A 462,699-nucleotide genomic window follows, 5' to 3' on the forward strand; every position below is an offset into this window, starting at 1 on the left:
CTGTAATCCCAGCTACTTAAGAGGCTGAGACAGGAGAATCGCTTGAACCCAGGATGCGGAGGTTGCAGTGAGCTGAGATCATGCCATTCCTGGGCAACAAAAGCAAAACTCGGTCTTAAAAAAATTTTTTTTTTCTTTTTGGTAGAGACAAGGTCTCACTCTGTCAACCAGGCTGGTCTCGAACTCCAATGGTGAACTGATCTTTCCCCCTTGTCCTCTCAAATTTCTGAGATTACAAGTATGAGCCACCACATTTGACCCCTAGTTATATTTATATTTATATATATATTTTTTGAGACAGCATCTCCCACTGCCACTCAGGACATTTTCCTTCCCCCAAATAGAAACTCCACAAATATTAAGCAGTCAATTCTTATTATCTACTCTCACAGTCCTTAGCAACCACAAATCCACTTTCCATCTCTATAAATTTGCCTATTCATGGTATCATAGAATACATGGCCTTTTGTATCTGGCTTTTTTTTTTTTTTTTTTTGGAGATGGAGTTTCGCCCTTGTTACCCAGGCTGGAGTGCAATGGCGCGATCTCGGCTCACCGCAACCTCCGCCTCCTGGGCTCAGGCAATTCTCCTGCCTCAGCCTCCTGAGTAGCTGGGATTACAGGCACGTGCCACCATGCCCAGCTAATTTTTTGCACTTTTAGTAGAGACGGGGTTTCACCATGTTGACCAGGATGGTCTCGATCTCTCGACCTCGTGATCCACCCGCCTCGGCCTCCCAAAGTGCTGGGATTACAGGCTTGAGCCACCGCGCCCGGCCTTGTATCTGGCTTCTTTTACTCAGCATAATGCTGTTAAGATTCATCCATGGTGTAGCTTTTTTCACCACCTCATTCCTTTTTATGACTCAGTGGATACGGGACATTTTATTTATGCATTCATCAGCCAATAAACATTTGGATCGTTTCAACTTTTTGGCTATTATGAAATAACGGTACTATGGACATCTCTGTACAAGTTTTTGTTTGATCATATTTTCAGTTCTCTTGTTTATATCACTAGGAGTAGGATTGCTGGATCATATGGTAATTCTGTTTAACATTTTGGAGACATGCCAGTTTCCCACAGCATTTCCATTCCCACAACAAAATATGAGGATTTCAGGCTGGGCATGGTGGCTCCTGCCTGTAATCCCAGAACTTTGGGAGGCCAAGGCAGGCAGATTACCTGAAGTCAGGAGTTCACGACCAGCCTGACCAAGTTGGTGAAACCCTGTCTCTACTAAAAATACAAAACTTAGTTGGTTGTGGTGGCAGATGCCTGTAATCCCAACTCCTCGGGAGGCTGAAGCAGGAGAAGGCTTAAACCTGGGAGGCTGAGGTTCCAGTGAGCTGAGATCGTGCCACTGCACTCCAGCCTGCATGACAGAGTGAGACGGAAAAAGTCCAGGCACAGTGGCTCAAGCCTGTAATGCCAGCACTTTGGAAGGCTGAGGTAGGTGGGTCACCTGAGGTCAGGAATTTGAGACCAGCCTGATCAACACAATGAAACCCCATCTCTACTAAAAATACAAAATTAGCCGGGCATAGTGGTGCATGCCTGTAATCCCAGCTACTCAGGAGGCTGAGGCAGGAGAATTCCTTGAACCCGGGAGGCAGAGTTTGCAGTGAGCCAAGATTGCACCATTGCACTCCAGCCTGGGCAATGAGAGCAAAACACCCCCTAAAAAAAAAAAAAAAAAATTATACACACACACACACACACACACACACACACACACACACGGATTTTATTTATTTTATTTATTTATTTATTTATTTTTGAGACGGAGTTTCGTTCTGGTTACCCAGGCTGGAGTGCAATGGCGTGATCTTGGCTCACCGCAACCTCCGCCTCCTGGGTTCAGGCAATTCTGCTGCCTCAACCTCCTGAGTAGCTGGGATTACAGGCATACGCCACCATGCCCAGCTAATGTTTTGTATTTTTAGTAGAGACGGGGTTTCACGAACACATGAGAATTTTAATGTGCTCCTATTGTTGCTAAGAGTCGTTATTCTGTTTCCCTCCTGGCTAATTATACCCATCTAGTGGATGTGAAGTAATATCTCATTGTGGCTTTGATTTGCATTTCCCTAAAGGCTAGTGATGTTGAACATTTTTTTTTTTTTTTTTTTGAGACAGAATTTCGCCCTTGTTACCCAGGCTGGATTGCAATGGCGCGATCTCGGCTCACCGCAACCTCCGCCTCCTGGGCTCAGGCAATTCTCCTGCCTCAGCCTCCTGAGTAGCTGGGATTACAGGCACGTGCCACCATGCCCAGCTAATTTTTTGCACTTTTAGTAGAGACGGGGTTTCACCATGTTGACCAGGATGGTCTCGATCTCTCGACCTCGTGATCCACCCGCCTCGCCTCCCAAAGTGCTGGGATTACAGGCTTGAGCCGCCGCGCCCGGCCTCTTTTCACTTTTCTATGGTATCCTTTAAAAAAGTTTAAAAATTTTTGTTGTTTTTGTTCTTTTTGTTATTGTTGTTGTAGGGACATGGTCTCACTATGTTGCCCAGGTTGGCCATCTCAAACTCATGGGTTCAAGCAGTCCTCCCTCCTCAGCCCCCTGAAATGCTGGGAATTACAGGCTTGAGCCACTGTGTCTGGCCTACGAAGTTTTCTTTTTTAAATTTTTTAATTCATTTACTTACTATATTTTTTCTTGTTTAGAAATAAGGGATCTCAGCCGGGTGCGGTGGCTCAAGCCTGTAATCCCAGCACTTTGGGAGGCCGAGGCAGGTGGATCACGAGGTCAAGAGATCGAGACCATCCTGGTCAACATGGTGAAACCCTGTCTCTACTAAAATACAAAAAATCAGCTGGGCATGGTGGCACGTGCCTGTAATCCCAGCTACTCAGGAGGCTGAGGCAGGAGAATTGCCCCTGAACCCAGGAGGCAGAGGTTGTGGTGAGCCGAGATCGTGCCATTGCACTCCAGCCTGGGTAACAAGAACAAAACTCCATCTCAAAAAAAAAAAAAAAAAAGAAAAGAAATAAAGGATCTCAGTTGGGAGTGCTGGCTCACGCCTGTAATCCCAGCACTTTGGGAGGCTGACGTGGGCAGATCACTTTAGGTCAGGAGTTCGAGACCAGCCTGGCTAACATGGTGAAACCTCATCGCTACTGAAAATACAAAAATTAGCCGGGCTTGGTGGGCATACCTCTAGTCTCAGCTACTCTGGAGGCCGAGGCAGGAGAAGCACTTGAATCCAGCCACTGCACTTCAGTCTAAGTAACAGAGTGAAACCCTGTCTCAAGAAGAGAAAATAGAAGAAGTAAGGAATCTTGTTGAGAACAGCCTGTGCAACATGGAAAACCTGACTCTACTAAAAAAAAGAAAAAAGAAATTAGCTGGGCGTTCTGGCATATGCCTGCAGTCCCAGCTACACGAGAGGCTGAGGTGAAAGGATCCCTTGAGCCTGAGAGGTGAAGGCTGCAGTAAGTTGTGATTACACCACTGTGCTCCAGCCTGGGCAACAGAGTGAGACAATGTCTTTAAAAATAAAATAAAGATAAGAAAAGAAACTGTGGTCTCATCCAAAGTCACAAGAATTTACCTGTTTTCTAAGTGTTTTATACTTTTAGCTCTTACATTCGGTGTTGGATGCATTTGAATTAATTTTTGTGTCTATTATAAACAGGGGTCCGGATGCATTTGAATTAATTTTTGTGTCTATTATAAACAGGGGTCCAAATTCATTCTTTGCACGTAAATCGTTTGTTGAAGACTATTCTTTCCTCATTGAAAGAGTGTGGCACCATTATAAAAAAATGAATTGGCTGGATGCTTATGCCTGTAATCCCAGCACTTTGGGAGGCAAAGGTAGGCAGATTACCTGAGGTCAGGAGTTTGAGACCAGCCTGGCCAACATTGTGTAAATCCTGTCTCTACTAAAAATACAAAAATTAGCTGGGCCTGGTGGTGCGCAGCTGTGGTCCCAGCTGCTTGGGAGGCTGAGGCAGAAAAATAGCTTGAACTGGGGAGGTGGAAGTTGCAGTGAGCCGAGATCCTGCCAGTGCACTCCAGCCTGGGTAAGTCTTTTAGTCAATGAATACAAAGTGTCTTCCTATTTATTTAGATCTTATTTATTTTTTTTTAACAATGTTTTGTAGGTTTCAGTGCATAAATCTTACATTTCCTGGCTGGGCGCGGTGGCTCAAGCCTGTAATCCCAGCACTTTGGGAGGCCGAGGCGGGTGGATCACGAGGTCGAGAGATCGAGACCATCCTGGTCAACATGGTGAAACCCCGTCTCTACTAAAAATACAAAAAAACTTAGCTGGGCATGGTGGCACGTGCCTGTAATCCCAGCTACTCAGGAGGCTGAGGCAGGAGAATTGCCTGAACCCAGGAGGCGGAGGTTGTGGTGAGCCAAGATCGCGCCATTACACTCCAACCTGGGTAACAAGAGCGAAACTCCGTCTCAAAAAAAAAAAAAAAAAAAAAAAAAAATCTTACATTTCCTTATTTAAACTTATTCCTAAGTGTGTATACATATGGATGCTACTGTAAATGGAATTATTTTCTTTTTCTTTTTTTTTTTTTGAGACGAAGTTTCGCTCTTGTTACCCAGGCTGGAGTGCAAATGGCGCGATCTCGGCTCACCGCAACCTCCGCCTCCTGGGATCAGGCAATTCTCCTGCCTCAGCCTCCTGAGTAGCTGGGATTACAGGCACGTGCCACCATGCCCAGCTAAGTTTTTTTGTATTTTTAGTAGAGACGGGGTTTCACCATGTTGACCAGGATGGTCTCGATCTCTTGACCTCGTGATCCACCCGCCTCGGCCTCCCAAAGTGCTGGGATTACAGGCTTGAGCCACCGCGCCCGGCCGGTTATTTTCTTTTTTTTTTCCTATCTATTTTTTTATTTGTTTAGAGACAGAGTGTCCCTCTCTCACTCAGGCTGGAGTGCAGTAGTTCAGTCTTGGCTAACTGTAACCTCCACTTCCCAGGTTCAAGTGATTCTCCAGCCTCAGCCTCCTGAGTAGCTGGGACTATAGGCACACACCAGGATGACCAGCTGATTTTTTGAGACAGAGTCTCTGTCTGCCACCCAGGGTAGAGTGCAGTGGCATGATCTCGGGTCACTGCAACCTCCACCTCCCAGGTTCAAGTGATTCTCCTGCCTCAGCCTCCTGAGTAGCTGGGACTACAGACAGGTGCTATCACACCCAGCTAATTTTTGTATTTTTAGTAGAGATGGGGTTTCACCATGTTGTCCATGATGGTCTCAATCTCTTGACCTTATGATCCACCCACCTCAGCCTCCCAAAGTACTGGGATTATAGGCATGAGCCACCTTCCCAGTTTTTTGTTTTGTTTTTGTTTTTTGAGACAGAGTTTCACTTTGTTGCTCAGGCTACAGTTCACTGATGGGATCTCGGCTCACTGTGACCTCCACCTTCTGGGTTCAAGTGATTCTCCTGCCTCAGCTTCTGGAGTAGCTGGGACTTCAGGCACATGCCACCACACCTGCCTAATTTTTTGTATTTTTAGTAGAGACGGGTTTTACCTTGTTGGTCAGGCTGAACTCGAACTCCTGACCTCAAGTGATCCAGTGCCTTGGCCTCCCAAAGTGCTGGGATTACAGGTGTGAGCCACCGCACCTAGCCTCCTTTCTGTTTCGAGACAGGGTCTCTCTATGTTACCAAGACTGGTCTTGAACTCCTAGGCTCAAGTGATCCCACCAGACACATCAAAACAAGCAACTAAAATTCTTTGAGTGTAATGTCTGTTCTGCTCCCTCTGGTACTGGACACTCTTACTATGAACAGAGTCCATCTTCAAGGTCTCTGTTGTGCTTGGGGGGAAGGTCCAGCATAAATTAAAATGTCACAAAGCTCTTCTATGAAGATGCAGCTGTTTTTCTCGTGACTAAGCATTTCCTTGGTTGTGGCAAGCTTTCGATGAATAGCCAGAGTTATAAGAATGATCATCAGTTCCTGCCAATTTATTTATTTGTTTATTTTAATTTTTTTTAGAGATGGGGTTTCACCGTGTTAGCCAGGTTGGTCTTGATCTCCTGACCTCATGATCCTCCCGCCTCAGCCTCCCAAAGTGCTGGGATTACAGGAGTGAGCTACCGCGCCTGGCCTATTTATTTATTTATTTATTTGAGACAGAGTCTTGCTCTGTCGCCCAGGCTAAAGTGCAATGGCGTGATCTCAGCTCACTGCAACCTCCACCTCCCAGGTTCAAGCAATTCTCATGCCTCAGCCTCCCGAGTAGCTAGGATTACAGGTATGTGCCACCACTTCCAGCTAATTTTTGAATTTTTAGTAGAGATGGGGGTTTCTCCATGTTGGCCAGACTGGTCTCAAACTCCTGACCTCAGGTGATCCACCTGCCTTGGTCTCCCAAAGTCCTGGGATTACAGGCGTGAACCACTGCGCTTGGCCTCTGCCAATTTATTTATGGTCCTTGTGGAGGGACAGACTTGGTGTTCTTTATGACACCATTTTCACTAACTTCCCTGTTTCTTCAGTTTTCTATCCCAGTAAGGTCTTTATTTCTTATTTTCTCTCTCCTCTCCAAACCCTTACACACTTGCCTATTGCGCTCAGAATAAAATGCAAACTTGACAATCGAATTTATAAAGTCCATCACAGGTCAGGTGCGGGGGTTCAAACCTGTAATCTCAATACTTTGGGATGCAAAGGTGGGAGGATCACTTGAGCCCAGGAGTTCAAGACCAGCCTGAGCAACATATGGAAACTTTTTCTCTACTGGGCAATCTAAAAAGTACCTGGCTGTAGTGGTGCACACCTGTGGTCCCAACTACTTGGGAGGCTGACGTAACAGGGTTCCTTCAGCCCGGGACATCGAGGCTGTGATCATGCCACTCCAGCCTGGGTGACAGAGCAAGAGCAAGACTCTGTCTCAAAAAATAAAAAATAGGCCGGGCGCGGTGGCTTAGCCTGTAATCCTAGCACTTTGGGAGGCCAAGGTTGGTGGATCACGAGGTCAGGAGATTGAGACCATCCTGGCTAACACAGTGAAACTCCATCTCTACTAAAAATACAAAAAACTGGCCAGGCACAGTGGCTTCTGCTTGTAATCCCAGCACTTTTGAGAGGTGGGCAAATCACGGGAGGTTAAGAGATCGAGACCATCCTGGCCAACATGGTGAAACCCTGTCTCTACTAAAAATACAAAAATTAGCTGTGCGTGCTGGTGTGTGCCTGTAATCCTAGCTACTCAGGAGGCTGAGGCAGGAGAATCACTTGAACCCAGGACGTGGAGGTTGCGGTGAGCTGAGCCACTGCACCCCAGCTTTCACTGCAACCCAGCCTGGCGGCAGAGCGAGCCTCCGTCTCATTAAAAAACAAAAAATGCTGGGCTCAGTGGCTCAAGCCTGTAATCCCAGCACTTTGGGAGGCCGAGACGGGCGGATCACGAGGTCGAGAGATCGAGACCATCTTGGTCAACATAGGGAAACCCCATCTCTACTAAAAATACAAAAAACTAGCTGGGCGTGGTGGCGCGTGCCTGTAATCCCAGCTACTCAGGAGGCTGAGGCAGGAGAATTGCCTGAACCCAGGAGGCAGAGGTTGCGGTGAGCCGAGATCGCGCCATTGCACTCCAGCCTGGGTAACGAGAGCGAAACTCCGTCTCAAAACAAAAAAACAAAAAAACAAAAAAACAAAAAATGCGCCGGGCGGGGTGGCTCAAGCCTGTAATCCCAGCACTTTGGGAGGCCGAGGCGGGTGGATCACGAGGTCAACAGATCGAGATCATCCTGGTCAACATGGTGAAACTCCGTCTCTACTAAAAATACTAAAAATTAGCTGGGCATGGTGGTGCGTGCCTGTAATCCCAGCTACTCAGGAGGCTGAGGCAGCAGAATTGCCTGAACCCAGGAGGTGGAGGTTGCGGTGAGCTGAGATCGCGCCATTGCACTCCAGCCTGGGTAACAAGAGTGAAACTCCGTCTCAAAAAAAAAAAAAAAAAAAAAAAAAGCAAAAAATTAGCTGGGTGTGGTGGCTCACCTCTGCCTCCCAAAGTGCTGGAATTATAGGCATGAGCCACTACGCCTGGCCTAAAATCATTCTTACCTTATGGGTCATACAGAAGCAGGTGGCATGTAGTTTGTCCGCCTTTCATGTAGATAAAATAATCTCTGCAGTTCCAAAATACCATAATTACTACATGTAAATCAACCTCTCCCCCAAGTCCATCCAAATGTGTTTATCCTACAGCCTTTCCCTAGGGGTTATTTCTGGTTTTTTTTTTTTGTTTGTTTTGTTTTTCAGGTAAGAGGTAAATACAGTAATAGGATAAATGAATCATTTTTGGATGCATTTTAGCAGGAATCCTAGAGACGTTGTCCCTGATATTCCTTTAAGGGATTCATTCTGAGGTCAGTTTTTCATGCCAAGGAAAGCTCTTTGAGGTCCTTCAGCTCATCTCTCATTTCTCTGGTTCTAGGCTTTTCCACTGTTGGCTGCATATTAGAATCATCTGGGAACCTTTGGGGGAAAAAAAACAGAAGCAAAACAGAAAACTGATGCCAGGCCTAATAAATCAGATTCTCTAGGAGCAGAGACTGAACACCAATATTTTTTTAAAAACCCAAGCACCCTGAGATAATTTAAAGTGTAATCAGGGTTGAATACCAATGTGTTTTTCAATTACTTAGAGGCTCTTGTTCTATTTACAAATTTTGATTTGCATAATAGTCACTATGGTACTTGTTCCTTGGGGAGTTTTTCCTTACTCCACTCCTAGAGATTATAATTCAGGAGATCTGAGTGGGGTTCAGCAATCTACATTTTTTTTTTTTTTTTTTTTTGAGACGGAGTTTCGCTCTTGTTACCCAGGCTGGAGTGCAATGGCGCGATCTCGGCTCATCGCAACCTCCGCCTCCTGGGCTCAGGCAATTCTCCTGCCTCAGGCTCCTGAGTAGCTGGGATTACAGGCACGCGCCACCATGCCCAGCTAATTTTTAGTATTTTTTTGGTAGAGATGGGGTTTCACCATGTTGACCGGGATGGTCTCGATCTCTCGACCTTGTGATCCACCCGCCTCGGCCTCACAAAGTGCTGGGATTACAGGCTTGAGCCACCGCGCCCGGCCTTTTTTTTTTTTTTTTTGAGACGGACTTTCGCTCTTGTTACCCAGGCTGGAGTGCAATGGCGCGATCTCGGCTCACTGCAACCTCCGCCTCCTGGGTTCATGCAATTCTCCTGCCTCAGCCTCCTGAGTAGCTGGGATTATAGGCACGCGCCACCATGCCCAGCTAATTTTTTTTTAATTTTTATTTTTAGTAGAGACAGGGTTTCACCATGTTGATCAGGTTGGTCTCGATCTCTTGACCTTGTGATCCGCCCGCCTCAGCCTCCGAAAGTGCTGGGATTACAGGCTTGAGCCACCGCGCCCGGCCATTTTTTTTTCTTTTTTTGAGATGGAGTCGCGATCTGATGCCCAGGCTGGAGTGCAGTTGCATGATCTTGGCTCACTGCAACCTCCACGTCAGCCTCCGGAATTCAAGCGATTGCCTCAGCTTCCGGAATAGCTGGGACTACAGGTGTGTGTCGCCATGCCCGGCTAATTCTTGTATTTTTTTTTTTTTTTTTTTTTAATAAGATGGGGTTTCACCATGATGGCCAGGCTGGTCTTGAACTCCTGACCTCAGGTGATCCACCCACCTCAGCCTCCCAAAGTGCTAGGATTACAGGCGTGAGCCACTATGCCCAGCCAATTTTTGTTTTTGTTTTTGTTTTTGTTTTTGTTTTTGTTTTTGTTTTAGATGGAGTTTTGCTCTTGTTACCCAGGCTGGAGTGCAATGGCATGATCTCAGCTCACCGCAGCCTCCACCTCCTGGGTTCAGGCAATTCTCCTGCCTCAGCCTCCTGAGTAGCTGGGATTACAGGCACGTGCCACCATGCCCATCTAATTTTTTTGTATTTTTTAGTAGAGACGGGTTTTCACCATGTTGACCAGGATGGACTCGATCTCTTGACCTCGTGATCCACCTGCCTTGGCCTCCCAAAGTGCTGGGATTACAGGCTTGAGCCACTGCGCCTGGCCCAATTTTTGTATTTTTAATAGAGGCGGGGTTTCACCATGTTAGCCAGGATGGTCTGGATCTATTGACCTGCCTGCCACCTTGGCCTCCTGAAATGTTGGGATTACAGGGGTAAATCACCACGCCCCGCCTAGGAATCTACATTTTTAAGTGGCCCCAGATAATTCCTTTTTTTTTTTTTTTTGAGACGGAGTTTCGCTCTTGTTACCCAGACTGCTGGAGTGCAATGGCGCCATCTCGGCTCACCGCAACCTCCGCTTCCTGGGTTCAGGCAATTCTCCTGCCTCAGCCTCCTGAGTAGCTGGGATTACAGGCACGCACCACCATGCCCAGCTAATTTTTTGTATTTTTTTTGTATTTTTTTTTTTTTTTTTTTGAGACGGAGTTTCGCTCTTGTTACCCAGGCTGGAGTGCAATGGCGCGATCTCGGCTCACCGCAACCTCCGCCTCCTGGGTTCAGGCAATTCTCCTGCCTCAGCCTCCCGAGTAGCTGGGATTACAGGCACGCGACACCATGCCCAGCTAGTTTTTTGTGTTTTTATTTTTTTTATTTTTTTTATTTTTTTATTTTTATTTTTTTTTTGAGATGGAGTTTCGCTCTTGTTACCCAGGCTGGAGTGCAATGGCACGATCTCGGCTCACCGCAACCTCCGCCTCCTGGGTTCAGGCAATTCTCCTGCCTCAGCCTCCTGAGTAGCTGGGATTACAGGCACGTGCCACCATGCCCAGCTAATTTTTTGTATTTTTAGTAGAGAAGGGGTTTCACCGTGTTGACCAGGATGGTCTCGATCTCTTGGCCTCATGATCCACCCGCCTCGGCCTCCCAAAGTGCTGGGATTACAGGCTTGAGCCACCGCGCCCGGCCAATTTTTTGTATTTTTAGTAGAGACAGGGTTTCACCATGTTGACCAGGATGGTCTCGATCCCTTGATCTCATGATCCGCCCACCTCAGCCTCCCAAAGTGCTGGAATTACAGGCATGAGCCACTACACCTGGCCTCATTGTTTGATTTTTATGGTGATCTGTTAAACATGATTAATGTTCTACACAATTTAATCCATGGCAATAGAAGTGAAAATAGTGGCTCTGTGGGTATTAACTGGGAATGAACAAGAGGGAAACCTCTGTGGTGCTGGAAATGTTCCATATATTGTTTTGCATGGTGATTACTTAGGGATTATCTATTAATTAATGGATCAGTCAACCATCAAACTGTACTCATAGGATTAGATGCACTTAACTGTGTTTCTTTTATACCTCAACAAAATAAAAAGTAATTCTAAAATGATTTCAGTTCTTATTCCCTTTTTTTTTTAGACAGAGTCTTGCTCTGTTGCCCAGGCTTGTCACTGCACCCTTTGCCTCCCGGGTTCAAGCGATTCCCCTGCCTCAGCCGATTCCCCTGCCTCAGCCTCCTGAGTAGCTGGGACTACAGGCACGTGCCACCATGTCCGGCTAAGTTTTTGTATTTTATTAGAGATGGGGTTTCACCATATTGGCCAGGATGGTCTCAATCTCCTGACGTCATGATCCACCCACCTCGGCCTCCCAAAGTGCTGGGATTACAGGCGTGAGCCACCACGTCTGGCCTCTTAATCCCTTTTTTTTTTTTTTTTTTATAGATTGTGCTGTTAGAAATTTTAAATATTTTAGGGCCGGGCGCCGTGGCTCAAGCCTGTAATCCCAGCACTTTGGGAGGCCGAGGCAGGAGGATCATGAGGTCAAGAGATCGAGACCATTCTGGTCAACATGGTGAAACCCCGTCTCTACTAAAAATACAAAAAATTAGCAGGGCATGGTGGTGCGTGCCTGTAATCCCAGCTACTCAGGAGGCTGAGGCAGAAGAATTGCCTGAACCCAGGAGGCGGAGGTTGCGGTGAGCCGAGATCGCGCCATTGCACTCCAGCCTGGGTAACAAGAGCGAAACTTCGTCTCAAAAAAAAAAAAAAAAAAAAAAGAAAGAAATTTTAAATATTTTATCAAATGTGTGATCTAAATATTTGATGAGCCCTTTATAATTATGTTAAGAGGTTTAGAAACTAACGGTTGCTTATACCCTTTACTGGAGATAGTAAAAAGAAAAAAAAAAAAGAAACTATATAACAACCTACAATTCTGCATTCTTGGCTATAACAATAATCCTTCCTTCCTTCTCTCCCACCCTTTTTTTTTTTTTTTTTTTTTTTTTGAGACGAAGTTTCGCTCTTGTTACCCAGGCTGGAGTGCAATGGCGTGATCTCGGCTCACCGCAACCTCCGCCTCCTGGGTTCAGGCAATTCTCCTGCCTCAGCCTCCTGAGTAGCTGGGATTACAGGCATGTGCCACCATGCCCAGCTAATTTTTTGTATTTTTAGTAGAGACGGGGTTTCACCGTGTTGACCAGGATGGTCTCGATCTCCTGACTTTGTGATCCACCCGCCTGAGCCTCCCAAAGTGCTGGGATTACAGGTTTGAGCTACCGCGCCTGGCTTCTTTTTTCTTTCTTTTTTTTTTTTTTGAGACGGAGTTTCGCTCTTGTTACCCAGGCTGGAGTGCAATGGCGCGATCTCGGCTCACCGCAACCTCTGCCTCCTGGGTTCAAGCAATTCTCCTGCCTCAGCCTCCCTAGTAGCTGGGACTGCAGGCGTGCGCCACCATGCCCAGCTAATTTTTGTATTTTTAGTAGAGACGGGGTTTCACCATGTTGACCAGGATGGTCTCGATCTCTTGATCTCATGATCCACCGGCCTCGGCCTCCCAAAGTGCTGGGATTACAGGCGTGAGCCACCGTGCCCGGCCTTTTTTCTTTTTTTTTTAAGACAGGGTTGGTGGGTGGCGGGAGCGGCTGCGCCTTCGGCTTCCCGCTTGCGGGGCCTCCGTGCCACCCCCGCCGCCTCCCGCCGCTGAAAGAAAAAAAATTAAAAAAAGAAAGAAAGAAAGGGTTTCACCATGTTGGCCATGCTGGTCTTGAACTCCTGACCTCAGGTGATCCACCTGCCTCGGCCTCCCAAAGTGCTGAGATTACAGGCATGAGCCACTACGCCCGGCCTTCTCTTTTATTTTTGAGATGGCGTCTCGCTCTGTCGCCAAGCTGGAGTGCAAGGGTGCGATCTTGGCACACTGCAACCTCTGCCTCCCCGGTTCAAGTGATTCTCCTGCCTCAACTTCCCAAATAGCTGGGACTACAGGCACATGCCACCACGCCCGGCTAATTTTTGTATTTTTAGAGTAGAGAAGGGGTTTCACCACGCTGACCTCAACCTCCTGACCTTGTGATCCGCCTGCTTTGGCCTCCTAAAGTGCTGGGATTATAGGCGTGAGCCAACATGCTTGGACAAAACCAGCATTTTTTAAAATTTTGGGACTTTGAGAACTCAACTGAACTGGCTGGTTTGGTGGCTAACGTCTGTAATCCCAGCACTTTGGGAGGCCTAGGACGGCAGATCACTTAAGTTCAGGAGTTTCAGACTAGCCTGGCCAACATAGTGAAACCCTGGCTTGGCCGGGCGTGGTGGCTAATGCCTGTAATCCAAGCACTTTGGAGGCCAAGGCGGACGGATCGCCTGAGGTCGGGAGTTCAAGACCAGCATGACCAATATGGTGAAACCCCGACTATTAAAAAAAAAAAAAAAAAACCCTGGCTCTACTGAAAATACAAAAATTAGCTGGGCGTGGTGGCACATGTCTGTAATCTTAGCTAGTTGGGAGGCTGAGGAAGGACAATTGCTTGCACCTGGCAAGTGGAGGTTGCAGTGAGCCAAGATTGTTATCACTGAACTCCACCTTGTGCTAGGAGTGAGAGCTTGTCTCAAAACAAACAAACAAACAAAAAAACCTCACCTGAACCAACCAATCAGAGTTCAATCTGGGCTCAGCTGAAGCAACCAAACAGAACTCTGCTATATTGGCCAATGGGAACTAAGCAAATTTGAAGCCCTCATTTGCATAAATGTCCCTGATTTGCATAAATGGGAACTTGGGCAGGAACCTTTGCTATAAAAACAGAACTGTCCAGCTGAAGGAGGTGGCTCATGTCCATAATCCCAATACTTTGGGAGACTAAGGCTGGCAGATCACCTAAGGTTGGGAGTTCCAGATCAGCCTGACCAATATGGTGAAACCCTGTCTTTACTAAAATCACAAAAATTAGTTTTGACTGGTTTCTATAGTCCTAGCTACTCTGGGGTCTGCAGCAGCAGAATTGCTTGAACTCGAGGCTAGAAGTTGTGGTGAGCCATTGACTGGCGATAGAGCCACACTCTGTCTCAAAAAATAAAATGAAATAGAAAACCGAATTGTCGGGCCGGGCGCGGTTATCCCAGCACTTTGGGAGGCCGAGGCGGGTGGATCACGAGGTCAAGAGATTGAGACCATCCTGGTCAACATGGTGAAACCCCGTCTCTACTGAAAATACAAAAAGTTAGCTGAGCATAGTGGTGCGTGCCTGTAATCCCAGCTACTCAGGAGGCTGAGACAGGAGAACTGCCTGAACCCAGGAGGCGGAGGTTGCGGTGAGCCGAGATCGCGCCATTGCACTCCAGCCTGGGTAACAAGAGCGAAACTCCGTCTCAAAACTAAAAAAAAAAAAAAAAAAAAAAAGACAATTCGGTTTTCTTTTCTTTTTGTGACGGAGTTTCACTCTTGTTACCCAGGCTGGAGTGCAATGGCGCGATCTCGGCTCACCGCAACCTCCGCCTCCTGGGTTCAGGCAGTTCTCCTGTCTCAGCCTCCTGAGTAGCTGGGATTACAGGCACGCACCACTATGCTCAGCTAACTTTTTGTATTTTCAGTAGAGACGGGGTTTCACCATGTTGACCAGGATGGTCTCAATCTCTTGACCTCGTGATCCACCCGCCTCGGCCTCCCAAAGTTGCTGGGATTACAGACTTGAGCCACCGTGCCCGGCCCTCCAAATTTCTTTTCAGTGCTTTTTTGTTTGTTTGTTTGTTTTTTGTCATTAGAAAAGTCTTGCTCTGTCCCCCAGGCTGGAGTGTGTGATCTGGGCTTACTGCAACCTCTGCCTCCCAGGTTCAAGTGGTTCTTGTGTCTCAGCCTCTGGAGTAGCTGGAATTATAGGTGTGTGCCACAAAGCCTGGCTAATTTTTGTATTTTTAGTAGAAACAGGGTTTCATTATGTTGGCTCAGCTGGTCTCGAACTCCTGGCCTCAAATCCACCCTCCCTGGCCTTCCAAAGTGGTGGTATTACAGGAGTGAGCCACTGCTTTTAAAAATCAGAGTTTGATTTTTCTAGACCTCCTGAGGCAAGTGGGACAGAAGATGAAGCCCAGGACCTGGAGGAAGTGGGACATCTAAATCTGGGAACTCAGTCTACAGTTTCAGTGCGGTTAAATGGGAAGTAATTATATCTTTACCCAACAGACTGGAAAGAAAGATGTCTTGGAAGAGAGAGTTTGTGGAGGTGTGTGTGGGTGGCACTAGACCCATAAGCCAGCCCTCCCAGGGATATGTATCCCAAATATACATTTCCTGGTGGTCAAAAATACAGACCTCAAATGGCGAATTGTTTCAAGTGGTCTTTCTTTGCAGAAGCAAACACAAATAATTTCTGGAGGAATAAACCTTTATCCTAGACCTCGAAGAATTACTACAAATATTTTCCAAGGAAAATGTGGCTCATGGTAAAAAATAACTTAGCACACAAAGAGTGAGAATGAGTAAAGAAAACTGACAAGAGGAACAGATCTAATTCCAATTACCTAGTAAAGGAATAAAAGTAGGCAAATTGAGGTGGCTCACCCCTGTAATCCCAGCTACTTGGGAGGCCAAAGGCAGGTGGATCACCTGAGATCAAGAGTTCGAGACCAACCTGACCAACATGGTGAAACCCCCATTTCAAAAAATAAAAAAAAAAAGAAGCTGGATGTGGTAGTGAACACCTGTAATCCCAGCAACTCAGGAGGTTGAGGCAGAAAAATTGCTTGAACCCAGGAGGTGGAGGTTGCAGTGATCAGAGATTGCACCACTGCACTCCAGCCTGGGCAACAGAGTGAAATTCCATCTCAAAAATAAATAAATAGCGCCGGGCGCGGTGGCTCAAGCCTGTAATCCCAGCACTTTGGGAGGCCGAGGCGGGTGGATCAAGAGATCGAGACCATCCTGGTCAACATAGTGAAACCCCGTCTCTACTAAAAATACAAAAAAAAAAATTAGCTGGGCATGGTGGCACGTGCCTGTAATCCCAGCTATTCAGGAGGCTGAGGGAGGAGAATTGCCTGAGCCCAGGAGGCGGAGGTTGCGGTGAGCCGAGATCGTGCCATTGCACTCCAGCCTGGGTAACAAGAGCGAAACTCCGTCTCAAAAAAAAAATAAATAGCCGGGCGCGGTGGCTCAAGCCTGTAATCCCAGCACTTTGGGAGGCCGAGGCGGGTGGATCACGAGGTCGAGAGTTCGAGACCATCCTGGTCGACCTGGTGAAACCCCGTCTCTACTAAAAATACAAAAAATCAGCTGGGCATGGTGGCGTGTGCCTGTAATCCCAGCTACTCAGGAGGCTGAGGCAGGAGAATTGCCTGAACCCAGGAGGCGGAGGTTGCGGTGAGCCGAGATCGTGCCATTGCACTCCAGCCTGGTAACAAGAGCGAAACTCCGTCTCAAAAAAAAAAATAAATAAAAAATAAATAAATAAATAAATAAATAAATAAATAAAGAGAGTTTATTAGGCTATGCATGGTGGCTCATGCCTGTAATCCCAGCACTTTGGAGGCTGAGGTGGGTGGATCATTTGAGGTCAGGAGTTTGAGACCAGCCTGACCAACATGGTGAATCCCCATTTCTACCAGAAATACAAAATCAGTTGGGCTTGGTGGCGTGCACCTGTAATCCCAGCTACTCGGGAGGCTGAGTCAGGAGAATTGCCTCAACCCAGGAGGCAGAGGTTGCGGTGAGCCGAGACTGTACCATTGCACTCCAGCCTGGGTAACAAGAGGGAAACTCCATCTCAAAAAAAAAAAAAAAAAAAAAAAAATCTATCTATCTATCTATATATATAATATATATATTTTTAGATGGAGTTTTGCTCGTTGTTCACACTGGAGTGCAATGACACAATCTTGGCTTACCACAACCTCTGCCTACTGGGTTCAAGCGATTCTCCTGCTTCAGCCTCCCAAGTAGCTGGGATCACAGGCATTCGCACTACGCCCTACTAATTTTGTTTTTTTTTAGTAGAGATGGGGTTTCTCCCAGTTGGTCAGGCTGGTCTTGAACTCCCGACCTCAGGTGACCCCCCCCCACCCCCTGCCTCCGCCTCCCAAAGTGCTGAAATTACAGGTGTGAGCCACTGCATCTGGCCCTAGAAGTTTTTTTTTTTTGTTCGTTTTATTTTATTAGAGATGGGGTTTCTCCATGTTGGCCAGGCTGGTCTCGAATTCCTGACCTCAGGTGATCCGCTCACCTCCGCCTCCCAAAGTGCTGGGATTACAGGCATGAGCCACCACGCCCGGCCCCTAGAAGTTTTTTTTAGAAAACAATTTCTCAGACATGTTTCATAGTCCAATCATTGGCTCTCTGCCCAGTGTTGAAAATTTGGGGCCACAGTCGTGAGGTGTCCCCTACTGCTGTTGAAGCGCTGGATCCAAGAAGTAGACAGGACAGAGAAGGACTGGAAAAGACAGCTGGGCTCGGGGGGCCACACCACTTTCAAGGGGAGACAGGCGAAGCGCCAAACGTCCAGAAGCATCTGTATTTATTAGGTACAAGGAAGGGGGAAGGAACGTGAGTGAGATCATCTACAGGCTTAATAATAGGGCATACATAATCCTGTGAGTAGTAAGTGAGAGGGCCACCCCATTAGGTCACCTAGTCAGAGAGGCGGGCTCTGTGCAGTAGGGGGCTGTGCGGGGTGCAGTAGTAGCGGGTTGTGTACAAAAAGGGGGTCCACCCCCATTAGGTCACCAAGGCAAGGAGGTGAGCTGTGTGCAACAAGTGCCGTGTGCAACACTTCTTATCTGAGGGCTGGAGACTTTAAAGGATTCCTATAGAAGGATGCTGTAAACCAATGCAGTGGGAGCTGACAGTGTGCTCTTCTCTAAGATCTTTTATAGGAGGACGATTAGCCAGCACAGTAGTGAGAAAAACCGACAGGGTGTATAGCTGCCATGGCGCGATTACGCCAGAGGGGTTCTTCTCCCTTGGTTGTTCGTGGAATTTCAGGCCTGAGGCCGACTTTCCACAAGAACTGGATGCAAGGTACTGCAACTCCTTTTCAGGAGGAATAACTCTTGCTCCAAGCAGGCCATATCGGGTACTGAGTGCTGCTGTCTAGGCCTTGACCTGCCATGTAGCGTATGCCCTTTCAGCCAGGTGCGCTACCGCCTGGGTCATTGGTCCTTGTCCTGGCCTTGCTGTTTTTCCCATGTACTTGCTTCTGTTCTGTGACTGCTCTAGGCATTCCTCCTATTACAAACTACTATATGATTATATAGAAAGATTATATAAATCAGCACTAAATGTATCGGTACAGCTCCGACTACAATCCATTATATGATTATATAGACAGATTATATAAAACCAATTATGGTTATATATATAAGCTAAATATAATATTTTATGGATGGGCCGGGTGTGGTGGCTCACGCCTGTAATTCAAGCACTTTGGAGGCCAAGGCAGGCGGATCACCTGAGGTCGGGAGTTCAAGACCAGCCTGACCAACCTGGTGAAACCCCGTCTTTAAAAAAAAAAAAAAAGATTATATGGAACTAAGCATAATTATATATATAAGCTAGATATAAGTAAGCAGTAAGCTATACTTCAAGCACTAATTGTGCCTGGGGTCTGCATAGCTCTCCTTCCTTGGTGCCCATGTCGGGGTTACCCACAGTGAGCCACTGTGACTGGCCCTCTTTTTTTTTTTTGATGGAGTTTTGCTCCATTGCCCAGGCTGGAGTGCAGTGTTGCCATTTTGGCTCACTGCGACCTCCACCTCCCAGGTTCGAGCGATTCTCCTGCTTCAGCCCCCTGAGTAGCTGGGATTAGAGGCGTGCCCCACCATGACCGGCTAATTTTTGTATTTTTAGTAGAGACAAGTTTTCACCATGTTGGCCAGGATGGTCTCAATCTCTTGACTTTATCCACCCACCTTGGTCTCCCAAAGTGCTGGGATTACAGTTGCTAGCCACTGCGCCCTGGCCTTTAATTTTTTATATTTTTAATGGAGTCATGGTTTCATTATGTTGGCCAGGCTGGTCTCCAACTCCTCACCTCAAGTGATCTGCTCACCTTAGCCTCCCAAAATGCTGGGATTACAGACATGAGCCACCGTATCAGGCCTTCAGCAGCTTTTCTAGAACAAGCAGTCAATCTTTGGCAACACAGACCTGGGCTTTCTTTCAGTGTTGTTTCAACAAGTGAACAAAAAGTGAAACCACTAAACAAATAATATAAGGCCATAAAAGAAAAGCCAGATAAATGTTAACCATTAGCCTGTACTGTAGCCTGAAAGCTTGTCTGAAAATTTACCTTGTCTAACTCAAAGATAATTTCAAATTGAGAAGTTCTGAAACCACAGAAGGAAAGGTCAGAAAAATAATAGGTAGGAAAAAAATTCATGATGGGCTTGGAGAATACCCTTGAAGGGTGTTAAGTAGAAATGATAGGAGGTCAAGCCGGGCGCGGTGGCTCAAGCCTGTAATCCCAGCACTTTGGGAGGCTGAGGCGGGTGGATCACGAGGTCAAGAGATCAAGACCATCCTGGTCAACATGGTGAAACCTCGTCTCTACTAAAGGTGCAAAAAATTAGCTGGGCATGGTGGCGCGTGCCTGTAATGGCTGAGGCAGGAGAATTGCCTGAACCCAGGGGGCGGAGGTTGCGGTGAGCTGAGATCCCGCCATTGCACTCCAGCCTGGGTAACAAGAGCGAAACTCCGTCTCAAAAAAAAAAAAAAAAAAAAAAAAGAAATGATAGGAGGTCTTTGTTTTGGACTAAGCTCCTGCACCAGGCCCCAGCAGACCTGGCTAAAATGGAGTCACCCATGCTAAAGTTCCACCTCATCAAATCCAAACTAAGTTGTTATCAAACCTAAACTAGGCCGGGCGCGGTGGCTCAAGCCTGTAATCCCAGCACTTTGGGAGGCCGAGGCGGGTGGATCACGAGGTCAAGAGATCGAGACCATCCTGATCAACATGGTGAAACCCCGTCTCTACTAAAAATACAAAAAATTAGCTGGGCATGGTGGCGCGTGCCTGTAATCCCAGCTACTCAGGAGGCTGAGGCCGGAGAATTGCCTGAACCCAGGGGGCGGAGGTTGCAGTGAGCCGAGATCGTGCCATTGCACTCCAGCCTGGGTAACAAGAGCGAAACTTCGTCTCAAAAAAAAAAAAAAAACAAAAAAAAAAACAACCTAAACTAAAGTTCTTAACTGATCTTTGGAAAAATCAGGAAAGAGGGATAAGGATGGCCAATTTCCCAAACAGGTTAGTTTTAATGTTGCATAATAATGAAGCTCCCTCGATGGTAATCCTTACACAAAAGAAGTAGCCTGAAGTAAACTGATGTCAATTAATCAGTTATTATTCTTTTTTTTTTTTTTTTTTTTGAGACGGAGTTTCGCTCTTATTACCCAGGTTGGAGTGCAATGGCGCGATCTCGGCTCACCGCAACCTCCGCCTCCTGGGCTCAGGCAATTCTCCTGCCTCAGCCTCCTAAGTAGCTGGGATTACAGGCATGCGCCACCACGCCCAGCTAGTTTTTTTGTATTTTTAGTAGAGACGGGGTTTCACCATGTTGACCAGGATGGTCTCGATCTTTCGACCTCGTGATCCACCCGCCTCGGCCTCCCAAAGTGCTGGGATTACAGGCTTGAGCCACCGCGCCCGGCCAGTTATTATTCTTAATAATGAAGCTCCCTCAATGGTAATCCTTACATAAAAGAAGTAGCCTGAAGTAAACTGATGTCAATTAATCAGTTATTATTCTACTGTTCTGTCTCTCATCTCCACCTTCCAAGGGAAGTAGCTTAGAAATGACCAATGTGGGCCGGGCGGGTGGCTCAAGCCTGTAATCCCAGCACTTTGGGAGGCCGAGGCGGGTGGATCACGAGGTCAAGAGATCGAGACCATCCTGGTCAATATGGTGAAACCCTGTCTCTACTAAAAAAAAAATACAAAAAATTAGCTGGGCATGGTGGCGCGTGCCTATAATCCCAGCTACTCAGGAGGCTGAGGCAGGAGAATTGCCTGAACCCAGGAGGCGGAGGTTGCGGTGAGCCGAGATCGTGCCATTGCACTCCAGCCTGGGTAACAAGAGCGAAACTCCCTCTCAAAAAAAACAAACAAACAAACAAAAAAAAACCAAAAACCAATGTGTCAAGGTTCTATAAGACTGAAAAAAGAAAGCGAAGAAAGAGGAAAGAAAAAAATGGTAAGAAAGAAAGAAATTCTTTTTGTTCTTTGCTTTTGCTTCTTTCAACTTTTCTGTCTACAAAGCCAACTTCTCCTGCTCAGCTCATCAGAACATTCACTCCATTTCTGGAATGAAGTGTTGCCTGATACTAGAGTCACAATAAAGCCAATCGAGATCTTAAAACTAAATTCGTACAGGGCGCGGTGGCTCAAGCCTGTAATCCCAGCACTTTGGGAGGCTGAGGCGGGTGGATCACTAGGTCAAGAGATCGAGACCATCCTGGTCAACATGGTGAAACCCCGTCTCTACTAAAAATACAAAAAATTAGCTGGGCATGGTGGCGCGTACCTTTTATCCCAGCTACTCGAGAGGCTGAGGCAGGAGAATTGCCTGAACCCAGGAGGCGGAGGTTGCAGTGAGCGGAGATCGCGCCATTGCACTCCAGCCTGGGTAACAAGAGCAAAACTCCGTCTCAAAAAAAAAAAAAAAAAAAAAAAAACCTAAATTCGTTGTAATTTTGTCCTTTGCCAATTGGGAAAAACAACAAAAACTTCTCAAGAGTACCTATATCCTCTTATCACTTCTTTCTGGTCTTTTCCTAGTTTACCTAGTGAAATTGGGTAAGTGGAGACTACCTGTGCTCATACATTTCTGAGGAAACGGTGTGCAATAGGGTTACTTGAATCTAAATTAATTGACTCGCCATTTCCTACTTATACTAGACATTATTACATCAGCTCTCTAATGTAGCGCCATGCCTTCCCTAGTCACAACCCAAAAGAACGTGCTGAAACCTGGGGAACACCACGCTCAAGGCAAAAACTACAAGTCCCGAAATCCTCCGTGGCCTGTCCCCACCGCCTCCTCCCAAGAGCAGCCTCTTCTGTACTGGGAGTTGTAGTTATTCAGAGTCTTTCCTTCCGGGATACGGGGCGAGAACGTGCCGCGAGGAACTACAACCCCCAGGAAGCAGTGCGCACCCCCGCCCTCGCTGGCGCCGGGCTCCACCTTCTCCCGCTCCTCCCTTTCTGGGCTGCACTGCTCACGCCTTCCTGTTAGTCGGAGCTGGGAGAAGTTCACTCCGATCAGCTGATCCCAACTGACAACAGGAGAGGAGGAAGCCCGGGAGGCAACGAAGGAGGAGGGTGGCGGAGATGGAGATGAGGATGGATCTGCCGGTGTCCTGAGGAACAGCCCCGGCCCCCACCGGCGCCCTGCGGCCCCTAGACACCGCCTCGCTGCGGCTGAGCTGCCCCGTGGTGGGATCCCCGGGCCGCCGCGGGCTAGGGCAGGGCGGGGAGGACACGGCCCAGCGCCGGGCGAGTGATCGTCCTGGGGCTCCGGCTGCCCTCGGGAGGAAGGGGGGGCGAGTGCGGCGGGGGTGGGGGTGGGGTGGTATAAACAATGGATTCGGCTCCGGGCTTTGCCGCCGTGAGGGGGAATTTGGGGGACTTTCTTTGTTCTTAGCCTCCGCTCCTGCCCCTTGGGTTGTGGCGGTGGTGTCCGGGTGGAAGGAAGGGTGAGGAACCCCCGGCTGGGGAGAGGCGTCGAGGTGGGGGCCCGAGTGGGCAGAATGTTTGCTTGGCATGGCCGGGGGTAAGGTGTACTTTTTGAAGGCTGATTTTATATTTTTCTGAATAGTGACAAGTTTGATTTTTGTTTCTGTTTTGGGAGCTGGCTGAGCACGTCTGAGGTTAGAGTGTAAATAAGATCCCCTAGTCACTGCCTTCCCCTTCCTTGTTTATCTGAAAATAAGATTGATTGATTGATTAGGGGAGGAGTGACTATCAGAAAGGCAGGGCTTCACACCTTGTTGGGGCCTTGGAATGGGGGTCAAGGCTAGGTAGGGAATTAGGAATATAATTGTCAAAGTGACAAAAGCCCCTTTCTTGCCCCAGTTACCTTTTTCCCTATTTTGAAGTTATTTTTAAGTTAGTTTTTAAGTGACAAAGAGAAAAATTATTTGTTTTGACTCACTGCAGGCCTGGCTTTGCCATGGGTCATAGTAGAGGAATTGTCTCCTGTTGCTCTCCACTTTTTTTTTTTTTTTTTTTTTTTTTTTTGCAGTTAGTGGAAGAAGGGACAAGAGAATTACAATCTAAAAAAATAGTTTTTAGGCCGGGCGCGGTGGCTCAAGCCTGTAATCCCAGCACTTTGGGAGGCTGAGGCGGGTGGATCACGAGGTCAAGAGATCAAGACCATCCTGGTCAACATGGTGAAACCCCATCTCTACTAAAATACAAAAAAAAAAAATTAGCTGGGCATGGTGGCGCGTGCCTGTAATCCCAGCTACTCAGGAGGCTGAGGCAGGAGAACTGCCTGAACCCGGGAGGCAGAGGTTTCGGTGAGCCGAAATCGCGCCATTCTCCAGCCTGGGTAACAAGAGCGAAACTCCGTCTCAGAAAAAAAAAAAAAAGTTGTTTTTAAACATGAAATTGAAAAGTTGTTTTTAAACATGAAATTGTTACTATTGTTTCTGTGTTTAGAGTCCTCAATATGTCTCTATCTACAGTCAAAACAATCCAGTTACAAGGCTAACCGGGTCTGCCCAGGTAGTTGATGGATCTAAAATTTATTAACATATTTTCGTGAGCTTTGTACAGGCCACACCACTCCTTCCAGTTGTGGGATGCATGTGGTGGTCTAGACAGCTGTCCTTCCAAAGACTAATTGCTTAGTGATTTCCATTCTGAATTTAATGACTGAATGAACAGAAAATTCCAGTCTGGGAAACAGAGCAGGGAAGTCTCTTGGGCCTAGATGTAGTGTTTGTTGTCAAGAGCTTTAGCCATAATTTTGTGAATAAATTTTTGTTTTTTTGTTTTTTTGAGGGAGTCTCCCTCTGTCACCCAGGCTGGAGTGTAGTGGTGAGATCTTGGATCACTGCAACCTCTACTTCTTGGGTTCAAGCCAATGAGTCATTGCGCCTGGCCATTGAGAATAAATTTCTATCGCAACAAGTCAGTGTACATTTTTTTGTTTTGTTTTTGTTTTTGTTTTTTGAGATGAAGTCTCACTCTGTCGCCCAGGCTCTGGAGTACAGTGGCGCAGTCTCCACTCGCCACGACCTCTGCCTCCCAGGTCAGAGCGATTCTTCTACCTCAACCTCCCGAGTGGCAGGAACCACAGGCGTGTGCCACCACACCCGGCTAATTTTTTGTATTTTTTAATAGAGGCGGGGTTTCATGGTGTTAGCCAGGATGGTCTTGATCTCCTGACCTCGTGATTCGCCCGCTTCGGCCTCCCAAAGTGCTGGGATTACAATCGTGAGCCACTGCGCCCAGCATTTTTTTTTTTTTTTTTTTGAGACAGAGTCTCGCTCTGGTGCAATTTCCGCTCATTGCAACCTCTTCCTCCCACGTTCAAGCAATTCTCCTGCTTCAGCCTCCCGAGTAGCTGGGACTATAGGGACGTGACACCATGCCTAGCTTCCTTTTGTTTTGTTTTTTTAGTAGAGACGGCGTTTCACCATGTTGGCCAGGATGGTCTCCATCTCTTGACCTCGTAATCCGCCCACCTCGGCCTCCCAAAATGCTGGGATTACAGGCGGCCAGGCCATTGTAAGTTTTAAGATCAAGAAAGAGATTTCTGCCGGGCGCGGTGGCTCAAGCCTGTAATCCCAGCACTTTGGGAGGCCGAGGCGGGTGGATCACGAGGTCGAGAGATTGAGACCATCCCGGTCAACATAGTGAAACCCCGTCTCTACTAAAAATACAAAAAATTAGCTGGGCATGTTGGTGCGTGCCTGTAATCCCAGCTACTCAGGAGGCTGAGGCAGGAGAATTGCCTGAACCCAGGAGGCGGAGGTTGCGGTGAGCCGAGATTGCGCCATTGCACTCCAGCCTGGGTAACAAGAGCAAAAACTCTTGTCTCAAAAAAAAAAAAAAAAAAAAAAAAGAAAGAGATTTCTGGCCAGACACGGTGGCTCACACCTGTAATCCCTGCACTTTGCCAGGCCTAGGAGAGCAGATCATGTTGAGACCATCCTGGCCAACATGGTGAAACCCCGCCTCTACTAAAAATACAAAAATTAATTGGGCCTGGTGGTGCATGCCCAACTACTTGGGAGGCTGAGGCAGGAGAATTGATTGAATCCAGGAGGTGGAGGTTGCAGCGAGCTGAGACTGTGTCATTACACTCCAGCCTTGGCAACAAGTGCAAAACTCTGTCTCAAAAAAAAAAGAGGAGATTTCTCTGGACAGTTTTGGGCTAGTATTTAATCACAGTCTTTTTTTATTTTTTAAGGTGTACTTCCGTTTTTTAGATGAGTGAAATCCTTTTCCTTCCTCTATTCTAGGTATCCCCTGAAATACTGACTTCAAGTTGAATTATATCGAAAAGCTCCTTACTACTTTATCTCATTGATTACCAAAACTTTGTAGCTGATGTCCAACTGATGAACCCACCACCGTGAACCCATCAGACCTCTCTCAGACAGCCATAAAAGACCCTTCCAAGTTGATTTTGACCCCATCTTTGCTTGCACTTTATGGAGGGTGAAATCATCAAGCCAAATCAACATTGCTGCTAATACAAGAGTCTTGGAGGCAGCAAATTAAAAAATTGAACATCTGTTTGTGAAGAACTATAACAGGACATTAAAGGTATTCTTTTTTAAAGTGTTCAGAATCCTGTGGAAGTTTCCTGCAGTCTTCAGACTCAAATCTTTGTCTTCACTCCTGGGGCAAGCTCAGTGACTGTTATATGGTGGACGTGTTTCTGTACCAGTGTAAGTATGAGTGCCCAGACTTCCCCAGCAGAGAAGGGCCTGAATCCGGGGCTGACGTGCCAGGAAAGTTACGCTTGCAGTGGGACTGATGAAGCTATCTTTGAGTGTGATGAGTGCTGCAGTCTGCAGTGTCTGCGCTGTGAGGAGGAGCTCCATCGGCAGGAGCGCCTGAGAAACCATGAGCGGATAAGACTCAAACCTGGCCATGTCCCTTACTGTGACCTCTGCAAGGGTCTCAATGGGCATTCACCAGGTGTACGGCAGAGGGCAATAGTGAGGTGCCAGACCTGCAAAATCAACTTGTGCCTGGAGTGCCAGAAGAGGACTCATTCTGGGGGTAACAAAAGGAGACACCCTGTTACTGTGTACAATATCAGTAATCTCCAGGAGTCACTGGAGGCAGAAGCGATGGATGAGGAGTCCAAGAGGCAGAAGATGACTGAGAAGGTTGTGAGTTTCCTCCTAGTAGATGAAAATGAAGAAATTCAGGTAAGCACATGGGTATACTGGGATTCGTGTGTGGTGGAGCAGATCTGTTGTTGGAAAGCAGTGCTCAAAAACAATGTCTGGCGGGGCAGGGAGGCTTATGCCTGTAATCCCAGCACTTTGGGAGGCCAAGACGGGTAGTTCACGAGATCAGTAGTTTGAGACCAGCCTGGCTAATATGGTGAAACACCATGTCTACTAAAAATAGAAAAATTAGTTGGGTGTGGTGGGGCTTACCTGTAGTTCCAGCTACTGGGGAGGCCGAGGCAGAAGAAATGCTTGAATCTAGGGGGGCAGAGGTTGCAATGAGCTGAGATCTTTTTTGAGAGTGTCTCAAAAAAAAAAAAAAAAAAAAAAAGAATGTCCAAGAGGAGATCACATTTTAATCATTAAAAGGCAAGACCTGGGCCGGGCATGGTGGCTCACGCCTGTAATCCCAGCACTTTGGGAGGCCGAGGAGGGTGGATCACGAGGTCAAGAGATCAAGACCATCCTGGTCAACATGGTGAAACCCCGTCTCTACTAAAAATACAAAAAATTAGCTGGGCATGGTGGCGCGTGCCTGTAATCCCAGCTACTCAGGAGGCTGAGGCAGGAGAATTGCCTGAACCCAGGAGGCGGAGGTTGCGGTGAGCCGAGATCGTGCCATTGCACTCCAGCCTGGGTAACAAGAGCGAAACTCCGTCTCAAAAAAAAAAAAAAAAAAAGTCAAGACCTCTGGGGGCTTCAGCTGCATGACCTCTGGCCAAATTACTTTACTTCTCTGAGCCTTAGTTTTTTCATCTGTAAAATGGGGGACAAAAAACTAAAACAAAACAAAATAAAATAAAATGGGGGACAGTGCCTACTTCATCGAGTTGTGAAGATGAAAAATGAGACAGTGTTTGTTAAGCCTGTTGGAGAATAAGTGGTGAGTGTATGGTAGCTGTTGTTAGTACTAATTGTAGCATTATTATTAGAACAAACAGATTGAAAACATTTCAGAATGAGAGCATCCTGGCAAGCTGTGAGTAAATGTTGGTGAGCAGAACTACACCTATCCAGGGAAACACACTAACAGTGGGTCCTGTTGGAGTGCTAGGTAATAAGGCATAAACCTGTGATTTCGATTTAGAGAGGCAGGTATTTAAAAAGTGGCCTTTATTTATTTATTTACTGAGACAGAGTCTCACTCTATTGCCCAGGCTGGACTTGCAATGGCTTGATCTTGGCTCACTACAACCTCTGTCTCCCTGGTTCAAGCGATTCTCCCTCCTCAGCCTCCCAAGTAGCTGGAATTACAGGCACCTGCCATCATGCCTGGCTAATTTTTGTATTTTTATAGAACTGGGGTTTCACCATGTTGGCCAGGCAGATCTTGAATTCCTGATCTTAGATGATCTGCACACCTCAGCATCCCAAAGTGCTGGGATTACGAGTGTGAACCACTGTAAATTTGCTGTTGCTGTTTTTGCCTTCCAACAACAGCAAAAAGTGGCTTTTTAAAAATTAATTAATTTTTTTTTTTTTTTTTTTTGAGACGGAGTTTCGCTCTTGTTACCCAGGCTGGAGTGCAATGGCGCGATCTCGGCTCACCGCAACCTCCGCCTCCTGGGTTCAGGCAATTCTTCTGCCTCAGCCTCCTGAGTAGCTGGGATTACAGGCACGCACCACCATGCCCAGCTAATTTTTTGTATTTTTAGTAGAGACGGGGTTTCACCATGTTGACCAGGATGGTCTCAATCTCTTGACCTCGTGATCCACCCGCCTCGGCCTCCCAAAGTGCTGGGATTACAGGCTTGAGCCACCGCGCCCAGCCGCTTGAGCCACCGCGCCCAGCCAAAAATTAATTAATTTTTTAAAGAGGCAGGGTTTCACCATGTTAGCCAGGATGGTCTGGATCTCCAGACCTCGTGATCCGCCATCCTCAGCCTCCCAAAGTGCTGGGATTACAGGTGTGAGCCACCGCACCTGGCCCCAAAAAGTGGCTTTTTAATAAGGACAATATTCTTTCCCAATGGTCTCTTCATAAATATATATTTATAATTTTTTTTTTTTTTTTTTTTTTTTTGAGACGGAGTTTCGCTCTTGTTACCCAGGCTGGAGTGCAATGGCGCGATCTCGGCTCACCGCAACCTCCGCCTCCTGGGTTCAAGCAATTCTCCTGCCTCAGCTTTTGTATTTTTAGTAGAGACGGGGTTTCACCATGATGACCAGGATGGTCTAGATCTCTCGATCTCGTGATCCACCTGCCTCGGCCTCCCAAAGTGCTGGGATTACAGGCTTGAGCCACCGCGCCCGGCAATTTTTTTTTTTTTTTTTTTTTAAGCAGCCTTGTTCTGTCACCCAGGTTGGAGTGCAGTGGTGCCATCTCAGCTTACTGCAGCCTCTACCTCCTGGGTTCAAGTGATTCTCCTGCCTGAGTAGCTGGGATTACGAGGTGCATGCCATCATGCCTGGTTAAATTTTGAATTTTTAGTAGAGATGGGGTTTTACCATGTTAGCCAGGTTGGTCTTGAACCCCTGACCTCAGGTGATCCTCAGGTGATCTGCCTGCCTCGGCCTCCCAAAGTGCTGGGATTACAAGAGTGAGCCACTGTGCCCGGCCAGTGTCTTCAAATTTTCTTGTATAGTCTTCTGATCAGTAGAAGCCAGTGAGGGCATGTGGAGTACAGAATGACTAGGGGTTATTTGGTTTGAGTCTGAGTTGGGGAGATGGTAGTATGTGATAGCTAGGTGAGATTGGGGAAGGGGTGGTATAATGTTTATACTTTGGAATGAAGGTAATGTAATGTCTGTACTTTTCTTTTGAGTGGCCTTTCAAGTGAGGTCTGTTTGAATTCACATCTTTGTTTACCAATCATTGTATAGCCAAGGCTAAGTGATAAAAATCCTTTCCATTCCTAATCTTTTGTGTCCTATCAGCAATCCTGTAAAGTAGAAGTGAAACTGAGGCACAGAGCTTACATGATTTTTATCACAGTCTGGCACATAGTATCCAGTACGAATTTATTGTCTTCAGTATCACTGGAGTATCTGTGGTGATTGACTCAGTACTTTTGATAGTGATGACTCCTTCAGTTTCCAGTTTGGAGGGGAGTACCTGTGTAACTTACCATTTGAGAGGCTCCCTAATTACCCACCTAATATTTTTCTTCTGTACTTTTTTTCCGCCTTGGATAAGCTGATGGACTTGAATTACATCATGATTCTTATGTACTTCCATAGTCAGCTAAATACTTTGCTAACACGGACTTTTCTTTACTTGTGTGAGAGGAACGAATAGAGTTATGGAAGAGTGACCCAAATCCCGTTCCCTGTCCCTTGTCAGCAATAATGTCTTCGTTATGGATTATGCTCTGATTGGGACTAAATCTTTTATAAATGGAACACTTAGATTTTGGATGATTCTTGGTGGTTTTGCTATTAGTTGTCTGTAATGTAAGCTTTTGGAAGGTCATAGTTTGGTTGCTGTCACTTTTGTCAAATGAGGGGAGGCTTTGGGGTGAACTAGTAACTCCCATGAATTGCACTGACACCTTTAAAAAGAATAGTTTTTTTGGGAGGACGATGTGTATTTTTTTTTTTTTCTTTTTTAGCATTGATATGTGTTCCTTAGTTGAAAATTAAGGGCTTAGGCCAGGTGCGGTGGCTCACGCCTGTAATCTCAGCACTTTGGGAGGCCAAGGCAGGTGGATCATGAGGTCAGGAGTTCAAGACCAGCCTGGCCAAGATGGTGAAACCCCATGTCTACTAAAAATACAAAAAATTAACCAGGCGTGGTGGCAGGCACCTGTAATCCCAGCTGCTTAAGAGGCTGAGGCAGGAGAATTGCATGAACCCGGCGGCAGAGATTGCATTAAGCTGAGATGACACCACTGCACTCCAGCATGATAGAGTGAGACCCTGTCTCAAAAAAAAAAAAAAAAAAAAGAGCTTGTACAGAAATGTAATGAAGAAGACATATCTGACTACCCAGAGATGATTTTCATCTTTTTTTTTTTGTATGTGTTATGTGTATAATTGGATTGTTTGTAAAGATTCTCCCTGCATTTCCTCCCTTCATGTAAACATTAACCATTAACCACTTCCTAGGAAGGAAACAACAGTTTTTTTTTGAAACGGAGTTTTGCTCCCATTGCCCAGGCTGGAGTACAATGGCAGTGATCTTGGCTCACTGCAACCTCCACCTCCTGGGTTCAAGCAGTTCTCCTGCCTCAGCCTCCCGAGTAGCTGGGATAACAGGCATGTGTCACCACGCCTGGCTAATTTTGTTTTTTTTAGTAGAGACAAGGTTTCTCCATGTTGGTCAGGCTGGTCTTGAACTCCTGACCTCAGGTCATCTGCTCTCCTCAGCCTCCCAAAGTGCTGGGATTACAGGCGTGAGCCAGTGTCCCCAGCCTGAAATAACAGTTTATTAATTGCAAACAGCATTGGTTGGGACTGATGGATTAGACATAGAATTCATTCATTTTAGGTGATTTGTTCTCATAGAGTCATAAATGAAGAAATACTTAAAATGTCTAGTTCAGTTATCTGATACTGAATATTCAAAACAATTAGATGATTTATATAAATCTAGTTTATAAATTAAGCTAGATTGTGAACTTCTGGAGAGCAGGATCGTGTTAAATGGCCTATGCCATGTATAATGGTAAACACATTGTCAGTGCATAAATACTGATTGATGTTGTCACATCTCAACTTCAGTTTTTTTTTTTTTTTTTTTTTTTTTTTTTTTGAGACGGAGTTTCGCTCTTGTTACCCAGGCTGGAGTGCAATGGCACGATCTCGGCTCACCGCAACCTCCACCTCCTGGGTTCAGGCAATTCTTCTGCCTCAGCCTCCTGAGTAGCTGGGATTACAGGCACGTGCCACCATGCCCAGCTAATTTTTTGTATTTTAGTAGAGACGGAGTTTCACCATGTTGACCAGGATGGTTTCGATCTCTTGACCTCGTGATCCACCCGCCTCGGCCTCCCAAAGTGCTGGGATTACAGGCTTGAGCCACCGGCGGGCCCTAACTTCAGTTTTTTTTCAGATGGGAGTCTCACTTTGTCCTCCAGGCTGGAATGCAGTGGTGTGATCTTGCCTCACTGCAACCTCCATATCCCAGGTTCAAGCAATTCTCCTGCCTCAGCCTCCCAAGTAGCTGGAACTACAGGTGCGCACCACCATGCCCAGCTAATTTTTGTGTTTGATTTAGTAGAGATGGGGTTTCTCTATGTTGGCCAGGCTGGTCTCAAACTCTGACCTCATGTGATCCTCCCGCCTCAGCCTCCCAAAGTGCCAGGATTACAGGCATAAGCCACCATGCCCAGTGAACTTAAGCTTTTAAAAAATGAGTATCAGGGCCGGGCGCGGTGGCTCAAGCCTGTAATGCCAGCACTTTGGGAGGCCGAGGCAGGTGGATCACAAGGTCAAGAGATCGAGACCATCCTGGTCGACATGGTGAAACCCCGTCTCTACTAAAAATACAAAAAAATTAGCTGGGCATGGTGGTGCGTGCCTGTAATCCCAGCTACTCAGGAGGCTGAGGCAGGAGAATTGCCTGAACCCAGGAGGCGGAGGTTGCGGTGAGCCGAGATCGCGCCATTGCACTCCAGCCTGGGTAACAAGAGCGAAACTCCGTCTCAAAAAAAAAAAAAAATGAGTATCAAGGTCAGGCGCAGTGGCTCATACCTGTAATCCTAGCACTTCGGGAGGCTGAGGCGGTCAGATCCCAATGTCAGGAGTTTAAGACTAGCCTGACCAACATGGTGAAACCCCGTCTCTACTAAAAATGCAAAAGTTAGCCAGGTGTGGTGGTGAGTGCCTGTAATCCCAGCTACTTGGGAGGCTGAGGCAGGAGAATTGCTTGAAACTGGGAGGCAGAGGATGCGGTGAGCCAAGATCGTGCCACTGCACTCCACCTTTGGCAACAGAGTGAGATCCTCTCTCAAAAAAAAAAAAAAAAAGTTAGCCAGGCTTGGTGATGTGCACCTGTAATCCCAGCTACTCAGGAGGCTGAGGCAGGAGAATCACTTGAACCTGGGAGCCAGAGGTTGTAGTGAGTCAAGATTGTCACCATTGTACCAGTGTGGAGAACAAGAGTGAAACTCTGCCTCAAACAAAACAAAACAAAACAATAACAATAAGAAAAAAAGGTTATTACATACATGGCTAGTAAAAAATTAAACTAGTATGAAAGGGCATAAAATGAAAAGAATTTCCCTCCTGCTTCATGCGCCAACTCTCTTTTCTTTCTTTTTTTTTTTTTTGAAGACACCACAGAGTCTTGTTCTGTCATGCAGGCTAGAGTGCAGTGGTGCCGCCTGGCGCACTGCAACCTCTGCCTTCCAGGTCTCAAGCTCCTTACCTCAGGTGATCTGCCCACCTTGGCCTACCAAAGTGTTGGGATTACAGGTGTGAGCCACTGTGCCCGGCCTTCATTTAAACTTTCTTTCTTTTTTTTGAGACGGAGTTTCACTCTTGTTACCCAGGCTGGAGTGCAATGGCGCGATCTTGGCTCACCGCAACCTCCGCCTCCTGGGTTCAGGCAATTCTCCTGCCTCAGCCTCCTGAGTAGCTGGGATTACAGGCACATGCCACCATGCCCAGCTAATTTTTTTCTATTTTTAGTAGAGACGAGGTTCCACCATGTTGACCATGATGGTCTCAATCTCTTGACCTCGTGATCCACCCGCCTCGGCCTCTCAAAGTGCTGGGATTACAGGCTTGAGCCACTGAGCCCGGCCTAAACTTTCTAATTCAACCTCATGGTGACCTGAAGCACCAGCTCACCAATATTTTATGGCTGCTGTGACGATTTGATGAACCATAGCTCTGTATAAATATATATTATTTGTCATTATCAAAATGTTGTTGATGAACTTCCTCATAGCAGTAAAGAGTCTATCAGGTTCTGATTTTGTTTTTCTTTTCATGTTTCTAGGCATTTGTGGGTTTTAAGCATTTTCAGTTTAGCATGTAGGGATTTTTTTTTTTTTTTTAGATGGGGTCTTGCTGTGTTGCCCAGGCTGGACTTGAATTCCTGGGCTTAAGCAGTTATTCTGTTTTAGCTGTCCAAGTAGCTGGGACTACAGATGTGCACCACTGTGCCCAGCCCATATACAGGGGTTGTTTTAGCACTTTGTAGGCTGTAACCACTGGGTAGGATCTCCTCAAATGCTTTTTTTTAAGAGACAGGGTTTCGGCTAGGCACAGTGGCTCACATCGGTAATCCCAGCACTTTGGGAGGCCAAGGCGGGTGGATCATGAGGTCAAGAGATCGAGACCATCCTGGTCAACATGCTGAAACCCCGTCTCTACTAAAAATACAAAAATTAGCTGGGCATGGTGGCGCACGCCTGTAGTCCCAGCTACTTGGGAGGCTGAGGCAGGAGAATTGCTTGAACCCAGGAGGTGGAGGTTGCGGTGAGCCGAGATTGCGCCATTGCACTCCAGCCTGGGTAACAAAAAAAGAGACAGGGTTTCACCGTGTTGGTCAGGTTGATCTTGAACTCCTGACCTTGTGATCCACCCATCTCTGCCTCCCAAAGTTTGGTGATTACAGGCGTGAGCCCTGAGCCTTTTTTTGTTTTGTTTTGGTCTCAAATTCTGTGGCCTAGAGTCCCCTAAGATTCTTGTGTATAATGTGCATATTATTCAGTTTATTTTAGAAAATGCAAAAGGACAAAAAGCTTCCTTTAAGGGTAAACATTTTATCATTACCTTGTCCTTTAAGTGTGTACTATAGTGGTAAATTTGAGGAGAGACTGACTTAGTGTCATAAATAGAAAGTAACCTGTGGCTGCTAAACGGACACACTCGGCCTGCTAGTCAAAGACACAAAGACATCCATTAATTCATCACAATTTTTGTGCATATATCACGTGCCAGGCACTTTTTTTTTTTTTAATCACTAACTTCAAGACAATTTTTTTTTTTTTTTTTGAGACGGAGTCTTGCTGTGTCACCGAGGCTGGAGTACAGTGGTGCGATCTTGGCTCACTGTAGCCTCTGCCTCCCAGGCTCAAATGATTCTCCTGCCTCAGCTCCCTGAGTAGTTGAGATTATAGGCACCCACCACTGCGCCTGGCTAATTTTTTTTGTATTTTTAGTAGTGATGGGGTTTCACCATGTTGGTCAGGCTGATTTCGAACTTCTGACCTCATAATCTGCCCACCTCGGCCTCCCAAAGTGCTGGGATTACAGGTGTGAGCCACTGAGCCCAGCCAGAGGTGACTTTTAAGCAGAGACCTACCTGATGGGTAATAATAGTGTGGTACGTAGACCTCCAGCTAGAGGGAATGGGAAGAAAATGAAGGTAGAATGGCATGTTTGAGGCTAGAAAGAATGCCAGTGTGGCTGGAGTGAGCTGGCAGAGAATGGTAAGGAAAGAGGTGCAGAGGGAAGGCAGGGGTCAGAGCATGGGAGGCCTTTCAGGGCATAGAGGTAAGCGGATTTTATTTTAAGGGTCATGGGAGACACCAGACTGTGCTACGCTAAGAAGTCACAGGACTCGATAGAAGCTATAGTGACCTGATAGAGACTGATGTATAGACTAGATTGTGGTGACTGTAGAGGGACAGGAAGGAAGGCAGGGAAACCACTTAGGAGGCTGCTGCAAAGCGTGAGGAAAGGTGTAGATTTGGTGTTACTGAGATGGGGAAATGGAGAGACATTGATGAATTTGGGACAATGTAGGTAAAATAATCAGGAGTGCTGATATACTGGATGGAGGAGTGAGGGAGTAAGAGAACTCAGTGGTGGCTTATAGGCATTTTGTTTGTACAAATAACACTTGCTTACTTAAGACACCAGAGTTTATTGCCTGAAATTGATAAAACTAAGTCTTTTTTTGGTTTTTGAGCTGGAGTTTCACTCTTGTTGTCCAGGTTGGAGTGCAGTGGCGTGATCTTGGCTCACTGAAACCTCTGCCTCCTTGGTTGAATCCATTCTCCTGCCTCAGCATCCTGAGTGGCTGGGATTACAGGCATGCGCCACCACGCTCAGCTAATTTTGTATTTTCAGTAGAGACAGGGTTTCTCCATGTTGGTCAGGCTGTCTGAAACTCCCAGCCTCAGGTGACCCTCCCACCTTGGCCTCCCAAAGTGCTGGGATTACAGGCGTGAGCCATCTCACCTCGCCTGATAAAACTAAGTTTTTCAAAACCTGATTGATACAAAACAGAGAGCTAATTTAGTCTCATTTGTATTATCTAACACAGTGGTTGGCAACCAGGAGTGCTTTTGCTCCACCAAGGGATATTTGGTAATGATTGGAGACACCTTTGGTTGTCACAACTGAGCTTTGGGGGGATATGCTACTGGATAGTGCATAGGCCAGGTTGCTACTAAAAACCACAGGCAGGGTATGGGGCAGCCCCCACAGAAGGAATTATCTGATGGTATAAAATGTCGGTAGTGCTGAGATTGAGAAAGGGATCTGACAGATGAAGGTTTAGTCTAAGAGAACATCTGGACACTAGTGAAGTGGAAAATATATCAGGGATAAAAAATTGAACCAGGCCGGGCGCGGTGGCTCAAGCCTGTAATCCCGGCACTTTGGGAGGCCGAGGCGGGTGGATCACGAGGTCAAGAGATCGAGACCATCCTGGTCAACATGGTGAAACCCCGTCTCTACTAAAAATACAAAAATTAGCTGGGCATGGTGGCACGTGCCTGTAATCCCAGCTACTCAGGAGGCTGAGGCAGGAGAATTGCCTGAACCCAGGAGGCGGAGGTTGTGGTGAGCCAGGATCGCGCCATTGCACTCCAGCCTGGGTAACAAGAGCGAAACTCCTGTCTCAAAAGAAAAAAAAAAAAAAAATTAAACCAAACACCGGTTTTTCCTCATCTTTTTTTTTTCTTTTGAGACAGGGTCTTACTATCTTGCCCAGGCTGGTTCCACCTCCTGGGCTCAGAGGATCCTCCTGTGGCCTCCCAAACTGCTGGGATTACTGTGCCTGGCCTTTTTCCTCCCTTTTTTAGTTCTGTTTGCTTCTCAAGTGATCTAGGTGGTGAATTTCAGCATTCTCTTTTGGCATATTTCGTAACCTTTCTAGTGAAATGGTAAGACTTTCTGGGTTGTATTCATTGATTTTTTCCTTTTTTGTTTCTTTTTGGGGGATGGAGTTTTGCTCCTGGTGCTCTGGCTGGAGTGCAGTGGTGCGCTCTTAGCTCACTGCAACCTCTGCCTCCCAGGTTCAAATGATTCTCCTTACTCAGACTCCTGAGTAGCTGGGATTACAGGTGCCCACCACCACTCATGGCTAATTTTTAGTAGAGACGGGCTTTCACCATTTTGGCCAGGCTGATCTCGAGCTCCTGACCTGAGGTGATATACCAGCCTTGGCCTCCCAAAATGCTGGGATTACAGGCGTGAGCCACTGCGTCCGGCTGTATTCATTGATTTTTCTAGGCCTCAGTGGAACTGTACTAGGAAAACCTTACAGGCCTTACAGATCCATTATTTAGAGTTTGTAATAAATAAGTGATCCATACTGACGAGTCATCTATAATCTCTTGAAGCCAGAGGCAACACCTTAGCAAATAAAAGGTCAGAAGAAATAAGGTTTCTAGTGGTTGGAGCTGTTAGTGGAGGAAGAGGATAGAATTTTCCCATCTCTTGGGTTTTGTGAGGGAGTTAGACATCCTGTTTTGTCAGAATGTTTACCTGTCAGGAGAAGAAAGGCGAAACAGTAAAAGGCATTTGTTTTTCTTTGTTCTTGTGTTTTAAAGAAGATGCCATACAACCATCCCTTTCTTCTCTGTCTCTTCTTCTTTTTTTTTTTTTTTTTTTTGAGATGGAGTTTTGCTTTTGTTGCGCAGGCTGGAGTGCAGTGGCACAATCTTGGCTTACTGCAACCTCTGCCTCCCGGGTTCAAGCAATTTTCCTATCTCAGCCTCCGGAGTAGCTGGGCTTACAGGCATGTGCTACCACGCCTGGCTGATTTTTGTATTTTTAATAGAGATGGGGTTTCTCCATGTTGGTCAGGCTGGTCTCGAACTCCTGACCTCAGGTGATCTGCACACTTTGGCCTCCCAGAGTGCTGGATTACAGGCGTGAGCCACTGTACCTGGCCTCCTCTGTCTCTTTCCTACAAACTTCCCTGAGTGTCCTCCTTCCAAGAGAGCAGCAGAGAAGCAAACTGACAAGAACTTCCACCCATTCCACCTTCATGCCGATTGTTTCTGAGTGGAACATTCAGAGAGCCAAGGGCCTTTTTATGCCCAGAGACTCCTGAAACTGAGGCCTGTCATGGTGAACGTGTAGGCTGGTAAAAAAGCTCAGGGACCCACGAGTGGTCGGTAAGAGGCTAAGGGAGTGTTCATATGGGGCCAACCCTCCCTGACTTGGGCCCTTCCTGAAATGGGAGCCCAAGATGAGACTCTTTCATGTCCTTCCCTCCAATGAAGTCATTGGTGGACATCCTCTCACTGAGACCGCCTCTTTATTTTTCGTTTTGAGATGGAGTTTCACTCTTGTCGCCCAGGCTGGAGTGCAATGGCGTGATCTTGGCTCACTGCAACCTCCGCCTTCTGGGTTCAAGTGACTTCTCCTGCCTCAGCCTCTGGAGTAGCTGGGATTACAGGTGTATGCCCCATCACACCTGGCTAATTTTTTTATCTTTTTTTTTTTTTTTTTTGAGACGGAGTTTCGCTCTTGTTACCCAGGCTGGAGTGCAATGGCGCGATCTCGGCTCACCGCAACCTCCGCCTCCTGGGTTCAGGCAATTCTCCTGCCTCAGCCTCCTGAGTAGCTGGGATTACAGGCACGTGCCGCCATGCCCAGCTAATTTTTTGTATTTTTTTTAGTAGAGACGGGGTTTCACCATGTTGACCAGGATGGTCTCGATCTCTCGACCTCGTGATCCACCCGCCTTGGCCTCCCGAAGTGCTGGGATTACAGGCTTGAGCCACCGCGCCCGGCCAATTTTTGTATCTTTAGTAGAGACAGGTTTCACCCCTTTGTTCCAAAGTGGTGGGATTGCAGGCATGAGCCACATACCCAGCGAGACTGCTACTGCTGCTGCTTTTTTTTTTTTTTTTTTTTTTAGATGGAATTTCGCTCTTGTTACCCAGGCTGGAGTGCATTCATTGGTGCGATCTCGGCTCACTGCAACTTCTGCCTCCTGGGTTCAAGTGATTCTTCTGTCTCAGCTTCCCAAGTAGCTGGGATTACAGGTGTTTCCCTCCCAACCCCCACCACACCTGGCTAATTTTTATATTTCTAGTAGAGACGGGGTTTTGCCATGTTGGGCAGTCTGATCTCAAACTCCTGACCTCAGGTGATCCATACCCCTCGGCCTCACTACAGCCTTGATCTCGGCTCACTGCAACCTCTGCCCCCCAGTAATTCTCCTGTCTCAGCCTCCTGAGTAGCTGGGATGACAGGTGACCACCACTATGCTTGGCTAATTTTTGGCATTTTTAGTAGAGACCTGGTTTTACCATGTTGGCCAGACTGGTTTCAAACTCCTGACCTCAGGTGATCCCGCCTCAGTTTCCCAAAGTTCTGGGATTACAGGCATGAGCCACTGTGCCTGGCCGAGACTGCTTCTTTAAGAAGACCCATCTTGTAGCTTGGCGGCTTCACTTGTTTACAGTCCCAGAATAGTGCAGCTCAGAATACTGGGACTTGGCTAAAAGAGACTTTATTCTAGTGGGATTCAGGAATGGAAAATAGCAGGCTGGGCATGGTGGCTCACGCCTGTAATTCCAGCACTCTGGGAGGCCAAAGCGGGCGGATCACTTGAGGTCAGGAGTTTGAGATCAGCCTGGCCAACATGGTGAAACCCCGTTTATACTGAAAATACAAAAAGTAGCTGGGCGTGGTGGTGGGCGCTGGTAGCTCCAGCTACTCAGGTGGGTGAGGCAGGAGAATTGCATGAACCTGGGAGGCGGAGGTTGGAGTGAGTCGAGATCACTCCACTGCACTGCAGCCTGATCGACAGAGCTAGACTCTGTCTCAAAAAAAAAAAAAAAAAAGAAGATAGCAGAGGATTCTTTCTTGCTATACAAGATTGTTTTTTGTTTTTATTTTTTTGAGATGGAGTCTTGCTCTGTTGCTGAGGCTGGAGTGCAGTGGTGCCATCTCTGCTTGCTGCAACCTCCATAGCCTGGGTTCATGTGATTCTCTTGCCTCAGCCTCCTGAGTAGCTGGGACTATAGGTGCCCCCCCAACCATGCCCAGCTAATTTTTGTATTTTTAGTAGAGGTGGGGTTTTGCCATGTTGGCCAGTCTGTTCTCAAACTACTGACCTCAGGTGATCTGCCTGCCTCGGTCTACCAAAGTGCTGGGATTAACTGCGTGAGCTACCTCATCCAGCCATGTATGGGAATTCTTCACCACAAATTGGCTGTGCTGGTCTGCCACATTTCTATGCCACTTCAATCTTATGCTTGTCTGCCGTCCACTTCCTTGGCCCTGTTCTTGGCTTCCTGGTCTGGGGTGTAGCTTCCTGGGGCTTGTTCTTTCCTGCTTCTCTGTTTGAGATTGGCTGGTGGGTAACAGAAGGAAATCCTTCGGGACTTCATTCTGGTCACTAGGTCATTAGCCAGAGGGATCATCATCTTCCACATTATTGAACTTTCCCATTTTTCTGTTCTAATGTCCAGACTCTTCTAATTTAAGGACTAATTTTGGTGCAGTGGCTGGCTGGTTAGCCCTTTGGCAAGTTCTGGTCAGAACATGAATATATCTATTATTGGTTTCTCTGGTGTCATATAATTGCAACAAAAGAACATAGTTCTTCTTAGGAGCTGTCAAATTAACAAGCAATTGTTGGGTTAGTAGTAGGCTCTCCTCCTCCACCGATGCTGTTCTCTTGAAGAAACCCAAGTAAAAGCCCCTTTTGTTGATAGTGGTAAAGGTAAAGGCATTATATGGCATTTACTGGGAAACACAGGATTGAGGATGACTCAGACTGAAAGAAAGATTAAAGAAACCCTATTATGTGCCTTCAGTTTCTGCTTAGCATCTTGTGAGCTTCCTCAGCCTTGGGATCATTCAGTTTCAACAGACTCCTGGTATTTAACTTGGGAGGCTGTTTTGTTTTAGTACAAGGATATTTAAAATCTGACCCACGTAAGCCATTGAAACCACTGTGAGTCAGCTTTTTAGAGAACCTATCTTTAACTACTTTAAGTTACCTCCAGTTTCATGATTCCATTTTTTTCTGGCCTGTCAATTTCTTGAAGTGATTGATTTTTCTGTAATTGAGCAGGCATTTGGCTTTTTGAGCCAGGATTCATGTGATAGACATATTTCTTTTTCTTTTTCTTTTTTAAAGAGACGGTGTCTCGCTATGTTGCCCAGGCTGGAGTGCAGTGGCTATTCACAGGCGCGATCCCACTACTGATCAGCACGAGAGTTTTGACCTGCTCCATTTCCGACCTGGGCCAGTTCACCCCTCCTTAGGCAACCTGGTGGTCCCCTGCTCCCGGGAGGTCACCATATTGATGCTGAACTTAGTGCGGACACCTCATCGGCATAGCGCACTACAGCCCAGAACTCCTGGGCTCAAGCGATCCTCCCACCTCAGCCTCCCGAGTAGCTGGGACTACAGGCACATGCCACCGGGCCCGGCAGACATATTTCTTATTAATTTGGCCTTCAGTGTTTTTTTTTTTTTTTTTTTTTTTTTTTTTGAGACGGAGTTTCGCTCTTGTTACCCAGGCTGGAGTGCAATGGCGCGATCTCGGCTCACCGCAACCTCTGCCTCCTGGGTTCAGGCAATTCTCCTGCCTCAGCCTCCTTAGTAGCTGGGATTACAGGCATGCATCACCATGCCCAGCTAATTTTTTGTATTTTTAGTAGAGATGGGGTTTCACCTTGCTGACCAGGATGGTCTTGATCTCTTGACCTTGTGATCCACTCGCCTCGGCCTCCCAAAGTGCTGGGATTACAGGCTTGAGCCACTGTGCCCGACCGGCCTTCAGTGTTTTTCTTTGGGTACATCAGTAGGCTGAACCACCCTTGAGTTTATCTGGGAGATTATGTACTGCAGATGCACTTCTGATGGCTGGCCAGACTTTTCTGGGGAGCCTTGCCTGCTTTGGAAGGAGCTCCCATGAGATCATTTCTATCTGAGGTTAGAACTGCTAAATGTATTACCTGATGAGAAATCAGAAGAAAGATGTGGGAGACCAGGAAGAAGGGAAGAAAGGATATAGAAGTTGCAGGCAAGAAGAATTAGAAAGACCTATGGAAAGAGACACAGAAGCTTTGGGAGCTGGGGAAGGGTGGATACTTCTTGGAGCATGTTTTGTTTTGTCACTCTTTTCTTTTTTCATTTTCTTCTGAGATGGAGTTTCGCTCTTGTCTCCCAAGCTGGAGTGCAATGGCGCGATCTGAGCTCACTGCAACCTCTGCCTCTCGGGTTCAAGTGATTCGCCTGCCTCAGTCTCCTGAGTAGTTGGGATTACAGGCAACTGCCACCACACTTGGCTGATTTTTGCATTTTTAGTAGAAACGAGGTTTCGCCATGTTGGCCAGGCTGGTCTTAAACTCCTGACCTCAGGTGATTTGCCCACCTTGGCCTTCCAAAGTGCTAGGATTACAGGTGTGAGCCACCGCACCTGGCCCATTTTGCCCCTCTTTTCAATGGTTTTTGGCCAGCATTGAAGAGGCTCTGTTTACTGGTTTATATGATCAGCTTGGTCGTAGCTCGAGTTCTTGGGGCGATGTTTTTCAGCCATACCTAAGTAGCTGACCTCTGGCTTGACTTCACTGGAGGCTAATTGGCCTTCCAGGTTGCTTCTAAAATTTTTTGTCCCTTCCTGATTTCCTTCTACTTGAGATTAGATTATTGCTGTCTTTCCCATGAAGTTTGACTCTAGATGTTCGAATACTTAAAAAGAACTGCCAGAGCCTGGTTATGGCATGAAGTCACAGACCTTCAGGTTCAGGTTCAAGTTAAGGGGCAGCATGATCCTGAGCAATCCAGCTTTCAAAGAGTATTCTAGAAATTCCTCTACTTTCCAGCCCAATCCCTTATGTGTCACGAGTATGTTATCTACGTAGCTAAACTGTCATTTCTCATAACCTTTTCTTTCAATGCGCTTAATACAGTTTATGTGTATCATTCTACAGCAGTCATATATATTTATTGAATTGTCAGTTGCGTGCCTTGTAAGTTTTGGTAATATCTCTGAAAAAATGATTTAAAGTAAAATAACTCAGGTTAAATGAGACTGGGGAGGGATGACAGAGGCCTTCATTTCCTGGAAAACTCAAGCTGTCTTTTCTGTTTGTCTCTGAGTAGAGTCTTTTTGAGGATTCCACAGTTCTTTTTTGTTGTTGTTGATACAGAGTCTTCCTCTTTTGCCCAGGCTGGAGTGCATTGTGTGATCTCGGCTCACTGCAGCCTCCGCCTCTTTGGGTTCAAGCAATTCTCCTGTCTCAGCCTCCCGAGTAGGTACATGACTACAGGTGCATGCCACCACACTCGGCTGATTTTTTAATTTTTAGTAAAGATGGGGTTTTGCCATATTGGTCAGTCTGGCCAAATATGGATATGCTATCCCACTTAAAGAGGGGGCTGCATCTCCTATCCAGAAGCTCCCCAGAAAGTTCCCTTGAGGATGAGGTAGGGCTTGGGGATGACTCGGTATTGCCAGTGTGTCCTCAGAATTCAGCTTTGCCTTGGGAAGCTTTTTATTCAGATATAAATGGATTGCTGAACTGGGTGTGTTGGGTGTGGTCAAAGAAACTGATCAGGGAGCTAAAAATGACTCCGTTTTTTTTTTTTGAGACAGAGTCTCTCTCTTGCCCAGGCTAGAGTGCAATGGTGTGATCTCAGCTCACTGCTCCCTCTGCCTCTCGGGTTCAAGCAATTTTCCTGCCTCAGCCTCCTGAGTAGCTGGGATTACAGGCACGGGCCATGATGCTCGGTTAATGTTTGTGTTTATTTATTTTTTAGATGGAGTTTTGCTCTTGTTGCCCAGGCTGGAGTGCAGTGGTGCAATCTTGGCTCATGGCAACCTCTGCGTCCTGGGTTCAAGCAATTCTCCTGCCTCAGCCTCTCGAGTAGCTGGGATTACAGGCATGTGCCACCATACCTGGCTAATTTTGTGTTAGTAGAGATGGGGTTTATGTTGGTCAGGTTGGTCTCAAACTCTCCACCTCAGGTGATCTGCCCATCTTGGTTTTCCAAAGTGCTGGGATTACAGGCACGTGCCACTGTACCTGGCCCTGTATTTTTAGTAGAGACGGGGTTTCACCATGTTGGTCAGGCTGGTCTTGGACTCCTCACCTTGTGATCTACCTGCCTCAGCCTGCCAAAGTGCTGGGATTATAGACGTGAGCCACTTCAGCCCACAAAAATGACTTTTTTTTTTTTTTTTAATGATTTCTTTGTGGATCATTTCTGCATAGAAACACTTTTATTCCTGCTGGGACAGGAGAAGAGCTTCAGGCAGTTTCTGTGAAGCAAAGTGTCAGAAGCACCGTGGGCAGTTATAAGACATGGAGGGGAATTCCTGATCTCTCAAGTAATGAAACCCTTTGGGACACTGGAGTGGAAGAAAGTGATCTTTGCTCTTGCCACGTGTGCTCAGTGTGTTTGTGAGACCAACCTCGTGACTTCAGTGTCTTCAGAAAACATTTGATTGAGAAATGATTGTGTGTGTTTTTTTAAATTTAAAAATTATAGTTTATCCAACTCATTTAGAGAGAAATGATTGTGTTTTATGTGAAACTCTAGCAACATGTAAATGGATAAACACTAAATATGCATGCTCTTTAGAATGAGAAGAAATTTTCTAAACTTGCTGTGTTGAGGAAACAGGTTTAATAGAACATTCCGGCCATCGGGGCTTGCTGTTGGAATGAAATTTCCTTATCATTTGGACTTTAAAATAGACTGGTTACTGATCTGTTTGACATAGTTTAGGTAAAATCCTGTTCGAAAATTAGGCCACGGGGCTGAGTGCGGTTGCATACACCTATAATCAGGTGCTTTGGGAGGCCAAGGAAGGAGGATTGCTTGAGGCCAGGAGTTCGAGGCCAGGAATTCAAGGGTAGCCTGGGCAATATAGGGAGACCCTATCTCTACAAAAAATAAAAAAGTTTAGCTGGCTATGGTGGTACACACATGTAATCCTAGCTACTTAGGAGGCTGAGGCAGGAGGATTGATTGAACCTGGGAGGTTAAGGCTGGAGTAAGCCACTGTATTCCAACCTGGGCAACAGAGCGGGACCTAGCTCAAGAAAAAAAAATTAGAGGAAAGTATTAATTGTAGTTGGTACAGATTAAATCCTGTTTTTCCAGAGGCCAGTACTGAAAAGACCTTGATGCTGAACTACTTTCCTTAAGAGTGTTTTCCAGGTTCTTTGGGGATTAACTTCTACAGTCTCTGTGCTGTGTTGAACTTCCTTCCTTCCAAGGCTCTTTAGTTCCTTCCCAACCTCTTGGTTTCTCTTTTCAGGCCTCCTTGGAACAAAGCTGGTGCATGATCTTTCATTCTAGAATTATTCTGTGAGGGCTTGGAAGGAATCTTTCGAGGGAGACCATCATCTTTCCCTTGGCCTGCTTGGGTCAGAGGTTGACTGCTGGAGACTTTTCACTACCATGAACTATGCTGAATTCTAAATTGGGGCTGGGCGCAGTTGGCTCATGCCTGTATTCCCAGCACTTTGGGAGGCCAAGGCAAGTGGATCACCTGTCAGGGAGTTCGAGACCAACCTGGACAGTATGGTGAAACCCTGTCTCTACTAAAAATACAAAAATTAGCTGGACGTGGTGGCACACGCCTGTAATCCCAACTACTTGGGAGGCTGAGGCAGGAGAATCACTTGAACCTGGGAAGTGGAGGTTACAGTGAGCCGAGATTGTGTCATTGCACTCCAGCCTGGGCAACAGAGTGAGGCTCCATCTAAAAAAAAAAAAAAAAAAAAAAAAATAGGAATCTTGGTGGGGGAGATCATTGAGTACTGTTATATTTCATTTTACAGACTCTTTTTGGAACTCTGTGCAAGGTAAAGCTTGGTGGGTGAATTGGAGGAAGAGAGAGAGGTGCTTCCAGGTTTTGTAAAGATTTTGTTGTTTTTTTTTTTTTTTTTGAGATGGAGTCTTGCTGTATCACCCAGGCTGGAGTACAGTGGCGCAGTCTCGGCTCACTGCAACCTCCGTCTCTCGGGTTCAAGTGATTCTCCTGCCTCAGCCTCCTAAGTATCTGGGATTACAGGCATGTGCCACCATACCCACCTAATTTTTGTATTTTTAGTAGAGATGGGGTTTCACTATGTTGGCCAGGATGGTCTCCATCTCTTGACCTTGTGATCCACCCACCTCGGCCTCCCAAAGTGCTGGAATTACAGGTGTGAGCCACTGCGCCTTTTTTTCTTTTTCTAGACAGGGTCTCACTGTCACCCAGGCTGGAGTGCAGTGGCGTGATCTTGGCTCACTTCCACCTCTGCCCAGGCTGAAGCAATTCTACCACCTCAGCCTCCTGAGTAGTTGAGACTACAGGCACGTGCCACCACGCCTGGCCAATTTTTTGTATTTTTAGTAGAGATGGGGTTTTGCTGTGTTGCCAAGGCTGGTCTCAAACCCCTGGACTCAAGCGATCCATCTGCCTTGGCCTCCCACAGTGTTGGGTTTACAGGTGTGAGCCACCACACTCGGCCTAGCCTCCTTTCACATGAAGAAAATGCAGTCAGTGCATGTTAAGGGATTGTTCACTACTTGTCAGTAGAAAAAACAGCCTGGGGCTTTGAGTTCCTCCACCCAGGAGGACCATTAGCATTGGACTCATGTATAGGCCCAACACATGGACATATGCACTTACCATACCCCTGGACACTAAGTGGCTAAATGGTATTGCCAAATGCAGGCAAGGAGCGTTTTCTTTCCATCCCATATGAGTTATTTATATATATTATGTACCTCATTTAGTGGATACTTAATATGAAATCCCAAGACATTTAATTCTGTACCTAAATGCTCCTCCTTCCCCTCTTTCAGGCTTCTGCTCTTAAATTCTCTGGATAAGCAGTTGCTGTTTTGTGAAGATTCATGACAGAGTAGATTTCCATGGGGAGAAAGTCCCTAGGCCTGGTCTTCCTCGCCTGGCCTGGTTGAGCAGGTAGATGGCTCTTCCAGCAGCCGCCCTGACCTCACCTGACTCCTTGCTGGTAGAGCTTGACAGAGCATTAGTTTTGTTTCTCTTGCTGGCCAGCTTAGCAGCTTGGAACCAGGCTGGCCGAGTGACAGAGGTCCAAAATGGGCTGTTCTGTGTAACTTCTTGTTTCTCTTTGTCATCTGCTAGATCAGTTAGCCCATCTCCAAGTTTATGAAATGCTGCTGTGTGTTTAGTCCTGTGGAGGATGTATGGTGGGAAGTATTTAAGGTACCTGGGTATTTAGCAAGGTGCCTGGCATTTATTCACTCACTCATTCACTCAGCTGCTGCATACTGAGCTCCTCCTTTGTGCCAGGGTGAGTCCTGAGTGCTTTGCATGTAAAGATAAGATAGACATGGCCCTGCCATCATGACTCTAGTGAAGGGCACTGTCACTGCAGCTGGCATTCAATGAACTGTTAGTATTATCAGCAATATTCAGGCTCTTAATAATGAAACAACAGTGATGTCATTAAAAGAATAATGAGTGGTTTAGTTTTTTCTTTTCTTTTTTTTTTGAACTAGGGTCTTTCTCTGTCACCCAGGCTAGAGTGCAGTGACATGATCTCGGCTAACTACAACCTCCACCTCCTGAGCTCAAGTGCCCCAGCCTCTTCAGGAACTAGGACTGTAGGCGTGAACCACCACGCCTGGCTAATTTTTTGATTTTGTAGAGATGGGGGTCTTGCTATGCTGCTTAAGTGGTCTTGAATTCCAGGGCTCAAGTGATCCTCGTCTTGGCCCCCAAAACACTAGGATTTGGTTTATTATCTTGATGAAATTATAGGAAACCAAGGCTTATCATTTTCACACTCAGTGGTCTGTGTATTTCTCTGTTTATTATCAAACCAGCAGACTCTGGCAAGGTGGCTTATGCCTGTAATGCCAGCACTTTGGGAGGCTGAGGTGGGTGGACCATCTGAGGTCAGGAGATCAGCCTGACCAATATGGTGAAACTCCATCTCTACTGAAATTACAAAAATTAGCCAGGCGTGGTGGCATGTGCCTTTAGTCCCAGCTGCTCAGGATGCTGAGACAGGAGAATTTCTTGAACCTGGGAGGCAAAAGGAGCAGTGAGCTGAGATCTTGCCATTACACTCCAGCTTGGGTGACAGAGTGAGACTCCGTCTCAAAAAAACAAAAGAAACCAGCAGACTTCTTGAGAATCACCAAGTCAGCAAGGTGTTCATGCTTGTAATCCCCGCACTTTGAGAGGCTGAGGGGAGGATCACCTGAGGTCAGGAGTTTGAGACCAGTCTGGCCAACATGGTGAAATTCCATCTCTACTAAAAGTACAAAAAAATGAGGTGGATGTCGTGACACGTGCCTGTAATACCAGCTACTCTGGAGGCTGAACACAGAAGGCAGGCATTGCAGTGAGCCCAGATTGCACCGCTCCCTGCAGTTCCCCTGGGTGACAGAGGGAGATCCTGTCTCAAAAAAAAAAAAAAAAAAAGTGGCCGGGCATGGTGGCTCAAGCCTGTAATCCCAGCACTTTGGGAGGCCACCTGTTTTATTCTGTGTTGGCTGGAAGATACTTGATGTGAAGCTTCATCATTGCTTTCCCTGGAGTAGAGATAAGCTGCTTGAATTAGGAGCTTTATCCCTGGGGTTCTGTATTCTGAGAACAGGATTTCTTTCTTTCTTTTTTTTTTTTTTTTTTGAGGAGGAGTTTCGCTCATTACCCAGGCTGGAGTGCAATGGCGCGATCTCGGCTCACTGCAACCTCCGCCTCCTGGATTCAGGCAATTCTCCTGCCTCAGCCTCCTGAATAGCTGGGATTACAGGCACGTGCCACCATGCCCAGCTAATTTTTTTGTATTTTAAGTAGAGACGGGGTTTCACCATGTTGACCAGGATGGTCTCGATCTCTTGACCTCGTGATCCACCCGCCTCGGCCTCCCAAAGTGCTGGGATTACAGGCTTGAGCCACCGCGCCCGGCGAGAACAGGATTTCTTAGCATTTTTTCGGAGCTCCAGTCCGGGACCTTACTGGCCCCAGATCTCTTTCTTTATGGCCTGGCTTTTTTTTTTTCCTTTCTTCCCTCCCTCCTTCCAGCCTGGCTTTTTATAAGGACTGCAGTGTTCTTTAAATTGTTAGGAGGAGAATTATGGTAGATGAAGTTTGACCAATGTATTAAATAAAAAAAACTTGGCTGGGTGCTGTGGCTCACACCTGTAATCCTAGCACTTTGGTAGGCCGAGACAGGTGGATCACCTGAGATCAGGAGTTTGAGACCAGCCTGGCCAACAGAGTGAAACCTATTCTCTACTAAAATATACAAAAATTGGCCAGGCGCGGTGGCTCACGCCTGTAATCCAAGCACTTTGGAGGCCAAGGCGGGAGGATCACCTGAGGTCGGGAGTTCAAGACCAGCCTGACCAACATGGTGAAACCTCATCTTTAAAAAAAAAAGAAAAAAAATATACAAAAATTAGCCATGTGTGATGGTGCACCCCTGTAATCCCAGCTACTCAGGATTTTGAGGCAGGAAAATCATTTAAACCCAGTAGACGGAGGTTGCAGCGATCCAAGGTCACACCACTGCACTTTACCCTGGGCAACAGCAAAACTCTCTTAAAAAACAAAAATGAAAACACAAATTTTATTGAGATGTGATTCACATACCATACAATTCACCAGTTTAGGCCGGGCGCGGTGGCTCAAGCCTGTAATCCCAGCACTTTGGGAGGCCGAGGTGGGTGGATCACGAGGTCAAGAGATCGAGACCATCCTGGTCAACATGGTGAAACCCCGTCTCTACTAAAAATACAAAAAAAAAAGTAGCTGGGCATGGTGGCACATGCCTGTAATCCCAGCTACTCAGGAGGCTGAGGCAGGAGAATTGCCTGAACCCAGGAGGCGGAGGTTGCGGTGAGCCGAGATCGCACCATTGCACTCCAGCCTGGGTAACAAGAGCGAAACTCTGTCTCAAAAAAAAAAAAAACAAAAAAACAATTCACCAGTTTAAAGTATATAATTCAGTATTTTTAGTATATTCATAACGTTGTACAATCCTTACTACTATCTAATTCTGGAATATTTTCGTCTTTCCAAATAGAAACCCAGCATTAGCAGCCTTTCCCTTCTTCCTCCCTCCTCCCTCCAGCCTCTGGCAACCACTAATCTACTTGCTGTCTATGAATTTGCCTGCTTGGATGTTTCATATAAATGGAATACGTGGTGTTTTATGTGTGGCTCCTTTCATTTATCATGTTTTCAAGGTTCATCTTTGTTGTAGCATGTATCAGACTTCATTCTTTCCCAGCCGTGTCAAGCAAATAATATTTGATATCTAGCTACATTCATTTCACCAAAATGTTTTCCCAACATTTCTATGCAAATGTTATTAGGTAATAGTGAAATTTGTGTTATTTTTAATTTTTAATTTTTTTAGATGGAGTCTTGCTGTATCTCCCAGGCTGGAGTGCAATGGCGCGATCTCGGCTCACCGCAACCTCCGCCTCCTGGGTTCAGGCAATTCTCCTGCCTCAGCCTCCTGAGTAGCTGGGATTACAGGCACGCGCCACCATGCCCAGCTAATTTTTTTTGTATTTTTAGTAGAGACGGGGTTTCACCATGTTGACCAGGATGGTCTCGATCTCTCGACCTCGTGATCCACCCGCCTCGGCCTCCCAAAGTGCTGGGATTACTGGCTTGAGCCACCGCGCCCGGCCTGTATTTTTTTTTAGTAGAGATGGGGTTTTACTATGTTGGCCAGGCTGGTCTCAAACTCCTGACCTCAGGTGATCTGCCTGCCTTGGCCTCCCAAAGTGCTGGGATTACAGACGTGAGCCACTGTGCCCAGCCTGTATTTTTTTTTAGTAGAGATGGGGTTTTACTATGTTGGCCAGGCTGGTCTCAAACTCCTGACCTCAGGTGATCTGCCTGCCTTGGCCTCCCAAAGTGCTGGGATTACAGACGTGAGCCACTGTGCCCAGCCGAAATTTGTATTATTTTTATAGGGAAAATATTTGCACTTTAGCCTCTCCATATTATAATTGGGGGTGGGAGGTAGGTACAGAACTCTCACTTGTCCAATAAGCACATTTGGAGGGTTGGATTATTATTATTATTTTCTTTTTTTTGAGACGGAGTCATGCCCTGTCATCCAGCCTGGAGTGCAGTGGCACGATCTCAGTTCACTACAGCCTCTGCCTCCCAGGTTCAAGCAGTTCTCCTGCCTCAACCTCCCAAGTAGCTGAGATTACAGGCGCATGCCACCATGCCCAGATAGTTTTTGTATTTTTAGTGGAGACAGGATTTCACCAAGTTGACCAGGCTGGTCTCAAACTCCTGACCTTGTGATCCGCCTCGGCCTCCCAAAGTGCAGGGGTTACAGGTATGAGCCACCTTACCTGGCTAATTTTTGTGTTTTTAGTAGAGATGAGATTTCACTAGGTTGGCAGGGCTGATCTCAAACTCCCAACCTCCGACAATCCATCCAACTTGGCCTCCCAAAGTGCAGGGATTACAGGCGTGAGCCAATGTGAGCCACTGTGCCTGGACTGGATATACCGCTGTTTATCAGCTGATGGGTATTTGGGCTGTTGCCACTTTTTTGGCTGTTATGGATAATGCTGCTGTGAACATTGATGTACTTAGATTTGTGTGGACATGTGTTTTCAGTTCTCTTGGATATATAGCAAGGAGTGGACAAGCTGTTTTCTGGACCGGCTGTGTGATTTTGCATTCCCACCAGAAGTGCATGAATGTTGTGATTTCTGTACATCCTTGCCAATGCTTTTTTATTTATTTTTTTTAAGAGACAGAGCTTTTTTCTGTTACTCAGCCTGGAGTGCAGTGGTGCAATCATGGTTCACTGAAACCTCGAACTCCTGAGCTCAAGCGATCCTCTTGCCTCAGCCTTCTGAGTAGCTAGGACTACAGACGCAAATCACCATGCTCAGCTAATTTTTATTTATTTATTTTTGTAGAGATGGGTCTCGCCCTGTTCCTCAGGCTGGTCTCAAACCTTTGGCCTCAAGTGATCCTCTCTTTTTGGCCTTCCAAAGTACTGGGATTATAGGCGTGAACCACCTCACCCAGCCCTTGTTGTCTTTGATCTTAGTCATTCTGGTGGATATGAAGTGATAGCTCACTGCAGTTTGGATTTGCATTTCTCTGATGACTCAGGACTTGGAGTATCTTTTCAGATGCTTATTGATTGCTTCCATATCTTTTATGGGGAAACGTCTATTCAAATTCTTTGCTCTTTTTAAGTTGGGTTGCTTATCATCATTGTTGAGTTGTAAGATTACTTTGTATGTTTGGAATACTAGTCTTATCAGATTTATTTATTTGTTTGTGTATGTTTTTTTTTTTTGAGATAGTCTTACTCTGTCACCCAGGCTGGATTACAGTGGCACCATCTCACTGTAGTCTCCGCCTCCTGGGTTCCAGCAATTCCCCTTCCTCAGCCTCCTGAGTAGCTGGGATTACAGGCATATGCCATCACACCCGTCTAATTTTTGTATTTTTAGTAGAGATAGGATTTCACCATGTTGGCCAAGCTGGTCTCAAACTCCTGGCCTCAAGTGATCTGCCTGTCTTGGCCTCCCAAAGTGCTGAGATTACAGACATGAGCTATCATGCTCGGCCTCTTTGTTTATTTTATTTATTTATTTATTTATTTGAGACGGAGTTTCACTCTTGTTACCCAGGCTGGAGTGCAATGGCGCGATCTCGGCTCACCGCAACCTCTGCCTCCTGGGTTCAGGCAATTCTCCTGCCTCAGCCTCCTGAGTAGCTGGGATTACAGGCACGTGCCACCATGCCCAGCTAATTTTTTGTATTTTTAGTAGAGACGGGGTTTCACCATGTTGACCAGGATGGTCTCCATCTCTTGACCTCGTGATCCACCCGCCTCCCAAAGTGCTGAGATTATAGGCTTGAGCCACCGGCGCCCGGCCGTATTTTATTTATTTATTATTTTTTCCCTGAGCTCTTACACAGAAGAATCTTTTTTTATTTTAATGAGACAGATGACACTTTGTTACCCAGGCTGGTTGCAAACTCCTGGGCTCAAACGATCCTCCTGCTTCAGCCTTCTTGATTGTCTGAGATTACAAATCCTTGCCACCATGCCTGGCTTCTTATCAGATATTTGACCTACAAATATTACCTTCTATTCTGTGAGTTATGTTTTCACTGTCTTTTTTTGAGTCAGGATCTCACTTTGTCACCCAGTCTGGCTCATAGCTCACTGTAACCTCCAATTCCTGGGCTTGAGCCATCTTCCTACCTCTGGAGTAGCTGGGACCACAGGCATGCACCACCACACCCAGCTAATTTTTTACTGTTTTGTAGAGACACAGGGTCTTGCTATGTTGCCAGACTGGACTTGAGCTAGGCTCAAGCAGTTCTCCTGCCTTGGTCTCTCAAGGCGCTGGGATTAGAGCCACTGCTCCTGGCTAGATCAAGTCTAATTTATCTATTTTTTTTTTTCTATTTAGTTATTTATTTCTAAATTTTTAATATTTTTAAAATTTTTGGTAGAGACAGGGTTTTAGCACGTTGCCCAGACTCCTGGACTCAAGTGATAGTCTTGCCTCGGCCTCCCAAAGTGCTGGGATTACAGGCCTCAGCCACCACATTTGGCCCCATGCCCCTCTTCTTTTTTTTTTTTTTTTTTTTTGAGATAGAGACTTGCTCTGTTGCCCAGGCTGGAGTGCAGTATCAGGATCTCACTTACTGCAACCTCCGCCTCCCGGGATCAAGGGATTCTCCTGCTTCAGCCTCCCAAGTAGCTGGGATTACAGCACCTGCCACCATGCCCAGCTAATTTTTGTATTTTTAGTGGAGATGGGGTTTCACCATGTTGGCCAGGCTAGTCTCGAACTCCTGACCTTGTGATCCGCCCACCTTGGCCTCCCAAAGTGCTGGGATTTCAGGTGTGAGCCACCGGGCCTGGCTGTTTTTTTTTTTTTTTTTTTTTTTTTTGAGTCAAGGTCTCATTCTCTTGCTCAAGCTGAAGTACAGTGGCGCTATCACAGTTCACTACAGCCTCAAACTTCTGGGCTCAAGGGATCCTCCCTCCTCAGCCTCCAGTGTTAAATGTGTGAACCATCACACCTGGCCTTATCTGATTTTTCTTTGGTTACTTGTGCTTGTGTTGTCATAGCTAAGAAACTATAGCCTGCCGGGCGCGGTGGCTCAAGCCTGTAATCCCAGCACTTTGGGAGGCCGAGGCGGGTGGATCACGAGGTCGAGAGTTCGAGACCATCCTGGTCGACATGGTGAAACCCCGTCGCTACTAAAAATACAAAAAATCAGCTGGGCATGGTGGCGTGTGCCTGTAATCCCAGCTCCTCAGGAGGCTGAGGCAGGAGAATTGCCTGAACCCAGGAGGCGGAGGTTGCGGTGAGCCGAGATCGCGCCATTGCACTCCAGCCTGGGTAACAAGAGCGAAACTCCGTCTCAAAAAAAAAAAAAAAAAAAAAAAAGAAACTATAGCCTAATCTAAAGTCACAAAGATTAACTCCTTTATTTTCTTCTAAGAGTTTTATAGTTTCAGCTCTTTTTTCTTTTGATAGTTTTAGCTCTTTTCTTTTTTCTTTTTTAATAGAGATGGGGGTGTCACCATGTTGGCCAGGCTTGTCTGGAACCCCTGACCTCAGGTGATCCACCCATCTCGGCCTCCCAAAGTGCTGGGATTACAGAGTTTTAGCTCTTTTCATGGCCACTAAGTTCTTACCCTGACTGAAGCTTCAGAGGATCCTTTGAGCTGTTTGCTAAGGTTTGTAGGTGGGGACTTCCTTTCCTTGACAGTTAAATCAAGGTCCTTGTCCCTGGGAAGCACTTGTTTTTGTAGGTGTCTCTAGTGCTTTTACAGTTCCTATATCCCATAGTCTTTTTTTTTTTTTAAGGTAACAAATGAAGAGGACTTCATTAGAAAATTGGACTGCAAACCCGATCAGCATCTGAAGGTGGTTTCCATTTTTGGAAATACTGGCGATGGGAAGTCTCACACTCTCAACCATACTTTCTTTTATGGTCGTGAAGTCTTCAAAACCTCCCCCACCCAGGAGTCCTGCACTGTGGGAGTGTGGGCAGCCTATGACCCAGTTCACAAAGTGGCAGTGATTGATACGGAAGGGCTCCTGGGGGCCACCGTGAATCTAAGCCAGAGAACACGGCTGCTGCTTAAGGTCCTGGCCATCTCGGACCTCGTCATCTATCGAACTCATGCAGACCGGCTGCATAATGACCTCTTCAAATTCCTTGGGGATGCCTCAGAAGCTTATCTGAAGCACTTCACCAAGGAGCTCAAGGCCACCACTGCACGCTGTGGCCTGGATGTCCCTTTATCCACCCTGGGCCCTGCAGTTATCATCTTCCATGAGACTGTGCACACCCAACTACTGGGCTCTGGTGAGTAGATGGGGTACGGTGTCACAGCTTGACCTTTATGGGTACAAGGAGGCAGCTATTTGGGCTGCAATGGCAACTTACTGGTAGTGGATTGCCCAAAAAGATTTCTGTCCGGAGAAGACAAAGTGTTTCAAGGAGGATGGAGTGATGAAACGCCAAAATTTTCTTATAGGTCAACTAGCATAAGGATTGAGAATTGCCAATTGGCTTTGACAATATATAAGTCCTTAGGCATCTGGATAAGACCTGAGATGGTGTGGGGTGAAAAGAAAAGCTTGATCAGAGTGTGATCAAGAGAAAATAAAAGGAAGCCAGGTATAGTGGCAAGTGCCTGAGAGGTCATGTGGGAGAATCCCTTGAGACCAAAAGTTAGAGGGCAATATAGTGAGGCCCTGTCTCTAAAAAATATATAAGATTAGGAGAAGAATTACTATGGTGAGTTTATTCAACTCTTTGAAAGACTTCTATAAAGCAAAGAAGAACAATGAAATTATAGCTGGAGGCTGATGTCTTCAAGGGATTTTTCTTTTAAAAATTTAAAATGTGTGGTATTGCCGGGCGTGGTGGCTCAAGCCTGTAATCCCAGCACTTTGGGAGGCCGAGGCGGGTGGATCACGAGGTCGAGAGTTCGAGACCATCCTGGTCGACATGGTGAAACCCCGTCTCTACTAAAAATACAAAAAATCAGCTGGGCATGGTGGCATGTGCCTGTAATCCCAGCTACTCAGGAGGCTGAGGCAGGAGAATTGCCTGAACCCAGGAGGCGGAGGTTGCGGTGAGCCGAGATCGCGCCATTGCACTCCAGCCTGGGTAACAAGAGCGAAACTCTGTCTCAAAAAAAAAAAAAAAATGTGTGGTATTGCAGATATTTATGTACAGATGGGAATGATTCATTAGAGAGGGAAGAAGGCAGATGTAAGAGAGCAGGAGCTGTTGGAGTGATGCATAAGTGGAAGGGTTGGCCTTAGGACCATGGACAGTTCATCCATCACAATGGAAAAGGAAGTAAGAGAATACGCATTATAAGATTATAAAATCAGGCCTATAAGATTATAAAATCAGGCCAGGCGCGGTGGCTCACGCCTGTAATCCCATCCCAGCACTTTGGGAGGCCCAGGCGGGTGGATCACGAGGTCAAGAGATCTAGACTATCCTGGTCAACATGGTGAAACCCCGTCTCTACTAAAAATATAAAAAATTAGCTGGGCCTGGTGGTGCGTGCCTGTAATCCCAGCTACTCAGGAGGCTGAGGCAGGAGAATTGCCTGAACCCAGGAGGCGGAGGTTGCGGTGAGCCGAGATCGCGCCATTGCACTCCAGCCTGGGTAACAAGAGCGAAACTCCGTCTCAAAAAAAAAATAAAAAAAAAGATTGTAAGATCAGGATCACAGGCATGCTCCACCACACCCACCTAAATGTTTTGTGTTATTAGTAGAAACAAGGCTTCACCATTTTGGCCAGGCTGGTCGTGAATTCCTGACCTCAGATGATCCATCTGCCTTGGCCTCCCATAGTGCTGGGATTATAGGTGCGAGCCATGCTCTGCCTGCTTTTATTTTTTTTTCAATGTCACTCCTTGCCCATGTGCCTGTTTCTGCTTGTATAGATCACCACTCAGAGGTGCCAGAGAAGCTCATCCAGGACCGGTTCCGGAAGCTGGGCCGCTTCCCTGAAGCCTTTAGTTCCATTCACTACAAGGGAACGAGGACTTACAACCCTCCCACAGACTTTTCTGGGCTTCGGCGTGCTTTGGAGCAGCTACTAGAGAATAACACCACCCGTTCCCCCCGGCATCCGGGAGTCATCTTCAAGGCCCTGAAGGTCAGTTGGCTTGTGCCCCAAGGGCTTCTCATTGGGGTGCCAGTGGGTGGGGAGAGCACTCCGTTCTCCAGCTTTTGTGGTGCTGGTGATTGGAAATGTGGGCTGGAAAGAGGTTATAAGAAGTGGAAGCAGGTGAATGGAATCTGCATCTTGCTAGCAGTGCAAATATGGGAAATTCATGAGTGGTAGTTAAAAAATGCCAGGTCCTCAGCCAGGAGGAAAATCAGGCTCTTAGAGAATAGGAGGAAGCACTCATTTCTGGGGGGTGTGGCCTGGCCCCGGTGAGTTGAGTTGTTGTCATGTTGAGTCTCTTAATTGGGATAGCCTTTATGCTTTTCTTTTTTTTTTGAGACGGAGTTTCGCTCTTGTTACCCAGGCTGGAGTGCAATGGCGCGATCTCGGCTCACCGCAACCTCCGCCTCCTGGGTTCAGGCAATTCTCCTGCCTCAGCCTCCTGAGTAGCTGGGATTACAGGCACGCACCACCATGCCCAGCTAATTTTTTGTATTTTTAGTAGAGACGGGGTTTCACCATGTTGACCAGGATGGTCTCGATCTCTTGACCTTGTGATCCACCCGCCTCAGCCTCCCAAAGTGCTGGGATTACAGGCTTGAGCCACCGCGCCCGGCCACCTTTATGCTTTTCTTAACATTGATTCACTATTTTTTGTTATCTAAATTGATTTATTCATAGAGCAAACTTTCTGTTAGCAGTATATGTGGAAAACTAGTATCACAGGTAGAAATTTTTTTTTGGGGGGGTGTTTAGGAGCAGAGGATTAATAGGCAAAAGAAACAGAAAGAAACAGCTCCCTCTCTGTTTCAGGACTGGGGGGGGGCGGCACCTGAATGGGACTTCCCCACGGGTAGAAAATTAACCAGGACAAAACACAAAAATAGAAACACAATCACAGTACTATTTATTATATACCAGAGTTCAGAGGACTCTGTATGGATTAGTTCACTTAATCCTTAAACCAACTCCGTGAGTTAAGTACTGTTTTTTTGTTTTTTCGAGACGGAGTTTTGCTCTTGTTGCCCAGGCTGGAGTGCAATGGCATGATCTTGGCTCATTGCAACCTCCACCTCCCGGGTTCAAGCGATTCTCCTGCCTTAGCCTCCTGAGTAACTGGGATTACAGACATGTGCCACCAGGCCCAGCTAATTTTGTATTTTTAGTAGAGACGGGGTTTCTCCATGTTGGTTAGGCTGGTCTTGAACTCCTGACCTCAGGTGATCCACCTGCCTCAGCCTCCCAAAGTGCTGAGATTACAGGTAGGAGTCCTGGGCCTGGCCTTAGTTGTTCCTGTTATCATCCTCATTTGCAGATGAGGAAACTGAGACACCAAGAGATGAATTGGTTATACACAGTTACTCAGTGATAGCAGCCTTAAAAAAAACCCTGGCCACTTTACTGTAGAGCTCCTGCTCATAACCATGAAGGCTGTACTGCCTCTCACCAAATAAAATCACCTGTTATTCCTTAGCTAGAGACTGTTATGCATGGAGGTTTCTGAGACTGGGGCCTGTTTTTTTTTCTTTAAGAGGGAGATTTACAGCCAGGTACCATGGCTCATGCCTGTAATTCCAGCAATTTGGGAGGCCGAGGTGGGTGAATCATGAGGTCAGGAATTAGAGACCAGCCTGGTCAACATGGTGAAACTCCCCTTTCTACTAAAAATACAAAAAAAAAAAAAATAGCTGAAAAAATAGCTGGGCATGGTGGCACATGCCTGTAATCCCAGCTACTCTGGAGGCTGAGGCAGAAGAATTGCTTGAACCTGGGAGGCGAAGGGTGCAGTGAGCCTAGGTCACTGCCATTGCAGTCCAGCCTGGGAGGCAGAGGGAGGTGATGTCTCCAAAAAAAGGAGACTGGGCCTCTTAAAAGGAGGTGGAGACTGGCTGGGTGCGGTGGCTCACACCTGTAATCCCAGCACTTTGGGAGGCTGAGGTGGCCGGATCATGAGGTGAGGAGATCAAGATAATCCTGGCCAACATGGTGAAACCTCGTCTCTACTAAAAATACAAAAATTATCTGGGTGTGGTGGCATAAAATTATCTGGGAGGTTGAGGCAGCAGAATCACTTGAACTAGGGAGTAGAGATTGCGTCACTGCACTCCAGCCTGGCAACAGAGGAAGACTCTGTCTAAAAAAAAAAAAGAAAGGGAGATTAAATGAAAGCATAACAAAGTACTTGGTATATAGTAAAAATGTTCAGTGAATGTTAATTTTGAGTAATATTAAGGTAAAACTATGAAAAATGATTATATTTGAATAATTTATGAAATACATTTCTAGTTAGAATTTGAAGTTCAAGTGCACTTTATTGAATTGGCTAATAATGTCCTTGTAGTGGCTCAAACAAAGGCAGTCAAAGTGGAAGATTACACTTACGTAATGCAAACATTCTGAAAAGATGCTGAATCAGGCAAAGGGCTGTAAATCGGATCACTGCATTATAAGGCAAAACAGGCCAATGACTGGATTATAGCAGCTCCTTTGCTCTTCTGGAAGCTAACCCAGATTAAACTTTAAATAAAACCATCAGGGAGATTGAGCGCTATAAACTGTACTTAGTGCTCAGGGATTTTTCCTCTCAGGATTCTAACGTGTCTTTCCTCAGGCAAATTTATTACAGGCTTTGAGAAAAATAGTTAACACTGTATTCTTCTGAGGTGGGAAGATTCACCAAGTTCGGGAGTTCAATTCACAGCTTTCTGTGATTAAAATGAACCTGGTCTGTTGGGTGAGGTGGCTCATGCCTGTAATCCCAGCACTTTGGGAGGTGGAGGTGGGCAGATCATGTGAGGCTTGGAGTTCAAGGCCAGCCTAGCCAGCGTGGTGAAATCTCTCTCTAAAAATACAAAAATTAGCCAGGCATGGTGGTGGGCGCTTGTAGTACCAGCTACTAGGGAGGCTGAGACAGAAGAATCGCTCGAACCTAGGTGGTAGAGATTGGTTGCAGTGAGCCAAGATTGCGTAACTGCACTCCAGCTTGGGTGACAGACCGAGACTCCGTCTCAAAAAAAAGAACCTGGTCAGCTGGAATTCTGATGATTCCTGGTAACTGGTATCCCCAAAATTTCACCGAGATCTGATGTTTTCTATCCTCTGAGTTGCAGTGGCTGTGCTGTAGTGAGATGTGGGATTGACTTCTTTTGTCTATGGGAAGGAGTAGTCTGCTTAAGCTTGTGATTTGGGTTCTCCACAGCAAATTGTGCAGTTGCCGTTTACCTAAATCTTTGAAAAAATTGGTTTTTTATTATTATTTTTTATTTTTAACATGCTTTAAATTAGACATGGTATGGCCAGGCGTCGTGGCTCACGCCTGTAATCCAAGCACTTTGGAGACCAAGGCGGGTGGATCACCTGAGGTTGGAAGTTCAAGACCAGCCTGACCAATATGGTGAAACCCCATCTTAAAAAAAAAAAAAAATTAGACATGGCTGATTCTGATTTTTACTCTAATAGCCATTTTTAAGGTCTGCCTTAGGCAAACTGACCAAGTAGAGTTTTGTTGTTAAAATAGACTCTAAAGTTTTTGTAGTTCACAGCAGTGCGTAATATAAATGGCTGTCTTCTCCACTTATTTTTATTTTGTTTTATGCTACTGTATTAATTTTTTTATTAATAGTCTTGAGTCCTTTTTGAGATAAAACAGTTGGTGTGGTGTATAAACAGATACATATTCCACGCCAGGAAAATTTGTTTGGCTTCTTGAATCTCCCATTTGTTCCTTCTTTGTTTCTTTTTTTTTTTTTGAGACGGAGTTTCGCTCTTGTTACCCAGGCTGGAGTGCAATGGCGCGATCTTGGCTCACCGCAACCTCCGCCTCCTGGGCTCAGGCAATTCTTCTGCCTCAGCCTCCTAAGTAGCTGGGATTACAGGCACGCACCACCATGCCCAGCTAGTTTTTTGTATTTTTAGTAGAGACGGGGTTTCACCATGTTGACCAGGATGGTCTTGATCTCTCGACCTCGTGATCCACCCGCCTCGGCCTCCCAAAGTGCTGGGATTACAGGCTTGAGCCACCGCGCCCGGCTGTTTCTTTTTTTTTTTTTGAGACAGGGTCTCGCTCTGTTGCCCAGGCTGGAGTGCAGTGGTGCGGTCACAGCTCACTGCACTCCAGCCTCTCATGGCCACCGTGCCAGGCCCTATTTCACTTTTAAAGAGGTCAGAGGGGCCGGGCGCGGTGGCTCAAGCCTGTAATCCCAGCACTTTGGGAGGCCGAGGCGGGTGGATCACAAGGTCAAGAGATCGAGACCATCCTGGTCAACAAGGTGAAACCCCGTCTCTACTAAAAATACAAAAAATTAGCTGGGCATGGTGGCGCGTGCCTGTAATCCCAGCTACTCAGGAGGCTGAGGCAGGAGAATTGCCTGAACCCAGGAGGCGGAGGTTGCGGTGAGCCGAGATCGCGCCATTGCACTCCAGCCTGGGTAACGAGAGCCAAACTCCGTCTCAAAAAACAAACAAACAAACAAACAAAAAGAGGTCAGAGGCTGTGACCATTTTAAAAGGCTCGTGCTACATGCTGTCAGTTACATTTGAGTATTTGGTTATTTTAATTAAAAAAGAGATGCCATTTAAAAAATTATAAAAGCAATTCATATTCATGATAAACAAACAATTCAAGTGCTACAGAATGTTTGAGGGTTAAGTCCTCTTTCCTTCCCCTACTTTGGGCTTTCTCAATCTGTAGAGATAACTCTTAATACTTTCTCACATAAGTGTCTAGAAGTTTTCGTTGCTATGTAAGCACATGCATAAATATATGTTTATAATGTATACGTTTTTCTTCCTGAGTAAGTAGGATCATAGTAAAGGTAAATCCTTTTCTCCTGCCCAGTATCCTTTTCTAACTCTGCAGGAAACAGATCCCCAGGTCTCTATCGAATAGAGGAATTAATATTCAGTAGTGGAATTGAGTATTGAGTTAACTATGTTTATCTGCACTTAGGGTTCTGAATAATTGGGAGAACCATTTCATGGCTGAATTTGTATAAGTTTTATATACTATTATCTTAATTTTTTTTTTAAGACCAGGTCTGGCTCTGTCGTCCAGGCTGGAGTGCAGTGGCACCATTTAGGCTCATTGCAACCTCTGCCTCCTGGGCTCAAGCCATCCTCCCACCTCAGCCTCTCAAGCAGCTAGGACTGTAGGTCCGTGCCACCACGCCTGGCTAATTTTTGTATTTTTTGTAGAGACAAGGTTTTGTCATGGGTGATCCGCCTATCTCAGCCTCTCAAAGGGCTGGGGTTACAGGCGTGAACCAACATGCCCGGGTTGGGAAGCATGTATTAGGTATTTATAAAGTTATGTTTTGTTCGGGTGTGATGTCATTATGTCATTGATTATAGAAGTGTGTCCATTTTGATTCAGGAAATTCACTGCTAGCCCTTGATGACTGGGGCCACCCTATAGATTACAATAGAAAGAGCCAGCCACATTGTTGTCAAGGCAACTGAAGTTCAGGATCCTTTGGTCTCCAGGCAACCCTTTCCAGACTTGCCTCAAATGCTTTCCTAAGCTTTCTCAGGGTAGGGGGGGCCATTCCCTGCCTTTCTCTTCTAGCTCTGGGATCTCAGGAGGAGAGCCCAAGAAACTGTGGAATGATGTGAGGTTTGGAATTTTTGACCCTACTGATTCGTATATGGATCAAGTGGTATGTAAAGAAAAATCAGGACCTGGCATGGTGGCTCACGCCTGTAATCTCAGCACTTTTATAGGCCAAGGCAGGTGGATCACTTGAGGTCAAGGGTTTGAGACCGGCCTGGCCAACATGGTGAAACCCTGTCTCTACTAAAAATACAAAAAAATCAGCCGGGCATGGTGGTGTGCGCCTATAGTTCCCAGCTACTCAAGAGGCAGAGATTGCAGTGAGCTGGGATCATGCCACTGCACTCCAGCCTGGGGGACAGAGCGAGACTGTCTCCAAAGGAAAAAAAAAATTAGATTCTAAAGGAAGACAATTTCTCCCTACCCTTGCATGAAAAACATGCTGACCTTGGATTTTTTTTTTTTTTTAAACAGTTACTTTACTTTCCCACTCTTGATTTTTATAAAGTCTCCTAAAACTTGTCAGGGTCTGACATCAGTCAGGTTGTGACTTGTGAAAGAGTGAAATGCTTGTTCTCTTACCTAGTATGCAAGAGGATGGGTGACCAGCATCTGAAGGCTGGCTTGCCTGGGAGTTCTCTTTCTTATGTCATAAGAGGTTACCTGTTACCTTGAACAACATAAGCCAATAGTTAATTTGTCTAGGGCAGAGAATGATGGCATACGTACTGTGGCAAATCAGGCTGCAGATTGTTTCACACCAAGCCTTGAGATGCTTACAAATGCCCTCGTTTCTCTGAAGAACTTTCAGAGAAGTGAACCAGGTCACTTGGGTTGGAACAGTAAGAACCTTTTGCTGTACTGGATCCCAATTTCCCATTTACTGGGGGTTGGCATCCTCTGTGAATTCAACCCGGCACTTGCACTCATGCAAAATTTGATATTATTTGCTCTTAGGAAAAGCAGTATTTAGGCTAGTCTTTCATTTACCTGTTCAAAAGAAAAAACTTTGAGGATAAAAATTGCTATTCTTGGCTGGGTGTAGTGGCTTGCTTTTATAATCCCAACACTTTTGGGGGGCTGAGTCCGGAGGATTACTTGAGGTCAGGAGTTTGAGACTAGCCTGGCCAACATGGTGAAACCTTGTCTTTACTGAAAAAAAAAAAAAAAAAAAAAAAAAAGCCAGACGTGGTGGTGGAGGCCTGTAATCCCAGCTTCTCTGGAGGCTGAGGCAGGAGAATCATTTGAACCCAGAGGTTGCAGTGAGCCAAGATCGCACCACTGCACTCCAGCCTGGGTAACAAACAGAGCGACACTCTGTCTCAATAACAAAACAAGCAAAATATAAAACAAATAAAAAATTATTGGGGCATGGTGGTATGCGACTGTGGTCCCAGCTACGTGGGAGGCTGAGGCAGGCGGATTGCTGGGGCCTGGGATGGTGATGCTGCAGTGCGCTGTGAACATGCCACTGCACTCCAGCCTGGGTTGCAGAGTGAGACTCTGTCTCCAGAAAAAGCTCTCTTTTCCCATCAGGAGTCCCCAGAGTGTTCTGTACATATCTGTTTGAGAAACAGCCTGGAGAGTTATCGATCATGTGGCCGGTTAGGGAGTAGTTAGCTTTAAATTTGAGAGGACCTTTGGGCATGGGATGAAGGAAGCCTAGGGCAAGGGCAGGGCCAGGAGAGGAGGGCAGGGGTTGGTTTGTGAAGGGGAGCTGGTGCTGGGGCACTTATCCCAGCAGTTGTAGTTGAGTACCTGTAAGGACCTTTGCGAGGATTTGGAGGAGGATGCAAAGGTAGGAAGCTGCTTTGACAGTATTTATGATCTGGTCCTGGAGATGAAATACAGGAGGCCCATAGCTTTGCATCATTGCCTGATTGCTTAATAACAAGTTTTGTATTGAGCACAGCAGGCCTTCAGAGAAGAGAGTGATGTGGTTGGAGTGGCTTCACTGGAAGAGGTGAGACCAAAAACATCCCTGAAGAATGGGTCACATGTAGAAGTAGGAGAGGGGAGAACGCTGTATAGGAGTGTTAATTTGTTAGTTAATTTGTCTGAGATGTATAATTAATTTGGCTGAGATGTACAGGCCAACTTTCGATTTCACTTGCCTTGCTTCTCATTTATTCTCAGCATTTATGTATATTCATTCATATAGTCTTTCAAGGTCTTCATGTTTTCACTCTTTATCAAAGTACCCCCAAGAAGTATAGGACTTACACATTATTTGTCAGACCATTTTTTTGTTGTCTGAAGTCCAGTGTGGCCGCTTGGTCAGCCATCACTGACAGACGGTGTTCTGGGCCTCTGCAGTAGCCTTGCAGGACCTGAGTGAGAATGGCCTCAGGGGAGTTGTGTATCTTGAGTTTGACTCACTCCTTGACACTATTCTGGTCCTTTGGCTGACCTGACTCAATGGTGATACTACGTGCCTTTGTAGGCACTTGGGTTTGCAACTCCTGGTGGTAAGATTACATTGGAAATAGGAAAAGGAACCTTGCGCAAGAAGTTCTAATTGTTTTGGTTTTTTTTTTGAGATGGAGTCTTGCTCTGTTGTCCAGGTTCAAGTGCAGTGGCACGATCTTGGCTCATGGCAAACTCCGCCTCCTGAGTAGCTGGGACTTCAGGTGGGTGCCACCACGCCCGTCTAATTTTTGTATTTTTAGTTGAGACGGGTTTCACCGTGTTGGACAGGATGATCTGGATCTCTTGACCTTGTGATCTGGCCTACTTCTGCCTCCCAAAGTGCTGGGATTATAGGTGTGAGCCACTGCACCCAGCCCCTCATTGTTCTTAGTTTAAAACCTGACCTTCCTTTTTTCCAGATCTCATCTTAAAATTATCTTCTGCCATTTTACTAAAGGAAGTAACATCTTGTCCTTGTGTTTAGGCCACTTTCCCTTATTGTCCCTTGAATAATGCCTGTCTCTTCACATTGGGACTAGACTGAAAGTTAGAAGCTTGGAGCAACATATACTTGATTTTTAAAGTGTGGAAAGCCCCTTTCTGTAATTAGGTTGAGGAATACTTTCAATATCTAATAATAAGTCAAGATAGGATTAGGAGCGGAAGCTACATTTCAACCTAAAATTTTCAGTTCGCTTTGTGGATATGTTTTCTTCTTGGTATTGATTTTGGCCATTTGCTGTCCTTTGGATCATGGGTATTTGGGTGTTGATAGGTTGATAAATGACTGCTAAACACTATAATAATTCTTGTTTTTTTTTTTTTTTTTTTTTTTTTTTTTCTGGTGACATTTTCCCACTTTGAGCTTGTCTGTGGCCTAGTAAACACCAATTGAGTGCCTGTGGTTATAGCTGGGATAGAAGCTCAGAAAACTCACAGATCACATCTGAGCTCTGCCCATGGCTGAAAGAGGAGCCATCCTCGTGAGGCTTGGTTTCTTGGTCCCAGCCTCACATAAATGAAATGGGCATTCGTCATTATTTGTGGTGGTCTTGAATAAAAGACTGAGTGGTGTGAGGTGTTTATAACCTGCAAGGCAATTAGGGGGAGCAGTAACTTTGCTTATCTTGACCTCTTGGGGAAGGGGCTGGTTCCTTCCAAGGTTTCCCGTGGTAAGGAATGATGTGAGTTGGGTCAAAAAGGTCAAGGGTACTGGATTTCCTCTGTGCCTGTGGTGCTTGTATGGTAGCTGCAGTGGGGGGCCCAAGTGCGGAGCTGTCTCCTGAGTGCCATTATATGTCACCTTCCCTCCTTGGCAGGCCCTGAGCGACCGCTTTAGCGGTGAGATCCCTGATGACCAGATGGCACATAGCTCCTTTTTTCCAGATGAGTACTTCACCTGCTCCTCCTTATGCCTCAGCTGTGGGTAAGTCAGGCCCTCCCCACCCCATACCTTGGGAATAGAACCTTTTGAGTGGTGTTTCCCAGATTTTGGTGTGTTTGCAAATCCCCTGGGCACTTGCCAAGTTACAGGTTGTGATTTAAATTGTCCAAAGTGGTGCACTTGCAAGTTCCCACAAGATCCCGGTGGTCTGGGAACCACACTTTTGAGGTAGCAAGAGCTTCACGGACACATGGTTGTGAAGAATCTCCTGGAAATTCCAAATGATAGAGATGTGAAATTGACTGGCTCTGATTTGGGAGGTTTTTGGGACCGAAAACTTTGGGTTGCTTGTTTTTCTGTGTTTCTTCTACCAGAGCATTCAGTCACTTATTCATAGTATTCCAATTATTCAACTGATATTTGAGTCCGTTCCCCGCCCCACCCCGTGCAAAGCACTATGTGTAGGTGTTGGTCCCAGGTGATTTCTTTCACTATTAGGGCAGGTGTTTAGAGCACATTAGAATTTTCTGGGGAGCTTTCAAAATTCTTGAGGCCAGGCACCACCTCCTGGGATTCGAATTTAACGGGTTGCGTATAGGGCCTCTGCATGGGTATGTTTAAGAGGCTCCTCAGCCGGGCGCGGTGGCTCAAGCCTGTAATCCCAGCACTTTGGGAGGCCGAGGCGGGTGGATCACAAGGTCAAGAGATCGAGACCATCCTGGTCAACATGGTGAAACCCCGTCTCTACTAAAGATACAAAAAATTAGCTGGGCATGGTGGCACGTGCCTGTAATCCCAGCTACTCAGGAGGCTGAGGCAGGAGAATTGCCTGAACCCAGGAGGCGGAGGTTGCGGTAAGCCGAGATGGCGCCATTGCACTCCAGCCTGGGTAACAAGAGCGAAACTCCGTCTCAAAAAAAAAAAAAAAAAAAAAGAGGCTCCTCAGAGGATTCTAAAGTGCAGCCTCAGTTGAGGACAATGAGTTGGGGCAGTGCTTCTGAAACTTCCATACGCATAAGCATCACCTTGAGATTCTGTTAAAATGCAGATTCTGAATCAGGTCTGGCTGAGGCCTGAGATTATGCATCTCTGTCAAGCTCCCTAGTGATACCTGTGCTGCTGGTCTGTGGACTGCACTTTGTTAGAGTTAGAGCAGTGATTTGCAAATTTCAGGAAGCATCAGAAAAAGCTGAAGAGCATGATCGCTGGGCCCTGCCTCCACAGTTTGTAATTCAGTAGGTCTGAGGTAGGGCCCGGGAGTTTGCATTTTAATAAATTATTCAATTCTCAGGTGATGCTGATGTTGTTTACGGGGACCACCCTTTGAGGATCACTGGATTAGTTTGAACTGTTGATGGCTATTAAATCAGTCTGGTGACTTGTCTGATGGGCCCCAGGGGATTTAAATGCAGTATGTGGAAGTCAGATGGCAGTCTCCATGTCCTTAGACAGTTCCTCCCACCTCCCTTCAATACCAAATTGTCTTTGCTCCTACCAGAACCAGTGCCCCCGTCCTGCACATTTGCCTTCTACAGGAGTAGACCTGACCTACATCTGTTATGAATGGCCATTTTGCTTTGAGCCCCGTAGGCCACGTGCTGCATGCGGAATCACCTCTGGCCTTGGTGAAAAAAGGATGTTGTATTATACAGCCTGGGCAAGGGAGAACTCAGGATTATCTTGGAGAGTTCAGCTTGGAAAGAGGAGAGGGATGTTAGTTGCCAGTGTGACTTACCTTTTTTGCACGCCCATGAGCCCAGCACGAGAGGCTTAAGCACTGTTGGATCATTGCTTTCCCATTGTGAGCCTCCCAGGATTTCTGGAACTTTCCCTTTTATCACAGTGAAATTCTAAAGTCCTGATCTCTGTTTCTGCATTGTCAGGATGGCAGAGCTCACTGTTCATTTGGAAGGCTTTCTCGTTCAGACTAAGCCTCCCCTTAATGCATTGCCAACTTTTGGGATTGGTTTTCGTTTGCATCTTGGCAGCCTGTTCTTGGTAAACTTTCCATTTCATCTTGTTTGGATTTTTTGAGTTTTCTGAGAGCTGTTCAGGTTTCCTCTCTCTGGTCAAGTTTGTATCTTCTGGCTCCTCCATTTCTGCTGAGGGGACAGGTAGTTTCTCCAAGATTTTTTATTTTTATTTTTTGAGACAGAGTCTGGCTCTGTTGTTGAGGCCAGAATATAGTGGCATGATCTCGGCTTATTGCAACCTCCACCTCCTGGGTTCCAGGGATTCTCCTCCTGCCTCAGCCTCTTGAGTAGCTGGGACGACAGGTGCCCATCACCATGTCCAGCTAATTTTTGTATTTTTAGTAGAGTCAAGGTTTCACCGTGTTGGCCAGGCTGGTCTTGAACTTCTGACCTCCAGTGATCCACCCCCCTCAGCCTCCCAAAGTGCTGGTATTACAGGCGTGAGCCACCGCGCCCAGCTGAGATGTCTTTTTCCCCCTCTGTTCTCATATAAGGATAGTAGTTGCTGTACCTCTGTAGTGCTGTTGATTGCAAGTGTAACACAGAGGCATGTGGGTTTCCAGCTACCCTTTCTGTGTTCAGCATCTGAGGCCCAGTTAGTAATCAAAGTCTGGTCTTGGCCTTGTGCCTGGCTCAGGGTCAGACTGTTCTGTGTAAGTGGCACTGGCTTCTTTAGCCATCTCATTGTCAGTCTTTGGGCTTCATTCAGGGTTGGATGTAAGAACAGCATGAATCATGGGAAGGAAGGAGTGCCTCATGAAGCCCAGAGCCGCTGCAGATACTCCCACCAGTATGACAACCGAGTCTATACCTGCAAGGTGAGTCCTCTGAGCTCCTGCCTGCTTCAGCAGCGGGCTTGCTGACCACTCTCTCTCTCTCTCTTTGGCAAGACCATCTTGGGGCCATCCATGGCTGCATGCCAAAGTATTTGATATTCAAGTGGAATATTTCTGGAACCTCTCTCCAGCTCTGACAAAAAGCATTCACATGTCTTCATTCGTGAGGGTCCCTTTGTTCACTGTTTTAAGCTAATTTTCTCCTCGTTCTGTTGAGCTTGTATGTAAGGGTCATTTACATCGAACATTCATTCTTAAGAGCAGAAGTGCTCTTTAGGAAACTAGTTTTGGATTGCCTTCCTGTCTGTAACAGATACATAATTTAAAGCTCAGTTTTGGGGCCTGGGATGGACGCACACTCAGTTCATTACCACTCGAGGCACTGGCTTCTCTAGAGGAATGACCTTTCTTCTGAGGTGCTAAACTCACCGTCTGAAACTCTCAGCTGGTATGGTTTGTGGAGAGTCGGGATGGATGTAGGGGTGTGGTGTACATAGGAAAAGCTAGCAGAAGGCTAGGCATGACAGCTCACATCTGTAATCCTAGCACTTTGGGAGGCTGAGGCGGGCAGATGGCTTGAGCCCAGGGGTTCGAGACCAGCCTGGGCAACACAGTAAAACCCCCCATATCTACTAAAAAAGAAAAAACCAAGGCCGGGTGCGGTGGCTCACGCCTGTAATCCCAGCACTTTGGGAGGCCGAGGCGGGTGGATCACGAGGTCAAGAGATCGAGACCATCCTGATCAACATGGTGAAACCCCGTCTCTACTAAAAATACAAAAAATTAGCTGGGCATGGTGGCGCGTGCCTGTAATCCCAGCTACTCAGGAGGCTGAGGCAGGAGAATTGCCTGAACCCAGGAGGCTGTTGCGGTGAGCCGAGATTGCGCCATTGCACTCCAGCCTGGGTAACAAGAGCGAAACTCCATCTCAAAAAAAAAAAAAAAGAAAAAACCGTAAGACAAAAAATAAGCTAGCAGAGTGTTCCCTGTTTCAGGCCTGCTATGAGAGAGGCGAGGAAGTCAGCGTAGTGCCCAAAACATCTGCTTCCACGGACTCTCCCTGGATGGGTCTCGCAAAATATGCCTGGTCTGGGTGAGTTTAAACAATGTGGCTAAAGGTTTCCTGGTGTGTTTGTCTCCCCAGGCACCTGGCAGGGTAACAGTATTGATTTGCCTTCCTCGTAGGTATGTGATCGAATGTCCTAACTGTGGCGTGGTCTATCGTAGTCGGCAGTACTGGTTTGGAAACCAAGATCCTGTGGATACGGTGGTGCGGACAGAGATTGTGCACGTGTGGCCTGGAGTAAGAACTGTTTTCCTTTATCTTGTGTTGTTCAGTTTTTTGTGTGTAGAAAACTGGAACTTGTTTAAAATTAAGGTTAACTGTGAATTTCAGAATGTTGGTGGTTTGGAAAGGCATGATCTAGAGAGCTTTTTTGCTCTCTAGACCTTTAGTTGTTTTTATTTCTTCTTGCATGTATATTAGAAGTACAACTTGAGCCGGGTGCAGTGGCACGTACCTATAGTCCCAGCTACTTGGGAGGCTGAGGTGGGCAGATTTCTTGAGCCCAGGATTTCTGGGCTGTAGTGAGCTATGCTGATCGGGCATCCCACTAAGTTCAGCATCAGTATGGTGACCTCCTGGGAGCAGGGGACCACCAGGTTGCCTAAGGAGGGGTGAACCGGCCCAGGTCAGAAACGGAGCAGGTCAAAACTCCTGTGCTGATCACTATGGGGGGCATCGTGCCTGTGAATAGCCACTGAGCTCCAGCCTGGGCAACATAGTGTGACCCCATCTCTATAATAAATAAATAAAAAAAAGTACAACTTTAAATAAATACAATAAAAATCTATAGTTTACTCTTTTGGCAAATAAAACATTTTCCCATATTCTACTGATTCATTTTCCGTATGTATATGTTTTTATAGATGCAGATAATTTACATGCCTTTTTCTTTTTTTTCCCTTATAATACTATTTTATTTAGTTTTATTTCTACCTTTTTAAAAAAAACATTAAAATGCTAGTGACTATCTTTGTGTAAGAAAGCCATTTTTTGTTTTAGGAAATTTTCTTGAAGTATATTCTAGGAAGTGGGATTCCTATAGACCCTTAATGATTTCTTACTTTGACTTTTGAGTTCCAGATGTCAAAAATACAAATCTGCTTATGAGGCAGTGATATCATGCTTTCATTCTGCATTAAATCAGCGTTCACACTTAGCGTTGTCCATAAATCACAACAAATCTAAAACTTTTTCCTTTCATGGAAGAAAGACAAGTGAGTTTTCACTGAGGGAATAATTTTACTCTGTGTCATTGTCCTTGTTTGGTGATTCCTCAAGCCACCATTCAGCCTAGGAATCCTACCTGCAAGTCCCTTCTGAGCTTTCCTGGATCCTGTAGGTACCATAAAACTGGAGATTTCCTTATTTTTCTCTTCTTTTTTCCCAGTGTTCAGGCCCACTGAAATTTGTTGTTGTATGGTAGTCTCATTGCTGGAGCCCACCTCCTTGGCGTAATGTTTTATGGCATCTTGTCCCAAGGACTTAATGTGGTCTTATAGTGAGAAAGTAAAGGTGGTTAGATAGTTTATATTCCAGGAAAACAGTACCGCAGTAGAGTACTCTCAGGTTGCATTCCTCACAGTACTTGAAATTAGGAGAATACAGATGCCTACCCTGCTGTGTTTACTCCTTCCTCCCTCCCTCCCTCCCTCCCTCTCCCCCCCACCTCCCTCCCTCCCTTTTTCATTTCACCGCACATCGTTATGTACCTTGTGCCCAGAATTGAGCTAGTTACTTTACAAAATACAAAAATGAAAAAGAGTTATTGTCGGGGAGTTCAGAGTTTGATAAGGAGTCAGATACATAAATGGATATTGTACTTAAGACACACAGAAATAGGATTCCTAGACATGTCAAAGTATTGGAAGAACTAAGAGGAAAGGTTCGTAACTCAGCCTGTGGTGGGGGGCCTCCTGGAAGAGGTGTCATCTGTATTATATGGGCTTAGTAAGTCCTGAATTGAACAGCTGCATGTCAAGTCTTATGGTCGCTTGGAAGAGAACAAAGCCAGAGGGATCTTGGTCTGCATTTTTCCCTGCCAGGAAGTTAATGGTTCTGAGTTGGCCACAGTGAGTTGGCAACTCACCAGACATCCCTCTTCCTCCTCCCTTTCACTCCCTTCTCAGCATGATGGAAGCCTGCATTTTCATTTCAGACTGACGGGTTTCTGAAGGACAACAACAACGCTGCCCAGCGCCTGTTGGACGGGATGAACTTCATGGCTCAGTCAGTGTCCGAGCTCAGCCTTGGACCCACCAAGGCTGTGACTTCCTGGCTGACAGACCAGATTGCCCCTGCCTACTGGAGGCCCAACTCCCAGATTCTGGTATGGAGTGGCACAATGCCCTTACACCCCTGGCACGGCCCATCCTGCTTAATGCTGCTTTGCCCTATGCTGAGCTTGCTCTGTGAGGGAGACGCAAACATTTCTGCCAGTACATTGAGCCCTGCGAGTACGGGGAAGGGGAGGAGTCATTGAGAAGGCCAGTGCCCTCTTTGCCCACTGATTTCTCGTCGTGTTTTCCTGCAAGTATTTTCTCTCTTGGATTATAGTTTCCTTGACTGGTGGCCAATTAATATTACTTACATGTGTGAGGATGCAGATAGAGAATCTGGGGAAAAGGAGCCTTTAAAGGTTATTTAGGGTCATCCTCAGCTTGATCCATTAATGCTACAGCACCCAGAGCAAGAGAGCACCCAGCTTTAACCCAGACACTTAGTGAAAGGACACTCGCTGCCCACCAGGCTTCCTTTCCACTCTCAGATAACTCTTTTTTTTTTTTTTTTTTTTTTTTTTGTGACGGAGTTTCACTGTTGTTACCCAGGCTGGAGTGCAATGGCGCGATCTCGGCTCACCGCAACCTCCGCCTCCTGGGTTCAGGCAATTCTCCTGCCTCAGCCTTCTGAGCAGCTTGGATTACAGGCACGCGCCACCACACCCGGCTAATTTTTGTATTTTTAGTAGAGACGGGGTTTCACCTTGTTGACCAAGATGGTCTCGATCTCTTGACCTCGTGATCCACCTGCCTCGGCCTCCCAAAGTGCTGGGATTATCTCCCACAGTGCTGGGATTATCTCCCAAAGTGCTGGGATTATAGGCGTGAGCCACCACGCCCGGCCTGGATAACTCTTACTAGAAAGTTTTGTCCTAGGCCGGGTGCGGTAGCTCAAGCCTGTAATCCCAGCACTTTGGGAGGCCGAGGTGGGTGGATCACGAGATCAAGAGATCGAGACCATACTGGTCAACATGGTGAAACCCCCTCTCTACTAAAAATACAAAAAATTAGTTGGGCATGGTGGCACGTGCCTGTAATCCCAGCTACTCAGGAGGCTGAGGCAGGAGAATTGCCTGAACCCGGGAGGCGGAGGTTGCGTTGAGCCGAGATCATGCCATTGCACTCCAGCCTGGGTAATAAGAGCGATACTCTGTCTCAAAAAAAAAAAAAGAAAGTTTTGTCCTGCTTGAGCTTGAGCTAACACCACCTGCCTTAGTTTCTGGTTGTTCCAGCTCTGGTCAACTTCTCAGCTGAACAGACGTGTCATAACCTACCTGCCTCTCTGTTTTGTTTTGGGCTTGGAACAGAGCTGCAACAAATGTGCGACATCTTTTAAAGATAACGACACGAAGCATCACTGCCGAGCCTGTGGGGAGGGCTTCTGTGACAGCTGTTCATCAAAGACTCGGCCAGTGCCTGAGCGGGGCTGGGGCCCTGCACCGGTCCGGGTGTGTGACAACTGCTATGAAGCCAGGAATGTCCAGTTAGGTAATGTGGGGCCTGGGAGCTGCAGGGGTGGCGGGGAGACCCTCCCTCCTTGGCACTGGGAACTGGATGTCCAGATGCCCCAGTTCCGCTCCTAACTACATCGTCCTTGTGAGAGCGCTTACCTCGGGTCTTGGCCAGTCAGGCTCTAAGCTCCTTGCTTAAGAGCGTCCTGTGGTTGCTGTTCCTCAGGGCTCGAGCCTGTCCCGCGTTCCCAGCTGCAGAGCTGCTTCTGGGGGAAGGGAATACACACATAGCAGCTGAGTTCTGAAAAGGCTGCTCCTTTGAGAAGGTTCTAGTTCAGTCTTCTCCTTTGAGAAGGTACTAGATTTTGCTCCGAGAACCTTTCTGCCTTAAAGAAGGTTATAAAGGATCCCCAGAAGGTTGCAGATAAAGGACTGACAGATGTCATCGGATTTCAGGGTCTGGGCTGACCTGACCCGCAGCGCAGGCCTTTGCAGGGGTTGCCGGACGGCACGGTGGTATTTGGGTTCAGAATCCAGAAGCGTTCTGCTATTGCTCCCTGAGTTTTCCATTTGGGAGTGGACTTAGAGGTGACAGCTTTTCCCTTATTATCGTCTACAGATGTTACCGAGGCACAGGGGGACGATGAAGGCGGAACGCTCATCGCTCGGAAGGTGGGCGAGGCCGTGCAGAACACTCTGGGAGCTGTTGTAACAGCCATTGACATACCACTAGGTGGGCCTGGCGGTGCTTCTCTTGGGTGTAGCAGATCTGGGTTGAGGGGTTTCGGGTGCCCTGGGCTGCCACTTTGTAAAGGCTTGCCAACCTAGATAGAGATGGGTGGTAAGGAATCAATTACAAATCGCCATTTGCTTGCTTCTGCTGAATGCCTTAGTAGTTTCATGTTTATTCCTGAGGCTATTCTCTCATAGCATCTAGTGCTGTGTAACAAGCTACCTTAAAATGCATAGGCTTAAAACAACCATCTTGAGTCGGGCTTGGTGGCTCGGGCCTTGTAATCCCAGCTACTAAGGAGGCTGAGGCAGGAGAATCACTTGAACTTGGGAGGTGGAGGTTGCAGAGAGCCAAGATCACGCAACTGCACTCCAGCTTGAGTTACATACAGAAGGAAACTCCATCTCAAAAGAAAAATACATTAAAAAAGAAAACAAGCATCTTAGATGTCTATCTAGGTCTAGAAGTCAGGAGGGGTGATTATTCAGCTTCAAGTGGCATTTCCCCTAGTTACTAACTGATATTCCAGGGTGGCAGCTGGAGTGGTCTCAAGACTCCAGGCTGACCTCAAGCTGACCTCACTTACAAGCTGGGTGCCTTGGCAGGGACAGTGAGAAGGCTGTGTGTAGCAGAGCCTCATCCCCTCTCTGTACTCTCCAGGCCTCTTCAGTGGTTTTTCTGGCACTTAAGAAGCTGGACTTCTTAAGTGATGTCAGGATTCCAGGAGCTAATGTTCCAAGAGACAAGAAATAGAAGTTGTCCATCTCTCTCTCTCTTTTTTTTTCTTTTTTTTTGAGATGGAATCTTACTGTGTCGCCCAGGCTGGAGTGCAGTGGTGTAATCTCGGCTCACTGCAACTTCTGCTTCCCGGGTTCAAGCAATTCTCCTACCTTAGCCTCCTGAGCAGCTGGGATTACAGGCATGTGCCACCAGGCCCAGCTAATTTTTGTATTTTTGGTAGAGATGGGGTTTCACTATGTTGACCAGGCTTGCCTTGAGTTTCTGACCTCAGGTGATCCACCTACCTTGGCCTCCAAAGTGCTGGGATTACAGGCATGAGCCACTGCGCCCAGCTGAAGCTGCCCATCTCTTAAGGCCTAGGATTGCAGACTGGCACCCCTGCTGTCATCTCCTGGAGTCTGCTGCCTAGATTCACGGGAGGGGGCAGGATTGTCAAAGATGGAAAGTGGGTCAAAGAGTCTACACTGCCTTTAATCTGTCACACCAGCCAAACTGTTAGTAGTTTAAGATTTAAAATAGCACCCTAGCTTTGGATGTATTCAGGATGGTGAGGGGGAGAGGGAAGGAAATCACCCAGTGCATGGTGGGCTTAGGCCAGGCTGGCCAGGCCTGGGGTAGTGTGGCATATTGTAGGGGAGTGAGCAAAAGTAGGTAGTGATGAAAATGTTCTGGAGCAGCTTTCCTCACTGTGGCTCACAGAGTAGATGATGTAGGAGTGCTGGATTTGCCCAGGCTTCAATCTGAGGTTGCATCTGTCTTCAGGGATACCTGGGAGAGGCAAGGACTGTCCTTGGCTCAGAAGCAGAGTATAGCCTGCAAGCTGTGCTCACCAAGTGCTCTCATCCTGAGCGCCCACAGATGTAGAATCCTAGGCCAGTGTATCAGGCACGTTCTTTCTTTCTTTTTTTTTTTGAGATGGAGTTTTGCTCTTGTTACCCAGGCTGGAGTGCAATGGCGCTCCATTGCACTTTCTTTCCATTATTTTCTTTCTTTCTTTTTTTTTTTTTTAGATTGAATCTCACTCTATTGCCCAGGCTGGAGTGCAGTGGTACAATAATCTTGGCTCATGGCAACCTCCACCTCCCAGGTTTAAGTGATTCTCATGCCTCAGCCTCCCAAGTAGCTCAGGTTACAGCCATGTGCCACCATGTTCAGCTAATTTTTGTATTTTTAGTAGAGACAGGGTTTCACCATGTTGGCCAGGCTGGTCTCGAACTCCTTACCTCAAGTGATCTGCCTGCCTCATCAAAGTGCTGGGATTACAGGCCTGAGCCACAGTGCCCAGCCTTAGCTAAACTTTCTTAATCCAGCAGTTTATGATTAACCCATTCTCAATAAAATTGGGATTAGAGTGTCTGACTCCAGAGCCCAGACTTCTTTATAGTTCCTCCAGGGATCCTTAACACGGCTGCCCCTTCAGTTTACAAGGAGAGCTTCACAGATGGGAATATCAAGGAGCTGGGTATGGGGGTGCGTGCCTGTAATCCCAGCTGCTTGGGAGGCTCAGGCAGGAGTTGTCCCAGGAATTTGAGACCAGCCTGGGCAACAGAGTGAGACCCTGTTTCAAAAGAAAAAGAAAAGCTGGGCATGGTGGCTCATGCCTAGAATCCCAGCACTTTGGGAAGCCAAGGCAGGTGGATCACTTGAAGCCGGGAATTTGAGACCATCAGCCTGGCCAACATGATGAAACCCTGTCTCTACAAAAATTAGCCAGGTGTGGTGGTGCGTGCCTGTAGTCCCAGCTACTTGGGAGGCTGAAGTGGGAGGACTGCTTGAACCCAGGAGGCAGAGGTCATGGTGAGCTGAAATCATGCTACTATACTCCAACCTGGGGGACAGAGCAAGACTCTCTCCCAAAAAAAAAAAAAAAAAAAGAAAAAGGAAAATCAGTGCTTATGTTCCAGTCTGAAAGACTCTGATCTGGCTGTGAGTGGGTGGTGGAGCCTGGGCATTTGCATTTTTAAAAAGCTCTGTAAGCAGTTCTGTATGCAGTTGGGATTACAAGCCAGTAAGCATCTCAGGATGCCCTCTTGCCAGTTGGACCTCGGGGTATTGGGTTTTGGGTATCCTGACCATTGTCCCTTGCCATAGGTCTGGTAAAGGATGCGGCCAGGCCTGCGTACTGGGTGCCTGACCACGAAATCCTGCACTGCCACAATTGCCGGAAGGAGTTCAGCATCAAGCTGTCCAAGCACCACTGCCGGGCCTGCGGACAGGGCTTCTGTGACGAGTGCTCCCATGACCGCCGGGCCGTCCCTTCTCGTGGCTGGGACCATCCCGTCCGAGTCTGCTTCAATTGCAATAAAAAGCCTGGTGACCTTTAACCCCAGCCCCCTGTCCGAGTCCTTCACAATTCCTTAGGTTCTCAGGGTTAGAAACAGTCTCTCGAGGTAGGCCTTCCTCCCGGTCACCTGCTGTGGTGTGTGTCTTCTCCTCTCCTCATCCCAGGGCCACTTTCCCTCAGCGGGGGTGAGCCTGGCGGCCGGTCCGAAGGCGTGAACCCCTCAGGGCAGGGGACCGAGCAACTCCCAGCAAAGGGGAATGAACCTGATCCGTTGCATTTATTTCAGTTAAAAATAATGAATATATATGTGTATATATCTCTCTCCATATATACATATGAAAGGAAGTCGGGGTGTATCGAGGCTGCTGCTGGCTGCGGAGACGTCCCATGGTCTCCCCAGCACAGGGTGAGGTGGCAGCGGCAGCAGGTCCTCCTCACAGAGCCGAGCCAGGCTCACGGCCACCACGTGGCTGGCGCCTTCCGCTGCTGATCTCGGAGCCTTGGAAGCCTCTCCCGTCCCTGGCTCTTCCCTCCACACCTCTCAGCTGCCTGGGGAGTGAGCCTCCCAGCTCCCTGCTGCCTGAAACGGCCTGAAGGGAATTCTGCCTGGGTCTTCTGGGAGTCAAACCCCCATTCTTGGCTTAAGCCTGTTTGTCAGAGACCACCCAACTTAGCGTGCAGGTCACCGGAGTGGGTGGAGGGTCAGAGGTCGGGTCTTCGGCCCTGAGAAGTGGAAAGGCAGGGGCCGTGCTGTCCCTCGTCCCCCAGGGAAGAGCAAGGAAGGAACTGGGCCTTCCCTGGCAGAGCTTCCTGCCCCGATGCTTCTGTCTCCACTTGGCTTTCACAAAAGGCGGCACCCAGCTCCTCAGTCGAAGCACCCGCCTCCCACCCCCCCCCGTCCCCCTCCAGCCCACCATCCGCTTCTGAGTGTCTCACTAGGATTTTCATTGCTTATTTTAAAGTGTCTTAATTCTTTGTTCCCAGACACACAACCCCTCTAGCTCTCGGAGGGGCGATCATGAGAAACCTTCCAGGGAAACAGAGCACAGAATGGACTGACTGTTAGTTGTTTTTTTAAAGTCTATATAAATATTTCAACAGATCATAAAGAAAAAATTTATCTCTTTGGTCCTCGCAAGAGAATGGAACTGTGGTTTCACCTCAGGAGCCTGGACATCTCTGACTGTCGTGACTGGAAAAAGCCTGTTGTGCTGAAATGCTATCATCGTGGTGGATTTGATCTTCAGTGGCCAAACATGAAGAATGAAGCAGAATTCGTGACTGAACTGCTGGGCGGGTTGGGCTGTAGGGAGGTACATGGGCGGTCATTCCTGGTGCGTGTATCAGTGTGACATGAGCCCTGGAGTGTGTCGTCCCTCTCAGACCTGCTCCTGCTGCCTCCTGGGGCCCAGTGACTGGGCCCTACTCCAGAACTGTGTACCATCAAATTCGCCATCATAAAGGAACCTTCCTGCATCTCGAATGTGCTGGCTTTTTCCTCTCCATCAGTGCCTCTGGCCACCGTCTCTCTCCAGCTGATGGTGGCCTTCAGAGCAGAAGCCAAGTATGGGGCACGTTTCTAGGGTGGTAATATTTTACCTGGAAATACTGCGGTCTATTACTTTGACAAATAAGAACTTCTTAAAAACCATAGCCAGGTACTCCCAAGCCATTGTCCCGTGGAGTGAATGTGAGTGTCCTGACCGCGGCCTACTTCCCTAGCCCTTTGATATATGGCATGGCCCACCCAGATGAGTGTGCTGACTCGGGCCAGGGCTTTGTGGCCATTATGAATATTCTTTTGTTTAGGGAAGGCAGTAGCTGACGGTCACAGAATTCTCTCTAGTGACTAGAGGGCTCCCATGTTCTCACTCATCACTTATCCTGTACTTAGAGCTGTTCCTCAGGCCTTTCTGCAGCTGGGGTCGGAAGAGCCGTGGCCTGGGCTCAGCAGGGCTCAGCAGTAGTGGTTTCACAGTCTGTTCTCCAGGTTTCACTCTGACAGCTATTGGGTCAAGGTCTGTTGAGGAATCCTCTCGTACGGTAGATAAAAAATGGGGTATTACCGCCTGATTTTCAGTCTCTAGGTTTAAAATACATATTCTTGGCTAGGCGTGGTTACTCATACCTGTAATCCCAGCACTTTGGGAGGCCAAGGTGGGCGAATCACTTAAGCCCAGGAATTCGAGACTAGCCTGGGCAATGTGGCGAGCCAACCCCGTCTCTACCGAGAAAACAAAAACACCCCAAAAAGTTGGGTGTGGCAGTGCACATCTGTAGTTCCATTTACTTGGGAGGCCGAGGTAGGAGGATTGCTTGAGCTTGGGAGACACTACTGTACTCCAGCATGGGTGACAGAATGAGACCCTGTCTCAGCAACAAAAACAAACCTATAGGCTGGGCGCAGTGGCTCACGCCTCTAATCCCAGCACTTTGGGAGGCCAAAGCAGGTGGATCATGAGGTCAGGAGTTCAAGACCAGCCTGGCCAAGATAGTGAAACCCAATCTCTACTAAAAATACAAAAATTCGCCAGGCATGGTGGCAGGTGTCTGTAATCCCAGCTACTCAGAGACTGAGGCAGGAGAATTGCTTGAACCCAGGAGGCAGAGGTTGGAGTGAGCCGAGATGACACCACTGCACTCCAGCCTGGGCAACAGTGAGACTTTGTCTCAAAAAACAAAATAAAACAAAACAAAAAACCCAAACCTATTGAACTAATATATATTATACATCTATATTTCAGCTTGATTTTCTTAAACTGAATACTGCATAACCAATCAGCCTCCAAATTAAGAGACAGAACATGGCTGTCCTGCAAGAACTCCTGGTCCCTCCCTGTACCAGGAGTAACCACTATCCTGACATGTAGTAACAGAGTTTAGTCCCCTCTCCTTTTCGGCGATGCCATGTAAAGGCTTTTAATCACTTTCTGGTTTAAAAGACTTGCTCGTAGGTAGAGACAGTGGTTGAACATATCCTTGAGGGCTGTGACTGCAGGTTGCAACTAGGGGCTGAGAATGATGTGGTCTCCTGAGACCCAGTGGGAGCCTTACACATCCCTAGGGTTTAACTGCTGATTTATTTGGGAACTGGAAAAGTAAAGAGAACCAATATTTAGGTGCCTGGTGCTATGCTAGAAGCTTGACATGGTTAATTCTCACAACCACACTGGAAGGTCTGCAGTAGTGTTCTCATCGTACAGCCTATGATGCTGACTTCTAGAGGATCAGAAGCCCAGCATGGCTGGGCACACTCCCAGCTGGCCTGAGTCCCGGCAGGTTCAGACCCTTTCTACCACCATCACACTGTAGGGCTTCTCCCCCTGTTTTCCTTCCCCTTCACAGTTTGTGGATTCTTTTGCATTTCCAGGTAAAGTCAGTATCTTTTTCCTTAAGAGGAAAGTTAAGAACTGGCCAGACGTGGCAGCTCATGCCTGTTTACCCAGCACTTTGGGAGGCCAAGGTGGGGTGGATCATAAGAGCAAGACCATTCTGGCCAACATGGTGAAACCCCATCTCTACTAAAAAAACAAAAAAATTAGCTGGGCGTGCGGTATGCGTGGAAGTTGAGGCAAGATAATTGCTTGAACCCAAGAGGTGGAGGTTGCAGTGAGCCGAGATTGCGCCACTGCACGCCAGCCTGGCGACAGAGCGAGACTGTCTCAGAGTAAAAGAGGAAAGTCAAGAATCAAGGTACCTGCTAGTGGTGTCCGGAAGATTAGCTTTGATCATTTCCATTGGCTCAGAGGTCCTCATGGCCAAGGGCAGTAACACTGTCACTAACAGCAACTTTATCTTTCACTGAAAAGACTCACGGGCTCAAAGATTAAGCAAGTTGATCTAGCCTACAACAGGAGCTAAGCTTCCAGTTTTTAAAAATTTTATGGAGATGGGGTTTTGCCATGTTGCCCACACTGGTCTTGAACCCCTGGGCTCAAGCAATCTGCTGCCTTGGACTCCCAAAGTGCTGGGATTACAGTTACAGGCGTGAGCCACTGCTCCTGGCCAGCTTCCAGTTGTTAAAAAAATTTTGTTGAATGTTAATTTCGCAGCTATATTTGCATTTTCTACTTCAGACATACCATCATTAGGGAGAGACAATGGAACCTACAGTCGTAATCTATAATTCTTATCATCAATAGGATGTTTTAGTTACTGTACAAAATCTGAGCACTTCTAACTCCTCTCTCTCTTTTTTTTTTTTTGTATTTTAATTTTTGTATTTTCAGTAGAGACAGGGTTTCACCATGTTGGCCAGGTTGGTCTTGAATGCCTGACCTCTGGTGATCTGCCCACCTTGGCCTTCCAAAGTGCTGGGATTACAGGCGTGAGCCACCACACCAGCCAGTATTTGTGGGCATTTTTGATAACCAGTGTGTGCCATTGATTATTATCTCTAGAAGGCTGTAAGCAAGCAGACACAGGGCTAGTTAGCAAGGGGTCTATCACAGCTCAGTGCTGCTGTCACAATCACCTGCTCATTCGCTACCTTTCATTGTCACCTGGGGAGTAGGGCAAAATGGAAAACGCTTCAAGGCTAGGCACAGTGGCTCACACCTGTAATCCCAGTGCTTTGGGAGGCCAAAGTGAGTTCTAGACCAACCTGAGCAACATGGCAAAATCCCTTCTCTACATAAAAAGAAACCCCCAATGTCAAAAGCCAGGTGAGGTGGTGCACACCTGTAATCCCAGCTACTCAGGAGGCTGAGGTGGGAGGACTGTTTGAGCCTGGGAGGTCAAGGCTGCAGCTGCAGTGAGCCAAGATCACACCCGCTGTATTCTAGCCTGGGTGACAGAGTGAAACCTTGTCTAAAAAAAGAGAAAAATGCTTAGAGACTGTGACTTATTAATCTTTTTTTTTTTTTTTAAAGACAGGGTTTCACCATGTTGGTCAGGCTGGTCTTGAACTCGCAACCTCAGGTGATCCGCCCGCCTTGGCCTCCAAAGTGCTTGGATTACAGGCATGAGCCACCACGTCCGGCTGACATATTAATCTTTTTTTTTTTTTTGAGATGGAGTTTCGCTCTTGTTACCCAGGCTGGAGTGCAATGGCGCGATCTCGGCTCACCGCAACCTCCGCCTCCTGGGCTCAGGCAATTCTCCTGCCTCAGCCTCCTAAGTAGCTGGGATTACAGGCACGCGCCACAACGCCCAGCTAGTTTTTTTGTATTTTTAGTAGAGACGGGGTTTCACCATGTTGACCAGGATGGTCTCGATCTTTCGACCTCGTGATCCACCCGCCTCGGCCTCCCAAAGTGCTGGGATTACAGGCTTGAGCCACCGCGCCCGGCCGACATATTAATCTTTATGACACCATTGATAACAAGCAAACTGGGCGAAATGCTTTATCAACTTCTTGGCCAAGTTTAACCCCTTTTCAAGCAACCTAGACCACATTTTAGGTGCAGTGACTGTTAACCAAGAACAAGCTGTTGCTCTTTCCCTGCCGCCACCGAGTCGGGGAGGCAGAGGCTCAGGTGTGTTCAAGAATCAGCTTCACCCGTAACCTGCTGCCATGGCCCAGGAAGGCATCACTGCTGGAGGTGTCAAGGACCTTAATGCTGTTTTACAAGGGGTCCTGAAGGCCCGCCCTCATCCACGATAGCTTGGCACATGGAATTCAAGAAGCTGCCAAACCTTAGACAAGCACTGGGCCCATCCTCCTGTGCTGCCCCCAGCTGTGATGAGACTATGTGGCTGGTGAAGGCCTTTGGTGCTGAACACCAGATCACCTTAATTAAGGTTGATGACAAGAAACTAGGGGAAGGGGTGGGCCACTGTAAAACTGACAGAGGGAAAACCCTGTGAAGTGGTTGCAACTGTGTAGCAGTTAAGGACCACGGCAAAGGATGTCATCAGAGTTTCTTTTCTGAGACAGAGTCTCGTTCTGGCGCCAGGCACCAGGCTAGAGTATAGTGGCACGATCTCGGCTCACTGCAAGCTCCACCTCCCAGGTTCAAGCAATTCTTCTGCCTTAGCCTCCTGAGTAGTTGGAACTACAGGTGCGCGCCACCATGCTCAGCTAATTTTTGTATTTTAATAGAGATGGGATTTGACTATCTTGGCCAGATGGTCTCGATCTCTTCACCTTGTGGTCTGCCTGCCTTGGTCTCCCAAAGTGCTGGGATTACAGGCATGAGCCATTGTACCTGGCTGGTTTTTTTTTTTTTTTTTTTTTTTTTTTTTTTTTTTTTTTAAGATGGAATCTCTGTCACCCAGGCTGCAGTACAGTGGCATGATCCCATCTCACTGCAGCCTCTGCTTCCTGGGTTCAAGCAATTCTTCTGCCACAGCCTCCCAAGTAGCTGGGATTACAGGTGCGTACCAACTACACCCGGCGAATTTTTGTATTTTTAGTAGAGACAGGGTTTTGCCATGTGGCTCAGGCTGATCTTGAATTCCTGACCTCAAATGATCCGCCTGCCTCGGCCTCTCAAAATGCTGTGATTACAGGTGTGAACCATCGCACCCGGTCCTTTCATGTTTTAATTTGAGGGAGTTTTGCATGTACTAATTTTTCAAAACCACGTTGAAGGAACATTTTTATCTATACTCCAACACATACCCGATTGCCAAATTGTGTTCACAGCTCTCAGACATAGATTTAGAAGAGACTCTTTTTTTTTTTTTTTTTTTGTATTTTTAGTAGAGATGGGGTTTCACCATGTTGGCCAGGCTGGTCTTGATCTGCTGACCTCATGATCCCCTGCTTTGGCCTCCCAAAGTGCTTGGATTACAGGCATAAGCCACCATGCCTGGCTAGGACTTGGTCTTAAATGAAGACAAAGGAGGTCCTAAAGGGGCTTTTTGTCCTAGTGGTCAGCTGGAATATGGAAGGAACATTAAAAGTTCCTTCATCGCCTGGCGTGGTGGCTCACGCTTGTAATCCAAGCACTTTGGAGGCCAAGGCGGGCGGATCACCTGAGGTTGGGAGTTCAAGACCAGCCTGACCAACATGCTGAAACCCGTCTTAAAAAAAAAAGAAAAGAAAAAAGTTCCTTCATCTTTTCTGGTGACACTGTGACTCACAGCATTTACTTTTAAATAGAAGTGAGAAAACATCTAGGAAGGGGGCACCCGGATTTGAACCGGGGACCTCTTGATCTGCAGTCAAATGCTCTACCCCTGAGCTATACCCCCTTTACCTGTCAGGAGCTCCTTTCTTGTCCACTTATGGTGACTCAGTACAATCAAGTTCCACCCACACTAGAGTTCTGGCACACTGTGTTCTAAAGCCCCACCTTCTTAATTATCTATCATCTGCTTTGGCTTTTCCCCTTAGGCACTAATAAACTGAGAGGAAATACTTGAAAAATGACATCCTGGGCTGGACATGGTGGCTCATGCCTGTAATCCCAGCACTTTGGGAGGTCGAGGTGAGGTCAGGAGTTCGAGACCAGCCTGTCCAATGTGGTGAAACCCCCATCTCCACTAAAAATACAAAAAAATTAGCTGGGCGTGGTGGCAGGCACCTGTAATCCCAGCTACTAGGGAGTGAGGCAGGAAAATTGCTTGAACCCCAGGAAGCGGAGGTTTCAGTAAGCCGAGATCACACCACTGCACTTCATCCTGGGCTGAGACACACACACTGTGGGGGGTGTGTGTGTGTGTCTTTGTGTGTTTTGTAAAGACACGGTTTCCTTATGTTGCCCAGGCTGGTCTCAAGTGATCCACCAGGCTAAGCTCAAGCAATCCTCCCAACTCGGCCTCCCCAAATGCTAGGATTATAGGTGTAAGTACGGAGCTTGGCCTTTGCTCTGTACTTGATGGAAATAACCAGCGCTGACCTGCGGCCCTGCTGATAACTGGGGAAGTGCTTTATTGAGGTTGACTAATGTGGCTCCTTGTTAACCCATTGGCAGAGGGGAACTGAAGCCTCTCCTTTCAAACCCGGCACTCGTTGGTATGGAGTGCAAGGGCGGAGGCCTGAGAAGCCCTTTCTCCTCTCACCTCCTCTCCAGGGGAACAGAAGCTGAGGGTAGAGCTGGCTCCCTCCTCCAATCTCAGGGAGGAAACAGCACCCTTGGAGATACAAATACATTTTTAAAATGTAAGATACCATTGAGAGTTCATCTAAACATCTGTCTTAGAAATTCAGGTTGAGGGCCATGAAGGGAAGAGACGCTGTTAGAAGAGAGAGAAGTGGGTGACCTCGCCAAAGACGGACGTGCTCCAACAGAGGGCTGGGGTGTTCCAGCGGCAGCTGAACCTCCCATTGAACCCACTGACCAGTTTCAGACCAGCACTGTAGTGGTCATGCCCAGTCACCTGCTGGAGAGAATGCCCTTGGGGGCAAGGAGAGAGAGGCCTGGGCCTGTATTCAGCCCACTTCTTGGCCTCCCCACTACCCCGGGTGTGGTATGGGATGCCAACCCGGTGTAGTCACTGCATTCCCCATGCCCACATCAGAACATGCAATCCTCAAATGGCCTGAGCTTCTGGGCTGAAAAGCCAAGGGCTGATGAGGCTGAGGGACAGAAGGCTTCCTAGAAATAAAACTCAGCACCAGGAATAATTGCAGGAAGACTGTGAATGGTTTGTGCTGGGACAGGAGAGACCAGAAATTCTGGGCTTGGCAGAGCTTGCTTTTCTCCCACGAGAAATGAGAAAAATCTCACCCTTGCCTCTGAGCCATGTGGAAAAAATGGATGAGATCAAGATCAACTGGGCCAAATGGTACAAAGGACCATGTGACTAGAAGAGCAGCCCAGGATGGTGGAGTTGGGCTGGGAGGAGGGTTTATCCTAATAGAAAAATCTCTCACCTCTTCCCCATTGTTGTTAACCTGGGCCTGGAAAAAGTGCAGGATGCAGCCGTGAGGAGAGCAGGGGCTTCAGAGTTGGGAAGAACAGAATCTTTTTTTTTTTTTTTTTTTTTTTGAGATGGAGCTTTGCTTTGTCGCCCAGGTTGGAATGTGCAGTGGTACGATCTCAGCTCACTGCAATCTCCACCTCCCAGGTTCAAGTGATCCTCCTGCCTCGGCTTCTTGTGTAGTTGAGATTACAGGCGCCTGCCACCACACCTGGCTAATTTTTGTATTTTTAGTAAAGTCGGGGTTTCGCCATGTTGGCCAGGTTGGTCTCCAACTCCTGACCTCTGGTGATCTGCCCACCTCAGCCTTCCCAAGTGTTGGCTGATTACAGGCGTGAGCCACCACACCCAACTGGGAAGAGCAGAATCTTCATTCCGGCTCAGCCCTTCTTGCCAAATCACCTTTTTTTTTTTTTTGAGACGGAGTTTCATTCTTGTTACCCAGGCTGGAGTGCAATGGCGCGATCTCGGCTCACCGCAACCTCCGCCTCCCGGGTTCTAGCAATTCTCCTGCCTCAGCCTCCTGAGTAGCTGGGATTACAGGCACGTGCCACCATGCCCAGCTAATTTTTTGTATTTTTTAGTAGAGACGGGGTTTCATCATGTTGACCAGGATGGTCTTGATCTCTCGACCTCATGATCCACCTGCCTCGGCCTCCCTAAGTGCTGGGATTACAGGCTTGAGCCACCGCGCCCGGCCCCTTGCCAAATCACTCTTTTTTTTTTTTTTTTTGAGACGGAGTTTCGCTCGTTACCCAGGCTGGAGTGCAATGGCGTGATCTCGGCTCACTGCAACCTCCGCCTCCTGGGTTCAGGCAATTCTCCTGCCTCAGCCTCCTGAGTAGCTGGGATTATAGGCACACGCCACCATGCCTAGCTAACTTTTTGTATTTTTAGTAGAGACGGGGTTTCACCATGTTGACCACGTTGGTCTCGATCTCTCGACCTTGTGATCCACCCACCTCGGCCTCCCAAAGTGCTGGGATTACAGGCTTGAGCCACCGCGCCCGGCCCCGCCAAATCACTTTAACTCCAGAAACTTGTTTCCCCAGCTGTGCCATGGGGTTAGTGTGAGGGTAAAAAGTGCCTAACAAATGGCTCATATCTGTAATGCCAGCACTTCGACGAGAGGCCGAGGCCAGATCACTTGAGCCTAGAAGTTCAAGACCACCTTGGGCAACATAGGGAAACCCTATCTCTACAAAAAACAAACAATTAACTGAGTGTGGTGGTGTACACCTGTTGGCCCAACTGCTCGGGAGGCTGCGGTGGGAGGATTGCTCAAGCCCAGGAGGTCAAGACTGCAGTGAGTAGTAACTGCTACTTCAATTCATGCAATCCAGGCTGGGGAACAGAGTGAGATAGTGTCTCAAAAAAGAGCGGTTGGGGGGGGTGGGGGCTGACATACAGTAGGTGCTTATTAACTAGTATTAGGGAGCACCGTGGCACCATCTGCTTGTCTGTGTGAAGGAAAGCTGGAAGGATGTGGTCCCTTGGCATCTTCCCCTCAGCCAAGCTTCATTATGGCCCAAGAACCATGATGAGGCTGGAAATGGAGGCAGCACTTGCCTGTCTCTGCCCAATTTCTCCTGTCAAGGTATCTGTCATCTTTGGATGTAATCTACTATCTAGCCATCCCTTCCTGTACCGCCATGATCCTGAAAGTGGGGAAGGGAATACAGAAGACTTGTTAGCCACAATGCTGAGGGGGGCACAGTGCAATCTGCCCTGGGGTTTGCTGGGGGGAGAGGGAAGAGGTCAGACCCTTAGGTAACTGGGGCAGATAGGTTAAATATGTTTAAGAACTGGGCCAGGCATTGTGGCTCAGCCCTGTAATCACAGCACTTTTGGAGACTGAGGCAGGCAGATCACCTGAGGTCGGGAGCTCGAGACCAGTCTGACCAACATGGAGAAACCCCATCTCTACTAAAAATACAAAAAAGGCCAGGCGCAGTGGCTCAAATCTGTAATCCCAGCACTTTGGGAGGCTGAGGTGGGCGGATCACTAGGTCAAGAGATGGAGACCATCCTGGCCAATATAGTGAAACCCTGTCTCTACTAAAAATGCAAAAATTAGCTGGGCGTGGCAGTGCACACTTGTAGTCCCAGCTACTCAGGAGCCTGAGGCAGAAGAATCACTTGAACCAGGAGGTGGAGGTTGCAGTGAGCCGAGATTATGCCATTACACTCCAGCCTGGGTAACAAGAGAGAAATTCCGTCTCAAAACAAAACAAAATAAGCGAAACAAATTTAAAAAGCCTACTGGCCCTCAGGGAGGGGCAGTCGAGCTTAGCAGCTGAAGGCTCTGTCTCTGCCTCCAGACAGGCTGGGTTCTAACTCCAGCTCAACCATTAATGGGCTTTGAGACCTTGGGCCAATTACACAGCTTTTCTGGGCCTCAGTTTCCGCATTAGTCAAAGGAGTGTTGCTGTGAGTTTTGTTTTTTGAGACAGGGTCTCACTCTACTCCCAGGCTGGAGTGCAATGTTGCCATCTTGGCTCACTGAAACCTCCACCTCCTGGGTTCAAGCGATTCTCCTGCCTCAGCCTCAAGAATAGCTGGGATTACAGGCATGTGCCACCATGCCCCACTTTTTATATTTTTAGTAGAGACAGGGTTTCACATTTTGGCCAAGCTGCATTTTGAGCTGTGATCGTGCCACTGCACTTGCAGCCAGGGTGACAGAGTGGGACTCTGTCTCAAAAAAGAAAATTAAAACGCTTTTCAAAATGTGTACACTATATTATTTTCAGGCTTTTCAACACTCAGGTTCTTCCTTTTCCCCTCCCCAGACTCTGGTTCCTTCTGTCGTAAAATTACATGCGTCGATGCTGGGTGTGGTGGCTCATGCCTGTAGTCCCAGCTACTCAAGAGGCTGAAGTGGGAGGATTGCTTGAACACGGAAGGTGGAGGTTGCAGTAAGCCAAAATCATGCCACTGCACTTCAGCCAGGGTGATAGAACAAGACTCTGTCTCAAAAAAAAAAAAAAAAAAAAAAAAAAATTACTGGATGTGGTGGCTCAAGCTTATAGTCTCAGCACTTTGGGAGGCTGAGGAGGGTAGATCACCTGAAGTGGGGAGTTGGAGACTAGTCTGACCAACATGGAGAAACCCTGTTTCTACTAAAAATACAAAAAAAAATAGCCAGGTCCAGCTACCAGGGAGACTGAGGCAGAAGACTCGGTTGAACCTGGGAGGTGGAGGTTGTAGTGAGTGGAGATTACATCACTGCACACCAACCTGCGCAACAAGAGCAAAACTGTCTCAAAAAAAAAAAAAAAAAAATTGGTTCTCTATAGAATACATTGTATTAGTCAGGGTACTGGCAGGAAACGGATGGAACATTCAAGTGGGTAACTGAGTCTGCCTAGTGAGGCATCCTGGGGCTGGCAACAGTGAGGTGTGAGGACCAGCTGTACGTCTGAAGGGACACATGGAGAGCAGTTGCTGGAACCCAGCTCTGAGTGCTTTCCAGTAGAAGTGGTGGTCTTTGGTTACAGCTCCCCACAGACCAGCCAGAAGGGAGCTGGGAACTAATGATCCCCTCCCTCTCCTCCTGCCCTGTGTGTTCCTGCTGCTTCCCACTGGCTGAACCTACCTGGCTGCTGGGAGCCAGGGAACCCTGACTGAGTCCAGAGCAGGGTAGAGATGGAGAGATGATGAGGTCAGAGTGGGTCTGGAGGGGCCCAGGGAAGCTCTCCAGCGAGACTATGAAAGCTGGTTCCAGCAGCCCAGGCTTCATGATCTGCTAAGTCATTAACAGAAGCACATGCCACAGCATGATTCTTTTCTTGGTTTATTGCTTAGTAGAGAAACAGGCGTTTTAACACTGAAGAAACATCTCACAAACTGTTGCTCCTAGATTACAAAGTCAAAGCCAATTTTCTTTGACGCTGGGCTTTTGAACCTGACGTTCAAGTCACCGTAATAGAAACCAGAGCTGCTACACCTTACATTCTGGAAGGTACCTCAACAAAGGCATGCTAAAGACTGTTTAAAACTTCCAGCATGTAAGAAGATCCGACTTTCCTTCCCACACCTTTGGATAATCCCAAGAGAATCCCAGTCATCTGCTGTTGAGTTTGAGAAGGCCAAGTTCAAGGATTCCAAACTCCAGCCTTCAATATTTCTGCAAAGACTCAGAGAAGTAACCTCCCCCTTCTCTCCTGCTGGCTTCCCCAAGTACAGATGCAGGTCTTCCTGGGACCAGGCACCGGCAAGTCAAAGCATCTCACCGGTCTCATCCCTGGGCTTCTCCAAAGGGCTTTTGGTGGAAGAAGCTTTAATTTCAGTTTTGGTCAATCTTCTGTCCTTAGAAAAGTCTTTTTTGTTAAGAAAAGGCAGGGAGGGTTAACTAAGTTCTAAGAATTCAACAAGAAAAGGAAATAGGTTCCTTTTATGAAAAGGACTTCCAGGCTCTCTGAGCCAGTAATTGAACTGAAATCACTTTCCTGAGTGTCTCCACATGGAATATTCAGCACTTTTCTCCTAGCAGCCAGAGGATGGGCTCTGTGTACACTGAGTGCCACTTAAAATGCTCTCATTAGATGCAGTAAAAAGCTACTCTTGACTCCCGTAGGTCAAACTCACATGCCTCTGGGCCGCGCGCTGCAGCATTAGCTGTAGGAATAACAGTAAAGGTCCTGCCCGACGGCCATGAGCAGCCCTGGCGTGCCCCGGGAGCCCCCCAGCCGCGATGAGAAGGCTACACTGGGAATGTCAGCCTTGGAGGCAGGGTATGGGGAGGGTATGGTTCTGAGTAGGTGGGCATCATGGAGGCTCCAGATTCTCGTGTAGCAGTCCTGGCCCACTAGGAAAGAGGGAAGACACATGGCAGGCTAGTGAGAGAATGCAAAGGAAACTTACCTACATGTGGACATTAGCTTCTCAAGATTCCTCAGGGCTGTGATTTCAGGTGAGCCATAACACAAGCTCATTAATGGACAGTATTTCTACAGATAATGTAAGTCGCCCTGCTGGGCTAGAACAATGACAAGATGTCCTGGTTGGCTGTGTGATGCCATGAGTGGCTCAGAGGTATCCTGGCTAATGGCTGGGGATTCTGCTGCTCTTTTTTTTTCTGAGACACAGTCTCGCTCTGTGGTCCATGCTGGAGTGCAGTGACGCGATCTCAGCTCACTACAACCTCTGCCTCCCAGGTTCAAGTGATTCTCCTGCCTCAGCCTCCCAAGTAGCTGGGATTATAGGCGTGAGCCACCACGCCCAGCTAACTTTTTTATTTTTAGTAGAGACGGGGTCTCACCATGTTGGTCAGGCTGGTCTCGAACTCCCGACCTCGTGAACCACCTGCCTCAGCCTCCCAAAGTGCTGTGATTACAGACGTGAGCCACCATGCCTGGCCAATTCTGCTGCTCTTGATGTCAAGGAATGTTCAAGTGTGGGTGCAGCCCACCTGTTCCAGGTGACATGCAACTGATTTCCCCCATTTTTTAGACACAAGGTCTTGCTCTGTCGCCCAGGCTGGAATGTAGTGGTGCGATCAGGGCTTACGGCAGCCGTGAACTCCTGGGCCCAAGCCATCCTTCTGCCTCAGCCTCCTGAGTTCACTGTGACTACAAGTGTGTGCCACCATGCCTGGCAAATGTTTTTTTTTTTTTGAGATGGGGTCTTGCTATGTTGCCCCAGCTGGTCTTAAACACCTGGCCTCAAGCCCCCTAAGTGCTGGAATTACAGTTAACATGCCTGGCCTGATTTCCTTTCCATGATACAGTAACAAGCCCTGTCAAATTCACTATGTCCTGGAGATGACTAGGTTAACAATTCTTCCGAGAGCTCTTTCTGCTTTAATGGTTCAGTTCCTAAGACCGGTTTAAGTCTTCAGGGCTCCAGTTCCGAGAACTGTGACACACAACACCATGGGTTACGGTAGCCCAGAAACATGATACACACTACTGGAGACCTTCAGCAGGAGAAGAGGACAGGCCTTGGGCAGTCATGGATTTCACATTTGTGATTTTGACCACTTGTGTGACTCTAAGACCGGAAATGCTACCTTGGGTGAAGCTGAATCCCGGCTGTAGTTTATTATTGCAGCCGGCAACTACCTGAATCTGCTTCTCAGCAAGGCTGAGCTCTCTTTATCATCCAGCTCACAGAAGCTCTTTTGTGGTCAAAATGGGTGAAAAATCGACTTAAAAAGGAAGCAAAGTGCTGGTGTGATGAGAATAATAACTAAGTCTAAGAAAGTTCTCATAAAGTGATGCCTCCTAGCCACAAAAATGTTCCATGGGGATAAGCCCTTTCTAAATGAACACCAGTAAAGGTGACGATTCACAAAGACTGAGAACATAGTCTGCAGTCAGGGGCCCTGTTTCAATGTGAAACCCTGAGCTTGCACACTGTCTGATTATGCTACAGCCAGTATCATATGTAATCAACTGGTAACTCTTTTCCAGGAGCTTAGCGGCTGGATAGCTGCTCCTAATCTACAGATCATGGAGCCACAGAGATGCTGGTAAAGGGACCAAGAATTCTTTCTCGCTCTGTCACCAGGCTGGACTGCAGTGGCACGTTCTCGGCTCACTGCAACCTCTGATTCCCTGGTTCAAGCGATTCTCCTGCCTCAGCCTCCCGAGTAGCTGGGATTACAGGCACGTGCCATCATGCCCAGCTAACTTCTGTATTTTTAGTAGAAATAAGGTTTCACCGGGCCGGGCGCGGTGGCTCAAGCCTGTAATCCCAGCACTTTGGGAGGCCGAGGCGGGTGGATCATGAGGCCAAGAGATCGAGACCATCTGGGTCAACATGGTGAAACCCCGTCTCTACTAAAAAATACAAGAAATTAGCTGGGCATGGTGGCACGTGCCTGTAATCCCAGCTACTCAGGAGGCTGAGGCAGGAGAATTGCCTGAGCCCAGGAGGCGGAGGTTGCGGTGAGCCGAGATCGCGCCATTGCACTCCAGCCTGGGTAACAAGAGCGAAACTCTGTCTCAAAAAAAAAAAAGGAAAAAAAAAAAAAAAAAAAAAAAGAAATAAGGTTTCACCATGTTGGCCAGGATGGTCTCGATCTCCTGACCTTGTGATCCGCCCACCTCGGCCTCCCAATGTGCTGGGATTACAGGTGTAAGCCACCATGCCTGGCCAGGGCCAAGAATCTTTATAATGACCATAACTTCTCAGTATCCTCTGGTGGATATGTGAGTAGAGAGCAGGGAGCCAAGTTTCTGGATAAGATAATAGATGGTGGGATACTGCTGGTCTGATGAAATCGACTTGAACTCCAAACCCAGGCTCCCCAGCACCTCTCCTGCCTGTTTCTGAAGTGATGTTTACCCACTGACATGGGATGAGGCTGTCCACCTGGTGGACATTTATTTATATTGCTGATTACTAATATATCCAATTCTACTTCCCTCCTAGTCTCCACACCAAACTGTCCACACTCCCCTTGATTCAGTTCTGTTTTGGGGTAACTTTTCCCTCTGGTGCCTAAGTTGCTGGGATCATCCCTAAGAGACACTATTTGATGGGATCGAACTTCCCCTTCCTTCCTCAAGTACCTGCCATCAGGATTCCTTCTTCCTCATGCACATGCAGGGGCAGGTGGGCGTACTCGTTCACGTGGCCTTCATACTGCCTTATGCACCTAGTGGTCCTCAGGTCCCACAGCTTGATCTGTGGAAAGATGCACGAGGGGCCGTCACAGAGGGGCCAGGAGGACCCATCAGTGGACCCCAAGTGTGAAGCCAGGAGGGCAAGGTGGTCTCCAGTGGCTTGTGCAGGTCATGAAGATCTCCATCTCGAATTCCTGAGCCTTGAAGTCCATCAAAAGCATGTAACCAGGCTGGGCACAGTGGCTCACACCTGTAATCCCAACACTGGGAGGCTGAGGTGGGTAGATCACCTGAGGTAGGGAGTTTGAGACCAATCTGGAGAAACCCCACCTCTACTAAAAATATAAAATTGCTGGGTGCAGTGGCTCACACCTGTAATCCCAGTACTTTGGGAGGTCAAGGCGGGCAGATCACAAGGTCAAGAGATGGTGACCAGCCTGCCAACATGGTGAAACCCCCATCTCCACTAAAAATACAAAAATTAGCTGGGTGTGGTGGTGTGCACCTGTAGTCCCAGCTACTTGGGAGGCTGAGGCAGGAGAATTGCTTGAACCTGGGAGGGAGAGGTTGCAGTGAGCTGAGATCGCACCACTGCACTCCAGCCTGGTGCCTGGTGACAGAGTGAGACTCTGTCTCAAAAAAATAAAAATAAATAAATAAATAAATAAATAAAAATATAAAATTAGCCAGGCGTGGTGGCATACACCTGTAATCCCAGCTATTAGGGAGGCGAATCGCTTGAACTCAGGAGGCGGAGGTTGCAGTGAGCTGAGATTACGTCACTGCACTGCAGCCTGAGCAAGAAGAGTGAAACTGTCTCCAAAAAAAAAAAAAAAAAGGCATGTAACCAGAGACTCCTTTTCACTTTTGTCTAGTCCAGATTAGGCTCACATGGGCAACAAAGCAGTCCCCATGCAGGGCTTACAAATCCCTGGGTCTTCAGCTACCTTCCCCTGCCTGGGGTCTTAATATGAGGACCTCTTCAGCAGAGCCCCTTCACCTGGCAGGGCTCCATGTTCCCCTACCTTTCCAGCCATGTCTGACGCCATCAGGCACTGCTCGTCTTGCAGAATCCGCACAGAGGTCACTGCTGAGTCATGAAACAGGCGGGTGGCCTTCCACCCCTTGCCTTGATTTCCACAACGCAGATCAATGGCAAAGATCTCCCCAGAGCGGCAGCCATTAAACAGCAGAGGAGCCTGTAGAAAGAGGGAGTGCTTGGTATGAGGCCACCACGACCTCCCTTGGAGGCTGCGCAGGGCAGGTCCTCCCGATACAACCCCTCTTCCAGCCCCTGGGTCAGATAGCGTGATTAGACACAGGCTGGTCAGGGTTTGGGTCTCAATGGAATTGGAAGGGAAGATGATTCCTTGTTAGTGGGTAGAAGAATCAGATCCCACGTGTCCTCCTCATGGGTAGCATAGAGATCCTAGGAGCTGCCCCCTGCACTGTCCCCTTTGGCCTTTCTCTCTCAAGTCCCAGTCAGAGATGGCATCCCTGTCTCCCCCAAAAGTAGGTTAGCAGATTCCTTCACTTTTAAGGAAAGATGGCATTTTCTAGAGGAAAGTCTTTAAATTATAGTAATAACCAGAATTCTGATTTTTTTTTTTTTTTTCTGATACCGAGTCTTGCTCTGTCACCCAGGCTGGAGTGCAGTGGCGTGATCTCAGCTCACTGCAACCTCCACCTCCTGGGTTCAAGCAATTCTCCTGTCTCAGCCTCCTGAGTAGCTGGGATTACAAGTGCCTGCCACTGTGCCCAGCTAATTTTTATATTTTTAGTAGAGAGAGGGGGTTTCACCATGTTTGCCAGGCTGGTCTCAAACTCCTGACCTCGTAATCCACCCACCTTGGCCTCCCAATGTGCTGGGATTATAGGCGTGAGCCACTGTGCCTGGCCTGATTTTTAAAATTGATAAAATATATAACTTGAGAGCCGTGTATTAATTAGTATTTAGGGTATACATTTTAGAAACGGTTTGTCCTGGTGGGTAAATCCAAGTACCCAAAAACTGCTCACAATTCTTTTCCACGAGAGGTTGTTTAGAGTGCCTCAGGCCAGACTTTCTGGATCAGACAACTTTTACTCGGCTCAGACACACTTACAGAGGAACCCACTGATCCTTTCTGATGCTCTTTTTCCCTGTCAAGGAGGACCAGATGGCACAGAGAGGAGTCCAATTTCCACCTGGGGCAAATCCGCCACATTTCCACCTGGGGCAAACTTTATATTCTGCCTGTCCCAATCCAACCAACCATGAGAGCAAACTGCTGGGCCAAGACATCACTGCTGGTTCCAAAGGACTGCCGGTGTCCCGTCACCACGTTGGTCAACAGGACCCGCCGAGACAAGCCTGGTGGAGACAGAGATAGGCTGGTGAGATTGTGTCACACACAGTCTAGGGAGAGCAACAGCTACATGGGGTTTTGAAGTCTGTTAAATTCTCTTCTCTGGGCACCTGGGGAGCCAGGCTCACCTGTACTGAAGCAGTTATTTGCTTGGATATTCAGGGACCAGGCACAGGACCAGGCACCAGGGATCCGGAAACTGCAGAGCATGCCAGGCCGGTCTATTCCTGCTGAGAGATTGGAGAATGTAAGGTGGGCCTACCCTTTAGGCGGGCCAGGGACCACCGGGTTCGCAAAACATCCAAATATGCCATCGCTGCTCAGAGGGTCTATCCCTTTGGCCCCATTCTGGGTTTTGTGGTTGCAAGAGAAGGAGACTCAGCTGGGATGCCCGGCTTGTAAGCGGTCATTCTGAAAATGAATGTATGTGACATTCTCAGTAGTTGTGTTCGCAGTACTAACACTACTGATAATCCAGGAGGTAGTAGGCTGCCGCAGGTTAGGTGGTTCCAATCCTCCATTACCTATCAGCTATGTGATCTCAAGCAAAGTGTGTGTGTGTGCGTCTGTGTGCATGTGTATATGTATGTATACATACACATTTTTTTTTTTTTCAGGGTTTTGTTCTTTTGCCCAGACTGGAGTGCAGTGGCGTGATCATGGCTCAATGCATCCTCATCCTCCCAGGATCAAGCAATCCTCCCATCTTAGCCTCCCAAAGTAGCTGGGACCACAGGTGTGAGCCACCACACGACTACTTATGTTTTTTGTAGAGACTGGAGTCTTGCTATGTTGCTCAGACTGGTCTTGAACTTCTGGGTTCAAGCAATTTTCTTGGTCTCCCAAAGTGTTGGGATTATAGGCATGAGCCGCCGTGCTTCGTCAAAATATTTAAAATAAACTTTTACATTGATAGAATGTACAGATTGTAAGGACAGAGTTCACGTCATTACAAACTATAGCCATGTAACCACCACCCAGGTTAAGAAATAAAACAATCCAGTATTCTAGAGGCCTCCCTCGTGTCCTTTCCCAATTACTACCTCCCCAAAGGGTACTGCAAACCTGACTTCTGACACTAAAAGTTAGTTTTGTAAGGCAAATTCTGAAGCTCTCTGTCTCAGTTTCCTTGTCTGTAAAATGGTGGTAAGACACACTCCTGCCTCATAAGCTTGCTGTGCAGTGAAACACCAGGCACTGGGCTGAGTGTGTGTGACCTCGTTTCTCTCTCCAAGGATGCAGGCTGGGAAGGCCTTGTCCACTTCAGACAGGTTCAACATTCCATTCAAGTTGGCAAGGGGTGGAGCTGGGATCCGTGCCAGGTCTGCCTGAAGCCCACAATCTTAAGAGGCCCCTCACCCTTGTGTTATTGATCCTAATTTTCTGATAGACTGAAAATGTAATCTATCCAGAATGCTGTCAGGAAGGAGGCATCCAATTGCCTTAATACAGGCCGAATGTGAAGCATCCCTGATAGTACCTGTCATGCAGGAGCTCCAGAGGTGTTTTCTGAAAGATGTGCACAGGCATCCAAATCGGTGTTCTGAGCTCACCTTGGTTTACATACGCGTTAAGTCTACCCTGGCTGCTGAAATGACTGAAATGGCCCAAAATGGGTAAAACGGGGTAGATGGTGTAAAAAAGCACTTGCTTCTGGTACTCACCCTGGGACAGGCTCAGGGAATCCTCCCACAGTGTCTCTGCAGTGGCCCCACCCTCCTCTCTAAACATCCCCACACAGCTCTCGGGAGGCAGAGGACAGGTTTTTTCAAAGGAAGAGAACCCTGTACCTGGGTGACTATTGACAAACAGTGATGCTGGGAGCAGGGTGGCACAGCCTGGAGTCTCTGCGAGTCCCATGAGGCACAGCCTGGAAAAAGCTGTTAAGGACGGTCAAGCACAAGCCTCCCTCTGGGAGGAAGCATGGACATTTACCCTTCGGAAGGTTATACAGCACAAAGCAGGACAGAGAGTAACCCCCAACGTCCAGATGGAATATGCGTTCACACTGTCCACATTTAGCTTCAGAATTTTTTTTTTTTCTTTGAGACGGAGTTTCGCTCTTGTTACCCAGGCTGGAGTGCAATGGCACGATCTCGGCTCACCGCAACCTCCGCCTCCTGGGTTCAGGCAATTCTCCTGCCTCAGCCTCCTGAGTAGCTGGGATTATAGGCACGTGCCACCATGCCCAGCTAATTTTTTGTATTTTTAGTAGAGACGGGGTTTCACCATGTCGACCAGGATGGTCTCGATCTCTTGACCTCGTGATCCCCCTGCCTCGGCCTCCCAAAGTGCTGGGATTACCGGCTTGAGCCACCGCGCCCGGCCTAGCTTCAGAATTTTTTTAAAGGGCAAAAAAAATCAGATACAGTTAAAAGCTGGGTGTGGCGGCTCCTGCCTATGTAATCCCAGCACTTTGGGAAGCTGAGGCGGGAGGATCACTTGAGCCCAGGAGTTCGACACCAGCCTGGGAAACATGGCAAAACCCTGTCTTTACAAAAAATACAAAAACTAGCTGGGCGTTGCGGTGTGCGCCCGAAGTGCCAGCTACTTGGGAGGCTGAGGTGGGAGGATTGCTTGAGCCTTAGAAGTTGAGGCTTTGGGGAGCTGTGATCATGTGACTGCATTCCAGCCTGAGTGACACAGTAAGACCATGTCTCAAAAATAAAATACAACAAAAAAATCAAAAAGCCCTCTCTGATCTCTCCCTAGGCCAATTCTCCTTTCTCCTCTGCCCAGACAGAACTTTTCTTCTCAAATTGGTATAAGTTCTTCTAAGCCATTCTGTATTTTCACGACATAATTTGTCAATAAACAATATAAAGCAGCATTCATTAAAAAAACCCAAAAACCAGAAATGCATTATACAGAATAACTCACTACCAGCCCTTAAAATTTTTGCTTATCTGAACGGATACAAGGTGACACCTCACGGCTTTAATTTGCATTTCCCTGACTACATGTGGGTGTCTCTGTTCACATGATCGTAGTCATTGGCTTTCCCTCTCTGAACTGCCCCCTTATACCCTTGCCTACGTGTGTGTCTTCTGACTGATGTGGTTCCTCACCTTTCCCTCTGATAGCCAAACTTCTCTCCAGAGGAGCCGATATTCATTCTTACTCCCTCGTCTTTCCTCCACTGAAATCCAGGCCTGACCCTCACCTTCCCAGAGGAATGTTCTTCAATGAGCTCCTAGTTTCTAAATCTGATGGAAATGTTCCAGTTCTGCCCTATGGCCATGTAGCCCGATTTCTACTACACACTGCTTAGCCTCAACCCACCCCTCTCTGGGTTGTCCTGGACCTTCTCCTATCACAGGATGCCCATGCTAGAACCTGCGCCTGCCCCTCGGTGCCCGCCCCTCCGCTCCTGCTGTCTCAGTTCACACTCTCACCGCTGCCCTTAGCCTTGCAGCAGCTTCTGTCTGAGGACTTGCTTTCGCCTGTCTAGCCCCCAAAAATGTCACCAAAGGAATCATTTTCAAAAATGGCTCCACAATCCCAACCCCCTGGGATATCCCAGAGCCCTGAGTAAAATTCAGTCTTGAAAGGACCTCCTCCCTAGCCAGAGACATCGTGAGTATCAAACTGCTGCCAAACATAGTAAGCTTTCTCCCAACTCTTCCTTCGATTAGGGGTCCCTGGCCTCTTCCTGTCCTCGTGGGTCTCACTCCAGGAAGGCTGCTACAGTCCCTCCTGCACACGGCTCTCCTCCCGAACTGATGACCTGTGGAGCTGCCCGTTTCTAGCTCCTTGTGACTGCATATGCTCGACAGGTGTTGGCTGAATGATCACACACATTCCCCACTGGAAAATGTAAACATCTAAAAATCAATCAGGTAACTTAAAAAATCTTTTTAAGAATTTTATTTGTATCTATATTTTTGAAATGGGGTCTTGCTCTGTCACTGACGTTGGAGTGCAGTGGTGCAATCTTGGCTCACTGCAACTTCCGCCTCAGCCTCCCCAGTAGCTGTGATCACAGGAATGCACTACCACATCCAGCTACTTTTTGTATTTTTAGTAGTGCTGGGGTTTCACCATGTTGGCCAGGCTGGTCTTGAACTCCTGACTTCAAGTGATCCGCCTCGGCCTCCCAAAGTGCTGGGATTATGGGAATGAGCCACCATGCTCAGTCATTTTTCTCTTTTTTCTTTTTGAGATGGGGTTTCACCATGTTGGTCAGACTGGTCTCGAACTCCTGACCTCAGGTAATCCACCCGCCTTGGCTTCCCAAAGTGCTGGGATTACAGGTGTGAGCCACCACGCCCTCTCTCTCTCTTTTTTAAGAGACATAGTCTCTCTCTTTTGCCCAGGCTAGAGTGCAGTAGTGTGATCACAGCTCACTGCAGTTTTGAACTCTGGGGCTCAAGTGATCTCCTCCTTCAGCCTCCTGAGTACCTGGAACTATAGGCATGTACCACAATGCCCAGCTAATTGAAAAAAAAATTTTTTTGGTAGAGAGGAGGTCTTGCTGTATTGCCCAGGCTGGGTCAATTCTTGGCCTCAAGCAATCCCCCAACTTTGGCCTCCCAAAGTGCTGAGATTACAGGTGTGAGCCACTGTGCCTGGCCAGCTAACATTCTTGACCATCTGAATATGTGATATGTATGTGACATACCGTTTTGGGTGTTAAGCTCCAAGTTAAGTTATCTCCAGGACAGAGAGGCTGCTGAAACTGTAAATAAGAACACTGTCACCAAATCAACTTATTTTCCTTCTGGGACTGGAGGGCAAGCAGTGAAGAAAGTGGGATGTGCACTTTAGTTACTGTTGCTGAATTCCAGCTTGCTTATACACAAACTTATGGGGCCAGGCTAAGATTCAATCCTTTGACAGGCTGCAGGGTAACTAAGGGCCCAGTAAGTGTAGAAAGAATTCCATCTAACTTCCCACCACTCTTGCAGGGAAAATGCAGAGTGCGGGTCTGAACAGGATATCATTTCTCTAAAGGGAAAAAGTTCTCTGAACTTCTGAAGCAGCACAAAAAGCCTTTAGCACAGGCCAAACATGGTGGCTCATGTCTGTAATCCAGCACTTTGAGAGGCTGAGGCGGGCGAATCATCTGAAATGAGGAGTTTAAGACTAGCGTGGTTAACATGGTGAAACCCTGTCTACTAAAAATACAAAATTAGCTGACCGTGGTGGTGGGTGCCTGTAGTCCCAGCCACTTGGGAGGCTGAGGCAGGAGAAACACTTGAACCTGGGAGGAGGAGGTTGCAGTGAGCTGAGATTGCGGCACTGTACTCCAGCCTGGCCGACTAAAGTGAAACTCTGTCTCAAAAAATAACAATAATAAATAAATCTTTAGCACAAAAGCCCGAAGATTACTAGAAACACAAGCCACAGATGAAGCTACAACAGACCATCCGTCCCTTTAAGCCCAATTACACAGATTTTTTCTTCCCCCTCCTTAGCCCACAGAAACATGAGAACACCACGCTGTTTTAAAAGACTGGAAGTGAGAGCGAGGTTCTTGTTTTTTGTCTGCAGAGCTTGGCCTCTTTGGCCCTCTAGATCATCACAGTAACAGGTGGTCGGTCTCATCAGCCTACAGAACCCCGTCAAATGAAAGCCACATACAAATTTCAATTTAGAGGACACACATAGCTTCTACAGTGCCTTACATAAATTTATAATCAGGTTGCTAATGTACTTTAGGCTTTAAAACCCTTTGAAATGTAAGCTGGGTGTGGTGGTGCATACCAATAGTCTCAGTGACTTGGGAGGCTGAGGCAGGAGGATCACTTGAGCCCAGAGTTCTAGGCTGCAGTGAGCTATGACTGCACCACTGCACTCCAGCCTGCGTGACAGGGCAAGACCCCTTCTCTGAAAAAAAATTAAATAAAACCCAAAAAACTCCTTTGAAATAGAGTGCTGTGAAACAAATAAAATTTTAAAAAGACTCTGATTCAGTTATTTGTTGAGGACCAACGATGTGCCAGAAACTGCTCGGTGCATTCACAGGAGCTAACTAATGTTAATCTCATGACAACTCAAGAAGTAGGCGTTAAATACAATGAGTGGTCACGTAGTTTCCAGAACACACTGTTTTTTCTTTTTTTCAGACAGTTTCACACTTGTTGCCCAGGCTGGAGAGCAATGGCACGATCTCGGCTTACCGCAACCTCCACGTCCCAGGTTCAAGTGATTCTCTTGCCTCAGCCTCCCTGAATAGCTGGAATTACAGGTACCTGCCACCACACCGGGTCTAATTTTTTGTAGTAGAGACGGGGCTTCTCTAAGTTGGTCAGGCTAATCTCGAACTCCTGATCCACTCGCCTCAGCCTCCCAAAGTGCTGGGATTATTGGTGTGAGCCGATGTGAGCCACTGCACCCAGCCTAGAACACATTTAACATGAGAATGAACAGAGGACAAGAATCATTAACGTGGCTTTGGGTGATCAAGTCTTGTGCCCCCAGAGGTCCCAGAGGCCAGGGACCACGACACTGTACTACTGTGCTCCCGTCAAAGTGACTCTGCTTGCTCTTCAGGAAGGCAGAGACTAGTGTGATTAGTGCTCTATGAAGCTGCTGCTGGCAGGGACCTGACGCCCAGAACTCACAGACCCATGTCCACTGCCAAAAGAACCCCCTCTCTGACCCGGCCCTCCTGAACACTGCTTTCCTGCCTGGCCCCAGGAGGAGCCGGGCTTCCTGCCCAGGCTGTGCTGCTCCTTTCCACTTGCCCCTCTGCTACCGCACCAGCTCTCCGGCAGGAATACGGTCTGTGTAGCGAACCCACAGCCTCTGTCACACGCCGCAGTGGTAGAATGGGCCAGCTCTGGAGCCAGACTGCCTGAGTTCCCATCTTGTCTCCACACATGGATGTGAAGGTTCAGACAGTGTCTGGCACACAATGACATCAATGTCATCTTGAGAAACTACCATGATGGGACCTCAGCTGCTTCTCTGTGCTTCACGGGTGTCCTTGTGTTTTAGCCAGGTATGCTGCCTGTTTCTAAAACGTGAGATGTAAGTGGACAAAGGCCTGGCCGTCTGGTCACTAAGATGCCATGTCAAGAAGCTTACAGATGCCCGGGCCCACATCAGGGTGTGGCCTGCCCACCAAACCTCTTCCTCTGCCAAAGGATACAGAATATGGGAATCCAAGTGATTCAGCGAGGCCCAGCACACCGAGTTCACCTGGTGAGGAAACACACAGGGAGATGGAAAGTTATGCTACAGTAAAATGCTTTACTGTGGCATAACCTGTGGGGACACAACATCTTTCTTCAGGTCTTGCTCCTCTTCAAATGGGCTGGAACAACCGTTGTGAGGGCAGGGCACTGCGCAGGATGGGAAGTGACCCCTGTGCCCTTCAACAGTCCCATGGGGAGACATTTGGTGTATCTGGCATACCCTCTGGATAGGGCTGAATTCTCTACAATGGCAGGAGATAAGCCTAACTCTGAAGGTGTGTCTTTCTTCACCCAGAAACCATTTTCAACTGCTATCCATCTTGTGGCTTACGTCCCAGTTGAATAGGAGGTCACAGTTTCTCACAGATGCTGCCATCACCCCACTGCAACTTAAAGGCTGCTCCCTAGACAGCAAGCTCCTCTTACGGACTGAAGCCTCAGTGCGGCCGCAGACTGGCTGGATGACACATCACTCTGACACACAGGGCAGGACCCCTCCCATCCAGGCCCCGGTCACTGTGGCCCATGTCCAAGGAACTCTGCCCTGGTGTGGGCCTTTTCAGATCAACTCCTGGACCCCTGGAGGGACAGTCTTGAGATCAGTTAAAGAAGCGCTGCTTCAAACTACTCCGACCATCTAATTTCATTTTCTTTTCCAAGACAAGAAACTTCTGGGGCCATTTTCTTTCCCTGTGGGTTCTCAGCAACTAAAAATCCTTTTTTTTTCTTTTTTTTTTTTTTTGAGACGGAGTTTTGCTCTTGTTACCCAGGCTGGCGTGCAATGGCGTGATCTCAGCTCACCGCAACCTCCGCCTCCAGGGTTCAGGCAATTCTCCTGCCTCAGCCTCCTGAGTAGCTGGGATTACAGGCACGCGCCACCATGCCCAGCTAATGTTTTGTATTTTTAGTAGAGACGGGGTTTCACCATGTTGACCAGGATGGTCTCGATCTCTTGACCTCGTGATCCACCCGCCTCGGCCTCCCAAAGTGCTGGGATTACAGGCTTGAGCCACCGTGCCTGGCCTAAAAATCCTTTTTTTGAGACAGGCTCTTGCTCTGTTACCCAGGCTGGGGTACAGTGGCACGATCACGGCTCACTGCAGCCTTGATCTCCTGGGCTCAGGTGACCCTCCCACCTCGCTTCCCCACTGGACCCCGAAGTAGCTGGGACTATAGGTATGCGCCACCACACTCGGCTAATTTTTTTTTTTTGGGTAGAGACAAGGTTTCACCACGTTATGCTCTCAGGTTGGTTTGAAACTCCTAGGCTCAGGTAAAAATCAAGTCTTGTGGGAAAATGAGGTAACCATCTTCTGCCCTCTTCCCAATCGCTCTCTACTCTAAATTTGGCCAACTACCCCAGGGCCGAGTGTGCAGCAAGGCCACAGGGACGGGCACTGTACCTTCCGGTTGGTGAAGTAGAGGTTTTCGTGCATGAACACCTTGAGCGTGGGGGTCTTCAGACTCTGCAGATTGATGATGCCATACTTGGAGCCTCCGACTTTGACATCATTGACTGTGAAGAGCCGGTCACTGTTGGTATCTGCCTGGAGAAGGGAAGGGGGCACTGGGTGACCTCCCAGGCTCTGGTGGGTTGCCTAAGAGGGACCTGCCCGTCTCTCCTGGCCCCCCATCCTCTGAGCATTTTCACTAGGTGAGAGCTCCTTGCCATGTGTGAGTGTGGAGATGACCTCAGCTTCTCCAACTCCGTGTAGCCAACTCTGGGCAAAGCCAGCAGGTGTCTGATCTAACAACTCAAGAGGAAGGATGAGAATGGCAATGATGGGACATGGCCAGAAAGTCTGAGCTCTACACAGGGACCTCACTCAGAAGCGGGTTTGAAGGAGTCCCAGCATCCATCCAGAGGAATATGCCATGTGCCACCATGAAGGCTGTGCAGCAACAAGAAAAATGCTAGTTCCTATTACACAGGCACGATTTTTTTTAGCACCATGGAAAAAAAACCATTGCATTGAATAAAATGTGCAATAGAAAAAGACTGCATTCAGATGTAGGCTGTAGTTTTTTTGTTTTTGAGATGGAGTCTTGCTCTGTTGCCCAGGCTGGAGTATAATGGCACGGTCTCAGCTCACTGCAACCTCCACCTCCCAGGTTCAAGCAATTCTCCTGCCTCAGCCTCCTGAGTAGCTTATATTATAGGTGCTTACCACCACGCTGGCTAATTTTTGTATATTTAGTATTTCAGGGTTTTACACCATGTTGGCCAGGCTGGTCTTGAACTCTTGACATGGTGATCTGCCCGCCTCAAGCTCCCAAAGTGCTGGGATTACAGGCATGAGCCATTGCGCCCGGCTAATATAGGCTATTTTTTTTTTTTTTTTTTTAATTTGAGGTCCCTGTGTAGAGCTCAGACTTTCTGACCATGTGTCACTCTGTTGTCACCCAGGCTGGAGTGCAGTGGCATGACCACAGCTTATGATAACCCTGAACTCCTGGGCTCAAGTGATCATCTCTCCTCAGCTTCCTGAGCAGCTAGAACTACAGGCATGAACCACTGTGCCTGACTACTTTTATATTTTTTGTAGAGATAGGGTCTTACTATGTTGTCCGGGCTGGTCTTGAACTTCTGGCCTCAAGTGATCCTCCTGCCTCAGTCACCCAAAGTGTGCTGGGATTATAGGTGTGAGCCACCATGCCTGTCTCAGGATGCAGCTTAATTTTTTTTTTTTTTTTTTTTTTTTTTTTTTTGAGAGGGAGTCTCACTCTGTTGCCTAGGCTGGAGTGCAGTGGTGTGATCTCAGCTCGCTGAAACCTCCGCCTTCCAGGTTCAAGCTATTCTCCCACCTCAGCCTCCTGAGTAGCTGGGACTACAGGTGTGCACCACCATGTCCAGCTAATTTTTTTATTTTTAGTAGAGATGGGGTTTTACAAAGTTGGTCAGGCTGGTCCTGACCTCAAGTGATCTTCCCATCTCGGCCTCCCAAAGTGCTGGGATTACAGGTGTGAGCCACTGTGCCTGGCCCAATATATTTTTCTTTTGAGACATTCTTCATCCATTGCCTAGGCTGGAGTATGGTGGCACAATCATGGCTCACTGGAGCCTTGATTTCCTGGGATCAAGTGATCCTCCCACCTCAGCCTCCTGAGTAGCTGGGAGTACACACACATACCACCATGCCCAGCTGATTTATATTTTTCATATAAAGACAGAGTTTACCTGTGTTGCCTAGGCTGGTCTCGAACTTCTCGGCTCAAGGGAACCACCTGCTGAGGCTTCCGAAAATGCTGGGATTGTGAACCACTGTGCTGGATGTGGGCTATTTTAAGCTTTTCTTTTCTCATTTTAAAACATGATGTGGGCCGGGCGCGGTGGCTCAAGCCTGTAATCCCAGCAATTTGGGAGGCCGAGGCAGGTGGATCACGAGGTCGAGAGATGGAGACCATCCTGGTCAACATGGTGAAACCCCGTCTCTATTAAAAATACAAAAATTAGCTGGGTGTGGTGGCGCCTGCCTGTAATCCCAGCTCAGGAGGCTGAGGCAGGAGAATTGCTTGAACCCAGGAGGCGGAGGTCGCGGTGAGCCGAGATCGCGCCATTGCACTCCAGCCTGGGTAACAAGAGCGAAACTCCGTCTCAAAAAAAAAAACCATGATGTGGTTAATAGCTATGTCAAAGCAAAAACTCCACATATTTATGCGTTTTGCATATATTAATACAGGTGTGGAGGTTGGTTTTGGTGAAATGGCACCAACTTTTAAAGTTTCCTCAGGAAGAAGTTATGTTCCCAGAATTATTAAGACTAGACTCAGATCTGAAAAACTGCTCTGCAGGTGGCAAGCCACTTTCCGACTCTGTGGTCACACCGGCCAGCCAGAGTCACTGTAACTTTGGGTGGTGGGGAAGACATACCCCACGGAAAGCCTGGGTCAGGAGAGATGAAGCATGAGGGTCAGGGTGTCCAGGCTTGTGAGCAGCGGCCTGTGCATCACCAGACCCCACACACCAATGACCCCCGCTATCCCCACCCGGTTTACCCCAGGGAAGGGGCTCCTGAGGGGAACTCACTACAAGAGAAGATTCTACTTATCTGGTCAAACCATATCCCCAAGCATACATGGAGAGAAAAGCCACACGGGAGAATGTGGGCCCAGCCCCAACTCCCCTCCCATGGCAGGGCCTCGCTGTGGAGGTCCCTGGGGCAGGAGGATGCAATGTCAACCTCCAGGGTCAGTCTGGGGCATCGGTCTCCAGTCCCACCAGCAGATGACTGAGTCCAGGCGCTCCTGCTTCTGTGTCCTCCTTTTACCCTCCCCGGCTTTCACCTTGTCTCCAGAAAGGACAGGGCTTGCCGGGCAGGCCCTGCTCTTACGTGACCCATTGAGGAGTCAGGGTCCCTTTGTTTGCCATGGACCCTTTAGCCCTCTGCCAACATTTCTTGGGCCCCTGGGTTTAAGCGGCTGACCCCGGCTTCCAGCTTGGGTCCAACCCAAACGAGAAAAGACCTTTTACCTGCTGCAAATGATGTGATGGAGGTGTGTTGATGCCCACTGAGGCCAGGGGCAGCTAGCAAGGGAGTCCTACCCTGTAGTGACTAAAGGTACACTGGGCTGCAGGTTTAGCCACCAAGTCCTGCCCCAGATTAGGAAGAATGAGATGCCTCCTGGTCCACTGTGAACCTTTTCAATTGCATATACAACACAGCCAAGGAGAAGTTACTGTGTAAAGTTTCTTAGTCAAGATGTGGCTGGGTCCAGGCTCTAATGTCAAACGACGGGAACTGAAGTGGGGGTGGTGACAGTCACCGTACAGCCTGCCCTGCCAGCTCAGTATCTCCCAGCGGTAGCCAGCAGGCAGGTGCAAATTGTAGAACCAAGATGATGCCACCTGCTTTCACAGCAGTTGACTTCTACAGAGCCAGGCAACACTAAGGCACAAAGCGTCCAGAGGGTGGCGGCCACATCCTAGACATTTACAGGCATCCCCCTCCCACTCACCAGTATGAGGTTAAATCGGTCGCTTGCCAAGGCGGAGGGATCCAAGCTCCGAATCTGAACCTTTTTCCTCTCCATGCAGCTGAGACGCAGCTCGTGGGCTAAACTGCAGAAACAGAGGGTGAGGGCATGGATGCTGTGCTGACATCCGTGAAGATTCGGGGGTCTTCGCCCTTCCCTGCCTGCTGAAGCCCATCTCTCCTTGTCAGCCTGTTCCACAGTACTTCTCAGCAATGGAGCTGAGCAAGATCCCAAATTATCTGAATTTGAGTTTCCCCACAGAATGCTCGGGAAGACGAAAATGAAGAACTGGGTGGCCCATTTGCAGAGTCAAAGAGTGGGAGTTAGAGGGAGTTGTGTCTGCATCACCCAGTACAGCGCCTTCTCCTGGGATGACGAAAGTGCTGGAGACGAAACAATGGGCTGGGGGGCACTCCGCTGCTGGGCAGAGCCTCTCCATGAAGGATGAAGAGGAACAGATCTCACTAGATTTTTAACTCTTTCTGTCTCAGAAGGAGGGAAACAGAGGAGGGGCCTGCCCTGCCTGATACCCACGGTGTTTCTGGCCTTCCCTGAAGGGGCACTGCTCCAAGGTGCAAGCACTGCCCCCAGGAAGCCGCCTCAAGTGCAGGGTTCTTCACTTGCCCACGTACAGTGGGGGCAGGAGACGCAGGCTTGGGATCTCAGGGATTGTCTAGCTTTACCTTGAGCAAACCACTCCACCCTCTCTCCCTAGCCTCCTGCAAGAGCCCTTCTCCTCCACTCTACAGAGAGAACAGCTTTCTCAGGGTGGGTTTAAGCAGCAGAAGGCAGGGTGTGAACCGCAGCCCTCGACTGTGCAGATGCCTCACGGGGTAGCCACATTGTCTATCGATTGGCTTCTTGGACCATGAAAATAAGAAACAAGAAAAGAACATTCATGAAGAAAACGTAACAATGAGGTATTGTCTTACCGGCAATAACTGCTGACGTTGAGAAAACCCAGCTGGCTTTTTCGTAGCATGGAAGATGCATTAAATCCCCTCCTGACAATCTAGATTTATTACAGAAAAGAGAACAATTTGGTGAAGATTTATTTGCTATGGGATAATGGAGAATATGTTTTTAGTTCCACAGGATGCAATGAAGGAAACAGGAACTAAACTGACAGAAATTATATGCCTAAAAATCCGATGGTGTCCTCTCCAATCTCCTTTCCTTGGCAAGAGGAAAGGCCCAGCACAAGAAAGGAAGAGCGGGAAAGTCTGCCCTTCAACTCTGCCCGAGCTCCCCATCCATATACACCCAGGTGCCGGAGCCACCAGGCGTGTGAGTGCAGCAATGGGACTGGAACCAGGTCTGCGCCTGCTCTCCATTCCCCTCGTGGTGACCCGAGACTGGAACTTTCCGTTCCATTGCCTACCTTGACAACAAAATATCCCGGCATCTAGATCTGTTGTCAAGATGGCCTGTACTCCAAACCATGCCTCCTGGTCTTCTCTTTAAAAAAGACAGTTGGGCTGGGCATGGTGGCTCATGTCTGTAATCCCACACTGTGGGAGGCTGAGATGGGCGGATTACTTGAGGCCAGGAGTTCGAGACCAGCCTGGCCAACATGGCAAAACTCCATCTCTATAAAAAAAAAAAAAAAAAAAAAAAAAAAATTAGCTGGGCATGGTGGTGGGCGCCTGTAATCCCAGCTACTCTGGAGGCTGAAGCAGGAGAGTCACTTGAACCCGGGAGGTTGGAGGTTGCAGTGAGCTGAGATGGCGCCACTGTACTCCAGCCTGGGCATTGAGGGAGACTGTCTCAAAAAACAAAAAAATAGTTACTGAAATTATATCACACTGCCTTCCAAGATTCCTTCAGGAAAGACAAAATGTTAGAACTGCTGAGGAAGGCCAGATGTGGTGGCTCACATCTGCAACTCAGTACTTTGGGAGGCTGAGGCGGACAGATCACCCGAGGTCAGGAGTTCGAGACCAGCCTGGCCAACATGGTGAAACTCCATCTCTACTAAAATTACAAAAATTAGCCGGGCGCAGTGGCACACACCGGTAGTCCCAGCTACTCCGGATGCTGAGGCAGGAGAATCGCTTGAGCCTGGGAGGAGGAGGTTGCGGTGAGCTGAGATTGTGCCATTGCACCCCAGCCTGGGCAACAGAGATGCTGTCTCAAAAAAAAAAAAAAAAAAAAAGAAGAAAAAAAAAAACTGCTGAAGAAACGTAGCAAACAAGAAAAGGCGGATGGGAGGAGGGGCTCCTGGCTGTTCTTATTCTTGCCTTCATCTTCCTGTCAGGGAAAAGCAGGGGCCACACCCCCTGAAGTGCGTCTGCCAAGGGTGGCGGGGCCTCTCACCGGCGGCCTTTTCAACAGTGGACGGGTGCTGGCAGGAGCAGAGAGGACCGGGGACAAAGGGGTGAGGAGCCCACCTTTTTCTGCTTGTCCTCTTCCTCGAGCAGCCGCAGTCTCTTGCTCTCCGTTTCCTTCTGCCGGATGCTCTCTTTGGTGAGGGGGTTGCAGTTGTTATGTCCAGGGAGCAAGCGGAAGTAGCGTTTCTTCTCAGGGTCGTAGTAATACCCAGGTAGCTCTTCAGACAAAAAAATTAAATGCACGAATTTCAACCACTGTGAACTGACCGCCTGAGTTGGGCGCCCAGCGGCCTGTCCCCGCCCCGCACGGCTGCCTGTCTTTGCTGAGAGCGGGGATGAGCTGCCTTGTCAGGGGACAGCCTGGACTGTGCTCAGCGCCGGGGGAGACGCTGTGCCTCAGGACCACCATTCCCGACACACCCAGCTCCTTCCTCGAGCATTTCAATTTGTTCTTCCTTCAAAGCCAAGAACAGGTCTCAGCCTTCCCTGCGCACAGGGGCCAGGGGTCCCACCCAGCAGGTGGCCTTACCTGGCACAGAGGAGGCCCCAGCTGTGCCAGACGAGGTCGACGGAGACTCCTCATCATGGCTGCCAGAATCTTGAGCGGGCCGCGCTGCCCGGGAGTTGGACCTGTTGACACACAGCTGTGTTCACTTGCAGCCTGAGGCTTGAGCTCCAGTCATCCTGACCTGGGGTCCCTTCGGGCAGTTCTGCAGCCTTCACCTCTGATCTCTGACTGTTCTGATTGCTTGCGAAGCACTGATCCCCTCTTGCAAATACAACAAAATAAGGGCAAGGTTTTGGTTTTTCGTTCTTTTTTTCTTTCTTTAAAAGAGGATAGATGTCACAGTGATTCCCTCTTCTTGCCTCCTCACTTGAGCATTTTGTGAGGTCTTTTGGAATTTTCCAGATAAAAACGAAAAATAGAAATCTCTGCCAATAAGAATTTTACCAGCTGGGCTCATTTGTCAGCACAACAGCAGTGACAAGGCCAGATGAATTTCATTCTTTATTGAATTCAGTAGCACAAAGAGTTTACATTTTACTTGACTATCGAATCTTAAGCATAGAGAAACTGGGCTTTGGGAGACCGAAGTGTTTAGCTCAGCTAAACACTGGGATAGAGCCATGGCTAAAACACCTGATGTGTAAATGCACAAGTAGCTTCTGTGGTAATTATAGGCTGAAGGATGTAGTAGAGGAGTGTGCCTCCACACTGGCTAATTTTTGTATTTTTAGTAGAGACGGGGTTTTGCCATGTTGGCCACGCTGGTCTCGAACTCCTGACCTCAAGTGATCCGCCTGCCTCAGCCTCCTAAAGTGCTGGGATTACAGGCATGAGCCACCATGCCCAGCCTAGCCAACTTTATTTTTAAAATACATTTAATGTAGCCTTGGCCTGGCATGGTGGTTCAAGTCGTAATTCTAGCACTTTGGGAGGCGGAGGCAGGTGGGTCACTTGAGCTCAGGAGTTTGACATCAGCCTGAGCAACACAGTGAGACCTTGTCTTTTTTTTTTTTTTTTTTTGAGACGGAGTCTTGTTCTGTTGCCCAGGCTGGAGTGCAGTGGGATAGTCTCAGCTCACTGCAACCTCCACCTCCCAGGTTCAAGCGATTCTCCTGCCTTAGCCTCCTGCATAGCTGGGACTACAGGCACATGCCACCAAGTCTGGCTTTTTGTATTTTTAGTAGAGGTGGGGTTTCACAGTGTTAGGATGGTCTTGATCTCCTGACCTCGTGATCCACCTGCCTCGGCCTCCCAAAGTTCTGGGATTACAGGCGTCAGCCACCGCGACCGGCAAGACCACATCTCAAGTAAATACATAAATTTAACAAAGCCTAGTGTACAGCGTTTTTAAAGTCTACACTGGTATACAGAAATGTCCTCAGCCTTCATGCTCACTCATCACTCACTCACTGACTTCCAGTCCTGCAAGCTCCATTCACAGGAAGGGTCATATATAGGTATATCATTTAAAAAAATCTTATATACCCTATTTTTACTGTATGTTTTCTGTGTTGAGATACACAAATACCACTGTGTCCTGACTGCCTCTAGTATTCAGTACAGTCACATGCTGTAGAGGTTTGCAGCCCAGAAGCAATCGGCTACACCATATGGCCTAGGTGTGTAGCAGCTGTACCATGTAGGTTTGTGTTAAGTACGTGCTATGATGTTTGTATGACAAAACTGCCTAACAACGTATTTCTCAGAATGCACCCCCCATTGTTAAGCGAAGCATGAGTGTATATCCTTGTCCAAGACTTAGGCTGAATTAATAAAATTTGGTTTCCATAAAGGTATTTTCATAAAAAGTCTATAGAATGGAGAAACGGTTTTCCAGTTGTATAACATAACATTGACCTCTAGTCTTATGGCTGATGCTCTGGCCAGAAGTTGTGGTCACTTAGGAAAGAACAGAGGGTGGTCCTCTCTCCTCACCACTCAGTGCGGTGGGCTGACCCACCACCGCGACCCGCCCTGGGAGCATGTCAGGAATGCAGTCTCTCCTCAGGACCCCTTAGACCCACGGAATCAGCACCTGCCTTCGGACGAGCCCCCAGCGAGCTCCAGGCCTGGGAGCGTGTGACATGCCACAGGTACAATGCCAGAAGCTCGCTGGGCAGTGGCTCCCCAGAGCGGCACACTTGCCTGTCGTCAGAATCACGGAGTCTGAACCAAGGGTTCTGCTGGTGGCTGCTTCTCCCACGTCTTCTCCTACTCTGCCAGCTACTTTTATTCATTTCAGTTCCTAAAACAGAAACACGAAGACGACATGTATCTCTGTGTGTGGGTGTGGGCTTTTCTTGTTTGCTTCTTTTTTTTTTTTTTTTTTTTTTTTTTTTTTTTGAGAAGGAGTTTCGCTCTTGTTACCCAGGCTGGAGTGCAATGGCGCAATCTCGGCTCACCGCAACCTCCGCCTCCTGGGTTCAGGCAATTCTCCTGCCTCAGCCTCCTGAGGAGCTGGGATTACAGGCACGTGCCACCATGCCCAGCTAATTTTTTGTATTTTTTTTTAGTAGAGACGGGGTTTCACCATGTTGACCAGGTTGGTCTCGATCTCTCGACCTTGTGATCCACCCGTCTCGGCCTCCCAAAGTGCTGGGATTACAGGCTTGAGCCACCGCGCCCGGCTCTTGTTTGCTTCTTAACAGCTGCTTCATGCTCAGCACCAGCAAGAGGCTGGCCCACCCTGGGTTACCGTTAGATTTGCCGCACCAAGCCTTCCCTGGAAAGGGATGCCTCCAGCACTTGACCGACACCCTTCCCACTTCCCTCCTCTCACCTCTAGTAGACCGCACAGTTCCCCGTCCCACAGAGACGCTACCAGGCACGAATTCCCTAACTTCACTCCCTTCCACAGATACCTGCCTTGATTAGCTGTCTCCTTCCTTGTCTTGGACAACAGGGGTCACTGCTGCTTTTCAAGGCAGACCCATCCCACCTGGCTGTTGCTCTCATTCCTTCCCAGGAACTGCAGACATCTGTTCCCACATATGTTAATGTCTCCTTCTCATCTCAGCTTAAAAACATGCTCAGATTTTTTCATTTGTATATGTTCCATTTCTAAACCAAAAAGCATGGGAATCTTCTCAAAGAATGGTCTACATTCACGAATTCAATGTCTTCATCTCCCAATATTCCTTAACCCACTGCAGTCAAGCTTCCTCTCTCCTCAGCTTTCTGCTAAAATGCTCTTGCTCATGATCACCTGCTTGCCAAAGATGAGCGGTCTCTTTTTAGCCCTTATTCCTGCAACACGTGGCACCAGGAAGCCACATTCTTCCTTTGGCTTCTGTAATATCTCTTGGTTTTCTTCTTGCTAAATCAATCCTTCGCTCTTTTCTCCTGGGTCACACAGCCCGTGTGTGCTTTCCATTGTTCTGCCCTAGATCCTCCTCTTTTCATACTTAACACCATCTCATCCACCAGTGCAGCTCCAGCTCCAATCCTAGCACCCGGGCTGAGCTTCAACTTCCTATGCTGCTTCCTGTCTATTTCCACAGACTCAACAGGTTCAAAAGTGAGTTCATAATTTCTTCCTAACCCCCGATCTGCTCTTTTGCCTGTCTACATTTGTCTTCTCTGAAAATATCCCTGCCAAGTGCAGTGGCTCAAGCCTGTAATCCCAGCACTTTGGGAGACCGAGGCAGGTGGATCACCTGAGGTCAGGAGTTTGAGACCAGCCTGACCCACATGGAAAAACTATGTCTCTACTAAAAATACAAAATTAGCTGGGTGTGGTGGCGCATGCCTGTAATCCCAGCTACTTGGGAGGTTGAGGCAGAATTGCTTGGACCCGGGAGGCGGAGGTTGCAGTGAGCTGAGACCTCCATCACTGCACTCCAGCCTGGGCAACGAGAGTGATACTCTATCTCAAAAAAAATAAAAAAATAAATAAAAATAATATCCCTGTCCCTGCAGCCCAAAAGTTTGTTTTGTTTTGTTTTTGAGACTTAGTCTCACTCTGTCGCCCAGGCTGGAGTACAATGGTACCATCTTGGCTCACTGCAACCTCCACCTCCTAGGTTCAAGCGATTCTCCTGATTCATCCTCCTGATTCTCCTGACTCATTCTCCTGAGTAGCTGGGATTACAGGTATGTGCCACCACGCCTGGCTAATTTTTGTATTTTTTAGTAGAGATGGGGTTTCACCATGTTGGCCAGGCTGCTCAAGAACTCCTGGCCTCAAGTGATCCACCTGCTTTGGCCTCTCAAAGTGCTGGGATTACAGGCATGAGCCACCGTGCCCGGCACCAAAAGTTTTATCTTATTCATTGTCCTGAACAATGGCTCCTGAACACCACGTGTGGGTTTCTCTATGGATCAGTTATCTTATATTCCAGCTGAAGACTACAGTTGTATTTATTAATAGTTAAGTTATACACTGAAAGGCACAGGATGGGAAGCACGTGTGGCCAGGGTTAAGACTGGTAGGAGGGCCAGGCGCGGTGGCTCATGCCTGTAATCCCAGCACTTTGGGAGGCCGAGGCGGGTGGATCACGAGGTCAAGAGATCGAGACCATCCTGGTCAACAAGGTGAAACCCCGTCTCTACTAAAAATACAAAAATTAGCTGGGCATGGTGGTGCGTGCCTGTAGTCCCAGCTACTCGGAAGGCTAAGGCAGGAGAATTGCCTGAACCCAGGAGGCAGAGGTTGTGGTGAGCCGAGATCGTGCCATTGCACTCCAGCCTGGGTAACAAGAGCGAAACTCCATCTCAAAAAAAAAAAAAAAAAAAAAAAGACTGGTAGGAAAATGGCTGTGTGTGGTAGTTCATACGTGTAATCCTAGCACTTTGGGAGGCTGAAATGGGAGGATCGCTTGAGCCCAGAGTTTGAGACCAGCCTGGGCAATATAGTGAGACCCCATCTCAAAAAAAAAAAAAAAAAAGAAAACAACTAATAGGAAAAATAAGCCCTACTGACATAAAGCTTATTATTATTATTATCAACTCCATAAAAAGGTCAAAATTTCTTGGTGCACATTGTGTATATGAAATGATTCTAATTTGTTTTAATTATGCAACAATGCATGAATACAGCAAGGAACACATGAACTGGTGAGTCAGACTTCAGATCACTCACAGGAGATAGGACTGTGTCCCACTCACACCATTATTCTCAACAGTGGGCTGTACAATCAGCAGGATGCAGCTGATGATAAAATCACTGAGAAGTGCTGATCTGGCCCAAGGAGAACACGTGTTCACTCCTAACTCATATAGCACAGGTACAGCCACTGCAATCCAGTAAGGGAGTCTGCCAACATCAAGTGGTATTGCTAGCAAGGTCAAGCAAAAAGCATTTTAAAGGCCGGGCATGGTGGTTCACACCTGTAATCCCAGCACTTTGGGAGGCCAAGGCGGGCGGATCATGAGGTTAAGAGATCAAGACCATCCTGGCCAACACGGTGAAACCCTGTCTCTACTAAAAACACAAAAATTAGCTGGGCGTGGTGGCGTATGTCTGTAATCACTGCTACTTGGGAGGCTGAGGCAGGAGAATCACTTGAACTCAGGAGGGAGAGGTTGCAGTGAGCCCAGATCATGACACTGCATGCTAGTCTGGGCGACAGAGTGAGACTCCATCTCAAAAAAAAAAAAAAAAAAAAAAAAGTCACACTAATAGAAGCCTTCCAAATACAGAAAAAGTAAGTTTAAAGACTAAGACAAAGTATCTTTCTAGTACTTTTTTTTGTTTTGTTTTTTTTTGAGACGGAGTTTCGCTCTTGTAACCCAGGCTGGAGTGCAATGGCGCGATCTCAGCTCACCGCAACCTCCGCCTCCTGGGTTCAGGCAATTCTCCTGCCTCAGCCTCCTGAGTAGCTGGGATTACAGGCAGGCACCACCACGCCCAGCTAATTTTTTTGTATTTTTAGTAGAGACGGGGTTTCACCATGTTGACCAGGATGGTCTCGATCTCTTGACCTCGTGATCCACCCGCCTCGGCCTCCCAAAGTGCTGGGATTACAGGCGTGAGCCATCGCGCCCGGCTCTAGTACTTTTAAGAAGGCTGTTCAGGGGTTGGGAATGTGTCTTCTCCAAATACAAGTGCGGCTGATTCTCTATGGCTGCTTTACGGTCCATGCTTGCACTCATCACTCATGACTCTGTGTTTCTGCTCCCATCTCATACTGGATGTGAGGTGAATTCTATAAGGCAAACGTCCTACCTTGTTATTTTTTCTGTTCCTAGCGTCTATGACCTAGTTGATGCTTAGTAAATTTTTGCTGAACCGAAGCAAAGCAAAACAAAACCTGTGGCTACTTTAAATCCCAGGCAGCTTCTTTCTTTCTGGCTTATTTCCATTTACTATTCCGCACACAATTACAGAGCGCCCACTCCCTGTCAGGCACTGGGGAGTGGAAAAAGGTAATAAGCTGTGCTCCCTGGCCTTGAGGCACTGATTGTTTAATATGGGAGTCAGATGCACAGACCAACCCCTGCAGTGCAGGATAGGCGTTAAGACCCAGGTCTCTCCAGGTGTGGTGGGAGAGAAGGGAGTGACTCCTCCACACGCACGGGCCGGAGGTGGGGGAGAGAGCTAAGTGCAGTCTGAAGAATGAAAATGCCGGGCCGGGCGCGGTGGCTCAAGCCTGTAATCCCAGCACTTTGGGAGGCCGAGGCAGGTGCATCACAAGGTCAAGAGATCGAGACCATCCTGGTCAACATGGTGAAACCCCGTCTCTTACTAAAAATACAAAAAATTAGCTGGGCATGGTGGCGCGTGCCTGTAATCCCTGCTACTCAGGAGGCTGAGGCAGGAGAATTGCCTGAACTGGGGAGGCGGAGGTTGCGGTGAGCCGAGATCGCGCCATTGCACTCCAGCCTGGGTAACAGGAGAGAAACTCCGTCTCAAAAAAAAAAAAAAAAAAAGAAAATGCCAGGCAAGGAAGGGGAGTGGGGGCCTGCAGGCCGTTTGGTATGGCCAGAGTCTGAAGCTCAACAAATGGGGGGATGAGCCTGCAGAGGCTGGCAGGGCACAGTCATGAGGACTCTGGGTGTGCGGGGAGTGACATGATTAGATCTGCTAAGAACGGTGCCTGAAAGGGCCTCATTATGGAAGGTGACAGTGAAAACTACAATGGCAAGATGTAGGTGAGATGAACTCATTTACGTATTATGGACGTGGTACTTGGGAGAGCAGAACCTGGATATAGATGTAGGCGGCAAATTTCATGGGAGAGGTGGAGAGAGGGTAAGTGAATAACTGGTAGAGCCATGAGCAGGGAGACTAATAATAAAGGAAGAACACTTTGGGGAGAGGAGACAGTAAGTCTGATTTTGAACACATCAATTTCAAGATGCAGGCAATTGGAAAATAAACGTCTGAGAATACAGAGAGAAACCGAGCCCTAAAGAGACAGAGTTGAAAGCAATCAGGATATGGTGACATGGACTGGGACAAATGGTACCCAGTGGTAATGGTATACAGTGAGAATTCAATTCGAAATTAGAGCCAATTTTATCCAATGATAACGTAAAACCCAGTACACATTATAGTTTGTAGATCAGTGCTTCTTAACGAGGACTATTTTGCCCACCAGGGGACATTTGGCAACGTCTGGAGACATTTTTGTCTGTCACAACTTGGGAGGCAGAGGGGTAAGGCTGCTACTAGCCAGGGATGCTGCTAACCATCCTACAATGCACATGACAGCTCCCATACATTCTTCAATAAGAATTATCCAGAGCTGGATGCAGTGGCTTACGCCTGTAATCCCAGCTGCTCAGGAAGCTGAGGCAGGGGGACTGCCTGAGCCTAGAAGTTTGAGACCAGCCTGGGCAACATAGCAAGATCATGTCTCAAACAAACAACATAAAAAAAAGAAAGAAAGAAAAAGGAAAGAATTATTCAGCTGCGTGCAGTGGCTCACATCTGCAGTCTCAGGCGGGAGGATGGCTTGGGTCCAGAGTTTGAGACCAGCATGGGCAACACAGCAAGACTCCATCTCAAGAACAATAACAAAAGAGTTACCTGGTCCAAAATAGTGCTAAAGTTGAGAAACAGTGTTCTACGTAGGAAGCGCTCAAAACCAACTTGCTGCATTTAGCACCTTTGGAGCTGCTCTACGAGGCACAGATAGTAAAATCAGGTGTGTTGCAGAGGGTTAGGTTTGGCGTTGTCTTTCAGAGACTCTTTTAAGCACCTCAAGGCATAAAGAATTATAATTTTTCTTTTTTTTTTTTTTTTTTTTTTTGAGACGGAGTTTCGCTCTTGTTACCCAGGCTGGAGTGCAATGGCACGATCTTGGCTCACCGCAACCTCCGCCTCCTGGGTTCAGGCAATTCTCCTGCCTCAGCCTCCTGAGTAGCTGGGATTACAGGCACGCACCACCATGCCCAGCTAATTTTTTGTATTTTTAGTAGAGACGGGGTTTCACCATGTTGACCAGGATGGTCTCGATCTCTTGACCTCGTGATCCACCCGCCTCGGCCTCCCAAAGTGCTGGGATTACAGGCTTGAGCCACCGCGCCCGGCTCTTTTTTTTTTTTTAAGGTAGATACGGGGTTTCTTTATGTTGGCCAGGCTGGTCTCAAATTCCTGACTTCAGGTGATCCACTTACCTCAGCCGCCCAAAGTGCTATGATTACAGGTATGAGCCACCCTGTCTGGCCAAGAATTATAATTTCTAAGAGACTACTATTCTGCAAAGACAATGTTAATTTCAAACAACAAATAAACGCAATTTGGTTTTTTGGAAAATGATTGGACAATATTTATCAAGTTACTTATAAATGTACATGCTTCCTTCTGGGAACAGATCCTACGAAAAGAATTCCAATATATTTACTACATTTTCCCAAATCATTTTATAAGGCCAGTATTACCCTGTTACCAAAATCAGACAAAGTTACAGGAAGAAAATTACAGGTGAAGGCTGGGTGCAGTGGCTGACGCCTGTAAGGCTAGCACTTTGGGAGGCCAAGGTGGGCAGATCGCTTGAGGTTAGGAGTTCAAGACTACCCTGGCCAACACAGAGTGAAATCTTGTCTCTACTAAAATACAAAAAATGAGCTGGGTGTGGTGGTACACACCTGTAGTCCCAGCTACTTGGGAAGCTGAGGCAGGAGAATAACTTGAACCTGGGAGGCAGAGGTTGCAGTGAGCTGAGATTGTGCCACCGCACTCCAGCCTGGGTGACAGAGCCAGATTCCTTCTCTGAAAAAAAAAAAGAAAAAAAGAAAAATATAGGGCAATACATGTTATGAGTATAGAGATGCAAAAACCCTCAACAAAATGCAGGCAAGCCAAATTCAGAAGCATACAAAAAGGATTACATACCATAACCAAGTGGGATTTATCTCTGAAATATAAAGTTGGTTCAACACATGAAAAATCAACCAATATAATATACCGTATTAACAGATGGGAAAAACCTCACGATTTTCTCAAAAATACACAGAAAAAGCACTGGACAAAATGCAACATCCTTTCATGATTAAAAAAATACTCAACAATCTAGAAACAGAAGGGGTAGTTTCCTCAACCTGATAAAAGACCATCCACACCTAACATCATATTTATTGGCTAAAGACAAAGTTTTCCCTCTATGGCAAGAACAAGACAAAGATGTTGGTTCTCACTACTTCTATTCCAACACTGTAGTGGAAGTTTTAGACAGGCAACTACGCAAGACAAAGAAATAAAAGGGAAACAAACATGATCTTATACACAGAAAATCCTAAAGAATCCACCAAAAAGCTATTAGACCCGGCCGGGCGCGGTGGCTCAAGCCAGTAATCCCAGCACTTTGGGAGGCCGAGGCGGGTGGATCACGAGGTCAAGAGATCGAGACCATCCTGGTCAACATGGTGAAACCCCGTCTCTACTAAAAATACAAAAAATTAGCTGGGCATGGTGGTGCGTGCCTGTAATCCCAGCTACTCAGGAGGCTGAGGCAGGAGAATTGTCTGAACCCAGGAGGCGGAGGTTGCGGTGAGCTGAGATCGTGCCATTGCACTCCAGCCTGGGTAACAAGAGCGAAACTCCGTCTCAAAAAAAAAAAAAAAAAAAAAAAAAAGCTATTAGACCTAATACATGAGTTCAGCAAGGTTGCAGGACACAGGATCAACATAGAAAAACCAGTTGTGGGACAGAGATCCAAGATGGCTGATCACTAGCAGCTCGGCATTGTAGCTCCCAGTGAAAGTGCAAAGAACGAGAGGACGCCACACCTTCACATGAATTCTTGTTGCTCACGCACCAGGAGATTCCCATCAGAGGAGCCCCACGGGTCGCCAGCGCGACTCTTGTGATCGGCGAGGCGGTTTTGCCGGCGCCTGGGAGCGTCGGTTCTTGGTGCAGAGTCAGAAAAGCACCATCAATCTTTACGCCGCTGATTTAGTAGGCGTAGTGGGTTGCTCAGATTTCGGCGCTGAGAATCAATAAGTCGGACATCCACTCAGAAAACCAATCACAAAGACGGTAATTATAAAGACCACAGATGGATAAATCTACAACGAAGGGAAGAAAACAGCCAAAAAAGGCAGAGAATACCCAAGATCAGAATGCCTCTCCCTCAGCAGGGGATCACAGTTCCTCATCAGCAACGGAACAAGGCTTGATGGAGAACGAGTGTGTTCCAATTACAGAAGCAGGCTTCAAAATGTGGATAATAAGAAACTTCTGTGAATTAAAAGAACTTGTTCTAACCCAATCCAAAGAAACTAAGAACTTTGAAAAAAGATTTGACGAGCTGGGCGCGGTGGCTCAAGCCTGTAATCCCAGCACTTTGGGAGGCCGAGGCGGGTGGATCACAAGGTTGAGAGATCGAGACCATCCTGGTCAACATGGTGAAACCCCGTCTCTACTAAAAATACAAAAAATTAGCTGGGCACGGTGGTGCGTGCCTGTAATCCCAGCTACTCAGGAGGCTGAGGCAGGAGAATTGCTTGAACCCAGGAGGCGGAGGTTGCGGTGAGCCGAGATGCGCCATTGCACTCCAGCCTGGGTAACAAGAGCGAAACTCCGTCTCAAAAAAAAAAAAAAAAAAAAAAAAAAAAAAAAAAAAAGAAAAAAGATTTGACGAAATGTTAACAAGAATACACAATTTAGAGAGGAATATAAATGAATTGATGGAGCTGAAAAACACAATACGAGAACTTCGTGAAGTATGCACAAGTTTTAACAGCCGAATTGATCAAGCAGAAGAAAGGATATCAGAGGCCGAAGACCAACTCAATGAAATAAAACAAGAAGACAAGATTAGAGGAAAAAGGATAAAAAGGAACGAGCAAAGTCTCCAAGAAATATGGGACTATGTGAAAAGACCTAATCTACGCTTGATAGGTGTACCTGAATGTGATGAAGAGAATGAATCCAACCTGGAAAATACGCTTCGGGATATTATTCAGGAAAATTTTCCCAACCTAGTAAGGCAGAATAATATTCAACTCCAGGTAATACAGAGAACATCACAAAGATATTCCTCAAGAAGAGCAACTCCAAGGCACATAATCGTCAGATTCACCAGGGTTGAAATGAAGGAGAAAATACCAAGGGCAGCCAGAGAGAAAGGTCAGGTTACCCACAAAGGGAAGCCTATCAGACTTACAGCAGATCTCTCAGCAGAAACCCTACAAGCCAGAAGAGAGTGGGGGCCAATATTCAACATCCTTAAAGAAAAGAACTTTCAACCAAGAATTTCACATTCAGCTGAACTAAGCTTCATAAGTGAAGGAAAAATAAAGTTTTTTGTGAACAAGCAAGATTTCATCACCACCAGGCCTGCTTTACAAGAGCTTCTGAAAGAACCACTACACATAGAAAGGAACAAACAGTATCAGCCTTTCTAAAAAATACCAAAAAGTAAAGAGCATCAATATAATGAAGAATTTACATCAACTAATGGGCAAAACAGCCAGCTAATATTAAATGGCAGTATTAAACTCACATATATCATTATTAATTCTAAATTTAAATTGACTAAATCCCCCAATCCAAAGACAGACAGGCAATTTGGATAAAAAACTAAAACCCATCGGTATGCTGCATCCAGACCCATCTCACATTTAAGGATACACAAAGACTCAAAACAAGGGATGGAGAAAGATTTACCAACCAAACAGAGAGCAAAAATAAATAAATAAAAAGCAGAAGTTACAATTTTTGCCTCTGATAAAATAGTCGTTAAAGCAACAAAGATCAAAAGAAGCAAAGAAGGACATTATATAATGATAAAAGGATCAATGCAACAACAAGAGCTAAAGATCCTAAATATATACGCACCCAATACAGGAATACCCAGACATACAAGACTAATAAAGAGACTTAGACTCCCAAACAATAATAGTGTGAGACTTCAACAGTAATATTAGACAGATCGATGAGACAGAAAATTAACAACCATATCCAGGACTTGAACTCAGATCTGGAACAAGTAAACGTAATTAACATTTATAGAACTCTCCACTTTAAATACACAAAATATACACTCTTCTCAGTACCACATCGTATCAACTTAGAAGTTTAAACAAAATGTTGGTTGGCTCCTTGTTTGTTATTCTCTTCCCTCATTTTCTTTTATGTCTCCATTATTAAGGACAATTATAGGCATACCCATATTTAGATTGCATTCTAGCCCGGGCAATAAAGCAATACCCCCATCCTCTCTCCCTCTCCCTCTTTCTCTTTCTTCCTCTTCTTTATTCTTTTTCTTATTATTCTTTTTTTTCTTTAAAAAAAAGAAAAGAGAAACCAGTTGTATTTCTAAACACTAACAATGAACAGCCTGAATATTAAAGAAAAATTACATTTACAATGGCTTCAAAAAGAATAAAGTACTCCTCTGGTCCTGCTCAGGCTCTGTTACAAAAAAAGAAAAAGTACTTAGGAATACACACACACACACACACACACACACACACATATATATATATACAATTTTTTTTTTTCCTTTTTCTTTTTTTGAGACAGAGTCTTGCTCTGTCACCCAGGCTGGAGTGCAGTGGCATGATCTTGGCTCACTGCAACCTCCACTTGCCCAGTTCAAGCAATTCTCCTGTCTCAGCCTCCCAGGTAGTTAGGACTACAGGCACCCCCACCAGGCCCGGCTAATTTTTGTATTTTTAGCAGAGATGGGGTTTCACCATATTGGTCAGTCTGGTCTCAAACTCCTGACCTCAGGTTATCCACCTGCCTTGGCCTCCCAAAGTGCTGGGATTACAGGCGTGAGCTAGTGCACCTGTCAACTTAGGAATATATTTAACAAAATAAATGTATGGTGTGTACACAGAAAACTATAAAACACTGTTGAAAGAAATTACAGATTTAATGCAATCCCTGTCAAAATTTCAACTACCATTTTTTGGAGCAATGGATAAACAGATCCTAAATTCATATTACGCAAGGGAGCCAGAATATTCAAAACAATCTTGAAAAAGAACAAAGTTGGGAGGACTGACACCTCTCAATTTCAAAATTCCTGACAAAGCTACAGTAATCAAGACACTGTGTTACTAGCATTTGGATAGAAATATAGATCAATGGAGTAGAACTGAGACCAGAAATAAATCCATGTACCTATTTATGGTCGATTGGTTTTCATCAAGGTGCCAAGACCATCCAATGGAAGAAAAAAGAGTCTTTTCAACTGCTGGGATATCTGAATATCAAACTGCTAAAGAATGAATTTGGATGCCTACTTCATACCATATGGAACAAAAACCAAAGAAAAATAGATCTAGATCTAAAACTATACAACTCTGAAGGAAACAAAGTATAAATCATCATGATATTGATTAGGCAATGATTTCTCAAATATGACAGCAAAAGCGCACACACACATACATACATACATACAAATTAGGCTTCATCAAAATCAAAAACTTCCATGCATCAAAAAACACTATTTAGGGCCGGACACGGTGTTGCGCCTGTAATCTCAGCACTTTGGGAAGCTGAGGCGGGCGGATCACTTGAGGACAGGAGTTCGAGACCAGCCTGGCCAACATGGTGACATCGTCTCTACTAAAAAGACAAAAACATTTTTAAAATTAGCTGGGTGTGGTGGTGGGCGCCTGTGGTCCCAGCTGTTCGGGAGGCTGAGGCAGGAGAATCACTTGAAGCTGGGAGGTGGAGCCTGCAGTGAGCCAAGATCGTGCTACTGCATTCCAGCCTGGGGGTGACAAGAGCAAAACTTCATAAAAAAAAAAAAAAAAAAAGTTACACAAATAGCGAATTGACACAGGAAAAGATAATCAACATCATGAATCCTCAGGTAGATGCAAATCAAAGCCACAGCGGGGTATCACTTTACTTTTATTTACTTATTTCCTCCTACCCCCTATTTGGCTGGAGTGCAGTGGGGTGATCTCCGCTCATAGCAACCTCCATCTCTCGAGCTCAAGCTGTCCTCCTGCCTCAACCTCGGAGTAGCCGGGACTACAGGCACGCACCACCACACCCGGCTAATTCAAAAAATGTTTTTGTAGAGACGGGGTCTCGCTTTATTGCCCAGGTTGGTCTCGAATTTCTGGTCTCTGGCGATCCTCCCGCCTTGGCGCAGTGTTGGGATGACAGGCGTCAGCCATTACGTGGGCGGCAGCCATTCTGGGGTTTAACAGAGAGAGCCACTATGCACCCAGCGTCTGTGTTACGTATTGTACAGAATAGGTGGACCACCCTCTATAAAGGTCCGTGCACGAGGCTGGCTTTCTCTCGCAGTCTAGCAATTTTCCACACAAAAGCGGCACTCATTTTTGCACAGTCTCCAAAATGTGGTCGGGATTGGGAGCCCGCACCTTCCGAAATTCCAGGCTCTTTCCCAGCCCCCAGTGCTCCATTCCAGGCCTGGCCGCAACAGGCCCAAGGCGCATGCCCAGAGAAGGCTGTGGGAGGGGCGCACTACACCTGTAGGGGGCAGCCCCGGGCTTTCACACGGTCAGTGCTTCCGGGTCGCCTGGGCGTCGCCAGTGTTGGGACCCCGACCGGCCAGCCCGGGAGCCGAGCGTGGAGGCTGGTCTCGCCTTCCCCCGGGAGGTAGGCCCGACAGCACAGGGGGACAGTCCAGCCTCAGCATGCCAAAGCTGAATGGGGAAGAGGATGCACCTCCCAACTGGGCTCTCCGGTTTGGGAGTCTCGGAGCTGTTCTGGTTTCCAGGCTGAGCCTTACCATCTTGTTTAGCACATGGTTAGGGGCCCTGGACTGGAGCCCAATAACCGGGGCTCAGAGACTCTGGGGAGTCCTGGGGCCGCGGGGTTGCTTCTTGGGCGTATGATAATGTTCCGGAATTAGCCAGTGGTGATGGTTGCACAATATTGCCAATAATAATAAACCCCACAGGATTGAATACATTTTAAAAAGTGAATTTTAGGGTATGTGAACTATACATATATAAAAAGGATGTTTACTACACCATGCTGTAATAGTTAGAATGAGAACTATCCTAGATAGCCGACAACAAGGGAACTGTCTAAGAGTCTGGTTCATACCTGTAATCCCAGCACTTTGGGAGGCCGAGGCGGGCGGATCACGAGGTCAAGAAATCGAAACCATCCTGGCCAACATAGTGAAACCCCGACTCTACTAAAAATACAAAAATTAGCTGGGCCTGGTGATGCGCGCGCCTGCAGCCCCAGTTACTTGGGAGGCTGACGCAGGAAAATCGCTTGAGCCCAGGAGGTGGAGGTCACAGTGAGCTGAGATCACACCACTGCACTCAAGCCTGGAGACAGAGCGAGACTCTGTCTCAAAAAAAAGAAAAAAGAGTCTGTAGACTAGCGAGCTGTAGAGCGCAAAATGTTAATGCCCCTGGTTGTAAAGCTGAATACAAAGTGGCTTCTATAGCCCGGATGGTGGCTCACACCTCTAATCCCAGCACTTTGGGAGACCGAGGTGGGAGGATAGCTTGACCCCATGAGTTTGAGACCAGCCTGGGCAACACAGTGAGACCCTTGTCTCTACAAATTTTTAAAATTAGCTGGGTGTGGTGGTGCACGCCTGTATTCCCAGCAGTCCCGGCTACTCGGAAGGCAGAGGTGGGAGGATCACTTAAAGCCAGAAGATCCAGGCTGCAGTGAGCCATGGTAGGGGGCCACTGCACTCTGGCCTGGGCAAAAGGGCGGCCCTGTCTCTAAAAACCATTCAGTTAGGAGTTGTTTACTGTAAAACAACATTTTAAACCGCTGACTTAAAAAACAACAATGTCGGCCAGGCGCGGTGTCTCACGCCTGTAATCCCAGCATTTTGGGAGGCCGAGGCGGGTGGATCACAATGTCAAGAGATCGAGACCATCCTGGTCAACATGGTGAAACCCCATCTCTACTAAAAATACAAAAAATCAGCTGGGCATGGTGGCGCGTGCCCGTAATCCCAGCTACTCAGGAGGCTGAGGCAGGAGAATTGCCTGAACCCAGGAGGCGGGGGTTGTGGTGAGCCGAGACGGCGCCATTGCACTCCAGCCTGGGTAACAAGAGCAAAACTCCGTTTCAAAAAAAAAAAAAAACAAAAAACAAAAAACCTAAAACAATGTCTTCTGGTAACCTTTATTTAAGAAATACTTCAGGCAGCCGGCTTTGTACTAACGCCCAAATTGAGTTGCTGTTTTTTTTGAGAAGTCTCCCTCTGTCTCCCAGGATGCAGTGCAATGGGGCTATCTCGGCTCACTGCAACCTCTGCCTCCTGGGTTCAAGGGATTCTCCTCCTCAGCCTCTCGAGTATTTGGGATTACAAGTGCCCCCCACCACACCTGGCTAATTTTTTTTTGTATTTTTAGTAGAGATGGGGTTTCACTATGTTAGCCAGGATGGTCTCGATCTCCTGACCTCGTGATCCGCCTGCCTTAGCCTCCCAAAGTGTTACGATTACACGCCCGAGCGTGTATTTTCAATCCTATTTTACAAATGAGGAAACTGAGGTTTAGAGGGCTAGGTACCCTATCCAGCATAAGTTAAATGGTGGAACGGGGATTCCACCTCTGTTGGTAGGACCCCCAGGCCTGGTTACCCACAGGACACCACCTCAACTCTAATTTCCATGGTTATTTAAAACCAGAGTTTGGGACTTTGGAATTCTTTCCTCTAGAAAACTGTAGCCTAGGTTTTCTTTACTTCTGGTTGTGCTGCTGGGGTCACAAGATAATGTCTGTAGACCACCATGGTGAACGGTGTCATGGTTCCTGAAGTCCCTGGGAAGCCCGTGAGGCGTGGAAGAGCTGGTTTTCTCGCTCACACACAACTCAGAGCGGAGGCCAGGGCCAAATGTGGGCCCCACCACTTGCTAGTTCGTGCGCTACCCGCAACGGACAACCAAACTGCACCCACTTCCAGCGCCTGACGAGCACACATAGGGCTGGTGCTGGGAAAAGTTAGTGACTGTGAAGCCGCCAGCACAGGGCTGGCCACTTCGTAAGCGTCGGTCACGCCTTAGCTGTTAAGCAGACCTGAACGTTCACCGCCGTAGGGCTCGCAGCCCAGCCACCGCCAGGTGTCGGGTGAGGCCTTCGGCATCAGGGCTTAGAGAAACGCTTAAAGAAACGCCGTCAGTGGCGACACTCGGGGTGCCCTCCCTGCGTGTTTATGGCTGCAGTGTTGATCCGGCCGGAGGGCCCTACGCGCCCCAGAACGGGCGGAGCGCGCCGGCCCAGTTTCCACCCAGGTCCAGTAGTGCTGGCGTTGCACGTGCTCGACCCTCCCCGCCCCTCCCCGCCCCTTTCACCGGCCTTCGTTATCTGCGCGGGTCTCCCACCCCTAGCTCTGCAGCGGGAAAGCGGCAGCCCTCGAACTGACGCCAGTAGTCACCCCAGGCAGCAGACTTACCTGTTCAGAGGGTTCCTTCCGGATCCCCCTCGGCCTTAGCTCTGCAGGAGTTGCGCCAAAGTGTGCAAGGACCCGGAAAGACCAAGGTGTAGCGTCAGCCAGTTAGGTGGATCCATCTTTGGTGTTGTAGTAGCCGATAGGGCTATAGAGGCCTTCCTTTTCTTCTCACTGGACGCGGCTTCTGTCTATCAACGTCAATAGGCGGGATCATACGGAGAAGGCGGGGATTAGTGCTTCGGCTCCTCCCAGGCCTGGCCTGTCAGGGCCGGAGGCACGTGGGGGCGGGGCCGGGAGCGCTTAGGGGCGGGGCAAGGCGCACGTGGGGGCGGGGCCGGGGGCTGCTCTCTGAGCGCGGAACTGTCGGGAGTCCCTTTCCTAAGCGGCCGTGTCCTCCTCTCTCTGCAGGGTGATCCGGCCCTCTCGCTGTGGTGGAAAGAGCGAAGGAGTCTGAGGCGAGGGACAGAAGTAACGTGATGTTACGACAGTCGGTGATGTCTTCAGCAATGGCCTCAGGCGGCGGAGACCGCTGCCCTGGGTCTGCGGGGTTCAAGGTGCAGCGGAGCGATCCCTGACCATGGAACTAAGAGGCCTCGGTGCTGGCTCCAGTACTGCTCCTGTTTGCTGTGGCACCTAGGGCGAATCGCTTCCCTTCTCTGTGCCTTGATTTCTTATGTTGAGAGAGGGAATCTGATCTATCATTCTCAGGTCCTCTCCAGCTCGGAGTTTGTTCACACCACCAGTATTTCTGGAATGACCTGTGTGTGCTGTGTCTGTCCCGGATATCAGCTGACGGTTATGAGATCTTCTGAAAGGAAAACGGAAGCCTCTGATGGGCTGGTGGCCCGAAGAAATAGTTTGTGAGGACCCCTGAGTTCACAGAGCCAGGCTGGGTGGGGTCCAGCAGCAGGCCTGGGGCGTCATGCGGCTCCATAACCTAGGCCCCTGCCCGTGGCTGGATCCGTTTTAAAGCAGGCGGTGGGGTTCACCCATTGCACGCTGTGTGAAGGCATTTCAGCCCATAACGAGGAAGCTAGGATTTCAGGCTCAACTCCTGGCTCTGAGGAGTTTGTAGATAATAAGTACAGCGTGTGGAGTGGGGTGGGGTGATGAGGAAAGTGAGAGAAGTGGGTATAGTCAGAATAAAGGACCGCTTCATGAAGCTTGAGCGGCCTTAAAGAGAGGGGCAGAGAGAAATCCTAGCTGAAGGAACAACATGGCTGGAGGCTGGTTCAAGCTGGCTGGGGAGGGGAATCTTGGAAGCAAAACTCCCCCGCAGGGTAGGTTGGGGCTTGTTGCGGCGGTAATTGGCAGGGAAAGAACAGTCAGTCCTGGCGCAGTGGCTCATGCCTGTAATCCCAGCACTTTGGGAGGCCAAGATGGGTGGATCACTTGAGGCCAGGAGTTCGAGACCAGCCTGGGCAACCTGGTGAAACCCCGTTTCTACTAAAAATACAAAAAACTAGCTAGGTGTTGTGGCCGGTGCCTGTAATCCCACTTACTTGGGAGGCTGAGGTAGGAGAATGGCTTGAACCCGGGAGGCGGAGGTTGCAGTGAGCAGAGATTCCACCATTGCACTCCAGCCTGGATGACAGAGCAAGACACTGTCTTGGAAAAAAAAAAAAAAAGTAGACAATGGGAGGCTCTGAGAGTTTGAGAGTTGGGAAGTGACAGGACTAGAGCTGTGCTTCTGGGAAATCACCATGTAGGGGGTTGGGAAGAAAAGATTGTGGAAGTCAACTGGGAGACCCCAAAGGAATTTATTGCAGCAACAGTCTTTGTGAAAAGTGGTTAGGGCCAGACCAGGCTGGGGGTAGCCAGGATGGAAGGGAGGTGCAGATGGTGGGCAGGATTCAGAGGGAGAGTCGGCCAAACTTGAACTCTGGGGGAGGAGTCAAGCTGGCTTAAGAGAGGGGAACACTGGAGGAAGGCAGCAGGAAGCCTTGGCTTGGGCTTGCTGAGGGAATGAGCAGCTGGCAGCCGGCCAGCAGGCTCCGTTGAATGTCCATGGAGGGGACAGTGAGGTAGGCAGGTCTCCAAGGTATATGAGATGTACCTTGGGGACCTGCAGCACACACAGAGAAAAGATTAAAGAATGTTTGCAAATCAGGGCACAAAGGTAGCTTGCTGGGCATTGGACAAGTCATTAGGTATTCCAACCTCAGTTTCTTCACAGGTTAGAATGAGGATAAGACACCTACTAAGGAAGGTGGTATGGAGTAAGCTCTGATGTTAGAGTACCTCACCCAGGACTTGGTGCACAGTGCCCATTTTTAAAAAATAATCAGGCACAATCCAGTGTTCGTGACTATCTAGTAAGTTTTCTGTTTTGTTTTTGAGACAGCATCTCTCTCTGTCACCCAGGCTAGAGTGCAGTGGTGATCTCAGATCACTGCAACCTCTGCCTCCCAGCCTCAAGCAATCCTCTCACTTCAGCCCCCTAAGTAGCTGGGACCATGGGTGCATATCACCACACCCACTAAGTTGTATTTTTTGTAGAGATGGGGATCTCTCTGTGTTGCTCAGGCTGGTCTCGAATTTGTGAGCTCAAGTGATCTGCCCACCTTGGCTTCCCAAAGTGTTGGGATTACAGACGTGAGCCACTGCCTTCTGCAAAACTCCCTATACCTCTTTGTATGATTACGTGTTCACTAAACTGCTGATGACTGACTCCATTATGATTTTGGAAAAGAGGGAGCCCTGGGTAATGGGCAATTCTTTCAGCCTCCCAAGTAGCTGAGATGACAGGCGCCTGCCACCACATCCAGCTAATATTTTGTATTTATAGTAGAAACAGGGTTTCACCATGTTGGCCAGGCTGGTCTCGAACTCCTGACCTCAGGTGATCCGCCCACCTTGGCCTCCCAAAGTTCTGGGATTACAGGCCTGAACCACCGTGCCCAGCCTTCAAATACTAGATCTTTTTCATTCTTTCAAACTGTGTTTTTGTACCCATTAGCCATCCTCACGTCTCCCCATCCTCCAAAATAGAAAATATAAATGTTAATTTAAACAAATCAACATTTGTTTAAATCAACTGCAAGAGTTGACCTTTTTTTAAAAAATAAAACAAAACAAAACTTTTTCTTATAGAGACAGGGCCTTGCTATATTGCCCAGACTGATCTCGAACTCCTGGGCTCAAGCGATCTTCCTGCCCAGCCTCCCAAAGTGTTGAGATTACAGGTGTGAGCCACTGCACTCAGCAGGAGTTGGCCATTTTAAGAGGTGACTTGTACATAAGTTGCCACAGGAACTAGGATGCCTGCCACATTTCATCATGGAGACTAATCCAAAATAAAATCAATACAAGAGAAATGTAATTAACATGCCCATGGTGGGCCACATAGCAGTGCATCCAGAGCCTAGAAAAAGGAGCACTCACTTTCATCAGTATTCAGGTGAGTGCCTTGGCCACCAAAAATCTTTATCTAGAATAATTCTCTAGTTCCTTTCCTAACCTAATGCAATACCCAATGAAATTCTGTACACCTCTTTGTATGATTACATGTTCACCAAAATCCTGATGACTGACTCCATTATCATGATTTTGGAAAAGAGGGAACCCTGGGTAATGGGCAAGAATATTCTAGACATCAGGAAGTTACATGTCTCAATAGTTAACTGATCATATTGGTGTTTTGTGTACTTGGGTAGACAGTTTCCAAGGATCTGGTCTCAATAACTTAATACGTAAAATGTTGGAACGCATAAACTTGAGGACAAGATTTTGCCTCTAAAATATTAGTTTTAGCTGTTTAACAACCTGATCAATATAACAGTTAATAATGCATAATAGGCTGGGCATGGTGGCTCATGCCTGTAATCCCAGCACTTTGGAAGGCTGGGACGGGAAGATCACTTGAGGTCAGGAGTTCGAGACCAGCCTGGCCAATATGATGAAACCCTGTCACTACTAAAAATACAAAAATTAGCTGGGCGTGGTGGTGGGTGTCTGTAATCCCAGCTACTCAGGAGGCTGAGGCAGGAGAATCACTTGAACCCAAGAGGTGGAAGTTGCAGTGAGCTGAGATCTCACTACTGCACTCCAGCCTGAGCAACAGAGTGAGACTCTGTCTCAAAAAAGAAAAAAAAAAAAGCATAATAATCTAAGAAAACTTAAGAAACAGAAAAGCACAAAGTGAAAAAATACCCAAATTATCTGTGATAAATCCATCCCTCCAGAAAAACCACTGTTAATATTTGGATGTGTGCTTTTCTAAGCATGTATTTGTTGTAACTTGTTTATGTCCTTCAGTAATTAAGTCAACAAATATTTATTGAGCACTTGGAATGCCAGACCTGTTCTAGGTGCTAGGGATGTAAGTGCATTTTTTTTTTTTAATTAAGAAGATTATTTTTGAAAACAATCACAAACTAATAGAAAACTTCCAACTACAGAATTTTTGTTTTTCTTTTCCTGAGGGTAAGTACTGACTTGATACGTCATCAGTCCAGAATACTTTTAGTTTGTAGTTCCTACAGACATGGGCATTCTCCTATGTATCCAAAGTATAACCATCAAAATTGAAAAATTACCATTGATACACACTGTCACCTAATCTTCAGCCCCATTCAACTTAATTCAATTGAACTTAATCTCCACTTCATGGAAATTGGTATTTAGAAGCCAAGACCTGAGTGCTAAGTGTGCTTATTGCTATTCGGGTATCTTGTTCCAAGGCCTTCTCCAAGGTTACAGTTGGGAACACCCCCCCACACACACACACACATGCAGTTACATCTATATTTATTTGTACATCTATCTACTCACATATCTTGAAAACCATGAATTTACACCAGTATCTCCAATTCCAATTCATCACTATAGGGCTGATTCTAGTTTTCTCCCTTCCTGGAGAAGCTTCCTTCTCCAGGAGTGAGGTTCTCATTATTTTTATTTACTTGTTTGATCACTCCCCTTCTACATAGACATCTCTCTCTGCCTCCACCCCCTGCCCAATACAGATGTCCTCCTTCCCCACTCAGGCTCTGGAAACCTGGACTGGGAAACCCTGTACCCTTCACCCATGAGGATGCCTTTCGCAGTCTTCCTAGCCTCCAACATTCCATGTGTGGATACAGTTTTGAACAAGGCAGACAAATTCCTTGCTTTCAAAGAGCTTACATTCCAGTGGGGAGAGGGACAGAAAAACAAAAATGAAAATAAAAATGATAAGTGCAATGACAAGATAAGATGATGTGATAAGAAGTGACTGGGTGCTACTATGGGTCAGGTGACTCTTCTCTTTTTGCTCCCCTGTTCCCCGTCTACTCTTCATCCTTCTTTGGCCTGCTGTGTGTATATCTACAAAATGCATTACCTGGACTCCTCTGCTGCCAGCCTTCTAGTTGAGTTCAACCAGTGAGAGACACCTGTAGTGGATAGGTGGGTGGGTGGAGAAAGAAATGAGGATTTTGCTTGCTCCTTCCTTGCTTGGGAATATGTTTTCTGGCCCCTCGTCCGGGAGCCAGAAATTTCATTACCTCCCCTTGCTCCTTTGAGCCTCTTGGTGGTCACAGCTTCCCACTCTTGCTAGCCCTTGGGTGCCACAGTGGTCTTATTTCTCTTCATGTTACCTAAACTGTTAATAGTTCTTCTGAATCAGCTCAGTCGGATGCTGTTTCAGAAAAGGGCTCTTTAAGGTAATTACTTTTTTTGTGTTGTTTAAACAGTATGTTGTGAATAATGCTTTTTTGAGGTCAATAAGTATTCTTATACAATGTGATTTTCAAAAGTGCAGTCTGTTAGTCAAGAAAGGTCACTATTAGCCAGGCTGGCCTTTCTAGATCTGAGTGCAGAATGGAGTATCTTCTTGTCCTGTCCTGGCCTGATGGCTAAGCATCTTAAATTGTGAATTAAAGAGAGAGCACGTTGTAGTGACTCTACTTCCCCAGGCATTTAGATTACCCAAGTAATGTAATTTGTGGCTTATTTACGGTACAGAACTGTATTTCCTTCAGCAGGCTTTATCCTTGGGTGTTCATTTCTCCATTCCTTGCCGTAGAGAGGGGGTCTCAGTCTTAGAAATCAATGAAACCTTTTCTTGGACACAGAGACAAGCTATTGGAAGGGGTGGTGCCAAGAATTGTGCTTTAATTCAGATGATTCATAAAATAATTTTTACAGCTTTTTCCCCCCTCTCTGTTAAACATTTGCAAATTTGGGGTCGTCTTCCAAGGAGAGTCTAGACTAGAGAAAGAGGAGGCTTTCACAGGAAGAGTACCTTGCTAGAGCTTCCATGAACATAATTCACGTCCTTAGCAAGATAAAAGAACGTTAAAAGGATGTGCATTTCTTTCTGTGACTAACTTTGTTGGTGTCAACAGCTTTATAAACACAGAAAGCTATAGATTAAGAGAAGGAAAATCAAGCAGAATGAGAGCAGGAAAAAAAAAAAAAGAAAAGAAAAAAACTTGAGGCATGTAATTGTGGGAAATCTTACTGCCTCCCTGGTTTCTTCTGCATTTGAATTTCTGTAGAACACTGATAGGAGGATTGCCTTTAGGGGACATGAGGAAGGGAATTGGGAAGAATTCAGCTTCCCTTTAGCCCTAGGAAATTACAGAAGGATTTGAAGCCAAGCCGAATTAATCAGAAACGGTCTGGGTGTAACGGTAGAATCAGATGAGAATGTTCTTGTCCCCAGGAGAGGGCATAGGGACTTTGAGGGCATGAATCTTTCTGTTGTGTTTTCTGGGATCACATCCATATAAAATCGGGTAAACCAAGAATGCTAATGTAAGCAACTTCCCCAAATTGTGTCCTCCGTCCGGCCTGTCTTCCCCCACCCCACCTTAGGTGAGTCAACACCCTTGGGGCCGCATGCTTTCACAAATTAATTTATTCCTGTTCTGTCCCAAATTTGAAGATGTAGTCCCCTGTTATGCATTAAAGGAGGTACTTTGAAGCCCTGTGACTTCATCCTTCCAGATGAGAAAGGTGTTACACCATAGGTAAATGAGAAAACCTGTTTGGAAGTGTTCTGCATGTTGGAAGGAAGACACTTTATATACATGTAATTATTGTTAACCATTACCCAAAATATAGCCTGGGGAGCCAGACTGCATGCTGTGGGGGCACTTGGCCTGTGTTTGAATTCCTGTTCTTTTGTAGTTTAACTGTGTGACCTTGGGCATGTTACTTGACCTCTCTGGATCTGAATGCAGAATGGATTACCTTCTTATTTTGTCCTGGGTTTCCCCAGGACAGCCTCAGTTTTCCCATCTGAAAAGTGAGGAATTCACCTCAGTGTGAGGATTAAATGTACTGAGATTATATAACAGCATAGAACAGTGCGTGACCCACAGTGAGCACTTGAGGAAACAGTGAATTTGAACCCAGAAGGATGCATGATAACCTTCTTCCACAGACATAGTGAGAATCACAGCAGCTTAGCTGTAAAAGGTAGCAAAGTACCAGAGAATTGCAGGGAAGTGGGGGTGGTTTCCAGGCATCTGTTTTCTCACTCTGAGGCATGGATATAATTTCTCTACTCCCCTAAGGAAGCAGCTCTTTGAGACAAGGCTAAGATTCAGCCATGGTGTGTTGCTGTTGCAGAAGGTTTAACCACCTTAACTTACAGTGGAGGTTTCAGCAAAATAAGCTTCTCTTTCTGTAAATGGCTTCTCACCATTGGCTCATTTTTGTAAATGAGCCAATCCCACCATTAGACCTCTGTGGACAGTGTCTAATGGTGGGAATGGCTAATTTTCTGGAATCAAATAAACATTTGTTTCCACTAGCCCCATAGTGCTGGTGCCACTATTAATGAGTGGCAGTGTTGTCCATTGCTGCAAAAGTCATCAGGGAAACTCTGGTAGAGCTCTGTTTATTACCAGGGGAGGTGTCAGAGGCAGAGAAAGCACAGCTGGGGCTTCCAGGCCCCAGCAGATCGCACAGTGCAGGCAGCCAGAGCAATCATTCTTAGATTTGTGAAGTCGGGATATAAATTCCAAGAGGAATAAGAATGGGTGAGATAAAGGAGTTGGGGGTCTATGATCCAGAGTCATTTTTCAGATCTCTGAAGTTTCGAATAAGTTAAGGTTAGATGGCGGTGCAATTTAAAGCACACTTCCTAAGGGGGTCACAATTTGAGCAATGCCTTTTTAAGGAACAAGCTAAGCTTTGAGCTGGTTTCCTTGTCAGTGATTGTACTCTCTGGTGCTCAGTAAATACACACCATAGGTGTCGTGGATTGGCCAAGCCATCAGTAAGATCTTCAGAATGAATAAGGTCCGTCAGAGTGCCACATGCACAGAATATATATTGTGACAAAATCCACTGGCTCCTTAACTCAGACCAAACCAGTCCCTGCAAGCACACTGATTGTGCACAGGTAGTTGGTTGGCAGAGAATACTGAATTTACTTATTTATTTATTTTCTTTTTTTCTTTTTTTGGGACAGAGTCTTGCTCTGTCACCCAGGCTGGAGTGCAGTGAAGTGCCATCATGGTTCACTGCAGCCTCAACCTCCCAGGCTCAAACCATCCTCCCATCTCAGCCTTTTGAATAGCCGGGACTCTAGGTACATGCCACCATGCCCAGCTATTTTTTTTTTTTTTTTTTTTGTAGAGACAAGGGTCTCACTGTAAGTTACCTAGGCTGGACTTGAACTCCTGGGCTCAAGCGATCCTTCTGCCTCAGCCTCCCAAAGCACTGGGATTACAGGGGTGAGCCACCATCTCGGGCTGAATTTATATAGATAATGAGATTGCTACAGAAATACGTGCTTCTTAGAACTTGCTTAAGGCAGGCTGGCAATCACAAAATATTTGTTGGTGCTGGTTTTAGATGAGGTTGCTTTTGGCCGGATGGATTGATATTGGTTTGATAGGACTGCAATAATAAAACACCACAGACTGAGTGGCGTTACACAACAGAAATTTGCTTTCTCAAAGTCTGGGAAGCTAGAAGTCCAAGATCAAGGTGTTGGCAGGTTTCGTTTCTCCTGAGGCCTCTCTCCTTGGGTTGTAGATGGTCTTTCCTCTGTGTATGAGCATCCCTGCTTGTTCCTCTGTGTCCACATTTCCTCTTCTATATAAGGACACCAGTCAAATTGGATTAGGGCCCAGGCTTATGACCTCCTTTTAACTGAATCACATCTTTATTTACTTTTTGAGACAGAGTCTTGCTCTGTTGCCCAGGCTGGAGTGCACTGTCATGATCTCGGCTTACTACAACCTCTGCTGCCCAGGTTCAAGCAATTCTCCTGCCTCAGCCTCCTGAGTAGCTGGAACTACAGAGGTGTGCCACCACGCCCAGCTAATTTTTGTATTTTTCATTGAGACAGGGTTTTGCATGTTGGCCAGGCTGGTCTCAAACTCCTAGCCTCAAGTGATCTGCCTGCCTCTGGCTTTCAAAGTGCTGGGGTTACAGGTGTGAGCAACTGCCCCTGGCCTGAATCACCTTTTTAAAGGCCCTATCGCCAAGTACATTCATATTCTCAGGTAGTGGGGATTAGGGCTTCCCTGAATTTTGGAGCGGGGCATGATTCAGCCCATAACATGATTCAGTGAGTAAACATATTGAGAACAATGGGAGATGGGATTCTCACTATTGGAGAAGAGAGCTACAAATGTAGAAAGATTGAAAACGAGATTGGAAGGCCAGGCACAGTGGCTCATGTCTGTAATGCCAGCACTTTGAGAGTCCGAGGCCAGAGGATCACCAGGTCGAGAGATGGAGACCAGCATGGCCAACACGGTGAAGCCTGGTATCTATTAAAAATACAAAAATTAACTGGGTGTGGTGGCACCCACCTGTAGTCCCAGCTACTTGGGTGGCTGAGTCAAAAGACTTGCTTGAGCCCAGGAGGTGGAGGTTGCAATGAGCTGAGATCATGCCACTGCACTCCAGCCTGGGTGGGTGACAGAGCGAGACTCCATTTCAAAAAAAAAAAGAATAAATAAATGAAGAGAGGAGAAAACATTTTCTTGAAGCGGAGTGTCAATGAATAAATGGAGAAGGAACGAGGGAATCAGAAAAATCGCTCTTTAGGCTGGGCGTGGTAACTCATGCCTGTAATCCCACCACTTTGGAGGCCAAGGCAGGAGGATTGCTTGAGCCCAGGAGATCAAGACCAACTTGGTCAACATAGTGAGACCCTGTTTCTACAAAAAAAAAAAAAAAAAAAAAAAAAAAGAATAAATTAACCAGGTATGGGTGGCACATGCCTGTAGTCCCAGGTACTTGGGAGGCTTAGATGGGAGGATCGCTTGAGCCTGGGAGGTCAAGGCTGCAGTGAGCTGTGACTGTACCAGTGCATTCCAGCCTGGCTAACAGAGTAAGACCCTGTCTCAAAAATAAATAAACGAATACAATCATGATTTGGCAATCATTATAATCATAATTAATTCAGCAAAGAAACATTAATGGATGCTGAGGCTAGAGGGCAAAAGTGAGGATATGTACATAATTTCAGAATATCTCCTAAAAATACTTGTTAACTGCAAAGGGGAAAAGAATAACACAGTGGAGAAAGCTGGCAGGTATCACCCTAATCAGGTGATCAAAGTTAATATTACCAGTAATGACACAAATCTACATTGCATACCATCTGATGGGAGGCAATGAGAAGAACACAGTGTCATTTTTGTGGTATTGCTGCCAGAAACACATATCCTAACTCTAACCACGAGGAAACATCAGACACACAAAAAACCTGTCCTGTTAATGTTGAAAAATGTGAAGGTCGCCGGGCGCGGTGGCTCAAGCCTGTAATCCCAGCACTTTGGGAGGCCGAGGCGGGTGGATCACGAGGTCGAGAGATCGAGACCATCCTGGTCAACATGGTGAAACCCTGTCTCTACTAAAAATACAAAAAATTAGCTGGGCATGGTCGCACGTGCCTGTAATCCCAGCTACTCAGGAGGCTGAGGCAGGAGAATTGCCTGAACCCAGGAGGCGGAGGTTGCGGTGAGCCGAGATCACGCCATTGCACTCCAGCCTGGGTAACGAGCGAAACTCCGTCTCAAAAAAAAAAAAAAAAAAAAAAAAAAAAAAATGTGAAGGTCATGGAGACAAGGAAAGTGAAGAACTATTCCACATCAAAGGAAATGAAAGAGACAGGATAGGCTGGGCACGGTGGCTCAAACCTGTAATCCCAGCACTTCGGGAGGCCGTGGCGGGTGGATTACCTGAAGTTGGGAGTTTGAGACCAGCCTGACCAACATGGAGAAACCCCATCTCTTCTAAAAATACAAAATTAGCCAGGTGTGGTGGCATATGTCTGTAATCCCAGCTACTCAGGAGGCTGAGGAAGGAGAATCTCTTGAACCCAGGAAATGGAGGTTGCAGTGAGCCGAGATGGTGCCATTGCACTCCAGCCTGGGCAACAAGAGTGAAACTCTGTACCCGCCCCCGCCCAAAAAAAGACACAGGATAATGCAATAGGTCATTTGAATTGGTTTGTTTTTTTTTTTCTAGAGGATATTATGGAACAATTTGCAAAACTTGAATGAGTCTCTAGATTACATGGTCATGATGGATAGTGTTAATTTCCTGATTTTTGTGTTTTTATTTTGGTTATGTAGGAGGATGTCCTTGTTTAAAAGAATTACAGACTAAAGTATTTAAGTGTGATGGGGCGTTATGTTGGCAATTTATTTCCAAATAGTTCAGGAAAGCAAGGGGTTCTTTGTTCTAGTCTTGAAAATTAATGTTTAAAATCATTTCAAATTTATGAAATTATCTAGACAGAAAGAAGATAGAATAAAGGTATTTTACAAAACAAAATGGACACACAAAAACTGAGTGTTCATTACCAGCAAACCCACTAAAGGAAATTCTGAGGCATTTTTTTTTTTTTTTTTCAGGCAGAATGAAAATAATCTCAGATGGAAGGTTGGAGAGAAACGAGGGAACAAATAAACAAACAAATGGAGAACAAAGAAAAGGATAAATGAATGGGTAATATGTAAGAACATCAACTGTAGCGTTTTAAAATACATGACAGAAAATAAGTTGGGTAGAAGATACGTAAAGTTAAATATTCTTTTTTTTTCTTTTCTTCTTTTTTTGAGGTAGAGTTTCATTCTGTCTCCCAGGCTGGAGTGCAGCGATGTTATCTCTACTGCAACCTCCACCTCCTGGGTTCGAGCGATTCTACTGCCTCAGCCTCTGGAGTAGCTGGGATTATAGTTGGCTGCCACCACGTCTGGCTAATTTTTGTATTTTTAGTAGAGATGGAATTTCGCCATGTTGGCCAGACTGAGTCTCGAACTCCTGACCTCATGTGATCCGCCACCTTGGCCTCCCAAAGTGCTGGGATTATAGCTGTGAGCCACCGTGCCTGGACTAAAGTTAAGTATTCTAAAAATTATTTGCATTTTTCTGGGAGGAAGGTAGATGTACTGATTACATTATATTTTAATAAGCCAAAGATGCATTTTATGTATTTATTTATTTATTTATTTTACTTTCAGTTCTGGGGTACATGTGCAGAACATGCAGGTTTGTTACATAGGTATACATGTGCCGTGGTGGTTTGCTGTACCCATCAGCCTGCATAGCATTAGGTATTTCTCCTAATGCTATCCCTCTCCTATCCCCCAACTTCCAACAGGTCCCAGTGTGTGATGTTCCCCTCCCCGTGTCCATGTGTTCTCAATGTTCAACTCCCACTTATGAGTGAGAACATGCAGTGTTTGGTTTTCTGTTCCTGTGTTAGTGTGCTGAGAATGATGGTTTCTAGTTTCATCCAAGTCCCTGGGAGGGATATGGATGAATATACTTTAGCGAAGGATATGAACTCATCTTTTTTTATGGCTACCTAGTATTCCATGGTGTATATGTGCCACATTTTTTTTATCCAGTCTATCATTGATGGGCATTTGGGTTGGTTCCAAGTCTTTACTACTGTGAACAATGCTGCAATAAACATACGTTTGCATGTGTCTTTATAGTAGAATGATTTATAATCCTTTGGTTATCATAATAATGTATTATAAAACCTTTGGGTTTTATAATATAAATATAATTGGGTATACCCAATATATTATATTATAATAACATAAATAATATAATTTAAATAATAAAATAATATTAATTTAATAATTAAAATAGTAAAATAATATAAATCATTATAATCTTTTGATTATTATAATTTCTGGGTTAAATGGTATTTCTGGTTCTAGATCCTTGAGGAATCACCACACTGTCTTCCACAATGGTTGAACTAAGTTGCATTCCCACCAACAGTGTAAAAACATTCCTATTTCGCCACATCCTCTCCAGCAAAGAAGAATATTATAATGGAGTTTCACTCTTGTCGCCCAGGCTGGAGTGCAATGACAGGATCTCATCTCAGTTCATCTCAAAAAAATCAATAAACAAAGAAAGAAAGAAAGAAAGACAGTACAGGTAGTCTCCTAAATTATCTTATTAAAGAAAAATATATGAACTTAAAAAAAATTTGAGACAGAGTCTTGCTCTGTCCCCCAGGCTGGAATGAAGTGGCATGATCTTGGCTCACTGCAACCTCCAACTCCTGTGTTCAAGCGATTTTCCTGCCTCAGTCTCTCGAGTAGCTGGGACTGTAGGTGCCTGCCACCATGCCCAGCTAATTTTTGTATTTTTAGTAGAGATGGGGCTTCACCATGTTGGCTAGGCTGGTCTTGAACTCCTGATCTCAGGTGATCTACCTGCCTCAGCCTCCCAAAGTGCTGGGATTACAAGAGTGAGCCATTGTGCCTAGCCTGTATTTTCTAAAGATTAAGGAGATAGTTTTAACTAAGACTGGATGCCGAAAGTTACAAAAAATAAATGTATCTGACTAAAAACATTAAAAATATTTTATAGCCGGGCACGGTGGCTCAAGCCTGTAATCCCAGCACTTTGGGAGGCCGAGGCAGGTGGATCACGAGGTCAAGAGATCGAGACCATCCTGGTCAACATGGTGAAACCCCGTCTCTACTAATGGTGCAAAAAATTAGCTGAGCATGGTGGCGCGTGCCTGTAATCCCAGCTACTCCGGAGGCTGAGGCAGGAGAATTGCCTGAACCAGGAGGCGGAGGTTGCGGTGAGCCGAGATCGTGCCATTGCACTCCAGCCTGGGTAACAAGAGCAAAACTCCGTCTAAAAAAAAAAAAAAAAAAAAAAAATTTATAAATGATAGCAAAAGTTACAGGGCCAATGATAGTAACTGTAATGCAGATGGTAGTCAGTGTTAATTTCCATATAGTTAATCTTGCAAATTTCAGCTCCTATAAATTGACAAGATTAATATTAAATAATACAAGTAGATATTTTCTTTCTTTTTTTTTTTTTTTGAGACGGAGTTTCACTCTTGTTACCCAGGCTGGAGTGCAATGGCGCGATCTTGGCTCACCGCAACCTCCGCCTCCTGGGTTCAGGCAATTCTCCTGCCTCAGCCTCCTGATTAGCTGGGATTACAGGCACGTGGCACCATGCCCAGCTAATTTTTTGTATTTGTAGTAGAGACGAGGTTTCACCATGTTGACCAGGATGGTCTCGATCTCTTGACCTCATCACCCATCCGCCTCGGCCTCCCAAAGTGCTGGGATTATAGGCTTGAGCCACCGTGCCCGGCCACAAGTAGATATTTTCTATTGCTTCCCAGCAGAAAAATGGGCAACAGATATGGAGAGAAAATTCACAGAAGTCCAACTATATCCAACAGCCATATAAAAAGGTGTTCAGATTTCTTGGTAGTCAGGATGGGGCCACTGGCATTACCTTCATATAAACAAGAAAAGATTGGGGCCCCTTCCTCTGCATTCAACACAGTCAGGATGCCTATCTTTGCAAACCATTTGTGGGCCAGATTTCTGCCCCCTCATCCTATGCACAAACTGCACAGTGTATGCAGTGGCCCAGATTCAGAGAAATGCAAATAAATGCATAATGAAATATCCTTTTTATCCATTAAACTGGCAAAAAATTAAGAAGAGTCCTGATACCTGTTGCCAGCAGGACTGTGGGGTGACAGGTGCTCCATCCATTGCTAGTGTTGCTGTAGAGCATTCTGGTCTTTTTTTTTTGGGGAAGGCAGTCTGGAAATATCTATGAAAATTAAAAATACGTATTTCCCTTGACCCCAGAATCCTACTCCTAGGAATCTATTCCATAAAATAACAGTGCTTATTTGTATGGACATGTGTGAAAGAATGTTTATTGCAGCCTTGTTTGTAGCTGCCAAGAACCGGTAACACGGTGAATGGCCATTAATCAGGGAATGGCTGAAAAATTAAAATATATTACTCCATAGAATATTATATGGCCATTCAATGGGATGAATAATAGCCTTAACAGATGTCTGAGAGAGATTTCCAAGAGATACCGGCAAGTGAGAAAAGTAAGATACAGAATGAGTGTGATGTGATTCCATCATTGTAAAAAAAGAACAGAAAACCTCTCTACATGTGTCAGTGTATATGAAAATGTATATAGGTGTGCGTGTATGGTTACAAAGGAAAATATATACACATACACTCTGGGTTGCTGTTAAAGTTGGAGGAGAGAAAAAGAGAAGAGTTGCTTGTAGCAAAAACAGCAGATATGCTATGATCCCGTCCATGTAAAACTGTGGCGTGTGTGCATGTGTGTATACATACATGTGTACATAAATACACTGCAAGATGTCTACCTCATTATTACTGGTTAGGATGGTGAGATTTTAGGAGACTTTCATTTTCATGATTCTATCTTTATGTATTGTTTTAATTCTTTTTTTTTTTTTAATTGAGACAGAGTCTCACTCCGTCGCCCCAGCTGGAGTGCAGTGGTGCTATTTTGGCTCACTGCAACCTCCGCCTCCTGGGTTTAAGTGATTCTTGTGCCTCAGCCTCCCAAGTAGCTGGGACTACAGGCACATGCCACCACATCCAGCTCAGGGGTTTTGCCATGTTGGCCAGGCTGGTCTTGAACTCCTGACCTCAAGTGATCCACTCATCTCAGCCTCCCAAAGTGCTGGGATTACAGGCATGAGCCACCACACCCAGCCATATTGTTCTAATTCTTCATAATAGATGTGCATTGTTGTTATATCCAGGAAAGAGATGAAATTATTTTCACATTGAAAATAACATAAAAACAAAAACCAAATAAACATCAAACTTTGATACCAATAAGCCTCAGTAATGTATACATTCTTATTTATTGTTGGCCTGAGGGGGCTCAACTGGAGAAAGGGGTGAAAAAGAATGAACAATGGAAACACCTATTGCTCTGAAGTATTACTTCCATTGCAGATTATGGGGCAGTTGGGAAAAGGTTTAAAGTCACACATATTTTATTACTGCCCATCTCTTTGATGGCTTTACTGTGTCAGCAGAATCATTTGCTGCTTTAGGTAAACTTGGAGTCTCGCTCTGTCACTCAGGCTGGAGTGCAGTGGTGTGATCTCGGCTCACTGCAACCTCTGCCTCCCGGGTTCAAGTGATTCTCCTGCCTCAGCTTCCCTAGTAGCTGGGATTATAAGTGCCTGCCACCATGCCCAGTTAATTTTTGTATTTTTAATAGAGATGGGGTTTCACTATGTTGGCCAGGCTGCCTCAAATTTCTGACCTCAAGTGATTCACCCATGTTGGCCTCCCAAAGTGCTGGGATTACAGGCATGAGCCACTGCACCCAGCCTTAGGTAAACTTTAAAAAACTTTTAGTAGAAATTTGATGTTTTGGTATTTGTTTTTTTTCCTTGTGGGTATGCACCGTGGTAAACTGGTTTGAAATTCTCCACCCTCCCCAGAGGGGAATGTCGAGGTGGCAGAAAGACCAAGAGAGGAAAAAGAAACTGTATAAAGAAAAAGGAGGAGCTGGGAGTGGTGGCTCACATCTGTAATCCTAGCACATTGGGATGCTGAGGTGGGAGGATCCCTTGAGTCCAGAAGTTTGAGACTAGCCTGGGCAATGTAGTGAGACTTCGTCTCTACAAAAAATGAACAAAATTAGCCAGGTGTGGTGGAGCATGCCTGTAGTCCCAGCTACATGGGAGGCTGAGGTGGGCAGATCACTAGAGCCTGGGAGGATGAGGCTATGAGGCTGCAGCCTGGGTAACAGAGTGAGACTCTCTGTCTCAAAAAAAAAAAAAAAAAAAGGAGACTTCTCCAATAGCAGGGGCACTAATGGTTGCCTGCTGCTTCAAATGTATGTGTGGTTTTATTTGTCTGAGAAAAAGATTTCTTCCCTGCTTTTCAGATAGCTAATGAAAATAGCACTGTGTGATATGACAAACCTGGTGTTGTGAATTTTAGATTTGAGAGTAAAATTCATTTTTATGTTTTGAACTTGAAAGAAGAGACATTTGAATCCTTTTATAGTTCATCAGCGTGATGATTGGGTTTTCACGCACATGTGTGAGCTGTGCTCCCTCAAACCTTGTTATGATGCTGGCATATTACCCGCCTGACGTGAAAAAAAAGTTCTTTGGACTGGAGTTTAGAGATTGGCAAACTCATTGACCTAGTTTTAAGTGGAGGCTGCTAGTTACTATAAGTTTGCTTCTACAGTCATCCTTTTATCTCCTGCCAGTAAAATGAGGATCTTGAGAGTATGTCTAAAGAGTTGTTGAGAGGCTTACACAGGCTCATTCTGATAAAGCGATTTAGAATAGTGCCTTCACTTGGGAAGCACTATTCAGTGTGGTTTTTATGATGATGGTGAATCCTTTCTCATTGGTTGGGCTCAGCTGTCTGCTTGAACAGGAAGCACCTTATACAATTTTTTTTGGAAATAGTTTATAATGTAATATAGGGTATTGGTAAAGTTTAAGATTCTGAGATATTGTCTGAATTACTTTGTGTATAATACTTCACCCAACACTGTGAACTTGAGGGCACTAAATTCTATTTGATGGCAAAATTCAACCAATGGTAACTTGTAGTCAACTCATAATGAGATTTAGGGATTTAATAGGGTGCAGAAAATACTTTTAATTTCTTTAAATAAATGTGTGTGTGTGTATGTGTGTGTGTTTGAGACAGGATCTTGCTCTGTCACTCAGGCTAGAGTGCAGTGGTGTGACCTTGGCTCACTGCAACTTCTGCCTCCAGGGTTCAAGTGATTCTCCTGCTCCAGCTTCCTGAGTAGCTGGGATTACAGGCATACACCATCACACCCAGCTAATTTTTGTATTTTTAGTAGAGACGAGATTTTGCCATGTTGGCCAGGCTGGTCTTGATCTCCTGACCTCAGGTGATCTGTCCGCCTCGACCTTCCAAAGTGATGGAATTATAGGCGTGAGCCACCATGCCCGGCCAAATGTGTTTTACAATAAAATCAGGCACTGTGGATTTTTACAAGTAGGAAGTTGAGCTCCATGGATGTCTAGCAGGTTCCATCAACAATGTCTCTTTTTTTTTCTTTTCTTTCTTTTTTTTTGAGATGAGGTCTTACTCTGTTGCCCAGGCTGGCATGCACATTGCGATCACGGCTCGCTGCAGCCTTGATCTCCTGGGCTCAAGTGATCCTCCCACCTCATCCTTCTGAGTAGCTGGGATTACAGCTGCGGACCACAACACCTGGCTGATTTTTGTGCTTTTTGTACAGACACGGTTTCGCAGTGTTATCTAAGATGGTCTCAAACTTCTGAGTTCAAGTGATTACCCTGCCTCAGCCTCCCAAAGTGCTGGGATTACAGGTGTGTGCCACCACACCCAGCCAAAAATGTCTTTTTCTAATAATTAAAAAAAGGGCCTTTTATGATATCATGTTATGAGGATCAATTAAGAGATTTTGCTATTGGATTTGATGTATCGTTTCGTGTTCCAATGTCCCACCACCTATTTGACCTCTTCAGTTCTGCAATCGGAACGCTGGAGGGCCATTACCAACTCTCTGCATCTCCTCCTCTCTTCCTCCTGGTGTTCTGGGTAAGCTATTTTGACCACCTACTGGGAGAGCACTCTGGGTGTTGGAAGGTTAGGAGCCCTGAAAAGAAGGCTGGAGAAGAGAAGCCCTCATTCTTCTACATTAGCTGCAAGCCTGCAAAGGAAACCCCCTGCAGGGCCCGCAGATTTTAGAAGCGCCCTGGTGAGTAATGACCTGGTGAGTAACGCTCCTGCAGAGCACATGTGGGACTCTGCCCTGTCTCCTACCTCTTTCCTTGTAGTCCTTACTTAAAATAGAAATCAGTTAAATATGGTAGCCAGCTGGGAGCCTGACTTTCTACTCCCAATGCCTCACTTTTATAATTTTTTTTTTTTTTTTTTTTTGCAAAGTGAAAGCAAGTTTGTTAATAAAGTAAAGGAATAAAAGAATGGCTACTCCATAGACAGAGCAGCCCCGAGGGCTGCTGGTTGCCCATTTCTATGACTATTTCTTGATAATATGCTAAACTATTATGGGTGGATTATTCATGCCTCCCTTTTTTAGACCATATAGGGTAACTTCGTGACCTTGCCATGGCATTTGTACACTGTCATGGTGCTGGTGGGAGTGTAGCAATGAGGACAACCAGAGGTCACTCTTGTCACCATTTTCATTTTGGTCGACTCCTTTACTGCAACCTGTTTTATTAGCAAGGTCTTTATGACCTGTATTTTGTGCTGACCTCCTATCTCATCCTGTGACTTCGAATACCTTAGCTTGCTGGGAATGTAGCCCAGGAGGTATCAGCCTCATTTTACCCAGCTTCTATTTAAGATGGAGTTGCTCTGGTTCACACGCCTCTGACACCACGAGTTCAAGACCAGCTTGGGCAACAGAGCAAGACCCCGTCTTTCTTGGGAGACCAGGTCCTGCTCTAGTGGCTGTTCTGCATGCAAAAGCACACCCAGGCTCAGCCTGACCCCTTGGGATTCACCCCCCTTTATAAATGTTAAGTAAGTTTCAGGGTACATGGACACCCTCTCCTAAAGGGCTTTGTGTGGGGGATAGAACTGCAACCCTTTCCCTGCAGCACTATGTGCCCTTGATACATTTAAGGCACCTGTTCTCCCTTTATTCTCCTGATTCCAGAAAGAAGATTGGAATAATGATTTACATTTTCAGTCTGTGCTCTGCGTACCCCTTTGCAGAGTGTCTGAGGCATAAGTCTGTCTACGACTTCTGGGACGAATGAATAGTCATTTGAAATATCAGCCATGGGTAAGTGTGGCCTCTGGGGCTTTTCCACATGGCAGGGCAGGTCTAGTTTTTTGGGGCCATTCTGCTGGATGTTCAACTTCAGGTATTTAATCATTCAAAAAACATAGATATAGGCTACAGGTACAACATGGCATTCACAGAGGAAGAAGTAGAAGGTGTTGTAGGTTTCATGAGCAAAGAAAGTAGCGTGGTTTGCAGTTTTATTACAGGTGTAAGCAACAAAAAGAAAAAAAAATAAAATGAAAGTGGCATGGTGCTTGTCTTACATTTGCACAGGGGTTGCACAGGGCGTGTCTTTCCAAGTTCTTGAAGCAGGGAGAAGGCACGTTCCAAAGCATTGTTAGCTATCCCAGCAATCCGTGCACTCTGATCAAAGTAGATCACTGCATGCTACGGCTGTTTTTTAATTTTTTAATTTTTTTATTCTCAAGCCTTGCAATCCTTCTGGGCAAAACTGGAACAGCTTGGGAATGCTTAGATTAGTCTACTGAATCTAAGTTTCTTGCAACAAAAGAACTGGATGGCAAACAATTTGAGGTAAGTGTGTGAGGTTATTTTTTTCTTCTGCTCTCAATGAATAACTGATCTGATGCAAAAACAGCTCTGGCTATGGAAGTGGGCATGTTCCCCCACCACCTGACTCAGCATAGGAGAGAAATAAATCAAACGTGTTTTACTGCTCTAATGGTATGCAGGATCATAGGTAACCTTTTCTTAGAGGAAAGTCTCTGCTCCCCTCAACTTTGCAAATGGACTCACCAAAGCTCAGCGAGGAAAAGAGGACTGACAAAGAGGACTTACTCTTTTGTTTTTTGTCTGTTTTTTGAGACGGAGTCTCACTGTGTCATCCAGTCTGGAGTGAAGTGGCACAATCTCTGCTCACTGCAACCTCCACCTGCTGGGTTCAAGCCATTCTCCCACCTCAGTCTCCTGAGTATCTGGGACTATAGGCATGTGCTACCCAGGCCTGGCTAATCTTTGAATTTTTGTATTTTTAGTAGAGATCAGGTTTTGCTATGTTGGCCAAGCGGGTCTTGAACTCCTGACCTCAGGTCATGCGCCCGCCTTGGCCTCCCAAAGTGCTGGGATTACAGATGTGAGCCACTATGCCCAGCCAAGAGGATTTACTTTTGTTACAGCCTGTATATTTTGGTTGATCCAGTGGAGTAATTTCTTTAATTTCAGCTACGTATCTAGCCGTGGTTCTTAATCAACTATATCACTCAGAAAGTATCCTAAGATCTGGTTGGGCACAGTGGTTTATGCCTGTAATCCCAGCACTTTGGAAGGCTGAGGTGGGTGGATCACATGAGACCAGGAGTTGGAGAGCAGCCTGGGCAAATGGTGAAACCCGTCTCTACTAAAAATACAAAAATTAGCTGGGTGTGGTGGCAGGTGCTTGTAATCCCAGCTACTCAGGAGGGATTCACTTGAACCCAGGAGGCGGAGGTTGCAGTGAGCCGAGATCGTACCATTGTACTCCAGCCTGGGTGAGTGAGTGAGACTCTGTCTCAAACAAACAAACAAACAAGCAAACAAACAAGTATCCTAAGATCTGAGCAGTCAAAGTTTTCATTGCTGCATCAGTTTGACATTTGGTGTATTTGTTACATGTCAATATCCGGATGGGGCATTAATGCAAGATTGTCTGTCATGGACTTAATTGCCATTCACTTTCAGCAAATACAGTATCTCACGAACACCTACTAAGTTCCATGAATACGTACTATGTTCCTACTATGCGTGACAGAAGGACTCGTTGGTGTCATATTGGTGCTCTTCCAACCTTTTCCTGTCTTCCAGGTATCCATGTAAATACTGCTGTTTGGCAATTTCTTCTAGAGCTGGAACCCAAGAGTTTCCCAACTTTACGACTTTCACAGGGTGACATTCCCGCTAACTGACACTAGAGGGCGCCCAATTGCCAGTAACAAATTTGGGCGCTGGGACTTATCGGCACTGTTTCAAAACTGGTTTTACTCTTTTCAGTAAAAAACAGTTGCAGAACTCCATCCTCCTCCCAATGGGGCATCAAAGGAGCAGACACTCTAATGTGGACTAGACGTTGGTTTCCATTAAGGCGTGCTTTCTTCAAACCCAGGCTTTTGGAATATCCCTGAGAACAGTGAGTAACTTTCTAGTAACTGCATATCCTGGTTGCTACATTTAATCCCATCCTGCTGTCATCCACCACATCCCTATCAAATTCCATGACATCTCAACATGAAACTCTCGAAAGGACTGGCTCCTTTCTAAGCCCCAAAGGGCTTCAGACAGACCAATCCGGCTCTCATTTTGCTTTCTGTTTTGTCTAATGCCCTTTTTTTCTTGAATACAAGTAAGCCTTATCTCCCATTTTGGCCCAGGACTATCTGGCTACAATGGATTTGTCTGGTCACGTTTTGTTAACTCGGACTCCCTCTAACTCCACCATTCCTTGTTGTCTGTTCTTTCCCTTCTTTGTTCCTCTTCAGCATTAACCAGTTCTTTATTTTGATTTTTAATTTTTTTTCTCAAAGCCACTGTAAATCAACATCAACCAGTTCTTAATCTTGCATTTTTCTATCCAGGAAGAAGGGAGAAGTATTTATCCAGTGCTGACTACACGTCAGTTACTCTTCTTTTTTTTTTTTTTTTTTTTTTTTTTTGAGACGGAGTTTCGCTCTTGTTACCCAGGCTGGAGTGCAATGGCGCGATCTCGGCTCACCGCAACCTCCGCCTCCTGGGTTCAGGCAATTCTCCTGCCTCAGCCTCCTAAGTAGCTGGGATTACAGGCATGCGCCACCATGCCCAGTTAATGTTTTGTATTTTTAGTAGAGACGGGGTTTCACCATGTTGACCAGGATGGTCTCGATCTCTTGACCTCGTGATTCACCCGCCTCGGCCTCCCAAAGTGCTGGGATTACAGACGTGAGCCATCGCGCCCGGCCCCAGTTACTCTTCTTTATGTTGCTTACACTATCACATGGAGAAGCTGGTATGAATAGCCCCATTTTCCAGATGAGTACACTGAGGCAGAGGGTCAAGTCACCTGCCAGAGGTTGTGTACCTTGGAAGTAGTCAAAGTGGAATTCAGTTCTAGGGTTTTCGGATTTTGCTTTCTCTGATATCACCATCCTTCCTTAGACTTTCATATTATTTAGTATTGTCGTCGGTGCTTCCAATCATATTCCTTTTTTGTTGTTGTTCCTTGTTTTCATCACATGAAAGTTTATCCAAAATTCATAATTCATGATCAAAACTAGCTAAAGACATTATAAAACTGAAAAAGGACCTCAATTCTGATGGAATTGTCCCTCCTACCCTCATTATATCTCAGAACTTAAAAGAAACCCAAATTCGAGATAGGAGTAGCTTTGGTCATGAAGTAAAACAGGTTCTCTGTTCAGCCCGCATTGTGAGACTTCACTTGAGGAGTCACTCCAGAGCAGCTAATATGCAATATATATATATATATATTTCTGTCTGGCTTTATGGCTCAGGCTGGAGTGCAGTGGCGTGGTCATGGCTCACTGCATCCTCAACCCCCGGCTTTAAGTGATCCTCCCACCTCAGCCTTCACACTTCATATAAATATAGAAGCACTAAACTGAAAATTGAATCTCTTCTGTCTAACGAAGTTCTAAAGGAGAAAATAGCCATAGAAATTTTGGCATTTATTATTAGTAGAGAATTTTAAAAAATGACTTAATTGAGATATAATTCATATACTATAAAATTTACCCATTTATATTGTACAAAGCTGGGCATAGTAGTGTGTGCCTATAGTCCCAGCTACTGGAGAGGCTGAGGTGGGAGAATCCCTTGAGCCCAGGAGTCCAGCTTGGGCAACATAGTGAGACACTGTCTCTAAAAACAAGCAAGCAAGCAAACAAACAAACAAAGTACCCAGTTCAATAGTGTTTAGTATATCCAGAGATATGTGCAGTCATCACCACAGTCAATTTGAGAACATTTTCATCTCCTCGGGAAGAAGCCCTGTATCGTTCGGCTGTCCCCCTCCTATTCGCACACACTTGCCCGCTCCAGCCCTGAGTACCCACTAATCTCCTTCCTCGTCCTGTGGATTTCCATATTTTGGAATTCATGAGAATGGAATCATAGAGTGTGCGGTCTTTTGTGACTGGCTCCTTTCACTTAGCGTAATGTTTTCATGACTCATCCATGTTGTAGCACGTATCAGTGCTTTATTCTTTTTATGGCAGGATAATGTTCTCCTGTACTGCTGCCCCATCTTTGGTTTATCTGTTTGTCTGCTGGGTGGCATTTGGGTTGTTTCCACCTTTTGGATATTGTGAATAATGCTCCCATTAACATTCAGGTCCTGTTTCTTTGTGGACATGTTTTTATTTCTCTTGGAAATATACCTAGGAGTGGAATAGCTGGGTCACATGGTAACTCTAGCTTTAATCATTTGTGGAACTGCTGGACTGCTTCCCTAAATAGCTGGACCATTTTACAATCACACCATCAGCATATAAGGGTTCTGATTTCTCCATTTCTCTATTCTTGATAACAATTGTTATTTTTGACTTTTTGATTTTAGCCACCTACTAGGTTTGGAGTAGATTTTTTTTTTTTGTAAATGGAGAGAGAGCCTCACTAAGTTGCCCAGGCTGGTTTTGAACTCCTGGCCTCAAGCCTCCCTCCCTGTTTTGACCTCCCAAACTGTTGGGATTACAGGTATGAGCCACCAGGCTGGGCCTAGATTTTTGTTTTTTTAGTTGGGAGGGATTTATATCACTAGATTGAGTAATTTGTTCTTTTACTTATTCTTTCAATGACCGATTATTAACCATCTGCTAGGCCTTGGGTCAGACTATGGAGATTTCAAGGTGTCCTATCTGGCTCTACCCCTTGTGGGGTAGGAAAACCGAAAATGAGATGTATCAGAATACAAGCATTTTAATAGACTTCCACATAACACTCTGCAAAAACCCAAAGTGCCTAACTTGAGATCCATTTAATCCAAATAGGTTTAGATTTAAGCTGCTGAATGGCTAAGATTAAAATATTTACTATCAGCTTTATCAAAAGCCTTTCCAGAAACATGGTGGCTTTCAGAGTCACTGTTGATGAGCCCACTGTGTCTAGAAAATAGCCCTCGTTTTCAGAATTGTCATTGAGTTCCAACTATTACAATATGGCAACTATGCAAATATTTGTCTGTTGTACATGGAAACAATAAGTTGTGTTATCCTTCGACTGGTGAGAACAAAGAGCATCTGATGACTTTGGGATTCCAGGTACAGAAAATAAATTTCCTCTGCTGCTTAGGTCTTAAGCAGGCCACTTCTATTGGATTTTTGTCTTTCCCTTTCCCAAAACCAATGACTTGCATTTTGTCCCTTCTCTCAGCAGTCCCACCTCACTGATTTTCCCTGCTCCATTTCCTCTATCTTTATTTTCTTTCAGGTTCTCTGGGCTGTACCTCTGTCCCAGAACCCATTGCTGCATCAAAAAAATTGTCCTCAGCCTGGCTGCCCTGTTGGCTTAGATGCATTTAAAATGCACTGGGCCCTCTGTGGACCTTAGGAACGTGTGCTCGCCTTCTTCTCTTTTCCTCTGGAGTAGAATAAACATGGAGGTGAGGTCCTTTTGCAACTATACAGGCCAGAGTTCATTGCCTGAGGCTGCCAGAGAGCAGAAAACACCTGCTTTAAATCAGCAGGCCTCTGTCTCCTTTGCCAGAGTGGGGGACATTTTAGGTTCCGTGGCTTCCATCCATCTTTCCTGCTGCGGTCACCTATTTTTATATGGTGGTGTAAATATCTGCAGAACAACAAGACTTAGTATGCCCTCCTGTGCTTGGCTTGAGACTTCTCCTGGATGATTCCTGACTAATGACAGAGTAGAAGCCTGAGGTCATGTCAGTGTTGTGAGTGAGGGAAACAGGTGCCTGGGAGTGTCACCGCACTTAAAGCAACACCCTGTAGAAAGTCCTCTTTGGGGGCCTTTGAGGCATCTACCTTTGCAGATGAAAAAAGCTTCTCTATCCAGGAAATGGCCAAGGGGGTGAATTTTCTTTCTTCACATGTATGTGTAGTTTTAGGGGAATTTTGTTCATGCATGTCTTGATCACTCCCCATGGTGGTAATAAGGGACAGTTTTTTCTCCTGTCCCATTCTGTCCCTGTCTGCAGGAGGCCTTGCCAGTTGCTTTGACTTAGGACAGAAGAATTAGCAGGATTTCAGATATGGTGTCCACATGGGTGGGCTGAGGGAGGACTTGGAAAATGCGGACTTGGCAGGTAGAGGAGGATGTGAGAGAGAAGAGATAGCTGTCTTAAAAAAATAGACCCTGTGAGAGTGCTGCAGCCAGTGGCTTTATCAGGAAGAAGACCCGAGGCCCACTTGAGATGGTCTGACATTAGTGAGGGAGAAGGGGGCTGGGGCTGGTCTTTAGACTGTGATTACTTTGTGTGATTTGAGTGGAGAAAGCTCCTGTGTAAAAATATCCCATCTGCTGGCTTTCCTGATGCCTGAGGTTCTAATCAAGCCACTACTTACGTGTGTGTGTGTCTGTGTGTGTGTGTATGTGTGTGTGTGTGTGAGAGAGAGAGAGAGGGAGAGAGAGAGAGACAGTGTGTGTGTGTGTGTGTGCTATGTATCTTATGAAGTCTTAATCCCTTCCTTGTGTAGGTTTTGAGGTGTCCCAGAATTCCCTCTTAAAATGCAACCACCTGGGAGGGAAACTCCTGTAAACCAATTCAGAGCATGTCCTAAGGGAAAGGGGGGGAATTTGGAAGAGGTCCCCACTGAAGGTGGAGTCCATAGAGAAGGGAAAGCTGGCACTGTTGTGGGGAAGGGGATAGTCAAGAGAATCTCAGCCCCTTACAGCCTCAGCCTGGGTTGCCCACCATCCCCCCAGGGAATAGATTTATACCAACATCAGGGGCGGGTTGGGGATGGTGGACTAAGGTCTTCCAGTAAGGCAAACACCTGCTCTACAATAGGAAGTATCAGTGCTTCATTGGTCTGCAGCCCTCAGGCCTTGGCCTTGACTGTGGGTCTCTCCAGTCAAGACCAAGCTGACTGATGTCCATTCCCAGGAGCATTGTCTTGGGCCCCTCCTGTGTCCCTCAAGCCCACAGCATGCTGGTCACCAAGTCCTGCAATTCTACTTTCTTAGAAGCCACTGTTTCTGCCCTGTATACCTCATCCCAGCCTGCCACAGCCCCTTAACAGGTTCCCAGACCTCCAGCTCAGTTTCTTCCAGTCCACGGTCATGCTGCTGCTGAGTTGAACTTCTAAGAAAGTCAGATCTTTTCATTTTCCCTCCTAGCATAAAATCTTTCGATGTTGCCTGATTGCCTCCCAGAAGAAACACATTTCTTAGCAATGGCACCCGCTCCTTGCTTCTGCTTTCTCTATCTCACTCATCCCCCTGCACAAACTACCTTCCTGCCAGAGGGATCCCTTGAAATCACAGTGCCCTCTCGTACTTCCCTGAAGGTGCTGCCATCTCTGTGGGGAAACCCCTTCCTCCTCCAGGTCATTTGGGACTTAGCTCAGGCATCACCTCTTCTAGGAAGACGATCCTGACCTTCTGTGTTCTGGTAGGTGCTTCTCCTCCAGCCCACAGTGCCCCGAGCTCCGTGGCTTCCTGGTTCTGCCTTGTAACTGCTTTCTCCTCCTACCCCATCTCTCAAATATGATCCCTTTAAAGTAGGGGCTTGGGAGTTTTCTTAGGTTTTTCTGTACCCCAAGGCCCAGCAGTAGATACTCTACAAATATTTGTTGTATGAATTAGCTGTTGCTAGGTTATGGTTTTGGTGTGGAAAGCCTTTCACACCTTGGCTTATTTCTAAGAGCTCACGAAGCAAGGCCCAATTTAAATATGACCTTCTCCTTGAAGCCTTTCCCTTGCCCAGCATGAGAGCTGCTCAAGAACTTCTCCCTCCCTCCACTGACATTCTTTGACAGGTATCACTTCTCTTTTGTTTTATGCAAATCTGTGAAAATCTCAATACCTTGAAACCTTGAAAACCCAAAGGAGTGAATGCACTCAACAAACACTCAAGGATGAAACCTTTGGGTTACCAGGCCAGGAAAAGAAGACCGGCTGGGCAGGCTGCTGCTTCCTCTTAAGTCACATCAAGTGCTTGCTGTGCTTGCTTGTGGGGTTGAGCCTACTGTCTTTATTCTTTCTCCAGATGGATGAAAATTGCTTTTTGAGAATTGTTTCCATGTCTGGCTTATTTTTATTTTGCCAACTATGCCTAGCACAATGCCTCCCTTAGAGAAAGCCTCCAGTGAATGAATGAATGAATGAATGAATGAACTAAGTTAGTGGGTAGCAGTAAACATTGATTCATTTGGCTCTGCCCTGAATTATGAGGTTTCAAAGGACTACCCCAGGAGCATCTCCCATACTGATATTGGTTGTGTGTGTGTGTGTGTTTGTATGCACTGAGATACTGTGAAAAGCCTAAGAATTCCTCTCCCCACATTTCCCCAGGAAAAGAGAATACTAGATTGCAGTTCTGATGCTCCCTTTTCTTTCAAAGAATTCCTCTTCCTCTTCAGCTCAGTGCCTGCAGAACGTATCAGAGCTGGTTCTGGATCTCAGGGAGCCAGCATAGCCAACCAGCTTCTGAGGCCATGGCCAGTTGTTCTGTGGATGAATGGAGGGATTGAGGGTGAGCTTGTTCTTGTTTTTAATCCCCATGGGACTTAAAACTCCTTTAGCTCTTGGAGCCCATGAGGAACTGCATTTGTTTTGGATGGCTTTTGTGGCACACATCCTCTTTCAAATGAACTCTTTGGCTGTTTGGAAGGCCTGTGTCTTCTTCCCTTACATCTCTCTCACATTTACATGTGCCTTTAAAAAGTCAGTTGGAAAGGTTGGCACTTGCTACAGAAACGCCATTCTTTCCTGCGTGTGGATGGGTTTTTTCTCGTAGCTTTGTGTCATTTGCTGAAACATCCCTCAAACTTTTTAGGAGTAAAGAGAGATGGGGGCTGGGCACAGTAGCTTATGCCTGTAATGTGGGCACTTTGGGAAGCTGAGGCAGGCAGATCACATGAGGTCAGTAGTTCGAGACCAGCCTGGCCAACATGGTGAAACCCTGTCTCTACTAAAAATACAAAAATTAGCTGGACGTGATGGCAGGTACCTGTAATTCCAGCTACTTGGGAGGCTGAGACAGGAGAATTGCTTGAACCCTGGGGGCAGAGGTTGCGGTGAACCGAGATTGTGTCACTGCACTCCAGCCTCAAAAAAGAAATAAATTTAAAAAAGAGAGATGGGTGTCTTTTTGGCTTAGGTTCTTGGGTCCTTGGTTGTGCCCAATATTCCTTCAAATGGATGGCATTCAACAAATACTTGAGCTGGGCCAGGCAGTTCTGCTCACTGACAAGGCTGAATTTGAGAGGGCTATGCTGGATGAATTAATATGGTTGAGAATGGTCCCCACACTTCTTTCCCTGGTGATGAATACTTCTTATATGTTTTTATTGTACAGTGCAACACTGTACAATAAAATGCAATGCCAGCCACATGTGCAATTTAAAATTTCCTGGTGGCCACATTTAAAAAAGTAAAAATAGGCCGGGTGCGGTGGCTCAAGCCTGTAATCCCAGCACTTTGGGAGGCCGAGGCGGGTGGATCAGGAGGTCAAGAGATCGAGACCATCCTGGTCAACATGGTGAAACCCCATCTCTACTAAAAATACAAAAAATTAGCTGGGCATGGTGGCACATGCCTGTAATCCCAGCTACTCAGGAGGCTGAGGCAGGAGAATTGCCTGAACCCAGAAGGCGGAGGTTGCGGTGAGCCGAGATCGCGCCATTGCACTCCAGCCTGGGTAACAAGAGCGAAACTCCGTCTCAAAAAAAAAAAAAAAAAAAAAAAAAAAAAAGTAAAAATAAATAGGTGAAGTTAGTCTTTAAAATATATTTTCTTTAATCCAGTAAAGCCAAAATATCATTTCAACGTATGATTAACATAAAAATTATAATGAGATATTTTACCATCTATTTGTCCTAAGTCTTTGAAATCAGGTGCATTGTTTTACACTAACAGTGCATCTCAATTGGGAGTAGTCACAGTTCAAGTGCTCAGCAGTCACTTGTGGCCGGTGGCGGCCTATATTGGACAGTGAAGCTCAACATTCTCCAGGTGGGATGAGGAGGTGATTATTCTGGGGCCCCTCTGCTCTCCAAGTTAAGCTGCCTAACTAGCTAAATCAAAATAAAAGAGATTGAGTACAATTAAGTGTATTCAAATATATAAAGAGCTGTAGAGCTTTAGAAATGGGATTTTAGGCTATGGGTGCAGTGGCTCATGCCAGTAATCCCAGAACTTTGGGAGGCTGAGGTGGGAGGATCAGCTGAGTCCCAGAGTTTGAGACCAGCCTGGGCAATGCAGTGTGACCCGGTCTCTACAAAAAATTAAAAAATGAACTGAGCATAGTGGTTTGTCCTGTGTTCTTAGCTGCTTGGGAGGTTGAGGTGGGAGGTTTGCTTGAGCCCAGGAGTTTTTTCAGTGACTTATGCTGAGCTATGTTTGTACCGCTGCATTCCAGCCTGAGCAACAGAGCAAGACCCTGTCTTAAAAAAAAACAAAAACAAAAACAAAAAAACCCAAAACAACAACAAAAACAAAACCCAGCACTTTGGGAGGCTGAGGCAGGTGAATCACCTGAGTTTAAGAGTTTGAAACCAGCCTGGCCAGCGTGGCCAGCATGGTGAAACCCTGTCTCTATTAAAAATACAAAAAATTACCCAATGTGGTGGCAAGCGCCTGAAATCCCAGCGACTCGGGAGGCTGAGGCAAGAGAATCCCTTGAACCTGGGAGGCGGAGGTTGCAGTGAGCCCAGATCATGCTGCTGCACTACAGCCTGGGTGACAAGAGCAAAACTCTGTCTCCAAGAAAAAAAAAAAAAAAGTATTTTAAAAGCATTTTGGTATCACAGTCAGCAAGAGGCCTTTTTTAGGGTTATGCAGTTATGTGACCCGTCACTGAAACATCATTCCTATTTTTTATTTTCATTGTCTGTTTGCTCATTTTTCTTGGATTAATGAGTTTAGAAAACTAAATGTGATGGCTAATTTCACCTTCTATTTTGTCTTGTTTTTTTTTCGGATTCCTTATATTCCGTATGCCATAAGGAAAGAATTAATTTTCTCTGTAGGAAATAATAATCAACATGGATTGAAAGCTTGCTGTGTGTCAGACACTTGACATGTATTACCTCATTTAATCCTGGCAAGTAAATATGCCCCAGCTAACCTAGCTGGTAAATAGTGGACTCAGGCAGACAGATTCCAGAGCTCATACTTCTGCTGTGTACAGCACCGTGAAATTGCCCCAGAACTGTTAAAATTCTCCAAAACTCTGTTTAAGGATACTGTCTTCTTTAAACACGCCTGCTCTATGCCCTTTTGCTTTTGAGCATTCTGGTAAAAAAAGAAAAAATCTTTGTATTTTAATCTAGAATATAAACACTAAAGTAACTTTTTAATGTTAAATATAACTATTTAAAAGTAGTAACTGTATTGATAGAGTTAAAATGACATTCTCCTGGGTTACAAAAAGCAAGGCTATTCTTTTTTTTTTTTTTTAAGTACTGTCTTTAATTCACTATTTTCCAATTCAGTCAATAAATCTGATCTGACATTTTCAAGTTTGTCAGGTAGTTAGAGATTAGGCTGGTTTCTGCATCCAGGCCTTAACACAATTAATGATATGTACATGCTTAGAGTATGTGTTTTCTTTAATACGTAATATAAATTTGTTTTTCCTCTCTTTCCTCATTAAATTGTAAATCTTGTTCAGGGCAGGCTCTGCATTTCCTACTTCCTTTGTCAGGCCGCACATTTGAAAATATGTTGTCCTCTTCCATCTGAATTTTTGTGTCTTTGATACCTCAAAGAGGTTGGTAGCGGTTCTGAGTGATACTTCAAACTCATACTTCTTGTGTCAGAATATAGAGCTTGCTTTTTAATGATATCAAGGCCCACCTAAGGCAAAGCAGAGGCTTTTGAACCAATCCCTTGCCAAACTAGTAAAGAAGGGATTTTTCAAACTTTAATTTTGGAAAAAGGAGATAACTGTAATCTCTGCCAAGATGCTCTGCAAAGAATTTATGAAGGAATCTCTAGAACTTGATTCTGTTTATTACATAGGCAGAGAGGAGTTAAAGATGTCAAATCTATTACAGCGATTCAGACATGTTCTGTTTATCTGTAAATCTAATAGTGCATGTAGTTTGAACTCTTAAAATTCTGGAATGTGGCCGGGCGCGGTGGCTCAAGCCTGTAATCCCAGCACTTTGGGTGGCTGAAGCGGGTGGATCACGAGGTCGAGAGATCGAGACCATCCTGGTCAACATGGTGAAACCCCGTCTCTACTAAAAATACAAAAAATTAGCTGGGCATGGTGGCGCGTGCCTGTAATCCCAGCTACTCAGGAGGCTGAGGCAGGAGAATTGCTTGAACCCAGGAGGCGGAGGTTGCGGTGAGCCGAGATCGCGCCATTGCACTCCAGCCTGGGTAACAAGAGCGAAACTCGGTCTCAAAAATAAAAATTAAAAAAAAAAAAAAAAAAATTCTGGAATGTTTATTTTGTTTTACTCATTGTCTTGAGAGGAGCAAAAGGAAGTAAGAGGGCATAGCTTTAAAGAAACTGGCAATTTGGCAACTTCTCTCCCCTTGTCGCCCCTCCCCCACTATCTTAGCTATTTGACCTGATTAAACAGCTTTGGAATGGTAGCCAGACTTCGGTATGCTAACGAGGCCCCTGCCTTATTCGCGATTTACTGTGATTTCATCCACCCAGATCTTCCCGGTGCCCAGTGGAAGCCTGACTTCGCAGAAGTCTCCCAATTTTGTCAGGGGCTCGCCAGTGAAGAGTTCACACTGACTTGAAGCAGACACAGACTCTCTGGACGCCTCGGGTCACATCAGATTATTCATTAGCAAATTCTTTCCACCTTCTATCTAGGTAGTGAAAGGTTTCGCCAGAATCGCGTGTGCCACTCCTCTAAAGGGACTCTGACAACACCCAGTCCAACTTCTGCCTAGGCACGTGCTTCCTAGTAGCAGAAAGTTTCCAAAGGTTGCCTTAAGTCCTCCCTACCCCTAAGCCTAAAGGTCAGAGTGCCAGGTCCCACCAGCGAGCAGGAATCTGAGCATTTTGGAAGTTTCTGGCGTAGGGAGGGGAGAACAGAAGGAGTGGTATCGGGGGACCGCGCAGAGTGACCCCGGTGCACTGCGTAAGGAAAGCCCTGGCTGCAGAAGGGAGCGAGCCTGACAATGAGACATTCCAAGGGGAGGGTGAGTTGCTGTCCTGGAGTCGCCAGGAACAGCAGCGGCAGTTCCGAGAAGCGAGAGAGGAAGGTGGCGGAGAGAAAGAGAACACTTCGGGAATAAGAATATTAAAAAGCCGCAGGACCCAGAGCCTTAGCAAACGGCAGAGCGCGTGTAGTAATTTGTTACACGAAACGGCAGTCTTCCAACTTTTGCACTGAAACACAGGGATTTACCCTTTGGGGGATTAAAAACGTTGATACGCAAAGCCAAAAGCTAATGAATGGGATTCAGTGGTTTGCTGGCAATATTTAAATATTTCTGTCCAGGAGCGCAAACTCTCTGCAGTTATTTAGAAGAGTAGGGAGTTAAATCAAACTGTAATACTTTCCCGTGCGTCTCCACTTTCCCCAACTCGAAAAGGAGCTGCAGCGCGGTACTGCCCCTTTAAGACCTGCTTGCTCTCGGGCTCTACAAAAGGGAGTGACCTCTGGGCTTTGACAGCTCCCCTAATAACTACCGCCAAGCAGGCCCCGCCCACCTGGCGACCAGCCGCGCCGATTGGCCGGCGGGCCGGTATCCCGCGCTCTGATTGGTCCGTCGCTTCCCCTGAGCGAACCTTTAGAACTCTGAGACAGACAATATTCTGTTACATTGTAGCAAAATGGCGACTGTCATTCACAACCCCCTGAAAGCGTAAGTAAGACTAAAAAATGTACATATTCCGCGTGGTTTCAATATGAAAAAAAAGGCGCCTTCTGCGTGGCGAGCGCTGCCAGTGCATAGCGCTTGCAGGCGCCTCCAGCCGCGGCGGGGCTTCTCTCTTCTTTCAGCTCTTACTTCTTCATCTTCTTTTTTTCCCCCCAAAGCGCAGAAACGTCAGGAGATGCAATTAACAAGAAGAAAATTGTTACATTTGTGTTCTGCTAAATTGCAGAGCGAGCGAGAGCGAGGGGTGGCCGGCGGAGGAGCCGGGCGCTCGAGCGCTCTACAGCAGGGGGGTCGCGGCAGCTCGGGGACTGCGCGGTCCCCGGAGTCCCCCGCCTCGCGGGCAGCGAGCGCGGCTCCCGGGGCGGCCGGGCGGGGGGCGAGCGCCAGGCAGGGGCCGCCTCGGTGCACTTGGCCGAGCCCCGCGCTCCCGAGCCCGCGGCCCCCGCCCCGCCGCTCGGTCGGCGGGGTCCAGCGGACTGACCGCGGCGGCTCTGGAGTTTGCAGGGCGCTCTCCGCCTTCCGATCGCTCGCGGGGAGTTTGTGCAAACCTTCCGGAGTTGGGAGCACCGCAGGGGAAGCGGCGGGTCCCGGACGTGCTGGGGCCCAGGTGGTCGCCCCGGGCTTTCCCCGGCAGTCCCCGGATCTCGGAGGCGCTCCGGGCGATCGCGCGTGTGTCTGCGTGTGTTTTGCGAGCGAGCTGGCTGTAGTGGATTAACGACTCGGGTTTACTTGGGGCGGATTTGGAGGCAGGGAAGCCGCAGGTCTTATGAATGGTGTTCTCACCACCTCTGGGTGAGGCGCCGAGGCGGGCAGAGAGGCGCTTTTGGGGCTCCCGGCCCAGGGGCAGCGTCTGCTCCCGGCTGGGCGAGGGGCAGGTGCCTCTGGCCGCCTCGGGGAGACTTTGAGCGCTTGCCCAGATCCTGGACAGAGTGGGGCGGGCCGGGCGAGGACTCGCAGGGGCCAGCCGCGGGTCCAACAGCCAGTTTCTCCCTCCCTGCCTACCTCCTCCTTTTCATCCTGGCTTCCTTCCTTCCTTTCTTTCAGTCGGTGGAACTGTTAAGCCGCCAAGTCCGCTCGCGATCGCGGAGCCAGGGGTGGCCTCGGAAAACTAGTGTCGCTCTGAAAGGGGTGCTATTGGGTGCTGTCGGCAGAGGGTGGCTCCCTCTATATCCGAGGTGGGCTTGGGGTCCGCGCCCCTTCGACCAGGACTTCCCCGCCCGTACGAAGCCGCAGGCGAAGGGGGAGAGGGAGGTGCGGACCGGGTGGGGGGCGGTTCATGCCGAATTCTCGCTGGTGTGTGGTCACCGTCGACCCTGGTTCCTTTAATTCTGCGCATCCACGTCCTTACCCCTGGCTACTCCTGGAGTTGAAAACCAGGTTCGCTCTGGGAGGCGGTAGGGGGGGTTCTAACGCAATGGAATGCACAGGGAGAATCAGACGTGTTTGCGCCAGCTCATCGCCCACTAGAAATAAGGAAAGGGGTAGGAATGCCTCAGGTTTCAAATATATTTATATGAAAGCTGACGTTAAGAGAACGTTGGAAGCTGAGGCTGATCAGGTAGGAGCTCCTGGCTTCAGTTCTGGCTCGGAAGCTCGGATAAGCCGCACTTGAACGCCACAGCGTTTCACCCAAGAAAGAAAATGTTTTATGGCAGAATAAATGGGCGTAACTTCGCCGCATCCTCGCTCCTGGTTGCTTTCGCTGCAACACCGCTGATGTTGTTTCTACTGAACCCACAACTGATTTGCAGTTTCCCCATTTCCAACCGAAATCACATAACCGGGCTGATGCCATCTGGTAAACTCAAGTTAGAGAATCTATTTCACATGTGCACCAGGTTTGTTTCCTACTGGGAAAGCCGTACCCTAGTTACCCGGGAGCCCGCTTTCGCGCGGTATCCCTAAGCTTCAGGGTTCCCCTGCTGGCTCCAGGGTTTTTTTTGGATCACAGCAGGGTGAGTGTTTGGGGAGGGAGTCTGTGTAGGGTGAGGTTAAGGGTTGGGGAAGGGACAGACTCCGTAAAGAGGGTGGCGGAATTCCGGCTGATTAGTGGAATTAGTTCTGAATTGTACTTTGTATCATAAGAAACAGTTGCAATGTCATGTATTTGTAATTGTGTCGCCACACACATACACACATCAGCATACACACAGCGCCCCTGCCTGCTTTTTCTAGGTGGGAGTTGAGTGGTCATTTATAATTAGCCGTTTCTTTCTGCTTCCCGGCCCCTTTCCCTGGGGGTAAAGGGGTATAAACAATACCCCGGAGCAGCCAAGCCACTCGCACCCTGGACGGTTTTTAACAACTCCTAACGCGGGAGCACACACGTTGTTATTGGGAGACTGACACCATCTGCCTTTATTTTTTTAAAAAAACAACTTGTTTAATAAAATATCGTATATATTTCATTTGTTTTTAAAAGTTGCTGATCAGGAAACAATACACATGTGAATAAATTATGCATGGGATAAATTAGAACAAAGTACAGAGACACATCAAGCCGAAGGGATGGTGGGGGTGCAGGGAGGAGGGGGAGCGGGGAGAATGGTTTGGAGAGCTATGTTTTTATCCTCATGTGTCCCTCCTGACAATGAAACAGAGCTGAACGACATTAGCATTTTCTCTGTGTGCGTTCTGAGTCTCTCTTCCCTCCTTTTTTAAAAAAAAAAAAAAAAAAAAAAAAAAAAAAAAAGGCAACACCACCAACGCCCCCTACAGAAAATGGTCACACAAAGGGTTCCTCAGGATGGGGGGGTTAAAGTGATGGTAGTTAATGTGTTGGGAAGAAATAAGCTCAGGTTTCCAGCAGCACCTATGCAGGGCTCTGCCTACACTGAGTCTGGGCTATTTTTCACTGTACTAGCTTTTTCCATGTGGGACATTCAATAATTCAATTAGCTGGGGTGATGGGATGGCATAATTTTGAATCTCATTGCTTTGGGGTTTTCCTTAGGGTCCCAAGCTCCTGAAGCCATATCTCCTCTCTCAGCAATTTGGCTTTCTTCCTGCCGGTCTTTGATCTCCCCTCAACTCCCTTTCTCTTTCTTCCTTGTTGTACCCTTCACCCCCTTCCTCTCTGAAGCTGACAGCCCGGCTTCTGTCTCTGTTGTCGCCTTTAACATCTTATTACTGCCCAACAGGGTGTTAGAGGCAGAAATAGGAGCCGCCTGCACTGATCAGATCACAAAGGGGACACGGCAGGTGGCCCCCACAACCAAGCAGTCACATCTGGACAAATAGAATTCAAAAGCACTGGTGGACATGTATGATGTGTAAATGTGTATTACATGCTATTTAATTTAGCAGCTACATTGTCTGAGGAAAGATGTATGAGAGTTATCCTCATTTCTTACATCTGCAAGCAAGATATGGCCCATGTAGTGAAGTAAACACATGCAGGTAACATAAATATGGATTTGATAAAGGCCTGTGTGTAGGTTAGTCACATTCTGGTTGATTTCTCAATCAGAATACCTGGGAAACATAATGCTTTTATTATTATTATTTTGAGGCAGGGTGACTGTAGAATTTCTAGGTTGGGTGTTACGATCTTGGCTCACTGCAACCTCCGCCTCCTGGGTTCAAGCCATTCTTGTGCCTCGGCCTCCAGAGTAGCTGGGATTACAGGTGTGCACCACTACACCTGGCTAGTTTTTGTGTTTTTTTTTTTTTTTTTTTTTTTTTTTTTTTTTTTTTTTAGTGCCGATGGATTCTCCATGTTAGCCAGCTGGTCTCAAACTCCTGGCCTCAAGTGATCTGCTCACCTTGGCTTCCCAAAGTGCTGAGATTACAGGATTGAGCCACTGGGTCTGACCACGTAATGCTTTTAATATAAATTTGAATCTTAATATTCTATTCAGATAAGCCACTTTTCTCCAAATCTGCAATCAGTCTTTTAAACAACTTACTCTTTTTTTTTTTTGAGACGGAGTTTCGCTCTTGTTACCCAGGCTGGAGTGCAATGGCGCGGTCTCGGCTCACCGCAACCTCCGCCTCCTGGGTTCAGGCAATTCTCCTGCCTCAGCCTCCTGAGTAGCTGGGATTACAGGCACACGCCACCATGCCCAGCTAATTTTTTGTATTTTTAGTAGCGATGGGGTTTCACCATGTTGACCAGGATGATCTCGATCTCTTGACCTCGTGATCCACCCGCCTCAGCCTCCCAAAGTGCTGGGATTACAGGCGTGAGCCACTGCGCCCGGCCTTAAACAATTTACTCTTGTATTAAGTTATCAAAACTGGTTGCTATGCATTTAACTGAGAATGTCTGCCACCTTCTGCCAGACTTGATTATACACATATATATCTATTATTGTAACTGGCTACTTAGAAACAAAATAACTATTATTATTATTAAATTCCATATAAGCCAACAGGGCTACCGTAAGTAATTATTTATAAAGAGACTAGTAAACTATTTTGTCATGCTTATAACTGGGAACACACACATATATGTAATTGTATTAAAACTTTCTTTTGTAAGCAGTTAACCTTGCTTGAGGTATATGTTTCTATCCCTGTGTTGTTATTAAGAACACAACTCTGGGAGAAGAAAATAAACCTTACTTAGCCAAGTCAAAGAGCAAGTCATGTGTGTAGATGAACCTCAAATCTAGATTTCTTTGTACATTCCATGATCTGTATTAGTGTATTCTAATCTAAAGTGGTTTTGTGCACGTGAAAGTTAGAAGCCAGACCTCACTCTTGCTGTGGCACTCAGTTTAGATATCAGAGGGAAGGGGTGGGGGTCACATTCCTGGTTCTAATCTCCTCTTAGCTCTTTCTGGTGGGGTTGGGGGATGTGGGTAGGTACTAAGTAGACAGCATTGAGGCTGGGACTTTGTGAACTTGCTGCCTTTTATGGACATTGCTTTAGCCTCTTATGAAAAAGGACCCTCAGACGTTGTAAGGCAACAGATTCCCAAGAACCTGTTCTCCATCTGCTTCTGCTTGCCACTATAAAAAGGCCCTAAATTCTCCAAACTTCGTTAGCACGCATTATTTTTTCAGTGGGATAAATGTCTGCTTTTGATGAGACACCTATGATGGAGATTAATGTCTTCGAGAACCCAAGTGGAGGCACTGTCACAGGGTAAACCTCTGAAAATAGCCTGGCCTGCAGGCCTGCTGGGAGACAGAGACTGCGGGTTGAATGGGAGCTGCTCAGTCCCTTAAGGTGGGCTTGAATTCAGAGACAGCTGAGTTGGAGACTCCTCATCGTCCTCTTTTTGGAATCATGCAGGTAGCTGGAATTTGGATACATTTGAAAAAGACCACAAAGCTGTTTCAGAGCCATCTGTTCAGATCAATGCAAAAAATAAAATGCCATGGTCAGCATGTTTTGTTTTGAGCATGCTCCGGAAAAAGAATGGAAACTGAGGCTGATGTTTCGGTTTTCTAAGGCAGCTATGCTGACAGCAGTGGCCATGAGGGCTGGTCTTAAAAAGGCCCCAGTATCCAGGTCTGTTTATTATCCCAACCTCTGCAAAGTAACTTTTGTGGTTTTTGAGTGTTTTGAAAGTCACTAGAAAACAGGAATGTAGCCAAATGTGGCAAACCTCTAGCCAAAAAAATCCCACAACCACTGAAATATTTTTTGCCCAGCCACGACCCAACAGGGGTGTTATATAAGCCCTAATTTTAAGTGGTCTTTAAATATGAGGGTATTTAACAAGGAAAGAGAGAGAGAGTGGCCTAGGGTAGGGGGAGGATGGAGGAGTGGATAAAACCACTATGTGGTCTGGAACTCTGCAAAGATTGTTGTTGAACTGCAAGAGAGACTGCCTAGTATGATCCATTGCAAATTCCAAAGTTTTCTAGTTGTTTGAGTGACTGGGGAGAGATGAGATGTTGTAGTGTTTTTGTAATTTGTTTTTCTTATTGGTCCAGTTACTGGTGTTTCACAGTCTGTCAAACCATATGGATGAATGGAGCTAGCATCATAAAACTGTCACTGAGGGAAGGTTTTTGAAGCCTGTGATTTGCATTAGAGTTTTAAAAGCAGTGGTTAGGAGGTGTTGGTGGGGCGGGGGGAAGAGGAGCAGACTGAAGAATTTCTAGGTTGTATGTTTGTGAATATTAGTGTGGCAGACAGTGGCAAGGGAAGGGAGAGAATCCCTGAGGATGCTAAAATTTAGGGGCAATGTGTGGAAGCAGGGAGGGGTGAGGGGATTAGGCTCAGAGGTCCTAATAATGGGGTTCAAATAGCCCACATTGAGTCCTCACCAACCAGGCCTCAGTTCTGAGCCTGCAGAACAATGCTGGCACATGTCTAATCCCTCCTTTGCATCCTCTCCTCCCTCTCTGAATCCAGGGACTGTGGTCATCTCAGGTTGCTGTGAAAAGGTTTTTTTAGTTGTTGTTATTCACCTTGAAAATCTGCTGTTTGAATTATCTGCAATTGGAAGCGCCACCAGCAAGTTTTTCCCATCTTCACACTCTCACCTGCTATTGATGAAACCTGTCTCAACCTCTTTTCCTCTTCCGTGTTCCTTTCTTACCAGTGGCTGATTTTTTTTGTAGCCTTAGTGACTTCAGAGTAATGGAGAGAAAAAGCCCTGGGAGAGGAATCCCAAGCCTTGAGTTCTGCTTCCAGAGCTACAGGCAACTAGCTTGTGATCTCAGACACAGAACTTCTTTGAGTGGCATATTCCTTGTCTTTATGACGGTGATGCACTTTGATTCCCAAATTTCTTTTCAAGCCAACGGCTTCCTGTCTCTTATTATGGTAAGTTAGGACAGGGAGGACAGTTAGGGGCCAGAGTTGTGATTCTTTCTTATTTTTCAAGTGTGACTCTAAAGAGAACTTGTAAGACTGGAGACTTCCACAGTTTCTTTCTCTCTCTCTTTCTCTCTTTCTTTCTTTTTCTTTCTTTCTTTCATTCATTCATTTTTTTTTTTTTTTTTTTTGAGATGGAGTTTCGCTCTTGCTACCCACGCTGGAGTGCAATGGCAGCAATCTCGGCTCACTGCAGTCTCCGCCTCCTGGGTTCAGGCAATTCTCCTGCCTCAGCCTCCTGTAATATTTTTAAAGTAGAGTATACATAACATATAACGCACCATTTTAGCTATTTTAAAGTGCAGTTCCGTGGCATTAAGCACATTTACTTTTCATCTTTAGCAGAGATGGAGGTCTCACTATGTTGCTCAGGCTGGTCTTGAAATCCTGGCCCCAAGCAATCCTCCCATCTCATGTAACCATTACCACCATCAGTTTCCAGACCCTTTTTTTTCTTTCTCTCTCTCTTTTTTTTTTGAGACGGAGTTTTGCTTTTTGCTCAGGCTGGAGTGCAGTGGTGCCATCTCAGCTCACCGCAACCTCTGCCTCCCTAGTTCAAGCAATTCTCCTGCCTCAGCCTCCTGAGTAGCTGGGATTACAGGAATGTGCCACCACACCTGGCTAATTTTGTATTTTTAGTAGGGATGGGGTTTCATCATGTTGGCCAGACTGGTCTCGAACTTCTGACCTCAGGTGATCTATCTGCTTTGGCCTCCCAAAGTGCTGGGATTACAGACATGAGTTACTGCATCCAGCCTCCTTTTTTTTTTTTTTGAGGCAGAGTTTCCCTCTTGTTACCCAGGCTGGAGTGCAATGGCGCGATTTCGGCTCACTGCAACCTCCGCCTCCTGGATTCAGGCAATTCTCCTGCCTCAGCCTCTTGAGTAGCTGGGATCACAGGCACGTGCCACCATGCCCAGCTAATTTTTTGTATTTTTAGTAGAGACGGGGTTTCACCTTGTTGACCAGGATGGTCTCGATCTCTTGACCTCGTGATCCACCCGCCTCGGCCTCCCAAAGTGCTGGGATTACAGGCGTGAGCCACCGCTCCCGGCCTTTTTTTTTTTTTTTTTTTTTTTTTAAGATAGAATCTCAGTTTGTCACCCAGGCTTGAATGCAGTGATGCAATTTTGGCTCACTGCAACCTCCGCCTCCCAGATTCAAGTGATTCTTTTGCCTCAGTCTCCCGAGTAGCCGGGACTACAGGCATGCCGCATCATGCCTAGCTAATTTTTGTATTTTTAGTAGAGATGGGGTTTCACCATGTTGGCCAGGCTGGTCTCGAACTCCTGACCTCAGGTGATTTACCCTCCTCAGCCTCCCAAAGTGCTGGGATTACAGGCATGAGCCACGGCACCCGGCTGCCCAGACCTGTTCATCATCCCAGAGAGAAACTTTATATTCATGAAAGTATACTGTTCCGTCTCCTGCTTCCTACCGTCTCCGGGAACCACCATTCTGCATTCTTAGCATCCCATATAAGGGAATCATACAATATTTGTTCTTCTGTGTCTGGCTTATTTCACTTAGCATAATGTCTTCAATGTTTGTTCATCTGTGTTGTAGCATAGTCAGAACTTTATTCCTTTCTATGGCCATTGAATAGATAGACCACATTTTGTTTACCAATATACCTGTTGATGGACATTTGGGTGTTTTACCTCTTGGCTGTTGTGAATAATGCTGCCAGGAACATTGGCATACAATTATCTGAGTCCCCATTTTCATTTCTCTTGGGTTTTTGGACTATAAAATCTAGGGACTAGGCCAGGCTCAGGCCTGTAATCCTAGCACTTTGGGAGGCTGAGTTATGAGGATCCCTTGAGCTCAGGAGTTTTCAATAAGCCTGGGCAATATTGTGAGACCCAGTCTCTACAAAAAATAATAATAATAAAAAATAGCCGGGTGTGGCAGTGCACACCTGTGGTCCCAGCTACTCAGGAGGCTGCGGCAGGAAGATGGCTTGAGCTGAGGAGGTTGAGGCTGCAATGAGATGTGATCACACCATTGCTCTCCTGCCTGGGTGACCGAGCAAGACCCTGTCTCAATATATATATGTATACACACACACACACACACACACACACACACACACACACACAGGGGCTACGTTTCTAGATAATACAAGCATTCTCCACTATATAAGCTAAACAAACAGAAAACCCAAACTTAACAGTGTTGCAGAACTCAATCTCTCTGCCTCTCCCTCCACTGGCATTCCATTGTTTTTTGGGATAAATGTACTGGGAACTGGGAACCCGGAGACTCATACTTATCCCATTCCCAGCCTTCCCCTCACATTCCCCTTCCCTGGAGGGCAGGGACTCATGATTGGGGGTTCAGGGTTTGGGTTTGAGGTAGTTCCAGGGGCTGTAGCACTAGCAGTCACCTGGTGAGACTTGGAGTGAAGGCTCCCTGGGTGGATGGAGGTGTGACAGCTGACAACAGGAGGTGGGTGGAAGCATGGTGATGGCAGGCTAGCTTCGGGGCAGCAGTTAGCAAGTCAGGCCTGTCCTTCCAAACAGCCAGGGGAGCTCATATCTCCCTTCTCCTCCCTTCTCCTGCCACCAGCCTGGCTTCCCCCCAGCAGCCCACACGAAATAATGGATGTGGAAATATTTCAGAAGGTAGAAAATGCAAATGTGAGGGGTTACTATGAGAACTAAAAAGTTTCCTGTAGCTGACCGTGGCCTCCTAGAGTCAATGATACCTACTATATTAAACATTATTGAAAATATTAAAACAAAAATAAATGTTTCTGGCGTTACCCATCACATCTAATCACTGTTTCTCAGGAAATGTAAGGCCTACTCATTCAGCCTTGTGTAAATAGCCCTGGGATCGCAGTGGGATTTTCTCATTGTTTGGGTTTGAAATAAGTGAGAATGTGAGCACAGGGGAAACCCTTATTTCATTTCTGGTCATCAGCCCTGACCTGAGTTCACCCACCAAACCAGAGGAAGCAGAAGTGTGGTGGGTAGAGCAGGGCACTCTTCTGGGAACTTGGGTTTTGGGTCCTCGCCTGGTCTCTGGCTCCTCCTTCAAATGAGATGACTGAGGGAGAGAGAAGTGGAAGCAGGGTGGGGGCTTAGATCCGCTTGTGAATAAGGAGGGTGAGCTGTTGGCATTGGCGGTCAGCGGCAAAAACGGATTCTTTTTTTTTTTTTGGGACGGAGTTTCACTCTTGTTACCCAGGCTGGAGTGCAATGGCGCGATCTCAGCTCACCGCAACCTCCACCTCCTGGGTTCAGGCAATTCTCCTGCCTCAGCCTCCTGAGTAGCTGGGATTACAGGCACGCACCACCATGCCCAGCTAATTTTTTGTATTTTTGGTAGAGACGGGGTTTCACCTTGTTGACCAGGATGGTCTCGATCTCTTGACCTCGTGATCCACCCGCCTCGGCCTCCCAAAGTGTTGGGATTACAGGCGTGAGCCACTGCGCCCAGCCCCAAAGTGGATTCTTTTTCTTTTTTTTCTGAGACAGAGTCTTGCTCTGTCACTCAGGCTGGAGTGCAGTGGTGTGATCTTGGCTCACTGCAACCTCCACCTCCCAGGTTCAAGGGATTCTTGTGCTTCAGCCACAGGAGTAGCTGAGATTAAAGGCGCATGCCACCACACCCAGATAATTTTTGTATTTTTAGTAGAGATGGGGATTGACCATGTTGGCCAGGCTGGTCTTGAACTCCTGACCTCAAGTGATCTGCCCACCTGAGCCTCCCAAAGTGCTGGGATCATGAGCATGAGCCCCTGCATCTGGCCAGATTCTTTATAGAAAAGTAGACCAGACAGCATTGCGGTAGGGGTCAGATCTCAGAGTTACACATGTCTTGGCTGCCAGCTTTGGAAATGGTTTCGATTCAGTCTTGCTGCAAAGCTACAACTTTCTTTTTTTCTTTTCTTTTCTCTTCTATATTTTTTAGAGATAGGGTCTCATCTGTCATCCAGGCTGGAGTGCAGTGGTATGATCACAGTTCACTGTGGCCTCAAACACCTTGGCTCAAGTGACCTCCCACCTCACCTTCCCAAGTAGCTGGGACTACAGGCGTGTACTGCCACACCTAATTTCTAAATTGTTTATAGAGATGGTTGCCTCACTGTACTGCCCAGGCTGGTCTTGAACTTCTGGCCTGAAGTGATCCTCTCATCTGAGCCTCCCAAAATGCTAGGATTATAGGTGCAAACCACTGCACTTGGCCCTGCAACTTTCCTTTACGAGAGCAAATTAAGCAAAAAACGTCATCCCTACTCCTACTGTCCTCAACAGCAACTCTCGACACATCTTTGGCTGCCAGTTGAGCACAGTAAGAACTGTCTCATCCTTTTTGGAGTTCCTTCATCCTGTAACCAACACGGATTGCCTGCCTGCCCCTGAGAACGAGTCAGCATAGTCGTCTGCCTCCCTCCCTACACAGAGGAGCTTCCACTCCAATAGAGACTTCTGATCTGTCTGTTTCTTCTAGACCCTTGTGTTTTGGCAGGGCAAAGTAAGTGCTAGCAAGCCAGGAGGCTGACTGCTGGCCCTGGCTTTTCCTAGGAAAACCATATAGGCGAGGGGAGTGGGGAGAGGGGAGGCAAAGTGGGGCTGGTGATGTGGGGAGGGCAGGGTGGATGGGGCAGTGGGAGTGGAGAGAATATATTCTCTCCTGCTAATTATTTTCCCTGAGGACTTAGCCAATGCAGAACCATCTATTATCGTGGGAGCGCTCTATGGTGGTTCTGCCTGTGATGAATGCTAAGTGGAAACAAGCAAGAAAAATTAACAGGCGGCTGCTTCTGTCCACCTAATTAAAATGCATATCCAAATGCATAATTCCTTATGTTTCCCCATGCACACACTCCCCTTCCAATCCCAGTTCTATGGAGGAGAAAAAAAAAAACACCACTTTCCCCCAATCATTTCTCTTGATTATATTTTCATCAAGGAAGAACTGGAGGGAGAGTTTCCCTTAGAATAGAGAAGGGCCTGTTCTAACGCTTCTGAAATAGCTGGCTTTTGACTGAGATTGAGCCCCAAATTTTGGAGCTCACCTTCGTTTTAAACACAAAAACTAGCTGCAGAAAAAAGGGAGAAGAAAAGAAGTAAAGAAAGAACGAAAAAAGAGAGTTCCCACCATTTCTGCTGACCTTTTAGATTTGTCTTGAAAGTCTGGCATGGGTCAGCAATGCCAATTCCGAAGGTCTTTTCTTTTTTTTTTTTTTTTTTTTTTGAGGTGGAGTTTCGCTCTTGTTACCTAGGCTGGAGGGCAATGGTGCGATCTCGGCTCACCGCAACCTCCGCCTCCTGGGTTCAGGCAATTCTCCTGCCTCAGCCTCCTGAGTAGCTGGGATTACAGGCACGCACCACCATGCCCAGCTAATTTTTTTTGTATTTTTAGTAGAGACGGGGTTTCACCAGGTTGACCAGGATGGTCTCGATCTCTCGACCTCGTGATCCACCCGCCTCGGCCTCCCAAAGTGCTGGGATTACAGGCTTGAGCCACCGCGCCCGGCCCGAAGGTCTTTTCTATCTGCTCTTCCTCTTCATTGCTTTCCTTGACTCTGCAATGCTTTCTTTGGTCCCCCAAATAAACATAACTCAAGTTTTGTAGAGAGATTTTAGAAGATGAAGACACATCTACCTTTGCAGATCAGGTAGAGAGAAAAAAATGCCAAAAGCTTCAGCATCTGGGGACAGTATCAGAGGTGCTGACATCACAGTCACATTGTTTGAGTCAGACAATACCTCTTCATCCTTACTGTCCCCCTCTTCACTTACCCAGCCGATCATTTTCTCTCTCTCTCCAAAGAATAACTTTATTCAGTGGTCATAAAATATTTAATAAAACATGAAACCTAAGTCACTGTGTTCAATTTGCCATCACAGCCGTCTCAGTGGCAGACCCCTTCCCCCGGCCGGCCCACCCCCTCCTGAAGCCCCTTGCCTGCCTTCCACAGCAGCCCCAGCTGTTGATTTATCAGGGCTGGCCGGCTCAGCAGTGCATGGAGATTGCTTTTAATTAACTCTCTTCATTTTTCCCAATCTTCAGGGAGCAGCAGCCTTTTAATGATTTTAATATTTTATTTGGATTTATATCCGCCTTATTTGTTGTTTGACTTCTCATTTGTTCTTCCTGAATCGCCTCCAGACTGATATATTTATTTATTTGCCCCTTTTCCTTCTACCCCGAAGACCGTTCCAGAGAATGGATTGTGGATTCCAAAGAAGGCCGTCTTCCCAGGCTTCCCACTGTCCATAGGGAGACTAATCAGTATTGGCCTGGGATATTGGCCTGTGAAGGTTTGGATTGGAAACTTTGTCTTGGGAAACCCATTCTCACCTGAGTCTTAGCTTAAGGAGTTTCTGAGCTTTGCATTTAAAAAAAAAAACAAAAACAAAAAACAAAAAAACCACAACAACTCTGAATTTTAGAAAGTGAGATCTCTGCCTCTTTCATGCCTCTGTAAGGGGGTGAGTTGCCTTGGAGAGTTGGTTAAAAACTGCTTCCCCCGTTTCACCGTTAGTAGTAGTTTGAGGCCTGTCGTCCTGCTCACCCCAGCCTTACGTAGTTCAGCGGGGTTTTTGGAGCTGCAGGAAGATGATGGCTTTAGGGAAGGACTGGATGTAGTTCAGTCAAGTCTTCCTGCTGCTTTACACATCTTTAGGTGTGGCTGGCATCTGCTCAGCAACTACTTGGAAGAGTAACCATAGGTATGATCTGAAAGGAAGTGAAGAGGCACCAATTGCCTTCTTTCCTGGAGGCTGCCTTCTCCTCTCACCCTCAGTTCCCCTTCTCAGGCCTACCCCCTACACAACCATCAGAACACCTTCCAGCCAGGTGCAGTGGCTCACACCTGTAATCCCAGCACTTTGGGAGGCTGAAGTGGGAAGGTCGCTTGAGCCCAGGAGTTCAAGCCAGCCTGGGCAACATGGCAAAATTCCATCTCTACAAAAAAGAGAAAAACTAATTGGGTGTGGTGGTGCACACCGGTAGTCCCAGCTACTCGGAAGGCTGAGGTGGGAGGATCACTCGAACTCAAGAGGTTGAGGCTGCAGTGAGCCGTGATTGTGCCACTGCACTCCAGCCTGGGCAACAGACCCTGTCTTAAAAAACGAAAAACAAAAAGCAAAAAACAGCACCTTTCTATCTTTCTCCTTCCAGCCTAACTTTGTCTGCAAAGTCTACTCCTTACCCCACCAGCCCCAGAGAGTCCTGACAGACAGACTGATGAGGGGGCTAGTTTCAGAACTAGCTTGTCCACAAAATGCTCTTTTTGGCATCTTGGTTTGGTGATGTGTCTTCAGGGTTACTCGTTGCTAGGCAACTGCCAGCTAAAGTTTGAGGCTGATCTGGGTACTGCAGTGAATTGCCCTGGGTGACTTGAATCCACATTTAGGGACTCCAATTTACAATATTGGCTCTAGGAACGGGTAGCAGGGAAGACATTCTTCCATGAGCTTTTATGGAAAGAGTTACTGGTTTTTAAAGTCTAGCCCAGAGCCTGGCACACAGTCAGTACACATAGGTCTTTGTTTTGGTGGTGCAAATGGTGATTCCTTTCCATCTTCTTATCCTGGAATGCTTTGCTCATTCCTTTAGCCCTGCTGGTTACTGAGCCGTATGCAGGAGGCAGACAGGGAGAAACTGGCTTCTCTACCTCAGTCTAGCGTGCAGGCCACTCAGTCTTGACGCATGTTTCTTTCTCACCTTTCTTTGGCAATCACAGGCCCTTTCTTCCTTTTTTTTTTTTTTTTTGAGACGGAGTTTCACTCTTGTTACCCAGGCTGTAGTGCAATGGCGCGATCTCGGCTCACTGCAACCTCCGCCTCCTGGGTTCAAGCAATTCTCCTGCCTCAGCCTCCTGAGTAGCTGGGATTACAGGCACGTGCCACCATGCCCAGCTAATTTTTTGTATTTTTAGTAGAGACGGGATTTCACCATGTTGACCAGGATGGTCTCGATCTCTTGACCTTGTGATTCACCCACCTCAGCCTCCCAAAGTGCTGGGATTACAGGCTTGAGCCACCACGCCTGGCAATCACAGGCCCTTTCAAGAATCCTAGGGACGTTGTGGATCATCTCCCCAGAAAAAAAATGCATATAGGTATAAACATCTGCCTATGGTTTTATGGGGCTCAGAGACCTGGAAGAACCCATCTTTGGATGCCCTGGAGGCCCATGGGCTCTAGGGTAAGAACCTCAGCGTGACAGACGTGTGTGAACTTGTTAGTCTGAGGGGTGCTCTGTGTTCCTGCCCAGAGAGATAGCTCCTGTCATATGTTCCCCCGGTGTCTCAGCAAACTGCTGTGGCTCCTCAGGACAGGTGGTTTGATTGTCCTCCGCCTCCACCCTGCCTCTGGGTGCACTTGACCCATAGGTGCCTACTCATCTTCCAGGCGGTTTAAGTGGTCCCTCTCCCTGGTGGAGCCCTTGCTGACCCTCAGATAGAATTGACCACACCTGCCCTGGGCCGCGCCTGGCCTGGGCCATGCAGTCCTGAGTGTACTCTTCTCTCTCAGCTACTGAAATAGTTGACTGTAGTTAGTTAGCAGTAAGGGCGTGGAAGGCAGGGGCAGTAGCCACATGTGCCTTTCTTTTCTTTCTTTTTCTTTTTATTTTTTGGAGATGAAATCTCTCTCTGTTTCACCCAGGCTGGAGTGCAGTGCTGTGGCTCACTGCAACCTCCGCCACCTGGGTTCAAGCGATTTTCTTATCTCAGCCTCCCGAGTAGCTGGGACGACAGGCACGCAGCACCGTATCTGGCTAATTTTGTCTTTTTAGTAGACATGGGTTTCACTATGCTGACTAGGCTGGTCTTGAATTTCTGACCTCCAGTGATCTACCCATGTTGGCCTCCCAAAGTGCTGGGATTACAGGCATGAGCCACCATGCTGGCCACATGTGCCTTTCTATCGCTAGGACTTAGCCTAGCAGGCATGTAGGAAACGTGGGGACTAGCTGAGGAAACGAAGCCTGCAGGCAGGCACCCTGCTCTGCGGCCTTTATTTGCTTCTAGCACTTTAGAAAGTTCATATGTTTCTCATTCTCTCCCTTGATAGCAGGAGTTTGAAAAAGGCAAAATTCTTCCCTAAGAGGCTTCAATTTCAGGAGTTGGGAAACAGATACAGGCTCAGCCTTGCTTGCATGTAGGATGTGCATTTATGACACATGGCGGCCTTGCTCATTCTAGCCTCTTGTTTCTTGGTCACTTTATCTAAAAAGCTTGGATTTCCCCCTTCGGTCTTGGGAAGTAAGACCTTTGCTTTGCTTTGCTTCCATTCAGGGGCGTAAATAACCTCTGGCTTATGGATAGCCACTGATAAATCAGCTCCATTTTTATTCCACCCTCCTCTATGCTTAGCTGTGTGTGGGATTTCCTTTAGCCTTATATATGCTGGAAGACTCTTTTTTTGCTTTTGAGTTTTTAAGATAGAGAAGACCAGAAGATGCGAAGCACTGTAATGGTTTAAACTCAAGGCTGGGATGTGGTGAACATCTACTGTCGGCTCCACGGAGCTTTAGCCCAGTTTGAGTTGGCCCTCCTTGGGAACAAAGCCAGAGCACTCTTTCCTTCCTTTGTGCCTCTTCAGCACTTTTTGATCAAGATGCAATTCATGGGGGAAAGGAGAAAGATGTAAATAGTGAATGAAGGAAGGGGACAAGGGACCAGAAGGAAACCTAGGCTGTTTTTGGATACATCTTCTTTGAGAGAATGCCTTTTGTATACTTTCACAGTATCAAAGCCTAGAGAGAGAATGACTTTCCTTACGACTCAGTGTCCCAATCCAGCATAGCAGATAACTTCATTCAAAAAGGATGAACTTCATTCATCCTCCCGACAGGATGTCCTGGGGGCTCATGGGAGCACCTTTCTCTCTCGTATATAGAGAGATAAAGATACCAGTGTATCATTGTAACTTTCGTATGCCCTCTTACGGATCTTCCACCCTCCCAATAATTCTGTGTATGGGCTTTTGGGACGAGGGTACCCCCATGAAGAAGCCTGAAGGAGGAAGAGGAAGTCCCAGGTGGAAACAGACTCCCAGAGTCAAGTTTCAGTTCAGATCCTGGTCCAGATGACATTCTTCAAATTTGGAAAGCCAGAGAAAACGCTGATGGTGTGCAAATATGGGCTGCAGGAACAGAATTGTAGAAAAATACCCGTTAACTCAGAAAGGTCATACTGCACTAGCGACCTACTCACAAAGGTTAAGTCTCCCTGAATCCTGGTTCAGGACAGTGGGTGACACAGGGCTGTCCGGTTCCTGGTGTTCATTTTCTCTCTGGGCAGCCATCCCAATATAACAGATACTTATACATATTCTGTCCTCATTTTATCTAATTACACATGTCTCTGGGGGATGGGAAACAGGTTTGAACCATCCAATTTTAGGTCACTTGTGCACAGGGTAGCAAGGATGAACGCAAATCTGTAGAGTTCTATGAGATTTAGGAAGTTCTTATAGTTCCTCGGTCCAGAGCACACCGGGAGGACGTTGTTTGTCGTCTCAGGCGCTGAAGATCCCAGCGAGGGTCAGAGGAGAGATGGAGGCTGCCTGGTTTGTGAGTCTGAATTCCGAAACCTTTTTGAGACCTAGCTAGCTCTTTCTATCCTTGGAGTAATAGGATGCTTGTTTTATTATTTTATAATCTGCTGCATGAAGGGGACCCAATACTATCGGTCCCCATTCTGCGGGTCATTTGTTCTCCTCCCGTACCCGCTTGGAATGTGTTCCGTTTTCTGAGAAATACAGAACAAAACGTGCTCCCGCTCCTGACTGATAGAACAGTCTTTATTACCCGACGTCGCCCTGGGCGTGCACTTCCTTTGCTACCCAGAGGAACTGGTCTGGATGGTATAAAAGCTCCACAGCATCTCCACCTGTCTCCAAAACTCAGAACCGGCAGCCTTGGGCAGCCCGCTTTCCTGCCATCTCACCTCCAGGCTTTCCTGTAGCTTTTCAAATCCTTGGGAAGAAAAAGCCTTTCATTTCTCTTTTGCTTTCTGCTCCTAATTTCATTTTTTGACTCAGAGCTAAGCCGCCCCAAGGCCCTCAGAGCCTTGAGTTTGCACCTCCAGCCTAGGTTTCCTTCTGATCCCTTGTCCGCTTGCTTCATTCACTATTTACATCTTTCTCCTTTCCCCCCATGAATTGCACCTTGATCAAAAAGCACTGAAGGGACACAAAGGAAGGAAAGAGTGCTCTGGCTTTGTCCCCAAGGAGGGCCAACTCAATCTCATGAATATAGGAGTGGGGCGAGGGAAGAAGGAAAAGGACAAAGCGTACAGGCAGCAGAGCCTGCATGTGAGAGAAGCAGCAGCTCGCCAGTTTCCACGTGGTGAGTGGCTGCGCTAAGCGATCAGCCCAGGTCACCAGGGGTCCCTGAAATTGGAAGAGAGACAGCAGTTCCTGTGGTTGGGATGTCAGGGGATGCTTCAGAGGGGAGCTGAGTTCAGAAGGACAGTGGGATCTGGGTAGGCTCAGGAGGGTGAGGCTGGGGAACTTTAGGCACGAAAGGGAAGTGAACAAAGATGTGAGATGTTGGAGCGATTCCTTCCGGGATGTCCTTCGTGTCGGAGGGAAGGAAGGCCAGATGGGAAGGTCTGCGTGGGGGAGAGCACGCAGATCTGTTTGACTGGTTGAGAGCAGGTGGGGGTGTCGGTGATCAGAAATGGGAAATCAGCCTGGGCCAGGTTGGTCTGAGAGGAGCCCCATCTGGCAGTCAGGGCCTGGGGAGACTCATACACCTCATTGACCAAAAGAGAGGTTCCAGGGGGAGGGTAGGTGGCCATCCTGTGTCCCCCAGCAAGGGGGATCCTCTCTCTCCTGTCCTCCTCCTCACTATGGGGTGGAACTGGACCCCATCCTTGGTTTCCTTTGTTATGCATTTTGAATACTTTCCAGGGCACCTCCCAGAGCAGGTGGGGTAAGGGAGACACCCTGAGGGACCCACACTGGTATGAGCCATCAATCCTGTCAGCTACAGGGCAGCTCTGTCCACCTGCAAGGGTGGATTTGCAATGTTGGGTAGAGCCCACCCGAGTGGTGGACCCAAATATCTTCTTCCCTTTCTGTACTTTAATCCTCATTCACTTCTTCTTCTTCTCCTTCTTTTTCAACAACAACAACAATCACCACCAATAAATGGTGTAAATAAAATATACAAATCTGATCCAAGGAGGAAAATGTAAATGCCAGCCTGTGTAGCTTACAGTGTGGTGCCCTGAGGATTAATTTCATGATTCAAATTGGGGAGAGTGAGGCTGCAGGTCTCTAAGGCAGTGGGTTTCCTCCTGGGGGAATCGGGGTGGTTTATTCTGATGGTAGTGCTGCCCCATTCCCACCCAGGCACCCCTGCCACTGGTGCAGCTGTCTACCTGCGTGTGCTGGCCACTCCCTCCCAGAAAGGCCCTGGACCTATTAAGCTAGCTCTCACGGGGAGACTGGGGGTTACACAAGTCCTTGGGGTTACAGAGAATTCCTTGCATGCTTTGTAAGCCTTGTGCACTTGTAAGCTCAGACACTTCATGGTGGGGAGCAGGAGGCTGGGGAGCAGTTGCTGTGTCACCCGTGGCTTGAGTGCAAGCTCTGGAGCCAGAGAGTTTGGGTTCAAGTCCAAGCCCTATGACCTTGGGCAGGATTCCTAACCTCTGTACCTCAGTTTTGTCATCTGTAAAGTAGGACTAATAGTTTCTGCCTTTATAGGGTTGTTGGAAGAATTAAACAAGTTAATGTATGAAAAGTGCTTTGAAGAGTCGGCACACAGTATCCTTTTTTTTGAGATAGGGTCTTGCTCTGTTGCCCAGGCTGGAATGCAGTCATGGCTCACTGCAGCCTTGACCTCCCAGGCTCAAGCAGTTCTCCCACCCCAGCTTCCCAAGTAGCTGGGACCACAGGCGTGCACCACCACACCCAGTTAATTTCTATATTTATAGTAGCAATATGGTTTGGCTGTGACCCCACCTAAATCTCAACTTGAATTGTATCTCCCAGAATTCTCAGGTGTTGTGGGAGAGATCCCAGGGAGGTAACTGAATCACAGGGGCCGGTCTTTCCTGTGCTATTCTCATGATAGTGAATAAGTCTCACGAGATCTGATGGGTTTATCAGGGGTTTCTGCTTCTGCTTCTTCATTTTCTCTTGCTGCCACCATGTAACAAGTGCCTTTTGCCTCCCACCACGATTCTGAGGCCTCCCCAGCAATGTGAAACTGTAAGTCCAAATAAACCTCTTTCTCTTCCTAGTCTCAGGTATGTCTTTATTAGTTGCATGAAAGTGAACTAATACAGTCATTGGTACCCGCAGAGTGGGGCCTTGCTGAAAAGATACCCGAAAATGTGGAAGTGTCTTTGGAACTGGGCAACAGGCAGAGATTGGAACAGTTTGAAAGGCTCAGAAGAAGACAGGAAAATGTGGGAAAGTTTGGAACTTCCTAGAGGCTTGTTGAATGACTTTGCCCAAAATGCTGATAGTGATATGGATAATAAAAATCCAGGCTGAGGTGGTCTCAGTTGGAGACGAGGAACTTGTTGGGAACTGGAGCAAAGGTGACTCTTGTTAAGTTTTAGCAAAGAGACTGGCAGCATTTTGCCCCTGCCCTAGAGATTCATGGAACTTTGAACTTGAGAGAGATGACTTAGGTTATCTAGTGGAAGAAAATGTCTCTTTTTAAGATGGAGTTTCGCTCTGTTGCCCAGGCTGGAGTGCAGTGGTACGATCTCGGCTCACCACAACCTCTGCTTCCTAGTTTCAAACGATTCTCCTGCCTCAGCCTCCTGAGTAACTAGGACTACAGGAGGCTGAGGCAGGAGACATGTGCCACCATGCCTGGCTAATATTTTTGTATTTTTAGTAGAGATGGGGTTTCACTATGTTGGCCAGGCTGGTGCTGGTCTTGAACTCCTGATTTAATGATCCGCCTGCCTTGGCCTCCCAAAGTGCTGGGATTACAGGTGTGAGCCACCGTGCCCGGCCTGGTGGAAGAAATTTCTAAGCAGCAAAGCAACCAAGATGTGACTTTGGTGCCGTTAAAGGAATTCAGTTTTGTAAGGGAAGCAGAGCATAAGTTTGGAAAATTTGGGCCGGGCGCGGTGGCTCAAGCCTGTAATCCCAGCACTTTGGGAGGCCGAGGCGGTTGGATCATGAGGTCAAGAGGTCAAGACCATCCTGGTCAACATGGTGAAACCCCGTCTCTACTAAAAATACAAAAAATTAGCTGGGCATGGTGGCGTGTGCCTGTAATCCCAGCTACTCGGGAGGCTGAGGCAGGAGAATTGCCTGAACCCAGGAGGCGGAGGTTGCGGTGAGCCGAGATTGCGCCATTGCACTCCAGCCTGGGTAAGGAGAGCGAAAAAAAAAAAAAAAAAAAGTTTGGAAAATTTGCAGACTGACTATGAGATAGAAAAGAAAAACCCATTTTCTGGGGAAAAATTTGAGCTGCTGCAAAAATGTGCATAAGTAGCAGGAAGCCTAATGTTAATCCCCAAGACCCTGGGGAAAATGTCTCCAGGCCATGTCAGAGACCTTTATGACAGCCCCTCCCATCACAGGCCTGGAGGCCCAGGAGGAAAAAGAGGTTTCACAGGGTGGGACCAGGGTCTCCGTGCTGTGTGCAGCCTAGGGACTTGGTGCCCTGTGTCCCAGATGCTCCAGCTGTGGCTGCAAGGGGCCAACATACAGCTCAGGCTGTGGCTGCAGAGAGTAGAAGCCCCAAGCCTTGGCAGCTTCCACGTGGTGTTGAGCCTGCGGTGCACAGAAGTCAAAACTGCGGTTTGTGAACATCTGCCTAGATTTCAGAAGACAAATGGAAACGCCTGGATGTTCCAGCAAAAGTTTGCTGCAGGGGTGGGGCTGTCATGGAGAACCTCTACTAAGGCAGTGCAGAAGGGAAATGGGGGGTTGGAGCCCCCACACAGAGTCCCTCCTGGGGCACTGCCTAGTGGAGCTGTGAGCAGAGGGCCACCATCCTCCAGACCCCAGAATGGTAGATCCACCAACAGCTCGCACTGTGCACCTAGAAAAGCTGCAGACACTCAATGCCAGCCTGTGAAAGCAGGCGGGAGGGAGGCTGTACCCTGCAAAGCCACAGGGGTGGAGCTGCCCAAGACCATGGGAACCCACCTCTTGCATCAGTGTGACCTGGATGTGAGACCTGGAGTCAAAGGAGATCATTTTGGAGCTCTAAAATTTGACTGCCCCAGTGGATTTCAAATTTGCATGGGCCCTGCAACCTCTTTGTTTTGGCCAATTTCTCTCATTTGGAATGACATACTCCCACTGTATCTAGGAAGTAACTAGCTTGCTTTTGATTTTACAGGCTCATAGGCAGAAGGGACTTGCCTTGTTTCAGATGAGACTTTGGACTGTGGACTTTTGGGTTAATGCTGAAATGAGTTAAGACTTTGGGAGATTTTTGGGAAGGCATGATTGACTTTGAAATGTGAGGACATGATATTTGGAGGGCCCAGGGGCAGAATGATACGGTTTGGCTGTGACCCTACCTAAAGCTCAACATGAATTGTATCTCCCAGAATTCCCACATGTTGTGGGAGGGACCCAGGGGGAGGTAATTGAATCATGGGGGCCAGTCTTTCCTGTGCTATTCTTGTGATAGTGAATAAGTCTCACGAGATCTGACGGGTTTATCCGGGGTTTCCGCTTCTGCTTCTTCTCCATTATCTCTTGCTGCCACCATGTAAGAAGTACCTTTCGCCTCCCACCACGATTCTGAGGCCTCCCCAGCCACGTGGAACTGTAAGTCCAAATAAACCTCTTTCTCTTCCTAGCCTCAGGTGTGTCTTTATCAGCAGTGTGAAAATGGACTAATAAAAGTAGAGACAGGGTTTTGCCATGTTGCCCAGGCTGGTCTTGGACTCCTGGCCTCAAGCCATCCAACTGCCTCAGCCTCCCAAAGTGCTGGGATTACAGGCGTGAGCCACTATGCCCAGCCTCATTACCCTCTTAATGGATGTTTGCAGTGACCTGCTTTTCCTTCTGTAAAATGAGGAGACAATGTGATATTTTCCTCATTTTGGCATCTTTAAGAAAATGAAATAAGTAGAAGTGCTGGTTTTCTTAGAAGAAAGAAGTTTTAGAAAACTATGGCATTATTATTTTGATCAATTTATTTTTTTTACTCTTAGACCAAATGTGTAGAAGAGTCTTTAAGAAAGATTGATCTATGGCATGCTTTTTCCAGGAGCCCAGCTTATTGTGCACTAGTTAATTGGTGCTGATATTGGGTCCTTCTGAGAAAGAACAAGAATTTCACAGATGTGGAAACACAGCACACAGAGGCGAAGTGTCTCTGTAAGGTGACTGGACTCGGCCCACGATTTCATTCATGGCTGCCTCCTCCAAGGGGAAGGAGACTAATTCTTGCCTAGATAAGCTCTTCCCTTTCCACAGCTAGAAGAGGGCTTGGAAGTCCTTTAGACCAAAGGGACTGAGGATTGAGAGTCTGTCCTCCAAGTTTGCTCAACCAACTTTGTCAGGGTGGTAGGAAACAGGCGTCTTGCTCATCCATGACCCTCCTGTGCTGGTTGGTGTATGTGTGAGTTCCCAGTACATGCTTTTGGTAGGCAGGGATCTGTGCTTGACAAGCTGGCATTCCAAACTCCAGATCTTCCAAACACCAGGCCCCTATGTTATTTTTAACTGTCCAAAGTTTTTTCCACGTGGTGTAATTGATGGGACTCAATAGCCGAGTCAGAGAATCTAAACTTCAGTCTGTTTTGCATCCCTTGAATGGGCATGGGTCTGATAACCAAGCAGAAAAACAATCTGTTTTACGAATTGCTTGCTCTGAATCTTCCAGCTCACCCTATTCCCCACTCATCTCTAGGGAAAAAAAAACAAGCTCAAAGATAACCTGAGTATGCCTGTTTCTGTGGCTCCGTGTAGGAGGGGGGAAGATTGTTTCTGTCTGTGACCTTCTCTTCCCCCCCCCCCTCTCTCTGAGCTCTGAGAGTGAGGGACTAAGCCACATTTTCAGGAGATAACAAGAAGGGCATTGAAGAGGTTGGCATTCTCTCCCCCAGCCCTTGTTTTCAGTCCCCATGTTCCTTAGGAGGAAAGCCACTTTCTTCTGGTCCTTCCTCTGGGGACAGTCCTGGAGAGATGCTCTTATTTGGGAGAGCCTGAGATCTTGTGGCATCCAGTGACCACCATCCGTGTGACCGTCCAGAAGATTTTCAGTGGCCGTGACCAGAAGAAAGTGCACCGTTTCACACTGGCCTGTCATTTGCATTGTGGATTTTTCCAGTGTGTGTCTCGCTTTTCTGCTTCATCCATGTCTCCCTAGACCACAGCGCACTGGGCATTTATGCTGTGTTAGTTGAACACATACAATGTACCAGCTACTGTGGCCCTGGCTACATAATGGCGAGCCAAACCAACACAGATCTTATCTTTGTGAGCTTATGGTCCTCTTGGGAAGACAGATGTTAATCATATAATCACACAAATATATAAGTAAATGTGGGATCTGCATTAGGCTGAAAAGTTCAGGAACATAGAAGGACGTAGGAGGGGGATCTGTTCTGGTCTGGGCCACTGAGGGACAATTTCCTTGAAGAGGAAACATTTCATCCCAGGCTGAGGGAATGGCATGTGCTCAGGTCCTGTGCGTGTTGGGGGATCCATGGAAGGCCACTGTGGCTGCAGCCCTAGAGAGGAATGAGATCGTAAGAGAGGTCAGGAGAGGCCTGGCCATGCAGGGTTCTGATGGAGAATTTTGAGGATTGCGTACTTTATCCTAAGAGCAGCGAGCAGCCATGGAAGGACTGAAGTTAGGAAAGTGACTTGATCCAATGCACTGTCTAAAAATTTCCCCTGGACATGGGGAGATTTAGTGATGGACCCGGGAAGATCGGGATGGATGGGTTTTGGGGAGGCTTGTCTGGGTGAAATTAAAAAAATGAAAATGAGATAGGCGCATAGGCAGGAAGGATAAGGTCAGCTGGAGAAGGCTTTGATGATGGCGCATTCCCTTTAACTGCCTCTCTTCTTCCCGTCATTCTGATGGACACTCCCTGCTCGCTCCTGGGACGTTTTCTGTGCCGTGGGTAGATTGTTTTCCTCCCAAGCACAGTTGAGCAGTTTGCCTCCCTCTGCTGTTCATTTGGGTTTCTCAAAGTGTCCTCTGAGGACTTACTACAGGAGGGGCACCTGGGTGATTGATGGAGAGGTAGATTCCTGGGGCTTCCCGCTGGAGCCACTGAGTCAAAATCCCTGGCGGGGAGGCCATGCAATCCGATTCTCATGCCCTGGAAAGTTTGAGCACCATTGTTCTTCCGAGCTCTGCATATGCAACCACAAAGGTGATGATGCTTTAAATGTGTGTAGGGTGGTTATAAGGGGACCAAGTGCTTTGGAGACAAGGTGATTTCCTTTAGGCCCCTCAAAAATGCAATTGAGGAGACTAGGGCTCTGAAAACTCCGGCATCCTAGTTGAGACCATTACAAAGTGATGGAGTTGGTGAGAAGAGAGAGATGTCTGACTCCTAAGCACTCTGCCCTTCTTCCTTCCTACCTCTTTCTCTTGTGTGCGAGGTTAAAAAGGCATTGAATCTTACGATGTTCAGAGGTAGTTCCTTTAAAAAAAGATCAGTACCTTTTTGAGGGCTCAAAAGATCCATATCCAGTTAGTGCATGAAAGGGTGGAATCAGGTGGGTTTATTGCTGTTATTATCACTTCTTATGACCAGGTGTGGTGGCTAACACCTGTAATCCCAGCATGTGGGAAGCTCATTCAGGCATATCGCTTGAGTCCAGGAGCTGTAGGAAAATGTAGGAGGCAGAACTCCTATAAAAAACTGTGACACCTGTAATCCCTGTACTTTGGGAGGCTGAGGCAGGAGGATTGTTTGAGCCCAGGAGTTTGGAAATAACTTGGACAACACAGTGAGACCATCTCTATAAAAACTATTTTATTAAAAATAAAAGCTGTCCTGTTAAAATACCAGTATTTGGGCACGTAGGCCTTTGTTTCCTCCTGTAAGGCCCTTGGAGTAGCCTGGAGAGTTCATGGTTTGGCTAGAAAAGAACACATTTACAAAATGAGTACCAGTGGGCCGGGCGCAGTGGCTAATCTTAGCACTTTGGGAGGTCGACGGGGGCAGATCACGAGGTCAGGAGTTCGAGACTACCTTGACTAACATGGTGACACCTGCCTCTACTAAAAATACAAAAAAAAAATTAGTCATGTGTGGTGCATGCCTATAATCCCAGCTACTCAGGAGGCTGAGGCCGGAAAATCACTTGAACCTGGGAGGCAGAAGTTGCAGTGAGCTGAGATCGTGCCACTGCTATCCAGCCTGGGCAACAGAGCAAGACTCTGTCTCAAGAAAAAAAAAAAAAAAAAAAGAAAGAAAATGAACACCAGTGGAGGCAGGATGGGCTGCATGCGCAATCTCCTTCCTCTTTGCCTGCCCTAAAAGTCTGGAGGCTCTAAGGCAGCCTATTACGTAATCACGGTTTAGACAATGAGTGACATGAAATTTCAGGGAAAGAAGAAATCAATTTCACTGGCCAAATTTTTGATGGAGACAGGACTTAAGGGGGTCTTACTGTGGGCAGAGGTTAGAAAGCTGATGAGAGGGGACCCTTACCTCTGGGAGAGGGAAACCAATCTCTCAGCACAGCACACCAACTAGAAATTGTTTAGCACCTCCTAAAGTGGAAGGCTCTGTACTTCACACTGTGGGGATATTAAGAAGTCAAGGCTACAATTTCTATTCTCCAGGAACTTTCTGTCTCTTTGAGGGACAAGACATATATGGAATGCTAATAGAAGTTGAAGACTATAAGACTTTAAGATGGAAGCTGACTTTTAAGATAAGCCCGAGGAGGAATGCAGTGGAAACCAAGAGACAAATCACAAAGCAGAACATAGGAGCAATATTAATGGCTTCGTGTCCAGTGTCTTCTGTGCGTGTGGCCACGTGCAATAACTGCATCATTACACAGCAGCCCTTTAAAGTGATGATCGTACTTGTTCTAGCTACCGTCAGGTGAACACTGATACTTTGCTCAGCAACCTGTGCCATGTGCTTTACATACAAGAACTCATTTAATCACCCTAACGCCCCTAGGAGGCAGGTAGTATTACCTCTTTTGTAGATGAGAGAACTCCAAGGAGTTTAAGCAATTTGCCCAAGACTTCATGGCTGGTAGCGATGGAGCAGAGGCGGGGACCTGAGCCTGAGCATTCGAATAGGGTTGGGTTCAGAAAGGAGCAGTGAGAATACCAGCCAGGTCGTTGGGAGAGAGAAGCTGGACCGGTCACGAAGGACCTGGTTATAAATACCTGGATGAAAAGTTTGGCGCCGACCCTGCAGGTGCTGGGTAGTTACTTAAGGTCTGGCAGGATGGATGTTGAGGGTGATGAATTTGTAGGATGCTTGTGCGGGGAGGCTGTGGCAGGAACACGGACTGAGGCGACCGTGGTCTACAGAAGGGGTGGTGGTGGGAATGTGCCTGGTGAAACCAAGTGATGAAAACCCTCACAGTCCACCAAACTAAATTAATATCAAATCAACAAACTGGCAAGCCCATCTCATACAAAGTGGAGGTAGAGCCTCCACATCACTAGTGCTGCTTTTTTTTTTTTTTTTTTTTTTTTTTTTTTTTTTAAATCTCTTTTGGGACTGAGCCTCACTCTGTCACCCAGGCTGGAGTGCAGTGGTGCCATCTTAGCTCACTGCAACCTCGGCCTTCTGGGCTCAAGAGATTTTCCTGCCTCAGCCTCCGAAGTAGCTGGGATTACAGGCACACACCACCACACCCAGCTAAGTTTTGTGTTTTTAGTAGAGACAGAGTTTCACCATGTTGGCCAGGTTGGTCTCAAACTCCTGACCTCAAGTGATCCGCCCACCTCGGCCTCCCAAAGTGCTGGCATAACAGGCATGAGCCACTGTGCCTGGCCTAGTGCTGCTGTTAGTCCAGTGGCAGGGACATTAAGTGTCATCAGTCTGTGAGGCCTGTGAAACAGGCATGTGCTTGCTGTGCACGGATGGCTCCTGGCCTCCCTGTGCTTTCAGCCCTCAGCGAGGTCCTTGGGGCTCCATCATAATCTCTTCTCACCCTTTCCATTTCTTCCTATGACAGAGAATAATAGTCCAGTGTTTTTTTCATTTACCTGAAAACGATTTCCATCTCCCTGTTTTCAGCCCATGATTTCACCTCAGATTTGTTCAAGAAAATCGAAACCACGAAGCAGGAACTTTGTGGTCATCCCCGTTCTCTGCCTCATCATGGCAAAAGCCACCTCTTTACCCTTCCTGGCCCACCGTGTCTAATATTGCCCCCGCATCACGCTCCTGTGGCTGGTTTTATTTTCTTCACAGTGCCTACAATATCAGAAATTATCTCTACGTATTTGTTTGGCCACTTTTCTTTTGTTTGCCTTTCCTCTTGGAACGTTAAGTTCCGCGAGAGCACAGACCTTGCCTGTCTTGGGCACTGCAGCGTCCATAGTCTCCAGCAGAGTCAATGCCTGGGACCCGGCATGGGCTTAGAAAGATAAATGAATGAGTGATTCCCATGGCTCCAGCTAGCACCCATGACTCAACCTCCCTCTCTCCTCCTGACCATTCTACTGCCTGGATGTCCTCCCTCACACTTCCATCCTGAATGAGTTGAACTTCTTCCCTTAAAGCTGCTTATTCTCCTTGGAGTTCACTGTCATCCAAGCAAAAATCTGAGCGTCATCTTTGGCTCCTCCCTCCCCTTGTCCCGACTTACACTTAGTTCCGAGTCATATTGGCTTAACCTTGGAATATCTCTGGACTCTGTCCCCTCCTCTGTTCGCCTCCCATTCAGGCCACACTGTGGCTGTGGTGACACTGGCAGGGGCTTCCTTGTTGACTTCCCAGCCTGCAGTGCTTCTCCCCATCAGTCCACTTCCCACAGGAAAGGCATTGCCTGGCTCCTACTGACTATAGAATGCATGCATCCATCCATCCACCTGGCCACCCACCCATCCATCAGCTAATTACTGAGTGCCAACCTGGGCAGCACCATGCACTGTGCCAGGGCAGAGAGCTGAAAGCTCACACTTTGCTTTCACATCCATTTTCTTTTTTTTTTTTATTATTATTATGTTTTGAGATGGCGTCTCCCTCTGTAGCCCAGGCTGAAGTGCAGTGTCACAATCTTGGCTCACTGCAACCTCTGCCTCCCGGGTCCTGGTTCAAGCCATTCTCCTACCTCAACCTCCCGAGTGGCTGGGATTAGAGGCACAAGCCACCGTGCCCAGCTAATTTTTGTATTTTTTAGTAGAGACAGGTTTCACAATGTTGGCCAGTCTGGTCTTGAACTCCTGATCTCGTGATCCACCCACCTTGGCCTTCCAAAGTGCTGGGATTACAGGCATGAGCCACCGTGCCTGGCCTTCTTTTTTGGGGGGAGGGGGGGAAATGGAGTTTCACTCTTGTCGCCAGGCTGGAGTGTAATGGCTCGATCTTGGCTCACTGCAACCTCTGCCTCCCAGGATCAAGTGATTCTCTTGTCTCAACCTCCCAAGTAGCTGGGATTACAGGCATATGCCACCACACCTGGCTAATTTTTGTGTTTTTAGTAGAGATGGGGTTTCATCATATTGGTCAGGCTGGTCTCGAACTCCTGACCTCGGGTGATCCACCCCCCTTGGCCTCCCAAAGTGTCTGAATTACAGGCATGAGCCACTGTGCCCGACCTCCATTTTCAATCTTGTAGAAGGGGAGGAAATAAACAACCTGAGTCTCTCAAGTGTTACAAGCATTTTTTATTCATTTGTCAAATATTTATTGAGCGCTCACTGAGTGCCCAACACTGTAGGTGCTGGGGATATGGCCGTCGATAAAGCAGAGGCCCCGGCTTCATGGAGCTTGCAGTCCAGTGGAGGAGGCCAAAACAGACCAAAACACAAGTGGAAATGCTGTGGCAGAAAATAAAGTGACGTAGGGACATGTGTGTGCGGGTTTGTCCCCTTGCAGCGGGCGCTAGGGGCAGCTTCACTGAGAAGGTGATGGTTGAGCAGAGACTTGAAGGATGGGAAGGAGTGGCATTTGTCTGGGGAAGAAGCAGTCTGTGAAGAGGGAGCAGCCAGTGCATTGTGCCCAGGCCCTGGGCTGGGTGTGAGCCCTGGGTAGTGTGTATGGCGTGGGTGGGACACAGAAGAGGGGAGGGATCAATTCTCTCTGGAGGGACTGGGGGTACTAACCAGAGGAGGACACCGGACTCCCTAGACCAGGCGTCCCCAAACTATGGCCCGCTGGCCGCATGCGGCCCCCTGAGGCCATTTATCCAGCCACCTGCCGCACTTCAGGAAGGGCACCTCTTTCATTGGTGGTCAGTGAGAGGAGCACAGTATGTGGCGGCCCTCCAATGGTCTGAGGGACAGTGAACTGGCCCCCTGTGTAAAAAGTTTGGGGACGCCTGACCTAGACCAACATTCACATTCCAGTCTCCCATTCCACCACCTCTCGGCAGACTCTGAGCTTGAATCACGCCCTACCATGCACTTGCCACTCCAAGCCTTTGCTTCTGTGACCTTCTCTGCCAGGACTTCTTCCCTGACCCACAGGTCTCTATGTGATGGGCTCTTCCAGTGTCTCTGCACACTTCAAGGCCCAAGCCTTCTTTCTAGGCAGAACCAGCTGCCCCTAGTGCTTAATTTCTGCCAGCAGAACATTTGCACAGTGGCACGGTGACTTCTGGTGGGCTGTGTCTATGCCAGCCACCCCCACCTGCCAGAACTCCTTGAGAGGAGGAATTGAGTCTTAGCTGTTTCTGGTCTGCTGGGCACACAGTAGGTGGCTCAATGCACATTCAAAACAAATGCTGAAAAACAACTTGTTTTCTTACCAGACCGCTCTGTATATGCATGTGGGCAGACACACGTGCCTTTTCTACACATCAGTTTCTTTCTTTCTTTCTTTTTTTTTTTTTAGAATCTCACGTTTCCCAATGAAAGCAACAGGATCATGAAATTAATTTGTCACTCTGGTGCCAGCTTCACTCAGCTGACTCATGGCCTCAGAAGGAGTTTTTAAACATGTGTTTCTCATCTATGTGCTAATTTCTCTTCCCTTTCTCAGTAATCTCTTCTCCTGAAACTTGTGGGTGGTAATTGCCTTCAGGTCAGTGGCACCTGCAACTCTTCCTGAGTCCGCTGAGCACACAGATTCCAGCTTTGGGCCAGGGAAGTGAGGAGCTGGTCCTTGCCTTGGGAAGGGCAAGAGAAAGTTAACATGAAATGAGATGTCTTTCTCTTTTGAAATTCATTTAGAGCTTAGTTGTTTGCTTGAGAAAAACCTGGAGGAATATTTATATATAAATGGAATAATGTCTCTTTAAGGGAATTCTGTAAATTTTCCTCCCTAATGGGGATATAAAAATATTTCCAGGTGTCCTGGGATGAATTCAATTCAACAAATACTGATTGCTGAATTAATCACACTATTCTGGGTGCTAGACATAGAGCAGAACAAATGGGTGAAATCCTTGCCTGCATAGAGCTCACATTCTAGTGGGGACACCCAGATATGATAATGTAACTAAGTAAATAAGTGAGATGGTGAGAGGTTTATGGAGGTAACTAAAGTGGGGAGTTGGGACCAGGAGTGCTGGGGGGAAGAGCTCCCTGAGCAGCAACATTTGAGGGTCATCTGGGAGAAGAGGATTCAAGACAGAGGGAACAGCAGGTGCAAAGGTCCAGAGGCGGAGGTGTGGCTGATGATTTGAAGAACAGCATTGGAGGCCGTGTGGCTGGAGCAGAGTGAGAGAGAGGAGGAGGAATAGGAGCCCTTTGGCTTATCCCTGGAGTTGGGACCCACCAGAGGGTTTTGCAGCATCACTTTGGCTGCTGAGTTGAGAGTAGATGGAGGAGGCAGTGACTTGGACCACGCGGTAACAGCAAAGGTGGTGAGACGTGGTTGGATTCTGAGTACATTTTGAAAGTAGAGATGACGGGATCAAGAAGGAGTTGAAAGTAGGATGTGACAACAAGAGAGGCATCCATCTGGCCCGAGGGAGCAGAAGATGAATGGTGGATTGCTGCGATGGCAAGGATTGTGGGGGCAGCAGGTGTGTGTGGGCTCTGCTTTGCCTGGAGGGCTTGAGATGCCAATTCGACTTCCAAGTGGAAATGCCCAAGAGCAGGTACATGGTGGAGAGCACACAGGGAGGTTAGGGGACTGTCCAGAGGGCCTCGCTGGGACCTGGATGCAAACTGGTTGCTATAAAGGCACAGGGAACTGACTCTGGTCGTCGGCCACTGAGCTCTAATTTTTAAAGCACATTGGGACTCAATTCAAGAAATGTCTATTAGCCCTAATTACATGTGATGCATTGTGCTAGGTGATGAGGATACTTCAGAAGAGTAGCGCTGAAGTGGTTTGCCTTCTTAGAGCTTACAGTCTATGGGTGAAAGCATATAATACATACATTTTTGTAAGGACAATGATAAATCCACAAGTAATGTAGAACAGATGCTGTATTTTGATGAATGCATTAAAGCCTTATGACACCATTTCCATTATTGTGATAAAGTAAGAAAATTTGAAATTGCAGTTTTTCCAAATTGATTCTCTTTCTCTTTACTTTCTCTTTCTTTCCTTTGCTCCCTCCCTCCCTCCTTCCCTTCCTCCTTCCTTCCTTCCTTCGGTGATTTGGAAGTCCTTGTGCACCAAATGTAGGCTTTATGAGGATTAGCCAAACATGGCTAAATGTTTTCTATGACCAAGCATTCATATAGGAGGTCACTGGTTGTATTAGCAACGTATATAAGTTATTCCTGGCAGGGAAGTTTTGTTTTTTAAAACTGCTACAATCATGTATGCTAGTAAAAAATCCAAATTCAAGGCCGGGCGCGGTGGCTCAAGCCTGTAATCCCAGCACTTTGGGAGGCTGAGGCGGGTGGATCACGAGGTCGAGAGATCGAGACCATCCTGGTCAACATGGTGAAACCCCGTCTCTACTAAAAATACTAAAAATTAGCTGGGCATGGTGGCGTGTGCCTGTAATCCCAGCTACTCAGGAGGCTGAGGCAGGAGAATTGCCTGAACCCAGGAGGCGGAGGTCGCGGTGAGCCGAGATCGCGCCGTTGCACTCCAGCCTGGGCAACAAGAGTGAAACTCCATCTCAAAAAAAAAAAAAAAAAATCCAAATTCATCCTCAAAAGTAGGTGAGAAACATATTCAACATACTGAGAGAGAATATACACAACTTAAGGAGAGCTGGGGGTTTGAACTAGTGGTGAGTACATATAACACTAAACAAATGAATTAAATAAGGCAATTATTAATTCCAGGACTACAAGTTATCCAGCGGAGGAAATGTAACTAGAGAATACTGCATGCCACAGTTCTGAATAGAGTTTACATAATCATAGTAATAAACAGAGTAATCGCTGAGAAATAAAAATACATATTCACCAGTACACGCACAGAGTGAGCGAGAAAGGGAGGAAGGAGACAGATAGATGATAGATAGTAAGCAGGCAGGCAGACAGATGGAGAATAGGGGGATGGAGAGAAAGGACGTGTGTGTGTGTGTGTGTGTGTGTGTGTGTGTGTGTGTGTGTAGTGAGAACAGATAAGAAAACACAGCCTACAAAAAGGGTAAATCCATTCTTTCCTACCTGGCACAGTGAGGTCAGGGTGCCTTTTCCTTTGCTGCATGGTGGGGCTTACACCGTTTCTGGTTTGTCCATGAAATGAGGAACTGGATTGGGGTGGGTAGTTGGGTGGTATTCTAGGTCTTGGCACTAGTTTATGTCTTTCAGGTTTAAATGATCTGGGACTAGATCCCAGGTGATTCAGGGATGTCTTCAGGGCTGAGAATTTACCCCCGCCCTAAATCTGGGAGGGTTGGGGAGATAACATTGATAGTGGCTCCTTCACTGGCATGAAAACGCTGTGAAGGTGGCAATTTAGTTTTGTTGACTGCTGGGTCCCCAGCATCTGGCTCAGTATTTGATGGGGGAATGAGTGAACCGTGTCCCTCACAGCCAGAAGTCAAGCTGTTCTGCCTCTACAGCAAACAGCCGGCTTTGAGTGGAGGTGTGTGGGCGCATTGCTCAGGCCCATCCCCTCTGTCCCCCGGGCCAGGGTGAGGTCGAAGAGGGATGGCCTGGGCACTGGAATGTACAAACAGACATGACACGTGATTCCAGAAGGTTGAGGGGAATGGTGTGGGGGTGGGAGGAAGCTGCAGAGAACAGGTGAAGTTAAACTGTGCTAGTCAAAGAGGAGAGGAAGCCAAGGGTGGTGGAAACCCCAGGTAGACAGGCTGCCAGCTGGGCACTTAGCTTAGCTTTGGGGAAATGTTGCTTCCCTGCTGGCCTTGAAAGGAGTTCCTTTTTTGCTGGATAGTATGGAAAATTGTAAACTTATACAGTGTCATGAACCCTCTTATACCCATCACCCAGCACGCAAATTGCTCCCACTAATTGGAACTCAGAGCCAGTTTTGTCTCACTTATAGCCTACTCCTACCCTCTCACACTAGGGATTATTTTGAAATAAATCTCAGACATCATTTGTCTGTAAATATTTCAGTATGTATCTGCAAAAAACAAAGATTCTTTCTAGAAACCTCATCACAATCTTATTTAACAATAATTCCACAGTATTATTAAATATCCAGTTACTGTTGAAATAGATCTGTGTGGATATGTATGTGTGTGCATATATACATATATATACGCCCTTATATAGTATTGTTTAGCAGTATTTTTAAAATGCCTTTTTACAGAAATGATGTATATTTGTTACTAAAAATTTAAGCAACACATAAAAGTAAAAAGATGAGAGCAAAAGTATCACCCCAAATCCACTGGGCGAACATAATTTCAGATACCTCTCCACACATATGTCCACACAGAACAAATAGAAGATGAATATGAATGCTGTCAGAAACACTTTGCATGTTCAAAAGGAATCTCTGAGTAGTCTTTTAGACCTGAAAGGGCTCCTAAGGCTCTTTGGCTTTTGCATAAGGCAGGGCTAGACTGTAAACTCCTGGAGGGAACGACCATGCCTTAGTTGTGTTTATACATTCCTCTACCCCTATCTTAGTGCCTGGCGCTCAGGCAGCCCATCAGAAACTGTGGTTTGAATTGAAGGGGTCCCTTGTAGTGGGGGGGAACCCTACAAGGGCTGTGGCAAGGGTCTGAAGACAGCCTGTTCCCATGTAAATACTCATTTAGAAAAGAATTAGAGGGCAGGGCACGGTGGCTCAAGCTTGTAATCCCAGCATGTTGGGAGGCCGAGGTGGGTGGATCACGAGGTCAAGAGATCGAGACCATCCTGGTCAACATGGTGAAACCCCATCGCTACTAAAAATACAAAAAATTAGCTGGGCATGGTGGCGCGTGCCTGTAATCCCAGCTACTCAGGAGGCTGAGGCAGGAGAATTGCCTGAACCCAGGAGGCGGAGGTTTCGGTGAGCTGAGATCGCGCCATTGCACTCCAACCTGGGTAACAAGAGCGAAACTCCGTCTCGGAAAAAAAAAAAAAAAAAAAAAAAAGAAAAGAATTAGAGCTGGGTGTGGTGGCTCACGCCTGTAATCCCAGCACTTTGGGAGGCTGAGGCAGGTGGATCACCTGAGGTTGGGAGTTCGAGAGCAGCCTGACCAACATGGTGAAACCCTGTCTCTATTTTTATAAAAAAATTATAAAAATTTAAAAAAAGAAAAAAAAGAATTAGAAATGTAGGCACATAGTTATTCCTTTATATAATCATATATAATCTTATACTCACTTATAATCAATATAACCTTTAATTTTATGAACGATTCTTGGGTTATGAAGCATGGAACTGAGGTGATATTGTGAACAAAGTGATCCTAAGGCAAGACGCTCTAAGCCCTCTGTCACGCCCGCATAAGGGCTGCTGGAGGGTGCCTCGGCTGTGCGGCATCACCAGTGCTGTGAAAGTGCCCGCTGTTTAGCCAGCTAGGGAAGGAGATGTCCAAAATGACCGAGACCTCTCCTTCCTGGGGAAGTTAGGAGAAAACTCTGCTTCTCCAAGCTCTTGTGGCAAGGCCTGACGACTGTCAGGGAGGCCCGCAGACGTCTGGGGGCTTAACTGTCTCTCTGTGATGCTGTGCTTCAGTGGTCACGTTCCATGTCCACTCTCACGCCCTGCTTCTGCACCTGGTTTCTTTTTTTCTTAAAAGATAAGAATTAATAATAGTAACATAATCTTAGTGTCCTTGATATTTCTGACAAACACGTGAAGAGTGCTGACGCATTAGCTTTTCTCCTCGCCTCGGCTATTTGAAAGGCTTGGGCCCTCTGTCTTCAAGACACGTGATTTACCTGACCCTGTCACCGACCACCATTACCTCACCCTGCCTTCCCTGCCCCCTGCTTTGTACTCAATAAAAGTCAGTGTCCAGGCACTCGGGGCCACTGCAGGTCTCCGCACTTTGGTTGCCAGTGGACCCCCAAGCCCAAACTCTCTTTTCTCTGTGTCTGTGTCTGTGTCTTTCATTTCTACCGTTTCTCGTCTTTGTACCAGCAGGGAGGGGCTCACAGAACCCTGTAGGGCTGGACCCTATAGTTCCTAAGACATCATTCAATAATCTGATGGAATAGGATACCCTAAGAGTTGAAATCCTTGTCAAGATCCCACAGCCACTCAAGATGTCTGTGGGGCTAGAGGCTGTTATCCTGAGTCCTATTTCCAAGCTCTTTCTGCAGCCCATGGGATTTAGCCATGTAGTAGAGTCGGTAAGTGCACAAGCTTGGAGTCAGACACACCTGGGTTTGTGTATTTTTTTTTTTTTTTTTTGAGACTGAGTTTCACCGTCACCCAGGCTGGAGTGCAATGGTGTGATCTCGGCTAACTGCAACCTCTGCCTCCCGGGCTCAAGCAATCCTTCCACCTCAGCCTCCTGAGTAGCTGGGACAACAGGTGTGTGCCACCACACCTGGCTAATTTGTTTTGTATTTTTGGTAGAGATGGGGTTTTACCACGTTACCCAGGCTAGTCTTGAATTCCTGTCCTCAAGTGATCCGCCTGGCTGGGCCTTTCAAAGTGCTAAGATTGTAGGCGTGAGCCACTTCGCCCAGCCTACACCTGGGTTTGATTTTGCTCTGAACCTCTTCTATGACCTAGCAGCTATGTGACTTTTCTTACCCACGTAGTTTCCTTATCCTTGCAACAAGAGATGTTGCAAGGAGTAATTGAGATTGTGCGTAAAGAACTCAGTGCAGGCCAGGCGTGGGGGCTCACACCTGTAATCCCAGCACTTTGGGAGGCCGAGGCGGGTGGATCACGAGGTCAAGAGATCGTGACCATTCTGGCCAACATGGTAAAACCCCGTCTCTACCAAAAATACAAACAAATTAGCCGGGTGTGGTGGCGCACGCCTGTAGTCTCAGCTACTCGGGAAGCTAAGGCAGGAGAATTGCTTGAACCTAGGAAGTGGAGGTTGCAGTGAGCCGAGATTGCACCACTGCACTACAGCCTGGGTACAGAGCAAGACTCCGTCTCCAAAAAAAAAAAAAAAAAATTCATTGCATACTTCCTAATATGTACTATGTGCCAAATAAATGTTAACTGTAGTCATTATTATTTGTAATAATAGCAGCAGCAGTGGTAATAGTACCATTATTTTCTTATTCTTTGAGGCTTATCAGTTGCAGCTTAAAGGAAGTTCAAACTCTCCCTCCTCTACCAGTTCCTAGTTGCAGATGGAACCATGTTTAAACTTTTGCTTTTTAAATAAGTTTTAAATAAGCTTTTTTTTTTTAAATAAGTTTATAACTTTTGCTTTTTTCCTGCTCTTGGGAAGGAAAGGTTATTTCATGTGGGAATTCTTGTCCCCCATAAAATCATTTTTCTTCAATCAGAAGCTGATTGTGTCAGCTTCTAATTGGCTGTTCACGTTTGGTGGTCAAAGTTTGTGTGTCTTCTCTTCATACGTGGGTAAAAGGTGCTGCCTTAATAAGAGCTTAGCAAATAGTTATTCTAAGCTCTTCAGACTGAAACTCTGAGCAAAGAGCTGGGTGCACGATGTCTGGCCTTCCTGGTCGCCCCTTCGGTCTGCTGATTCAGCAGCTCTTCTAGGGACCTCCTCCAGGCCCTTGGTCCGTCAGGTCACTGATGGAATCTACTGGAGGCAAATTAACTCATGAAAAAGGGCCAAGAAATCACTCCACCTCTGGTGTCTGCCCCAGGATGGCTGGCACTTCCCAGTAAACTCCCAAGTCCTCGGTCCACATTTCACACCTCTCCTGGGGAGGCTCACCTCCTCTTGCATGGTTGCTGAGGGGCACAGGGGCTGCCCCTAACCTCAGCCCCTCTGCACAGAGCTATGGCCTGCACGGGTGAAAAGGCCATCTGTGTGTTGCCACCGTGTCCTCCTGTGCCTCATGCGTTATTCATACTTCTGGATTTGGGTTGGCTTAACCACTTGCTCTAGTTGGGGCTGGGAAAAGGAGGGCAGAGGGAGGAGGAAACAACTACGCTCTTAACCCGGGGCATGGGCTCTTCTTCTCTGATTAAATGTGTGCTCTTTTCAAAATATTATCTCCTGTGGGTGGGATCCACGCTCCAGTGGGTCTGTCTAGCCTGCATGCATTCCCGGAATGCAGTTTCCCTCCCTAGATTGGGTTTGGGGGACCCTCACAGAGCAGGCTGGGCAATGGCTTCTTTCCAGAAGTGCCAGCCCCCCATTTCCTCTTCCTTTTTCCTCCAACCCTTCTCACCTCCCCAAAGGTACAGGGGAAGAAGGTGTGAGAGGGAAGTGCTTCAAAGTCCATGGAGGCAAGACGCAGCAAAACACAGGGAAGTGCCAGGGAATGCCAGCGCCAGGAGGCACAGGGACGGCTGAGCGGTAGGGGGCCCAGCTGCTGGGGGCTACCTGTCCTGCTGGGCCTGTAACCTTGGTGCCTCACAGATCCCTGAGTAAATTGACAGTGTTCTGGCTGGGAGTCCTGCTGGCTGCAATATGGACCTTCAGAGAGGAGGGAAAGATGTCCTCCTTCTGTTTTAGAGGAGAAAGATCCAGGGGGAAGGATTCTGTGGGACTGGGGAGCCCAGGGCAGCACCCTGTGATACCCGCGGAAGAGGAGAGTTGGGGTAGTGGAATTAAGGTGGGGCTGTGACCGATACTGTGTCTGGGGTGGTAAGAACCATGGACATCCTCCTCCTCCTCCTCCTGCAGTTGGAGTAAGTCCAAAGAAGTTGTGCCTTGGCCAAAGCTATTGCATGAGACAGCTCTGTGAAAGCCCAAAGCACAGGCCAGGCCACAGAAGTGTTTAATGAGGCCACAGTCACTAAACCCTTGTTTCTTTCTTTCTTTACAATTCACCCAGCTTCTTGGTAAGCCGTTGTTGATCTAGATTCTACAACCTGTTTCCTGACATTTCCTGCCCGCTAATAAAATTTGTATCAGAGTACAGGGATTGTGATGTGGGGCTCTGCTGACTGCTCATGCCTCAAGCCACTGAAAGCCCCAGCGGTATGAGGTCCCAGCTAACAGTACCTTGGTGCTAACCTTTCTCCTGTCCTGGTGAGCCAGGGTTGGAAGGGTTGCTTCGGATGGAACTTACATGTGGGTTACATGCTGGCCCAGCAGGATCCTTTGCCTCCCGCACCATCCCCTGGGCCATTGAGACTCTGAGGTTGGCTTGGTTAAAAAGTTCCCTATGAAACTAAGCTGCACCGAAGCAGGCTTGAGGCCATGCAGAGAACTCCAGGCTGGAATGGAGAAGGCATGGCAAGGTGTTCTAGGTCTCCCACCAGGTGGCTGAACCTTCTAGACACATTCTAGGAAGGTCTTTACAGACCAATATCTCTGGAATACATTTCAATGCACTAAACAGGCCGATGCTTCTTCTACAGACCATGCTGCCATGGGCAGATCACCACTCTGTGCCTCAGTTACGTTTTTTATAAATTGGAGCCACTTGTGATGGCCTACTATCTCCCCACGAATACAGATGAGATGGCGCATGGGAAATCTCTTTTGAAAAGAAGGTATAGCATGGGCTCCGTTCCTAGTTCCCTCATTCCTACTGATTTTTAAAAATTGTCGGCTGAGCACAGTGGCTCACGCTTATAATCCCAGCACTTTGGGAGGGCAAAGCAGGTGGATCACGAGGTGAAGAGATCGAGACCATCCTGGTCAGTCAACATGGTGAAACCTCATCTCTATTAAAAATACAAAAATTAACTGGGCGTGGTGGCATGTGCCTGTAGTCCCAGCTACTCGGGATGCTGAGGCAGGAGAATTGCTTTAACCTGGGAGGTGGAGGTTGCAGTGAGCCAAGATTGTGCTACTGCACTCCAGCCTGGTGACAGAGCAAGATTCCATCTCAAAAACAAAAAACAAAAAACAAAATTGTCATGGCCAATAAGCCATTTGAGATTTCATTTCGTTCATCTCACAGATCAAAATGTAGACAGGTAAGTGTAGGTCATCACTGCTTAGTAAATAGGCGCGATCATCACGGGGCCAGTCAGTGATGGAGCTGCAAAAGCTGAGCCCTAGGCCTCTCAGTTTGGTGTATCCACCCCTCCTGCCTGTTACTTTTTCATATTCCATATCAAAGTCTCACTCTTTATTTCAAGTCCTATGTAGTCTGGGCTCTGATCATTCAGGGACTGCACAAATCTTATTAATATTAAAGGTGAGGGTTTTCTTAGCCTACTTCCCTTCATTTCTAAATTAGTCTGGGAAAGGAGAGGGCAAAAGTAGAATCGGAAGTATAACTGTGCCCTGAAAGGAATGCATTCTGGTTTGTTGCAAATTTGGGCTCCCTCTGGTGACTTTAAGGATTGTGCTGAGTGAAGTGTGGGCAGTAAGTAACTGATTATCTGCAGAAGCTCTGTGATGCTTAGAGGGTTTTGATTTCAGGGCCAGGCTGAAATTGACCATTCATCCTGCTGCCTAGCTCTGGCAAACTTTAGGTCTTCAAGAGACCCAGGATGTACATTTTCCCTCCTTTCAGATTCCAAGTCACTGATTTGCTGATGACAACTATAGCTAAATTCATGAGAAAAACAGCTGTAAGTTAACAATCTTGTAAAATTGGATTTTCTTATCAGCTTATCACTTCAACCTGTTTTTATTTGTTTTCTCATTGCTTTATGACTGGAAAGGGGCCTTTGAGGTCAGGTCCCCAGTTCCTGAGCTTCTAACTGAAATATTCTGTAAACATAGACTTAAATGACTGAAGAAGTTGATGGCCCATGAAAAGTTCATTCTTTAAGAGAAGAAAAGATGATTTTTTTTTTTTTTTTTTTTTTTTTTTTTTTTTTTTTTGGACACAAGGTTTCACTCTACTACCCAGGCTGGAGTAGCGTGCAGTGGTGTGATCTTGGCTTACCACAGCCTCTGCCTCCTGGGTTCAAGTGATTCTCCTGCCTCAGCCTCCAGAGTAGCTGGGACTACAGCACGTGCTACCCTGCCTGGTTAATTTTTGTATATACTTTTTTTTTTTTTTGGAGATGGAGTCTCGCTCTGTTGCTAGGCTGGAGTACAGTGGAGTGATCTCGGCTCACAGCAACCTTCGCCTCCCAGGTTCAAATGAGTCTCCTGCCTCAGCCTCCCGAGTAGCTGGGACTACAGGTGGGCGCCACCACAACCCAGCTGATTTTTGTATTTTTAGTAGAGATGGGGTTTCACCATGTTGGCCAGGATGGTCTCAATCTCTTGACCTTGTAATCCACCTAGCTTGCCCTCACAAAGTGCTGAGATTACAGGCGTGAGCCACTGTGCCTGGCCAAAAAGATGTTTTTAAAAACTGGAGAGATTCCAGTTTATTGGTTAGTTTTGTGAGTTTGTGTGTCCTAGCCTGTCTGGTGTTTCTCAAGTCATCCTTAAGGAAGTCAAGTCAAAGAGCCTGAGTTGCTTCCCGTGTCTTGGAGGTTTGTATGACAGTGTCCTGCCAAATGCAGCTTCAACCTTTTCTTCTGGTAAGTGGGTTTGAAGATATATTGTCCTTTCTTGGTGTGGTACATTGTAGATGGTGACCTGAGGGTTGTGAAATTTTTTTTGTGTGTAAAAAATTCAGCAGGCCGGGCGCAGTGGCTCATGCCTGTTATCCCAGCACTTTGGGAGGCCGAGGCGGGTGGATCATGAGGTCAGGAGTTCGAGACCAGCTGGCCAACATAGTGAATCTCTGTTTCTACTAAAAATACAAAAATTAGGTGAGCATGGTGGTACATTCCTGTAGTCCCAGCTATTCGGGAGGCTGAAGCAGGAGAATCTCTTGAACCTGGGAGGCGTAGGTTGTGGTGAGCCAAGATCGCACTGTTGCACTCCAGCCTGGGCAACAAGAGTGAGACTCTGTCTTAAAATAAAATAAAATAAAATAAAAGGCAGCAAGCTATTTCTAAAATCTACTGGTTTACTTTGCGCAGGCATGGAGACAAAATACCACACCTGGGGAAAAAGTAGATGATCTTAGAGTAACTTTTTCATTTTGTGATTTGAAACATTTAAAAGGCAACATACTAGCTGGTCTGAAGGTAACGCCTTATCTCAATTGATTGTTCACAGTCAGTTACAGATTGAACTCCTTGTTCTTTCTTTCCCCCTTTCTCACTATTGCACTTGACTAGTCTTTAAAAAAAAAAAAAGCAACATGCTGATTGTAAACAGTGCACAGTACAGAACATAAAACAAGAAAAAACGAGGTTTCCTTCCTGTCTGTCCATTCTGTTCCCCAAAGCTAAGGAGTTTTTAAAAAATCCTTCCAGATATTTTCTATGCCTAGGCAAGCATGCATATATATATATATATATATGCATCCATATCTACATCTACCATCCATATCTATATCTACATATAGATACATACGTATCTCTCTCTATATATGCAAGGCTATTGCAGAATAGCTGTTGGTAGTTTAATTAAAAAAAAAATCAGTTTTAGGGCAGTTTTCCTTATTTTTTGACTATTGGTAAATTGAGAGAAATCCCGTTCAGATTCTTTAGGAAAGTTCTTTCTATAAACACTGAAATGTCTGCAAAAAGCCTATAACATTGCACGTGGCATGAGCTCTGTTTAGTGGCCCAAACAGTATGTAGTGTGTGGCAAAGAAAGTTACTCTAAGTGTTAAAATGCAAGCTAAAAACATTCCATGTAGAAATCAGTGTGTAAGACAATCAACACTGACCATGTGAGTGGAGAAAAAATAGTGGGTTTGACCAGTGACATACAAGTTTTCCAGGAATCTCAGAGCAAAAATTAAAGGTCGAATAAATGTGTAATGTGAGAATGTGTGACGTTTCTTGCCAATCATGGTGACAGGCTGTGATCACAGAGTGGGAGCCGTAGAAAGTTCTGGGTTGGGCCTCCTAAGATGGAAAGAGCAGCCAGGCAGGGCAGGTTTACACACAAGGATCCCACCCCTCCCCAGTTTAGGAAAGGGGATGTGTGTATGTTGGGGGGAGTTACCAAGACAGACTCTGTGGCAAATTGCATCCAGATTTCAATTTTTCCTCCTTCCACAGACTTCCACAGGTCGTTGTGCTAAAGAAGGGTTTCTGAACACACATCCGGTTGTTTGAACTGTTTCTCTGGTGCCCGGCTTGGTGCACACAGCTGTACTCAGGCCTCCAGCCTTGTTTCACTCTGTGGCCTCCTGGGGGATGGAGCAGTGGGAGCCTTGAGGGGCACAACCAAGAGCAGCAGCCTCTCCGCCACCTCTCCCTGCCCGGCTTCCGTGGGTTCATTCTTCTCCTGCAACTTGACTCTCTCTGGAGAACCAGACTGGGGCTGAAAGCCCGGTGCTCCACTTTCTCTTCTTCAACTTCCTGCCTTCCCTTCAACTACCTGCGGCACCTCTCAGCTTCCGCGTCTCCAAAAGGGATAATGTTCTTGAAAGCGTCTTTTGAGGATTAATTGATGTGTGCTCTATGCTTTGAAGAGAGGCAGAATCCTATCAAGTGGCTCTGCTGTCCTCAAAGTTTGCTCTGGTTCCAGCTGGTGGCGGGCCTGGCCAATTGGGAGGCTGGGCGAGCTGTCACCCCCATTGGCCGCCTGTCTGGGCATATCGGTTGCCTGCTCAGTACCCGGTAGAAGGGCGATTACCCACATGGGGAGGAACAGATCCTCCAGTGGACATTTTGTACATTGTACATTTTTCACTTGGAGGAGTATCTGCATCAAAATACTCAACCCTGGGGAAGTTAGTTTGTGGCCATCTGTGACATTTTTCTCATTTGGAAATTGTTCTTTTCTGTTTTTTTAAAAAAAGCTTTATCCGTGTAGGAGCAAGAGGAGTTATAATCTGCCACCTCTCAAAGAAGTCCCTTTGCCAGGCCATTTATATGTTAATTGCTTGTGGTTTGGGGAGGAATAGGATGTTACCTGCTTCATGATAAGCATTTTCATCTCAATGAATTCTTTGTTCGAGTTGTTTAATCAAAGAAATGGAAACAGCAACCTACTTACTGGAAAGATGCAGATAGTGCAGTGTGAGTTAAGGACCTGAGGTCTCTGTGGAGACGATGGATAAGAAAAATAAAAATAAAAATAAAAATAAAAAATAAAAAAAGGCTTGTTTTGAGGTCAGAGCAAACAGGGATTAAGAAAAATATTAGTCAAAAACATTCTTAGGCTGGAAGGCAAAGTCAACCAAGCACACTGGGGTCCTTTTCAAAGTCCTGGGATGGGCTGATGAGGGATTGAGGACCTAATTCTGATCTCACCAATGGGACATTCAAAGGAGAACCTTCATTTCCTGGCATTCTCTAGCACCGGATCCTCATAACGTCTCTCAAGCACTTAGGAACTTGTTTCTCAGCACAGGTCTTTAGAGACCATTGCTCCCCTCTTCTAAGTTACATTCCTGGCTTCTTGAAAAGTTGAAAGATCTGGCAACCCTGAATCTTCATTCCACCAAGGCAACCAGCAGCAGCTGCTGCCCTTTTAGAAGGCGCAGCGGGACTGATACTTTCTGGTTCTTCACCTGGGGCAAATGTTGACTTCTCACCTGTCTGGGAAGTTAACTTAATGAGAAGAAAGAGTGTTAATCTAGAAACGCATGCATGAGTTCACATGTGTACATACATGCACACACACACACATACATGCACATGCACACACACCCCCCACCAGTATTTAGGTCCAGGGGAGATTAGCCTTATTGAGAGGTCACCCCTCAGCAGCTTCAGGGTGTATAATCTGAACTGCAGATTTGAGAAGAGTTAATCTTGGGGTGAGGTGAGGAGAATCAGATTGTCGACACACAGTAAAAGAGCTGTTTGTGACCTGTGTGTTGAGTGAGGTGTCTCTCTGGCATGCGCAAGGCATTGGGGCAGCCACAGGGATGAGTGCAGTGACTGAACAGAGCAGGGGCGGGGACATCTGGGAGCTGGATAAATATTGTCTAATGATTGCCAGCCCTGGATTTGCTGATGAACTCACTCGGAGATCTGGGGGACTAATTTCTCTTTGCCTTTTCTCAGTTTGCTCATCAGCAAACTGGAGGCACTGCAGTGGGCATGGCAAGCCCAAATGCCCACAGGGGCTAGTCAGGCTTTGTAAGCTGGTAGGAGAATAGGGAGTTGGTAGGAGGTGGGGTTTGGGGGACTGTAGTCAACTGGGAAGTTGATGCATTTCCAGGGAGGAGGTTCACATTCAACGCAAACCATTTGCTGGGGGAAGGTGAGCCCAGTGTTGTCCTGGCTCCTATTTTTCTGAGAGAAGTTTGAAATTTGCATTTTTATGTGAACTCTAACTACTTTAAACCTAGCTAATTTTTTTTTTTTTTTAGATGGAGTTTTGCTCTCTTGCCCAGGCTGGAGGGCAGTGGCATGATCTTGGCTCCCCGCAACCTTGGCTTCCTGGGTTCAAGCGATTCTCCAGCCTCAGCCTTCCAAGTAGCTGGGATTACAGGTGTGTGCCACCACGCCTGGCTAATTTTGTATCTTTTTAGTAGAGAATGTTTTCACCATGTTGGCCAGGCTGGTCTCAAACTCCTGACCTCAGGTGATCCAGCCGGCTCGGCCTCCCGAAGTACTGGGATTACAGGCTTGAACCACACACCTGGCCTAAACCTAGCTAATTCAGTTTTCAAAAAGCAGAGTGCATACCTAGAAAGCAATCCCAGGGGCTGTATTTGGCTCATAGCCCTAGGTTTATGAGCCCTAAGTTTATCCCAACCTCTGGGATAAAGGCTACCCTGCCTAGCTCCTGACTGCATTGCTAAGTCTAGGAAATGGGGAGGGAGGAGTTGTTGTGGATAAAGAATGGCCATGAGGAGGAAGTTAGGGTGAAAGGTGGGGGTGAGATGTGGACCACACCATTACCGGGCCAGACCTGGACCTTGCTGGCTTTAGCTAGGAGAACTGCAGGGCCTGGCAGGAATTATGCACAGAGGTAGGCAGGAAGGCGGCCCAGGGGGATGGTGTCCAGGCTGTGGGCGGCAGCAGCGTGGGCAGAAGAGTGCAGAGGTCAGGGAGGCAGCCGGGGCAGCCCAGGGAGCGGGAGAGGGCAAAAGAGAGCTGGGTGGACCCTGGGTCTGAGGCTGTTTGCCCTCTGCTGTCATGTCACCTGGTGGGTGTGTGCACCGCCTCACCAACTGTGCACAGAGGAGAAGTATCACAGCCACCAGTGGATGCTCCAGGCATGAGGCGTCTATTGAGATAAACACAAAACATGGGCCAGCCCTTCAAACTTGTAATCATAGTTGGGAATATTGGCCTGTCACACAGGAAGAGAAGCAGAGTGGCAGATTGCTTCTGAAGAGAATATGTTTAGGCTCTAACAACTTGGGTTTGAATTTTACTTTTGTCACTAACAAGCCATGCAGCTAGGGGAAGTTATTTAACTTTTTTGGGGGGTCTGGTTTGTTCATCTGGGAGTATTAATATTTCCTACCTCGTAGGGTTATTGTGAGAATGGAATGAAAATGAATGCCATGATGTAAATGAAGTGCTTAGTACAGAGCCTGGCACACAGTAAGTGCTCTAATAGAGCTCAGTATTATTATCAGACAAGCAGTAACCTCAGTTAACTTGTGATTAAGCACAAAATCCATTGTCTCAGCAGAGAACCAGTAACAGATGCAGTGAAAACTTTTCCCTTCCCTATTGCAAATACTTTCCTAAACATACCCTCTCTGGCCTGTTTCCAGGAAAGCAGGAGACATTGTAGTCACCTGGACAGGTTGAGCAAATCAGTTTGTTTAGCCCTGATACTACCTGGTTTACATAATGGTGTTTTCATTCAGCTAACAAATATTTACTGAGCAACTACTATGTTCCAAGCACTGAGAAAGGGTTCTGGAGATGCTGAGTAGAGTAAGACAACCCGTGGGACTTTAGGTGCTGAATCCAGCATACAGACTAAGCTGCTATAACAAAGAGGTCCCCAAATAGAATGGCTATATAGGCCGAGTGGGGTGACTCTTGCCTGTAATCTCAGCACTTTGGGAGGCTGGGGGCAGGCGGATCACATGAGGCCAGGAATTTGAGGCCAGCCTGGGCAACATGGTGAAACACTGTCTCTACTAAAAAATACAGAAATTAGCTGGGCATGGTGGTGCATGCCTGTAATCCCAGCATCTTGGGAAGCTGAGGCAGGAGAATCACTTGAACCTGGAGGCGGAGGTTGCCGTGAGCCGAGATTGTGCCACTGCACTTGCACTCCAGCCTGGGCGACAGAGCAAGACTCTGTGTCCAAAACAAACAAACAAACAAACAAACAAACAAACAACTCGGTTCGTATCTGAGTCATGGCACCAAAAAGAAAAAAAAAAAAAAAGCTAAATGAGACAGAAATTTACTTATTTGTCAAGTAAGTAAATTTTGGTGAGCACACCAGGCCAGCAAGGTAGGTCCAGAAAGTTATCATTCATGGACCCAGGTTTTTTTTTTTTTTTTCTATTTTGTATCTCTTAAGTTTGTGTTTCAGGACGTGGGAAGCAGGAGATGAAATCCAAAGCAAGCAGCTTATCATTAAGGAGTTTCCACTCACATCCCATTGGCTGGAGCTTTAGACCCATGGCCGCACCTGGTTGCAAGGGATGCTGGGAAATGTAGTTTGGAGCCGACGGCCATATGCTTGGGTGAAATTCACGGTAGGAGCTATCAAAAGAAAGGAAGGAGAATGAGGCTGGGCTCGGTGGCTCGTTCCTGAAATCCCAGAGGCCGAGGTGGGCGGATCACCTAAGGTCAGGTGTTTAAGACCAGACCAGCCTGGGCAACCTGGTGAAACCCCGAATCTACTAAAAATACAAAAATTAGCTGGGTGAGGTGGCGCGCGTCCGTAGTCTCACCCACTCGGAAGGCTGAGGCAGGAGAATCGCTTGAACCTGGGAGGCGGAGGTTGCTGAGATGGTGCCACTGCACTTCAGCCTGGGCGACAGAGCAAGATTCTGTCTCAGACAAACAAACAAACAAAGAAAGGAGAATGAATACTGAGGCACCGTTAGCAGATTAAGCTTCAGGGAGATAGAAAAGGAAATCAACGTTTATAATACAGTGAGGTAAGTGCTCCTGTAAAGAGCTCTGATGGAATCCGTAAATAGAAAAATACATTGTGGCCCTCATGGAAACTTGGGCTTTGGAATCAGACTTCTGGGTTAAAATGATTCTTCTAGTGATTCTCCTGCCTCAGCTTCCCAGCCCTGTCACTTACCTCTAGTTCCTACCCTGCAGGATTGGTATGAGGATTGAATGACCACACACATGAAGCTCTTAGGACACCTGGTCCAGAGGGAATCCTCAGTAAGTGTAAGGTAAGGGTAAGTGTAAAGTAAGGGAAAGACGCGTTCAAGAAAGTCAGCCGCCAACTCAGGATATCTGGGAATCACTTCTGGATTCGCCACCGCCTCTTCAGTTCTACAGCTCCCCACAGGCCTTGTCTGCGTGGATACAAAGTGCAGTGTTGAACCCTGAGCGCTTCTTATCACTGAGAAATATGTTAATGAAGATAACATGTTAATGAAGATAAACCAGGCCATCTGAATGGGCTGGTGTTTTGAAAAAATAGTCAGTTTATGTTTACCTGGACTGGAACTAGGGAAGGAATTGAGAGAGGATATTCTGAGGTCCTCCTCAGCTTTCTGTAGCTTGCGTGGGAGCCAGTGAATTCAGTCATGGTGTATAGGCCTCTGTGGGACGAGTAAGAGCCCATCTTCTTGGATGTGTCTCCAGTAAAGGGCCCTGGAAGTTATTTAAAAATTCTGCTACTGGCCGGGTGTGGTGCCTCACAATCCCAACACTTTGGGAGGCTGAGGCAGGCGGCTTTCTTGAGGGCAGGAGTTCCAGACTAGTCTGGCCAACATGATGAAACCCCGTCTCTACTAAAAATATAAAAATTAGCTGGGCATGGTGGCACACGCCTGTATTTCCAGCTATTGGGAGGCGGAAGCAGGAGAATCACTGGAGCATGGGAGGTAGAGGTTGCAGTGAGCCTAGATCGCACCACTGCCCTCCAGCCTGGGCGACAGAAGGAGACTGTCTCCGAAAATAAATAAATAAAAAATAAGCAGTAAAATAAAAACTCTGCTGCTTAGCTAAATAAAGGGGATGGTGGGCAGTGAGGCCTCCTAGGGGAGAATTTTAAGGACAACCCTGGTGGCCTTTCCAGAGGTCTTTACACAAGAAGAGGAAAATGGAAAAATGGCCCTGCTGGGTGCTGCACTGGCAAGAGCTGGGGCATCCTCTTACAGGGAGCCGGTGTCCTCTGATCTGCAGAGGGTATCGCGGTTTCCATCTTCTGCAGGTGTCATGTGAAAAGAGAACCCTTCTCGCTTCAGAACAGGAATCTTAACTTTCCTTGGCAATTCACACAGCGGATAGATTTTAGCAGAAAAAGAAACAGACGTTGGAGATGGTTTTCCACCAGCTTTCTGCCCTGTCTCTTCTAGGGTCCCGGAAGCCTTCACACTTTTTGTCCCCCGGGTCTTGGAGTTGGACGTCACACTACTCTGGAAAGTGACATTTGTGCCATGTTGCAGTGGGCACCATGATTGACTCCTAGGAAACGGGATGTGGGAGAAGGCAGCACACATTAGAAGATTCCTGGTGTTTAGGGCCTCACCTGTGGCTGTGGCGAGGCCAGCAGGAGTGGGCCAGGAGGTGAGTGTAGATGTGAGGCCTGGAGAGGACTAGCCCATGGACAAGGAGGCAGCTGATGGAGTTCCTGCCTGCCTTTCAGAACCTCAGCTGGCCTCTTGGACTTGACCTCTAGGTGTCACAGAGGGCTACACCTGGCTAGCCTGGGTCTGTTGGTGGCCGTGGTCCAGGGTTTTCATCCACATTTTCTCCCTCTCTGTGTACCTCCTTCCTTCTCTCTCATGGTTTCCCAGCTGGGGCTTTCACTGTTCTTTGCTTACTGCTGGGCTCAATATTTTGTTCTTTTTCCCTTAAGGAAGGCTTAGGAAGGGGGTTAAGGGGGAACGGGAGCTGATTTAACTTGGTTTTCCCATTCATGGAGGCTTCTTTTTAGAGACAAGGTCTTGCTCTGTCACCCAGGCTGGAGTGCAGTGGTGCGATTATAGCTTAGCACAGCCTCCAATTCCTGGGTTCAAGTGATCCTCAAGTAGCTGAAACTACAGACAGGTGCCACCACGCCTGGCTAATTTTTTTTTTTGTTTGTTTTGTTTGAGATGAAGTCTTGCTCTGTTGCCCAGGCCTGAGTGCAGTGGCGTGATCTTGGCTCACTACAACCTCCGCCTCCTGGGTTCAAGCAATTCTCCTATCTCAGCCTCCTGAGTGGCTGGGATTATAGGTATGCGCCACCACGCCCAGCTAATTTTTGTATTTTTAGTAGAGACGGGATTTCACCATGTTGGTCAGGTTAATCTTGATCTCCTGACCTCGTGATCAGCCTGCCTTGGCCTCCCAAAGTACTGAGATTACAGGCATGAGCCACCACGCCTGGCCCATGCCTGGCTAATTTTTAAATTTGTTGTAGAGGCTGGGACTCACTATGTTGCCCAGGCTGGTCTTGAACTCCTGGTTGTGATCTTCCAGCCTTGGCCTCCCAACCTATTGGGATTACATGTATAAGCCACCACACCTGGTTTCATGGAGGCTTCTAATGAGACTTTGATATTATCTGTGTATTAGATTATGCATGTAGTCACCAAGATGTTCATCACAAAGCGTCCAATGCATAGTCTGTGCCTTGACCACGCCATTCCCGGGGCATTCTGAGTCAATATTTAAAAATGCAGAGCCTATGATTCTCCTGTGATCATAATTATTGTTCATTGTGTATTTGACTTTGTGTGTGTGTATGTGAAAAATGTAAATTTGTTGTGTGAGGATCTATAATGTGCCAAAAATGTTGTAATCCTGCTTTGTATTTCTTCATTTTTTAATAACCTGAACACCTGGGCTTCTTTTACCTCTGAGAGACCCTGTATTCAAGACCTTGCTAGATCAGTGGTCAGCAATCCTTTTCACATGAGACAGTGATTCAGGAAAACGAGAAAGCATATTTATGGGGCTTTTTCCCCCCTCCAATCAAAATGAAGAGAGCTTTATCGAGTTTCATGACCCAGGGTTGGGTGGAGCGTCAAGGAATGGTTAGTCCTACAGTTGGCTCTATTGAGTAGATAATATCAGTGAGAAAATGGGCACTGCATTTAGTTTTAATGTCCAGGTGTTTGGAGGCAGTTTTATAATGTTTCCTTCTGAAATTAGATCTCAGGATGCCTGTATGATTCTCATCACTGCATGGGCTAGAACCTGTGATGCGTGGACCTGTGTTTTATCCATCTCAGCACCCCCTTTGCCCAACATGGTGCCCAGCACACAGTATGGGCATAATAAATGCTTACTATGAAACAATATGGTGTAATGGTTAAGAGCACAGACTCTAGCCAAACTGCCTAGCTTTGTTCACTTATTAGCTGTGTGACTTTGGGCAAGTTACTTACCCTCTCTGGTTATAAAGTGGGGATTATATCAATCCCAACCTCATAGATGGAGATGGAATGAGTTAATATATATAAGCTCATAGAGCAATGTCTATTATGCAAACCTTGCAGAAGCGTTAGCAGCTCTTATAAATATTATTATTGAACTGAATGGAAGCCCAAGTTGGCCTTCGGTGCCAGAGCCTCACAGTGAATCTTTTCCATCTCTGGCTTCCATTTTGTCGCCATTGATCAGATCTCTTTAACAGATTTCCATATAAAATAACTATGCCTTTTCCACTCGTTCAAAACAGATTTTTTTAAAGGGAAGCAAAACCCAAAAACCCCAGATGCTTTTGAAGCAGACGTGGACTCAGCTGTAATGGATAGTGTGTTGGCCTAATTACCTGAGGTAGAGGCTGCACATCTAGGTTTTGGAAACGACTCTTTTCCAATGAAAGTGCCAGTTTCTGTTTTCCCTTTCATCTGTTCTTACAGAATACGCTCTCAGAATGCTCAGCTAGTCAGTCCTGGCACCGACAGGGGAGAGTTCCTCGGAATGATACATGCCAAGTAAAATATGGCTCCAAAAGCCTTGTCCACTGGACGGCTTCATCCTTAATCATGTTTGTTTTTGTTCATTTGGCTAATTTCTTAAGTTTTAAAAACTAAAGTATAACATACACACCAAAAAGTGCACATATGTTCACCCCCCAGAATTCACAAGTTGAACATGCTTGTGTCACCAACCCCCAGAGGAAGAAACATCACACAAGTGTAGCTGTGCCCCTTCCGGGTACTCCAGTGTCCCCTACCCCATCCCACTGAGGGTGACTATTCTGATTCTAACCCCCTGGAATGGAATCTTCTAGCACATCCACTTTAGTAGCTGGAATTCCCCCTCAACATTGGGTTTGTGGGATTCACTCAATGTTGGCTGTGGCTGTAGATCATTCATTCTCAATGCTGTATAGTGCTGTGTTATGTAAATTCGCCATGATTTATTTTCCCATTTTACTTTTGATGAGCACATGGTCGTTTTTGGTCTGGGACTTCCCTGAGTAGTGCTGCTGAGAACATGCTGCTACTTGTCTTTTGGATACCTTAAGTATACGCACCTCGCAGGGGAGTTACTGGGTCATGGGGCAGGTGTGTGTTCAGTAGATGCTGCCGAATGCTTTTCCAAAGGGGTTCCAATGATCTGCTTGATTCGATTTTGAGGATTAACATTGTTCTATAATCAGATTTTGAGTTGTTTTTTTTCCTAGAGACAGAGGCTTGCTCTATCACCCAGGCTGGAGTGCGGTGGTATAATCATAGCTCTTTGCAGCCTTGACCTTCTGGGCTCAAGCAATCCTCCTGCCTCAGCCTCCTGAATAGCTGGGATTACAGGTGTACCACCACACCCAGCTAATTAAAAAAAAGTATTGTAGAGAGAGAAGTCTCATGATGTTATCCAGGCTGGTCTCGAACTCCTAGCCTCAAGCGATCTTTCCACCTCGGCCTCCCAAAGTGCTGGGATTATAGGCATAAGCCACTGCACCTGGTCTTGATTTGGGTTTTAAAGCAGAATATCATGACACAAACTCTGCTGATTTTACCATGCCTTCTCCTCTTCTCTCGTGTGTGTGAGCCATGTGATCACCAGGTAAATTCATTCAAGTTTGCTGTAACTGCTTCTTTTTGGAGAGACTCTTGAAAAGTCTTTTAGAACTGCCACCGAAATGGAAGTTTTAAAGTTGTTTTCCTAAAATTGCTCCTTTTTTCTTTTCAAGAATAGCACTTATAATCACTATACTCCCTGCGAAAGAAGTCCTCTTTCTCTCCCCCAGCTTCAACTTTTTACTGAACGAAATGTAGAGCTTAAGGAAATTTTGAGTGAAAATCATACACCTGTGAGATTACAGATTTTCCAAAATTTGCTGATTGGATCATTCTTATCATTTCAATTACAGTTGCCCCTCTTTGGAATCTGACAAAACTGGCAAGAGGAGAGTCCAAGGCTCCTCCCATCCAGTTCCTACCTTTTCCTTGTAAACAATCTCAGTGCCAGGTGTTTCCGAAATGCAGAAGATAGAAGCGCCTTCCCATCCAGCCCCAGGTACCTTATAAATGGGGGCCTTTAGTCTCAGAGGCAACTTAATTAAATCTTAGTTCTGGCCTGCCCTCCCTTCCCTGACGCCCAGATAACAAGCTAGAAACAACATCCCACAGAATTACAGCAAAAATATTATTTCACGCACTGCTCCCTCATAAAAATCCCTTACCAAAGCACTCTCAAATCCTGTAGCCTGAGGCAGTTATGATTTTATTTGACAGATGGGAAGATAAAGACCTGCAGAATTGACTTGACACAGTAAGAACCGGAAGAACTAGAGTCTGGAAGCCAGACCCATGCCTGGGAATTTGTAGTTCTAGGAGCAGAGGGTCTCCTTTCTAAGGATAATTTTTATTTATTTATTTATTTTTATTTTTTATTTTTTTGAGATGGAGTCTTGCTCTGTATCCCAGGCTGGAGTGCAGTGCCATGATCTTGGCTCATTGCAACCTTCCCTTTCCCGGTCCTGGTTCAAGCAATTTTCCTGCCTCAGCCTCCCAAGTTGCTGGGATTACAGGTGCGTGCCACCATGGCCAGCTAATTTTTGTATTTTTAGTAGAGACGGGGTTTCACCATATTGTCCAGGCTGGTCTTGAACTCCAAACCTTGTGATCCGCCCACCTCAGCCTCCCAAAGTGCTGGGATTACAGGTGTACAGGTGTGAGCCACTGCTCCTGGCCTCTAAGGAGAATTTAAGGATAATGTGGCTGAATCAGTAGTTCATCGTGAAGTCCTTTTCGTGGGTGACCTTCGCATCCCGGGGCCTGGGCTTTTCTTGGGTTGGAAATGGTCTTTGGTTCGGACATAGTGTCAGGGAATTTAGTGCTTTTTTGTTGGTAGTGGCTAAGGGTCGAAACTGAGTGAATACCCATCAGTTGGGTAACGGCCCAATAGCTTTGACACCTTTGTATAATGACTTATATAACAGAACCATTAAAAGGATTTTGGCAAATTATGGTAGAATAAAAAAGGAGGGAGAGACCGTGTGTGATGTATAATTCCATTTTTGTTAAACAATAATGCCCCCACACCTCCCAAGACTTCACTATTCAGTTTGTGTGTGTGTAGAATTACATGAATATGGGGAGAATTGTGGAGGGACACAATCTAAGATGTCAACACGGGCCACCTGGAAAGGCAGGGATGTGGGTAGCCATGTGGGAGGATAGGGCACGGGAGAATAGTATCGGTGATATAATGCTATTTGAATAAATTTTACATATGCCTATATACGTATACATATGCATAAAGGAATGCACATAATTATGTGTATAATTTTTTTTTTTTTTTTGAGATGGAGTTTTGCTCTTGTTACCCACGTTGGAGTGCAATGGCGTGATCTCAGCTTACCACAACCTCCGCCTCCTGGGTTCAGGCAATTCTCCTGCCTCAGCCTCCTGAGTAGCTGGGATTACAGGCATGCACCACCATGCCCAGCTAATTTTTTTTTTTTTTTTTTTTTGAGACGGAGTTTCACTCTTGTTACCCAGGCTGGAGTGCAATGGCGCAATCTCGGCTCACCGCAACCTCTGCCTCCTGGGTTCAGGCAATTCTCCTGCCTCAGCCTCCTGAGTGGCTGGGACTACAGGCACGCGCCACCATGCCCAGCTAATTTTTTGTATTTTTAGTAGAGACGGGGTTTCAACATGTTGACCAGGATGGTCTCGATCTCTTGACCTTGTGATCCACTCGCCTCGGCCTCCCAAAGTGCTAGCATTACATATGTGTATAAATTAAAAAAAACAAAAATCAAACCAGAGCGTCTCTAATACGAAGAAAGCTCTGAGCCCCACATGGGTCAGTTACCTTGGCAAGAGCTCGGTTCCACGGCTGCAGGCTTTACTCTCTCAGCCAGCTGTGTTGCAAGTGAAGGACACTGGTCAGCAGTGGGCGGCTGAGTACAGACACTGCTGCGTTTGGCAAACCGATAATTATAGCTCCCATCTCTGCTGTGTGTATGTACTATGTGCTGGCATTCTCATAGTTTCTAAGTCAGGTATTTTTATTCCCACTTTATGGATGAGGAAAAACAAGGACAAGTCACTCAAGACCACACAGTGACTGAGTGGTGCTGAAATTCAAGCCCGGGTCTGTGAGTCCAGAACTCCAGTTTCTCAGGTTACTTCCTAATCACATCTGGAGCTGGGCTTAACTGCCCTCAGTGGAGTGAGTGCCCGCCTGCCTGCTTTGATCCCAGCTGAGATTCCTATGGGGCCCTCTGTCACAGATGTCGGTCCTACAGTGTGGGTTTTGTTACTTACACAAACTCAGCCACCACTGAGTGAGCATTCCCTGTGTGTCCTCGCTGGCCTCTTTCTTGGTTTTGGGTGGCAAAGCTTCTTATCTGTGTGTGGGGTGAGCAGCCTGTTTGGGCCACTGTCCCCAGGAGAGCAAGGCCGCACAGCAAAGTAGGGCATCTGGATGTCCCACCTCAGGACAGGTGAAAGGCAGACGGGTCTGTGAAAAAGGACACTTTGACCAAGTCTGACATCTATCTGGGCCCTGTGTCATTTCACCAGTCCCTTGGGGAGTCGCTGCTTATGGCTCTCATGCGGGTCTCACTTGCACTTCTGCCTGCCACATCCCCAACTCCACTAACCACAGAAGAACTAATAGTTGTGGCTTATTTGGTGGGCTGCTAACATGACTTCCACATAAATTGCCAAGTGCCTTTGCTGTCGCCAAAGGTCCCTCAAAGCCAGAACTTAAGGGAGATATCACAGGTCTGCAAGTTGATATTACTTGAGACTCCTTCTCTTTGCTCATTTGTAAAATGGAAATAGGATTTTGCTCCTGCTTTCCCTTAAAAGAATATATATGGCCAGGCGCGGTGGCTCACACTTGTAATCCCAGCACTTTGGGAGACTGATGTGGGTGGATCACTTGAGGCCGGGAGTTTGAGAGCATCCTGGCCAACATGGCAAAGCCCCATCTCTACTAAAAATACGAAGATTTTTAGTAGAGGTGTGGTGGCGGGCACCTGTAATCCCAGCTACTCGGGAGGCTGAGGTGCAAAAATGGCTTAAGCCCAGAGGTGGAGATTGCAGTGAGCCGAGATCATGCCACTGCACTCCATCCTGGGCAACAGAGTGAGACTCTATCTCCAATGTAAATATGATAGGTAATTTGTAAAAAAATAGCAAGAGACATATATACTGGAAAGATAAGGCTAGTTCTGTGTCTTAGGTTTTGGCTGAAAATAACTGTGCTGCTGGCGCCAGCCGTAATTGCCATTTAATTTTTTCTTTTTTTTGAGATGGAGTCTTGCTCTGTCTTTCAGGCCATTCAGGCTGGAGTGCAGCGGTGTGTTTTCCGCTCACTGCAACCTCCGCCTCCCAGGTTCAAGTGATTCTCCGGCCTCAGCCTCCCGGGTAGCTGGGATGACATCGCCACCTCGGTCTCCCAAAGTGCTGGGATTACAGGCATGAGCCACCGTGCCTGGCCAGTAATCGCCATTTTTATGTAGTAAGTCTGTATGTTCCCAGTGTGAACGGACTGCTGTCTTCCCCAGGGTGCTCCTCTCCCCTCCTCTCCCCTCCCCTCCTTCTTTCTTTCATTCTCTCTCTCTCTCTCCTTTCTTTATTCGCAATCTCGGCTCATGGCGACCTCCAACTCTCAGGTTCAAGTGATTCTCCTGCCTCAGCCTTTAGAATAGCTGGGATTACAGGTGCGCACCACCATGCCCAGCTAATTTTTACATTTTTAGTAGAGAAAAAGTTTCACCATGTGGGCCAGGATGGTCTCGAACTCCTGACCTCAAGTGATCTCCCCCTCCTCGGCCTCCCAAACTGCTGGGATTACAGATGTGAGCCACCGTGCCCAGCCTGGTATTGTGTTTTAACAATGGCATCAGTGACTTTCAGGAGCAGGCCCCTTTTGTGAAAGTTGACTTGACTGTGCAGGTTAGCTGGCTGCAGGGACAGCCTCCCTGGCCCTCACGCCTTCTCTGTGGCAGATGGCCTCATTCCCCTGGTGTGGTTGTTGCAGCTGGCACTGGAGCCACTGCTTGCTGCCTTCCTTCACTGCCTGTGGAAGCCGCCACAGATCCCAGGAGGGGAGGCCGGAACGAGGACAAAGCGAGCAGCAGGCTGGGGTCTTCACTCAAGGATCTGGGGCAAGACTTGTCATGGCCAGCTCCTTTCCGCTCTGCCCGCAGATCGTAGACTGAGCTTCATGAAGACTGTAGACAAACTGTCTGGCCTCTCAGCTTATCTTTCTAGAGAGGAAATTCTTTTGAAGGAGCCTGTAAATGTTGTGATTGTGAACCGTGATGTTATTGTTAGTTCCTTAAGGGCTTGGACTAAGTCTCTGGTACCTGCCACAGTGCCTGATGCATAGTAAGACTCCAGAGAAATGCTCTTCATTGGCATGAAACTCTCTAAAGACCCTATGGCTGGACAGCACGACAAGTGATCCTTTAGGAAAGAGTTTTCTTTCTTTCTTTGCCTTCCCCTGTGCGTAATAAAGTGTGGCATCAGCAAATCTCCCGCCGTTATTCTTTGCATTTATTTCACTTAAAAAGTGATTTCTGGTCAGGCATGGTGGCTCATGCCTGTAATTCCAGCACTTTGGGAGGCTGAGATGGGCGGATCACCTGAGGACAGGAATTTGAGACCAGCCTGGCCAACATGGTGAAACCCTGTCTCTACTAAAAATACAAAAATTAGCTGGGTGTGGTGGTGCGCACCTGTAAGTCCAGCTACTCAGGAGGCTGAGGCAGGAGAATTGCTTGAACCTGGGAGGCGGAGGTTGCAGTGAACTGAGATTGCTCCACTGCACTCCAGCCTGGGTAACAGAGGGAAACTGTGTCTTGAAAAGAAAAACGTGATTTCCTTCTGACCAATTAAGTAAAGGTAATTGGACCCTCCCACACGCCCCTCTCCTGTTTGCATTCTGAGAGGGGATGTTGGAATAGCTCCTGTTTGGTTCTGCTTAAATCTACGAGTAGATCGACCATCTTGAGAGAGATTTTCTCCATCCTGGGAGCTCTCCTGTTAGGAATGTGGAGTCTTCCGAGGTCCCAGATCCAGGTAAGACAAGGGAGGGAGCTCCCAGCGGGCTCCTAGGCACCACGTAGGAGGGTGTCCTTCAGAGAAAAGGGAAAAGAATTCATCCAGATAGGATGATAAAAGCAGTGACATCACAGTAGGCATGGCAACTGCAGGGTAATCATACTGTCCCCACGAGGTGGTCAGGACCCCAAGGGAAGACCTAGTTTCATTGCGTTCCTTTTCCCTTTAGGGCAGGCGGGAGCAGGGAGGCATGGAGGAGGGCGCGCTTCTCCAATGGCTGGAGTAGGCCAGGGGTTTTGCTCCTCATCCCTGCACTGCCTTCCTGCTCTGACGGTTTCTCTGGAGTACTGGTGTGCTACCTGGAAGCATTCGCATTCGGTTGCTTTATTACCCAGGGTTGCGCTGGGAGTACGGTGGGAGAGAGGGAGCAAAAAGGGAGAGCGAGGGAAGCAGATCACTGGTCAGGGAAGTAGAGCTGTGATATGATCCGCAGAAGCCCGAGCTCTGTCCTCGGTACCCCCTCCCCAGAGGCTCCAACCCCCCCTGAGAACACAATGGTCAGCTTCCTGTTCCTCACTGGCTTCTTCTTGGGGCCTGGATTTCCGCAGCGGATCTGTAAGCCATGTAAGTTGTGCTAATTTCAAAGCCACTGTGTCTCCAGCATCTCCCCGGGGCACCCGTGTGGTGAATGCTGGCCCCTGGGACGTCTGGGAATGTTGTCTCTGGCAGGTGGATCTCAAGCACAGCGCACAGGGTTTTAGGTGTCAAGAGTCAAACAAGGGGGATGAACCATGAGGTTGGTTTTTGGGGGCTCCTGGGTGTCCTGCACCTGGAAAACATTTCTCCTTTCCTGTCCCTGTGGGGTCACTATGCCTGGGTCAGACCTGGTTGCTGCCTCGCTGCTGGTCAAGTCATAGTTGCATGTATGTCTTGCTGCCACCCTGAATTTGGGATTTTACAAGTGGGCGAGGTAGCCAGACCACAGAGTGATCAGCCGGGGGAGGCTGATGCTCCATCTTCTCCTCTTCAACTGCACTCCCTCCCCCAGCTGTGGATGCCTAAAGACATTTAAGGGTCTCCTGGGAAGCAGGCTGTTTGGCTTCTTTAGTCAGAAGGTCTGGAGCTCCTGCTACAAGCTGGAGAAACTGCTGCCCCAGCTGCTTGTGGCTGTGGATCACTTTGTAAAGGATGATTGCCTTTTTTATTGAGAGAAAATTCACACAACATGAAGTTCACCATTCTAACCATTTTAAAGTGCATAATTCAATGGTGGCTAGTACATCCACCATCACCCACATCTGATGCCAGAACATTTCATCACCCTAAAAGGAAATCCTGCACTCAGGAAGCAGACGCTCCTCACTCCCCTGTCCCCCGATCCCGGTAACCACTAATTTGCCTTTTGTCTTCATGGATTTCTCTATTCTAGATATTTCATAGAAATGAAATCATGTAACACATGTGGCCTTTGTATCTGGCTTCTGTCACTCAGCATAATGTTTTCAGTGTTCAGCTATGATGTTGCCTGTATCAGTACTTCCTTCCTTTTTATGGCTGAATAATAGTCCCTTGTATGAATATGCCATGTTTGATTTAGTCATTCATCTGTTGATAGATACTTGGGTTATCTCTGCTTTTTGGCTGTTACAAAGAATGGTAATATAAACTTTCATGTACAATCTTTGCATGGACATACGTTTTCAATTCTTTTGGTTATATGCCTGGGGAGGAATTTCTAGGTCATGCAGTAACTATGTTTAAAGTTTTGAGGAACTGCCAAACCGTTTTCCCCAGTGGCTGCGGCATTTTATGATCCCATGAGTGATGTAAGGGGGGGAGGGGTCCAATTTCTCCACCTCTTTTCTGACATTTGTGATTCTAGCCATCTCAGCAGGTTCGAAGTGGTATCTCTCTTTTTTTTTTTTTTTTTTTTTTTTTTGAGACAGTCTTGCTCTGTTACCCAGGCTGGAGCGCAGTGGCATGATCTCAGCTCACTGCAACTTCTACCTCCTGGGTTCAAGTGATTCTCCTGCCTCGCCTCTTGAGCAGCTGGGACTACAGGTGCACGCCACCACGCCCAGCTAATTTTTGTATTTTTAGTAGAGACAGGATTTCACCGTATTGGCCAGGCTGGTCTCAAACTCCTGACCTCAAGTGATCCACCCACCTTGGCCTCCCAAAGTGCTGGGAAAGTGTTGGGATTACAGGCCTCAGACTCTGTGTCTGGTCTCATTTTGAAAAAAATTTTTAATTTTTGAGACAGAGTCTGGAGTTCAGTGGCACAATCTTGGCTCACTGCAACCTTCTCCTCCCAGGTTCAAGTGATTCTCCTGACTCAGCCTCTTGAGTAGCTGGGATTACAGGCACGTGCCACCACACCTGGCTAATTTTTGTATTTTTAGTAGAGAAGGAGGTTCATCATGTTAGCCAGGGTGATCTCGAACTCCTGGCCTCAAGGGACCCACCCACCTCGGCCTCCCACAGTGCTGGGATTACAGGCATGAGCCTCCGCTCCTGGCCTATTTGCCCCTTTTAAAATTGGGTTGTCTTTTCGTTGAGGAGAAATGAGTTTATTTTAACACATGATTGCTTCTTTCCCAGCCTCAGCATGGTGTGACCAGCCTGTGGAGATAGAAGAGTTGAGTGGGTCGCTGAGAAGCAGGCATAGGTCTTTGTCTCTTAGGCTCCTTCTGAATGTTTTTTTGGGTCTCTTCTTCCCTGGCTATCCTTAAATGTGTTTTTCCCCCAGAGTTCCTGTCCTTGACTGAGTTCTTGTTTTGCCCCCGATTCTCTGGCCGACCTCCTCCGCACGCCAGGCACCCTTCTGCATACCTAATGTTGGTTACTCCCCAGCACCTATTCCTCCTGGGCTTCTCTCTGGAGCTCTGCATTTGCATATCCAACTGGGACCTCAACACATTCAAAACTCACCACGCTCCTCTGCCAAGCCCTCGCCTGCTCCCGGCCTTCCCGTCAGGATGAGTGTTGTCATCGTCTACCTCGTTGGCCAAGCTGGATGTCATCGGGGTCCCTCCTCTCTCTCTCAGGCACGTCTGCCCCCTTCCCACCCAGTCTTCTCCCTTTGCTATGGTAGTAGCTCTTCCTGATGTGTTATCAGTTCATTGATACCACCCTGACTGCCTTAGTTCTGGTCTTCGTCATTCCCATAGACTTTCTAGCTTTGAGATACTTTCATCCATCTGTACTCTGCCAGAATGATCCATTTATATCACTGCCCACTTCAAACCCTTCAGTGACTCCTTGTTTTCTGAAGGATCAGCTTCCAACTCGTTTGTTGCATGTATGAGCCCTCTACCTTCTCTCCACGTCATGTTCCCCTGCTCATGGTTTCCTCAGAACTTACTTCAGCCATAAGGAATTTTTTTTTTTTTTTTTTTTTTTTTTTGAGACGGAGTTTCACTCTTGTTACCCAGGCTGGAGTGCAATGGCGCGATCTCGGCTCACCGCAACCTCCGCCCGCTGGGTTCAGGCAATTCTCCTGCCTCAGCCTCCTGAGTAGCTGGGATTACAGGCACACACCACCATGCCCAGCTAATTTTTTGTATTTTTAGTAGAGACGGGGTTTCACCATGTTGACCAGGATGGTCTCGATCTCTTGACCTTGTGATCCGCCTGCCTCGGCCTCCCAAAGTGCTGGGATTACAGGCTTGAGCCACCGCGCCTGGCCGCATAAGGAATTCTTTGAGGTTTCTTGGATAGGTTGTGTTCCCTGAAATCACCATGCCTTGAGTGCCCCACTACTGGTATGAGTTAATATATGTGACCCAGGATAGATTTTCAGGACCGGATTATGGACCCAGTATAACCCAAACCAAATACTAATATGGATAGAGAACATGGTGAGTGTGGGTTGGATGTGGATTTTGGTTCAATCATTTATGTGAAAGAATTTGCAAACTGAATAGAAATTAGACTGCACTGTATTGCATTTACAAACTGCCTGTATTGCAAAGGTGATGGCGTCTTCTGGGGAAATTCTGGTATTTGCCCTATCTATAGTTCATAGTTACTTTTTGAACCAAAAACAACAGAGGATACATGATAGGACAAGCATATGGGTATTTTGGGAGCTGATGGGACAAAATATCTGACATCTTATTTGGATTCCAAGACTGCCATAGCTACAGACTGCCATGAATACCAGCATCTCTTACTTGTTTGGAGTCCCACCCCTTTAACCTCTGGATTTCTTGTAGCTTTTCCTAAGGATGTTAGTCCTTAGGTAGGGAAATTAAATGAAATTGAAGGAGTGATTTTTCACTCTTTTCCAAATAATTAAAAAAAAAAACAAAACTTTTATTTGTCTTGGATTGCTTAGAGCTTTACATTTCTCCCTGAAAAATTTTTATTTTCTTTATTTTAATTTTTAAAAAGAAACAGGGTCTCAATCTCTTGCCCAGGCTAGAATGCAGTGGTGCAATCATAGCTCATCACAGCCTTGAACTCCTGGGCTCAAGCGATCCTCTTGCTTCAGCCTGGGGAGTAGCTGGGACTACAAACATGAACTATCACACCTGGCAATTTTTAATCTTTTTGTTGAGATGGGGTCTTGCTGTGCCGCCCAGGCTGGTCTCAAATTCCTGACCTCAAGTGATCCTCTCACCTTGACCTCCCAAAGTGCTGGGATTACAGGCATGAACCACCACACCTAGCCCTTCCTCAAACTTTTCCTTGGAAAAATGTCAAGCCTTCCGAAAAGTTGTGAAAATAGTACAATGAACACCAATATCCCCTTCACTCAGATTCACTACTGACTAGCATTTTACTACGTTTGTTTTCTCTCTCCCTACCTTTTATGTGTGGGTGTGCCTGTGTGAGCACACATCTATATTTTCAGGAAAAGTGAGATTTAGTTCGTAGTACACCTTCCTTTTCTTGGTGTGTTTTCAAGCCTCTGACAAAATGCAGTGCCAAAACTGAAGCCTTGAGTTCGTGGCTCTGTGCTGCCACTGATGGGAGCATACTTAGATGATCCTGAGCAAGTTCTTCCCCTCTCTGAGCCTCAGTTTCCCCATCAATGAAATGAGGGCTTGGATCCCCTGTTCTTGAAGTCCTCTGCTTCTACTCAATATTCTACAGCCCCTGTGATGGCCAGAAAAACCCAGCCCTTTGGGAAATTGTCAGAAGATACTTAATGGACTTGTGAGATGAACCCCAGAAATTTATTGCTCGCTGGGCTTTGGCCAGGACTGCATCTGGTTTATAACAAGGAGTGTTTTTTTTTGCTTGAGAGAGCTACCAGTGCTTTGCCTGCCGAGGAGGGGAGGTGGGCTTGGTGGGGTTTCTGCCAGAAGGAAGCGGCAGGAACTCTGACCTGCTTGCTGCCAAGTGAACAGACAGAGAGGCTTGGAACCCCCTCCCCCGCCACGTTTCCTTGAGGTGCCTGCTCGTTTTATCTGCCGTTTGCCTTGCTTCCCCCACACCCTTTTATAGCTCCTTTTGTTCAAGGATCTTGCCACCTCCTTTTTCTGTCCCTGGCCCACCTCCAGGTTAAATATCCAAGAAGGACAGCAGGAGTCTGAAGATGCTGACTACATGGGGGGCATTCATGGCTGGCCCCGAAGGGAGGATTTCATAGGCGGGGGTGATTGATATGGCTTGCTGGAGGCTTCCACAGCGCTCCCACCCACAGGGCCCAGGGCAGAGGTCTGAGATGCACCAGGCTTATTTTACGGCTTTAATTCCCATGGGTACGATTGGAGAAAGCTTTAGTAAAAGAGAAAGGACACAAATGTGTCGGGGTTGAGGGAAGGAACTAGTGAGATCAGGGTGACAAGGGGTTCATTTGTCCATTTGGTAAGTGTTTATTGAAAGTCTGCTACATTACGTATAAGAGCCTTTTGACCCCAAAAGTCTGAAATTTGGGTAGCAATCATTAATTTGTGTTAGATACTCTACTATGTTATAGAAGTGGTAGAAATAATGTTAATAATTGCCGTACTTCCTTTCCCGACAATCACATGCTAAGTGTGTCACGTGGCTTCCATTGACTCCTCCCAACAACTTGGATGGAGGTGTATTGTCCTTACTGTGCAAGGGAGGAAAGGGAGGCTTGGAACAGTGCCTTGCTCAAGGTCGGGGAATGAGTAGAGGTAGGATGGGGTTTTGAGTTCAAGTCTGATTTCAAATTCCACACTCTTCACTTCACTTATTCCCAAAAGCTGTTTATGGACTGGTGCCAGTCTGTGATAGTTTTCACTGACCCAAAATATAAGGACAGTGTAACTGGATTTCTAATAACGCTTACTTTTTAAAATTCAGTCGTTCTGAACTGGGGCGAATTTGCCCCCAAGGAACATTTGGAAATGCCTGGAGACCGTTTTTGGTTGTTACAGTTGGGAAGTGCTGCTGGGATGTAAGGCTATTGGCCAGGGCTGCTGCTGCTGAGCCTCCCACAGAGAATAGGACAGCTCTCGCTTCTCTTCCCTCCACTGCCATGGCAGAGAATTCTCCAGTCCAAAGTGTTAACAGGTCTGAGGTTGAGGAACTCTGATTTAATTTGAAAAATTCATCTTAAAATTACATTATCCTGACTTTCGGGATATGTATTCAATGCCCTTTCTTTTAAGAAACAATGATGTTAAAAAAAAAGTTGGCAAGACCATGTTGAACCCTCCAATTTTGTTGTTGTTAAAAATATCTTGGATTATGGCTGAGCATGGTGGCTCACACCTATAAACCTAACACTTTGGGAGGCTGAGGTAGGAGGATCACTTGAGGTCAGGATTTTGAAACCAGCCTGACCAATGTGGCAAAACCCTGTCTCTACTAAAAAATACAAAAAAGTTAGCTGGGCATGATGGCAGGAAACTGTAATCCAGCTCCTTGGGAGGCTGAGATAGGAGAATCACTTGAACCCAGGAGGCAGAGGTTGCAGTGAGCAGAGTCATGCCATTGCACTCCAGCCTGGGTGACAGAGTGAGACTGTCTCAAAACAAAATATCTTGGATTGTGAAATTCAGACATCTAGGAATTATATAAAAAATATTGTTGGCCCAGTATGGTGGCTCCCGCCTGTAATTCTAGCACTTTGGCAGGCTGAGGCGTGTGGATCACGAGGTCAGGAGTTAATGACCAGCGTGGCCAACATGGTGAAACCCCGTCTCTACTAAAAATACAAAACATTAGCTGGGCGTGGTGGCAAGTGCCCATAATCCCAGCTACTTGGGAGGCTGAGGCAGGAGAATTGCTTGAACTCTGGAGGCAGAGACCGTACCACTGTATTCCAGCCTGGGCAACAGAGTAAGACTCCATCTCAAAAAACAAAAAACAAAAACCTGTTTATTAGGGATTAAAGAAGGCAAATATCTCAGGTTATAAGTAAGACAATGCCTGGTGACGGGTTCTTGGGGCTTCTGGAGTTTGATTTAATAACAAATATTTGGGCTGGGCACGGTGGCTCACGCCTGTAATCCCAGCACTTTGGGAGGCTGAGGTGGGCGGATTGCCTGAGGTCAGTTTGATACCAGCATGGCCAACATGGTGAAACCCTGCCTCAAAATTAAACCAACAAACCCCAGATATTTATTGACCACATATTGTCTTGCATGGTGCGAGGCCTTATGGGAGGTCAAAAGGAATTTTGCCCTAATGATCTTAATGAGCTCCACAGGACAAAAAGTGAACACGTATAAAGTGGAAAACAAGGAAAGCCTGGCAGATGATGGTTAAATTTATTTGCTGATTGATGTTAATGAGGCAAACGAAGAGGTTTCTACCAGGAAGAGCTTGAGGTTCTCGATTTGAGTCGGCGGCGAGGTAGCGCAGGTGACCCTGGGTACAGCTTCCTTACTGCTCTCCTGTCTTGGACGAGGGCCCTTCAAGCCCAAGTGAGAAAGCTGTTTCTGATATCTCCTTTCGTCCTGTCTCCAGTGGGACACCCAGTCCTGGGAATTCTATTTTGGGAATGTTTCTAGAGCCTGCCCAGTCTTTTCCTAGTCGGGTGCATGCTCCACCCCGTGGCCAGGATAATCTTGCTGAAACAGAAATCTGCTCACGTCACCCACCTCTGCTTAAAACCTTCGGTGATTTCCTCATAGCCCGCAGGATAAAGTCCAAACTCCTTGGCAAGGCACTCTTGGCTCCGTCGTCTGGGCCCAGCCTCCCTCTTCAGTCTTCGTCAGCCTTTGCTCCTCATTGCTTCTTTCTCCGTGGTCTGGATGCTCCAGATGGCTCACTGTGCAGACTGCTGACCTGCTCTCTGGAATCCCCTTTCCTCTCTTTTCTACCTGGTAAAATCACACTAATTTTTTAATTTAATTTTTCTTTGTAGACAGGATCTCGCTCTGTTGTCCAGGCTGGAGGGCAGTGGCACCATCACAGCTCACTGCAGCCTCGACCTCCCAGGCTCAAGTGATCCTCTCGCCTTGGCCTCCCCAACTGTTGAGATTATAGGTGGGAGCACCGCACCTGGCCCATGCTAACCTTTTAATGCTTGTCTCAATCTTCTCCTCTGGAAGATGCCCCAGACCCTGCAGACAGGGACCACTTCCTCACTTCTCCCCATGGTCTGTGAACCTGTTGAAGGCAGCCCCTGCTGTTTTTCTGCTGTGTTGTGTGACTGCATACCCAGCATGCTTCTTAGCACATGGCAGATACGCAACCCCTGCTTGTTGAGTAGAAAACCAATGGATAAAGGAGGGATAATTCAAAGTGGAGATAATAATATTTAACCTTCGTTACCACCCAGGGTTGCTTGTGGCATGTATGTGAGAATATTTTTTGAAGAATTCTGAAAAAAATGCGAGAGGCTCTACAAATGCAAAGCAAGGTATTCGTTATTGTTTTCAAAAGTAGAGATGATTAACCTTTGAACTATTATATCACCATTACACATTTTTTTTTTTTTTTTTTTTTTTTGAGTCAGGGTCTTGCTCTGTCGCCCAGGCTAGAATACAGTGGCGCAACCTTGGGTTACTACAGCCTAAAGCTCCTGGGCTCAATTGATCCTCCTGCTGCAGCCTCCTGAGATGCTGGGACTACGGGCATAAGCCACTACAGCTGGCACACACTGTATTTCAGAGAAAAGGGGGCCAGGCACAGTGGCTCACACCTGTCATCCCGGCACTTTGGAAGGCCAAGGCGGGCAGTTCACCTGAGGTCAGAAGTTTGAGACCAGCCAAGCCAACGTTGGAGAAATCCTGTCTCTATTAAAGGTAAAAAAGAAAATTAGCTGGGTGTGGTGGTGCACGCCTGTAGTCCCAGCTACTTGGGAGGCTGAGGCAGGAGAATCGCTTGAACCTGGAAGGCAGAGGTTGCAGTGAGCTGAGATTGTGCCCCTGCACTCCAGCCTGGGCAACAGAGCAAGACTCTGTCTCTTAAAAAAAAAAAAAAAAAGAGTAAAGGGAATGGTGGTTGAATACTAGGAATTGGTACACCAAGGAGACATGTAGAAAAACCCAGGTGGCCAGAATATTGCACAATTCAGCAAAGATATGCCGTGGTGGTGCAGGAAGCAAACATGGCTTGGCTTGTGACTCAGTGGCCTGGACCTGCCTGGAGGCCTCTAGTGACAGCACACCCTTTTCTTCTCTGGAACTAGGGCTGAGATAGAGAGGGCCACGACAGGAAGGAGGAGGGCCTTGATTTTCTTTCTCTTGTTTGTTCCACTTTCTTCTCTTTCTGATTCTTCCATTTTCCAAATATTGTTTTAACCACCCCAAGTGGTACATGGCACATGAAAGAAGCGATAAAATGGAAGAAGAGGCGATTGGACTAACTTTTATGACGGACATCTGGGAAATGTGTCTTATTCCCAGCACCCCCACCCTGGCTTTAATTCCATCCAGGCAGGTATTTTCTTTGCATACTTTTTTTTTTTTTTTTTTTTTTTTTTGAGACGGAGTTTCGCTCTTGTTACCCAGGCTGGAGTGCAATGGCACGATCTCGGCTCACCACAACCTCCGCCTCCTGGGTTCAGGCAATTCTCCTGCCTCAGCCTCCTGAGTAGCTGGGATTACAGGCACGCACCACCATGCCTAGCTAATTTTTTGTGTTTTTAGTAGAGATGGGTTTCACCATGTTGACCAGGATGGTCTCGATCTCTTGACCTCGTGATCCACCCGCCTTGGCCTCCCAAAGTGCTGGGATTACAGGCTTGAGCCACCGCGCCTGGCCCTCTTTGTATACTTTTGCACCCTCTGCAGGTGCCTTGCACATAGTAGGTGTTCATGAATGCTTGCTGAATGAATGAATGAGCTCCTGAGTAAGAATGAAGTTGACCTCTTGTGCCAATTCCCTGGTGCGTCGTCTCTCCTCTCTCTCCTTTTCCCTGAAAAGAGGGATTTTTCCTCCTTTTAGCCAGATGAGGATAGAGACCATTTTCTTTGGCACTTCTTCTGGAAACTCTTATTGTCACCTACAGGTTTGAGCCTAGGGACTGGATCCCTCACTTTTCAGATCCCTGAAGGTTGCCCATAGCAGAAAGGAAGAGGGAGGAGTAGGCAGAGCACAAAGAGGAAGCCTAAAGGATTAATTGGTTAAACTTTATTACAAAGGCTGGTCCTATTGTTTACAGGCCATTAAAAACCATTATCATCTTCCCAGGCCAGGCAGACAGCAGCCAGCTGCTTTGATGCATGTCTTAGCGAGATAAGGAAAATTTATCCCTTGTTTTGACTTCACAATTTCTTCTTGGTTTATTATCTGACATGCGATTCAACTTTCTCTCCATGTGTCCCTGATCTCAAGACAACTTTTTCAAGTTGTTGGCAGGGGAGGTTCAGGTTAGACTCCTACAATTTTTAGACTTGGAAGAGCCCGCTGAGATCAATGACTGTCCCTAACCTGCCCCCTCCCTTTCCCGCCTCCACCCCCATCTCTATTTTTCCTCCATGGCAGAGCAGTTCCTGGACTCTCAAGTAATTTGCACTTATTGATCTCTCAGGAGGGCAGACTTTTCTCATGACCTTCAGTGAATCCTCCCACCTCCACGGTCACATCTACTCTGCAGAGAGGACTTCCTAGAGCTCGCCTGCCTCATTCCAAATGACCAGCTCCTTACTTAGCATCCACGGGGTACTGTGCACATAGATGGAGTTTTCTTAACTGCCGTCTTCTGCGATAGGTGTATCTAGGATTCCCCTGAGTGGTCTGGGCAGAGCCTGTGGGGGTCCTCATCCGCATCCCAGACAATCTGTCTTCCTCGGGGCCTTCTTGAGAGTGTGACTTTCCATCTGGATAGAAACAGGCAATGGGATGTGGGCTGTGCCCATCCTGCAGTGTTCGGGTGATCCTGTGAAATTTTCTAGGTTCTAGACCTGAAAAGAAGCCCTGAATCGATACTGAACTTACTTTTAGCTGGTTGATGAAAGAGTTCGAGTGTGCTCTGTCAGAGAGAGTGAGCAGGTTGGCAGATATGAGGCGCTCACATGGTTGTTGAGCAAATGAATGAATGGATGTAGGAAGCAAAAATGTCAGCCAGTACCAGGTTGCTCTTTGCGGGTCTGTGTATTCAATTCAGTATTTACAGAGTGTCTGCTCTGGGGAAGAGCTGGTGCTGGTGGATGGGGTCAGAAAGCTGTATAAGATCTAGTTCTTTTCCTGAAAGCTAGACTGAAAAGAGAACAAATAAAGAAAAAAAGAAAAAGAAATAATAATTAAAAAGAGATCGACTTATTGACCTCCAAGAGTTTACATTTAGAAGAGAGAGAGAATCATTATAAGACAATGCATAGGCTGGGCATGGTGGCTCATGCCTGTGATCACAGCACTTTGGGAGGCCGAGGTGGGCAAATCACCTGAGGTCAGGAATCAGGACCAGCCTGACCAACATGGCGAAGCCCCACCTACTAAAAATACAAAAATTAGTTGGGCACGGTGGCGCGTGCCTGTAGTCTCAGCTACTTGGGAGGCTGAGGCAAGAGAATCACTTGAATCTGGGAGTTGGAGGTTGCAGTGAGCCAAGATTGTGCCACTGCACTCCAGCCTGGGTTACAGAGTGAGACTCTGTCCCCCTCAAAAAAAAAAAAAAAAAAAAAAGAGCATATAGGAAAGCTTTGGCTGGTTGCGGCGGCTCACGCCTATAATCCCAGCACTTTGGGAGGCTGAGGTGAGGTGAGGCGGGAGAGTCACTTGAGCTCAGGAGTTTGAGACCAGCCTGGCCAACATGGTGAAACCCCATCTCTACTAAAAATACAAAAATTAGCTGGATGTGGTGGTGCATGCCTGTAATCCCAGCTATTCAGGAGACTGAGGAGGAGGATGTCTTGAACCCGGAAGGTGGAGGTTGCAATGAGCCAAGATGGCGCCACTGCACTCCAGCCTGGGCGATAGGGTGAGACGGCCTCAAAAAAAAAAAAAAAAAAAAAAAAAGAAAGCAACTTGAAGGAGCACAAAGGGTGGTGGGTTAATTCTGAATGAGAGCATCAGGAGAACTTCCCGGAGGAGATGATTTTTAAGGATTTCCACGAACAGGGAGGAGGAGGAGGGAGATACTGGTGAACAGCAAGCAAAAGTGTGGCCACCTGGGAGTGCTCCCAGCTTGCCCGGACCGGTCCTGGCAGCCCCAGTCCAAACCCACGTCCCTCCTGCAGCCAGGATGGCTCCAGAGCCATCTCACACAGCACCGAATAATCCCAGGAATTTTTCCAGGCATCTGACCCTGGGGCTAGGCTCCGGGCAGACATTCTTTTTCTCCACTTGTCTCCTCCTCCACTTTGCAGGTGCCCCTTGTTTCTCGATTTTGCTCTTCTTGAAGGATACCCTGGAGTTGGAGAAGGTAGATAAGCTTCCAGTGCCTGATCCCTCAGCTTCTACAAGAGATTTCTTTACCTCTCCCTCCACTTCCTCACTGCCAGGACAAGAACTACCCCGTCTTCAGGCTTTGCTCATGTGGTCGCCTCTCCTAGAAAGCCTTCCATCCATTCCTGTTTGTCCATATTTGCCCACTCTACCCCAGTGGCTCAGCTTTCCTGCAGCTGGAAAGAAGCATAGCATTTTCTGAGCTCCCTAAGCATAGATCGGCCTCTTGCTGTTTCTCACAATGATTGTCACTGGGTGCCTGTCCCATAGATGAAGGTAAGAAGGAGTTTCCTACTCTGTTTTATTGCAAACAAGTATCCAGGGTAAATGTGATTTTTAACACATTAAAACACTCATATACCTCCCCACCCACTGATTCTTCCCAGTTCTCAAGGTAACTGCTTAGTTACATTCCAGGGAGTGGGAGGAAGCCAAGAAAGAATTCTGAGTCTTGGGTAGCAGGATCGAGTGCAGAAATGTCTTGGAAATGGAAGATTCCCCTGACTCCGCACCACAGCAGCGCTGCAGCCCATATATAACAGTGGGCGAGCTCCCCCTCGCCGCCTCGCTTATCTCTGCTTCACATTCACAGACTCACCAGCCTGGAGTCTCTCTGGATGTTGGCCAAGCCAGTTGGGAATGCATAATTGCTGAGATATGGGATGGGGTGCGTCCGCCATGTCCTTGCATGCTGCAGTGAAGGTCTCCTTCTCTCCCTGTTTCCTCCCTCTTAGCCTTTTCTCTGGCATTGGGAACTAAGCTTTCTGGTCTCACCCCTCTAATCTTCGAAAGAAGGGAAACCCAGATTCCATGTTGTCAGTTGGCTGTGCTAGTAATTAGGGACAGCCCTTGGAGAATTGGAGGGAGGTTTGCATGAGCAGATTTAGACCAAATGGTGTCCGGCTAGCTGCCATTTTGAAACCTCAGCTGCAGTACCTGGTGAGCTTAAAACCTTCCCTGCAACCACCGCCCTCCCTGGCCAGCTCATTTGGTTTTTGTGACTAAGACTTTGGTTCTGTTTTAGTGTCCTTCTGTTTGCTTTTTGTACTGGTAGCAATAGGGATGAGAGAAGGAAAGGCCTCTGAAAAGAAGATTCTAGTCTGATGGGAGCAAGAGCTTCTGGGAAATTGGGTGAGATCTTCATGGGTCATGTTGATGCTCAAAAAGTTTCGAGTTTGGAAGCATTTTGAATTTCAGATCTGTGAATTTGAGATGTCTGACCTATAGGGGACATCAACAGATAAAGGGGGTAGAATTCAACTTATAACGCTCCCCTTCCTTCTAAAAAATTCAACTCATAACACTCCCCTTCCTTCTAAAAAAAAAAATCAGTGTTTTTGTTTTTGGTGGTGTTTTTTTTTTTTTTTTTTAAAAGAAAAACCTGTATAAGATAAAAAATTTAAACACTATAGAAAGTAAATGAGAGCAAAAAGTAAATCTAAGTCTTCCTCACCCCTGTTCTCACATCCTCAGACCCTAGTCTTTCAATATTGACTACTTGTTTTGTTTTTTCTTCTGTATCTTTATGGTGATAGTATATGAACATAAATGTATATCTATCTTTTTATTTTTTTCCTCCCTCAAAATCGTAGCATTCCAAAGTGCCCTGTACTGCTCCTTTAAAAAAGTTTAACAATCTAGGACATAGATTATTTTATTTTATTTTTTGACATGGAATTTTGCTCTTATTGCCCAGGCTGGAGTGCAGTGGAGCAATCTTGGCTTATCACAACCTCCGCCTTCTGGGTTCAAGGACCCCTCCCACCTCAGCCTCCTGAGTAGCTGGGATTACAGTTGCTTAAGTTTGTACCATGGACAATATTAGCCATCACATCCAGCTAATTTTTTTGTGTTTTTAGTAGAGATGGGGTTTCACCATGCTGGCCAGGCTGGTCTTGAACTCCTGACCTCAGGTGATTCAACTACCTTGGCCTTCGAAAGTGCTGGGATTACAAACCACTGTGTCCAGCCTAGGACATAGATTATATGTGGCCTTAAATAGATGCATAGCATTTCAATTGTATGGACATATCATGATTTATGCAATTTTACCTCTTTTTTTTCAATACAGGATCTCACTCTGTCACCCATGCTGGAGTGCAGTGGCATGATTATAGCTTACTGCAGCTTTGAGCTCCTGGGCTCAAGTGATCCTCTGACCTTAGCTTTCTGAGTAGCTAGGACTACAGGTGCATACGACAGTGCCTGGCTAATTAAAAAAATTTTTTTTGTGGAGATGAGGTCTTGCCATATTATTCAGTTTAGTCTTGAACTCCTGGCCTCAGGCAATCCTCCTGCCTTGGCCTCCCAAAGCTCTGGGATTACAGGCATGAGCAAGTGTGCTCAGTCTAATTTCACCTCTGTTGATGAACATTTAGATAATTTTCAATCTTTGCTGCAATGAAACAATTTGTTTATGCCTTTCTTTACCCAGGAGCATGAGTCAGCTACACATCTCACTCCTTTCTAAGGTTCTTATATAGTATATATGTTGCGTATGTTTGAGAAATATTTATTAAGTTTGTACCATGGACAATATTTGATATTTCATCATATTGAGGTCAGCGTTTACTAGTGGCCTTCTCCTAGATTGTTTCTTTCTAGAAACAAGTCAGTAATAAAAATTCTTTCTTGTCCCTTTTTTGGTGGAGAATAGGGTCTTGCTATGTTGCCCAGGCAGGTCTTGAACTCCTAGGCTCAAGCTGTCCTCCTGCTTCTACCTTGTTAAGTGCTAGGATTATAGGACTGAGCTGCCAGGCCCAGACTTTTTTTCTTGTTTTGAGACAGAATCCCACTCTGTTGCCCAAGCTGGAGCTCAGTAGTGTGACCTCAGCTCACTGCAAACTCTGCCTCCTACCTCAGCCTCCTGACTAACGTGCATGCCACCACACTTGGCTAATTTTTTTTTTTTTGAGGTAAGAGTCTCTCTCTGTTGCCCAGCCTGGAGTAGAGTGGTGCAATCATGCCTCACTTCAACCTCTGCCTCCCAGGTTCAAGCGATTCTCCTGCCTCAGCCTCCCAGGTAGCTGGGATTACAAGTAAGCGCCACCACACCCGGCTAGTTTTTGTATTTTTAGTAGAGATGGGTTTTCATCATGTCGTCCAGGCTGGTCTTGAACTCCTGGCCTCCAGTGATCTGCCCACCTCAGCCTCTCAAAGTGTTGGAATTACAGGAGTGAGCCACCATGCCCAGGCTAATATTTAAAATTTTTTGTGGAGATGGGGTTTCACCATGTTCCCCAGGCTGGTCTTGAACTCCTGGCCTCAAGTGATCTGCCCACCTCAGCCTCTCAAAGTGCTGGAATTAAAGGAGCGAGCCACTGTGCCCGGCCTAATTTTTAAATTTTTTTGTGGAGATGGGGTTTCACCATGTTGCCCAGGCTGGTCTTGAACTCCTGACCTCAAGCCATCCTCCCACCTTGACCTCCCAAAATGCTGGGATTTTAGATGCAAGCCACAGTGCCTGGCTGAAAACTCTTGCCTATAAATCTCTAATTTTGATTGTTTATCTTTGTTCATACCTTAGCATAGGTTTCTAGAAGCGGATCAAATAATCTGAAAATTGCTAAGGTTTTGGGCCTTAACTTTTTTTTTTTTCGAGATGGAGTCTCACTCTGTTGCTCAGGCTGGAGTGCAGCACTGTGATCTTGGCTCACTGCAACCTCTGCCTCCCAGGTTCAAGCGATTCTTTTGCCTCAGCTTCCCAAGTAGCTAGGACTACAGGTGTGTGCCACCGTGCCCAGCTAATTTTTGTACTGGGACCTGTAGCAAATAAGAATAAATACAAGGTTCCTCTTCAAAGCTTTCCTCTTAGTTCGTTATGAATAAATAATAGTTTCTTCAAAGGTTAATTTACTTTAAAGCTTTTGCTAATAATCTTAAAGTTGCTGTTAGTCATAATAAAGAAATAAGTGCATCCCATGTACTTAGTTCTTGCACTTTAACCTAGATATTTGCCCTGACATGCCTGCACAAGCCCAGGCAAGTCTTAAGTCAAAGCTTATTCCCCTTCCTTATTTGGAAATGTTATCACTTTTCTAAGCATTCCTCAAGTTACTTCATCTTTTCTTTTGTTCTTCTCTGCCTTTACTTCTTTAGAAAATTCCCAAGTTTTTAGCCAATCGGATCAAGAGCACAGAACGTGAGGTCCTGTTCCGGTCAATGGAAACTGGACCCAGCAGTAGGGCGATTGCATCAGGTTATGAAAGTTGTAAACGTCCCTGTCTCCTCTGTTCAGGTGTGCTCTCTCGGCATGACTGCTGCCGAGTGGTACCCTTCCTGCAGGAAGTAAAACTAGCCTTGCGGAATAATCCATTGTCTTGGTGTGGATTTTCCCCGATCTTATAGACACATTTTCAACGGGGCCTTAACTTTAACCTTCCTGCTAAAGCTTATATAATTGTATTCCTGCTAAATTGTGTTCTAGAAATGTATCAGTTTATATTTTTACCAGCAGAGTGCTCATTTCGTCCTACAATACTAGCATTATCATTAAAGCAAAGACAAAAGAAAAAAATATTATTAAAGCAAAAAACAAAAACAAAACTCATTTGGCGTATGAAATGTGCTCATTTGGTCTGTGAAATATGGCATTTCGTTGTTTTAATTTTAGCCTGTTTGTTAGATATTCTTATTTCCTCTTTTGTGGCTTTTCTGTGTCCTATGGCTATTCACCTATTGAGATCTTAATGCTTTTTTTTTTTTTTTATCAATTTGCATGATACTTTATATATTAAGAATATGAATTTATCATGTGGCAAATATTTTCACCAGTTTGCATCTCTACTTTTAAAAAGTTCTTTTTAAACTATGGTATAATTTACATTCAATAAAATACACTCATTTAAAGTATATAGTTCTGTGAGTTTTGACAGATGCGTGTGCCCATGTAATCACAGCAGAGTATTATTATTATCTCCAAAAGTTCCTTAGTGCCTCTTCGTCGTTACCCCCTCTCTGTCACTATAGATTAATTTTGCTGGTTCTAAGAGTTCATATCAATACAATCATACACCATCTACTCTTTTATTTTTTAAAAGATAAGTTCTCGCTTTGTTGCCCAGGTTGGAGTGTAGTGGTGCGATCTCAGCTCACTGCAACCTTCACCTCCTGGGCTCGAGCAATCCTCCCAGCTCAGTATCTCTAGTAGCTGACACCACAGGTACGTGTCACCACACCTGGCTAATTTTTTGCATTTTTAGTAGAGATGGGGTTTTGCCATGTTGCCCAGGCTGGTCTTGAACTCCTGGCTCAAGCAGTCTGCTCGCCTCGGCCTTCCAAAGTGCTGGGATTACAGACGTGAGCTACCACGCCTGATCTTATGAATCTAGCTTATTTCACTCAGGCTTTAAAAAAAAAGGTCTTATCCATATTGTTGTGTATATTAGTAGCTAATTTTTAGTCCCAATACCAATGCAGCAACATCTTCTTTTTGCTGAGTTTTCCATTCTATGAATATCCCAAAATATTGTAATCATTCACCAGTTGATGGACATTTGGGCTGTTTCCAGTTTTTGGCCATTATGAATCAAGTTGCCATGAGCATCTGTGTGTCTCTTTTTTGACATACCTTTTTCCCCCATTTCTTTTGGATAAATACTTAGTAGTGAAACTTCTCAGTCATATTGTTAAGTGCATGGTTTTAGAGTAAGCAGCTACCATACTGTTTTCCAAAGTGGTTGCACCATTGTACATTCCTAGCAGCAGTAGCTGTGTTTTGATTGCTATACATTCTCACCAGCAGTTGACATTATCAGTCTTGGATTTTTAGCCATTTTAGTGGGTGTGAATGGTAGCTCAGCTCACTGTAGTTTTAGTTTTCATTTCCCTGATGACTACTGATGCTGAGCATATTTTCATGTGCTTATTGGCTGTCTTTTGTGCAGGGCCTGTTCAAATCTTTTGTGTGTTGTTTGCCTTATTATTAAATTGCCAGAGTTCTTTATATATTCTGGTTATAGATCCTTTGTCATATATGTATGTACATGTATGTGCTATTTATGTACTGTGTATATACATATCTCTCTATATATGTATTACGAATCTTTTCTCCCAATCTGTGGCTTGTCTATTCATCCTCTTAAGAGCATCTTTCAAAAAAAATTGTAGTAAAATATACGTAACATAAAAAATGCCATTTTAATCACATTGAGTATTTAGTGGTATTAATTATACTTTCATTGTTGTGCAACCTGATACCCTATCTTGAACAATGTATTTTTAATTTTTAAATTTTTATCTTTTTAGAGACAATGTCTTTGTTGCCCACACTGGGGTGCAATGGCATGATCAAAGCTCGCTGTAACTCGAACTTGTGAGCTCAAGCGATTCTCTCACCTCAGCCTCCTGCGTAGCTGGGACTGCAGGCATGAGCCACCACACCTGGTTAATTTTTAAACTTTTTTTGTAGAGATGGGGGTCTCTATGTTGCCTAGGCTGGTCTGGCATTCCTGGTCTCAATGATCGTCCCGCCTTGGCTTCCCCATGTGCTGGGATTACAGGTATAAGCCACCATATCCAGCATAACAATGTCTTTTGAAGAGCAAAAATTTAAAATTTTGAAATCTGAGTTATTTTTTTCCTTTTGTGAGTCCTGTTGTTTGTGTCCTAAGAATCTTTGCCTACACTAAGGATATGAAGATTTTTCCCATGTTTTCTTCGGAAGTTTTTTTTTTTTTTTTTTTTTTTTTTGAGGCAGAATCTCGCTCTGTTGCCCAGGCTGGAGTGTAGTGACTCGATCTCTGCTCACTGCAACTTTTGCCTCCCGGGTTCAAGGGATTCTTGTGCCTTAGCCACCTGAATAGCTAGGATTACAGGTGTGTGCCAACAGGCCCGGCTAATTTTTATATTTTTAATAGGGGTTTCACCTATTAAATCCTAGCCTGTTGGCCAAGCTGGTTTCAAACTCCGGGCCCCAGGTGATCTGCCTACCTTGGCCTCCCAAACTGCTGGGATTCCAGGCCACCACACTCGGCCTTCTGGATTTTTTTTTTTTAATCATTTTAGCTTTTCTTTCATTCTGTGATCCATTTTATTTTTTGTGTGTACAACATGAGATAAAGTTTGTGTTTATTGACTTAAAAAATATAGATATCCAGGTAAAAGAAGTGAAAATAGGTAAATGTGAACTAGTATTCATTTTATTCTCCTCTGATTTATTCCATTGTTGCGTAGCTTAGAAATTCCAACCCCATTCAGCTATCAGATAGATATTCACCTATATAATCTGGACTTTTTTAAACCTCAGTTCTGTGTGTGTGCGTGTGTGTGTGTGGTGGTGTCTTGCTCTGTCACCTAGGCTGGAGGGCATTGGTGCAATCTTGGCTCACTGCAACTTCTGTCTGCTGGGTGGGTTCAAGGGATTCTCCTGCCTTGGCCTCCTGAGTAACTGAGGCTATAGGCTTGTGCTACTATGCCCAGTTAATTTTTGTATTTTTGTATTTTTTTTTTTTTAGTAGAGATGGCGTTTCACCATGTTACCCAGGCTGGTCTCGAACTCCTGATCTCATGTGACCACCGCCCCCCTCCACAAAGTGCTGGGATTATAGGCATGAGCCACCACACCCAGCCATTAGCCACAATTCTTTGATTCACTTGGAATATATTGAGGTTGATGTAAAAGTTGAGGGTCTTTGATACTTCCTACCCCTATAGCTAATTAAATAGTGGGAAAGGGAGTTCCAGATATAGTGGGGACATAAAAGTGGGAAGAGAGTTGAGTTGTGAGAAACGGGGCCCCTTAGGCTTACCTGGGTTGGTGAGTCTCAGGAGACAAACTGGGGAGCTTCACTGGGGCAGCCCGTGGAGGACCTCTGTACCCTGTCCCACAGGAGCTGTGAGACTCTGACAGAGGTGATTGGAGAGGTTCTTTTGCATCACATAGGTTGGCTCTGACAGAGGGATGAGGACTGAAAGTGGTTGCTGGCGATTTCTAGCTTTCAAGGGGGGCAGATTGCAAGAGAAACTGACGATGGGATGGTGGGTGGGGTAGAGAATTGCCTGTTCTTGATTCGGAAAGGGTGAAGCTGGAAGGAGGAATTAAAGATTGATTTTGAGAAGTTGGAATGTTGGGTGGAAAATCTCCACTTTAACCAGAAATAAAGATGACAGGAAGAGAAACTGGCTTTTCAAGGGGATGAAGTTGAAAAGTAATGACAATTATTAAATTTGTGACATTTCTTGAGAGTATAATCAGAACAGTTCCTTATAATTTGCGTAGCGTTTTAACATTTCCAAAGTGCTTTTACATACTTCTTCCTCTCTTTTTTCATTTATGCCTGGTGGGATAGGCAGGGCAGGTATTACCCTGTGTTCCATCCTACAGATGGGGGAGGGGAAGCCCCCCTTGGTCGGGGGTTTGCCTGAGTTCTGTTCTGAGTCAGTAGGCTCTTGTGGTGTCAGGGGGTGGGTTGGGGTTTAGATTCTGATCTTGGCTTCTACGCACTCGCTGTGTAAGAAAGTACCTCAGCTTTCTGAGGGTTGGAGAATATGACATGGAGAATACCTGCATCATTAGACTCATACGTTATAGAAGGCCAGATAAAATAACCTAAGTGTAAGAATGCTAATGAGTATGAAACAGAATGCAAATGTCCATCTTTTCTTTTTCTTTTTTTTGAGATAGAGTCTGGCTCTGTCACTCAGGCTGGAGTGCAGTGGTATGATCTTGGCTTACTGCAACCTCCGCCTCCTGGGTTTATGTGATTCTCCTGCCTCAGCCTCCTGAGTAGATGGGATTACAGGCATGCACCACCATGCCTGGCTAAGTTTTGTTTTTTTTGTAGAGACGGGGTTTCACTGTGTTGGCCAGGCTGGTCTCAAAATTCTGACCTCCCAGGTTAAAGCGATTCTCCTGCCTCAGTCTCCTGAGTAGCTGGGATTACAGGCATGTGCTACCATGCCCGGCTAATTTTCTATTTTTAGTAGAGATGGGGTTTCTCTATGTTGGTCAGGCTGGTCTCGAACTGCTGACCTCAGGTGATCCACCCGCCTCAGTGTCCCAAAGTGCTGGGATTATAGGCGTGAGCCACCGCACTGGGCAGAAAATGTCAATTTTATTAAGGTGATAATGTCATTCTGCTGGAGCTGGGAATCCGCTGGTTCCAGGGTGGGGAGATGGGGAGGCCCAGGGTCTTGCTGGGCTCCACAGGCTTAGCTGGTGTAACAGTGTACAGGGGCATTCTCCCTTGGACTCGGCATGCAGGGATCTGAGACACAGTGGAGATGCCTATCCAGGGTCAAGGTGGGGAAGTCTGAGGGCTCACATGAACTCTGGATTTGGATTCATAGGCCTTAGGGTTGAACATGATTTTCACCATTTCCTGGACCTCGGGTAAGATACTTGATCTTTCTAAATCTCAATTTCCTTATCTTTGAAATGTTACATTACACACCTTGGAAATACGGAACTACTTATACATTTCCCAAACTTGCTATGGCTCTGTGCCTCGATAAATTCCTGTTCCCTTAAGCAGAGGTTAAGAGAGAGACAGACTGGAAGATGCAACATAACTGGCTTTGGAGGAAGGGGCCACAGGCCAAGGAAGGTAGGTGGCCTCTAGGAGCTGAAAAAGTTGAGGAAACTGACCTTGGTGTTGACCCAGTGAGACTGGTTTTGGGCATTCTGATCTCCAGACTGTTAGACAATAAATTTGTGTTGTTTTAAGCTACTGAGTTTGTGGTAATTTGTTAGAGTAGCAATTGGAACGGATGCTGTGCATTTAAGACTTATCCATATTACTGCTTGCGTGGGTGCATTCCACCGTGTGGCTGCATCACGACTTACTTATTCGTTTACCAGCTGATGAACACTTGGGTTGTGCTCAATTTTTGGCCATTACGCGAAAGGCTGCTATGAATATTCCTATATATAGGTCTTTGTGTAGACATATGTTTTTATTTCTTTTGGGTAAATCTCTGGGAGAAATATCATTGTATATTTAACTTTATAAGAAATTGCCAAACCGCTTTTCAAAGCGGCTGTACTATTTAGCATTCCCACCAGCGCGGTGTAAGAGTCATAGCTATTCTATATCCTTGCCAGGGCTTGGTGTTGTCAGCCTTTTCAATTTTAGCTATTATAATAGATGTTTAACAGTATCTCATTGTGATTTTAATTGTATTTCCCTGATGGTTAATAATGTCAAAAAATTTTTTTTTTCACGTGGTTTTTGGCCATCTGAATCTCTTCTTTTGTGAAATGTCTGTTCAGTTCTTTTGCCCTTTAAAAAAAATGGAGTCATTTGTCTTCTTCTTATTGAGTTTTAGGAGTTCTTTATATAATCTGACTAAACATCCTTTATTAGATATATGTTTTGCAAATTTTTCTCTCAGTCTGTAGCTTGTGTTTTCATTTTCATATTAGTGCCTTTCAAAGAGTAGACATTTCAAATGTTGTTGAAGTCCAATATATCATTTTTTTTTCTTTTACGACCCATGCATTTTGTGTCCTATTTAAGAAAATTTTTGCTTAACCCAAGGTTAGAAAATTTTTCTTCCTGCGGTTTGATAGTCTTAGTCTTCTAGTTAGCTGCCATTTGGAGTTAATTTTTTTTTTTTTTTTTGATACAGAGTCTCACTCCGTCACCCAGGCTGGAGTGCAGTGACGCGATCTCAGCTCACTGCAACCTCTGCCTTCTGGGTTCAGGTGATTCTTCTGAGCATCCCCAGTAGCTGGGATTACAGGCACCTGCCATCATGTCTGGCCAATTTTTATATTTTTAGTAGAGACGGGTTTCACCATGTTGGCCAGGCTGGTCTCAAACTCCCAGTGTCAAGTGATCCACCTGCCTTGGCTTCCCAAAGTGCTGAGATTACAGGTGTGAGCCACTGCACCCAGCTCAAGTTGATTTTTATCTAGGGTGTGGGGTAAGGGTTAAGAATTAAAAATTTTAAAAGTTCTTTTTGGTAATGCCTTTAACTGGTTTTGGTATCAGGGTAATTCTGGCTTCATAAAATGCATTAGCATTGCACTAGGCACTGTAGAGAATATAAAAGTAAGATCTAATCCCTGCTGCAATCTCTCTCTCTCTCTAACACACACATATCCCCCAAGTATAATAAAGGCAGAGTTTGGTGAGCTTATAAGAGAAGTACGCATGAACTGTTATGGGCTTTCAAAGAAGGGAGAAGGCATGGGAAGCCTCAGAATCTTCTTCATGATGGAAGAACACCCAGGAAGGGCTCTAGGAGGGCTGCACCATTGCCTCAGTCTGGAGGCACCATTCAAATGACAGTCTATTGAGTCATCCAGGGCCACATTGGCTGAAACATGGATGGTATCCACCTGGAGTTTTAAAACAAAGTGGCCCTGCTAGAAAAGAAAAAGTCTACTAGCTGAGAGACTATCAGCTGGCGGAGATGGGGAAAGGTGGGTGGGGTGGCCAGGAAACCATGTGCTGGGCGAGAGAGAATTCTATTAAAGTATGCCTTTGCCTCCTCAACCTCTGAATTAAACTCCCATTGTTCTGTGTCCTTCCCACATTGATTATGGTGCCCGAGGGCTCTGGAGAGGAAGGTGGGAAGCAGGGAGACCAGCCCTCATGGAGCCCCTTGTCTCTGTGCTCGAGACCCAGCATCCATCACCTCATTTAGCTCTCTCACCAACTCTGCAAGAGCAGCTTCATTATTTGCATTTCTGCAGATTAAAAAATGAGACTCATAAAGGTTAAGTGTCCTGCCTGGGGTCAGCCGCTAGCAAGTAGAGAGGCTGGTTGGGTTCAGCCCCCTGGCTTCCTCTGGCCCCTGCCACACTGTCTCCCACTGCTCTGACAAAATGTCATTTCTGAGGAAGGTAGGCACACAGACCCAAAAGGAATGGTGCCGGGGGGAGGTCAGGATGAGAGATTTGTGAGTGGGTTTGTTCTGTTGTAGCAAAAACTCTCTTGTTGCTGTGGGCTGGGAAGTGGCTGACTGGCTGCATGGTCAGGGTTTGCAAAGCTTTCGCAGATCCTTTTGCTTCTAGAGGGGCTTTAAAAGCTGCAAGCGCTCAGCAGTTTCTATCAGTTGGGATTCTTTTCCTCCAGATTGACGCCTGTCGGGGCTTTACCAGAATGACGCCTTGTCCCCTCACCTGAGCTGCACAGCCTTGCTGCCATGGTGCTCCCGGCCACCACGTGGCTCCTGGGAGGAATTCTTCCCCAGCCCTTCACCTGACTCTCTCAGAACCCTCTGGTTTCTCCCAGAAGTGTGGAGCCAAACCCATCAGGCACCAAGGAATGCCAGGAAATTATTTGGATCTCAGATTTGGGGGTGTGCCCCCTTTCCTAGTCTCACAGTTTGAAGCATTTTCAAAGGAGCCCTGGAAAAGCGAGGACAGTGTGGAGAAGGTGGTGCCCAGAGGAGGTGTGGCATGTCTGGGAAACCAGAGGGCACCCTGCCTGCCAGTTCCCACCGCCCCGACCCCATTCCTATCCCCACGATCCCCCAGCCCTTCCTCACCAGTGCCTGGATCCTTAGAGCCCTCTCAGGGAGCCGCGCCCACTGGCCTCTTGGGCATTTGGCTTCCCATCCTTTGTTTGGTCACCATGGGCCCTGCCGCTGCCAACTCAGGCAAACAGAGCTCGGGCCAGCTCTGGGCTGCCCAGCCTCCCGGATGCATTGCATACTGCTCTGCGTCAGCAGAAAAAGTATCCACGGCAAGCAGCATTCTAGGGCGCCCTCTCCCCCCACGCCTGGCCTCGAGGCCTCCGTGGCCTTCTGAGCCCTGCCTGCTGGGTCCAGAGCAGTCTCCACCCACCTGCAGCACTTCAGGAATCCTGAGGTGCAGCTCAGGTGGCTCTCGGTGACGTCATGGGAAGTGTTCTGGGTCAGTTCTTTTTGCCTCCCTGCCTCCACCTGCTTCCCAGACTCGCCAAGGATGTAGCCTCCAAGCCCCTCCCAGCTCCCAAAATACCAGCCCTGCCTCCTGGCCCTGCCAGAAAATGCTTAGCACATTAGCGGGTTTAGCTGCCACAGTGGCAGTCAGTGGGGAGGCTGCAGAGGCACATAGATCTCATTCTGGAGTTCTTTCCAGCTCCTCACTATTTTGACAACACTGGGCAATGCAGTTACCAGGAACCTGCCCTGCCTGTGGGATGGGAGAGGCTGGGAGCCTGGGGTGGGGATGGGAAAAAGGTAAGGGGGACTGGGGTGGGGGGAAGCCTCAGGGTAAGGGACTGTGAGAGAAGCGGGGACTGCACCGGGATCTCATGGTGCCATGGCCACCTTGGTTTTTTTTTTTTTTTTGAGATGGAGTTTCGCTCTTGTTACCCGGGCTAGAGTGCAATGGCGCGATCTCGGCTCACCGCAACCTCCGCCTCCTGGGTTCAGGCAATTCTCCTGCCTCAGCCTCCTGAGTAGCTTGGATTACAGGCATGTGCCACCATGCCCAGCTACTTTTGTGTATTTTTAGTAGAGACGGGGTTTCACCATGTTGACCAGGATGGTCTCGATCTCTTGACCTTGTGATCTACCCGCCTCGGCCTCCCAAAGTGCTGGGATTACAGGCTTGAGCCACCGTGCCCAGCCCACCTTGGTTTTTAACTTGGTCTTTAACATGGCTGGCCTCCCTCCTTGCCTCTTGGTGCTTACTTGGGGCAGATCTTAGACCCAAGAGACCTCAGCGCTGGGGCTTCTGCTCACAGGAGGCAGGAGGTTCCAGGACGGCGAGAGAGGCAGCAAGACAGGCTGAAAGAAAACAGCCACACTAACGTGGTCTTGCGCTCAAGACTTTACCGCCGCTCCCTCTCTGCCACACCAGGGCCGGGTGTCCTGGAGCAAGTCACCAACTCTCCGAAACTCACTGTTCTCATCTGCACAGTGGGAATAACCTACAGCCTGGCCTTCGCATCTCAATGTGAGATGGGGGATCCACAGGAGACAACGTGTGTGAAAGTGTTCTGCAAAGTGAAAAGTGACAAACATTTGTATGCCTCGGAGCTCTGGAGGGCAGGGCCTGTCTTGTTTACATTTGAATTCCTTCATCATGTCTGGTTTATTGGGTAGAAAGGTCAATGTGGAGACTTTCTGGAGATTTCCAACTTGCCTCATTGGTGATCAGTGTGGTGAAGGATGGCAGGTTCTGGGTGGATGAGTTTGTTAGAGTGGCTGTGAGGGCCACAGACTGGGTCACTTAACAGAAATTTGTTTTGTCCTAGTCTGGAGACCCGAAGTCCAAGATGAAGGTGTTGATAAGGTTGGTTCCTTCTGAGGGCTGTGAGGGAGAATCTGTTCCAGGCCTATCTGCTGGCTCCTGGGGTTTGGCTGCCAGTCTTCTGTTTGGCATTCCTGGCTTCATAGATGTATTACCCCGATCTCTTCCTTCATGGGGCAAATTTCCCTTTTTTATAAGGACACTACTCGATATGATTTGAATGTCCCTGCAGAGTTCATGTTGAAATGTGATTCCTGGTGTTGGAGGTGAGGCCTGGTGGGAGATTATGAGCTCGTTGGGGTGGATCTCTCATGAATGGCCTAGCACCATCCCCTTGGTGATGAGTGACTTCTCACTCGGTTAGTTCACACAGATCTGGTTGTTTGAAAGTCTGAGACTTCCCACCCTTGCTCTCTTGCTCTTGCTGTCACCATGTGACACGCCTGCTCTCCTCTTCACCTTCCACCATGATTGTAGCTTCCTGAGGCCTCACCAGAAGCAGATGCCGGCACCATGCTTCCTGTACAGCCTACAGGACTGTGAGCCAAATATACCTCTTTTCTTTACAAATTACCAAGTCTTCGGTATTCCTTTATGGTAATGCACACAGACTAACACGGTAGTCCTGTTAGATAGGGATCACTGTACTCCAGTATGACTTCATCTTAACCAACTGTATCTGCAATGGTTCCATTTCCAGCAATGACGGTCGGGGGTCTTCTGAGCCCAGCTCCAGGTCAAGGCAGTATGCAAGGCTTGGCTAAGAAGAGAGGGTTCCTCTGATGAAACATGATGTGGGTGCTTGCTGGGTGAGGGGCCCTATTTTCGACTCCCATTGTTGGATTTGGGGGCAGATCTTTGTTTCTTAGAGTTAGTTTTTCTTTTCCCTTTCTGAGTAGCTCCTGTGAGGTAGAGTCATGCCATCTGTGTGTGAGACCCAACTGCAGCACCAGTTCCAACTCTTGAGCCCCTTCTTTTTCATGCCCCTCTTTTCCTTCAAGCCATTAGCCCCAGACACACATGGCACACCTTCCTCTGCAGCCCGGAAGCTCAGTACACAGTTGCTGACGTATGATATAGAACAACCCCTGGCATGAAGGTAATTCACATTCTCCTCCCCTCGCCCCCTTCCACATCGTCCTGGACCACCGGCCTTTGCAGTGTGTATCTCTGACAGGGGAACCCCCATTATAAGTGTGTCCCCCATTTAGCCTGGGTGCAGGCACATCAACGAGCATGTTCTGAGTTGGAGGGATGGGGGCTGGTGAGTTGCTGGACCACAGCGTTGGAATGCCATGGGATGGCATGGAGGTATCTCAGCATTCCACTGCCGCCCTCTGTATCTGAGGCTTCATCACCGTCCTTCCCATCTTCCCCCAGAAATGCTCCAGTTTAGAAGGGATTGCTATGGAAGAAGGCATTTCTGCAAGTCACCCCTGAATAGTCAGAGGGGATCTTCTATTCAAGATTCTTACTCTGTGCAGGCACGGCCCTAAGTGGTTTCTATCCTTTTCTCATGTATTTCTCTAAGCCCAAGAAGCAGATACTTTCATTATCCCCATTTTTCAGATGGGCAGTTGAGGGTTTGAAAGGAAACGTAAACTGCCCAGAGTCATTCAGCTCCTGAGGGAACTCAAGCACTTGCTTCTCGAACCTTTAGTTCCACTCTTTCATCCACAGGGTGCTTAAGGGCTGGTGGGTGGCTATTTGCATTGGTATTCCCTGGAGAGCTGAGGAAAGTCAGGTTCCTACATCTCCTGCTTTACGGAATCATAGGAGATTGGGATGAGACCCAGGAACCAGCTCCCAGGGGCAGGCAGGGCTGAGAATCACTGCCTGTGGAGCCCACTTCCCAGGGGACCTTCTCCTCTCCAGTGCCACCTTCCGTTTCTCTTCCACCCAGGCTGCCGAGGACTGGCCATTAGCCACACGCAGGGTTCTGAAAGGAAGGGCAGGTGTGACCAGGCCTCCCACGTCCTCCTTTCCTCCTTGGTGTGGTGGCTCCAGGAGTGCTGGTGGACAGGGAGCCATAATGCTCCCCTGTGCTGACCTGCCGACTTCTCGGTCTTTCTGGTAATCTCCATGCCCTTTCCTGGTGCCATGTTCCCCCAGGTCCCAGATGAAGGAACCATGCCTGGTTTCGGCAGGCAGTGGCCGGGGCGAGGCAGCCTGAGCCCTGTGTGGTGATGATGCAGGAGTGTCTGTCTGTGTTGCAGTAACAGAATACCAGGAACTGGGTCATTTATAAAGGAAAAAGGTTTATTTAGCTTACGGTTCTGCAGGCTGAGAAGTTCAAGGGCATGGCCCTGGCCTCTTGTGAGGGCTTTCCTTCTGCATCACAACATGGCGGGGAATGTCAAAGGGAAAATGGACATGTGTGAAAAGGGGTAAACCCAAGGGCAGCCTCGTGTTTAAACAACCAACTCTCCAGGGAACTAATTCATTCCTGTGAGAACAAATCCAGTCTTTTTTTTTTTTTTTTTTTTTTGAGACAGAGTCTCGCTGTTGCTGCCCAGGCTGGAGTGCAATGGCGTGATCTTGGCTCGCTGCAACCTCCGCCTCCCAGGTTCCAGAAATTCTGCCTCAGCCTCCCGAGTAGCTGAGGTTACAGGTGTCTGCCACCACGCCCAGCTAATTTTTGTATTTTTAGTAGAGACAGGGTTCCAACATGTTGGCCAGGCTGGTCTTGAACTCCTGACCTCAGATGATCTGCCAGCCTCCACCTCCCAAAGTGCTGGGATTACAGGCAGAGCCACCACACAAATCCAGTCTTGTGAGAGTATGAATGTTAGAGCTATGAGGCACTGCCAAGTTAATCTTGTCTAGAAGGAACAGATGAGCAAACAGGGGCTCAGAGAGGTAAAATCACTTACCTGGGTTTGCACAGCAGGTAGGTAGTAAGGTTGGGGCTAGAACCCAAATTAATAGGATTGCTTCTAGACTCCTAAAAATGCCAAAATCTAAACCATCACTTCTGAAAACAAATGTCCTTACATGCCTGCAGACCTTTGGCTGGCTTCCTGGTAGAAGAAGCTGTTCAGACCCCTCTCTCTTTCCGATTCCCTGCCGCTTCATGCTACTGGAGGGAAGTAACAAGCTGGTTTTTCCCCTCCCAGAATAGGAGGCATCCCTGAGCACGTTGGCTTGGATTTCCAGGCCAACTTTCTAAACACTACCTCATCCTAAGAGTAAATGGCGAACTATTTTCACACACTATTAAAATTTTAATTTGGAAAACTCCTGTCCTTGGAATGCAAAGTTCACCAGGCATTTTATATCCTTCGTGCTGAGCTAGTTGCTAGAATCTTCTTGCGGATCCTGCCTTTTTTTTTTTTTTGAGACGGAGTTTCACTCTTGTTACCCAGGCTGGAGTGCAATGGCGCGATCTCGGCTCACCGCAACCTCCGCCTCCTGGGTTCAGGCAATTCTCCTGCCTCAGCCTCCTGAGTAGCTGGGATTACAGGCACGTGCCACCGTGCCCAGCTAATTTTTTGTCTTTTTAGTAGAGACGGGGTTTCACCATGTTGACCAGGACGGTCTCGATCTCTTGGCCTCATGATCCACCCGCCTCGGCCTCCCAAAGTGCTGGGATTACAGGCTTGAGCCACCGCGCCTGGCCTGCGGATCCTGCTTTTAAGTCCCACTTGTAGTATTGCAGCAAGGACTAGGGTGATTTGTACAGCATAGTGACTCTTACTGTTTGAGTTCAAAATGTCCTGCTTGTTTTTTTTTTTTTTTTTTTTTTTTTTTTTTTTTTTTTTTGAGACAGAGTCTTGCTCTGTTGGCCAGCAGGCTGGAATGCAGTGATGCGACCTTGGCTCACTGCAACCTCTGCCTCCCAGTTCAAGTGATCTTCTGCCTCAGCCTCCTGAGTAGCTGGGATTATAGGCATCCACCACCACACCTGGCCAAGTTTTTGTATTCTTAGTAGAGACAGGTTTTCATCATGTTGGCCAGGCTGGTCTCAAACTCCCGACCTCAGGTGATCCGCCTACCTCGGCCTCCCAAAGTGCTGGGATTACAGACGTGAGCCACCAGACCTGGCCTCAAAATGTCCTGCTTGTTTTAAAATGTCCCCTCAGTTAAGATTTCTTCTTCTCTCTCCCTGCTCCCACTCCTTCAGAGAGCAGGACATTTGGATGCTGCAGTGGGAGGTGGAGGTGAAAAATTAAAGTTATTATGTCGCCATCCATCAGATGGTCCTAAATTTCACCTCAGTTCTGCTGGTCTCCAGCCCTGACCCTACTCCATTCCTAACTCCCACCTCTTCCTTACCTGGTCTTTATCTTTCCCCATCCCGGAGGTCAGGGTGGAGGTGACCCTCAGGGAGGGAGGGAGGCATTTGTTTCTCACATGACTTGTTGTTGTTGTTGTTTTTAGAGACAGATTCTTTTCTGTTGCCCAGGCTGGAATGCAGTGGCGTGATCATAACTCACTGCAGCCTCAAACTCCAGGGCTCAAGTGATCTTCCTGCCTCAGTCTCCTGAAAAGCTAGGACTAGAGGTGTGTGCACCATGCCTGGCTAATTTTTAAATCTGTTGTAGAGGTGGAGTCTCGCTGTGTTCACCAGGCTGGTCTTGGTCAACAAAGCGAGACCTTATCTCTTGGCGGTGCCTTGGAGCTCTAGTATTTATACTCTTGTAAGACTGGATTTGTTCTGGCAGGAGTGGATTAGTTCCCTGGAGAATTGGTTGTTAAAAACCAGCCTCAAGAGATCCTCTGGTCATCCTCTGGCCTTGGCCTCTCCAAGTGGTGGGATTACAGGTGTGAGCGAACTGTACCCAGCCTATCTTGTATTTTTATTTTTATTTTTATTTTTTTTTTGAGACGGAGTTTCGCTCTTGTTACCCAGGCTGGAGTGCAATGGCGCGATCTCGGCTCACCGCAACCTCCGCCTCCTGGGTTCAGGCAATTCTCCTGCCTCAGCCTCCTGAGTAGCTGGGATTACAGGCACGCGCCACCATGCCCAGCTAGTTTTTTGTATTTTTAGTAGAGACGGCGTTTCACTATGTTGACCGGGATGGTCTCGATCTCTCGACCTCGTGATCCACCCGCCTCGGCCTCCCAAAGTGCTGGGATTACAGGCTTGAGCCACCGCGCCCGGCTATTTTTATTTTTTTTAAACTGAAAGTTGATTGGTTTTTTAGGTGTTGCCAAAGGGCCCTCTGTCAAAACCAGCCAAGTCAAAGGGGCAGTATCAGAGTTATGCTGCAGCCAGTATCACTGCAGCCCTTTAACCTGTCAATAATAGTAATGATAATAAATAGTCATGTGTTTTTTGAGCCTCTGCCACATATTAAACCATGCTAGGTACATTCCCTAGTGCTAATTCATCAAATCCTCACAATAATCCCGAGAAATATTATTTCATTTCTCATTTTATTGATGGGAAAACAGAAACAAATATTTTAAGGCGTTTGCCCAAGGGCATAAGTTATAGAATTACTAAGGGACAGAAGCTCATTTAGTTTGTGTCCTAAATAGGTGAAAGTTCCCTAGATCTCTACCCTGTGGGCCTGCTTGAGGTTTCAGGGTGGTCTGGTGGTGGGCCCTGCCATGCCCAAAGTCAGAGAAAACTCACCTCCTTGACCCTGCAGGGTAGGCCAGCCCTCCCTAGGGCCATGCTAACAATAAACCCAGGAAGAGTTTTCAAATGGGCAGACTTTCCTGAGGAATGGAGGAAGGCAGAGATGAGGTTTCCAGGCTCAGGTAGACAACTGGTGCTGAATTACTCCCTGATCTTGCTGCATTTCAACCAATATTTAAACACTGGGTAATATAATATGGAGTCTACAAAAAGACCGGTCAGCTGGAAGCCCTCCAGAAGCCCACCACTTAGAAGAGACCCACAGGATGAACTCTGCTGTAAGGCAGACAAGCAAAGTGCGAAGGGAGAGTGGCCAGGGAGGGGAGAGCTGGGGATGGGAAGGACACACGAAAGCAAGCGGAATTCCAGGAGCACTTGGCTGCACTTCCATGGGAGATTTCCCACATTTTCAGAATAGTGTTGGTTGCAAGAATAGGTTCTTTTTCCCAGTGGGGGAAAAAATAGGATTACGATACAGAGTGCTTTTGCAAAGTTTGCAGAATTGAATTTTGTTATTACAAGAGGTAAAGAGCGTGGAGGTGCTTTGAGTCTTCAAAAGCCCTTTGCTGACGTAAGGTGAGAGTTGGAGCCACAGGTGTGGGTGTGGGGAGATGAGCAGAGGGTTAAGGTCCGGGTCTTATTTATTGCCAAATCTCCACCACCTAGCAGGGGCTCAGGGAGGTTTTGGGGAGGAACTGAATGAATGAGTGGAATCAAGGCTCTGAGGGTTTCAAGGAGCACAGGGAGGATACTGTCATATGTTGGTTGAGCAGCAGTAGCACCCACGAGTGGCCACTGGATTTGGCAAGAAGGAAGAAATTAGTCTCTATGAAAAAGTAGCATCTGAGGAAGGATGGCTGAGAGCTGAGGGGAACGGGCAGAGGAGAGGATCATGTATTTGATGAATTTTTCAGTAAACGTTAAGGAATGAAGTTAGATCATTGCTAGGCAGGCCCTTTGACGATTTAAAGGAATTGTCTTAAAGACCCTCAGAGGGAAAGGAGGCTGAGGAGTGTCAACGCTGGAGGTACCTGAGCACGAAGGACGGGACCCTGACTGGATCCCAGAAGAGACGGAGCCCATGGGAGCACAATTTGAGACGAGGGTCCCCGTTAGAGAGGAGAGAGATGTTTCCTCTAGAAACTAGAGATGTGCGCTAGAAAGCACCAATCCTGTTTTTCATATCTTTGCTGTATATATATATGTATATATATATTTGTAGACAGAGTGTTGCTCTGTTGCCCAGGCTGCAGTGCAATGGTGCGATCTTGGCTCACTGCAACATCCGCCTCCCAGGTTCAAGCAATTCTCCTTCCTCAGCCTCCCAAGTAGCTGGGGTTACAGGCACCCACCACAATGTCCAGCTAATTTTTGTATTTTTAGTAGAGACAGGGTTTCGCTGTGTTGGCCAGGCTGGTCTTGAACTTCTGACCTCAAGTGATCTGCCTGCCTTGGCCTCCCAAAGTACTGGGATTATGGGCATGAGCTACCATACTGGGCTATACTCTTGCTATGACCCTGTGTGCAGGGCATGCTATGACTGTTCCATTTGCCCTGGGTGGGGCTTGGGCTTCTGTACAGTTTTTTTTTTTTTTTTTTTTTTTTTTTTTTGAGATGGAGTTTTGCTCTTGTTGCCCAGGCTGGAGTGCAGTGGCGTGATTCCAGCTCACTGCAACCCCTGCCTCCCAGGTTCAAGTGATTCTTCTGCCTCAGTCTCCCTAGTAGCTAGGACTACAGGCATGCGCCACCACACCTGGCTAATTTTGTATTTTTAGAAGAGATGGGGTTTCACCATGTTGGCCAGGCTGGTCTTGAACTCTTGACTTCAGTTGATCTGCCTGGGATTATAGGCGTGAGCCTCTGTGCCCAGCCTTCCCTCTGTGCCTGCAGTTTTAGAAGCCACAGGTTTACCCCTTTCTCAGTCATGGCCTGTATAGGCAGGTCCCGTAGGAGACTGGGGCTGTGCCTTGTATTTAGGGGAGAGGGGAGAGAGAGAAAGAGAGAGAGAGAGAGAGAGAGAGAGAGAGAAAGCGAGCAAGAGCGAGCGCGTGTGTGTATGTGTGTTTGTGTGTATGTGTTTGTGTGTCCAGGGCTGTGGAACTCCCTCCTTTTACACAGAGGAAGCTGAAGCTCCGAGAGGAAAGTGCCGACTGCTTTGTTTTTGCCTCCCATTGCTCGCTTGATGCCTAGCATGTGGCAGATAGGGAACACGTATCTCTTGAATAAATCAAGAAAACTGTTAGTTACTGGCCGTGATATAGGAATTCAGATATTCTGATTTCTTGTCCCTGTCTTCCATGACACCTGCCAGGGTTCTGCCTATTTTATACCAACATCCCTGGAAAGTAATTTCACTGGAGTAGTGAGAAGGAATCTCTTTATTAATGGAATGGTTTCACTCAGTAGACTCAGATTCAACTACCTTAAAGGGTGCTGTCATACCCAACAGTGGCACTGTCTCCTGCCCACAACATCCTCTACTTTCTGCCTCCTTATTGGAAAAACAACAAAACCCCAGAAAAACCCCCCAACTTGTCAGCCCCTTCCCCCAATACTCTATCAATTCCAATGAAAGAGGCCTTGTGCTTAAATAATCACGTGAAAAGAAAAAAAATCCCACCCTCATAGAAATGTGAAAGGGTACTGGCTTAGGCAGCTTTCAGTCTGTATCTGCATTAGAGATTTTGTGGGTTGTTGTTTTTGTTGTTGTTTGCTCTCGGTGGGGTGGTATCCAGTATTCCAGTGTTCACACAATGCCCTGACTTCGCTATCGCTTCTCCTAGGATAATTATAGGTTGGCATAATGTACCTATTGTTCTATTCCACAAAGAAGCATTGTCACAGGATGATGGGGTGGGGCTGGCGGGAGGCACGCAGAGTGGATCCGACGGGGGCATCTTTGCCTGCGTGTGTGTGAGTGTGTGCGTCCTGGACAGCAATGCTGCATCTGGAATTATTTTTCCTGTACTCTTCTTTGGATTCCTACCCACTCATCCCCTCCCTCCCCATCATTTGTTCCTTATTGTACCCTCCACCTTCTTGTTTCTTGGTCTCTCTGCACCCTTCCCTTCTGGGGTTATCACTGTGACGGGGCATGGTGGCTTCAACCATAGATGCTGAGCCCGGGTGCTGGAGGAAGTGCTTAAAACCCTTTCAGTGAAGTTATTTGACTGTGTATGACAGGCTGAAGGGCTCGCCACATTGCCAATGACCTTACAGGCCATCCAGGCCCATCCCTTTCACTGAATATGTTTGTGTTTCTTATTTGAGTTGTTGAGAGCCTTTTGCACTACAAAGCTCTTGACTCTTTCCGGGACATATCGGAGAATGTAGGTATTCATTCATTCATTCGTTCATTCACTTTTCATAAGCTCATCGAGGCTCACTCTGAGGCTAGGTCCTGGACTAGGTGGACTAGTCCACAGGGAAGAGGAAAACAAAAGACACGATTCCTACCCTTGTGGACCTTCTACTCCAGCTGCCCGCCTATGCAGGTCAAAGATCTGCAGGTACTGTCTGGTCCACGTGACCTCTGTGGGATCCAGGCTGGGTGACATGCTGGGCTTGTCTCTTGCATCTAGAAATCAGAACTAGGTTTTCATGGCCCATTGCCAGCCTTCACCAGGCAACAACCTCTTTTTTTGTAGCGAGATTTCCCTGGGAGGTTTTTGTGGTAATATCTGTTTCTCGTTTCTCCTTCTCCCCAGACCCTTCCGCACTGGGGCTGGTGGTCCTGCTTAGACCTGTTTTTGACTACAGCTGTAGGCAGCTGCTTTGACGAAGAACTGTTGGTGTCTGAATGGGATGACTACCTCCGTGCCTATTGGCCTTGGAAGCCAGGGCCTTCACACCTCAATGTGAGAGAGGGGCAGTGGCAGGTTTCACTGAAGCCAGAGGACAGAAAGGCCACTGGGATGAGATTCTATGAGCACAAACTTGGGAAGAGAGGAGGACTTTTCTATCTGTGGAATGGGCCTGCGTTAGTTGTGCTGTCTGGGAAGGCACCTGTTCTACTAAAATATGATTTGTTCTCCATCTGATGCTTGCATTTCACTGGGAGTCCTGTATTTTACCTGTCAACATAACAGGGGATGGATGGGTGGAGACGTGGGCACAGGTAGAGAGGTGGGCAGTGGGGCAGGGGCCCTGTACCCCCGTGGGGGTGATGATGGCAGGATGTGGTCACTGGAGTGCTGAGGTCCTGAAGGGTGGTGTGAGAGCCACCCAGGTCCAGGCTATCACATCGAGACAGGCTGGAAGGGAGATCAAAGATTTCTGCTGTTTGCAGTCTTTGGAGATTTCACTGTGAAGAATGGCACTCACATGAGCCAAGGGAAAAGAACAGTCTTTAGCCTTGCTCCTCATCCAGTTTGTATCTGAAAATATACAAATGTATTCCCTTTGTATATATTTTAAAAAGAATCCAAATTCTTTTCTCCTGTTAAGTGAAGACAAACATTTCCAGGGCTAGAAATCCGTGTACTTAGGAACTGTCAAAAATGTGTCAGGTCTGGGCTGTTGGGGGCACGTGGCTTGAGGTGTGTGCTGACAAGACGGGGTGGGGGCTCAGAAGCTTTGCTCCCACTCCCAGGAGCTAATTCTGAGCCTTGATATCTATGTGACTCTCAAGAGCATGCGTGTGGGACCCGGCAGGCCCTTGGAGAGTAGCCAGTCTGAGAGATGGGGACTCACAGCACTTAGGAGCTGTGAGGCGCTCACTCTCGACAGATGAGCAAACTGGAGCCTGGAACACTTCGTGATGCACTTCAGGGCCCCAAAGTGACAGACCAGGGCAAAAACTCGGGTCTCCTGACTCCAGGTTGTGTGCAGTTCACCGTGACTCTGCTCTCACTGGTCCTGTGGCCTCTCTCAAGTGTAAGCATGTTGAGGGTGGAAACCAGGAGTCCAGTTTGCCTCGTGGTGTTCAGGTGGTGGGGGATAGGGGGCGCTGTGACGGCCCTGCACACCCAGCCGTCCCTGCGTGAGCATTTGCTTGCTCACGTCACTCACGTGCCGCCATTTGTTGGTGCCACTCTCTTTGCTTCCCAGCAGGAATTTGTTTTCCATGGCTCATCCCATGCCCGTGTTTTCTTGGCTCTGAGTCACCCAGAAGGTGAATGCTTCGCAGGGGCAGTGTCAGTCCCTCAGGATAAGTCCCTAAGAATCTAGTTCTTCCTAACTCTTGGAAGCCATGCTTCTTTGATGTCCTTGGGGTGTTTGTGTGTGAAACTCTGTTTTCTCCTACTGTCCTGTACCTTCGGTCCCTGGCTGTAAGAGACACGAGATGACAGGTCCTCCCGTGTTGGGTCTTGTGCCTTGTGTTCAGGACGGCGTATCCAAGCATGCATGGGCCTTGTCCAGGCACCATTTAGTATGGGACAATTTTCCTGATCTGTCCCCACTGGACATCCACGCCCTGAGCAAAGTGAGAGCCGAACCCACCCAGCTATGGTGTTACTCCTTGGCAATCCCTGGAAGAATTTCCTCTCAGGTTTGATGTGTGGCATCTGACAGCCACAGTGAACCATCATTATTTCAAAAGCGTTTGAGTTCAAGCAGCCTACAGGCATTTGGATGGGGCCCCTGGGGTCTTCCTCAGCCTTATTAGAGTCTGTTGGTAACATCAAATGATGGGATGTGCATCAGGTAGGGGTTTTTAAGGTTGCAGATGGCAAAGAAACTCAACTCACAGTACTTAAGCGCACAGAGGAATGTGTGGGTTCATAAAACTAAAAGCCCATGAGTGCATCTGCTTCTTTTGTGACTCGGTCTAGGGGCTCAACAAGGTCCTCTTTTTTTTTTTTTTTTGAGACGGAGTTTCTTTCTTGTTACCCAGACTGGAGTGCAATGGCGCGATCTCAGCTCACCGCAACCTCCGCCTCCTGGGTTCAGGCAATTCTCCTGCCTCAGCCTTCTGAGTACCTGGGATTACAGGCACGCACCACCATGCCCAGCTAATTTTTTGTATTTTTAGTAGAGACGGGGTTTCACCATGTTGACCAGGATGGTCTCGATCTCTTGACCTCGTGATCCACCCGCCTCGGCCTCCCAAAGTGCTGGGATTACAGGCTTGAGCCACTGCGCCCGGCCTAGCAAGGTCCTCTTGACCCTTCCATCTCTCCTTCCTCTCTCAACTCCACTTTTCTTTACACTGGCGTCTTTTGCAGACAGGCCTGCTTGATGAGTGGCTTCCAGCAGCTTCAGGTATGTATTGTTATCTGCTTTTCCATACTAAGAGAGAGAAAGTGCCTTTCTCCCCAGAAGTTCCAGGATTTACTCTAATTTGCCTGACTCAGGCCACATATTCACCCTTGAACTGATCACTCTGGAACTGATCACTAAGGGATGTGGTTCTCTCTCTCATATATATATACATATGTGTGTGTGTGTGTGTGTGTGTGTGTGTGTGTGCGTGTGTGTATGAATGAATGATCGTGCTCCGTTGCCCAGGCTAGAGTGCAGTGGTGTGATCATGCCTCACTGCAGCCTTGACCTCCTGGGCTCAAGCAATCCTCTTAGCCTCTAGAGTAGCTGGGACTACAGGCGTGCATCACCATGCTTGACCAATTTTTGTAGAGTCAAGGTCTTACTATGTTGCCCAGGATGGTCTTGAACTCCTGGCCTCAAATGATCCTCCTTCCTCAACCTCCCAAAGTGCGGGGATTACAGGTGTGAGTCCCCATGGCCAGCTAGAACATGGGCGGTTTCCGCCTAGTCACAAACCTGTCTCTGAGGTTGGAGGGTGAAGTGGGGTTGATTTTACACAACTGATGGTGAAGGAGAGGTGACAAATGGAGGTACTGTTGGTAGAAGGAGGTAGAGTGGTATCTGGGCAGGCAGACAACCTATGTCCATTACAGGGAGGACGGGTTGATGGAAGGACAGAGCTCTTAAAATTGCGCGGTCAGGGAAGACCCAGAGTGCTGAGCAGGGCCAGTGCTGCCCATCTGTTCAGCCCCACCCACCCATCATGCATGGTTTGAGTTGCCATCCTGATATCTTCTGTCCAGCCCCATCACCCGCAGGATGGGGAGAGCACGCTGCCTCGGGACAAGGCTACCTTTTACTGCCTCCTGTGTACTCGTGAGACGCTTGGGTGTGAGGACACCTGATGCTTTCTCCAGAACTGTGACTTCCAAAAGTTTTGGGAGTTTTAGGAGAGGGCAGTAACTCAAGCAGACCCTGATATGTCTGGAGCTCCCTGTGAACTTCCAACCTGGTTCTGCCATTGTGGAAGGAGTTGCCAAGCTGAAGGATTTCCATTTAGCAGTGCCAGACCTGGGCTCGGAGCTCGGTGACACTGATCTCATGACTTGGCACAAGGTGGCAACTGAGGCCATGGAAGAGCCATACTTGGAGTTTGTGGCCTCTGACTTCCCACACTGGGCCGAAGTCTCTGGAAAGGAAAGGGATCCAGCTGTGTCCTCAGCAGCTGGCAGCCTCTGCTGCAGCCAAGTAGGGACCCAGAGTTCTCCATGGGAACTCGGGTGCTAGAGGCTGAATCTTGCAGGTATCAGGTCTGACCTTGGTCATGTAATCCTCAGTGCCAGAAATATCAGCTCTCTTTGGATTGAGCAATAGTTTTCTCTGCTATCAAGGATAATTTTAACTGTTTCCTATCTTGGATTCATACATGTATATATGTATGTATGTTGAAAATGTGGCTATTGGGATGCAGAATATTAAAAGGAAGACAGCAAAAGGATAAATGGGACCCTTAAGAGGATATATTATGAAAACACTAGAAACCATCAAAAAGTAAAACTCTGCTTATAGAGGAAGTAGAATTTTTTTTGAGACACAGTCTAGCTGTCTTCCCAGGCTGGAGTGCAATGGTGCCATACCTGCTCACTACAACCTCCGCCTCCCGGATTAAAGAGATTCTCCTGTCTCAGCCTCCAGAGTGGCTGGGACTACAGGCACCCACCACCACGGGTGGCTACTTTTGTATTTTTAGTAGAGACAGGGTTTCACCATGTTAGCCAGGCTGGTCTCGAACTTGCAACCTCAGGTGATCCACTCACCTCGGCCTCCCAAAGTGCTGGGATTACAGGCATGAGCCACTGCTCCTGGCTAATTTTGTATTTTTAGTAGAGATGGGGTTTCACCATGTTAGCCAGGCAGATCTTGAACTCCCAACCTCAGGTGATCTGCCTGCCTCAGCCTTCCAAAGTGTTGGGATTACAGGCGTGAGCCACTGTGCCTGGCTAGAAGTAGAATCATTGATGGTAAAAAGTGCTCAGAGCCTTCCCATACTATCTTATGTGCTACAACAACCCCCTGAGGTTGACAGGGAAGGGTAATTTTTTTTTAACCTCTATTTTACAGATGTAGAAATGGTAATTAAGAGAATTAGCAAGTTCTTCCAGTTATTGGGAGAGTTGAATCTAGAACCCAGGCCTCTAAGCAACCAGTCAAGTTTTCAATCACTGCATCCTGCATTATATGCTTGTGTGAAGTTTTCTCTTCTGTTTGTCTAAACTTGGTGAAAAAGAATGTTGGCTAGGAAGAAAAAAAGAAATGGATTTTAAAATTTAGTAACTGGTAACCCTATTTAAAAATATTCCTTAAGCTGAAGTATCACAATGGAATTACGCGATCTTACAGGATTTCAGTTTTCCAGCATATGTCATTTATTTATTCACAGTTTTATTGATTTATCAGTTTAATACTTTATTCATGAAGCATTTACTGTGTAACTGTTACATGCCAGGACTTTTATTGACTGTTGAGGATATAAAGATGAAAGAGACATTGACTCCTGCCTGTATCTGTTAGTTTTGCTGTTTACCAAAACACTGTAAAGCTTAATGGCTTCAAATAGCAGCCATTTATTTTGCTTACTATTCCGTGGGTTGGCAGTTCGATTTGGGCTCAGCCAACTGGTTCTTCTGATCTGGGGTTGGTTAACCTATGTGTCTGCAGTCAGCTTGTCCTAGATAAATAGCTTCATCTAGGACAGCTTGTTTCTGTTCCATGTCTTCTCATTCTCCAGCAGGTTAGCCCAAGTGTATTCACGTGCCAGGCAACTAGGCAGGGTTCTGGGAGAGCAGAGGGGAAGCTTGCAAGGCCTCTTGAGGCCTGAGCTTGGAACCGGTGTAATCTAATTTCCACTGTGTTCTATTGGCCAAAGCAGGTCAATGAATGTATCCTAGTAGACCCCACAGCCTCGGGAATGTAGTTTTACTTAGTCTTCTATCCAGGTGTGATGGTTTGTCCTGTCCCCTTACGGGCTTGGCTTTTCTTGTCACTTCTTCACGCCTTGCCTTACCCCATTTGGAGGGCCTGGCCTCTTTCTTTCCTCCTTTTCTCTAAACCTCTCTACCTTTTGGGGTCTACCTTTATAAAGTCTCCTGTGGTGATTCAAGACTCGACTGACCTCTCAATTCTTTTCATTGGCAATGATACTTGCAGCTTGCATTTACCACTTGCAGGGTATTTGAGTTTGGAGCTGAAGATAAAAAAGCTATGCCTGCCCCCAAGAGGTCTACTTTTTAGGAAAATAGGAATAATAAACAGCACTTCATAGAGTTGTTATTAGGATTAAATGAATTAATGCAATACAATGTTTAGTGTAGTGTCTGAGACATAGTACATGCTCTATAAAGCCACATGCCAAAGGTTTTACGTATTTAACCCATGCTGTAGTCTTAAGGGGCAGATTTTCCTGTCTCCATTTATTTATTTATTTATTTAGCTATAAATAAATCTCACTCTGTCACCCAGGCTGGAGTGCAATGATGTGATCTTGGCTCACTGTAACCTCCACCTCCTGGGCTAAAGCGATCCTCTCACCTCGGCCTCCTGAGTAGCTGGGACCACAGGCACATGCCACCATGTCTGGCTAATTTTTTGTATTTTTGATAAAGATGGGGGGTTCTGCTCTGTTGCCCAGGCTGGTCTTGAACGCCTGAGCTCAAGTGCCTCAGCCTCCTGGGATTACAGGCATGAGCCACTGCACCTGGCCTCTGTCTCCTTTTATAGATAGGGAAAGGGATGCTCAGATAAGTTACGTGATTTCCTAAAGTCACCCAGCTAATTAGCAGATCAAATTCAAGTCTAATGTATTCTAATATAGACTATATATATATATATTTGAACTTTACCTGAGAGATTTCAATAATGGAATCAAATGGTTCATGTAAGATAAAGTTCTCTTTCTTTTGGTCTTTGCCTCAGTTTGCACATGTACAGAATTGGAAGCAGAAAGATTTGTGATAGAAATTGTTGACTATAAGCTGTAGCTCAAATTTATCACAACACAATTAAAAATAAAGTACAATAGTTTATAAGAGAAAGACGTACAGGGGGAATAGAGCTCGAGTTTGTGGAAGAGAGGAGTGTGTGGGCCTCACCTTCTCTTCTTTCTGCAGAAAGTAAACTGAGAGCCATGATTCTGGACCGTGTCCTCACAGGGAAATTTTGATTATATCTCTAGATCTTTGGGTGTCTCTGCTGGGGCTCCCGGTCTCAGCATGAAAGGGTCAGTCTGCATTGACCAGACAGCCTCTCTGGGTCCTGGGACTTGACAGGGCCTGGTAGTATTTGCTGATAGCCAAGTAGTTCACATCAAGCTGGTTTATTTAGTGACTGGGCCTGATAGAACCAAAGTAACAGAGTTAACAGTACTGAGCAGTTTCTTAGTTGCCATTTACTAAGCATTCACTGTGTGCCAGGCATGGTGTGAAAGATTCTGTGTGCATTTTATTCTTTATTCTTTTTTTTTGAAACGGAGTCTTGCTCTGTCGCCCAGGCTGGAGTGCATTGGCACGATCTCGGCTCACCGCAACCTCTGCCTCCTGGGTCCCGGTTCAAGCAATTCTCCTGCCTCAGCCTCCCGAGTAGCTGGGATTACAGGCATCTGCCACCATGCCTAGCTAATTTTTGTATTTTTAGTAGAGACGGGGTTTTCTCATGTTGGCCAGTCTGGTCCCGAACTCCTGACCTCGTGATCTACCCACCTCGGTCTCCCAAAGTGCTGAGATTACAGGTGTGAGCCACTGTGCCTGGCCTATTCTTTATTCTTTAGGATACACGAACCCTACAATGTTAGTGCTTCCAGCTGGGAAAATAGAAGTTCACACAGATGAGCTTCTGGTTTTGAAGAGCTTCAGCTGGGACTGATGGTGAAGCTTAGATTTGAACCCAGAGCTATGTGGCTCCAAATCCCATGCTCTTAGGCATGATAGACTTTATATTTTAATTTTTTTTTTTTTTTGGTCAAAAAGGGGACTGCTTCAGTATTCCTGGGCCTAGGACATAACTACGTTTCTCCCAGTTCCTCGCCATTGCTTTGACCGTATCCAAGTGTACCTTGCAGCAGCAGCAGAATCCACCTTTGGTAGATGCCCCCAAAGATATCCACATCCTAATCCTTGGAACCTATGAATATGTTATCTTACGTGGTACAAGGGATTTTGCAGGTGTGATTAAGTTAAGGACTTTGAGATGGGGAGATTATCCTGGCTTATGTGGGTGAGTCCAGTGTAATCACAAGGGTCCTTGTAAGAGGGAGACAGGAGGGTCCGAGCCAGAGCCGGAGACGTAACGATGGAAGTGGAGGTAGAAGTGACGCATGGGGGGAAGGAGCCGCAGCCATGAAGTGTGAGCAGCTGCTGGGAACTGGAAAAGCCAAGGGAGCAGCTGCTCCCTTAGAGCTTCCAAAAGGAATACAGCCCTGCCAATGCCTGGATTTGTAGCCTTAGGACTCGTTTTAATTTCTGACTTCTAGAACCGTAAAATCATAAATTTGTGTTTTCATAAGCTACAAAGTTGTTTTTTTGAGACAGAATCTCGGGTCTCACACTGTCGCCCAGGCTGGAGTGCAGTGGTGTGATCTTGGCTCACTGCAACCTCTGCCTCCTGGGTTCAAGCGATTCTCCTGGCTCAGCCTCCAGAGTAGCTGGGATTACAAGTACCTGCCACCATGCCCAGCTAATTTTGTATATTTTTAGTAGAGATGGGGTTTCACCATGTTGGGCAGGCTGGTCTTGAACTTCTGACCTTGTGATTTGCCCACCTTGGCCCCCTAAAGTGCTGGGATTACAGGTGTGAGCCACCGTACCCGGCCAAGCTGTGAAGTTTGTAGCAATTTGTCTCTGCAGCAATAGAAAACCAACACAGCACCTTTCTACTTGTCCTATGGAATATCCCAAAGTTCCAAACTGCTATGGCTCCTCCTCCCTTGTGACCCAGTGCCCTTTAAACAAAGGCGATGGATACCCTTGACCCACTTTGGGAGGATCTGTGCTGTGAGATAGGTTTCTGCTGCTGGGGATGGTTTTTCATGGAATCATCCACACACTCTTGGCTGTGCTTCTGACTACTGATCCCACTGCCTAGAAGCTGACTGGTGAGATGGTGGTGGTAGGGCAATCTGTAGCAATGGCATTGAGCTATTTTATTTTTTAATGCATTCTGCTTCTGCTCATCTGTGTGGACAGAGAGGCCCCTGGAGTGGATAATAGTGTCTGGGAGTTAACTCCTGAGCTGCCTTTTTCTGCCACTGGTGGCAGTGAGTGGAGGATAGGACCCCACATCGTCATAATAACCGCTAATATTTACTGATCACCCATAGCGAGGTTGTCTCATTTGTTCTTGTCAGTGAGTCCATGAGAAGGGTCCTATTATACCCATTTTGCGGATGAGGGTAGTGAAGCTTGCAGAGTTCGTCAACTTGGACAGCAAGTAAGCAAGGAGCTGGAACTCGAACCTGGAGTCCTAATGCCAGTGCCCCAGCCTTTCACGGAAGAGCTTTGCTGCCTCCCACTTGGGGCATCATGGCATGGAATAGGCACTCCTTGGATGTTTCCTGACTGAATGAATGTTCATATTTACTGGCCATTGGGATAGGCCAGGAGCACCTTCATGAACCTCCAACCGGAGGCCTCAAGGTGGGCTGGAGGGTGGCCAGAGAAACCCAGCTGGCCAGCGAGGCCTTTTCTCTTGCAGGTGCAAGAATCACATGGAGCTGGCTGTGTACTTGTTATTAGGCTGCCACATCTGGACTGCTGGGCAGGTCCAATGAAGTTCTCGTTACATTTGCCAGCATCCTCTATGTGAGGGAGCTGCAGGCGAGCGAGAGGTGGGGATGGAGATCTGTCAATGTCTCCCTCTCCCCTGGGGCTTCCCCACCCCATCTTTGGATGCTCTACATGGCCCAGCTGGTGATTCAGGATGGATGTTGGATGCCGGCTTGTTAATTTCCTTTCTTCCTTCCTGGATATGGAAGAGAGATGGAGGTAGAGCGTGAGGATGGAGATAAACTTAGCGTGAAGCTGCAGGGTGAGCCCATATGGCCTTTGCCTGCCTGAAGATTACCAGTGTCCTTAACAGACTGGCAGATTGTGTGGATGTTTTCTGCCTTTTACTTTCTTTTATGTCTTGCTTTTGTGAGAAAGAGGAGAATTTACCACCAGTGAGCCTCATGCTGTACAATGAAGAGAAAGCAAGTGACCTCAGCCGTCTGTCCCCTCCCTCTGTCCCCAGGAATGTCTTGTCAGCTTGAGTGGTCTTCTCCACCCAGCCAGTCCACATGGGGCAATGCTGCCTTGTTAAGTGGCCTCATGACTGCGGTGCGATGCTTTTGGTTTCTTTTCTCCCCAGATCTCCCTCAAATTATTACTTCATTTGCAGTAGTGATCAGAACAAGGCAGTTCTATTGATTTCTCTCCTTTCATTCTGAGTTTTTCCATAAATTAATTGGGCGTAATCATGTTTGCAACCCCATCTTCAGGAGGAATTGAACTCTCAGTGTTTAAAGGGAGGGACAGAGAATGATTTTGATTGGAGTGAGAGCATTCAAATTCTATGTGTGCAGAGATTTTAAGATAACACCCAGTTCTGTGTTTCAGCAGTGGTTTTTTTTCTTTTACTGTTTTGAAGAACGGTCTCAGTTCTGGATATTTTCCTTGCAGTCTATAAAATGTTGTGGGAGCTACTCCCCTGGAGAAGTAGCATCAGCAATCTGAGATTTGGAGGGGTTGGGGAAAGAGAGGTTCAGGTCAGCTCGGGAGATTTGGGCCACACTGGGTCACTGGAAGTGGCCTCTGCTCACTGTACTGGGTTCTGTCGGGACCCAGTGGGACTTTGCTGGGAGGGGTGGAATGGTCTACAGGAGCAGGCACTACTGCTGCGGGTCCTTGGAGTGCTTTGTTACCCTGGGGAGTGAGAGCTGGCCAGCAGTCATGTGGACTAAGGTTGGGAGGCTGTGCCTAGCTGAGTTCTCCAGGAGTCCACGGTGTGGACTATTTTGGGCTGTGTGGGGGCAGCGCTGTGGGGTGTGTATGTGCAAGAGAGTATGTTTGCCTCCAAGAATCGCTCCCAACACTAGAAATGTGGGTTTCTTTTTCTTTTTTTTCCTCTCTTTTTCTTTTGGCCATTGGTTCCTAAAACATAAAAAGCCAAAGCCTTTGGATCTTGAGTGGCGTTCACAGGGGATGTGTCTTTTCCCTGCAGAAGGGACTTTGGGAAGCACAGTGGGCTCCAGGCCCAGCGGCAGGAGGCATTCCCCTTATTTGTGTCACCCTGTCCCTCCCCTCCCCTTCAGTTTCCTCGTGACAGTCCTGGGCATGACTTGGAGGGGTCTGTGCTTGCAGGCATGTTTTGTTAAAATGCTGGTGTGTGCCCAAGGACCAGTGATGCCTCCTGGCTAGCTCTGCAGGAAGGAGCAGTGGGTTATGGGTGGGGCTGGGGGGCATGTTCCAGCCCCCTGGCTGCTCAGTATTCTCTGTGGCCAAACTGCCATGGCCCTTGGACAAAGTGGCTCCAGGCAGCACGGAGCCCCATGTGCCCTTTATCCTAACTCTCACCCTGCTCTACCTGATCTCCTCCCAGCCGTGGGTGGCTGGCATCTCTGAGCTGCCTGCCTCGTTTAGATTCCAGTCTGTGGCCTGTCTGTCATTTGAAGGGATTGGTCATGAGGTGTGTACTGGTGGGAAATTAAGGCCTTGTAGATTTGGGCTGACCTGGGCGCTTATTCCAGTTTTGTCCCTCAGTAGTTTTGAGGTTTTGGTTAAACTCCTTAACTTCTGTGACTGTTTTTCTCATCTTTAACATAAGAGTGAATGTATGCAAATGGCAACCCAGACCCTGCCACCTCGTAGTTGCTCAACAAACGATATTGTGATTCTGAAGCTGTAATGGTGGCTTTGTGTGACATACCGGGACATCATCTGAGCAGTCCTCCGACACCCTGCACAGGAGGAACCTCCCAGCATAGGGGACCCCTGCATTGGACCCAATGCTCTCTGCTTTCTCCTAGTCTTGGTCAGACAGCTTGCTGTGGGCTTGCTGGGCTCCCTGGGGCACTGTTCTCCCTGGTGGGGCTGCCAGGGCAAACCTTCAAGCCAGCAAATCAACATTTATTTATAGGTCTTGGAGAGAGAGAACAAACCCCAGCAGCAAAGTAGGGCCTAGCGAGGCAGCTGGAGTGATCAGGGGGCAGCGGCATCAGTGGAGGAGCTGGGGGAGGGGCAGAGGCCAGGTAGCATTCGTATGTCCGAGAGCCAGGTTCCAGCAAAGCAGCAGCTTCACATGAAGTAAACCCAGGGGTATTTAATGCCATGTGTAGTTTTAAAAGTGTGGGCAGAGACTCACATGAAGGCTAGTGCAGCAGCCTGGGGCTAGGTTGGCAGATTGGGGAAGGTCACTGGATACAGAAGTAGCTGTATGAAGGGGGCTGGCCCACAGGAGCTGTGACCTTCAGTGGGCAGATGCAGATGCTCCACAGCGACCCGGCAGTAAGGGGCTGGGAGAGGAAATCCCCTGTCTCTCTCTTCCCTCTCTGGACACCTGCCATTGACCCAGACCATCAGAAGGGAAGTGGGCAAGCAGCTGATCTCACAGGACAGACTCCTGTAGCACCCAGCAGGGAAAAGAATGGTAGAGAGAGCATCTGGAGGGGCCGATGGAGGAGAGCCAGCACATGGAGGCCAGAGAAAGAGGCGGTGGGGTTCTCAGAGGGGAGAAGTAAGGCTGGGGTCATTTTAGAGGTTCAGGGGTAAAGAGAATCACTTTGCTAAGGGGACCTAGCCAGGGGTAATGAGGAAGCATGCTTAATGTCATGGACTCAAGGGGATTGACAGAATGGGGGTTAAGTCTTACCCTATTTCTGTATGGTCTTGGGCAATCTGTGTAACCTCTGTAACATGGGAATGATAAAGACAATATTCTCTACCTCATAGTGGGGTACAATGACATCCTAACCTACTCAGCAAGGTGCCTGGACACTGTAAAGTCTCAATAAAGAACAGATAGATGGGTTTGCATAAAATGTCCAATTAAGTACCCAACATGTATTATGGAAGGCTCAGTGGGGACATCAGAGAAATCATTTATCCAACTAATATTTATAGAGTGCTGACTATATGCCAGGTACCAGCTTTAGGTACTGGCGACAGAGGGGTGAACAAACTAGACCGATCTTTCTCCCAGGAAGCTTTTATATCTTCCTGAGAAGATATAAAAGCAGGTAGTAAATAAACATATACATTAATTATACACACACACACACACACACACACACACACACACACACACATATATATTTATTATTATTTTTTAAGAGATGAGGTCTCACTTTGTTGACCAGGCTGGTTTGAGCTCCTGGTCTCAAGCAACTGTGCCATCTTGGCCTCCCAAAGTGCTAGGATTACAGGCATGAGCCACCGTGCCTGGCCATTTAATTAATTTTAAATAGGGATGAGGTCTCACAGGCTGGTCTTGAACTCCTGGGCTCAAGCGATCCTCCCATCTTGGCCTCCCAAAGTCCTGGGATTACAGGCATGAGATCCTTGCATCTAGCCCATACAATAATTTTTGATAGTTGGCATCATGCCAAAGTGATGGGAAAGGAATGAGTGCTGGAGCTAAGGAGTTTGGGGGAGGCCCCCTGAGGAGGAAGCAGTGAGTGGAGTCCTGAGCACCAGCCCAGCTGGGGGCTCACGCCTGTAATCCCAGCACTTTGGGAGGCTGAGGCAGGTGGATCACTGGAGTTGAGGAGTCTGAGACCAGCTTGGGGAAAAAAGTGAGACACGAACAAACAAAAATAGCTGGGAGTGGTGGCACGTGCCTATAGTTCCAGCTACTGGGGTCGCTAAGGTAGGTGAATTGCTTGAACCCTGCAGGTCAAGGCTGCAGTGAGCCATGCCACTGCACTCCAGCCTGAGGGACAGAGCGAGACCATGTCTCAAAAAATTTAATTTTTTAAGAGAAGGATGATGTAAATAAGTGGATAGATACAACACAAAATGTCCTAATGGATCAGCAGACCTTTACTGTAGAGCCAGCATGGGTGGAGGGGTTAAGGACCCAAACTCTGAAACAAGACTACTTGGTTCAAGTCCTGACTTGGCCACTGACGAAGTGACCTTGGCCTGGGAGTTAAGCTCTCTCAGCTCCCAGGTCCTCAGCTGTATAATGAGGGGCAGTAGCAGCATCTCTCTCATAGTGCTGTTGTGGAGATGAAATGCGATTCCTGTTTCTAAGCAGGGAGGGCAGAGTCCCGGCCACCGTCAGGGCCATCAGAGCCGTCCGGGTGCTGTTATGGTGGCTTAGGCTCTGCAGTCCTGATCCTGTACCGATCCAGTACCCATGTTCCCCAGGAGCTCACAACGGGGACGGCAACATGCCTTTAAAGACATCACGCAACCCAAAGCAACAACCGGATGGTTTTCAAATAAGTAGCCATGCCATTATTGGAGGGAGGCCTCACTGGAGGGCTGGAGTGGGGATGGGAAGGCTTTGAGGAGGGATGTGCAGACCAGAAGATAAAGCTAATCCTAACCAGATCTGAGGGCATTAGGTGAAGACAAAAATCATCGCGTCAGTCTGCCCCAAAGCATTGCTTGGCCCTCCCCACACTGTTTGGCAACAGCCTCTACTTCCCCAGCTGTGGCCTCAACTTTAGGACTTAAGTCCCGTATCTACCGATTAGGGATAACCCACCATCCCCTTTGTCGGCTATGGAGCCTTTCCATCTGTTAAAAGTTGTCCTGATCCTTCCACCTCCACCTCCCCCAAGGCTGGAGAGGCAAAGAAAGGTTAGAATTCAGAGGTCAGAAGTCAGGAGCCAGGGAGAGGGAGGGCAGTGTGGATGGAATTGACTAGAACCCTGTGTGTCTGGTGACCGGCAGATTCTTCTGGTAAGATAAGTGGAATCCTCTGCAAGGTAATTATTAGAGAGCATAAATTCCCCAGATAACCTGTCCTCCTAAGCGATATTGATGGCTGTGGGGCAGGTGCCGGAGGTGCCCTCCCTCCACCCGCAGTGACTCCGCGGACCCACTCCTCCTCCTCCTCTTCTCCTTCCTTCTTTGTTGCTTCTTCCTCTGATCAGCTGCCTTGCCTGGCCCTCCTCCCCACAGACCACAGCCTCTGCTTGCATGAGCTCTTCTGGATCTTTCTCAGTGCTCGCCTCCTGCTCGCGTAATGAGGTCCAGGACACAGTGTGGTCCTCCCGCGTCCTGTGGTCCAGCAGCATTGGTGGTAGAGACGCGGCTGCCGTGGGGAGGAGGAGTTTTCCAAGAACAGAAGGAAGGCGTGAGCTTTGCTTGGTCCAGGTCCCCAGAATGAACACTGGCCGAGGGCATGCCCGTCAGGGTCAGGCGCTGTGAAGGGCTGGGGTCATACCTTGTCTCAGGGATCAGGTGCTTAGCATGGTCAGGCAGGTAGTAGGCACCTGCTGGCAGGTTTCCTTCCTCTTACAGTACTCTCCAAAGCCCTCTCTTCTCTCCAGAGCCTGTGGGCCTCCTGGTAGGGCGGGGGGGCTCATATTTTGGTGAATATTCTTTAAATTCTTTGAAGATGTGAGGGCCATGTGCATGGCAAATGGAGAAGCCTGGCCACCAGAGGCAGCCTGTGCTCTCTTGCCCTGAGTAAGCCAGTTCTGGCCCCAGACCTGCACCCTACCTCTTGACCAAGTGGAACCACCTGTCTTCCTTAGAAGCCTATGTATCGCCATCACTGTCCCTGCCTTGGGCTGTGTGACTCTCCTCATTCCCACCACAAACAGCTTATTAGTAGAGTGACTTTATCATTTATCAGCTAAGCAAGGGCACTTTTGAGAAGGAAAAGTATAGTAATCATTACAGTGGAACCTTGATGTGAATCGGACTATTCCGTGAAAGCCGGGTCCTATTTCTCAAAGTTCTCTGCCTGAGTGACACTAGTAAGCCTGTCTACGTTCCTGGTTGTGACTTAGTGTGATTGGAGACTGGGGCCCGGGTGTCGCCGGGTTGGCCTGCTCCACCCCTTAATTTGGCTCTGCACATGTGAGACAATCTCTCCGTTTGACACATGGGAGGCCTGGGCCCAGAGAGGTTGAGAGATTTGCCAAAGACCCAAAGTGACTAAGTTCCAACTCCAATCTGGAATCCAGATCTCTTAATTTCCACATCAGCCTAACCAGGACAGACCGCTTTTCCCTATTCCATGGGATGAGAGAATGGTGGCATAGCTGTGGGCTGGGCTTCAGGCAGGAAAGAGGCGTCAGCAGGGCATGGAGGCACAGGAGGGAGTGGAAGCTGAAAAGAGAGCCTCTCCCATGCCTGAGGCTTCTATTTGAAGTGAAGGGCATAAGGAGGGTTTTGGCACCAACACCTTTGACAGGGCGTCAGCTCTGAGTCCGCTCTGGAGAGAAGGCGGTGCTCTCAAGTCTTCAGCTGCCTCAGAAACAGGCTTTGACTCAACAGGAGGAAATTAGGGCTGCGTGCCTCTAAGAAGCATCCTTTCGTCCATTGGCCAACAGCATTTCTTAAATGAAACAGGGCTTTCAAGGGAGGCTAGGAAAAAAAACCAACAAACTAATTTTCAGCTATGAGTTTTGCTTGCTGTAGTTAACAATAATTATTAAATAGGTAGGGTGAGCTAGTGTTTGTTTTCCTTATGATTAACTGTATTTATGGGTTTTTATTAGGTTGTACCAAGCTGAGATAATTGTAAAACTATCTGCTTAAGCTGTGTGACTCTTTGGTTTCCTATTCTATTATTTTGCATTCTGAGGGTGGAGGCTTTTCATTATTCAAGGCTTATGTTATAAACCAGGAGTCGGCAAACTTTTCCTGTAAAGGTCCAGATGGTAAATATTTTAGGCTTTGCGGGCCACATGGTCTGTTGGAACTACTCAGCTATGCCATTGTAGCACAAAAGGAGTCACAGACAATATGTAAACGGATGGGCATGGCTGGCCTCCAATAAAACTTTGTTTACAAAAATTAGTCCTGGGCTATATTTGGCCAAGGGGCTGTAGTTTGTAGACCCTTGCCATAAATAATAGAGGAATCCCTGAACTAGGAGTCTGGACTGGGATCTGATCTCAGCTCTGCCTTGGTGTGTCCAGAGGACATCACTTCACCTCTGTGGTTATTGATTTTCTTTTCTTTTCTTTTCTTTTCTCTTTGAGATGGAGTCTTGCTCTATTGCCCAGGTTCGAGTGCAATGGCATGATCTCGGCTTACTGCAACCTCTGCTTCCTGGGTTCAAGTGATTCTCCTGCTTCAGCCTCCCGAGTAGCTGGGATTACAGGCATGTGCCACCATGCCCAGCTAATTTTTTGTATTTTTAATAGAAATACAAAAAAATTTCTATTAAAAATACAAAACATTCACCATGTTGTCCAGGCTAGTCTCAAACTCCTGACCTCAGGTGATCCATCCGCCTCGGCCTCCCAAACTGCTGGGATTACAGGTGTGAGCCACCGTGCCCGGCCTGGTTATTGATTTTCTTTGCAATTTTCTTTGCAGGCACCAGACTAGACAGTGTCTAACATTCTGGGATTCTTCAATCTGACCCGTTAGTTTATGACTTTCTGGAATTTCTCCTTTTCTGCCTTAATCGATGTTCAGAACTACAGGGCCTCTTAGAGTCCATTGCTCCTTGCTCACATTTGGGATGGATTTGGTTTCTAAACTGAATAATAACATTTTGTATTTCTCTGATAGCATCTTTTCAGGAAGCCCCATATTAACTCTTTTTGAGTTACTGCATGGTGGCTCTGTGATAAGAAGTTTTATTTCTGGGTTATTTGGCAGTTTGGGAAACTGAGGCACAAAGAAAAGAAATAGCTAAGTTTACCCACCAAGCTGGTGATGCTCATGGAAACCTAGTGTCTCCAAGAAAGGAAGGGTTCAGGTTATTCTAGTTCTGGAGGCAAAACTCATTGTGAGGCGGCAATGGCGCCCTTGTGAGAGGCCAAGAGTGAGGTTCTGGCAAGACTGCTCAGACTTAAATATTAACACGGCCATGTAGATCCCTAGCAAATCACTCAGGGCTCTCTGCGCCTCAGTTTGCTAATCTGTAAAGTGAGGGGTGTGTGGGAGGGTATAAAATCATGGAGTTGTATGGAAAAATACAATTACAAGTTGTATGGGTATAATACATGTAAAGTGCTTAGAACAGTGCCTGGCACACATAGTAAATGTCAATAAATATTAGCTATGCCAGTATTGCTACTATGACCAGCATCCTGTCATCCTTCTATAAATGTATTGAGGGTGTCTCTTCTTCATTAAAATATTTTTTTAATTAATTTTTTTTTCTGTGGAGGATCTCACTATGCTGCCCAGGCTGGTCTTGAACTCCTGGCCTCAAGTGATCCTTCTGCCTTGGCCTCCCAAACGGCTGGGATTACAGGAATGAGCTGCTGTGCCTGGCCTCTTAATTTTATACCATATTCATTTTCAACTTTTAAACATTTTTTTGAGACAGTGTTTGGCTCTTGTTGCCCAGGCTGGAGTGTAATAGTGCGATCTTGGCTCACTGCAACCTCTGCCTCCTGGGTTCAAGTGATTCTCCTGCCTCAGCCTCCTGTGTAGCTAGGACTACAGGTGCCTGCTACCATGCCCAGCTAATTTTTGTAGTTTTAGTAGAGATGGGGTCACCATATTGGCCAGGCTGGTCTTGAACTCCTGGTCTCAAAGAGGATCCTCTGGCCTTGGCCTCCTAAAGTGTCAGGATTACAGGCGTGAGCCACTGCACCTGGCCCATTTTCAACTTTTGGATTGGAGACTTAGGCTGACTGCTTTACTCCTGGCCTATATGATAAGTGACTCTTAATGAGGTGGAGGAACTGGGAAAGAAGATGGTAGAGGGGAAAGGCCTGGGAAGGAAGGGAGAATAGGAACTTGTGAAAATAGGTATAGGGAGAAAGGAAAACCAGATTCTAGATTCAGCCAAGCTCCCTGATATTTTTTAGGATGAGAATAAAATGAGATTTCCCTTCAGCAGTACAGAGGTTTTGTATCCTTTGTTGTTATCCTGGGATGTAGAGGTGACGAGGGCAGATTTAGGAATTTCTAGGGTGCACTCAAGATTCCAGTTTCAGTCCTCCTGGTTCCCAGTGTATTTTTACTTTCTCCACCAGATAACTTAAGTTTGGGGACATAACCAGCCTCTCGGTCAGTCTGGCTTTGTTCTGTTTATGTGCCTCCAAAAATGGCAGGTCCGAGATGGTTTTCTTAGGAGGCTGTCAAGAGAGATTGGGGTGACTCTCAACCTTGTGGAGGGTTAAATGAGACTCAGTGCTTCTTTGTTTGGCTGGATGTCCCTTAGAAGGGTGGCTGGAGATCATTTGGTGTGCAGGGCATTTGCTTCTGCAGGCTGATTTTAACCAACTCTGACAGGAGGGCAGAGGCCCCCAAGCGAGGTCAGGACCACAAATCCCATGCCAGCAGGTGCATGATGGGGAGACTGCGCCCTCCAGATGACCTTCGGTTCCCATTGATTTCCTGTCAAGCAGCTGCCCCACCCCTATCCTGCTGCTGCCCCTGGCACTACCCGTGGGCCCTGGGTTCTGCAGGAGGACACGGATCAGCTCTCCGGGAAAGACCATGCAGAGGAGGTTAATCCAGAGAGAAGCCTTTTTAGGGACATGGATGGGTACATTGGAGACCATCTTTTGGCACTGCTAGTTTCCAGTGCCAATATCAGGCCTGGAATGTCCCTTTTGGGCATAGAAAGCAGTGACCCATGTCTTGAATAGCATCGTTGATCTACCTGGCCCTAGTCTCTCTCTAGGTTTGGGGTACATGGGTGGCATTGCAGGTCCATGAGCAAGATTTGAGTGTGGACTGTGGAACGGGCCACTGACCTGCTGTCATTCATGGTGTGTTGGGCAGGGAGGGCCAGGAATGAGGCGGTGGCTGTGTGCTTCATGTTCCCCGTGCTGGGGGCCTCCCACCAGCACTGACTTCCAGCTATCTACAATGCCAGGCTCCTGTATCATACAAACTGTCAGTTGCAGATGGGCCTATAACTTTCATGTATTTGTTCAGTGATATCTGTTGAGCATTTCCTATGTGCCAAGTCTTGTGTTGGGGGCCGGGGATCTGGTGAGACAAGGACCCTGCTCTCATGGTGCTTACAATTTAGTTGCATGGAGATGATCAGTAAGCAAAGAGAAAAACATTGATAGTGGCGTTATAAAAAAATAAAGAATATGAGATAGTGGGGTGGGCTACTTCCAGATAGGGTGAACCCAGGAAGACTTCTCAGAGGAGCAGCCAGCCACAGGAAGATCTGGGAGAAGCATGTAGTGCCAGTAGAGGAGACGGCATATGCAAAGGTCCTGAGATGAGCTGCTCATAGTATAGGAGAGGGACAGAAAGAGGTGCAGTGAGGATGGAGCCCGGCGGGGAAGGAGGCAGGAGGCAGGAGACAGAATGAAGCAGGAAAGGTGAGTGCAGCCAACCTGGGGATCTGTAGCTATGGGGAGGAATTTGGATTTTATTCTGAGTGCAGTGAGAAGACATTGGCAGTGTTAGTAGGAGAGAATGCCATGGCCTCCTTTCCATTTTTAAAAGATCACTGGGGCTGGGTGTAGTGGGTCATACCTGTAATCCCAGCTCTTTGGGAGACAGAGGTGGGCTGACTGCTTGAACTCTGTAGTTCTAGACCAGCCTGGGCAACATAACAAAACCCTGTCTCTACTAAAATAAAATAAAAAACCCAAAAATTAGCCAGGTGTGGTGGCATGTGCCTGTAGTCCCAGCTACTCTGGAGGCTGAGGTGGGAGGATTGCTTGAGCCTGGGAGGCTGCAGTGAGCTGTGACTGTACCACTGCACTCCAGCCTGGGCAACAGAGCAAAACCTTGTCTCCAAAAAAAAAAAAAAAAAAAAAAAAAAAAAAAAAAAATCACTTGGGCTGCTGTGTAGAGAATTGACTATGGGAAGAACATGTTCTTTGTGGCCGTGTTAAATACCAGACTGATATCCCTTTACTGGGGAGGGCAGCGCCCCTTGTATTCCAGTGGAAAGATTAGGGCTGGGGATCTATTTGTCTAAGAATTGTCTCTAATCAATAGTCTGCTTCTACAGGCGATCACACCCAGGGGGCAACATCCGAGTGCCCTGCTCACAGTGAGGGTTTCAGAAAGGACTCAGTCTATGGACCAGGAAACTAAAAATACTTTCTCAATCAATGAAATTTCTGTGATGGATGCGTGCTTTCTTTCTAGGTATGATTCACCCTAGATAAAGCAGGCTTCCCCCCGTCTCACTTTTGTTGCTTTCTACATATTCTTTAGCCTTCAGAGGAGAGATTTATTTGGCCATGTCTGGATGGCGTTTGAAAGGCAAACCTTGGATACAAGAAAAGCTACAGTCCTCTTCCTCCCTGGAGCATCCCCTTCCTGCCACCCCCCGCCATCATTTACTGGAAGGAAACACTCTGCTCTTACCCTGCCTCCAGCCTCCTGTCCTTGGCAGCCCCTTGACTTCAACCCCGAGATGCGTATGTCATCAGAACACCCAGTGGCAGCTCAGAAATCATGGCCAGGTTCAATATAAATTCCGTCTTGCTTAGGCAGCTTTGCATAATAAGTCCCTGAAAAGTCTTCACCAGGGTAGATGCTGGAAAAGGGATTTATTGGGTCTGGTGGGCCTGAGCATCAGAGTGAGCCATGTGGAAGTCATGATGAACGTTTTAGGGTTCAAGCCATTTGTCGGACATCACTTTCACAAGGGATAGCTTTGTCCCCAAGTGTGCCCTTCCTGGGATGTTTTGAAGGTCACAGCCACCCACAGAGTGACTAGGGATTTCAGATCTTCATACATTTGCCTTGACCGGGGCTTTTGGCCATTTTGTAAGGGATGAGGACGTCTGTGGGATTAGTTTGCTCTGGGTTAGTGCTGCCAGGGTAATCCCTGCCAGCTTCCTGAAAGAAATTTACCCACAGGAACAAAACCAGCTGAGTGAAACAAAGTCGGCTAACTGGGCCACCCAGCTCTGCCATTCAAACATGGCAGCCGAGGAGCAGAACAAGCCCCTCTCGTTCATGCCCTTGCTTTAGAGGTTGGGGAGCTATCTTTAGATCAGCTAGTCTCGTATTTCTCAGGATCACTGGGGAGCTGATGTCTGGATCACATCTCAAGCCTCTAGAATCAAAATCACACAGCTTCCCACCCCTTACCGATTCTTTCACAATCCCAAGTTTGAGAGCCATTCTTTTGGAGAATGTGGTGGTGACATTCTCACTAAGCATAAGGGGGGCATTTCTACCCCCGCAGAGAAGGAGCTCATTCTCCTGGCATAGGTCTGATGTCAGCATCATTGAGAATTCAGTGAGCTTCTTGTAAAGTTCAGAGAAGGAGAATGTCAGTTCTGTGGCACCTTGCAGGGTGGCATGAATTTGTACATGGAGAAATAAAAATCTCAGGAGCTGAAGTAACCTTTTTTAAGGATATGGGAAAAAAGTCAACAGGATTTGAACTGGGAGGGTATCTATTTTCAGATGCCCAATCCTGGGCTCTGGAGAAGTAGCCAGATAACTTCAGGCTTACCTCATGTTCCCATGGAGAAAGTTAGAAAGCCCCAAGTACCTCTTAATTGTGAAGCTTTCATTAGTTTGCTGAGGATGACATGATATTTCAATCAAGCAACCCATCCATCACATGCTTCTACATGTGTGCATGGGTTGGGTAGCATGCAAGCACATAGCTCTCAGTTCCTGTCTTTAAGATACTTCCAATCTTATTAAGTGAGCCAAGATAAGGAAGGTGGCAGAGACCAGTGAAAATAAAGTGAGGCAGGTCAATATCTCAGAGAAGCCAGAGAGCAAACCCTACTGGCGGAGAGAACCTGTGAACCTTCCTGGAAGAGGCAAGTCTTCAGCCAGCCCTTGAGTAGGCTAAGATCAGCCAGGTCGAGGACAGAATACAAAACTTCCAGGTAGGAGGAAATGAAGTATTTTGCTGGTGGTTCAGGGTAGGGCTGTTTCATATGTGCAGGGGGATCAGAGGAGGATTCACTCACTCACTCATCACGTAACCCAATATGACAGGCATGACCCAACATATACTGGGCTTTGTGAGAGCGCAGTAAACAAGCTAGATGTGGTCTCGGTGCTTAGGGCAGGGGGATTGGAATCTCTTGCTTGTCCTTGGGTGGATTGCTGGGGTCATCATGCACCAGCCGCCCCGCTCACCTGGATGCCTGAGTGTCAGCCTTGGTGACCCCAGAGGCCTTCTGTCCTGGAACAGAGGTTTCAGTGGGTTCCCAGCAGCCTCAAAGATACTGCCATAGGGAGTGTGGCATCACATGGTGGGGATCAGCCTACTCAGGCAGAGGGTTCTGCCACAAAATGGCAGCAAATACTGCACTTTGGGGAAGGAGAAAGGAGGCTATTGACTGCAGGCATCGATGTCTGTGCGCCAGAGGTTCTATCTTATTAAATTTTTTCACAGGTCTAAAGTATGGATCATGTTATTTATACTGTGAGTAGTAGAATTTAGGCCCAGGAAGGGTAGGTAACTTGCTGAGGGTTGCGTAGCCATTAAGAGGTGGAGCTGGACTCAGACATGCCTGATTCCAAGTCTTCTTTCCACTCTACCCCCATATATAGTTTTTCCAGAAGGCTCCACAGCTGGCAGAGGAACTTGGGCACCATCTTGGATTCTACACTGAGGAGTGAAAGACTAAAAGCTGACTTTGAGGGAGAATTCCTCTTGCCCGGCTGGGTAAGGGTAGGGCTGTAGTGCTTGCAGTGATGCCACCCAGGTGCTGCAATGACCCAGGTGCTGGGTGATGAGGACTGAAGGAGAGTGAATGCAGACCTTCTTTTAATGTTTTTCTGAAGCTGCTAGTGGACAGCCATGCAGTTTAAATCACCAATCACAGACTCTGCAGACTGTGCCCACGCATGCCACATGCGCCTTCCTGCTCTAATTTAAATGCCTGCCCTAGGTGAGTGGACAGTGAGCTGTCGAGTGCTATTCAGTGGAGACTTACTGGGCACCTTTGATGTGCTGGGCTGTGTGCTGAACACTGGGGGTAAATCAGCAAGAAGGCCAGGTGTGCAGGGGTGCTGGGCTCCCCCACTCGAGGGGCTGACCTTCACGTTGATGATGATGTGAATGGTACTTGCTAGAGTTTTTCAGCCTGAGAGGCTGTGTGCCGTGGCCCTGCAGATGTGACCTCTGCCCTCATGGAGTTTATAGTCTAGTAGGGAAGAAAAATACTAAACGTCAAATTGAGTTGAAATTGATAATATAGTAGTATTATTGTTGTCTTTGTTAGAAGAAGAAAAAATGAGGAATGAAGGGGATTGTAATCTCTTGCTTGTTCTCCTTAGACCTTTTTTGGGAAACATCTAGAAACCCTTCCCTAGTCATGTCTAGCTGCTATATTAAAACGCCATAGTCTGGGTAGCTTCAACCACTAGTCTCCAACCTTTCTGGCACCAGGGACTGGTTTCATGAAAGACCATTTTTCCACAGACTGGGCTTGGGGAGGGGATGGTTTTGGGCTGATGCAAGTGCATTACATTTATTGCACACTTTATTTCTATTATAATTACATAGTAATATGTGATGAAATAAGTATACAGCTCTCTATAATGTAGAATCAGTGGGAGGTCTGAGCTTGTTTTCCTGTAACTGGACAGTCCCATCTGGGGGTGATGGGAATGGTGACAGATCATCAGGGATTAGAGTCTCATAGTGAGCGCACAGTTGAGATCCCTCATGTGTGTAGTTCACAGTAGGGTTTGTGCTCCTATGAGAATCTAGGGCTGCCATTGATCTGACGGGAGGTGGGCTCAGGCAGCAATGCTCACTTGTCCCCTGCAGCTCACCTCACGCTGTGCCACCCAGTTCCTAACAGGCCATGGACTGGTACTGGTCTGTGGCCCAGGGGTTCGGGACCCCTGGCTTAAACAATAATGATCTGTCACAGTTCTGGAGGCTGGGAAGTTCCAGATGAGGGTTCTCCTTATGGCTTGCATACAGTTGCCTTCTTGTGTCCTCTCACAGCAGAGATTGAGAGAGTGAGAGCTTGCTCACGTGTCTTCCTTACATGAGGCCTAATCTCATCATGAGGGCTTCATCCTCGTAACCTAATTGCCTCTGGGATTAGGCTGTTCTTGTGATGCTATAAAGAAATACCTGTGATAGGGTAATTTATTTAAAAAAGTGCTTTAATTGGCTCATGGTTCTGCCAGCTATACAGGGTGTACAATGCTGGCATCTGCTTGGCTTTTAGGGAGGTCTCAGGAAACTTACAGTCATGGCAGAAGGCAAAGGGAGAGCAGGGATGTCACATGACAAAAGCAGGAGCAAGAAAGAGTCAGCGGGGAGGCACCACATGCTTTTAAACAACCAGATCTTGCAAGAGCTCACTCACTATCACAAAGACGGCACCAAGCCATGAGGGATCTGCCCCCATGATCCATGATAATGATCCATCATCATTAGAGAGATCTAAACATCTCTCCTCTCACCATGCCCCACCCCCAGCATTGGGGATTACATTGCAACGTGAGATTTGGGCAGGGTAAATATCAAACGATATCACCTCCCAAAGGCTCCATCTCCAAACACCGTTGCATTGTGGATTTTTTTCTGGTGAGGAGGAACGACACAATTCAGTCTGTAACAAACACTAAACTCGGTCTTCTTTCAAGCGCTGCATTAGGGACAGGACGACTTCAAGGAAAATAAAAACTCGACCAGGTGCCGTTTCTCATGCCTGTAATCCCAGCACTGTGGGAGGCCAAGGTGGGCAGATCACGAGGTCAGGAGATTGAGACCAGCCTGACCAACATGGTGGAACCCATCTCTACTAAAAATACAAAAATTAGCCGGGTGTGGTGGCATGCACTTGTAATCCCAGTTACTCAGGAGGCTGAGGCAGGAGAATCACTTGAACCTGGGAGGCGGAGGTTGCGGTGAGCTGAGACTGCACCACAGCGCTCCAGCCTGGGTGACTCCGTCTCCAAAAATTAAAAAAACAAAACAAAACAAAACAAAACAAAACTTTCCCCCATCTTGCCGGATATTGCCCCCTGTATGCCGGTTTTTCTAAAAGACTGAATGGGAGACAGAGCTTTCCATGAACAGTTTGAGTTAAACATGTTTAAATGCAAATAACAGAAAGTTAGCATATTGGTGTAGATGAGCTTTCGTGTGTGTTTGTAGGTGGCTCTGGCAGTGTGAGCAGCCGAGTGAGACAGCTGGAAAACTCGGTGCCCACAGTGAGGAAGAGGCGCCGCTGGGGGAAGGAGGGCCCTGAAATCCTGCCACAGGCCGGGGCTTCTCTTCAGCTTTGCTGATCTCTGCTTCTACGCACAGATAGCAGTGATAGGCCAAGGACCTGTTTATACAGCAAAGAGGACTTGGGGCCACACAGGGGGAGTGGAGAGAAAGGACAACTTCCTGAGACATGAAAGAACTCAGTTCCAAATGGGATGAAGGCAAGGGAAGGGTCAAGGCCAGCTTGTTAGGGAGAGGGAGAACAGCATAGCCTCAGCTCCCCCCTCCCTCCCCGGGAGGATTGAGACTTGGGTGGGCGTGAGCAGGCTTCTGGCAGGAGATAAGAAACTTGCTATTGGACACGTATTTCTGGTGTGGCAGGACACCTGTCCTCGGGTCAGAACACAGAACCAGAGAGATAGTGAAAGGGAGAGAGAGTGAAAGGCTGGCCCTGAGAGTGATCTGAGAAACTGGAGTGAGCAGGTATGGACTTGAGAGCAGGAGGCCGGAGGAAATGGAGCCGAGGTCTTAGAGGGCTGTGATCGATGGCTCTGAAAAATCACATCTGGAGCCTGGTTGGCAGCCACTTTGGAGCAGTCTCATGTTTCCCATTCTGAGTCTTCTTTGGCCCCCTGTAATCCATCTCTCCATAGATATACTCAAGGAGGGTTGCTGGAAATCTCACATAGGAACACTCAGCTCTCAGAGCAGGGGCAGCTCCTCATTTCAGATGATAGGACCACACAGGGACCTCCATCGCTTGCAAAGCCCCTGGAACTAGGCAGCCAGCACTGCTGCAACCAGAATGCTGTCTAGGGGGGTCTGGGGAGCCCAGCAGTTTGTTCCTCTTGCCTTTCCTATTTCTGATTGCAGCCTTGAGTAGCCTGAAGTCAGTTGTTGATGAGAACATCATTCTACTTTGCCTTGAACTAGCTTCCCCCAGCCTAAGACATCAATCATCCCTTGTGGATCCAGCCCCCTTGGTTTGGTGTATGCAGGTGATGGCTGGGGCTGTCCACGTGTGATCCAACCCAGGGGACACTGGTCACCACTTCACAGATCAGGCATTCACTGCCAGCATGTCCTTGCTCCCTCTGACTTCTTCAAGTTTAATGTAAATGTTATTCCTGGGATCCTATCATTGTGGGATTTTTTTTTTTTTTTTGGGTAGAAATACCATGTTGGAAAGGACATTTGTCCTCTCTCCTGTTTAAATTGCTTTCTACAGGTTAGGGAGAACTAGCCATCGATTTTCTTCTAGAGAGCATAGCAAGCCCTGTGAAGATTTTGGCTAATTAACTTTTGGAGAAGTGCTTCTTGAATTTATCAGGGAGGTTGAAATCTTCTTTTCTCCTCTTGTATCTTGAAAAAGGCTTTAAATTTTGGTTCCGAATCTCTGCCAACACCTGGTCTGTTTGAAAGGACTTCCCTGGAGATGGTGGTAGAGGGACTGTTGAATGTCATGTTTTTGCAGCTTCGATCTTAATACAGTTGTTCCAGTCCATGGAAAGTCTTCTCTGTTTACGTAAGAGAGGTATCATTCACACAAAGATTACATTTAAAAATATACATTTCCCCCCAGCATGCTTGTTACTAATAACATTGCATGTTATTAAAGTGGAAAGTATTTAAGATGAAATTAATTTTCGCCCAGCGTGCCACTTTGTTTGACTTTCTCTATCCAGTTGGTATGGGGCACCAATGTTGGCCAACCTCACTTTGCATTTTTAGCAAGGTCACTGTCTTGTTCTCTCGTCTGGATTGACGCTGCTGGAAGTGAGTTACTAGCGTATTAGGACAAGTCCACTTTGGAATTCTGTGTAGATTTCTTTTGTATGGCTTTCCAGAAGTTTATTTTGAAAATATTCATCTCCAGTAGATGAGTTTTGGCATACAATTTTTAGTTTTCATTTTTTTGGGGGGGCCTGATTTTGTGGGTTCTCTTTTCAGCAGAATTTTTGGGGTTGGGATAATTAACATCTTTATTTTGGCAGTCTGTCAAAAGGTCCTGGGAAAACATTGCTGTTCTCACGTTGGACACCCCTCCGTCACATGTTCTCGTCAGTTCTCATCGATGTGGCATGGCTGCTTGCTGTTTTGTGGGTGGGGGATGGAGCACCCAGGACACCCTGAACAGCCTGTGTCGTCTTATCTGGGCCAAGCTGCCTGTGAAAGTTCTGTTCCACTGAGCTACATCGCCATAGCAGAAGGAAGTGTTTAAGCTGGTGTGACACAAACACTTTGTAAAAAGTGTTTCTTTATTTTTGATCAATCTCATGATCCTTGTTACCAGCTTGGATCATATCAGCTTATGTGCCATTCAGCTTCATAGCATTTTAATGGGCTTTCGTCTCCCCTCCCCAATTCATTTCCAGCTGCATGACTATTACAATTTGATTACAGTTTGGTTTTGCAACTGCCAGGACACTCTCTGAGCATATTATACCTTCACATGAATGTGAAGGTGTTCAGAGGTGAAAAAGGAGCAAAGGGTTTTTTGTCTTGTTTTGTTTTGTTGTTGTTTTTCTTTTGAATGCTTGTCAACAAGTAATTTCCAAATGATGCCTCAGAAGCTTCCAGGATTGTGTTTTCCCACAGTGAGATATTTGCTTTAAGCTCCTTGATAGGACCTGATCCATTGACTTTTTAAAACGAGTATAGAAGAGTGCATTTAAAACTTTGCTTTCTAACACGTGGTGATGAGAATGTGGAGTAGATCGAACCCTTGTACACCACTGGTAAAAATGTAAAATGGTACAGCTGCTGTGGAAAACAGTGTGGTGGTTCCTCAAAAAATGAGAAATAGAACTACCATGTGAATAAGCAGTTCTACTCCTGGGTATATACCTAAAAGAATTGAAGGCAGGTTTTTCTGTTTGTTTGTTTCTGACAATCTTGCTCTGATGCCTAGGCTGGAGTGCAGTGGTGCAATCCCAGCTCACTGCAACCTCCACCTCTCGAGTTTAAGGGATTCTCCTGCCTCAGCCTTTTGAGTAGCTGGGATTACATGCATCCACCACCATGCCCGGCTAATTTTTGTGGCCAAGCGGTCTCGAACTCCTGACCTCAGGTGATCCACCTGCCTCAGCCTCCCAAAGTGCTGGGATTACAGGCATGAGCCACTGTGCCCAGCCTGAAAGCAGGGTTTTGAAAAGATATTTGTATACTCATGTTCATAGCAGCATTATTCTTAATAGCTAAAATGTGGAAGCAACCCAGATGTCCATTGACAGATGAGTGGATAAGCAAAATGTGGTATGTGCATACAACAGAATATTATTCTGACTTAAAAAAGAAGGAAATTCTGACAAATGCTATAACATAGGCTAACCTTGAGGATATTATGCTAAGTCAAATAAACCGGTCACAAAAGGACAAATACTATATGACTCCACTTTTATGATATGACTCTACTTTTATAAAGTACTTGGAATAGTCAAAATCATAGAGATAGAAAGCAGTGGTCAGGTGCAGTGGCTCATGTCTGTAATCCCAGCACTTTGGGAGGCCAAGATGGGCAGATTACCTGAGGTTGGGAGTTCGAGACCAGCCTGACCAACATGGAGAAACCCCGTATCTACTAAACTTAAAAAAAAAAAAAATAGCTGGGCATGGTGGCACATGCCTGTAATCTCAGCTACTTGGGAGGCTGAGGCAGGAGAATCGCTTGAACCTGGGAGGTGGAGGTTGCAGTGAGCCAAGATCGTGCCATTATACTCTAGTCTGAGTAACGAGAGTGAAACTCCATCTCAAAAAAAGAGAAAAGAAAAAAAAAAAAAAGAAAAGAAAAGAAAGCAGAATGCTAGTTGCCAGAGATGGAGGCAGAGTAGGAATGGGGAGTTATCATTTAATGGGTACAGAGTTTCAGTTTTGCAAAATGAAAGAATTCTGGAAATGGATGGTAGTGGTGGTTATAAGCACTGTTGTCTGCATGTGCTTAATGGGAAATTTTATGTTCTGTGTGTTTTACCACAATTAAGACATTGAAACAAAATCCCAATTTTGCTTTTTAAAAATTCTTCTAAATACTTGGGTTAAGAAATATTATTTTTAGAGACTTTCCCCCTCATTTTAAGCTGATATAATCCAATTTGAAATCTACATAGAACGAAAACAAAAAGACATCACAATGTTGCTTCAGAATAAACCCTTGATTCTCCCTTTTGCCCTGTGACCTCCGTGGCTCCTTCCCTTTCTACGTATTCTTCCCACCCTGACCTCCTTTGTGCCCCTGCCACCTGACCCCAGTGAGAGGCTTGAATTTACCTGGCATAGGTTATGTTATGTGTATTTCCTTGAGGCATTTATTAGTCTGTGCCTATATTTTATTTGTTAGGCATTTGATCTCATTGATTATTTTAGTGCTTTGCATTTGATCAATTATATCATGCTCTATTTTTGGTCTTTGAAAAGGACACTACCTTAAAATCAGTACCATCACCACGTGTCCAAAAACCAGAGTCAGGAATGTAAAATTTACTGTGCTTAATCAGATTCTCAGTCCAGCAAACCAGAAAGGTCTTTCTATTTGTGTTTTAAACTCTGTGAGTTGAATTATTTTGTATTCAAAATTGTTGAATTCCTTTAGTTTTCTATCAGAAAGTTATTTTTCTTTAAGTAATATGGTTTTAAAAGATTGCTGCCTGTTCCTCTATGCCTCCTTCTTCCTGCAATAGCCCTACTTTTATAGAATGTTTTCTCTGTCCTTCTAGTTTTTGTTTATATGGAGTGTTTCTCTTCTGTTGTGATGGAAAACTGGGTATCTTTGCTGGTGGTTTGGGTTCACCTAGAGTGCCTTAGCTGGTGACTTCTGAGAACAAAATGTAGCTAATAGGAGTGAGGAGGTTCTAGAAGCGCGATGTCCTCTAGATCCCGTGCATAAGGTTGTTCCAGAGATACCTTCCCTCTGGAGGGGGACCTCACGCTTTTGAGAATATGGACTGCTCTCTCTTACTGGTGATGCATTCTTGAAAGCCCATGCTCTTTGTTAAAGGAGTTTCCAAGTTGCTTGGTGGATTTGGGATAGAAATTAAAACCTGGTCAAGACCTGACACTGAGTTGCATTCTGCTCGTTGGCAAGGCTCTTGGTGCTCATTGCCTTGGTCTTCATAATTAGGACATCTTCAGTCTTCCCAGGGAGGTGGGTGTTTGACATCAGTTTCCCTCTGGGTGTGTTTCAGTTTTCCCTGGCCTCACCCCTTCACTCTCTGACTCTGGCAGGCTCGGGGACCAGTTCTACAAGGAAGCCATTGAGCACTGCCGGAGTTACAACTCCCGGCTGTGTGCAGAGCGCAGCGTGCGTCTTCCCTTCCTGGACTCACAGACTGGGGTGGCCCAGAACAACTGCTACATCTGGATGGAGAAGAGGCACCGAGGCCCAGGTGAGCTACGCCACTCCTGGGACATGTGCACCTGTAGGCTCCCAGTATGGAGGGAGGAAGACCAGAGCTTATCTGGGAATCCAGGCAGCCTGGGTGGGATCGGGGTGGGGCAAGCTGCACGTGGGCTTCTGAGATACCTTAAAGAAACTCAGCTACTTTTATGCTCCTGGCAGGTGTTCCAAGGAATGCATGTGGGGCATTGAAGCCATGTGGCAGGGGTGGGGCAGGGTGGGAAGTGAAAGAGCTAAAGGCGTTTATCCCAAAGAAGGCCAGACTGAGGACAGGAGAGCAGTCTTCATCTTTTACCTTTGGGTGTTAGTTACAAGCTGGAAATCTGCTGTTAGATCTGAGTGTGAGGCTTAGCTTTGTCACCAGATTTCTGGCCCTCAGGTTCCTCATCTGTAAAATGTGAATAATGATAGTACTTACCGTGTAAGATTTTGTCTGAAGTAAATGGGACGATCAATAAAAATTCATAACATGCGTTTAGCACATGCTAACTATGTGCTTCCAAATTGCTGGCTATTATTATTATTACTGTTATTACTACGACTACAGGACACTAGTCTTCTAGGCCTCAAAGAACAGAATAAGGACCTTGTTATTAGGGAGACAGCTACAGGAATGTGATTTTTTGGCTCTGTCTGACTCTATTTTTTAAAACGTTTTATTTGGAAAAATTTCAGGTTTATGTAAAACCGAAGACAACAGTAAAACTAATTTCCATGTACCCTGTTTCAACTATGATCAGCTCAAGGTTAATCGTGTTTCATTTATACGCACTTCTCACTTTTCCTCCCTGACCTCAGAATATTTTGAAGCAAATCCACGAAAGCACATGATTTCATCTGTAAATATTTTGTTGTGTATCTAAATGGTAAAGAACTCAAACAAACAAACAAACCCACAATCAACTATCACAGCTCAAAGAATTAGCAGTAAGACTTTGATATCATCAAATATTTGGTCAGCATTCACGTTTCCCCCTGTAGTTTAAATCAGGATCCAAATGGAAGCCCTACATTACAAGTGACTGATGTGTCTTTTAACATCTCTGGGTTTCTCTCTGGCTCTGCCTGTGACTCTCTCTTTCCTTCTTGCATGTTACCTGTTGAAGACGCTGGGTTGCTTACACTGTGGGGTTTTCCAGAAGGATTTGGTGGTTGCATCCCCACAGTGTTATTCCTATGAATTGGTAGTTAGGTCTAGAGACTTACTCAGGTCCAATTTTTTTTTTTTTTTTTTTTGGCAAGAAAACTCCTAAGTGATGGTGTGTACTTTCATTAGGAGGCTCATACAGTCTGATTACCTCTTTTACTGATGTTAGCAGCCCTTCATGATAATTGCCTAGATTCTTTATCCCATTAAGCGTTGCAAAAAGTTAATATTCAATCCAGGACTATCATTATATCTTCATTTGTTAGCTCTGAAACTTCTATAAAGAAAAACATTCCCTCATTAAAATTTTAGTTATTATGAGATACAGTTGACATATAAAGGCAGGATAAATGACTTTTTTCCCCTCTGTTTACCAGTTTTCAAAATAATGAGTTGATTCTCTAGCATTCTCCAAAGATGATCAATGTAATAATAATTATTTTTTTGAATACCACCAGAAACTCACAGATGTAAACATATTTGATGTATGTTAATCCAGTGTAGCTATTACTCTCATGATGCGTACCTTCTCTCATCTTTGGTCTTTCAGGGTTCTGGCCAGTGCTGGTGATTTGAAACAACCCCAGTAGTTTCTGATAGCCTTTTGGCCACCCTAATATTAGGATGAAATATATCAGGCTCGTCTTGTACACTTCTGGCTCTCCAGGCCTGAAATCAGCTATTTCTTGAAGAAATTCTGGCTTCTTTCTGTAGGAAATGTTACTTAGAGACCACAGTCTGGTGGTGTTCATTGCTACTGGCTTGGTCATTGTTTCTAGGCCTTATCGGTGACTAGAACTAAGAAATATGATTTTTTTTCTTTTCTTTCTTTCTTTCTTTCTATTCTTTATTCTTTTCTTTCTTTTTTTTTTTTTTTGAGATGGAGTTTCCCTCTTGTTGCCCAGGCTGGAATGCAATGGCATGATCTTGGCTTACTGCAACCTCTACCTCCCAGGTTAAAGTGATTCTCCTGCCTCAGCCTCCCGAGTAGCTGAGATTACAGGCATGCACCACCATGCCAGGCTAATTTTTGTATTTTTAGTAGAGATGGGGTTCCTCCATGTTGGTCAGGCTGGTCTCCAATTCCCAACCTCAGGTGATCTATCTGCCTCAGCCTCCCAAAGTGCTGGGAATACAGGTGTGAGCCACCATGCCCAGCTTTTCTTTTTCTTTTTAAGAGAAAATGCATTATAAAATTATGTTGATACATCCCATTCATTTCAGTTTTAAACAGTTTTTACTTTGCTATCTTAATTCTGTATCTCCTTTCTCCTACACCAAAAAAATCCTAGAAATGTTATTGACATAATTACTTATTTGCTTTATTTGCATACACACACACTTATTTGCATACACACTTATTTGCATACACACAGTATCAGAATAACACTATGAGTATTAACAAGATTACTGAAAAGGTTTAAGACATTTTCTTTATTTGCAATTCTTTTTTGTCCTTAGGATGTATTCCATTAAACACGTACAGTCAAATTACTCTGCTTTAAGGTCACTTGAAATAGTTCCTCTATGTGGTTGTGCCAGTAACTCAATACACAGTTGGATTTATTTGTTTCAATTTTCTTTCACTTATCAGGGTTTGATTTTTGAGTGGAAAGGGGGGCTCATATAATTTCTTCTTTGTTAAATCAACTTTTCATCTTGAAATAATTAATACTTGCAATTGTGACTGTATTTGCAATTTGAAGTTGCAAATATAATACAGACAGGTCCCTTGCCTTCATTACCCAACTTTCCTCCAAGATAAATAGATCTTACAATATCAAAACCTGAAAATTAACATTGGCAAAATGTATATATGTAGCTCTATGTCATTTTATCACGTGTAGATTTGTGTAACCACCTCTACAATCAAGATACAAAACTATTACCACCCAACACTGTCATTATTTAAATCCTTTACCCTCCCCCTTTTATAATATAGTTGTTTTAAACATTTCCTTTACATACATTGAAAAGCATACCAGTGTTATAATTTTTGCTTTAACCATCAAGCATAATTTACAAACTATAAGAGAAGTGTTTATTGTATTTACTCATATTTTTACTCCTTCATTGTTTTTCTTCCTTCCTGACATTCCAGGATTCCTTCCTTTAGTATTTCCTTTCTGGGGTAGTACTTTCTTTAGCCATTCTTTTAGAGGAAATCTGATGGTAACAACTTAGTTTTCCTTCACTGGAGAATGTCTTGATTTTGCCTTCATTCCTCGAGGATATTTTTGCTGGACATAAAATTCTGAGTTGATAGTCCTTTTACTCTGGCATTTGAAAAAGGTTTTGTTACTTCTTTCTGATGGTTAGTGGTAAGAGATCTGCTGTTATTTAAATGTTTTTTTTTTTTTTTGTCTCTTATAAGTAAGGTGTCTTTTCTCTCTCATTGTTTTCAAGTTTTTTTTTCTTTGTTTTTAGTTTCAGAAATGTGATTTTGATGTGTTTTTGCATACATTTCTTTGGGTTTATTCCGTTTGAGTTTACTCAGCTTCTTGAACCTGTAGAATTATTTATTTATTGCCAAATTTGGGAAATTTTCAGCCATTATTTCTTGGAATACATCTTCAGTTCCACACTCTTTCCCCTCTCCTCCTGGGACTTCAGCAACACAAATGTTAGATGTTTTGTTACAGTCCCATAAGTCCCTGAGGCTGTGTTTATTTATTTTCAAAATTCTTCTCTCTGTGGTTCAGCTTGGGTGATTTCTATAGTTTTCTCTTAAAGTTCCCGGCTTCTTTTATTCTTCTTTTATTCTTTTATTCTTCTTCTTATTTTTTGTTATACAGTATTTCAGTTTTCAAATTCTATTTGGTTCTTCATATTTTCTATTCCTTTGCTAAATGTGTCTTACATGTTCATAATTGCTTGTTGAAACACTTTTAATGATGGGTGCTTTAAGATCCGTGTCAGATGATTTTAACATTTTTTGTTACTTTGTTGTTGGTATCTGTGTCTTTTCTCATTTGAAATTTTCCTGGTTCTTCATATGATGGGTGGCTTTGACTGAATCTTGAACATTTTGGCCGTTATGTTATGAGACTCTAGATATTATTTAAATCTTCTATATTAGCTATAATCTTCAAGCTGTGCTATTAGGGGAGGTGAGGCTCCTCTCATTACTGTCAGATGGGTGTGGAAATTCAGCGTCTCTACTTGGCTTCTGTTGACATCCCAGTATGACATCCTCTTTAATAGGAGAGGAACACCTTGTTGCTGCTGGGTGGAGGTGGGCGTTTAGGCTCCTCACGAGGCCTCTACTGATATTGTCCTACTTGGGAGGAGGAGAGTCTCTACTGATACCACAAGGCACCAGCTCTTCCCTTAGCCTTCTCTGACAGTACCCCAGCAAAGCTATTGGGATGCCTGCTTGTCTTGCTAGGCTGCTGCTTTCCTGGTTCTCTGGCTAGAGAGAGCAGGATTTTCTTGAGGCTTTTTTTGGTGTTTACATGTTGGCATTTCTGTGTTATCAGCTTTTCCAGAATTCAGTCCAGGATATATAAGGTATAAAGGATACCCAAGATTGGGCTGGACACGGTGGCTCATGCCTGTAATCCCAGCACTTTGGAAGGCCAAAGGAGGAGGATTGCTTGAGCCTAGGAGTTCAAAACCAGCCTGAGCAACATAGTGAGACCTCGTCGCTATAAAAATTTTAAAAATTAGCCAGGTCGGGTGGTGCATGCTTGTAGTCCTAGCTACTTGGGAGGCTGAGGTGGGAGGATCGCTTGAGTCTAGGAGTTTGAGGCTGCAGTGAGCCAGGATTGCGCCATTGCACTCCAGTCCAGACAGAGTGAGACGTCTCAATAAATAGCTAGCTAGCTAGCTAGTTAGATAGGTGAGTGGATAGGTAGATAGAAAAAAGAATACCCAGGAGCTTACCACCCACCCTGTTGTTTCTGAGATCCCAAAGTCCCTAGCTAGTCTGACTGGTTCCCTTCGTCTTTCAGTTATTTCTTATGTCTCTTCTATGAATAATGTCCAGGATATTTAGTTGTACTTAGTGGGAGGAATATAAAAATGTATATCTATTTCATCTTTCCAGAAGCAGAAGACCCTGAGATTGCCTTGTCATTAAAAAAGTTTAACAGCTTTATTGAAGAATAATTATATACAATAAATTTCACATACTTACTGTGCACAGTTTGATAAGTTTTGACATGTATTCAGCTGTGGAACCATTACCATGATCAAGATAATGAACGTATCCATGACTTGCAAATATTTCTTATGTGTCTAGTAATCCATCCTTCCTGTGCTTCCCTGTGCCTCCACCCTTCTTCACTCCCTCCCCAGAGGAAGCCACTGATTTGCTTTCTATACTGGAACCACACACCGTGTACTCCCTTTTTTGGGGGCAAGGGCATGTCTGGCTTCTTTCACTTAGCATAATTACTAATTAATACTATATCAGTAATTCCTTTTTATGCTGAGTAGTAGTCCATTGCATGGCTGTATCACAGTTAATTTATTTATTCACCTGTTGATGGAAAATTGGAATTGTTTGTTGTCTGACTATTACGAATACAACTGCTATGAACATTTGTGTACAAGTCTTTGAATGGACATACGCTTTCCTTTCTCCTAGCTAGATTAACTACATAGGAGTAGAATACCTAGATCATTAGGGAGAGAGATGTTTAACTTTAAAGAAACTGCCAAACTGTTTTCCAAAGTGGTTTTACCATTTTATGTTCACTCCAGCAATATGTGAGAGTTCCACCTTCCTTCATATCCTTGCCAACACTTGGTGTGGTCAGTTTGAAAATATTTTTAGCCATTCCAATAGATATATAGTAGTATTTCATTGCAGTTTTAACTTGCATTCCTCTAGTTAATAATGATTTTAAGCATTTTTATTTGTGCTTATTTGCCATCTGTAAGGGAAAACAAACTTTTCTTCTCTATACTTTTTTTTTTTTGAGCCGGAGTTTCACTCTTGTCACCCAGGCTGGAGTGTAATGGCACAATCTCCGCTCACACAAACTCCGCCTCTCAGATTCAAGCGATTCTGCCTCAGCCCCGCCAGGTAGTTGGGATTACAGACATTTGCCACCATGTCCAGCTAATTTTGTATTTTCAGGAGAGACAGGGTTTCTCCATGTTGGTCAGGCTGGTCTCAAACTCCTGACCTCAGGTGATCCACCTGCCTTGGCCTCCCAAAGCGCTGGGATTACAGGCGTGAGCCACCGCGCCTGGCTCTTTTCTATGCTTTTACTCAGTATTTCTGTGACCAGATGTGTGGATGCCCTGATTTCATATGCCAGTTTCAAGTCCAGGTTGTCAGCTTTGCTTCTGACCAATGGGCTATAAATGGAGGTTTCCATGACTGGCCCTCATGTTTGATCATTTTCTAGAACTCAGGAAAACCATTTACATACTAGACTGCCAGTTTATTACAAAGGACATGTATCTGAAACAGCCAAATGGAAGAGGTGCATGGGGCAAGGTATGGGGAAAAGGGGTATGAAGCTTCCATGCCTTTTCCAAGTGAGCCACCCTCCCAGTGTTCACCAACCCAGAGCTCTCTGAATCTAGTCAATTTAGATTTTCATAGAAACTTCATTATATAGGATGAGTTGATTAAATCATTTGCCATTAGGGATTAGCTCAACCTCTAGTGCTGCTTTTCTTCCTAGAGATCAGAGGTGGGAGGTTAGAGCTGGGGCTAAAAGTTACAGCCGCTAATCTTGTGGTTGGTTCCCCTGTTAATAATCCCCTATCCTGAGGCTATCCAGCAGGGTCATCCATTAGCTTTTAAAAAGACACATCACTTGGAGATTCTGGGGGTTTTAGAAACTGTATTCCAGGAAGTGGAGATTAAGACCAAAATGTATATTTCTAATTATATCACAATATGACATCATCCATGTATGTTCTTTGGTAAAGTTCAAATCTTTCATCCATTTTAAAACTGAGCTATTTGCTTATTATTGAATTTTGATTGTTCTTTATATATTCTAGATATAGGAAGTTTATCGAACATATGCTTTGCAAATATTTTTTCCAGTGTATGGTTTGTATTTTCATTAACTTAGCAGTCTCATTCAAAGAGCAGAAGTTTTCAATTTTGGTGAAATCCAGTTTATCAATTTATTCTTTTACGAATTGTGCTTTTGATGTTATTATATCTAAGAAATTACTACCTAATGCAGGGTCAGAGTTTTCTCTTTTTTTTTTTTCCTAAAATTTTATAATTTTAGGTTTTACATTTAGGTCCATGATTCATTTGGGTTAATTTTGTATATGTTACAAAGTATGGATTAGTTAATTTTCTTGCAGATGGATATTCAATTGTTTCAACATAGTTTGTTGAAAAGAGTAGCCTTTCTCCACTTAATTGCCTTGTCAAAAATTAGATGTCCACACATATGTGTGTCTATTTTTGGACTCTCAATTTTGTTTTATTGACCTATTTGTCTGTCTTCACACTCTTATCACACCGTCTTGAGTATTATAGTTTTATAATGCTTGAATCAGGTGGTGTTAGCCCTCTAAATTTGTTCTGTTTTTCTTTGTTATTTTCATTATTTTAGGTCATTTGCTCTTTTATATGGATTTTATAATCAGTCTTCAATTTCTACAAAAAAAACTGGCTGGGATTTTGGTTGGGATTGTGTTGCATCTGTAGATCCATTCAAAGAAAATTAACAGTTTTCAGTACTGAGTTTTGTAGTGCATGGATATAGCACAGGCATCCCCAAACTTTTTACACAGGGGGCCAGTTCACTGTCCCTCAGACCGTTGGAGGGCTGCCACATACTGTGCTCCTCTCACTGACCACCAATGAAAGTGGTGCCCCTTCCTGAAGTGTGGCGGGGGGGCCGGATAAATGGCCTCAGGGGGCCGCATGCGGCCCACAGGCTGTAGTTTGGGGATGCCTGATATAGCATATCTCTCAATTTATTAATATCTTCTTTAATTTTTCTCATCAATGATTTTTAATTTTTAGCATGTAGATCTTTCACATTTTGTCAGATTTATCTCTAAGTACTTAATATTTTTGATACTATTATAAATAAATTTTTGCAAATTTTAATTTCTGATGTTTGCTGATATACAGAAACACAATTGATTTTGTATATTTTTCCTGTATCCTGCAACCTTGATAAACTGATTAGTTCTAATAGCTTTCTATAGATTCTGTAGAATTTTCTTTCTTTTTTTTTTTTTTTTTTTTTGAGACAGAGTTTTGCTCTTGTTACCCAGGCTGGAGTGCAATGGCGTGATATCGGCTCACCGCAACCTCCGCCTCCTGGGTTCAGGCAATTCTCCTGTCTCAGCCTCCTGAGTAGCTGGGATTACAGGCATGCACCACCATGCCCAGCTGATTTTTTGTATTTTTAGTAGAGACAGGGTTTCACCTTGTTGACCAGGATGGTCTCGATCTCTTGACCTCATGATCCACCTGCCTCGGCCTCCCAAAGTGCTGGGATTACAGGCTTGAGCCACCGCACCCGGCCTAGATTCTGTAGAATTTTCTATATAGTTGATTACCTGTTAGTTCACTAATAGATAATCTGAATAGTAAAGAAAACTTACTTCTTTCTTTTAATATGGATAACTTTTATTTATTTTATTTGTCTCTTATACTGGCTAGACTCTCCAATATAATATTAGGTAAAAGTGATGAGATTGGACATCCTTTTGTTGTTTCTGATCTTAAGAATAAAGCATTTGTTTTTTTTTTTTGTTATTAAGTATGACATTGGCTGTAGATTTTTTTGTAGATATTCTTGATCAGATCGAGGATGCTCCCTCCTATTTCTAGTTTGAGAGATTTTTTAAAAATCACAAATGGATATTTGATTTTGTCATCTGATTTTCTGCATCTATTGAGATGATCATATGGTTTTTTTTTGTGGTTTGTTAAGATAATGAGTTACATTGATTGATTTTTGAATGTTAAACCAACATTACATTCCTAGGATAAACCCCACTTTGTTATGCTATCTTATCCTTTTAATGTAGTGTTAGATTCATGTTGCTCAAGTTTTATTAGAATTTTTGCATCTATGTTTATGAGAGATATTGGTCTATAGTTTTCTTGTAATGTCTGTCTGGTTTTGGTGTCAGGGGGATGCTGGCCTCATATAATGAGTTGGGAAGTATTTCTTCCTTTTTAGTTTTCTGAAACTTTATATAGAATTGGTATTATTTCTTACATAAATATTTTATCGCATTTACCAGTGAATTCATTTGGATCTGGCAATTTCCTTGTGGTAATGTTTTTAACTATAAATTTAACTTATGTTATAGATATCGGGCTATTTAGGTTATTTATGTCATCTTGAGTAAGCTTTGGTAGTATGTGTTTTTGTTTCTTTTACCTGAGTTCTCCAAATTGGTTGCACAAAGTTGTTCATAATATTGCTGCATTATTTTCTTTTAATATATGTAGTAAACACACACACACACACATGCACGCATGCACACAAATATATATATATATATACATATATATATATATAAATGTAGAATCTGTGGTGGCATATTATTTCACTTATTGTATTGGTAATCTGAATGTTCTTTTTTACCTCATCATTCTGAATAGAGGTTTATCAATTTTATTGATCTTTTCAAATAAATAGCTTTTGGTAGAATTGATTTTCTCAGTTGTTTTTCTGCTCTGATCTTTATATTTCCTTCTATTTACTTTGGATTTAATTTGCTCTTCTGTTTCTTATTTCTTTTAATTTTTTAATTTTTGTGGGTGCATAGTAAGTGTATCTATTTAAGGTGTAAACAGGTCATTGATCTGAGCTATTTCTTCTTTTCTACTACAGCATTTTCTAATATAATTTCCCTGTAAACACTACGTTAGCCTCATTTAAAAAGTTTTGATATTGAGTTTTAATTTTCACTCAGTTCAAAGTATTTTCCTTTTTGGTTTCTTCTTTTACTCCTGGATTATTTAGAACTGTATTGTTTAGTTTCCAGACACTTGGGACATTTCCAAAGATGTGTCCATTATTTACTTCCAATTTAATTCCAAATGGTTAGAGAATAATTTTTATGATTTGAATCAATTTAAATTTATTGCTACTTGTTTGATGGCTCCAAATATGGTCTACCTTGGTAAATATTCTGTTTGCTCAGGAAAAGAATTGTGTTTTGCTCTTGTTGGTTGGAATGTTCCATAAATGTCAATTAGGTCAAATGGGTTAATAGTGTTGTTTAAATCTTTGACATCCATACTGATTTTCTGTTTATTCTATGAATTATTGAGAGGTGGGGTATTGAAACTTATGACTATAATTGTGGATTTGCTTATTTCTCCTTACAATTCTATTACTTTTTGTTTCATGTGTATTGAAGCTTTGTTATTAGGTACATAAACATTTAGTATTGTTGTGTCCTGTTAATAAATTGATTCCTTTATCATTATAAAATAATCCTCTTAACTTCCATTAATATTATTTTCTCTGAAATTTCCTTTGTCTAATTCTAATATGGCCACTCCAGCTCTCTTTTCATTAATATTAACATGAAATATCTTTTTCTATTCTTTTACTTCTTGCCTATTTGCATTTTTTTATTAAAAGTAGTTTTTTAATAGGCAGCATAAAGTTGTGTTATGCTTTTTAAATGTAATCTGACAATCTGTTTTTTAATTAGGGGCATTTAGACAACTTACATTTAGTGTAATTATGTTTTCTCTCTTTTTGTTGGTTTATTAACTACAACTCTTTTTTTTGTTATTTTAGTGATTGTTTAGTGTTTATAGTGTACATCTTTAATTATAGTTAACCTTCAAGTGATATTATTCAACTTCATGAATAGTATAAGAATTCTACAATAGTACTATGATAAACAGAATAAGGCCCTTCCCTGACCCCAGACATCCACATTCTAATTATTGAAATCTGTGCGTATGTTACCTTACATGGCAAAAGGGACTTCGAAGACATGATTAAGAATTTTGAGATGATGAGATAATCTTGGATTATCCAGGTGGGCCTAATGTAATCACAGGGGTTCCTATAAAAGGAAGGCAGGAGGTCAGAGTCAGAGTAGATGTGATGATGGAAGCAGAAGTCAAAGTGACATAATATAGGAACAGGCTATGCACCGAAGAATGTAGGTGGCCTCTAGAAGCTGTTATAGAAAAGGCCAGCTAACAGGTTGTTTCCTAGAGTCTCTGGAAGGAATGCAAATCTGGTGACACCTTGGTTTTAGCCCACTGAGACTGATTTTGGACTTCTGACCTCTGGAATTGTAAGATAACAAATTTGTGATGTTTTAAGGCTCTAAGTTTGGGGTAATTTGTTACAACAGCAATAGGAAATTACTACAAATATACTTCTATTTTTTTCTATTTTTTCCCATACTGATCTTTGAGCAATTGTTGTTATACATTTTATTTTAACATGTGGTATAAACCACATACTACATCATCATGATGTTTTTAAAAGTTGTCAATCATCTTCTAATGAGTTTAAAATCATAAAAATATCTTGTATACTTATTCATATACTAAACCATTTATGATGCTCTTCATTCCTTTGGGTAGATCTAAATTTAGATCTGGTATCACTTTCCTTCTGCCTAAAGGATTTATTTTTAACATTTCTTAGAGTATGGGCCTGTTGATGATGAATTCTTTCAGCTTTTGTATATCTGAAACTATCTTTACTTAGCCTTAGTTCTTGAAGGATATTTTAGCTGGGCATAGAATTCTAGTTTGTCAAGTTTTTTTTTCTTGCTGTATTGTAGGGATGTTGAACATCTCTTTTCTTGCTTGCATTGCAAAGATAAGGATGTTTCTGTATATGTAACATATCTCCTTTCTCTGTTTGCTTTTAATACTTTATCACTATTTTTGAGCAGTTTTGATTATGATAGGCTTTGCTATAGTTTTCTTCATGTTTCTTGTACCTGGCTTTATTGAGCTTTTTGGATCTATGGGTTTATAGTTTTCATCAAACGTCAGAAATTTCCAGCCTTTATTTCTTTTTTAATTCCTTCCTTCCTTCTTTCCTTCTTTCCTTCCTTCCTTCCTTCCTTCCTTCCTTCCTTCCTTCCTTCCTTCCTTCCTTCCTTCCTCCCTTCCTCCCTTCCTTCTTTCCTTCCCTCCCTTCCTCCCTTCCTCTTCCCTCCTTCCCTCCTTCCTTTTTCCCCTTCCTTTGTCTCTCTCTCTCTTTTTGTGGAGACAGGATCTTACTGTATTGCCCAACTGCTCTCAAACTCCCGGGCTTAAGCCCTCCTCCCAAGTGTTAGGATTAAAAGCATGAACCACTGCACCTGGCCTGCAGCCATTATTTCTACAAATATTTTTTCTTCCCTCTCCTCAATTACACGTATATTAGACTGTCTGAAGTTGCCCCACAGCTCATTTATGTCATTCTTCTTCTTTTTTTCTTTTTTCCTGCAGGTTTCATTCTGGAATAGTTTCTATTTCTGTGTTTTCAGGTTTACCAGTCTTTTCTTCTGCAATGTCTAATTTGACATTAACTCCATCTAATATGTTTTTCATCTTGCATATTGTAGTTTTCATTTCTAGAAATTAAATTTGAGTCTTAAAAATATATGTATCTCCTAAATTTTTACTAAACTTGAACACATAGCATACAAATAATAACTGTTTTAATGTTCTTGCTACTAATGCTAATATCAGTTTCAGTTCTGGGTTGGTTTCATTTGATTGATTTTTTTTTCTTCATCATAAGTCATATTTTCCAGCTTCTTTACATGCCTTGTAATCTTGGGTTGGGTGCCTCACACTGTGAATTTTACCTTGTTGAATGCTGTAGATATGTTTTATTCCTATAAATATTCTTTAACATAGATTTGGGACATAGTTAAGTTATTTGGAAACAGTTTGATGTTTTCTTTTCTTGCTTTTCAGATTTGTTAGGTGGAGCCAGAGCAGTACTTAGACTAGGGCTAAGTGTTGCCTATTAGTGAGGCAAGATCTCTCTGCTCTGCTCTGCTCTGCTCTGCTCTACCCAGTACCCCATGAGTCATGTTGTTTTCCATATTGGCTGGTGGAAACAGACTATTTCTGACCCCTTGTGCACACCAGGCACTGTTACCTCTAATCTTTTTGGGCAGTTCGTTTCCCAGTCCTGCCTACTTTCGTCACAAACTTACACGGATCGATTCTAAGCTGAATACTTGAAGGGAACCCACTGTGGATGTCCACATTCTCTGTGCATCTCTCTTTTGTCTACTGTTCTGTTACCTTGGGTTCTAGTCATTGTGGTCTCCTCAGACTCTTGGCATTTTCTCTTCAACTCAAACGTGGGGAATCTGCCAGGCTCCACCTGTATTTCTCCTCCTTGTGTTCCAGTCTGGAGACTCTCTGAAGGCTGTAAGCTGGGGCAATCATAGGGTTTATCTTGCTTGTTTTCAGTGTCTCAGGGATCACTGCCCTTCAATGCCTGATGTTCATTGTCTCCGAACCGTTGTTTGATTTTTTTCTCCCTCTCTTTTGGTTTTAGATGGGAGCTAAATCTGTCTTTATACTCCATCTTAGTCAGAAACAGATAGATGCTTTTTATTTTAACTTTATTTTACTTTATAATTGTGTAAAATATTTGCATGGTTCTAAAGTCAAATCTATAAAGCATGGCCTATTATGAGAAAGTCTAGCTGTTATTTTCACTTTTACCCTGTTTCCTATAGGCAATTTTACCCTGTTTCCTATAGGTAATTTTCTCTTCTTCCTTCTCTTTTTCTTCTTGCTACTACCATTTTATTTTTTCTCTTTAGGTAAGTTTTTCTTTAGTTTTTGGCATATACCCCCATTAAAAAATCCACGCAAACACACCACACATATATATTTGTCTGAATATGTGTGTATCACCATTTGTTAAATAAATGATAGTATGTTATGTACGTAACAGCCATCCTTTAGTATCCACTAAGGATTGGCTCTAGGATCCCAGAAGATACTAAAATCTGTGGGTGATCAAGTCCCTTATATAAAATGGCATACTGTTTGCATATAGCCTACACACATCCTCCTGTATTCCTTAAATCATCTCTAGATTACTTATAATACCTACTACAATGTAAATGCTATGTAACTAGATGTTATACTGTATTTTTAAAAATTGTATTTAAATTGTTGTGTTGTTATTTTCTATTCAGACTTTGATCCTGTTGCCTGGTTCTGAGCAGGTGTCATCACTACCTCTTTGCTACAACTCTTATTCCCCTCTAGTTCCTTGGCTTCTTGGTTAGCTCCCCTTCGAACCCAAGTGGATATATGGGATGCAGGATTGGGATGTAGCTGTTTGCTGTTAGAACAGCAGGTGGACAAATTGGTATAACTTATAGGAAGATAGGTTTCAATTCAAAATAAGGGCATGGTGAATCTCTTTATCACAGTAAGAGTTGGCCAACAATGGAACACTGTCCTGTAACGTAATAGATTTTCCATTGCAGGGAAGTTTCAGGGGCAGCTGCGGGTCCGCCTCTCTGAGATTCTGTGGGGAGAGCCTTTCCCTGGGGAGCTTGAACTGCCACAGTTCAGCTCTGGATGGGGAAAGAGGAAGCTACTTCAGTTCTTTTCTTCCCATTTCAATTGCTGTCCCTATTCCATATCCATCCATCCATCCATCCATCCATCCATCCATCCATCCATCCATCCTTTCTTCCTTCCTTCCTCCTTTTTTTTCTTTTTTGACAGAGTCTTACTCTGTCACCCAGGCTGGAGTGCAGTGGCGTGACCTTGGCTCCTATAACCTCCATCTCCTGGGTTCAGACACTTCTCCTGCCTCAGCCTCCTGAGTAGCTGGAATTATGGGCATGCACCACCACACCAGCTGATTTTTGTATGTTTGGTAGAGATGAGGTTTTACCATGTTGGTCAGGCTGGTCTTGAACTCCTGGGCTTATGTGGTCTGCTAGCCTTGGCTTCTGAAAGTGCTGAGACTACAGACGTGAACCACTGTACCTGGCCACTTCTCCCTCTCTTTTCTCTCCTATTTCATCTTCCAAATTCTGAACAGCTTATGCTTTGTCTGTGAGAGATGCCCAGAACCCTCAAGATCCACCTGCTGAACTTGTGCAATGTGCATAACCACCAGCTATTCATCGGAGTCTGCTGACCATAAAGGCATCAAGCCTTTCAGTGCCAAATGTTTCCATGGAGCCAGTTCTCCCAGCAAGTGTGTGAGTTTCTGATTGTGTGTGTGCATCACACTTGTACTTGCACAGTGGCACGAGTGTTGTCACTGGAGCTGCAGCTCAAAGTAACAAAAAAGTAGTTTGCTCAGTGGGGTATGTGAACTGAGGGGTGGTGGTGGCCTTGGTTACCAGGGAGGACTGGTTTCCCCTCTTGTCTTCAGCCACTTGTTTCCCTTCCTTCATATCTGCTCCCCAGCCCTGGGCTCACGCCTCAATGTTAATTTCCCTGACAGCAGCTGGGACTCCATCCTCCTTCCCCCACCCCCATCTGCCACACATGCACACACACACGTGCACGCACATACACATACACACGCACACACACACACACACACACACACATGCTTTGAGTTATGTGCCTCATGTTCTAATGAGATAAACAACATAAGTCTCATGGGGCCCTGCTCTTCCCTCTGTAAGTGGAACTCTAGGGCTGAACGTGTTGTTCCTGTAAAGGAACACTAGCGCCTGTCAGCCTGGTGAGGAGGGCGAGGAAGGGACCAAGGAGCCCCAAGAGGGCTCTTGGGGTCATTTGCTTGTTGTGATGAGGTGAATTCAAAGAAGAAATCAAAGAAAAAGCCAGTGTTCATCCACATGGCTGAAAAACCAAGCGACAGCATGGTGGGTGGGGCAGGCTGAGTTGCATGACCATGGAGTCCAAGACCAGAGTCAGCTAACTCGTGATGATTAACAACTGACATTTGTCATCTTCATGGATATAGCGAGCTTTCTCTTGAATATAAGCAAATCCCTGTGACAGCCCCTAGGAGGTAGGCATTCATGTTATTAGTGTTCCTATCTTACAGGTGAGGCGGCAGGCTCAGAAACGTGTTAGGATGCTTCCCAGGACTCATGTGTTCTTCCTCTACACTGCTGAGCTTCTCCAATCCAGCAGAGAAAGAATGAAACAAAAACAGCCCCTTCTTGAGATTCAAACTAGTTGCTAAAATGAACTCTCCCAGAAGAGTGGGCCTAAAGCTACAAGCAGAGTGGCCTGGGGCTTCCCTGGTACCACTGACCACCAAGCACAGTGACTGCTGTCTCAGGGAGGGTGTGGACACTTTTGAACTCCTGCCTCGTAGACCTTTTGAGAGTGTGGTGGGGCCAGCTCCCTCTTACTGACCTGTGCTTGATCAGGTTAGAGGCACGTGAAGCAGCCTCTGGGGCACGAAGGAAAGCGAAGGCCCAGAAACTGTCATGGTGGGAGAGGGGGCGCAGAGATCTCTGGCCTCAGTCCTGAGCCCTCACTTCTGGAGTCCCTCTTGGATGGTTTGGATGTGGGTGGATGAGTCCCCTGGAGCTGGGAACAGCAGGGCCAATGGTCATTCGATTCTGATGTTTCTGAGTCCAGGTCAGTTCTGGTTTTTAAGAACCAGAGGTGTGGGCTGGTCAGAATCTCCAGCTTACTCGCAATCTTGCAACCTGTGGGAGCAGCTGTGTGATTAATCATAAAGAGACCTGGATATTTTGGTTCCTTTAATGCTGGGATAATTGACTCTGTTTAGGACCCATCCTGATAAATGGGTAGAGTTGACTGGTAAAAATGAAAATGAATGAAGGAGTGTATAGCAATGAAAGTTACACAGATTTTCTCTGCAAAGGTGAAAGATGACGCCAGTTTTCCTTCTTAACTTTTAAGAGCCCTAAACTGGAAGACAGCAGATAGGAATCAGGTGCTGATGTTTTCTGAACCCGTGGTCCTAGGCGTGCGCAGTGACACTTTTGTGGGAGGCCATCTGTGTCCAACAGCTGTCATGTGCCACATTTACCTGCAGAAGACAGAATTGTAACTTTAAAGGGAAGCTGCAACATACACATTCATCAATTCAATGAGTATTTAGTTTGGTTCTGCTCTGTGTTGGGCACAGTTCTGGTTCTGGGGTTTCTGACAAGACCAAGATGGAAAATTCCCTGTCCTCATTAGGCTTTTCTCTCTGTTAGGGGTTAGTTGACTTGCTGGTTTATCATGGGCGGTATCTGACAGTCTCGTTAGACTGCAAATCACCTAGCCGATCTGAAAATTACCTAGCCAATCTCAAACACCTGCCTCTTCACCCCTCAGCCTCCGCCCCACCCCATTTCGCTGGAAATAGTCTGCAGCCTAGTACAGAGAAGCCCCTGATCCTCTGAGGCCTGTGACTGCCACCAGAGTCACGAAATTGTTGTCTGGTGAACAGGAAGGTTTCCCGTGGTGCTTGGGATGACAGTGATGGCCCTGGTGTCAAAGGCCACATACACAATGTAACCTGTAAGCCCAGCCCCTGGCCTCCTACCTATTTCTTTTTGTAAGGCCCACGCACACAGGTGGGAATATAGAGTTATGTGGGCTCTGCAGGTCATGTGGCCTGGTCACCAGAGTGGGCTTATGTTCTCATGGGCGTTACACAAGGCTCTGTTTGCCTGTAGCGAGCTGCCAGCAGCTGGGAGTGGGTGGGAGATGCCTGCGTAGATCTGGTGTTTTTGGTTCTGTCTTCTTGTGATGCTTCTCAATCCAGGCTGTCCGTATGGCAGGCCAACTGAGTACTCCATTTTGAAGGGAACCTGCTTAACCTGGATCAGGACGGAGGGGCAGTGGATAGAGACCCAGTGCTTTGGAGACACCGCAAAGGTCCCTCTTGTCTGCAGGTCCAGGTGGTAGTCTCTCCAGGCAGGGCAGCAGAACTGGTTTTGGTGAAGGCAGTGGCTCTTCTTAGCATGGGCTTGCTGAATACCACGGTGAAGCCGACAGAGCCAGGGTCCTGGGGTCAGATGACCTAGATTCAGCCCACTGGCAACCAGCTTTGTGACGTTCACCAGTCACTTCTCTCCGGGCTTCAGCTTCCTCTCCTTGTGAATGACAGGATTAGTCAGGGTAGTTTCCAACGCCCCTTCCAGCCTGGAGCCTTTAATCTTCACACTGTCTTTGTCCACAGGCCTTGCCCCAGGCCAGCTGTATACATACCCTGCCCGCTGCTGGCGTAAGAAGAGACGATTGCACCCACCTGAAGATCCAAAGCTGCGGCTGCTGGAGATAAAGCCTGGTCAGTGCCCTCTGGAGCTTGGCTGGGTCCATGATGGGAAAGGTGGGAGGACTGGGCGGGGCCCAGGACAAGGTTGGTTTGCTCGTTTGTCCATAGGCTAAGTTTTCTGGGAGAGGGAACATGCCCGCATACTGCTCAAGGGTGCGCCTCTGTGCCTGTTCCTGTGTAGACACGTGACCACATGTCCACCTGAGGTTTCCTCCCCTCTGGGTGTCTCATGCCTTCCCTTTACCACCCGGAGGGAGGAAAGAAGCAGGAACAGAGTTGGGCCAGTTCCAGGATGACTTTCCCAACAGAACTGAAGGATGTGCAGCTCTTTTGGGTCATGCGATACCTTTCTTGTGGCCTCAAGTAAAGAACTCTTGGCCCAGTTTGTATGTTTCTAAGGAGAAGAGAGCACATGGTGGACCCTCTACCCCCTTACTCTGTATGAGCTTTGGAGCATCTTACACAGAAAGGGGCCAATTCACTAAAAATCGCACTCACCTTGGATGTGGAACTGGAAGAGTTTGAGTTTAAAATTCACCCGAGTGATGCAGATTGCTCTGTGGCCACACAGAAGGAATTGGTGGATTTGTCTTTATACTGATCTAATATATATATATGTATTTTTTGAGGTGGAGTCTCTCTTTGTTGCCCAGGCTGGAGTGGTGATGCCATCTTGGCTCACTGCAACCTCTGCCTCCCGGGTTCAAATGATTCGCCTGCCCCAGCTTCCTGAGTAGCTGAGATTACAAATGTGCACCACAACTCCCAGCTAATTTTTGTGTTTTTAGTAGAGACAATGTTTCACCATGTTGGCCATGCTGGTCTCGAACTCCTGGCCTCAAGTGATCCGCCTGCCTTGGCCTCCCAAAATGTTGGGCTTATAGGCATGAGCCACTGTGCCCGGCCTGTGCTGATTTAATATTATACTTCTGACTACGTGGCTGTCTTCAGACCTGTGTCTGTGTTGCAGTAAAGCCAAGTGATTACCCCAGATCGTCAGCTTTAAGAGCATCTCTGGTTTTGAGGGTGCCGGGCTGGGATGTGACTCAGGGTGGTAGGAACGGTGCTGTTCTGTGGCGCAAATAGAGTTGACATGCTTCCTCCCACTGTCACCAAAGCCTTGCAGTCTGCCAAGGCTGGCTGCCTGGCAGTGGTACCTCACTCCTTCCTTTCAACATGGGTCCTGTAGGCTGACTTTGCTCTGCGAAAGCTCTCCCTGCAGTGGTTGGAATGTTTTCACTTAGTTCCATTGTTATGACTGCTTTGATTGTTCACTTCAATGCACGTTTCACTTGAGTAGAAGTTTTATTTGTTAGGGGTGAGTGGAGGCTAGATTCTTCAATATGCTCTATCCCAGTTCTCCAGGGTCCTTATATCAATTTACAGACCCTTGCAAACACTCCAGGGTGATGACCCAGGTTGTCCCAAGCCCTGCCTTGTTGTGGATGGTAGGAGATCAGGGTCTCCTAGACCAGCGTGATGCAATAGAAATATAATGCAAGTCACGTGTGTCATTTTACATTGCCTAGCAGTTACATTAAAAAAAAAAAAGGAAACAAGGGAAATGAATTTCAATAATATCTTCCATTTAACTCAACATATCAAAAACATCATTTTACCATGTCATTGATATAAAAATTATGAGTGAGATCATCTATGATCTTTTTTTTTTTTGGTACTATTTTTGAATTCCATTGTGTATTTCACACATCCCCACATCTCTTTTTGGGCTAACCACATTTCAAGTGCTCAGTAGCCACATGTGGCTAGTGGTGACTGTACTGATCGGTGTGGCTCTAGAACTACATTCAAAGTGCAGTCCTGGCCTGCAGTGGCAGCATCACCTGGGGCTTGTCAGACGTGCAGAAGCTTGGGCCTCACTCCAGACCTGCTGCATCAGAATCTGCATTTTATCAAGATCTCCTGGAGTGCATCTGCAGAATGCATGTTGAAGTGGGAGAAGTGCTGGTCTTGAAGGCTTACAGGTAGCTTGATTACAAGTCACCCTAACATGACCATAAGCACCAAAAAAGCCATATGTCATTTTCAAATTAAAAACTTTAAAAATTTATTTGACTTTGAGTAGGGAATACAGTTACATGTGTTTTTATTTTATATTTTATTTATTTTAGAGGATAGGGTCTTGCTGTGTTGCCCAGTCTGGTGTACAGTGGTTGCAATCAGCTCACTGTAACCTCCAACTCCTGAGCTCAAGTGCTCCTTCCACGTTGGCCTCATGAGTATGTGGGAACTACAAGTGCACGCCACCGTGTCTGGCTAATTTTGTCTTTTTTTTGTAGAACCAGGGTCTCATTATGCTTCCCAGGCTAGTCCTAAACTCCTGGCTTCAGATAATCCTCCTGCCTCGATTTCCCAAAATGCTAAGAGTACAGGCAGGAGCTACTGTGCCTGGCAGTTACATATTTTGACATTCAAAAGATAAAAGGATATACTGTGTCATGAAAAATAAGACCCAGTCTCCCCAGAGGTAATCAATGGTAGCAGATTTTTTGAGATTCCTTCAAGAGATAGTCCATGCATGCACCGGGAATTAAATCTGTCTGACTTTCCCTCCTCTTTTTACATAGCACAACCACTCTGGATTTTGCACTTTTCAATTAAAAATGTGTCTTAGATATTGTCCACAGCAAAATATAAAGTTTCTTTATTTCTTTTTGTGATTACATAATATCCCATTGTATGAATATACCACAATTCGTTCAACCAGGCTGTTCTCATTTTTTTTTCTAAATCTTCCAATTTAACCAGGGATGCAATGAATATTTTGCATATATATGATGATGTCTCATATGTAAGTTGTCAATTTAAAGGGTTTTATTATAAGTACTTGACATGTTTTAAATTATTGGTCTTTATTTATAACATTTCTATAAAAAGTCTTGATTAAGAACAATTTATATCAGACTAATCAGATCATCTTTTATAGAAGCAAAGACACTTAGCACTGTACAATACCTTAGATATCAGTAACTCCAATTCTTTATTTTACTGGACTCTAGACAGTTTAAGAAACTTTTTCAAAGACACACAGGAATTTGTGTGGATCCAGCAGGGAATCTAGGTTGCTTGATTTTCCTGTTCAATGTTTTTGCTGCTTCCTCATATTGCTGATAGGTGTACTAACTTAAAGAAACTTTAGCAAGGCTTTTTATCTTAAAAACTTTATTTTATGATTATAAAACTAATATATGTTAATTATTAAAATACATCAAGGTATAGTTGGAATTCCTTTAGTCATAAACATTAGAAGCTCAAGTCAAACTATCTGAAGCAGAAAAAGGGAAGTTGGCTCATGTACCAGTAAATCCCAGGGTTCATCTGGCTTCAGGCATAGCTGCATCAGGGTGCTCAAACATTATAGTGAGGCAAGTGGGGGCTACATGTCTCTCTTTACCCCCCTCTTTTTTGCGTGTGTGGCAGAGTCTCACTCTGTCACCCCAGTTGCAATGGCATGATCATAGCTCACTGAAGCCTCGGCCTCCCCAGATGGCAGCAGACAAAGAGAGAGTTTGTGCAGAGAAACTCTTGTTTTTAAAACAATCAGATCTCATGAGATCAGTTCACTAGCACGAGAACAACAGGGGAAAGACCTGCCTCCATGATTCGGTCATCTCCTAGTGGGTCTGTCCCATAACATGTGGGAATTAGGGGAGCTACAAGATGAGATTTATGTGGGGACACAGAGCCGAACCATATCATTCCACCCCTGGCACCTCCTAAATATCATACATTCACCTTTCAAAACCAATCATGTCTTCCTAACAGTCTCCCAAAGCCTAACTCATTTCAGCATTAACTCGGAAGTCCGCTGTCCAAAGTCTCATCTGAGACGAGGCAAGTTCCTTCTGCCTATGAACCTGTAAAATCAGAAGCAAGTTAGTTACTTCCTAGATGCAATGGGGTACAGGCATTGAGTAAATGCAGCCATTCCAATTGGGAGAAATTGACCAAAACAAACGGGCTACAGGCCTCATGCAAGTTCGAAATCCAGCATGGCAGTCGAATCTTAAAGCTCCGAAATGATCCCCTTTGACTCCATCTCTCACATCCAGGTCACACTGATGCAAGAGGTGAATTCCCATGGTCTTGGGTAGCTCCACCCCTGTGGCTTTGGAGGGTACAGCCTTTCTCCCAGCTGCTTTCACGGGCTGGCATTGAGTGTCTGTGGCTTTTCCAGGTGCATGGCACAAGCCGTTAGTGGGGGATACCGTTCTGGGGTCTGGAGGATGGTGGCCCTCTGCTCACAGCTCCACTTAGTGGGGCTTTAGCAGGGATTCTGCCGGGGGGGCTCCCACCTGACATTTCCCTTTCACACGGCCCCAGTGGAGGTTCTCCACGAGGGCCCCAACCCTACAGAGAGCTTCTGCCTGGGCATCCTGGCATTTCCATACCTCCTCTGAAATCTAGGCAGAGGTCTCCAAACCTCAGTGCTTGACTTCTGTGCCCTCACCAGGGCCCAACACCACATGGAAGCTGTCAAGGCTTGAGGCTTGCACCCTATAAAGCCACAGCCCCAGCTCTAAGTTGGCCCCTTTCAGCCACAGCTGGGGCAGCTGGGACACAGGGCACCAGGTCCCTAGGCTGCACATAGCAGATGGGCCCTGAGCCCGGTCCACAGAACGATTTCTTCCTCCTAAACCTCTGGCCTGTGCTGGGAGGGGCTGCTGTGAAGACCCTGGGGATTAATATTGGGCTCCTCATTACTTATGCACATTTCTGTAGCCAGCTTGAATTTCTCCTCAGAAAATGGAATCTTTTTTCTCTCACATTGTCAGGCTGCAAGGTTTTTGAACTTCTATGCTCTGCTTCCCTTATAAAACTGAATGCCTTTAATAGCACCCAGGTCATGTCTTAAATGCTTTGCTGCTTAGACATTTTTTCCACCAGATATCCTAAATCACCTCTCTCAAGTTCAACATTCCACAAATTTCTAGGGCAGAGGCAAAATGCCACCAGTCTCTTTGCTAAAACATAACAAGAGTCACCTTTGCTCTAGTTCCCAAAAAGGTCCTCATCTCTATCTGAGACCACCTCGGCCTGGATTTTATTATCCATATCACTATCAGCATTTAGGGCAAAGTCATTCAACAAGTGTCTTGGAAATTCCAAATTTTCCCACGTTTTCCTGTCTTCGGAGTCCTCCAAACTTTTCCAACCTCTGCCTGTCACCCAGTTGCAAGGTCGCTGCCACATCTTCACGTATCTTTTCAGCATTGCCCCACTCTACTGGTATCAATTTACCGCATCAGTCTGTTTTCACACTGCTAATAAACACATACCTAAGACTGGGCAATTTACAAAAGAAAGAGGATTTTTGGCCTTGCAGTTCCACATGGCTGGGGAGGCCTCACAATCATGGTGGAAGGCAAGGAGGAGCAAGTCACATCTTACCTGGATGGCAGCAGGCAAGGAGACAGCTTGTGCAGAGAAATTCTTGCTTTTAAAACCATCGGATCTTGTGAGACCCATTCATTATTATGAAAACAGCATGGGAAAGACCCGCCCCCATGATTCAGTCATCTCCAGCTGGGTCCTTCCCACAACATGTGGGAATTATGGGAGCTACAAGATGAGATTTGGGTGGGGACACAGAGCCAAACAATAATCACCCAACTATTTTTTTTTTTTTTTTTTGGTAGAGATGGGGTCTCGCTATGTTGCCCAGCCTGGTTGCAAACTCCTGGTCTCAAGTGATCCTCCTGCCTCAGGCCTCCCAAAGTGCTGGGATTATAGGCATCAGCCACTGGGCCCAGCCAGTCTCTCTGTACATCTAACACTCTCTTCTCCTCATAGGGCAAGTGAGGGGGCTGTCAGCGACTCCAGTCTGAGCACATACCACACCCAGCAGAAAGGCAGTCCCCCTCCACAGCTGTGGCAGAGAAGGCCCAGGAAGAGCAGATTAGCTGGCTGGGGTTATGTCTCTCCCACCAATCGCTGCCGCCTGGGGGATGGGACACTGGTTGGGCATCATCATAACCAGAGTCTAAACAGCAGGCTGTAGTTCACGCAGCATTTTCTTTCATGTCGGTTCCTTGGTCCCTACCATAACCCTGGGAGGCAGAGAGGGAAGGAAGAGGTAAGAGTGTTGTGAGCCCATTTTAGAGGTGAGGGAAATCAGACTGTGGACAGAGCCAAGGAGACTTTGCTGCGCTGCTCATGTATCTGAGAAGCCCCTATTGGTGGGACTGAGGCAGCGGCAGCTATTTCTGGAGTGTTTGCGCCTTCTGCCCTCAGGCATTTACTTCCGGCACTCTGGCCTGCCAGGGTTTATGCCTGGCCTGTGGGTGAACGTGGAGCAGCTGGGTTCACAGCCGGCTTTGGCCACGCCCCATCGTCGGGCCTGCCATGACACGCAAGGGGAAGGAAAAGGAAGAACCCAGGGCTGGTGGCTTTCTGTAGTCAAGTCCCCACCCCACATGGCATCTTGTATCTGTGATCATTTGAGAGCCTTCTTCAGCCTCTGCCCAAGCATGAGGCAGAAGTGGCTGGACCGTTTCCAGGGGTGAATGTCCACCCTAGGGATGGGCAGGGGCCCGGGGAAGGACCCCATCCACAGAGGCAGGTGCCAGCTTTTGCAATGATGGGTCCTCAGGGGAAAAGTTAGGTTCCCCCAAAGCAGGCTTATTCCTCCACACCAGTCCGCAGATGCTGAGAAGCAGTGAACAGCCGGGGCTGGAGTGAGTGGCTGTTACATAGCAGAGCACCTTCTCAGAGGAACTTGTTCTCTCTTCGGGTAAACAGACCGACTACTAGGCCTACTAAAAACACAGAAACAACCCCCACAAGCCCTAGGCCAGATGCGAATCATTTTCCAGTCCTGTTCTGCGTCTAAACAGCCAGGGCTGCCCCTGGCTCCCAGAATATACCACCATGCCAGCCTGCAGCTGCGGGTGGTGAATGAAGAGGCCGTCGGAGTGCCCTGGAGTCAGTGGTAACGAGCCTCAGCCTGGTACCTCCAAGCAGCCAGGGCCCATCTAGAGAATGAGAAAACAGCACAGCCAAAGAAATGTCCCACTGTCTTCCCAGAGGTGACGCAAGTTTGCATTTGAATTCTTTGCACAGGCCAAAATTTTAGAAGAGTGACTTCTTGGCTAGCCCGTATGGTTCATTTGTACAAAAGTGGAGGGTGGTACCCCCTGGGAGGGTGAACGTTTACAAAATGTATAGTGCCCTTTCTGCTGTGTTAGTACAGCTCGAGCCAGATCTCAGCCCCCCCTTTGCTGTGTACCTGGTGGGCAGTCCCTGGGCAGGCACCACCTGTCCACCTTCCAGAGCATCTGCCCTCATCATTCATAAAATGCACACTTTCCACTTGAGAGGACTCCTCCCTTTTTGAGGGGTGTGCCCTCCCTCAGGACTGGGCTAACTCACACAGTATTTTAAAATAACTATCTCTTATTTTTATTCCATTTGATTTGGGCTCAAGGAGAGCTCAGCTTTTTGGCTGATACTTTGCGTGTGACTTGGGATAGAGTCACTGGCTGGAGTCTCCGGGGAATTTACTGCAAATTCCTGAGAGGTGGGGACCATCAGCTGGGTGGACTGAGGCTGACCTTCCCAAGGGGAGGGGAGCGGGTGAAGGAAACAGAGATGGTGTTGGAGGGACAGGCGATTTTACATATTGCTGTGGAATTGGTGTGACCTTTTTGAAGTACAATGAATAGTACCTACCAGTATTTAAAACACATATGCCCTCTGACCTAGAAATTCTATTGCTAGGAACTTATTCTAGAAATAAATATATGCATATAATATATAGTGCATATATATTTTTTACTGTGGCATGGTTCGTAATAACAATGGATGGAAACTTCCAGAAGGTCCATTGATAGGGGACTAAATATATAGTACTTGTATATTCTGTGAATGGAATATTATTTTGTCTTTGAAAAGCATGAGTAGGAAAAAATGGAAAGATGTTAAAGATATATTGCTAGGTGGCAAAAAAAAAAAAAAAAAGCAAATTGCACATCAAAAAGCAAATTGTTCAACACTGTGTGTGATCCTTTGGGCCAAACTTGCTGAAAAGCAGTAATTTGTCCATCCGGAGCTGCATCTCTTTAAATTGACGGAAACTTCAAGACTGAGTTTATGTTGGAAGAAACCCAACTAGCCAACTCGCCCACCCTTGGTGCCCTCACTACCAGCCCCTGAGGGTGCCTGTCCTTTTCTCTTCTTCCCTCCCAGCCTCCTGGTTTGAGCTCCCCTGGACAAAGGATGCTCTGGGAATCTAGGTATGCCCAGGACTCTTGAAGCCCACCCGGTACCACCATCAGCACTCCCTGATATGTCCTCAGGTCCTCGGGGAAGAGGGAGCACAGTTTGCCTGCTCTTCGAGAGACGGAGGGGTCACTGGCCTGGAGCAGAATTGTCTCAAAGCATGAGCTTCCTTCCGTGTCAGACTCTCCTTTGGACAGGCACCAAAGGAGAGTGTCAGGAGGGACATGATGCCAACTTGTCATGTCCCTCCTGTATTCCTTTCTGTCCCTGCCTGAGTCCAGCAGTGATGGGCAGGTTTCAGCAACAAAGTTTGCCACGAGGGATGAGGGTCAGGGTTGTCTCTGACCTCAGGTCTGCAGAGCTCTGTCAGGAAACCAGGTCTGAGCAAAGAGGGGGTGGTGGTGCATGTTCAAGAATCTTAAGGGCTGTTAGGGAAGATCTGAGGACAGGGCCACAGCACCACCCTTTTTTGATTCAGTCCCCCGAAGCACTTTGCTCGTGTGGTATGAGTGGACATTCCAGGCTGGAAAGTGGGGTGCTGAGCCTAGGTGACACGGTGAGACCCTGTCTCTACAAAAAAATAAAAAACTTAGCCAGGTGTGGTGGTGGGCACCTGTAGCGTGGCGTTATTAGTGAGGCTGAGGTAGGAGGATCAGTTAAGCCTGAGAGGTTGAGGCTTAGTGAGCCGTGATTTCTCCACTGCCCTCCAGTCTGAGTGACAGAGGAAGACCCTGTCTCAAAAAAAGTGGGGAGCTAGGTCAAGTCATTTGTTCCTGGGTAGAATTATTTCCTCATGGAGTGACTCCCCAGTGCCGTTGTCCTCAGCCCTCCAGTATCGTAAATGAGCCATCCCTCCTCTGTTTCTTTACTATTTGCTAAAAATAAGTATCTGTCCTCACGGGGGCAGGAAGGGCCTGAGACCTGGGAAGAACTCTGGAATTTTAAAGCGTTCTTGGCATCCCTGGACCTATGCGTTTCTCACGCCAAACGTTGCTTCTCCAGTCAGTCTTGAATAAACATCTTGAAACCTCCTCCTTGCCTGGGCATCTGAAGGACAACGCATACAACATGATTTCTCCCCACTGACTGACAACTGAGTTCAGTGTTCGCTGCAGCTCGTGCTTGGCCGCAGACGCAAACGCAAGGTGTTTCATGATGTAGACATCACCATTCTGCAACACGAAGACTCCGGCAGGGGCCTGGTGCCGGCGATGCGCCTCCCCCGGACCATCTCCCCCAAGAATAGGGCTCTGTCCTTGTGAAGGGGGAGTGGAGCTGGCAGAAGAGAAAGGTGGAGAGTAAATATCCAGCAGAAGGCCTGGGAGCACAGCAGATGTTGGGCAAAAGCCAGCTGATTAAAAAAGAGGCCTTTAACTTTTCTTTCTTTCTTTTTCTTTCTTTCTTTTCTTTCTTTCATTTCTTTCTTTTCTTTTTCTTTCTTTTCTTTCTTTCTTTCTTTTGAATGAAGGAAAGACAAAGGCTAGGAACAAACTTTTCCTTGTGTCCCCTTGGAGTAAAGGCCCAGATAGTCTGCTTAGATCAATTTAGCATCTTTCAGTCCCAGGCCTTCAGTCCCCATGGTCTTGGACAGATACTGTCTTCATTTTAGAGACTGGGAAACTGCAGCCCAGAATTAGGAAGCTGATTTCCCAGGGGATGCTGGTGATCCCCAGGACAGAGCCCTATGGGAGCCTGCTGGAGCTGGCGCCATGTTGCTTCAAGGCCCAACACGCTCACTCATCGGGACCCACAGATGAAAAGGGCTTTACAGCTGACGCGCTTCCTGCACCTGCGGTGCACCTGAGGCCTCGTGGGTCCCTTCTGCTCCAGGACACTTGGGGAGCAGCGTGGCTCTTTGCCACCCTCGCCAAATTCTGAGGGTGATGGGAGGGAGGGAGGGCAGCCAGGAATAGGGTTCTTTCTCTTTTTTTTTTTTTTCTGTTTTTGGCGGACCTTCAATGACTGGGGATGAATGACCAGGATGGTCGCCCTCATCACGTGTTGTTGGGGGACACTCAAACAAGAGGGCGGGCGCCTTGGAGACAACAGTGGCTTAGGGTGTCCCAAAGCAGAGAGGGCCACAGGCTGGCCGAGAAGCAAGTCACAGGGACCTGCAGAGGGGTATCCCCCAAAGGGGCGGTCCAGGCGGAGGGACCTGAGTCTCGCCTGCCGGGGCAGGGGTGGTGAGGCGGCTTCACCCGCCCAGGGTGCTGTCCCCGCTGCGCTGAACTGCCAGAACTCTACAGATGGGAGCAGGCTGCGGCCAACTTCCCCGGCTTTTGAAAATCCTGCATCTTAATTAGTTCCCTACTGCTTTCCTACATGGCCCACATTTTAATAGTCTCCAGGCTTCTCCACCATTTGCTCTCTGATGTTCAGCGTGATTTCTCTTCTCCTCAAGACAGTGCCCCTGGCTCCTCTGACACCCTCCCAGTCCGGGAACAACTTAAGGAACGCCGAGGTGCCAAGCATGTAGCCTGAGATTGATGAGCCTGTCAGCCGGCTCCCTCTGCCCCCAGCCTTCCCCCTCTGCCGTGTGCTCTTCAGATGGATGAGCCAGGCGGGGGTGGGCAAGAGGGGGGAGATGGAGGAAGGGACCCACAGAGCCTCGAGCCAGGTGTGAGCCAATGGACAACGTGACCTTCTCCTGGCCTGCAGAGGAGTCTGGCTGTGTCCTTCCGAGGGGGAAGGACGCTCCGGCTCCCACCCCCATCTGTCAGTGCTTATCTGTCTCTGGGCAGGGGGGTTGCCTGAGCTTGGTACGGCTGGGAGAATGGATGCCTTCAAGTGCATCAGGGGGAAATGACCAGTCATTTATCTCTTTCCTGCAGTGTCAGAGCCTGCAGCCATCCATCTGGAGGCCGGCAACAGCAGCCTCGTCAGCGCTGGTTGGCCTCCTGAGAAGGGGAGCTGGATCGAGGCGGGCAGGCCGTGCAGCCCCCACTCAGGCTGTGGCTATTCTGTGCTGGAAGTGACCCACTCCTTTTGCCATTCTGTCAGTCACAGGAAAGGGGCAGGGACTGGGGGATGAAGTCTGGGTGTCCTCAGCTCTGCTGGTGTTCGGCGGGACTCGGAGCTGGGGCTGGCAGAGGAGTTGGGCCAGCAGCAGCAGTGGGCCGGGCAGTGGCATGGCTGCTGCCGAGTGTCCACGGTCGTGTTTTGCAGCGGAACCTGACAGAGCCACGTGTAGAGGGATCACCCATTATGCCATCCCCTGCTCACCTGTGCCTTTACCCACTGGGAGGTGGACACCTGGATGGCGAGGGCGCGTCTGTTTCTTCATCTGTATCCCTGGCACCCAGCATGAGGCTTGGCACATAGTGCATGGGCAGTACAATTTCTAAAGGGATGAAGGAAAGAGATGTGTCTGGTGTTTGATCTTAACCTTGGAGAACGTGACTTAGCTCTCACCATCTCCGCTTCACAGACGAGGGAAGCTCTGCCGGAGAGGAGGGGCCTGGAGCCGCTGAGCTAGGCTTCCCTTGCTGTTCCCAGCCTGGCCTGGGGGTCCCAAGTGCTGCCATCCTGCCTCTTCGGTTTTGGGCTGTAGAGGTCTTCCCTGTCCTTGTTCTGCAGGAGGAGAGGCACAAGGCCTAGGTTCGAGTCCAGATCCCTCCACCCACTGGCTTTGTGGTTTTGGGCGATTTCCTAACCCTGCCTCGGTTCTTCATCTGTGAGACGTGCGTTGTGGTGGTTTCGCGGGGTTATTCTGAGAGGCATGTGGGGTGGAAGACGGAGGACTTGGCAAGTGTGCAGAGGTGCTGTGATGCCGCTTTCACACTGCACTGCTGGGTGGGTCTCCACAATGCCGTTCCTGTCCCCAGCACTGATGAGGGATTTGCTGCAGACAGCTCACTGCTCAGCTGGAAAAGTGTGCGCCATTTGGCCCAGAATGGCAGCTCATTCTGCCTTAGAGTCTATTAATTTCATTTTATTTATTCATTTTTAGAGATGGGGCCTTGCTTGTGTCAGGCTATATTTGAACTTCTGGGTCCAAGTGATCCTCCTCCTGCCCTAGCCTCCAGAGTAGCTGGGAATTCAGGCACGAGCCACCATGCCCAGTGTGTCTTACAGTCTCTTAAAAGGCTCCAGTCTATAGATGACCTAGAACTTGGCTGTGGGACTCACCTTTACCAGAACGACAGCTTGCATGACCTCATTCCTACATCCTGGAGCTCAGCCCTGAGGCGCCCGTGGCCCAGGGCACTCGGAATGCCTCCTCTCTGCTTTTACTACACCTGTTATCTCATGGTATGCCAGGCCGGGCCCATCTGGCTGGATCTTTTTCCCTGCCCTTGGTCTAGGCTGGTCCACTTTCCTCTTGGAAGAACCATTCCTCTGTGGACTTACCCTGGTTGTACACCTTTGCCCCTTTGCTCTGGACACCAGGCTCTCCACTCGGCCTCCATCCTGGTTCACTGGGTGAGGAAGCCCCCCCTGCTCAGGGAACTGCTTCCTCCCCAGTGGCTACTGCCCCCAGGACACATCCGAGAACCACCATGTAAGCACCGTGAGGACAGAGCTCTGAGCATATCATGCCTACTCCCTCCCCAAGCACCAGACTCACTGAGAGGGCTCCATACACCCTGCAGCCACTCCTCACTGGTCACCCCACATCTGCCCTGACCCCCTTCACTTCTTTCTTCTCAGAGTGATTCTGTTAACATGTGGGCATCATTATGTCACGCTTTGCCCAGCACCTCCAGTGGCCTGCCCTGGCACATGGGGTGGAAGCCAACATTCTTGCAGGTGTCTACATGGCCTTTGAAGCCCCTGTAGCTCCCCAGGCTGGTCTCCTCCCATACCCTGGCTTACCCTGCCCCAGGCAGATGGGCCGGCTTCAGAGCTTTTGCACGGAAGGCTCCTTTGCCTGGAACGTCTTTGCCTGGATGTCAGTATAGCCCCCTCCCTCTCTTCCTGCAGGCTTGCACTTTCCTGGCCACATTTAAAAGTGTAACCCCCCTCCCATCACCCTGATGCTCCAACTTCTCCTTGGCTCTGTTTTTCCTCCAAAGCACTGATTACCATCTGTCACACTGAAGGTTTCACTTGTTTGCTTCGTGTATTGTTTCTCTCCTGCTAGAATATAAATTCTATGAGGGCCAGGATTTTTGTCTCTTTTCTTCACAGCCATTGCCCCAGCACCTAGAACAGAGTCGATACGTAGTAGGTGCTTGAGGACGCCTTGTCATATGAAGGGAGAAGGCAGGGTATCTTCCACTGTGGCTCTGTGGTGATTTATTCCCCCGAAGCTGCAGGAGCAGCATCCACCCTGGACTTGGAGCAGCACCAGCATCTCTGCTCTCCAGCTGCGTCTCATTCTTGGCCTCTTCCTTCCTCTTACCTGCCTCAGATTCCATTTGTGTCCATTCTCCCTGGGCTCATGCCCTTGGTGGGGTTTGCCGTGTCTCACCACGTCTGGTGGTCTCAGAGCATTGGAAAGGTGAGGAGTTTTTGCTGAAAAGCACAAGGAGAGGGAAACTGTAGGCGGTGAAGAGAAGGGAGCTCACACTTATTGAGCATCCTACCTCTGCCAGGCACTTCATATGTGTTATCTTCTTTGGCCCCGCAACAATGATGGGAAGTGGGTTTTGTTCTGCCGGTGTTACAGATAAGGAGATCTAGGCCAAGTGTGTGTTTAAGGGTGATGGAGCTGAGAGTTCACCCCAGAGCAGCTTCTTGCACTTTCCAGTTGTCTGTATTCCTTTGAACTATGCTTTCATTTATTTATTTGTTTTTGAGACAGAGTCTCACTGTGTCACCTAGGCTGGAGTGCAGTGGTGTGGTCTTGGCTCACTACAACCTCCCCCTTCCAGGATCAAGTGATTCTCCCACCTCAGCTTCTCAAGTATCTGGGACTACAAGTGTGTACCATCATGCCCGGCTGATTTTTGAATCTTTTTTTGTAGCGATGGGGTTTCACCCTGTTGGCCAGGCTGGTCCCGAACTCCTGACCTCAAGTGATTTGATCGCCTTGGCTCCTGAAGTACTAGATTTACGGGCATGAGCCACTGCCTTCAACCTGCATTTTTATTTATTATTTATTTTATTCCCTCCAAGCTTTATTAAGGCATCATTGACAAATAAAAATTCTATATATTTATGGCACACAACGTGATGTTTAAATATATGTATACATTGTGAAATGACTAAATGAAGCTAATTAATGTATCTATCACCCCACATATTTGTCATTTTTTGTATGTGTGTGAGTGACAACATTTAAGATCGACTCTCTTAGCAATTTTCATCACTAATAACTAGAGTCATCATGCTGTACGACAGATCTCCAGAACATATTCATGCTGTTTAACTGATACTCTGTACCATCTGACCAGCCTCTCCTGATTCCCTGACCTTGCCTTAGGAAATACTGCCCACACTCCATCCACTCCCACCACCCTCCCACCCTTACCTTGCTCCTAGCTGCATTTACCTGATCTGCTGGCAGCTCAGCAGTGAGCTTCCTCGGGTGTTGTGGGTGTTTTTCTGTGTCTTGGGGTAGGGGAATGCTTGTCTGTGGTCCTGATATCTGAATGCTGGAACCCATCCTGGTGTGTCTACTTAGGGGTGAGAGGTAGGTACAGCAGAGGCCATATCGGGTAGGGATGCATCCTCCTGTTGTATGGATAACCTGAGATTCTTTTTTTTCTTTGAGATGGAGTCTTGCTTTCGTTGCCCAGGCTGGAGTACAGTGGCACGATCTCAGCTCACTGCAACCTCTGCCTCCTGGGTTCAAGCGATTCTCCTGCCTCAGCCTCCCAGAAGCTGGGATTAGAGGCACCTGCCACCATGCCTGGCTAATATTTGTATTTTTAATAGAGATGGGGTTTCGCCATGTTGGCCAGGCTGGTCTCGAACTCCTGACCTCAAGTTATCCCCCCTGCCTCGGCCTCCCAAGGAGCTGGGATTACAGGCATGAGCCACCATGCCCAGCCAATATCCCGAGATTCTAAAGCAAGTTGTAACAGGGCCTGCAGGGTGCAGCCTGGGTGATGGGTCCTCAACATGAACCTCATCTATTTTGAGCTTTATGAGTCACAAAACAGGGAGTCAAAGGCAGCCAAGAAAGTGGCACCTCTAGGGAAGGAGCAGATGGATCCCTGGGCCTGCCACCATTTTAGGAAATCAGGCCTCTGATCCCCTCCCAGTCTCTTCCCCTGTGAGGTGAGAGATAACAATACCTCCCTCCCTTCTCCCTCCTTATGAGTCTGACAGTCTGATGGGGATAAATGAAATAATGATTCTTAAGCTCCTTTCTCCTTCATGTAAGTTGATATATAAATCCAAGGAAATATGATGAGCTTAACTCTTCAAAATAATAAGCAGCCGGAAGAGAAAACTGCACGTTTGTATTTTTAAAGAAAAACTAGAGGCCGCTTAAAAAAAAAAAAATGGAGCACTCACAATCTAGCAGGAGGATTCTTTGCCATTGTCTGTGGGATTTCTCCCTCCCTTTGCACCATAACTCTATCTCCAGGCCCCTGTGTCAGCGGGAGCCCATGATGGATGGACGGATGGATGCGCCTTGTCGGGGTGTTTCACCACAATTTCCCTGGGGGCAGTCTGTCTGTTGGCAGAGCACACAGCCTCCCGAAAGATGGTATCTCTTGCAAACTCGACAGCTAACAGACAGCTCCTCTCTTTGTATATTTCCCCAAAGAAGGACTGTCTTAATCTGTTTTCTATATGGCATATTTTATTATAATCCATATATGACTTGCAGGTTTCCAATCCTCCATCCCGAGCCAAATAATGAAGGAGAAGGAGTCAGAGGCTTCGGGAGCTCATGACATTCGTGGCGTTTGCATTTTTAAATGACCTGGGATTTAATTACTCACTGTGCTCCCATGTTGCACTTTCAGACTCATCTCGCCTGCATCCTGTTAATGAGCTCGGTGGCTCCACCAACCCAGTGGAAGCTTTTCTTTCAGTGCGTTGGGTGGCAGGCTTGGGGCACCTGTGTCAAAAGCTTGTGGCTTTGATCTGCACCCAAGAGGATGGCGCCCTGTCTGTAGCCCTGAAGAGAAGAAGCCATTGCTCTTTGCTAGATTTTTTTTTTTTTTGCTTTTATTTATGCTTTTTTTTTTTTTTTTTTTTTTTTTTTTTTTTTTTGACTTTCTATGCTTCAATCCTTGTTTGTCTAAGAGGTTTTTTCTTATTTAGAAACCGATTTGTTTCGGTTTGCACAGAAGCTGTCTCTGGTGTGATGGATCGTGCTGGAAGTCACCCAAGGAGTATCTCTGTTCCCAATTAGAAGTAGAGGCAGAGCGGCTTGCAGGGCCCAGGGAGGAGGCTGGCTTGGGTGACAGCTGCTGCCGCTCTGGAGAGAGTAACGATCCATGGGTTTATATCCATGTGTATAAAATCAGGCTAATTTAAAGATGAATTATGTGTGTGTTTTAGACCGTTTTCTTTTAATGTTGAAGGTTCAATGGCTCCTGTCGGGCTATGTGGGCCTCAAATTTGTGTGAGGTTCAAAATGAGCACACTTTTAAAGAATGATTAAATCCTATATCCAGATGGGCCATATTAGAATCAAATTGAATCAATGAATTCCCTAAGGGCTCCATAGAAGTGTGTCTAGGACGTACATTGTGCAAGAGCTGGGACCTGTTACCTCTCTTTCGCCTTCACTCTGGGACCTCCTGTGGTCAGGAGGCAGAGTGCACCCTGTGCTGGTTTGTAGGAAGGGGTGGCCACCCTTTCACTCTGTCCTTGCAGGCCTTACCCATAATGCTTTGCAACCAGGGTTTGCCAGTGGTCCGTTAGAACACTGCTCTTGAAATGGCACTTGGCAGGTATTATGTAGGCAACATTAAGAACCACATTAAAAATCTTCTCAGTTTTTGGAAGCAAAGTCATAGTCAATGTTGCTTTTGATGCTGCAGACCTGCACTGTCCAGTATGGTAGCCAGTAGCCACGTGTGGTTATAGAGCACTTGAAATGTGGCTAATCTGAATTGAGATACTCTCTAAGTGGAAATTACTCACCAGAACTTCAAAGAGAATGCAGATAAAAGAATGTGAAATTTTACATCCATATTTTATATTGATTTCATGTTGAAATGGTAATGTTTTAGAAAGGCCAGATTAGATAAAATATCTTATTAAAATTAATTACACTTGACTTTCTTCCCTCTTGTAAATGCGACTACTAGTAAGTTAAAAATTACGTTGTGTCCCCTGTATCATCAAAAATCAAAAGTATTCAGATTTCAGAATAACATCTAGCATTTGTAGGATACTTACAATGTTGTAGATTCTTTACAGTGCATTACTGTGTTTGATTCGCCAACACTGTGAAATAGATACTGTGACCACACCCATTTAACACATATGGAAATGGAGGCTTAGGTTATGTAGCTAGCCCATGGTCCCCTTAACTAATAAAGCAAGGCTAGGGTTTGACTCCAGGGCTGTCTGAAGGCAGAATCTATAGGAGCCAATCAAATATTGTGGTAATTAGGGAAGCATGATACCACTAAATGTCTCTGTGACCCTGGGAGAGTCTCTGTATCTTTCTGTGCTTCACTTTCCTGTTTAAGGGATTAGACTCGCAATGCTGCTCCTCGCTTTGTTTGTTTCACTTTTCCCATTCGCTTCTGTTTTTCCTCTTGATTCTTACACTGTGCCTATCTGGTAAAGTTTGGTTAAAGAGGACCACGAGAGTAGTTTCAATTACACGAAAGCAGGATGGAGGCATATTTAGCAGGGGAGGAAGGAGGAGCAGGAGAAGGAAGAGGGGGAAGTTCGTTACTGACGAAAAATTCTGTAGTGCGTAGATACTGTTGAGGAAGGGTGAGCATTGCATGGGGCTGATCATGTAGAGCAGGACCCGGTACCATGACACGAACCTGCCCTCATCCTCGGCTAAAGATCTGCCTTTGATCCTGAAATATGAAAACTATGGAGTCTCAAGATGCAATGAAAGTGCTTAAAGGTTTGGAAAAAGACTTCTCAAGGAAGGACCACAGAGAGACAGGGTGGAGTGCGTGCAGCCTGATTAGGTGAATGGATTTGGAGGCAGACTGAGTTCAAGGCTGGACTTTGCCGCTTACCAGCTGTGTGCTATCAGGCAAGTTCTCAGCCTCTAGAAGCTGCACAGCCTCCATCTGTAAAGGGGTTGATAACCATGCTTTTGGGAGTGGTGGGGTTGATGCAGAGCAGTTAACAGCTGCTAAGTTTCGAACGTCTGCTACTTGCCAAGCCCTCTGCCTGTACACAGAATGTACCAAAGCCCAGTCAGGGCTCAGCCTGGGCCTGTCAGCCACTAGTAAGAATGCAATGAGTGGGGGACCTTGTCATGATTCCGGTGGCATCTCAGAAAGATCATTCGGCTGCATTGTCATTCTGCTGTGTGGCTTTTCGTGGTTACTTAACTTCTCTGAGTCTCAGGTGACTCATCTACAAAGTCAGATGATTGAATTAGCTGATCCTTAAGGTCTTTTCCAGCTCTAAAATGCTGTACGATTCTGGGAAATAACACTAATAGGATTTATTTCGTGCTGAGAAGGCTAAGGGGGATACTAAAATATGAACTTCAACTCTGTATATATGATTATTATAAGTTTGAGGGATGGTGACCAGCTGTTCTCTTTTGACTGAGGACAGGACATGAGGCAACACATGCTAATTACCTTGATTAGACATTTGAAAGACTTTTCTGACTTGGGAGAAAGAGTAATATGTCATCTGAGCAGGCTGTGGAGCTGCACGCCCTGAGCTCATTAAAGCAGACAGTTGGCTGTTTTTCTGACACTCACCTTAAATGTAACTTCATCACACAGGTGTTCCCTGACTCCCTGATCTAAGGCAGACCCTACCTTTATTCTTTCACGTTTCATTCTGTTGTTTACCTCCACAGCACTTACGACAATTCATAATTGCATCTTGATTTTGTGTTTAGCATTTAATGTCTGTCTTTGGACCGTAAGCCTCCTAAAGGCAGGGCCTGTCTTTATTTAGTTCATCTCCCATGTCCCTAGTCCCAGGACAGTGGTGGTCACAAGGCAGGTAGTCAGTATTTGTTGGATGAATAGATGGATTCAGAGGTGGCTGAACTCGTGGTGGCACTCCTTGATGGGAAGTGGATCCTTTGCTCTTCTTTTCTGGTAAGAAAAATCCCGAAGACTTTGTCTCTCAAGAGATTTTAGATGCTGTTTCTCCTTCCCACCTTCTTTTTCTGGGGGTGTGCATTTGTTGGGTTTTAGTACATGCCCACGTGCGCCTTCCTTGTGGATTGGTTAGCCTCCCTCTGTTTCTGGTGGAGGAAATGGGAAGTGTAGGTAGGGTCCTGTTGGAGTCGGGATGGAGCCCAGTGGAGCAGCTTGATGGTGCCGCTCTTCCCATTTGCCTCTCCAGGTCCATGCTTTGTCTATCTTCACCCTGCTCGGACCTCGGTAGGCTTCGTGAAGGGGGCTCCCTTCCCATCTCGCTTCTGGTTAAGGTTGGGGTAGGAGGGAATGACGGAGCTGCGTGAAGGGGGCTCCCTTCCCCTTTCGCTTCTGGCTAAGGTTGGCCTGTGGGAGAGGACACAGCAGACTGATGGAGGATGGATGGAGAGAGTGGCTGGCTGTCCCTTCCCTTGGTTCTGGCCTCTGCAAGCCACAGCTCCTGCCCTGGGGCTCTGCTCATGGTGCTGTTTACAGACTTTTGCAAGCACTCTCCCTCTGTCCCTCCAAAAATAACAGCAGCTGTAATGACCCCTCCCCACCCTCACCCCCACCCAAAACCCCCCGGGGGTGCTTTGCCCTACCTTAATCTCCTCCCCCCATCTCTGTAAATAGTCCCTGCCTAAACTCTCAAAACCCCCATAAGAGCGGCCATTTGTCTCTCCTGTTTTCCAGGGCACCACTGCATTATAGTTCCGGCCCCCAGCTCACCTGGTACAGTGGGAGGGACCACATATCTAACTGTGGCAGTGTCGGGGGTATGAGGTCCAGGATCAGAGAAATATCTTGTAGTAAATCAGAATGATCGTCTGTACCTTAGGTTTGTGTCTTTAATTAAAAAAAACAGCAGGGTATGGTGGCTCATGCCTGTAACCTCAGTGCTTTGGGAGGCTGAAGCAGATGGATTGCTTGAGGCCAGAAGTTTGAGGCTGCAGTTAACTATGATAGTGCCACTGCACTCCATCCTGGGTGACAAAGTTAAGACCCTGTCTCTAAAAACAAAGAAAGAAACAAGGCCAGGTGCAGTGACTCACACCTGTAATCCCAGCACTTTGGGAGGCCGAGGCGGGTGAATCATGAGGTCAGGAGTTCCAAACCAGCCTGACCAACATGGTGAAACCCCATCTTACTAAAAATACAAAAATTAGCCGGATATGGTGGCGGGCACCTGTAATCTCAGCTACTCGGGAGACTGAGGCAGTAGAATCACTTGAACCCGGGAGGCGGAGGTTGCAGTGAGCTGAGATTGCGCCACTGCACTCCAGCCTGGGTGACAGAGCAAGACTCCGCCTCAGAAAAAAAAAAAAAAAAAGAAAGAAAAGAAAAAGAAAGAAAAGAAAGAGAAAGACAGGCAAAGAAACACACCAACCCTCTGTCAGGTCAGGAGTTTGGGACACCTGGAGGAAGGGGTCAGCTTCTCTCTGGTCTCCCTTCTGGGCAGGGCTGGCTTGGTGACCTCAAGCCCCAGGTAGCTGATCAAAATCCTGATACCTTCAGAAAAAAAAGTCACGGTGTGCAGGCCGTGCAGTACCCACTCTGCTAATCTGGGGCTTGTCAGCCATTTGCCCTCGCTCCTTCTCTTCCTGTGGCTTTTGAAGCTCTCACTCCCCCATGGGTTGATGAGAAGAGCCTCTCTGAGGCTGAACTAACTTTTCATGGAGGAAAGCAGATCTGGGCAGCCAGCGTGGCCATGGGCAGGTCACAGAGTTGCCAGACAGAGCTGGGGTAGGAGAGAATGAGCATACTCCAGCACTGTGCATTGTTTGAGTTTCAAAACACTTTAATGCAAATGAACACCTCTCCCTCCGAAACCACCCGTGGGGTTGGGCGTTGTTATCATCACTTTGTGGATGCAGTAAGCGCTCCCGGCCCCCGCACCTGCCTTGCCCGATGTCATGGCTGGAGAGGTAGAAGCATGGTGTGTGAGCCCATACCCTTTCTGCTCCGGCCCAGCCTCCTCTGGGGTGTGGGCGGGTTGGAATCTGTCTCTGGATTATGAAATGGAGATGAAAAAGCTGGACACAGCTCCAGTGTTCCTCTCCCTCCAGGAGGAGAGAGCACAGGCCCCGAGTCCTCCCCAGGAGCCCTGGGACCTGCCTGTCCTCCAGGACTGTCCCTCCTGTCCTGCCTGCTTCTAGTGGCCTGACCTGCCTTTCTGTCTCTGTTTTCCAGAAGTGGAGCTGCCGCTGAAGAAGGATGGGTTCACCTCAGAAAGCACCACACTGGAAGCCTTGCTCCGCGGTGAGGGGGTTGAGAAGAAGGTGGATGCCAGAGAGGAGGAAAGCATCCAGGAAATACAGGTATTCCCGCACCTGCTGGGGACCCTGCAGAGTGTCACTGTCTCCATGGCGCTTCCAGAACTCCAGCACCGGCTTGGCTCTGCATCCTCCCTGCAAGGGCTGGGGCCGAGTCTCAGACTGCCTCGTTTCCATGGTGGCCAGGAAGCTCCCAAATTCTTTTCCAACTTAACATATCTTCCAGAGGGAGTCATTATTGCCTTCACCTTGGTTCCCCTCCCTCTCTTCTGCCTATCTATTCAAAGTGAATTTGTTGAGCCTAGTGAACACAGGGGCTGTGTGGGGTTCCAGGGACACAGGGTGGAAAAAACAGCCTGAGTCTTTGTCCCCGTGGAACCAACAGTCCGTAGTTAAGGCTTGAAATGTGGGCGAGTGTTTTCTCCAGCTGGGGCCACGTGAGTCTGGCTCGCCCAGCCCCCGCTCCTCACACCCAGCCTCTCTGGTCCCCAGCCTGCACACTCCCTTCTCCAGCCCTGGCCACTCATCTCTCAAGCCCATGCAGTCCTCACCCTTCAGGTGCACTGGCTGCTCTGTCCTCATGGGTCCATCACCCTCTATCCATGCCACTTCTAAAGCTCTCACTGAACAGGATTATCATGGTGCACACCTACCATTTCTTTTTTCTTTTCTTTTTTCTTTTTTTTGAGACAGTCTCCCTCTGTCACCCAGGCTGGCGTGCAATGACGCAGTCTCGATCTCGGCTCATTGCAACCTCTGCCTCCCAGGTTGACATGATTCTTATGCCTCAGCCTCCCGAGTAGCTGGAATTACAGCCCTGTGCCACCATGCCTGGCTAATTTTTGTATTTTTAGTAGAAATGGGGTTTCACCATATTAGCCAGGCTGGTCTTGAACTCCTGACATCAAGCGATCACTTGCCCCAGCCTCCTAAAGTGCTGTGATTACAGGCCTGAGCCGCCGCGCCCAACTTCACACCTCCATTTCTTCTTATTTGTCTGGAATCCTCACTGTCTACTACAATGTTTGGCATAGAGTGTTGTAACATGAATTAATCTTACTATAAAATAATAGCATTGATAGTTAAATATTAAATCATTAAGATTAAATTAAATCTTATTTCTATTAAATTGATATTGCATATTAAATATTTCTATTTTATGCTATACCTGTTGTGCATGTTTAATATTCAATTAATTTATATATTTATTAAAATTAAATTTTAATTAATAATAATGGAATACATTGTCGGTTAGCTTGGTAAGTTCTATCAAGTCAGGGACGATGCTGTCATGCTCACCACTGTGTCCCTGTGGTCTTTCCCAAGCTGGGTACAGAGTTGAGTCTCCATCCAGGCACTGAATGAGTCAGGGAATCTGGCCTTCTTCTCTGCCATTCCTGTGTTAAGATGAATTGTCAAGTCTCTTCCACTGAGTTGCCACAGCATGGCTTGTATTTGTTCCCTCCCCTCCTTTCCGTGAGCTGCAGCCCTAGTGAAGATCCTCATTAACTGTCACCTTTATTTGTCTAAGAGACCTTGCAGTCATCTTTGACTCCTGCCTGTCTCTCACACCTGACATCCTGCTCATCAGGAGCCCTGCCGACTGTGCCTTCGACGTCAACCCCGTTCCTCCACGTCTGCTCTCCCTGCACCCGCCACGGCTACCCCGGCCTGAGCTGCCCTCATCTCTCGTGTGAACTGCTGCGGTTGCTAACGCTCCAGAGGCAGCCTTAAACAAAACATTTTTGTAACAGCAGTTTTAGGTTCACAGCACAATGGAGAGGAAGATGCAGAGACTTCCCATACACGCCTGGCATAGCCTCTCCATGCTCAACATCGCCCACTAGAGTGGCACATTTGTTCACGTGGATTAGCTGCACTGACACATCGTTAGCAACCAAAGTCAGAGTCTGCATGAGGGTTCACTCTTGGCGTTGTACATTCTATGGGTTTGAACACATGTGTGACGGCATGTGTCCACTCTCACGGTACCATACAGAAGTTTCACTGCCCTAAAAATCCTCTGAGCTCCCCTGTTCCTCCCTCCCTCCGTCCTCATGCCTGGCTGCCACTGGCCGTTTCCCCGACTCCATAGTTTTGCCTCCTCCAGGTTGTCGTGTACTTGGACTCATGGGGTGTCACCTTTCCAGATTGGCTTCTCTGACTAAGTAACATGCACTTAAGCTTCCTCTGTGTCTTTTCATGGCCAGATAGCTCATTTCTTTTTAATGCTGAATAATAGTCTGTTGTCTAGATGCACTACAGGAGAGGGAGCTTTTTAAAATTTAGGCCGATTCCTATCATTCCCGTGCTTAAAACCCACTACTGCCCGAGTGATCTCAGAGTGAAAGTCAGGGCCTTCTCACCCTTCTCTGACTCCACCCCTTCCTCTTTTCCTCACCTGCTCCACTCCAGGTATAAGGATCTCCTTTTGCTCCTTCTAGAACATGCCAGGCATGCCCCAGCCCTCAGGCCTCCGCCCTGGCCGTTTCCCCAGGTGTCTACTTGCCTCTCACCCTCACCTTCTTCATTTTTTAAATGTTTACTTTTTAAAATTTATTTAGACAGAGCCATGCCCTGTCGTCCAGGCTAGAGAGCAGTGGCATGATCTCGGCCCACTGCAACCTCCGCCTCCCGGGTTCAAGCAGTTCTCCTGCCTCAGCCTTCTGAGTAGCTGGGACTACAGGTGCACGCCACCATGCCTGGCTGATTTTTCTACTTTTAGTAGAGATGGGGTTTCACCATGTTGGCCAGGCTGGTCTCAAACTCCTGACTGCAGGTGATCCACCTGCCTCGGCCTCCCAAAGTGCTGGGATTACAGGCCTGAGCCACCGCACCCGACCTTCCTGTTCTCTCAGAGACACCACCGACCGCTGCATTTCATCCCGCATCCTTGCCCTTCCCGCCCCTGCCTCTTGATTCCACTCCACTTTTCTCACTCTTCTCCATCACTCTATCACCATCTAATGTACTTTCTAATTTACTTACTTATTATGTTATTGTTGATTGCCTGTTTTCTTCCAGTAGAATGTAAACTCCTTGAGGACAGGATCCGTTGCCAGTTTTGCTCACTCGTATCTCGCAAGCACCCAAACAGTGCTTGGTGCTGACCAGGTGCACCATACATTTTTGTTGAATGGATGCATGAGGGAACAGATTGCAGGAGTCGCCCTGTCCCCGGTTCTTCCCCTCTCTGACATGTCCTACCTTGCTAGCTGACCTTTTGTTCTGGAGCAAAACTCTGCTAAGAAACTGTTGCTTCCCACTAAATAAATCCAAAACGACGAGTGTGACCTTCCCGGGCAAGTCCTCTCCGTTCCTAACCTAGTTTTCAGGCTTTTTTTTCCACGACTCCTTTCCTCCCTCTGTTCTTCAGCCTTCTTCCCTCCATGCCATTGGTCCCACTGTGCCCTTCATCTGACATGACTTTTCTTCCATCTCCATGTGTACAAATCCCACTCGTCTTTTAGGCTCAGGCCCAGTGCCACCTTCCCCATCAAGCCTTTCTCATCTCCCCTCCAGCCAGGGGGATCTCTTCTTGGCTTTGGTGTTTAATCCATCTACTGCTTTCTTCCTTGTGTGTGTGTGTATGTGTGTGTGTGTGTGTGTGTGAGACTTTCAGATTCTGAAGTCAAGGTCTGTCATCTCTGTGTTACTTGCTAGAGTATTTTTTTTTTTTTTTTTTTGCTCAGTTCATGTAATTTGACAGAATCGACGAATAGGGCAGAGCCATTGCCCAGAGTCTTGATGCTCTGGGGACATGGTTCCCTTTCCCTTTAAAGCTGGTGGTGGGCTTGAGCTCTTCTGATGCAGCACTGGGCCGGGCCGTATCACATCACCATCGTCTCTGATGTCAACTGAGTGTCTGCGCAGTGCAGTGCATGGGTCTGCTATCTACTGTGCTAGAAGACAAAGCCAGGACCATAAGTCCAATGAGTGTACATGTTTTTTATTGATGTGACATTAGTAAAATACACCTGTAGCTGGGCGTGGTGGCTCAGTAATCCCAGCACTTTGGGAGGCTGAGGTGGGTGGATCACGAGGTCAGGAGTTTAAGACCAGCCTGGCCAAGATGGTAAAACCCCGTCTCTGCTAAAAATATAAAAATTAGCCAGGTCTAGTGGCACATGCCTGTAATCCCAGCTACTTGGGAGGCTGACGCAGAGAATTAGTTAAACGCGGGTGGCGGAGGTTGCAGTGAGCCAAGATCGCACCACTGCACTCTAGCCTGGGTGACAGATTGAGACTCTGTCTCAAAAAAAAAAAAAAATGTAGTAAATGGATTATTTATTCACTCATTCATTCACTCATTCATTCGACCAAAGTTTAATGAGGGTTTCCTTTGTGCAGGGTAGGGACCTGTTGGGTGCTAGGAACACAGAGACCAAGAGAGACCTGTCCTCTCCACTCATATTCCAATGTGACATACAGGCAGGAAACAAGGAATACAAATAAAATAATTGCATTTTAGGATAAAACTCATGAGAACAAACAGTATGAAGATTTAGTATCAGAGGAGGGACAGAGTCTAGGTAGAGTCCTGGGGGAGATGAGGGATTTAACCTTAACCCTATGGGATGAAAAGAGCCAGGAAAGGGAGGGTCCTGGGGAAGAGCTTTCTGGGCAGAGGAGCAGTGGGTGTGAAGGCCCCGAGGCAGGTCGGAGCTGGTTGTGTGGAGAGAACGCAAGACCTGTGTGGCCAGAGTACTCTGCCAGGGAGAAGCGAGCCCAGGAGTTCGACAGGTGGGCTGAGACCAGACCACCGAGTTCCCACAGGACATGGAGGGAGCTTTTGGTTCCATGTGAAATAAAGAAGGAAGCCATTTGGAAGATTTTGATGAGGGCCATGAATTTATATTTCATAAAGATCCTGTTGCCTCCTGTGTGGAGAGGAGATTGGATACAGGGCCAGCAATGGAAGGAGAGAAATCAGGAGATTTTTGCAGTATTCCAGGCCAGAGATAATGTAATCTTTAAAAAGGTTTTTTTTTTTTTTTTTTTTTAAAACACAACCACAAACCACTGTTATCACCATAAAGACTGTTTAGAGTAACAGGGAGAAAAGTTATTTTAAAACGTGTTTATTTTCCAGATACTGTCCTTGGACAAGGAATGCATGTCTGTTACTGGGGAATCAGCTGACTTTGTTGGACACCCTGCCCCCATCCCCCACTCCTGATTCAGGACTCCCCCTCTGCTTCCTGAGCCCTGAAACGAGCTTTGTTTGTTAGAAACTCCTGGCTCCTCCTGAGTTATGTCCAGAGGTGCCTGGGGTCAGGGCCACGCTGCAGGAAATGCAGACACACTGGGTCCGCTGCCATCACATTTGAGGCCTGGGGCATAGACAGAGGCTTTGGAGTCATAGGGAAGCTGATAGGCAGAGGGAGGGTGGAGCCTCAGGCAGAAGAGAAGTCAGTTTACTCCCAGATGTTGAGGCCATGTGGCACTCTGGGGACCAGCTCAGCTGCCTCTACCAGTCTTTCACCTTCCAACCCAGAGTCCATACTGTGGGTAATAAATACCCTTGTAATGAAAAGTAAGAGTCAGAATTGTACTGAGATGCCAGAGGCAATGACCTTTAAATTCGAGGCGCTTGGAACTTACCATGATTAAATGACTTCAAGACCTGGAAAGTTTGCAAGATGGCAGTATGAGCAGCAACCTGAGTCATAACCAGGCCTTATATTTATACTATGTCACTGCCCCAAAGGCTGCAGAGCATTTGACCTGTCACTGTCTTGGTTGGCTTTTGCTAGTGTTCCCACCTACAGGTCGGGGACCCAAGAGACTTACTGTAAATGGGGGGGGGCTGACATTTCCTAGTTATGAGGCAGAGGTCATGTCCAGCAGACAATGCTCTTTCTGTTAGATGGTTAAGACTGGCCCAGAGATGCTGTCAGCTGGTGGCTTCCCAAATAAACCTAGTAGATAAGTCAAAGAAGAATTTACTAGACCTGTTTTGAGTTCTTTGGATGGATTGGGAGACTACAAGTGTCCCCATCCCTTTGATTTGAAGCAGAACATTCTGGCCGAGGGGCCATGGTGGAAGATCACTGCCTGGTGGCTCAATCCTAGGCTTTCTGCTCTGAGGACAGGCCAGAGGTGTCATCCAGGAGGCTGTGTAAACAGCGATGGTTATCAGACGACGGTGCAGCGCGTGCTGCTGTCTCAGCCTTCTCAACATTTTTGTGATCTGGGACCTGTCGCCGCAAGGAAGAGGAGGTGGGGTTATCCTGTGTGATAGGATACCTGCTCCCCTTACTAGCTCCATCTTATGCCATCTCTCCTTGAGCCACTCAGTACCGGCCACACTGGCCTTTCTGCTCCCTGGACAAGCCGCATTCCTCTCCCTATCTCGGGGAGTTTGCTCATGCTGTTTCCTCTGCCCAGAACCTTTTCCCTCCCCGTCCCCTGTCCCCATTCACAAGGCCAGTCTTTGCTCATCTTTCACATTTCAACTCCCCCAGCTCACGTCCTCATGTAGGCCTTCCTTGGCCCTCGGATTTGGGAAAACTCCCTCCTAACACCCTCTTATAGCACTTTGAACTTGCCTACACTGTTTTTAGAACAGCTGTAATTATATGGTTACATATTCACATTGTTTAAATCTGTCCTCCCTTCCCGAGACTGGAAAGTCCATTTGGGGCTGGGACTGTAGCCATGTTGCAGCTTGCGTTGCATGGAGCCTGCCATGTAGTCAGCACTAGATAAATGTTTGTAGATTGAATGAATATTTTATAATTGGGGAAACTGAGGAATGAAGAGATGATGACTTGCCCCAAGTCACACAGTGAGTCCATAAAGAAACCCCCAGGTGGCCAGATGTGGTATCTCACCTGTGGGATATGCCTGTAATCCTAGTACTTTGGGAGGCTGAGGTGGGAGGATCACTTGAGCCCAGGTGTTCAAGACCAGCCTGGGCAACATAATGAGAACCCCATCTCTACAAAAAATGAATTAGCCAGTCATGGTGGCATGTGGCATGTGGCTGTAGTCCCAGTTGCTTGGGAGGCTAAGGTGGGAGAACTGCTTGGGTCTGGGAAGTTGAGGCTGTATTGAGCTGTGATTGTGCCACTGGACTCCAGCCTAGGCAACAGAATGAGACCCTGTCATGTGGAGCCCAGCGAGCTCCACACCCCTTGCCTCTTTTCCTACTCCCACTCTGGGGCTGGGTCCTTTGCCACAGTCTTTCATCCTTCCCTTAAACTCATAGGAAAACATCCTACCTCCTCCTGTCCTCTAAAGGGAGTGATGTGCATGGAGAGTATGCCTGAAGACATCTTGGAATTCTCAGTCACCGTGCTGAGAAATGAATGGGAACCCCCGAGCCAGTGAACCTGACCTTGCCTTGGTCATGGCTGCACTGGATGATCTGGACCACTCAACACTGTTTTCAGCCTCAGTGTATTCACCTGCAAAATGGAAATTGGATTCTATGTTGCAATGTGACTGGCAGGCGGTTGGAGAGAGATAATTTCAAATTCGTGATCTTTAAGCTCCATGACAAGTCAGGTGCTAAATGAAAGTCTATTTTTCTTATTAAAAAAAAGCAGTGGCTTATGATGAACAGCACATTCACGTAAAAGAACAGCACATTCACGTAAAATCTGCTCAGATGAACAGGAAGTTACTTGTTTTCATCAGACAGGGCAGGGTTCCAGAATGGCAGGGAAAGGAGAAACATTTTTGTATTTCCGAGGTGGCTGTTTGGGAACAAAAAGACACATTACATTTAAAAAAGTAAGTTTTGATAAAACATTTTGGCCCCACATAGAAAAGGGCCCCTCCCAGCATAGTCTCTTGTTAGAAAACTCTTGATGGGCAAAAAGAATGGAAAAAGGTCAGTGTCCTGGGAGCGCTTGTCTGGAAGGGGCCAGAGGACTTCAGAGAGCCTCGGTAGTGCCAAGCGTTCGAATTCCGGGCAGCATTTGGAGGCCCAGCTGCCCAAGCAATGGTGGGGTCTTCACGTCGTTAAAAAATAACAGTGAAGCAGAACACCCTTCAAATGAGCCTCTGATGGTTTTTCCCCTTTGCATTTCATTTCTCACCTTTTCTATTTTTTTTTTTTTTTTCATTTCAGAGGGTTTTGGAAAATGATGAAAATGTAGAAGAAGGGAATGAAGAAGAGGATTTGGAAGAGGATGTTCCCAAGCGAAAGAACAGGACTAGAGGACGGGTAAGCTGGGGATGGCATGAGCGAGGAGAGAGGTTGGGATGCTGGGGAGTCGGGCCAGCAGTTGATCTCCACCGCAGCTAGATGGAGATCATGGCCATGGTCTTACTTGGAGAATGCTCAAAGAAGAAAACTCCAGAACAGCTCTGATCCCAGGTCGTAGCCTGGAAGAGTTTAGAGCTGGCAAGGGGGAGGAGAGGAGGTAGAGGGGGTGCCCTGAGTGGGTGGTGAGGTCCGGGGAGGGCTGAAGGGTGGGATCAAGGTGAGGGGGAAAGATGAGGAGAATGTGCCTGTTGTCAACACTGCTTGGTTACTAAAGAAGGCTGGACATTTCCTGCTTTGACCCTGGTGCTGCCCCAGAATGACAGAGTCAGGATATCTGCTTTTGAGGTATGCTCCACTAGGCAGAATAGAAGTTTGCTGAGGTAGCAGGGGGCTGCAGCTGGTGGCTTCCAGTGGGTTTGACTTGGCATGAGCTCTAGAGGCTTGAGAACATCCCAGGGGTCCTGGGATGGGACGAGGAAGAAGCCAGAGCCTGGGGAAGGGCAGAGGGAAAACCGAGGTAGAAGGAATAAAAATAAGAGACTGGTCAGGCACTTCCAGGCATTTAGGTTGAGTCTAGAGTTCAAGCCTGAAGAGGCTTTCTGTGGTCACCTTCAGGGGTCTGCAAGGGCATGTGACAATAACCAGGTGGAGGGGGACCTTCAGAAGTAAACTGCTGCTGTCCACCTGGAGAATTAACTCTCAGGCTTGAGGATCTCACCCCTTTACGCTCTAGGCGGGACCCTTACCCCTCGCATGGATAAGCAGTTAGTCCTGGGTGTTCTGTGGGTTTGCGGCCAGTGATAATCACGGTAGGCCTCTCCACTCTCATGGTTCTCATGCTTCAGCAGACATCAGTATCCCTGAGAGAGCTTACTGAATGCAGATTCCCAGGACCCCACTCAGAAATTCTGCTTTAGGAGCTCTGGGGCAGGGCTTTATACTGTATTAGAAGCAAGTTCCCCGGTGGTGGCTGCAAGTCGGTCAGTGCTGCACACACTGTGAGCGGAGACGTTCCAGCCTGGTGCACTGTGGGGCTGTGCAGCCTGGTCAGGGACCGGGCAGGTAGCTCTCTGATGGTGCAGCCCTGGTACAGCTGGCACCAGCCTCGTCCCTTAGCAAGACCTCGGCTATCTTGGCTCATCTCTTCTTTTTTTTTTTTTTTTTTTTAACTTTTTGTTGATTTATGTTTGTTTGATTTGTTTTCTGGAGTATTTGAAAACAAGTCCTAGACATCTTATCATTTAACTGCACTCTAACAGACGTGCCTCTCTAACAGACACCATTATCATACCCAATAAAATAATAGTTATATCTACCATCTAGTCCCTTATCCTTCCCCCTTTGTCAAAAAAAATGCCTTTTTATAGTTGGTTTGTCTGAAACTCAAGTCTCTCGGATTCCATGACATACCTCTTCTGTATTACACCCCGCCACACGTGTTTTTTTTCTCCATGCCATTAATTTGTTGAAGAATTTGGGTTGTTTGTCTTGTGGAATTTCTCACATTCTAGTAATGGTGGGAGGGTGGTGGTTAATGTCTTTCTCCACCCTCTGCATTTCCTGAAAACTGGTAGTTTGATTAGAAGCTTGCCTAGGTTCAGGATGTGTGTGTGTGTGTTTGTGTATGTGTGTACAAATATTTCTGGGGGGTAGGTAAGAATCTGTCCTAGGTGGTGATAGGTTCTTCTTGTATCACATCAGGGGCGTATCTTGTCCGGTTCTGCTTGGAGTGGTATTATAATGGATCAGGAGACTTGAGTGTTGTCAGCCTGATCGCTCCCTTATAAAGTTCCGCGTCAAGTTTTCACTGAATGATTTTTGCAGCCATCGGTAAACTGGCCTAGACCCATTCATGGAGGGGAGGGTGTTCAAAAGAAAATGGAATTTCATTTTTAAAGGACACTTTTTGGGCTTGAACTTCCTGGGCTTTTTGTGAACTCCAAAGAGCTGTGTGCCTCCAGACCTGCTTTTTCCTGTCCTCTCACCCCAACCAAACTGACTCGAGTGTGGGAAATGGTCCTCTTTACACCTTCTCCACCCCCAACCTACATTTAGAAGGTTGAGCTTGCAGTCAGCGAATACAAATTGGGTGTCTTTGTGAGAACATCAGCAGTCACTGCAACCATTTATGCTTACAGTGCACTTCCTGTAAAGCAGGCAATGTGATGGGCTCTGTATAACAAGGGCTACCGTTCAGAGTGATGCCTTCGTGCCAGTTGCTTCAGACTACCTTCTCTGTTTCCGCACTGTGCATTATAGCAGCTGCTGGCCACATGTGGCTACTGAGCCCGCAACACGTGGCTAGTCCTAATGGAAATGTGCTGTAAATGTAAAATACACATGAAATTTTGAAGACTTAGTATGGAAAAGGAACGCAGAACAGCTCATTATTGATTTTTATATTGATTAAATGATAAACTATCATTTTTGGATATATTGCTAAATAAAATATATTATTAATTGGAACCTGTGTCTTTCTCTTTTTTTTTAAAATGTGCTACTGGAAATTTTAAAATAATGAGTGTGGCTCACACTGTATTTCTATCGGTCAGAACTGCTTTCATTTCCACAAGTTGGCATTATTGCTCCCAGAGGGGTTAAGTAATTTGTTCAAGGTCACTCAGCCTAGTAAGGAAGGGGCTAAGATTTGAACGCAAGTCTGCGCTTTTTCCTCTGAGTTCATGCCTGGCCCAGGGCCCGGCACGTAGCCAATGACCAGCTTCTTGAATGAATGATTGAATGATGGAAAAGAGAAAAGTCATAGTTCAGCTGTAGGGGAGATGAGAGAGGCCTGAACACAGTGAGAGGGCTAGAAGGAGCCTACACTGGCTCTCGGCCCACTGGATACTGGCCAAGCGGCAGCTGAATGGCTCCATGTTGTACAGTGACACTGTGGACATGTCACCCACGCGGGGAGCCATGGAAGGACCCAGAAGGCTGTGGGCAAGCCTCTTGTGCTGGGGTGTGTGAAGCTGCTGCACTCACAGCCTCAGTTCAGCTGTGTGGCCCACCCTTTATTATTATTATTATTTAGACGTGGGGGTCTCTGGTGCTCAAGCTGATCTGGAACTCCTGGCCCCAAGCCACTCTCATGCTCTCACAGGCATCCAATGGAGTTTTCCAGAGGCAACATGACAGGGGATGATGCTGTCACTGTGTGTGTCTGTATTCTCCAGTTTAAAATTGGTTTTATTTTTCTGTTAAATCTTTTTGATTGGGCCTCCCCTTGATGCAGTAGGTCCATGGGGTGGGGGCTGAGCGCCTGCCTTGTTAATAAGCACCCAGGTGATGCTGGAGCTGCTGGTGTCAGGACCACGCTTCAAGTGATCCTCCTGCCCGGGTCTCCCTAAGTGCTGGGATTACAGGCATGCACCACCATGCCCGGCTCATTGCCCACCCTTTAAAGTGGTATATTTCAGCTTCTGCTGGCACTGGGGAACTCTTGTCAGAACCTAGAGGCAGTCTATGTCTTGATTCCTCTGTGTGTGGTCCCTGGACTGTAGCATTAATATCATCTGGGAGCTTGTTAGGAATGCAGAAGGCCAGACTTCACACTAGGCGAATTAGAGTCTGCACTTTGACAAGCCCCCAGGTGCTTTGTGTGCTCACTGAGGAGGCCAAGGCTAAGGTAAAGATTATGGCACAGGCTCTGCTTTATTTGACCTTAGACATTGAGAGTTCAAATTCCAGCTCTACCACTGTGATGGTGGCCAAATTGTATGAGGACCCTGGGCCTCAGTTTCTTCATCAGGAAGTTTTGACTGCTTCATACCAACTAGGTATTATCAGGAGGGTGCAAGCAAAGGGAATAACTCTTGGGACTTTAATAATAATGCGTATTCTCTGAGCAGTGAGGGAAATTCAAACCCAACGATAATTGTGTCTATGGTAACTTTAGCACAAGAAGTCGAAGCTCTTTTTAATCCATGATTTTCTTGTGAGTCATTCATGTGAGTATTACCAATTAATCAATCAATGCTGAAGTATTTATTGATGCACTGTGGTATTCAGGTGCCTCTCAAACTTTATGTGCATATGGAACACCTGAGGATCTTGTTAAACTACAAATTCTGATGCAGCAGGTCCAGGGGGTGGGGGCTGTGCTCCTGCCTTGTTAATAAGCTTCCAGGTGATGCTGGGGCTGCTGATGTAAAGTCAGGACCACACTTTAAATAGCAAGGGTGTAGGCTGGGGGTGGTAGCTCACACCAGTAATCCTAGTACTTTGGAAAGCCGAGGTGGAAGGATGGTTTGAGCCCAGGAGTTTGAGACCAGCCTGGGGGCAACATAGCGATAACTCATCTCTTGAAAAATGAAAAAAATTAGCCAAGCACAGTGGTGTGCACCTGTGGTTACAGCTACTTGGGAGGCTGAGGTGGGAGGATCACTTAAACCTAAGTGACCAAGGCTTCAGTGAACCGTGATTGTGCCACTGCACTCCAGCCTGGGTGACAGAGTGAGACCCCATCAAAAAAAAAAAAAAAAAAAAAAAAAAAAAAAAAAAAAAAGCAAGGGTTTAGAGCAGTGGTTCTCAGTTTTTTTGATCTCAGGAATTCCTTACACTGAGATTCCCCAAAGGCTGTTGTTCAGGTTATAACCAGTAATATCCATATCACTAGTGATCTTTGCCATATTAGAAATTAAAAAGGGAGTCTCTCTGAACCTATTGTTGTTCAAGGGGAAGCCCAATAAAAAGATTTAAGAGAAAAATAAAAAATATTTTTTTTTGAGACAGAGTCTCGCTCTGTCACCCAGGCTGGATCTTGGCTCACTGCAACCTCTGCCTCCCAGGTGCTTCTCCTGCCTTAGCCTCCTGAGTAGCTGGGACTGCAGATGCATACCACCGTGCCTGGCTAATTTTTGTATTTTTAGTAGAGATGAGCTTTTCACCATGTTGGTCAGGCTGGTCTCAAACTCCTGACCTCATGATCTGCCCGCCTTGGCCTCCCAAAGTGCTGGGATTACAGGCGTGAGCCATCCTGCCTGGCCAATTAAAACAAATTTTAAGCTTTTGAGAATACACACACACACACACAGTGACAGCATCATCACATGCCATGTTGCCTCTGGAAAACTCCATTGAAGGCCAATGAGAGCGTGAGAGTGAAAAAGACAAATCATGTTTTAGGGCTCTTATGAAGATAGTGTAGACACTGCAGAGTCCCTGAAAGGGCACTCAGGGGGCCCCCAGGATTCCTGGGCCACTGTTTGAGAACAACTGGCATAGAAGATCTGGCTCTCTGCTTGGGACCCAGTCTGTTCTAGTCCAGGGTCTTTCAGCTTCAATAAAAATGGGAAGGATTCAAAAAGCTGCCAGGCCATTGCCCCAGATTTGAGCAACCTTTGTAGATCCGAACCGCAGAAAGAACAGGAAAGTGACAGGGACTTAGAATGGGGAAAGAGTGTGGAACCCAGGTTGTTTCTGGCCTCTGCTTCTCCCTCTTTCATTCTTCTGGCTTCTCTGAGCATGTAGCCCCATAAGCTCCTGAATTTATGGGTTCTCAGTTCTCATGGTCTATGCTAACTAGGGTCACTGTTTTCTAATTCCAAGTCCCTTGGAGGTAGGATCTGATGGGCCCAGCTTGGGTCAGGTGACTACTCCTGAGCCAGCCAGTTAACTATGGCCAGTGGGGCAGGACCATGTGGTACACTCATGGTTGCCATGGCCCAGTAGTGTGGGGATAGGGGTAGAGAGGAGCGGAGTAGGGTGGGCAGTTCTGGGGGAAGGAGGATTGGCTTCCTTTGGCTAGTCAGCTTCAAAGCTTTCTGTAACAGAGCCTGCAGACCTAGGCCCTGCTCCTTCTGCTGGCCCTGGGACTGTGGACAGCTCAGAACCTGCTTTATCAAGGTCAAGATAGGAATCATAACACTACTTGGTCTAACTCATAGGGGTATTGTAGGAATTAACTGAGCTAATATGTAAAAGAGCTTTGCATGCTATGTGCTAAGTGTTAGGGGTTCATAATAAAGTATAGAATGCCGTCTTTGCCCTCAAGGACCTTAGAATCAAACTGGGAAGAAGATGCTAATACCCATGATACCATTAGAAACAGCAGGCATCTGACTATTCACTAACCAAAGGCAACAGGAGTTCAGAGGAGAGAGATCAACCTAGGCAAGGGGGGAAGTCACGCGTACCGAGCGCTTCCTGTGGACTTAGTGCTGTCCCCTGTGGTTTCACACACTCGCAGCTCGAACTCTCTCAGCTCTGCTATCTAGGTGTTGCTGTGCTCATTTTACAGTTGAGAAAACTAAAGCTTAGAGAAGTCACTTGTCCAAGACACATAGCTGGCATTTCCATCTGTGTCTATCTGACTTTAAGCGGATGCTCTTTCACTCCTTAGTGTGGCAAGAGGAAGATTCTTGGAGAAGTGGAGGTTAGCAAGGGCAAAGCCTGGATCAGATGTGCATGGGTGGAGGAGAGCATGAACATGGGGTGAACCCGAGGGGTCAGCACTAGGTCGCCGTTGGCTACATAAGTGGGTTTAGATGGCAGCGAATGAATGAATGTGTGAATGCGTGAACCAGTGACCATGGGCTCCTGTCTTTCATCCCTTCATCTAGTGGTCTGAAAGTCCTGTGGGATGGGCTGGGAGCAATGTGGTGGTAGATCCCCGTTAGTGAGTTCTTTGAGCAGTTCAGCAGTCAGTTGATGAGCTCCTGGATTAGGGTGTGCAATAGAAAGGAAATGCTAAACCTAGACGGTCTTTGAAGGAAGAAACAATAGCATTTGGATATAGAGCATGGAGGAGAAGAACCAGAGATGACTGACTCGCTGCCTGCCTGATTGATTTGTTTATTTGGCGAATGTTTATTAAGTGCTTCTTATGTGGCTGGTCCTGTGCCAGGTTCAGAGAACAGTTGTGGCCCAAAGAAACGTGGTCTCCACCTCCGTGTGGGGGAGACAAAATCAACTCGTCAACCAACACAGGTATAATCTAATGCCGGACAGTGCTCAGTGCCATGAGACGGGAGGGGAAAGAAAATGATGGAGAGGGCGTGAGTGGATGTAAGTTGGTCAGGGCGGGCTTCTCTGAGGAGGTGACGTTTGAGCAGGACAAGTAGGATTCTGAGTTTCCAAACCTGAGATCTTCCAGGAGACCCTAAAAGTGCTATTGCCTCAGGAGGACTCCCTTACATGTCCCCTGCAGTGCCCTATAGCCACAGTCCCCATTTTGCAATTGAAGAAACTAAGGCACAAGGAGTTTGGCACACAGAGGCACCCTGTGGTCGGCCCTGCTGTGGGAGATGAAAGCCTGGCTCCCATCATGCCCTCCCTTTCCTGCTGGCAGCTCCCCCAGAAGCCCTCGTGCTTTGAGTTCTGCTCAGCTCCTCCCCTTCTCCCTGGAGGTATTTTTAGTCTCCCAGAGCCCCTTCCCCAGTCTGCTGTTGCCTCGTCATTCTGCTTGACTTGCTTTCACCTGCTCAGAGGCGGCTGTGACAGAGCTGTGGGCTGCATGTCAAGCTGTCCCTGGCTTCACAGAGGGGTGCGGAGGGGGAGGGCAGCTGAGGGTGGCCACCTCGGCGGCGCGGGCAGGCGGAAGGCCTGTCAGTGCCCGGGGTGACTGCTAGTGCCTACAGATCCCTCTTGGGGTCAACTCTGAGTAATGAGGGCAAGAGGAGGAGGGCTGCTGGCTGTCAGTGCTGCAGGGGTGGCGTGGGGAGGGAGACCGTGGGAGGGAGGGAGGAAGTGGAATTCGTTTTGGAGAGAGACAAGCTGAGGAGGTGGCAGAGGTGGTAGCTTGGCAGGTGGTGTTGATTGGGAAGTGGGTATGTTTTGTGAGTGTGTGAGTGTTGCAGGCCTAGGGGACAGCCCTTTCCACTGTGACGTCCCCAGTGAGTGTGTGCATGGAGTATGTGTGCATGGAGTATGTGTGTGTGCACGGAGTGTGCGTGTGTGTATATGTGTGAATGTGTGTGAATGTGAGTGTGAATGTGTATGAGTATGTGTCTGTGAATGTGTATGCGAGTCTGTGAATGTGAGTGTGTGAATGTGTATGTGAGTGTGCGAATGAGTGTGCATGGAGTATGTGTGCATGGAGTGTGTGTGAGTGTGCATGCAAGGAGTGTGAATGTGAGTGCGTTTGAATGTGAGTGTGTGTGTAGTGTGTGATGTGTATGTTTGAGTGTGTGAATGTGTGTGTGTGTATGTGTATGAGTGTGTGAATGTGTATGTGAGTGTGTGAGAATGTATATCTGAGTGTGAGAGTGTGTGTGTGTGTGTGTGTGTGTGAGAGAGAGAGAGAGAGAGAGAGAGAGAGCGAGCATCCAGAGACTTTCCACCATTAAGTCCCCATGGCCACTTTTCCCAGCCAGGCCCCGGGCTGCCCCATTTCTCCTACACCCCAGGCTGCTGCCAGGTCTTATTCCTCATCTGCTGCCAAAGATCCCAGCAGGCCCTTTCCTCGGTTGGGAGTTGACTGCTACTTATTACCAAAGAATGACCTGGAGAGGCAAAGTGGCTACACACGTGACCCGTGTGGGACTTACAAAGGTTTAAAAATAAACCTCACCGTGTTCTTGTCACCACTGCCCTGGGGCTGCAGAGCTGCCAGCAACTTCTCTGCCTGGGCTCTTTGATTCTTGAAGGTAGAGCTCATTCCACCCCCACCCCAGGTCATGCTGACCCTGTCTGGGAGATGCACACAGGGTGGTGTATCAGGAGTCCAGCCCAGGAGACCATGAGGGTCAAGGTCTTTGTCACTGGCTAGAGGCCCAAAAGGCAGACCACACAGGGAGGCCTTAGCCGAAGCCCACCCCTACCGACTAGGCCAGGTCTGGGGTGGTGGCGAGAGCTGCCCTGTGTCTACACTCATGCCTTGGGCCTGGATGCCAAGACTGTCTGGCTCTTGGGACACCGGAGGGGTGGGACCTGTGGGCACAGGAACTTCAGGACAACTGTGATTACGCCTCCTTGCCCTCAGCAGGCCTTGCTCCTGATACATGCATCAGCTGCTCAGCTGAGGGACCTGGGGCTGTCATCCTCAGCTGTGTCAGTGAGGCTAGAAGGCTAAGGAGCTGGAGGAAGGGGCCTTAGTGGCACAGTAGTGTGTGGGAATTCGGTAGAGGCCGGCTTTTCAGTGCGGCTGTCCCGAGTAACCGAATGACCTTGGGCAAGCTACTTAACCTCTCTATCACTTCAGTCCTTTGATCTGTAAAATGGGGACCCTAGTAGAAACCACTTCTTGGAGGTGTGAATATTTAGTGAGATGATATAGGTGAGTGATTTGGGGCGAGTTTCCTGACCTCTCTGGGCCTCAGTTTCCTCGCCCGTAAGATAGGACTGGTGGTGTTGGCACAAAAGTTAGGATGAAGATGGTGTAAGGAGCTGCAGGTGGGGTGCTGGGCCTTGCAGAGCGCGTGCTCCGGAGCCGCAGTGATGACCATGGTAACAAACACCTGTACCCCAATGTCTCCCCAGGCTCGTGGTTCTGCGGGGGGCAGGAGGAGGCACGATGCCGCCTCTCAGGAAGACCATGACAAACCTTACGTCTGTGACAGTAAGTACGGGCCGGTCCCACCTTCCTTCCTCTGCCCCTACCCCCCGGGCCCCCATTCCCTGTGCTTCCTGGGCCGCCAGCCTGCCAGCCTCAGTGTATGCTTGCCTCTTCCTCTCCGTCCGCACCCCAGCTTACCCGCCCATTCCCTCCACCGCAGTCACCACTTCCTTGGACCACTGCTGCCCTGGGTGTTTCTGCAGAGGGGAAGCCAGCCGGGGTGGCCCCGCCCTCAGTTCTGCGCCCCGGCCTCCTGCCATGCCTCCTGTGTGGCCCGCCTTCGGCTCTCTCTCTCACGCTCTCTGTCTCCTTTAAGATTCATCCTCTATTTCTTTCTGTATTTCAGAAAGTTACAAACAAAAGCATAACTCAAAAGCCTCCGACAGAGTACTGGGCTCTGGTGGCTTTTCATTTGTTTCCCTTTAATTTCCTTTCCTTCTTTCTCTCCTGTCCTAGGTAGGGCAAGTTATGAATCTTTCTATGACGATGACTGACTTTAATAAATGGCCCTCGATCCATCTCCAGCCTTTCTTGCTTGCTTCAGAAACATCTTTTGGACAAGTGACTGCCTGGCTTGCTCCTGGGTTTAGGGTCTGCAGACAGAGCTAGGGAGCCCACAGGAGGGAGGTCTTAGGGAGCCAGGGCAGTGGGCGGACTTTGGGAAACCTGCAGCTTGAGGAGGGATGTGGTCAGCTCCAGACGGCACTGGGTGGTGGATTGAAAACCTGTGCCCTAGTCATTTTCTCACTGTACTGGGTACCGTTTGCTCATTCTATGGGAGGCCAGCTCTCACCACCACACTCCTAAGGATCTTTGCTCGCCGTCTTCTTCTCTCGGAGGATGCAAAGCTTCACCATAGGAGGGAAGAGGCTGCAGTGAGGCTGGTTGTGAAACAGTCGAGGCCAGACCCTGGCACGGGGCTCCCTCTGGGCATCCCACCCATCTCGCCAGGTCTGCAGTCTCCGTGAAGGCAGGGAGAGAGCTAGGTGAGAGGGGGGCCCAGGGGGCATGCTGGGGGGTGGTGCCGTTTTTCTCCCCCGTCACTGGCCTCTTTTGATTTCAAAAAGTTGTTCTGTGTCCGATGGGGTGACAGTTGTTTGGAGAACATTGTGCTAGAAGCACTCAAACTCCATGACCCCCATTTGGCTGCATGACACCCCGTGCAGATGCCATTCCTGAGACTACTGCAGGTCACGTCTCCACCCCAAGTAATTTCAGTCCAGGATGTGGAGGGAGCAGGGCATGGGGTATGATGCCTTGGCCTGGTTCTTGCTTCCTACGTGGCATTCCGTTTTGGTCTGATATGTAGAGGCCCAAGCATGCTGACCCTTGAGAGGCTGGCTCTAGGCCATGATGCTGGGAAGGGCCCTCAGACTCCCTGGGCCTTTCCAGCTGTGTTTGTCTGGGCCAGCCTCTCTATCAAGAATGCCAACAACTGCTTTGGAACCAGGGCATTGCTACTCTATTATTTTTATTTATTTAATTTTTTTTTAGAGAGGCTCTCGCTTTGTCACCCAGGCTGGAGTGCAATGGTACAATCATAGGATTATAACTCACTACAGCCTTGACCTCCTGGCTCAAGCAATCCTCCTACTTCAGCATACCCAGTAGCTGGGACTACAGACCTGTGCCACTACACGTGGCTATGTTTTTAAAATTTTCTGTGGAGATGGGGTCTTGCCCAGGCTGGACTTGAACTCTGTTTCAAGCGATCTTCCTGCCTTGGCCTCCCAAAGTGCTGGGATTACAGGGGTGAGCCACCATGCCCAGCCCTTTGTTCCTCTTTTAAAAAGCTTTATTTTCATATGTGATTGTCTGCTGCTGCCATAGATGGTGGGATTTCTCTCTGCTCTATCTCTACAGCTTTCACTGGATTCCCAGCCAGTCGTAATCCCATGGATTCCCAGACACGCACACCTGTGTGCCCTTTTCTCTGACTTCACCCCTCCCAGTTCCTCTCCTCTCACCTTTACCTCTGACTTCTGCCTCCTTGTGGGTCATCGCCATGCAGTGCCTTTGTGGGGGTCCCTCTCTGACCGGGCACTCCTCTTTCTGCACAAAGTACTTGCATCAAGCGATCTCTCCTGAGCTCCTGTGGCTTTGTTTTGGGGCTCTCTCCCGCCTCCTGTGTGCCCTGTAGCGCCTGGGAGGCCTGACAGTGGGAAGGCTTTCTGGAAGTCCCAGCGACTGCTTTCTTGGCTCTGCCCGCATGCGTGCTGCCTCCCTCTCCCTCCCTCGGTGGATCCGGGGCCACCGTCGATTGCCCTTCTCTGTTCTGGCTCTCTTAGGAAATTGTGTGGCAGCTCGGTGATTAATAGACTTTATTTTTATCTGGTGCCCTTCAGACATGTGATCCTTTGGGATAGAAATGACCTTTGGAGAGGTCACGAGGCCCACCCCCCCACCCCCAAACTGGGCAAGGAGTGCTTTTAATAATCTCTAATGCATCCTAAGTAGAGAGGTGTCTGGCTGCCTCCTCGAGCGTCCCCAGGGATGGTGTTACCATAAGCTGCCCTTTCTTCCATGATGCCAGCTGTGCTTTGAATGAGTGTTTTTCCTTAATAGGAGCTGAAGATGTTCTCTCCTACAGGTCCCCTTGTCGTTTGCGCATCTTTTCCCAACGAATAGGCACATTAGGTCTTTTTCCATTTGGGAGGCCTTCTGAACATGTGTTCTTGGTTGACCTGGGGCCCCACCCCGTAGTCCCTGTGGCACCCTGCTCGGAATTCCCCTCCAGGTCTACACTTCAGCGTGGCCCTCCTATTGGAAGTAGCATCAAGTCCAGGTGGCTCACAGAGCAATAGACGTATTTCCTTATTTACATTATGCAACAGCTGTTAGCACGGCCCAGTGTCTGCAGAGGACAGAAGTCTCTGGCCACCCCTCACCCTGTTCGCCCTCTCAACAACTTCCAGTCAGAGCCCGTCCTAGCCCTGGTGCCAATGCCTCTCCAGGTGCATGCTCTTTTCTACTTAGGCATTTGATTATTCCTTCTTCCATAAATCACCCTGCATTTGGTCCCATCGAGTCTCAATAAACAGATCCAATAATATGTGACTTCAATATACAAGATTCGATAAAGGCAAATTTAAAGACATTGCCCAGTAGTTAAATTTCATTCTCCACAGGTTTGCCATCCCTGCCATTTTTGTGTCATCTATGGTGTGATTTGCATAATTCCCACTCCATCTTTTGAGTTATTTATGAAAATATTAGATCACCTTGGACCCCAACCCCTTTCTGGGTTTATGTGGAGTGGTAATAGCTATCTTTCGGATGTGATTTGTTTAACCCTCTCTGGAATGCGTTCCTGAATATAGCTGTCCTCTTGTGTTCTTGGTACAAGCTTCCCTTTCAAAGTGGGCGCCTGGAATATGGTGGCTGCTGACTCCAGGTGGTAGAGAGTGTGCCTGATGCCTTCACTCAGTCATTGAATTTCTTCATTTCAGAGAAACGTTAAATCATTTGAATATGATTTATGTTTTACCCAATCCGTGGTGTATGGGAGTGTGAATACTTTGTTTTCCAGCAAGCGACCAATCTCTTTTAATTACCTTGAAAGTTTACCAAGCTTAAGGATTAAAGTTCTATTTCTTCCCTTTTAATCTCTTGCCTAAGGAAAAGTGTTCCTTACATACAAAGAAAGCAACTGACTAGGCCACTGTGGAAAAGGCTGTTGGTGTTTGTGGAAGGGTAGGCCCGGGCCATCTGCATAGCAATGCCTAGTTGCTTCTTAGAATTCAGATTCCCGGGCTCCACATCAGACCTCCCGTATCAGAATCGCTGAAGAGAAGGCCAAGGGGCCTGCATTTTCTGAGTGCTCTTCGGGGGATTCTTGTGTCTTCTGGCTTTTGACAGTGACAAGGCTTCATTTAAACACGAAGGCTTCTGGCTCCTGACTGCTCAGCTCTTATTATTCCCTGCTCTTTGCATCTGGACATTCTGGAGTCTCCAGGAATTCTCCAGGCAGGTTGCCACTGGCTTGCATCAGTGTTTTAGTTGGTCTTCTTAGAATCTATTCTTTCCATTCATTCCGCATTGATATACAACTCAGCAAGCCAGCCCTTGATGTTCAATTCACTCAGTCGCTTTAAATCCTGGCAGTATCTTTAGCCCCATTTTATAGGCGGGGTGGTAACTGGGAACAGGTATGTAGAGGAAATGCTTGGGTTTGGGCTACTAGAGAGTTTGAACAGTCATTTCGAGAGTTTGCCTCTTCTGACTGCTCCCAGGCCTGCATTTTTCTGTTAGCGTCATTGGAGCAGACTCCTGATGAGAGACCCACTTTTCCATTTTCTTTGTTCAAGAAACATCACAGAAAAGAAGCTGGTGATGACGGTGTGATGTTCAGGGAGAACATTTTGTCTCTGAGCATTAGCCATGCAGGGAGGAGCAAAGCAGGCATGTGCCCTTTTGCCAGACTCAAGGGAAGCCATGTGGGAAGTTTTCTTTTTTCCTTGAAGTGTTTTCTGAATCACGGTCTTAATTCCCGTGAATGGGTGCTTAGGGTGTGTAAAGCACTAGGCTAAGCGTTTCACACGGATTATCTCTGTAAACCCCCATACCCCACTCCAACCTTGAGAGGCCGGGACACTTGACCTCATTTTACCGTGAAGAAACTGGGGCTCAGAGAGGTGAAGGGCCTTGTCCGTGGTTGCACAGCTGGGATCTATGACGCGGACACTGGGATAGGAGCCCAGCATCCTCTACTCTAGAACTGTCACACCCTAGGACATCTTCCATCCTAACTGCCCCTTAAGATGCTTTCCTACCGTGGAGTTTGGTTCTCTTGAGGCCTGAGGAAAAAACATTTTCAGAGTTAATTAATGAGCATGCACACCTTATTTATGAGGTGAAGCCCTGGCCGCTGCTGACAGGCAATATCTAGGCATCAGGGCTGGCAAGCTGGAGTCAGGTAGTAATTACCATTGAAGTGGAATGGAATGAATTGTATGATTTCCAGCCTTTTCAATTTAAATCGATTAAAATCTCTGCCCCCGAACTAGGCATTAGGCTAGATGAGTGATGAAAGGCGAATAGATGTGGCTGAAGCCCTCCTGGAAGCATGGCTCACTTCTGAGTCATGCCCGGTGTCACACACCAGAGGTGGGTCCTCTCCAGGCAACCTCTGGGTCAGCAAAGTCTTTGTTCTCTACTGCCTCCACCCCACGATAGGCATCTTCCATTGTGTGGCCAATTCGTCCTGTTGCCTCCCTTCTGGAACCCAGCTAGGGTGTGTGCAGCCATACCCAGTGGGGGTAGTATCAGAATGGGGTCTAGGTTTTCTTCCCATCTGAAAGTCCCTTGCTTCTTGGCGGTGGTGTACTTCGGAGAGAGGGGTATCAGGCTGAAGGGAGGAGCAGGCTGGAGGTCTAGCCCTGATTTACACCGCAATCTCTGTGGCACTGGTTTCCTCCTTTGTCAATGAGGGAGTGGCTTCCTCCTTGGGTCCCCAGACTGCCCTGATCATCACTCCTTTCCCCTACGGTGGCACCTTTCCTCCCAGGCAGCAGCTTAACAATGAAGCTCTTTACTGGGAGGCAAGATGTCTGGAGGACGGGAAGGGAGCAGCCGATTGGGGAATATCACGGGAAACTGTGCCACAGGCCAAGAGGTGCGATGGGAGGGGTGGATTGGTGGATTGGACAGACAAAAGTTTGAACCCAAGGCCGTCCCAGAAAATCTGCTTGACCTCAACCTCCTTCAAAAGACCCTGGTTTTACCCCTACCTGAGTGCAGCAGGGAGAGTTAGATGACTTTTACAGTTTTGCCAAAAAAATTTTTTTTGAGGGATGAAGGCCCATATTCTTTAAGACGCACGTGCTTTTAGCTTCAAGCTGCAGTGAAAAAGCCAATAACGCGGCCTTCAGGCTTGCTGCTCTTGTCGCTGAAGGGAAGCCGGGCTCATCACTCATTTGTCTTGCAGGTCCTTGGATGGGGGTGGGATGGGGAAGGGTAGAAAAGGCTCGGTGCCCCCAGAAACTTGATTTATGGAGGGGGGCTTGTGGCATGGGATTGATCCCTGGAGATTGAGTGTGCCCGTTCCAGCAAAGCTGGGTCAGTTTAAATATTTAAATACTGTTGTGTCATGGATGCAGGTTGCAGGTGCTGGGCAGGGCTGGGCAGAGGCAGGGCTGGGGAGAGGGTGGAGTTTCTCTTTGCATACCTAGACCCTCCTGTCTCCGCCTCGTCTCCTCCAGGGCTCGCATCTTGGCATTAACCTCCTCACCTACACCTGCCTTCTCTGGGCTGTGACCCATACCCTCTGGAGTTCTTTTCTCTTCAGTCACAACCTTGTTCTCCACTAACTGTTTCTTGCTGTAGAGTTTGTGACAATTCCTATTACTGTGTGGATGACCCATAATAGGGTAGATATTAACATTTGTAGAGGTGCTTTTTGTTATTTTTTAAAATAACTTTTTCTATGGAAATAGTATTTGTTCATTGCAGAAGAATCAGAAACTACAGATATGCAAAACAGAGATTGCAGTGAGCTGAGATGGTGCCATTGCACTCCAGCCCGGGTGACAGAGCAAAACTCCATCTCAAAAAAAAAAAAAAAAAAAAAAGGGAAAAATAAAAGTCACCCATAATCTCACTCCTCAGAGATAACTGACATTTTGTTTTGCTGTATTCCATTCTAGAATTCATTCTCTCTCTCTCTCTCCACACACACACACGTACACACGACAACTAATAAACAATACGTATCATTCTAATGCCCCTCTGCCCCACTCAGCGATACCTCAGGAACATCTTTCTGTAATACACACATTTTTATGACATTGTGTTTAGGGCTGTGTAGTGTTCCATGATGCAGCTGTGCCACGGCTTATATGGCCATGTCGCCTCATTTGCTCAATGTTCTACTGCGAGATGTTTGGACAGTCTAAAATCTGTTGACTATTAAAAGCACTGTTCCAGCTTTCCAGCTATACCTTTGCATGACGCTTTACTGTTTCCTACAAGCACAGCTGTGAGGCTGCAGGGCCTGGTGCACGGCCTTTGATCTCTCTTATTTTGAGTCATGGCAGGGAGTAGAGGAAAGCAAGGAGCCTGGTGGGTCTGCCAGGTTGCAGAGAGCTGGGTGAAGCAGGATGTGCCCTGACTGTGGAGTGGTTCTGCTGCTTGTTATCTGTGACATCAAGAAAGTCATTTGGCTGCTGGGAGACTCCGTGTCCCCGGGCGTGAGGTGGGGATGGGGCGCGCTGGGAAAGCTGACTGCGATGATGTATGTAAAAAGCTTTGCATGTGGCACGTGCTTCGCAAAGGTTTCTCCCACCTTGGTCTTCTGATTTTCTCTTTCTCCAATATACTTGGAAGGAGAAAGGCTGATGTCGCAGGAGATAGCACACTGCTGGGTGGTATTTCATGGAGGGGACAGTGTGCACTGAGGGAACAGAGGAGGGAGTGGTCACATGAAGAGGGGCTGCTGGTCAGAGGATGTGGCCCCAGGATGCCAAGAAGGCCCTTAGGGCACATGCATGGAATCGATGCTGGCTCCCAGGGATGGGTGGTGTGTTCAGGGGTAGGGGGAAAATGTAATAATGATAATGCTGAAGTTTGTTGACTTATATTATGGACCTGGAATATTCTATTGCCTTCATCTGCATTAACTCTTCAACCCATAAGGAAACTGGAGAGAGAAGGGGTTAATTCACTTTCCTGAGGTCGCACAGTGGATAAATGGCAGAGCCAGGATTTGATCCCAGTCATTCATCTCTCTCTCTCTTTTTTTTTCCTCTCACTCCTTCCCTCCCCTGCCACACACACTATCACTCCCCCTTTCTGGAAGCTGCTGGTACCTTGTGCATCCGTCCCAGGCTGTCTCCCACAGTGTGTGATGATGGTTTGTTTCTCTGCTCCCTCAGGCTGGACTGTGAGCCTTCTGAGGGCAGGGCCCAGGCCAGAATCAACTTGCAGCCCAGCCCCAGCACAGTGGTGCTTCCAAACTGTTGAATGTCTGGAGAAGGGAATGTGGGATGTGCATACCAGGACAGAAGATGGATCAGCTCGACTAACCCAGAGCATGTGGGTAGGGAGACTAGGGGCTCAGAGTTAGACCAGGATTGCTGGGAACATCATGCTGAGGTGCTTCGAGCCACAGTACCCAAGCTTTTTGGCCCCAGGGACTGGTTTCATAGGAGAAAATTTTTCCACAGACCAGGGGTGGGGGCAGGTTTTGGGACGATTTGAGCACATTACACTTATTGTGTACTTTATTTCTATGATTATTACATTGTAATATATAATGAAATAATTATACAGCTCACCATAATGTAGAATTAGTGGGAACCCTGAGCTTGTTTTCCTGCAACTAGATGGTCCCATCTGGGGGTGATGGGAGACAGTGACAGATCATCAGGCGTTAGCTTCTCATAAGGAGCGGGCCACCTAGATCCCTTACTTGGGCAGTTCACAATAGCATTCGTGCTCCTATGAGAATCTCACGTGAGATCTAATCTGATCTGACAGCAGACGGAGCTCAGGTGGTAATGCGAGCAATAGGGAGCAGCTGCAAATACAGATGAAGATTTGCGCGCCCACCTGCTACTCGCCTCCTGCTGTGCAGCCCAGGTTTCAGTCTGTAGCCTGGGTTGTTGGGGACCCCTGGCTTAGAGGTTGGCCTGCATGGTCAGAGGTAATTCATGGCAATTCTGGGGACATCTCTAGGAAGGTTGATCTGTAGGGTTTGGTGTTCAGGGAGGAAAGCCTGAAGCCTGATGACCGAGAAGAGTCTTTTCTAGTCAGCTAGGAGAAGATGTGAAATCTGGAGGGTGGTGATAGCAGGAATGAAATGGACGGGGCAGACAAGGAAGGCTTAATGAAAGTGAAATTCACAGAACCTGGCAGATGACGGACAGGGTGTGGAGAGCAGGAGAGAGGAGAGAGGGAGGTGGCAATGATGACTCTTGACATCTTACACTTGAGTTGTTGAGACACAAGGGGAGGCTTCACTGGAATATTCTAAAGGGGGGAAGTAATTTTGGGAGAGTGATGAAACTGACATATGCATTTGTGGAAATGGCAGGAAATCCAGGCAGAAATATCTAACAGATGCTAATGGACATTTGTTGTTTCCTCAAAGGGACTGAGGAACTTACACTGACATTGTAGGTGGAAGAAGGCCTACCTCAGGCAGGGGTGGTAAATCATACCGGATAGCCTGGGACTCATAAATAAAGCCTGCTTGAAATTGAGGCCACACTGACGTCCCAGCATGCGAGGTGTACAGAGATGTCGAGAGAGAGAGAACGCTAGCCAGATTCCCAGACGTCTGAGGGCTGCCTCGGTGTAGAGGCATCGGGTCTGATTTTTGACCTTTCTCTTTTTACCTGCCCCAGAAATGTTGACAATGACATTTATTATTTAATTTTTTTTTTTAAATTGAAAAGAGAATTTGATGTCACTCTTAATTAAAGCTAATTAAGGGCATGCTAAGATAGGACTCACTAGAATCAGGGATCAAAGACACTGCCCTGTAAGGGATGCCGTTGGAAGAAGGCGGCTCTGGAGTCCGAAGGCCAGGATTTGAATCTTTACCACATCACTTCCTAGCCACGGCCTGAGGCAAATCACAAAACCTCCTTGAGCCTTGGTTTTTTGGTCTGTTAAGTGAGGACAATAATATTAACCTTATCGGGTTTCCAAGAAGGTTAAATGAGACAATGTGTACAAACAATTAGCTCCCTGCTTGGTTCGTAGATATTCTCAATAAATATTTATTTTCTTTATGCCAAATCTAGAAAAGGTACTTATTTAACGCCTAAGCCAGGGCCCCAGTTGCGTTCTGTGCCCTAGCTGCTGGAGTTGTCAGTGTCTAAGGAAGTCATCTGATCAAGTTACATGAATGATCAAAATTAGCTGGTGTTTGTGGAACATGTGCTGTGTGCCAGGTACTGGGCTGAGCATTGTACGAAGGTGAACTGCAGTTCTCACTACCCGCCTCATGAGCTACAATAAATTGCCCTCATTCTACAGACAAGGAAACCCAGGCTTAGAGAGATTAAGTAGCTTGCCCAAGGTCACATTGCAAATTAGCCGACCCAAGAAAGCAGACCCCAGAGTTCACCTGCATTCTGTTATCCTGCTTCTCGGCAGGCGGGAAACATTCCTGTAACACATGCTTTGGTTTTAGGGGTTTCTGCATTTCCCTGCTGAGGATCCAGAATCAGGTGATAGAATATGTTGAAACGAGAGTCTGGTTGCTTGTCTCTGTTCTTCCTCACATCTAGTAAATTCCTAAAATAAGCAGGACACTCTCCCTTGATGAAGACACTGGGCTTTTGGGTCACTGGAGTTTGATAGATCCTGGGTCACTGCCAGGCCCCAAGGAATGTGGCTGTAAAAAGTCAGGATGCTTCGCACCATACCTACCCCCAGCCCCCTGTGTTTCCATCCAAAGGAATTCAGTTTAAAGTGAGCATCCGGGGTGGCCAGAAAGAAGGTATGAAGCCATGGGAACTGCCAACCATGCAGAGTGGGATCGGGAGGGAGGTGAGTGTAGCCAGCCCCTGGGAGCCTCATCATTTTCCTGTCACAGTTGAGGCAATAATAGCTTCATGACGTATAGAGAGTTGTGAAGTGCTGGAATGCAAAGGACTTAGAGATCATTTGGTTCAACCCCCATATTCTGCAGTTAAGAAAATCAAGGCCTGGCACACTGGCTCATACCTGTAATCCCAGCACTTTGGGAGGCTGAGGCAGGTGGATCACAAGGTCAGGGGTTTGAGACCAGCCTGACCAACATGGTGAAACCCTGACTCTACTAAAAATACAAAAATTAGCCGGGCGTGATGGCGCACACCTGTAATCCCTGCTGCTTAGGAGGCTGAGGCAGGAGAATTGCTTGAACCCTGGAGGCGGAGGTTGCGGTGAGTCAGGATTGCACCATTGTACTCCAGCCTGGGTAACAGAATGAGACTCTGTCTCAAAAAAAAAAAAAAAAAAAAAAAAAGAAAATAAAGACCCAGAAAAGGGTATGAATTTGTCCAAGGGTGCTAGTATCAGACCCCGGGTCTCTAGAAGGCCACCAACTCTGCTGGCCTCTGAGCCTGAAGGGCAGGGGAGGGAGGAGAAGCCTGCCTGGGCACTGGAGCCCTGGGCTTGCCTGAAGGGGCTTCTTTTCACTTAAACAGGGGTGGGCCTAAACATCGCAGGACCTAGACAAATCTTGAAGCCTTGACTTGTATCACATTGAACTCTGTGGATCCGTTGTTGGCTTTTGAGAAAAGCCTGGGCAGTTGAAGTGGCTGTGGGATGGACAGCTGCACCCTGCGTACCCAGCCTGAGCAGGTGGCTTTTGGAAGTATCTCCTTGTCTTTATCCCGATCTGAGTTTGTATCTGAGAGTCACACCGGGCTTTTCTCAGTTCGGCTTCTCCCCGCTTGGGGGAATTGGTTGTAGGAATTCCTCCATCCCCAGATGGTTCTGCAGAGAGAAGACAGAGGGTTTTTGGGAGATGTTGGTGGCCCCAGACTTCTATGAACCAGTCTGCTAGGGGTGAATATACATCAAAATGGTATCTGGCAGGGCTTGGGATTCCACTCAGAAGGGCTGCATGTAAGGGAATGTGATGCCAGAGTCATTATGAAGGCGTGGGTGAGATGAGGTGCTGACAGGGAGAGCGGGGAGCCTTCCCTATCCCCAGCTCCAAGGAGCAGGGCAGACACGGTGTTCCCAGAGCCAGGCAGGGCTGGAGTCTCGGAGGAGGGCCCTCTATAGTCCCTGCACAGCTCAGTGGTCAAGCAGGGTAGGGCCCAAGTCCTCACGTGCTCGTCTTCCTGCCCCCACCCCCATTCTCCTGCTGTTGCCTCCTTCTTGCTGAGAGCAAGTCATGGGAGCAGGCCACGTCTGTCAGCCCCAGGCCCTTGGGGTGGGTGGGGAGGGAGGCAGTGCCAAACTGAGACTCACCAGCATACTTTTCAGTTGCGTGCTTCAAAGGCAGATAGACCAGGGCTCAAATTCTGGCTGGGCCATCCAGAGACTTGCTTAAACGCCCCCAGACTCAGTTTCCTCATCTGCGGAATAGGGATCCTTGCCTCCTGAGCTGTGAGATTCTGCCTGAGAATGGGTGCTGCCTGATGGCAGATGACGGGCATGGTGGGGTCTGGGTGACAGATGAGGAAGTCCAGCTGCAGAGAGAAGGAAGTGGTATCCGCAGGTTGTATGTCAGTGCCATGGGGTAGAGCTGGGAATGAGGTGCGGCTGGTGACTGGCTGGTGACTCCCAGGGCCCGGGCTTTGTCTCTGGGACGCTCATCCTGTAATTGCCTTCAGTTACTGCTTTCAGTCTCTTGGAAACCACTGGCTCAGATACCCACTGCGTGCTCCAAGTTGGGCTGATGAAAATGTGCCAGAGTCATTAAGTTATCAGTGGGGAAGGCTGCCGCTTCTCCCCGGCAGGAAGGATTCTGCTGTCTGCTGCAGCGGCTTTGTTCACAAAAACTGCCCCTGATTCCTCCTCCTCCCCTTCCCTCCCTCTCCAACCCCCCTCCCCCCACCCCGCCCAGACTAGGAGTGAGTGGGGTGGGATTGAAGGGGGCAGGGGGTATGCAGTATTTTGGAGCAACACTGAAGGCATTCATAACTCCAGACAGGAGGTCCTGCCTGCAGAATCCAGTTCTGGATTGGGAAGTGGGCAAACACTCCTTCTGCAGCTTGACAGATGGATCCACCCCAGGGGGAAGGAGAGAGAGAAGGCAAGCTGGACCTCCCTTATTGTCACAGCCGCTGCTCTCCATGTGCACCGTGCCAGGAACACAAAATCCAGGTGCACGCTTGCCAAGGTGAAAAGAAGGAGCTTAGGTCGTGCACAGGCAGGGTTGCCTGGTCCCGGGGGTGGTGGCTTCAGAGGTCCCTGATGCAAAAGCGCTTGCCCCCGGGGAAGGAGACTGGAGTGGGAAGATGGGACAAGGCCCGCTCTGCTGCTTCAGCACTCCTGGGGCTCAGGCTCATTCTGCACGACAGATATTTCCAGAGTGAGAATGCCGACATGATAAAAGGAGAGCAGATGGTTTCAGTATTTTATTTTCAAAATGTTTCTTTTCCCACCCCCTTTTCCTTGCATTCCACTCCAGACTTCAGAGGAGAAATAACTCCCCACCTTGAGGTTTATTATTCTCTTTGTTGGGTCACTTTGACTGCAGTGGCGATGAGAGCAGCTGAGAACAGCCTGGACCTCTGATGAGCTGGGCATTGTTTTGAATGCATTCTCTCACATGGGTCTCACTGCTGGGAGTAGGTGTCGACTTTGCTCTACAGAGAGGATGCTGAGGCCCAGAGAGGATCAGGAACAATGCCCAAGTTCACACAGTCAACAGCAGAGCTGGGACTAGAACCCAGGCAGCTCAGATCGAGCCTGCCCGCTTACCTGCTACAGATTCTGCCTCTCTGAGGGCAGAGGCGATCTAGAAGCCAGGCCTGAGTGGCTGATGGCACTGAGGTGATGACCCCTGAGCGGCTAAGCACTCTGACCAGACGTTCAAGGTTATCTCAGAAGGGAATTTTATGCCTGACTCAGGGCCGGTGGGGACCTGGGTTCACCTTGGCAGCTCTCGTACTATCAGGTCAGCGATTTGGAGTAACTTAGTCTCAGAGCTCCACTGTGAGTCTGACAGGTTTCTAGAAGCAGCTACATGATTTGTAAGGTCCACTGCAAAATGGAAGTGTGGGGGTCCTTGTTCAATAAATATGAAGAATCTCAAGATGGCAACAGCAGGGCATAAAACCAAGCGTGGGGCCTGTCCGAACTCGGACCCAAACTAGACACACAGGTCACAGGCTCACGAAGCTGGCCCATGGTGCTTGCAGTGACAGGAAGACATGATTAAACACAGAAGGAGAAACAGTGCTGGCTTTACTAAGCCAGTCAAAGCAGGATTTCAAGACGTTTCTTTCCATTGTGACGAAGCAGTTTGATCCTGATACGATCCAAGCAAAATAAATCTTGGAAGTCTTCGCTGTTCCTCTTGCCCCTGTGATGAAATCATTCGAAGGACTAGGGCTGGGAGTCAGAAGCTAGCCTGGTAACATGCAGGCTCCACCCTGGTCTCCTCTGACCTCAAGCTCCCCTCCACCCGCCAGCTTCCCTCTCTCCTCCCCTGCACAGCTGGCCCGGTCAGCACTTCCTCATTTCTCAGGGCACCCTGCAGCTGTGCCCACGACTTTGCGGACTTTCTTCTTGTTAAGGCAACTTCCCAATTGCCAAATCCGGTGGTCTCCTCTCAGTCTCTAACCTTCTTGACTCTTCTCACGCATCTGACTTGTTACTGTGGCTCTGCCTCGGTGCAGAATCTCCTCATCTTTCTTTAACACGGGGATGCAGGTTGCTGAGAGTTGATTTACTTGAAGCACTTGGAATGGGCCTGGCCCATGGTAAACACTCAATAGCTGTTCGCAGGAGCTGTGACTGGTGGCGTCATTGTTACTGTCATCTTGAAACTATTCTTTTGGCTTATGTTGCTCACCCCTGTGTGAGCCTTTCTTAACATTATTAATTTTTTTTTTTTTTGAGACAGAATCTCTCTCTGTCACCCAGGCTGGAGTGCAGTGTCATGATCGTGGCTCATTGCAGCCTCGACCTCCTGGGCTCAAGTGATCCTCCCACCTCAGCCTCCTGAGTAGCTGGAACTACAGGTGCATGCTACGTGGCTAATTTTGAATTTTTTTTTTTTTTTTTTTTTGTAGAGATGGGGCCTTGTTATGTTGCCCAGGCTGGTGTTAAACTTCTTGCTTCAAGTGATCCTCCCAAAGTGCTGGGAATATAAGGGTGAGCTGCTGCACTCCACCCTTTCTAAAGATTCATGCAGTTTCTCCTTCTCCATCAGTCTCTTAAGATCCTGGTGTTTTCTCAGTTCTATCCTGTGCAGGCCCCTCTCTTTTCTCTCTCCACAATCTCTCTTGATACTCTCCCCCATACCCATAACATCCATTGCCACCCTGCCAACTCCAAAATCTATGTCTCTTTCCCCAGCTTCAGGTGAACTGAACTCATTCTCTTCCTTCTTTAAATCTGGTTTTCCTCCTTCATCCTTCTACCCAGTTGCCCAAGTCAGAAACCTGGGCATCTTCTTTGCTTTCCCTAGCTGACACTGAGCACCTGCCACAAGCGAGGCCCTGTGCTGGTCCTCGGGACACAGCACCTGTGGACACATGGGGCCTGCCGCACCTGCTGCCTGTGGGGGAGACACACGCAGATGCTCGTCCTCTTACAGTGGGGCTGTGTCCCATCAGACCCATCAGAAGTTGAAAATATCTAAGTCAAAAATGCATTTCATACGCCTAATCTGCCAAATGTCATAGCTTAGCCTAGCCTACTTTTTCATTTTATTTTTTGAGGCAGGGTCTTGCTCTGTCACCCAGGCTGGAGTGCAATGGTGTGATCTCAGCTCACTGCAACCTCTGCTTCCTGGGCTCTAGTCATTTTCCCACCGCAGCCTCCTGCGTAGCTGGGACTATAGGTGCATCCCACCACGCCTGGCTAATTTTTGTATTTTTTGTAGAGATAGCGTTTTACCATATTACGCAGACTGGTCTTCAACTCCTGGGCTCAAGGGATCCTCCCACCTCGGCCCCACAAAGTGCTGGGATTACAGGTGTGAGCCACTGCACCCAGCCCTAGTATACTTTGAACACTTACATTAGCCTACAGTTGGGCAACATCATCTAACACAAAGCCTATTTTACAATAAAGCATTTAATATCTCTGTAATTTACTGAATACTGTACTGAAAAACAGAACAGTTGTATGGATCCTTAAAGTATGGTTTGACGATTGTAAAGTTGCAAAATCAAAAGTCAAACCATTGTAAATTGCGGACTGTCTGTATTGACACGTGATTAGTCCTAGGAAGGCAAAAGAACTAAGGTTCTAATTTTGATTGGAAAGACGTCCCTGGGGAAGGACATTTGAACTGAGATCAGAAGGATGATTAGACCTTAATCAGGCAAATTGGGGATGAGGCCATTCTCAGCAGAGGAAAGAGCTTGTGCGAAGACTCGGTGGTGGGAAGAAAAATCTATAATAAATGAAAAGGCCGACGAGCAGGAGGGCTGCGCAGGAGGCGGACCCTGGTGTCAGAAGACGCTGGAGAGGTGGACGGGGCTGGGTGGGGCATGGCCAGGAAGGCCGTGTTAGTCTTTCCACGTTCTTCCTGGCTTTCTCGCTCACTCCCTCTTCCACCAGATTCTCTCTTTAACCCTCTCCCATCCCATTTTTCCCCTCCATGCATAAGTCCTCATTGTTTCACAGGTAGACAATTAAAATAATCCCTCGCCACCTTCAAATCCATCTTCTGCCCTACAATCTTAAGCAGTATTTCTGACACATAAATCTGCTTAAGTTGGTCCTCAGGATAAAATCCTCCCCTGGCTGCCCCGCTGTAGGGATAAAGCCCTGCTCAGCTTCCTCTCCTGTTAGTCCCCCTCACATTCACCCCGCTCCTCCTCTCCACCTTTGTGAGACTTCCCGCAGCTCGCAGAGGTGATGGCTGCATGTGCTTTGGGCCTGCTTTGCCTGCTGAAGTCCTGCTCACGTCAGGGGCTCTTTCCCTGGGAAGCTACCCCACTCACTCAAGCCAGTTTCCTGGCCCCTCTTTGATGTGCCCCTTTGCCCAGCAAGGGCTCACACTGTTTCCAACCTTCCTCTCCCTGGCATGTTTACATGCAGGTCTGTGCTAGACTGCGACCTCCTCCATGGAGGGGTCTGGGGCTTGTTCATCTTTGTCCCTCTTGTGCCACATAGGGCGGGACACATAGTAGGTGTTTAATAAATATTTCTTGAATTGAAGACATGGTGATGAAAGAGTGACATGGTACAAGCACATGGTTAGAAATGAAGCTCCATCCAGGGGTCTCTTCGTGAAGAAGTCTGGCTTCCAGGAACTCCATGTACTGTCTGGTCCTGATTCTACTGATAACTAAACACAGGCCTCAGGGCTGCCTGCCCTGCCCCTGCCTGCCACGGCCATCCATCTAGAAGGGCAGGTGGACATAGGGTGGGTGGAGTCAAGCCGAAATAGGTCTAGTCTTCTAGCCCAGCGGTTCTTAAACTTCAGTGTGCGTCAGAATCACCTAGAGGGCTTTAAAAAAATCTGGATTGCTGGGCTCCACCCCCAGTGTTTCTGATTCAGTCAGTCTGGGGTGGAGTCCAAGAAGCTGCATCTCTAACAGGTTGCCAGGAGATGTTGATGGTGTGCTGGTTTGGGGACTACAGTTTGAGAATCTCTGTTCTAGCAAAAGGATTTGCTCTAAGTATGATTACTTTCTACCATGTTGGGGAAAGAGAGAGGGAGCGTTTTGCTTAGGTTTGGTTTTGTAGATTTTTAAGAACAATGAGTCTGAGCTTAATGTGGATAGAAGGATTAGATTCTACAAGCTTGCCTCTTCCCCCAACTCCTGGCTTTCCCACGCAGTGGTTCTGTATTCCTTCCTCAACCACTCAGCAAATAAGTTTTGAATGCATAGTATGTATATGTCAACATATAAGGTGGAGTTGTCGATATCAAGATGAAATTGATGTGAAACTGTCCTTAAGAGAGGTCCTTCAGTGCAGACATAGCCATAATTCAAAGAGTCTAAAGGAGAAATGCCTGCTCTGAATGGTAGTGAGTTTCCTATCAGTGGTGTCCAGAACAGGCTTCTAGAATTAATGGGAATAAAACATTTCTCTAGATAGACCGAATGACCGTTAAGATCCAGAAATTGTGTGATTAAGCAACAGTGATGATTGACATAACAAAATGGCACAAATGAAATGCTATGAGTTTATACTGGGGATCTGCAGAGGCGGCTGAGGCCTCCTTGTGTAAATACTGATATCATTATCGTTACTTTTAATAAATGTGTATTCCTTACTAACAGTATGCTTGGTGACGAAATGGATTTACATGCAATGCCCCGTAATTTGGTGTGTATTAACTTCAGATCATCTAAAAGGTTAAATAGAAAAAGCCACAAGCAGACTCAGAGTGCACCTCGGGGGCCTTTTTTTTGGGTCTGGCGTCCTGAGTCACATGGAATTGAGATGCATAACATCATTTTATTTTATTTTTTGTAATATTTATGAGAGAGAAGAAGAGAGAATATATGAATGTAAGTAGTCAATGATAGGCCTATTTATTTGAATTTTTTATTATTTTAGATTCAGGTTTGTTACATGCCTATATTGCATAATGTTAAGATTTGGGCTTCTATTAAACCCGTCACCCAAATAGTGAACATACTACCCAACAGGTAGTTTTTCAAGCCTTGCCCTCTTCCTTCCCTTCCCCCTTTTGGAGTCTGCAGTATCTGCTGTTTCCATCTTTATGTCTGTGTGTACCCAGTGTTTAGTATATACCATGGAATATTACAGAGCCATAAAAAAGAACAGAATCATGTCCTTTGCACATGGATGCAGCTGGAGGCCCTTATCCTAAGTGAACTAATGCGGAACAGAAAATCAAATACCATATGTTTTCACTTATAAGTGGGAGCTAAACACTGGACCTTGAATTTATAGTCACTAGGTCACCAACTTGAATTTCAGAATCTCATCTGGCCTTATCAAGGAAGTCCAACCAATTGCCAGATTTTATAATATGAGGCAAGGGTCAAAGTCCCTCTTTTCAGGAAGGTCCAGTAATTAAGATGTGGCAAACAATGCTGACAGCCCGTGCCCCTCACTTACCATTTATTGAGCATCTATTATGTGCTGGGTTTTGAGAGAGCTGCTTTACAAATGCTATTTATAATCCCTTTACCCATCCTTCAAGATAAGTACTGTTATCCTCATTTTCAGATAAAAGAAAAGGCACAGAGCTATGGTTTGTCCAATTTCACGCAGCAAAACTCTTCAATTCATTTTTAGAAATCAACATGACCATAAAATTGAAACCTGATAAAAGATTGTCCAAAAATTATAGCTTGAGCTCAAGTCTCAGCACAGATTCAAGACGCACTATTAGAAAACAGGATGCAGCAGTATATCAAATGGATAATATACTCTGACCAAATGGAGTGCATTCTAGGAATGCAAGAATGGTTCAATAATTGGAAATATTAGGAAATCAACAATTTATCTTATCAACAAACTAAAGGAGAGTCATATTATAGTAGCTGCTGAAAGGGTAGTTGATAAATTTTCCTGTAATAAAACTCTATGACAGGAATAAGAGGAACTACTTAAATTGGTAAAGACGAAAAATTAGCCAGATACATCATTCTAAACAGTGAAGCACTAAATCTGCTCCATTAAAATTGGAAATGCTTGCTTTTGCCATTTAAACATATTGTTTTGGTAAGTCTTACAAATGATCTAAGCTAAGATAAAATCGGTTATGTAAATATGAGGAAGAAGAGATGACATTATCTTGGCCAATGTTTGTCTACTGAAAAATCCCAAGAGAATCTGGTAGAAAGGGAAACTCTATCAGAAGTAATAAAGGTATTGGATAAGATGACTGGCCAACAGCGCTTCTCTATACTCTTAGGAACAGCCAGTGAAACCTCAGCAGCTGGAACTGGGATTTGAACCCAGGTCAGATGCTGAAGTTGTGCTCTTCCCACCTTGTGAAGCATTTATGCTTCCTTGTAGGACTTGGTCATGTCAGCACAAGGGAGGAGTCTTCTAGGATTTGTAGCTTGCAGGCACTCCAGTAGGGCAGGTTGCTCTGATGGGGATCCAGGCTGGGGGTAAGTGTAGAAGGTTGGCGTGGACGTTTCACCGTGAAGACTCTCGAGGTTTCTGCTACCAGCAATGCTGTCCCCCCAGGGGCTGAGATAATGAACTCTCTGCGAGGAGGTTGGGGGTGATAGTGTGGTCTTGAGCCATTTAGCCAGACTTCTCTGTCCCAGGAACCGAGCATCTAACCAGCAGAACTGCTGCCCTTTCTTCTTGGCTCCAGGAAGCCAGATTTCTGTTGCTCGCTGCCCTTCGCCCAAACTGCCCCATTTGAGAGGCAGTACTTGTGAGAGCACCTTTTACAGATTTGGCTGCCCTGGGGCATCAGGGGTACAAGCTCTTGGTGACTACACCCACCAAGGATGCCTTAACTCCATGGCGTTCATGGTGTAAGTGGAGCATGTGTTTCTGGAACAAAATCACTGGGTGAGACATCAAAAGTATTATCCAGATAAAGCTTTCCTACTGTTTGCGGTGGCCAACCATGGTGGGGTGGAGTGGTGGAAGGGACAGTGCACCGGAACCCAGGAGACATGGGTTCTGGTGGCTCTGCCACACTAGCTGTGTGTTCCCGGGCAAGTCACCTGGTGTTGCTGGGTCTCACTTGCTTCATCTGTGTCATGGGATGTTGGATTGGGTAGATTCCCAGTACCCTTTGAATTCAACATCCTAACAGTTACCCTTACAACGTGCCTGACACTGTTTTAAGTACTTTGCGTAGAGATTAACTTATCATAATAACCCTATGAGGTAAGTACTGTTATTCTTCCCGTTTTAGTTCTGAGGAAACTGAGTCACAGAGTGGTCAAGTGACTTGCCCTGGGTCTCACAGCTTACACAGCACTCCGACAGAGAACTTCATGTTTTACTTTTACTGTTTTCCTTCCATGAGCTGTGTTATGAGGGTGTTGGTTCTGCTGGGTAGGGGAAAGGGGCGTTGGGGTGGGAGACAGTTTTAAGGGAAGCCTGGCTCTGGGATGGAGGGATGGGGGTCACTGCATGGGAGAATGAGAGCGGTGTCTGCACAGGTTGCTAACATTTGCACCTCTCCCTTTCTTCCTCTTTTCGTCTCTAGTCTGTGGCAAGCGCTACAAGAACCGGCCGGGGCTCAGCTACCACTACGCTCACACTCACCTGGCCAGCGAGGAGGGGGATGAAGCCCAAGACCAGGAGACTCGGTCCCCACCCAACCACAGAAATGAGAACCACAGGCGTGAGTGCCTACTTGTTAGATTGGGGCAGTGAAGAAGTGGGGTAGGCAGGCTGGGGAGCATCCCTTGTTCCTTTTTCTCACCGCTGGCATCTTCTGGTAGCAACTGCTGAGTGGTCTCAATATACCGGAGAGTGCTGGCCCTTTCAGCCAGCCAGCCAGCTGCCCCGTGGCTCAGCCCAATCCCAGGCTTAGCAAGAGCAGGGCTCACACACCCAGCTCTGCAACAAGAGGAAGGAAGGTGATTATTGTATTCAGAAGAGAAAGCCTTTACCTGGCCGCCGTCAGATGCCAGACCCACAACTCTTGTCCCTCAGCTCCTGAAGAGCCACTCAGACTGGGTTGGGCATAGCTCTTGGGTGTGTTAGTTCAGACAGACGTTCAAAACGCCTGCTTGCTCACTAAGAGCCTTAGAGTATTCTTAACTATTGCTGTGGTTTTGTTGTAGCGGGGAAGGGGTCACAGTTTTGGTACAGGGCTCTTCTGCCTTAGAAACGCTGCCTGGAGACCCCATGTTCTTTGCGTCAGCACTCAGATGGCAAATGTGATCTGCATGGATTTGTTGTTTGGGATGTTGGGCTCTTAAGACCCACAATGATCCTGAGGATTCGTGTTTCCATTTCTGTTCTTTCCTACCTGAACTTCCAATTATGAATTAGGGAATCCGAAAGGGGCTTAGCATTTTCCACTTGGCTTTTCTCTAGAACATCCCTTGTGGTCTCTGCGCTTGTAGAAGTCTCAGCGTGGAAATGGGATAATGGAATCGTTAGAGCCTGTTTGAAGATGTGGACCACCCTGAGATCTCACAGTGAATGATGTTTGTGGACAGGCCATATGTTTTTCATTTTGTTCAGACAAAAGAGTTGGTGGCAGGTATTCTGAAAGTGAACAACTCAATGCGGTGAAAGGGCTCAGACCTTTCAAAGTACTCAGACTCTAGGATTCAAGGATACATGTTAGTCATCAACTTAGTCAACCCACGTCCAGGGGCCAGCTTTACCAAATATTTGAAATAATGAACACACCTACGGCCAAGACCATTCTTTGGATTAGTGTGGAGTCTCCCTTAACCTCCACTCCACTTTCCCCTTATAACACTGCCTTCGTTACGGGTTTGCTAGGGTTCTCATAACAAAATCCCACAGACAGGGTGGCCTAAACCACAGAAATTAATTTCCTCGCAGTTCTAGAGGCTGGAGGTCCAAGGTCACAGCGTTGGCAGGGCCGATTTCCTCTGCTTGGCTTGCAGATGCCACCCTCTCACTGTCCCCTCGCACAGTCGTCTTTCTGCACACGTGTGCCCTGGCGTTTGCTTTTGCATCCACATTTCCTCTTCTCATAAGGACACCTGCCAGATTGGATACTAGAGTCTATCCTAACAGGCTCATTTTAACTTGACCCCTTTAAGGACCTCTTTGAGGACCCTACCTCCAAACCTAGTCACAGTCTGAGATACCATGGGTTATCCTTTCGACGTTGGGATTTGGGAGTGCAGAGGGGATGCAATTCGGGCTTCAGCATCTTCTTGAATTTTTGCTCACTTCCAAGGTGCAAGCCTTTAGTGTGACAGACCCTTGCCCTCTCACCTGCTATCGTCATCTGGACAGAACCTGCACAGCAGAGCAGGGGGTGCCCCCGGCACCTTGCCCACTCTCCTCGCCAGGGCCTGAGGCGCTCCAACACTGAGGCTTCTCTCTGAAAAGAGTTGTCCTTGGTCCGCTCACCCTTGTCTTTCAAAAAGGAAAGGATACTGACCTGTACGGAGGCAGCTGATATTTGCATCACCCCGGCTCTCCTCTTTTCCCTGATCTAAGTGGCCAAGAGGTCGGACGGAGGTAGCTGTTGTCTCCAACCACGAGGAGGCTGAGAATCATCGCCTTGGATTTTGGTTGCTCTCTGAAAAGCGTTTCTTTGCCATTTTTGCGCCCTCTAAAGTGTTTATTAGCTTGGTGTTATTTCTCACTCCCCTGTGCTAGCTTAACTCTTTATATCTCTTCTCAAATGTCAGGCCGTTTTGTTCCTTTATTCATGCTCTGGGGTTTGGAATGCCTCTTGTCCGTCTGTGTCTCATTTTCCTTGGTTCTCCTGTAGCCTCATTATGAAAGGGGGTTGTGTGTGTGTGTGTGTGTGTGTGTGCGTGCGCGCGTGTGCGTGTGTGCGCGTCTGTGCATGCACATGTGTGTGTGTGCATGTGTGTGCATGCGCGTGCTCGTGTGTGCATGTGTTCGTGTGTGTGTGCATGTATGTGTGCAGGTGTGTGTGCATGTGGGGGTGTGTGGAGAGCATATGTGTGTGTGTGCATATGCGTGCACGTGCGTGTGTGTGTGCATGTGAATGTGTGTGCATGCGCGTGCTCGTGTGTGCATGTGTTCGTGCGGGTTTGTGCATGTGTGTGTGCAGGTGTGTGTGCATGTGGGGGTGTGTGGAGAGCATATGCGTGTGTGTGTGCATATGCGTGCACGTGCGCGTGCGTGTGCGTGTGTGTGCATGTGCCTGGTGTTTGTGACCGCAGCACGGAGAGGTGTGCTGCAGACCCTGGGTAGAAGGAGGCAGTCTCCCCAGCGACCCCTGTGGTTCCCTCCGGATTGGTTGACTTCTGAGACCAGCACTTGGGTGTGGATCTTCTCATGCGCCCTCATGGGCAGGGTGTTTGGCCTTCCTGTGTCCTCCCCTTGAAACCACATGGTCTTGCTTGGGAAGGAAGGTGTGCCTGGCTCCCACATCCTACGTGGGACGTCTGCCTAGGAAATCTCATGGGTGGCTTGTCCTCACCTCTGTGGGCTTGTCACTGAGCAGCGTGTACTCCAACTCCTCCGTCCCCCTTTTCTCTTTCTCACCCCGCTGATGAGAAAGTGGGTTCTTCAAAAAGGATCGTTTGCCTGGCCAAGGGTTTAAAACCTCCTAGAAAAGGATAGGTATTCCCCAGGCGGATCCAGGCCTCCTCACAAGAAGAAGTTTCCAGAACCCTCACAAACACCTTTTCGATGACATCTCCTCACCACACCCTCCCCCAAAACTCTGTGATTAACCCAGTTTTGCTAGTGGGGAAGGTGCAGCAGAAAGGCCTTTAGTGCCTGCAGAAGCCATTCTTCCCCCCACCCCCAATTTCTTTGGACAAACCCATGAGGCGGCTGCTCATCCCGGGTTCTCTGCACCACACACGCCGCTGACTTGCCTGCCGCCCGGAATGTGTGCTCTGTTCCCTCTCATATCCCCCTGGTGAGCAACTCCCCCACTATTTTCCTGTGAGCACTAATTGCCAGCATCATTAATACCCAGTCATTAGCTGCCCCCACTGTTTAGGGGTAGGGGGTGGCTTCCATCCATCCTGCCCCTAAATGCCACTGGGGCTGTGTGCTGAATTGGATGTGACAGCTCAGCAGCATCCTAAGGTCTCAGCTCCATGATCCTCCCTTGGCGAGGCTTTTGGAGGGGAGGGGCAGGTAGGAGAGCTTAATCCAAGAGGCTAATCTGCGGCTCCCCCAGGAGAAGGTCTGGACACCAGTGAAGTGGAAATGCTGACTTTTTCCCCCTTTAGCAGAGCTGCAGGGTGACCCAAGCTGCATGTGAGCGGATGCCTAATGGAAAAATGCCTTACTGACACAGGGGTTTGCAGGGCCAAGGGCAGCTGGGCTCATACCACCTGCAGCAGTAGCGACCTTTTGACTTTGGTCCTCCTGCTGTCGCTTGCTCCATCGGCCTTAACTGTGTCTTCAGCAGAGCCCATGTCTCATCCCGAGCCTGCTGCTGCTGCTGAAAGGGCAGAGTGGCCTGCTGGAGCCGGCACTGATCTTCCCCGCCCCCGCCCATGCTGCCCCGTGCTGCAAGCTCAGCAATCCACTGCCACTCCTGATCGCCTGGGCCCCCAGCTCATGCTCTCACACCTTTGTTTCTCCCTTCGTCTCTCATTTTCTCCGGAGTATACGCTTCTTGTGTTTCCTCTGGATTTGTCCCCTTTCCTGTGTACCCCTGTCTCTCTGCCTCAACTACAGGCAGCCAGGGATGCTTGGAGCTCAACTACTCCCCTTTGGGAGGTAGTGCTTTACTGACGGGGTCCTCCGCACGTGGCTGCATCCCGTCCTCTCCCTGCATGAGGCTGGATGCCTCTTCTCCCTCCATTTCTTTTTACCACCTTTTTGCAAATGAAATAAATTACTGTGTGTGTGCACATGCATATGTACACACAAACACACACGTAGATGTACACACACGTGAATAAAAGGAGGGCAGCTGGGGAGGATAAGACTCTGAAGGATGCCCTCAGAAGCATGCCATTGTGACTCCTGAAATGCAGTATTGGTAGGGAGCCCAATGGGGCAGGGTGGCAGAAAGAGCTCTGGATGAGAATTCAAACCCCCCCTTAACATAGGCTCACGATGTTCAACTCTTTGAATTTCTTTTTAACCTTCTGTGCACGGTGGGAATTGATTATAGATGATGCTTTTGAGGTACTTTTTAGTGAGGATAGGCATTTATGAATGCCTATGAATAGGTTCATCCTGGACCTGGATGAAAAAAATATGTAAATAAATTCAGTCTAATCCATCCATCCATCTGCCATCCATCCATCCATCCGTCTAACCATCCATCCATCCATCCATCCATCCATCCATCCATCCATCCATCCCATTCAGCCATCCATCCATCCATCCATCCATCTATCCATCCATCCCATTCAGCCATCCATCCATCCATCCATCCATCCATCCATCCATCCATCCCATTCAGCCATCCATCCATCCATCCATCCCATTCAGCCATCCATCCATCCATCCCATTCAGCCGTCCATCTATCCACTTAACCATGCATTGAACACTGTCTATATGCTGGGACTAGGAAGGACAAGCATATAAATAGGACTCAGCCCCATCCTTGAGCTCACAGTCCTGAGTGGGAGTGTGCCATCGGGTGTGTACAGAACTGTGAGGGAGCTCAGGACTCAAGGGCACAGGGTACTTTCTAAGCCTTAGGGCAGTAGTGTTCCAAGTGTGGCATTAGCATCACTGGGGACCTTATTGAAAATGTAGATTCTCAGGTTCTACCAGATCTCCTGAGACAGAGACTCCAAAGACGGGGGCCAGCAGTCTGGGTTTTACAAAGCTCTCCAGTGCACACTAAGTGCACACTAAAGCGTTAGAACCACTGCGTTAGGGGATTTGCAAAGGCTTCACTGAGGAGGTGATATTCAAGTTAGCTCTTGGTGAATGAGGAGGAATTTCTTAGGAGGGAGAGGGCTTCCCAGGTAGAGGGAACTATTCATGGAGACAGGCAGATATGAAACAGCATGGCACATTCAGAGAATTGGAAATCATTGGGTCTGATAGTAATGCTGGATTTAGGAGATGCAGAGGAAAGGTGAAAATGTACTCGGGGCCCACAGTGGGAAGCGTCTTCCATGCCCCTCTGTGTAATCTTTATCCTATAGGCAATGGGAAGCCACAGTAGCCATTACTAGAAGGCAAGAACAAATAACTTATAAAGACATCTGTTTGGAGTCTTATTGTTATATGTTATATCTCTTTTATTTAATAGCATAAGTAAATATAACATACTCTATAGCATACTCAGAGCTCCTAAGAGGGAAATTAAATATATATATATGAGTCTATAAAATTTATTTCAAGCTTATTTTTCAGGTCCATGGAATTGAAGTTGGCTTGTCTTAGGTTCCTGGAGGTCTCAGCATTTTGTGCAAGGGTGATGTGCCTGGCTCAAAGTTAGGCTTTTCTCCTCTGTTGAGAGAAAAGCAGCCCCAGCGCTAGCATGCCTTTGGAGGGCATATTATACTTTGCAGAGCTGAGAGGGGAGAACCAAGTTGATTAAGAGTAATGTCTGCTGATTAGATAATCTGAAAATTCGTCTGATAATGTGCAAATTATCTAAAAGAAGCATATGATGTCATTGCCACACTGTTGGGAAAGATCTAACAGATGTTAGTCTTCTGACATCTCTTGTCCTCTAACATGTGGTCCAGAAGTGGCCAAAAGCTTTAACAGATAGAGTGAAAATTACCTTTGAAACAAGCTTAGACATTTTGGATCACTCTGAAAGGTGAACGGAAAGCCGTAAAGCCCACACAGCCAATCACGTACCTAAACTTGCCACAAGAGATCCAGCCTTTGTTATTAGGGGAGACAGAGGGAAACTGAGATACAGAGCTGTTTCCGGGAAATTGGCCTGCTGCTTCCTTCTCACAGAGCAAATTGGGAAACTAACAACAGGTGTTTTTTAGACACATTATTTAACTAGACGGTTTTCAGATTATAAAGCAAAGAATCCGTGGAGTTGCTCTGGTCCTTGCAGGGATACTTGGGGCTCATTTTCTGGCCTCAAAGGTCATCTACGTACTTGACCTTGTGGCTGAGGGAATGGCTGTGGAGTTGGTCAGTCCAGGGTGTGAATGGTGACCCTGCCACTCTGCCATTTCCAGTGGTACAAATGTGGGCCTCTTTCCTACACTTGCGCTTCTTAATTGCCTCGTCTATAACGTGGAGGTAATAATCCTACTGACCTCATGGGGTTGCTATGAGTCTTCAGTGAGATCATGTGAGTGTTTAGCACTGTGCCCGTGAGCACTAATGTCCCATCTCTGTCCCATTTGGGCCCACAGGCATGTCTGTGACCATAGATGGCTCCTCTGAGTTATGACTCCATCGGAGCCCATGTGATGGGACTTTGCTGCCACTGTGAAGCTAATGACCTGTGGGGTCTCATTGGCATCAACAGTAACTCTCAGAGCCTGACCTGGCCCTGGCATATCCTTGGCTAAATCTTAGATATGGGCATGGATCCGTCTAAACAGGATACTCACTAGGAGTATTTATTGAGCACTGATTGTACCTGCACCCAGTTGTGGGGAGAAGTGTAACTGGGCCTCCAAAAAGGGATCACGTGGTCTCAGCCCTGTGAGAACTTCTGGTGCAATTGCAGAAGTAAGACAGGGACATAAAACACAGCCAGAGAAAGCTGTGGAGGGGAGTCTAGACAAGTGTGGCACCCTGTTATTTGCCATGCCATTGCCCTAGCGTCGGGCCTCCACATGTCTCTTGGCTGTCTCAGTTTTATTTCTCTCACATTTGGGGCCTAATTACCTAGAATGCACAGGATGGAAGAGACCCACATACCGAACAGCAGCAGTGGCAATGGTACTTGTTTGCATTCCCGGAGTGTGTCACATGGTGCTAAGCATGCCATGTTGATCTCATTCATTCCTCACAATATCCCTACAAGGCAGGTGCTGTATCCCCCAGAGGACAGCAAGACACACAAAGACCAAGTCATGTATCCATGGACAGGGAGGATAAATGTGAATCCATGAGTCATGTACCACTTACTGGGAGAGTTTACTTATTTTGGTTTTTGATTTTTCCTGCCTTGTTTTAGAAATGAGATTATCTTGCATGTAGAAGAGGAAAGAGGGAAAGAGATGATGGAATAACTACTAGGTGTCAGGCATTCTACACACATCTTCTCATGTTATGTTCACAAGTCCATTAGGCACGTGTTGTTATTCTCATTTTACAGACAAGGAAACTGAGGCTTAGAGAGGTCGAGTAACAGACAGCAAGGTGGGAAGCTGAGATGGGAATGGGCTTGAGTTGGATACCATTGAGTTATGTCAAGACTTTGGAACCCTGAGTGATGGGCCCTAGTCCCAGGCTTGGATCTCTGTCTTGGTCCTACCGATGTCCCTTAATTTTTTTCCTCAAGATTAGCTGTCTAGGCCGGGCGCGGTGGCTCAAGCCTGTAATCCCAGCACTTTGGGAGGCCGAGGCGGGTGGATCACGAGGTCGAGAGATCGAGACCATCCTGGTCAACATGGTGAAACCCCGTCTCTACTAAAAATACAAAACATTAGCTGGGCATGGTGGCACGTGCCTGTAATCCCAGCTACTCAGGAGGCTGAGGCAGGAGAATTGCTTGAACCCAGGAGGCGGAGGTTGCGGTGAGCCGAGATCGTGCCATTGCACTCCAGCCTGGGTAACAAGAGCGAAACTCCGTCTCAAAAAAAAAAAAAAAATAAAAAAAAAAAGATTAGCTGTCTAATACAGCAGGTTGCAAGGTGGCTTTTCAAAAGAGATGAACATGTTAATAGGCACTGTCTTAATGGGCTTGGGCTGCCATAACAAAATTCCGTAGACTGGGTGGCCTAAACAACGGGAATTTATTTCTCACAATTCTGGAGACTGGAAGTTCAAGATCAAGGTGCTGGCAGGGTGAGGGTGTGGTGAGGGCTCTCTCCTTGGATTGCAGATAGCCACCCTCTCATTGTGTCCTCACAAGGCCTTTCTTTGGTGTGTATGGGTGGAGAGAGAGAAACAACCTTTTTGATGTCTAATGAGAGCACTAATCTCATTACAAGGACCCCACCCTCATGACCTCACTAAACCTAATTGCCTCCCAAAGACCCTTTTCCAAATATCATCCCTTTAGGGATTAGGGCTTTGACATATGAATTTTGGGGATGAGGGACACACTTCAGTCCATAGCAGGCACAATTTACTCTTCAAAGCTCTTTACTAACTTTGGCTGTTTGGGATGTTTTATAGACCCCACCCCTGCATTACAAATTCTAGTTCAGACTTTAATTGGTAAATGACTCTGTAGAAAAAAAATCACAATCATTCTATTCAATAATTTTCTTGAGTCTCTTTCATTCCGTATTTCACTGTCTTTCCTGGTTCTTATTTTTTTTTCTTCTAAACTTGCTCTTTGAAAAAAAAGCTTGTGCCCAAAGTAAAATAATAGGATTCATCCTTGCCTCTTGGTTTTTCTTCAGTCCTCCAAAATAGACCCTACGGTGTCTTCCTCTCTTCGTCTTCTGGCCACCTCTGGCTTCTGCCTGGGTTATTACAACTTTTTTTTTTTTTTATTGGTCTCCCAGCCTCTAAAGCAGGCTGGGCATGGTGGCTTATACCTGTAATCCCAGCACTGTGGGAGGCTGAGGTGGGCAGATCACTTGAGCTCAGGAGTTTGAGGCCAGCCTGGCCAACATGGTGTAACCCCATCTCTACTAAAAATACAAAAATGAGCCAGGCATGGTGGTGTGTGCCTATAATCCCATCTACTTGGGAGGCTGAGGTGAGAGGATTGCTTGAACTCAGGAGACTGAGGTTGCAGTGAGCCATGATTGTACCATTGCACTCCAGTCTGGGAGACGGAGTAAGACCTTGTCTCTAAAAACTAAACAAAACAAACAAAAAAGTTTAGAAAATATAAAGCAGATGATGCCACTCCTTTGCTGTCAACGCTTGCATCACATTTGAATACAACCCAAACTCCTCATCTTAAGGGTCTGTGTTTTGCCTCTGATGTGTGGTCAGCAGAACCCGGGGCTTGGTGACACCTTCTCCAGGTCTGTGCAGCTACAGCACTGAAAGCCCCATGCCCTGGAACCCTCTGTCCCAGGCAAACCTGGATACATGGCCACCCTACCAGGGGAGCTTTTAAGACATGTAGAATCTCAGGCTGTACCCTGGATCTATGAGTTCCAATCTGAAATTTAGTGAGATCCCCAAATGATTTGCACAGCAAAATCTGGGAAGGTCTAGACTGTAAGGCCCTGCGTGTCTACCTCTCTGACTCACCGTCCCTCGGGCGTGTCGTTGCCTGGGTTCAGAGCCAAGTGAGCCACTCACTGACTGACATGTGACCCTAGCCGAGCTGCGTAGCCCCATGGATCACCATGTAAAATCAGATCATTAATGGCGTCTATCTCATGGGTTATGATAAAGATTAAGTAAGCGACTTCCAGGTGATGTGACTGTCACGCCACATTAGAGCCATGTTTCTCAAGCTCGAGGCTGCATCAGAATCACCTGGAACATTCGTTAAAACACAGCCCACTGGATCCCACCCCCAGAGTTCCTGATTCAGCAGGTGGAAGATAGGGCCGTGGAATTTGCTTTTTTTTTTTTTGAGATGGAGTCTTGCTCTGTGGCCCAGGCTGGAGTGCAGTGGCGCGATCTCAGCTCACTGCGACATCCACTCCCTGGGTTCAAGTGATTCTCTTGACTCAGCCTTCCTAGTAGCTGGGATTATAGGCATGCACCACCCCACCTGGCTAATTTTTGTATTTTTAGTAGAGGTGGGGTTTCACCATATTAGCCAGGCTGGTCTTGAACTCGTGACCTCAAGTGATCCACCCACCTTGGCCTCCCAAAATTCTGGGATTACAGGCATGAGCTACCATGCTTGGCCAGGAATTTGCATTTTTGACAAGTTCCCAGGTAAACCACTACCTTAGAGAAATCTAGCTTTCCAAGACTGATGTTCAGTCAGTCAACTTCTCTTTTAAATTCCTTTTTTCTTTTGCATGCCAGGTAACTAACCAGGAGTCAGGTTGTATTGTCAAATTGAAGGGGTAGCCTTGCTTTTTGCTCTTCCTAATGCTCTGTCCCAGATAGGACAGATGTCTCTGGCTCTCAGCACCAACTTCCCAGCCTGCATTTGGGGTGTGTCCCTGCCTGGGCCCCCATCCCCAGGCTGTGCTGCCCCTCAGCTCTGTGGTCTTTTGATTCCTTCCAGATGCTCAGGTCTAAAGCAGGAGGCTCAAGCTTTCCTTTCCTTTTCTTTTTTTCTTTTTTCTTTTTTTTCTGAGATGGAGTTTCACTCTTGTTGCCTAAGCTGGAGTGCAATGGTGCGATCTTGGCTCACCACAACCTCCGCATCCCAGGTTCAAGTGATTCTCCTGCCTCAGCCTCCCGAGTGGCTGGGATTACAGGCATGCACCACCATGCCTGGCTAAATTTGTATTTTTAGTAGAGACGAGGTTTCTCCATGTTGCTCAGGCTGGTCTCGATCCACCGACTTCAGGTGATCTGCCCACCTCGGCCTCCCAAAGTGCTAGGATTATAGGCATAAGCCACCACGCCTGGCTAAGCTTTTCCTTTTTTAAAATACTGCTTTCAGTCTGAAGAACAAAGAGCATGCTGGTCCTCTTGCAGACTGAGTTCAGTGGTGCTGGTGAAGAGGACTGAGAGAGGGCAGGGCTGGGCAAAGCAAAACAAGGGGCTTGCTGAATCCTAATTATGTCAATAATAATATCCCAACAACTTAAACAGACAAAGCTTATCCAGCTCTAACACATCAAGGTATCCTGGAATACATGAAGGGAAGTTATGTCACTTTGTTTAGAGCGCAGTTGATGTAGTTGCTCTTAAATTAATATTTTCTCCTTCAACAAACTCATTTGGTAGCAACCACAAGTTGCCACGCCAGCGCATGAACTGACCCATATTCCCAAACACTGGAAAACGGAAATATCTCATTACACGTCACGTTCCCTCAGCGACACTGAGAACATTCCTGAGCTTTACCTGGTCTTTTTCTTACCTTTCTGACGCATTAATGGCAGACCCAGGGTTGCCCACCTAACGCTGGAGCACAAAGGACATTCCTTGGGGTCCGTGTGACCGTCTGGCCCCAGATCTAGTGACATGGTGCACACAGTCCTGGCAAATTGTTGTGGCCTTTTGGCAAACCGCAAATCACAGCTCTCACCAAATACATCCACCAAGATGGGGACATCAGTGTGAGTGGGGATGTTTTCTGCTTTTACAGCACAGTTTTCAGGAGTGAATACTCACAAGGTTCTTATGTAAAGGTGTAAGCCTTGGATAAAGATGGAGGAAAAGAAGGCAGGCAGAGGGAGGGTGGAGGGCTGACTCCACATTTTGAAATATTCGTAATATTTCTACAGTCACCAAAACACACAGCAACACAGGGCCTGTGTTCTTCCTGGCTGCTGCTGGGCCCCTGGTGAGAGACTGAATGAGACTCAAGGCTCCAGGGCCAGTTGAGCCTGGGAATTCCTGATGCCTTCCATTCTGGTTGACTAAGAAATGCCTAAGAGAGAGGATTCCTGGGGCAGGCAGACGCAGTGGCTCTCCACACCACCGCTTTCTTCTCTCCAGTGTTTCTCCTTCCCACTTCTGTGTGCCGTTACGAGAGGGACTTAGGATAGTCACCCTGTGCTCAGGGGACTCTCTATCCGCTCAATTCCTGGTCATTAACTTCCCTTTGCCTGGCAGATTTGTTTTTCTTAAAAAGTCTCTGTGACAATTTGTCCATTCTTTCCCTCAGGATTGATTGTCAGCTCTGTGTCAGTCACTGCCAGTCAGGTGCCAGGGATACAGAGGTGAAGGGCATGGCTCCTGCCCTCAGGTAGCACATAGCTAACAGGAAAAGAGGCATTTATACAGCACAGAACACGATGAAAGGCTGGGTTCCTCTGGGTGTGGAAAACTTGGTTTTTCTGTCTCTTACCTGATGATAATACTTGAATAATCGACCTGAAAGCGACCCTAGGACCTCACCTGGCGCGTTCTCTTGCCTCTCGATCACCAATGCGGTCAAAACCCTGGGCCTCGGGGCCCTTCCCTGTGTGCAGCGGCCTCTCCAGAGAAGCCCGCCCTGACTGTGGCTTTAGTCATTAACCACATGCCTTTCCAGCTCTCCTGTGGCACGTGCTGCCTTTCCAGCTCATCTTGCCTCACCTTGTCCTCGACGGTGTGGAGTGTGACAGTTTGTCAGCCCCATCCATAATTGTGAGGACTGATGACAGTGGCCCCGGGCCTCAGCGCCTTCTGCACCTGCTCCCGAGCAGCCCCCTTCACTTTCTTGTACATTCACGGTGCCCTCAAGGCTGCTGGCAAGATGGCCTGTGGGGAGAGCAAGTTTTCTGCTGTGGAGGACTCTGATGGTTGGAGGGTCCTATGGGGAGCGGGCCCCGGTGTCTGCTTCCCCACCAGCCTTCCAGGCCCCCTGCCCCTCCACATTTGGGAGGAAGGCTTCCTTTGTCTTTCTCCCGGAGCCCTAGGGCGGGGCCTGAGTTGCTATTAGGTGGCCAAGGAGAACCAGCTAGAAAGAAAGCCCCACACTTTTTATTCCTGGGATCTGTGGGATTTATTTTTTCATCAGTTCTAGGGAAGCAATGAAAAAAGGTGTCAGGCCTGGGGGATAATTTATATGAGTAAACACGACCAGCGAGCAGAAGCATGAGAATTAAGGCCATTTATCCCGGCTTTGATGCTCCCTTTGCCCTCTGGTCCAGCCTTCCCCACAGTCTCTATCACGCCACTTTTAACCCTCTCCTGGCTCTGCTCCATGCCGGGCCTGCCGCAGCTCCTCGCAGCCGCCTTCTCTCCCCTGCCCGCCTCCCCCTCCTCCAGCAGCCCTCATTAAAGGCTGGGCAGAGGTAGCAGGCTGTGGCAGTGGCCTCCAGCTGAGGCCTGCTCCTGATTCTGCAGGGAAGGCACGTCGGGGTCCACCCTTGCTCCCCACCTCTGTCTCCTGCCCCTAAGCTTCCTCCTCCGGACTGGCCTGGCTGGCATGTCCTGCCTGGCTGGCCCGGGCTCCTTTCCTCTTTCCCTCCTTTCCTCTCCCCTGTCCTTCCCTCCGTTGTCCTCTGAAGATGCGCTCTGCACAGCCAAGTGGCATGGGGCTAGCATGCTTTACACTTGAGAGATGAAGTCATAACAGGTGGCAAGAGCGGAGGCTGCTGGAGCCCAGGATTCCGGTTGCCATGGAAACATGTCAGACCTGTAGAGGGACACGGGAACTGTCAGCCTGCGGAGGGTGGAGGGGGGAACAAATGAGAGGGGCGAGGAGAGGCGCATCTCTTCCCAGAGGGTTCTGCTCACTGCCTCTGAATTCCCCAAGGGCTGTGCACCCCAACCTCTCAGCCTAGCAGGCTCCAGAAATGGAGCTGCTCAGCTGGGGCTGGGGCTGGGGCTAGGTGGTGGGCACTGAGCGTGGCCGTGCGTTTGTGCACACCAGGCCCTGGCAGGCGGACAGAGCGTCTGCTCAGGATGTGAGGCCATGCTTTTGTGCACATGCCAAGGAGGAGCCTGAACTTCTGGCCTGCTTCCTATTCCTTAGGATGCTTGGGACACAGCTCTGGTCTTAGCAGAACCCAGGCGAGTGGCTGTTGCCGACGGCTGGTTTGTCCCCGCCACTCATTCTTTCTGTGAGTGGCAGCCACATCACAGCAGAGATCAGACTCGGAGGGGGAGAGGTGGCGCTGCCTGGGTGGTAGTTTTATGGAAGATTTGGAGCCTTGTTTGCCATAGACATAAAACCTGATTTAACTCAAAAACCCTGTAGCGTGCACTAATACCTTTCCAGAATGCCTGCTCTCCCTTCCCTGAGCATGGCGGTGGGACTGTGTGAAGCTTCACTTTTCTTTTTTCTTGCTTTGATTTATCTGAATGCCCTTCCCTGCCTTCTGTTATTTTTTTTTTTCTACTTTCTTCATGAACTTTGTTCCGGATTTCCATTTTTTTTTTCTTTGAGCTTTTTAGAGTTACCTCCCTCAGGTAGATTTCTAAACTCTTAAGGCTCACTTTATTTTCTCAGCAACTTACTTGTATCTCTTATATGATCTCAGCCCATGAACATTAATCAACAGAAAACCACATCCATCATCGCAGACGCTGCCATAGAGATACCACCCGGGTCTTTGCCCTCCCTGTCATCTTATTCTATAAAGTGGGACTCAATTTCCCATAAGCAGAAGCAAAATCTCTATTTAAATCCCACTTGCAAGGTCTGGGCGAGCTTTCTATTTATAGTAAAATCCTCTTTATAATGATCTCATATATGGTACCAGGAAATTGCTCATGGCTGGGTCAGGCCATAGGCCAATCTAGCCATGATGTGAGCTTTACTTTAAAAAATTCTTTCATGAGCCTCTGGGATGCTCCAGAGAAGTGTTTTCATAGAGTAGATGACAGTAAACAGGATCACCCAGGATGGATTACTGTAGTAGGGACATTAAATTTAAGTTCAAAGGGAATTTCCACTTTTATCAGGCCAGTCTCAATAATTTTTATCGCTTTGGGCTTTGTAAATATCATATTGGGCAAATCAGGTTGACGCTAAAGAGATTTATGAAACATTTTATATGTAAGGTATGGCTGGAAAGTGTTCGCCTCTGGACTTCCCAGGAGGCAGAGAAGTGTGATTAGAGGTACAATCTCTGGGGACACAGACAAACTGGGGGTGAATCCTGCCTTCGAAGAGCCCAAATGAGGCTTGGAGCCAGTGCTTTAATCTCTTTGGATTTCAGTTACTGCATCTGTCAAAAAAAAAAAAAAATCCTTACTTCACAAAGTTTTTGCAAGAATCAATGAAATAACATGTATAAAGCATCCAGCAGAAGATTTGCCACAGTTTTGTGATAAATGTCTGCTTCCTTTTCTTCTTGATATGCAGTTGAACAAAAGGGAGGCTGAGTGGATAGGCATGACCTGGTATCCTCTCCTCAAGAGACAATGAATCATTGTCTTATATGTTCTTGTGTGTTTGGCATAGAATGATGTCTCACCTCCCGAAGGAGGGGCACGGTGTTATTCTTCCAGTGATGCAGGGCCGTTGGCTACCGACTTCTGTGTACTCTGGGAGCTGGCCGTGAGACCAGATGACAGGCCAATTCATGCACACATGGACCAGCTCTCCTCCGGAAAGGAAATAAACCAGGAGCAGTGAATGTTATCCAGTGGTCCCAGGGGCATCCCTGTGCCACCCACTGACATCCCTGCCATCGCTCTCTAAGTCACTCATCCCACAGATTGTAGGTGTTCCAACAACGAGTTAGAGCTGGTCTCCAACCTGAAGGAGTAGATCTGTTTAACATGGAGAGATGATAACGTAAAATGGGGAGAGGAGGCGCACAGAGGCATCTATAAACAAGGGTCACGATGGTGATACCAACAGTGTCCTCCCCAGAGCATGACTGATATGTTTTAGCTGAAGTTTGAGACAGTTATGGGAGAACCTTTGCTCTGAAACTAACCCCAAGTACCAGAAAGTGTAAGGAAATCAGGTGCATAAGCAATCAGTCCATTCCACACCATTTGACCACAACGGAAGGATGCTTTGAGCTCACTGTTACAAGAAGAGAGTAGAAACTGGAGCAAAAATGATTTCTCTGAAAATAAAACATAGCTATTCATGATCACTTTCTATACAGGGCCATTGCCAGACTAAAAATGTACTTCCGCACCCCAGCTGAACTGGCATGTCACCACTGCACACACCAGGGCCTATACATGGGATTTTGGACCCTCCCTCACTCCTTGGACAGGAACTTTGTATGGCCAACAGGATGCTGCTCTGACTCCATCTCCTCAGAAGCTTCCCTTCTTCACATGAATTCAATTCTTTTCCTTTGGTCTTTTTACAAAGGCTCAATTCCTCCATCACTGCCTGCTTAGCTCTACCAGATCATTTCTGATTTTTTTTTTTTATTTCTGGTAGTATTAGAGTTCCTGATTCAATAGGGTGTTCTACCAATGGTCTGTTGGTAGTGAATGCTGTGTAGAATTGCATTAGTCCATTTTCATACTGCTGGGAAGAAATGCCCGAGACTGGGTAATTTATAAAGAGAAAGAGGTTTAATGGACTCATAGTTCCACCTGCCTTGGGAGGCCTCACAATCATGGTAGAAGGCAAAGGAGGAGCAAAGGCATGTCTTACATGGCAGCAGGCAAGAGAGCATGTGCAGGGGAACTGCCCTTTATAAAACCATCAGAACGCATGAGAATTATTCACTATCACAAGAACAGCATGGGAAAAACCTGCCTCCATGATTCAGTTACATCCCACTGGGTCTCTCCTATGATATGTGGGGATTATGGGAGCTGCAATTCAAGATGAGATTTGGGTGGCCAAACCATATCAAGAATTAATCTGCAAGTTTTTATGCTCTATATTTTAGTTCCTCATCCTCAGACATCACAAGGGATACAGTGTGTTGAAGAAAATGAGATTCTTTGGTTACTTAAAGATCTTGTGGATGGGGAGGAAATGGAACATTATAGGAAGTCCCTAAGAGTATACGAGAGAGACAGCTGAGAATAGGTCCCCTGCAAGTTTTTATGGAATGAATATATGGGATTCTTTGATTGCCTTCCATTCAGGAAACTACCTAAGTGACGACTGGCATCTTCACATTTTATATCTAGTTCATATCACTCGTGACACTTAACTTTGGTTTACCTTCAGCCCCTAAATTTAGTATACCCTATCTCTTCTTTCTGTTCATTTGATAGATTTCCATCCATCTCTTGATGAGGAAACTCTTGAGTTTATTTGCTTCCTAGAGATGCTTGGCTTTTCTTAGGAGAGTTCTAAAAATGACGAAGAGGGCAATTGAGGGAGAAGGGAGAAAGGGACACTGGTACTTCTGAGTTTGGGTAATGAAAATTTTATAGGCAGAGTAAAATTTTTGCGGATGTACTTCTTTTTGGAGATTATTTGCAAAACCGTTCTGTATGCCATGCGGATGTGTTTGAGATCCAGGGACTGATGAAGAAAAGCCCACGCTCAACAGACCCCAGAATGTGGCCAGCTCCTCTGTCTCCCCCAGACAGCGAACACTTCTTGCAGAGAATTGTCTGCCTCCCTGAAGATGGAAATCAATGACTTAGAAACCAATTAAACAATCCAAATAGCAACTGATAAATGGATTAACCCTCTGTAATGAAATTCTGCTAGCTTTTGTCTTCCGCCTTCCTCAGGTAGGTTTTCTATTCCTGGAGGCAAAGCAGAGGCATGGGGGAAGTGGAGGCCAGAGGGAATCGCATTAAAGCGGGTGAATCCGTTTATCACTTACTGTCTGGATGGTATTTCTGCTCACATCTCTGCTTCCTTTTTCAGATTTGGACCCTATGGGAGGCTGATTAACATTAGCCAGTGAATAATGAAAGGCAGCAGCAGACACTGGGTCTGGAGAGGAGGAAGATACTTGGGTGGTTAAGGCTGATCCCATAAAAAGGGAGACTTTTCTTCTTAGTCATGAGCAGGGAGTGTGAATGTGACAAAGAAATGCCTGCAATGGGGAAGGAGAAACAGAGAAAAAGGGAGGCATTTCTCTCCCTGCAAATAACCTGTTCAAGGCTTCTCAAGCAGCCCCTGGAAATGGAATGATTTTGGTGCTTGAGGACAGGCGCTGTTCTCCTCACAGGCTTTGTTTTCAAGGTCACGTTCCAAGAGTTATCTTGGCCTTTGTTTAAGGGCTTCCAGCCGGAGTGGGTTTTGAAGTCAGTGTGCTCAGTTACTTGCGATGGTCTTAAGCCTAGAGACATGCTCAGTAACTCACCATTTAATCCATTCCTGGCATGAGGCTGAGCCAAGCGCCTAGAAACCTGGGTCTAGTTCTGATTCTAGGCACTTGGTGTCTTGGGTACTTCCCACCATCACTGTGTGTGGGCTTCAGGGAGATGGGACTCCCCTTCAGGGAGATTGATGCCCTACCAAGATGTCTGTCAAAGTCCCCAAGAACGTCTTTGGTATTCTTCCTGGAAATGACCACCCATCGGTGCTTCTTTGTTCTCCATTTCTGGGACAGGAAGAATATCTACTAAGCAAAAGCACCATTCCCAATGGCAAGGTCCAGACACTGGTCATTTCTTTTCCTTCTTCTCACACTGCAGTGTGTGGTTTCCATCTGATGCCTGGGGCCTGGGCCTGCAGGCCTGATTGTTGAGGGCTGAGAGTAGTTCGCTTGACCAGTACCCCTTCCAGATGGTTTGATCATCTAAGGATGCAATCAGAGAAGCAGGGTGATTTCCACAACAACACAGAGTTGGGAAATACTCTAAAAATGAAAGTAAACTCTAGGTGACTTGAAAGACATGAGTACCATTAAACCCGAAAAGGTTCAAAAGAAAGCCTAGCCCAATTTGCCAATTCGGTTATAATAAAACTTCAAATTCCTTCTGGAGCAAATTCTACCACACTGTAGGAAGAGAAGGGGCGGTTGAAACTCACGTAAGCCTGAAATTGGAATGTTTTAAATGTTCCCACAGCCCAGAAAGGACCGGATGGAACAGTCATTCCCAATAACTACTGTGACTTCTGCTTGGGGGGCTCCAACATGAACAAGAAGAGTGGGCGACCCGAAGAACTGGTGTCCTGCGCAGACTGTGGACGCTCTGGTGAGTGTGACCCCATCCCGCACCGGGTGCTCGTAGACCAGGAATGCTCCTCTTGCATTCCTCTTCCATCTTGTGGTGGTGGAGACTGGAGAGGGAGGTGATGGCGGTGACGCTTTCGAGTGGAGAGGGGTTTTCAGCTCGTCCTGATATTTTTCCTCTTTGGGGTCTCAAGAACCAAAAGTTGTGCCCTAGGATCCAGGGAAAAGGGCAAAGAGAAGTTTTGGATTTGTGTCTGGCCTTTCCATGAGGTGCCTGTTTCTTTGTGCGTGTTTTTACCGACCTCAGCGAGGTAGGGTGGAAACGCCTGGAGAGAAGGCAACATGCTTTCTTGTAGTGAATGATGCACATGTAGCAAAAGGATGTGTTTGTTCTGTGGAAGTGCCTAGGGCAAACCCAAAGAGCGTGGTGTGGAAACATGAGTATTGGGAGAGCAACCACATCTTGGGTTGTGGGAGTCAGAGATCCCTGGGCTCCTGGCCAGCTGCATAAACACCACCTCCATCGGCCACTCATCTCATTTTCTAAAATGGAGCAAAAGAGACCCTGATAGATCAATGAGGCGAAAGGACAGGCATTCCTAGGGCCAATCTGGAGTTGATTGGGTGTGTATGTTTACATTTCAACCCATCAAAAGGCTAAAGTAACAAAAAGAGACTTCTGGTCTTGTTCCTTCATTCTTAAAATGAATTCAGGGCTTCAGGTTACCTTCAAGCTGTTGTTCTGTCTTTTAGTTCTAACCAAACCGTTATTTTTGGCTGGCCATGGTTGCTTGGTACTCTCTATTTTTCACACTGTATTATGTCATCGCCAGACCGCAGTGCAAGGCAGGGAGGAAGGAATTTCAACCTCAGTTTTAGTCTCATCAGCTCCTGATATGAGTAGGTGAAACAGTTTGATTGGATCCTTGGTTCCGGCAGTGAGGGGTCATTTCTCCTTTTTACCTTTCTATCCTGTGTCTTTTTCACTCTCAGTCCCCAGAGAAGGACTGAGATGACCCCCTCATGGTTTACTGTAGCAACTCAGTTCTTTCCTTGCTCTGGGTCTGCAAACCTTAGCTTTAGCCCTTTTATATATTTTGATGGTAGGGCTGTTTAGGGCTTAAGACTGGCTTGAGTAGCAAATCAGCAATTTAAAAAGGACTGTGGTTTCTGCTGCACACAACCCTCAACGTGTAACTCTCAAGGATCCTGACAGGGTGGCCCATTTGTGCGAATTCTGTCAATTCATTTGCTGTCCAAACATGGTACCTAATGTTGAATTTTTTACTCTACTGATGCTAGCTTAGAAGACAGGGCCCTTGTGATAGCGGGCTCTGTATTTTTTAGATGCTTACCAAAAAAAAAAAAAAAAAAAAAAAAAACAAAAAAAAAAAAACCCAAGATGAAATTCAATGCCGTGTTTTTTAAAAGCAGGCAATCAGATGAAATCTCTGCTTCCAGAGGCAAGGTCACTTGGAGTGATGTTCTGAGCAACATGTTATGGACTGCTGTAGGTTTGGATGGGTTGGGGGGGGCAGCTTGAGAATTCTTGCAAACTGCCGTAATGTGTATCTCCCCTTCCTTTCTTACAAAAGATGTGGTGCTAGAATCCCAGCCATGGGCTGTCCGGAGTGGGAATTCGTTTTTCCTATGCAAAGCCTCTTTCCACAATCTTCTCTCAGCTTTCCCCGCAAGGTTCTGCCTGCTGTGTGGCTTGGGAGCCATTTTCTATCAGCCATTTCTAGATATTCTCATTGTATTTGTTGATGATTAGTTTTGGCGGATCATTTAGACAAGGTCTGACTCTGATATTCCTGAAATAGTTGATACCTTGGGAAGAAACAGGTGTCACTGGCCCATGAGATGAGATGTGCTTGTTAAGGGAGGGGGGTGAGCACTTCCCTGGGACCTCCCTACGGTCCTTCCAGAGAAGAGTATGGAGCTTGGAAGAGCTTCGCTCCCCCTCCCATCTACCCTACCACAGCTGTTTCCTGGGAGAAAATGAGATTCCTGAAATTGACACCATGTGGGTTGTATCATTCCCTTATACAAGGGCAGTCCTGGGGCTCATTTAGAAGGCGAAAAAGTTTAAACCTGAGTTTTACAGATTTCAGGATGCTCTGTTTTATTAGGACTTTTCTACTCCGACTTCTCACCTTCTTAGTGCTCTGAGTGAGACTTGACAAGTGAACTTTCTGGAGTAACCAATACCTGGGCTTGGTTGGTGGCTGGAGTGTGTGTGTGTGTGTGTGTGTGTGTGTGTGTGTGTGTGTGTGTGGTGTGCGCATGCACACATGTATGTGGATACAGTTCACAGCAATTTCCTCCAGTGGTTAAAGAAAACAAACTCTTTTATCACCTGCCACTTATCAGACTTTCCAACTTCCTTTGGCTTTCAGTGCAAATGAACTACATGGTGTAAGGGGAGAATTGAAAGGGTTCTGAAAGGATGGGATTAGAAGCGGGTAAAAATAAAAATGAATGGAGGCTTAACCACCTTGAATGGGTTCTCTGACAGTAATACCTTTGTAGAGCTGACTGTCAAAGTGAAGGACAATCATTGTTCAAAGAAACACCAACAGAAAACACCAAAGAAATGCCAGCCAGGCTTAGAAACCACCAAGGAGAATCATTGTCTGGGGCAGGGTCGAGTGAGCATGCAAGCGTCTGTGTGTACGCACAGCAGAAGAAAGATCATGGGTGGATCTTTTGCTGTCTGAAGCTGTGGACATATGTACTGTGGTAGAGGCGATGCCTTTTTGGGGAGTCGGGGAAGCCTCTTCCCTGGAAATGTTTGCGTTGCCCCAAATCCCCGTCACCAAGTGATGCACCCGGTTAATCCCTTTGCTGTGAAAATGGTTTAATATCTTGCTATTAAGAATAACATTGTAATATCATAATGAGAATATTAATAATGCTGTCTATTGCTTAACCCATGTGCTGATATATTCATCATACATGTCAGCTCATTTGGGAGGAGAAGGCAGGAAGGAGAAGGAGGCAGCGGCTGCAGCACGCACCACGGAGGACTTATTCGGTTCCACGTCAGAAAGTGACACGTCAACTTTCCACGGCTTTGATGAGGACGATGTGGAAGAGCCTCGCTCCTGTCGAGGACGCCGCAGTGGCCGGGGTTCGCCCACAGCAGATAAAAAGGGCAGTTGCTAAACCCACGGAACAGACTCTCTGGCCAATTAGCCATCCCCCTCTGACTTTGGTCATTGTGCTGGTTCTGATATATTTTTTTTTAAATGAAAGACAACTTTAGGTTTTTCCTCTATCCTTGCTTTTCCCCCCCTCACCTCCCATGTGCCCCTCTACCCCTAACCCACCCCCCTGTTTTGGGTGTGTACAACAGAAGCACAGACTACTGAAACACAGCAAAAGAGCAGAATGAACATTCTTCCAAGAGATGGCATCGTGATGTGCTATTTATTTTCCATAGAAATAGGAAGTTAGGTGGATTGTCTCTTTTTTGAGGGGAAGGGGGTCTTTTTGACAGAAGCAGAGTTGATTTCCTCAATTTTCATATTTATTGGCAAAAGGAAGAGAAGAGGAACTTTGGGTTTGGAAACAAAGAACCAATAACATTAAAACATTATTATTTATATATTCTAGCTATTATTAGAATCAGACTTTTTTTTTTTTTTTTTGAGAAAGAGAGAGAGAAGGGAAATCAAAGAAATCGAAGTAATATCCTGTTTAGAGGCAAGCCACTGTGGGGAGAATTTCCTCAGTGGGAGGTGGTCGCACTTTCTGTGCCCCGCAGAGTTTGTGGCTCCCTGTGGTAGACCCCTCCCTCATTCTCTTCCCTGACCTTCTTCTTCCTCTCTGCTTGCGAGAAAGTGTCAGTAGTTCCAGAGAAGTCGGGGCGTCTGTGCCTGGCCTCCCTCCACACCCTGGCCCTGACCAGCCGCCTCCTGGGCTCCTCCTCCTCCGTCAGTAGAGCTGCTGTTTTGTTATTGCTGGTTTCTCCTCACTTTCCTCCTGGCAAAGAACGACTTCCAAATGCAGGGATGGAACATCAGCGGAACATCACAGGCTCAGCAGTGACTCCACCACCCGAGGCCAAGACTGTGCTCCTGGACGAAAGACCTCACCGTGTGTTTCCCCTCCCCTTGCCCCTGTTAAGAAACATACCAATACCCGTTGGATGATGAAGGCTACCTTCATATATCTTCTATATTTTTTTATAGTGCCCGCCAGGCACTTTGTTTTATGTTTCCAATAGTACTTCCTGAAATAAACCAAAGCAACACCGCTCAAGACCCCTGGGGCGATGGAGAAGGCTACCCACCTCACTGACAGTCCCAAGAATGACCAGCTGCGAGGTCCTAGTCAAAAGGTATGTCTTGGCTAACCTGTCTTACAATGTGGGCAAAACCATCATATCTATTTTTTAGTTTTCTTTTTCTTTTTCCTTTTCGCCCCCAGCTTGCTTTTTTGTTTTCCTGGGTTTGGACCCACTTCTGTGTGTAAGAGTGGCTACTGGAGTGCCTCCCCCCAGCCCTCTGTGGCCCGTGTGTGCATGGGAACTCGTGTGTGCCCAGGCGTAGGTGTGGGAACTGAGTCTTGCTTGGACTACGGGAGGGGCTCAGTGTGCAGAATGGCAGGCTTCTGGCTTCAACTACGAGAGAAAATGGCTGGGGAAGTGCTTGGCTAACCCTGACTCCCTTAGCTAGACCTGGAAGTGGAGTCCAGGGAACTGAGATTGGAGTTGGCTGCTGGATTTGGGTAGGAATAAGGAGGTGTGGCACTGCATGTCTAGGTGGTCTTTCTTACTCCAGGTTCCAGTTTCACAACCAGGGTGATGAATCCAAATTAAAGAAGATCCCTGATTAGGCACAACACTCGACTTGGCTGTTTGGAAGATTCTGAACTTCCTTTAAGGTTAGCCAGGTCTCCGGCTCCAGGAGTACACAGTTCCAGAAACACAGGCAGAACCATCTGACATGGCCTGGGAGACCCAAGTAGCTGCCTGGTTAACAGGCTGCTTTTCGGTGTCTGGGAAGATTTGGTTTGACGGTCCAGCCCCTGCACATCCTTATGAATTAGACCGATTGTTGAAATAACAAACTAACCCAAACACAAGGACAAGCAAAGAAACCCAGAAATAAACTCGTTGTGCTTTCCTGGTAGCCTGAGATAGAAAGGGCTTCCACTTTTCTCATGCATGAGATGTATATGTGATCGCCTGGGCATTTATTCTCAGTTTTGAGAGAATGAAAGTAACAATCCCACCCACGTTTGGGATGTTCTGTCTATTCTGTATGTGGCCTGTTCCTAGGAAATACGGCTAAACCTCCAACATTGTCATACTCTGCATGCTCAGCCAGTAGAGTTTGCTCCAGTGAGTTTCTGCTAAGGGGTTACAACCTACACTTGCTGACATGTTCCACCTCTTGACTCTGTACCTTTGACTCAGATGTCGGATTCCTGGGATTATAACTTGCTTTCATTGGTAAAATGTGAGCTTCTATGTTAAATAAATATATGTTCAATCCACACTCTCATCTGAATTCTGTGTAGTTGCTCATAGTCCCAGAATTCTCAATGACTATTTGCCTTTACACTTGAGGTTTTTTTTTTTTTCCCTAAAAATCCACATAATTAAGGCAAATTATAAAGGGCTACCTAATTTCAGAGTCTAGCTTAGAGTCTCGCAGAGAAACTAACTGTTTAGAACTAACAAGGTAAACCCACAGGAGAATGTTTGAGAACGGATGTTGCTTGTCTATTTTATAGTTAATGGTGTAGCTTGATCTTTGATCCGCATTTTCTCTTACTAGAGGTAGTAGACGTCCTCACCTTTCTTGCTTGGGGTAATAGAAGTACAGTAATGTTTCTTAGCATTGCCAGAGTGTCTTGTCTCACCTTGCTTACAGTGTCTGAACAGACTCAGAATTTATATCCTTAAAGAAAAACTGGAAGGGACTTTTAAGATGATCAAGTTCGGATCTTTCACTTTTCAGTTGAGAAAAGTTGACCCAGAGAGGTTGAGTTAAGTTTGCAAGAGTGGAATGAGCATGGCTTTGGAGGGAATTGTTTTAAGGCGAAGGAAAGAAACTCTGAGAGAGACCGTATCGGAGGAGGAAGCTGGCTGTCCTGGGTTTCCAGCCACCTTAATGGCGGATGTTACATCTTTGTCTCCCTTTCTCTAGATAGCAGTCATCAACATTTATGTGTAAGGCATTGTTCCAGGTGCTTTCCTGGGAATATTTCACTTAAACCTCATGACTACTCACATGAGATACGTGTTTATATTAATCCCCAGTTTGCAGAAACTGAGGTTAGTAATAAGGTTAAGAAATGTACAGCTAGGAAGCAGCCAGGTTTTGGTCTTCGGCGACCTGATTGTAGAACCTCTACTCTGCCATTGCCTGCACTGCCCCTCACATAGTCTATGATTAAGGAATACATACATATTTGTGTGCTTGTGTACATACTTTGCTGTTTCTTGATTCCGATGGAAGAAAATGTAATGAATATAGCTTTTTAAAGGTAATGTCATGAAAATAAATTTCAACAACCGAAGAGTAAGCAATTAGATCCCGTAAGAGAGAATTCTGATTCAGATTTTGTGCGGAATATTGTAGATAACTTACCTTCATAATCGTCATTTCTAGATAATGTACAGAGAGAGCTCCTTTTTTTGTGACTTCAGGAATTGTAGGAGCTGTGTGAACAGTCAACATACCTTTCTGTTCTTGCTTTTGTTAAATAAGTGTCACTGCTCAAAATGTAAATACAAAAGAAATGAGAGTCATAAAGATGAAAATGATCTGACTAGCTTCCTTTGCCCTCAGCTCAGTAAAGTATCACCCTGAGTTTTCTGAGTCCTAGCCCAAACAGAGGGGAACCAAAGATACAGAACTTTCTAAATTTGTTACTCTAGTTTAATCCCCTGGAGAGGGGGACTGTTGACGTAAAGGTGACAGTTGTTATCATTTAGCTGAGTTTTTTTCTGATCTAGAGCAATCGAATCCTTTATTTCTGTTACCGAGAGACTATGTAGAGATCAGACACTATAATCATGATAACCCTGGGAATTAGAAATCTGCATTTAATTTTTTAAAGGTACTTTAAAGTCAGTAATCCAATTTGCTACTGGTGTTTTAGAGAGAAGAATTTAATAAAAAAATTTGACGTTCACATCAATGGCATCCCTTTAAGGGTTCCTGCTTACTCTGCGTCTCTCTCTGCACCTAATGGGCTGCAGACTGAGACTGCCTTTATTCAGCACTGGAGGGAACGCAAGATCATTACTCGGGGAGAGAACTAAAGGCTGTTTGGAGGTTCTTGCTTCATGGTGGAACAAAATTAATTAACTTTATCCCACGATGCCTCCTGTTACATCTGATGAATATGATCTTGAACATGTACTTAAAGTTGAAGCAGACTCATCTATTAGGAATTTTTCCTCATGGGATTTTGCTTAGGCTTTGGAGAAGTGACTTGTGTTGTGTATTCTCTGAGTAAGGTGTCTTTGATTTGGTGTGTGGAAGCCTAGAGTGGAGATAAAGAGTTCTGGGCTCTGGACTCAGCTCCCTGTATGAATTTGTTGACAGGGATCTCTGCCTCAATTTCTTAGAGAGGAAATGGACATTTCTTTCCCTATTAGAATATGTAACTCATATTATCTCATGATGATGCTTAGTGCTGTGAGGTAGGGGAGATGTTATTTATTCCCATTTTACTGATGAAGGAAATTGAGTTTTGATCCCGTTTGATGACTTGTCTAAAGTTCCAGACTCAGCAAATGATGTATGGATCTTTTAATAAGCTTTCCTCAGTCTATACGGACTTCCCCGGAGATCATCTTTTGAAGAATTCTTGAGTGAAATCACTAAAGTCCATTTAGGTCTTTTATTCAAGACCTTATTGGATGAAAAGGAGGTATTTGATGCTGTAAAAGAAAAGCAAAACCAGCTGGGTACAGTGGCTCATGCCTGTAATCCCAGCACTTTGGGAGGCCGAGGTGGGCAGATCACGAAGTCAGGAGTTTGAGATCAGCCTGACCAACATGGTAAAACCCCATCTCTACGGAAAATACAAAAATGAGCCGGGTGTGGTGGCGTGCACCTGTAGTCCCAGCTACTCAGGAGGCTGAGGCAGGAGAATCACTTGAACCTGAGAGGCAGAGGTTGCAGTGAGCCAAGATCACTCAACTGTGCTCCAGCTGGGTGACAGAATGAGACTCTATCGCAAAAAAAAAAAAAAAAAAAAAAAAAAAAAAAAAAAAAAAAAAAAAAAAAAAAAAAAACAGAGAGAGAGAGAGAGAAGAGGAAAAATAAAACCGAAAAAACATAAACCCCAAATGAAATGATGACCTATTAGAAGAATGTTTCTGAGAAGCAGCAATGTCTAAGTCCTCAGGAACTTTCTGTGAGAACTAAAGTTGAGCTTCCTAAATGGTCACTGTTTTGGTGGTGCCCGTGGGGGCGGGTAAAGGAGGCAGGGAGTGAACATTTTGGGCCCTGTTTTGGTCACAAGCCCAATTGCTTCTAACACAAAAACTTTGAATTATGTAATATTGTTGTGTTCAATAAAAGTGATTTCTGACTACTCAAAATAACAATATAGGAAAAGCCATTCTGCTTGATTGATTTGCAAAATAAATGAGAACGATGGAAGAGTCCTGTCAGAACTGAATTATTAATTAAAAAACATTGAAAATTAGGTTTTCAAAGTATCTCATCACTGGTACCCAACCAGTAACTAACACTTTTTGAAAAAATTACTTTTGAAATAATTTTACACTTACAAAAAACTTACGAAGGTTATACCAAGAATTCCCATATGCCCTTCACCCAGATTCTTCAAATAACCACAGCACAGTGATCACAGCAGGAAATTAACATCGTTGCAATACCAGAACTGACAGACTGTATTCAGATTCTGCCAGTTGTCTCACTAGCGTCCTTTTTCTGGTTCAGGATCCCATCCGGGATCACAGGTTGTCATGTCCTCTTACCAGTCTTTGAAATAGTGCCATAATCTTGCTTTTCACAACCTTGATACTGGCTAGTATTTCATAGAAAGCCATTCGCTTCTGGCTTGTATGTTGTTTTTCTTTTTCTTTCTTTCTTTCTTTCTTTTTTTTTTGAGATAGAGTGTTGCTCTGTCTCCAGGCACCAGGCTGGAGTAAAGTGGAGTAATCTCAGCTCACTGCAACCTCTGCTTCCCAGGTTCAAGCAATTCTCCTGCCTCAGCCTCCCGAGTAGCTGGGACTACAGGCATGTACCACCACACCCAGCTAATTTTTGTATTTTAGTAGAGATGGGGTTTCATCATGTTGTTCAGGATGGTCTTGATCTCTTAACCTCGTGATCCGCCCGCCTCGGCCTCCCAAAGTGCTGGGATTACAGGCGTGAGCCACCGCGCCCGGCCCTGTATGTTGTTTCTCTAATGACTACATTGAAGTTGTGCATTTTGGTTAGAATACTGTAGGAATGACGTTGTATCCTCAGTGCATTACATCAGGAGGTATGTGACTGATGTACCCCAGTACTGGTGACTCAGACATTTGGCCTTGCAGCTGAGATTTCAGGCTAGTCTGTTTACAGACCTTGGATGATAGCATTTTCATTCAGATATACTTTGGTTCATTTGGTAACTAGGGACTGAGTAATAACAGTATTCATGTGACTTCTGAGCACTGTGAAGGATGGGAAAAAATTAGACATGGGGCCAGGAATTTATCAGCCATCGGATTTATTTTGTGACCTAGTGGATCAGACTAGAAATTCACAAATGATTAAAATCGTGTGAGAGCTCTCATGGGGTAGTTTGTGATTATTTTTGCCAAGGATCTCAGTAGACAAGATTGTCTTGGAGGAAGCCATCTAGATCAACAAAGAGCTCCAGACTGACCGTTGTTGTTGAATCTGTAGGCAAGGACGTCTATTGTCAGCAAGGGTGGAGATAATATTTGAACAAAAAGCAAAACTGGGAATCACAACCTGACCCATGTAAAATGGCAAAAATCACCGTTCGAAAACCCGCCTAAGCACCATTCCATAGCATTTTGTTTCTGTTGCTCTTGTGTTTGTCACAACACACCATGTCTGTTTGCAGTCCTTCTCAAACAGATGGCATGTTCCTTGAGGGCAAAGGTGATCTCACTCATGTCCCCCAGACAGTGCCCGACACCAGTGTGCCATAATTATTTGCTGAAATACACCGAGAACTGAGTAGTTTCTGAGCTAATTAGTGGAAGTCTTACTAAATCTCACTCTATACATAGTGGATGCTTAATAAATATTGTTGACAGAAAGACTAGAGAAAGTCGTCTTTGGACACAGCATCCATTGGTTAAGTCAGATGGGGCAGGCGGGAGCCAGGAGGTGTTGAGGTGGTGGTGAGGGGTAGAGGAGAGAAATGGAGGATGTCAGGACAGGGGTGGGGAGGGGTCGACCACGTGTGGAGGGGTAGAAACTATACCTTTTTGCAGGGGATTGAGAGCAGGAGTCTAAGAACATAGCTGCACATTTTTCCATTTTTATGGCCTGCAGTTGACCTAGCTGCAGGAAACAAAAGGGAAAATGGATGTTAGGAGTGCAAAGTTGGGAGCTCACCCACGATTTTCTAAGTGGCTTAAATGGGGCAAAAGAAAAATATGTTTGTGTGTATTGGGGGGTCAGGGGTGGAAATCTGAGCAAACTTAAAGGGCAGGGGTATGCTTATGAGTCAGACTCACTACAGAGTGGCAGGTAACATCTGACCAGAGGGTCAGGGTGTTGGGAGAGGGACAGAAAGACTCCTGGCAAGGAGTGAAATTTTGACAGGTGCTCAAGGAGAGAGCAATCGGCAGGCATTCTGTGGGAGGTCCCAGGGAAGGTCACTTGGGTTCGATCACTCAAGGGAAGGGCTTAGAGGCAGGCGGTGACAACGAAGAGCATGAGGGAAGGGGGCGTTCACCAGCAAAGTGGATCAGAAAGGGAGACAGTGGGGTGGGATGGGGTAGAGACAAGGAACAGGAGCAGGTGTGGAGGGAGGACTTGGTCAAGGAGGAAAGCTGGATGGATGGAGTCTCAGCTTTGGAAGAGCATCTAATCCAGGCTTGTGCACCTGGCCAGTGATTGACGCCTTGGGTACCAGGAGAGATGGGGCAGAGGAGGGGGCTTTCAACTTGGAAGAGGCTGAGCTGCTCATTTGCTTTTGAACTTTCTTCCCTGCTGGCTTGGCCTTTTTCCATTTAGGTCCATCCTCCCTCTGTTCCCTCTGTCATCACTCAGCTTAATGTGACCTGGGTACTGTTGGGACACCCATCTCTGCCTTCAGAAACTGCTTCTGGGGTGAAATGTGAGAGTACTTGGTTTTACTGCTTACTCCGTTATGTCCACTGCTTTGTTCCAAAGAGCAAAATGGCAGATTTCATTTCAGCTGGAAGCAAAAGCTATGCTTGGCTGTCCAGGCTAAAGGGCCCACCTGGTGTGAACCAGCACCACCAGCTTCTAAGGCTGACAAAGGGATCACTGGGTTAGTGGAGGACTGGAACAGATCTCTTGGTTGGGGTCTCTCTTCGAGTAATTCCGACACACCTGAATCACTTGGGGCAGGGTTGGAGGTGAATGTGTGTGCTTGTGAAGGAAGCAGTGTCCTTTTGGGCTTAGGCCAAGTGGGGCATCTGATGGGGTTTTCTGTGGCTGAATTGGTTCTATCCCATAGAACTACTCATTTCTACTCGGATCACAGGGAGAGAGATCATAAAGGTCCTTTCCGGGATGTTTTAACTGTGGAAAGATTCAGTTTGTTTGGTTTCCAAGTGGAAGGGCATTTTTTTTTTTTTTTTAACACCCAGTTCTGCCTTCTATACCACCTGGGAATTGAAAATCCATCTGTGTTCTCTCTGCCTCTGGCTCAATAGCAACTGACCTGCCCTATCCTGGCTGATCTCATGCTGCTGACCTTCAAGGCGCTGGACACACTAGCCTGATTTTTGTTGCACCTGGCCTAGCCTTATTAGCTTGGTGATTAGTTGGTGGTTTTCATTCTTTCTTTCTTTCTTTCTTTTTTTTAAAATTCATTTCATTTCTGTCACCCCCATAATTTTAATCTTTCTTTTTTAGGTAGTTGGTCCATGCTGTTGTTTTTTGTTTTATCTTTCATTGCCTTTCCCTCTGCAGTCAACACTGTGACCTGGGGACTCCAGCATCCTTCAAGCAAGCCATTTCTGAAGAAGGTGAAAAGAAGCCAGGATGATTGGCACCTCCTCCTCCTCCTCCTCCTCTTCTTCCTCTTCCCTTGCCCAGCCCCCTCCTGTGCATGTGTTTCAGAAAACACAGGAGCCAACACGGAAGTGGAAAATCCTGCGGCGCAACTCAGCGCAGCCCACAGATGCCCCGGGAATGGCCTCCATTTGTGCAATAAGAAGATTTTTTTTTTTTTCTTTTTACAATTCTTCATTACATTTTCTTTGATTGTCTGTGAGAAAGTACCCAGGTCAGCCTGGAACTGCTCTACAATAGAAATAACTGAACACAAACTGACGAAAAAAAGAGTTAATTATTTTATTTATTTCAATATTTAAAAGGAAAAAGTGCTGGCATTGCACAGTATTTTTGTTTAAAGTACCTCCTACTTCAAAAGCTAAACACAATTTTGTGAAGACATGAAATCATAAGAGTACTTAATGTAAAAATAAAAGACTGCATATTACTCTAAAGAAAAATACCCCACATTTTTAATAAGAAAATAAAGATCAACTCTGCTCTCTCAGGCTTTTTAAAAAGCCATTCATGTATGTGCTTTAGGTATTTTTATTTCTGCGAGTTGGATGTGGTAAGTGAGGAGTGATCAGTTTTTTTTTCCCCCTTCCTTCAAAAGCCTATTGAAAATGTTGGTGATGCTAAATGATTGTGTGTTAAGACTTGACTGAAATAACGTAGCCACAAATCAGCAGTTTCCCCCACCCTCACTGCCCCCACACCCCAGGCAAGCCCCTTTTATCTGAATGTCAGAAGCAGCCTGCCTCCTGGTTATCATGTCTGATGAGGTCTAGCTCAGAAAGGAATTCCATCTAGTGATGGAATATATCCCCTCAAGTTCAATAGATTCAAACACAGAGAGCTTTGTTTAAAATAATGCAGCGAAGGAAAAAAAATAGCAAAAATAAACGCATCAGCTGAGATGATATTAGTTCAGTCACCTAACAACTCCTAGAAGAGATGAGCCAAGAGAGCCTTCTGCTGAACTGGCTTCTGGGACCTGAGCTTCCAGAGCTGTCCCCAAGGGCTAGGAAAGCCAGCCTGAAGGACGGGAACCTCAAATTCAGTTGCTGGTAGGGGCCATGGAAGAAGGCGAGTATTCTAACATGGCCCTTTCTGGTCGAGCTGGTGGAAGTGGGCATTTTGGCCGATGGGATGTATCTCAGTGTTGTGTCTGGGCCCAGCAAAGGTGCAGGGCTGAATGGCTGAGCCACTGGGTTCTACCTGCAGGCTCCCTGCTGTGCTGGACCTTCGCACAGCCATGCTGTTGGGTTTCCCTCCCTTGTAAGCAGAGTCATAATCTAACACACAAGCAGAGGTCCTTGAGTCACAGTGTTACTGAAATGGTTCCGAGCCGGAGACTCTCTTGCCTCTGACAGCGGAGGGTGGGTGGGCACGGACTTCCTGCCAGTCCTTTCAGGTTTCCCATTCAAAACCGGTCCTGGTGGTGGAGGGGATCACCGAGAGTGTCTATGTCATTTTGTAGCCCTTTTCTCTGACGTTTTCTGGTAGAAAATGTCCCTTGTCAAAATGCTAATAATGATCATAATAATAAGCTTTCCAACCAACTCCCACAAGTGACAACCTTTGTAGAATTGTGATAAAGGTTTGCATAATGTAGGGTTTGTACCAAGTGTGTGTAAGTTTCTGTTAAATAAAGGTCTGTTTCCAATGCTCCTATAGCATCTCTGTAAAATTTGCTTGACCACCCAAGCTCATCCTGCATGAGTTCACTTTCACACTGTCATACAGCAGGGACTCCTGAGATGATTCTTCCCACTTGCATGCCAAGATTTGTTGAACCTTGTTGTTTTATTTACAAGCACAGTCTAGAAGCACAGTTGCCACTGGCTTGGCTGACAGATGGTGGCCTGGAAAACCAATAATGCCCAGGGTTGATGCCAGCGTTTGTTCTCTGAGCCCAGGGTTGCTGTCACCCACTCCCCCATCACCATCACCATCACCATTCCCCTCCTCTCCATGGCAAAAACAGACGGATTGAAAGCCTGATTATGTGTGCAGACTTAGTATACCGGTCCAGTGTTGCTGTCACACCTGTGCCAAGAGCAGAAGTTTTGCACAAAAATGCAAGATGTAGTGTGTGCTTAGAATAGGTAGGAAGTTAAGGTTTTCATTGCCTGAAATGAGCTGTTGGTGTAGACCCCAAGCTGCCGGTTGGTGCAGCTGTAAGCTGGAACTCCCAGGGTAGGCTTTCCTTGTGCATGAAGATGGACCCTCTTATCCGATGGGTCCTCCAGGTCAGGCAGAACCAGGGCAGCATGTCAGGCCGGGTCTTGACCTTTGAGCATTGCTGGCCCCCAGTGGGGCCAAGTGGAGAGGAACATGACATTGTAATGCTGCGGCTAGTGTACGTCCATCTTTCATTGGACTGAATATCACCTTATGACTCACGTTATGAACTTCGTAAGTTTTCCTAGCAGTAAAAAGAAAGGCGCCTATCAACATGGTGCCCTCCTTAGTTTTTTTTTCCCCCCTCTTTTATCGTGATGAAGTATGCATTGTATAAAATTTACCTTTCTAACCACTTTGAAGATACAGTTCTGTGGCATTAAGTACGTTTACATTTTGTGCAACCATCGCCACCATCCATCCCTAGGACTTTTTCATCTTCTCCAACTGAAACTCTGTACCCTTTAAACACATACTCCCCATTCCCTCCTCCCCAGCTCCTGGCACCCACCATTCTGCTTTCTGTCCCTCTGACTCCTCTAAATACCTTGTGTTAATGGAATAATACAGCATTTGTCCTTTTGTCACTGACGTTTCATTTAGTGCAATATCTCCAAGGATCACTTATATAGATGTGTGAAACTTTCTTTACTTTTGAAGGCGAAATAGTGTTTCATTGTATATATAAACCACATTTAGTTTATCCATTTATCTTTTGATGAACACAGAGTAGAAGTGAAGTTTCGCATATTTATTACACACCACCCACTTCCTATAGTGACTCAAAATTTGAGACATTAGGCTCAATTCAGAAGTCCCCTAAGGGATTAAATGTCTTCTTCCATGGGAAGTAATTGCACCCTTTAATTTACTCCCTAGTAAAGATCTGATTCTGATGGGCAAGTGCTTTCTACCTAGAGTGTGTCTTTCCCTGTGACTTGGGCTTTCTTGGCAGATACTGTCTTTGGGCTGCTTCCAGGGCTGAGAGGTCTGGCATGAAGTCGTTCTATCAATGTAAATAATTAAGAATAGAGGAGATCCAGGATCATCAGATGTCCAGAATGGAGAGTCATGAGGACAGGGACTGAGTTTTTCAAGTGTCTGATAATTGGTTGTTAGCCAATAATGCTTTCTGTCTGTAGATGGTCACTGATCAAGAGGGAGGGCAGAAGTATACACATGGGCCAGAGAATGAAAAAGAGAAACGAAATCATGTTCCTCATCCACTTGGAAACATTTAGCTACCATAGATGGTTAGCTCTGGGGTTGGAAATCAGATGCTGACCAAGCAGGTATCTTTGGTGAGTGAAGCAGGGCTGGTATGACAAAAATGGCAGTGCCAGGGAGACATGGAACAGCCCTTGAGGCTCAGCCTCAGGTCTCAGGGAGACAACAGGAGTGGTAGGGAGTGTCTCCAGCCAGGAATCACCTATGCTTCCAGTGGGGCAGCCATGACTCAGCTCAAGGGACGCAGGCTGCAGGAGGTGGCCCGGGGTTCCCAGGTCTTCTGCTTTTTCCAGAGAGGTCACAATTCAAACACTTTGATGAGATCTCCCCATTTTTCGCTGTTGGTAGTAAATAAAAAAAGAAAACTGAAGATCAGCTTTGAGTTTCCTAACCGAACATGACCATGCGCCTACCAGGCACACTTGGATGGCTTTGAGGCAGCTTTTCCCAAGGGCTGCCGGTCTGGGTAAGGTGGAAGTTGAGGTTGGAAAGCCTTGTGTGGATTCTCCTAGCAAGATACTTGTCTTAATCTGTGGATGCCTCTAGTGGTATCCTGACTTAGGGTTGTTATGTGGTAGGATGGGTCCCTGGGTTGGTCTCTGGATGAAGCTAGGTCATTACTCAGCACATGTTAGGGGTGATTCAGGATATGGCTCTACCAGAAAACATTCCTCCTTTCATGTTCTTTTCCTCTGCGTGTACATGGAAGACCTTCTCTTTAAAAGTCCGGATAGAGTTGTACAGTTTAGATTTTTTTAAAAGTCACTTTCTCCTTCTTTTTTTCTTTGAGATGGAGTTTTGCTCTTCACTCCAGTTTTGCCCAACCTGGAGTGCAATGGCATGATCTCGGCTCACTGCAACCTCCACCTCCCGGGTTCAAGCGATTCTCCTGCCTCAGCTTCCCAAGTAGCTGGGATTACAGGTGCATGCCACCACGCCCGGCTGATTTTTTGTAATTTTAGCAGAAACGGGGTTTCACCATGTTAGCTAGGCTGGTCTCGAACTCCTGACTTCAGGTGATCCGCCCGCCTCAGCCTCCCAAAGTGCTGGGATTACAGGCATAAGCCACCGCACCTGACCCTAATTCACTTTATTCTTATTGATGACCAGTTGTCTATTACATCACATTCCTTTTACCCTTCTTTCTATGTAACTAGAACCATAGTTGAGTTTTATTGTATTCTTAAATCAGCAATTTCAGAACGTCCTTTGATTAAAAAGTAGTCCTTCCAGAATTTTAATCTTTTAAGTATTTTGTATATAGATTTTACAGATTTTTTAAATGAAATTTTTTTTGTGGGTGCATAGTAGGTATAGATATTTATGGGGTACATGAGATGTTTTGATTCAGGCACACAGTGTGAACATAAGCACATCGTGGAGAATGGGGTATCCAGCCCCTCAAGCATTTTCCCTTTTGTTATGAACAATCTGATTATATTCTTACATTATTTTAAAATATACCTTTAAGCTACCACTGACTATAGTGACCCTACTGTGCCATCAGATAGTATTTTATATTTTATATGCATCTTATTTCAGAGTATACTTTGTAAGAGAGTTAGGCTTGCTTTTAATTATGCAACCACTACTCGCTTGGCTCAGGGTTGTTTTCTGGTTTTGTTTCTTTTGTTGGGTTGGAGAGGAGGTTATTCTGAATAAGCAATTTATTTTCCTTATCATTTATAATGGCGATCAGCAAACTTCTCTCCTGTAACATGCCAGATAGTAAATATTTAAGGCTTTGTAAGCCAGACATCTGTCACAACTACTTAGCTCCGGGGTGAAGCATGAAAACGGCTGTAGAGGATATGTACAGGAATGGGCGTGGCTGTGTTCCAATAAAACTTTACTTACAAAAATAAGCAGTTGGCCAGATTTGGCCCATAAGGCATAGTTTGCTGATCTCTAATTTAAAAATAGGGAGTATTGCACTGCTTAGTTGAGGGGTAGGTGGTGGTGGTAATAGGGCATTTTCTAAGCCTCAGGACTAAGGAAAAATAATTTCACATTACCAGGTGAAAGGCTACTGATGCATTTCATGATCAGTACTCTAAGCTGTTTCAAGGCCAAATGCAAAAAGTGTTTCACAGCCAGAAAAATCTCACCACAAGAACTTGGAAAGCTCTCTACTAGTTTTTCTAGTTTTGGGACAGAGTCCAAACTGCAGTAGTGCAGTGTTTACCAGAAGTGTCTGTGAATAATGCAGCCATGCATAACAGTGACTCTCTGTTGTGGACATGATGACTGATATTATTCATCTCCAGCAACTTGGGTCTTATGAGTTAAGGGAACCTAGATGGTAGAGTTTCACCTACATGAGACAAATGATAGGGGACACTGAGAGTGGGGCCCAACTTGGGACATGTGGATTTGTTGCAGTTAAAAAAAAAAAAAAAACGGTCTCTTTGTGGTGAGCACAGATTCTTTAATGGCTGTGGTTCCTTTAAGTAGTTAATTATGGGATGTTGAGGATATTGCTAAGACATATTTATTCCTAAGTACTCAGATTCTTTATATTCAGAATCGCACTTCCCTAATTTCTTACTTCACCTCCCAAAACAACCAATTAAAAAACATGTTCTTCCTTGGATGGTGAAGATTACTGATACCAGACCTACTACTGAATTGAAACCTTACTGGTTGCACATGGAAGTGTCCTGAGGGGCGGTCAGTGAGCTAGTTATGTAGGTGGTAGTAGTCAAGTTTATTGAAGAGATGCTCTTTAGTGGATACTCCATTGTGCTGAGAGGATCAGTGACTTTCAGACCTCAGGATAACTTTCAGTGGGGTTTATTTCTAAGTTTCCCCAGTTATCTTCAAGTTTCCTGAAAAGGGGCAGTGTTTTAGATAAGCATGTTAAATATCTGCTTCATTTTCTCCAAGCTCTACCCTGTGATCACATATGAAGCCACCCAGAAGTTAATTTAGTTTTCAGGCGTAGACCAGGAGGAGAGAGTCTTCAGACTAAAGGCTGGAAAATGCTATGCTTTGTATTTTACTAAACATGGTGTGAGCAGCACACATCTTTTGGTTACCTGATGTTTTTTATACCAGACTAGGACACCCTTTCTTGAGAGGTGATGACAGCGGTCATCAATGGTTTAGCGTCAATCTGCTTGACTGGATTATGCTGATTGTATTATTAGCCATCACCTGGCAAGGCACAATTGTAGCTGAGACAGATCTGGAAGTGCTGGTAGAACACAAGCTGGAGGAGTGTCGTGTGGTTTATTGTTAAGAAAACGAGAGAGGCCGGGCGCGGTGGCTCAAGCCTGTAATCCCAGCACTTTGGGAGGCCGAGCCGGGTGGATCACGAGGTCGAGAGATCAAGACCATCCTGGTCAACATGGTGAAACCCCGTCTCTACTAAAAATACAAAAAACTAGCTGGGCATGGTGGTGCGTGCCTGTAATCCCAGCTACTCAGGAGGCTGAGGCAGGAGAATTGCCTGAACCCGGGAGGCGGAGGTTGCGGTGAGCCGAGATCGCGCCATTGCACTCCAGCCTGGGTAACAAGAGCGAAACTCCGTCTCAAAAAAAAAAAAAAAAAAAAAAAAAAGAAAACGAGATAAGCGGGCTGTGTTAAACGGGGAATGGTGTGGAAGGCTGGGAAGCAGTGCTCCAGCTCTGTTTAATATTTGACACCACTGTATTTGAATTAGCTGAAAAAGACTGTGGAAAATCCGAAAACGACAGAAAAGCTTGTTAACGATATGTTTAACAGAATGAACAGTAAGCCCTTTAAGGAAAGTTTTGTGGATTTGGGGTTGTTTAACTTGGGGAAGAGAATCAGGGCCCACTTAATGGCTGTTATTATGTGTATCACTGAGATAAAGGCACTGACCAGTTACATTTGGTGTCCGGGGAGCACAGGAGAAACACCCTGGTGCCTAAAACAAATAGACAAGCAGTTCTTTTGACACCAAGAATTTGAGACTGTCAAGGCTGATGGATGGGGAACTCAAGACAGCCAAGTATTTCTCTTGCATAGAGTTGAGGGCATGAGCTAGATGACCTTTTGGGGTCCCCATCTAGCTCTGTAATGTTTTGCATTATAGCTGGATGACCTGGAAGAGTTGGTGCCTAACTCACCACCAGGGAGTGGGGAGACGTGGAGAGAGTTCGTTTCACGGTTATGTATTATAGTCACTAACTAAAATTACATTTCCAGGCGTGTTTCTATTTATGCTGAAGCAACGTCTCAAGCCTTTTGTTGACTTCCATTATTTTGGTGGCATGAGACACCAGCTGAAAAGTGCATGCAGTGGCAAGAGAAGTGCCAAGTGTATGAACAAGGAACAGTGAGAAGAAACTGGAAGGACAGTAAGGCCAAAAGGCCACCAGGTGAAAATGGTTCTGCTGAAACTCCATTTGAGTTCCACTCCCGTTTTCATCTCATTGGACCCACCACATCCGACATCATCCTCAGTGCATCGATTTCATAATTGCTCATAGGACGTGGATATTCTCAGCATGATTTTTGTTGAATGACCTCACTAATATTCATGGTTGTCTACTATGTTCTCTCCAATCTGGGGAGGAAAGGTCTTATTAGAAGACAAATTTAATTATATATACAATTATATTTATGTATGTTACATATATAGATAAATGACAAGAATTCTACTTGGGAAAACAAGTGATCAGCATTCTTTCTAAATACTTACGAAAAGAACTCCTTGAGAAAAATGTTGCTCTGTGTTTGATTTTAAAAAGTAGCAAGGATTATACCACATTTAGCAGGTGAAGTGAACTTTCTGTGGACCATAAATAGAACTGAGTTTGAGGATAGAGATAAGTTGTATAGGAAAGAATGAGGTGTGAATTGCCAGCATGAACATTTATGCTGAAACTTCTGCTTGGCTGAGTGATGGGCACAGAGAGACTGGCAGTTTGTAATCCTGAAAACTTCTTTAGTTAAAATAGATTGTTTTACCCTCCATAGATCTCAACCTTTTGTCCGTGATTGAAAAACTAGATCAATGTGTTTTGACCGCATGCTGTTACTCTGTATAATGACCCTCCAGTTACTGGTTTGCTTTATACTACTGATCAACGAATCAAACCTTCACCGAACGTCTTGTGTTGCAGTAATGTGCTAGGTTCTGCAAGACATAAAAGGGAAGCACGGGGGAACCAGAAAAAATTTGGGGGGTTACTTCCTATGCATTAGTTACTGAGTGTAGGCTTTTTATAGATATTAGCTTGTTAAAGCCATGTAACAGCCCTTTGAGATTAAGATTACTATTCCTGTTTTACAGAGATGGAAACTGAGGCTCTGGGGAAGTTGAGTTGACAAAGGCAGTAGTGACTGCTGGTGAAGTCTGATTTTTCCAGTCAAGGATTTTTCTGTCTCTAAAACCTTCTCCACTGTGTAAGATACCTTTTCTGTTCTGGAGGAGGAGAAACAGGTGGTTAACATATTATTCAAGACAAGACCGTTTATAATTAAGTGCCAACTTGGTGCATAGTGCGAGTGCCAGGTAGGCTCCAGAAAGGGAGTTACCAGCGCGTGTTGGGGTAGCAGGGGAAGGATAGAAAGAGGCACAGAGTTGGGGTGGGCAAAGAGAAGGCAGACCCCTGAAAGTAAGAGTAGGAAGTACCTGAGCAAATCTCTGGTGTGAATGGGCCTGGAAGGCTTGGAGCCAGAGCAGAGATGAGCCTGAATGGAGTAGAAGGAAGATCTCAGGCTGCTGGGGGGAGTCACAGGCATGTTACTAATATCCCCACTGTTGGGGGGGCTTGATTCATACAGGCATTAGGGCACAGGAAGAAGGAGGAGGCCGGCCATGAGCTCTTGAGCAGGAGGCATGTGATGGACAGGATGACTGTGTGGGGACAGCTGAACTGGGCATGTCAACCTTCCCCCACCAGGTTGCCTCTGATCCTGTCATGATTGTAGGATACTAGACCTTGTGGGGAAAAGAAGTGATCAGCACCCCTTCTAGATGTAGATGTCATAATAGAACCCCAGTTTTCCCATCGTCTGGGTGATACTTACCCAACTGATAAAATGTTCAAAGCGCGGCTGGGTGCAGTGGCTCATGCCTGTATTCCCAGCACTTTGGGAGGCCGAGGTGGGCGGATCACCTGAGGTCAGGAGTTTGAGACCAGCCTGACCAACATGGGGAAACCCCGTCTCTACCAAAAATACAAAAATTAGCTGGGTGTGGTGGTGGGCGCCTGTAATCCCAACTACTTGGGAGGCTGAAGCAGAATTGCTTGAACCCAGGAGGCAGAGGTTGCAGTGAGCCATTGTGCTCCAGCCTGGGCAACGAGAGAGAAACTTCGTCTCAAAAAAAGTTCAAAGTGCTAAGTGTCAATTCCATGGGCATTTCCCATGAGTTATTATTTTGAAACCAGAGAAACTGCAATGATACTACCTGCTGGGTGGTAATGCATTTGGGAGGAGTGTGGGGTATCCCGAGAGGCTCGCTGGCTCCAGAAAGCTTTGTTTCTGAGAGGCCAACTTAATTTTGGGATCAAAATCTATGATTGTTTTCTTGGTCAAGTTGGAAAAGGGTTTATTTGAAAAAGCACCCTCTGTCTAGACTGATAGGTCACTGAATGTGCTGCGAGGAAAAGAGAGGAAACCCGCTGAGATGCTGGCCGTGACGCTCCTTGGGGTCTGACCCTCAGCCGATTGGCTTCTCGGAGGACCTGAGAAGGGCTGGCTTGCAAGCCCTGAGTCCTGGCTTCCATTTCCTTCAGCGGTTCTCTTCTCTCTTCACTTTACCTTGTCAGTGGGCTCCTCCTGGCCCCTGAGGCCGAAAGAGGTGCAGCCATGTGTGAGGAGTGTACATGGTGAGTCAGGGAATCTGAGCCATCTACTCTGCAGTGCCCGGCATGGCCGGCCCTCCCTGACATGCTGAATAATCAGTCACCAGTATGCTCTCAATGGAATCTTCCTAGCAGCCTTGTCAGAAGTTATTGTCCCATTTAGCGGAGGTAGTAGACCAACCCTCAGAAGGGTTAAGTGACTTGGGCCAAAGCTATGCAGAAGCGATAGGGCAGCCGGGACGCCAGGTCTTCCTTCTGATGTTCGCGTTAGTGCCTGTGCCACTGCGTGTTACTCCCAATGACGTTCAGTGACAATTGTCTTGCTTAGGCCTGCCTGGAAGTGGCAGAGCACTGGACTAAAAAGGTTATTTGACAGCGTGGAACTGAAACCCGCAACAGAAGAATACCCATTCTCCTCCTGAGGAAAGGAAAAACAATTGGAAGTGAGCGTCCACGCTGACCTCTCTTCCCCACTCTGCCCACCCTGCATCGTGAGCCTTGTACAGCGTGGTCTCACCCAACCCTTGCAAACTCCCTCTTTTGTTCGTCTGCCTTCAGGTTGTAATGTTTATGTAGATCTGGTACAGCCTGCATTCTGGGGCCCACCGTTAATTGCGCATTCAGTGCAATGGGGCAGTGTTCTGTTTTATGCACCCACCTATGTTACCTACGTACTCGTTTGAAATTTCATGGCGTACTCTGCAATAAAAGCCCCAGGTCTGCCTCTGAGGGCCATATTAGGGCTATTGCAGGCAGTCCTCTGAGTTGATTTTGCCTAGCAGAGGTTGAGAAGGTTGGCTCTAAAGGAAGTCTCTGCCTGCTAAATGGCCCAGGGAGAGAGACTTTGCCTCCATGCTTCTCCTGCCTTAATTTCAGGAAACTTTCTGCAGCTTTCCCCACCTCTCCCCCTCCACCATCCCTCTGGTCTCTGCTGTGCTAATCAGAGCTCATTCTGGCTGCAAGCCTCATTTGGGGAAAGAGTGCTCCAGGACTCCCAAAATGTGAAGAAAGAAATTAAGGACAGTTGGCCAAATGAGTCAGCCCTCCACCACCCATGAGTCATGGGGACCACCCCACTCTCTAAGCCTGGGAAGCTTTGCGGGGAAATCCCCTCTGCCTTGTTCAGGGCTCACGGGGAAAGACTTTCCCCGTGGGCTTTACCTTTGGAGCAGGTGGTGCTGGCTTTTATTCCGAGAGAAAGGGAACCAGGCTCACTGAGTGTCCATTCCATATTACCCCAGGTTCTTTAACCTCATTGCCCCTTACGTGACAATCCTGGGATTGTCCCCAATCACAGGGGGTGTTCCCATTTTATAGCTGGAGAGCTGAGGTCCAGAATGTTTAACTTGCTCAGGATCAGGAAACTGCCCATGTCTAGTAACAGAGTCCGGCCAGCCCCAGGGGGAGCCCATCCTGGCTGTGAGTCTTGTTGCGCATTGGCTGGTCAGCGACGTGGGGTTTGGCGTGCGAATGAGCCCGAGCTTCCCAGCAAGGGCAAGCTGGGTGGTTGCAAAGAGCCAGCTGCTCTGGCCAGTCTACCCCATGCTGGGCAGCTCTATGGGACCCTACCACGTGGCTGGCTGTGAGACTGTCAGGAGGGGAGCAAAAAACCCTCTCTCAGCCCCAGGCAGGACACTTTTCCTCTCCCCAGATTTCTTTGCCTCTTGTTACCCCGTGTGAAGCCCACAGACATCATTTGGTTGTACCGCTTTAAAGGAGAGTCCGTCACCGGCTTTGTACATAACGAATACAACCTGGTATTAGTCAGATGGTCTTGAAAGTTCCCAGATGCCATTTTGGTGAGAATGTGACATTTAAAAAATTACTTTCTTCTTCCATCTCCCTGTCTTCCTGCCTTACCTCCACTGCCCAAACACAGGAGTGCTTCCTAGAGCGGCTCCCTTTCTGTTAAAGCCTTTGGAGCTATCTCTTTTGGAGACTTCTCCCTCCCAAGAGGCTGGGAAAACGAGAGCTGGGTGCAGAGCAGACAGGGATATTTTGGCTCTGGCTTCTGATGTGCATTCATCCTTCCGGAAGGCAGGGTCAGGGAGGGGTCAGTCGCTGGCTGAGGCCCCAGGGGCTCTTGTTTGCTGTGGTGGTTGAACAGGAAGAAGGAGCAGCCCCGGAGCACCATGCCAAGATTCCAGACCCCCTGCCCGCCTCCATCCTGGGCCACCTCCCTCAGGGGCCAGGGCCATGCTGCAGAAAGACTTAGGAGACCTGGCTGCAGTTCCAGCTCTGCTGCCACCTGTTCCTATGACCCTGAGCCAGTCACTTTACCTCTCAGGGGCTGGGTTTCCTCCTGCGTCTCAAGAAGGGGTTGAACTTGGTGGTCTCCAAGATTCACTTGGTGCTGACAGTGTCTGAGTTGATTAAGTGAGGAACCACGATAGTGCTATCCTCTTTAAGAAAGCTGTCTGCATTTTAACTGGGGGTTTTTGGAAGTGTGGTTTTTGTGACACTGGAGCAACATCAGTGGTGGAAGTTTCAGCATTGTTCCCGGGGTCCGTGGAGTGGAGACGGCATTTTGTATACCTCTCACCCACACACACTGATCCTGTCGTGGAGGGAGATGCCTCTCTTGTCCTCTTAGTTCACTCATACCTGTGACTCCCTCTGACCCCCTGGCTCCATCCATCTTTTACCTTGGAGAGGCAGATGGAGAAGTGGCATGGTTGGAATTATGGGGGGCATCTGTCTGGATCCAGGGTACCTATGGTCTGTGCGTCTGCAGAGAGCCACTGGTCTCTCCCCCACCACCTCTGCTTTAAAGAGGTCACGCCCCTCATAGCATCGGCTGGACCCACTCCAGAGGAGATTGTGCTGGCCATAGATGCTGCCCTATCCTCAGCTGCTGGGTGCAGCGAAGAGACCCTAGAGCTTGTCTGACTGAGGAGGAAACAGACAGCAGAGAGCCATTGCCAAGAGCCCCAGGCCCCAGGGCTGTGCTGGCCTGAGTCCTAGCTGAGTCCTAGCTGAGTGCAGCGTTCTCTCCCTAGCGGGGGCTCCTTTCTTCAACTGACCCCTTTATCCGGTCTCTGTTTCCCCACTTTCCTTTCAGGGAGCTGGTCAACTTCTTTGTCTTTTCAGCCTTTCCAGTTCTTTGCCTTTAATTCTGTGGGGGTGGGGTTTGGAAGTGGCCTTGACCTGGTTTTGCCCTGGGATCATTCAGGGAGTGCCTTTAATCCCGGAGCTTAGATTAGCTACCAGGGCTGGGATGAGCAGCCCCCACACATCTCCAGGCCACTCTCTGGGTCCTCGTGTTTCCCTCAAGGGCAGCCTGGAGTTGGATGTGGTGGGAGGGTTGTGGGAGGAAAGCAGGACTTGAGCACAGGTGGGCAGGTGTCTATTGCTCCAGCCCTCTGGCTGGGGAGGCCACCGGATGGTCAGAGTCCAGCGCTCTCTGGAGTCTGCTCACCAGCCCCTCCGCCTCCTGTGTCAGCAGAAGGGTCTCTCCTCAGTGCTTGTTTCCTGTGGCCGAGCGGTGTGGTAGTTACTTGCATGGATGTTGGCTGGAGTAAGATACAGGTTTCATCTTGTCTCTGCCAGCAGCTGGCTGGGCTGTCTTGAGTAAATTACTCAGCTTTTCTGAGCTTCAGCTTCTTTGTCTGTAGAATGGGGACAATAATGCTTTCCGCTTCTTTGTCTATAAAATGGGGACTATGAAATGGGGAGTCACAGATTACTATTATTATTTATATATATTTTGTTGCGTTTTCGGTTTGGGGGTACGTGTGAAGAACATGCAGGATTGTTGCATAGGTACATACATGGCAATGTGGTTTGCTGCCTTCCTCGCCATCACTTCTATCTGGCATTTCTCCCCATGTTATCTCTCCCCAACTCCCCACCCCCTGCTGTTCCTCCCTAGGTCCCCCCCCCCACAGACTTCAGTGTGTGATGCTTCCCTCCCTGTGTCGCTGTGTTCTCATTGTTCAACACCCGCCTATGAGTGAGAACCTGTGGTGTTTGATTTTCTGTTCTTGTGTCAGTTTGCAGAGAATGATGGTTTCCAGGTTCATCTCTGTCCCTGCAAAGGACACGAACTCATCATTTTTTATGGCTGCATAGTATTCCAAGGTTCAAAGTGCCTAGCAAGTAGGAAGCGCCTCATTAAGTTGTAGCAATAGTACTAATAAATTAATACCCCCCTCCAGGGATGAGTCAGCCAACTGAGTTTCTGCGTCTTTTAAAGAATTTGGCCAGAATTCTGGTTGAGCTCCTGAGTAGGCGAGGACCAAAGTCCCTTTTCCGAGTTCTTGTTCACCCCTTCCTTCCTGCTCCTTTCTTCTTTGTCTCCGGTCTTCTTTCTTTTTCTCTTTCCTTGCTCTACTCACTTTATTGCTTTTCTTTGTCCTCATTCTTCTGGAAGCTGTGATGACCTCTTTTCTTTACTTATTCATGATCCAAAGTGCATCCTGGCAGTTGCTAAAGCTGGTGCCATGCAACTAATTTTCTGCTTGCTGTGAGTTCCACCTCCTGCCTCCATGAAGACGCCATGGCCCTCCAGCTGAAGGCTTCCCCCTTGGCTGGCAGGGTACCCACCGCCCTTGAGATGAGAATTTTCCCACTAAATCCTTTCCCCTCTTAGGTCTTTTTTAGCTTTCTATTCTTTCCGTTTCCAACCACCATGACAAGTGGATATATGAGTCTGGAATCCAGAAAGAGGTTCATGCTGGAGATATAAATTGGGAATAACAAGCGTATAGATGATATTGAGGGGAAGTGAATTTGACATAAAAGGAAGAACTGGGAAAAAGGGAGGAGAGGATGATTCAGCAAAGAAGACCAAGAAGGGGCAGCCAGCAAGGTGGGAGGAGAGCCAGGTGAGTGTGAGGAGAGGGGAGGGTGTGGAGAGGAGGCGGATGGAGGGCACTGGCCCTTTCCAGGTGTGCTAAAAGGAGGATCGGAGAAATCGGGCACTCAACAGAGGGGGCTGCTTGGTCAGGATGGGAGCTTTTACAGCTTGTTTGTATGCTGGCTGAATGGTCTGCTAGAGAGAGAGAAAGATTGATGATACAAGAGGGAATAATAGCAGGAGCCAAATTCTCAGGGTGAGAGGTGGGGAACCTGGCGAAAGTGGGAGACGGGCTTTGGGTTAGGAGCTGAGATCATTCATTCCTGGCAATAGGAGGGAGACAAGCGTAGGGATACAGATGCAGAGAGCTGGGTGGGCGTGGCATGGAGAAGATGCGATAGTTTTATTCTTTTTTTTTTTTTTTTTTTTTTTTGAGATGGAGTCTCACTCTGTCACCCAGGCTGGAGTGTGCAATCGTGTGATTTGGGCTTACCGCAACCTCTGCCTCCCAGGTTCAAGCAATCCTCCCACCTTAGCCTCCTGGGTAGCTGGGATTACAGGCATATACCACGACATCTGGCTAATTTTATATTTTTAGTAGAGACGGGGTTTCACCATGTTGACCAGGCTGATCTCGAACTCCTGACCTCAAGTGTTCCACCTGCCTCAGCCTCCCAAAGTGCTGGGATTACAGGTATGAGCCTCTGCACCTGGCACGATAGTTTTATTCTGACTGCTTATGTATTTTTCCACTAAATAAGGAGAGTGTGAGGAAGGGGTATATAATATGGGAGATTTGAAAAGATGGAGAGAGATGGAAGAATAATTTGATTAGAGAAATATGGGAACAAGGCCAAGATCTGTGTCACCATTGAAACCACGACTGCTTAGCACCATGGTGTTTTTTTTTTTTTGCTCTTGGTATAGGCTTAGAGTAGGTGAAGAGTTGGTCTTAACTGAAAATTGAGTAAGTAGGAAAAAGGGGTAGAGGGGTAAGCGGACATGTGCAAGGCTGGGTGTGGAATCTAAGATGGGCGTGCGAGGGGGTGTGGTGAGAAGTGGTACTGTCTGTGGACTGGAGCTCCTGCCGAGATGAAAGGATGGGTGGCATTTGCCTCCCTGCCCTCAATAAGTTAGGACCAGGCTTGCCACTACTGGCCATCTCCTCGTGATTTTTGGTTCCGGTATATTCCTCTTAAAATAGTTCAATAGACACTAAAATAGAAAATGGTCAAAAGCAATGCTTGTTCTAGGGCTGTGGAATCCATTCATCATTTAATGGGCACAATCTAATTAGGTTGCGAAGACATCCAAAGCTGCCTAGTGAAACAGTGGAAACTGTGTCTACTATTATTATTAGAGTTGGAGTCTCGCTCTGTTGTCCAGGCTGGAGTGCAGTGGCGCGGTCTTGGCTCATTGCAACCTCCACCTCCCAGGTTCAAATGATTCTCCTGCCTCAGCTTCCTGAATAGCTGGGATTACCGGTGCCTGGTCTCAGCTCACTGCAACCTTTGCCTCCCAGGTTCAAGTGATTCTCCTGCCTCAGCTTCCCAAGTAGCTGGGATTACAGACACCTGGTCTCAGCTCACTGCACCCTTTGCCTCCCAGGTTCAAGTGATTCTCCTGTCTCAGCTTCCCGAGTAGCTGGGATTACAGGTGGCTGCCACCATGCCAGCTAATTTTTTGTATTTTTGGTAGAGACAGGGTTTCACCATGTTGGCCAGGCTGGTCTCTAACTCCTGACCTCGTGATCCGCCCGCCTCGGCCTCTCAAAGTGCTGAAGGCTGGGCACAGGCATGAGCCACCGTGCCCGGCCTGCAAACTGTGTCTTAAATCTATCCTAAATCTTTCCTAATACTTCAGTTGAATCAGTCCTACAAATACTGGAGTGGGCATTTGTGTTTGTTCTTAACCTGCAAAGGAAATGCTCTAAATGCTTTGTCTTTGAAAAGGACTTATCTAGGGGAGAGAGTATATGGTGCCTGTCTCAAGTTGCTGAGAGGAAGCTAAGACCTCCTGTTTATGCAGGAGACCCACAGGTCTCTGGCAAGCAGGATTGCTATCGGGAAGACGGTTTGTGCCTGGACACTGGCCAGCGTGGATTGATGTCCTTTGCATGCAACAATCACAGGCCTGTCTGAAACACTTATGGGTATGTTGACAGTGGGCTATGAGGTTGAAAGAAATTTGGAATTTCTGGGAAAGGGCATAGAGGTTTAGTGGTGCCAAAGCAAAGCAGAAGAGTGGTCAGCCTTGGCCTTTTGTTCTTTTAAAGTTCTCCAGCTTAACAAGGTGGTGGTACATAGCCCGTGGTCTTGATCCTCATAATAGAAGGATGAGGTAGGTAGGAAAGGCTTTTGAGCCCTGATTGAGCAAGGCTGACTCAGATGAGAGTGAGGGAAGACTTGGCCGCAACGTTAACGCTGCGTCATAGAGCTGCTCACTGATGTGCAAGAGCTCCCGGGAGACGCTGGCAGCAGAGGGTCTCCAAGTGTGCCCAGGGCCATCGGCATCTGAGCCCTCTCGGGATACTAAACGAGCAGATGCCTACCCATGCCAGGGCAGGGGAATTAGAAGCTTTGGGGCCTGAGAATCTGCGTGTTTCGAACTTCTCTTCCGGTGATTCTTCTGAACTCTGAAGTCTGAGAGCAGCTGGGTCACCAAAGCTGCATTGCTGTGGCTTGCAGCAGTGAGAGGGCCAGTGACGGACGTTTCCACCTGAGGCCCTTGTTCTCCAGAGGAAAAATTCCCCATCCAGGCAAGCAGGGCAGAAGAGCTGGGTGCCTGGGATGTGTGTTTGAAGGAAGCGGGTGGAGAAAGGTCTTCAGGGACTGAGCGGCCTGGGGAAGGAATAGGCATCAGGGACTAAGAACTTCAACAAGGGAATCTGATTTAGAACCGCCTCAGGGGGTGGGGGGAGCTCATCCACCAGTAAAATTAGTCTTGTTTTACTGGTTCCAGCCTGGAAGTCCTGCCCCTGAGGGTGGCCAAGGGGCTTCTATCCGAGGTCGTGGACGTCCTTCTTTTCTTTCTTTTTTTTTGTGAGACGGAGTTTCGCTCTTGTTACCCAGGCTGGAGTGCAATGGCGCGATCTCGGCTCACCGCAACCTCCGCCTCCTGGGTTCAGGCAATTCTCCTGCCTCAGCCTCCTGAGTAGCTGGGACTACAGGCACGTGCCACCATGCCCAGCTAATTTTTTATATTTTTAGTAGAGACGGGGTTTCACCATGTTGGCCTCGATGGTCTCGATCTCTTGACCTTGTGATCCACCCGCCTCGGCCTCCCAAAGTGCTGGGATTACAGGCTTGAGCCACTGCGCCCGGCCGTGGGCGTCCTCCTTAAAGGCAGTGCATTGCAGATGCTGAGGGCACTCTCTGGGCTTGGCGTCAGGTGGACTCCACTTAGCAGCTGCGGAGCTGAGAGCAGGAGCTTACATCCGCTCAGGACTTTGGTTTCCTTATCTGCATTAGAGGGTAGAGAAGGCATCAAAGAAGTAAGGTCCTTTGGACTGGACTTGGAGGATGAAGAGAAGTTCCCAGGACAGGCAAAATGTGGAAGTAGTAGTTTATTTATTCTTTTATTCATATCCGCATGGATAGATTCATTCGATGATGTTTATTTGGGGCACACCTGGGCGAAGGCCCTGAACCTAGAAGAAGGTGTTGGGCCTCTTGGTGGTGAAGTGTGTTTTGTACTGACGGCACAGGACCCGGTGGGGCAGTGGGAACTTGATCTTGGAGTCATGGAACTGCCTGATGGCTGGCGGCCCTTGCTGGATCTGGTCTCCTCAACCTTCGTGATCTGGATGGAGTGGGTCCGGGTGCGGTGCCGGGCACCCATGTTGATGAGAGTTTTTTTTGGTGGAAAAGTGAGGAGAGAAGTCAGTGTGGAGAGAGTGAAGACGGAGTGGGTGTCCCAGAAAGAGGGAATTTAGAGAAGCGCCTCTCAGAACACACTGTGCATGTGAATCACCTGGGGATCTTGTTAAAACTGCAGATTTACAGTCCCTAGGTTAGAGCTGGGGTGTGAGCATTTCTAACAAGCTCCCAGGAGAGACTCCTGCAAGTGGTCTGCAGACCCACTTTGTATAGCCAGAGTGTAGACAACCCGTTTAACAGGTTTGGTGATGAATGGGAGCTGAGTGGCAGGGAGAGACCTTTGTGTGGAAAAGCGGGGGTGGGGGTGGGGAGAGAGCAGAAGGAACAGTATATTTTTGGCAGTGGGGGTGGGGATGTGGCAGATACTTTTCTGTGGTGGGGTGGAGGTTGGGGTCCATGGAGGGAAAAGAAGAGGAATCTAAAAAAGGCAGTTGTGGCCAGACAGCAAAGAGGCTTGCAATGCTAAGAAGCTTACTTCATGCTGCCGGCAATGAGAGACAGAGGAATTACTTAAGGAGGGGTGGGTTGATGCCTTCTAGCTGGTGGAGTAGAAAAAATATGAACCATCATTAAAAAAATCCCTTCTTACCAGACTGGGCAGCACGGGGAGACTCCATCTCTATATAAAATTAAAAAGTTCGCCAGGCATGGTGGCACGCACCTGCAGTCCCAGCTAGGGCCAGGGTAGGTTTGGGGAGGGGAGCGTGGATGCTGAGGAGGGAGGATGACTTGAGCCGGGGAGGTGGCGGCTGCAGTGAATCAAGATTGCACCACTGCCCTCTAGTCTAGCCTGGGTGACAGAGCGAGACCCTGTCTCTGAAAAAAATATTTGCTTCTTAGCATCTCGAGATGATTTTCTTTGAAAACAGAACTATATGACTATAGCAATACTGTGAGTCCAACCACAAAACATGGCCACCATTCGGTTTGAGTCTTAGCTGTTATGATAGAGTTTCTGCCTCACGGAAAGGGAAACAGAAGTTTACGTATTTGACCAGTGACCTGCCTAAGATGTGAGTCTTTAAGTCTCATATGAAACTTTAAACCTGTGAAGCTTAATGGCTCCTAGCTCAGGGATAGCAAGTAGGTTTCTTCCTGTATGCAAACTCGAGACTGGTAACAGCCACTTGGAGTGCTGTGCTGAAAAGGATCGTAAGGTCTTATCCATGCAGATTGGAAGAGAAGGTTGAATTGATTAGTAATGTCTGCTACGGATATGGGATAGAATGGTGGCATGTGTGCCACATATTTAGCTATCCCTGAAAGGAAGTCAGATTTCTGGTGATCTATTCCTAATTCTCTCACACCTCATGCTCAGGTGAACCAGAGCCATTTCAGAGATGGTGGGTGATTTCATTTCTCTGACTATGGAATGGGGTTGGTCACTGCTTATCCAGAAGGGCCTTGTAAATCTTTGAATACTTGTGAGGCTGCACTTGTCTACTTTACAAAGTACCGGGAAAGGCCCTCACTGCTGCACTACTTTAATATTGATGGGTGTTTTTGTACTGAATAGACCAAATAGACTCTATGTCTTAGGGCATCATTTCTATTAAACCTGAAGACAGATGCTGGTAACTGGAAATAGCCATTGATTTGCTTTCTTTTGTACTATTCCAACTCTCTAATTTCTCCAGAGGAAAAAAAGAAAGCCCACATAAAAATCATTCCCTCTAGCTTTTTAAGTAAACAGCAAGATCTATTCTCGTTCAGGACTTCGTTGGATAAATATCTGATTGTCAGGAAAAGTGGGATTAATCTCAGATGAAACTGTGGCCAATGGAAATGGATCTATCAATTGGGTTTAGTGATCACAGATACAGGAGGAGTGCAGACCTGGTGCTGCCTGGATGTTGAGGCTTGGAAGCAAATATGCAGAGGTAATACGTGGCCAGATGGTGCCGGGTTTTCATGTACTCCCATGGAGCTCCAAGGATGTTTCTCTGTAAGCAGCGTCGGCGCAGCACGATTGCTGTTTCTTCCTTTTTGACACTGTTAAAGGACATCAGGTACCTCCAGAGCTCAAGAAGCCTGGGTGAGAGACTTCTGGGAAAGCTGGTTGTCGCCATCATCATCCTCATTTTCCATTCTCCTGCCATTGCAATTTGAAAAGTGAATTCATGACTTGGGGAAATCGGAAGGTGGAGAATAAAAGGGGGAAGAGAATTAAAAGGAGCTAGTGATCATTGGGGTCTCCGGTGGGGGTGGGGTTGTGGGTCTCTTGACTGTAGGACAGTCTGGTGATGGCAAAAAGGGGACCCTTCTTGTGTGCTCTTTTGTTCCTTTCTTAGACGAAGTGAGTGAGGAACATTCCTGTCCTTTCTTGACTGATAGTGTAATGGAGGTGTGGCGTGAAATCGGCTTTGGATGCCAGACGTCTTTCTCTGCTCCTCTCAGAGGCTTCACAGGGAAAGCTAGTGAAGGGTGGTTACTCGGGGGAGCCCTAGGGAGGACCTGGCCAGCCGGCTCCAAGTGGGAATAACTGGCTGGCCAGTCTGAGTGCGGCCGGGAGGTGGCCGGGAGCGGGGATGACCCCTCCTCACTCCAGCCACGGGCTGAGGAGCTGTGACCAATGAAGTCAAGTACCTTTGCTGAGATTCTCAGGAGCTGAAGCCCAATAATGCCACCATCGGCTGCTGACCTACTTCCTGCAGCCTCCAGGCCCCTTTGTGTGGGTTGGACTGGCTCACTCCTGAGCAATTCTTCCCCAGGGTTTTCCAGGATTAGTCACTGCCAGATGGTGAGGACTCGGTGCCCTGCCTCATGGAAAGCAAGTCTGGCTTCTTGAGGGATTTTGCTAGAAGCATGGAACATTGAGGCCCAAAGGGGCCTGAGGGGACAGCTAGTGCAAATTGAGGAAACTGAGGCATGGAGCGAGTCAGTGACATGTTTCGTCATGCCTTGGCAAACTTTTTATGCACACAAGGAGAAAATGTTGCTATATTTAGCAGCTTAAACAAGGAGCTGAAATGCCGCTGGGTTGCCGCTTTGGGGTTGACCATCCTGGGACAGGGTGTAGTTCGAGACCGAAGGATTAGAATGTGAAGACCTGGGTGTTCCACTAGCCCTGCTCCACTGCTTGCTGGCTGTGGCTACCTGAGCCATGCTGAGCCTCGACTTCTTCATCTGTAAATCAGGAATATTCCCATCTGTCCTGCCCACCTCACATGGTCACCATGGGGAATCAAAACAAAGTCAGTGACTAGAAAGGTGCTTCCTTGGAAATGTTGTAAGGATCATTAAAGTATCCAGACATGGCTTTCTTTCGGCCAACATGCTGACTGCAGGCTCTTCCTCTGCTCATATCGGTTTGGCCATACTTCTAGGAAGCCTCTGACTTTCTAACCCTGGGGTGGTGTTCTGGGGAACCGAAAGGGGAGGCTTGTTGAAGGTGAGAGAGGCTCAGACAGGTGGAAGGAAGGAAGAGCAGGGTGAGGGTGAGATGGGGACATGGAGGGCAATGCCCGAGGGGAAGATGGCAGGCTCTTTGGTGCAGCAAGTATCCTTGGGCCACGCTGTGGAAACAGGTTGGACCTAGGAAATTGAAGGCGGGTGCACTCACCTTGCTTTAAATGCTGAGGGGTCACACCCATTCACATTGCCACTGAAATCATCTTTGTTCCCACTATTAGCTCTTTTAAAGGCTTATTCATTAAAAAAAATAACAGCGTGGAGGAGATAACTGATCTGAAATCCCAAACCCTGCTCCTCTCCACTGTCCAGCCCACTACTGGACCTCACCGTGGCTGGGAGCACAAGCCAGACACTGTCTAAGCAGGAGTTCTGTCTAATGTCTGCTTTTCAAACAGACCCCTTACTGTTCCTCCTTTGCCATTGTATTAGTTAGCTATTGCTGTGTAACAAATTATCCCCCAACTCAGCAGCTTAAAATTGCAAACGTTTATTATCTCCTAGCTTTTGAGGGTTGGGAACCTGAGAATGGCTTGGCGGGGTGGTATGTCCACAAAGTATCCCATGAGGCTGCAGTCCAGATATTGTCCAGGGCTGTAGGCTTCTCAAGGCTCCACCAGAGCTGAAGAAGCCACTTCCAAGCTCACTCTCATGTTGCTGGTAGGCCTCAGGTCCTCAAGAGCTGCTGCGTTGAGAGCCACAGTTCTTTGCTGGCTGAACAGAGGCTTCCCTCAGCTTCCTGTCATGTGGGCCTTTCCATGAGGCAGCTCACAACACAGCAGCTGGCTTCCTCCAGTGTGATTGATTAGTGACAGACAGAGATATAGAGACAGGTGCACCATCAAAACAGAAACCACAGTGCCTTTTATAACTTAGTCTCCAAAGCTGTATGTGGACACTCCTTTTTACTGTGTTTGTTAAAAGCAAGTCATGAAGTCCAGTCTACATTCAAGAAGAGGGGAATAGCCTCCACATCTTGAAAAGAGGAGGACCAAGGAATCTGTGGGCATTTTTACAAAGCACCACAGCCAACAACATTGCTGCCTGCCACCATTCCTGTCCTCGCCTCACCATTCCGTCTGGCTACCAGTGCTGCTCCTCCTGCCTTTGGCCCCAACTTCCCTCCTGGAGAATTTTCATGACTGCCACTTGACCAGACTCTAGGACTGTGGGAGAAGCCTCTACCAGGATATGCCCCAGCCTCATGGGCAGGGATCAGTCACCTAGGACTGAAAAGCTTCAATCCAAGGTCAGAAAGAATGGCATGGCTTCCAGTGGGATTTGATTCATCTCCTGGGGAAAGACAGAAACTGAGGCTGGCAGAGGGCCTGGCTTTGGCCCCAGAATCTGTATCAGAAAGTGATTCCTGCTATGAATGAATGGAGTTGGGTAAAGACAACGCTCCTGAGATCATCGCACATGGTGCTTCCAAGCTTGAGTGCTGGACAAAGCCTGCGGCAGAAGAAGCATGTTGTGAGACCATCTGTGTGTGAGTTCTTCCTTCTGTGCTGCTGAAACCATCAGTGGTTTGGAGAGGGGTGAGGGCTCACTGCTACTAGCGACTGTGTTAGTTCTCTCATCACCAGTGGCTCACCCAGGGCCACACGTTCTCTTTGGTTCTTATCTTACTTCACCTGTCATTTGGTGGTGGTGCCACCCTTCCTCTTTCTTGGATGCCACGAAGTGCCTCTCTCCGGGTCCTTCTCCCTTTCTGACCACGCTGTCTCCAGCTTTCTCAGTGGACTGTCTTCTTGTGCTTTTTAATGCTTTCAAGTCCAGTGGTTACTCTTCCTCCTACCCCTAACCAGGTCCTTTTTATTCTGTGCTCCGGGGTCTCTCCCTGAGTGTCTTGCCAAGTTCCAAGGCTTCATCAACCACCTAAACCTGATAATTTCTAAATTTTTATCTCCAGCCTGGTCCTGTCTCCTAAATGTAGGCCCACAGTTCCTCACTGATTCCTGGGCATCTTCGTCTGCATGAATGCAATGTGCCCAGATTGAATCCATTGTTATGCTCTGCAAGCCGTGTCTCTGCTAACAGTTTTATCATCTACTCTGTGACCCAACCTAGGAATCTTGCTCCCATTTTTACTTCTCCCTCTTCCTCACACACATGTTCATGTAGGTATCATGTCCCATTGACCAACTCTACCTCTCAAATGTTTCCTTCTTTCATCCCCATAATTATTAGATCTGCTCTGGACTAATGCCTCTCACTACAGTGTAAGCTCCACAAAGGTAGGGTTTTGTCTGTTTTGCATTGCTCAGCACCTATTACAGTGTCTGGCTCATTGCAAGTGCTCAATACAACTCATTGAATAGATGGATATAGCGGCTGGTCCCCCTTCCCCAGCCATTTCCAACACGTCTGCCTTCTGCCCTATCGCCAGACTCATCTCTCTAAAGCATGAGTACAAGCACATCAGGTTCTTGCTTAAAAACCTCCTAGGAGTCCTCACTGTTTAACGAATTCAATTCATATCCTTACGCCTACATAAGAGGCTCTTCGTAATTTTTCCCCATACCTTTCTAGCATTATCTCTTGCAATTCCTCTTTTCCCTCCTTTCCTTGAGTTACTTTGCTTTGCCTGAGTAGACCATGCATCTTACATTTCCTGCTGTTCTCTTTCCCTGTAATGCTGTTTCTTCTTCCTTTTTTTTTTTTTTAACTTAGAAAACTCCTATTTATCCTTTAAGGACCAGCTTGAAAGGTTCCTCCTCTCAGTAGCTTTCCCCTAGCCTCCCCAGCTTGAAAGCTACCTCCTCTCAGCAGCTTTCCCCTAGCCTCCCCAGCATTATTCTCATCTGTCAGAACTATATTCATTCTCCTATTATAGCACTTATCACATTGTATTATAGTCATTTAAAAGAGTCTCTCTCTCTATGTATATAGTACTTATCTGCTGCTGTGTAACAAATTACTCTGAAACTCAACAGCTTAAAACAACAGACACTTATTATCTCACAGTTTCTGTGGGCCAGGAATCTATGTGTGATTTATCTGGGTGCCTCTGATCTAAGGCCTCCCATGAGGTTGCAGTCAAGTTTCCAGCCGAGGCTGTGGTCTCATCTGAAGGCTCACTTGGGAGAGAATTCAATTCCAAGCCCACACATGTGGGTTCTGGCAGGATTCAGTTCAGGCTGCTGCCATGAAGTCTTCCTTCATATGTTGCCACATGGACCTGTCTGCAGAGCATGTCACAATATAGCAGCTGACTTCCCTTAGGGCAAGTAAGTGAGAAAGCGTAAGAGAGAGTGTGGAAGATGAAAACCGCAGTCTTTTTATAACCTAATATTATAAGTGACATCCCATCACTTCTGCCGTATCCTACTGGCTTGAGGTGAGTCATTTAGTGCAGCCCACACTCAAGGGGAGAGAATGACACAAGTGTATGAGCACCAAGAGGGGGATCATTGGTAGCCATACTAGAGACTGCCTAGCACACCTACCAAACTGAGTTCCTCAAGGCAAGCATCGTGTCACATTTGTCTTTGAAACTTCAGCACCTTGTACAGTTCCTGGCAATGAACAGGTACTCAGTGAATTTGGCCAAATTAAGTGGAATTATTTTTTATGAGAATCTGATCACAATGGAATAGATTGCAAAGTCCACAAGAACCCTCAAAATTAGACTAAAATGATTTAAAAATGTAAAAGAAAGTGTCTAAGTGTCATGAGTATACTGTCAGTCCTCTACTTCTAGGTACTTCTATGATTGCTTCCCAGGCTTACGTAGAAAAGGATAGAAAAGCAGGAAAGTATCTTTTTTTCTTTTGATTTAGCACAAGTCTGTGGAATATTTTTTGGAAGAAAAAATGAGAACGCTACTTCAAAGATCCTCAAGAAACTCAAGAACTTAGACCACTCATGAATTCCATTCTAATTCATGGATGATCAGCAGTTGGAGGAAAATGGGCAATCAAATGTTGACTAATCACTGCTGTTTTCCACCAACTATTCATCAATTACACACATGATGAAACTCTCCTGGATGTACTTAAGGCAGTAGGAAGTACAGGGATTACAGGGTCTTCAGTCAAAGCAATGGTTTCTTTTTCAGGCCCATTTTCATAAAGAAAACACAGAGCCTTTAGCCAGGGCCCATGGTTGGATGCTCCTGAGATCCAGAAGGGCCTGGAATACACAGCCGATGTCAGGGCTTTGCATCTAAAATCTATGTCAGGCTCATGGGACAATGATTCAGTTTGGCCTCCACACACTGTTGTGGGACAAGAACCACTGTGGGCAGCTGGTTGCCTATAATCTGCAATTCCAGAGAAGAATTTAAAAGGAAAGCTGTCCTGAGTGCTCATACTGATGACCCTCTTCTCTTAGTCACTCCCTGCCTGGCAGTATCTGCTGCTGTCACACAATCAGCTCAACCCAGCTCAACCCAGATCTCATATTCCTCATGGATGGAACCTTGCCTAAGGCCCCTGTCAGCCTTCAGTTTATGACAGCTCATCTGTATAGACCCAACTTATTGCATGGAGGTGGGTGGTATGGTTGATGAAAAGTGCTTTAGATTTCTAGATTTCCTTTGCTTTCTGTTGTGGCCATCTTTTGTTGTGTTGATGTTGGACTAGGACTGGACTGGTCAATATGGGAAAATTGACATGAATTCTAGAAGGACTTATTGGCTATTTACATTTCTTTCTTAGTTGTTTTTTTTTTTTTTTTTAACTTTGAGTTTTAGTTGGCAAACTTTAGAAGGCTTATTTATCCCACCAAGCAGATGGGCAATTGGGGATCAGGAGGACCTCTCAAAACACCATTTGTGGGTGGCACCGACAAAGCCACAGCTTCATTGATAGCAGATTCCAATGCTTTAACTTAATATATTGAAAAACGAATGCCCAGAGAGGTCAAGTGACTCGTCCAAAGGACTCAGGTGCTGTAATACATCTCAAAGTGTGGCGGTTGTAACACGAGGGCAGGGGTTTGGATTTTCTCACTGCTATATCCCCAGTACCTAGAAAAGTGCCTGCCACATTTATATATTCAACAAATTCTGTCAAGGGAATGAATAAATAAATAAATATTTTTTTGATCAGGGGCTTTGGGGTCGTTGCTATGACTTTCAACAAATTTCTAGTGCTGTGTGTTGGCCTCAAGTCTAGTTGAGTAAGTTGTATAAATCCAGGTCAAGGCTTCCCTAACCCATTATTTCACTTTAAGAAGACCAGTCATGATACATGCCCGTAGGTTTATAGACAAGTATAGATCCACTTCCTGGGGACTCTACCTTGGACCACACTTGATCTCGAAAACTTGGGGAATTTCTAGGACCATTTGAGAATGACGCCATGAGCCCTTGGCTGTTTAGCCCATTAAAAGTGCCCATAATGCTCTTGCATGAATGTGCTTTGTATGGTTATTTATAAGAGTGACTTGTGCAACAGCCCCCGTGGCTTGCATCCTAGGTGGTTCGTGAGTGCGCAGACCCTGACAGCTAGAGGAGAGGATAAGTAAACCTCTAAGAGGAGTCGAACTGGATGCATAGGAAGGTGCTTTGCCCAGGAAAGGGCAGCCACAGCTCACACTATTATTTATTTTTAATGCATTTTGTTTGTTTGGTATTTGTCCTTTCCATTCTGTGTCTCTTCTTTGTCCTCTTTGAAGTACAATAAAAATGGTGAGAGAAAAAGGGAGCCATTCAGATGCCTCTGGAGTGCTATTGTGATCATAGATTTGCAGGTGTCTTCAGCATTAGAAGTAACATCTGGGGGCAGATAGAGATAAACCTGCAGACCTTTGCAGAAAGGCTACAGAGCAGGGCTTGAGAAATAATTATGTGAAGCAGCAGTGCCTGGTTATCGTACTTGCTATAATATATACGTAAGGAGGTTGAACTCTTGATTGCTCAGAATTGGTCCACCCCTTTCTCCTTTACAGATTGAATATAATGTCTGAATCTTCTTCCCTCCACCTGCCAAGCTGGGTCTCAAAGCAGAGGAGCATGAAGAGAGGGGGAGGGAATGGGGCAGAGGGAGAGAGAAGAGAAACAGAGAAGAGAGGAGAGAGAGAGAATGAGAATGAATGGATCTATTGAGTGAGATGGCCTCCCAGAGAGAACTCGTAATAATATTTTTTCTCAAATTACTCTGTAGCGTGGTGATTCAGACATGACTATACTTTGCATAAATGCTTTAACTAAAGCTTCTTTCATTTACATTTGCAATTTGTAAATACCAGGAATGTTATATGTATATGAGAATATAGAGAACTATTAAAAATTTGAGCCAAATTATTTTCTAATGAATGGCCATGGAGACTTGTTTTTGGTGCTATTTTGGGTTGGAATTGATTCTGTGTATTTTATATAATACAATTTCTATAAACCAAGAATCAGAACAAGGAGCACAATTTGAATTTTGCATTTACTTGCCTGAGAACCATGGATATTTAAGTTCTCTTTGCCTGAGAAATTAGTTTTTAAGAGATCAACATTGATAAATAAGGTAATGAAGTATAATTAGATGTTCATAATTTCACAGTGAATAAATAATAGACCATGCTGGTTCCAAAGTTATTTGTATTTATTTTATTTATGTTTTCAACACATACCTAGCAAGGTAATTTTTTTCCCTGCAGCCTTAATTCAATCAGTGATGTGGCTTAGCCTAGTCTAAATTAAATACCGGCAATAATGAAATAAAAGCTCTTTTAATAAGGATCATAATATAAGAGACACATGTCATAACAGTTTGTGTATTTCTTTCGCCCAGGGTTTGCTGAAAATGAACTGTGTTTCTCTCAATGTACTGAATATCTATAGAGGAGATTGACTAGTAAGTGACTTAGGTTAGCTTTTAAGTTACAATCATAATGTGAGCTTAATCTACAAGGTATATTTAGATATTTTCTCCCCTAAAAGGCTGGAAATATCCTTGTGTCAGGGCAGTTGTGTATTAGTATGCATAGAAATTGGCAGCTGTGAATATGAAACGAACACTGGTTTTGCCCGGATATTTATCTGTGTGACTTCTCACTCAAATACCACAAAATCCCATTCGCTGTCCCTTGAACATTTTCAGCATCTGTGCACATGTTTCTATAAAGACATGAGATCTATCCTTCTAGTGGCAAGGCTGCAGTCACTGCTCTCAGAGGCCTGCCTGTCCTTTTCTACTGAGCTCAGTAGGCTATAGTGTCAGAAACACTGGGTACTCCCAGCCTCATGGACTATCATCTGTCTGAGAAGTTTCCCACACCCCGTTGGTTTCCTTTCTCCTCCATCTGCTGAAATAGCACCGAAAGCCAAATCCTGAACACCCAAAAGCCCGCCCCGGCAGTTAGATCTCCCATACATAGTGGCCGTGGGTGACATACCCAGTGTCAACCTCTAGGGAGGACTGAGGTCAGTTTTGGAAGGGTTAGGGCTGAATCAGGAATGCCTCTTCACACCACGTTCACTATTGAACCAGCAAACAAGCTAGCAGGAGATTTACTGAGTGCTCCTGATAGAATACATTTGGAGGAACACCCAGCAAGGACTTGGTTTTTAATGATCTGGCTGGGCCGAATCAAGCACACTGCACCATTTTCTAAATTCATTTTGGTAATTGGAATCTTATAAATGTTCTGTTGAATCATGGCACCCAGGGGGGCCTGAGAAGGGTTGTCTCCCCTCTGCTACACTGGACTACTTAAATAGCAATACGGGTACTTTTTGTTTCGAGAAAACTGGAGATAGGAAAAATCTAGATTTCCAAGCAAGTATTAGGCTGGGGCAAAAATAATTTCAGTTTTTGCCATTAAAGTAATGGCAAGTACCACAATTACTTTTTCTAGAGAATGAGGGTTCACTTTACCAAAGAAATTCAGATAGGGGTCCTCAAATATTGAGTGACCGTAAGTATTAGAAATTACCTTATAGTAATGTGGCTCTTTTTTTCTTGGACCTTTGAATTGGAGAGACTGTATCTGTTATTCTCTTACTTTCAAGGCATTTAGGAATTAGTTCTGGGCAAAGGAAGGAGTTCTATCAGTGAACTTTAGAAACTTCCTTTTGTCTAACAGTGTGGATTACGTGAGTAATTTTGTGGCAGGTAAGAAGCCTCGTTCTTGCAGTTTTATCCAGCAGATGATTTTTGCAATGTTTGGAGAAAGGCAGGCGCAGACCTGTTATGGTGGTCCAGACAGGAGGCTGCAGTTCTGGGCTCAGTTTTTGCACCTGCTGACAGCTTAACTTTTTGTGCCTCGCCCTCCCTGGCTGCGAAGTTACAATAATATCATCCCTCCCCTGCTTTCCTCTTGCACTTGAGTGATGTCTTGAGTGTGGAGGGGAAGTAGTTCTGCAACCGGAGCTGAGGACTGTCTCAGTCCTGCATTTTATCGGGGGCTTGAAGCTGTGTGAGCTTAGCGCCCTTCCTTCTGGTTTAGAGATTTTCAGGAGGCTGATGACTTTCTCAAGATGGGAACACAGAGAAAGCTAGGAGGTTGTTTCAGAAACTTCCAACAGGTGTTTCCAAAACCCACTTGCTACCATCCATTGTCCAAAGCTATCCCAGAAAATGTCTTCATGGCTCAGCACAGGAATCTTAGAGCCGGCTCTCCATAAATACTGGTGGAGTGGCGTTAAATGCATGCAGTACACACCACCCCCCAGACCCTCCTCCCCGAGACAGCTCCAGATGCACAGTTGGCTGCCGAGTTCTGTCATACTCTGAAACCTGCTGACTTTCCTTCCTCGGGAAGACAGCATGACTGAAGGGTGTTATTTTTAGTAGGCTAGCTTTTGCCCCGATCTGTCAACATTCCCTCATTCGGGTTCTTTACTGAGCAATGATAAACTACAGAACCTGTGGCAGTGAACACAGTTGACCATCTTCTCCTTCTTGAACCCTCTTCTTTTGGTTACTGTGACCCCATACTCGCCCGATTTGCTTCTTCCCTCTTGGGCCATGCTTCTCGCTTTCCTTTGCTGGTTCTTTCTTTAATCTCTAAATAGCTGAGCTCCTCCAAGCTCTATCCTAAACCCTTTTCTTTACTCTCCTTTCTTCTCTCCTCTTCCTTTCTTTCCCTAGATACTTCCTCATTCCCCTTTCCCTAGATAATTTCGTTGATTCTTACGGTTTCAATGATCACCTATTTAGCAAAATCTTCGGAATTTCAGCCCATACATTCAACTATCCACTCAACGTTTCCACCAGAAGTCTGTAGTCTCAATGTCAACGTGCTCAACATAGACGGAATCCTCTCTTCCTCCGTGCGGTCCCTGCAATCCTTCTGCAGGTCTTCCTCATCTAAGTCTCCCTGTCACCTAGAATCTACCTAGTTTCTTGGGCCAGAGACTTGGGAATATTTCTCATCACTTTCCTGTATTCCCAACATTCAAACAATAGTCAAGTCCTGTCAAGTATTTCTTTAACATTTCTCAAATTTCCACCTTAGTTGAATCATTCTTGTATCTCTCCTGGTAGCTGCATTCGCCTCCCACTAGTTTCCCGGCAACAATTCTTAGGTACCTGTACTCACCCACCCCCCAACAATTCTTTCCTTAGAGATAACCCCTTTCTCCTTCCTTCCTCTCTTCCCTCTCTCTCCCCTTCATCTCCCTTCCCCCCCTTCCCCTCCCTTCCCCCCATTTCCCCTCCCCTTCCTCTCCTCTCCCTTTCCCCTCTCTTTCCTTTTCTCCTCCCCTGCCCTCCCCTACCCTACCCCTCCCTTCCCCTTCTCCTTCCCCTCCCCTTCGCCTTCTCCCTTCCTTCCCCTTCCCTTCCCTTCCTTCCCCTTCCCTTCCCCTTCTGCTCCCCTTCCTCTTCCTCATTCCCTTCCGTCTTCCCTTCCCCTTCCCCATCCCCATCCCCTTCCCTTCCCTTCTCCTTGCCCTTTCCCTCCCTCCCTCCCTCCCTCTCTCTCCCTCCCTCTCCCTCCCTCACTCCCTCTCTCTCCCTCCCTCTCTCTCCCTCCCTCTCTCTCTCTTCATCCCTTCCTTCCTTCTCTCTCTTTCTCTTTTCTCCTTTCTTTCTCTTTCTTTTCTTTTCCTTCCTTTCTTTCTCTTTTCTTTTTCATTCCTTTTCTTTCTCTTTCTCTTTCTTTTTCCTGCCTTCCACCTTCCTTTCTTTTTCATGATTTAAATGTTTATTTGTTTTCCTTATTTCAAAATATATTTTCTGCTATTTATTTTGACATAATTACAGCTTCACAGGAAGTTACACAATGTGTTACGGAATGGTCCGTGAGCCCTTCACTCCGTTTTCTCCAAGGGCAACATCTCACAGAATCATAGCACAATATCAAAACCCGGCCATTGACATTAGCACAGTCATCGACTTTTTTCAGATGTCATTGGTTGTACATGCACACATACGTGTGTGTATGTGTACGTATAGTTCTGTGCAATCTTATCACCTATGTAACCGCCACCACAATCAAGATACAGAACCACCTCATCCCAGTGGCCCTCACGCTAAAGAATGCTCCTTTAAAACACAAGGCACTCCACTCACTGCCTTGCTTAATGACTTTTAATGAGTTAAAGGCCCCAGATGCTGAACTAAGGGCTGCAGATGCCTGTAATCTGGCTCCAGCTACCTCTGCAGCCACCTCTTACCCCTTTCCTTTTGCTCACCAAGCCTCTGCTCACCGGCCTTTCTCCTTGTAATTTGCTAAGCTGCTTCCCCGCTCAAAGCCTCGGCCCACGTTGTTCCCCTTACCTGGAATCCTCCACTTCCCACCTAGACAACTTCTCATCTGCCACATATCAGCTTAAAAGTCTTTCTCAGGCAAGGTTTTCTTGACATCTCAGTCTAGGTTAGGTTCTTCTGTTGTTTGTTTTTACGGCCAATTATACTTTTCCTTCATGGTACTAATCATACAATTGGAATTGATAGATAGGTGCGTATGGTTGATTTGAGGCCTCTTAGGCTAAGCCGGGAGGGCTTGAGGTGTCTTGCTCATCTCACGGTGTCTTTTCTGTCTAGCGCAATGGCTGGCCTGGAAGGTGCTCAGTAAGTGCTTCACAAGTTAATGAATAGTTATCCTGAGCTGGCTGGGTGTGGCTGGGGTGTGGCACAGAACTGGGCAAAGTCAACTTGCCTCTGTGGGCATCCGCTCCATGACCTCGTGTTCGTGCTCCTGGTGGTGACCTGTCAGAGAACGTGGGTATCTGTGGAGTTCCAAGCAGATGTTTCCTCCCAGTTCCCATCCCAGTGTTCTCTCCGAGAGATTGGAATAGGGAGCAACCCTGGCTAGCGTTCTTCTTAGACAGATCTTTGAGATGCTTTCAAGAATATCAGCTGGCTGTTCACCCAGGCTTTTAATGGACCACTTCTTTCTCCTCAGGGTCACGGTCATGGTGTCACCTTGAGAGGGTTATTAGTTGAGAGCTGCGGGAGTTTCTAAGTTGGATGGTACCTGAGAAGTCCTTGAAAAGCTATTAGATCCGGCCTCGTCTTGCTGTTTCTGCCTGTATTCACCGAGTGTCCCCCGAGATGCCAACAAGTCATTTCCACACCCCTTGAATTCTCAGAGATAACTCAGTGTGGTTTCTATTTGTGGAGTTAAAATTTGAAGGATCCTTGTGTTGGCTGAATAGACAGTATTTCATCCAAATGGCCATAATGTGAACAGCTCTCTGAAGACTTGAAAGGAAGGAAATGGGGGCTCCTGCTAAGATGTGGCTTTGCCAAGGGCAGTGGCGCCACGGGGGATCCTGTCTGTGGAGGACACTAGGTTGGTGGCACTAACCATGACTGGTGTCTCCTGTCTCTAGCATCCTTCTTTAAAGCACATCATCCTTCAAATGAAGGAGGCAACACAAGGCACCATATAATGGGTTTGGCAGAGTTGGAAGCTCTGGAGAACGGTGAATGGTCAGCACTGGACAAAGCTGTCCATTTTTTTGTGATAGAGTCAGTAATGGGCTTTGCCCTGGGTGTTCTGGGCAGATTCTGATCTGGTTCACAGCCCTGGGAATATCATCCAAGTTTTCCTTCCATGCCAAATAGAAGGCCAAGGGTCTCTGCATTCTACAGTTCATGGCCGTCTTCTCCCTGCAAGCACCTCTCTGTTAGGTGACCTAGGTCTGCGGACAGAGTCCAGCTCTGCGGGCCAAGTCTTTGTCATGGCCCACTGGGGCTGTGCTCGCAGGTCACAACCTCATGTGCCTCCTCTCATCTTGCAATTGGGTTGGCTCCTATGAGACTTGAGATAGAGAAAAGGGTTAGAGCTGGTGACCAGTCCTTTTGGGATAGACCTGGCCATTTGCTCTGATGCTCCATTTTTTTTTTTGCCATCCCTGCCACTCCACCTCCTTCTGTAGTCCCTGGTACTATTCAGGATGTGGACTTTTGCTAGTCTCATGGGTATGGGCATGGATACGTTAGGTACCAATGCAATGTCTCATCCTACCCCAGAGCACTGACCCTGGAAACCTCGTACAATCCTTCTGATATCCTCCCTTGCACCACAAGGCAGTGTGAATAACTGGTTGAGTCAGAAGGCCAAGCTCCAAATAGTTCTTACCTGCTGCTGCTGCCATAGCTGATGCTGGGGCTTGGAGGGCCCTGCTGGTGTCTCTCACAGCGCTGCCCCGGGCTGCGTGCTCTGTGGTTTCTTCTCTCTGATCACTGTTTTCTATCCTCATCAACTGGTTACACCTACTGGGGATCATGGTCTTAGTGCAAGTGGAATTGGATATGCTTATATTTCTCTTTGCCCTTGATCTGAATAACGGGGTAGTGAAGGATGTGGGTAGAGCTCTGCCTGGGCCCTGATTCTTTTCCCTACACCATGCCACCCTGCCCTGACTCCACATTGGGCATCAATGTGTTTCCAGTTAGTGGTGTTGAGGGGTGGCAGGTCAGACCCTTTGGCCCTAACTCTGCTGTTTCTGGCTTCCTCCAGGTCACCCAACCTGTCTGCAGTTCACCCTGAACATGACCGAGGCTGTCAAGACCTACAAGTGGCAATGCATAGAGTGCAAATCCTGCATCCTCTGCGGGACCTCAGAGAATGATGTGAGTTTGGGGCTTCCCCTGCGGGAGGGAGAAATCCACAGAGCTGGGGTCCTTTGTGGGGTGAAGAGGAAGGAAGGACTCTTGTCATTAGGACCCCGGGGACTGTTACCTTGGCCCTTGGAAGCAACCTGGCCGTTAGCCCTTGAGGGTTCAGTGACTGACCGGGGTGACTGCTGCTTATGGCGGGGATGTGTCTGACTGTTTCCACCACGTTACAGTATACGATCTTATTTGGTCAAAATGTTAAATATAATACATGCAGAATTTTCAAAAACACTTTTTATTGCAGGAAATTTCAAACATTACATAGAGAGAATAATGGAATTGATGTACACCATCATCAGCTCCAACAAAGATCAATACACGTCCAACCTTGTTTCGTAAATACTATGACCACCCCTCCAAAGTCTAGGTCATAATATCATTTTGCCTGTAACTGTTTCATATGTATCTCAAAAAGATAAGGAAGGCTGGGTGTGGTGGCTCACGCCTGTAATCCCAGGACTTTGGAAGGCTGAGGCGGGTGGGTCAAGAAGTCAGGAGTTGGAGACCTTATTAGTTAACATAGTAAAACCCCATCTCTACTAAAAATAAAAAAAAAAAAAAAAAAAAATTAGCTGGGTGTGAAGCACGGGTCTGTAGTCCCAGCTACTTGGGACACTGAGGAAGGAGAATTGCTTGAACCCAGAAGGTAGAGGTTGAAGTGAGCCAAGACTGTGCCACTGCACTCCAGCCTGGGTGACAGAATGAGTCTCAAAGAAAAAAAAAAGAGACTAAGGACCTACTTTTACACCTAAATAACCAAAATATTAACATAGCGAAAAAATCAATAATTCCTTAGCATCGTCAAACATCCAGGTAGCAGTTCTATTTCCTCAGTTGTCTTATCAGTGTTTCTGTTACAGCCTGTTTATTTAAATTGGGATTCAAATATGGCCCATACCTTGCAATTAGTTGCTATGTCTTGAAGTTTATTTAAATATTTGTAGCTTCATATAAACATATACATAGAGCTTTTTAAAACTGTTACATCTGAGTGAGTTGTTAGGAAAGCACCACACTCTGAAATCTGATTGTGAGTCCTCTATCGCCAGTGACCGAGAGTCAGCTCACGCTCAAAATCTCTCGGCCCCGAGGAAAGGGTTTGATTTCCTTTTATATGTTGCTCAGAGTAAGAGGGCAAAGTGGAATTTTATAGAAGCAGAATAAGCAAGTTAGGGGAGGAGGCTGGTAACTTGTAGGCAGGAGGCTCCCATGATTGTTGATTAACTAAGGAGGTATACATAAGCGGCCCTCATGATTGCTGGTTACCAAGGGGGGGCATTCCGTAATTTCCATACAGTCAATCAAGGGGGTATTCAAAATAGCAAGTGGGCTTGTCAAGCAGGATATGGTTATAACGGTTATATGTTTCTATAGTTCTAAGCACAACATGACCCGGCACAGTGTGGCCCAGGTATGCACTCAAGGGAGAAATGGTTGGGGGAGAAGCCAAGATGGAGTCAGTCAGGCTTACATTTAAGATGGAGTTAGTTTGGTTCATCTCAAAATAACACATAGACTTTCTCCTCCCTCTTATTCTCTTTCTTTCTCCCTTAAATTCTTCGTCGAAGAAATCAGATCATTTGTTCAATTCCTCATGACTGTATGCCTGTACTATTTGACATTTTTTTCTGTCTCTTGAATTTCCTGTAAATGGTTAGGGCAAGAGGCTTGATTCAGGTTGTCTCTCTGTCTCTCTTTCTGTGTCTGCCTTTATCTATCTCTGTCCTCTCACCAACTCTGTCTCCATCTATCTGTCTCTCTCTCTTTTGGCAAGACTACTTCATAGACGGTGGTATATACTTTCATCAGGAGGTTATCTAATGCCTGATGTTTCTCTTTTTGTAAAGGTAGCATCTATTGATAATCTTTGATTAGACTGACTATTCTGTTAGGGGTTGCGAATAGTGATATTCTTACTGAATAATTTCTTTTTTGTTTATTGCTGGAGTAATTCCAGGAAGAGAAACTTGCTCAATCTTTTATTTGGTTACTTTCAGATATAGATCACATAGAAATGGCAGGAAAAATGTTTGACTCTTACCCTTGGTCAGTTTTCAAAAAAACAGTGTGGTTAAAATATCTATTTCTGATAAAAATATTTAAAAAATAATAATTGTGGGTTATCTTCTTGACATGAGAAAGTATTTGTAACTTAGAACTAAAGCCAGTATCATATTTAATGAAGAAAACACTAGGCACAATTCCACTAAGATTAGGAACCAGGTGAGGATTCTCACTATCTCTATGACTATGATTCAATACTATTCTAGAGATATTAGCTAATGCAATTAGACAGGAGAATTTAATTAGAGATGTAAGAATGGATAACAAAGTAGTAAAACTCTATTTTTATCTTATGTGGTAGTATATCTGGAAAACCTTAGAGAATCAATGGTAAGCTAACTCAAACATAGAAGGTAACAGATTATAAAACTAACACACAATAATTAATAGCCTTCTCATATACAAACAATAACTAGTTAGAAAACATAATTCCATTAATAATGGCAACGAAGAAGAAATACTTAGCAATATATTTAATGACAAATGTGCAAAACCTACATAAAGAAAACTTTCAAACACTTTTGAAAAGACACAAAGAACAAGTGGAAAGGCATCCTACGATCTTGGATAGAATGACTTGACATTATAAAGATGTCAGTTCTTTCTGAGTTAACTTAAAAATTGGACTTATCCCAAGTCCAATAAAAATATCAATGGACCTTTTAATGGAGTTAGACAAATTGTTACTTAAGTCCATATGAAGAAAGAAACATGCAAAAAATAGCCAAGAAAATATTGATAAACAAACTGTGATGAAAACTAGCACTACCAGATATTAAAACATACTGTAAAACCTCTCTAAACAGTATTACACTCTTTTATCTATAAGGAGACAAATAGACCAGTTGGGATAGAATAGAAAGCCCATAAATAGATCTAACTACATATGGAAATATAGTATAAGGTAAAGGTTCCATCTAAAATTAATGGGTCAGAGGTAGACTTTTAAATGAATGGTGCTGGGACAATGGGGTAGCCATTTGAGAAAAGACAAAATCAGATTTATGTCTTATACCATACATAAAAACAATCACCAAATACATTGGGGATCTAAATGTACAAAGTAAAACCATGCTAGTACTAGAAGCAGCAGAAGTAAATTCCTCTCTAATCTAAATACAGGAAAAGGTTTTCAAACTGTACTCAAGATCCGGAAGTAATTAAATAGAATGTTGGTACATTTGACTACATAAAAATTTTGCATAGTCAAAAACATGATAGAGTCAAAAGACAACTGACAAACTGGGAGGAAATATTGGTACCACATGCCACAGTTTAAGGGCGAATTCCATATATAAAATGTTAAACATTGAGGACAAAGGACCAGACACCTTATAGAAGATGAGAAAAATATCTGAAAGACAATCCACAAATGATATAAAAATGACTCTTAAAGATGCAAAAAAAGAAAAAAAAAAGTTCAAATACACTCACAAAGAAACTCAAAGCTGAGATATCATTTTTTACCTATCAAATGGGCAAAAGTTGAAAAATATGACAATGTATTCTGTTGATGAAGCTATGGCAAAAATGGTGCATTTATATACATTGTTGGTGGGAATACAAATTAGTACCACCATGTGGAGGGGAATTTGACAATACCTAACAGAGCTAATAGACACTTAACTTGTGTTAAGTGTATATTAAGTGTCTATTAGCTCTGTTAGGTATTGTCATAAGCATTCTCACCTATAGGAATCTATCTTGAAGATACACCCTCAACAGGTGGAAATACTTATGCATAAGGTTATTTGTGGTAGCATTGTTTATTATTACAGAATATTGGAAACAACCTAAGAATCCCTACGTAGAAGAGTGTTGTTGAATAAACAATGGCACAGCCATACAGTGGAGTACTATACAACTGTAAAAAAGAATAAGGCAGATGTCTATGAATTGATTTGAAGTTATTTCCAGGATATATTGTAAAGTAAAATAGAATAGCTATAATATGCTGACCTGATTGTAAGTAAAAAAAGAGACCTAAGAAAACCTACATGCATTTGCTCACTTGTAAGAAGAATAAACAAGATGCTAATGAGACTGGTTATCTACACCGGTCAGGGAGAATAGGGTAGAGAAAAATGGGAAAATGAAAATGGGGTAGTAGGGATAAGGGCGGAACAACACTTTTTTGAGAATACTTTCTTGTATACCTTTGACTCTTAGAGCCATCATAAGGTTTTGCATACCTCCCAAATAGATAAATACTTAAAATCAACTAGGATGTAGGGAAAACCTAATATGGAATAGAAACAGTAACAAAGGAACCTAACTACAACATAATTAGATAATATAACCATACTGAAGAGTGAGAAAGAAAAGAATAACATAAGTAACTTTGGAAAACAGTATTTTGACTGTGTGTTGTAAAGCTAAGGACAGAAATAACTCTACCCCAAATACTGTACTCTATTTTCATAGGTATATGAATTAGTAATTCTGAAACTACATATGCTAGGTTTGAACTAATAGCTGTGTATTGTGACTAATGAGAGTCCAGTTTCTCAAAGTCAGAAAAAAAATAACCAAATAAAGGAGGGAAGGCTAGATTGAAGGCATTGGATCGGAATAGTGGGTATCAGTATAAACTCATGATTTTACATACAGTATATTATATATAGTTTATATATTATATCTATATCTAGCCAGATTTGTACACACCTATGAATAGACAGAAAGAAGTAGAGATGTATACATGTGTACCTATACATACATTTATTTCCTAGCTCTGTTGGCTGGGAGGGCCTAGAAGCAATGACAACACAGACGCAATGAGGACACATGGCATCAAGAAATTGGTTTCTAAACACCATTCTCTCACAAAAAGAACCATGAATCCTTAGAGAAATGACTGATGCCAGGGCTGGGATGCAAAATATGCCTGATGAGCTTGGAGTAGCATGTGATGTCAGAAAGTAAGGAGGTGTTCAAAGAATGAAAGGGCATGTTTAGAGGACACAGGAAGCAACTTGAAGTAACCCCTAATGGCCAAATCTAGGGAAACTTGAGCTATTATTGTGTTATAACCTAAAGAAAAAACAAATTTCTATACTAATATAAAAAACTGAATAAGTAAACAGAGGAGACGGTAAGCTCTTAGAGCAGAATTCCAATGAATAAATGTAGAAGTAATCATTGGGCAAACTTCACAGTTGTGGTTGTAAGCAAGAAACATCAATTGATGCTAAAATTAGTGGGCAAAAGTATGATGAGAAATAGGATATTTGCATAATCTCAAATATGCTATTTCTCTTGTTGGGGAGATAATCTCAAAGTATCCCCTCAAAAAGATTACTTATTAGTATATTATAAAGGGAAAAACAGTAACTTTACAGTGGAAAGAAAAAAAAGCAGACACTACCTTAACTATATGATCGCAGTTAACATTACAAGTAATAAGATATACTGGCATCAATTTCCCCCAAAATGATGTGCTGAGAAGGGCACAACATCAGTTTAGTGGTATTCTTGCCCAAAAATGCATGCATATGTGGATCTTCTCATAAGAAAAGATCCAACTGAAATTGAGTGGCATTTACAAAATCACTGGCTTGGATTTTTCAAAAGTGTGAAGCTCATGAAAGACAAAGAAACTGAGGAACTGTCACAGATTGAAGGATACTAAGAAAACATGACAGTTAAATGCAATGAGGGATTTTGGATTGGACCCTGGGTAAAGAGACATAGGTGAGAAAACTGGGGAAATTCAAATAAAGTCTGTAGATTAGTTAATAGTATTACACTAATGATAATGTTCTAATTTTCATGATTTTGCTATAGTAATATAAGATGTTAATATTAAGGCATACTGAGTACAATTCTCTGTACAATTTCTGCACTTTTCTCTAGGTTTAAAATTATTTCAAGTAAATAAAAATATAGTGATGTTTCTCTAGCATCTTCTGAAGGTGACTAAAGTTTTAAAAACACTATGTTTATGAACTTAAGAATTTAAACATATTTTATTTGTTGTAATCCATTATAGGTAAAAATTGTCCCATCTTTGAGCAGTGGTAACATATTCAGGTTGGATCCCGAATCCTTTTGACACAATCCTAATAGCATAATCCTAATAGCTTCTTTACTTTGTAATATCTAAAGATATTTGTACATTTTATGCTCCAGACCTAGAATCACCGATTTCTCCCAGAACTCCTAGTTCCTTGTAGTGGGTAACAGTCTTTAGAGAACATATGTGTGCTAGGAGTGCTAATTTTGCTGTTAGTCATTGTTCTGGAGCACTTTCTATGAACAAAGGTAGAAAATATTTTTTTGCTTGTTTTAAAGATAACCTACATGATGAATTTATACTGATGCATCCAATTCATACTTAGAACAAACTATTGAGTTTTGTCTTAACTTCATTGGCCTACATTTTTATTTTCTTTCAACCATGTTACAAAATCTTGCTTTTCAACGATGCCAACATAATTACTCATTTGATGCACACAAAATGGTCTCAGAATATTGATTCCAGTATTTAAACCAATAATATAATTGCTGAACGTTGCACACACATGCATACATATGCATATTTGATTTATTTATGACCTTAAGGTATGTCCTACTAAGGATGTATTGTCAAATTATTTGTTTTATAGTCAGTTGAAATAGTTTATCTCTGTGTGGTTATGCCACCAATTGGATATATAACCAAATTCATTTGCCTCAGTTTTCTTTTGTTTTTTTTTTTTGTTGTTTTGTTTTTTTTTTTACTTTTTTTTTTGAGACGGAGTTTCGCTCTTGTTACCCAGGCTGGAGTGCAATGGCGCGATCTCGGCTCACCGCAACCTCCGCCTCCTGGGTTCAGGCAACTCTCCTGCCTCAGCCTCCTGAGTAGCTGGGATTACAGGCATGCGCCACCATGCCCAGCTAATTTTTTGTATTTTTAGTAGAGATGGGGTTTCACCATGTTGACCGAGATGGTCTCGATCTCTTGACCTCGTGATCCACCCGCCTCAGCCTCCCAAAGTGCTGGGATTACAGGCTTGAGCCACCGTGCCCGGCTTGTTTTTTTTTTTTTAAAGGACATATTACTATTTAAATTCTGTTTTATGACCATGTAAAATATTTATTGGTTGGTTCTAAAATAAAATTGTAAAGAAACATTATGTCAAAAGAAGTCTAGCTTTTCAACTTACCTCTTCCACACTATTCCCTCAATCTGCATATAGGTAACCATTAAAAAAAATATGGTTTGGGTTTCCATTTTGTTTAAATGTAAGCATGTGTGTGTACATATGAATCCATAAAAAAATGGTAACAAATATACGTTTTCTCTATCTTGCTTGTTTTCACTGAATATCTTAGAGATTACACTGAAGAAATATATAGACATATTCTTCATTCCTTCCTACAGCTGCATAACGTTTACTAGCCTATCCAACCAGTCTCTTACTAATGGACATTTGGGTTGATGCTGGTCTTGGGCTTTACAGATAGTGTTAACAGAGAGGTATTTTTTGGCGTTGATTTGGCAGGGCCTTCGAGGAGTCAGGGTGAGGTTGCTGGGGCACTAGGGTTCCTCTCACACAGTCAGGGATTTACCCTGGATATCCCAGAATGGGATTCCCATTCTACTCGAACTGTAATAATAGGTGAATCCTAGTTCCTGGATACTTGGTAGTAAAAAGTACTAAAATTGTGTTTGTCATGAGAGTTAGCATGAGCTGGGGGTTCTTGGTGATGGAGGAGAAGAGAATACGGTGCTAGACAATGATCAGCCCATGCAAAATGCACTTAAACTCTCAGATGCCTAGTTTTCCTTTGGGAAATTGTAATCCAGGATATTCTACCTTCTGGTATTTCCCATGTCGGTGCTATAGTAGGGTTATTACTGTTTTTAAGGCATTAATAACACTGTTTCTGACAAGTCCTGTCTGTTTTCTGTCCCCATCCTAACTTGTTTCTCCTCGTATTATCCTTAAATCAAATTGTCCTATAGCTTATGCTGGCTCTGCAATAATGACGTGACTTTTTGGCATAAACTACCGTGTGCCTGTCTTCATCCTACCTCTCTGACTGTTCCTCCTCAGTCTTTTTCTCTGCCTGTCCTGTAAAGTTGGTATACCCCAAGTGTCTATTCTTGGCCTTCGCCTCAGTAAACCTTTTTGGGTCTCTGATCTTTCAGAGAATTCAATGAAAAGTACGGATTTACTTTTTCCATAGAAAAACGTATATTTCTACCTATGTACAAAATTGTGCGTATCATTTCAAGGGGTCCATGGACGCTCCTCTCTGAAGACAAGTTCAAAGACATTTGCTCTCATACACCCTGGGCTTCCTCTCCAAGGACCGTCATTTGTCATTTGGGGGTCTACAATGACCTCCAAACCCATATCTCATGCCCAGACTTCTCTCCTGCTCTCTTCAACGGCCTCCAGATCATCCCTATCTGTAGGACATGTCTATAACTGAGGTTGCCCTCTCTCTCCCATGAGTCTGCCCTTCCTCCCATGTCCCAATGGGTGGCTGCATCATCTAGCTTGCTGACCAAGCCACAACCCAGAGGGCATCCTTGGCTTCTTCCCTGTCACTCTCCCCATCTAATCAATGATGCTTAAATGGGAGCAAGACCCATTTCTTTCTCCCATGCCACAGTCGTAATTCAGGCCACCATCATCACGCACCTGGATAGCAACAGCAGCTTCCTAACTGGTGTCCCGGCCTCTTGGATGAACCTCTCCCCCGCTGGGTATCTACTCTTACATAGCAGCTAGTAAGATGTTTCTAAACTGCAATCTGATGATATCACTCCCCTGTGATAACTCTTCAAAAGCTCTCCCACCGCCCCACTGACAAGCTTTAGCATGACAAAAAAGCGCTCATTGCTTGCTCCCTGGGGATTCCAACTGCTGTATATCGTTTTATCCAGGATTTCTGCAATGGTGGGAGCCAAGGTGAGATTTGATACAAAACTTTATTTTACAAAAGTCTCATAAGCCATCCAAACAGGTTCAGCAATCACCAAATAGAACAGGGCTGAAACCAGAGGGTGGGGTCAGATCACAGTTTCTGAGTAGCTCCTGTGTGCAAGGAAGTCACTGCAGTGGATGCAGTGATGAGGAAAACACACTTTTGCCCCGAGGGCCTTATAGTCCATCAAGGGAATAAAGGGTGGAAAAAAGAGGCATGTTCCAAATGAACTATTCAAGAAAACAAACATGTAGATGTGTGTTTTTTTTTTTTTTTTTTGAGACACTCTTACTCTGTTGCTCAGGCTGGAGTGCTGTGTTGTGAGCTAGGTTCACTGCAACCTCTGCCTTCCAGGTTCAAGAGATTCTCCTGCCTCAGCCTCCTGAGTAGCTGGAATTACAGGTGTACTTCACCACGCCAGGCCAACTGTAATATTAGTAGAGACGGGGTTTCACCATGTTGGCCAGGCTGGTCTCGAACTCCTGATCTCAAGTGATCCACCCACCTCCCTAAGTGCTGGGATTACAGGCATGAGCCACAGTGAGCGGCCAAGAAAACGAATGTGTATAGATGTCTACCACATGCCAGGCATGTAACATAAAGGAAAATGCAATTAAACGTCACAGAAAGGGAAGGTACCATGGGGCTGCAAGAGCAAAGAGAGAACTTCCAGTTGAGGTAGATTAGCAAGGTCTTCATGGAAGAGAAGTGCTGGAAGAAGACTTACTTGAAGAGCAGGCAGGGGATGGACGTGCAGAGAAAAGGTCGGGGCCTGGGAGAGCCTCCAGGCAGATGTAGCCACAGGTGCAAAGATATGGCCTGTGTCCTTTGAAGTTAACCCACAACCCTGGGGGGCCCTGCTCTCACCTGGGCTCCAGCCTTCAGACAGTGAGAAAGCTTCTGGAAGCCAAGGGATGGCACTACTTGCATTTTTCTACATTCTAATAAAACCCTGAAGAGGTTCTGAGGTTCATCCCAGTACAAGCATTGACCATTTCACAGACGGCGAGAATGGAGTCCAGAAGAATTCAATTACGATTTTCAAATATATAGTCATAGAGGACAGAGACATTTTCTGCCCTTTGGAAGCAGAGCTATTGGCTTTGGAAATTCAGAAGAGTAAGAGATCCCTTTAAATTTGGATATGAGGTGGTAGTCAAGGAAGGCTTCTTGGAAGAGGTACGGGTTGAGCAGAACCCTAAAATGGCGGTAGGATTTAAATAGGTTGGGAGGCAGAAGGGGGAACCCCAGGTGTGGGAAAAGCACACGCGTGTTCAGGGGACAGTGACGACTCCAACTGGAGCCTGGAAAGGGACGTCCAGCGAGGCTGATGTGGAAATAAGGCCGATCAATAAGTGGGGGCCAGACATTGGCCTCAAATAATGGAATCTCTCCTCTGTGCTTGCTCTGTGTTCTGTCAGGACCAGCTACTCTTCTGCGATGACTGTGACCGTGGCTATCACATGTACTGTTTAAATCCCCCGGTGGCTGAGCCCCCAGAAGGTAATGACGATGAGGCCAACAGTAGCAGCAGCAACGATACTGCTCGTAGTACTTACTGAGCCTCACTGTGGCACAGGCCTTGTGCTAAAGGCTTTCATGTCCTTGTCTCGTCCCATTTAACCAACACAACCCTACGAGGTAGGTACGCGACTGCCATTTTACAGATGAGGAAACTGAGGCACAGTCTCAGCAGCTGAAATTTCGTCTTAAGGGCCAAGGAGGTTTTTCCCAGACATGCAGTGGAGAGGACGGGGTGGTGTGAGCTTCCGGGGGACCTGGCGCAGGCCCGGCGACGCTAGTTGGAGCATGACCAGGGAGTGAGGGTCCTGATCAAAGCTGAGCCCATCTCCTCCGAGCACCTGCTTTCTGCTGAGCCACAGACGCTGCCATGTTTTCAGGCCTGAGACTTGGTTTCTGCATGACGAAAGTCCAAAGAAAACAGGGTTTACAAGAAGTTAGGGTCACTGGGCTGGGGCCCCAGAGTCAGGAGAGGGGCTGCTACTAAAGCCATCTCATTTCTTGCAGGAAGCTGGAGCTGCCACTTATGCTGGGAACTGCTCAAAGAGAAAGCCTCAGCCTTTGGCTGCCAGGCCTAGGGCCCCAGGTCACAGAACGTGACTTGCTGCTGGAGAGGCTAAAGCAGAGCCCAGTTCAAACCAGAAGGTGCCCTCCTCCCACATGTCCAGACAGACCGACTGTAAGGAAAAGAAATAGTCCCAGAGGGGCACGGACACATGGAACCAGGAGGGCGTGGCATCTCCCGGCCTCCCCCGAGACGTGCGGTTCTGCGGCCAGCACCTCCTCGTCTCCACCAGAAGGAAGCTGTGCTCCTGAAGAACACCCCAGCCCCAGCCCCGTGGAACCCTCTCACTGTCACCCCAGCACCGAGGCCCTCTCCCTGCTTCCCAGTTTAAGGGAAGCCGTTTCGTGACCACTCACCCATCGCTTGTGTGTAGTGTGGTGTTTTTATCTGTTGTGTTCCAAGAAGTCTTCGCACAGCCTCGGACCCCCCCACCAGCTTAGGCTCTTCATCCTAAAACTCTCACCAGAGGAGCAAAAGGCTGGAGAGAAGCTGTCGTTTATGGCAAGCCTCACTGGAAACTTCCTTCTTGTTCCTTGGAGTCTGGGGAGGCAGAGAGTTGCCTTCTAGAATGCAGCGGTGGCGTCCACAGCCAGCCTGGTCTCGATCCACTGCGTTAGGTTACTAGATGGGGCTGGGGAGGGAGGGAGAAGCGCAGAGACATGGAGGAAACATGGCGGAAGTGGTGCCAAGGCCCCGCCGTAGCCAGTCAGTGTTTGCTATCCATCGGGAGAGACTTTGCAAGAGGCCAGGCTGGTTCCTTGACCTTCAGAGCTGGGGCATCCTCTAGGTGAGACCAGCCAAAGTCTGTGGACAGAGGAAGATGGTCAAGCCTCTGCCTCTCAGCCCACCTGAATCTGGAGACCCGGTTTAGCTTCCCCCAGTGGGACTCAGGAACCAGGAAGGGGAGCAAAGCCTGCCCAGTCATGTGTCCGAACGCTGGATACAGAGGGCTGCAGCTTTGAGAAACCTTCAGTATTGATCTGATGCTCTGAATTCCTTTTCCCAAGTAATTTCTTCCTTCCATGTGGTGTATGTTTGCTATTGTCTACTGAGCCCTGACTGGGAATTTTAGGATGGGGGAGAGATGATTGTTATCTAAACAAATAATTAGGATGAGGTGGTCATGATTCACCACCAGGGTGGCCACGTTTTAGAACCCTCAGTGCGAGGGCCGCTGTCGTCTCCTAAGCTCGCCAATACGTGCAGGACTCTCGCTTTCAAAAAATCATGGGGAGGCTAAGCTTCCGAGAACTCTGTGTGTTGGAAGATAGCCCCGAGGGTTGGAGCGGATTGGGCTGACTTTGAATTGCAGCAGCAGCAGCTCAATCACGGACATATTTCTGGAAAAATCATTTGCCCAAAGGGCAGGTCTCAGTGAGCGGGACCCTTGCGCATGCCTGGCTTCTCTGAAATCAGCTCCATCTCAGTGGTCCAGCTGCTTACAACAAAGGCCCAGGTTATTTTTAGTTCTTCATCTCCTGAAGAAGCTCCCAGAGACTCTGGCTAGTTGGGCCACTTCTCCTCAGCTGCAGTGTTTGTGCTGTCCCTCGGCAGGAGTGCTCCTCTCCAGGCTAATTGCTCTTGGCCAGTGGACCCAGGGCAGCCTGGCATGGAGCCAAGCAGTGTGGGTCTCCCCCACGCCTCTGCAGAGTGACCTGTGGCAAGAGATGGGGGTCACTCTCCTGCAGGGCTCTGTGGTCTCAGAGTGAATCACACACATACATAATGGTCTCATTTAAAGGGCCCCTGTCTGGACGGAAGTTTCATCTTCCTCAGAAGTAATTTCCTTCCGCCTGCTGGTCGGTGAGCTTGTCTGGCACAGGGAGGGATAGGGACGGTGACATTACATCAGGGGGGCACATTTTCTCTCCTGACTACTCCAGCTCGCTCTCTTCCCACAAAACCCAAAGCAGGCTGTCTCCAAAGGCTAATGATGGGTTTTGAGTCATTTTAATTTAAATTTAGAAAAAAAAATTCCCCAAATATTCCCAAATGCCACAATAGCTTAAAAGTTTAAAAAGCAAGTCTGAAACCCCAAATTGTGGCTCCAGGACTTGACAGATCCTCTTCGGAGTATGTGCAAATTTGTTTTCCACAGAAGTGCAGGTGATGGGGCAGCTCCGTTCTCTCTCAGCCCCACGTCTGCTCTGCTCACACAAGCTGAGCCTGAGCCATGTCTCCAGGCCAAGGCAGGGCACTGGGACTTGCCTGCAGTGGTGAGGGTCAGGGCTCTGGAACGACATTAGGAGGGCCCCAGAGTTCCCCGCTCAGCTTCATCACTCCCTGCAGAATGGGCCCAACCTCTTCACCTTTGGAGGCCTCAGTTTCCCCATCTGGAAAGCAGGGACAGCAATGCCAACTGATGGGCTGGCACTGTCAGGGTCCTGCAAGCAGACAAAAGCCTCCACGGTCACAGTGATCGCCTCTGTGTTGAAAAGAGGACGGCATTGGTAAACTTTAAATTGGTCTCTTTTTTTTTTTGAACCCCAGAGAATGAGCTAAAATCGTAGAATGTATGTGAAGCATTGGGGTTTTTGTGTTGCCTCTGCCATTGAGTAGCTGTGTGACACTGGGAGAGTCACCAAACCTCCTTGAACGTCAGTTTGCCCACCTGGAAAATGGGGATTGTAACACTTGCCTTGCCTATGCCAGAGTGACACTGGGAGTCTTAAGCATCATGTTACATCCACAAGCACTGCAGAACCTTGCTGGTCTGGGAAGACCTCCACTGTTTTCCACGTCCACTTTCTTCCGTGCATTAGCCAATGTTAGATGTCTTCTTGGTATCTCCCTTGTGGCCAAAGGGGGTTTCTATTGCCAGGGCCGGGCTGCCCATGGTCAGGGTCCTGGCAAAAGCTGTGACCAAGGACATCACGACTTGCATGGGCTGTGGGGTGGAGGTGAGGGATGTACCACGGGGTTGGGGACTTAAAAATGAAGATGCTCAGGATATTCCCTTCTGTAAGATCAATGCAGTTTAGAAGGGAAAGGTGACTTCTAGAGAGGGCTGGGATTCATTTCAGTTCATGGGTAATGCTCATTTTCGGACTCCACTGCCCCTTTCTAGCTGACTGACCTTGGGCCAATGACTTTACCTCTCTGAGCCTCATCTCCCATGTCTGTAAGGTGGGGAAATGTGGCCTATCCAGCGTGGTCTTTGCAGGTATTCGAGGTGACGTTGCTAAAGATCCTGGCATGGGTCTGGCATGACGACGGTCCCCACTCCATGGCAGCTATTGTCATTTTCTGCAGAGGCCACCAAATGGAGATAATGATGCGGTTGTCACCCAGCTCAAATTCCGGGAACAGCCCGGAGACCTTTTCTGAGCTTCAGCCCTCTGTGTTGTGGCTCCAGCAGACCAGAGAGGTGAGGCTGCAGGATCCCAGCCGGAAGCGGAAATCCTGTTTCCTGTCGGCATTTTTGAAACCCTGCTCTTTGGAACTGTAGCAAATCCAGTGTGGGCAACATTATGTGGAAGCAGAAACAGGGCTCCTGCTAGGAGAGTGACATTCTGGCTTTCCTTCGGAACCCCTCACTGACTCATCGCCCCTGAAGCAGAAGCCATCAGGTCCCAACGTTCCCGGCTACTGTCCCTGCCCCAGGGCGAGGTAGGAAGCCCAGGCAGGCTACTGGAAGCAGGGAAGAGCCCATGGGTGGGAGGAAGGGAGGGAAGGAGGCCAGATTCCTTCAGAGCTGGGGAAGATAACAGGTTTTGAAGCTGGGGGAGGGTTTGGGTTTCGCAGTGGTGGTTTCATGATACCCTGGAGCTTTACACACTCACGGTGCGTTTTTTTGTCTTCGTGCTTTGAATACAGCTCATTCCCTTTCAACCCTCCGCTTAAAAAGTTCCGATGTTTTAAGGAAGAAAGATGAGATGATTGTGATTACTTTTCCTTTGGGGGCAAGGCGGGGAGACCTGCACTCTTTTGTGCCGCTGGAGAAAGATTGCCGGCAACCTCAGGCCTCAGGACTGAAAGAAGAGGGACTTCTATCTCCTCTTTGGGGCTGTGTGTGAGGGAGTGGGGGGCGTCGCGCTGCCCTTGGCCCAGGGCGGGCCCTGAGGACCACATCCCTGCCCCTCAGGCTGGGTTTTAGCCTGTTGTGGAAGTGCTGGGACAGGAACAGCCCCTTCTTCTCTCTCTCCCCGGCTACCCTCCCTGGCCCTTCTTAAGGGGGTTCCAATGTCACAGCCGGAAGGAGAAGTTGGCTCTGGCCAGAGCCATGCTCACACTCCCATGGAAGATGCCGTGAGTCCCAGGCCTGGCTCTTTGTAGCAGTGGTGACTTGGTGTCCCTTTTAGCAGGCTCCTACCATGGGGAGGGAGGGAGACAGAAGGGGCTGGGGAAGGGAGGGTGGGTATGCGGGAGGGGCGAGGATCTCTGGGGAAACAAGGCAGGGAGCTGGATGTCCTCAGGGAAAAATCCTGGAGCTAAGGAGCGGGAGGGCATCAGGTGGGTGTGATTGTAACCTGTTTTTTTTTTTCCTCAGGCCTGTGATCTTGGGCAACAGATCATTTACTTGTTAAAAAAGGTCAAACCAATTCTGGACACGGATTCAGCTCCCTCTCTCTTGAGGCCCCCGGTTGGTTGTGTGAGGTTTCAGGGATGCTTCTGAGGGCAAAGCAGGCCCCTCATCCAGCTGGGGAGAGACAGAGGCGGCAGTGAGGGAGGGCTAGATCGTACCTGCAGCCTTGGGGAGTGAAGCCTTTCCAGGCACTGCTACCAGAGGGCTCAGGCCCCCCAAGCCCAGGACACCAATAGCTGAGAAGGGAAGCGGGGGCCTGGCCAGCCCTGCTGCTCTGCTCCCCTGCAAAGTGGACAGAGCTCCTCCACTCGCTGTTGTGTGTTACCCTTTCTGAAATCTTGCTCCCATCTCCAAAGTATGCTTTTGGATAGCAGGTGAAGTGGAAGGATAGCGGTGGTGGGGAACAGATATTTTACTTTGTCTCAGGCCTACGATTCTCCCTACCTGATCCCCAGCTTGCCGTAGAATCTAACTGATCCCTGGTGACATGGTGGGTTCCACAGCTGTCTGTGGTTTGGGGTTCCCTCCCCCATTTCTGAGCATTCCCAGGGTTTGGGAGTCTGTTTATGATTCTCTGCCAGAGGCCACGGCCACCAGCCCTGACTGTGGAAACAGTGGGACAGATGGCCTTTGGGCAGCTGGCTGAGGGGCTTGGAGAGCTGGGAACCCCTTTCTCAGGAGGCTGGAGACCCTCTGCTCTGAGTGGAGAGCTGAGAGGGAGGCAGGGGTTAGGAGGGGAGAGGAAGCTGTGGGTGCTGCCTGCTGGGCACCCGGGCTGTGGGAGGACCGACAGCCTCCCAGGCAGACCGAGTGGGAGCTGGCTTGGAGCCTCTGAGCAGCTGTCCCCCAGGGAGGCCTGGCTGTGTGGCGGGCGCCCCCTCCATGTGTGCAGCCCAGGCACTTGAAGAGAGGCCCAAAGGAAGTGCCGCCAGGAAACTTGAGGAGGAGGGGTCTGGGCTTGCCAGTTCCCTACCAGGGGGTTTTCCAGAAAGAACAGGGAACTCCCTGCATGAGGGCAACATTTTGGAAGTGAGTGGGTTCGAGAAAGGCTCGCTCTCTCTGGGTTCTGAGTATGCCCTGGCTGTGAGGGGGTCCTGAGTTGACTCCCTAGGACCCTTGGTTCCAGCTTCCATTCCCGTTCCTTCTCTTTCTCTGCTCCAGTGCTGGCCTCAGATCGCAGGGCAGGTGGCCTTGAGAGAGTGCCCTTCCACAGTGTCCCCCTCTTGGCCCCACCAAGAGAAGGAAGTATTTTGCTGATGGCGACATTTCCCAGGGCAGGCCAGAGGAAGGCAGGAACCAGGACTGGCAGGCAGCCAGAACCCTCTCGGTCACAGATATAATTACTCATCATGACCTCTAGCCCAGGCAGCGAGCAAAATGGCCCTGCCGGCTGGCACCAACCCTGTCTAGCAAATAAACGCGGCCGTGGGGGGACGGGAGGGCAGGTCAGTGGCCCCGTAGGAAACAGGAGAGGCCCACAAGCCCCTGGGACCTCTGTATTCCCTCAGCAACACTACCCTACAGGCCCCCAGGTTAGGCTTTCACTCACTGCCTCCCGCTCGCTCATTTGCTCGCCTCTCTGCGTCCCTGTTACTCATTTCAATGTTATGAATATTGATGAGAACAGGGATGCCCACATGCATGTGCGCGCGTGCACACACACCCTGCTGAATGAACTCAGGGGAAACTTTGATGTTGCTCCAGGACAAGCGAGAAAGCCGGGGGCTGCCAGGCAAGGTGCATCTTTCCCGAAGTCTTCTCCAGTCCCACTCCACCAGCTGTCAGTTCTGGCACAGCCACAGGGGTTGCAAAGGGAGCCTTGTGCTTGGAAAGCCACTGGCTCCATGACCCCTCTCCTTCTCTTCCCTTCATTCACCTATGTGTCTTTTTGGGAGAGACATTTGACAATAGTTGGAGACTCGAAAAGTCTCAATTCTGCTGTCAAAGGGATGCAAAGCTTTCATGGCTAGAATTCGAGTTGTGGGTTTTATGGACTTGGTTTGCCCTTCCACGTCTACTCCCCACTGAGACCTTGATTCTCACCCTGCCCTCTCCCTTCCCTGCACCGCTTCCCTGCTTCCCTCTGCCATGCTAGATGCTAAGGAGTGGGGTGGAGGTAGGAAGTGGGAAGCAACAGTGGCATAAAGGAAAAAGAAAATATACCCCGTGCACATTTGCAACATGTAGTTGAAGAGGCCTAAATTAGGTACTAGAAAAAAAAAGGAAAGAAACATTGCCTGATATGTGAGCGAGAGAATGAAAATATAGAACGATTATCTCAGAGCAGAGGAGGTGGGGAGCAGGTGGCTGGAGAGAGGCGGGGTAGGTAGGCAGGGCGTCCCTGGCTCACCAGTGCAACTGGTCCACATGGCATTTGGGAAAGCAGATGGGTCATGCTTTTGCGATGAATTTGGTCAGATGCTTAGGGGGCATTTGTGTTCCTCAGGTTGGGAAGGGGAACAGAGTCCACTGGAATTGCCACCCACTCATCTGCCGTGTTTGTCCACTCTTGGGGGTTTTCCTCTGAAGGAAAATGAACCCATCTTTTGCCTGCCGTGCGTCATTGCAGGGCACGCTGTTACTGGCTAATTTAAAACCCCTGGCAGAGCATCGACTATGTGCAGGGCAATGCTCTAGGTCCTGTAGGGGCTGGAAAATAAACCACATCCTGGCCTAGCCTTCAAGTTGCTTTTCAGCCATAAAATTAAACTCTGCCAAGGACTCATGGCTGCGGGTCAAGTCTCACGCCACCGCAGAAGGTGTATGTATATGTAGGTTTCTCTGTTGAGCACGCGTGTTCATCAGTAGAAGAGAAGCAAGTAGAAGCATCCAGTGATTTCTACCCTGTGGAGGTTGGGGGGTGGGGGGAAGAAAACAGATGACTTCAGCCTAGTTGCTTTAATCTGCTTTTCCAAGCACTGGATGCCCTTGAATAATGGCATCCTCGGCACTAAAACTGGTGAAATGAAGAAGGCATTTGGGCTGGAGTGTTGGGCAGCCAGTGCCCCCCGTGCTGCTTGTGGGGTCCTGAGCTGGAAGGCAGACAGGTGCAACTGGCAGGGCCTGGTCGGAGGCAGAAAACGCTCCCCACAATGGTCTTCTCTGTGCTAGAGAAAGCAGAGAGGGGGAGTGGTGGGGTGGGGGAGCTTCATGCACAGATTGGGCACACTCCACCAGACCCCAGCAAGGTCAGCTGCACCATGCCTGCGCCTGGCACTGCAGGTGTGCACAGGGATGAACCCAGCATCAGAGAGTTTTTCAGGAAACCTTCCATGTTCACCTTTGGCCAGGTGCTTGTCAGATCCTAGCTTCATGCTGCCTTAGACTCTCTGTTGTTTGTGTTGACAGCATGAGGAAGAAACCGTTTGTTTCGGCTTTCCTTTTCTCCGCACGTGTCACAGCCAGATTTCAGCTTTGAGTTATTCCCCGAAGAAACCGCGCCAAGCTTGCTTTCAAGCACAATGCCTGGGCTTGGGGGGAGGCATGTATCTGTCCATGTGTGGATGTCAGCTCAGAGCTGTAGCTCCTCTGTGGGGGTGGCCTGAGGGAAGGCTCCTCTGGGGCCCTGGGCGGCACATAGCTCCCGGGGAGGGGGTGGGAATTCTGGTGCTATCTGAGGAGGTAGTCAGGGACACAGGCTTGGCTGTGAGTCTGGTTTTAAAGTGTTTGAGAGCTTGAAAAGCATGTTGGGGTCTGATCACTCACCTACTTAAAAGTCGGTGAGCAAGGCTCCTCTGAATGGCCCTGCTGGTGGAAGGGGTGAGGCAAAGGTCCTCTGACTTGGACCTATGCAGACTAGACTGGCAGCACTGCCCCCAGGCAGCCAGCAGTAGACCCTGAGCCCTCAGGTCCCCAGCTCCTCGAGGAATGAACCTGGGAGCCCGAGAGCCTGTGGCTGAGCTCTGGGAAGGCCCCATCTCCCAACTGCCCTAGAGTGCACTCTCAGGCTAAACACACGGTCTGATCTGGCACCTTCCAGGCCTGATGCTGTGCTGTCTGTGTCACACGGTCGATTCACAAAAGCCAGAACTAGTCCTCAACCAGGTCGGCTCCCCCTTGCCAATTGAGTTCAGGGTGAGGGCAATTTTAAAGCCCAGTTTCTCGCTTAGCCAAGAAATGGAGCATCTCTGCTAAGAAGTCAAAAGAAATTGGTTTTCTTCTTCTCGTTGCTGAAGCCCCCTGTGTCTCTCTCAGGGACAAGCTGGTCCAATGGCTTTGGTGAGGGCACCTTCATTTATAAACGCTGGAATTCCTCTGATGGGTTTTGGCGGTGGCTCCTACAGTAGGAAGGACAACGAGGTCCCTGAGAAGGAGCCGCCTACCCCACTGCTCCACGAGGAAGCTCAGGCCTGCACAGGCTCACCAGGCCTTGGATGCCCTCTGGTTGAATAAGAGAGCATGAGGACTTGCAGAAGGGGTGTGTGTAGTCCTCATTGCCCTGTCTCAGCTGGTGAATAGAGACCGTGGCCATCTCACAGCCTTAGGAAGATACTGCCCCTCCATCGCTTTAGACTGCATTTGGAAAGGGAACCCTGGCAATGCACTGAGATCTCCAGTGCATTTCCAACCAGAAGATCTCAGGCTCTTTTCTCACAGGTTAAAGACTCTGAGCCCCTGACATTGACTCTCAGCTTCAGAAAGTGGACTTCCATGTGTCATGTGGCAACTAGGGTTCCATGGGCGAGTTTGCCCTAGATCTGGGTTGCAGTGTCTAAGACACAGGCCCCAGGCAACCCCAGCCCAGCCTCCCTAGGATAAACAGAGGTGGGGCTGGCACATTTTGAAAACCACTGAGCTCACTGTCTCTCCACTTGGAAAGCCCAACTCTAATCCCAAATCACTGCTGTCAAAGTCCTATACATTCTTCAAGGTTCTGCTCCAACACACCTACTCATGAAGCCCTTCTATAGATGATCTCCCTTCCTTTTGCTGCCTCCATTGATATCTCTAGACCTGCGGATATGATGCAAACCTGGGGTCACTTCTTCCAGATGTGGGCATCAGAGAGAGAAACCATTGCAACATTTTATCCCCATCACTCCAGAATGCTTTCTTGTCTCTTTTGCCCCACATGCACAACTCCTGAGACTCTCAGTCATCAAAGAATGACCAAGAGAGTTGTTCTCCAGCGACAGAAATGCCTGTGAAAGAGAGTTTCCCTTTCTGCTCCTTGAACGCCCTCCCCCCGATCCGTGGGGCCCAGTGCTGCATTGCCTCTTGCTGATGAGTTTTTGCCTTGGGCTGCTTGGGTACTTCAGACCAGGACTGAGGTTGACACAGCTTTCATGAGGTTACAGAAAAGGGCTCCAGATTTGGGAAGTTGTGTGTAGCGGTCGTAAGACATTATTTCCATTCGGCTCACTCCGGCTTCTCTAAAAAGCAACTACAGCCACAGACAAACAAAAAGCCCCATCTCCCACCCCACCAGCTGTCCTTCTTCTTCTGCTATGATGTGATTTCATTCTCTCTCTGTAGGTGTGTGTGCCACCCTGGTCCTCTGTCCTCTGGGGATGCACCTCCCCATGTGTGTCAGGTTCCCACGCTTTTGTGGCTCCTAACGTGAAGTGCTGTGATGTTTCTGGCCTAAGGGATGTATCAAGATTGCTCAGTGTTTCAGTGCTGGAGATGAGGCTGTGCCATGTCTCCCACTGTCCTAAGGGGACACACCACTTCTGTGACTTCCCAGAGAGCTGGCAAATTGTGACAGTCTCCAGGAGGGTCTACACATGGGAAGCAGCCCACACCTGATGTGGACTCGCTGACCCGGGACTTGCTCTTCATGCAGAAGACTGGTGGCCCATGTGCTGGGACCACCCCACCTCTCTCGCTGACTTTTCTCCTGTCCTGTTGGGATTCTGGGAGGGGGACCTGTAGTTGATGAGAGAAGCACGACGTGGGGATCGAGCAGTCTTTGTCTTTGGGACCCTTCGATATCCCAGCCCCTCTGCGGAACCCTCGCACGTTCACAAAGACTGTCACAAGCCTCCATCCCTTCCTCGCTGTGGTTAGTATCTTGTTCTGTGATTGGCTAGCAATGTTGACTACCCATGTAGTGGATCTTTTGTCTGCAATTTAGAGAATGTGTAAACAAATAAAAGGCTTTAAAAATCTTGGAAACTCTTATTTTCCGTGGTTGAGCTCTCTAAGAAAGTTAACTATCCAATAAGGCTCTCTGTTTCAGTGTTGGAGATGAGGCGGTGCCACATCTCCCACTGACCTAAGGGGACACGCTGGTTCTGTGACTTCCAAGAGAGCTGGCAGATTGTGACAGTCTCCAGGGGGATCTACAGATTGGAAGCAGCCCACACATGATGTAGACTCACTGACCCAGGACTCGCTCACCATTCAGAAGACAACATTTAAGACATCAATTGCAAATGTGGAGCTCCTGTGGGGGTAGAGCCCTTTTGTGTTGGGGTGTGCAGTGACACTGCATTGTGTGTGTGTGTGTGTGTGTGTGTGTGTGTGTGAGAGAGAGAGAGAGAGAGAGAGCGAGAGAGAGAAACACACATGCATGAGCATCAGGCTCCAGAGAAACACTAGTGCTTTCATGGTTGCAAGGAGACTCCAGGAACAACAAATTCCAGGTCTCAGTTGCTCCCTGGTGATGGACTACTGACCACGTCACTCGTAGCACCAGGGAAGCCACAGTCATGGCGGCAGCTTTTATGGGCACTGTGGGCAGCACAGCTTCAGGCCTTAACTGAGGGCTTCATCTGCAGGAGTAGAGCAGCTCATTCTCTGGAGACCCTTGGGGAAGACCCTAGGGCATCCCGAAAGGAGCCTCCTAGATTTTCTGGTGGAAGCGAAGTTGATGACTCAGAGATGATTCACAGAAAGGTTGGGGAAGGTGGTAGGGGAGAGAGAGACCTCCGGTGCAGGAACCATCTAGAAGCCAGCTGAGTCATTGCTCCTTCCCTCTCGGCTGCTTTCCATAAAGGCAGTGAGTTGGCTGCTCTGGGCAAGGAGCAAGAGGCGTCATAGAGGACACATCTGCCCCTAGAGTCTCCAGAGTCTGCTTAGCAACGGCCTTAAAGGAACAGCCTCTGGGCACAGGACTCCTGGTCCATGTGGGAATTGGTTTCCTGGGGCTGAAAGTTAGGGGTCAGTCTTCCCAAAATAAATTTTAGATAGATAAATAAAGGCCTCTACTCTATGCTAGGGACTCGGGCTGCAGCAGAGAAGACAAAGCTCCCCTTCTCGTGAGGCTCACAGTCTTGCCAAGGAGGCAGGCACCAAAGAGGTATAATACAACATGTGATGAACGGGGTCAAGGGAGAAACTGAGGGAACTAGAACACGAGCTCCCTGGTCTTGGTCAGTCAACATGGTTTCAGTTGAAATCTGTGCATTTTGGTAAGACACAGATGGGCATGGCAGTGGGGAGACACCATGTCACTTCTCATTCCGCCCCTGAGTGAGTGCTCACTGTTCTTTAGTAAGTCATCCATGTGCCTTCAGCCTTTGCTTTTCTAAGCATAATATGGGGCCGTTATTTCAGTGAAGGAGCCATTGATGGTTGCTGCAGACATGGGCCATTGAGCAGGCTGTTGAGCCATCTCTGCAGTGGGAGTGATGTCTGCATTCAGGGACCAGAGGAGAAAGGCCAGGCCTTTACTCAAAGCAGCTTTGAGTGACAACTGGACCTGCAATGCTGCTAATTTCAGCCATCGGGGGGACTTTGGCTCGTAACTAAGTCCAGGCAGCAGAAGATTACACAGACACCCACATTCAGGCCTTTCATCTGCACAGAGAACTGTGCACGTTTCTGCTTTAACCTCAGGGAACTGGGCATTGCATCCTAGTCTGCTACGGTATGAATGTTATGTCTCCCAAAATCCATATGTTGAAATCTCCACCCCCCAGGTGATGGTATCAGACGTGGGGACTTTGGGAGGTGATTATGTCATGGGGGGCAGAGTCCTTATAAAATGCTCTTATAAAGGAAGCCCAAGGCAGACTCTTTGACCCTTTACCATGTGAAGGTAGTGTGAGAAGGTGGCCGTCTATAAGGAAGCAGGCCCAGGTTGGACCCTGAATCTGCTGGCACGTTGATCTTGGACTTTCCAGTCTCCAGAATGGTGAGAAATAAATTTGGCTTATTGTTTATAAGCCACTCAATCTATGGCCCTTTGTTATAGGAGCCCAAACAGACGAAGACTGTCTTATCCCACCAATGGCTGAGAGAGGGCTTTTGAGAAGCCAATAGATGTGCCATGTTCTGCTGGGCCTGAGAAAGTTAACCATCATAACACAGACCAGAAACTGACATTGCCCTGAGTCAGAGGAACAGAGGAGGGAGGGGGTTTTAGTCCATTTTGCGTTACTAAAGGATATACCTGAGCCTGTGTAATTTGTAAAGAAAAGAGGTTTATTTGGCTCAGGGTTCTACAAGCCATACAAGAAGCTTGGCACCAATATCTGCTTCTTATATGGACCTCAGAAAGCTTTCACTTGAGGAGGAGCAGGTGTGTCACATGGCGAGGAAGGAGTGAGACAGAGAGAGGGAGGTCCTAAGCTCTTTTCAATGGTCAGTTCTGGTGTGAACCAATAGAACGAGAACTCAGTCGTTCCCTACTGCTGGGAGTTGCACCAAGCTATTTATGAAGGATCCGCCGTCGTGGCCCAAACACCTCCCACTAGGCCCCGCCTCCAACACTGGGAATCACATTTCAACATGGAATTTGGAGGGAACACACATCCAAACTATCAGCCTGGAAAACTGGAGAGATCCAAGTTATATAAGTTCAAGCAAACACAGAGCAGAACAACCTTCCTCTGTTTTTTACCTTGGGAAGGGGAAAAGGCCCGGAGTGGTGGTGCAGTGAGGTGGGGAGGCATAGGAAGAAGGGACCAGTGGGATAAGATGTTGATCAGCGGCTCAACACCCAGCAGTAGAGGGAGTCTGAGGGATGGGGTTGCCATAGAGATATAACATGGGTTTCCCTCCCTGGGTTGGCAGAAAGGCTCTGGAGAGAGGAATCAGAAGTTCTAGGTCTTGTCTTATCTGGCTGGGTGACATTTGACTTTACAGATACAGGCATGAATTTCTATAAACTCAGCCCTGGACTTGGCGGGTTTGGGGAAGGGGTCATGCAGATTGAGGTGTCTGTGCACCAGAGGACCATGCCTGTCTGTCAGTGCCCAGAGCTGGCCTGAGTCAGGGGCTCTTGGGGGCATCTGACCAAGTGTGTTTCCATGCGGTGCCTTGGAATGGCATGATTTAATACCAGACATGATGAGGTCAGAGATTTACATTGTTCTAGAACAGTGGTTTTCCAGGCAGATTCTGCAGAGGCCTAGGATTCTGGGAGGGATTTGGGGATGCCCAGAGGTCTTGGGGGACAGAGGTGGAAGGAAAGTCCTTGAGCCCCAAGCCCCAACTTCCAACTCAAACCAGTGATCAGCACAGCTCCCATTTAATCTTTGTCTCCTATTGGTGGTTCTGCTGCTTCAAAAAATACGCAACAGTCTGAAGCCGTCTTTGGGGCTAGATGGTGGGAAGGGCACAGGGGTGTCCTCTGAAGTTGTGGGAGGCAGAGTGATGATGGGAGGCCACCTCGGTTCTATGAGCCTCTGCCATGCACAAATGGACGGAGCTCATTCCTGGTTTTTGCCAAAGGAGTCTAATCTCCACTTGAGGCTTCTCCCTTGGTTGCTCTTAAGAAGAGCAGAGGGACATTGGTGTCATGACAAGGAGGTCCCACTCTGTCCACTCCTGGGCATTCCTACAGCCTGCAGCATGCACTACCCTACCTGCCCCCACCCTGGCTGGCCTTGGTGTTCTGCTGTCACATCTTGTCATAAGCCTCAGCCCCTGTTTTGAACCATCAGCGCTTTTAGCAGGGCCAGAACAACAGTGTGTCCCCAAGGCGGGTGGGTTAGGAATGTTCGGGCTAAACTTCAGGTAATTAGCATTGTTAATGCTCGTTCTGTGATAGTACAGCTGTGAGCCTCATTAAAGTGTTCTCCGGGGGAAGCAAGCTGAGATCCAGGTGTCAGCTCACTCTGCGCACAAGCGCCTGCCTGCCATCTCCAAGCCCCTGTGCCCAAGCCTGGCTCATTCCTATCCCCTCCTCCTGCTCCTGCTCCCTGTCTGCTGGCATCTGGACTGGGCCTGCTTCCCTTCCCTGGGATTTGCTTGTTCCCACCCCGCTTCTCCAGCATGGAAAGCTCTGTCTCCTCTTTACCCAGAGAGAAACGTGCCCACAACAGGGAGTGGAATGGCTGCCGCTGGTCCTCAGTCACTCCAACTCAGCTTTGAAAGAAAGGTTATTCTGCTGCAGGCAGGGAGCCCAAACCTGCCCTCTACAGTGCCACAGCATTTTATCCAGGGCCACACCCTCCCTTGCCTCCCAGAAGACCCAAGACCCGGTACCCCCACCTCTGGGCTGTATTTCCTGGGCCCAACTGGCATCTGCTGCGGCGGCCCCGCCTCAGAAAGAAAGCTGAGTCCCTCTGGCTTTAATTTCTGGGATTCCTGATTCCTGGGAGGCAGGGGACTGACTATTTGCCAAACAGAGAAATATGAAACGCTCTTCAAACCCCTTGAAACCTTGAGGAAAATAATGCCATTCCCACCAGGGACTAAACACAGGCTCAACCTAAAACAGAGAGGGAAAACACAATTCCAGAGAGCTTCCCTGGGGGCTGGGAGGAGCTCAGGAGGGTCCTACGGGGGGCTCAGACCCTGCGTTGTCTTCCTTTTCTGCCTTCCTCAAACTCCTGGGTCCTCTGTGTCCACAGAGGTGCATGTTCAGAGTGGTCATCCAAGCCATTTTGATGGACACAACTCACTGTCTCATGTGGCTACAGACTTGGAGGATAAAATTTGACAGCAACTTGAGAACTTCCCAGTGGAAGCAACTAGTCAAGTGAGGGGTATAGCACGTGCATTGTTGCCTTTAACTCAGGATGGAAGCACAGGTATGTGGTCCCATAGGCACATGGGAAGGGAGATCCTCTATAGAAGGGCTTCGTGAGTAGGTGCATTGGAGCAGAACCTTGAAGGATATATAGGACTTTGGCAGCAGTGGTCTGGGATTGGGGATGGGCTTTCCAAATGGAGAGGGCAATTTGAGCAACTGCCCCACCTCCGTTTGTTCTAGGGATGCTGGGCTGGGGTCGCCTGGGACCTGTGTCTTAGACACTGCCACGCAGGTTGCACCCCAGATCTAGGGCAAACTCTCCCGTGGAGCCCTAGTTGCTACAAGACACATAGAGGGCCACTTCCCGAAGCTGAGAGCCAATGTCAGGGGCTCAGAGTCTTTAACCTGTGAGAAAAGAGCCCGAGATCTTCTAGCAGGTAGTATTCCGCTTTGTTTGATGTGTGAGCTTGCATCCCGTCAAACTATAACTTTTACTCTCTCTCCCATCCTCTGTGTAGCCTCTGGAAAGATAGCTCCTTAAACCTCTGTCTGATTCCTTTTTATGTGTTTTCTTACCGTCTTCATTTCCCACCAGGAACTCCCTCATTTCCCACAAGGAGCCACTCTAACCTTCTCTCTTTTTGCTTTTGTCAATGTGTTTGAATGGAGATCTCCGATCTGGAATCTCTGGAATGCCACCCCCACCACCCACGCTCCTGCTTTCCTGCACACACACTCGCTCTCCACCTGCAAACATTTCTAAGGCCTACCTCCATGCTTTGCCTGTATCTCTCATACAGCACCTGACGCTTCCTGCTCCGTTCGTCAGCTTTCTTGACAGCCTCCCTGATCAGATTAGCTCTTTGAGTTCACTGTTGAATGTCAACTGCCCAGATTATGTAAGGGAATGGATGGATGGATGCAGGGATGCCTGAATGAATGACTGTGTGAATGAGTGAATGAGCGGAGAAGAGGAGATCCAGTGGGGTGGGGCATGGAGCACAGTTTGCCTCACAGACATGATCTTTCTCCCTCTGGGGCATGGCCCTGGCAGAATCAGAAGCAGATCGCCTCCCCTGGTCCCCGTGGGAGGAAGGCAGTTCTGTTGGCTGGGAATGGACTGGGCTGCTAGGCCTTTACCCATCACTCTTGTCGGGTTACTACAGCCCACTTAAAACCCAAATCCTTCAAGTCTTGCTGCATTATTAATCACGATCTCTTCTAAGTGGGCCACCCTGTGTTCCTCCTAAAATCCACTAAGCACTTAGAGAAATAATAAATTATGAAAATGATCTCCATGTTTCTCTGGGGCAAAATGACCAACTTTCTTCTGAAAGAGCTCATAAAAGACCCTGAAAAAAAAAATTACTAGATTTACTCCCTAAATAGGCATTCACGGATTAAAACTATTTATAAACAGTACCTAAAAGCTCAGGGCTTAAAACTGGTGGTTTATAACTATCCTTTGATTTTAATTATTTTTCTGTCTGATTTTTTTCTCTTTTTTCTTTTTCTTTATCTTCCTCAGTGATCCTTGTTCTGATACACTTTGATTTTAAAGGACTAGAGTCAAGACCTGCCTTTTTCAACCTGGATCTAGCTTTGGAGGGGAATGGAGAGTAGCTTCTGGGGTGATCTTTCTCCTGTGCTTCTGTTGTGCTATAAAATCATTAGCTTTCCTCTAGTTATGCCGTTTAAAGATATACATTGCACTCCTGTATGCTTTTAATTATGTCTTGAGGCCAAAATTATTGCCCTTGGGAATACATTTCCAATTACATAATGGAAGTCAGACAGAAAATACTTCCAGTTACAAAAATCACTGGACCCTCACCTTTGGTGACCCATTTGCCAACTGGAGAGAGGCACCAGGAGAGCTCACCCCGGCCTCCGTGTGCACTGTGAGCCTGCCGGTGTGGTGGAGCGTGGCTTTGGGGCTGGGGAATGCTTGAGGGAAGGCTGGCAATGCCACTCACAGGCTGGATGACTGGTGGTGGGCATATTACATAACCTTCACGAGCCTCAGTTTCCTCATCTGAGAAATGGGGGAAATGACACCTACTTTGTAGGGTTGCTGTGAGGATTAAACACAATCACATGTGTATAGTGCCTGGCACAGATGGTTCTTCCTCTCTCATCCTTCTCCTACCATCCTCTCCCCGACCACGTAATCACCGATATGCCAATAAAAACTCGATCCTAGA

The 462,699-nt window shown here is 46.9% G+C and overlaps 4 protein-coding genes and 2 non-coding genes across 11 annotated transcripts; 4 read left to right on the forward strand and 2 right to left on the reverse strand.

Moving 5' to 3' along the window:
- The first annotated feature begins 22,405 nt into the window (after positions 1–22,405).
- ZFYVE1 (zinc finger FYVE-type containing 1) lies at positions 22,406–79,065 on the forward strand. The gene is made up of 12 exons (XM_039468857.2): positions 22,406–22,630; positions 25,669–26,589; positions 54,545–55,049; positions 56,655–56,869; positions 66,158–66,264; positions 68,905–69,013; positions 70,027–70,124; positions 70,217–70,334; positions 72,253–72,423; positions 73,681–73,861; positions 74,444–74,557; positions 77,390–79,065. Exons 2-12 carry the CDS (start codon positions 26,107–26,109, stop codon positions 77,620–77,622), a joined length of 2,334 nt encoding a protein of 777 aa, XP_039324791.1. The 5' UTR covers positions 22,406–22,630; positions 25,669–26,106; the 3' UTR covers positions 77,623–79,065.
- DCAF4 (DDB1 and CUL4 associated factor 4) lies at positions 73,856–129,134 on the reverse strand. Of its 5 annotated transcripts, none has more exons than XM_010335243.3 (15): positions 129,025–129,134; positions 113,415–113,514; positions 111,291–111,391; positions 110,822–110,979; positions 109,364–109,443; positions 108,414–108,516; positions 104,861–105,004; positions 103,412–103,461; positions 98,106–98,185; positions 96,444–96,545; positions 96,223–96,320; positions 94,993–95,166; positions 93,914–94,028; positions 74,552–74,648; positions 73,856–74,090 (listed from the first exon to the last, which is right to left on the reverse strand). In XM_010335243.3, the coding sequence occupies exons 2-14, from the start codon at positions 113,504–113,506 to the stop codon at positions 74,554–74,556; spliced, it is 1,392 nt and encodes a 463-aa protein (XP_010333545.1). In that variant the 5' UTR covers positions 113,507–113,514; positions 129,025–129,134; the 3' UTR covers positions 73,856–74,090; positions 74,552–74,553. The 5 variants fall into 5 exon arrangements, with proteins under 5 accessions (XP_010333545.1, XP_039324793.1, XP_074249130.1 ...); XM_074393029.1 differs by lacking the exons at positions 73,856–74,090; positions 74,552–74,648 and adding exons at positions 79,093–91,203; positions 120,303–120,426; XM_039468859.2 differs by lacking the exon at positions 73,856–74,090 and having other exon boundaries at positions 74,549–74,648.
- On the reverse strand, positions 84,651–84,722 carry TRNAC-GCA (transfer RNA cysteine (anticodon GCA)). The gene has a single exon. It is a non-coding gene; the product is annotated as a tRNA-Cys (tRNA).
- Positions 129,135–146,288: 17,154 nt separating the features above from the next.
- LOC120364193 (small nucleolar RNA U13) lies at positions 146,289–146,391 on the forward strand. The gene has a single exon (XR_005579534.1). It is a non-coding gene; the product is annotated as a small nucleolar RNA U13 (small nucleolar RNA).
- Positions 146,392–162,932: 16,541 nt separating this feature from the next.
- On the forward strand, positions 162,933–449,441 carry DPF3 (double PHD fingers 3). Of its 2 annotated transcripts, XM_010335241.2 has the most exons (11): positions 162,933–163,017; positions 288,889–289,049; positions 307,259–307,366; positions 328,942–329,069; positions 337,105–337,200; positions 346,663–346,741; positions 367,476–367,613; positions 386,424–386,552; positions 433,878–433,990; positions 444,439–444,520; positions 445,046–449,441. In XM_010335241.2, the coding sequence occupies exons 1-11, from the start codon at positions 162,986–162,988 to the stop codon at positions 445,114–445,116; spliced, it is 1,137 nt and encodes a 378-aa protein (XP_010333543.1). In that variant the 5' UTR covers positions 162,933–162,985; the 3' UTR covers positions 445,117–449,441. The 2 variants fall into 2 exon arrangements, 1 of the variants encoding a protein (XP_010333543.1); XR_744393.2 differs by lacking the exons at positions 433,878–433,990; positions 444,439–444,520; positions 445,046–449,441 and adding exons at positions 389,496–390,875; positions 398,659–414,163.
- On the forward strand, positions 163,027–174,362 carry LOC141583507 (uncharacterized). The gene is made up of 2 exons (XM_074393037.1): positions 163,027–163,616; positions 163,667–174,362. The coding sequence occupies exons 1-2, from the start codon at positions 163,061–163,063 to the stop codon at positions 164,356–164,358; spliced, it is 1,248 nt and encodes a 415-aa protein (XP_074249138.1). The 5' UTR covers positions 163,027–163,060; the 3' UTR covers positions 164,359–174,362.
- Positions 449,442–462,699: the final 13,258 nt, after the last annotated feature.

The sequence above is a fragment of the Saimiri boliviensis genome, chromosome 2, assembly GCF_048565385.1.
Source record: "Saimiri boliviensis isolate mSaiBol1 chromosome 2, mSaiBol1.pri, whole genome shotgun sequence".
NCBI lineage: Eukaryota > Metazoa > Chordata > Mammalia > Primates > Cebidae > Saimiri > Saimiri boliviensis.

Coding starts and splice junctions, on each gene's coding strand:
- DPF3 (XM_010335241.2), top strand. CDS start 162,986: ATGGCGACTGTCATTCACAACCCCCTGAAAGC. Junction 386,553..433,877: donor CGCAGACTGTGGACGCTCTG/GTGAGTGTGACC, acceptor GGCTTCCTCCAG/GTCACCCAACCTGTCTGCAG. Junction 444,521..445,045: donor GGTGGCTGAGCCCCCAGAAG/GTAATGACGATG, acceptor CATTTCTTGCAG/GAAGCTGGAGCTGCCACTTA.
- DCAF4 (XM_010335242.3), bottom strand. CDS start 113,506: ATGAATAAAAGTAGCTGGCAGAGTAGGAGAAGACGTGGGAGAAGCAGC. Junction 108,517..109,363: donor AACGTCAGCAGTTATTGCCG/GTAAGACAATAC, acceptor CTGTTTCTGCAG/TTTAGCCCACGAGCTGCGTC. Junction 91,204..93,913: donor AGAAGGAATCCTGATGGCAG/GTACTTGAGGAA, acceptor CCTCTTTCCTAG/TGGGCCAGGACTGCTACACG.
- ZFYVE1 (XM_039468857.2), top strand. CDS start 26,107: ATGAGTGCCCAGACTTCCCCAGCAGAGAAGGGCCTGAATCCGGGGCTG. Junction 70,335..72,252: donor TTGTGCACGTGTGGCCTGGA/GTAAGAACTGTT, acceptor TTTTCATTTCAG/ACTGACGGGTTTCTGAAGGA. Junction 72,424..73,680: donor GGCCCAACTCCCAGATTCTG/GTATGGAGTGGC, acceptor GGCTTGGAACAG/AGCTGCAACAAATGTGCGAC.
- LOC141583507 (XM_074393037.1), top strand. CDS start 163,061: ATGAAAAAAAAGGCGCCTTCTGCGTGGCGAGCGCTGCCAGTGCATAGC. Junction 163,617..163,666: donor CACCGCAGGGGAAGCGGCGG/GTCCCGGACGTG, acceptor TTTCCCCGGCAG/TCCCCGGATCTCGGAGGCGC.